This window comes from Homo sapiens, chromosome 3 (assembly GCF_000001405.40).
Source record: "Homo sapiens chromosome 3, GRCh38.p14 Primary Assembly".
NCBI lineage: Eukaryota > Metazoa > Chordata > Mammalia > Primates > Hominidae > Homo > Homo sapiens.
This window is the reverse complement of record NC_000003.12, coordinates 194,379,454-194,924,393: the sequence shown is the minus strand read 5'-3', so window position 1 is coordinate 194,924,393 and position 544,940 is coordinate 194,379,454. Positions and strand designations below refer to the sequence as shown.

Genomic DNA, 544,940 nt, shown 5'->3' with positions numbered 1-544,940 from the left:
CAATAGGAATTTGAAGCAAGGCCCTTGGCCCCCTAAAGACTTGCTGAAAACCATCATTGACATGAGGCAGATTGGTTAATGGGAGAAAAGGCATACAGATTTATTTAATGTGTATACATGGGAGCCTTCAGAATGAAGACCCAACCTCCCAGTGATGTACAAAAGCTTGTATACCATCTCGAGGTTACCGATAGAATGGGGGCTTGCATCCTGATCAAACAGGCTGTGGTAGCGGGCAGAAGAGGAATTGTCTTGAGAGGATTACTAGGAAGAGTGAATGGATTCAGAACTCTGAGACAGTCACTGTACCTGTAACATGTCTGTTCAGGTGTGCTTAGGTTGTTGGACTTACTTTCCACAGTAGATAGGCAGATAAAGGAACTTCAACTTATATGGCAAAGAAAGTAATGAGGGAGATCAGAGAGACCTGGAAGCTTCTTCAGCTCAGCATGTCAAAATGCCGTATTTTGGGGTATTGGTTTCTAAGCCCCAACATACAGAAAACATTATACATGGCCCAACTTCTAGCCAGATTAACATAAACCTCACACTGATGGGCTATTTACATCAGTTTCTATTACTCAATTACATCATGTTTGGCTTTCAAAAAATGTTATAAGCTATGCTAAAAGGCAAGAAAAAGCAAAGTCTGAAGAAATGAGCAAGCACCAGAACCAGATCTGGATATGATGCAAATGTTGGAATGATCAGACAGGGAATTTAAAATGGCTGTGATTAATACATGCAGGATTCTACTGCAAGGACATAGAGTTAATGTAAGCTCAGAGGTGGAAACTCTAAGAAAGAATCAAAAGAAAACACTAGAAATTGGCTGGGTGCAGTGGCTCACGCCTATAATCCCAGCATGCTGGGAGGCCGAGGAGGGTGGATCACGAGGTCAGGAGATCGAGACCATCCTGGCTAACATGGTGAAACCCACAAAAAATTAGCTGGTCATGGTGGCACATGCCTGTAGTCCCAGCTACTTGGGAGGCTGAGACAGGATAATTGCTTGAACCCGGGAGGCAGAAGTTGCAGTGAGCCGAGTTGGCGCTACTGCACTCCAGCCTGGGTGACAGAGCAAGGCTTTGTCTCAAAAAAAAAAAAAAAGAAAGAAAGAAAAAAGAAAACCCTAGAAATTAAATAAAAATACACTAACATAAATAAAGAATGCTGTCTGGGCACAGTGGATCACACCTGTAATCTCAGCATTTTTGGAGGCCAAGATGGATGGATTACTTGAGCCCAGGAGTCTGAGACCAGCCTGGGCAACATGGCAAGGCTTCGTCTCTACAACAAATACAGAAATTAGCTAGGCACGGGGGTATGTGCCTCTAGTCCCAGGTACTTGGAGGCTGAGGCAGGACGATTTCTTGAGCCTGGGAGGTCGAGGCTGCAGTGAGCTGTGATTGCACCACTGCACTCCAGCCTGGGCAACGGAGTGAAATTCTGTCTCAAAAAGTAAAAAAATATATAAATAATGCATTTGATGGGTTTATCAGTACACTGGACATGACTGGGAAAAAATTGTACGCTTGAAGATAGATCGATAGAAACACCTCAGACAAAAATGCAAAGAGAAAAAAATTTAAATAAAAAAGAAAACAGACTAAGTATGGGATTGTTACAGGAAAGGGGTCTCAATCCAGACCCCAACAGAGGGTTCTTGGATCTCACACAAGGAAGAATTCAGGGCAAGCCCATAGAGTAAAGTGAAAGCAAGTTTATTAGGAAAGTAAAGGAACAAAAGAACGGCTACTCCATAGACAGAGCTGCCCCAAGGGCTGCTGGTTGCCCATTTTTATGTTTATTTATTGACGATATGCGAAACAAGGGGTGGATTATTCATGCCTCCCCTTTTTAGATCATAAAGGGTAACTTCCTGACATTGCCATGGCATTTGTAAACTGTCACGGTGCTCGTGGGAATGGGAGTGTGGCAGTGAGGATGACCAGAGGTCACCCTGATGGCCATCTTGGTTTTGGTGGGATTTGGCTGGCTTCTTTTTTTTCTTTGTTTTTGAGACAGAGCCTCGCTTTGTTGCCCAGGCTGGAGTGCAGTGGCACGATCTCGGCTCACTGCAACCTCCGCCTCCCAGGTTCAAGCGATTCTCCTGCCTCAGCCTCCCAAGTAGCTGGGATTACAGGCATGTGCCACCATGTCCGGCTAATTTTTGTATTTTTAGTAGAGATGGAGTTTCACCACCTGGGCCAGGCTGGTCTTGAACTCCTGACCTCGTGGCCCACCCACCTCAGCCTCCCAGAGTGCTGGGATTACATGCGTGAGCCACTGCACCCGGCCTTGGCTGGCTTCTTTACTGCAACCTGTTTTATCAGCAAGGTCTTTATGACCTGTATCTTGTGCTGACCTTCTACCTCATTCTGTGACTTAGAATGCCTTAACCGTCTTGGAATGCAGCCCAGTAGGTCTCAGCCTCATTTTACCCAGCTCCTATTCAAGATGGAGTTGCTCTGGTTCCAATGCCTCTGACAGGATAATTACAAAAGAAGTGACTTACATGTAATTGGAATACCAGAAGGAGAAGAAAGATAGAATAGAGCTGAAGAAATATTTGAAGTAAAAGTGGCTGAGCACTTTTTCAAATTAATGACAACTAAACCACAGTTCCAGACAGCTCAGAATACCAAAGGATAATTACCAAAAAATCTACACCCAGGCATATTATATTCAAACTACAGAAAACTAAAGATAAAGAGACAATCTCTAAAAAAAACCCCTAAGAGTTGGCGTGGGGGGGAAATCTTACCTACAGAGGAACAAGGATAAGAATTTTAGTGGACTTCTCCTTAGAAACCAAAAAAGCAAAAAGAACGTTGAGTGAAATATTCGAAGTGTTGGAAGAAGAAACTTACCAGCTTGAAATTCTACATCCAGTGAAATTATCCTTCAAAAGAGAAGGAAAAACAGAGTTTCTCACACAAATAAAAACTAAGAGGATTTGTCACCCACAACATGTTCTGAAGAAATGTTAAAAGAAGTTCTTCAGGTCAGAAACTAAGCTCTCCATAAAGAAAGGACAAGTACTCGAGAAGAAATAAATGAAAGTAAAAGAAAATTTTTTATTTTTCTTATTTTTAATTGATGTAATGATGCATTCGGTAATTATACAATGTGAATACAGGAAATTAATGACAGCAACATCATAAGGGATGGGAGAGTTGGGAATACTTTATTATAAGGTATTGGCACTACATGTGAAGTGCTATAGTGTTATTTGAAGATATACTTAGATTATTTTAAAATGTATGTTGCGAACTCTAGAACAACCACTAAAAATTTAATAAAGAAGCATACTTGACATTCTGAGAGAAAGGAAAATAAAAATCATATAAACTGCTCATTACAACCAGAATAGGCAGAAAAAAAAGAGAGGGAAAATATAACAAAGAACAAAGGCAAAAAATAGAAAACAATATAGACGAATATAGTAGATATTAATCCAACTATGTAAATCATCACTTTAAATGTGAATTATCTAAATATATCAATTAAAAGAATGTCAGATTGGATTAAAAAAGCAAGATTTAACTCCATGTGTTCTATAAGAAAACTTCCCCTTTAAATATAAAGACTCAGATATGTTAAGAACAAAGGGATGAGGAAAGATACACCTTGCTAACACTAATCAATAGGAAGTTAAAATAGCTTTATTATTTTTGAACAAAAGAACAGCAAAATATGTGAGGCAAAAACTGATGTAATTCAAGGAGAAATGGACAAAATCCACTCTTGTAGTTGAAGACTTCAACACACCTCTTTCAGGACTTGATAGATGAAGCAGACAGAAAATCAGTCAGGATACAGTTGCCCTGAATGGCATGCTCAATCAATCAACTTGATCTCATTGACAAATTTCTAAAATACTCCATCCAAAAACGGCAGACTGCACATTCTTCTCCAGCTTAAATGTGATGTTCACAAAGATACTCCATGTCCTGGACCATAAGACACACCTTAATAAATGTAAGAAAATAGAAATTATGCCAAGTATGTTCTTAGGCCACAGTGAAATCAAACTAAAAATAAATAAGAAAAAGATGCTGGAAAATGTCCACATATGTAAAGATTAAACAGTACACTTCTAAATAACACATGGGTCAAAAATTCTCAAGAGAAACCTTAAAATATTTTGAATTAAAAAACAAAACACAATTTATCAAAAGTTGGGGAATGCAGTGAAAGCAAGAACATTTATAGCACTGAATTCGTTTATTAGAAAAGAAAAAAGATCTAAAATAATCTAAGTTTCTACCTTAGGGAACCAGAGAAAGAAGAGCAGTTTTAGCCTAAAGCAGAAGAAAAGAAAGAATAGAACTTAGAGCAGAAATCAAAGAAATTGAAAACATGAAAACAATAGAGAAAATCAATGAAATTGTTTCTTAAAAAGATTAATAAAACTAATAAAGATTTAGGCAGATTAATCAGAAAAAAGAGAAAAGATAAATTACCAATATCAGAATAGAAGCAGGCTCATGTACTGATTCCATGGACATTAAAGGATAATAAAATAATACTATGAACAATTCTATGCTTAAATAAAATCTAACTTTTATGTAAGTTAAATTTGATAACTTAGATGCAATGGATTGATTCTTTGAAAAACACTAATTACTAAAGCTCACAAGGAGAGACAGATAATCTGAATAGGTCTGTATCTGTTAAGGAAATTGAATAAAAAAGTAACAACTTTCCAAGAAAGAAAGCACCAAGGTGATATGATTTTACTATTGAATTCTACCAAACTTTTAAGGAAGAAATTCCTTAAAAGAAATCCCAATTCTGTATACTCTCTTCCAGAAAATAATGGTCCGTTAATTTTAACAAGTGTATAATACTAATAAAAGCTGTAATAATAAGGCAAACTGGGTGTAGGGTGTATGGGAACTCTTTTATTATTATTATTATTCTGAGACAGAGTCTCACTCTATCACCCAGGCTTAAGTGCAGTGGTACAATCACAGCTCACTATGGCCTCAACCTTCTGGGCTCAAGTGATCCTCCCACCTCAGCCTGCCAAGTAGCTGGGACTATAGGCACATGCCACTATGCCTGGCTAATTTTAAAAATATTTTGTAGATACAAGGTCTTACTATGTTGCCTAGGCTGGTCTTGAACTCCTGGGCTCAAGTGATCCTCCTGTCTTGGCCTCCCAAAGTGCTGGGATTGCAGGTGTGAGCCATCATACCCAGCCTCCATATAATAATAATAATTATTATATAGTATCTGCCAACCCAGAATTTTATATCCAGCAAAAAATAGCCTTCAAAAATAAAGAAAAAAAGTGAAGCCAATTTCAGATAAAGGAAAACTAAGAGAATTTATCACCAGCAGACCTGCTTTCCGATAAATTCTAAAGATAGTTCTTTGAGCAAAAGGGAAACAGTACCAGTGAAGATCAAATCCTCAGAAAGATAAAAAGAGTATCAGAACTGGTAACTATGTAGATATATATTCTTAAAACTATCAATCCATTCTTAATTTCTTTAAAATGCATCTTAAAGTTTACAGCAAAAGTTATAGCATTGTATTGTGAGCTTTATAGAGTATGTAAATGTAACACTTGCCAGCATAAAAGATACAAGGTTAAAATTAGTGTGGACTTAGAAGGTACTCACATTTCAAGTGAATAATATTAACTCTAAGTAGGAAAAATCTAAGGCTACACATTGAAATAGCTAGAGTAACCATTTAAAAATAATGCAAAGAGATATAACTTAAAAGCCAATAGAAAAATTAAAGTAGAATTCTACACGATATTCAATTAACCCTCAAAAAGGTAGAAAAGAAAATATAGAAGAACAAAGACCAGATGTAAAACAAGGAACAAAGAGCAAAATGCTAGGCTGAAATCCGAACATATCAATAATTTCATTCAACAGAAATGAACTAAATACCCCAGTTAAGTGGCAGAGGTTGTCAGAATGGATTTTTTTTTAAAAAAAGGAAGACTCCATCATAAACGTTTAGAGAAGGCAGGATTTAAATATAGTGACACAGATAGACACAAAATAGTAAGAAAATAGCATACTAGCCAAATAGAATGCATTAAAAGTTGGAGTGGCTATATGAATATCAGATAAAATAAAGATAAACAGTATTGTCATAGATAAACATTTCATAATGATGAAAGGGGCCATTCTGCAGGAAGATTTAACAATTATAGATGTGCATGCACTCAATAACAGAGCTTCAAAATAGATGAAGCAAAAGTTGGCAGAATGGAAGAGAAAAATAGACAATTCCACAAGTATAGTAGGAGATTTTGACACCCCTCTCAGCAAATACAATAATTAAGGCAAAATGTCAATAGGAGATCTAAGCAACTTTTTTTTGTTTTTGAGATGGAGTCTAGCTCTGTTGCCCAGGCTGGAGTGCAGTGGCGTGATCTCGGCTCACTGCAACCTCCGCCTCCCTAGTTCAAGTGATTCTCCTGCCTCAACCTCCCGAGTAGCTGGGACTACAGGCGCCCACCACCACGCCCAGCTAATTTCTGTATTTTTAGTAAAGACGCGGTTTTACCATGTTGGCCAGGATGGTCTTGATCTCTTGACCTTGTGATCCGCCCCTCCTTGGCCTCCCAAAGTGCTGGGATTACAGGCCTGAGCCATGCGCCCGGCCGAGATCTAAACAACGTTATCAACTACATTGATCTAATTGACTTTACAAAATAACTTCCAACAACAGCAGAGTGTGCACATTCTTTTCAAGTGCACATAATGTGTTCACTGAGACAGACTGTGGCCTGGGCCATAAAACAAACTTCATAAATTTAACAGGATCAGCATCATACAAAGTGTTCTCTTTGACCAAAATGGAGTAAAATTAAATGTCAAGAACAATAAGATTTTGAAGAAAACCCAAAATATCTGGAAAGTAAGCAACACACTTTAAATAATTCATGAGTCAGAAACAAAACACAAGTGAGAGTAGAAAATATTTTGAACTGGATGACAACAAAAATGTAATATACCAAAATTTGTGAGATACAAAATGATGCTTAGTAGGAAACTCATAGCTTTATGAACTTTCCTAGTAGAAAAGAGGAAATAAATAAAATCAATCACCTAAGTCTCCACTCTAAGAAGGCAGAAAAAGAAGAGGAATGTAAACTCAAGTAAAGGGGAAGAAGAAAATGCATATTTAGAAAATCAATGAAATAAAAACTAGATAGACAATGGAGAAAATTAAGAAAGCAAAGAGCTGATGCTTTGAAAGATCAACAAATTTGACAAATTTCTAGCTAGACTGACCAAGGGGAAAAAAAAATATATATATATATATATATATTCCACCAAATTAGAAATAAAAAGGGGGTTATTGTCACAGACTCTACAGACATTAAAAAGCTAATAGAGTACTATAAATGAATTTATGTCGACAAATTTGAAAGTTAGACAAAATGGATGAATTTCATTTGTTTTCTTTTCTTTCTTTCTTTCTTTCTTTTTTTTTTTGAGAGAAGATCTTGCTCTGTTCTGTTGCCCAGGCTGAAATGCAATGGCACAGTCATAAATCACTACAGCCTCAACCTCCCTAGGGCTCAAGTGATCCTCCCACCACAGCCTCCCAACTAGCTGGGACTACAAGCACGTGCCACCATGCCTGGCTAATTAAAAAAAAAATCTTTTTTGTAAAGATGTGGTCTTGCTATGTTGCCCAGGCTGGTCTCAAACTTCTGGACTCAAGCAATTCTCCTGCCTCAGCCACCCAAAGTGCTGGGATTACAGGCATGGGCCACCATACCTGGCTAAAATGGACAAATTTCTTGAAAAAAAAAAAAAAAAGTACCCAAATTAACTCAAGAAGAAGTAGAAAATCTAGTAATTCTATTTCCATTAGCAATGAAATGTATTAATGAAAATCTTTCCCAAAGAAAACTTTGGCCTAGATGGTTCCCTGTGGAGTTCTACCCAATATTCAAGGTAGAAATAGCAACAGTCTTACACAAACTTTTCAGAATATAGACAAGGAGGGATCACGGTCCAGCCCATTTGTATAAATCTAGCATATATCTAATACCAAAATCTGACACTGACATTACAAAAAATAAGAAACCCATCCCATCAAGAATATGATCCAAAAATCCTTAATACAGTAATAGCAAATGGAATCCAACAGTAAATGATGTACATAATGACCAAGTAATTTTATCCCAGAAATGCAAGTTTAGTTTAACATTTGAAAACAAATCAGTGTAATTAAACATATTAACAGAGTAAAGGAGAAAAATCATGGGATCATTTTAATAGACACAGAAAAGACATTTGACAAAAATCAATACCCATTCATGATTAAAAAACAAAAAGGTCTCAGAAACTAGAAATAGTACAGATCTTCCTCAAACTGATAAAGGGCATTTGTGAAAAATTAAAGCCGACATCATACTTATAATGAAGACTGAATTGTTTTCCCCTGAAATAGAGAACAAGACAAGGATTCCCATTTTCATTGCCTTTTTTCAACATTGTTCTGGAGGTTTTAATTACTATACTAAGGCAAGAAAAACAAATAAAAGGCATAAAAATTAGAGAGGAAGACACAAAACTGTCCCTATTTCGGACGATACAGTTGTTCACGTAGAAAACTTTAGAGGATCTACAGAACAACTCTAAGAACTAACAAGTGGATTTAGCAAAGTTGCAAGATACAAAGTTAATATACAAAAAATATTATATTCTTATATATGGTATCAGCATACAATTGGGAAATGAAAGTTTAAAACAATTCCATTTACCAGAGTGTATCCTAAAATCATAAATCTCTAAGGTATTTATCTGACAAAATATGTTCAAGCTTTATAAACCGAAAATTAAAAATTGATGAGAGAAATTAAAGAAGACCTAAATAAATTTAGAGATATACCATGTTCAGGAACTGGCAGACCCAGTATTATTAAGATGGCTATTCTCCTCAAAGTGACTTATAGATTTATCATGGTCTCAACATTCTAATGATCTTTTAAAAAATATAAATTGGCAAGCTGATTTAAGAATTTATTTGGAAATGTAAAGGACCTTTTAAAAAAGCCATTTTTCTAAGAAAAATTTGGAGGACTTAACACTATCTGATTTTAAGATTAATTGGTGAAAAGACAGACATAGAAATCAATGGTAAGAACTGAAAATTCTTCTTCTGAAAATGGGAGGTGGAAAAATAAGGAAATCAGAAATAAAACAACACATATATGATTGTTTGATACTCTACAAATGAGCTGAGGCAATTCAAGGGCAGAAATAAATCTTTTCAACAAATATTGCTCCATAACATGGATTCTCTATGGGAAAAAAAGCAGACATTAGTGTTTGTATCACACTATATAAAATAATTAACAAGTGGATCATAGACTTAAATATACAAATTTAAAATGTAAGATGTCTAGAAGAAAGCATAGGGGAAAATATTCACAAGCTTGGGAGTAGGCAAAGATTCCTTAGAACAAAGAAAGCACATTTTATGAGAAACGATATGAGTAGACTTCTTCAAAATTACAAACTTTTGCTCTTTGAAAGACACATTTAAAAAACAACAAGGTAAGCCACAGACCGGGAGAACTTTCTTTGTGCAAGTTGACTCCCTGTATCCTTAGAAAGATCTGGAAGAATCTGGAGGCTGGAGAAGATCTAAGAAGGCAGGGTAGATTAACAACCCAGGAAAGTGACAAAAAGGTGAACTCTGAAGTATACAGAGACAAAATGTGTGTGAAAGGCACAGAAGCTGAGGTTTTGACCAAATCTCACCACAGCCGACTGAGAAATGTCTGTGAAAGGAGACACTGTGGAAAAATACAATGAATGCCTTCTTTACCTACGGAGGAGGAAAGTTTTTTTTTTTTTTTTTTTTTTTTTTTTTTTTTTTTTTTTTTTTTTTTTTTGATACTTTAAGTTCTGGGATACATGTGCAGAATGTGCAGGTTTGTTACATAGGTATATATGTGCCATGGTGGTTTGCTGCACCCATCAACCCATCATCTACATTGGGTATTTCTCTTAATGCTATCCCTCCCCTAGGCCCCCACTCCCCGACAGTCCCGGTGTGTGATGTTCCCCTCCCTGTGCCCATGTGTTCTCATTGTTCAACTCCCACTTATGAGTGAGAACATGTGGTGTTTGGTTTTCTGTTTTTGTGTTAGTTTGCTGAGAATGATGGTTTCCAGCTTCATCCATGTCCCTGCAAAGGACATAAACTAATCCTTTTTTATGGCTACATAGTATTCCAAGGTGTATATGTGCCACATTTTCTTTATCCAGTCTATCATTGATGGGCATTTGGGTTGGTTCTAAGTCTTTGCTATTGCGAACGGTGCTGCAATAAATATACGTGAGCGTGTGTCTTTATAGTAGAATGATTTATAATCCTTTAGGTATATACCCAATAATGGGATTGCTGGGTCAAATGGTGTTTCTGGTTCTAGATCCCTGAGGAATCACCACACTGTCTTCCACAATGGTTAACTAATTTACACTCCCACCAACAGTGTAAAAGCGTTCCTATTTCTCCACATCCTCTGGAGGAGGAAAGTTTTTGAGTTTGTTCCCCTAAGAGATGGCACATAGACAGGTTCAAGAAGAAGTTAATTCTACAGCATGTTAAAGGAATCTGTGAATGTTTGGGAATTCCATTCCCTCCCCATTCTAAGTTTGATAACAATCCTTCCTGGTCCTCTCTGTGCCCACCCCTCCTCCCCTCTGTCTTTCTGTACCTCTGCTTTCCCTTCCCACGCCTTCTTCCTTTCATGTGACTTGGGGAGGATGCACGATCTCTAGTCCCAGACCACATCTTCTTGCCAGTGATTGGCCAATGGGTGGGCATAAGACCCAGTCCTGACCATTCAGTCCTCAGCGTAAGGAGCCTGGATATAATCACATGTCTTCCTGTGCAATATAGACTTGCTATCACTTCATTCAAGTTTAGACTTTGAACTAATTCTAATTACTGTGGCTTGAAAAGTCCAGCTAAGAGCCACGGCCCATCCCAGAAGCAGCATGGGATTTTTCTAAGGTTTTAATAGGACAGCCCAGCAATCTGGGTGCTCTGTCCTCTGAACACATCCAGCGAGCACAAATCCAATTCTGAATCCTTCAGTGGATCCTGTCTTAAGGGACACATATCTCCCCTGACCACCTTGCATGCCTCTTATTAAATAAGCTGAGTTCTGTGGCTATCTTGCTTCAGACACAATTGCAGTAGGTTCCACTAACCTAGATTCCCAATCATAATTATAGAACCCCCCACTGCCTTCAATCACTTTGCTGTTTTGGTTTGTTGTTGTTGTTGTTTTTGAGACGGAGTCTCGCTCCGTCGCCAGGCTGGAGTGCAGGGACATGATCTTGGCTCACTGCAACCTCTGCCTCCTAGGTTCAAGTGATTCTCCTGCCTTAGCCTCCTCAAGTAGCTGGGACTACAGGCACCCGCCACCACACCTGGCTAATTTTTTCGTATTTTTAGTAGAGACGGGGGTTTCACCATGTTGGCCAGGCTGGTCTTGATCTCCTGACCTCGTGATCCACCCACCTCGGCCCCCCAAAGTGCTGGGATTACAGGCATGAGCCACTGCACCCGGGTGGTATTTTTTCTTTACTTTTTCATATCTGACCCTGTAACAATCCTGTAATAATGGGGACAACTAAATGGGGAGCAGTGGGAAGAGCTGTTCAGGGACACTGTGTGTGGACTTTTGTCTTGATTAGCAGTGATCACTGTGACCCACTGAGTGGTGCCGAGAAAGAGAACTGGGCAGCCTGAGGTGAGCACAGCCACAGACTGTCCAGACTCTGTGTCATATGGGAAAAACATGGACTCTCTCTGATTCCCTCTGCTCCCCTGACCCAGGAGATGGGGAGGGCGATAGTGAGGGTCTTTAGGGCTAAGGGATTGGTTAGGAATAAGACCAAAGACCAGGGAGAACTTTCTCTGAAATAATGAGAATTCAAGTCAAAGTAGAGGTCCCTTGGCACAGCTGACAACGCTCTCAAATTCGAAAAGAGATAGCAGAGCCTCCTTTTGTTTATAGTCAAAATGATGTGTCTGAGACTTGTCAACCTTTTAAAGTGATGCTAAATAACCAATTAATATGGAAATATATGCTTCTACCCTCCCGTGCAATCTGTACCAGGTTTACTGGCAGCTCCTGGGAGGGTCTGGTGGGCCAACATGAGGAGCCCTGCAGTCTTGATCGGACCCTAGGGGAGCAGGTGGGCTTCCCGGGGACTAAGGAGAAGGCACCTTTCCAGCTTCCAGCAGCGGAGGAGGACTGCTCCTTGGAATTTCAAATTCAGGCACAGATGGAGAAGAGAAGCACAAGTATAAAGTTCTCACTCAGAAATTACATCCAAGCGAAAACAAGGCAGCTGGGCAGCTGTTCTGGGAGCCACAGTCCTAGTGGTTGCCATTCAGAGAGAGAAAAAAGGAAGGAATCTACAGAAATAATCACCAGGTGTCATGTGTTCAGCAGCTCTTAGGTCTCAAACTCTTGTTGCCTCTAGGACCTCATCTGACCCTCACATCTGGGACCTCATCTGACCCTTATATCTGGACACAGCATTGGTTTGGAAGATGGCAGATGTTGTTCTACCAAAAGCAGACTGTGGCCTGGGTCGGGCTCATATCTATAGGGTCTAGATCACAATGCCTGCTTCACAAGCTTGTTACAGATGAGCAAACACTTGTCCAGCCATGACATAGGAGGAAGACCAAGACACAATTCCTGTCCTCCAGGAATTCCAGGCTCTGGGCTAAGGTGCTTCCCTATTCTAAGCCATTGGCACCTTTCCTCTGCCAGAGACTCTCTCCACATTCTCCTTTAGGTATCAGCTTAAGTGTCACTACCACCGGGAAGCCTTCCCTACCACTACTCCTCGCCAATCCCCCCACCAACCAGCTGGATTAGATCCCCTGCTCAATGCTCCTGCTGCATCTCCTGTTTCTCCATCATCATAACCAGTACACCTATAATTCAATGTTGGCTTGTATTCCCCCCTTGACTGTCAGCATCAGGAAGTCGAGGACAGTCTCAAGTACTGCTGGAGACACTGAACACAGTGCCTGGCACAGAAGAGGTACTTAAGGAAGATCCACAGAACCAAATGAATTAGTTTGGGGGGAGATGATACTATGGTTTGAATGTGTCCCCTTAAAAATTCAGATGTTGAAACTTAATGGCCAGTGTGATGGTATTAAGAAGTGAGGTCTGTAAGAGCAATTAGGTATGAGGGCTCCTGCCCTCATGAATTGGATTAAGGCCCTTATAAAGAGGCTTCACAGCATTTGGCTCTCTTGTCCTTCTGCCTCCTGCCATGTGAGGACACAGCATTCCCCGCTCCATAGGATGCAGCAACAAGACGCCATCCTGGAAGCAGAGAGCAACTGTCACAGACAACTGAACCTGCCAGTACCTTGCTCTTGGACGTCTCAGCCTCCAGACTGTGAGAAATAAATTCCTGTTCTTTATAAATCACTCAGTCTCGGATATTTTGCTATAGCAACACACAATGGACAGATGGGTGAAATAGTTGGAACACAGAGGATTTTTAGGGAAGTGAAAGCACCGTATGGTGTTTACATATCATCATACACTTGTCCAAGCCCATAGAATGTACAACACCAAAAGGGAGCCCTAATGTAAACTATGAGCTTTGGGTGATGACGTGGCAATGTAGGTTCACCGACTGTAACAACTATACCATTCGGTGGAGGATGTTGACAATGGGGGAGCGATATAAGTGTGGGGGCAGCAGATATATGGGAAATCTCTGTGCCTCCTGCTGTTTTGCTGTTGATATGGTTTATCTGTGTCCCCACCCAAATCTCAGGTTGAATTGTAATCCCCAGTGTTGGAGATGGGGCCTGGTGAGAGGTGATTGGATCATTGGGGTGGTTTCTCATGAATGGTTTAGCACCCTGTCCCTGGTACTATTCTCATGATACAGTTCTCATGAGACCTGGTTGTTTAAAAGTGTGCAGCACCTCCCAGCCTCTCTCTCTTGCTCCGGCTCCAGCCGTATAAAACGTTCAAGACAGTTCTGCTTCCCCTTCGCCTTTCTCCACAATCTAAAATTTCCCAGAGCCTCCCCGGAAGCCAGGCAAAAGCCTCTATGCTTCCGGTACAGCCTGTCGAACCATGAGCCAGTTAGACCTCTTTTCTTTATAAAGCACCCAGTCTCAGGGATTTCTTTATAGCAATGCGAGCACAGACTGATACAGCTATGAACCTAAATTTTCTTCAAATAAAGTCTTTAATTAAAAAAAAAAGCAGCTAGGCATGGAGATGTGGGCCTGTAACCCCACTACTCAAGAGGCTGAGGTGGGAGGATTCCCTGAGTCCAAGGGTTCGAGGCTGCAGTGAGCTGGGTCATACCACCTCACTCCAGCCTGGGTGACAGAGCAAGACTCCATCTCATATTTTTTTTTAAAAAAAAGAAAATAAATAAATGAAGTAAAGTGGCATTATCTGTATCTTTACAGATGAGAAACCAGATGTCCAAAGAAGCGATGAGGGTTAGCAAGGCCACAGCAGGTTGACTGGCAAGGCTGGGACTAGTGCACCGCATTCCGAACCCAGCCAACGCTCTCTTAAAAGAGGGAACTACTGCTGTGTGTCTATGACCGTAGAACAGGAGGAGAAACAGGAGAAATGGAAGGAGGGTGCTTAATGGATCCAAATCCCCTAATGTTCTCCATTCTCCTCCCCGCCACCATCTTGTCAGAGTGTCCTCCCTAACACCGTGAAGACTGTTTCTTAGCAAAACTCAGAAGTGCTGCAAGGTTGACACCAGGCCATGGCACAACCCCCAGGCCCTACCCAAAGAGCTGTCCTGGCATCTGTGAGGCCCGGGTGTTTGTCAATGAGCTGCAGGATCCACAGACAGTTCAAGGTCTTTGGAGAAGGTATGAAACTCAATGCATATTCACGGCACACTTGGTGACGACTCCTGGTTTTATGTACAGTGAAAACATATTACAGAATTATCCTACGGTAGATTTATTGGAGGTGGGAAGTAACTGAGTTTTATGAAAAATAATTATTGCCATCAAGTTGATATAATTACTTGCACTGGTTTGTCAGGGCTGCTATCCAATTTTATTTCTAGGCAATTTTTCTGATATGGTTTAAGCTACACCCAGAGAGGATAATCAGTCTGTTTTAATTTATTTCCGGGATGTCTCTCTGCCGCCTCTGCTGGGCCTGGAGGGGGCCGTGCTGTGTAGCCAGCTCTGGATGTTGTCAGCGGCCTGGAAGGCAGGGCTGGCCTGCGAACCCTTGCACTTCTGCTTGGAGAAGGGAGTAGATATGGATGATTATTGTCAGATTCCTGCCATGGTTGTTCTTCTCTTGAATACATTACTGTTCTTTGAGATGCAGGGTCTAAGGGAGAAATTGATTATAAAGATTTTGCAAGGAAACATAAGGGTAACAATAGAAAGAAAATAAGTCCTAGCATTACATAGACCTATGTTCTACTCCTGGTTCCACCCCTTATTATCTGAGTGACTTTAACTTACTGGGCCTTAGTTTCTGTTTCTGTAAAGACGGGCCCATCTAACTTGGAGAGCCACTGAGAGAAGTATAGAGTGTAACATACGCCCGCCAGCTCAGAGTCCGGCACCAGCTGGCATACAATCAAATGTTATTAGGAGGTGGAGCATGGGGTTGGGATAGGTTAACCTCCATAAGTGCCAGAGCTGGAGGGAGCTCTGGGGAGCAGGATGCCTGGTGTCTTACAGCCCCCAAAAGGGAGCAGCTGGGGGAGTCCTGAGCTCACAGTTGCCACATTCTGTCACATGGCCAATCCCTTCTGGACACAGCTGAGAGAGTTGTGGTGGGCACCTGACCCGAAGGCAGCTGAGCTGTAGGCTGGGCAACTGTTCTATGAGATGGCTTAGCCGAAAAGGTTAAGCCCAAACCAGAAAGATGGATGTTTCCAAGCCAATCAGATTATCTCTCTCTCTCTGAATGGTCCATGAGAGACAGAAGCAAGCAGGCATCCAAGGAGAAGTGCACGCACATGCACACACACACACACACACACACACACACACACAGAAGGAACCTAGCTCCATCTATAGTAACATGAGTACTAGAGCTAAGGACAGCAAGCCCCTGCAGCTGCCACAGGTGTACACTGAACCCACAAAGGGCACCTTGGACTCTGAATGTCCTTCCAGGTGCAGAACTATATGTAAGTCTCTGTTTCTTGAGGCAGAAAGCTAACAGAGCACAAACATGCCTAGAGAAATGCCCCACTAACCAGAAGATCACGCTGGACCTCAGAGAAGCCCAGGGTCACTCACTAAACTAGTGATATAGCTGAGGCTGGAAACCAGGCCACCTGACTCTTAGTTTTTGAGAAGAGCCAAATTTGGGTTCCTCCTAGAGCTGGTAGTCATGGTTTTGTAGGGAAGGGGTGAAATGCAGGGTGAGTCAAGGAGTTTCAAACACAATCATTCTTGACACGAGATCCAGTTGCTCCAAGATACCACTTTTTTTTTTTTTTGAGACAGAGTCTCGTTCTGTTACCCAGGCTGGAGTGCAATGGCGCGATCTCAGCTCACTGCAACCTCCACTTCCCAGGTTCAAGCGACTCTCCTGCCTCAGCCTCCCAAGTAGCTGGAACTACAGGCATGAACCACCATGCCCAGATAATTTTTGTATTTTTAGTAGAGACGGGGTTTCACCATGTTGGCCAGGCTGGCCTCGAACTCCTGACCCTCATGATCCACCTGCCTCAGCCTCCCAAAGTGCTGGGATTATAGGCGTGAGCCACTGCACCCGGCCCAATATGCCACTTTTGCTAGAGTGTGTCTTCCTCTCCTCACCTACTGTTTGCAGTGGATTTTTTCCTGGCAGACCATCCTGGGTCACACTGACTTCACCCTTTCATGATAGCTCACACCATGGGCTGTGTGGACATTGGATAGCAGTTTGTTAGTGACACCCACACACTGTTCCAGATGCGGTTTATGAGAGCGTGTGTGTGGCTGTGCTTGTGTGTGGATGTGGGTACCCCGGGCCTACTCAGAAAATCCATAAGGTTCTGTGGCACTGGGAGCCTGTCGCGTGCTTCCTTTCTCTACTGTAGTGAGTGCTTAGACTTCAGCTAAGAACTCTGGTACCCACAAGACCTCCCAGGCATTCCACGGCAACTCTCATCCTCCCTCGGGGTAATTTCAAACCTTTGTAAGTCTCTTAGGAGCCCTGTCTGCCAGCCACTTCCTGCCTTCCTCTCAATGAATGACCCTAATTTTGTATCATTAGAAGACAGAGGCCTTTCATGGAAACAACTACACTTTCTACCCACAGCCATAGGTTTAGTCACCTTATTAGTATCTAGACAAAGAGTATCTAGCTCTTTCCTTCTCTTCTATTTCCATGCGAGAAATACCGCAGTGCTGTGGATCCTGTCCCTTCCTTTATTCTTTCCTTCAATGAACAGTCTTAAAGGCCTAAGATGCCAGGAGCTATTTCCAAATTCTTGACAGACATTGATCTTTGGGATTTTGGCATAAAAAAATAGGAATTTCTGGGAATTCTCCAGAATTACCAAAATTATAAGTTATTTAAAAAAGATTCTCCAACATTCTTCATGCTCTTTCTTCATTACTATGGATATCTAAAAATTTTTATTTAACAAATAAGAAGAAATATTAAGTTTGGTAGCCTTTGTAAAATATTTGTATTTGGTAATATTTATAAAGCATTTACACTTTGGTAGTAGGTGTAAAAAACTAAAGCTTCCTGGAAATATTCAAATGCTGGAAATCACCAGTGAACCTCACTGGGTAGTATTGACTAATGTAACATCTGATTTCCTCGCAAGGTTAACAGGGCCTCTCAGAATCATCTGTGGGAATTGCCAATTCAAAGACTTTCTTTGTTTCCAAAACTTGTTCTTTCTCTGAATACCATTCATAGAATTTGCATAATGTTTACTATAATATAAACACAGTAATAGTTATTGTATTTGGAGGAGTGACTCACTGTTTGCAGCAGAAAATCCAGGAACACACGTTGATGACAAGACGGTAGCTACAGGCAAGACTGGCCAGTGAGATTGTGGCCACTTCTCTTCTGTGTGCTCCTGTCCCTGTTCCAGGAAATTTTGACCTTAGCCTTGAACTTCGTGTGTCAATGTTTCTTGCTCTTGCTTTTGACATGACATCAGCAGATGCCTTTGACCAGGAATATTTCTATGTTAATTGTTGATCTTTGATTCTCAAAAAAGAATTATAATACTTTTTTTCTATTTTCTCAATTCCTTGATTGATTTTTCTTACTATTTGGGAAACATACATTTCCTGAGAAATGCAGAGAAGGAATTCCTGCATGGAAGCACCAATAGTGGGCGAGTAATGGATGCCACAGTTCTGACTAAAGGCATAGATTTGGGGATTCTGAGTTGGAAGTCTGGTTGTACTTACTGGATGTGTGACCCTGGGCAAATTACCTAACATCTTTGAGCCTCAATTTTCCTATCAGTAAACTTACCTCATTGTTGTTTTGTGGTTAAATGTGTGTGGTTTTGAGGTTGAGTTGTTTTGAGGTTAAATATGTTTGTGAAGCTCTTAGCACAATCTCTGGCATGGTACAAGTGGTAATATATATTGTAGCTATTCAGACACAAGCCCCAGTGAAGGATGCATACTCTAGTGCTATCCAATAGAACGGGAATATGAGATGCAGATGTGAGTTTAAGTTTTCTGATGGCCACATTAAGAAAACAAAAATAAACAGAAGAAATTAATTTTAACAACACACTTAATTCAATAGATCCAAAATATTATTATTCCAGTATGTACTCAATATAAAAAATTAATGATGAGATATTTTGCTTTTTTTGAAACAAAGTCATGAATATCCACTGTGTATTTTATGTTTAGAGCACATCTTAATTTAGGCACTAAATTTTCCCTGGAAATATTTGATCTGTATTTAGATTTCATAAAGTTTACAGAGACTCACATATTCAAGTTGTTTCAAATATACTTACAAGATCCCAAAATCCCATTACTGGGTATATACCTAAGAGAGTGTAAATTGTTCTATTATAAAGACATATGCACACATATATTCATTGCAGCACTATTCACAATAGCAGACATGGAATCAACCTAAATGCTCATCAATTGTAGACTGGATAAAGAAAATGTGGTACATATACACCATGGAGTACTATGCAGCCATGAAGAAGAACAAGATCATGTTCTTTGCAGGAACATGGATGGAGTAGGAGGCCATTATCCTTAGAAAAATAATGCAGGAACAGAAAACCAAATACCACGTGTTCTTTCTTATAAGCGAGAGCTAAATGATGAGAACACATAGACACATAGAGGGGAACAACACACACTGGGGTCTATTGGAGGGTGGACGGTGGGAGGAGGGAAAGGATCAGGAAAAATAACAGTGAGTATTAGGCTTAATACATGGGTGAAAAAATAATCTGTACAACAAACCCCCAGACGCAAATTTACCTGTATAACAAACCTGCACATGTAACTCTCAACTTAAAATAAGAGTTAATAAAGAAAAAAGAAAACAAATTTATCAGTAATGGAATCAAATATCAAAAATTCACTTTTCTTTAATATTCATATTTACATCAAAAAACTGGTTCATCTTTTTTTGAAGAATTAATGTAACTTTGAAGCAAAAACATATTAGTTTCAAAATTACTTCTGTCTGAGTTAAATGACTCTAACTCCTGGAACAACTTAGTATTATTAGCACAGAATTCAAAGAAATATTGCATATATTGAAAAGTAACTAATTTACCTACAAAGCATGCCAACAGCCCATACTTCAAATTTTCGTGTAGTTTTTGCAGTCAACTTAAATTATGCTATTGCTTTCAATTAAAATCTTCATGTTAGAAATATACACAATCATTATTATTGATATTTATTGTAAAAATTATCATCAATTTTAGCATAAATTTTTATACCTGACTAACTAGGTAACAAATAAGCTTTTCTTTTCCTTTCAAATTTAACTCATTCATATGCAGTGTGATAATGCTATATTTTGTCTTTGATGATTTAGTGTTTAGCAAGCATTGCTTTTTGTTAAAGAAAATTTTTGAATTGGAATTAGCACAGCAAATCCTTCTAAAATTCTTCCACCATTCAACCTATAGACATTGGTAAAGAACACAAGATCATTCAATTTACTGTCTTTTAATTTTTAGTCCTTTCCATAAACTGGCAATAATTCACACATTTGCACATGTGTACTGAATGGTTAGAACACCTCTATGTATGACTCTCCCCATAGACGCTTCTTTAGAAGGCTACAGAAAAATATTTTCATAAATGAAAACATTGGCCTCTTGTTTTAGAATTCCAGTGAATCTGGATTTTTAATCTAACATAGCTGGAGCACTGTCTATCATGCTAGAAACTAAATTTTCATGCTTAGCTGAAATTCTTATTTGACAGATACAAAAGATACCTACACCATGAATTTGGTTTTGTAGGGCGTAAATTGACATTTCTTTGTAAATTTGAGAGTCTTTTCAGACAACTTGTACACAAAAAATTAATTGAGCAGTGTATTAGTCTGTTTTCATGCTGTTGATAAAAATGTGCCCAAGACTGGGTAATTTATACAGGAAAAAGGGTTTAATGGACTTGCAGTTCCATGTGACTGAGGAGGCCTCACAATCATGGTGGAAGGCAAGGAGGAGCAAGTCACGTCTTACATGGATGGCAGCAGGCAAAGAAAGAGAGCTTGTGCAGGGACACTCCTGTTTTTAAAACCATCAGATCTCATGAGACCCATTCACTATCATCAGAACATCATGGGAAAGACCCACCCCCGTGATTTAATCATCCACCCAGTCCCTCCCATAACATGTGGGAATTGTGGGAGCTACAAGATGAGATTTGAGTGGGGACACAGAGCCAAACCATATCAGGCAGTATCTTCTATAGTGTACGATTTTACAAAGCTAAAGAAAAGTACTTGGAATTTAACAAATGTTGAATCAGTTGGTTTTTGATATTATTAAAACATCTTGTATTCTATAAGCAATTGTTTGGTGGCTTAATTGAAAATGTCTCATAATTAGTAGAATATCTTTTATGTATTCATAATTTTCTAATAAAATTTCCATAACTTAAGAGTTTCTATTTGTTTTAATGATCACTTTGTCTAAAATTGTTGTATGTATGTTTGCAAGAATCTAAACCATTTTATAATTGACCAAAGTTGCTAGCTCAGATAGTGTTAAAAATAGTTTAGATTTTTTTCTGGGATATTTAACTCTGATTTCAGGTGATTAACTTCATTGATTTTTTTGATTGCTGAGAGAAAACTTATCAAATTCATTATTTATTTGCTGAGAATGTCTTTAAACATGTCTACTATATTATCTTTAAAAATGTTTTACACAAAAACAGCCGTCTTGTTTTGTGCTGCAACAGCACATTGCAATAGCAATTCTCTGTCTCTATATCCATCTCTTATTTCTGCTTCTTTTTTATGTTGATTTTCTGATTTTAGACTAAATTACTCCACTTATTAGGAAGCATGGCTGCTGGCAACTCAATTTTAGGGGGAGATTTAAAAAAAGAATTCTTCTCTACCAACTTCAGTTAGAAAAATTATAAGGAAGAACCCTGATTGGCTTGCTTGGACCACACACCCATCTTTGTACTAATCACAGGGTGAGGGAGACTGGATGCTTTGATTCTTCTAATTTGTATCATATGCCTATTCTTGAGGCCAGGTGGGTGGAGTCTTCCACTAGAAGAAGGAATGGAAGCCCTGAGGAGTGGTCCCTAATCTACCCTGGAAGGTGGAAGGAGAGTCAGGAGTGGATTCCTGGAGAATGTGATCCCTTAGTTGAGTCTTAAACAATGATTTCAAGAAAACAGTCCAAATATGAAAAATGGGAAAGGATTAGGAGAAAAGCACTCCAGGGAGAGGGGAAACAAGAGGAAAAGCTCAGGGGCAAGAGATAGCATGGGGCAACACCTTGAAGTCTAGAGTATAAGCACCTGCTCTATAAGACACAGTCCCTGCGCCCAAAAATGCTTACAGTCTAACACCTTGAAGTCTAGTGTATAAGCACCTACACTAGACTTCAAGGTGTTAGACTGTAAGCATTTTTGAGGACAGGGACTGTGTCTTATCCATCCTTGTCTTCGTCCATCTGCTTGGCCTATACAAGGTGCTCCCCATTTTCTGTTGAATGAATGAGTGGATGATAAATAGCAACATTCCATAAGTTCACCAGCCCCAGGCAGGGATCTGAAGTGATTCTTCCATGTCCTCTAAGAGCACAAAATGGGGCTCAGTTGAATACCAGAAAATAACTTGTTTTAATTTTTCTGGAGAAATAAAAATAATTACAAAATCTCCAGAAGGGGGCTTGGCTACCAAAGCTCTTGTCTGCTGTCATAAAGCCTTGCTATTCAACTGCACTGTAGGGGATTAGGTCAGGCAATCACTATAAGAATAAATCATATGAGCTCCAACTTGGATGGACAGAACAGCATGGGAGACTCACATTGTGAAAATTTTCTCCAAGAACCACCACAGGAACATACCAGGAAAACTGAAAGAATTCACAGACCCTTTGAAAGAAGTGGCTTGCTGCTGTAAACTAGACAAGACAGGTGAAAACCTGTGAGCTCCCAAAGTGTGCCTGGGGAAAGGTCTGCCTCTGGACACACATCCCCACTGGAGAACCTGAAAATCCAGATCACAGGAGAAGGATTTAACCTTACCTAGAGCTGAAACAGATCTAGGGAGTCAAACAAAATATAAAAGTAGAAGAAGCAGCAGGAAGAGCCCTGTAGGCACTGCCAGTCAGTCCCCAGCTGCAGCCCAAGGAAGCCATTACTGGCTTTATCACACTGGGGTCCTCGGAGAAGGTAGCCAGTGGAATTGGAGATAGGCCATGGGGTAAAGAATGCTTCTAACTGAACTTTGAAATAATTTCGAGTGAGCACAAATTTTCCTGAGCAGAATCTGGGGTGGAGTGTGAATGGGAAGTGCAGATGACAGCACAGAAGCCACAGCTGACAGTGTGGGCAGGCAGGGTGGGACAAGTTCTGACAGTCCTGCTTCCTTACTCAGCAAGGAGGCTTATAGCCTGGGACAAGATCTCAGCCCTGCTCTCCAGCTGCTTGGATATAAACCTGGTGTTGTTGGTGGGGCATGGCAGGAGTGAGGCTGGACTTGCTGGCTGCATGGGAACTGGGTAAGGCCTGTCACTGCCAGCTTTCCCTTGCTTCACTGGTGACCTGTATGATGCAGCAGAGGCAGCCATAATCCCCCTGGGAACATAACTCCATTGGCCTGAGAACCACTCCCAATCCCCCGGCTGCAGCAAGCCCTGCTCAAGGAGAGTCTGAGCTCAGACTTATCTAACCCTGCCCCCATCTGATGATTTTTCTCTACTTGCCCTGGTAACTGAAGACAAAAGACGTAAACTCTTGGGAGCTCTATGGCCCCTCCCACTGCCTAAGAGATCCAAGTACTTATCCTGGCCAATGTGGGGCTAGCCTAAATCCCCCTTCTACTACAGCACCCGATGATCTCTTGAAAGTGCCATCTCCTGGCTGGAGGCCAGCCAACTCAAGACATTACAGCAACTCATAACAGAACCACCCTCCTCCAAAAATGGAGATAACAATAGCTAATTCCACTGCCTGCAACACCCTAGCCAACCAGAGGTCCTGAGTCTGTCAATGTGACAACTTCACTGCAAGCATAACCACATTCAAGAAAACCAGTGCACTAAAAAAACTACAACCAAGTACTCCCAGAGTCCACCTCACTCCTCTGCCACCTCCACCAGAGTAGATGCTGGTATGCACAGCTGGGAGACCTGAAGATGGATCACATCACAGGACTCTTTGCAGACATTCACCAGCACCAGCCTGGAGCCCAGTAGCCCTGTTGGGTGGCTTGACCCAGAAGGGCAATAACGATCACTGCAATCTGGCTTTTAGGAAGCCCCGTTTCTAGGGAAAGGGGGAGAGCACCACATCAAGGAATCACCCTGTGGGACAAAAGAATCTGAACAGCAGAACTTGAGTTTCAGATCTTTTGACTGAAACAGTCTACCCAAATGAATAAGAAGAGACCAAAAAAGTAATTCTGGTAATATGACAAAACAGGGTTCTATAACACCTCCAGAAGATCATCCTAGCTCTCCAGCAATGGATCCAAACCAAGAAGAAATCTCTGAATTGCCAGATAAAGAATTCAGAAGGTTGATTATTAAGCTATTCAAGGAGGAACCAGAGAAAGGCGAAAACCAACATAAATAAATTTTTTAAAAATACAGAATATTGACGAAAAAGTCTCCAAAGAAATAGATATCATAAAGAAAAGACAATTACAACCTCTGGAAATGAAAGACACACTTAGAGAAATGCAAAATACACGAGAAAGTTTCAACAATAGACTCGAATGAGTAGAAGAAGGAACTTAAGAGCTCAAAGACAAGGCTTTGTAATTAACCCAATCTGACAAAGACAAGGAAAAGAAGTGAAATAATGAACAAAGCCTCCAAGAAACTTAGGATTATGTTAAATGACCAAACATAAGAGTAATTGGTATTCTGAGAAAGAAGAGAAATCTAAAAGTTTGGAAAACTTATTTGAGGGAGTAATCAAATGAAAGTTCCCTGGTCTTGCTAGAGATATAGACATCCAAATACAAGAAGCTCAAAAAACACCCTGAAATTCATCATGAAATGTCATCATCTAGGCACGTAGTCATCAGATTATCTAAAGTCAAGGCAAAGGAAAGAATCTTAAGTGCCATGAGGCAAAAGCATCAGGTAACCTATAAATGAAAACCTATCAGATTAACAGCAGATTTCTCAGCAGGAACCCTACAAGCCAGAAGGGATGGGGGTCCTATCTGTAGCCTCCTTAAACAAAATAATTGTCAGCCAAGAATTCTGTATCTAGGGAAACTATGCTTCATAAATGAAGGAGAGATAAAGTCTTTTTCAGGCAAATAAATGTTGAGAGAATTTGCCACTACCAAGCTAGCACCATAAGAAATGCTAAATGAAGTTCTAAATTTTGAAACAAAATCTTGAAATACACCAAAATGGAACCTCCTTAAAGCATAAATCTCACAGGGCCTATAAAACAATAACACAATAGAAAAAAAAAAACTAAGGTATTTAGGCAACAATTAGCATGATGAATAGAACAGTACCTCACATCTCAATAAAAACATTGAATGTAAATGGCCTGAATGCTCCATTTAAAAGATACAGAATGGCAAGTAAGACTCCACCAACCAAGTATCTGCTGTCTTCAAGGGACTCACTGAACACATAAGGACTCACAGAAACTTAATCAAGGGGTGGAAAAAGACATTCCATGCAAATGGAAACCAAAAGAGAGCAGGAGTCACTATTCTAATATCAGACAAAGCAGACTTTAAAGCAAAAAGACAAAAAGGGACATTGTATAATGATAAAAGTATTGGTCCAACAGGAAAATATCACAATCCTAAATTTATAAAACTGGAGATTCCAAATTTATAAAACGATTACTACTAGACCTAAGAAATGAGATAGATGGCAACACAATAATAGTAGGGGACTTCAATACTCCACTGACAGCACTAGATAGATTATCAAGACAGAAAGTCAACAAAGAAACAATGGACTATACCCTAGATAAAATGAACCTAACAGATATTTACAGAACATTCCACCCAAGAACTGCAGAATATACATTCTTTTCATCAGCAGATGGAACATGCTCCAAGATAGACCATATGATAGGCCACAAAACGTCTCAATAAATTTGAAAAAATAGAAATTATATTCAATACTCCCTCAGACCACAGTGGAATAAAATTGGAAATTAACTCCAAAAGGAACCCTCAAAACTATACAAATACATAGAAATTAAATAGTCTGCTCCTGAATGATCTTTGGGTCACAATAAAATCAAAATGGAAAATAAAAAATTATTTGAACTGAACAATAATAGTGGCACAACCTATCAAAACCTCTGGGATACAGCAAAAGCACTACTAAGAGGAAACTTCACAGCATTAAATGTCCACATCAAAAAAGTCTGAAAGAGCACAAATAGACAATCTAAGCTCACATTTTAAGGAACTAGAGAAACAAGAACAAACCAAACCCAAACCCAGCAGAAGAAAAGAAATAACAAAGATCAGAGCAGAACTGAATGAAATTGAAACAAACAAACAAAAACAATACAAAAGATAAATGAAACAAAAAGCTGGTTTTTGGAAAGATAAAGCTGGTTTTTTGAAAAGATAAACAAAACCAATACACCATTAGTGAGATTAACCAATAAAAGAAGAGAGATCACCCAAATAAGCTCAGTTAGAAATGAAATGGGAGATATTACAAACAATACTACAAAAATATAAAAGATCATTCAAGGCTACTATGAACATCTTTATGCACATAAGCTAGAAAATCTAGAGGAGATGGATAATTCCCGGAAATATACGACCCTTCTAGATTAAATCAGGAAGAAATAGAAACTCTGAACAGACCAATAACGAGTAGTGAGATTAAAACAGTAATAAAAAAAAATTGCCAACAAAAAAAGTCCAGGACAGATGGATTCACAGCTAAATTCTGTCAGACACTCAAAGAAGAATTGGTACCAATCATATTGACACTATTCCAACAGATAGAGAAAGAGGGAGTCCTCCCTAAGTCCTTCTATGAAGCCAGTATTACCCTAATACCAAAACCAGGAAAGGACATAACACAAAAAAAGAAAACTACAGACCAATACCCCTGATGAATATAGATGCAAAAATCCTCAACAAAATACTAGAATTCAGTTATTCAAAATAACTGGATCCAACAGCATATACAAAAGATAATCCACCATGATCAAGTGGGTTTCACATGAAGGATATAGAGTTGGTTTAACATACGCAAGTCAATAAATGTGATACACCACATAAACAGAATTAAAAACAAAAATTATATAATCATCTCAATAGATGTAGAAAAAGCATTTGACAAAATCCAGCATCCCTTTATGATTAAAATTCTCAACAAATTCAGCATAGAAGGGACATACCTTAAGGTAATAAAACCCATCTTTGACAAACCCACAGCTAACATTATACTGAACGGGGAAAAGTTTAAAGCATTCCCCATGAGAACTGGAACAAGACAAGGATGCCCACTTTCATCACTTCTATTCAATATAGTACTGGAAGTCCTAGCCAGAGCTATCAGACAAGAGAGAGAAATAAAGGGCATCCAAATTGGTAAAGAGGAAGTAAAACTGTCACTGTTTGCTGATGATATGATCATATACCTAGAACACCCTAAAGACTCATTCAAAAAGCTCCTAGATCTGATATATGAATTCAGTAAAGCTTCAGGATACAAAATCGGTGTACACAAATCAGTAGCACTGCTATAAAGTGACTAAGCTGAGAATCAAATCAAGAACTCAACCCCTTTTACAACAGCTGCAAAAATAAAATAAAATACTTAGGAATATACATAACCAAGGAGGTGAAAGACCTCTACATGGAAAACTACAAAACACTGCTGAAAGAAATCATAGATGACACAAACAAATGGAAACACATCCCATGCTTATGAGTGGGTAGAATCAATATTGTGAAAATGACCATGCTGCCAAAAGTAATCTATAAATTCAATGCAATTCCCATCAAAATACCACCATCATGCTTTGCAGAACTAGAAAAAACAATTCTAAAACTCATATGAAACAAAAAAAGAGTCTGCATGGCCAAAGCAAGACTAAGCAAAAAGAAGAAATCCAGATGCATCATGTTACCCAACTTCAAACTATACTACAAGGTTATAGTTACCAAAACAGGATGGTGCTGGTATAAAAACAGGCATGTAAACCAATGGAACAGAATAGACAACCCAGAAATAAAGCCAAATACTTACAGCCAACTGATCTTTGACAAAACAAACAAAAACATAAAGTGGGGAAAGGACACCCTATTCAACAAATGGTGCTGGGATAATTGGCAAGCCACATGCAGAAGAATGAAACTGGATCCTCATCTCCTAGATTATACAAAAATCAACTCAAGATGGATCAAAGACTTAAATCTAAGACCTGAAACCATACAAATTCTAGACGATAACATCGTAAACACCCTTCTAGTCATTAGCTTAGGCAAAGAGTTCATGACTAAGAACCCAAAAGCAAATGCAACAAAAACAAAGATAAATAGATGGGACTTAATTAAACTAAAAATCTCCTGCACAGCAAAAGAAAGAATCAGCAGAGTTAACAGACAACCACAGAGTGGGAGAAAATCTTCGCAAACTCTGCATCCAACAAAGGACTAATACATAGAATCTACAAGGAACTGAAACAAATCAGCAAGAAAAAAACAAATAATCCCACCAAAAAGTGGGCTAAGAGCATGAATAGACAATTCTCTAAAGAAGATATACAAATGACCAGCAAACCTATGAAAAATACTCAACATCACTAATTATCAGGGAAATGCAAATCAAAACCACAATGCAATGCCACCTTACTCTTGCAAGAATGGCCATAATTAAAAAATCAAAAAATAATAGATGTTGGCATGGATGTGGTGAAAAGGGAGCAATTACATTGCTGGTGGGAATTTAAACTAGTACGGTCATTATGGAAAACAGTATAGAGATTCCTTAAAGAACTAAAAGCAGAACTACCATTTGATCCCACAGTCCCACTACTGGGTATCTATCCAGAGGAAAATAAGTCATTTTATAAAAAGGAAACTTGCACATGCATATTTATAGCAACACAATTTGCAATTGCAAAAATATGAAACCAGCCTAAATGCCTGTCAACCAAAGAGTGGATTAAGAAACTGTGAGGGATATATATACATATATATGCACACACATATATACACACACACATATGTACGTATATATACACACACACACATATATATACATATATACACACACACATACCATTGGATATGAAATACTACTCAGCCATAAAAATGAATGAAATAATGGGATTCATAGCAATCTGGATGGAGTTGGAGATTATTGTTCTAAGTGAAGTAACTTGGGAATGGAAAACCAAACACTGTATATTCTCACTTACAAATGGGAGCTAAGCTATGAGGACACAAAGGCATAAGAACGATATAATGAACTCTGGGGACTTGGGGGGAAGGGTAGGAAGTCAGTGAGAGATAAAAGACTACACATTGTGTGCAGTGTACACTGCTGGGGTGATGGGTACACCAAAATCTCAGAAATCACCACTGAAGGACTTGTCCATGTAACCAAACACCACCTGCTCCCCAAAAACTATTGAAATCATAAAGCATAATTTTAAATATTTAAAAAGTTAGATGCATTTTTTAAAAAAAGAGTCAAATAGCTCTGCTTGCCATTGAGAAAAGCAGTTCCCACCCCTACCCTATTTCTCACTAGCCTAAGGCAACTATTTTCAAATCTTTCAACTGATTCCTTTGGTAATTCCTTTCACAGATGCTTATATTGTTATTTATTGATTTTGCAGCTCAGGCATCATCTACTGACTCCCCACTGTGGAAGGTGAGGCTCTAGCACATTTCTCTGTTCCTTTAACACCATCATATAGGCACACATCCATGAAGATACATTTCCTGGTTTCCTGCCCTCCTGATATAGTATATAGTAGTTTGGATTAGATCCATATTCATTATTTACTTTATATTGACTTTGTAAATGCTATTTATAGGTGAGCCATGATGAGTACTACAATTCCTTTTCTTTCTCCTCACAACTTTTTGTTTACCCTGGAGTTAATAATTGCCTTCTTTTTTCCCATTTGCTAAGGTTTCTATGTACTAAACACCAATTTAAACTCTCTTGAATGTGTACATTTTCTCTTAATATGTTCAAGCACACTAAGAATTCTGTCAATTTAATTTTCTTAAAGAAGCCGCTCATAGATCTGATCCAATCTGGGAGTTCTTTCACCTCTTTCTAGATTCAGATTTCCTCTGTTTTGAATCCCATATTCTTTTCTTTCTCAGCTTTCTCAATCATTTTGGTGAAACAAGTTCTTTCTCTCCTTTTCTAAGAAAGAGCGCATAGGCCGGGCGCGGTGGCTCACGCCTGTAATCCCAGCACTTTGGGAGGCTGAGGCGGGCGGATCACGAGGTCAGGAGATCGAGACCATCCCGGCTAAAACGGTGAAACCCCGTCTCTACTAAAAATACAAAAAATTAGCCGGGCGTAGTGGCGGGCGCCTGTAGTCCCAGCTACTTGGGAGGCTGAGGCAGGAGAATGGCGTGAACCTGGGAGGCAGAGCTTGCAGTGAGCCGAGATCCCGCCACTGCACTCCAGCCTGGGCGACAGAGCGAGACTCCGTCTCAAAAAAAAAAAAAAAAAAAAAAGAAAGAGCGCATAGTAAGTAAATTTTTGTTCCTGTCCTGACACAACTGAAGAAGTTTTTAGTTTATTCTCATACTTAATTGATGTGGAATTTTAGGTGGAAAAATATCATCTCTCAATTTTGAAAGCACTGTGCCATTGTCATGTTGTTTCCAACTTAGTCATTGTGAAACTCAACGCATTCTGATTCTGATTCCTGTTTCTTTGAATGAAATCAGTTTTTCTCTGTATTAGTCAGGGTTCTCCAGAAAGATAGAAGCAATAAGATAGATAGATGATAGATAGATAGATAGATAGATAGATAGATAGATAGATAGATAGGGATTTTTTAGCAGAATTGGCTCATATGACTACAGAGGCTGAGAAGTCTCATGACAGGCTGCTGTCTTTAAGTTGGAGAACCAGGGAGGCCAGTAACATGGCTCAGTTCAAGTCCAAAGATGTCAGAGACAGGGAAACTGATGGTGTAACTCTCAGTCCTAGGCCAGAGGCCTGAGAACCTGGGGGCTGCTGGTACAAGTCCTGGAGTCCAAAGGCTGGAGAACCTGGAGTTCTGATGTCCAACAGAGGAAGGGAGTCCCAGCTCCAAGAGAAAGCAAAATTCACCTTTTCTCTGCCTTCTTGTTGTATCTGGGCTCCCGCTGACTCGGTGGCACCTGCCTACACTGAGGATGCAACTTTCCCTTAGCCCTTCTCGTTTCCATCATTCTGAAATTTCACAATGATGTGCCTGGCATGAATCCAGTTTTGTTCATTGTACTGGGCATTTAGTAGACACTTTTGGTCTAGAAATGTATATCTTTGAATTCAAAGAAAATTTCTTAAACTATTCCTTCTATGATTTCTTCTCCTCCATTTTCTTTCTGGAACTCCTATTGTTTGGATATTAGATTTCCACAACTTGTCCTCTATTTTTTGAAAAATATTTTCTTCCCTATTTTCTATCCCTTTGCTTTTTTGTTCTACTTTCTGGAAGATTTCTCCATCTTAGTTTTCTAATCCTTCTATTGAGTTTTTCATTTATGCTTTCATGTTTTTAATTTATGAAGGCTTTCACTCTTTTTATAGTATCCTATCTCTATTTCATAGATGTAATATTTTGTCTCTGTGAGGCTATTAATGATTATTTCAGGTTTTTTAGAAAAAGGCTTTATTCTCCATGTACGGTCTCTTGCATCCAAGTTACTTTTTCCTTTCTGTTTGTTTGTTATGGACTGTTTGACATTAGAGACTTTCCACCAATACCTGGTGATCTTTTGCTGTCTGTATATGTTTAAAAGAGCAGCCTTGACCAGGCACGATGGCTCACGCCTGTAACCCCAAGACTTTGGAAGGCCAAAGTGAGAGGATGACTTGAGACCAAGAGTTTAAGCCCAGCCTGGGCAACCTAACAAGAACTTGTCTCTACAAAAATTAAAACAAAAAAAATTAGCTGGACATGGTGGCATGTGCCTGTAGTCACAGCTACACAGGAGGCTGAGGTAGGAGGATTGCTTGAGCCTGGGAGGTCAAGGCTGTAGTGAGCCACGATTGTGCCACTGCACTCCAGACTGGGTGACAAAGTGAGAGACCCTGTCTCTTAGAGAGAGAGAGGCCTTAACAACTGACTTGAAGTTCAGGAAGCAGGAGGCCTTTTCAACTGGTTTTCACTGCAGGATGATCTGGCTGGGGACCTCTAATATCAATATCCTTTTATCTTCTCTCTCGGGCTGTTCAGCTGACCCAGAGACTAGTCTTTCATCTCATACCTGAAGGATATAACCTGGTTTCAAGTATTCAGGATGCTGGATGGGCAAAAAAAATTGGTGATTTCAACCTATCATTTGTGAGCTTTCACTTAGTTGCCCTATGTGCTGGATGATACACCTGCCCTGGATTTCCCGTGTTCCTTTAATGCTGACCCTCTTTTTATTCTGGTGAGAACCCGCCTCTAGTCTTTTTCAGAGGGCAGCACCCACTATGTAGAGTAGGGGAAGGAATCAGAGGTCCAATTATTTCCTATACAGACATTTAACCAACAGTTTAGCCCTCCACCTACGCTTCCAGAGGTACCTAGTGCTACCAATTCTTGAGACTTTATAGAGATCTTCAATATAAAATCAGGATATTTCTTGGCTTTCCTGATGACTTAGAATTCAGCTTCCTCAGGCCTTCTAAGTCAGATACTCTTCCCTCTGGTTTCCGGCTTCTGAAATTTTGTTGTTGACTGCTTTCTCACTCTCTGTCATTATGGCATTATGCATTTTGTTTAATTTCTACTTTTTTTTTTTTTTTGAGACAAGGTCTCTGTCGCCCAGGTCTGGAGTGTGGTAGTGTGATTACAGTCCATTGCAGCTTCAATCTCCCCAGCTCAAGCGATCCTCCCACTTCTGCCTCCTGAGTAGCTGGGACTACAAGCGCCACAGGGCCCAGCTAAATTTTTGTATTTTTTGTAGAGACAGGGTTTCTTCCTGTTGCCCAGGCTGGTCTCAAACTCCTGGAATCAAGCAATTCACCCACCTTGGCCTCCCAAAGTTATGGGGTTACAGGCATGAGCCACTGCGCCTGGCCAATTTCTCATTACTTCTTAAGTGACATTTAGAGATAGAGAGATTAAGGCGTACATTCAAAACATCATTTTAACATGAAGCTCTCATCATTTTTTAATGAAAAAATGTTCCACCAAACAGCTCTTCTAAATAGCAAGCTGCTCTGTCTCATTAAAAATAATATTTGGGCCGGGCGCGGTGGCTCATGCCTGTAATCCCAGAACTTTGGGAGATTGAGGAGGGCGGATCATGAGGTCAGGAGAGTGAGACCAACCTGGCTAGCACAGTAAAACGCCATCTCTACTGAAAACACAAAAAATTAGCTGGGCGTGGTGGCACGCGCCTGTAATCCCAACTATTCAGGAGGCTGAGGCCAGAGAATCGCTTAAACCCAGGAGGTGGAGGTTGCAATGAGATGAAATCACGCCATTGCACTCCAGCCTGAGAGACAGAGCAAGACTCGGTCTCAAAAAAAAAAAAAAATTTGGCCATAGGGACAATTCATTGTTAGGAGAAACTGCCTACCTACTCTTAGTATGAAATTTCAGGTTCTTATCTTATTAAAGATTTTTATTTCCGTGGATTATTAAATGTTTGATATCTGGACAAAGAAATGGCATTGGTTTCAAAAATACAACTTGGAAATGGCTAGTGTCTCTCCGGTGGTCAGAGTGGCTGGCTCTTCAACAGTGGTGGCCTAAGCCAGTGATTGCTTTAGGAACAAGCAAATGACCCAGGTTCAACAAAGGTATTGACCAGAAGTCTGTTGGGAGTCTTTTTTTTTTTTTTTTTTTGAGACAGAGTCACACTCTATCGCCCAGGCTGGAGTGCAATGGCACAGTCTCGGCTCACTGCAACCTCTGCCTCCCAGGTTCAAGTAATTCTCTGCCTCAGCCCCCTGAGTAGCTGGGATTACAGGTGCCCGCCACCACGCCTGGCTAATTTTTCTATTTTTAGTAGAGACGGGGTTTCACCATCTTGCCCAGGCTGGTCTTGAACTCCTGACCTCGTGATCCACCCTCCTCTGCCTCCCGAAGTGCTAGGATTACAGGCATGAGCCACCACCCCCGGCCTGCTGGGAGTCTTCTGGAAGAGGTTTTCTTGCTTCTAAAAAAAAGACACAGAAAATAGACAGCGTCTGTCATTCCTCTGGGTGTTGTTTCTGGATGCTACACCTGGGGCTGCCACAGACATCTGGCAGACAGCCTGAGGACTCAGAGAAAACGGAGGACAGCAGAGTGGGAAAAAAACAGCCCTTGATGACTTTATTGAGTTGCTGATTGATTCAAGCTTGGGCTTTCACCTCCTCTGGACTTCCAGCTATGGGAAATGATACGTGTTCTTATCCTGAAACCAATTTGAGTCACGGGTCTTCTATTATTTGCAGCTGAAAGCATCCTAACTCCATACACTGCCAATATACAAGCCACATTCTTAGGCAGGAAAGCACTTATTTTTCAAAAATTATGCAGAGCTGTTGATTTATAGTCTGTTCAAATCACGGAAATGGGTTCAAGAAGAATGAGTTCAATATCTGTGTAGATATGAATAAACCTGTTGCATGCACTCAGGTGGGCCTGAAGGTTACTTTTTAAATCAGCTTTTTTTTTCATTGTTCTGAGCCTCCCTTTCATTCAAACAAAAGTCTGTTTTCCCCTCAATTTGTTTGAGTTCTAGTAGATACAAAATACAGTAAAAATTGAATTGCACTGAAGTAAACCTTCACAGGTAATTGGAATATTATTTTAATTGCTTCTTTGAAGAGGGCTTTTTCTGCAGATTACTACAAAAATTATTACTTGAGCTTCAAGGCTATTAATTATTCCCTAAAAGAGAAATTTTTTCATCTCTTAGAATATATCTGGAGCAGGAGTGAAATAAGTTGGGGCGAAATTAGGTGAGCACATGCTTTAGTATTAAACCCTTGCCCTATTGCACAGTGGTTAAGTGCCAGCTTTATGATTCACTAGCTGCGTGGCTGCAGATAAGTTAATTAATATTTCTGTGCCTCCAATTCATGATCTGTAAAATGAGGTTGATAATACTAAATACCTCGCAGGTTGATGAGAAGATTTAATGAAGAGATACATTTAAAAAAAAAAAAGAGGAAGAACTAGAACAGCGTCTGGTACATTACAAGTACTCGAAAAAAAATTGCCTGTTGTTCTTATCAGGGTTATTCTATCAACATTTATTGAGCACTCCAGGGAGCATCCTGTGGAAGTCCACTTCTCGATTAGTATCAGGGCACAGGCACACCACTGGTTAAGTCAAGGAGAGCCACACAGGGAAGCTGGCTCTCAAGTCCCACTCTACGCATCCCCCTCTCTTCCCCTGCACCTGGAGGCTTCTTCCTCCCTACTTTTCTCATCCTCCAAAGCATCCACCATGGTCATCTCCTCCTGGCCCCTAGGCCTTGTCCTGAGCCCTGAGATGGGTTTTCATTTACTTCAGCTTGGATCTGTTTGTTCTTCCTCTGCTGGAAGACATGATTTCCAGCCCAGGACCCTTTCCCTTTCTGAGGCCACCTCCGCTTGTCCAAGAAACATATCTCTATTTCATTTCTATTCAAAGGTCTGTTGTTACCAAAGTCACTCAAACAATCCTAGACAAAGGAGGTCAGGGGAAAACAGGTCTTTTCTTAATATTAGGAGTTGTGGAAAGGGTTTGGGAGTCCTTGGAGAGTAAGACATCCTTAGCACGCTCTGCAAGGGGTTCTTTAGGCCCTGAGCACTGGGAGGGCACAGGGAGGTGAGACACACGTCAATAACCATCATTCAGCCTAGAAATAAGGGCCTTGTGTGAGTGGAGGTAAGGCCCTTGGGAGGACAGAGGAAAAAGAATTTCTGAGTTGGTGAATCAGAAAAGGCTTCCTAGTAGAGGGCATGGCTTTTCTTTCTTTCTTTCTTTCTTTCTTTCTTTCTTTCTTTCTTTCTTTCTTTCTTTCTTTCTTTTTTTTGTGACTGGTTCTCACTCCTTCACCCAGGCTGGAGTGCAGTGATGTAATCGTGGCTCGCCGCAGCCTCGACTTCCTGGGCTCAGGTGATCCTCCTGTCTCAGCCTCCCAAGTAGCTAGGTGATATGATTTTGTTGTGTCCCCACCCAAATCTCATCTTGAATTACAGCTCCCACAATCCCCACATATTGTTGGACCTGGTGGGAGATAACTGAATCATGGGGGCTGGTTTTGCTTGTGCTGCTCTTGTGAGAGTGAATAAGTCTCACAAGATCTGATGGTTTTATAAAGGGTAGTTCCCCTGCACACACTCTCTTGCCTGCTGCAATGTAGGACGTGGCTTTGTTCCTCCTTCGCCCTCTGCCATGATTGTGAGGCCTCCCCAGCCATGTGTAACTGTGAGTCCATTAAACCTCTTTTTCTTTGTAAGTTGCCAAGTCTTAGGTATGTCTTTATTAGCAGCATGAGAACAGACTAATACAGTAAATTGGTACCAGGTAGTGGGGTGCTGCTGTAAAGATACCCAAAAATGTGGAAGTGACTTTGGAACCGGGTAACAGGCAGAAGTTGTAACAGTTTGGAGGGCTTGGAAGACAGGAAGATGTGGGAAAGTTTGGAACTTCCTAGAGACTCGTTGAATGGCTTTGATCAAACTGCTGATATTGGTATGGACAATGTAGTCCAGGCTGAGGTGGTCTCAGATGGAGATGAGGAATTTATTGGGAACCGAAGCAAAGGTGATTCTTGCTACACTTTAGCAAAGAGACTGGTGGCATTTTGCCCCTGCCCTAGAGATCTGTGGAACTTTGAACTGGAGAGAGATGATTTAGGGTATCTGGTGGAAGAAATTGCTTAGCAGCAAAGCATTCAAGAAGTGACTTGGGTGCTTTTAAAAACATTCAGTTTTATTCATTCACAAATACATGGTTTGGAATTGGAACTTATGTTTAAAGGGGAAGCAGTGCATAAAAGTTTGGAAAGTTTGCAGCCTGATGATGCCATAGAAAAGAAAAACCCATTTTCTGAGAAATTCAAGCTGACTGCAGAAATTTGCATAAGTAACAAGGAGCCAAATGTTAATTGCAAAGACAATGGGGAAAATGTCTCCAGGGCATGTCAGAGGTCTCCATGTCAGGCCCTCCCATCACAAGCCAGAGGCCTAGGAGGAAAAAAATGGTATTGTGGGCTGGGTCCAGGGCCCTGCTGCTTTGTGCAGTCTTGGAACTTGTGCCCTGCATCCCAGCCATGGCTGAAAGGGGCCAAGGTATAGCTCAGGCCTTTGCTTCAGAGGGTGCAAGCCCCAAGCCTTGGCAGCTTACCTATGTTTTGTCCGAAGGTGCATAGAAGTCAAGAATTGAGTTTTAGGAACCTCCAGCTAGATTTCAGAGGATGTATGGAAACACATGGATGTCCAGAGAGATGTGTGCTGGAGGGGTGGAGGCCTCATGGAGAACCTCTGGTAGGGCAGTGAGGAAGGGAAATATGGGGTGGGAGACCCCACACAGACCCACTGGGGCACTGTCTACTGGACCCGTGAGAAGAGGGCCACTGTCCTCCAGACCCCAGAAGCATAGATCCACTGACAGCTTGCACTGTGCACCTGGAAAAGCCACAGACTCTCAATTCTGGCCTATGAAAGCAGCCAGGAGGGAGGCTGCTCAACACAATAGGAACCCACCTCTTTCATCAGCATGACCTGAATATGAGACATGGAGTCAAAGGAGATCATTTTGGAGCTTTAAGATTTGACTGCTCTGCTGGATTCTGGACCTGCATGGGGCCTCTAACCTCTTCATTTTGGCCAATTTCTTCCATTTGGAACAGGTGTATTTATCCAATGCCCATACCCCCACTGTATCTAGGAGGTAATTAAGTTGCTTTTATTTTATAGGCTCATAGGTGGCAAGAGCTTCCCTTGTCTCAGAAGAAACTTTGGACTGTGGACTTTTGAGTTAATGCTGAAATGGGTTAAGATTTTGGTGATTGTTGGGAAGGCATGATTGGTTTTGAAATGTGAGGAAGTGAGATTTGGGAGGGGCCGGGGTGGAAAGACATGGTTTGGCTCTGTGTCCCCACCCAAATCTCACCTTGAATTGTAATAATCTCCAAATGTCAAGGGCAGGGCCAGGTGGAGACAATTGAATCATAGCGACGGTTTCCCCCATACAGTTCTTACGGTAGGGTGTAAGTCCCATTAGATCTGATGGTTTTATAAAGGGCAGTTCCCATGCACATACTCTCTCACCTGCCTCCATGTGGGATGTGTTTTTGCCTCTCCTTCACCTTCTGCTATGATTGTGAGACCTCTCCTGCCATGTGTAACTGCAAGTCCATTAAACCTCTTTTTCTTTGTAAGTTGCCTGGTCTTGGGTATGTCTTTATTAGCAGCCTGAGAATGGACTAACACACTGGGACTGCAGGCATGTGCCACCATGCATGGTTAATTTTTGTGTTTTTTGTAGAGACAGGATTTCACCATGTTGCCCAGTCTGGTCTTGAACTCCTGGGCTCAAGCAATCCACCCACCTCCACCTCGGCCTCCCAAAGTGCTGGGACTACAGGTGTGAGCCACTGTGTCTGGCCAGGCAAGACATTTGTGCCACATGGAAGGATGGGGTCTTGGACGTGTAGAGAGGTGGAGGAAGGGAAGGGGAGACCATGGGCACAGTCTCAGTGCTTTTTCATCCCAGAGTATAACACAGCCAATAGGTACTGTGGACATAGCAGTATTCATTCATTTCTTCATTTCTTCATTTACTCACCCAGGACTCTCTTTCCATGTCATAGAGCCATTCACCTCCTTCATGTAACCTGGGATTGCTGTGTTCCTGCTTCCTTTCACTTTTGGTGAATGTCCCTCTTGTGCAGCTATCCACAGCATGTAGGTTAATCACTAAAAATGCAGGATTGGACTCTCCTGGAGTCCCAGTACCTATCAACATCCCTTCCCCCAGACAGTTCCCTGTTTCTGCCTATGGGAGAAAGAAAGGAGACGTAGTCAGCTTCAAGGTCCTGCCTGAGGCCCACCTCCTATAAGAAGAAAAAGAGGAGGCATGTCTTTATTTATTTTATTTTTATTAATTTATTTTCTTTAGAGGTGGAGTCTCTCTCTGCTGCCCCGGCTGTGGTGCAGTGACATGATCATTGCTTACTGCAGCCTAAAACTCCTGGGCTCAAGTGATCCTCCTACTTCAGCCTCCAAGTAGCTAGGACTACAGGCATCCTCCACCACCATGCCCAGCTAACATTTCCATTTTCTGTACAGATAAGGTCTTGCTATGTTGACTGGCAGAGGCGAGCCTTTCTTGACTAGCTTCTCTGTGCAGGGCACTGGCTGGCCTTTCCTCCACTCTTCCTCCATCACAGCGGGTCTTCCCATAGGCGATTGTCCTGTATGAACTGCATGATCAGTGATGCCAACACCAGAGGTGGGTTTCTGGTCTCTCCTCTATGTCAAGTCCCGCCACTCCTGATGGTGGCAGCCACCAGAGCCTCCAGTTCACAGCCCATTTGCAGTGCTGTGACACTGCTGGGTCCTCAGTTCACTGCAGGATCTGGCCATTTCAGGAGTTCAGCCAGCTCCTTCCTGAGGATGTACTGTGGTGACTCATGGCCAGCCCCCCGGGAGAATAATTCAGAATCTACTTGCCAAAATTTAACAATAGCAGCAACATTTTAATCATCTCCTAGGAGTGACAGACGTCACTGCCTCCAGGGGAAGAGGAGGTGATCCACCCAGCTGCATCCTATTCACTGCCTCCCTTCCTCTCAGCTGGGTGGCAGTGTTGGCAGGATGGGGCTGAGGTGTGGGTGAAAGGTGGTGTCATTTTTTCATGATCAGAGAATGTGAAAGGATGCTGCAGTTTTAATGATCTTCTTAGCCTTGGGGCCCTTGTGTATCAACTGAGGGGATTGGACTGTGTGATCCCTATGTCTCATTGCAGCTCAGAGGTTCTGTGGTTCTGAACATTGCAAAGCCCCTGCACTACCCTGGAGGTATTTCTGCCCCTGCAGCATGAGTAGAACCTGAAACCCTAAGAAAAGGGGTGATTCTTCCAAGGATTTTCCCCCATAAATAAGCTGTACTGAAAACAGCCCTTAAGTCCTTACGCTAGCCAGCTAAACTTCTCGTATTTGCTAGTCATTTTTAATTATTGGAAACTAAGACCAGGAATTGGGATTTCTGAGAAAGGAGAAGCCAGCCAAACCTTTATCCCCTGCAGGGCCCTTGCCTTCATACCCTGAACTTCTCATAAGACATCAGAGTTTGAAGATGATGGAATGCAAGGATGGCTGGAGAAGCCATAGTAACCTAGGGAAGGGTGTTATACAAATGGCTTGTCACCTCTTTGAAGAGGTGACACCTCTAGATCGACATTTCCAATGTCAATATCTCTCCACAGCTCCACCAAGATACTTCATTGTCATACCCCATGCAAATTTGCTCTTCTTCCTGTACACCCAACTTTAATGCCACCATAGAGATCACTTGCTGTCTTTTTTTTCTTCCTATTATGCGAACCCTTTTCCCATTTGGAAGAATGTGTGTGAATCTGAAGGAGATCAGACATTCCTACTCCTGACCCCTAGCAAATGGGGCATGTGCACATGACGTAGGCATGGGCATTCAGACCATATGAATGGGATTTTCGTTCTTGAGAGTGACATGAAGTCTGGAGGTCATTCACAGCAGCAGTGGAGGTGGGCAGGTGAAGAAAGTGTCCAATGGTGGGGATGTTTTGTCTGTGACCTGACCAGGCTGTTCTTGTGGCATGACCCTGGTCCCAACCCCTCTTGGTTCCTACCTATTTTCTGAGTTTGGGTCTCTAGCCTTGCCACTGATTCAGTGAGCTCTAATGAAAATACTTCTAATACATTCTTTTCCTCCTTAGAGATCCAGAGTCAGTTTCTATTGTTTGCAACTGAGTCCTGGCTGGTACCCTCACCCTTCCTCTAGCCACTGGGTCAGGAAGCTGGGGTCCTTCTTGACTGTTCCTTTCCGGTTCACACACCACTGTCACTGAGATCCACTAATCCTGCCCCATGATGTCACCTCTGTTGCTCTCTGCCACCCCTAGCCAGGCCTTCATTATATTTACCTGTTGCTGCTGCCCCCTGTCAATGGCTCCTCTGGCTGCTGGGCTCTTCTGGATGACGGCCATCTACTTCTGGTCAAACTTCAAAATCCAGGATCAGACTACATCCTGCACAGGAGGTTTTGGCAAGGAGAAAAAAGATAAAACTGGAGAAAAGAAAGATGTCCAGTGACTCTGGGTGGAGAAGGATGAGAAAAGTCAGGTGTACAAAACCCAGGTAGAACTCAGGTGCTACCGTGTCTGCCTGAGGTCTTGAGGCTGCACAAGCTTCTCTCCCTTCATGCTACTTTTCCTTATTTTCTAAATTCATATCAATGAAAACATATTAATTACCCTTTAAATTGAAATAAATTAACTCAAGAAGATGCAGTTTTATCTTGCTTTTATAGTAGCCAAGCTCCCTGAGGATGCATTAATTGATTTTAAATCCAAATCAGCCTAACGCACTTGTGCACTTTGCTGGCTAATGGAAATCAGTGATGACTCCTGGAAAGGAAGGGCTGCGTGCCAATTCCCGTTTTTGCACATTTTTATCGCTGTGGGTGAGGTAAGTCCAGCCATGGGTGGAGAAGGCCAGGTAGTGCTCAGCTCTTTATTTATTTAGTAAATATTTTTGGAGCACCTGCTTTATGCCAAAGACTATGCAAGCCACTGAGGAGCAAATGATGAGTGAGACAACCTTGGTCCTTACCTAATGAAGTTTACAGCTGACCACACTAAAATACCTTTTGGGAGGCTTCCTAGTTTTATTTCTGGACTTCACTGGAGTTGGCTTTCACAGATAGCCAGGCCCATCAGAGAGCCTCGTCTGAAAGTTCAGGCGACTTGAAAGTATGGACAGCTATGAAATGGAGCCAGCTTGGCTGGTCTTGCACCCCTCCTACTCCCCAGGCTGTTTCTCCATGAAGACACAGCTTAGTGTACAGAATTGGTTCTAGAAAGTCTGTGGAGATGATCTTGTGTTCTCTCCCTGGCACTCCCACCTAGAGTTACCAGATTTAACAAATAAAAATACAGGACGTCCAGTTAAATGTGAATTTCAGAAAAACAATGAATAAATTTTTTTAGCGTAAGTATGTTCCACGCAATACTTGGAAGACAATGACATTCAACTTGACTGGGTGTCCGTATTTTATCTGGCAACCACTATCACCCACATTCCTAACCCATCCAGTTGCCCTGTGCCCATCGTACTGCTCAGTCCTGCCCTGAGGCAGCGCCTTCCCCAGAGCAGGAATGCAGAATCAACCTGCTCCCTTCCAAAATACCCCTCTCATGAGGACTGTACTAAATTTGAAGTCTACTCTAAGCTAGCTGTCCCCAGGTAAGAAATTCAATTCAGCCGCCTTAAGTGAGCTCTGACTCCAAGCAAGGAAAGATACATGTTGAGGAGGACACAGAGATGAGTGAGACACAGTTGCTACCCTAAGAACCTGGAGGCTAGCATGGCAAGGGGGGTAAGCGATTCAAATAGTTGTAATAGAAGACAGAAAATGACAAATGACTTAGGTTCCAAGGGAATGCAGGGAGGACAAGAACACAGTTATTAAGTACTTTGGCGGTGGGAGTCTTGAGAGTTTCCTGGAGGAGATGGCCTTCACAAGCGACTAGACTCATGACAAACCTGTGAAACATATACCTCAACATCCCCACAACCCTAGCACACATCCCTGAGAAGTCATGTCACAGCTTGGATGTGGTCATCACAAAGCTCCCGGCAGTGCCCACAAATCAATCCCAGTCGGCACCCCAGATGAAGCCCGCACCATCCTTGACCTAGAAGGGTGCCTCATGCTGCAAAAGGGGCATTTCAGAAAGGGCGTGCCAGTTGGGGCAATCAAAACCACCCCAAATCAGGAGAAAGGCCTGTGTGTTTGGAGAGCCCCAAGGAGTCTTGGGTAGCCAGAGGCAGGGGCTCCACACTGGTTGTGTAGCTGGAAGAGTGCCCTGAGGTACATCTAGGATGGAGCAATGGAGAGTCCAGGAACCCAGGGAGCTTGCAGTTCCATTGGAAAGCCAGGCTGGGGACACCTGCTCTCCCTGGAGGTGGGCCTCCCTGCCCACGGGCCTGCCTGGGTGCCGCTTCTGTTTCTGACACTCCATGGACACTGGCTGTGCTGCTTGAGGGAATGCCAATCACATTCTCAGTAAATATTTAGCCATATGAGGTTTGTGAACAGATAACATTTCAGAGTCTGCTTTGTGCTTGTACGGCCTTTAATAAAGGAGAAGAAAGGCTTCTCATTCATTGCTTCCTCGTTAACATGAGTGAGCATTTTCCAGCCGGGCAAACATTTACTGCAGCAGTAGTGGGGCCCAGCCCTGATAATGCCCTCAAGGTGGCCAGAGAAGAAAGCCAAAGGCTCTGACTGACTGTATGCCAAGGAGGAAGTAGCAAAGCAAATGCTCCTCAGGGGTCTCAGGCACTCAGTATTGGAGGGATTCTTTGGTCTGTGGTGGGACCCTGGGGATGATCCTGCACACTACGCACATTGTCCCCAGACCATCCCAGCACTGAGGTCTCTGGAGACAGAAGAGCCGCCAGCTGGTTAATTAATGCTCCCCCGGCAAGCTGGGCAGACAGGCTCCAGCTGCCTCCAAGCTGGTCTATTAGCAGGTCTAGGCTCCCTGTGCCGGGCGCAGCATGGAGCTGTCAGGGAATGTCTTTGAGAAATTAAAGTGGCATTGCTAAGTGGGTACACATAACAGGAGTGAGCCAGCCTGCCTCTCTCTCCTCCTTCTGCCTGACAGTGTCCCCACTCTGATGCCCAATGCATGAGAGTGTGTTTGTCCAGAAACGTAATTAAAGCTGGCTGCCAGATGGGACCAGTGTGTGCCAAGTTTCAGGCCAGGCAGGGGCAGGCCCCTGAGCCCCTCCTGGGTCCATTGCCCTGGTGGAATCTTGCTCTTGGATGCCCCTGGACCCCAGAAGAAAAGTAGAAAAGACAGCACTGGTGAGGCCAGGCCAGAGCTTTAGGAGTCCATCCTGTTCCAACTGGCAGGAACTCTGCCCAGTGGGCTTAGCCCTCTCCTGGCCTGAGTGCCGTCCCCTTTCCTGAGTCCTCCTTGCCTTGATTCTGATCACCCTGTATGTTTTCACCTGCCTTGAGCCTCCATTACTAGGTTTTAGAGGTCTGGACTGTGATTGACATGACCCTGTTTTCACGAAACACTGGGGCCCCATGGGAAGGGCCCAACACGGGCATCCTCTCTTCTCCTCCTCCCTCCCACCAGAAGGGCTGAGCTGGAAACCACAGGAAGGGGCCGGGCTGGTTTGGCTGCTGAGGCTGAGCGTTGGAGCTGGGGAAATCAGGAAACCCAGGCCCGATTCCAGCATGAGTTGGAAAGATCCCCAGCAGCCAGGGCATTTGATAAATAAGACTCTGAAAACCTGTGATGGCAAAGGATTTTTAGACGTTCATTAAACTTTAAAACCTTTGTTTTGAAACACAGTCCTCCCCATGAGGGGCAATGTGTTTTAAAATTAATCTTTATAAATATAATGCATGCTCATGGGCAGAAATCAAAATAATGCAGAAGACTGTGAAATGAAAATAAAGGTGTCTGTGACCCTCCCACTCATTGGAGGTCAACCGTCAACAGCATCAGGGCAATTGGGCTTCAAAGAAACAAAGTCAGAATTGAAACTACAAAATTCAACTAGACTCTGAGTGGTACGTTTGGGATGGAAAAGGGAAGTGTGTGTGCGCGCGTGTGCGTGTGTGTGTGTGTGTGTGTGTGTGTGCACGCGCATGGATGTGTGTAAGCACAAGCCATGTTTACTAACGCAGGCCCTGCCCCCAACTGCCAGGTTTCAGATTCTAGCTCCTCTATTCATAACTGTGTTGCAAGTTAGGCAGTTTGCTCAACTTTTTGATTCCTCTCTTTTTGTCATCTGTAAATTGTGAATAATAATAGTACCTACCTACACAATTGTGCAGATCACAGTATTTTTTAGCTCATGAAACATTGGTGAACCTGCGAAAGGCTTATCAGTCTGTCCGTGCATGCCTATCAACCCCACCTCTTTCTAAAACCAACAGGAATTACAGTAACCCCTCACATGTATGTACCACTATATAGTTTAAAATGACCTCACTTCCCTGGCAGGCAGCTGTGTTATCTCCTTAAGAGGTGAAGATATGGAGACATAGTGACTTGTCCCAGGTCCCATGGCTACAGAAGGCAAATCTGGGTCTAAAACACAAGTGGTGTCCTTTTCTGTGCTCCCAGGGAACCTCAGAGCTCTGTCTGGGCAGTGCACGCTGGGGCAGGTGGCAGCTGGGCAGAGAAAGAGCTCCTGCAGTTTCCTTGTCTTCTTCCCCTTATGATTTTGGTGTGGCCATTGGGACACAGCAATCAGGTCTCTTGACCCCAGCTTAGGGGCAAAAACACACAAATTAATTAATGTATTTATTGTTAGAGACAGGGTCTTGCTCTGTAACCCATGCTGGAATGCAGTGGCGTGATCACAGCTCACTGCAGCCTCAAAATCCTGGGCTCAAGTGATCCTCTTGCCTCAGTCTCCCAAGTGGCTGGGACTGCAGGTGTGAGCCACCTGGCTAATTTTTAAAATTGTATTTTTAAAGACAAGGTCTCACTACATTGCCCAGGCTGGTCTCAAACTCCTGACCACTAGCGATCCTTCTGCCTTGGCCTCCTAAAGCGCTGGGATTACAGGTGTGAGCCACCGTGCTCAGTCAAAAACACCTTTATTAAAGATTCTGTCTTCTTTCCTTCTCTCTTCCTTATTGAGCTTGTATGGTCTTAATCAGTTTCATTGGTCGACCTTTTTTACTTTTAAAAAGTGATTGTTTTTGCTGATTAAAAAAGTAATACCTGAATACTGTTGAAAATACAGATAAGCAAACAGAAAATAAAAATAAATGTCAGAGTAGAAGTGTTTTCTGCCTTCCTGGAGTTGTTTCTGAGGTTCCCACCATGACCAGCGGCACTCAACAATAGTGCAGAATCTTCAGCTGGGGGTCCCCATCAGCCCCTTCCAGCTTCTGCCTACAACCTGATACCATAAGAAACTTTCCAAGATTCACAGGATTCATGATTACAATGACTTCGATCTGCAAATGGCGAATACAATTGGACAACAGCATGACTTAATAGTTTTTTAAGCTGCTTTTTAATTTAAAAATCCAGGTGAGAACTCTACCCTTCACGTGAAATTTGATGAAGTTTTTGGAAAAATTCATTTGGTCAGTGCACTTGAAAATGCCTCACTGCATCCGTTCTAATTCTCTTGGATATTATTATCAGTGGGCTGTTTTTATCGAGACAGCAAACTTACTTGTTGAAATTAGTTTCAACAGACTGTTCTGTGCGTCACAGACTCAAAGACCAGGAGGGAGAGAGCGGTATGTAAGCCCCAGTTACAATGCTGGACATTGAGCGTCGTGATAAATATGTGTACTGAGCGTGGTGGGAGTGCCCAGAACAGGACACCGATTTCACCCAGGTGCGGGGGGAAGGAAGTTCTGACGAAGCTTTACTGAGGAACTGGACACTGAGCTGGACCTTGAATGAACATTAGGAGTTTGTCAGGCAGAGACCGGATGGAAGGCGGGGAAAGAGGCTTGGCAAGTAGCTTGATGTGGCCAGGGCAGAGGGGGATGCCTGGGGTTAAGAGGTGGGGAGGGGTCCGCAGAATCAAGAGATGCAGCTGAAGGAGCAGGTAGAAGCCGGACTAAGAAGGACCTTGTGTGTGCGCTGGGGGATTTGGTCTTCATAGGCTCTGCAGTAGCACTGCTCAACGCTTTCTGGCCTCTGTGCCCTACCCTAGTTCTGTTTAGGAATGACTGGGTCTGCAGCAGGCAGGTTCGAGATAGAAAAGTGCAGGCTCACAAACCCCTGGGAGGAAGTGTGCTGGGCTTCGGGTAGCGTGTAGAGGAGAAAATGGAGTAGGGTTGGCTCTGGAAGGAGAAGGAGGCTGTGTCCCTCTGGCTGGCATGTTTCCCAGTCTCCTTCAGGGTTCCTCTGGAAAGTTCTCGTGATTCTTACCAAGTATCTGCCTTCAGCGAAGTCGCTTATGAATATTAAAATACACACGCAGACACACGCTCATACTCATGCACACACACAAGTGCGTACACACACGCACAAAGCAAAGGGAAGCAATTAGTTTACTGGTTTCTTCCAAGAGTTTTCATGTGGAACTGTAGGAAAATACTACTGAGGAGGCTAGAAGGGAAAATTAACCAGTAAATAGACAAAAGCAAGGAAGTCAGATCTCGTCTCCTCAGAGGCGTGTTTCAAATTCTGGCTTTTTAGAAGATTTTCTTCTCCCCTCTGATGGAGACAACAGAAACGGAAGGGCAAATGCCGGCTGTCACTAGCCACTTGGGTTTTTCTGGGATTTGGGCCACCTGGGTTCTGTCAAGGTGAGGCACGTCTTCAGCAGCTGTGAAAGCCCTTGAATTTCCTGAGTTAGTAAGTGGGTCAGAGGGAGGCAGCTGAGCTCCACCACTTCCCACACACCCCAGCTTCCCTGCATCCCCCAAGCCCCCAGCCAGGTGGGAAGGGAGCCGGAAAGGCATGGAAACAGCTGGTTCTACTCTGCACAGTGCTCCCAGGTTGACCGGCCCTCACTCTCCCAGCTGCTGAAGCTGCCCGACCACCGTGGGGCCATCAGGCTAAAGAGTGGAGGGGAGAGCTGGGGTCCTGGCAATACCAGCCCCTTTGTCTTGGCCTCCAGCATCTGTGGCTGGAAACAGAGCTCAAGAGGTGATTCAGTCCATCCTGGCTGCCAGAGGATGTGGTCATGGGGTGCGGGAGGGGACCATGGCAAAGCACTGGGATTCCGCCCTTTAGGGGGGCTGGCCAGCAGGGGCAGGAGGCCAAGGTCCTTGGCCCAGGGCAGGCCCACTTGTCTCGGGTTATTTCTGAGTTCTCATCTAAAGCCAACGTTATTCCTAGAATGTCTAAAATGAGATGCAGATAGAAAGAAGAAAAGAAGAAAACGGGTCTGGCCTGGTGTGACCAGATGCCTCGCACGTGTCAGTCCCTGAGGATTCAAAGACGAGTAAGATGCATCTGTGTAAGAGCTCCAAACATTTGTGGACACCGGCTAGTCCTCTCACCATGGCCCGGGGAGGGAGGGGAGGCAGCTCTCTAACCCACGCGTGAATAGTTGAGGCTGCTCCAGTCCCCGCAGCCTGGTGTTCCTCATATCTCATCTGTACCCCTCCCTGAATAACCAAAGAACTGAAGATTTCCCATGTCACCGGAGTCCAAGGATAGGATCGAAGAGTTCACCATAATGCTTAGGTTTCCCCGGCACGCTCCGCTCTTCTCTCAAAAACCAGAAAGGCGCCAGATGTGAGTGTTGCACCGACACATGGCCCGCACATGCCTTCGCAAGCCTTTGTTGAAGTCGCCTGCATAGTGAGTAGATTTGTCATTGTTATGCTAGGGAGCTTTCCATTTTCTCTGCACAAGAGCTGTGTCAAGTTCCACTCTGGGTCATGGTGCCCCAGACCCAGCCAATAAATGAACAAATCCTGTGCCGTGGCAGCTCAGCCAATGAAGGAAAAAATTCTGAGCTTAAAGATCGTTGGATCTAGCATGTTTGTTGCCTTAATAAGGGTCTGAGACCCAGGAGACTGGTGCTGTACCCTGCTACATGTGTGCAGTGTGGCTCAGGGTGGCACTGAGGATATGCCTGGCACCTCCCGACAGGTTCACATGTCTCAGCTTGGGGAGTGACAGTGTTTGGGCTGGAGGCTGGGTTAGTCGCCAACTGAAAACACCATTTAATAAGGTTGGCTTTCCACTTCTTTGAGGAGTTGAGTTTGTTGGTAACTTTCATCCCTATGCATACAAAGACAAGATTGGCCAAGTTATAGGTCTTAGGGAGTAAGTATCATGTAGGCCTTGTCAGTGGCCAATGGTAACCAAAAAGGTAATGTGGTTAATGGTTGTATTAATGGACATATATGGTCCACAGTGAGGGAGGCACAATCCACTGTTCTGGACATAACCTTTTAGAGACACGGACTGAGGGGAGAGCCACAAGAGAGAAACCAGGGTCAAACAGGTCTGAATGAGGAGCTTGTCAAACGAGCAAGAACTGAGGGATCTGGGGAGGTGGGGATTGGAAAGGACTTGGGAAGCAGGAGTAGCAGACGTGCCCTCTTCACATTTCTGATCCTTGGAAAAGTAGTTAGGTGTGTTCTACATGGTCCCAGGGATTAAAACTCAGATCTAGGAGGAAGGGACAGAGAAGTGGCATTTAGCTCCTGGAGTTTAAATAGATGACTGTGAGGTTCTCTCTGCCCCAGAGAGCCATTCCCAGGTTTCCTGGTCAGTTTCCTGGTGCTGAGTGTCCTTTGGCATTTTCCCGCCCAGAGTGGGAGTCACCAGGCAGTCTCCATCCAGTGTGGCACCTTCACCTCGCAGGTCCCCAGAGCACTGCCATCTTCACACAATGCTCCACAGTTGGTATCAGTGCTCAGCGATTGAGTTCAGCTGGAGGAGTTTCCGGATGTCCAAAAGCATGTTCCGGCCCTGTGTCCTGGGTGCCCTGCCTCAGCCTCATGTGTGGGCGGAGTCATGGGGAAAGTGCGCTGGAGGAGAGGGCGGGAGGAGTTGTGGGTTCCGGGCCTGATTCCCCACTGCTCATCTTGGGATCTCCAATGAGGCTCATGTTCCTCATGCACACTATGGTCCCGAGAGGGGAGCAATTCTTGGTTTCTTGGGGCTTCCATCTCCCCCCACCATGGCAACTGGTCTTAATCAATCAAAAAATATCAGATCCTAGGACACTTATCACCAGCAATAGTAGACAAGGGTTTTGCAATGATTTTAATTGATTCGATTCAACCTGTTGGGTCTGTGAGAAGTTACAGAACCAGCCTCATGAAATTTGCAGTAGCAACGGCAGGTCAGGGGTTGAGAGTTCCCCATCAAAATACTCTGGGGCTTTCCTCTGAAAATGACAACATGATCCCCTCGAGGCCGGATGAATCTGTGCTTAGTGACACCTTCTCCTGGGGAGACTCAGTTGCAAAGCAGGGTCTAGTTCTTTGAAACCAAATGATCTTGTCAAGCCCAGCTCAGCCCACCTGAGACCAGGAGGAGAAGAGTTTCTTCTTCCCCAGAGACTAGCCCGAACGGCTGCTCTACTAAACACACAGCTTCCTGCAGCAAAACCAAGCCCCAGACTCTGTGAGTCTAAGGAGCTCACTTTCCATGAAAACACAGCCTCACATACCATATAATTAGAAGCCCTCATCCCCAGGATAGTCTCTGAGATGTGTCCTCATGTGCACGCATGCCTGAAGAACCAATAAACACATTCAAGTTCTGTACATACAGGTGTTTTACAACCTGGGATGTGGTTCTTAAGAAACAATAAAATAGATGCAGGGCTTTCAAAGCCCAGATTTTCTTTTTCTTTTTCTTACTCATATATTTTCTGAGATGAAGTCTCACTCTGTCGCCCATGCTGGAGTGCAGTGGCGCAATCTCATCTCACTGCAACCTCCGCCTTCCAAGTTCAAGCAATTCACCTGCCTCAGGCTCCAGAGTAGCTGGGATTACAGATGCCCACCACCACACCTGGCTAATTTTTATATTTTTAGTAGAGATGGGGTTTCTCCATGTTGGCCAGGCTGGTCTCGACCTCCTGACCTCAAGTGATCCCCTGCCTCAGCCTCCCAAAGAGCTCGGATTACAGGCGTGAGCCACCACGCCCAGCCCCAGATGTGATTTTTTTTTTTTCTTGAGATAGGGTCTCACTCTGTTGCCCGGGCTACAGTGAAATGATGCAATCACAGCTCATGGCAGCCTCGACCTCCTGGGCTCAAGCAATCCTTTCACCTCAGCCTCCCGAGTAGCTGGGATCGAAAGCGCCACCACCACGCCCAGATAATTTTTTGTATTTTTAGTAGAGACAGGGTTTCACCATGTTGGCCAGGCTGGTCTTGAACTCCTGACCTCAAGTGACCCACCTGCCTTGGCCTCCCGATGTGTAGGGATTTCAGGCACGAGCTACCGCACCAGGCCAAATTTTCTTTTTAAATATCTGATTTTCATTTACCTTGCCCACTGTCCAAAAAATGACCTTCTTGATTCTCTTCTACTCTTCTTGCTTCTCCCTCCCCCACTCCCCACCAGCTGATTACACCACCCCAGTGTGTCCTTCTGCTGCCCCCTCCCTCAAAGATCCAATATTTGGCGGAGGCTAGTCTCTTGCATAGGCACGGAAATATAATTAAAAGTATGCTGAGGCCACCAGTGATTATCGAGATGACCTTAGACAGGCAGTGAACTTCTCAGTACTGGAGTTTCATCGTCTGGAAACTGCATGATAATAGTACCCATCTCTCGGGGGTGTAAGGAGTAAATGGGACAATAGAGTAAGAAGATAGTTCTGGCACCTAGTAAATGTTCGATAGAATGCTAACTGAGCTGTGGTTGCTGAGATTTTTTGGACTCCAAATATCTCCTGACCAGTTCATCAGCAAAGCCCATTAGAGATTCTGTCCTTGGATTTACTGAGGAATTACTCCTTGTTAAATTAAATACACTAACAGCCCTTTTTAGTTTGGTTTATTCATGTTTACCAGAAAACTAATCATACAGGAATGTGGCAAGAGCCCAGAGGGATTCTCTTTTTGTGTCTGTGGAATGGGAACCTCACCGGGCTGTTTCAGGGATCAAATTACACGTGGCCTGTGATTGTCAGAGGTAAAAGACAGAGCAGATTTAAGGGTTGCTGCTGCTTCCCTACTGGAAGGTGAGTGCCTGCCCTCTCTTCTCTCTCAGCTTCCCCTTCCCTCTTCCCACAGGACTCCAGCAGAAGAGGCAGGGAGCCTGGTATCAGAGTCCATGGCACGGGTGCGCGGGGCCAGGATTATTGGGGAGAACATTCTGGGGTACCTCTTCTTTCTCTGCCCGAGTCATCACCAAGGACAGTCAGGCATGGCTTGAGAAAGTAGAGCCCACTCTGGGCCCCACACCCTCTCCATCTTGCTCCATCCTTCCTTTCCCTTGTTCACAGCTTGCTCCCGCTGTCTCCCGTTTCTGTCTGTCAAGCTCAGAGTGGTGATGCAGAGCACAGGGCCTGGACAATGAGAGCCCTGTGTCCTCGCTCTCTGCCGCTCCCTCCTTCCCTGCCTGCCTTCCTCCCTCCTACACACAGTCATCCCACGTAATGGACACCCACTCCCTGCCAGGTGCCAGATGGGTGCCAGTGACATGCTGATGTCCTGGACAGATGTGATTCCACCCCCACACAGTTCAATCACCCGATATGAGCTGTGTGACCTTGGGTGAGTCCGTGGCTCTCTGTGTCTGCTTCCTTCTTTCCAGGCCTTTCTCTGACACTGAGGCCTTCTCTGGTCTGTGATTTGTGGTTAAGCCAACGCCTAAATGCCACAGAGGCGAGGCTGCAATTCTAGCTGCAGCCCAAGGACAATCAGATTCAATGCCTGTTCCTCCCACGTGACTGTAAAACACCACTTCCCCAAGCCTAATTTATTCATTTTCTATTTTAAAAACCATAACCAAAATCAAGCCCCAAATATTTGCCTAATGGCCATGTCATTGACTGGCCAAAGCATTGAGCTGCCCACCAGTCAGCAGCGGAACCGGCTCCTCCCTCACTGTGGAAACCAGCCCCACAGCAAAGTCTGACCTGCCCAGGCCCTGCCGGCCCCGCCCGGGACTAGAACAGTGAGTGGGGTGGCCCAGGGTTTCTCCCCGGGGCAGTGTCCTCAGCAGGAGCCCGGCGCTAAGCTGTCTGTCTTAGCAGAGTGAGACTGCCTTCTGCAGACGGCGTGCTCACACAGGCAGCCTCCCTGGCAGCATCCTGGCTGGCCTCCTGTGAGTCAGAACAACTGTGATCACTCCAGGAGGCCCATCTGGAACGGCTTAGGTGCTGGGAGGGGTCTTCTGGGCTGGTCTTGAACCTGTGTTTGCATAGCAAACACACTGCTTTCATTTATATTGTATGTTATAAATCAATACAAATAGCAATCTTCCATAAAATGCAGGTATTCATACTTTACACAAGAATGTGAGAACAGAGTGTCCCCATGGAAGATGATTACGCTGACACTGTGTTGGGTGCCTTGGGGTGGAGATTTGGGCAGTAATTCTAAAGGTCTCCCTCCTGAATGAGCCATCAGAAGCAGCCCCTGGGAGGGACCCTGTGTGGCACCACTCTGAGCTTTAGTTTCTTTATCTGGAAAACTGCAATCAAAGTCCCTGTTTGCACACAACTTTTTAGAATCAAATCAAACAAGCGAACAGGTATAAAGCTTTTCATGAGGTGTGAAGTTCTCATACACGAGGAGAGTGTCTTTGTTGTTTTTATTGCAATCTGGTTACCCAAAGGGAACCAACACGGTAAAGCAGGTTTGCCACAAATTCCTCTTGGAAGCTTCTTCCAGTTTCTCCCATTCCCCACCCTCTCCTGCGGAGTCTGAGGATGGTACCTGGCAGCCTGTGTGAGTTGACTCAGCAGCACACGCCCGCTCAGTTCATGACCTCAGATGTCCCTCAGAATCTGCTGCGCTAAATCCAGTTTGTTCCAACTCCTCTTTGGACAAGAATGTGAGTTTGCACTTGTGCCATGAATTAGGTGATAAAAGGGGGCTGGGCAGGACTGAGTCTTAGTATAGCTCTGGGCTATGATTCTGGCCACAGAGTTCAAGCTTCATTGTTCCCAGGAACCTAGGGGCTCAGGACTTCAGAAATCCTCAGCAATGGCTGCAGTGTCTGCAGTGACAGCCAGTGCACGTCCCTCGCCTGCAGCAACATGAAACACACACAGGCCTCGGCCTCCTCAGTCCTGTTCCTGATGCCCGGCTTACCTACCTGAGACCCGGTCCAGGAGTGTCTAAGGACACCCAGTGCTTCTGGGCTGGGCTGGGGCCTAGAGCGACTCCAGTCACCCCTTTCATTTTATAGGTGGAAACCAGATGCCCAGAATGAGAAGGGACTCACCTGGGTCACGGATGAGTTTGTGGTTGTGAGAATATTAACTGCCAGGCTCAGCTGGGTTAAATGGTGTCCTCGGAATTACCCGGTACCTGTGAATGTAGCCTTATTTGGACATAGGGTCTTTGCAGATGTCATTAACAAGTCAAGGTCGTACTGGATTACTGTAGGCTCTGAATTTAATGACTGGTGTCCTTGTAAGAAGGCCACGTGAAGACAGACACACTGAAGGTAGAAGGCTGTGTGACAACAGAGGCAAAGACTGCAGTGATGCAGCCGCAAGCCAAGGAATGCAGGGAACCAACGATCACCAGCAGCAGTGAGAGGCAAGGGAGGGTTCCTCCTTAGAGCCTTCCCAGGGAGCAGGGCCCGGCCACAACTCCAGACTTCTGGCCTCTAGAAGTGTGAGAGAAGGAATTTCTCTTGTTTTAAGCCACGCAGTTTGTGTACTTTGTTACGAGAACCCTGGGAACCGAATACACAGGCCAAGGCCCTCTCTGCTGTTTCCTGGAGCAGCAGTGACAGGGATGCGACTCACCTCATGGAGTGCCACGCTGAGCCTGAGCTAAGCAGCTGACATACATCATCTCAAGTAATCCTCCTGAGAAGCGCAGGAAACGATTATTATTATCCCACAGCAGCTCCCAAGGCAGGGTGCTTTTTTCAAACTGTAATTTTGAATAGTAATATAGTCATATATTTATATTTTATAAAAATATGAAAGCTCCCAAAGGGTGAGACACACAGTGAAAGGTCTCTCTCACTCCACCCCATCCCCTGCTAGCCGGTTCCCTCCTCTGGGGGAGCCATTGTCACCAGAGTCTTGCAGAGTCTTCCAGAGCTGTTCCATAAGCAAACCTGCAAATAAGCTAAAATATCCTCCCGCTTCCAAACACACAACTTTTGAAAACACAAATGTGATATATACTATACAGACGGTTCCTCGACTCATTTTCACTGTTGGTGTGTCTTGGAGCTTCTGTCCTCGTCTCAGCAACACTGGACTTAGATGGGCATCCTGACTTCTTGAAATGCTCCTTTCTGGAGCCACCCCCTCCTTGCTTTCCTTTCACCCTATCAGTTGCTCCTCTGTAGGACCCTGGGCTGATACCCCCTCCCCTCCCCTCCCCTCCTCTCCCTTCCCCTCCCCTCCTCTCCCTTCCCCTCCCCTCCCCTTTCCTTCCCCTCCCTCAGTGTTGGCAAGCCCTGGGCTTACCTTGCTTTCTCCTCACCTCTCCCTGTACTCTTTCTCGCATATCAGGAGGTCACAGCCATCTCCACTCACTGACTCAAACCAGACCTACACACTCCCCCATCTTCATTCTGTCCTGAGTCCTGGGGCTTCTCGCCCCACGGGGGCCATTTGACTCAACTGCCTTCTTCTCCCCATCTCCAGCGCCAGCACCACGACCCACTGGGGTCCTGCAATAGGCTTCTGGCTGGTCTCACATCCATTCTTAACCTGCACACCACCTCGCAAGTCCATCTTTGCCAGCAGCCACGTGATCATCTCAACCCCTCGGTGGCCGCCCCCTGCCTGTAGGATAAATCCAGACTCCCTTCCCGGCTTCCCAGCCCTGCAGGACGCACCTCCTACCTCTCCCTCCAGCCTCACCTGAAGCCATTCTCCCCTTGTGTCACTGGCCTCTCAGTGTCCCGAGTTCACCGAGCTCTGCTCCCTGCACCTGGCAAGACTTCCCCTGGTTAGCTGCTCTTCCTTTGAGGCTCAGCTTAAGTGTGTCACCTTTTGGTGAGACCACCTTCCTGACTCTCCTGTTATTTTCCATCTCAGTCTATGGTTTGTTTTCCTCATGACACTATGGCTGAGATTGTGGTTATGTGACAGAGTGTTTGCGGTTTGACTCTACCCTTCATATAAACTCCATGACGGCGAGGACCATGTCCATCTCAGTTGCCATTGTATCCCTAGAGCCCAGCACCCTGCCGGACACATAGTAGGTCTTTCAATAAAGGTCCATTGAATGAATAAGCAAATCTCCATTTTACAGATGGAGGACCTGAGGGTGACAGTGGTCGAATCACTTACCCAAGGTCACACGGCAAGTAGAGCCAAGACTTGACACCAGGCAGCCTGATTCTAGAGATGGAGTTTATATGAGATAAGTTGCAAGAGAGGGATGAATTGTTATTGTGTACATTTGAACTTTCCCTACCTACAGAGAAGGAACAGAATCCCATGCTCTTATTACAGTAGGAACCAGACCTCTCTGAAGACTTATCGTCCCTCTTAGTGCGTCTGATCTAAAGACCAAGGAACTGGGATGTTACCCTTGGAGTAATTTGGTGCCTGCTTAAACCTTCTGCATCTGCGATGAATAAGAGAGACTTTTTCAGGATTGTTGGTTAGGAGGCAAAAAGTTCAATTTGTCTTGCAGAAATGTTGAGCCTTTTAAATGTTCAGCTCCTTCCTTCTCACTGGATAAAGTTCACCCTTTATTAAACAGTGTGACTACAATAGGGAGCCCTTGAAGGTAAGGGAGCAGGGGCTGGGAAAACTGGGGCTGCACTTTACAGCAGTCCCTTCAGCTACAACTACAGGAAGGGGTGACTTGTTGCCGCCATGTCTCTGGCGGGGGTGGGGGGTGGCAGACCAGGGAGGCATTTCTCTCCAGCCCAGCTGACGGGAAGCGCATTGTGTGCTAGGAAGCACGTGTTCTTCCTTCCTTTCTTCCTTGTGCTTGTGTAGAGAATTTTCATAACTTATCCTCTTTCCATTAAGATCCCAGAAGTGGGAGGGGACCCAGTAGTGTGGAGGAGGTAGGGGAAGATAGCGGTTCCTACACCCTTTTTGGTTTCCTTTGAAAACTTTGAAATACGAAATACACACAGTAAGCCACACCTCTAATAAATGTCCTGGATTAGATTATTGCTGAGCAAATGTTTACATGGGGAGGAGCTTGAGAGGCGCGTATTTCCCCACTCCACTGATGTCGGGCTTGGTCCTGCGACTTGCCTTGGCCACTGGAATGTGGCAGCAGTCAGAGGACACTAGCTCCAAGCTGAGACCCGAAGAAGCCTGTGTGTTTCCATTTCCCTATCTTGGGCTCCTGCCTTTCACCCTTTGAGACCATGCCTTGGATGGCTGCCAGTTAAAGGAGATTGAGACATGTGGAGAAGCCTGCCCTCAACACAGCCAAGCCCAACTTTGAACAACTGAACACAAACCAGTCGGCAAGAAATAAATGCTTATTGTCTGCCACTGGGTTTGGGGATGGTTTGGTATGGCAACAGCTAATTGATACAGTAAGTGTACAGCTCAGTAAATTGTCATAAACAAATGCACCTTTGCAGCCAGCACATAGCTCACACAGAGCATCAGCAGCACCTGAGGAGACCAACCTCCCTGTACCCTGTTCCAGTTGCTACACCCTCCCTAGGTAAGCACTGACCTGACTTCTGATAGAAGAGTTCTGTCCCTTTTCCTGCTTCAAATAAAGGAAACATACAGAATATCCTCATTTGTGTTTCTTCCACTCAACATCACAGTTGTAAGATTTGTCCTGATACTATTGCTCATAGTTGTAGTTCATATATTCTCATCGCTATCGTGTTAATACACCGCAATTCATTTTCCCATCAATGGTATAGTAACACAATAGCAATGAGAATATATGAGCTACAACTGGGAATGGGAAATAGAATGGGAAAATTTCCCGTTCTATTCTATGTCAGTGGGCATTTGAGTTGTTTTTTTTTCAGACATCATAAATAGCATTGCTATAATGTTCTAGTATGTCTTTTGGTGAATATATATATATATATATATATATATATATATATATATATATACACACACACACATACATACATATTTCTGTTGAGTTTACACTAGGAGTGACATTTTACAAAGGTATATATACGTGTGTGTGTGTATACCTGTATATATACAGAGTCTTGGTTGCTTCACATCATCCTCACCAATACTCACGATTTCCTATCTTTTTTGATGTAGTCATTCTGACGGGTGTGTAGTGTGATTGCGTTGTGGTCTGTGATTTGCATTTCCCTGATGACTGATAAACTTAAGCAATTCTCCATATGTTTATTGGCACTTTGGATACTTCCTTTGTGAAGTATCTGATCAAGTCTTTTGTCCACTTTTTGAACCTGGTTTTCTGTCTTTTTCTTATTGATTTGCAGAAGTTATTTATATATTCTTGGTATGAGTCCTGTATGTATTATAAATATCTTCTTCCACTCTGTGGGTTGCCTTTCTCTGTTCTCAGTAGTATCTTTTGATGAACAGAAGTTCTTCAGGGCAATATAATCCAATTTATCAATATTATGGTTAGGGACTTTCTTGTCTTGAGTAAAGAATCATTATCTACTCCAAGATATTCACCTATTTTTCTATGTTTTGCTCTAAAAATGTTTTTGATCTGTGACTCAATTGGGATTAATTTATTTGTGAGCTGTGAGACAGGGGTTAAAATACATTATTTTTCTATGATTAGCAAGTTGACCCAGAGACCATTTAATGGAAAAGGCCACTCTTTTCCCCACAGCACTGCAGTGTCCCTGTTTTGTATTTGGAATTGACAAAAATGGTTTTGAGAACATGCTTTCAGGCTAGAGTGACGAGATTCACACACCAGCTTTCACAGCACAGCTATGGATTTGGAGTAAGTTCCTTCCTACTTCTGAGTCTCAGTTCCTTCATCTGTACTTGAGAGTAATAAAACTTGCCTTTTCAGAGTTTTTAAAACATCAAATGAGAAATTGTATGCAAAGTACTTAGTACAGTGCCTGTGAATGAATGCTGTAAATGTCTGCTATTATTATTACCATGACCACTGCGATGTTCCTGATGTTAGCAGACCTGAAGTCAAATGGGATTTTCCTGATCTGGGGAACAATGTGTGGTCTGTGCTTAATTCTGCTTCCACGTCAGACAGATGGACCACTTCAAGCTGGTTGTGATCTTCCCCTCTGTCCCCTAGCTATCCTCAGGTACTTTCACTGTAGGACCCTTACAATTTCCAGCCTTTGTTTTCCTGGCCTTTATACGATGTCAACAACCTCCTCAAATATTTACCACTTTTTCCCCAACTCACTACAGCTCTACTTTTGAAGCCATAGTCCCAGCTTCCCTCATGAGCTGGCATTACTGAACATACTTTCCTGGTTTGTTTGTAATACCCAGCCAAGCTGTCGGCCTGTCCAGCAGGGAACCAGAGGATGCTTTTTTAGGACAACATCCTGTCTTTGTGAAATTGTTCTGTAGAGCAACAGCTGAGAAAGAAGCCTGCTTGGCCAACGTCTTTGGCAGTGAAGTTTCAGCTCAATGTGAAACATAGATAAAATAAACACCAGACATTTCACACATCAACCTGGTTAGACATATGTGATCTTGATGATTTAGAATGTCATTTGCCAGTCCCATCAGCAAGGTGAGTTCATGTTCCCGCTGAAGCTGGAGCAACTGGATTAGAAATAAGTTCCCCGAGGTTTGGCTTCTGTCTATGGAAATGCCAATGGCTTATTTGTGTTTTCAGAGGGCTGCAGATGTTACTATTTGTGATCTTCAAGAGCAAGTGAAATGTCTTTCAGGAAGATGGAGCTAGAATGGTCTGATCCCCTACGCCCTGCACGTGAGACCTTGTTAAAGCCGGGGCCGGCCTCCCTGGCACAGCGCTCATTTATTCAGTCTCCACTCATACATGAGGCGTGTGCTGTACAGGGGACACAAAGACAGGTGTTCTCCCCTTCACCATCCTTTCATTTAGACTGTAACACTTAACTCCCAGTATTTTATAAGGTAGCCAGACATTTCTAGAACAAAATCTGGTCTTGTTTTCAGGCCTTTCATATCATGCCTGTTTTTGTACTCTGATTTGTCAAGACTTCTACTGCTGGGTGCAGTGGCTCACGCCTGTAATCCCAGCACTTTGGGAGGCCGAGGCGAGTGGATCACAAGGTCAGGAGTTTAAGACCAGCCTGACCAACATGGTGAAACCCCATCTCTACTAAAAATACAAAAATTAGCTGAACGTGGTGGTGCGAGCCTGTAATCCCAGCTACTCAGGAGGCTGAGGCAGGAGAATCTCTTGAACCCAGGAGGCGGAGGTTGCAGTGAGCTGAGATCGTGCCGTTGCACTGTAGCCTGGGCAACAGAGCGAGGCTCCATCTCAAAAAACACAAAAAGAAACAAACAAAAAGCTTCTATTTGGGCCTTTAGGGCTGTTCTGTCTGGGTGAAGATGGTGTAGCAAGCCCCTGCAGAGTAGAGATTCTCAACTTGGCTTCATCACCGAGGTGTTCTACTTTGATTTCCACCAGGAAGCATCTCTTTAGTCTCTACAGGTATTTTACAGCTAAATCAAGTTGGTGTCCAAAGTCTTCTTGATCTTGTTATGCTGAAATCTGTAGCAAGATGTGAACACCTTTTCAACTGACCTTGGAGATATTTGGAAATCATATCTCTTTCAATGGAATGACAATTTATTGGGAACTTTTCAACAGATGTTGGAGCCAGTCCCTTCTGCTCCCTTCATTTAAAAAAAATTATGTATATTTCCCAATTATAAAGATTCTCATGCCATGTATTGTCTGTGGCATTAAATCATTGGTAGACTCATAAAAGAAGGTTTTGTGTTTTCAAAAACATTTTTTATTATAGCTGGTTTTCATGTTACAACATGTATTTCTGCAACTGCTCCCTAGACCAATAGTTTCCAAGCTTTTTTGAATGGAAAATATTTTCTTCAGTAAAAATTTCTGAGCATCTCTTTCCCAGCATGTTCTATTTATTTACCAAATTTTGTTGTGCAACAGACAGAAAGCAGAATAAGTGCCCCCACGTTTTTTCTAAAAAAGCTGCTAACATGTTCAGGCGGGACTTATTATGACAGCAAGACTCATCCAGAGTTTGCCAAATCCCCTAGCCTAGATAAGTCAAACCCAGAAATGTCTAAGTTCATTGAAATTGGGGAATTCATAAAAGTAGGGAAGTCTTTTGCTTTCTCCTCTGCAAACCGTGGGAAAGGAAATGGGAGGTACTTACCTACTCCAAGCCCAGTGAGGGGACTCAAAAAGGTGGGGAGTTTGTGCAAGAAAGGGAGTGACAGACCTGCCCCCAGCCTGAGGCTTGCTGAGCTGCCTGAGATCACCTTGTCTCAGTGGAGTGTGGGGAGAGAAGTGTCTGGAGTGAGACTGACAAGCATCCCAAAGTATCGGAAAGTAGATTACATGACAGCTGGAGTCTTCCACGTATCCAGAGACTGTGAAGGTGGGAGGCTTGCTGGGGCTGCCTGAGACTCAGGTCAAGCACGAGAGAAGAGGTGGGAGCAGCCTGCATTGGCATGGACTGGCCGAGCAAGGATGCCTGAGTCCCCATGGGCCAAGTGGATGGTCCAGAGGACTGTCAGGTGTGAGCCCTCTGGAGGGACATCTCCCAAGAGGTAGCCTGTAGAGCTGATGAGAATCCAATGACAAAAACAAACGAACAAACAAACAACAACAAAAAAAAAAAACAGAGACGTACAGGAGCTAAGGAGGGAGTTTTACAAGACAATGCACTGCTAGTGACAGGGACAGTGAGTGCCGGGTGTGGGTTTCCCCCTGGGAGAGGAGGAGGCAGAGGGACATCACCAAAGAACACACAGACATGTCCTGTGGAACAGACAGGACTTGGGGGATGCCCACTTCAGCAGAAGGCACCAGTAGCCAGATTAAAACAGCACAACCAATCATGCGAGTCTTTGCCCCTTTCCCCTCTGCCCCCAACTTGGAGGAGCTGGGGACGGGAGGGGAGAAAGACATGAAGAGCGAGCGAAGGAAGAGTGAAGACCAGCCCTCTCTCCCATTCCCTGTCACCGGTCCTCAAGCCACAGGCGGGCCTGAGGTCAGGCAGAGAAAGAGTGCTCAACTGCATGGGAGTTAGAAGTTTCGATTCAGACTGGCCTAAGCTGTTTAATACCTGAACCGGAGACCGTTTTGTATAGCTGGAAGTAACCAGAAAGCTGAGGTATCTTCTAAGATATCATCAAGGAGGGGAAAAAGATATCCAGAAAAGCATGTCTGAAGGCAGCACTGGAAGAAAAATGAAGCTGTTTCTGGTTTGTTCCCTACCAAGGTAAGTCTACTCGATAAACAAACAACACTAGAAAATCTGGAACTAACTTACTTTCTTTTCTTTTTCTTTTTCTCTTTCTTTCTTTCTTTCTTTCTTTCTTTCTTTCTTTCTTTCTTTCTTTCTTTCTTTCTTTCTTTCTTTCTCTTTCCTTCTTCTCAGGTAAAAATAAACAAAATGTAAGTCCTAATATTATCTGCAGTAGCTCATCACATGCAGTCCCTGGGGTGAGCTGGGTGAGCTCTCAGTTTGGAGGCCAGAACTCCAGCGTGGTCCGTTCAACTGGAACCCAACCCAGAACTCGCGTGCAGACTGAGGCCTCAGAGTCTGAGGCGCTTGACCCAGCTCTGAGCAAATGCCAGCCCAGACTGCTCACCCATTCTTCAGTCAACACCCATTTCTTGCCTGTTCTTAAGACTTTGTGCTTGGAAGATCCCTAATAAATAAAGCAGACAGGATCTTCGCCCTCGAGAAGCTTACAATCTAAGACTAGAAAACACACTATAAACACACACACACACAAACATATTTTAAAAATTGTAGTTAATGTTGTAACAGTGGCAGTTTAAAAAATGGGTACAGTACAGTAATAAAATATAGTGTGTGTATAGTCGGTGGAGGCAACCCACTGGCAAGACCCCTATCTAACCACTGCGGCAGCTGAAAGGTGCACACACAAAACGCCCAGCAGAGATTGTGCATGAAATTGGACATTTTTATTTTAGAGAAGTGTATTCCTGAAAGGGAAATGAGAATGACGTGTGTGTGTGTGTGTCTGTGTGTGTGTGTGTGTTCTAGTCTGAGTAAGGAAACATGCTGGGCAGTGCTGTGGAGAAAGATTTAGTAGGTAAGTCTAAGCCAGGAGCCTCTTGGCCCAGTCTATGTGTATTTAGGAATACCTGAGCATCTCTGAAACATTGAGAGTAGCAGGGCAGTGAGTATGCCTATGGGACTCAGCCCTAATGCATCTGGGCTAGGGGCAGACCAGTGGGGCAGGAAGAAAGGGCCTCAGAGGATGTCACAAGGAATGATACAGATTTCTCCTTGAGACAAGCCATCACTTGGGACAAAGCTTCTGCTCTAGACTGCTGTCTTAGCTCTTTTGCTCTCCAAGTTTTGGTCCAAGGTACGAATGATAATATCACATCTCTACTACGTGCTGTACAACTTTCGAGGTGGCTTATGCATGTAATGTCATTTAAACCCCACAGCAACCTCATGATGCAGGCATGAGTATCTTCACTTTGTGAAGAGGGAGCTGGGCTCACACTCGTCAAGCCCTTTGGCACTTTCCGTGCAGAGCCAGGCTCCTGCTGCAGACTTGACTCTCTGCAGTGCCGGAGCTTCCTCCTCCAGCCCACAGTGCCTCCGAACGCATCCTAGACATTGAGCATCTTGAGGGCTGAGGCCGTGTCTCACTCACCTCTGTAGCTCCCAGAGCCCAGAATTGTGAGGAATGCATCGCTCATTTATTTATTCATCCAAAATAAATATGTACTGAGCACTAATTAAGTTCCAGGACCTGTGCTGTAGGGTCATTAAATATTTGACAGATGAAAGAGGGGAGGGAGGGAGAAAAGGGGAAAACAGCCTAGGAGGCAGCTGGATGTACAGTGGGGCCCCAGGGCTGTATGGGAGGTGGGCAGTGCGGTGGGGCGGGAGGAGTCCTTGGCTGGGACTCACTCCCTGGCACACTGGCTTGCTGAATGTCTTTGCCTCTCCGGGCCTCATTTTTTACAGAACTTTCCAGTGCTCCTCAGGCGATTTTTTGACAAGTGATTTTGAAAGCTCCATTGACTGAGCAAATCATGTGGTCTGTCCATGCCTTTCACTTGTGTCGCCTTGCCATGGTTCGGATGAGTCCTGCTGAGAAGGAATTTCTTCCTGAGGAATGAATATCTTTTGAAGATTAATTCACACATGAAGTTTGCTTTTTATTATCTTTTTATTTATTTATTTATTTTTTTGAGGCAGGGTCTCACTCCTGTCACGCAGGCTGGAGTACAGTGGTGCAATCTCGGCCCACTGCAGCCTCAACTTCCCAGGGTCAGGTGATCCTCCCACCTCAGCCTCCTGAGTAGCTGGGACTACAGGTGCACACCACCATGCCCACCTAATTTTTGTGTTTTTTGTAGAGATGGGTTTTGCCATGTTTCCCAGGCTGGTCTTAAGCTCTTGGGTTCAAGTAATCTACCTGCCTTGGCCTCCCAAAGTGCTGGGATTACAGGCTTGAGCCACCATGCCTGGCTGAAGCTTGCTTTTTACATGGAGCACTTGCTGTATGCAAGACACGAATCCATCAAAAGTTGATTGACTGATTGGTGGGAGTAGTAGAAAAGAATTGGAACTCAAAATGTAAAATTCTGGGTGCTAGTCCTCACTCAGCAATAAGTTGCTGTGTGACTCTGAGCAAGTTACTTCTTTCTCTGGGCCTTAGAAATGGTGATAATTAAATCAGCTCGGTCAACGTCTGGAAGGGGGCAAGGGCTGTTGGCGTTTTTAAAAAGTTTCTTGGGCGATTCAGATGTGCAACCAGGATTGAGAACCACTCGTTTACATGTCTTTCTTCCTGTGTAACTGTTGAGGCTAGAAACCGGGAGTCCAAGGCTTCAAGACTCCCAGCACAAATGTCTGAACTATAGGAAATATGAGAAATGGGTTTGTTATTGTTATTACTAATAAAATAATCATGGAGGAAGATAAACAGCAAATGGAAGATGATATAGTTTGCATATTTTTGTCTCCAAATTTCATGTTGAAATTTGATCCCCGTTGTTGAAGATGGGGCCTACTGGGAGGTGTGATGGGGGCGGATCCCTCATGAAAGGCTTGGTGCCATCCTTCTGGTAATGTGTGGGTTCTTGCTCTATTCGTTTCCAAAAGAAGTGATTGTTAGGAAATGCCTGGCACCTGCCTCCTCTGTCTTTTTCCTCCTCTCTTGCCATGTGGAGCCTGCACCCCTTTGCCTTCCCCCATAAGTGGAAGCAGCCTGAGGCCTCACCAGATGCAGATGCTGGCGCCATGCTTCTTGTACAGCCTGCAGAACCATGGTCCAAATAAACCTCTTTCTGTTGTAAATTACCTAGCCTCAGGTATTCCTTTATAGCAACACAAATGGACTCATACAGTAGGTTTAGGAGAAGAAAGAGGAGGAAGAGAAGAATCAGCAACCCACACAGAATATTCCAACATTGGAGGAATCATTACTATCTTCATCTAATCTCTCGACTTCAGTTTCCCAACTGTTAAAAAAAAAAAGGAGACTATCTAATTCCTAGTAAATGGGCTCCATAAATAAATAGCCTCGATTTGTAGCATCTGCACATTACCCTGGTGTAAATACTCCCACCATGGTTGACTTTCACTTATGAATGGTTTGACAATGGCTCAAAAGAACCCTGGATCCTTAGGAACGGCTTTCCTAAACCTGCGCTGGCCAGCTCCAGCAGAGCAGAATAGGGGAATCAGTGAGTTAAACATATACCAAGTGCTTGGGACAGTGCCGGCCTCATAGGAAGCACTCAATAAATACGAGTTGTTACCATTATCATTATGGGTATTAATAATGTTTTCATTATGGTTATCGATAATGTTATTAATGGTTATTAGTCATGTTATTTTCTTTCATCTTATTTTGCTAATAGAACTCTTTGTGTCTAACAGGACCAGAGAAGCCGAAAGATAGGATTTTTTTTCAGTGAAAGGATTTTTTTTCAGTGTTTCAAGTAGAAACTGGGTAGCTCCTGACACCTAGGCAGACTTCTTATGCAATCTGCTTTATAACCAGGGTCATTTAACAGAAAGAGATTACATTTATGATAGTTCAGAGTTTATGAAGCACTGCCATGGCTTTTTGCTTTTTCTCCTCGTTTGATACCTGCAACAATTCAATGAGATAGGCAGGAATCCTCATGTTGCAGAAAAAAAAATAAGGTTCAGAGAGATTGTAACTTATCAGGATCACAGGGCTTCTGCCAGTGGCAGAGCTGGTTCTCAAAAAAGTCCAGTGGGGCTGGGTGCAGTGGCTCACACCTGTAATCCCAGCACTTTGGGAGGCCAAGGAGGGTGGATCACAAGGTCAGGAGATTGAGACCATCCTGGCTAACACAGTGAAACCCCGTCTCTACTAAAAATACAAAAAATTAGCCGGGCGTGGTGGCATGCACCTGTAGTCCCAGCTACTTGGTAGGCTGAGGCAGGAGAATTGCTTGAACCAGGGAGGCGGAGGTTGCAGTGAGCCAAGATCGTGCCACTGCACTCCAGCCTGGCGACAGAGCGAGACTCCATCTCACAAAAAAAAAAAAAAAAAAAAAAAAGCCCAGTGTTCTCCCCATCTATTTTAGCTCCAACTTAATTTCCAAGAGGCATTTATGTGGGACACACAATTTCCCTGACCAGGGACCCCACCAGACATGGAGAGAGAGGGAGAGAAGAAATGAGGCAGGCGATGACCTCATTTACTCTAAACAAAAGCCCTGAACACTCACTGCATGCAGGATCTTAAAATAAATATAGTTAATTCGGCCTAAATACCTTCAGTGAACATTTTCAGGGAAGGGATCTCCAGAGGGAAAACTTACTAATTCATGATAAGGTTAAAGTGGACCCATCTCTCGCTTTTAGTGTGAGCTTGAGTTACTACGATAATTAGGTTTGGCAGTGAGGGTATTAAGCTGTGTAGTGCAAGAAGTCCTGTTATTTGTAAAACACCAAGTGCGGTTTAATGGAATGCGTATGTGTGAGTGCATATTCAGGACAGGCTGGGGAAGACTCCAGCGACACTATGGAGCTGAGAGTCTGTGAAGTTGGGTAGCTACCAGGCCTCCCCAAATGTAGTTCTTGGGCTGAAAGTCTCTCCTTACTGAAGAGGCAATGGTTCCATCTCTAAGGAATGCAACACACTCCGTCTTGTGTTCTGCGGATTAGCAAGAAGGGGTGTCTGGAGAAGATGCACACGCGTTATCTTTATGATGTTTTCAATATGCCATTGATCCTGCAATGCATCACATGCCTAGAGTGGGCTCCCTCAGATGGGAGGGGGGTTGATTCTCCTACCTTTCCTTCCCAGTCCTCTGGTAACTTAGGTTGGGTGCTTGGGAGAGGACTCAGAAGGCACATGAGGCTTTTGGTGGCTGTGAACAGCCATGCGGTGCAAAGGGCCCACAAGGAGAACGGGGGGCAGGGCCTCTCAGTCCTGCTAGGCTAATCACTTGAGGGGTTACCCCAGATTTTTGTTTTGAGGGAAAACCCCAACAATGTATCAACATTTATGAATGCATGTTAAGCAATACTGGGAGAGAGCTGTCTACATTAGAGGTCAATTTTGGGGTTTGGGTTTTTTTTTTCACTTTTAGAGTTAAAAAAATTATTAAATCAGTAATCACAAATGACTCACTTCTAGACCTTTGCTATTTTATCTAACTGGCTTAGAAAAAGCCATGTCAGTGCCCAGGGGAAAATGTGAGCTCCAGGAAGCCTTTGGGTACCAGGCAGCTTTGGAAGGAGTTTGGAGGACACTGTTTCAGAGCTCCAGGGCTTTGGGTTCCAAATGCTTTCCAGGCTGAACATCTCCAGGTGATGCTTTTCGAGGAAGAGGGATTTGAGCCGCTGCCCTGAGGCCCTTGTGTGAACACGGTCCACTTTGGCAAGCCCCTCTGGTGTTTAGAGCTGGAGACAAGGAGACCAGCATTTGTCAAGCACTTTCTAAGCCCCAGACTCTGTGCTCCTTGCTTTCTCTGCATTACCACACGTAATCGTCACAACCTCCACTATGAGGCAGCTGCCATTATCCTACAAGAGAAGCAAGATAGCCAGGCGGCCAGCCCAGGACCTAACTTGGCTCACCCGACTCCTCTAGGTCTCGTGGCCCAGGCATGGATGGCTCAGCTTAGACCAGGACAGAACTGGCTACTTTCTTGCACCACGTGGAATAATTCAGTCCATGGCCTATCACATTATGACATAGAATGAGGAGGACTAAAATTAAATACTCACTGTTTGCCAAGCCCTATGTCAGGCCCCTGAGAGAGGCAGCACCGGGTAACAGAAGGAGCTCCAGCTTTGGAAAGAGAAGGCCCTGGATTCATGTCTTACTTGTTATTCATAGTTGTGCAGTTTGGGGCAACTTAACCTTTCTGAATCAGTTCTCTCAGCCATAAAATGAATATAATAATAGCACAAACTTTTCTTCAGAAAGCTGTTGTGAGGGTTAAATGAAATATTGTGAGAGCCACATAAGTCTTCAGTGCATTAGCATCACCATGCATTCCGCACGAACCTGTGTTAAACGCTCCTAACACATTCTTTCTTTTGTGTGTGTGACAGTCTCGTTCTGTCGCCCAGGCTGGAGTGCAATAGTGTGATCTCAGCTCACTGCAACCTCCGCCTCCAGGGTTCAGGCGATTCTCCTGCCTCAGCCTCCCGAGTAGCTGGGATTACAGGTGCCCACCACCACACTCAGCTAAATTTTGTATTTTTAGTAGAGATGGAGTTTCCCCATGTTGGTCAGGCTGGTCTCGAACTCCTGACCTCAGGTGATCCACCCGCCTTGGCCTCTCAAAGTGCTGGGATTACATAATGCATCCTTTTAATAATACAGTCTAAAATTTTGTCCAAAATGGACTTCAGCCTTTTATATCATTGTTTTCAGAGTGTATCTTCTCTCTCTTTTTGAAAATAGAATTGCATTTGCAATTCTGTACATCAACTCCTTTCCCTAACTCTCTAAAAATCTACAGTGCTTTGGTGAGCTTATTAAGTCATTCAGGAACCTGGGAATACATTTCATCCTAATTCATGAGAAGTAATAAAAGGTTCTGAGAGTGGTAGGGAGGGGAAATGTTTTATTTATTTACTTGTCCTATATCATTTCGCACATACTGCATATTATATTATGTATTATTTAGCACCTACAACGCAAGGTGCTACAGAAGATACACATGTGAAAGGCAGCTTCTGTCCCCAAGGAGGGCACAATCTAGGAAGCAGCCAGACAACAAAGGCAAAGAGTGTTACATGCCTGAAAAGCGGTGCCTCCATGGAAATGTGTCTTCCGGGGGAAGGAGAGACGTCTTCTGGCCTGGGCACCATGGAGGAAGAGAAATTTGGGCAACCGACTTAATCTTTCAGGAACTGGGAGAACTTTGCTAACCTTTGGACTAGGCTTTGAAGAGTGGGTGTGGTTTGGTGGTAATCCAGGAAGAGGAAGGGCAATTAGGGGTTCAGAGGGAAATATACAGGACCTGACAGTGTCTGTCTGTCTGGTTGGAGCTAACAAATTATGTAAGAGAAAAATGAGATCATTTAGCTGGGTGCCAGAGTGTGAAAAACCTTAAACATCAGGCTGGGTTTGACTTCAGTGGGGAATCACTGAGCCAGGATTTTTAATAGAGAAGTGACATAAACCTCACCCTGAGGGGTTCTGTCAACCAGACAGGAGATGGAGACCAGAGAGAGGCATGCTAAAGCCAAGGTCGCTGGCCAGGTGACAGCGAAAAGGGCAAGAACTAGAGAGGCATGCAGGACAAACAGCTCAGGGGACGATCCCTTTGAGTTCCTATCCAAGTTCCACCACAGGGGACCTTGTTTATCCTCTCTGGGCCTCAGGTGCCATAGCTGGGAAGTAAAAAGCTTGGGCCAGAAGGTGATTTCTCCAAGTCCTCCCAGCCTGGCCTCCTCTGGCTTTCTGCCTGACATTTTTGTCACCGCTCTTCAAGCTGGCCGAGCAGGGGAGGACTAGTAGTTGTCACCCACCGTGCCAGGCCACCCTCTACCCCCAACAACCCCTGTCGCATTCTCAACAGCTGATGGTTTTTATTGTACAGCCTTGCAAAGAAGCCCAACTAGTTAAAGCAGTTGTGTTTTGCTTTGACTTCGCAAATGTCCCTGAAACAAATGATGCCAAAACAAAGAAACACATCAATACACGCAGCCAGACAATAAAGTCCAAGAACACATAAGAATGTTCTTTTATTACAAGTTGACATAGCAAATCAGTGAAGAAAGGAGAAATCAACCAGCAGGCCTGGGGCAAACGGCTGTTTAGGAAAAAATAATGTTCCATCTCCATCTCACTCTGTGGACCAATATTAATTCCAGCTGGTTTCAGAAGAGAAACATAAGAAAACATAGAGACAGTTAATGTAATCTTGAGACAAGGGAAGCCTTTCTTGGCATGAAAAAGCAGTTACAATAAAGGCAAGGATTAATAGATTTGACCATATTTTTTGTGTGTGTGAGACGGAGTTTCACTCTGTCGCAAAGGCAAGAGTGCAGTGACACAATCTCAGCTCACTGCAACCTCCGTCTCCCATGTTCAAGAGATCCCCCTGCCTCAAACCTCCAAGTAGCTGGGATTATAAGTGTGCACCACCAAGCCTGGTTAACTTTTGTATTTTTAGTGGAGACGGGGTTCCACCATGTTTGCCAGGCTGGTCTCAAACTCCTGAGCTCAAGTGATCCATCGGCCTTGACCTCCCAAAGTGCTGGGATTACAGACACGAGCCACCGCTCCCAACCAGATTTGCCCTTATAAATATTCACAAGTCGGCATACCAAAGACAATACAACGATTTCCCAAGGCTGCATCAAACATCTTTTTAGATGTATCTGGGATGGGTGGGAAAGCCATTTCTAATTATCTCGACGTGAAAAGGGAGAACCCGTTAATGAGAGAAACGAAGAGAACTAGCTTTAGGGGGAACTTCAGGAGGGAAGAAAGGCCTCACCACAGGCTAGAATGGGGCCCTCACCACAGCCACTGAGCAGGGCCAGGAGGATGCGGAGCTCCAGCTCCACCGCCAGGACTTCCATTCCCCCTCTGCCCTGGGGAGGAATTGGAAGGCTCCGCTGGCCTCCCCAGTCCCACTCCTCCACCCCGAGCAGAAGCAAGTGAAAGAAGTAAACGCAGACCCTGCCAGGGTTGCCTTGGCTTTTCTGCAGCTCAGAGCTGATGGGCTGTCTGTCGGACGGGCAGGGGTGGAGGCACCTCCCTCCAGGCTTATGGCCCGGGGGATGTCCTTGAGCCCCTCCCCAGGGCTCCCGGAGCTTGTCTTTCCTGTTCTGTCTCTGTGGCCTGGGTATCACAAGGGAAGGATTTGGTGTCATACTGCCTTCCACAGCCTGTGGCTGCATGCCAGGTCCCAGTGCCCACAAGAAATACGACTCCACCTGCTCCAGGGGACAGGCAGGCCACACGACTCTCGGAGCTCACTGAGAAGTGGGTGCAAGTCTCCAGGCATAGAGTGCCACTCATCTGAACCTTGCTGGGCTTCCCTTTGGGGCTGAGAAGGAGCCCCGGCGTTCCCAGCAGATTGGAAGCTCCCTCTATGGTCTCCTCGGCAACCACAGGCTGCTGGCCTCTCTGAGCAGCGGTCTGGGGCTGAGCTGCCAGGTGACTGCACTGTCCCCATCCCTGCTCGGCTGCAGCAGCAAATTCACATGCCGTAATGAATGGTCCCAGCCTAAGACGGGGGATCTTAGGAATGAAGGTGTTGTGGGGGTTAACATGGCTTCTGGGAAGGAAATTCAAGTTGTATCCACAGGAAGAACTCATACATACCTGGGTTCATCTGGCAAACTAGAAAGCAATGGCCCAAGGAGGGCATCAGGGCAGGGGAGCAGAGAAGCCTCTCAGAGAGCACTCGCCCTAAGGGAAGAAGGAGCTGGAGGACACGAATGCACCGAGAGCCTCGTGGAGGAGGCGAGCGCTCCTGAGCAGTAGCTGAGACTCTGACTGGACCCCGCACGGACCCCGTTCACTTTACGTCTGAGCTCTATAGAGGGTGAACGCCCGAAGCAAGAATGAGCTCCGGAGAAGCCCAAGGCCATGCACAGAGCGCGTCAGTGACGGTTCTTCACTGAAGGCCACAAAACCTGATTCCGGCTGATAGGAGCTAAGAAGGAATGCTGTGAAAGGGTATCACGTAGCTCACAAGGCGGCTGGCCCGCAGGACTGGAAAACTAAAAGAAACAAAAGGTTCCCGTGCAGCTGGAACCACAGCCACAGAACCAGCCCAGAGACAGGGCTGCCGCCTTCTCCCTGACAAAGCCCAGAGAGCTCAGCAGGCACCTCCGATATTGCCCATGGTGGATGCTGGATGTCGCTGCCACCACCATCATTGCTGCCACCACCACCACCACCATCATCACCACCACCACCATCACCACCGTCACCACTACCACCACAGTGGCTGGAAAGAATTTGCCCCTGTCCCAGCTTCACTGCCGTCACTGGCTCCTGATTCAAAGTTGGAGGTGAGTAAGGCTCACTGGCCCACACTTAGGCCTCAAGGAACATGGGGTAAGTGAGTTGTCTGTCCTGTTCAGCTTCTAGATTTGTACATTAGGAAATTCTCCCAACATAGGAGGCTGTGGAGGGAAGGATCAGTCAGACACTGACGGCCAAGAAGGAGGAGGAAGAGGAGGAGAAGTGAGAAGAAACAAACACTCCAGCTTCAAACATATCTTGAATAAGTCACTCCTGCTCTCCAGGCTTCAACCTCCTCTTCCATCGTGACCGTCCACATTGCGTGGGGGTCATGGGAGGAAATGGGTGAGAGTCCTGTCACTGGCAGCGTGGGTAAGTGGAATCACCATCCTGCGTGGTCATCACCATCATCATCTTAAGGATTGTCCCTAACCCGGGGTTCCTCAACCTCTACAACTAACATTTGGGGCCTGTGCATTGTAGGATGTTTAGCAGCATCCTTGGCCTCTACCCACTTGATGCCACCAGCGCCTCCTCTCCAACTGTGACAATTGGCAGCCGCCTCTAGACATTGCCAAATATCCCTGGGGCAGAGCTGCCTCTAGTTGAGACCACTGCTGTAAACACAGCTGCCTCAGTCCTCCTGTGGCCACTCTGCAATAAAGGCCTAGACTTTCCCTCTGGAGAGGCTGGGCTCCTGCCAAGACAGGAGCACGCAGAGTCCTAGGGCGCCCTTTTGACTCCTGCTCATGGAGGCAGAGAGGAGGAAAAGGGCAGTCTTATGTCACCAAATATTTGCTATTCTTTGAGCCCTGCGCAACCTGCCTTTGCTCACTTAGCATGCTCTCCCTCACCCCAACCTCTCTCCACTTGTCCAAATCTGACCCCTTCCCTCTATCTCTGAACTGGCCAGCATTTCTCCCTTTCAAGATGCTCAGTGCCCTGGCCAGACATGGTGGCTCACACCTGTAATCCCAGCACTTTGGGAGGCCAAGGCAGGTGGATCCCTTGAGGTCAGGAGTTCGAGACCAGCCTGGCCAACATAGTGAAACCCCATCTCTACTAAAAATACAAAAATTAGCCGGGTGTGGTGGCACGTGCCTGCAGAATCCCAGCTACTCGGGAGGCTGCGGCGGGAGAATCGCTTGAACACAGGAGGCGAAGGCTGCAGTGAGCCGAGACTGCACCATTGCACTCCAGCCTGGGTGACAGAGTGAGACTCTGTCTCAAAAAAAAAAAAAAAAAAAAAAAAAAAAAAAAAAAAAAGCCGGGCATGGTGGCACACACCTGACATTCCAGCTACTCAGGGGGCTGAGGCAGGAGAACCACTTGAACCTGAACCCAGGAGGCAGAAGTTGCAGTGAGCTAAGATTGTGCCGCTGCACTCCAGCCTGGGCAACAGAGCAAAACTCTGTCTCAAAAATAAATAAATAAATAAATAAATAATGCTCAGTGTCCTAATCCGATACCACATGTTACTCTGTGCTGTACCCCTGCAGTGGGGTGGGGAGGAGGAAAGCCATACACCTACACTGAGAGGCATCATAAGACATCGCCCTGTGAGGACCTTTGTGGAGAGGTGTTAGGGGGACATGGCTCATTTCATCACGCAGCGCTCTCTCAATTAGGACCCTCGGGAGAGATGCCCAAACCACTCCTGAGCAACTGGTCAGTTTTTGTTTTATGGACACCAGGAACTGGGCCTTTTCCCAGGCTTTCCTGTCCTGGAAGCTGTTAGAAAGCTTGGAGTCAAATTTGGGGTTCACCCTCATTATATGTATATTTATGGTTCTCGTAGTTTAGTCTCATTCCTGGCCCCTTTTTTATGCCCTTACCCTTATTTTTTCCTTTTATTCCTTCTTTTAAATTATGTTCCCTTGTTATGTTTTATGTATTAACACTTTCTGGCACAAAGCACAGTCTAAATAAGAAGATAGATGTAGATAAAGTAGCTCTGTCTCTCTCATATGAGAGCTATGTATTTTTATATCTTGTCTGGCTCTAAATTAATGTGAATTTACTGAAAGCAGTAGTTGGATCAGATTCATTTCTTGCCCACCATCCCCACTCCTTCACTCCCTCCCCGGGAATTCAGCCCATTGCCCATTACATATGGACACTCAGTCAGTATTTGTTGCTCTGTTGATGACTGGTTCTCTTAGACGCAACAAATTCCTTCCCTCCCTCCTTTCTCCCTTCCTACCTTCTTTTCTTTCCTCCTTTTCTTCTCTATCTCTTCCTTTTTTTTCCCCCGAAAAATGAAGACAAAAAAGAGGAAACAGATACGCTTTGGAAAGAACTCCCAATGAGGTCCTTCACTATATTCACACCTTAGAAGAGCTGACACTTCAATTCTCTTCTAAAACCTAAAACCTACAACAAGAGTCTATCAAGTTCATGCTGAAGAGTGGCTTCAGCCAGAAGAAGGAAAGCAGGGACTCCTGTGCAGAGCCCCAAGGCCTTCTTGATGACACTGGTCTTGTCTGGGGAAGTAACATTCCAGCCTTGTCAGCTCATTATCGTTTCTCTGAAATCACTCTGCCTTTTCATCTGGATCCAGCATTCTTCAGACTTTGCCTTCTCCTGGTGAGGCATGTGTTACATGAAAAAAGTAAAATGCTACCCTCAGAGAATATTTGTTGAATGAGTGAATCCTATTGAGGCAGGAAAATAGGGTCTGGAGGCAGGAAACATAAGATACCCTCTCCATAGGGCATACACCGACTAAATGACTTTGTAACTTTACTTCACCCTCTTTGTTTACATAGAGCGTACTCCAAGTAGAGGGTATTTAAACTCATAAAAACTCTGTAAACAGGGCCTTTGAGCCCCTACACTCAGGCCCACTCCCACACTGTGGAGCGTGCTTTCATTTTCAATAAAACCCTTCATTCTTTCCTTTGTTTGTGAGTTTTGTCCAATTCTTTGTTCAAGATGCCAAGAACCTGGACACCCTCCACGGTTAACATTATTTGAACCTCCCAACACTGTGAGTTAGACAGAGCAGCGATGATGATCACTATCACCTGTATAGATGAGGAAGATGAGATGAGACTTAGACATGTGATTCACAGTGTCATCAGGACCACAGCGGTTGCATAAAGCTCAAGAAATCTGCTGGGGGTGCAGAGTGGGTCTCCATTAAATGTGCATCACCCTAAAACAGAGCCTAGGCCTCAGGCCCTGCAGATGTGCCAAAGACCCCATCGTTGCTGTAGAGTATCATTTGTTAGTTTGTTCTTGCATTTATGGGCAACACCCATTTATTGAACATGGATGACATGGTGCTAAGCACAGTGAAGGACATAAAGACGAACGTGTCCACTCTTGAGCACCTCAAAGTCTAGCCAGGAAAACAGACCTGTGGAAAAAAGACCACAAAGCAAATCATCAGCACTCTCACGGCGCCACTCCTCACCGGCACTGCCAAAACCGTGCATGCAACTCCATGGTGGCAGTTTTCATATGGATTGCAATTGTTTCATGCCTCTTTCACCACCAGAGTATGACCTCCTTGAGGGAAAGGGCAGTTTTTGTTTTTTTATTTACTTTACTTTTTAATTTATTTTTATGTTTGTTTTGAGACGGAGTCTTGCTCCGTCAGGCTGGAGTGCAACGGTGCAATCTCCACTCACCGCAACCTCCGCCTCCTGGGTTCAAGCGATTCTCCTGCCTCAGCCTCCGGAGTAGCTGGGATCACAGGTGCATGCAACCATGCCCGGCTAATTTTTTGTATTTTTAGTAAAGACAGAGTTTCACTATGTTGGCCAGGCTGGTCTGGAACTCCTGACCACGTGATCCGCCCGCCTTGGCCTCCCAAAGTGCTGGGATTCCAGGTGTGAGCCGCCGCGCCCGGCCTGACAATTTTTATTTTAACCTTATTCTTCCCCACAGCATTTAACCCGGTCACTGATATCCAGCTTCTACTCAGTCAACGCTTGCTGAAGGGATGACAACAGAGGCCTCTGGGGGCTACAAGAGGAGGACATTTCTGCAGGAGCCATGGAGTGCATCACAAAAGGGAGATTTTGCTTGGAGTCTGAAAGCTGAGGAAGAGTTTGCTGGGAGACAGGGGCAAGGGTTCCAGGCCAGGGGAACCCCATAAACAGGACTAGCCTTGGGTAAACACTTCCTGCAGGCCAGGCTGTGTGTGGCCTGTGGAGTGAAGGGCTTTAAAAGGACTATTTCTGAACCCCACCCATCCCATGAGTTTGCTGATATGATCAATACTATCTTATACCTGAGAAACAAAAGGCATAGAAAGATCGAGTACCTTGTCCAAGACCACACAGCCACCATGCCGTAGAAGTGGGACTGGAATCCATTCTGTCATACAACTATAGCCCAGGCAGGAGGGGGAGAGGTCATTACCTCTTCCTTCCCCCTTCTCCATGGAACTCTTGAAAGATTTTAGCTCCATCTGTCACCAAGACCCCAGGGCATCTGTGATCAATAGGATCTCAGCCATGTGCAACACCCCTGGGGGCATGCAGCCGTGTGGGGCACCCGGTCCTAAATGTTCTGTATGCATGTGGCCACCCTCCTTTGCCATGCCTTGAAGAGCCACTCCACAGTCTCCCCAGGTTCTCCTAGGTTGTAGCCACGGAGCTGGGGTGAATGGCTGCTGTTCAGAGTTATGTTCCTCCCCTCCTTAATCCAGAGAGACCCTGCCTTTGCTCGCCAGGCATCTGCACTCTGTAGAGAAGACACCTTGAGATAGGAAAAATCCCAGGCAGCATGAGAGCAGTCAAAAATGCCAGCCACTCTCTCCTGGTACAGGATTCTGTTTTCCAGAGTGCTCCCGGTGCTTAGCAGTGAAAGAGGATGGAGCCTAGGAGCTGCAGAGGCGCCACTGGGTTCCCAGGGCTTGTGACCCAAGCGCCCATGGTATGTCGGGGTGCTCAGTTACCTGCTGTCTTCATACTAGGCCTCACCCTCAGTGTGGCACTCTCACAGTGCCACAGGAAAACAAGACATTGTGTATCTTCCTATTAGTGACCATCATTCAACGCATTTGGTTGAGCCACTCTATGCGCCAGCCATGTTAGAGGTGATTTTACAGTGCGCTCATCTAAGAGAGCTGCTCTGGATGGACCTGGCCCTCAGCGGGGCTGTGCTCTGGGGACGTAGAGCCCAAGGGAGGATTCCAGTTGAGAGGGTCACTCACGTGAAGCAGAGAACATCATCTGCCTGGTCTCCATCTTATGGCAAAAGATGCTTTAGCAGATATTAGGGAATTCTATAATGGTAGTCTCTAGTATTTATTGTCCATCAGATGCCAGGTATGTGGAATATATCTAATCCTTGTAACAAACTTGAATTGGAGGTCATTGTCCAATTTTACAAATAAACAGTCTCCAAGATATTAAGCAGATTTTCCAAGGCCAATTTGTAAATGCCACAGCTAGTGTTCAAAGCCAAGACTTTCTGGCTCCAACTCCCATGCACTTTCCACTACACAGGTGCATCTCAGCCCAGGCTATGTTCACAATACTCACCATCACCATCACCATCATCATTAACTCCAGCCCAGGCTATGGTCACAATACTCACCATCACCGTCATCAACATCATTAACTCCAGCCCAGGCTATGGTCACAATACTCACCATCACCGTCATCTTCATCATTAACTCCAGCCCAGGCTATGTTCACAATACTCACCATCACCGTCATCATCATTAACTCCAGCCCAGGCTATGTTCACAGTACTCACCATCACCATCACTGTCACCATCATCATTAACTCCAGCCCAGGCTATGGTCACAATACTCACCATCACCGTCATCTTCATCATTAACTCCAGCCCAGGCTATGTTCACAATACTCACCATCACCGTCATCATCATTAACTCCAGCCCAGGCTATGTTCACAGTACTCACCATCACCGTCATCATCATCATTAACTCCAGCCCAGGCTATGTTCACAGTACTCACCATCACCGTCATCTTCATCATGAACTCCAGCCCAGGCTATGTTCACAGTACTCACCATCACCGTCATCATCATCATTAACTCCAGCCCAGGCTATGTTCACAGAACTCACCATCACCATCACTGTCATCATCATCATTAACTCCAGCCCAGGCTATGTTCACAGTACTCACCATCACCGTCATCTTCATCATTAACTCCAGCCCAGGCTATGGTCACAATACTCAACATCACCGTCATCAACATCATTAACTCCAGCCCAGGCTATGGTCACAATACTCACCATCACCGTCATCTTCATCATTAACTCCAGCCCAGGCTATGTTCACAATACTCACCATCACCGTCATCATTAACTCCAGCCCAGGCTATGTTCACAGTACTCACCATCACCATCACTGTCACCATCATCATTAACTCCAGCCCAGGCTATGGTCACAATACTCACCATCACCGTCACCTTCATCATTAACTCCAGCCCAGGCTATGTTCACAATACTCACCATCACCGTCATCATCATGAACTCCAGCCCAGGCTATGTTCACAGAACTCACCATCACCGTCATCATCATCATTAACTCCAGCCCAGGCTATGTTCACAGAACTCACCATCACCATCACTGTCATCATCATCATTAACTCCAGCCCAGGCTATGTTCACAGTACTCACCATCACCGTCATCTTCATCATTAACTCCAGCCCAGGCTATGTTCACAGAACTCACCATCACCGTCATCATCATCATTAACTCCAGCCCAGGCTATGTTCACAGTACTCACCATCACCATCACCGTCACCATCATCATTAACTCCAGCCCAGGCTATGTTCACAGTACTCACCATCACCATCACTGTCATCATCATCATCTCCAGTGTGTACACCAGGGCATCAGTGGGTGCTAGAAGCCACAGAAATAAATATGGGCCATCTTCTTGAGGTCCAATTTGGTGATTCGTAGGCATTAGTTTTACATTAAAATCAACATTGATATATTAAGGAAGAGAGAACAAGTTAAGCATAATTGTTTAGGGGGAGAACGGAACTCGATTCTATGGGCTGTTTCAGGCTCTGCCCCAGGTTTGGGGTCTTTCTTCGTGCCGTTGAAACACTTGAATGGAAAATGTAGAGAGTTTCCAAGCTCACCCCGGAATCGGTGAGCAGGCCCTGGTGGTGAGGGCTGCAGGTTGACCTGGACTCCTCCTTCCTGTCTAGGGATTGCCTCCAGATTAGCAGAGGCTGGGGCCTATCTGAGGCAGACAGCTTCAGTGCACACAGGCAAGCTAGAGTCAAGAAATGGACCGTGGATCTTTCAAATCTCTTCTTATCTTGCTTTCAGGTGATTCTGTTATTTAAAGTTTTTATCTTCTTGAAAATTTTAGGAAGATTAAATTTCTTAGGAAATTTTAAATCAAATCATGCTTTTATGGAGTAAGAGAACCGAGCCTTCCCTTTCATGACCCCAGTATACCTCTCCCAAGAGGTGTAGTAAGTTCGTTTTACGTGGTTGATATGGGGCGGGGGTTAGCAGCTCTTCTCTCCTTCAGTAGTTCTCAAGCTTGGCTGCACCAGGAATCACCTGGGAGGGTTTTTTGTTGTTGTTTGTTTTTTTTTTTTTTTTTTTTTTTGAGATGGAGTATCACTCTGTTGCCCAGGCTGGAGTGAAGTGGCTGGATCTCAGCTCACTGCAACCTCCGCCTCCTGGGTTCAAGTGATTCTCCTGCCTCAGCCTCCCAAGTAACTGGAATTACCGGCTTGTGCCACCACGCCTGGCTAATTTTTGTATTTTTAGTAGAGACAGGGTTTTGCCATGTTGGCCAGGCTGGTCTCAAACTCCTGACCTCAGATGATCTGCCCACCTTGGCCTCCCGAAGTGCTAGGATTACAGATGTGAGCCACCATGCCCAACCCACCTGGAAGTTTTAACAAACACTGATGCCTGGGCTCAGTCCCCAGAGGCGCTCTCTGAAGTGCTTGACCAGGGGTGTGGCCTGCCCACTGAGGGTATTAAAAGCCCTTCAGGTGACCCAGGTACAGTAGGCTTGAGAACCACTGTCGTGTAGTTTTAGGCCAGTGACCAGGATCCTTGGCTCTTTGAAGGAGCAATTTCAAGTAGATCTGAGCTGCAAAATTGCCATCACCTTACCCCTGCTCATTAAGAAAACACAGAGAAAAATCTTCCTGCTAAAAGCCTGGGGTGAAAAGGTTCCGCTTTTGATGGATGTACTTAAAAGAAAAAGCTTTGATTTGTTTGAAGTCATCCTTAGGGGTGGGTTTTTTTCTTGCATCTATGAGAGTGTTCTCAAACCCCGTGAAAAAAATTAGATTCTAGCAGCAAAGGTTGATGAAATGCAGATACTGGCAAAGAGTCGTTTCAATGAAAAACCAAAAGGCCCATGGCTGGCTTCCTTCTTGAGTAGTTTCTACGGTTTTCACAGATATTTCTGCAATCAGATTGCATCATTCATCCTCCCCATTCCCACTGTCATAATCCAGGTCTGACATCTTCCCGCTGCAGTGTCACAGTCTCCTAACTCATCTCCCTGCCACCAGCGTTTCCCTTTTTCAGCCACTCTCTGCATCATACCCAGAGAGATCTCTCTAGAACGCGTATTTGATCGTGTCACTCTCCTGTCTAAAAATCCTGTAGTGTCTGCTTCCTTGTTATATTTGAAATAAAACCTGAACTTCTTTGTACAACGCATAAAGTCACTCATTATCTAGTACATGCCTAACCTCTCCGGCTTTTCATCTCAATCTCTCCATAATCCTGCACACTCCACGTCAAAGCCAGACAGAATGACTCATGGTTTTCCAAACATGCTGAGCCCTCTCATGGCCCTGAGGTCTGGGTTCTAGAGGGTTCTCTATATCTGGAACATCCTTCCCACCGCCTTCCGCTTTCTTCTCTCAGCTAAGTCCCACTGTTTTTTTGTTGTTGTTTGTTTGTTGAGACAGAGTCTTGCTCTGTCGCCAGGCTGGAATGAAATGGTGTGATCTGAGCTCACTGTAGCCTCTGCCTCCCGGGTTCAAGCAATTCTCCTGCCTCAGCTTCCTGAGTAGTTGGGGCGACAGGCGCGCACCACCATGCCCAGCTAATTTTTGTATTTTTGGTAGAGACTGGGTTTCACCATGTTGGCCAGGATGGTCTCGATCTCTTGACCTCGTGATCCGCCCACCTCGGCCTCCCAAAGTGCTGGGATTACAGGCATGAGCCACTATGCCCAGCCAGCCCCACGGGTTTTTAAAGAAGCTTCCTTGAAGCCCCACTCCAGGTTAAGCATACTCTTCTTTCCCCCCACAGCACCTCAGGCATTGACCTCAGTCACTACTCTTACCACACTGTGTTATGATCATCTCTTTTGTCTACCCTAGACTGAGATCTTTTTAACACCAGTCTAGCACCTAGACCATAGCCTGACATGTCATTGGTGCTTACTGTGGTTTACAACAAAAAATAATCAAAATAATGCCCGAAATATGTTCATTTCTGCCCAATTGACTTCTAGCAAAATGGGCAACTGAAGTAGGTAGTTTGCATAGACACCAAGAAAATAAATCTTTGTCTTAGTGGCACCTAATTTCCCGTGTCAATAAAATCTCATGGAAAAATATCAAGTGCTTGCTGAATGACCAGCACAATGGGGATAAGCAAAAATAAGACAAGGTCAGATGAAATGTTCGTTCTTCCTCTTTGCTTCTACTGCAATAGGTGTTCCTTGGCTGAATCCCTTCATTCCCCCATGAACTGCTGTCCCCCCGGTATGTGGCTTTTCCTCCGCTACACTCAAAGCAGCTGGAGGGCATGGTCATGCATTATGGTCCCTCCATGGCCCACCTTGCCTGGGACACGTGCTCAGGAATGTTGTCCAATTCCAAATTATGATGAGCTAAGATTTGGCAACACATTCTGAAATGTTTTCTTTGGAACCCAAAATTAAAACTTTCACTTCTGATGAAGTTGCCTCAAATCCTTTCTGGAATAAAGCAAGCTATCAAAAAAATGAATAGAGGAGAGTGAAAATACATAAAAATGAATAAATAAGGACATGAAAAATATTTGGTGAAACCCACTATATCTCACCTATTCGTTTATTTGATCATTTGTTCACCAATCCATCCTGTCATCCAACTAACCATCCTTCATTTAACAAATATGGATGTGCCTGGGGCTGGGCTCAGAGTGATAAATGAGACAAATAGTCCTTGCACTCATGGGCTAATGTTCTAATGGGAAACAGACATTCGACAAAGAATTTCAAGTGTAACTGGGAATGAAAAGGGTGGTGTGGAGGTGCCCCCAAGACAGACGATGGTACTTGCTCATTCATTCACTCACCACTCACTCACCCACTCATTCATTCCCGGGTCCTCACACAAAGCCTGGATTCGCAGCACCACTCAATGTTTATTGAAGGAATGGATGAGGCCTGCTGTCTGCACAGTGTGTCATTAACAAAGGAGAATTTACCTGGAAGGTTGACTTGGGGAGCCCCAAATTTAAACTTACTTGATTTTTTAAAGCTTCTGGTTTTCTCACATCTCTGCAGGAAGGAGCATGGGCATGTATAATGTCAGAATTAAGACCTAATGATGAGACACCAGAGGTGTGAGTGCCCTACCGCACAGTAGCAGGGTTACCACAGGGCTTAGCCAAAGGCAGTTTAACTTACAATAACAAAGAACCGACATTTCCATCACCCACTTCCCTGAGGAAGAAAAAAGATCAAAGATATCGCAGTGCCATCGTTTAAACAGTAAAACAGAATTCACCTTGTGCAGCAAATGCCCCATGGCTCCTACATTACCAGTGTTCTGTGTTTCCTCGGTGATAGGCCTCTGTAACAAGCCTCTGTAGGGTCTCTTCTAACCCGTGAGTCCCAGCAACTTTAGCCAGAGCCAAGAGAGCCCTGAGGGATACTTGCCTGTTTGATTTCACGAAAGGACTGGCTTTTGCCTTTTCTGGCTAAACATGAGATGGAGAGAGACAGTGAGGGCGGGCTTTAGGATGTCACTGTGCCTTTGGCCGGAGCTCATTCTGCTGCCAGGATGAGTCACCTCGAAGATAAGAGTCGCAGTCATTCGTGAGCTGGGTGTTACCACACTTGGCAGAACTTGGATTCTATTGTGTCTGGAATTGGTGGGTTCTTGTTCTTTCTGACTTCAAGAATGAAGCCACAGACCCTCGAGGTGAGTGTTACAGTTCTTAAAGATGGTGTGTCCGGAGTTTCTTCCTTCTGGTGGGTTCGTGGTCTTGCTGACTTGAGGAGTGAAGCCGCAGACCTTCACAGTCAATGTTACAGCTCTTAAAGGTAGTGTGGACCCAAAGCGTGAACAGCAGCAAGATTTACTGCCAAGAGCAAAAGAACACAGCTTACTGAGCCTGGAAAGGGACCCGACTGGATTCCCGATGCCGGCTCGGGTGGCCTGCGTTTATTCCCTTATTTGGCCCCACCCACATCCTGCTAATTGGTCCATTTTACAGAGAGCTGATTGGTCCATTTTACAGAGAGCTGATTGGTCCATTTTACAGAGCGCTGATTGGTGTGTTTTTACAGAGTGCTGATTGGTGTATTTACAATCTTTAGCTAGACAGAAAAGTTCTCTAGGTCCCCACCTGATTAGCTAGACACAGAGTGCCGATTGGTGCGTTTTTACAGAGTGCTGATTGGTGTGTTTACAAACCTTTAGCTAGACACAGAGCGCTGATTGGTGCATTTACAATCCCTTAGCTAGACAGAAAAGTTCTCCAAGTCCTCACCTGACCCAGAAGCCCAGCCGGCTTCACCTCTCACTATGGCGGGAGCGATAAGCTGTCACTCCCCATTCCTGCTTAGGTCTGGATCTGTAAAAGCATCAGCAGGTCCAGACAGCTGAGGTTCTGTGAAAGGGTCCTATGTGCTTCTCCTGCTTTCCAGCTTAAGAACTAACGGGTGTCCAAGTGCTGAAGAAAGGACCCAGGGAAGCGAATGGGAGACCTGCTTCTAGTCCCAGACCTGCTACTGATGCTCTGTGTGGCTTTGGACAAGCTGCTTTTCCCTCTGGGCTCCACTTTCCTTGTCTGTAAAATGCTCATAGTCAGTCTAGTCCAGAAGCTCTAACTTTTGGGCCCTAGTCTACCAGAAATCCTCAAAGATAGCAATGGTTTCTGTGATTCCAAATAGCCTGATGAAAATGTACATTTCACAACGAAGGGGCTGAGTTGACTAAAGAGCCCAACTCCATTGCTTTTGACTAGCATTGTGTAGATGTCATAAATTGGGACTCTCGTGTTCATTAGAAACCCCTATCAACAGCCGTATATTTCTTTTTTCCTTTTTCTTTTTTCTTTTTTTGAGACTGAGTCTCGCTGTGTCACCCAGGCTGGAGTGCAGTGGCGCGATCTCTGCTCACTGCAAGCTCCGCCTCCCAGGTTCACACCATTCTCCTGCCTCAGCCTCCCGAGTAGCTGGGACTACAGGCGCCCACCACCACGCCTGGCTAATTTTTTGTATTTTTAGTAGAGACGGGGTTTCACCGTGTTAGCCAGGATGGTCTCGATCTCCTGACCTCGTGATCTGCGACTTGGTCTCCCAAAGTGCTGGGATTACAGGTGTGAGCCACCGTGCCTGGCCCATATATTTCTTTAATAAATCACAGGAAAAGAAATTTTTAACATATTTAGTTTTCTTCATACAAAATTGTTCTAAATGTAGGCCAGCATGAAGTATGGCTTTTGAAATGTTTCTGGTGGTAAGCACATTGCAGGTCCCTTGAAACCCAGTGATCCATCCAGCTCTAAGATTCTAAGATTCTAAGACTGGCGAGGGAGCCCGCCTCGCTCCCTTCCTCCTGCTCCATTGCTCCACAGCAAACAGCAGCCGTCTGCACCTAGGACCAGGCTGCAAGCTCACTTCAGACAAGGGCACTGGCTCCTCTGTGTGTTCAGAAAAGGTCTGAGAAGTTGGTGATTAGGGATTATGATCCCTGAAGCCCAGAGTATCTCTCAGTAACCATTATCAACTTACTTTATCATTGCCTCAGCTTCCTTTTCTGCGAAATAGTGTTCTATCTAAGATAGGCATAAATGGACATTATTTTGAATAGTAACAGTTAGAATAACCTTTGGACTATTGGATATTCTATGGAGAGAGGCAAGTGGTAGGCAGAATATAGACTCTCAGAACCAGAATTGCAATTCATGAAAGTTTACCCACCATATGTGTAAACACACACACACACACACACAAACACACACAAAGTCATACTCTCCTACAAGATAGAGGTGTGACCTACCTAGCCCTCTCTTTGAGTCCTTTCTTTCTGGCTTGAATAAGAGTAGATAGGTAGCTGGGGTGTTAAAAGAATGTTCTAGGTTTTAGCACCTGATACCTTGCAAAGACTTAAGGTCACCAGCTGCTCCCTTCTTCCAGGTGAAACCAGAGAGAGCTTGACCTCAATGTGGGTACCGACGGTCTAATTTCCTGATGCTTGGAGGAGGACATGTAAGAGGGACCGCTGGACTCTGCAGAGGGAGAAGGATGCGCTGAGACATTCCATTCCAACTCTCTCACAAAGCTACACATGAATCCCTCAGAGCTAGGGTGAGAACCCAGGGATGAATGAAGTGGATACAGTTAGGCCGCTAAAACCAGGAATTCATCTCTTCGTGTGATATTTATAGGAGTTGCACATAAAAAGTAACTCAGCCACCATTACCATCATTGCCATCATCACCATTACCCCGAGAGAGGAGCATCTGCTCAATGTCCTGTAATGTCCAAAAACAGCTTTTACAGCCATTATCTTATCTGAGCTTCATAATCACCCTGTAAAGTAGGTGCAGCAGGGCTTATTCCCTGCTCCCCTTCCCTTTTGAGGATGAGAAAACTGCAGCGCCAGGAGAAGTGACTTGCCCACGGCCATCCAGCAGGTAGTAGAGCAGACACAGGACTAGAACCCAGGCCTTCTCACTTCGGCCCAGTGTCTTTCAACGACGGCTCGGAAAGCTGTTGCCTTACCAAGAGCACCGAGGGGAATGGGTGCACTGGGAAGGTGCTCTCCTAGGTGGAGACTACCTTAGTTCAGGCTGAGGACAGAGGAGCAGAGACCCTGTTCCCCAGTGAAGGCCTGCCAATGTTCTGATGCCTTTGGGGTTGCTGATGCTCCTCATTGCACCAAGAGGAGCAACTGATTTTCTGATTTTCTGGTTGGCTTACCCCGTTGATTGCAATTGAGCTGAATCTTTAAATTGAGCTTGCCAGAAAAACTGGTACCAATTAAAGATGAGCCTTCTGCTCTCCATGGCTGGCTGTGGTTTAGAGGCCTCAGGGCAGCCCAAAAGAGGCTCTGTCCCTGTGAGGTCAGCCCTTATCCTCCCATCCCCAAGGCTCCTTGTCTGTAATCCGAGCAGACAGCCCTCACTATGGACATCTCTTTTTTTCCTCAGCAAGACCTGGTTGTGCATTTCTTCCTCCTACCCATCTCCTTGAAATCAGCCCAGTCTAGATTCAGAGACGTGTGCTGAAACACCCAGAAGTGCAGCTGCAAACCCGGAAGCGCCAGCACCAGAGGAGCCCAGGCCTTCAGCTGACTTCTCAGGCATGCCCCTCCTGCATGCCCTCCCTGCCACCCCAGCCCTCCCCCAACCACCTACACGCGGGACCAGCTCCCACTCCACGGATTCCCAGGCCCCCTGCCCTGGCGGGGCATGCTCCCATCTTTCTGGTTTGTACCCTTCTCAGTGCTCTACATCCCACTGGAGGAAACCACCTAGTCTCTGGCTTTTAACCACCTTCTGTCTCGTACTTCCATGTATCCTTGACTGCAAGCGATCTCTTTTTTCACGGTTTTGAATAAGTGTCCCAGCTAACTTATGTTGGCTTTTAAGCACAGACTCTACAGGCCTCTGTGTTATCCTTCCCTTTCACAGTATCGTGAAGTGTAAGAGGTGGAAGGGGCCTTGCGTAGTTCCATTTTACAATGAGACACACCGAGGTCCTGAGAGGAAATGCAATCTGTCCTAGGTGGAGACGACTTTAGTTTGTACTGAAGACAGAGGACCAGTGGCCTGTGCCCTAACAGAGGCTGGCAAAGCTTGGCCTTTGTGTGGATCCTGAAGCTCCAATTCCCTGATGCTTAAGGGAGTGCGTGCAGGAGGTACTGCTGCACCTAGCAGGGAGAATAATGTGCTGCACAGCTACTGGCCTGGACTCCAGCCTCCACCTTCTGGCTTCAGTGCTTAGCATTTCTTCATGATTCTCTTCTCTTGGTCTCTCCACTATTTGAGTCAATCCCAGAATCCCTTAGTCCAAGTCTGGTGCTGATGCTACTGGTACCCAATACATTGGTGAAAGAAAACAGAGGCCTATCACCAAACAGACTGAGGATTTCTTGTTTGCTACATAATCATGGCTTTGTTTTGTGCCAGCTGGGATTCACAACTTCAAAAATATGCTTGTGCAGATTTCAGCTCTGTCCTATATCCCTCCAACCGCTCTGTTTTTTCCTATCAGTTCAGGCCCTCAATATGTCCTCTTTAGCTATCTGCTCTAGCTTCATATGCTAGCCTGGTCACTCTTCCAAAGACCCAGCTCTGAGCATGTCCCCTTCTCTAAAACCTTTAGTGGCTCCCCATTATCTACTGATCTCCTTCAGCGGGTATTATCCCTCTCTGTACCAGCTGCAAATGTCTTTCTAGCTATGCCTTATCTGGCAACTCCCTCCACTGGGCTTCTTATACCCACCATGCAGCCAGCCTGTCTCTGCTCCCTCCACACGCCTTAAGCTTCCCTGATGCATTGTGTTTGCCTAGACTGTCTCCTTGGCTTGGAATGGCCTCCTCTCTCTCCCAAGCCTGCAGAAATGCTACCGACTTCTCAGGAGCTATCACAAATGCTACCTTTCCATGAAGCCTTCTTACTCAACCCACGTGGTGCCTCAGACGTCTTTGTTTTCTCTCTCTCATCTCACTCACCTAACTCTGCTTTGCTTTACAACTATTGAGAACCACGTCTCCACTGGGCTGTGAGTTGGAGGGCAGGGACTTGGCCTTTTCCAACTTGGTATTTGCTGCTACCTGTAGGAGAGGCTGCATGGTGAGCATTTGTTAAACGAATGAATTCTTTACAGTGCTGTCATTGCAAGGGTGTCTCTGGGTTGTCAAGGTTCATATGAATAATTAAGGCTATAATAATCCATCTCTGGATTATTAAAATGAACCCAGTCTCTGATAGCCTGCCTTCCACAGAGCCTTCCTCTAACAACTCTTTACCCCAGGCAGAATTTCCTTCTGGGAGCTTGAGGCTTTGATTACAGAAAAGCACCCTGGGAGGCCAGACCTAGAAACATGTTTATCAGTCTCTCACATTTGCAGTTTGCCTGAAGACAGCTCTGAAAGTGGGTTGCGTGGGGGTTAAGAGTTGGAGGTAGGGGCCGGGAGACAGCCCCCCTCCAAACTAGCCTGAGTGCTTGCAGATGTTAAAAGCAGCCAGCATTTCATAAGTGGGCATGGCGTCCGTTCCCATCAAGCCTTTCTTTCTCCTGGGCCCTGTGAGTCTGGAATAACCAACCAGGCTGCCACAGATTCCTGTGATGCTTCCTGGAAGTGAATGCTGCTGATTCTCACATTTTAGACATTATTCTATTTTTATTGTTATTTTTATTTTTTGAGACAGAGTCTCATTCTGTCGTCCAGGCTGTAGTGTAGCTGGGATTACCGGCATCCACCACCACGCCCAGCTAATTTTTGTAGTTTTAGTAGGGACGGGGTTTCTCCATGTTGGCCAGGCTGGCCTCAAACTCCTGACCTCAGGTGATCCACCCGCCTCGGCCTCCTGAAGTGCTGGGATTACAGGTGTGAGCCACTGCACCTGGCCACATTTTAGACTTTAAAAAATGATATCCACCAGTCCTTTCACTACCCTGCAGAACTTTTTATCCTTTCCACCACCAGTGGTGCACAGGGCCAGATCATGCTGGATTTTTCCACCTGAGTCAATAAAGGCTCTTTGAGCTTCCACTGGTGTGGACCTTGTGGAGGATGCCAACACATGATTCACATCTGCCCAGAGCACGCAGACTCAGAAGGCCAGACCGTAGGAGCAAAAAGGACCGTGAAGGGCACCAGGCCCTACCGCTTCATTCGCAGACCTGGAAACTGGCTGGCGTGAGACGTGGAACCATCAGGCCCCTCTGCAGGACTGCTTGTGAGCCGGGGGTGGATGGGCAATCACTGTTGGTTTTCGATGAGGAATTGCAGGGGTAGGCCCCTGGAGCCAGATCCTTTTCCCTTCTGGCCCGGGAGGCACACAGGTGTGCAGCGTGTGCCATTTGGCTGAATGGAGCAAGTAGGAGCTGAAATCCAGTTCATGCTCCTTTTTTTTTGTTTGTTTTCCTTTGAGACAAAGTCTTGCTCTGTCTCCAGGCTGGAGTGCAGTGGCATGGTCTCTGCTCACTGCAACCTCCACCTTCCAGGTTCAAGCAATTCTCCTGCCTCATCCTCCTGAGTAGCTGGGATTACAGGTGCACACCACCACACCCAGCTAATTTTTTGTATTTTTAGTAGAGACAGGGTTTCCCCATGTTGGCCAGGATGGTCTAGATCTCTTGACCTCGTGATCTGCCTGCCTTGGCCCCCCAGAGTGCTGGGATTACAGGCAACAGCCACCATACCCGGCCCCATGCTCCTTTTACCAAGCCCTATTCCATGGCCCGGCATGAGACCTCTCCCTCCACAGGAAGAGGTGACTTTCTCTATTTTGCAGAAAGGCACCTTCTACTTGACAACTCTAGTGCCAGTCTGGCTGCAGCTACACAAAGGCATGACTTTCTCTAATCGGTCCACTCAGAGGAGCCCCCATTTTCTAAGTCATGCAAAGATATGCTATAGGCCAGTGGGGGTCCAGGTGACCTTTCCCTACCTCTTCAACTGCCTCCCACCTGTCCCTTGTAAAGATCCTCCATTCAACCCAGGCTTATCATACAGGAATGTGTAGATCACTTCCTTTTCCACAGTCTCAAAGCCTCGAGCACATTCTTGCCCGTGCGTGACATGTGTATTATGCCGTTTGTGTACTTCTCTACACACCAGTGAGCTTCCTAAGGACAGAAATTCTGCTTATTGATCTTTGTTTCTATACCCTCTGGGAACATATAACTGAAGGAAGGACTCAATTAGACGCTGCCGTATAAATTCTACCTCCAGCATCTCTCTGCCACGCCACTTCTCCCACTCCCACCTGCCCCTCTTGCTGACTCTCTAAGCCTTGCTCTTCTTTACTACTCCCCTTGGATTCTGCTTTTTGTGAGATTTTCCCCAAAAAATGGTTCACAAATGTTCCCCTCCTGGTGGCTTGTGCCACACAAAGTGTGATGGTGATTCTAACAGCCAAACTTACTGAGGCCCTGGTATGTGCCTCCCGTGCCAGGGGCTTCATGAGAAGAATCTCACTTAATTCTCCCAACACCTATGAAGCTATATGAGTTATCTATTGCTGTGTTACAAATCACCGCAAACACGACAACACACACTCATTAGCTCACAGTTCCTGTGAGTCAGGAGTCCAGGCGCGGCTCAGCCGCATCCTCAGCTCGGAGTTTCACAGGGCTGTAGTCAAGGCGTTGGCCAGGCGGCATGTTCTTCTGGAGGCCCTACTGGGGAAGAATCCACTTCCAAGCTCACTCAGGTGGGCAGAATTGATTCCCTTGTGTTTTGTAGGAGTGAGCTTCCTGACTTCTTGCTGGCTAGCCACAGCCTCTGCCCTTAGCCTAAGCCGCCTTATCCTATTAGACACTTCTGAGGGTCAGTCCATCTTCACTCCCTGATTCATGGATGCCAATCAGTTGCTGGGTGAGCCTTTTTATATAGTCGCTCTGGAGGGCTGTGTGTAGCTGCTGTCACACTGGTGCTCATGCGGCCGTGCATTCCCTACATCTGACAGAGTCCCAGCTCATCAGTGTTGATGATGATGATGATGTCAGAGGAGGGAGGCCTTCTAGCCAAGGAGGAGAGAGAAGCCCAGCCTGTGAGGAGAGTTCCCTGGCTGGGTGATCCAATGTAGGGTAGGAGGGGAGAAAAGGGTGAGAGGGTGAGGGTGGGGAGAGGGGTGCAGAAAGCAGGGGAGCCCCTCAGCTCCTTTTCGGACTCCAGTGACCAAAGGAGTCTCAGTCCTGCCCACCCTGGTGCAGATCAAGGCAGTAGGGCCAGCTGTGGACTGGCAGTGACCTTGGTGCCTTTGACTCATATACCCATTGTCCTTCCACCCCCTACCTTTCACCCTGAGACAACAGCCTGTCATCTGGTCAGATTTCCCCTTTCCCTTTTGCCACCTGAACTCCTGGTTGAGCCACTGAACCCTTTTGGAGCCCAGGCTCTGCGGACTGATTCCAGGCCCTTCCTCTTAACTCATTCAAATACCCCAGATGCTTTTGTCTCTGAGATTATCTTTCCATTTTCCTCCCTGTTGTGACTTTTTTCTGGTTCGTTTGCCCACTGTGGAAATTTATGTTCTTTGCCTAGCTAATCGTATCTTCTTCCATTACTTGGGCTCCCAAATTTGATCATGCAATGATCTTTTCCCCACGATTTCTGGTAGGCAGGAAATCCTAGTTTAAAATAACAACCCATCTCATTTCTTATTCAATCATTATTCACTCAGGACATGATTTCTTTTCCTGAGGCAGAAGCAATTGCTCAATTTTATTTTCTTTATCAGTCCAGTAAACAGAAAGGCAGCGCAATAACCCCAGCAAACTCCAGTGAGCAGGAAAACATCAGGTCTTGTTTAACCTTTCCTCATCTGTGGCAGAGGGTGATAGGGTGAGCATTACTCACTGAATTATTGGTGAAATTATCTTATTCCTCCTTTTCTCCAAAGTTTAGGTCATGACAATTTTCTCCATGATGTAAACAAATAAATAGTTTTCCAAATTTGAAATGTAGGAGTCACTTTTGATCTTTCTCTCCTCCTAATCCCCACATCTAGCAGCCCCGAGTCCTATCCATTCTGTATTAGAACACCTCTCCAGGGCCCTTCCCTGCAACCCCACTTCCCCCACCCTCCCCACTCTGGGCCGCCGCAACTGTCGCTCTGTTCTCACTCCCTCCACTCTTGCCTCTTCCAATCCTTACCTCACAGAGCATCCAGACTGCTTAAAAACCTAAGCCCCCGTCCTGGCTAACATGGTGAAACCCCATCTCTATTAAAAATACAAAAAAATTAGCCGGGCGTGGTGGTGAGCACCTGTGGTCCCAGCTACTCAGGAGGCTGAGGCAAGAGAATGGCGTGAACCCGGGAGGCGGAGCTTGCAGTGAGCAGAGATCGCGCCACTGCACTCCAGCCTGGGTGACAGAGCCAGACTCCTTCTCAAACAAACAAACAAACAAACCAAAAAACCCTAAGCCCCGATTCAAACCCACCAGCAACTTCCCATTGCCCTCAAAATGCAACTCAAGCGCCTCTCTGTGTCCTGAGGCCTACAAGGCCTTACAGAATCTGGCCCCTCCTATGTCTCCTGTTTCATTTCCTGTGTCTCTGCCTTCCACCCTCTAGACACACTGTCCTCTCCTTTCCATTTCTCCCAGAGCCAAGTTCCTCACTGCCTTAGGCCCTTGCAGATGCAGCTCCCTCTACCCGGCATGCCCTTCCCCGAGCTCTTCACAGGATGGAATCCTGCTCGTTTTTCAGCCTTCTGCTTAAATGTCACCTTCCCTAGTCCTAAGCGGGCCTCCCCTATTATGCTTGCTTCTGCTTGTTCTTTTTCTTCACAGCACTTGCGGTCTTAATCAGTGGCGGCCTCTCCTCTCCACTAGACTATAAGCTCCATGAGGGCAAGGGCCATACATGTGTTGTCTCTGGCTGTATGACCAGCTCCCAGCTCAGTACCTGCCACATGGCAGGCACCAAAGTCTATTAAATGGAGTTTTGTAAAGGATTAATAAATAATGAATGAATGAGGCTTCCTTGAATTCTTTCCACCCACATGTGCCCTTCCAACAAAGATTAGATGTCTTTCAAATATGATATGGACTCCCTCCCTCCTTCCTTGACTCCATTCCCTCCATCTGTGCTCATTTCTTGAGCAATTTCTATGTGTTCACATTATTTCCCCACCACAGTGACATCTTGTTTATCTGAAGGACATTGTCTCACACCCTCTTCTACTCAGAATGCAGCCGAGAAGCCAGAAAGAAGCAAAAAGTCCTCTGCAATGAGCTCCAAACTGGGAGATTCTGGCCTTTGGGCTTCCACTCAGAGCAATATTTTCTATTTTCCCACACTCCTAATAGGGATGAAGATCTGCTCCCCAAGCCTACAGATGATTAATTTGTTTTGTTGCTGGGAAAATGTGCTGCCAAACTCCATTAAATGATGACCACCTTTTTCAACGAAGGACCTCAAGGAAGGAAATTTAAATAAAACTTCTAATAGACATAGAATCCTTATTTTTGGTATATTCATTCATCACAGTCTAAACCCTGCAGATGCATGTGCGTGCACACACACATATACACACACACACACCCTGCTGCCTCTTGCTCCCTCACCCACAGCCACATTCAGACACAATGGAGCTCCTTCCAGGGAGGTATGTAGTACACGTTGCCAGGTGTCCTGCTGGAACGCTGATGGATGCCCAGAGGGGCCCTTTTCAGCGCATCTTCCTTACAGGATCCAGGAATGCAGGAGCCTTGGGATTTCTCTCAGGTCGTCTTGGACTGGTTGGCCCGAACTGCAGCCCTCCAGAAGCTTGGAAGTGTTCCCAGGAGATCACAGATGCATTCCTTCAGCACCAAGGGCTCTGTCCAGCATACCTGGCCCATCAGAACACATACCTGTACCCACTCCCCCCAAGAACTGTTCCACAACTTCCATACGGTCAAAGCCAAGAAATGGAGTATTTACAATCAATTGATTCGTTATTCATTCATCTGCATTTCATTCATCTGCATTTCACATCCCCTGTGTGCCTGGCAGGCAACATGCAGGATGGTCTCTGCCCTCGGGGGACTGCCTTACTCAAGTGCTGGCTGCACCAGCGATTTCCCGTTTCTAAGACAATGCTTACTTTCTTAAATAGCCTATCAGGTGGGTTCCCTTAGGGGTCTGGGTTACCTTAGGGGTCCTTAACCTTGGCTCTGACTTCTTGTTGTCTGTTTACAATTTGTTCACCTATCTCAGAAGAACTTCTGCCCTGATTTGTAGAGAGCTTGCTACATTGCTGGTTTCTGCTGGCTCAGCTGGAACTGCCTACCAGGTTCCTTCCTCTCTGTCTCTGCGTCCCGCATCTGATGCAGTATCGAAGTGCGGATTTAGTTTCAGATTTGTCCTAGAAGCTGCCGCAGCAGTTTTTTGTTTGTTTGTTTGTTTTGAGAAGGAGTCTCGCTCTCGCCCAGGCTGGAGTGCAGTGGCGTGATCTCGTCTCACTGCAAGCTCTGCCTCCCGGGTTCACGCCATTCTCCTGCCTCAGCCTCCCGAGTAGCTGGGACTACAGGCGCCCACCACCACGCCCGGCTAATTTTTTGTATTTTTAGTAGAGATGGGGTTTCACCGTGTTAGCCAGGATGGTCTCGATCTCCTGACCTCGTGATCCACCCGCCTTGGCCTCCCAAAGTGCTGGGCTTATAGGCGTGAGCCACCGCGCCCGGCCCCGCAGCAGTTTTTTAGGATTGGAGGCGGATCGCTGTTAGTCACTGATTCTCTAGGGATTGTCCTATGAAAGGAGACATATGTATTTCCCTGGAGGAGCTCCCCCAATCCACTGTAATCTCATTTCAAGTTATTTCCATAAAGAATTCCTGATAGGTGCCCAGGGAGCTGAACTGGTTACATCGATGTTCGGGCATTCAAGGCCCTAAGGGCCCAAGGCCTGACGGGAATGGGACAAAGCCCGCAGGTGGGAACAGAGCCACAGCAGCGAGACGGCTTATCCGTTTTTCTGTGTTAGGTTTCCAGGTGAACCAATATCTCACTCATTGAAGAACATTAAACTTCATGGACAAGGAATTATGAGACTTCTCTCATAAGCATGGACTTCCAGTAACTCACAAAGGCCTCTGACTCAATTTCCTCCAAAGGTTCTCTTAACTGCCACCACTTCTCTCCAGCCCTCTGCCACCTCTGCCCTTGCCTGGACACCGCACAATGTTGTAACCGCAACTCCTGACTCACCTCTCAGTCCCCTCTAATTTGGTCTCCACACAGCATCCAGAGCCATCTTTTAAGCCACAAATCCAACAAGGTTTCTGTCGCCCCTCAATGGCCTCCTTAGGCCTCAGAATAATATCCAAGCCCCTTTGCTCTGGTTCACAGAATCCTTCCAGCTTGGTCCCCGTTGACCTCTGCTACGTCCTTATTCCTCAGCACTCGTTCTCTCGCACGAATGCTCTGATCACACATACCCCGTGTTTGCTCTTGCTTCCAGGTCTTCAAACATGACACACGTCATCCTGGATTTCCCTGCCTTCCCTCCCCTAACTCCTAGTCAACCCTGAAGACGGTTTAGACACCATCAAAGGGTACCAGGGGAGGACACTGGCCCAGAGCACTCAGCGCCCTCCATCACCACCTCCTTTCCCAGCAGCTGGATTAGGAGGCCCTGTACCGCTGTTGAGACATTACCTTAATATGCGCTAATTACCTGTTTAGTTGTCTGTTTCCCTTACTGGGACGTAAGACCTTGAGACCTAGATTCTCTCCTGTTCATTATTGTATCTCCAGTGGCTAGCACAGTTCCCAGGATATAACAGGGAAAACTCAATAAATGGCCGTTGAATTCATTCATTCATGAATAGAATTGCTGCAATAGGATAAATCCCTGGTGTCAGAGACAATCTTGAAAAAGCGGGTTAGCACAATAAGAAAAGCCCCAGGCAGGAAGGTCATGAGATCTGAGTTCCTCATAAACTCGGACAAGTCAAATCTCCTCTCGCACAGAACTTCAGTTTTCCCACATATAAATTCCAAAATCTAAATCTCAGAGGTCCTTTTCAGCCTCTGTGGTTTTTGGTGGTGAATCACACATGTTTTCTCGAAGAATTATCCCTATTCTTTTGAGTTGCCTGTGAGGGACATCAGAAGACCATCATGTTCAGAGGAGCACTCTTAAATTCCGTAAATACCACCAAGGACATAATTAGAAAAAAGAGATGCTTTGGTCCCAACAGGACTTAGTCCTCAAAACCTAATTGTCAATACCTCCTACTGCCTTCTTCCTGGGATGGAGGAGTCCCTGTCTTTATTTTCTCCTAATTGGCATCTTGGGACTTCTCTATGATGGCTTCGCCGTATTTTCCCTACAGAGCTGGTAAGTTAGCTGAATTCCAAAGATTGGGGGTAAAAGTATCCATCAGAATCAGGACCTGAGAGAACTGGAAAATGTGTCAAATTATATGAATGACCATAAAGTGTCTAGAAATTTATTATAGCCCTCCAGAGTCTAAGGCCTGAGGCCCCAAAATCGTGAGCTGGAATGTAAGGCAGCAGGTAGAAGGGCTCAAAATTATTGCTAAGGAGTCCACAGATTCCTTATGAATCCAGCATTGTTTCTAGACTAAATGAATATGAAGTCTTGCAACTATACCTTGTTTCTCAAATGTACAACAGAGCTGCCATTGTAACTAACAACATAGAAATTCATTTAAAAATAGCACTGAATTCATACCAACCATGATGCACTTTCCTTGCTCTATGGATATAATTATGGATACAACAAAAGGTACTACAACAGATACTACCACAAATACTACCATGCATACTACAATGGGTAGTGCAAGGACTCTCAGTTACTAGAATGCCAGCTCTGGAAAAGATGAAACCACAGCTATCTTATTGGTGCTATACTCCTAGCACCTTGTTCAAGGCTGGCCATGTGCTGGAGGCTGATCAGATATTTGTCAGGCATCAGGGAAAACTTTTTACTTTAAAAAGACAGATGCAGCCGGGCATGGTGGCTCATGCCTGTAACCCTAGCACTTTGGGAGGCCGAGGCGGGCAGATCCCCTGAGGTCAGGAGTTCGAGACCAGCCTGGCCAACATGGCTAAACCCTGTCTCTACTAAAAATACAAAAAAAATAGCCAGACATGGTGACAGATGTCTATAATCCCAGTTACTCAGGAGGCTGAGGCAGGAGAATCAGTTGAATCCAGGAGGTGGAGGTTGCAGTGAGCCAAGATCACACCATTGCACTCCAGCCCGCTCAACAAAAGCAAAAACTCCATCTCAAAAAATAAACAAACAAACAAATACATAAATAGTAAAATAGAATAAAAAATAAAAACACAGCCATATTTGAAAATTTTAAGAACCACTAGGTGGTCAAAATAATTAACAAAATGACAGCTTCATGTTTTATTGCCTGTTGCAATTAAAAAACATTTGCTTTCACATATATGACTGCATTTGGCTCTCAAAAGATGATCCTGCAAGGAAAGTAGAGCTCAAAGTCCAACAGGCTGCCTGGGGCGGCACCGTAAGCACCAGTAGTGGAACCTCGGCTTACCATGTGATGACATTTGCTTGCAGGAGAACGTAGCTCTCCTCTCCCCTCTGCTAGCTGGGATGGCTCAGAGAAGTGACATCCGGGTAAGACAAGGCCCTAAAATAAGACTGGAGCTTCGTCAAGCCAGGTGACTTATTGCTAAGAATTGCAAAATTAATACAGAGATTCTTGCATTTAACAAAGTAAAGCAGTTGGTGAGGTTGCCTGAGCGGTGGCAGGCGAGGCTCTCCTTTTGTGTCTCCATCATCTCCCTTTTTTCTGTCATTAAATAGAAATAAAACGGTAGGGGCAATGTGAAGGTGAGTCTCTGTTAAGTAATTTAAAGTGCATATTTTTGTGTATCTTGATTGAGGCCCAAGCTTTAAGGATCACGAAAGATGGCTGAAATGCAAAACCCAATGCAAATTGCAATCAGAAGCCTACTGATTAAATAAAGTAAGGTACATTCATACAATGGAATCAGATGCAGTTAAAATGATATAGATTTATGTTTGTTGATATACCATTGACTAAAGTAAGTAAAGGATAGCATATACTGTACAGTGTTTTCCTATTTACCTACATGTTATCCCTCTTGCAAGTGCAAAGACAGATGCCTGGAGTGACAGTCACCCAACATTAACTAGCTCTGCACAGGAGGATTTCATATGACTTTTACTTTCATACTTTTACATTGTTATGAGTGTGCAAATGGTATGTTCTCTGAGCCCACCTGCACGGCTCATTCCAGAGAGTATAACGCATTCCCATAGGGCAGTGGTCTTTATTAACGAGTCCTCAACCATCATCCAAAGCTACTGGACACTTTCAGTCCTTTGATTACTAAGAAGACTGAGCCTTGACTGGCCATGTGACCAGCTACCACTGCAGGGCTGAAGTCACAGTGCTCACCGCTGCCAGCAAGGATCTCCCAAGAGTCACAGAGACACCCAGGCAGCATATGAGTCCATCGTCCACCTTGACTGGCCACATGGCAAGCCACCACCGCAGGGCTCAAGTCACAGTGCTCACCGCTGCTTGCAAGGATCTTCCAGGAGCCACAGAGACACCAAGGCAGGGTATGAGTCCATCGCCCACCCTGCCCACTCACTCTGGGCATCTTCCTTGTCCCCCAGGAGGCAGTGTTGAGGGAGGACAGATGGACATCCTTGTTCCCTCCCAACAAGCCAGGGACCAGTGTCTGTGCCCATAGCCTTCTCCCCAGAGGCCATTGGTCAACCATCTCAGCCACCGTGGGGACTGACCCTGGCCAGGTGCTCAAGGAATTTGGAGTCACTTTGTTTTTCTGAGCCTCAGTTTCTTCACTGGTAAAATTGGGATTAAACACTGCCTCCTGTGAGGATCAAATCAGATACAGTTTATTACAGTGCGTTGTAGACTTTAAAATGGTTTTGTGGTTGAAAAATCGGCAAGACAGCAGAGGCTTTGGAGTTCAACATGGATCTGAATGTGGTCCTGTCACAAATTGACTATGTGACTTGGGGAAGTTAAACATCCTCTCACGGCCTCAGTTTCTGGCCTTTAGTACGGGGTTCTCCTTTGTCCTACCACCAGCCCAAAACCCTTCAGGAGGAACTGTGATTTGTTAAGCTCCAGAGGACCAAGGCTCAAAGGAAACCTTCTGAGGAGTAATGATGCAGATGCTGTGGGGGTGGGGATGCCTCAAATGATGCAGATGCTGTGGGGGTGGGGGATGCCTCATGGCTAGAATCCAACTTTCCCCACTTTGGTTTTATTTTTACACCCCTGAAGTCCAAAACCAGCTGTCTGAATCACTGGCAAACGGAGCCAAAACTATTGTCATGCGTCATAGGAGGCCGCAGGCTCCAGCCACACCTCAGGATGGTGCACTAAAAATATCCTCCCAGCGCTATTTTTAAGGCCCTGCAGCCTGCTGACCCCAGGTCACGGGAGCGGAGCCCTCACCACACGCACGCAGAGGCACCAAGTTAGGACCTGATGCCTAGCGGGTCCTTGGGTCAGTGAGTGAGGTGCCGCGCGTAAACCCCGCACTCTCCTCCCTGCCCACAGGGATCGCCCGTTGTGCAAAGGCCTCTGCCGCAGGTGCAGGCTCATCCCTCTCTGGATGCCTGCCAGGCACCACAAAGCCCACTGCGATGGGACCACTGTGCCCAGCTGTGCACTCCGCTTCCACACTGGACATTCTCAGAATCAACAGCACACGGCATCTGCCTGGCTGGGACACTGGGTACTCACCCTTCACCTGTGAACGGTCATTTATCATTTCCAAAGCATGTTCACAGCCGTGACCTTCTCTGACCCCCACTGCACTTCTGCCAAATTGATATTATTATCCCCAAGTTATAGATTAGGAAATGAAAGTGATATATGTGCATTTCTAACAGCACTGTTATACAATACAATGTAGATGAACGTCTCTGGTGTGACTGAAGGTAGGATGACCTCGGATTAGCCAACATTGGCTCAGAATTTCTTCCTGGTGTCCTGCACATCTGGCCACACCCACCTTCCCTTGTAGTCAAACCAGTCACCATTCATTCATTCATTTGACAAGCATTTCCCCAGCATGCCCTCTGGGCCAGGCCTTCTCAGAGATAAATCACATCTTCCCTGTCCTGGGGAGGTCATGGTGCCAGGACAGAACTCTGGGGCATGGTGGGCACAGGGTAGCGGGAGAAGGTAAAAAGGCTCCAGGAAGGAAGTCATCCCTTTGGGGATCTGAGGGCTGAGCAGGAAACAGAAATGCTGTCCAGACAGGAGCAGCTTAGGCAGGAGAGCAGGGAGCAAGTAGGAGCTGAAAGCGGGTCAGAGTGGGAGTGGGTAGGAGGCAGGGACCCGGGGCTGGACCAGAGCAGGGCAGAGCGGGAGGTACGGGGCTGCCTGAAGGGCATGGGGAGCCACTGGGGGGTTCCAGCAGTGGAGAATGTGATCATTGGTCGGTGTTGGAGCTGTCCCTGTGGTAGCTGTGGGGAGAATGGAGAGAAACAAGGCTGCAGAGAAGAAGGCCAGATGCAGGTCTTACAATAGCTCAGGTGAGACAGGATGGGGCTGAGGCAGGTGGAGTGAGAGAGGATGAAAAAGAAGGAGCCAGTTCTAGAAGTCTTTAGAAGTAACTAAAAGGTAGGATGAAAACAAGCGACAGGGCTTAGACCAGTTGGATACGTAGGGCAGGAGAAAAGAAGAGTCCAGGGTACCAGGGTTGGGCCTGAGTGACTGTGAACAGATGAACGCCATCCACAGAGTGAGGGCACACGGGGCAGAAGCAGGTGCAGGCAAGGGCAAGCTTGCTTTGCGTCTGTCATAGTGGGGGCAGGGCACGTGGCTATCTAAGCAGCACTGATAAGCAGGAAGTCAGGTATACAGTTGTGGGGCTCAGGAAGAAATCAGGCTTGCATCAAACCTTTTGGAAGGTGGTAAGGAGTTGAAGAAGCCTCTAGAACAATGGGTCTCAACCTTCTCTCATCAAAATCAACTGGACAGCTTAAAAAAAAAATACTGATATCTGGGTCCCATTCCCAGACATTCTGATGTGATTACTGTATTTCTGTATAATGGGCCCTGGCATTGGTATATTTTTAGTGATCCCAGGTGCTCCTTCTGATGTGTAGCCAGGGATGGAAACACTGCCACGGAGACACAATGATGGAGCAGAGATGAGGCAGGCCTGTGGTGCACACCAACATGGAAGGGCCAGGGAGGGAAGAGAGCCCCAAATCAGTCTGGCCTTCAGGGCGGAGGGCACCAAGAGAGAGCATTATCCTGGAGCAGCAGGAGTGGGACGTCAGGAAAGCGGTCCTGAGAGCAGCATTGGATGCTGCAGGAAGAACCAGGCCGTGGGAAGACTGAGGAGTGCCTCTGGCGTTTAGCATCTAGGAGTCTGTCAAGGTGACCCGGGCCAGGACAGGTTCCAGGTTGGGGGAAGGCAGCTGATGAGGGTTGCAGACTAGACCAGACTTCAAGGAGAGTGGAAGGGGAGTAAGTGAAGACGCCAAACGAGAAGCACTCTTTTAGGAAACTTGGCCATGAATAGAAGCGGAGAAAAGAAGAGGAAAAGGAGGTATGATTGGACAGATTTGAGGACGCTTCTCTTCCAAGCATGAAGAAGCAAGAGGGGTAAGTGGACAAGGCCTTGAATGACGGGCAAAGTGAAGTTCGTAGAGGGTGGTCCTGAGGAAGCTGAGGGACCTGGGTTTCAGGGCTCAGTGCAGAGATCACCCCAGGAGGTGGGCTGCTTTCCCCCCAGGGGGCTAGGACCTGAGATCGTGTCACCTGCCCTCCGTACAGCCCTGCACCTGCATCTGTGCCGTGGAGTGTGTTGATGGGTGGGCAGGCGCTGCTCTTTCCCCTGACCTGCAGCCCCACAGCTAGCCCTCTTTCTCATGCCAGCCTTCCGTGTCCTGGCCCTGCTGCTGGAGCTGCACATGCCAGGCTCTGCCTAAATGCAGATGACTCCACCAACTTTTGCTCCACTCCTCACCCCCAGAACTGTTGTTGTTGTTGTTTACCAACTATGAAGGACCCACCACAGGTAGAGAACCGAGTACTTTGCACACTTGGAGCCCCTGCTTTCAAGACCTCCACAGCCTACTTATCTAATAGTCATTGCATGAATTCCTACATATGTACATGTATAAACATGAAAGCAATGGCGAAAATGCATTTCCAATCATACATATGCCTAATTGTGCACGCTCACCGCAGGATAGACACAAACGCCTCCAATGGGCACACGTATGTCACCAAGACCTCCCCGCAGGACCCTGCTTGGCTACTCTGAGAGCGGCTCTCATGGCCTGGAAAGAAGCCCACATTGACACAGGCCCAAGACCACCCGCCTTTCCCAACACATTCACTCGAGTTTAGGAAAGGCCATGACTCACCTCCAGTTACTGAACCCCGAGCCTTTCCGACATGTGGTCAAAGGGAAAGAAATTGGCCTCTGCATTTTGGAATTTATGCATCATGGAGCTCAGTTTTTGTTTTCCCAGTAAATGGCTTCTCGAAGATAACAGGAGGAGGTGTCTTTCCAATGCTCACCCTCTTTCCCAGTTTTGCTCCAGAAACATCTGGCGCCATCAGTGACTCAGTTTCAACTTGCAGTTTTAATTTCTTCATTTACAAGAGCTATAAAAGAATAGCCAGCAAAGCAGTCACTCCAGTATTTTTAAACTTACACCACTGATGCTTTTGTCTACTAACGAGTGTTATTGAGTATTTGCAAAAAAAAAAAAAATCCAAACTCAGTACCTATTTCAATACATTCTTAACTCAGTACAATTCAATACATTCTTAACTCAGTACGTTCCAATACATTCTTAACTCAATACATTTCAATACCTTCTTAAGGAAAAATTTCTGACATGTGAATTGCTCTCTTTAAGTAAAAAATGTTCTTAATTCTGAATTCTAGGTAAAAATAAGTATGAGGATGACAGTAATAGGCTATTCTGAGATAAAACTTTTTTTTCCCACCCCACGTTAGGCCTTGGTTGAGAAAGTGATACTGTCCCTCCTGTCTTCGAGGGACAGTGAGAAGGAGCCATGTTCATGCTATCAATAGCAAAGCACCCACTCACACGCAGAGACACTGTACAATGGTGTATTAAAATGGTAAACTTGAGCCATCTTAGCTCGAGACCAGATTTCTTAGAGAGTGTGGGCCCCTGGACCCTGTATGCATCAGCCCTACAAAGGCCATTTGAGTCCCCCACCCCACCCCACCCTCTGCTTCCCTCAACCACAGATACCATCCCTGACCCTGGCAAGCCCCCTGCAGTATAGACTGTTCCAGGCCTCCAGGCTGCCATTTTTTCTTCTTCCGTGACTCTTCTGACCCTGATTGTTTGGACAATGTGGGGAGGATTCTCTCCCTTAGGATAAAGAATGGGAGCCCAGTGGGGTTACCACTTCCTATCTTAGAAGGGCATCTGGAAACAGATATTTCTAGAACTGTGGAATCTTCTTGGGGGGCAGGTTGACCTCTTGGGAACCCAGAGGGAGAGAAGATAGCAGGTTTCAACTCATCACTAGCAAGAATAGTACTTACAGGTGCCTTGGAAGGTGGTGAGTTCCCCATGCTGGGGAGACTCAAGCAGAAGCTGTAGGGTTGTTTGTCAGGGATGTCCCGCAGGGGCTGCTCTTCATCAGGACTTTGTGGCCATTCCTGCACCGTGTGAGGTGAAGCCCGGTCCAGCCTCCCCTCCTCTCCATGGTTCTCCTTTGCATTGCACAGACAGGACTCACTCAAGACTCTCCAAAACTCTCAACACTGAGCAAACTTAGCTGTCCTCCTCCTCCCTGTCTAGCCTGTGACCACAGCTCAAAAAGTGACTGGAGCCCTCTCCGGTGCTGAGTTACAAACTGATGTCCTGGCTTTGAGCATATGAAAGGGGTATGAATAGCTTTATTTTACTAACAAGGAAGCAGAGTTTACAGAGGTGATGTAGCTAGCTGGTCCGTGGAAGTTTGGCCCAGGCTCCTGACCATTGGCCACAGTGATTTTTTAAATGCATTCTTAGGTAAGGCAAAGAGCAATGTACATAATCATTCCACCTAATGTAACCTGTTTGTAAACCAAGTTTTTCTTTTTTTTTTCTTTTCTTTTTTTCTTTTTTTGAGACATTGTCTCATTGTCACCCATGCTAGAGCACAGTGGTGCAATCAGAGGTCACTGCATGAGTCTTCACCCACCAGGCTCAAGCAATTCTCCCACCTCAGCCTTCTGAGTAGCTGGGACTACAGCGCGTGCCACCATGCCCATATCCCACTAATTTTTATGGTTTTTGTAGAGGTGGGGTTTTGTTGTTGCCCAGGCTGGCCTCGAACTCATGGGCTTCAGCAATCTGCCTGCCTCAGCCTCCCAAAGTGCTGGGATTACAGGCATGAGCCACCGCACCCGGCCTTTACGGGCGTGAGCCACCACACAGCCTAAACCACATTTTTGAGCACATTTCCCTAAAATGCTATTTAATGACATGGTTTCATCCCCATTTCCCATCCACAGGATTTTTGGTTTCTCGCATTCTTTACTTCCATTATAGGACATGTCGACGAGGGATTACCAGACTTCTGGGAGCTGTACTACCTGATAGTTGCCTGTTGGATTTTGTAATCCATCCTCCCACCCCTTCCTGGGGGCATTCTGTGGAGGACAGTGAGGCCCACATGTACACCTGCATGCTGAGCAGATTAAAACTCGTCCTGTTTCCACACATCGCATGAGATCTGGGGGGAACAAGAAACATTCTGGGTGGTTTTGGATCTTACATCTCGGGTCAGGGATCTAGAAGTAATCCAGGTTGGACAGGCAGGAGCTGTCAGATCCAGATTGGACAGGTGGGAGCTGTCAGGAGAGGCTGTGTCTCATTAGCTCTCAGGCATCAGCGCTCTCAGAACCAGTCCAGAACAGAACAGCAAAACCCAAAAGATCTGGCATGGGAGAGGCAGAACCACCTGCAGGGAAATCTTATTTGTTTTATTTTTATTTTGTTATTTTTTTTTTGAGACAGAGTCTCGCTCTGTCACCCAGGCTGGAGTGCAGTGGTACGATCTCGGCTCACTGCAGCCTCCACTTCCCGGGTTCAAGCGATTCTCCTGCCTCAGCCTCCTGAGTAGCTGGGATTACAGACGCCTGCCACCACGCCAGGCTAATTTTTGTATTTTTAGAAGAGACAGGGTTTCACCATGTTGACCAGGCTGGTCTCGAACTCCTGACCTCAGATGATCCACCCACCTCGGCCTCCCAAAGTGCTGGGATTACAGGCGTGAGCCACGGCGCCTGGCCGGGAAATCCTCTTAACTCAAGGGACATGGAATGCCCCAAAAATACCCCTTGGTGATGATGAGCTTACTGTTTAAAAAAACCAGACAACTAGGCAAGGAAATGAACCTCAGTCTTAGAGCGTCGGCAGCCACAACACAGAAAGGATAACCTGGAAGAGGCTTTACATAAGTAAGCTTAGGAGAGTGAACTTTACATAAGTAAGATTAGGAGAGTGAACGGGGGTGAGAAAAGGGGCCTGGCGAGTGCAGCCAATGTGGTCGGAAAGTTTTACTGTGAAGAGGACAGAGCCAGCAGAAGCTGGTCAGAGATGGGAGAGGATGGGGAACTGTGTGTTACAGGAATGACCAAGACCGGAGACAGGGAGAGAGTGGAGCTGAAACCTAGAGTGGGTGAGGAGAGGGGAGAGGGCTTCGAGTGGGAGGTGAGGGGGTCTCTGTGGGCAGGGGGAAGGCTGCTTGTCCATCAGAGCCCGAGGGAAGAAGCTGGTGCAGATGGAGGGACGGTTCCAGCACTGGGAGAAGGACGACGAGGCTGGTTCTCCCTGATGGCTGCTATTAAAGACATGAGACAAGGTTCCCTGGTGAAAGTGACAGGGTTTAAGGAGAAAGGGTAAAGTATGCAATTATTCCCTTGCAGAGGGGGACAGCAAGCTTTCCAGAAGAACTCTGAAGGGTCTTTGGGCAGCACGGAGGTGTGTGATTTTGAGTGCAACAGAGGAGGCTTGGCAAGAGAATTGAGGGCATTTTCAGGCAGAGAGTGATGACATCAGCTTATTGCATGTGAATGCCCAGAGAACAAGCCACACACTTCGTCAGAGGACCCCCAGATGCCAGTCTCTCAAGGTCGGTTCTTGTCATCTGTTCAGTTTCTCTAGAGAGGCAGAGCCCAGTCTCCCGGGGGGCACGTGCTTGGCTGCAGGTGCTCCTTGGCAGGGTAGGGAGAGGGGCAGAGTCTTACTATCCATTATGTAGATTTCACTGAATCCTCTTGTTTGCAGCCTGTGCGGCACCCCACTACCCTCCATTGATCCTAGTGGCCCTCAAGTCAAAGTCCCTTCTGTTAAACTTATTTAGAAAGTGAATCTCCATTCTCCTGCTGGCTCTGGTGGGAAAGGGCTGGGGAGAGAAGGAGTGTGAGTCTCTGTGTGAGGCGGGGTAAGGAGCACGCACGATCGACCCACAGTCAGACTTGGAAACAGTGCCCCTCTTCTCCTGTCTGAGGTACATCCTGACCTCTGCAGGTTGGGCAAGAGGCTAGTTCAGGCCACAGAGGTGGCTCCCAGCCATTTGATCCAGAAATTCTGTCATCCCATGTGTCTGTGTCATGGTCTGGAAGAGGCTGCAGGGGCTGCTGCTGGCATGGCCCCTGACCCTGTGGATTTCCCCACCTGGAGCTGGAGTAAGGCCTACACTGGGGCCATCTGAAGTGCAGGGTTGAGGCAGAGACTTGGACTGCCCAGCTGTATGGGAGATTCTGCACCTAACGTTCAGTTGACTGGAAGACTAGGAACAACTCACTTTCCGTGTTTATTCTGCGCTTATAAAATGGGAACTGCTCATTCAGACAGGGAACAGGGATGCAGCTTTGTTCCCTAATCCAGATCACAAAACAGATTAAGACAGTCCTGGAGAGTTCCACCTTCACCAGTATCTGCTAGACTCATAACCCATTAGGAGTAGTGTGCTAAGAGGTTCTTTGCCTTTCCTGGCTGAGTTTTATGTCCCAGTAGGCGGAAGAGGCAAGTGCCTTTAGCTCACTGCTGGTTATAAAAGTCAAGCCGATAATGTAAAGAATTCTTATGCTGGATTCTTTGCTCAGCTTCTGACCCCAGTCCCAGGTTCCCACTGGCAATTATATCTAAGTTGCCTTCTCCTACACGTAAAATAACACCTGTCTAGGTTAATACCTATCCCTACAAACTATAACCAAATATACTCGTACACCCAAACTTAGACAAACTTTTACACATACTAAATCTTCACAATCTGTGTATAAACTATAAACTAAAGTACTAACTTAACACAGTCTAATAAAACCCTCTAAAAGTCTACCCCCCGGCGATAATCCTCAATAAAACGTTGAAATAAAACTAACTTTAATTCTTTAAAAGCTTACTTCTTTCTTTAGTCAACAAAACTTAATGGAGCCAAGTGATGGTGTATCCGGACAGATGGAGCAGCAGGAAGAGGCAGAGACACCCACTCAGACCTTTACCCCAGGGGGAAGCAGCGGGCCAGGAGTCAGAATGCTCAGGGTTTGTAGTCAGTTTCCCTCTTACCAGCTAGTGACCGCAGGCAGATCAAAATCCATAAAGCGGGGCAGCTTTGGAGTAGTCTAAACCTGGGTTTGAATCCTGGTTCTGCCACTCACTCTATGTGTGACCCTGGACCTTGGAGAGTTAAGCTGTCTAACCCTCGCTTTAGCTATTATTAAAATGAGGAATGATAGCACCCTTCAGTTACTGGGTGGCTGTGAGGATTAGAGGGGCTCATGCTTGTAAGGGACTTAGCACCCTGTATGGCACTTAGGAAATACTCCAGTAAGGGTTCTGTTGACGATGAACGTGATCCTAACGAATAGAACAGACACTGCGAGCTCAAAAGAACATCATCTTGCCTCGACGGTTTGCTTACCTATAAAATGGCAATACTGCTTTAATCCCTACCCAGTTTTCCTCACATTGTTGTTTTGGGGATCAAATGAACTGAAGCAATGGGTCTCAAGTACAGATCTTCGGAGAGTTGTCAGCATATGACACAGTTCTCACCAAACTGAATAATGGGGAAATGAAAAAAATCACAATGTAGTTTTTTTTTGGAGATGGAGTCTCAGTCTGTCACTCAAGCTGGAGTGCAATGGCGCAATCTAGGCTCACTGCAACCTCCGTCTCCCGGGTTCAAGTAATTCTCCTGCCTCAGTCTCCTGAGCAGCTGGGATCACAGGCACCTGCCACCAGACCCAGCTAATTTCTTTGTATTTTTAGTAGATAGGGGGTTTCACCATGTTGGCCAGACTGGTCTTGAACTCATGACCTCAGGTAATCCACCTGCCTTGGCCTCCCAAAGTGCTGGGATTACAGACGTGAGCCACTGCGCCTGGCCTGTAGTACGTGTTTTACAAATTGAATTGTTCCCAACTTTAAAAGGCTGCATTATCCTGATATTATGTCATTTCTAATCTGAGTGTGTGCGTGTGCGTGTGTGTGATTGTGTGTGAAGTTATCCCTTTTTAATGAAAGTATGGTACTAATGAATGATAGTTTGTTTCAATGGACTTGCTCAGAAAAATAAAAGTTGTCAACCCTGTACTGATCCCTTGTTTTCTGGAAATCTTACTAGTCTGTGAAAAAAAAAAAAAAAAACCTCTATAAGGAAACCTGCAAGATAATAAGTTTGAGCTTTCCCGTCATAAGATTCTGTATGGAGATAACAAAAAGAACAGCACCTCATATTGAGTGAGTCCCTACCACATGCCAAGGGTGGCTGGAGATGGCTACACACTTCCCGTAATCCTCACAACAGCCTGGCAGGCTTGGTGTGGCTTAGCCCGTTTGACAGACGGAGAAACTGAGACGTAGAGAGGATAAGCAGCTGAACTCTTCCTCCGGTGGGAGTTCAATACCGAGTCCTCCTGACTCCTCGCCTCACAGTTTTTCCTGGATTGTGCTAAAGGATTACTGTGGAGGAGGCCCTGACAGGGCCATGGAGACTTCACCACTATAAAAAGTAACCACACCACAGGCTTACAGGCAAATCACTTAACCTCTCTCGGCTTCTAGCATCCAACTGGGAAATTAGGCAGAAATCGGGGTCATGCTGAAAACAGATGGAAAGGCAAGCTGGGCTAGGAAATAAAATTAGCACAAAGAAGCCATTCTTTATGATTCTCGATGATTCAGTGCCCTTTGACTATTTATGAAATTGGGAAGCATCCCAGCCCGGGTAATTGACAGAATGCTGCCTGGATACAGGGACATCATCAGATGGCCTCTTTCTCTCTTTGGCCATCCAGATTCAATCCCTCTGCCTTCTCACAGTTGACCAGGCCCTCCCTTCCTGCTACCCTAGGTGGTTTTCTGGGTCCCAGAGGCCTCCCAGAGCTGGGTTGGTAGAAGACCCCTTCTGCCTGTTCACTCTCCCTCCCACCCTTCACACTGCAGGTGGGCATGGCGCTATGAGTTGTTCATTTTGTTCTTATATGCCCTCTCAGCAACTCTGGGAGGAGGTTTTATTAACACTATTTTACACATGGGGAAACTGAGGCTCATTGAAGCTGAGAAATTGGCTTGGGGTGACACAACCTACAAAGGGCAAAAGAAGAATCCCCACCCAGCCAGGGCTGCCTGACATGAGTCTGTGCCCCCCATTTGATCACTAAAGCCCCATGAAGACTGAGGGAAGAAGATTCTAAAACTCTAACAGCTCCCAGTCTCCCTTTACATAAACTGTGCCTTCTCTGGATGTCAAGGTAGTCACTATGTACCCACCATGTATTGGGCCATTCACTCAGAGCCAGGGTCAGCCCAACAACTCCTTTCCTGACTTACACCCTAGGAATGGACTTACAGCAACATTTATCTGAGATGTGGTAATTCTGGTGACAGTAACATTTCAATTCTAAACCTACCCTTTCTTTTTTAATTTAAAGTAAGTGCTTCATAGTTCTCTCTTCAGCCCTTTTTAATTTATTTGTTCTTATTGAAGACAGCTAGTAACAAACTCCCATGATCATTCAATTTTTGTTGAATTTTTGTTGAAAGAGGTTACAACATCTTTAAGCAAAGGAGGGGAATAGCCTTTAATAGGGAGGAGTGAGCCCCTTCTCCAGGCCCAGAGGGCTCATGATCCTCAAGTGTATTGGCCCAGATGTCCCTATCCCATTTCAAGGTCTTATTTCTTCCCAGCCGTGACAATGGTGGCATTGCAGACTTGCTGTGGTCGAGAACTGAACCTTCTCTGGAGCTCAGCCACCCTCATGATTCAGTCTTGTGCCTGATCCTGAGCTTTTTCTGCCCTCCAGGTGCAGGAGATGAAAATTCTTTCTATGCTGTCAAGGGGACCCTCAAACTTTCACACTTTATCTTAAATGTGATTAGTCACTCTCAGCCTTTTATTATCTTGCTCCAATGAGTATGTGGCCATTCAGGACAGTCATCTGATTGCATAGTCCTTATAATCACAACTTAACCCGACTCCTTAAACACCTGAGATATTGCACCTGCCTCTGAATCCAGGGAGCCCCCCTTCATCTGTGAGGATCCTGCTGCAATTCTCATGCACACCCCATAGGCAGTCAATGCTGTTGAGAAACCATTTCTGTGAGCCATTTTCACCCTCATCCCCAAGTGTGGGCCCAGCTTTCTGGCTGAGTCTTGCAGCCTTTTTGTGCCTCGAAGCTGGGCTCTGAGGACTGATGTTCGCTTTTCCACACTGATGAATCATGGAGGACACTCAGAGAGCCTGTGGCCCACCCTCTGCCCTTACTGAGCTGCCTCTGTGGACCTTCCTTTCCTTTCCAGATGATGGAAAGAGGTTGGCAGACTGTCTAGAGATTTTTCTCAGGGGTCTTACTGTGGCCTACATTTTTTTCCAAGGACAAGCAGAGACTCCATTTCTTTGTCACTTCTTGGGCACTATGTATTTTTAATGGCCCCTTGGAAAACCAGAGGGATACTGGCCCCAGCAGAATGGAGGGGCAGCCAGCCCCTTTCTGCCCTACTTGCCAATGTCCTGAGACTGACTTAAAGGTTTAGTTGATCTATTTGGTTCTTACATTTCAAACCTTTGGATAAGTAAAAAGGGTCATCATTAGTTTCATTTTTAAATAAAAATGGAAAGTTAGCACTCACATCTTGATGACATCTTGGTAATTCTCTTAATACTCGAGGACAGAGAGAAGGTGCTGAGTGCTTTCATGCATCATCCTATCTGCAACTCTATGGAAGATGCTGGGCATATCCCACAGTTCTCAATTTTCAGATAAAGTGAGATACAGGGAGGGATTATGGCACTTTGGGGGCAGAGGCTGTTCACACATCTTGGCATCTTCCATGGCATCTAATGGGATCCCTTGCACAGAATGAGGGCCCTCAATGTTTGTTGAAAGGGTGAAATTGCCAAGATCACAGAGCTCGCTAGGTCTCTGAGATCCTAATCAAATGTTCTCTCCACTAATCTGAGCTCCCTTTGTCCGAGTGAGCCAAAGGCTTTGAAAATAATAAATAAACATTGTTTAGCAAGTTCAAAACTGCAAAGAAAAACAAGCCAGAAGCATGAAAAAGAGCAAATTTTAAACCAAAATGAGCAGGTTCCAGGCATCCATGATGCTGCTCATTCTCTGATTACCTTCCCCACTGCATCTTAAACAGAACAGAAGGGCTATGGCAGATCCAGTGAAGGAATGGTCCATTTTTACAGAAAAGCCCTCTTGCCACGTGGTGCTCCAGCCCCAGGTGAACTGCATAATCATGGGTGGCAGCAGGACAGTCCATGTCCCCAGCCCTTCCTGTCACCCTGCATCTTTCCTCATGATCTCCTCCCTGGCCTCAAATGTGTTCGGGGAGAGGCATCCTCATGTCAATGCAGGCCCATCCGCCATGTGAAGTGAATTGAGTCCATGCATCACGCTTCATGCGTGGGAGCTAATGCAATAAAGGCCCAACCCAGAGCCACCGTGGCATATTACGCACATCAATCACCCACTCCCACGGACTGAACAGCCTCCTTCCAAGCCCCTGGGTGAACGCTGGAGGTGCTTCGGGGACTGATAAATGTTTGCTGAGTTTTAACAACTCTGTGTCTCTCCTGCTACAAGATTTGGGCTATTTAAATAGGCTGGTGTCTGTTGCCTTTTCAGCCCTTCGAAGTAATGAAACTGCTTGGAGTCTACCACTAAAGTAAAATGGTGGAGGCTTTCAGCTCTTGAGTGTGGGCCTTCCTTTTCTCCTCTCCTCTGTTCTCCTGCAGGGCTGAGCTCAGGCCACCCTTCCACCTACCACTGTCCAGCATTTCCTAATGGGTGGGGCCCTGAGGAGTGGGCGACAGGCTACAGAGGAGGAGTAACTCATCACTCCCTCACTGAGCAAATGGCAACGACCCCCAATGAATCGCATGCTTGCCCCAAGGCTCAGTGTCCCTACCGCAAAATCACCTGTAATCATCCCACAGCAGCATCCAGCGCATTACATTAACAAAGCCCTGTGGCCTTTGCCATATATTCATATACTCAATATCTACGCCAGTCTTTTGAGAGTGTATGCTTACGTTCATGCGCTTTAATCTCTTTTTTACGGTGTGCTTACCGTGTTCTAGGTACTGTTTTAGGCACTGCCATTCAACGTATCATTTTACCGTCATATCACCCCCAAGAAGGGGATTTTATTAGCCTCATTTTACAAATAAGGAAACTAAACCTCCCAGATGCCGAGTAACTTGGTCAAGGTAAACGGCTTTGAGTCCACAGCCTGTGCGACCTTTCTGCTACATCTTAGAGCGATTGCACAGGCTCGGAGGAAAGCCAGAGCTGAAACCGTAGGGGTCATTATCTGTTATCCTGATTTGCCTTTTAAGGATGCAAATTGTGCGGAAGATTTTTTCATGATATCAAAAGATCAGACGGGCCCTTCAGACAGCAGAAGCCCTCGCCCTCCATAGACTCTCCAGCAAACGCTCTCAGGTGCATTTCCTGCCCGTGGGGCCCGTCCTGGGCTCAGTGACACACCCCAGCAGCACAGGCTCCTGCACAGAAGCCAGCCTGGCTTCTGGAAAGGAGAAGGTCTGGAGGCAGGGACACAAGCTTTGAAGGCTGGCAGGTCTGATTTTGAATCCTGGCTTCAGTCCTGAGCTGAAGTCACTTATCCTTTTGGGGTCTCAGTTCCCCCATCTTAAAGTAAAGGAAATAATAATTATTTGGCAAGACCCTTGTATGGCTTAGAGATAGTGGCAAAGGCTGTGTGCTGGTTAACTGGAGCTGATGGGGGTGGCAGCAACTATTAATAATCCTCCTCCTGAGGGCCCCAGTTCACTTCCCCCTACATTGTTCTAACTAAAGAAAAAATCAGATGGAGATTATTTGAAGAACTAAAAAATTATAAAGGCAACAGATTGCTCTTTGCAGTAAAATAATTCTAATTGCTCCCCTAGGTTTGGAGGCCAAGCCCCACTATTACAAATAGCATGATCATTAACATTTCGTATAACAAAAATACTTCAAATGTAAATGATGACCCTTCCCTCAGTTTAAGCCAAACAGGAAACCCACATGTGTGGGGTACACTATGGGTTGAAGAGGCAGGTCCCTTCCCTTGTCCCGGTGTCAGTACATGTGGTTTAGATACCCCAGAGACCGGGTGGCAGCAGCAGGTGGAACCCATCTCAAATTTTCAAAATCAAGAAATTCAAATCACACAATCTGATTTGTCTCCTGTGCTCAGTGCAACTAAATCTGGAAACCCCCTCCCCGCCACCCACAATTGTATTATAACAAAACTGAACATATCCCCTCTCTTTCCCCACTCAGAACAAATAATTCAGGAGTCTCACAAAACCTTTATCCTATTTCTTATTGCTTTAGCTTGTTTGTCCTTTTGACCTCTCAGTTCCATGTGTGTTCAACTAAAATCTAAATTGACCCACTTTGCACCCGGCACTGGGCAGACCAGAGAGGCAGCTGACCTCCTTTAGCGCCCATCACCTTCTGACTCTGTGCTACGTACCTGGCACAGCTTCTCCCTCATGACCTCATTCCCTGCCCTCAAGGGACTTAACAAGCAAATGGGAGAGACACAACTGTGTACAGCCACAACACGGTGCACAGTTTCCATGTCACAAGAAGGGAATGTGCAGGCAGAGGGGTGCTCAATTCCAACTGGAGAAACAAGGAGGTTCCAAAGAGGAGGCAGTATATGATGTGCCTTTTATTGATGGAAATTTCAGAGAAAGTTTTTTCATGATTATCAGAAGATCATTAACAGTCTTTCAACTAGGAGAAGCCCCAGCCCTCCCATAAACTCCATAAAAGAAAAAGGAGCAGAATTTCAAGATGGGAAGTTGGGAAGAGGAATCTGGTCATTGTAAACAGACTATGTTGCAAAACTTCAAAGACTCCTTAGAGATCAAGTAAACCCATGTAGCTGGGTCTTATTTACTGAAAGGGAGAAGCATCAGAGTGGAGCGAATAGTTCCCTACATTTGCAGTCCCCGCAATGACCAAGGATCAGGTAAATGACTAGTAATGGACTTCTATCTTCTTGAGTGGATAATCTTCCTATTACTGACAAATCGAGACGTGCTGCTATAAGAAGCTTCGAGCGCTCAGGCCTGGGAGCGGAAACCTGGTGCAAACATCCTAGACTGTTTGGAGCTGTCCAGGTTGTGTTGGTGTAGCCCTAACTGTGCAGCCAGACCAAGCCTAGGAGAGGAGCACAGAGCTGGCTCTCTTGCCTATAATCTGATGCATGAGAGAGCGCCTGGAAAATTATGTGTCCATTAGCTAAATGACCCTGGGGCTTTATGACTTGCTCTTTTTGTAAATCAAAAATAATAACAATAACAGCTCACCATCTTCTCATGCTGTTGGAGAGAGTGAGTATTTCATCTACCATTAAACAGTGACAGCTGCTCCCCAAGACAACTCCATTCTAAACCCCAGGATACAGAAGCTGACGGAAAGCCTGTGCTCCCATCCTGACCCACCTAGCCAGGACCCCATCATAATGAGCAATTTAGCCCCTTTCTTATCAAAGGGGTTGGCAACCAAGCCAGTTCCGAAGCGAAGGTGATTGTTTTAGTGCAGGAACATTTCGGGGAGGGACCAAACATCCCTGTCTTGAAGCCAAGGTAGCCCCACCTAGAAGAGGTCCCTGTTAATTCCACCTGATGACAGGTATCCCCGTTCCAATCTGCTATGCCCTTTTATCCATCATATCCTTCCTGGGCCTGGGGGTGTTGCCAGCTGGCTGGAACAGCAGAGAGGTGATGTGGAGGTGAGTGTGTCTTTTGCAGGGCAAGAACAGGGCTTCTCTCTGGGCAGTTTGCCCAGTTCTAGGTAGCCTCATGCTGAACCCCAGACACTAGTGTGTGGCTGTTTGGTGCTGATTCACCCCAACCAATGGGTGCCTCACTCCAAGGCAACGTAAAAATTTCCAGACAGTGTTTTTCCCCAAAGGATGAAACACATAAAATGGGAAGAAACCAATCATTCCCAGGCCTTCTGGATGACAGACTCTGACATCATCTATACCCAAGAGAACTGCTGTGGCAAAAGGTCCATGTTGTTTGTTCTGACAAAGCCACCCAGGCTTCTTACAGGGGACGCTGCGCTGAATGTGTCAACATCCTCTGTAAGTCCCCTGATCCAAACTTGGGAGGTTGAGAATCCTGACTTCCCTTTAGTAAGAAACCTGGTTCCTAGGGCTGAAATCTCATCTCATATTCCTTGGCCTTTGTTTCTGTTTTCTTCTTCTTGTATAGGCCTTATGTCCTGACACACTCTCATGAATGACCCTCTTTTCATTGGTTGATTGATTCATTAATTAATTGATTTTTTTCTAATTATGATATACTTAACATCAATGAACTACTCCAAAGAACCAGGGCATTGGCAATGACATGTCTCTGCCTGTGTGTTTCCTCCTCATCAGACTTCTCTGCCTCTCCCACCGGAGCCAACCACTTATTTATCATTACCTCGGTTGTTTTAAAGTTTCATTTTACATATGGTTTTATTTAGATGTAGTTGTTTACTAAATAGTAAACAATAGTAAACAATATTCTTCTTCTGGATCTTAATTTTCACTCAGTATTTTATGCATGTGTATATAGGATTGTGTTATATATGTTACATGGTCTATGTATATACTATATTGAATGTCGTGTAGCTATAGCTCATTCATTTGTACTGTACAAATGAATATTTGCTCTCTTAACTCAGAAACAAAGTGGAGAAGACTTGCTCTACCCGCAGAAAGGCAGGGGGAGCTCCTTCTGCTCCCGGGTCTCCTGCCCCAGCCCTCCGGATACAGGGTAAGCAACTGTGATTGTGATGAAGAGCGAGGGGCAATAGGAGGGTCCAGTCACTAATCCAGTGACCTAGGAACCGGGGGGAAGATGTCCTCAGGACTCTGAGAGGCCTGCTGAGGGCAGAGCCCATGCTGGGAGCCGGGGTCCTTTTGCTCCTGCTCCACCCTCTGAATGGCTCTAAGAGTCCTCTCCCTTTTCTGGGCCTCAGTTTCCGAGTCTTGAGGATGACTTAATGAGAAAAGGTGACCCTTACCTGTCATGAGTATTGCCTCTCTCTACCCCTCCCCCCATCTCAAGGGTCCCTCTGGTAAAAATTAAGAGGTGCCACCTCTCGGCCATCTCTCTCAAAGGGCTAGCTGGCTCTGGCGTCACTGTGCTGGCTCTAGTCACGATCCAACAGCCCTGAGAAAATGATTCTCCCCCAAAATGTTCCCGTGATAAGTCATTTCCACGCTTGTGTGAAGCACATTTGTTCTGCTGCAGGAAGGAACCATTTAGTGAATTACTTCTTTCTCTAAGCACTTGGTGCCCTGGGAGAGTTCATTCATTTCACAGAGGCAAGCAATTTACTCCTATAAGTTCACCATGAGCCCTGCCAGGCCTCTAAAGCTTTGGAAAATTACCCAAACCTTCTCCCCGACAACCCCCTCCAACAGCTGAAGTTGCTCAGCACATGAACAGAGTCCTTCAAGGTTCTTTGGATGTTAGGTCTCTGCTGAGCACTTATGAAACACCTTCTGGGTATGAAACTCTGCATGAGGCAGCTGGGAGATACGGAAGACAGATGTGCCAATCTCCAGTGACTCACAGTAAAACTGGGAGACAAAACGAGTCCCAGATTCGGGGTCAGGAGATCTTCCCTGAGGCCCTGGGCCAGCCCAGTTATTCTCTGTTTCCTCGGCTGAAAGATGAGGGGACTTGGTTCTTCATCTCTAAAAATCCTGCTCTTCAGTTTTCTAAAAGGCTACACAAAACGCAATGAGCAATTCCAACCCACGAAGGAGAAGAAGAAAGAGAGTCTGCCTGGCTCCCCCAAAGCCAGTGCCTCATCACCCCTCAATACCAACCATGAGTGTTTTTCCTGCTGCGCCTCTGCTCCCTGCACCTGTAATGGCCGGACTTCCCCTCTGCTGCTCCCAAGCCCTCCTCCCCGATGTTTTCCTTGACTCTTCTGTGGCTATTCAGTTTGGCAAGATCTCAAGTCTTTGAGCCTTTCAGTTCTGATTAGAGCTTTGTGTCTTCAGAGTCTCTCTATTTGCAGACTGCAAGTAGGGTGGGATTAGTTCATAGATGACAGAGCATCAAAGTAGGATGATCCTTAGCAACTGGTTCCACCTCCTTTGTTTTACAGATGAGGATGCTGAAGACAGGACGTGTGATCTACCCAGGGAGATTCAGGGAGCACGGGGATAGGGGATGAGACTGGACGCCAGTCTGCTGTCCACCAGGTGGTGGCTCTTTCTAATTCTTGTGTGTAATTATTTTATTAATATATGCATTCAACAAATACTTACTAAGTTCCTCTGTGCCAGACCCTGAACTAGGCACCAGACATAGAAAGATGAGAAGGGGTCTTCAAAGAGTCTACACTTGGACAGGAGAGACAGACCTGCATATGCATTGTCCCAGGCGGGGTACTCAGTGGTACAGGTTAGAAGCTACCCAGAGCATCATGGGAGCTCAGAGGAGGGGCGACTGCTCCTGGCTTGGGGAAAGATCCAGAGAGGAGGTGACATGTGACACTGGCCTTAAAAAATGTGTCCTCATCCATTGGGAAGAAGCTGTGAGGAAGCTCATCCCAGAGAGAAAGGCTGCAAGTTGGGCATGATCAGGAGACCACCTGAGGTCAGCTCAAGGTCTGTGCTGGCAGTGGGAGAGCAGAGTACACTGTGGCTCAGGCATCGATGGGAGCCAAGTTCTGGGCCACAGCCCACACACTGCAACCTAAGTGAATGCTACTTTCCTCAAGATTATGTCAGCACTCCTGGTTTCCCCTGACAATTGCATATATTTCTGTAGCCTTTCTAGGTGGCTCTCATGAGAGCTGTGAGTCTGTCCACACAGGCAGCTTTGAGAAGTTAGAAGCCTCATTAGATGGTGAGCTCTTGTCCGCTCCCAGCTAGAGGACTGAGATGGTCAGGCCTGTCCCTGTCAGAACTCCAGCTCCCAAGGGGCAGGTGGGATGGATTGCAAGAACAGGGTCCCACAGGCAGAGCCAGTCCACGGGGCATGGTGGGTCATCTGGGGTGGTCCCAGTAGAAGACGGCACAAGAAACTGTGAACAATATCCGGCCTCAGGGGGCCAGGGGCAGTCCATATGCAGACACCCAAGCCATCAATTTCAGGGGTGATTCAGACAGAGGCCAGCTCTGATCAAGGATTCCAAAACCCAGATCTCTCACCCAGACATTGCCTTTGAGCCTTAGACACACAGTCTGCCCAAGCGTCTTGCGTTTCTCACAGACTCCTCAAACTGTCATGTCCAAACAGAATTTATTATCTTTCCCCCAAATCTGGTGGTTCTTCCCCTGGATCTGCCTGAGAGAAGAGCTTCTAGAGGTCACTCTGACCTTGTACACAGCCTATCAAGACTGCCTCTAAAATGTCTGTCTCCTCCACCACGTCCCTACCACACTCTCCTCTGCATGTCTGCCTCTTCTCTCATGTGGACCACCACAGCGGATCCTAACTGGGTTCACAACATACAATGTCTTTCCCTTCCATCGATTCTGATTTGGAGTCAGATTTCCAAAATGCAAACCAAGTCACTTAAGCTACTCACTCCTCAGTGCCCCTAGAGTAAACTCCAAATGTCTGAACTTGACCAGTAGGGTCCTCTATGATCTGGCCTCTGCAGAGCTCAGAATAGCAGAAGCCCAGGTGTCAGACATCCTCCCTGTTCCCCTTTTGGCCTGCTAAGCTTCAAGGACCACATCGATGTAGCGATGCCCTAAGTCTGGACTCTGGCTCCTGGACCTCCAGCTCAGGCCACTTGCCCCAGGGATGCTGAGTGGTCTGCACCCCAGGCAACCTTTAGGCACTGCAGGGAGCAGAGTGCTCACTCTCAGGTCAGATTAGTCATGCTCAGGAGGAGAAAGGTTCACCCAGACCTGGCACAGACCCTGCTCCTCCTCAGCTGAAGGGTAAATGTTGGGCTGGCCTTTGTTTGACCAGCAGAGCAGCATGCTAGGAGGAAGTCATACATCCACAGTCCCTGGAATTAGCTTAGCATCCCTAGATGGGAATACCTCACCTAGACTGGGGAGGGAGATAGACTAAATGAAAATCCGTAAGCTTTCTTTCTTTCTCAGGCTTCAAAGTGTCTGGGAAATATCAGCCATTCTCTTGGCTTCAACCAAGCCATCATTATACTATCACTGCTTGAAATAGCCATTTTATTCCACCTTCCATCTCTACATTCCGGTTTTTTCTCATCACTTCTGAGAATATCTAGAAAATAGGACAAGCATACATACCAGAGTTATATGAAGAAACTCAGTCCATAGGGAGAAAACTCTCTGTAATGTATACATTGGATATTATGAGTGTATACTTCTCCAGTCATCAGAGTTCTGGGTTTCGAGCAACAGAAATGGATTCCAGAAACAGACAAAAAGTTCCTTCAAAGAGTACTGGAATTGCCAGAAGGCTGGAGTAGCAAGCAGAAAAGGAGTAGGGGAGAAGAAAAGAAGAAAAAGAAGAAGAGGGAGAGGGGGATGGAGGAGGATGAGGAAGAGGAGGAGAAGGAGGAGGAGGAAGAGGAGGAGAAGCAGCAGCAGCCAGACCAAACTGAAGCCATGCTACAGAACTAGCCTGGGGGAAGGTACTGCTGTCCTGCCACTGAACACCAGGCATAACAGCTGCTCCACCAGGTCTCACCGCAACAGGGCATTGTACACGGCACACTTGATGCAACCACCTCCAGAGCCACCAGAGAGAATTCTCCCCAGGCCCCGCTCTTTATATCACTTTAGAAGGGAACATCCACCGTGCTACCCGAGGTATCCAATGGCCATGACCTGAAGGTCATCCTCGAATTCTTCCTCTCCCTCTCCCCGTCCCCGTCTCTCATGCCTCACATCCACTTTGACACCAATTCCAGCTAACTTCGCTTTCTTCAATTGCTCAAATTTCTGAAATCTGTCTACTCTCTCCCTCCCTGGAGAGTTTAAGCTCTCATTGTTTCTTGCCTAAACTATCCTATTGTCTCCTGAGCTATACGCCTAAGACAGAGATATGACTTCTGCTTCCAGCTATGGCAGACTAGCTTGTATTAGACCAACCCGTCTACCAATAATAACTACAAAATTGAATACTGTATTTTAAAAATCCATTTGAAGTCATTGGGAAGTGACCAATATCAAAGATGTGAAGGGCCAAGATCATGGAAAGAAGGTAAATACAAAGAGGTAAGTCCAACATTTAGCTGCTCTTGAGGCATTTGCCCGTTCATACGCAGCAGTCTAGAGTTTGAGAAACTGAACAGACCATTTGACAGCCTTATGGGGCTAGAGAGACAAAAGTGGGACTGCAGGGTCTATCAATATAAAAGAGTTAAAATCTAATTGTTGGTCAAAAATGAGAGTTTCCTCTCTGGAGAAAGATAACATCATCCTCAGCCTCAAATAATCTCTACAGCAGAAATATCAATTTTCGGCAATGATGGGAATGGTCTGTAACCTGCACTGGCCAAGACAGTAAGCACTAGCCTTATGTGGCTGTTGAACATTTCAAATGTGGCTAGTGCAACTAAGGAACTGAATTTTATATTTTATTTTATTTTAATTCAAAGAGCTACACGTGACTTGTAACGACTATGTTTGATGATGCAGATGTATACAATGCCTGGCTTTGAATTAAAAATTACCAGGAAAAGGCTGGAAGCGGGGGTTAGAGAAAGAAGAAAAAGATATAGGCAGAAGTAGTAAGAAAAGACTCCGAAGACTTTTGGAGGCAGTAGAACCTTTTAGCTGGTCTTTAAAAACAAGTCAGGATTTGGGCAGAACTGTGATTATCAAAGCATGAAATATGGGCCACAGGAGGGAGGAGAAATGATTTGAGGTAGATACAGACACAACGTTGAATAGCATTAAATCACAGAGTAAGAAGATTTTTGCCCTTTTCAATTCTCTTTGGTTTCTTTAGTGTACTTTAAAAAGAAAGTCTCATTGGTACATCTTGAACAGATGGTGATATTCCATTCAGTAAACACAGGGCAGGTCTCAAGCCTGGATCTTTGGAAGACAACGATATTGAGCTAAAATGATAGTATTTTGTTTTTATTGTATTCCGTTACTCAGGCATCGTCTATTTATAGCAAGTGATTCTGGTTTTCATCATTTCGTTTCACTTGTAAAATCAATTAATATAAAGAGAGTCACTCTAAAGAAAACTAACAAGCAAATAACAGTACATGTGGTATGCAGATATGAAAAAAAAATGGTACATGGTACTTAAAGGTCTGGTGCTTGGCAAACATGGCAGCGAGTGTGCAGAAGAGAGACTTTCCCAGCCCAGGTGAAAGCTGTGCAAGCCGAGGGCTCCCGGGGAGCAGCGGAGGATCTGGGTGAGGATGGAGGGTCAGGGAGGGCAGGCTAGGGACCCCCAGGAGTTGGATGTGAGGCCTGTGCCCGCCAGGCTGTTTCGTCCTGTGGGCAGAGGTGAGCTTGTGTCTCTCAACATGACCCATGCTGTTTCCTGATCCCCTGGCTCTGAAGACAGGGCTGTGCTCGTGGACAGCAGACACCAAGGAGAGGCCTGGGGGAAGGAAAGAGAGAAGAGAGACCCAGAGGCCAGGCTGGTGATCAGCACTTTTCCATACTTACACCCAGGACCAGAGCTGCCATCGTGAGTTGGAGCTGCAGCCCCTCATGCTTAGAATCCTGTCCCCGAACATCCTGCGAAGGGACGTGCCACAGAGGAGCAGGGGCTGCCTGGGTCTGCCCTGGCGCCTCCACAGAGCCCCGCATGCACGGAGAGGGAGCCATCGGTGCCTGGTGGCTCCTGTGTCTCCACTCGGAGACACGGCCCTCCACCCTCCTCTTGCCTCCCGCCCCCATCCGTGCCTCTAATTACATGTATCCTCCTTTTTCCATCCCTTTTGCTCTGAGGACAGAAAATCTAAAGCTGCCCCCGTGACTAGAGAGGCAGACTAGAAAAGCAATAAAAGTGAGGAGAGAAGGGAGGGGAATGTGTCCTGCATAGGCAATCAGCGGGACATCGCCCAGCCCTGCTGTATTTCTGGCTGATCCGACCCAAAGTACCAATTGAAGCGACGTGAGGCAGAGGCTCCACTTCTCAGCATCTGATGCCATCAATCTAGACCCTGCTGCCAGCACTGACTTCCCTTGAAAAACATTTTAAAAGAAAAGGTCAGAACCATTTGTTTCTCCATGTGAATGAGTTCACAAAGCCCTGGCTGCTGGTGCCCAGAAGCCTCAGCATGAGCCCAGACAGCTGCTTCAAACCTCCCAGAGCAAGCTCTCTGGGCAAAATAAAACTTGCTGAGGCAAATCCCCCAGATCTGAGTCTGTCCATCAGGGGTTTAGTCCTCTGGGTCACCTGCCTCCAGTCACAGTACAGAGCACTGCATAATGGCATAAGGTCTAAGGTTAGGTTGTTGGGGTTTAAATCCTGGCCTTTCCACTCACTTGCTGTATAACCTTGGCTTCATTACTTAACGTCTCTGAGCTTTTCCTATACGTAAAGCAGGTGTAATTAGCAATGACAGGTGCTGTCTCATAGAATTCTTGGGAAAAATCAAATAGAGTAATAAATGTAGAATGCTTAGTATGGTGTCTGATATATCATAAATGGACAAGAATATAGGTCATAAAGACTATTATAGACAAAATGGTCCTGAAATCCAATTGCTTCACTTGGTTTTCTCTGTATCACTGTGAAACAAACCACCTCAAAACCTAGTCACTTAAAACACAAATTTATTATTACTTCTCATTGTTCTAAGGATTGACTGGGCTCAGCTGGGCAGGTCTTTCTGGGTGCCTCTTCTGGTTGCAGTCAGATGGCAGCTGAGGCTGGTGTCATCTGAGGACCGGAGGGGGTGGGAACATCCAACCTGGCTTCCTCACTCATGTGTTTATGCCTTGGCTCGGGGATGGCTGAGCATCTCTCTCTCTGTCCCTCTCCTCTCTCTCTCTCTCTCCATGTAGCCTCTGCATGTGGCAGTCGTGGCCTCTCACAGCATGGTGGTCTCAGAGACATCTGATTTCTTACACGGCAGCTGGCTTCTTCCAGAGCAAGCATTCTGAGAATCAAGAAGCTGCAAGGCTTCTTATGACCTGGCTTCGGAAGTCACACAGCATCACTTCAGCCACATTTATCTGGCTACACGGGGTCAGCTCAGATTCAATGTGAGAGGCAACGGTACAAGGGTGGGAATGCTAAAACCAGTTCATTGGTGCCATCTTGGAGACTAGTTACCACCCCAACCAGCAGCCTCTTCTAATGCATTATTGAAAAGAGCTCTGGATTCTGAATTGGACACTTGGGTTCAAGCCTTTAGGTAAGTCACTACCACCCTCAGGGTCCCTGAGAGTGACACATGCCTTGTGGGTTGTGGTGGAGAACAAATGTTATTGAGTATAGAAAGCCGGCACACAGGGGCGCACACAGAAGTTCCCCTCCCCATTCAGAGCAGGGCGAGATCCTCACCTTAACACTCTTAGTCCTCCTCCTTGAAGGAGCCACTTTGAGATGAGGCTGCCATCACTCTGCTGTTCCTGAGTTCTGCGTGTGTGTGCCAGCAAGTTTAGTTTAGCTCATCACCTGCCGGGCTCGTGGCTGGCACTGAATAAATAATGTACTATTCAGAAGCAGAGTTGTCAACTCACGCTGTTTCGCCAGAATCCTTCCGAACGGAATCTCTGCTAAATCTGGAGTGAGTTATTGAAAAATCTTTTTCAAAAGGTTAAGCCACCTGATCTAAGAAATCCCAGAAAGGCTTTTATTTTCTTTTGACCTCTATTCTTTGAATCCTGCCAGGAACCAGCACACATACTCACTTGGGACTTAACATGAATTACCAAACAGCTGGAGAGAAATCAAGGTGACAAATTACTGACAATGGTTCTTAATGCCTGGTTCTTAATACTGTATTCAGGACACCAGAGAAAGCCACTTAGCCCTTCAGTGGATAGCTCTATCCCCTCTTTGTGGACCTGGGCCTGCCTGGGTGGGAAGGGGGTCAGAGAAATCTGGAGACGCTTTGCCCGGCCTGGAGTCCCTGGAATGGTGGGAGATTGAGGTGCCAGCCATGTCTGTACCCACTTCGTCCAAGCCCTCTCATCAACTCCAAGGAATCATTTTACCAAGACCAGAAAACATCAGACTCACTGCTCCAAAGAACCCATGCTCATCAGTGTCAGCAGGGAGGGACAGTGTCATATCTACCAATATACGCAATGCTAGTCAAAGAAGGAAATGACTGTGAAAACTGGGGACATAAACCTTCTCTGGGAATTGGCCTGTGATCCTTGTTATCTTCCCTTGGGCATACGGTTTAGTGGAAAGAGCATGGCCCGGGAATCAACTCGGACTCCGCTTTACCTGGCCGTGAACTCGCCCCTGCAAATCCTCCTTCCCACAGGTTCAGCGTCCAGAACATGTTGGAGAAATGCTACATCTCCTGCTCAGTCCTGTGCTCTGAGCTTCAGGCCTACATCTCACTACCTAGCAGCCTCCTCTGGACGTCCCATAACACATCCAAAGCTCATTGCTCACCCCTCTGAAATGCCACCACTTCCTTGCTCACCACCTCTTATACTTTCCTGGTCCTGGGCAGCAATAGCCATTCAGCCAGCAACCAAAACAGAAGCCCCGAACTCCATCCCTCCTCCAACTCACACATGTAACCAGTCACTATACCCCATCGATTCTGTCTCACAATTATCTTTGTTTAACCTTCATCCTCCCCATCCATCCAACAACTGCCTGAGCCCAGACCCCATCACATCTCACCTGGGCTATGGGAGTGGCTCCCACAGAGCCTTCCTCTCCACTCATCCTGTGCCTCAGCCAGCCCCAGGTGCCTCCTACCCGGGGGGCCAAGGTCCAGATAAAAGAGGAAAACATGAAAAGAGCAAGTGTTCAGCTCTGTTTCCTGAGGCACACTCTTTCCATACTGTGGGCTCCGTGTGCCTTCATCCGCCGTGAAGAAATTGGATAAAATTAAGTCTTCTGGAAGCTTCTTCCTGCTCCAAGATTCTGCGATTCTTCTGAGAAAACTTCTGCAGAGATTTTTTAAAGCTGGCATCTTTTTCTGACCAAAAGCCTCAGGCAGCCTTGTCACAGCTGAAGGAGGAAAATCACCAACTTCTTCTCAGTGCAAATTAATGTCATCGATCTCCTCAATCTGGTCTGCTCAACAGAAGGCAATCAATGTGGAGGAAAAGACTGTGCTGGAAATAGAAGGCTGGAAGGGTTCCTTTCAGGAACAGCTGACCTTTCAGAGACAGGGACAGTGAGCACCCAGAGGCCTCGGCCTACATCAGGGTTCATCTCCTCAGCATTTGGGCGGTGTGAGTGTGGAGCTAGCAATCACCCTGAGACGAGAGAGCAGGGACCTGGTCAAAAGCCCTAGGCTACAGGGTTGGCTCTGCTGTGTGACCTGGGGTAAGTGAGGCCCCATCTCTGGGCCTGCTTCCTCATCTCTAGTTGTACTCACTGATAGCTAAGCTGGCACTAAGTTATCTAAAAGGAGGTAGGTGAGCCTTACAGGGTCCTAGGGTCTGTTCTGAGCCCGTGGGAAGCTAAAGCTGTTTCTGTTTCTCGCAAAACCTCAGTTTGAATCCATAAGATTTAACAAAGAAGGAGGGGCCTCAAGATGGCTGACTGAGGACATCTGATACCCGCCTACTCCACAGAGAGGAACCAACACAGCAAGTAGATAATCATGCTTCCAATAAATCATCTAAGACAGAACACGGGAATTCAACAAGAAGTGACAGAAAACACCTGAGGCGAGGAAGGAGAGGGAAGCAGGATAGGCTGGAAGCTGGGAGAGGATCCGCAATATGGGGAAAGGGTAAGTGAGGGATCCCCAGTAGTCTGCATTCCCACCTTCGACTCTTGCAACCTTAGCCACAGGAGAGACTCTCAACTCCTGCCGGCCCCGAGACTAACTGAAATGGGCTGCCTGGAGACTGCACAATGATATTGCTCCAGAAAGGGAGCTCACACTGGGTCCCACACCCCCTTAGCTGTCCTAAACAGCTATAGCATGGCACCATTTGGAGCACCCAGCTCCCACCAGACTGCATGTGCCCAGAAGCCCAACAGCCCCTGCATCTCCACATCCCTGGAGTCTCACTGATATCCCCCACCTGCAGCCTCCACTGCTGCTGGCTGCTGCTGCCAGGGCTAAAACATGAGCCACTGGCAGCAACCCCACTACCTTCAGCAGTGGGGCTGCCTATGGCTGCTGCTACTGAAAGCAACCCCACTCTCACCAGTAACAGGACCTCAGTGCAGCCACTGTCATTCCCACCTAAGCATTCTTCCAGGGGCCCAAAGATCATCCCACCTCTGCCTACCACAGCCAGTGCCTGCACATACCCTTTGAGGGCCTGAGGACCTGCCCAGACAGTCTGGTTCCACCCGCCACCCAGGGCCTGAGCATGCCGTCCAGGAGCCTGGGAATTTCCAAGCTTCATCCACCACTGTTGTCACCTGAGCACTCCTACCAGGGGCCCAAAGTTGGGCCCACCCAACCTGCCACTACCACCACAGCTGGCATCCACCCACACAAGCCACCTACAGGCCTAAGGACTGGCTTGACCACCCAATTTTAGCCACTGCTAACACCAGCATGAAATGCTTAGGATCCAGGGGGCTGTCTCCACTGTTACTGCCACTGCCCATGCACAGCTGCTACCCAGGGGCCCAAGGGCCCACCTACCTGCTCAGCCCACCACTGCCACTGCCAGCACCTAAGCAAGGCACCTAGAGGCCCAAGAATTGGCTAGATCCCCTAACACTGGTGTCAGCATACACCACCCTGGGGTCCAAGAACAGGCACGCTTGGCCCACCACTGCCACAACTGGGACCCAAGGACTAGCCCACTTGGTGTCCCTGTGTGCACAAAACTTCAACACAGTCTCCACTAATAAACTCACCATAAGCCACTGAGGAAATCACAGACAACACTAATGCTGTTTACAGCTGAAGAAATTACTTGGAAACTACTCTACTGCATACAAACAGAATAAAAGCCAAAGTGGCCTATCCAATCAACACCATAGATACGTTTTTAGGAAAAAGTCTTCCACTACAAAAGCAAACCCAGAAAACTGGAAGAAGTAATTGTTACATCAAATGTGCAGATATCAATGTAAGAGCACAAGACACATGAAAAAGAAAGAAGATATGACATCTCCATAGTAACATAGTAACATAATAATTCTCCAGCAACAGATTCCAGTGAAAAAAAAATCTTTGAAATAACGGGAAAAGAATTCAAAATAATGATGCTAAAGAAGCTCAGCGAGATACCAGAGAACACATAAATAATACAAATAAATCAGAAAAAAATAATTCAGGAGATAAATGAGAAATTTACTAAAGAGATAGATATACATATTTTTTAAAAAAAGAACCAGACAGAAACCCTAGAACTGAAGAATTCATTGAATGAATAAGTATATTCAAAAGCTTCAACAATAGACTAGGTCAAGCAGAAGAAAGAATTTTAGAACTTGAAGGCAAGTCTTTTGAAATAACCCAGTCAAACAAAAATAAAGAAAAAAGAATTTAAAAGAATTAACAAAGCCTATGTGACATATGGGACACCATAAAATGATCAACTACTTGTCTTCTTTGACCAACTCTTTGTTTGCTGAGACACTGAAAATTCAGTGTCTCAGAAGAAACTCTATTTAGAAAAATAATAGCTGAAATATTTTCAAGTGTAGCAAGAGATTTTAAGCATCCTGTTACAGGAAGCTCAGAGATCCCCACATAGATAAAATTCAAAAAGGTCTTCTCCATGGCACATTATAGTCAAACTGTCAAAAGTCAAAGACAAAGAGAGAATTCTAAAAACAGCCAGAGAAAAGCATCTAGTCCCTTAAAAGGGAACCCCCATCAGACTAACAATAATGTCTCAGCAGAAACCTTATAGGCCAGGAGATACTGTAATGATATATTCAGAGTGCTGGGGGAAAAAAATCCTGTCAGGCAGAGATACTGTACCCAGCTAAGTTATCCTTCATAAATGAAGGAGAAATAAAGTATTTCCCAGACAGGCAAAATCTCAGAGAATTCATCACCACTGGACAGACCCTATAAGAAATGCTTAAGGAAGTCCTACACCTGGAAGTAAAAGAATGATACCTACCATATGAAAGCACACAAAAGAGGCTGGGAACAGTGGCTTACACCTGTAATCCCAGCACTTTCAGAGGCCAAGTCAGGCGGATCACAAGGTCAGGAGATCAAGACCATCCTGACTAACACAGTGAAACCCCATTTCTACTAAAAATCAAAAAATTAGCCAGGCGTGGTGGTGGGCGCCTGTAGTCCCAGCTACTCAGGAGGTTGAGGGAGGAGAATGGCATGAACCCGGTAGGCGGAGCTTGCAGTGAGCCGAGATCGCGCTCCAGCCTGGACAACAGAACAAGACTCCATCTCAAAAAAAAAAAAAAAGGAAAACACACAAAAGTATAAAACCATTGGTAGAGCAAACACACATATAAGGAGAAGACTAAAATGTTACCACAAAAAAAGTACAATGACAAGCAATAAGAGATAAAGGGAAGAACAAAGGATATATGTAACAAGCAGAAATCAATTAATAAAATGACAGGTATAAGCCCTCACACATCACTATAACTTTGAATGTAAACAAGTTAAACTTTCCACTTAAAAGATACAGACTGGTCCAGACACGGTGGCTCACACCTGTAATCCCAGCATTTTGGGAGGCTGAGGCGGGTGGATCATGAGGTCAGGAGATTGAGACCATCCTGGCTAACACAGTGAAACCCCGTCTCTACTAGAAAAATACAAAAAATTAGCCAGGTGTGGTGGTGGGGGCCTTTAGTCCCAGCTACTCGGGAGGCTGAGGCAGGAGAATGGCATGAACCTGGGAGGTGGAGCTTGCTGTGGGCCAAGATCACGCCACTGCACTCCAGCCTGGGTGACAGAGTGAGACTCCATCTCAAAAAAAAAAAAGATACAGACTGACTAAATGGGTAAAAAAAATATGACCCAACCATATGCTTCCTACAAGGAACTCATCTGCCCTGTAAAGACACATATAGAGTGAAAGTAAAGGTATACAAGAAGACACCTATTCAAACAGAAACCAAAACCAAGCAGGATTAGCTATACTTATATCAGATAAAACAGTCTTAAAGTCGAAAACAATAAAAAGAGACAAAGAAAGTCAGTATATAATGCTAAAGGAATCATTTCAATAAGAGGATATAATAATTCTAAATGGATGTGTACCAAACACCAGAGCACCCAGTTACATAAAGCAAATATTATTAGATCTAAAGAAAGACATATGCTCCAATACAATAATAACTGGAGATTTTAATACTCAATTCTCCGTGTTAGACAGATTATCTAGACAGAATATTTAAAAAAAAAAAAACATTGGATTTAAACTGCACTTTAAACCAAATGAAACCAAAGACATTTACAGAATATTTAATACAGAAGCTACAGAATACACATTCTTCTCACCAGCTCATGGAACATTCTCCAAGGCAGACCATATGTCAGGACACAAAACAAGTCTCAACAATTTTTTTTTTTTTTTTAAGACAGAGTCTCACTCTGTCGCCCAGGCTGGAGTGCAGTGGCACAATCTCGGCTCACTGCAAGCTCCGCCTCCCGGGCTCACGCCATTTTCGTGCCTCAGCTTCCCGAGTAGCTGGGACTACAGGTGCCCGCCACCACGCCTGACTAATTTTTTGTACTTTTTGTAGAGACGGGGTTTCACTGTGTTAGCCAGGATGGTCTCGATCTCCTGACCTTGTGATCCTGCCACCTCCGCCTCCCAAAGTGCTGGGATTACAGGCGTGAGCCACTGCGCCTGGCCCAAAAAAATTTTAAAAATCAAAATCATATCAAGCATTTTCTCAGATCACAATGGAATAAAACTAGAAACCAACAATGACGGGAACTTTAGAAACTGTACAAACACATGAAAATTAAACAGCATACTCCTGAATGATCATTGGATCAAGGAAGAACTTAAGGAGGAAATTCAAATTTTCTTGAAACAAATGAATGTTAAAACACAACATACCAAAACTTATGGAATATAGCAAAGGCAGTGTTAAGAGAGAAGTTTATAGCAAAAAACTCCTACATCAAAAAAGTAGAAAGATTTCAAATAAATAATCTAACAATGTACCTCAAAGAACTAGAAAAGCAAGAACAACCCAAACCCAAAATTAGTAGAAGAAAAAAAATAAAGATCAGAGAAAAAACTAAATTAAATAGAGACTAATAAAATAATACAAAGGATCAATAAAACAAGAAATTGCTTCTTTAAAAAGATAAACAAAACTGATAAACTGCTAGCTAGATTAACCAAGAAAAAAGAAAGAAGGCCTAAATAAATAAAATCACAAATGAAAATGGAGCCATTGCAACAGATACCATTAAAATACAAAAGATCATCAGAAACTATCATGAACAACTATACATTGATAAACTAGAAAACCTAGGAGAAATTTATAAATTTCTGGACACATACAACCCAACAAGGTTGAATCAGAAAGGAATAGAAAATCTGAACAGACCAATAACAAGGAATGAGATTGAATCAGTAATGAAAAGTCTCCAAAAAATAAAAGCCCAGGACCAGATGGCTTCACTGCTGAATTCTGCCAAACTTACAAAGAAGAACTAATACCAATTTTTCTCAAATTATTCCCAAAAAATTGAAAAGGAGAGATTCCTCCTTAACTCATACTACAAGGCCAGCATTACCCTGATACCAAAACCAGGAAAGGATGCAACACAAAAAGAGAATTACAAGCCAATATCCCTGATGAACATAATGCAAAAATCCTCAGGAAAATATTAGCAAACTGAATCTAACAGCACATCAAAAGATAATACACTATGATCAAGTGGGATTTCTCCCAGGGTGGAAGTATGGTTCAACATTCACAAATCAATAAATGTGATACATCACATCAACAGAATGAGGAGCAAAAACCATAGATCATCTCAACAGATGCAGAGAAAACATTTGATAAAATCCAACGTCACTTCATGAAAAAAACTCTCAACAAAGTAGGCATAGAAGGAGCATACCTCAATATAATAAAGGCCATATATGACAAACCCACAGCTAACATCATGCTGAATGGGGAGAACATAAAAGCCTTTCCTCTAAGAACTGGAACAAGACAAGGATGCCCACTTTCACCATGCCTATTCAACATAGTACTGAAAGTCCTAGCCAAAGAAATCAGTCAAGAGAAAGAAATAAAATGCATCTAAACCGAAAATGAGAAAGTCAAATTGTCCCTTTTTGAGGATGACATTATCTTATACCTAGAAAAACCTAAAAACTCCACAAAAAAACCCTTAGATCCGATGAATAAATTCAGTAAAGTTGCAAGATACAAAATCAACATACAAAACTCAATAGCATTTCTATATACCAATAATAAACTGCTGACATGAAATCAAGATGGCAATCCCATTTACAATAGCTACCAAAAAACTAGCTACAAAAAAATAGACCAGCGTGGGCCGGGCACGGTGGCTTGTGCCTGTAATCCTGGCACTTTGGGAGGCCAAGGCAGGTGGATCACTTGAACCTAGGAGCTCAAGACCAGCCTGGGCAACATAACAAGACCTAATCTCTACAAAAAATTTAAAATATTAGCTGGATGTGGTGGCAAGCACCTGTAGTCCCAGCTACTTGGGAGGCTGAGGTGGGATGATCCCTTAAGCCCAGGAGGCAGAGGTTGCAGTGAACTGAGATCATGCCACTGCACTCCAGCCTAGGTGACAGAGCAACACTCTACCTCAATAAACAAACAAACAAACAAACAAATATAAAATAGCTAGGAATAAATTTACCAAGGAAGTGAAAGACTTCTACAAGAAAACCTACAAAACACCGAAGAAAGAAATTGAAGAGGACACAAACACATGGAAAGACATCCCATGCTCATGGACCAGAAAAATTACTATCGTTAAAATGACCATACTACCCAGCCACGCACGGTGGCTCATGCCTGTAGTCCCAGCACTTTGGGAGACCGAGGAGGGCAGCTCATGAGGTCAGGAGATAGAGACCATCCTGGCCAACACGGGTGAAACCCCGTCTCTACTAAAAATACAAAAAATTAGCCAGGCGTGGTGGGGGGCGCCTGTAGTCCCAGCTACTCAGGAGGCTGAGGCAGGAGAATGGTGTGAACCTGGGAGGCAGAGGTTGCAGTAAGCCGAGATCATGCCATTGCACTCCAGCCCGGAGGACAGAGTGAGACTCCCTCTCAAAAAATAAATAAATAAATAATTTTTTAAAAATGACCATAGGCCGGGCGCGGTGGCTCACGCCTGTAATCCCAGCACTTTGGGAGGCCGAGGCGGGCGGATCACGAGGTCAGGAGATCGAGACCATCCTGGCTAACACAGTGAAACCCCGTCTCTACTAAAAAACACAAAAAAATTAGCCAGGCGTGGTGGCGGGCGCCTGTAGTCCCAGCTACGCGGGAGGCTGAGGCAGGAGAATGGCGTGAACCCGGGAGGCGGAGCTTGCAGTGAGCCGAGATGGCGCCACTGCACTCCAGCCTGGGCGACAGGGCGAGACTCCGTCTCAAAAAAAAAAAAAAAAAAAAAAAAAAAAAAAAAAAAAAAAAAAGACCATAATACCCAAAGCGATCTACAGATTCAATGCAATCCCTACCAAAATACAATGTCATTTTTCACAGAAATAGACAAAACAATCTTAAAATTCATATGGAATTAAATTAAAAAGCCTGAATAGCAAAAATAATCCTGAGCAAAAAGAACAAAGCTGGGGCCGGGCATGATGGCTCATGCCTGTAATCCCAGCATTTTGAGAGGCCAACGTGGGCAGATCACTCGAGGTCAGGAATTTGAGACCAGCCTGGCCAACCTGGTGAAACTCTCTCTCTATTAAAAATACAAAAAGTAGCTGGGCATGGTGGTGTGTGCCAGCTACTCAGGAGGTTGAGGCACAAGAATTGCTTGATCCTAGGCAGCAGAGGTTGCAGTGAGCCAAGATCGTGCCACTGAACTCTAGTTTGGGTGACAGAGTGAGACTCTGTCTCAAAAAAAAGAACAAAGCTGGAGGCATCACACTATCTGACTTCAAAATATATTACAAGGCTATAGTAACTAAATCAGCATAGTGTTGATATAAAAACAGACATATGGGCCAACGGAACAGAATAGAGAACCCAGAAATAGATTCACATATTTACAGCCAACTGATTTTTGACAAAGGCACCAAAAACGCACACTTGGGAAAGGGTACCCTCTATAATAAGTGGTGCTGGGAAAATTGGATATTCATATGCAGAAGATTAAAACTGGGCCTCTATTTCTTACCGTATACAGAAATCAACTCAAGATGGATTAAAGACTTAAATGTAAGACCTGAAATCATAAAAGTCATGAAGAAAACATAGGGGAAACACTTCAGGACATTGATCTAGGCAAAGATTTTATGGCTAAGACCTCAAAAGTACAGGTGACAAAAACCAAAATAGACAAATGGGACTACGTTAAACTAAAAAGCTGCCACACAGCAATGGCAACAGAATGAAGAGATAATCTGTTGAACGGGAGAAAATATTTGCAAACTATTCATCTGACAAGGGACTAAAATTCAGAATATACAAGGAACTGAAGCAACTCTACAGTAAAACAAACAAACAAATAATCCCATTAGAAAATGGGCATGTGATCTGAACAGACATTTCTCAAAAGAAGACATACAAATGGCTAACAGGTATATGAAAAAATGCTCAGCACCACTAATCATTAGAGAAATGCAAATCAAAACCACAATGAGATATCATCTCATCCCAGTTAGAATGGCTATTACTATAAATATAAAAAGTAACAGATACTGGCAAGGATGTGGAGAAAAGGGAACTCATACACTGCGGGCGGGAATGTAAATTAGTACAGCCACTATGGAAAACAATATGGAGATTTCTCAAAAGCTAAAAATAGAACTACCATACAATCCGGAAATCACGCTACTAGGTGTTTATCCAAAGGAAAAGAAATCAGTATATGAAAGGGATACCTGCACCTCATGTTTATTGCATCACTACTCACAATGGCAAATACATGAAATCAACCAAAGTGTCCATCAAATGGATGACAGGATAGAGAAAATGTGGTATACATAAATATACACTGTGGAATCCTATTAGGCCATAAAAAAAGGATGAAATTCTGTCATTTGCAGCAACATGGATGGAACTGATGGTCATTATGTTAAGTGAAATGAGCCAGGCACAAAAAGACAAATATCATATGTTCTTACTCACATGTAGGAGCTAAAAAGATTGATCTCATGAAGATAAGAGAGTAGAATGATAGATCCCAGAGGCTGGGAAAGCTATGTGCATTGGGGAGGGTGGGAATGAAGAAAGGTTGGCTAATGGATATAAGCATAGGGTTAGATAGAAGGGATAAGTTCCACTCTTCAGTAGCAGAGTAGGGTGACTATAGTTAGCAACAATGTATTGTATATTTCAAAATAACTAGAAGAGAGGATTTGAAATTTTCCAACACATAGAAATGATAAATACTTGAGGTGATGGAGATATCCTAAATACCCTGACTTGCCCATTACACATAGTACGCATGTAACAAAATTGCCTGTATACCCCACAAATAGATACAAATACCATGCATCAACTTCAATTTTTTTAATTAAAGAAAAAAAAAGAAGTGTGAGGAAGATGCAATAGCTAATTTTATGTGTCAATTTGGCTGGGCCATAGTGCCCGGATATTTGGTCAAATATTATTCTGGGTGTTTCTGTGAAGGTGTTTTTGTGATGAGATTAACATTTAAATCAGCGGACCTTGAGTAAATTACCCTCCATAACATGGGTGGGCCTCATCTAATGAGCTGGAGGTTTGAATAGAACAAAAACTAACCTCCCTTGAGCAAGAAGGAATTCTCCCAGCAGGCTGCCTTTGGACTCAGACTCTTTCCTGGATCTCCAGCCTGCCAGCCTACGCCACTTTCTCTCTCTCTTTCTCTCTCTCTCTCAGATGTATATATACACACCCTGTTGGTTCTGTTTCTCTAGAGAACCCGGGCTAATATCCCTTCCACCTACAGGAGGGAAAGGCCTAAGATTCATAAAAGCACCACTGGCTTTGTCAAGGCTACCAGAAGATTCTGAGTTCAGCCTTACCTCTCTAACAATTTTCATACTGCTCCCTACAGGGACCATGAGATGGGACAAAAACCCTCTCTGGATTCCAGGAAACTCCTGTACTAAAGGAGCCTCCTTCCCATGGGTAAATGTCGCAGGTGGGAGTCAGAAGAGGCCTGCGATGAGGGAAGAGCCATCTGGAGCACCTACTTTGATAACTAACAATGACTGTTGGGCATTGTTCTATGTGCTTTCCTTACATGATGTGTTTAATCAACAAACTCTAGGAAGTAGCTACTATTAACATCCACATTTCACAGCTGAGGACCCTGAGGCCCCATGAACTTAAGTCACTCCTTAACCTGGACCCTACACGATGCTATTCTGCCTGCTGTGCACTGGAAGTTCTACATACTAGGTCTCTTGCTGGTGACAGCCTGTGAGCTAGATGGCATTATCTATGTTGTTCAGATGAAGAAATAAGACACAGAGACATTAAGTAGTTTCATAAGGTCACGCAGCTCATGGTGGCAGAGTCAAGATTCAATTCCAAGTCCTTCTGACCACCGCCCAAGCTCTCTCTAGACAGTTGCACTGTTTCCCACCCGTATTTGTTGCATAGGGAAGACAGTTGCTATGGGGATCTCAGCTGTCCCTGCTACTTACAAGCCTACTGGCCCTTCGGGTGACATTTCACGAAAATTGTTGTCATTAATCGCCATCATCTCAATGATAAGTATACCTGTGTGTGCAGGTTGCCAAGGACTTCCGCATACTTCTCTCTCTTGGTCCCCAAGGTGAGCCAGGGCAATTCATAATATCCTTTATTCCACAGGGGCTGGTGGAGGCCAAGCATGAAGGATGGGTGCTAACATTTACTAAGTCCATGCTGTACTTCAAGGGCTTGGGGTTATGATTTAATTCTCACCACAGTCCTGTGAGATGACATTGCTGCCTCCATTTTACAGGTGAGGAAACAGCACAGAGAATATCCAGTGCCAGGTGAGATCATAGAAAAAATAGATTTTCCTAGAGGTTGTTCAAATTCTTTGCACTGTCCCACTCCCTGTCACTCCTGGTATCTTCCATCCACTTCACCTTCCCTTCCTTTTAAGGAAGTGCCCTGAAGTCTCCCCTTTCAAATTCCAATTCCTAATTTTGGTTATCTCAATTCATTCTTGAGAAGAAAACATTCAGAATGAATTAATCCTCAGGAAGAGCAGAGAGACTGCTAGCCTCTTGTCTCCCTGGGGCTTTGCAGAGAGGAGGTGCTTTCAACCTGAAGCGCCTCCAATTTTGGAATCGGGGCCATGGGACTGTGCAACCTGGAGCTGTGACTAGGGCAGCATCTCTGTGCCACTCCTCCCCACCCTCACCCCATCCCCACCTCCCATCTTAACATCCTGTGAGACCCCCAAGCCATAACCCAGAGGTCAATCATCATCACCCCTCCCTCTCCATTCCCACAGGTCCAATCCAGGACCAGTTCTGGCAGGGTACACCTGTCAGACTCTTCCAGAAGCTGCAGCCCTGCCCTAGGACCACCATGCCTCCCTAGGATTGCCCCACAACCTTCCCAAGGCCACCTCATACTGTTTACACCTCACAAGCACCTACTCCCTCTGCCCTCTTGCTTGCAGTACTGGTCACTCTCTGACCCTGCCCAGGCCCCCAGGCCCCCACCCTCTCTACTGCCGCCCCTCTGCCTGGCCTTTCACCTTGGAATTAATTCAACCGCAATCTCCTCCACTAGACTGCAGCCTTCATAAGAGCAGGAGACACAGCTGTCTTATTACCATTATATCCCCAGGGCCTAGCACAGCATCTGGCATATAGAAAGGGCTTAATAAACATTTGTTGGGTAGACAAATGAATGACTGAGTAACTGAATGAATGAGTTAGTAGTATTATGGCACAGTCTTTTAACATCTTGTACTTTTTGCCCCCTGCTTCTTTTTTTTTTTTTTTTTTTTGAGATGGAGTTTTGCTCTGTTGCCAGGCTGGAGTGCAATGGTGCCATCTCGGTTCACTGCAACCTCCGTCTCCCGGGTTCAAGCGATTCTCCTGCCTCAGCCTCCTGAGTAGCTGGGACTACAGTCATGCGCTACCATGTCTAGCTAATTTTTGTATTTTTAGTAGAGATGGGGTTTCACCATGTTGGCCAGGCTGGTCTCGATCTCTTGACCTTGTGATCCGCCCACGTCGGCCTCCCAAAGTGTTAGGATTACAGGCGTGAGCCATGGCGCCTGGCCTTGCCCCCTGCTTCTTTAACCCCAGTGAGCTTCTCCAGGGCCTTCAAGGATCGAGGCAGGGGCTGGCTGTGTGGCTTGGCCTGCTCTCCACCATGGGCCAGGTTCAGCCAACTGTCACTCCATCAGTTTCCCTATCTAACCCTTAGAATGCCCCATCAGCCTTCTACTCTCTTCCTTCCCTCTGCTCTCTGGTGAGGAGAAACAGTTTAATACATCCCCCTTCCTTGAATACAACTCTCCCCGCCCGACCCCTTCCTCAACACTGAGCCTCACCTCACACCCACATCTGCATGGCCCTGCCCAAATTTCCTGGGGCCACACTGGATTCTATTTATCTTCCTTCCTCGGGTCTGACCCTCATTGAGGCAGCTATGAGCTGTAATCTAAGGGATTAAGCATGTGGCTGAGAACTTTGGTAGCCAATGCCCTTGATCTATGTCTCCCTAATGGGCTGCTTCCCCAGAATGGCAGGTAATAAAAGTGCTTTTCATTGTTGTTCTCCAACACTTGGTATTTTCTCAGTTCTCTGCTACAGAGTCCAACTGCAATTGATTAAAACTTTAGACACACATAACAAGGTAATGTTCATGTTTATAGGAAGACTAAAGTGCTGAGATCAATATTGTTGTGCTAGGACCTAATCTCTGGACCTGCGTGTCCAGCCCATGGCTCTGTGGGACAGTCAGCACCCTGGTCACAGGCCCTCCTGAAGACACGCACCTCACAAATCTGAGTCTTGGGCTAAGGCCAGGATTATGTGTCCTATTTTCTGACAAAGACATAGGCGTGGTCACAGGCAGCAGAGCTTTGCAACCCTTAAACAACACAAAAAAACTTCTGCAATTTTCCTCCAAAGGAAAGGGAAACGATAAGAACACAAACAGTTGCTTCTCAAAACAGCCCTTAGTTATCTCAGTGAATTGGAAGTCATTGGTGTCAACATCATCAAAAAGCAGGCACTGAGTGCTCTTGGCAAATACTGCCCCCAAAAGACTCTCTCTAGGGGAATTTATGGAGCAAAGAAGGAACACCAATGTGTTAGGTTTTGCATACTTTTGACTTGTTCTAATTTTTACAATAAGAAGCGTGTTTTGTTTCTATAATTAAAAACAAATCATTTCCCTCTAAATGCTTTCCCCTTGAGGCATAGAATCAATGAACTGCAGGATCTCAAGGAGCCATAGAGCCCTCGGAGATCATCTAGCCCAACTCTCTCTTTGACAGAGGAGGAACCTGGGCTCACAAAAAAAAAAAAAAAAAAAAGGGACTCGTCCAAGATCACACAGCTCAAGGTCACACACCAGACAGAGGACTTTGGAATCCATTTTCCAGACACATTCATTTATGAAACTAATTGTTCCACAGCTAGTCCAATTGGAGCATGGGCTGCTACAGAAAGTGTGGCCTAAAATTTCCCCAAGAAAAAAGAAAGAAGCAATTACTGGTGTGCTAAAAAACTGAGTCTGACCATCCTGAACAGCGGCTTGTAAAAGCTCAATAACTGAGTGGGAAAATGCTGAGCCTCCTGGGATGAAAAAGCAATCTCTGCCTATGTGTCTACCGGTATTCCTATATTCCATCATCTGTGTATTGGGAGAGAGAAAAAAAGCATTTGAGTAAAAGAAACGGTATCACATGAACGAGGGTGGGGAAGGGTGGGAAGGGTGGGGGGTGGGCAGGTCAGGCAATTCTATGGCTTCTCCTTTCTCCAGCTCCAGGGAGAAAAGTCCAAGTTGCAAGAAGACAAGAGAGTGTGAAAGGAGACAGGCCCCCGGAGGCCCCTTGGAAACTGTGGAAGGAAGACACATGGCAACTCAAAGGGCTGGAGCATGATCTTCCCCTACAAGCCAGAGTAAATGAGGGAGACGAGGGAGTCCCTCTGGGGAGGTAAAGCACACACGTAATCACTCATGAGAAAGGCTGCATGAGCTCCATGAAGCCTGGACAACATCCCACTAATTTTTCCTATTGTTTGCTGGTGTCTAATGCTGGCTCCCCAAAAATCACCAAAGCAACCTGTTGATAAGAAACAACTGTATTTATTCTTACCTCAGCAAGGGAGAGTGCTACTTCCACTGAGTCTTAGGGGTGTCCAGGAAGGAGTCAGACAAAGTCAAGGAATGTATTGTATCGGGATTTTGAAGTCTGCTTGAAGGTGAGTCTTTAAATTGGGTGAGTTCCGGGTTAGCTTATCTGGGATTTTCTTGGGTTCCCCTTCCTGGTCCAAGATGGCACCCACGGCTGCAGGTGACATTCCCTCATACAAACGCACTCAGATATAGGAAAAAGCAAGTATTTGGTATTTTTTTTTATGAATGAAGGAAACATTCCCAGATGTCCTCCCAGGCTCCCCTTTCCATCTCATTGGCTAGGGTGAAGTCATATTCCCACGCCTCAGCCAATCACTCCAAAAAGAAAGGAATTCGCATAATTGGCCTAAACTCCTGAGGTAGATTCCAACTCTGATTCCATTTCTAAATTTCCAAGGTTCTTTCCAGTTCGAGAATCCTAAGTTTTGTAAGTAGCCACTCCTTTTTCAAAAAGCTGCTTTTCTGACTTATTTATAGCCCAGTTTTCCTATCCCACTCCCTGCCTTTGAGGCTGCAGTTTGCCCCTGGTGACACGTTTACCATGTGAACACTGCGAACACAGTCCCGATGAGCTGGGTACAGGCCCAGACAGTAAGGGCAGGCAGCTAATTGCAGTTTTACCCTCTCCCTCAGCTTCCCTACAAAAAAGAAATAAAAGGATGTTGGGAAGCAAAGTCTGAGCTGAGAAAATGTTGACTGCAGAGAGTATACTGTTTTGGATTCTCTATGAACCCCAGATCAGCATATACTTGATGGGCTGATCTCTCCAATCTGTCTAGGACTTCTGCAATAACCCGAAATAACCAGAGTTATCCTAAACTAACCCAAGCCAGCAGCCTAAAACCAAATCTGCCTTAGTGCCCAGGCCCTGGATGCCAGCACTTAGAGAAAGGGCAGTCTGGGCCTCTGGCTTTCACTGTGTATGACAGAGCCCTGCCTCCCAGTAAGACGCACACAGTGAGGATTCTCACAACGTAGGAGAGCACAGGTCAGATTCCGGGCAAGCAAACAATCAAAGGCAAATGTCCACCATGTGGTTTCAGAGGCTCTAGCTCTCCCCTCCCAGGCACCACCCTTCACCCTCTGCCCACTCACTCTCAGCACCACTCCCTGTGTTCTCAGACTGAGAAATGTATCCACATGACACACTAGCAACCCACTTTCATCAAGCAGCAAGCACGGAAGGAGGAAGGCAGAACTCTTGGTTGGCCATAATTTCTCATCCACAGAATGAAGAGGAAGAACGGAGCATCTGAGCACACTACATGACAAATGTGGAAGCTGGAAAACCAGCGTGGCTGGCTGCACGGAGGGGGCGTGAGGACTGGCATCAAGTAGATTTGCCCTGTTGCCGATGGCATACTGCCAAGGGGTGTTGGGTTGGAGGGCATCCATCCTGCGCCCAGTCACTGAAGCCCTGAGTGTTCCAGACCCAAGCTAGGGGCAAGGCAGGTGACAGAGAAGACAAACAGTGTGATCTGCTCTCAGACACGTCCCTGGAGCCCTGCTGGGGAGGTACGGCACACACGCAATCACTCATGAGAAAGGCTGCATGGGCTCCATGAAGGCTGGACAACAGCCCACTGAATCATTACTGGTTCTCCAGCCCCTAAAATAAAATTTAATCTTCATTGATTTCTTACTAGGAGCCCAGCTCCATGCTGTTTTCTACATGTGTGATTTCATTTAGCCTAACTGTATGAGTCAAGTTCTCCAGAAAAACAGAACCAATAGGGGATATATAAAAAGAGATTTAGTATAAGGAATTGACTTATACAGTTATGGAGACTGGCAAGTCCAAAATCTGCAGAGCTGATGTTCCGGTTCAAGTCAGAAGGATGACAGCTGCCATAGAACCAGGAAGTTCTGATAAAGGCCACCAAATAGGAAGAATTCTCTCTTACTAGGGGGAGGGTCAGACTTTTGTTCCACACAGGACTTCAACTTACTGGATAAAGCCCACTCACCTTATTATTAATTTTGGATGAGATTAACATTAAATGTTACAAAAATACCCACAATAATGTATGACCCCATACCTGGGCACCCCATGACCCAGGAAAGTTGACACATAAAATTAACCTTCAAACTTACAAATCTCCTAGTGTTATTTAGAGATGAGTTTATTGAGACCCAGCATGAAGTGGAGACCCAGGATTTGGAACAAGAGACTCTGATTCCAGAACTTGAAGCCTTAACCATTATACTATACTACCTCTAGCTCCAGGCATACGGCAGATGCTCAATATGTATTTTGTTGAATAAATGAATGAAGTACTAAAGAACGATGTAAGCAAAGCCCTGTGGTTGAGGTGACTAAGGGAAGCTTTCATGAATTTTACTAGGTTGCTGTTTCTAGAGTGGACAGGGAGGTTGGGAGAAGGAGATGGGTGGAGACAGAGGCTAAAGTGGCCCCATGATCCCCACCTCTTGGTGCCCACGCCCTGATGTAATCCCTACCTTTTGAGTATCAGCAGGAATTGTGACTTGATGCTAAGCAATAAAGTATAACAAAGGTGACAGCTGTTGCTTCTGTGATTACATAATGTGAGCTTGTACAGTCCATCTTATTAGAAGAGCCTCTCTCTCACCAGCTTTGAAGAAGCAAGCATTCATGTTGAGGAGGCTCATGTGGCAAGGAACTCAAGGCAACTGCCCACAACCAGCTAGAAACTGAGGGCAGCCTCCAGCCAACAGCCAACAACAAACTGGGGGCCTTGGTCCGATCACTTGCAAGAGCCTGAATCTTACCAACATATGCGAAGTTGGGAAGCAGATCCTTCTCTAGCTGAAGCTTGGATTGAGACCACAGTCCTGGCTGACATCTTCATTGCAGCCTTTCAGAGGACCCAGCTAAGCCACACCTGAATTCTTGACCCACAGAAATTATGAGATAATAAGTGTGTATTGTTTAAAGGTGCTAAGTATATGGTAATATTGTTACTCAGTAATAGACAGCACAGCCTCATTGGCAGAGAAAAGAGCAGAAGCCAAGAGCTGGAGTTGGAAAGGTATAGAGAACATCAGTCCATGCTTGTTCCATGTGGCTGAAGTCGCAGGAGGTGGAGTTTGGAAAAGTGGGTTGGTGCCAGACAGTGGTGGCTTTTGAAGACAGAATGAGTTGTCTGGGCTCTGTCCTGCGGGAAAGGAGTTTCCGGTGATGGCTAATCCCGAGAGTGCTCCATGTGGGAAGTGGGGAGGTCCCTTTGAGCAGCCCTCAAATCACGCATTGGTGAATGTCTACCTGCAAGTCTGGTCCAGGTCTCTGGGGCTTCCAAATGAAGCTCTGGCCAAGATCCTGGGATAGGAAACCCCAAGTCACACTTTGTGACTTTTTGACTCAAGTCAGCTTGTGGCTGGGTGCAGGTCAGAACCTAGAGCCCCTGGAGAACAAGGACACCTCGGAGTTGTGTTGACTCCCTCAACCTCCCCCGTCCTCTGTGCACTCAGCTCAGGACTGGACCCACAGTCAGTGCCCAAAAGGACTCCTGGAACTGTCGGTGAAGCAAAGTGGCTCAACCTCAACCTGCAGTAACATCAGCTCACTCCACAGCCAGTGGAGAAACAGCCATGGCACTTTAAAAATCACTGTAGGGGATACAAGCGTATGGTAAATAACTCATGGGGTTTAAAACTCAAGAGTTTGTAGCTGGATTAAAAAAAAATGATCTTATCAACTGGAAAGGATATTTAGTGGAGCCCCTTAGTGGGGTGTCTTTCCCACTGTAATACATTAGTTGAATGATTTAAAATCCCTTAGCTTGGTGAGGGCCCCAAGAGGCAGAAGGTCAAGCGCATCTGCCTGGCATTGAGACATCGTGGGGGAGCTTCAGCTCCTGGGAGAAGGAAGCTGCTCAGAGGTGAAGTGGGGTCCAGAAAAGAAAGAGCTGCCACGTACCTCGTATTTGGCCAAATGACTATTTGGAGAATGGTCAGGAGTGTGGTTCACTGGTTCTGATGGTCCTGGACCATTGATCTAGAGGAAAGTTCTGGTGTGGAAGAGAGACCAGGCCAGGATAGAGAGAAAGGTTATGGGAGACAGTGCAGCAGCTCGGGAACCACAACCCCACAGACATTTAAAACAGGAAGTCCTTCAAGACCAGAAATCACCAGAGAGTCCAGCCAATGCTCGGAGGAACAAAACACCCAATGGCAAACCAAGGCCACATTCCAACCATTCCAGTCACTGCCCCAGGTTCCAGAAAGAAAACAACTTTAAAGGGCATCCCAGAGGGAAGAATTTCATTCAGCCTACAGATACCTCCAGACCACGTTGGCACCAGGCTGGGCATAGGCCATGTCATGGGGTAAGATAAGGCTCCTGTCCTCCTGGAGCTCCAAGGTCAGTGGGCAGACAGCAGGAAGACAGTGACAGCTCTAACAGGAATCTGTCCAGTGTGCTCAGAGCACAGAGGAGGGAGGAGAGAAGCTGCCCGAGCAGAAGCAATTAGAACAGGGCCAAGTGCCACCAAGCAGACAAGGGTGGGGAGGACAACCCAGGCCAGGCAGCTACACAAGCCAAGTGGACCAAGACAGAACGCCATGGAAAGTGCACAGTGGAGATGAGGCTGGAAGCATGGCTTCGGGCCAGACTGAATCCCAAATCATATTTCTGAACAAGTCAACTGAGGAAGATCTCTGGCTCCTTCCTGAGTTGTCATCTACTCTGAGAGAAGAGTTTGGAATAGAGGCACAAATGTCCAAGAAATAGCTCTTGACTTCCCCAGGTACACGTTCCTCTTGGGCTGCCTCCATTAAGTTCTGGCACTATCTTCTTCATTGGGTCTCCCCTTGAATGTTGATTTCCTGCTGAAAGAGAAGCATCGGAGGCCTTTGATGGGGAGTGGACCCTGTTGTCTTACCCTTGTCACTCAAGGATCTTCTACTTCCTAAGACAATGAGAGTTCCTAAAACCCTTATTCTGGCGTTCCCTGCCCTCCACATGCTGGCCCCAGCTTCCTGTCCAGGGCGGTCTCCACCCCACCACTTCCCTCCCTATGGTGATCTTCTGCTCCAGAGCCTCCAGATCACTACAGCTCCGTCCACGCCTCTCCAGCTCCTGCTCACAGTTCTTTTCCCTGCCCCAATTCCACACACCTAAACACCTAAATGTCCATCTGTGTTAGTCAGGGTTCTCCACAGCAACAGAACCAGTAGGATGTGTGTATGCATATATATCTATACAGAGAAAGAGAGAGAGAGAGAGATTTATTTTGAAGAACTGACTCATGTGATTTTGGGGACTGGCTAGTCCAAAACCTACAGGGAAGGACAGTAGGCTGAAGACCTAGGAAAGAGTTGGTGTTGCAGTTTGAGTCCAAAGGTACTCTAGAGGCAAAGTTCCTTTTTTGTCAGGGAATATCAGACATTTCCCTTAAGGCCCTCAACTGATTGAATGAGGCTCATCCACATTATGGAGGATTATCTTTACTCAAAGTCTGCTGATTTAATTTTGACCAAATAACTAGACACCATAACCTAGCCAACTGACACAGGAAATTAGCCATCATACTATCCTCCAGGGCTCAGCTCAAATTTAACCTCCTCCTCCAATTCATTCCCACTTTCAACTGAAAATACTTGTCCCCTCCTAAATTGCCATAGTCCTGCATCCAGCTCTTCTCTTGGGACATTTAGAATTTGCTTCCCTATAGTACAATGATTTATATCTTTGTATTTGTTTTCCTACAAGACTGTGGGCACTTGAGTCAATCAAATCCTATTGCACCACTTAATGAATAGCTATATGACCTTGGGGGGGTTACTTAAACTCACTAAGTCTTGGTTTCTGCAAAACATGGAGATGATATAATACTTACCTTAAAGAATCCTTGAGACTTTCATGAGACAATGGACGCAAATTACTTAGCACAGCACCTGGCACATACTGAGTAATCCATTCACTTATTCATTCGTTGAGCACATATTACATGCCAGAAGTGAATGTGACAGACCAAGCCACTGCCCTGATGGGCAGAATTATATAAAAGGTAAATAAATGAATTTTTAAAATCTAACATAAGATACTAACAAGTACTTTGAAAAAAATAAACTAGAGGCTGGGCGTGGTGGCTCATGCCTGTAACCCCAACAATTTGGGAGGCTGATCACTGGAAAGCGTGACTTTCCAAGTGCCCAAGCCAAGGCAGCATTTGTGGGCACCCACAGAAGGACCCCTTAGAGCAGGAGCTCTGTTTCACTCTTCCTAAACCGGATGTTTCTGTTTACTAAACAGTCTTCAGCTGCTCATTGTGCACAGAACAAAGTAGTCGGTGAAGGTCTTTTCAGGACACAGGTGGCCATGCAAATGGGGTAATGGAGCAGAGACAAAGGTGTGGGAGGGTTGAGGAATGTTGAAGAACCCCAGAGCTGGCAGCACTGGGGACCTAAATGGGCAGTGAAACTTCCTCTCTACTAAAAACACAAAAATTAGCCAGGCGTGGTGGATGCCTATGGTCCCAGTTACTCAGGAGGCTGAAGTGGGAGAATCGCTTTAACCCGGGAGGCAGAGGTTGCAGTGAGCCCAGATCATGCCACTGCACTCCAGCCTGGGCAACAGAGCAAAACTCCATCTCAAAAGAAAAGAAAAGAAAAGAAAAGAAAAGAAAAGAAAAGAAAAGAAACTAGGATAAAGGATAGAGGTTTGAGGAGTAAGGAGGAGAGATCTAGTTTAGCAAAGACCTGAATTAAGAGAAGGAGCCAGCCATGCAAGACCTGGCGGAAGAACATTTCTGGCAGGACCAGCAGGAATCAGTCTGAGTTAATTTAACTTGTAACCCAGGGGCCAGGTCCTTCCTTTCCTCTGCCCCTCAGACTGTGTCTTCTGAGCTAGGGGAAACTGAGGAGATGAACCTTATCTTCAATCTACTCAGGACTTTGCCTTCAGATAGATGATCCTCGGCACCCAGGAACCCATGGTAATGGAGGCCACTGGCCATCACTGATCAGGGAGACTTCCCTTATCTGTTCCAAATGCTGCCTCGCCTGCTTCACTGCCTCATCTTCTCTAGTCTCCACTGAAGGTTTAAGTATTTCTGTACTCAGGGGTCATTGTCACTGTCATGTGCCACACAGAGTCAAAGAAGGGAGTGAGAGTTCTCAGGAGAGGGTACCCCAGGCCTTTGGAAACTAGCGATCCAACTTTCCCACACGTATCTCCCTTCTTCCCTAGCTCTCTGCTTTCTTTCTCCCTTCCCGCAGCCCTCTCCCTCCAGTGTTTCTCAACCAGGCACGGTATTGTCCTTCCAGCCCATCCTAGGAGTGCTTGGAAGAGGAATAAGCCATTTCTAATGGTCACAATGACTGGGAGACTCTACTGGCCTTTAGTGGACTGAGATCAGGAACACAATCCACCCTAGAATGTACAAGGTGGTACCACATAATAAAGAATTGTCCTGCCCAAAAGGTGAATGCAGACATGAACCTCTCAACATCCCTTCAAATGTTACCAAATCCCCTTCTTCCCTACCTGGATTCTGTCCTTTATCTCTTCAGGAAAAAATCAAGTCTCAGTCTCCCAAGTCCCACAGTGTGTCTTGTCCATTGGACAGCCTCACATGTGCAGTGTCAGTGCCTTCCATCCCCAAGTGGCTCTAACTGCTCCACCAAGAGAGGAAGAGCAACTCTGAGTACCTGCGGCTCCCTCAAAGGGAGGGGTCAGCTAATCCTGTGTCTGGGCCAGTGGAGAAAAATGGTGGAAAGGGCTTCCAAGCTGGGCTGTGTGTGGTTGATTCTGCCCTGAAGTAGCTAGAATCAAACACTTCTCACCACTGAGGAGATACATGTCCTTCCAAGTGCTACCCTTCTAGATGAGAAACATATATCACCCCTACTAACGCTTCCTCATTCCAGCTCTGACTTCCATTACAAACTTCCCGTATGAACTTGACACAGAGGTCCAAATTCATCTCCGTCAAAGGTAATAGCCATGGTGGTGGAAGAGGCAGATTCTCAGTTTGCCTTGCCATTTATCATCATCATCATCATCACCACCACCACCATTAATTATTACTATTATTAACCATATGAGGCCTTGCACAGAGGCAGACACTGGTGGGAGTTCTGTCACTGGAGGGTCCTAACTGCATGGGTGATTGTGTGGAAAAGATGGGTCAAGGCTGTGGTCCTTTGAACAAATGTCCTGGAGCCAAACTGACTTCCTGATTTGCTTAATGCGCTGCCTAATGCTTGACTAAAAGTGCTCAAGAAAAATCCTGTCAAGGAGAGGAAGGGTGCCAGGGGCACTGGAAGGGCTCATTTTTTATTCTTTAACTTAGGGGAATTGGCAGGAAAGGGGGTGATGACTACTCCCTGCAGAAAGCAAAGATCCAGATGGCTCCTGAGAGCCAGCTGGGAAAAGTTGCTCCTTGGCAGCCTCATTCTCCAGCATGACTTTCCAAATGCCCAAGCCAAGGCAGCATTTGTGGGGTGCCCACAGCAGGACCCGTTAGAGCAGGAGCTCTGTTTCACTCTTCCTAAACCGGATGTTTCTATTTACTGGACAATCTTCAGCTGCTCATTGTGCACAGAACAAAGTAGTCAGTGAGGGTCTTTTCGGGACACAGGTGGCCATGCAAATGGGGTAACGGAGCAGAGACAAAGGTGTGGGAGTGTTGAGGAATGTTGAAGAACCCCAGAGCTGGCAGCACCAGGGACCTGAATAGACGTGGAAAGGAGTGATTGCTAGCACCCTGAAAGTGAGCTGTGGACAGAGCCATTGACAGAGGCTGTGGCCAAACCACAGTCCAGCAGGATAAGAATCAGGGAAACAAATGCCTCGGTCTCAATATCTTCTTGCTGGCCAAAGGCAAAGAGCATGGGAACCCACTGATGCAACCTGTACAGGACAGCCTCCTGGCTACAGAGCAGGAAGCATGGGTTCTTTTACAAACCACTCCAAAATGTAGTGCCTTAAGACAATAACCATTGATTTAGCCCTTGGTTTTTCAGTCTAGCAATTCAGCAATTAAAGCTGGGCTCAACTGGACAGTTCTTCTCGTCTGCTGTAGGCTGATCTTGGCTATCCCAGCTGGGCTCACTCATGTGTCTGCAGTTGATTGGCGAGTTATCTAGGACCAGTCACTTTAGAATGGCTTTATTGGAGATGGTTAGAAAGATAGGGGCCTCTCTTGACATGGATCTCTCACTCTCCAGAGTGCTAGTCTGGACTTGTTTACAAAGCAGCCAAACAGTTTCAAGAATAGCAAGCAGGCAAGCCCCAAAGTACAACCACTTTTCATACTTCTGCCTACATCACACTTGCTTCTGTCCACTTGGATGAAATAAGTCACATGGTCATCACCAAATCAAGGGTTAGAAACACAGATTCTGGCTGGACATGGTGGCTCATGCTTGTAATCCCAGCACTTTGGGAGGCTGAGATGGGGCAATCACCTGAGGTCAGGAGTTCAAGACCAGCCTGGCCAACATGGTGAAACCCCATCTCTACTACAAATACAAAAAGTAGCTGGGCATGGTGGCAGATGCCTGTGATCCCAGCTATTCAGGAGGCTAAGGCAGGAGAATCACTTGAACCCAGGAGGCAGAGGTTGTAGTGAGCTGAGATCACACCACTGCACTCCAGCCTGGGCAATAGAGCATGACTCCATCTCAAATAAAAAAAAAAAAAGGAAAGAAAAAAAAAAGAAAAAGAAAAATAGATTCTATCACTTGAGAGGAGGGGAATAATATGCGGCTAGTGGCTAGTTTTCAACCTATAGTCTGTGCTGCAGCCACAGTTGCTCACATTCCTCCCACATGCAAAATATGTTCCACCATATCCCAGGACCTCTAAACCTGGATCCTTTGAATCTGGGATTATACCTATGGCAGTTGGTTTTTGCTGCATAATAAACGACCCCAACATTTAGAATGTTAAAACAACAACCATTTTTTAGCTCACAATTCTGCAGCTTGGCAATTTGGGCTGAGCTCAGCTGGGCAGTTCCTCTGCTCTGGGCCAGGCCCCACTGACCTCTGCTAGCACTCACTCAGGCATCTATGGTCGGCTGAGTGCCAGACGGGGAGCTTCAGTGCTTCTCCATCCACATAGCCTCTTAGCCTTCAGCATGCTCATTCATGTGGCAGCAGGATTCCAGGAGCAGCAAGAGAGGACAAACACCAGTGCGCAATCATTTTTCAAGTCTCTGCTTATGCAGAGACAACTGCTGACATCCCATTGACCAAGCAAGTTACATGTCAGAGCTCAGAATCAGAGTGGGAGAGCAGTCAAAGTTACAGCACAAGGGGGCATGGGTCCAGGAGGGGAATAACTAAGGATGGGTTTGCAAACAGTCTACCACTGTGGAGTGGAGACTAGATCTAGTGAGACAGACAATAGGCATCTCCCAAATCTAAAGTCCATAAAATGACACTCAAGTCTGTTCATAATGGGAACCACCTGTCTCCCCAGCGTCAACTCTCTCTAACCCCAACCACACCCTGTGTACTTTGCATCTGCCAAACTGACCTCTTCACAGTCTCATGTATCTGCCTGCCTTTTTCATCTTCCCGCTCACTGTTCTCTAGATTATTCCACATCTTTGCCTGACCAAATCCTGTATATCCTACTTGATCCAATTCAAAGCCACCTTCTCCCAGACATCTTTTCTAACATCCCATTCCCATCCCCTTCCCTCTCTCCCAACACCACTGAGCTGGACAGGACTCTGAATTCCCACCTGCAATTTCTAGAGCCCCCTCTGTGCCTCTTTTCAGGCACCTAGCATTGTGCACTTATCTGCAGGTGGATGTTCTCTCCTTCCTTGGACTGTGAGCCCCCATAGGGCTTGTGTGACTCATCCTTTATCCCTCCTCTGCCCTACTGCCCAGCACACACTAAATGTCCTATTGACCTAAGGAGGTCAGTACTGGCAAGCCAAAGACTGCAGAGCAGACGATGCGACAGAGCCAAGGAACGCCCTTCAGAGACGACCCAGCCAGGAACTCCAAGAAGTGACTAACAGGAAGTGTCAGAGAAGAGCATGAAAGAGCAGGATTTGGGAGACGAGAAAGAGCAGGGCTTTGGGCTTGCCACAAGGTAACCTGGCCCCTGAAGTCAGAGTCACGGGAAGACTGACCTCCACTCCATCTGAGGAAGAACTTCCCAGGAGAAATGCCCAGATTCAGAATGGGCTGGCAAGAAAAAGGGTGAGCCACCCCTCTACTGGCAGTGCATAAGCATTCCGGTTAACTTCTGAGAGTGTTTTTGTGGGGGCCTTATTCTATTTGCATTTGAGGTGTGCACATTAATAATTCTTTCATTAGACTCACGTTGCACCTTGGCACGCAGAGTGTGCACTCATGGGCTCACAGATGAAGGCATTTAATGAGCCGGCAGCTCTCCCCGCAAGGCAAGCCTGCACGGAGCTTGGCAGCAGGCTCATTCCCTCGGAGTCGGCTGGGCACAGCACATCATGTATCGCGGGCAAACTGGCTTTGTGTTTTCATTGGGGGTGGTAAGTGTGGGAGGGGGAAGTAGATGTATGGGGTAAGTGTTACTCTGAAAGAATTCTAAAATGTGAGAGAATGCCATTCCAGTGAATTTCCTACCACACACACCTGAACACCCTTGAGGGATGGGACATCCCTGCTCCTGTCAGAAACCAGGCTAAGCCCAGCGGTGCCTCTCACCGAGGGTAGGTGGAGGATGTAACTAGACAGCCCTTCCCTAACACAGATACTCTTTGACCAGCCCAACTTCCTTGTGTTCTAAGTGGTGGAACAGTGCCCCAGAGAGGGGATGTGGCCTCCCTAAATGCTAAGATGAGCCAGGACTCCTGCTCCTGGACCCAAGTGCCAGGACTAAAAGACTAGAGGGGGAACTTACACAGGGGAAAGGTGGCCTTAGGGCAGGCAGTGAGCCAAGAACCCCTTCCCAGGAGCTGGACCCAGAGTGATTCTTCAGTCCCTCCCAATAATGTCCCTGGGAATAAAACTCCCCATCTCCCGACGCCCTTCTCCATATATCCAAACCCTGCACATCCCACAAGGCTCACCTCAGATGCCAGCTCCTCCTTTCATCTTCCCATCAAACACCCCGACTCTAACCAGACGTGAGCTCTCTGGCCTCTTGGGGACTCTGCACTTCTTCATGGCTCAGGTCAGACTGCATCTGGAATTACAGTTAGATGTGCGTATACCTTCTTGATGACCCCTGACCATGAATTCCTTGGGCTTATCTTGCTCCTTCTCCTGACTCCCTCGCTCAATGCCCAGCCTAGGACCTGACTCAAATGCATTCAACAAACACAGGCTGGATTGCTGACATCCCTTTGCTTTTTGCCCACTAGCATTACAAGACCACATTGCTTACTGTTAGCCAGCACCAGGGCCTTCCCCACAAAGCAGACATACTTCCCTGTCTCCTTTCCACTTCTTTTGGATGAACAAGAACAGCCTCTTGCGCCTCCTTATTGCAAACTTCCTGGACACCCCCCACTGTCTCAGATAATCACCAGGGCTGAGGGGCATTCTCCAAAGCCCAGGAGGCCCTCAGTAGATAGGGTGTTGTTTGATGGACAGCTTTCCCTCCTGCGAAGCCCTGGTGAACAGCTCTAATGTCACCAGCAACTGCCATCTGACTCCCTAACACTGGCTGGAAGTCTTTTCCTATTTGCCCCCAGGAATGCCAAACTCAGTGAGCTGAGCTCTTCTTACAGCTGTCTGACTCCTTTGCATCAAACATTCCTCCTGAGATTGTAAGAACTAGAATGACTAGTTCCAGCCACTCACCTTCTTCTGCCTATGAGGAAGAATCCAATTAATGCCAAAATAGCCTATACTGTTCCAAAAGTCTGGCCTTTTCCAAAAACCCTAGCTCTTTCCACAAAGAAGCTCAAGAAGCTCCAGAAGAAATTCAGTGTTCTCCTCAAAAGCAGACACCAACTTGGTGGACCATAGGTGCATCCTGCAGAATCCCTAACAAGTAAGTGATTCAGAATGGAGGGGCTGAAAGAGAAGCAAATAGCCCCATGAGCCTGAGCCAGAGAAGCGGATGCTTGCAGACCTTGGAGAAAGTTTTCACCACCCTCATCAGCCCCATGGTTTCCCATTGTCTACAAAAAAGTTAGATTATTTTGTTCAGGATTCAGATACTTCACATCATGACTCCTATCATTCTAGTCTCATCTCCTTCTAAACTTCCAAGCCACTAGCCCCCTTGGAGCATTCATGCCTTTCAAATACACCCAACCCATTCCATTTACATGTTTTGTTCCAGCTACTGAAACATCTTTTATCTTAGGTTGGATTCTCAGACCCTTAGACAAGGATTCAAGTGCAAGTATATTTGGGACAGAAAAAACCAGCAGGATAGTGGGGAACAAAAAGAAGTCAATAAAGGGTACTTTTTTCAGCAGGTTCCCATTGTAGCAACTAACAGTTGATCCTACCTGGGAGACAGTGTAGGGCTCACTTCAGAATTGTCCTCAGCCAAGAGTAGAGAGAGGAAGTTGTGGGTATTTGTCCACCACTCCCATCAGTCACAGGTGTGGGTTTCTGCTGGGCGGGAGGGACATGGACTCTTCGGCATGCAAGTTCAGCTTGCACCAGTGAAAAGCCAAGGGGACACGGGCAGTGGGCCAAGGGGTCTGCTCCCCCTTTACGTCCCTCCTCCTTTCCCCACCACCACTTTTTAGTTTACCCAAATGACCCACTCATCAGGGTTCAATGCCATCTCCTCCCAAAAGCTTTTCTAACCTTTCATCAGAACCAATGACTCTTTCCTTTGGTTTCCACAAACAATCAGAGTACAACTGTGAGAAAAATCCTTTAGGTTTTACCCTTCACTCTGCTTAAGAGTGAAAGTCTTAATTGACAACTGGGCAGAATGGTGTTGGCGCGGCCAGGCGCGGTGGCTCATGCCTGTAATCCCAGCACTTTGGGAGGCCGAGGCAGGCAGATCACGAGGTCAGGAGGTCACAAGGTCAGGAGATCGAGACCATCCTGGCCAACATGATGAAACCCTGTCTCTACTAATAATACAAAAAATTAGCTGGGCATGGTAGCACGCGCCTGTAGTCCCAGCTACTCGGGAGGCTGAGGCAGGAGAATGGTGTGAACCCGGGAGGCAGAGGTTGCAGTGAGCCAAGATTGCACCACTTCACTCCAGCCTGGGCAACAGAGTAAGACTCTGTCTCAAAAAAAAAAAAAAAGAAAGAAAGAATGGTGTTGGCTCTCGTTCTCATTCCTTGATTTATTTCCTTTCTGCTTTGCATGAGGTGGTGTCTGTGACCCATGTACTCATAGCAAGTCTTTGAACCCATCAACATTAGAAATTAGAAAATACCTCTCAAAAAGCAGCATTGATTCTGTTGCCTAAATATATTCTTATTGCAAAAATAAAAATGTAAATGATGTCATTTGAAGCAGTGCATGGTTATTGCTCTTATAATACAATAGTAAGTCTTATTTGCATAAAGAGATATCTACAGTCCTATAAAAGTAAGAATGAATACCTAAATCCAAACTGCTCCTTCAAGTTACCTGGAACTGTGATATTTGCATACACCGAACCATCTACTCTTGTTCTGAAGAGGAGAGAATGAAAACTAAAGGAAACAAAGAATCAAAGAAGCCTTGAACCCACGGTGAGTGGAACCCTGAAGTGATCGGAGGACAGACTGGCATGTGGCAACCTTATTCTGTTCCTTCAAAGCAGCTACTGAATGTTGCGGTGAGCCCGGGAAGAGGACTGTCCTGCCTGCAGTCCTACAGAGGGAAGAGCTGTGCTTAATAAGTTAAAAAGCTGGGGCTTCTACCAAGCCACAGAAGAAGCCGGAGACAGTGTGTGCACATCTGCAAGCAAACAGACGCGTGTCTAACCCGGGGCGGCCGCGCTTCCCCTGCTTAGAAATCCATCATCTACAAGGGGTGGGGCCTGAGGAGCGCAACTCTCACTTGTTACTTTAGAAATCAATCATCTACAAGGGGTGGGGCCTGAGGAGAGCGGGCTTCCCCTGCTTAGAAATCAATCATCCAGAAGGGGTGGGGCCTGAGGAGCTTGGCTCTCACTTGTTACTTTAGAAATCAATCATCTACAAGGGGTGGGACCTGAGGAGGGCGGGCTTCCCCTACTTAGAAATCAATCACCCACAGGGGGTGGGGCCTGAGGAGCGCGGCTCTCACATGTTACTTGAGTTTTACCCAGCAGGTGGGAAGTCCAGAAGGCTGACTCGGTCTCTAAAATGCAGCAGAACCTGTGGCGACCACAGCCACCCAACAGCAAAAGAGGCAGCAGAGGCTGGGTGAGCACAGGACTGAGAATTCATGGAGAAAGTTCTTGAATTTAAGGGAGAGGTGAGACCATTTAATTGGCCAAAAAGGCCCAACTCTAAGAGCCGACCTGCAAGAAGCCAGCCCGGCAGCTTCTCCCATCACCACTCCCAGCTGCAGGTGGGCTGCCTGCTGTCCTTACCTCCCAGACAAGGGGGATCATGTCCTCCTTGGGGTCACCGTGGACCAGTGCGCACTTCTGTGGCCTGTTTTGCTCGCTGCACTTACCTACTGTGACACCACTGTTGCCGACACAGCCACCTCCGTGCGGGGGGTCCCTGGGGCAGACGCCCTGCTATCCTCATCTTAGGATACCCAGTTCCCAACACAGTGCCTGCTGCAAATTATCAGTAATAACAGTAAGTCTTTGTCACGTAATGAGTTACCTTTCAGTCTCTCTGCAGTCTCTTTCCTCCCAATGCCCCTTGGCTGCTCCCGAAGCCCTGACTCCTGACCTCCTGCCCCTTCTGTCTCCAGGGCCATTAACTCCCCTGCTGGTCCCTATCCATGGAGCCCATTGACAGATGAGTTTGATTCTGGACCTAAGAAGGACAGTTAACAGACACAGATATCTTTTAAGGTGAGGAGTGGGTATCGGATACCTGAAAGAGAAAAAGCCTACCAAAACCAACCTTATCTTCCTACCAATCTACCCACTAAGAGAGAGAAACCAGAATATTTTTGCCGGAGAATTATAATAGAGACTCACATCTACCCTCCTTCCTTCACTCAAAAGCCCTGCCCATCCCTCAGCACACATCTCAAAGAGGAACTGCCCCATGAAGCATTCCTGATCCCCAGCCAGGTGTGATGGTCTGTCCTGCGAGCCCCCCACAAGGTACCTTTTCTATGGCACTCACAATTTACTGCCTTCTACTGGATTATCAGTGACCAGACTACAGGTCCTGGTGGGCAGGGGCTGGGTCTGATTCACTGTGGTCCCACCTCACCCCAGCTCTACTCCCACCCCAGGCCCTGCCCAAGACGGGAGGTAAGCTGACTACATTGGTTTGAATAGGGTAAAAGGAAGGACAGCCAAGAGCATAATGCGGCTCAGATGAATTTCAGTTTAACTTTCCCAGAAGTTAAACTTCCCACTCATCAAGGTTCAATGCCTTCTCCTCCCAAAAGCTTTTCTAACCTTTCGTCAGAACCCATGACTCTTTCCTTTGGTTTCCGCAATCAGAGTACAACTGTTGGAAAAATCCTTTAGGTTTTGCCCTTCACCCTCTTAAGAGTGAAAGTCTTCATTGACAACTGGGCAGAATGGTGTTGGCTCTGAGCCAGCCTCTGAGTTCTGAGGCTGAGGGAGGTGCTATCCACCTGGCCCAGGACCTCCCGTCCTGGGCTCTTGGCAAGGCAGCTGACTCTCCCTGTCCTCTCCTAGCCCTACCACAACATTCCTGGGCATATCATCCCACTCACAAGGAGGATTCTTCTAGTGTTTATGAAGGCAGGGTTGGGCAAGACCCGAGAAGTGAGGAGCTAACAGACGGCTCTCCCCCAAGGCTGGTGTCCCCTCCTGCAGCATGGCTGCCAACTAGCCCCCCAGCCTCGGCTGCAACAACCCCACCCATGGGGAGCTAACAGCACTGCTCTTAGACAGCGGCGTCCGTGGGGCACTTTGCTTAGACCCACATCCTCCCTCCCAGCCCAGTTCCACCTCTTTGGGCTGCACAGAATGAATCTGCTTCCTTCCCCAGGTAGCCCCCTTCGGATATCTGGGACAGCTCTCGTGTCCTGTTGTGTCTTTCTCCAGTGTACACATTCTAGGCTCTCACAGTGTTTTTCACTTTGTCCCAGCAAGGCTATTGTTTTTAAGTGCTCTTGAAAGAACCTTCTCTGCAAGGTCAAATAGAAATGAGTAGTCAAGTTAGCACTGACCCGACCCCTCGTTGCATCTCAGCAAGAGCAAATACTTTCACATCTCTCCAGTGGTGCAAAACTAACTGGCAAGAGTCACATTCACACACACACTTGCTCAAATTATGCCAATAAAAGGAAGTTGCGAAAGTGTGAAGACAGCGTAAGGTTTCTGGTTTCGTAGAAAAACAGAGGGGTTAGCCCCCAATTCAAATTTTTTTTCTTTGATCTATGTTTAAAGAAAGCCCTGAGAGGACGGAGAGAGGTTGATTAACCGGTCAAATATACAATTAGATCGAAGAAATAAGACCTAGTGTTGGATAGATCAGCAGGATGACTATAGTTTACAATAATCTATTGTACATTCCAAAACAGTTAGATAGGAATAATTTGAATGATTATAGCATAAAGAAAAGGCAAATATTTAAGGTGGTGGATATCTGAATCACCCGGATTTGATGTTTACACACTATGTCAACATACCAAATTATCAAAGGTATCCCAAAAATATGTATACCTATTATGCATCAATTTTATTTTTTTTATTTCAATAGCTTTAGGGGTACAAGTGGTTTTTGGTTCCATGGATGAATTGTATAATGGTGAAGGCTGAGATTTTAGTGCACCCATCACCTGAGTAGTGTACACTGTACCCAATATGTAGGGTTTTTTTGTTTTGTTTTGTGGTTTGTCTTTGTTGTTGTTGTTGTTTTGTTTGTTTGTTTGTTTGAGATGGAGTTTCGCTCTTGTTGCCCAAGCTGGAGTGCAATGGCACAATCTCGGCTCACTGCAACCTCCACCTTCCAGGTTCAAGCGATTCTCCTGCCTCAGCCTCCTGAGTAGCTGGGATTACAGGCGCCTGCCACCATGCCCAACTAATTTTTTGTATTTTTAGTAGAGATGGGATTTCACTATGTTGGCCAGGCTGGTCTCGAACTCCTGACCTCAGGTGATCCAACCACCTCAGCCTCCCAAAATGCTGGGATTACAGGCTTGAGCCACTGCGCCTGGCCCCAATATGTAGTTTTTTATCCCTCACCTCCCTCCCTCCCTGCATCTGAGTCTCCAAAATTCATTATACCACTCTGTGTGTCTGTGTGTACCCATAGCTTAGCTTAGCTCTCACTTATAAGTGAGAACACATGCTATTTGGTTTTCCATTCCTGAGTTACTTCACTTAGGATAGTGACCTCCAGGTCCATCCCAGTTGCTGCAAAAGATGTTATTTCATTGTTTTTATGACTGAGTAGTATTCCATGGTGTATATGTGATATATTATGCATCAATTTAAAAAAAAAAATAAAGAAACCTAAGCGTGTAGTGTAAGAACTCTGAGAGCCAATCGCTCAATTGAAACTTTTCTTTGAGACCTTGGAGCAGGATTTGCAGGACCAAAGTGTGGGCCAATGAGGTGACAGACTGTCTCAAGAGAAAGAAGGGGAAATTGATGGTAGGAAAATTCATGATGAATTCCTGAAGAGGCTTTGTTTCAGTGAAGCATTTCTTAATTTTATTTTCCAGAATCTTCCCTTCAGAGAATACTAGAAAGTGTTCAGTATGTTAAGCCCTTAGAAATAAATTCTGGCCGGGCGCGGTGGCTCACGCCTGTAATCCCAGCACTTGGGGAGGCTGAGGTGGGTGGATCACAAGGTCAGGAGATCAAGACCATCCTGGCCAACACGGTGAAACCCCATCTCTACTGGGCGCCTGTAGTCCCAGCTACTCGGGAGGCTGAGGCAGGAGAATGGCGTGAACCCGGGAGGGAACCCGGGAGGCGGAGCTTGCAACGAGCCGAGATCGAGCTTGCAATGAGCCAAGATCGCGCCACTGCACTCCAGCCTGGGATACAGAGCGAGACTCCGTCTCCAAAAAAAATAAAAATAAAATTTAAAAGAAAAAAAAAATTCTACAGAAATTCACTAGAATCTCTCCTTCCTTCCTTTCTTCCAACTTTTCCTCCTTTCTTCTTTCCTCCGTTCCTCTTTCCTTCCTTTTCCCTCGCCTTATTCCTAAATGGATTTGAAATAACAAACGCCTCCGTGTTCTTGCGGTCCTGCACTTTAATAACACGGAATTGCACACTGCTTCATATGAGTGGGCCAGTGTCTGGAGTCCAAAATCTTTTCTGTTCTAAGAAATCTAGGCCAAAGCTGAACCTTCAGTAATGAGATCTAACCTATAATCAAATTAAATAGCACAGCATTAGATCAATTTCAGCCCCATACATCCACTGCTATTGGCTTCTACTAAATGTTTTAAATTGGTACAAAAGCCTTACTGAAAGGGAATCTTATATAGACCTATCATATAGAGGATGTTTCCTTAATCATCTTTTTAATGAAAAAAAAACTAAGCAAAAAGAAAACAAAATTAAGATCTAAGAGGCTTCATGATATCATCCCAAACCCAGCCAGTGATATTTTTGAAAGGGCAACAAAGAACTGGCGATAACATCTTTATTTTGGTTTGCTTCTAAGCCTAGAGGCACGGAGAAGATGAGAACATACACTTAGATCATGCCAACTTAGAAGACTTTCTAGTTTTGAAAATAGCATTTCTTCCTCTCCTTCCCAAACAGAGTAGCACTGGAACGCTCCCCGTCTTCATCCTACACTCTTTGACATCACCTCAAAGAGGAAGTCAATTTTACTACATGATTAAGACTCAAGCGAAGCATAATTCATTCAAGCAACTCACTACATATGTCAAAAATATAAATCCAGGGCTGGGCATGGTGGCTCATGCCTGTAATCCCAGCACTTTGGGAGGCCGAGGCTGGTGGCTCACTAGAGGTCAGGAGTTCGAGACCAGCCTAGCCAACATGGTGAAACCCCGACTCTACTAAAAATACAAAAATTAGCCAGGCGTGGTGGCACACACCTGTAATCCCAGCTACTCAGAAGGCTGAGGCAGGAGAATCGCCTGAACCCAGGAGGTGGAGATTGCAGTGAGCCAAGATGGCACCATTGCACTCCAGCCTGGGCAACAGGGCGAGACTCTGTCTCAAAAAATAAAATAATAAAATAAAATAAATAAAATAAAATAAAATAAATCCACGCCTTTCAGGAAAAGATGAAAAATCAGAGGGTCAAGGAAGACTGCATGGGCAACACATTAACTCTCTCCCATGTTCTTTCCTGAGAAGCCAAGATGCCCTGGCTTATGGTCCAACTCCTACCCCCACAGCCCAGAGGAGTCTCCCCTCCTCTAAAGTGGGTCTTAGAAACAGGTCCTTCCTGGCCGGGCTTGGTGGGTCACGCCTGTAATCCCAGCACTTTGGGAGGCTGAAGCAGTCAGATCACCTGAGGTCAAGAGTTCTAGACTAGCCTGCCTAACCCCATCTCTACTAAAAAATACAAAAAAAATTCACCGGGTGTGGTGGCACCTACCTGTAATCCCAGCTACTTGGGAGACTGAGGCAGCAGAATCACATGAACCCAGGAAGCAGAGGTTGCAGTGAGCCGAGATCGCACCACTGCACTCCAGCCTGGGCGGCAGAGTGAGATGCCATCTCAAATAAATAAATAAATAAAATATTTATCATGAATGATATCCCAAGGGGCCTGTGAAGACGCTGATGGTGTGTGGTCTGGCTTCCTTCTTTTTTTTTTTTTTTTGAGATGGAGTCTCGCTTTGTCACCCTAGCTGCAGTGCAGTGGCTCGATCTCGGCTCCCCGCAACCTCCACCTCCCAGGTTCAAGTGATGTTCGTGCCTCAGCCTCCCGAGTAGCTGGGATTACAGGTGCACACCACCACTCCAGGCTAATTTTTGTATTTTTAGTAGAGACAAGGGTTCACTATGTTGGCCCGGCTGGTCTCGAACTCCTGACCTCAGGTGATCCACCCGCCTTGGCCTCCCAAAGTGCTGGGATTACAGGCGTGAGCCACTGCACCTGGCCGGTCCTGTTTTCATATGCATTCAAATTCATTGATTTGCCACAAGAATGCTATCAGGTAGGTGCTGTGTTCAACCCCACTTTAAGGGTAAGAAATAGGGGGCACAGACAGAAGTAGAAGGAAGGATTCCAGCTCAAGCCATCTGGCTTTGGAGCTCAGGCTCCTAACTGCTGTACCTAGATGGCCTCTCCATAAGAGGCTACCTTGGAGAAAAGAGAGTGAAGCAGCCATTAGAATGCTCTTTGCAAGTATCTGAGAACCACATTCAAATACCAGCACCTCAGTTTCCTTCCTTAGAGGGAGGGCCCCTGAAAACATGCGTCTGACCACTTTGCCAGGCAGGATAGTGCACAACAGTGCTGCTTGAACAGCAGTCAGAGTGTCACAGCTCGGAGTGGTGCAAAAGCCGGGGGACAAAGAACTGTGGAGCCTTGCACCAAAGCCACACTGGGAACATCACAACCAGAGCCGTCCCCATCCCCCCAGATCTCCTGAAAAGTGAAGGGAGCTGGTATAAATAACAGTGTCCATTCCCATCCATTACCAGGCCCTGCTTGCAGCCTCTGGGATCTCTTGATTCACATTTTCCAAACGCTGGGATTCTTAGGGCCTTAGTTAAGGAAGGCAATGCCAGTCCAGGGGTCTATATCATCCTTGTGGGCAAAAGAATGGCCCCACTTGATAGGGCTGGCATGGTTAATTATCTGGGCATGGGAGCCCTCTCAAACTTGTTAAAGAGATTCACAGTATATAAGGCATATTTATAAAAACCATGTAATTTGACGCTCTAAAACAACCCTGTGAATGAGCTTAGGATAGACGATGTATATTATGCTCATTTTGTAAATGAGGACACCGAGATTCAGAGAAATAAAATGGCTTGACCAAAAGTCACCCAGCTATTAAATATCAAAGGCACTAAAAATCCTGCTTTTCTGTCTTCAGACCCTGAACTCTCCTCTCTACACCATCGCATGTCAGTGGAACTATAAGCCTCAAGACCTGAGTTCAAGTTCGTCCTCTGCCACTTACTAATGTGATCTTGGCAAGTCACGTATTCTCTCTGGGGCTCATTCTCTGCATCTGTAAAATGGGGATTAAAAACTCTGTGTCCCGCCTGATTAATTCTCTATGACTTGGGAGTCTTCTGGCCAACCTCACTCTGAAAACGTCACCAGACCAAAGATACATGGAGCAGTTGGCCTCCTTTATAGGACGCTGTCCCGCTGGGAGATGGGAGAAAGAGGGGTACAGTGCCACCTTGGTGAGGTGGGACAGGAACCGGCTGGGCTGTCTGGCTGACTTACGTGCCGAAGCAGCTCTGCTGGAGTCCTGAGCAATCTTCCCACTCCTTCCAACTCAATTTGTCCGGCTGACGTCTAAGTTCTCTTTTAGCCCTAAAAGTCTCTGAATCTAGATCTTAGAAGCCAGTTCCCTCCACGACTGTCGCCTATTCACTTTACCTCTGTAAATGCCATTTCCCCTTCTGCAAAAGCCAAATCACACTCCTTTCCCACCTGCTGCAGATGCTGCTCTGCGTTTTAATTGACAGTCATTCTAACCTGCTGATCTCCTTGAAAGGTCCCTGCCTTATTCAATCACTCAGTTGTAATGAGGTCATTGCTGGAACTGGCAACTCCCACAGCCTCAGGATTCCAGCAAAGCACACACCAGACTTTCCACAAAACTGCTGAAGCCTTGAGTGCCCCGGGGCTGAGTGCCACCTGGCTGATGTCAACCCCCGCCCCCCAGCAGCCTCCCTGAGATGTTTCAATTACAGCTGGGCTTGCTGGCAACACCTGAAGTTCTCTCCCCCACAGACAGGACTCAGGCTCCCAGCTATTCCTCCTTACATATCACATTTTTATGGACAGTGCCGGCAGAAGAATAGGAAGAAGATTGGGGTTCATGAAATGCCACCACCGGTCTAGCCTTTTTTTAGCCTATTGGAAGTGGGGAAACATGGAAAGTTCTCAAAATGTGCACTCTGGATCCCTGGGATTCCCAAGAGGACCCTGTGGTGGAGGTTCCATGAGGTCAAATTTTCATAATGAGATGAAGTCATTATTTGCCTTTTCTCCCTATGCTGACGTTTGTAATAATGGTGCATAAGCAACAGGGGGTAAAACTGCTGTCCCCTCAGCACAGATCAAGATAGTGACACTACACTGTACTGACAGCTGTCGTATTCTCCACTACCACACACTCATGGCAAAAAGTAAATTATTTAAAAAGCCACACGTAAGCTTCTCTATGATCAAAGAGTAGAAGTTATTACGTTATGAAATGTCAACCCTTGCGTAACACCTTGTTTTAACATTCTGTGTGGACTGGTAAGTACCACTAGAAGTACCACTTCTGCCACACATCGATGTACAATGATTGTCTCAAGGAAAAATGACTTGTGTGAGTGCTTCGGTTAAGTGAACTAATCACTTTTTTTCAGAAGATACATTTTTACTTAAGAGAAACGACTGGCAGACAAATTAAGGATATTCAGATTGGGGTTTTGGCAGCTGTTTTCTCAAAAATGGATCTCCTGAGACTGTTTCTTCCAGGAAAACAACTGATGGTATTTGTTGCCAATAATAAAATCCGAGCTTTCCAGTGAGAATCAGAATTTTGGAAAACTTGTGTTTACCACTGTGAGCTTGACAGCTTCCCAATAATACTTAAGGAGTTTTCCAATGATATTCCAATGGTAATACTAACGAATTGTGCTATCTAAATATTGGATAGTAAAAACGTCAACATTTAGAAAATGTATATCACACAGGGAACCAATATTTTTCAAATTATCCACATCTAATATTAGGCAACCACGCGCAAGCAAAAGACACGTTCAAAGTACAGGAGAAATGGATGGATTTTAATGTGAGATAGTACAAGAAGTTTATTGATATAGTTTCAGATTCCATATTGTAATAAACCTTTAAGAAACTATCACTTCTTGAGTTTGGGTATAGAATCCAAAAAAAAAAAAAGAACCACTCAGCCCGACGAGGTGGCTCACACCTATAATCACAGCACTTTGGGAGACTGAGGCAAGTGGATCACTTGAGGTCAGGAGTTTGAGACCAGCCTGGCCAACAGGGTGAAACACCATCTCTACTAAAAATACAAAAATTAGCTGGAAATCACTTGACCGGGAGGCAGAGGTTGCAGTGAGCCAAGATCGTGCCACTGCACTCCAGCCTGGGCAACACAGTGAGACTCCATCTCAAAACAAAACAAAACACAAAAAACCCATAATTGTCAAGAAGACTATTAAAATACTCCTCTCCTTTTCAACTACACGTCTATATAAGGCCAGATTTTTCTCACACTCTTTGGCCAAAACAACGTGGCACAACTGATTGGATGCAGGAACAGTGATGAGTCACTGGCTTAATCTATTGATTCAAGCATTAAAAAGTTTTGCAAAGACATAAAACGATGTCACTCTTGTAAGCAATTTTGTTTCTTGTTTTAGGAAATACGATTACTTTTTAGTTAAAACGTGTTATTTATGTTGACATGTAATGAGTTTATTATTGCTATTTTTAAATGAATTAGTAAGTTAATATTTGTTAAATTTCTGTGTTTTAATTTATATAGTAAATACGGACAGATATAAGTCACATAAACAAAATATCTTTGGGGTTTTCTGTATTTTTTTTTTTTTTGACGGAGTGTTGCTCTGTCGCCCAGGCTGGAATGCAGTGGCGTGATCTCAGCTTACTGCAACCTCCGCCTCCCAGGTTCAAGCGATTCTCCTGCCTCAGCCTCCTGAGCACCTGGGACTACAGGCACATGCCACCACACCTGGCTAATTTTTTGTATTTTAGTAGAGACGGGGTTTCACTGTGTTAGCCAGGATGGTCTCGATCTCCTGACCTCATGATCCGCCTGCCTCGTCAGTAATTTTTTATAGCGTAAAAGAATCCTAAGACCAAATAGTTTGAGAACTGCTAAATGGTGATATTCTGTAGTTTTAGGATTGTGGGTCCAGCTACTGTGGGAAGACTGGATGTGGTCAAAGATGGGAGGGGAGCCTTCTGCTACTGGTTGGCAAGAGCTACTGAAGCCTGGAACTAAGGCAGCGGCAATGGCATGGCCAGGGGGTGTAATGTGAGTTCATCATTAAAATCGGGGTCACTATGTCATATTTTGGTTTGGTTGCAGTGCTGAACCTTATGCAACCCTGGCCCTGGAATAGGCATGGTCTCCTCTGAAGGGAGTGGTTATATCCAACACCAGCCATTTGAGAACCAGATGGATGCTCTGACAAGAAGCAGAAATGAAGCGGGGAAGCAGGGAGAGGACCTTGCTCCAGCTGTTCTGGGTAAAGACCTGTTCTGGGCACACACTCAACTTGGCAAGTGCCAAGATAGTACTTGCCATAGGGATGCTAGGGGGAGTTCAGGTGAGGCAGGCCCTTCAGGCTTCAAAGGGAAAGGTGCTGAATGCCAGGTATCCTGGGTCACAGTACACCCTGTGTTGATCTCCCTTCACCTGTCACTGAGTCTCCAGTGGGACAAATCCAGTCAGGTTTTCCAGCCTTGTCTCAGCTGTACTAGAGGAAACTAAGGGAAGAAGCATGCATGCATGCGGGGGAAATCACAGGCCCCTACCGAAGTTATTATAAGTTATTTACGAGATGGGAGCAATGGTTAGGGAGAAATTCTCAAGTAAAAGGGAAATCAGGTGAATCAGAGAAACAGCTTCTCCATCCAGTGACAACTAGACCTTGTTTACAAAAGGCAGAATTTTCCTTAGGAGGTGAGAGAATGAAGAGATATTTTGGAAGAAAGAATAAATAAATAGAATGAACTGAATACAGAGCAGGTGAGGGACTCCAAAACTTATAGGACATCTACTTGGAGCTTGAGGCGCCTCGTAGACATTCCAGGTGGAGCTGCCCAAAAGACAGAAGGTTGCGTATGTCTGAAGCTCGGGAGGTCTGGAGTGGAGGTGTTGGCTTGAGGATCATTAACCTACAGAGGTCAGCATGTCTCAGGCCTCAGAGCAATTCAGAGTCACCTGTGGAGGATTATTAAAAGGAAGATAGCTGTCCCAGACCAACTGACTCAAAATCTCCAGGAGTGATTCTGATACACACCACCACAGGTTCTCTGAAGGCAGAGGAGATGCTGAGAGCTTCCAGAAAAAAAGGAGAAAGAATGAGTTCCAAATGCAGCCACAAAGCCAAAAGCATCTTGCTCCTGAGCACCATAAGGCTGTCAGGAAAGAATGTGCCTAATTAAATTCTAATGGGCTGGCAGACTACAGCACACGGAATACATCAACTGCTCGTCTTCAGACAGTGCAAGAGTCCCCTGCTAATATCTAAGCCTTAAATGTAGCCACTTAAGCTCCCCATATATCAGGCATCATTAGGGATCCCAGCAGCTGCACATGGGCCTGACCATAAAACAGTCAGGGGGAGAACCAGAGGGCCATGGGGAGCAACCCTCAGCCTTCCCTAGATACAGCTGTGTAAAGTAGGCCCTTTCTTCCAGCAACAATCCTTTTCCCTGCAGCTGGACTGAATAGAATGAACATTTCTGAAATATAGCCAGGGCACAGACTGTTCTCTTGGAAACTCCAAGTTGTCTTTTCTAGCAAAGCAGTGAAAAGGTGAGTAAAACATTTTTCATTTATTAAAAATCTTCTATTGACCACACACAATAAGCTAGATATCCAGACCAGGGTTTCAAACCTTTCTTTTTTGTTTTGTTTTGCCTGGAGAAAGGCAAAGGTCTTTATTTCTTCCTGCCTCCCCATGGGAAGACTCCACCCTGGGGTCTGCTGGCCCACCACCCCTGGGTGCTCAGTTTCTGCAAACATCGGCCAGCAAGTCCTTGTGGTACCCCTGGGGCAGCGTGTAGTAGATTCGGGTTCTGTCTACAGCCCTGGCTCCCAGCAGCGCTGTCCTCTCACAGGCATAGTTGCCCCCAGCTGGGCTGTGCTCCACTGTGACAGTAGCCCCAGGGGAGGATGCCAGCAGCCTGGCAACAGCTCCAGGCGTGCTGTGGCCCCGTGGCCTGGCCTGCATCTGGAAGCTGAGCCCCTGGCACAGCTCTAGCATATCTGTGAGCAGCTGTTCCCTGTAGCCACTGCCCAGCACCTCCTGAGTCCAGCCTGGTGCCACAGTCACATGGGGGAAGACCTCAGCCACAGCTGTAAGCAGCTCTCTGCCAGCCATGTGGCCGAGGACTGAAAAGCTCCCGTGGGAGATGTTGGCCCCATCCACACAGGCCGATGCAAGAAGCCAAGGCTGGACAGGGATGCCAGCAAGGCCAGGGACGGCCAGAGGGCTGCGGGCTCCACTATTTGCAAATGGACGCTCCAGTGTCTGGGATGTGCGGCCAGCTGCTGCAGGCAGGACTCCAACCTCAGGATGCTGCCACTTGGAGCACAAACAGTGGGCACGGGGTTCTCAGCCACAGTTCCCTTGAGGCCAGTGTCCAGCAGGATCATGCCTTCTGTGTCTGGGAGGGTTACCATTGCTGTACCCCTGGGGCAGCATTGAGAAGACCATCACCCTCGAACAGCTGGAGAAGAGGGATCAGGCTGCCTCCCGTGTAGTACATTTGTTTCCATGTGGCATTCACTGTGGGGCCCCAAATCGCCAAGGTGAGGTGGCTGCTATTCATGAAACACCTTCTGTAGGCCACAGCTCTACAGCCATCCTCTCTAAGCCTCATGGCACCCTGCCAAGTAGAGGCCACCTGCTTGAACTGCAACAGGAAAGGCTCAAAGATATCACAGTAGACGTGGTGGACAGCAGTGTTATCCTGGACGTAGGGCAGATCCTCTGCCAACATGGGGTCCGAGGCAGCCTGCCATAGCGTCAGGCTGTACCTCTCAGATTGGCTCAGCAGCCAGCTGGAGTGGGCCTGGGCGGCCCGCACTGTGGAAGACCGCACAGGGAAGGTGACCCTCTGGAGCACCACTCCCACCAGCTCGTGCATCTTCTCCACCATGGCTCGGGTGTACGTCCTGTTTGGGAACATGGGCACGTACAGGGTGGTCCAGCCTGGAGACAGGGTGGCCTTGGGATACTTCTCCTGGACCAGGGCCAGGAACTGTGTGGCACTGACCTCAGCTGAGATGGGCATGTCGGGGCCCTTTAAGATGTCAGCGTTGATCCACATGGGCCGCCGGACTTTGCCCCACTCTGTCAGCTACCACAGGAGGTCCAGGGAGGGGCCCACGGCCTTGATGTTCTTGAAGTCCAGTTTGATGCCCTTCTGGGAAGAGCCCAGCACACCATCCAGCCACTGCTCCAGTGTGTCATCACTGTAGATAGCCGGAGGGTGTGCCACGATGGGAGCTCCTGTCTCGTCAGCTGTGCCGAGCCCTTCTACATTGACGTCAGCCTCCAGGACTGTGATGTTGCTGTTCAGGGCAGCTGTCACGGCTTTCTTGCTGTTGGCTGCGTGGTACCAGGTGACCTCCAGGGCATCTCGGCAGCTGATCTGGCCCAGGCTCAGCAGGTAATCCAGCATGTCGGCCTCGGAGCTGCAGGCCTCCAGCTCACAGCCTGGCCACCGCAAGGCGATGGCAAGGACTATCGCGGCAATGACCACTACAGAAACACAGGTAATGCCAGCAAACCCCCACTTGACCTGATTCTTCGATAACTGCTCCCTGCAGGCCATGACAACGCTCTCTGGGGAACGCCCCCAACTCCGCACGACCCAGAGTCCCCAAGGTTCCCTGCAAGCTGGGATCCCGTGGGAGGCAGGAGGCCCCAGCAGCACCTCATTCTCCACCAGTCAAACCTTTTAAGTGTCATTATTTTGTTCCCTGTGTGGAATCTTTCTTTCGGACAACATTGCCTGCTTGAGTGCATTAATTAATAACTAGTTTACCCATGTGCTAATGAATCAGTGACACGAAAACATGTAAACTCCAGGCCAGCCCTGCCGAACCCACAGTGAGGACTTAATACATGTTCGCTGCAGTGGATTCAGCCCAATGTCTGCATGCTAAATGGATGTGTTTTGCACCAAAAGCAATATTAGCCGTACAGTTTTATTATAGTTAAGAGTTTTTGGGGGGGTCAGGTGTGGTAGCTCACACCTGTAATACCAACACTTTGGGAGGCCAAGGCAGGTGGATCACTTGAGATCAGGAGTTCAAGACCAGTGGCTAACATGATGAAACCCCGCCTGTACTAAAAATACAAAAATTAGCTGGGTGTGGCGGCGCACGCCTGTAGTCCCAGCTACTCAGGAGGCTGAGGCAGGAGAACCGCTTGAACCTGGGAGGTGGAGGTTGCAGTGAGCCCAGATCATACCACTGCACTTCAGCCTGGGCGATAGAGTGAGACTTCATCTCAAAAATAAAAAAATAAAGAGTTTTTGGAATAGTTCAAGGACTTGCTTATGGCACCGTGGAGTACTAGAGTTCCAGGTAACCCAGGGTGAGAAGCACTTATGTGTACTTTGTCCCCCAAAACTAAACATTGAGAATATATAAAATCCTCCTTCCCATGGGAAAATGCAGAAATTCCCAGAAAGACATCTCAGCAGCATCTGGGAGAATGAGGAGATGCCTCTTTGGGGTGGATTATATGGGCGCCTTAATTGGGCTTCCGGACCAGAGACGAGATGGTGTCAGTACAAGGACATATTCTGGAGCCTGTGTAGTTCTATCTGGCTGTGGGCAAGTCAGGCTAACCTTTTAGTCAAGGGATCCCCAAGTGTGGTCCAGAGACCACATGCATCAGCATCGTCCGGAGAACATGTTTAAACACTGATGCTTAGGCCCCGCCCCAGACTACTCAACCAGAATCTCAGAGGACAGCCCATAATCTGCATTTTTAAATAAGCTCCCCACGATGCAGGGGATCCTGGTGCATCTCACCCTCAAGAGCTCTGTCCGTTACCCTGCACTGCCAGGCATCCGGGGGAGGTTTCTTCCCTGCAACACTCACTCTTCATCCACACTGCAGCCAGACGGACCCTGTGAGACACCCAAACGCAGGAAAGGCCTGTGCCTTCTCCGCCTCTTGCTAGGGCTGTCTTCCCACGCTCACCACAAGGTGACATTTTATCCTTCAGGGCACTGATGACATAGCCACTGCCCATACGTTGGAGGTGCTCTGACAAGGGGCTCAGGCAATGCGGACCTTACCCAGAGATACCGGAGGTGATGCTGCAAAACGGTGCTACCTGGGCAGGGGGAGATGCTGAGGCACCACTCAAGCGCGTGTTCAAGCCGCATGCTCCCTCCCCTTTGCAGACACCTGGACCCTCAACCTTGTGAGCCCAAGTGGCCTGTCTTTTCTCTCCTGCCAGCCTCTGTGTGAGTTTCGGAGACAGCTTGGACCTTCTGTCTCAGCCTTCTTAACCCAGAGCCACCAGGCCTGCATTCCTCTCTTGGGGAGCTCTGAGCTTCCAAAAAGGAGTAGAATGAGTGAGAAGGGGGAGTAAAGGCGGCCTGAAACACCAAGGACTTTTGATAGGCTCTCTGACCCTCGGGGCACCACAACCCCAGGGAAAGAGGCCACCAGATGAGGGCCGGCTGCTATTATTTTCTAGACCGGAAAATGGTTGTTCGGTGGTACGTGATTTGGAAATGGTATCCTACCTGCTCCTGGCACTGCTGACCCTCTTCCCGCCACCCGCCACCCCCCCGATGATGCAACTCAGTGACCACTTTATGAATTCAAGGACCAAGCCCTGCTTTTAAAAGCTGCAGGCTAGCCGGGCGCTGTGGTTCATGGCTCTCAGGACTTTGGGAGGCTGAGGCAGGCAGATCACCTGAGGTAGGGAGTTCAAGACTAGCCAGCCAACACGATGAAACCCCATCTCTACTGAAAATACAAAAATTAGCCGAGCGTGGTGGCAGGTGCCTGTAATCCCAGCTACTTGGGAGGCTGAGGCAGGAGAGTTGCTTCAACCCGGGAGGCGGAGGTTGCAGTGAGCCAAGATCGCACCATTGCACTCCAGCCTGGGCGACAAGAGCAAAACTCCGTCTCAAAAAAAAAAAAAATAAGTCACAGGCTCAAGTTCAGGCACCATGTAGTCTCTCTGTGGATATTGCCTGTGTCTAGCCCTTTCTCTGCTTTAGCCAGAGGAAGGGGGTCAGGAACCCCAGGCACCCCCTCTGCTGTCTGTCCCCCTCACATACAGGTCTCAGGCTGCCTAACAATTCGCCCTGCCCCATCCTTGGTTAGTCTTGGCATTGTGCTTTAAGGGGCAGGCATGTTGATGGCAGGAGCCCTGTCACCACAGCCAGAAGCCTGGTCCCTTGCTGGCCCCTCCACTCCCAGGTAGAAACAGTCTCTTCACTTCCCTGGCCTCAGCCTCCTCATTTGTAAATGAGGTATGGAGTTCAAGTCCATACCTAACTCCGGGGCTGCGGTGAGAATTAATCTGATAGTCAATGTTGAAAAAACTGGCTTAGAACACTGTAAAACAGGCTAGAATTTTAAATGTTTCCTTCTTTATATGCAGTCATGTGCCACATGGTAACATCTTGGTCATTGACAGACTCCATCAACAACAGTGGTCCCATAAAATTATAATGGAGCCAAAAACTTCCTATCGTCTAGTATTTTTACGCTACACCTTTTATCATTATTTTAGAGTATACTTTTTGTATTTTTTTTAAGTTAACTGTGAAACAGCCTCAGGTAGTCCTTCAGCAGGTATTCCAGAGGAAGACACTATTATCATAGGAGACACGAGCTCCATTCACACTACTGCCCCTGAAGAGCTTCCGGTAGGATGAGGCGTGGAGGTAGAAGGTAGCCATATTCATAATTCTGACCTAGTGCAGGCCTAGGCTAATGTGTGTGTCTGCGTCTTTATAACAAAAAATTTATAAAATAAAAATAAATAGAAAAAGTTTATAGAGTAAGGATATAAAGAAAGGAAATATGGGCCGGGTGAGTGGCTCATGCCTGTAGTCCCAGAACTTTGGGAGGCCAAGGTGAGTGGATCATGAGGTCAGGAGTTCAAGACCAGCCTGGACAACATGGTGAAACCCGGTCTCTACTAAAAAAAAAAATACAAAAAAAATTAGCTGGGCGTGGTGGCATGCACCTGTAGTCTCAGCTACTGGGGAGGCTGAGGCAGGAGAATCACCTGAACCCAGGAGTGGGAGGTTGCAGTGAGCCAAGACTGTGCCACTGCACTCCAGCCTGGGTGACAGAGTGAGACTCTGTCTAAAAAAAAAAAAAGAAAGAAAATATTTGTATACAGTTGTGCAATACATTTGTGTTTTAAGCTCAGTGTTATTATAATACAAAAGAGTCAAAAAGTTTAAAAAGTTAAAAATGTATGAAGTAAAAAAGTTACAGTAAGCTAAGGTTAATTTATTTTGAAGAAATAAAATTTCTGAGTAAATGTAGTGTACCCAAAGTGTCTTGTGTTTATAAAGTCTACAGTCATGTACAGCAACTCCCAGGCCTTCTCATCCACTCCGCACTCACTCACTCACTGACTTGCCCAGAGCAACTTCCCATCCTGCAAGCTCCATTCATGGTAAATGCGCTGTACAGGTATATAGGTTCAGGGCACTTACTATGTACACATTTTAAAATCTATACCTTGCCAAGGTATACATTTTATTTTCTTTTACACTGTATTTTTACTGTACCTTTTCTATATTTAGAGACACAAATGCTTACCATTGTGCTACAGTTGCCTACCACATTCAGTACAGTAACATGCTGTACAGGTTTGTACACTAAGAGCCATAAGCTACACCATAGAGCCTAGGCGTGTAATAGGCTACGCCATCTAAGTTTGCGTACACTCTACAATGTTCACACAACAATAAAACTGCCTAACCATGCATTTCTCAGAACATATTCCCATTGTTAAGTGAGGCATGATGGTAGATACACGGTAAAACATTTTGAAACAGTAAAAGAATAAAGAAACTATTATTTATAAACCCATCACCTGAGCAACCCTGGGTATTGTTTATTTACTTCCTTCTTTTTTCTTTTTTTTCTTTTTAATTTGAGACAGAGTCTTGCTCTTATAGCCCAGGCTGGAGTGCAATGGCGCAATCTCAGCTCACTGCAACCTCCGCCTCCCCGTTCAAGCAATTCTCCTGCCTCAGCCTCCTGAGTAGCTGCGATCACAGGCATCCGCCCCTACGCCCGGCTAATTTTTGTATTTTTAGTAGAGACGAGGTTTCACCGTGTTGGCCAGGCTGGTCTCAAACTCCTGACCTCACCCACCTCAGCCTCCCTAAGTACTGGGATGACAGGCGTGAGCCACCGCGCCTGGCCTCCTTCCCTTTTTTTTTTTTTTTTTTAACTCAGCTGGGATCATGCTCTGTTTGTGAGTTTGAAACTGTTTTGGAGATTCATTTTTCTTATGTGCACAATGAACATTGTGAGCATAAAGCTTTTTCATTCACTTTTACAGGATAATTTCCCAGAAGTCCAATCGCTGGGTTAAAGGCTATGACTGTTTTAAAGCTCCTGATGCATATATCATAACTCTTGTTAGCCCTTCTCCCCAGAGTTGGAAACTGAAGCTCAAAAGATTGAAATACACAGCAAAGCTGGACAGAAACCCTGGGCAAGGTATTCCACGTTTTGCGGTCTACGCTCAACAGCACAGCATGAAAGAGAAGGCGGCCCCCTCCTGCAGAGCCTCAGATTACTGTGCACTGATGAGGACAAGCAGCCCTGTGGGGGATGAAACCTGGAACAAAGGCTGGGGAATTGAAAGGACAGCCTGGGGTTCAGGACCGCTGAGTTTGACTGGGGGCTTTTCTGCAACTCTGTGACCCTGAGCAAGTCCCTTTGGCCTCAGTTTCAGCCTTGCAAAATGAGGGGCATGGACTGAGTCTAACACCTCACCCCTCTGCCCAGATGCATCACTCCCAAACCAAAAACAGAAACATTTTGGTTTTAGTTTTGCACAGAAGGACTAAAGATAATCCATTTTCTCCAGCTCGAGATAGTAACTGGTTGCTCTCTTGGCCATAAAACTGACCTGGCTGGATCTCCCAGCCAGCAGGCTGGGGTTCATGTGACAGCTAGCTCCAGAAAACAGGCCCCAAGCTGGAATCTGCCAGACAGTGGCAGGAGAATGCAGTCCTTTCAAGATCAGGTCAGTTGGTCTCAACACCAGGCTCCGCTGTCTGCACTGTAAAGAGATTTCCCTGTCCACCCAGCCCTGGGGACAGACGGACAGATGGAGGGCGTCGGTACCAGCCGTCCAGGGCGCTGGTCTGCTGCCTGCTCTCTGTGTGCACAGGGGTGCTGATGGACAGCTGCCCAGCGCGGCCTGCGCAGGGTCCTGCAGGGAGTCGAGGCTGCTGCTCTTGGTTGTTTATTCAAGTGGTCAGGAACTCAGGAAGCCACATCAACAGTTGTGAAAATGGGACCAACAAAACAAGGTCGGTGGGGACAGCTGTTTGTCAGATGCCCCTGAACTTAAGTGTTTATCTGGCTGACACACAGACTGCCGTTTCCCAGAATGCAGAGGTGAGTGCCTCTGTTTGCGGTGGAGGGTCAAGGTCCTAGAATCCCACACGTGTGCGTCTCTCTCAGACTTGCTTTGAGCCTAGAACAATGGTTGCTCCCCTGAAGGAAGAACTGCCTCAGCTCTCTCAGAAAGAGGAATGGTGAGCTCAGGGCGCGGTCTTTATGGAAGATGTACCTATGGAGCATCAGGAAGCCAAGTCACTGGCAGGGACCACAGGGCATGTCATTGCCATACGTAAAAGTACGTATACACAGAAGAACACACTTTGCAAGAACATGTTCAAACAAAAAGGTAAACATATCAAAATGATGGTCTATGGGTTAAAAAAAAAAAAAAAAGAATAGGATTTGGCCCTGGGGATAATCACCTTTAGCACAAGAAAAGAGGGGACATGCAGGGACCGCTCATGCAAATGCGCTGTGAGCTGATTGGGGAATGCCACCAATTCCCGGGGCTTGACGGCCAAAGGCTTTTTAAATAAAGGAAAGAAAAAAGACAAAAGCCAACCGAACACGGAAGACGTCATTAAGAATGGATTTGGCCCCAATGCAGTGGCTCACGCCTGTAATCCCAGCACTTTGGGAGGCCGAGGCAGGTGGATCACTTGAGATCAGAAGTTCAAGACCAGCCTGGCCAACATGGTGAAACCATGCCTCTACTAAAAATACAAAAAACTAGTTGGGCGTAGTGGCGCATGCCTGTAATCCCAGCTACTCAGGAGGCTGAGGCAGGAGAATCAACTGAGCCCGGGCGGTTGCAGTGAGCCAAGATGGAGCCACTGCACTCCAGCCTGGGCGACAGACTGAGACTCTGTCTAAAAAAAAGAAAAAGGCTTTTGAAGGGCCTTGAATTTGTTTTTATAAAGGGAGGAGGTTAATCCACATGGGACAGAGGTGTGGACCACCTTAGTTCTCAGCCCTGGGAGCGCATTCGAATCCTTCAGGAGGCTTTGAAAAGACACTGGATTCCATTGGCTTGGGGCGAATCGAGCTTTCAGGTTTAAACAGAGCCCACGGTGTCTTATAAGTAGTCAGAGCTGAGAGGGCTGCACTGTAGTAACCTGTGTGGCATCTGATTGCTCAGGAGAACAGGAGGGAGTGCTTGCCCAGAGCTGGAGGAAGAAGGGTTTTTGACAAGGAAGGGCCAGTTGCAGTCAGAGATGGAGAAGGAGTGACTTGCAGTGGGCACCATTTGAGATGAGGGAGGAGAGGAGAAACCAGAACGGAAGCAGGGGTGAGTGTGTGCAGTAAGAGCTGAAGGGTAGGGAGAGGGGGAGCTGCAGATGCAAAGGAACAGCGAGGCAGGATGGGAGCAGGGTCCGTGCGGCCACGGGCCGACCTCTCACGTTACAGACACAATGAGAAAGCCGAGCCTCAGAGAAAGCAGCTTATCCAGAGACGGGCCTCGAACACAGCCACCCGACTCCGCTGGCCTGTCCGGTGCTGTCTCCGCCGCCCCACGGAGCCTGTGTGCTCTGCCTGAGCGGCACGTCCCCATCATCCCCATCTGACTAACGCTCACCACAGGGGCAGGGGAGAAGCCACCTCAGAGGGAGCTGGCAAGTGCTTTGAACCTCCTGAGAAAAAAATCACCTGAAGAGGACTTTGGGAAGGAAACCGACTAGTTAAGATTGCTTATTCCCTTCCCTCTCTCAGCTCAATATTCTTATCTATTGCAAACTTTCCATCACCCTCTGAAGTCAGGGCTGCTTTTCTCCTTAATTCCTTAATTCTGGAGGCTCACTTGTTTGTTCTTTCAATGCTGCCAGCCAGGCTGGGTGACTGTCGTAGCGATTCTCCAATTTCCTGCCACTCTGATGGTCTGTTAGTCACCCTGCTGAGAAAGGGAGGTCTGTGGAGTTAGGGTCTGAGGGAGATGGCTGAGAACACTTGCTCTCAGCCAGAATGCACGGCGTGGCCACGTGTCCACCACGCTAAATGTCTCACAGGTGCCCAGTTCTTACAGACAAGAAAAGTAAGCCCAAGAGAGGCAATGTAAGTTTCCAAGTGATGGGCAAGCTGGCGTGGAGGAGCTGGGTCTTACTTGTGCACCGCTGGGCCCACACCTGTGACATCACGTGGTAGAGGCTTGCTGGGCGCAGTGGCTCACGCTTGTAATCCCAGCGCTTTTGGAGGCCAAGGCGGGCGGATCACAAGATCAGGAGTTCGAGATCAGCCTGAACAACACGGTGAAACCCCATCTCTACTAAAAATACAAAAATTAGCCAGGCGCAGTGGCACACACCTGTAGCCCCAGCTATTCAGGAGGCTGAGGCAGGAGAATCAATAGAACCCGGGAGGTGGAGCTTGCGGTGAGCCGAGATCGCGCCACTGCACTCCAGCCGGGGTGACAGAGTGATACTCCATCTAAAATAAAAAAAATTAAAAAAAAATAGCTCACTGAACTGGAAGAAGTGGCCGGCCTGAGATCTGCTCCAGCCTTCTGGTTCCCAGCCCATCACTGGCTGGGACACAGGCCGGCCCAGCCTCTGTCGATCATCCTAAATACGCCACAGCCACAAGGGTTCTGGCCAGGCCTGCAGACATCCCTGACTTAGCATGGTGCAGACCACACTGCCGGGCTCCGTTTGCCTGCCCTGGGCAGCCCTTCCAGCTCTGTTTCTGGTTACCGTGGCCCTAATTGTGAGCTTTCTGTCAGGATGTACTGGCAGAGAGCCTGCTACCAGAGTGGGTCACGCAAAACATTCCAGAAGAAAACCCAGACTCTCGGGGTTGCCGAGGGAAATGAAAAGTCATTTCGTTTTAACTCAAACTCTCTTCCCTCCCTCCCTGCCCCCAGATACCCACATGAGCACTGCTTCTCTCCCCTTATACACACTCAGATTCTCCAGTTGGTTGTTGGACCTGCAGGTGCATTTCTAGTTCATTAACACTTATCAGTTGTCTCTAATGTGGAGAGACTACATGGAGAGGTCATTGTAGGTGTCTTGGCAACAGCCCAGCTAAAGGCCCAGTTGACAGCCAGCATTAATCACTGGATATATAAGTAGAGATACTTCCATATAATATGCTATGGTAGAGTTGTGAGCAAAGTGTTATTGGAGCTCACGGAGAAGGTGATTAATTATTAGTGGTGGAGACATCAGGGAAGGCTTTATTGAGGAGGGGACAGGTGGATGGACCTTAAAAATGGGTAGGCTCTGGCTTGCCCATGGGTATAATGAGGAGTTAGTCTAGACAAGCTATGACATCACAATAGTCATGATGGACACCAGGGTCACCTGTAGTCAACCAGAGAAACCCACGTCCCTGCAAGCGGCATGGTGCCCAGCAGTCGCTGGATGTTGTTTGCTTGTTTTAGGGACCTTGAACAAGGCATGGAGGTTCTCTGGCCAGAGTTTCTTCATCTATCAGGGAAAGGGCAGGAGACAGGGAGGGTACCGAGGCCAGTGTAATAGGAAGAATTAGATGGTGCTTTGCTGGGTGTGGGAGATGCTGGCTTGGTCCACTCACCCACTGTAGGGACTTTAGCTAGCCACTTACTCTCACTGAGTCTCAGTTTCTTCATTTGTGGAGAGAGATGGCAAGCAGTCTCTGCACCACCTGCCCCATGTTTATCCATGAAAACCTTCTGAGAATTACCACGACTGGAGGAGCAAAGATGACTGCCATGACTGTCAGTGAGGCCGGCAGCTCAGGATGCCCTGTGCTGGATGCTATGGGTTCCTGGCATGGCTCAGAGTGTGCCTCTATCCTTAATGCCTCCCACTGAAGTGTGTGTTCCTTCCAGTTTCTCTTTCTGTTTAACAAATCACCCCATGAGACAACCATCTGGGAGCGGCATAAACCAGCCCTTATCTTGCCGATGCTGAGGGCTAGGCGTTTAAACAAGACTCAGCAGGGTGGTTTATTGCTGTTCCACCATACCTGGGGCCTCATGTGGGAAGACATAAAGACTGGGGGTGTGCTCAACTGCTGGGGGCTGGCAGTAGCTGGAGTTATCTTCACTTACATGTCTCGTGTTTAATTCTGGTCTTCAGCTTACTACTGCCAGATCACCTATACCTGGCCTCTGCATGTAATCTCTCAACGTGGGCCAATTTGGGCCTCTTCAGAGCGTGGTGACTGGGTTCCAAGAGAAAATGTCCCAAGAGAGAAAAAAAGGAAGTGCATAGAATTTGTATGACCTAACCTTGTAATTCACACAATGTCGCTTCCCCCATATTCTGTTGGTCAAGGCAGTAGCAAAGTTCCTCCTGTGTTCCAGAGAGAGGCAGAGAGACCACAGCCTGCAGTGGGAGGGGTAGCAGGATCACATTTTAAGAAGAGAATGTAGGATGAACATATTGTTGCAGCAATCTTTGAAAAACACAATCTACCACAATGTTCCTTGCCCTGGTATTCAAAGCCCTTCTCCACATGCTCCCAGCAGCATCTCTCGCTGCCTCTCGGCACAAACCCCACTCCAGGCAGGCCAGCCTCCTCACTGCACCCAAAGTGTGCCATCTTCACCCCAGCCTGAGAGGCTTGGTCCTGTCATGCTCATACCTCACTCTCTTCTTTCTTATTTCCAAGTCCTATCTCCCAAATAATTCAGGTTCCTGCTGTGTTAGTTAGCAGTTAAGACCAAAAGGGAAGTCTCTTAGCAAACATAGTTCCTAGGACCTTCTTTATTAGTGCAGTGTGAGACCTATTTCTTTCTTAGAAGTAGTAAAAGTTCTACTATTCTGAGATTCACTGGTTCTGAAAAATATCCACCAAGCATAGATTCCCTTCAACTGTAATCATTGCACGCATACTTACGAAATTCAGGTTCCTTCCTGAATTTCTCTTCCAGACAGAAATAATGACTATAATAAATTAAAGGCGGCTTGTTTTAAACCAACAATGGTGTGGCTGACAACGAAAGTGTAAATATGGCTATAGTTAATGGATTTTTTTGGCCTTACTTCATTTCAGCTTATTAGACCATGACTAATAAAGGGCTGGCATTGCTCACTAATTACTCCCCAATTAAATCAAGGGCCAGGTCCCTGCCTCTTATGCAGATCCCAGTCCCTAGGAGCTCTGGGGATCTAATAGTGCTCAGGAAACACTCAGTTGTTGCTTGGAAAAAAAAAAAACAAAAACAAACCTGAAATCCACAAGACAGCTGAATTGGGCTGTTCCTCTACATTCTACCTGTAGATGCGTGTTTCCACTGAGCACAACGGAAGCCACTAACAATGGCATCCATTCCTCACTCACAACCTGGGGAGGCACAAAGGGAAGGTGTTGTTATCCCCATTTTTCTGATGAGGAAGTTGAGGCTTAAAGAGATTAAGGGGTTTTCGCAAAAATCAATGGCCCCTGTGTTGATGGAGCAAGGAGGTGAGAACTTTTATGGCGTCTTTTCATTCCTCAGTCCAGATCCCTTTTTACTGTACTACCTCCAGTTTAGCTGGCTCATTCACTCATCCAAGTATTCAGTCATTGATGTAATTGACAAATGCTTGCTAAGCACATCCTTTGTACACAGCACAGCATAGGTGCTGGCGAAACAATGGTGAACAAGAAGAAGTGCCTGCTTTCACTGAGTGGTCCAAAGGGAAAGGTGGTAAGGGACACCTAAGCAATTATATGTATAAGATCATTTGACATATGACAAATGTTATCAAGACAATAGAACGGAGTCATATTCTGTTATGGGATACAGAGTGGCCAGGATAGCTAGAGCAGGGAGGCAGAAAGGCACCTCTTCAGCGAGGATCGTCAGGCAAGGCTTCCTGAGAATGGGATGCCAGAACTGGAACCTTAATGAAGACAGGGAGCCAGCCACATAAAGATCTGGGGAAGAGGAGTCCCAAGAAGAGGCAACAGCAAGTGCAAAGGCTCTGAGCCAGGAATAGGAATAGCCTGGTCATGTCAGGGGAAAAAAGGCCACTTAGGTGAGAAATCTTGAGCAATGGAGAGAACAGAGGGAAGTGGAAGGTAGAGGGCCTCAGAGGCCATCCTAGGGAGGGCGAAGGAAAGCCTGCGTCAGCCAAGGAGGACCTGCAAGAGTGGGCGGCCCTTCCCATCACCTGAAGGTGTCTCCAAGAATACGGTGGGCTTGGCTTGTCTGTTTCTGAGTTTGATTTCTTTCCAAGGCAATCCTAAAGGCAAAAGAATACCCTTGAGCCCTTAATAGCTTAAATATAGCAACTATATGCATCACTTCACAGTCTTTCACTTGCAGCCTCTGTCAATGGGTTTTACTTTAAGGTGCATTGTTTGTGTTAACATGAATTCTGTGTCATTATTCAAATAGTAAGCTCATTACAAAATCTTCAAGCCAGCTTTCTGTTTAAAATTCCATTTTATTTTTATAACACATTAATTTATATTCTAACTATAAAAAAATTAAAAATAGTTGGGACTTTCAGAAAAGCACTAAGAATAAAATGTAAATCTCCTGTAAAGAGTGGAATTGATCTAAAAGTGAAGGGCTGAAAGTTTGAGGGCATCTCTCATTCTCCTCTAAATGCAGTATGTCCTCTCAGCAGCTTCCCCAGCTGAAAGCGGGGCCATTTACTTTGCTTAAAGCATTTGCCCTTCTAAACTTTAGATTCCTTTTCTGCTAACTGGGGATTTATTTCAAAGGACTACAATGAGAATTAAATAAGGTAATGCAAGTAGGGCACCTAAAACAATGCCCAGCTCGGAGAAGATGCTCCAAAATATTAGCTCTGGGTCAGGCAGGGTGGCTCACACCTGTGATCCCAGCACTTTGGGAGGTCGAGGTGCGAGCATCAGTTGAGCTCAGGAGCTCAAGACCAGCCTGGGCAACATAGCAAGACCCCATCTCTAAAAGAAAAAAGTTGCTGGGCATAGTGGTGTGCACCTATAGTCCCAGCTGCTCAGGAGCCTGAGGTGGGAGGATTACTTGAGACCAGGAGTTCAAGGCTGCAGCAAGCTAGGATCATGCCACTGCACTCCAGCCTGAATGACAGAGCAAGAACTTGCCTCTAAATATATATATATATAAATATATATATATAAAATACATTATATATAAATATATATTTATATATTAAATATATTATATATAAATATATATTATACTCTATATATAGTAGCCCTGAGGCTTCATCCAGAGCAGAACATCCAGCGGGTATTCCATCAAGGAGTGTTTGCTTGCTTCTAAAGAAGAACATTCTAGCAATCAAAGCTGCCCATAACTTAAGGGTGTCCTGTCAAAGTGTCATATCAAATAATTTACCAGAAACTTTCAATAATAAAATTGAGAAACGCCTCCTTCAACTCTCTTAATCTCGTTTTCCCTGTAAAATCGGATTCTTTCTCTGGTCCCTGCCACTTAATTTCAGATATTGCTCAATTCATATTGAATTTATATTTTATGCTATATGCCAGGCATTGTGTTAGATGCTGTGGTCCAGCAGTGAACAGGATGGGCATGGGCCCCACCCTCGGGGAACTGCCAGCCCCAGAGCTGCAGGCATCTCCAATGCTGATGTCACTGTGGAAGTAGCTGCATTCCACATGGAGGAAACTGAGGAACCACGCTCATTCTTTTACTGACAGGGTTTTCCAAGGGATGGGACATGCATGGAAATAATTAATAGAGGTGACGTAGAGATTCCCAGGACCTCTGTTGGATCCAATCTGCAACCTGCCTTGGAGACGTCATCTGTGGGTCTTGGAGGTGGAGAGGAAATGCCTGGGATCCTAGGACTGCGTCACATTGATGCCCTTTCCCCTGCCTGCCCCCTCCAAGCCTTGGCCAGCCTGAAAGGAGCACATTGAGAAGTAAAACCGCATCCTCGGCTGCTTGAGTGCCTTTGCAAGACCTTCTTTTTTTATTATTATTATTTTTTTCTTCTGAGACAGAGTCTCCCTCTACCGCCCAGGCTGGAGTGCAGTGGCATGATCTTGGCTCACTGCAACCTCTGCCTCCCGGGTTCAAGCAATTCTCCTGCCTCAGCCTCCTGAGTAGCTGAGATTACAGGCACCCACCACCACACCCAGCTAATTTTTTGTATTTTTAGTTGAGACAGGGTTTCGCCATGTTGTCCAGGCTGGTCTCGAACTCCTGACCTCATGATCCACCCACCTCGGCCTCCCAAAGTGCTGGGATTACAGGCTTGAGCCACCACACCCGGCCTCTTTATGCACTCAGATGGACAGACGTGCTGTGCAGACAGTGGCGCTGCTGGGCTCTTTTAGAGAGGGACTGTCTCCCTAAATTGAAAACAAATTCTCCAGAAGTACAGGAAGCATACACAGGAACCAACCCAGTTAAATGAAGAATAACAGTTTACTGTGGCTCCTCAGTGAGAAGCTTCGGAGGGGATCCAGCAGCAGGCTAAGTCGTGGCAAGGTTGGATGAGTAAAAGAGAGAACGAAGACAGTCTCATAACCACAGCCTGTCCCTATGCCACCTCCATGTCTTGCCCTTCCGGACTAGTCACATTCTCACACACTCTGGCACACACACACTCATGCTCATGCTCACACTCACACTTACATGCACACACACACTTTTCCAGTTCAATGCCATTCCCCCGGATTGCTGCGGGTATGTGCCACCCCTCCCCCGCCCTTTCCCTGCATCAAACCAAAGACCACGTTTACTCACAGCCCAACCTTCGGGAAAACAGACCTCCTGGGCTGCTTCCTAAACTTCCTCTTATGCATCAAAAACACATTGTCCTTTCAAAGCTAGGACCGAGATAGGACCGAGACCTAATATTTCTCCCATGAGTCACTACATTACGCGTTACCAAGAATGCAGACCGCCTGTAAGAAGCCGTGCAGGTCCCTTAAGTACCTGAAGTCACAGCCACTTAACTCCAGCTGGACACATCCAAGCTGGGCTCACCAGTGTCTCATTGACTGGTGATCATGCGTCAGCCCTGTCAGGCCACCAGCCTGCCTAAAAGTCAACTCTCAACATGGCGTTCCTTTGCCAAGGAACCACTTGTGGGCAACATGGATGTCCACCCCTGGGCGTGGACAGGATGTAGTGGGTGTACTTCAGTGGTACTACACAGCCCTTAGAAGTCATTGCCTGTACGCACACTTGGTAGTATGAATGAATCTTAAAATCCTAGTGCCAAATAAAAAAGCCAGCAGCAGAATAACATATACGAAATCCCAAATCATTTACATACATTAAAGCAAAATGCATCCTAAGAACTAGGCAGCAATATCACTTATATAAGAACATGCACAAACACAAAGAAGGATGGCAAATGTATTAGAAGCAAGCCATCCCGCTATGGATGGGGAAATGAGAATACATAAGCAAATCAAGAGAGGGAATGTGTAGGGACCAATGATGGTAATATGTCATGAACTGCAGGATCTGATTAACTTAATCCTCTAATTTTCTTCACCAGAAGTCAAAAAAAGCAGAGGGACGTGGGGAGGACACATACATCTCTGACCTTGTTTACTGGTTTGTTTGTTTTTTTGGAGACCGAGTCTCACTCTGTCGCCAGGCTGGAGTGCAGCGGCATGATCTGGGCTCACTGCAACCTCCGACTCCCTGGTTCAAGCTATTCTCCTGCCTCAGCCTCCCAAGTAGCTGGCATTACAGGCACGTGCCACCACGCCCAGCTAATTTTTTTTTTTGTATTTTTAGTGGAGACAGGGTTTCATCATGTTGGCCAGGATGGTCTCTATCTCCTGACCTCGTGATCCACCCACCTCTGCCTCCCAAAGTGCTGGGATTATAGACATGAGCCACCGTGCCTGGCTGGTTTATTTGTTTATAGAGACAGGGCTTGTCCTGTCATCCAGGATGGAGTGCTGTGGTGTAATCATAGTTCACTGTAACCTTGAATGCCTGGGCTCATGGGCTCAAGCCATCCTTCTGCCTCAGCCTCCCGAGTAACTGAGACTATAGGTGTATGCCACGGCACCAGGCTAATTTTTAAAAAAATTTTTTTAGAGATGGGGTCTTGCTTTGTTGCACAGGCTGGTCTCAAACTCCATCTTTAAGTGATTCTCTTGCCTCAGCCTCCCAAAGTGCTGGGATTGCAGGTGTGAGCCACGGTGCTCTGCCTGGCCTAGGTTTACATTTCCAACCTCAGCTCCCACTTCCTTGAGCCTCAAGCCAAACAGGATGACCTGTGACTCACACAACACTCCCGATTCTTCGCCTTTGATTATGCTGCCCTTCTATGGCCAAGTCTGCCCCACACTTCCAGGGCCAGCTCCGGTGCTGCCCCCTCCACAGGCTTCCTCCTGTCTTCCTGAACCACCTGCTACTTTCTCTGCCCCACACTGCAGGCACTGGTCAGCATGTTTCGCAGCATGTCCTTATTTGTAGGCAGAAGTGACCCCAGTGGAGCCTCTAGGGTGGGGCTGCTCTGTTCAGGGAGGCTGTACACAGGGGCTTTTTGTGTCTTTGGCCATCTGCGCTCCAGATCGCAAGGTATGTCTTCTAAGCACACCCTTCAAAGCACTTCCTCTGAAAGGAGCACTTTCTCTACACAGAGATGCAGTACTTTCCCAGGAGAGCCCATCCCGAAGAAGAGGCCCACAGACAGATGCTTGGTGAATGGACAACTAGCAAGAGGACATCCACAAGCCCTTCTATAGTTAAGCCCTAGGCTCTCTTCCCATGCCCAAGACATCTCTCTGGCATCCCCTTTCCTCCCTTCCTGCAAGACCCAAGACTCAGCCGGGCTGCCTCTTCCCTTGCAAACTACTTCCACCCTGAGCCTCCTCTAAAATGGAACCTGACTGTGGAAGCCATTCTCTTGTTATTTGGACAACCACTCCCCACAGTCCCCCTCAACAATAGGTACTTAATCGGAAGCCACCTAGAGTCCTACAAACATAAAGATCTGGGAATTGGAAACCTTAGGAAGTGGTGAAAGCTCCGTTCCCTGTCTTCAGTGTGTAGATAGTCAGTAACAAACATTTCTGAGCACCTGTTATATGCTAGGCACTGATTTTGACCCTGGAGACATGATGGCGAGTAAAGGAACGTGAGCCCTCCCCTCATGGGGCTGGCTGATAATCTACTTCCCAGGGTGCAACTCTCACCCACTCTCCAAAGACAAGAATGTGAATTTTGCCAAATTCAATTTTCATTCCCCTGGGGCCTGTGCAGTGCTGGCAACAGAGGGGAGCCACTGGCTGGAGACCAGCTGCCTCCCAGGGCCCTGCCAGGGCTGGCACAGAGGGCTGGTGTTTCTATTCCCAGGGCCTGGCTCCCAACCAGGATGGCATCTGCTCAGCATTTGGAGCCCAGCATACTCTAATTGTCCTGTGGCCTCGTGGCACTTTCAGCCTATCAACTGAGTTTTTCTTAAAAAGCAACTCCTGTGTTTATTGGTTTTCTGGCCCAGATTTAGGTCACTAGAATTTTCCTTAAGGATGGAAAAACTCAGAGAACCAGATCTGGATGACTCTCTCATGCCGGGATGTGAGTGGGAGGGACTGGTGACATACTAAGAGAAGCTGGCTTAATGCCCACACCTACCACTCACTGCCTCACTACTTTTCTGAATGGCACTGGTCCTTCCTGAGCCCTTGGACAAGAAGCTAGGGGCCCTCACCCCAGTGAGGTGGCATTGCTTTGCTGTGTGGGCATAACTGAATCCCTTCCCTCTCTGAGCTGACATCCTCTCAAGTGATTCCTAAACAGATGAAATCATGGATACAAAGGGACTTGTTAAGCTCTGTAAAAACATAAGGTCCTGTTGGGACTTTGTGTACTTCCCTCTCAATTTTGCTGTCAACCTATAGCTGCTTCTAAAAAGATAAAGTCTATTAAAATAACAAATTTTTAAAAAGTAAGGCCCTACGGCAAACCCTGGGAAAAGGGGCTCTAGGTTCTTATAAAAGCTTCACTTATTTCTATGCAGCCTTGCAAAGTATGGGAATTTCTCTGAGCCTCAGTTTCCCTGTTCTACTAATAAAATAATGGGTTTGTAAATACTGGGTTAATTGTAGAGTACTGCTCCTTTGTGAAGTCTTGTTATTATCTGCTACCTACTAAAAGAGACTGTTCTGAAGGTCAGCCAGCAAGTTCCAAGTTGGTGGAAATTTTGAAGCTCTTAAAGAACACTGGAAAGCCCTAGAGAAGGTATAAGTAAATGTTTCACAGGCACCTTAAATTCAGCATGTTCAAAACTGAGCAGCAGGAGGAGGAAGACAAGAAGGAGGAGAAAACAGAGGAGGAAGAGAAGAAGAAGACAGGAGGAGGAGAAGACAGAGCAGGAGGAGAAGGAAAGTGAGCAGAAAAAGCAGAACCAGAAGCAAAGGCCACAGAAGAGAGGAAGATGAAGGAAGAGGAAGAGGAGGAAGAAAAAAAGAAGGAAGGCGTAGCAACAGCAGCAGCCGCTGAGGCAGAGGCAGAAAAGAAGAAGTGGGCATGGAAGCAGCAGAAGCAGCAGGAAAGGCAGAAGGAGAAGTGGCAGAAACATGCAAAGCAGAAGTAGATGCTCAGAAAGCAGAAGCTGCACACACAGACACACACAGATGCAGAGGAAGAGCGAGAAACTGAGAAAGGAAGAGGAAGAGAAGTAGATGTTGTAACCCTGGAAGGAGAAACAAGAACAGCAAGAGAAGAAGCAGAAGGAGCAAAAATAGAAGCAGGAGCTGAAGAAGAAGAGCGGGGGGAGAAAAGGAAGGGGAGAAAGAAGAGGAGGGAAGAGAAAGGCAGGGTGGGGAGGGAAGAGGGAGACATAGTCACAGTGGAGGAAGGAGAAGCTGCGGCAGAAGGAGAAGCAGCAAAAGCAAAAGTCAGAGCAGAGAAATGGAAACAAGCCAAAGTAGCAGCAGCAGAACGAAGAGAAGCAGCAGAAAAGGCAGGAGGAGGAGGAGGAAAAGCGCAAGAGGAGGAGGAAAAGGAAGAAAAAGCAGAAGGAGAAGTAGATGAATATGTTGCAGAAGAAGCACCAGCAGGAAAAGCAGAGGCAGAAGCAGCAAGCACAGGAGGAAAGAGAAGCAGAAGAGAGAAGCAACAGCTAAGAAGAAGCACCAGCAGAGACAGCAGTAGAAGAAGCATGGGAAGCAGAAGAAGGGGGAAGAGAGGGCGGAAGAGTGGGGAAGAGAGGGCGGAAGAGCAAGACTGGGTTGGGGAAGTCGTAGTAGAGGGAGGATGAGAAGCAGAAACAGAAAAAGCAGCTGAGAAAAAAGCAGAAGCAGAAAAGGCAGAAGCCAAAGCACAAGGCAGAAGAAAGCAGAAGCTGAAGCCAACGCAAAGCAGCAGACACAAGAGGAGAGAGAGCAGAACAGCAGACCTGACCACTGCAGCAGAACAGCAGACCCGACCACTGCAGCAGAACACAGAACAGCAGACCTGACCACTGCAGCAGGACACAGAACAGCAGATCCGACCACTGCAGCAGAACAGCAGACCCAACCACTGCAGCAGGACAGCAGACCCAACCACTGCAGCAGGACAGCAGACCAAACCACTGCAGCAGAACACAGAACAGCAGACCTGACCACTGCAGCAGGACAGCAGACCTGACCACTGCAGCAGGACAGCAGACCAAACCACTGCAGCAGAACAACAGACCTGACCACTGCAGCAGAAGCTGGAGAAAAAGGACAGAATCAGCAGAAGCCAAAGCAAAGGAAGCCAAAGCAGAAGGAGCATCCCGAGGCAGAGGCTGTGTGCCCACTGAGGGGTAAGGAAGAGAAGGCAGTGTGCCCACTGAAGGTTAAGGAAGAGAGGGCAGTGTGCCCACTGAGGGGTAAGGAAGAGAGGACACAGGCCTGGCCACTTGATTGGACCATTGGCTCTCCGAACCCTAGTGTCCTTCAGGAGACAAAGAGGCAGGTGAACCAGTGAGACGTTCTTGCAATTCTAATCATTTGTGCCAAAAATGAGGATAGGCTGAAGCGGAAATGTTCCCAAGACAAAAACAAGGATAAAGGAATAAACTTTGATCAAGCACCTTCCATGGGCCAAGCACAAAAGAGACTCAGCCCCTGCTTTCCATGAGCTCATAGTCTAGACAGGGTGATGCCAATGGTCAGAAGAGGGGTAGGAATTGCAAAGGCCCATAATTTGGGAAATGAGGAGACATTAGAGAGGCTTTAGAAAGAGGTAGGAAAAGACAAAAACATTAATAATAACTATAGCTACAATAATTTGTTAATGGATACACAATATGAAAATATGTAAATTGTGACATCAAAAACATAAAGTGGGAGGAGGATTAAAAGTAGTGTTTTAGTACGTCATAAAAGTTAAGTTGTTACCAGCTGAAAATAGACTGTTATAACCATAAGATGTTTTAGGTAAGCCTCATGGTAACTGCAAAGCAAAAACCTACACTAAATACACAAAACAGAAAGAGAAAGAAATCAATGCCACTACAGAAAACATCAAATCCCAAAGGAAGACAGCAACAGAAGAAGAAAGGAACAAAGGATCTACAAATTAGAAAACAATTACCAAAATAGCAATAATAATTCTTAAAAATCAATAATCACTTTAAATGTAAATGGATTAAATTTTCCAATCAAAAGACAGAGGGGCCCATTGGATTAAAAACAAGGCCCAGCTATATGTATATAGCTGGATTTGATGATTTCTATAGTGTTATGGTTGTAACACTATAGAAAAGAAAAGCAGCTTTTGTAAGGCCATAGCTCTCATAGACAATGACACATCTGGTGGATCTGGGCAAAGTAAATTGAAAACCCTCTGGAAAGGGTTCACCATTCTAGATGCCATTAAGAACATTAGTGATTCACGGGAGGAGGCTGAAATACTAACATTAACAACCAATTTTGAAGAAGTTGGTTCCAACCTTCATGGATGACTTTGAAGGCATCAAGACTTGGGTGGAGGAAGTCCTGCAGATGAGGTACAAATAAATAACAAGATAACTAGACTTATTATAGAAGTGACGCTCGGAGTTGCTTCTTTTTTTTTTGAGACAGAGTCTCTCTCTGTCGCCCAGGCTGTAGTGCAGTGGCGCGATCTTGGCTCACTGCAACCTCCGCCTCCCAGGTTCACGCCCCATTCTCCTGCCTCAGCCTCCTGAGTAGCTGGGACTACAGGTGCCTGTCACCACGCCTGGCTAATTTTTTGTATTTTTAGTAGGAGAGAGGGTTTCACCGTATTAGTCAGAATGGTCTCGATCTCCTGACCTCGTGATCTGCCTGCCTCGGCCTCCCAAAGTGCTGGGATTACAGATGTGAGCCACTGCACCCAGCCCAGGGAGTTGCTTCTTATGGATGAGCAAATAAATGGTGTCTTTTTTCTTTTTTTCCTTTTTTTTGGGTTTTTTTTTTTTTTCCTCTCTTTTTGAGACAGAGTCTTGCTCTGTCTCCAGGCTGGAGTGCAGTGGCGTGATCTCGGCTCACTGCAATCTCCGCTTCCTGGGTTCAAGCAATTCCCCTGCCTCAGCCACCTGAGTAGCTGGGACACTACAGGCATGCACCACCACACCTGGTTAATTTTTTGTATTTTAGTAGAGACAGGGTTTCACCATGTTGGCCAGGATGGTCCCAGTCTCCTGACTTCATGATCTGCCCACCGCGGCCTCCCAAAGTGTTGGGATTACAGGCGTGAGCCACTGTACCCAGCCAAGAAATAGTTTCTTGAGATACAACCTACTCCTGCTAAGGATGCTTTGTTGAAATGACAACAAACAATTTAGAATATTATACAAACTTAGCTGATAAAGCAGTGATAGTGTCTGAAAGGATTGACTCAATTTTGAAAGAAGTCATAATGTGGATAAAATGCTACCAATAGCATCACATGCTATAGAGAAATCTTTCATAAAAGGAAGAGTCAATATCGATGTTGCAAACTTCAACGTTATCTTATTTTAAGAAATTGCCACAGCCATCTCAACTTCAGCAACCATCACCTTGATCAGTCAGCAGCCATCAACATCAAGGCAAGAACCCCCACCAGCAAAAAGATTATAACTTGCTGATGGCTCAGATGATCACTATCATTTTTTTAGCAATAAAGGATTTTAAAATAAATAATGTACATTTTTAAAAGATGTATTGCTATTGCACACATAATAAACTACAGGATAGTGTAAACATAACTTTTTATATGCACTGGAAAACCAAAAAATTCATGACTTGCTTTATTGTGATATTTGTTTTATTACAGTGGTCAGAACCGAACCCAAATATCCCCAAGGTATGCCAGGATGTCAGTTAGGTCCGTCTGGTCTATAGTGCTGTTCAAGTCCAATGTTTCCTTATTGATTTCATGTCTGGAAGATCTATCCATTGTTGAAAGTGTGATATTGAAGTACCCTACAATTATTGTATTGCTGTCTATTTCTCCCTTCAGATCTGTTAATATCTACTTTTTATATTGGAGTGCTCTGATGTTGGGTGTATATATATTTGCAATTGTTACAGCTTCTTGATGAATTGAAGCCTTTATCATTCTATAATAACCTTTGTTTCTTGTGACAGTTTTTGACATAAAGTCTATCTTATCTGGTAATGATACAGCTACTGCTGCTCTCTTTTGGTTTCTATTTGCATGGAATATCTTTTTTATCCCGTCTCTTTCAGCGGTGGCTCATGCCTGTAATCCCAGCACTTTGGGAGGCTGAGGCAGGCAAATCACGAGGTCAGGAGTTTGAGACCAGCCTGGCCAACATGGTACAACGCCGTCTCTATGAAAAATACAAAAATTAGCCAGGCGTGGTGGCACACACCTGTAATCCTAGCTACTCAGGAGGCTGAGGCAGGAGAACTGCTTGAACCCGGGTGGGGGAGGTTGCAGTGAGCCGAGATCACGCCACTGCACTCCAGCCTGGGTGACAGTGTGAGACTCTGTCTCAAATAAATACATAAATAAATAGCAGATGTCCTCCTGTGGTCCAGCTGGGGCTTCCTCTCCAGCTTCCTCTTCTGCCCAGCCCCTGTGCTCCAGCCACACATGGCTTTCTTCTGGGTTCTTAAACATACCAAACACCTCCCAGGTTTGGAGACTTTGCACAAGTATTCCCTCTGTCTGGAACATTCTCCCTGAGTCTTTCCCCATTCCCCATTCATACCAGTTCTATGACTTTAAGCAAGTCCCTTTTCCTCTGGGGACTCGGAATCCTTAGCCAGACACTGACGAGGCTGGGCTCTTTGGTCTCCCAGTTCGAACAGTCTGTGGTTTTTCTGTTGTTGAGTGTATTCATTTAAGGCTCCTCCTCTCCCAAACAGACCTTGGAAATAGCAGTGAAATGGCAGAACGGGAGATGAGAATAAATACCCCTAAAGAAACAAATTGTCTTGCTCCCTTTGTTGTTGCAACATTTGTACTGGAAAGTGACTTTCAAAGCTACAGGCCAAGGGAATACTTTGTCATTTGCAATTTAATTCTTGGTTCCATTACTTAAACCGGCGACTGAAATTTTCCATTCCCTCTCGAAATCACCAGAAAATGGGCATAACCCACCTCAGGTGTTCCAAGGACATGATGGATAGTCTATAGGTTAACAAGTTACTATCAGCAGTCTCTTAAAATAAATTATTTGCAACTGTTAATTGTGTTAAAGAATAAATAAGGACATGTTGGACACATTAACTTTGGGGATCTTTTTATCCTAGGATATATTCTTCCCCATTTAACTTTCATTCCTTCTAATTTCCAAACTTAGGTCTCTAGAATTAAACTGTCTAGCCTTCTTTTGCGCAGAATACCAAGTAATAATTATCCCACTTTGTTTCCACAGTAGCAGCCCATGTCTCATATTTGCATACTTTTATTTTTAAACACTTAAATGCAAAAGAGAGAAAACAGAGTAATGCAAGACAATCAGATGGGAATCGGATTGCAGTCGCTCTCTGAACAAGACATTTTCTCTCAACAATTCAGAGGCTCTTGACATTTGCACTTCCCCATACAACATGTTCCATGTGCCACAGGAACAGTCTCCTTGTTGGGAATTGATTGTATGTATGTTCACTCTTGCAGAAATTAACCTCCAAGAAGCCTGGCAGACTGCCAGGGACCCCAGGCTCTGGAGATGAGGGTCAGGGTCAGGGGCTTCTTTAGGGACTCAATCCAAGAGCCTGACATTCACAGCAAGGTGAATTCACAGCAAGATCTTTCCTGCTTGAAAGATCTCTTTGCTGCGAGCACCCCATGAGAGGTCATGGGAGTGCAGAGCAAGGTGCAGAGATGACAAACTCTTCTAATGAAGTCACCCCGCCAGCACTGCAAGGGCATTCATGCACATCAAATAGGCTTGAGAATAAAAGTATAGCTCTCCTGGAGCTATAGATTGGGAGTCCTTTGGGGGCAAAACTTAAACCTAGCACCTGCCATGTAATAATCTGTGCTTCAGAGGATCACCTCCCAATCTAGATGATCCTCGGGCATTTTAAGATAAGTTCCATCTAATTGAGCTCATAAAAACTCTTTTAGCTGAATTAATCTGATCCAGGTAACTTGTACATAAAGCCTGAAGACACACAAAAAATTAAAACATGCCTAAAGTGGTATTGTCTTTAATCCCTGTTGGGCAGGTTAAAGAAATTTGGACTTTGGGTGTTTGCCTCTTGGAAGTCCCCTCTCACTAGAGAGAGAGCTGTTTTCCTTTCTCCTTTCTCTTTCCTTTGCCTATTAAACCTCTGCTCCTAAACTCCTCATGTGTGTCCGTGTCCTAAATGTTCCTGGTGCAAGACAACAAACCCCAGGTGTTTACCCCAGACAACAGCTGCTTCATATCGGGGACCTCGTCCGGGATACCAAGGTACAACATTCATCGAAACGCAACATCTAATGGAGGCAAACCAGTGTTAGAACCCATCAGAATGGCTGACAGCAATCAAACTCCAAACGCTGCTTCAGACAGAACCATGCATGGACACACCTTTCTTCCGAGGATCCTTAAATCAACCCCAGGAGGAGCCCTAGCTGCTGTTCCCCACACAATGCCCCTTTTCAGCAAGAAGTAGCCAGAAAGAGTGTTTATCCAACACCCCCTAACAACAGTTAGGGTTACCACTCCAGAGGGCGGAATGATACAGGAGTTAAGAAGAAATTACTTAGGCAGATAGTGAGGGTATGGAAGTCCTTGGCAAGATTTTCCTTTTGATGAAAAGCAGCCCCAAATTATTTTTCTTTCTAACACAGAGCAGCCTATAAAATCGAGCTGCAGACACAGATGCTGTCAGTTGTGCCAATCATGTTCAAGATGGCGGCTCCCTCTTCCCTTCTCTGCCAGTCACGTGTACAGTAAGGAGCAGACAAGTTGGCACCGGCCAAGGGGAAAGTTCATTTGCATAATGGGATTAGGGCGGGGTGGCCAGGCTTGCCCGCACAGTTTGTAAACATCATACCTGATTGAACCAATCTGTGGGCCCTATGTAAATCAGACAACACCTCCTCAAGCCTGACTATAAAATCCGGCACATCCACCAGCAGCCGGTCTTTCCTCTCGGAAGTCCCCTCTCGCTCACTAGAGAGCTGTTTTCCTTTCTCATTCTTTTTCTTTTGCCTCTTAAACCTCCACTCAAAAAAAAAAAAAAAAAAAGACAGAAATGTGAACTTTATCATGAAAGTGGCAGCCATTTAGATTTTAATCAGAGGAATGACTGAATTCCTACCACATACTAGGGGAAACTGAAAATAGTTTCTCCTCCAAAAAGGTTGCAAATCTCTGTTGCAAAATTTCTACAGGATCGCTGTGGGTAGGGGTGACAATAAATCTACAATATTGCAATGCCTCCACCTACTCTCCTCTCCACACACACCAAACACTCACCCGTCTTCATCCCTCACGTCTGACAGTAGCCACATAGCTTTTACATGGATGGGCACTCAGATGCCGATAAGTTAAGTCACTACCCCAAGTCATGTAGTTAATTACTGCCCAAACCAGGACTGTACTATCAGGGTGCCCCAGCTGGGGTAACCTCATTACCAAGCTGATTGATGTGTATGTCCCTTGTGATAAAGTGATATGTTCCAAGTGAAAAGCAGCACAAAACAATTTTAAAAAACAAAAACAAAAACACCAAACCCTCAAGTGTTTGTTCCCAGGCTTACTCTCGTTAAACATGACTTTGGAAAATGGTTTGTTTGCTTTTTTTTTTATTTTCATACCTCTACCATTTCATTTCAGATGTTGGCAAGAATTAGAGGGAATTTTTAAAGCCGAGAAGTTCTTGGCTGTGTGCAATGGACCACCTTGAAACAAAAAACCCACTATAGTCTCAATCCCTCTCCCTCTACTTCCCCTTACTCCTCTCCCCTTTTCCCTCACCCCACCCCCACCCCATACAGGAGACCAGAGACCATTCACATAGCAGAGAGAGTTTGGAAGGGAAAAGAGGTAAGTCAGCCGACTTTTAGGTGCCTTTCACATTTCCCTCTCAATAAATCTAAGTAAAGCAGCTGTCCTTGTAGGCTCATAGCCCACAGAGTCACCTGCTAATGCGCCAGTCTCCCAGTCTCGCAGACGCTCTTTAGTTAATGCAAAGTGCAGAGGCTGGAATTAACAGATACTTTTTATTCCCACAGAGATGGATCACTTGGTGATACACTGACTTTCCATCTGTAAAGTAGAGGAGAGCAACACTTAACACCTTAGTGGAAGGAAGGTATCAATTAGTAAACAAGCATTTTTGGTGCACCTACCAAGTGCTTAGCCCTGTGCACCACGACAACCAATGAGAATAAAGAGAGCAAGGCTGCTGTGCAGGCGCTTGGTCAAGCCACAGCCCATTCACTTACTGTGTGCCCTTGGGCAAGCTGTTCCACCACTGTAGGTATTGTTTTCTCATCTGTAAAAGGAAGAGGATAATACTACCTACCTTAAAGCATTGTTGGGGGAATGGATTGAGAGAATTCATTTAAGAGTGATTTGGGAACTGAGAGAATTCATTTAAGAGCAATTTGGGGCTGGGTGCGGTTGCCCACATCCGTAATCCCAGCGCTTTGGGAGGCCGAAGTGGGCGTCTCACCTGAGTTCAGGACCAGCTCAGCAAGTATGGCAAAGCCCCGTCTCTACTAGAAATACAAAAATTAGCCGGGCATGATGGCACGCATCTACAATCCCAGCTACTCAGGAGGCTGAGCAGGATGAGCAGGAGAATCACTTGAACTCAGGAGGCAGAGGTTGCAGTGAGCCGGGATGGCAGCTACTGTTGGGAAGCCAAGGCAGGCAGACTGCTTGAGCCCAGGAGTTCAAGACCAGCCTGGGCAACGTGGTGAAAAACCCCATCTCTATACACACACACACACACACACACACACACACACACACACACTATCCGGGCCTGGTGGCACATGCCTGTAGTCCCAATTACTTGGGAGGGTAAGGTGGGAGGATCACTTGGGCCTGGAAGGCTGAGCTTGCAGTAAGCTGAGATTGCAAGATCCTGCCATTGCACTTCAACCAGGGTGATAGAGCAAGACCCTGTCTCATAAAAAGAAAAAAAAAAAGAGTGATTCATCAGTATATGACACAACATAAGTATTATCGAATTAAGTATATAATATAGAATTAAGTATATATTGTCAGGAATTATAAGTAATACCTGACACATGTCAATGGTTGTCATTTATCTTTTTCTCAGTTTTTATTTTAACTCTCATCAAGGATATGGGACAGGGACAGGGAGGTAAGGTAGCTCTCTATAAAGATTCTGTGAATAATGAAGTTCATGTGGTAGCTCCTCAGATATGGGTGCAATTAGTTTCTGAACACAGCCTCACTGTCCTAAAGGTTTCTGGGAGAGTTTTTGGGGGCAAGTGTTCACAATTTCCATAGGTTTTAGAATAGAAACTGCTATCAGTGCAGTGGCTGTGAGTCCGCTTTCTAAATCAGTCCTTACAGAGAAACGTGCAGGTATATTAAGGGCTTGCCGTGTTGAATTGCCTGCTTTTTGTCTCATGGAAAGCCGGGAGTCTCTATTCTTTAGAGGAACCCCCCAGGGCCTGAGGGGGAAGAAGCATTCTTCTGGTGCCGAAGCAGCCAGGATCTGATAAAAAGGAGTTCACTCCTCCATCCCCCAAGTAGTCACAAGCAGAGTTCAGATCCAGCTCTGCCACTTCCTAAGGAAACTGGAAAACCTGAACAAGCTAATCATCCCCTCTGAGCTCTTTTTCCCGTCTGAAAAATGGGCTTGATATGACCTGTCTTGAAGGGTTGTTGTAAGAACCAGCGATCATATGTAATGTAAATATATGACACATGTAAACATATGACACAATATGCCTGGCACACTGCACACATTTAATAAACAATGACATTTGGTATCCAGATTGGAATGGTGTGTGATCATTCCTACAGCAGAAAGGAGAGCTTCTTCATGTGAGTACTAGGAGGTGTTTGACCAACGTCCGTCTTGATCTATACGGGCCTGGAAATGAGGAAACTCCAGCTCTGCCTCTGACTTGTGTGACTTTTCCCCGGTCACTTTTCCAGCCTGAGTCTCAGGATCTCATCTGCAAATGATGTGGCTGGACAAATGGCTCAGAGGCCATAAAGCTCAGAGGCTGTAACATGTATGGTTCTGGTGCCTAGAATTCTGTTCCTGGGCTTCCTGAGTCACAGTAATGTGGTCAAAAATATGTGTAGCACTTGAATCCATGACCCAGCAATTTCACGTTCGGGTCCTCACCCAGCAGGAAAGTGTCCACGAGCTCAACAGCGTGTGCAGCAGCATTCATTGCAGTGCTATTTGTAAAAAATGAAAGCCAGAAACCACTGAAATGTGAGGCAACATGAGAGTGCATACACAGATTGTGCTGTATTTACACAACAGAATTCCACACGGCACTGGGATGAACAAGCAATGCTGTACACTACCTAGTGGATGAATCACAGAAACGTAAGTGTGAAGGAAACAACATAGACATAAAAGAGCACAGCCTGGGCTGGGCACGGTGGCTCACGCCTGTAATCCCAGCACTTTGGGAGGCCGAGGAGGGCGGATCACAAGGTCAGGAGATCGAGACCATCCTGGCTAACACAGTGAAACCCCGTCTCTACTAAAAATACAAAAATTAGCCGGGCATGGTGGTGCTCACCTGTAGTCCCCGCTACTTGGGAGGCTGAGGCAGGAGAATCACTTGAACCCAGGAGGCAGAGGTTGCAGTGAGCCGAGATCGCCCCACTGCACTCCAGCCTGGACAACAGAGCGAGACTCCATCTAAAAAAGAAAAAAAAAAGTACAGCCTGTTTGATTCCATTTATGTAAAGTTCAAAACCAGACAAAACTAATCCATGACATTAGAGGTCAAGACAGGAGGTCTCATCGGGGTAGTTTCTGAAGGAGACAAGGGTGCTGGTAAGGTGCTGTTTATTGTTATGGGAATAGGCCACACACGTTTCCTTTGAAAACATAGAGATATACACTTAAAATTATGTGGTTATACATATATAAATATGTTATAATTTGATTTAAAGGTTTACGTAAAAAGTATACGTAGAACCACTTGTGGTTTCCTGGGTACCTGATTTTTATTTCCTTCCCTGTGCCAGACACTGTCCTGGGGGAGGGGTTGGCTGTGAATACAGACAAATAAGAAGGCAAAACATCTGCCCTCAAGGAGATCACCTGGACGGAAGGCTAATGAGTAAATAAAAATGACAAGTGATAAGGTGCTATGATAAAGTGCAGATCTGAGCAGATTATGGTGGGAACCCAGAGGAACAGAGGAGGTGACATTAGGTCTTAAAGATTGGGCAGGACAAAGAGAGCAAGAGTGCTCCACACAACCACGTGTGTAAATGCAGACTTGGGACGGGGCAGCAGGGGTTAAGAAAGGGCAAGAGTTGAGGGCAGGGAGATAGAACCTGGAGCTGAGGTCCGTAAACTCTGTCACGCAGGGCACCATGGGGAGCCGCTGAGGGGTCTTTGGGCAGCTGTGACCTTCCAAAAGAACCCCCATCACATCAACCTACTTACTTTTATCTCCCAGTCTTTTATAGAGAATCTGCCCTCTCCCAGCAAAGGCCAGCTCCTCCACCCCTCTGCTCAATCCCATCTCTCTAGCCATGCTCCCTTCTCTCCTGGACCTCTCCACTGCGTATAAACACGGGCAATTATTTCTCCTGTCCCCCACTCACCAAAAAAGCTTTCAACCTCATTTCCCCCTCCAGCTACCACTTCACTTCTCTCTCTTTATGGCAAAACTCCTAAAAACGTTATGAATTCTGGCACCTTCCAATTTCCATTCTCCCATTCTCTACTACACTCACTTCAACTGCGTTTTCACCCCGGAACACCATCAAAACAATGGCCTCTGCTTTGCAAAGGTCATTCTTTGCCTCTGGCTAACTGCATTTTGTCAGTTCTCCAGTGTCCACCTTGCTAGACCTATCAGCAGCCCTTGACCTGGTTAATGACATCGTCCTCCTCTAAGCGCTTATTTTTTTGGCTTTAGGTTACCAGGGCTCTCTGCTAGCTTTCCCCCAACCTTTCCTCCTGTTCTTTCCCAGTCTTTGCTGGTCCCTCCTCCTCTCTGGATCTCTTTATCTTGAAGTTACCCAAAGCTCAGTCTTTGGACATCTTCTCTATCTACCCCTGTTATCTCAGGGATCTCATTCTGTTTCATGCTTTTAAATTCCATCTATAAGCTGTTGACTCCCAAATGTATATATCTGACACATACACCCCCCCTGATTTTCAGATACGTACGTCCAACTGCTCGCCTGACATTTCCACTTGGATCTCTAAAGGCATCTCAGACTTCACGTGTTCAAAACGGAACTCATCGGCCGGGCATGGTGGCGCACGCCTGTAATCCCAGCGCTTTGGAAGGCCGAGGCGGGTAGATCACCTGAGGTCAGGAGTTTGAGACTAGCCTGGCCAACATGGTGAAACCCCATCTCTACTAAAAGTACAAAAAACCAGCCAGGTGTGGTGGTGCATGCCTGTAATCCCGGCTACTCGGGAGGCTGAGGCAGGAGAATCGCTTGAACCTGGGAGGTAGAGGTCTCAGTGAACCGAGATCACGCCACTGCACTCCAGCCTAGGTGACAGAGCAAGACTGCGTCTCAAAAAATAAACAAGCAAACAAAAAACTGAACTCATGAGCTGTCCCTAAAACTCATTCCTCCCAGTCTTTGTCATCTCAGGAACTGTAACTTCATCCTTCCAGTTCCTCAGGCCAAAGTGGTCACCCTTGACTCCTCTCATCTATTTCATTCAAACCGTCAACAAATCCTGTGACCTTTACCTTCAAGTTGTCAAAAATCTGACCACCTCTCCACCTCCAGGACCACCACCTCATCCAAATCACTATCAACTCTCACCTGGATTCCTGCAGTAGCCCTTCTAGTGGTCTGTTTGCTTCCACTTTTACCCCCTACTCCCAACGCAGCAGCCAGAGTGACCTCATTATGAGATGAGCCAGAGCAGGCTACTCTGTTCTCAGAACCTTCCAATCTATTTCCCATCTCACTCAGGTGTGACACTGGCTTCCAAGGCCCTCTGTGACCTGGCTCTCCTCACGTCTCTCACCTTGGCTTCCCATCTCCCCTTCTCCAAACATACCAACCTCCTGGCTCATCCTTAAGTGGAGACCATACGTGCTGTGACCTCGGGGCCTTTGCACTCTTCCTCCTTAAATCAGCAAGGCTCACTCTCTGAACTCCTTAAAGACTTTAATCAAATGTCCCTTCTCAGCGAGGCCCTCCTTCACCACCCTATTTAAAATCACAGCCACTCCCCCGACAGAACTCCCTAACCCGCTTTCTTGCTTTATGTTTCTCCAAAGCACCTCTCACCCTTCTGACATGCTTTCTGTTTTACTGCCTTATCTTGTTTACTGTCTGTCCTCCCTCCCTCCACAACAAGTTAAGTTCCATGTGGGCAGGAATCCTGACTGTCTGGGCCACTGCTACACCCTCAGGATCTAGAACAGAGTCTGGTGCATACAAAGGAATGGGAGAGGCACAATCAAACCCATCATTTGGAAAGGTCATCTTGTGACTAAGGAGTGGATACATCACTGGGAAAGATTGGTAGCAGCTAGAAGGCTGTTTCAATGCTATAGATGATATGCAATGAGATTTGAACTAGAAAGTGGGAGTGGGGATTAAGAGAAGAGAGTCAAGAAATATTCAGGAAGCCTTTTTTTTTTTTTTTTTTTTTTGAGAGGAAGTCTTGCTCTGTTGCCCAGGCTGGAGTGTGGTGGGGCAATCTCGGCTCACTGCAACCTCCACCTCCCGGGTTCAAGAGATTCTCCTGCCTCAGCCTCCTGAGTAGCTGGGATTACAGGCACCCACCACCAGCTAATTTTTGTATTTTTAGTAGAGACGGGGTTTCACCATGTCGGCCTGGCTAGTCTCGAACTCCTGACCTCAGGTAATCCACCCACCTCGGCCTCCCAAAGTGCCGGAATTACAGGCATGAGCCACCATGCCCGGCCGCAAATTTAAGTTATGAGTAACAGATTAAAGTGAGGGAGAGGGAAGCATCTAGCATTACTTCTGAATCTCTGGCTTAGAGGACAAAGGGAATGATAGAGCCACCATTAACTGGAATTAGGAAGAGAGAAGAGAAGAAGGATTAGCCCATGAGTGGGGATAAATGTGGGCTAATTCAATGCCTCTATCACCCAAATCACATGCACATGTGCACGCACATGCACACACACACACACACACACCCACATGCAAACACACACCCACACACGTCCATATAACGCACATTAAAATAAATGACCGGTCCCAAAATCTATGTCCCACCTGCCTAAGGCTCCAAACCAGCAGAGCCATTCCACAGACATCTGAATCCAAAATTCCCTCATTCAGTACTTGCTTATGCAAATTAGAGCTTCTTTTCAAAGTAACTGCCACACCCTCCAGATGGCCAGATTCCCTATTACTTCTTCATTAAAGTAACAGCCTATTCAAACTTGGCTCACTCAGCGTCCTTTTGCCAGGCCTTTGCATTCTGCATGAACAAAGGTTTATGATATTTCCTTCCAACCGTCTTTGAATTACTCACTAGCCTATTCAGCTTAGCAAACATTTGCTTCTGTTTGATATGGACTTTGGGCCACTAGACTGTACAGGGTTCAGCTTTGTTCATGACACACAATGAAATTTTCAATCACTCAGTCTCGTGATGCCTTGGGACTCCCAAATATCTAAGTCAGGGATTTGTGACCTTTGGTACTTATGGTTTTTAATGGGTGATGATAATGAATGCATATAATTGTGTTTATTCCTACAGGCTTTTCACAAAGTTATTGTAATTTATTTGGGGGCGATGGCTATTGGTCATGAATTAAATTAGATTTCTTAGTATGAAGGCAAGGTGGCCATATGTGGTCTTGATGGTGGTGGCATGCAAAAGGACCCATGTCACGGGGTGAGTGGGAAATGAAAACCAACCCAGGTCTGCTTGCCAAGCTGTGTTCCATGGGGCTATAACCTAGAGGAGATCTGTTTTTCAAATTCCCACAAAGGTGTGGTATGGGCTGCTGCTGACCGTGCCTCATGCTGCTGAGTGCTGGGATATAAGAGGGGGTGGAACAGGAGTGTCATGCGCAGCTTTCTAAAGGGCCAGTGATCACAAGCCTGGACATGGATAATGGACATTGACCATTATTCTTTGAAACAGCTTGGCTTCTTGTGCCATGTTCTTAAATACCTCACAAACAGAAAAATTCTGCATGATGAATGAATAAAAATAGAATAAGTGGCCATAGAGAGTGATTGTACTAAATTCTTCACCTTCTTTGGGAACCTTTCAACTGGGGCTTTTAGCCAAGGGTCACCTGGCTTTGCACCACACACTGAATTTCGTGGTGCACATAGTTGCTTAGAAAATAAATGGCACTTCCTTTGACTAGGACAAGGCCAACTGGCCAACCAAGAGCTCTTGTCTTCCAAAAAAAGGATCTAAGAAGATCATCATAACTGCCTGGCATTCTTGCTTCCATTCTCTCCTCCATGTGCTCTGAGACATTGCTGATCAATCTTAGTACTCTCTCCCTCTACACGTGGATTTGGCCTCAGGACTATTTTCAACCCAGTAGCCCAAGCGGTCGCTACCATCAGCTTTGGCAAACACATTTAACTCTAATTGACCTCCCTTGTCTGGTCCTTACCAAGTTTTTGGAGTCAAACATACCTACTCAGAAACAAAAAAGATATGCTAGCAGTGATACTATATCACAAAGATTAAGCTCGAAACACAGCCACCTACTTCAGTGTGGTAGACGTTTCCACTCCACACTCATCCCTTCCTTAAACTGTGTCCACATAGCACCTAATAGTTCATACAAGAATAGGCAATTCCCACTTTCTTACCAACTGATATTCCTGAAAACCACATAATAAGTGGCTTGCTTTTTCTTTTTTTTTTCTTTTTTTTTTTTTTTTTGAGACGTCTCCCTCTATTGCCCAGGCTGGAGTTCAGTGGCACAATCTCAGCTCACTGCAACCTCTGCCTCCTGGGTTCAAGGGATTCTCCTGCCTCAGCCTCCCAAGTAGCTGGGACTACAGGCGCGCACCACCACGCCTCACTAGTTTTTTTTTGTTTGTTTTTGTTTTTTGTTTTGCTTTGTTTTCTTTTTTTGTATTTTTAGTAGAGACGAGGTTTCACCATATTGGCCAGGGTAGTCTCAAACTCCTGACCTCGTGATCTGCCCACCTCATCCTCCCAAAGTGCTGGGATTACGTGTTGTATTTTCTTATAATAACAATAGGATAATTGGATGTTTTGTTTCTGATTAAGAAGTTGGGAGCAAATAAATCACAAAGGTGATCAGCAGTATGTCACACCAGCAAACTTACACACTGACAGCCCCTTAGGATTAATTAAAGCATGAAACATTAAAGTCCCTTCAATTGGCCTAATCCATATATACAGTGGCCTAAACTATATATGTGGATTAGTCAGGGTAGTGCTCACATGCCATATAAGAGTGCCCAACTCTTCTGAACCACCAGTTTAGCCCATCTAAAATGAATCCAGGAACTTCAGCAAATGGTCATTAACTATTTAATTTAAAAGAATTCGATGCGCCTTCTTAAGAATGAAGAAAGCTTTGGGGGATAATTTAGATGATCCAGGCTTCTTTGGAGAAGAAAAGAGGTTGCCAAGAAATATCTGAACTATGGCTTTCTCTTTGACTTAAAGAGACAAACATTGGCCAATGTTCCTTGAAGACTGCTCTGTGCCAGGCATTGTGCCGAGGGCTCCAACAAAGAAAACCATCCAAACTCGCTCCACGGACCTCAGAGCTGCATTTGGTGGGACCATGCTTTCCAAAACAGCTGCTGCATTGTTTAAATATTGGAGAAGCTCACTACAGAGTTTAACTGCATCTTGAATGTCACATTTGTTTATGTTTTTCTCTCTCTTTGATATATATTTTAATGTCTTTGCTAATTTTCCTTAATTTACTTTAGTCATTGGAAATATTCCTTCCAAGGGCCTGGAATCTAGAGGTGCTTCTGTCAGTGCTTCTCAGCCCCGATTGTACATTAGAATCACCTGGGGGTGCTTTAAAGCTCCTGATGCCAGGTGGCACTCCACACTAGTTAAATCGGTGCCTTGCGGGTGGGACCCAGACACTGGTAATTTTTAAAGCTCCCCAGGTACTTCCAATGTGCCAGGTTGAACACCATTGCCAGACTCTCTTCCTTAAGTAGAGGCAGGCAGGCGCCCCTCCTGGCTGCTCAGTAAACACTTGTCATGCCAGAAGCAAACCTCTCAGTGCTATTCTATTGAGTCAGCTCAGATCTCTAGGAAGAGCAGCCGTTTTTCCCAACTAAAAGTGATTCTAGTTCCCAGATCAGCTAATATGGAAATCAGGTAACAAAAGAAAAGCCTTCGTGGATGTTGCCTATTCTTGACTTCAAAAACCGCCACACTCCGTTTGGGCTCCATTTTCTCAGCACTTGATGAAATGAGAGACTGCCTGGAAAACAAGCACTTCACCCACATCGAGGTATCACTTTCAAGGTCTCAGAAAGAAAGTCTGGAATGAGTGTTAGTCCAAATTCCATTCCAGATTCCCTTATGTGTTCATTTCTAGGGCTGCCATAACAAAGTACCACAAACTTGGTGCCTGAAAATAATCGAAATCTATTCTGTTCTGAAATCTATTCACTTCTGGAGGCTGGAAGTCCAAAATCAAGGTGTCAGCAGGGCCATGCTGCCTCTGAAGTCTCTAGGGGAGAATCCTTTCCCTGGCTCTTCCCAGCTTCTGGTGGTGGCCATGGATCCTTGTCTCCCCTGGGCTTGTAGCTGCATCACTCCAATCCCTGCCTGTGTGTTATCACATGGCCTTTTCCCCTGTGTCTCTCTCTCCTTATAGGGACACCAAGCTTTTCATTTAGGGTCTATCTACCCTAATCCTATATCACCTCATCTTCACTTGATTGCATATGTAAAGGCCCTATTTCCAAGGAAGGTCACATTCACAGCTTCCAGGAGGATATTGATCTTGTGGGGTTATATTCAAACCGGTACACCTCATAAACCACCTGTAGGGATTCTTGATCTCCATCCCTAGGAGGCAGACAATGGAGACATTTGTACCAGTCTATCTGCAAATCTATTTAGATCCTTAATCCTTCTCTAGAATACCAGAAAGAAAGCCACCTGCCCACAGTCAAAAGAAAATGACGTAGCTAATTAGGTTGTCGTTTTTAATGTTTTTAAGACCAACAGAGATGAAAAAGACACTATCCTTGTGGGTTTTTTTCAGATTTGATTCCACATTTTTAACAGTAAGCCCATTTTATGCCTGTTTAGAAACAGCAAACATAGTATTTAAAGTGTAATCAGCCAGGCGGGGTGGCTCACACACTTTGAGAGGCCAAGGCAGGCAGATCCACTTGAGGCCAGGAGTTCGAGACTAGCCTGAACAACATGGTGAAACCTCATCTTTACTACAACTACAAAAATTAGCTGGATATGTTAGTGCGCACCTGTGGTCCCAGCTACTCCGAGGCTGAGGCAGGAGAATCACTTGAACCCGGGAGGCAGAGGTTGCAGTGAGCCGAGATTACACCACTGCACTCCAGCCTGGGAGACAGAGCAAGACTCCATCTCTAAATAAATAAATAAATAAATGTAATCAACTAATGTTTTTCTCCTAAAGAAGCTTGATAGATTATCACACACACACACACACACACACACACACACACAACTGAAAACTCCTTTTATTTTTCCAATTTAGCATTGTAACTTAACGTTGTAACTACTAATTTAGATGGTCCCAGGAAGCACAAAAAGGAGCCCAGGCTGATGGTCAAATTCTGTAGTAATTCCTATGAGATGATCATTTAACACCAGTCACTCTTACTTCTTCACAACTTTCTTGTACAAAATCCAAGATAGGTTTTAGGCAGAGCTATTGCTTGTGTTACTCTTCAGACCCAGGCCCTAGGTGTATTTGCAAAATTAAACCATGTTAGGCTTTGAGGAACAAGAAGAGGCATTTTTTAAAACTTCCCCAGTCCCTGGGGTCCCTGGGCTGACCTAGAGGTCTGGGTTGGGAAATTAACTATTCCCATTTCCATTTCTTCCCGTCATTTAAGCTGTTTCCTTGGAATGTCACAGCCCATCTGTGCTTCCTTCTGTGAAATGAGGCCTGTGACCATTGGCTGTGTACCATTAGGGGAGCTAGAGGAGCAGCCAGGAGATGTGAACTCATTCTCGCCCTCAAGTCACATTGACTCTGCACCTAGAAAGGCAGCAGGCAGTAGTAGCAGATCAGGGGTGGAAGGCAACAAAGAGCTGAAAACAAAGCTGTCCCTCTGGAGTTGTACTGCCTAGGTTCAAATCTTAGATTCATTCTGGAGAGACAAGATAGAAACTTCTCTAAGCCTGTTTGCTCATCTGTAAAATGAGGTTAACAGTGCCTGCTGCTTGGAGTTACGCAGAAGTACTGCGATAGTGAAGGTAGCAAGTGCCTGGCACATAGCAGGCATTCAGTAAGGCTAGGCCTCATTAACAGGAGTTCCCGCTCTGCTGAACGTTCATGGCTGCCTGGATCAGAGTCTTAAGAAGCCATGTTCAGGCTTAATGGGAAGGAATGTCCTGATAGATTACTGATGTCTGCCCTGGGTGGTTTTACTGGAGTCACGTATTTGCCAATTCTGCAGGCACCATATTGAACTCATATTTTTCTTCCCAAGACCCCTTCCAAGCCCCTTGTATGGTAGACACACCTTTGTATGGTAGACATGCCTGATAGCAATAACTTCTTAAGCATACACAGAGAATGGCTCTGTATGGCAGATACACTTGAATATGTGTTCAGAGTTCTGAGTGTGGCCAACCCAGAGAGTCATTCCTTACCTATGAGGAACATCTGAGCCCCCAGCCATCCAATCGAAGGTGGACCATACAGGGGACTGAAGCTCTTTGTTTTGGGTTAAATGGAGGTTGCCAGGTGGAGGTCATTAAGGGGAGCATATGAGGTAAAAATGTTGTGTTAACTGCACGCTTTCTGGAGGCTGTGGCAGTTCTGTTCAGCCTGCCGCCACTGCACCATCCTTGTGTGTAATTCCCCCTAATAAAACCATGTGTCTCATTCGCTGGTTCTGGGTCTCTTTTTTGGCTTGTCAAGCCTGGTGCTGTCCCTGTTGACATTAACAGGGGTCCAGTATAACAGTATCCCCTTTTGTAAATCCTTGCTCTGAAACTCACCACACCGATGTGTCACGCTGAAGTGAAAACCTAGTTGGTCCAAAGCTGAACAACTAGAGGCAGGATGCTAGAGAGGAGAGAGCCACAGCTAGTCCCAGCTTCTCCGACAACTCAGCCACGACCCCGAGCAGAAGCCAGCCCCTCTCTGACCCTCAGATCCCTTATCCATAAAACAGCAATGATCACCTCAACTATGGGTGTTGTGAAGCTCAAATGGTGTAAGACATCAGAACATGCTATATAAAAAGTTGTTTTGCAGGAGTAGGGAAGCAAAGAATGAAATTGTACCAACCCATCAAAAGTTTAACCAAATATCAAAATATATATAGTCAGTTATACTCAATTTGTCAGTATCTTCCCCAAATTTCAGCCAAACTTCCTTGGTACTTCTGTTTCCCCTTTCTGTCTAAGATGCCTCTATTCCCATCCTGGGATGAGTATTCAACTGGAAATGAGCCTCTGCTTTACCTTTTATAACCAGTTCTTAGCCAGAGGCTTGTGGAAACTTCCAGGGTGTCACCACCTTATTTAACTAGAAGTAAGACTTTAGCCATGCTGCTCATTGAAAGCTAAATGCTGTTGAGATAAGTATGTGGCTCCAGACCCAACCTCCTAGCCTAGGCCTCTAGACAAGTGTGAACCAAAGCCAAGAGTTCCAAGCACTGCCCCTCCCGCCACACCATTTTCAATTGCTGTGACCACAGCTGTGTGATTTGGGGTAAGTCTCTTCCGCTCTTTAGGCTCCAGATCCTCCATTAGCCTGGAGTCTGTACCTGGAATAGGGAGAAGCAGCCCAAGAGAGTCCGAGCCTCAGAGGCTTGCTGTGTCATGCACAACGGGGGAGCCCACTGAGCCAGGAGGAGCCGCAGAGAGGAGGACGTGGCTAAGGTGGAAGATTCCAGAGGGACCCTCGAGCCTGCAGTGCCTTCAAGGACCACACGCCAGGGCCTGCTCAAAATCTTTAGCCACACTCAGCATCAATGTCTTAGGAGACACAAGCCCAAAATAAATAGGAAATATCCCTTAAATACAAATTCTTCACAGTCTAAGATGATGGCTTTATGTAGCTGGGTTTAATTTGGGCTGTTTATTTCAGATCTGTGGTAAGAGTGAGCTCCACAGGCAGGAGGGCAACTAGGTCCCAGGACAAGCAGATCAGAAGCACATATGGGCCCTGGGAGGAAAAGCCATTTCACCCTTTGAGACAGCCTGGAGGTTATTTCTGTTCTGCCTACCACACAAGTTATCCAAGGTAAAATTAGGGAAGAACTTTGTGAAAAACATGCAAATTATTAAATGTTTTCTTTTTAAACGTTTTCTCTTACTTTTTTAATAGAGACAGAGTCTCATTACGTTAGCCAGGCTGGTCTTGAACTCCTGGCCTTAAGCAATCCTCCTGCCTGAGTTCCCAAAGTGCTGGGATTACAGGCGTGAGCCACTGCACCGGGCGGTGGCTTGGGAAAGAATTTGAGAAACCGAAAAAATGAAGGTGTGATAGCTCCTTCCCATTGTTAGGATGGTGGGGGAGCTCCTCAGGAGCCCAAGAGGAAAGTCTGGTGTTTACAGATCAGAATCTTAGTACAGACAGTAGGCTCACCTAATGCGATAGAAGGTAAAGAAAGTACTATGCCTAGACCACCCCAGGCAGATTGAATGAATCACATTTCCTGAGTCTGCGGCTTGGAGAAGAGGTGTTGTTGTTGTTGGTGGTGTTGTTTTGAGCTCCTAGGAGATTCTGAGTTTCTGCAAGATTGAGAACCACTCTTGGAGAATCTTATCCAGAGCTGGAGGCTGGCACTCAGGCTTTTCTGCAGGAATCTGAGAGAGGTAACTTGGGAAAGAACGGCTGGGAGTGAAGGAAGGAGGAGGAAGGGTAGCTTGGTGAGAAGAAAGAGACAACCAGAATCTGAAAGGCCTGCAATGCTGAGTGCCAAATCTGACCCTAGGGAAAGGTAAATCAATGCTTTGTGTCTGTGCTAGGCAAACTCAGTCTGCCAGTTCTCATGCAGACAGCGCGCTTGGAACTGTGACAAATGATACATTATGCAACCATGACATCATACCAACCTGGTGAGGCAGGTATGGATGCCCCATGTACCAGAGGAAGAGAGGGAGATCTAGCGAGGTGACATGATTTGCCTAAAGTCATCCGGGTACTTGCTGCATGAGCTGAGATTCCAGAGCAGGTCCCCTGCCTCCAGGACTAGACAGGAGCACTGGTGAGGAGGAGGCTCAGTCTGGATTTTCTTGGAATGTTGACATAGAACTGAACTGGACACGTTGTTATTAAGAATAAAAAGGACGAGACCAGGCAGATTAATAAGCGCATATGACCAGGACAGTGGAGACTTCCATGAATTATCTGAGCACTTAGTAAAGCCTGAGGAAGTAAAATAAAATCAGGATCTCCAGGCCCCAAAGCTTCCTCCATCCCTTCGTGGGAGGTGAGCATGAACTTGTGCTGTTCTTACATCAGCCCTGGAGTACAAAGGCTGGAGCCACCCAGGGAGGTACTTAGGGCAGGCAGCACACCTCAGAACAAGATGGTCCAGCACCAAAGCCTTGCTGCTGAGACTTTCAATTCCCAGCAGACCGCAGGTCTAAGAAGTACAGCCAGAAAAAGAAGGGAAAGAGGCATCGCATGTTGTGGTTAGCAGGGCTGGGCACACGCACCCCACAAGTCAGCTCTGGTGCCCAGGTGCCCTCCACGCCCCATGTCACCATGTCCAGATTCACACCAGAAGGGCCCACCAGCCCACTCCTCCCCTGTGTCTTCTCCGCCCGTCTCATGCACTTTCTGAGTTGGTGTCCTACTTTCCATTTTTTAACTTTATTTATTTTTTATTATGGAATATTCCAAGAATGCAGAGTCTAGGGAATTACATGTACCCACCACCAGACTTTGTCAAGTCTTAACATTCTTTTCCATATTCGCTTCACATATTTTTTTTAAGACACAAACCTCACAGATACCATTGAACTCTCCATGGACCACTCCCTCGTTTCATTTCCCTCCCTCTATGCCCAGAGGCAACCGCTCTCGGGAATTCCACGTTGATTATTCTCATACATGACTTTTTACTTTTACCACATATGTGGATATCCATAAATAATCAATGGTATTCGAGCACATGTTTAACTTAATAGAATCATTGTAAATAATATTAACATAGTATAAGCTAATATAATATTAATAAATTATAAACTAATATAATATTAATAAATTATAATATCTTGTATAATAATAAATAGATAACATGAAATATAATAGCAAATAAATATAATATTAATATTAATGGAATCAAACTGTTATTTGCTGTTTTTTTGCTCAATACTTTTGACGTGGGATTCCTCCATGCTAATGGGAGTTCATTTATTTTGGTGTTGTTTCCAATTTTTCACTGTTACAAAGAAATGCCATAATGAATATTCATGCACATGTATGGGTCTGCCCAGGTTACATATCTGGGAGTGGAATTTCTGGGTTGTGGGGAATGCATAGCCTCAGCCTTATGACCCATTTTCTTTTCAGCCACTTTGCCTATTCTTTGCTATCACAGGGATTTCCCCAGATCTAGGATGGAATCAGAAAATGCTACCCACTTCAGAGGTTTTACCCTGGGCATGTTAAAAACCAATTTTTTTAAGAGGAAAGAAAAACAATGTAACCTGTTGAAATGGGAGTTGATAATCGCAGGCACTCAACGCATGCACGAGAGCCCACACTGAGTTGGGCTCTGTGTCTGCTTGTGAGCACGAGCCAGGGATCCTGGCCCAGATCTGCTCAAGGAGCCAAGGAAATCAAACTGCTGAGCCTGAAGCCTAGACCTAACCCCCGAGTGACCCGCCAGCTTCGTTTTGGGGCCCAACCTAAAATAGGCAACTGCCCTATCTTTTTTTCCCCTTTTTAAAATATTTAATGTCATTTTCCCTGATTATCAAAGTAATATGTTCTCCTTATACAAATTTTAGGGCTAGGCACAGTGGCTCACACCTGTAATCCCAGCGCTTTGGGAGGCTGAGGCAAGCTGATTGCTTGAGGTCAGGAGTTCGAGACCAGCCTGACCAACATGGTGAAACCCCATCTCTACTAAAAATACAAAAATTAGCCAGGCATGGTGGCGAGCGCCTGTAATCCCAGCTACTCTGGAGGCTGAGGCAGGATAATTGCTTGAACCCAGGAGGCAGAGGTTGCAGTGAGCCAAGATCGCACCACTGCACTCCAGCCTGGGCAACAGAGTGAGACTCTGTCTCAAAAAAAAAAACAAAAACAAAATTTAGAAAGTTCATACAAATATTTTTTAAATTATGTTAATCACCTTAAGTAGCACTACTCAGAGACATCCACTATGAACATTTTAGCCTATTTCTTGCCAGTCTTTTTTCTTAGTGTTTTTTCCTTAAATATGTAATCTACTGTATCCTGATATTTTACCCTAATATATATATTTTTTTCCATACTACTAAAAACACTATAAACATAATTTTAATAAATTGGGATCACTTTCACTTCATTTTCTATTATCTACTTATTCCTATATATTGGACATTCAGGTCATTCCTAATTTTTATTTTATTTATTTATTTATTTTTGAGACAGGGTCTCTCTCTGTCACCCAGGCTGGAGTGCAGTGGCACGATCTCCTCTCACTGCAGCCTCGACCTCCCTGGGCTCAGATGATCCTCCCACCTCAGCCTCCCAAGTAGCTGGGACTACAGGTGCACACCACCACACCTGGCTGATTTTTGTATTTCTTGTAAACATGGAGTTTCGCCATGTTGCCCAGGCTGGCCTAATTTTTATTTTTACAGTTAAACTGTAGCAGATATATTTGGGCATAAATCTCTGATGGCCTTTCAGTTCCCTAAGAGAGGATCCTCAAAGTGTAATTATTAGAAGGGCAAAAGACATTTTTAAAGCTTTTGATACTATTACTAAACATGGTTTCTAGAAAGAGGACCATGTTACAGGCCCACCAACAAAGTGTACAGAATATGCCTAGCCTGTCTCCCTCTACCTGTCAGCCAAACATGATGTCTCTACACTGGGGCTCAGATGTGGGAAGGGAACCTTTAAATAGCCAGCGTGCCCAGCCACAGAATGTCACGTTTGGTGGAGAAGAATGTCTGGCATCCTCCCAAGCTGTGTGTATTAAGTTGCTTCCTTCCATGAGAACTAAGAAGACAGCAAAATGGATGAATCATACCGTGGGAAAGTCAGACTCTAAATCCAGGTCCCTTATAGTAAAGACAGTTGAAATAGGCCACTGGGCTGGGCGCCGTGGCTCATGCCTATAATCCTAGCACTTTGGGAGGCTGAGGCGGGTGGATTGTCTGAGCCCAGGAGTTTGAGACCAGCCTGGGCAACAAGGTGAAACCCCGTCTCTATTAAAATACAAAGAAAATTGGCCGAGCATGGCAGCATGCATCTGTAGTCCCAGCTACTTGGGAGGCTGAGGCAGGAGAATTGCTAGAACCCATCTCAAAAACAAAAAAGACACAAAACCTAAAGAGCTGTTGGTCGTGTTTTCTACAGCCCAGAGAAAGCCATTCTGCCATGAGGTTTAAGAGTACAAGAGGCAGACAGAAAAACATATGGAAAATGGAGAATCCAGATGTATTTCATGGCCTCGTTCTAGTTGTTCTGGGCACCTAATTCCCTCCGCACCTTTGTGGAGTTTGGACAATCTGTGAGTGCTTCTCCAAATGTGGTCTGTGGACCAGTTCCCTTTCCCAAATGATGAGTTACTAGTTCATAGTGAGGTCAGTTCAGAAACTGAGTGCTTAGTCACTTTTAGAACAATTGCTGGGATATCAAGTGAAATTTTGTCTTTCAAGTAATTCGTATTTGATTTACCAAAGTCTTGATCTACAATGGATTTGAATAATAACATTAACACTAAAAACTTGGTCCTTCAGCACAGAGAGTTTGAGAAACACTTCTGTGAGACACTCCTGCAGGACTACTGCATATGGTGTTATAGGCAGTGTACGGTGCAACTTTAGGAGGTGCAATTCTACATAGATGAAAAAGTGAGCACTTCTCCCACCACCTGAATTGTGCAGTGCACAACCTGCCCAACAGGAGACAGCCCTTTGGCCCCAGTATCCTTCCGGCAAATTTCTTTTTGTTTTGCTTAAATCAGCCAGAGTGTTATTTTTCTGTCGTTGTTGCTTTCAAACTAAGGCAATTTAGATAATACATCTTCTACTGTCCCAGTGGCCTAAGGAGTCTTGCTCTGTCACCCAGGCTGGAGTGCGGTGGTGCAATCTCGGCTCACTGCAACCTCCGCCTCCCATGTTCAAATGATTCTTCTGCCTCAGCCTCCTGAGTAGCTGGAATTACAGGCGCACACCACCACACGTGGCTAAATTTTGTATTTTTAGCACAGACGGGGTTTCACCATGTTGGCCAGGCTGGTCTTGAACTCCTGACCTCATGTGATCTGCCTGCCTTGGCCTCCCAAAGTGCTGGGATTACAGGCGTGAGCACTGCGTTCGGCCTAGGTTTTGTGTCTCGCAGCCTCAACCACCAGAAAAAGAATTATTGGTCCCAAATTCAAAATTTCCAGGGAAGGGACTTAGTGGCTGGGAGGTGGGTCACTTTGGCCAAGGGATGGCACACAGAAGAAAACACCAGTTCCCTTGGAGACCACAGGAATGAGCTGGGAGCAGTTCTTGGAAGAAGAGACGGTGCTATCGGAAAAAGTGGATGTGCCAGGCGGACTGGGCGGACTAAACAATAGGTTTCCAATTATTGGGTCTACACTTTCCTATATCTAGATTCCACTGAATACTTATTCTGAAATATATTCTTCCAAAAACAGGGTTTGTGGTTAAATAAATGTAGGGGAAACTATAGATTTTATCACTCATAGAGAATCATGAGACATATTAGCATATGAAAGGCTCTGACAATTTCTTTTAAAAAGAAACATCTTCAAGAATATTTGACCCAGTGTTTCCCAAGTTCATTTGATCACTGAAACCTTTTTTAATGCCATGCCCGTAACATTCCATGGGATTAGTGTTCTAAAAACATATTTTGGGAAAGCCATTCTAAGTGATAGATGTTCTTCAGAAAGACGTGAGTCAAATTCTTGAAAATAAGATAGCAGCCTGGGCACGGTGGCTTGCACCTGTGATCCCACCACTTTGGGAGGCCGAAGCGGATGGATCACCTGAGGTCAGGAGTTCGAGACCAGGCTGGCCAACATGGCGAAACCCCGTCCCTACTAAAAATACAAAAAAAAAACCACACAAAAAATTAGTTGGGCGTGGTGGCAGGCGCCTGTAATCTCAGTTGCTTGGGAGGCTGAGATAGGAGAATCACTTGAACCCAGGAGGCAGAGGTTGCAGTGAGCCGAGATCATGCCATTGCACTCCAGCCTGGGTGACAGAGCAAGACTCTGTCTCAAAAAAAAAAAAAAAAAGAAAGAAAGAAAAGAAAAAAAAAAGGCCTTTACACAAACCAGAGAGCTGGGTATTTATAGAAACTGTTAAATTATTTTCAAAGAGTTGTTTCATAACGTAATTTAAACGCCATCAGTGCTACCAGTTTCTAGGCTCAAGAGTTTTACGTGCTCAGAGTTACGTGTCTTATTAACATGGGCTACATCTCTGCAGCCCCAGACCTTCCCTATCTGGAGCATTCCTCTCCCGGGCACCCTCACATGTTGTTCAGAAGCCTTTTCAACTGTTTTCTAATACCCTGTCCCCTTTGGGGTAAAGCACATCTTTATGCCATTATGGGGCTGGCCACTGCAGTTTGCAAAATCAACTTAGCACAGGGACATCTGTTCTACTCTGTGTGCTGGTGTCATAAAAGGTCCCACTGGGCTGAGCAATGCACCTGAGAGCAGTGTTAACAGCACCTCACATCTGGGGTGGCCTGGAGGCTGGGCCAGCATGAATTAGTGTAATGAAGGTCTTCTCCTCTCTCACACGAGGTTGGAATCTCACACCAGATCAACTACCTGGATTAGAGATACAACCAAAGAGCACAGTAAACTGCATGGACATTTAGGACCAGAGCACTAATATAGGTTGGCTATTAAATCTGGAAACAGGTGAATATATAATAAATGGTTTGTTGGTATTACCTTATGATGCATGATAATATAATATCTACATGTCCAGACTTCATGGCCACTCTGTAGCAGAAGCTATTATTTATATCAAGCAGTTATTAAGTGTCAGGAGGTCCTCTTCTAAATGCTTCACCTGAATTAGCTAATTTAATTCTCACGATGCCATGAGGAGGGTACTGTCATCATTTCCACAGTAATAGGTCAGGAAACCAAGGCACAAAGGGCTTCAGCATCTGGCCCAAGGTCCGCTGTTGGTAAGTGGTGGGGCTGAGCTCGGGGAGCCCCACTCTGGAACCGGTACTCTTACACATACACTACGGCCGCCTCTCCAGGTGTCATGAAAGTCTCCTAGGCTTTGCTGAATAGCAGTCAAAAAAAACTGGGATTTAGCCTTCTCTATCTTGCTATTTTTGTTTCCATGGGTGGCATAGGAAAAATCATTGTAATTAACATCTGTACCACTCTTTGTAGTTTGGTCCTCATCACGACCCATTACAGCAAACCAGGCAAGGCCTATATTTCCATTTCCAGATGAGGAAGCTGAGCCTTTAACAGGATCCCTACCTAACAAATGGCAGAGCCATGTCCTCTGACGTCAGGAGCTTCATGATTTTAACTTACTGCTTGTGTTGGGTTCTGTGGTAGCCAATATACAAGGTGGTCCCGAGTGATCTTTGCCTCTTGTGTTATTTCCTCCCACGCTGAACAGGACTCACTTGTATAACCACTGTGACATTGTGGAAATGATGATGTGTGACTTCTGAGGTGAGGTCATAAAAGGCATTGCAGTTTCTACCTTGATCTCTCCTGGATCATTCACTCAGGAGGAAGTTGGCTGCCATGTTGTGAGGATGCACAAGCAGCCCCATACAGAGTCCCTCCTGGTGAGGATCCAAAGCCACCTGCCAACAGCCCGTGAAGAACTAAAGCCTTCTGCCCACAACCAATGCAACCAGTGCTAATTTGTCAGCCTTGTGAGTGGGGCCCCTTGGAAACAGATCCTCCAGCCCCATGCAGATGACTGCAGCCCAAGCTGACATCTTGACTGCAAATTCATGAGAGACCCCAAGTCAAATTCACCCAGTTAAATCACTCCTGCATCCCTGACTCACAGGAATTGTGAGATAATAAATGTGTATTATTGTTGTAAGCCACTTAAAATGATTTTTAAAAGCCGAGCTTGGTGGCACGTGCTTGTCCTCACAGCCACTCAGGAGGCTTGAGTCCAGGAGTTCAAGGCCAACCTGGGCAACATAGTTAAAAACAAAACAAGGCTGGGCACGGTGGCTCACACCTGTAATCTCAGCACTTTGGGAGGCCGAGACGGGCGGATCACCTGAGGTCAGGAGTTCGAGACCAGCCTGGCCAACATAGTGAAACCCCATCTGTACAAAAATACAAAAATTAGCCAGGCATGAGGGCAGGTGCCTGTAATCCCAGCTACTCAGGAGGCTGAGGTGGGAGAATTGCTTGAACCCGGGAGGTGGAGGTTTCAGTGAGCTGAGATTGCACCATTGCACTCCAGCCTGGGCAACTGAGTGAGACTTGGTCTCAAAAAAAAAAAAAAAAGAAAAAGAAAAAAAAAGCAGTTTTTTAACTATTTTTTTTTTAATGTGGGAGAAGTGTTTTATGTAGCTGTGGATAACTAATACAAGTTCTCACTCCAAAGTCCTAATCCTGATGAAGGTTTAACTGGCTGTGGTCTTAAGAAAGTCTCGGAAGCACTCTCTGCGATTCAGTTTCCTCTCCCGCTAAATAATAATCTAAGCTGATTTCTGAGTCACCCTTAAAGTGAATAATGAACCATGGCAGCTGGGTTCAGGGAACACTCTCTGTAAAGCTGAACTCCTGGCACACATAGGCTGGTTCTTGGCAAACCGGCACCATGTACCTGTCAGGATTTAAGGAACATTTCATTTGTGCATCCAATCTACCAACACGTAAAGACCTAATTTAGGTAACAATAGACCACGATCGTCACTGAGTATCACTTAAGTTCCCTGCTCTGTGCCAAGATACCCCCAAAGTAGGGGGGCCTCTGCTCACACCGTTAGGTTCACCAGAAATGCCTTCCCTTACCCCACAGCTACCACAACTATCCCTTGCCCAAAGCCCATCTCACCTGCCTCTGAAGCTTCCTCAGGCAGCTCCAGCTAACACTGCCCTCAGGACCACCCACAGCAGGAGAAGCCGCAGGTGTGTCAGCAGACGTGTGCTGGTCAATGTTTAACAATCAGCTCTCTGCAGAGAAAAGGCCTCTCTTGACTTCTGTGGTGTTAATACTTCTACCGTAGCTGGTTTAAAGCTACCAGCATTGCATCCCTGAAAGCAGAATTGGAAAAAGATATGCACGATCAGTCTCCCAAGCCAATACCAGCTGCTCCGGCACAGCCCTGTGTTTCTGACTCCTTCTTTCTCACTGTCCTCGTGATTACTTTGAAATATCCCTGGAACCTGCCCTTTCTGCATTCCCAGCATCTCTCCCTCAGCCCAGGCCTTCATCCCACCTGGACTATTGCAAGAGCCTCTTTCACCTTCTGTCTGCCTTCAGATCCTCCTCACCCCCATCCTTCCTCCACACCACACAGCAGGAAGTTCCTATACCATCGCCTCAGGGCACCAGGCCCTCTGTCCTCAAAATCCTTCAAACCCACGGTTTTCAACGGGAAGGTCAAAGTTGTTGGATATACAAGCTCTTAATGACAGACCCTTGCCTATATCTCATCTTCACACACACACACACACACACACACACACACACACACCACACACACACAAACACACACACAGACACACACACAAACACACACACACAAACACACACACAGACACACACACAAACACACACCACACACAAACACACACACACACACACACACAAACACACACCACACACAAACACACACACGTGCGCGCACACACACACACACACAAACACACACACCACACACACACACAAACACACACACACAAACACACACACACACACACACACACGTGCGCGCGCACTTGACCCCAGGGGACTCATGTGATTCCTGTAGCCTAAATGCCTTCCGCAGTCACAAATCCCACTCCTCCCTCTGGGCTCATGGGCATTATCCTCTTCCCTGCTAAGCATTCCTCCCCACTCCCACCACTGCCCATCTCCACATTCCACTGGCGTTTTGCTGAGAGCTCACTCACCATGGGGAAGCACCGCCAGCTCTGCGCAGCTCTGACCTTCTCTCCTCTCCCTGAGCCACAGGCTCCTTGAGGACAGGACTGTATGGCGGGTCTCCCATTCTTCAGTGTCCTGGCAATGGGAGAGCCTTTTCGGATTTGGAGAGGGGAAAGGTAGTGAGGAGGTCAGTGGGGTGAGGCCGTGGGAATGGGGCAGGACCGGAGACTTCTCCCACCCTGAAGCCTAGGACAAGGCTCCTGGCAGAGAGGAGTACAGGTTGTGGAGGTGGGGGTGTGGAAAGAGGAGAGTGGGCAATGGAGCCTTCCAGAACCCTCTGGAGTGGCTGAAGCTCCAGGGACCACCGTGAATGCCCCACCTGTTTTCTCTGTCCCTCTCCCAGGACTGAATGTGCCACCCTCAGTAGTTTGGTTCTACGTCTTTTACATTGCTTTAAATTGGATAATTGTGGGCTCAACACAACCCCGTGGTCACATGTTAAAGGCTCCGGGCCAGGATCTGACCCCGAGGAACATTCGAACTGAAGCCACTGATCACATGGACAGTGTCTTAGATTTCAGGTGGCTTCCTTAAAATAACCGCAAGAAAACGCCCTTGGCGTGTCAGCTCTGCTCCAATCATTAGGAGAACTGGGCAAGCCTCTTTCTTCTAGCTGGGTTTTCCATCTGAAAAAGACAGTTTGTAACCAGATGATCACCTGTATCTTTGACACTTTGACTCTAAGCCAATCCCCCCTCTCTGTGCCTTCATTTCCTCATCTATGAAATGGAGGTTATAACATCTACCCACCTCAAAGGGCTGTTTAAGGTCAAATGAGATCATGGACATAAAAATGTCATTGTAAGCTGTTACTATGAAATATGGGTTATTATTTGTGAAGTTCAATTATTGTGTTATAAGTATTTTATAAACATTCCTGGGTGATTTAAGTAGATTTTAACGTGATTGTAGGCATCATGGTGAATGCTCATTTAGGAGAAAAGCAAGAATACATTAAAGGCAGGTCCTCCTAAACAGGGACCCTTCCCATGGCTGAGCAAACTCAGAAACCAGACATCTGCGGGGGAAGCTGTGGACAAGCATGGCAGGCCCGGCCTGAATCAATAGTTTACATGATTATGTTTAATTCCCCAAGATCGACACAAAGGATTGGACATTTAAATCCAGGCAAGCCTGTTTATTCTAAGGCTTGTCCTGAATGTTCAGTCAGCCTTTCAGCAGATATGCTGCAGAGAATTAAAGTTACTCACAGCTGTTTGCATTTCCCAGGTAGAGCATAACTAGGCCACTATAATACTTCAAAGCCTCTTCTTTCCACCTTTGCTATTATTATTATTATTCAGTTCTACAAAAATAAGGTCAAGATCCAGAAGTAAGCCGCCAGATCTGACTTTGATCTTTAAGATCATGGCCACACTCTGCCCAGCAGCCTTCATCCTCATGTCTCCAAGCACAATAAAAGTCTAATTAGGAAATCTTTATAGCGTCCTGGAGAATTGGTATGCCTGGAGTGACTGAAGCCACAGGCAGCATGAGGAGTCCAACTCATGCCATGGGCTTTGCCTGAAAATGATTGCCGACCTTCTCCAAGCTGCCAGCCAAGGAATGGCATCCCCTGTAACTTCGCGTCAAAGGTAAGCAGTGACATAGAGATAGACCAATCGGCAGAGGCACTTTTGCAGGTGATATAAGAAGTGCAGTTTCTATTTGTCATTCTATTTGATGTTTAGAATCACAAGTTACATCCTGAGCAACTCGCTTTTTCATCAGTGTACAATGACTTGATCTATACAGGTGAACAGAAACAGATGGCCTATCCACAGGTTACCATCTGTGTTACAATAACATCAAAACCCTGATGACTGAGATAATGAGCAAGAAAGAACAACTTACTTCTTTTCACCTTCCCAAATGCAAGAGTTAGCCTAGGCTTCCTGTCCACTGACCACAGGTCAGGAATATCCTCTTTATATCTAAAAGGGAGACTGCTGGAAAATAGGCATGAAAACAAAGCCCCCGGTGCTTCTGTGAAGGGATTAAATAGTATTATTAACAATAATACAGGCCTGGCGTGGTGGCTCACACCTGTAATCCCAGCACTTTGGGAGGCTGAGGTGGGTGGATCATGAGGTCAGGAGTTCAAGACCAGCCTGGCCAAGATGGTGAAAGCCCCGTCTCTACCAAAAATACAAAAATTAGCCGAGCGCAGTGGCAGGAGCCTGTAATCCCAGCTACTTGGGAGGCTGAGGCAAGAGAATTGCTTGAACTCAGGGGGCAGAGGTTGCAGTGAGCCGAGATGGCACCACTGAACTCCAGCCTGGGTGACAGAGTGAGACTCCGTCTCAAAAAAATATATAAAAATGAAAATAATAATATGTTATTATTATTATTACTGTAAAGTCCTTGATATTTGTAAATTAATTTGTACATTAAAAAAGTCCTTTTCTAATGATTGATAGAAAATCTGCTACTATAGACACACTAATTGGTAAAACATTGAATTACTTCTATATCTATTAAACAACCACCCACCCAAGCCTCACCACAGTACTCCTTCTTGTGTCCCCAGCTACCAAGGGTCTCCTCTGGCAGCGCCCCCTACACACACCTGTCCAAGATCCACAGTCAAAGAGTTAACAGCTGGCTAAGCAGAGGCCCCAGGACCTACTGGCCAGTGTTGTCCCCAGTGTCCACTCAGATTGGTGGGTGTCCATGCCACTCCATGCCACACTGGTCATTCAAGGTTTTACTGCCTCCTCTCCCTGTCTGCACTGAGAGGCTGAGGTCAGAACACCCCGCAAAGTTCCTCTGCACCCCGCACTCTGCTCTCCAGCTCTGCAGTGGCCTCAGTGTGCAAACACAAGTCAGACGGCCCCAGAACAGCCACGGGGCAAACGCCGAGTGCCCTTCTTTAGTTGTGAGGGAGGAGTGGGGAACCTCCTCAGTGACTAGCACTTAGGTGTGACCTCCTTCCCCTTGGCTGAGCCCCAAAGCCCCATGTTGGGTGCCTCTTAAAAACCAGAAATAATAACACCTAACAGCCATATGGGCAAGCCTTTAACCTGCCGTCTGCATCAAGTTTCCCTCTGTTCAATCCAATGGAGAGGGATAATGACCTATCTTAGGCTTAATTAACATCTGGGCCCTGCTGCTGGGAGATTCCCAAACCCAAGTCTCCCTGTAATTGCAAACCTTTATTTCTTTGGGCACTTTGATGACAGCCACATAATGGGAGCTGTGGCCCCAACCCCACCCACTGCCTCATACTTGCCGACTGCCAACCTCCCTCTCCACCTCCGCTGCCTCTCGCTGTTCGTCTCCGGTCTACCCGCCCTCCCCGGGACCGCTTACCCATAATCCCCTCTGCCTTGTGCCATTCTACAACACTTGGAATCAGGAGACCAGGACTCCAGCCCCAGTTCTGCCTGTTACTTACTCTACCGCCACGGGAAACTCGCAGCTTTGGCCCAGCACTTTGTTTGCATACGGCAGGTTCTAAACACTTAGTGGTCGCTTTCTTTTCCACTCCATTTCACCCCTTAATCCCCAGATCGCTCGAATCTGGAAATTGAGTTACTAATACTGCTCTCTGCCTGCCTCATTGGGTGATTATGAACATCAGGAAAGAAAGCATCTGAGCGCATGCATCCTTTATAAGTTAAAAGGTGCCACATCCATAGAAGAGCGACCTCCTCAGAACAAAGGCTTGGAGGCCAGACGCAGTGGCTCATGCCTGTAATCCCAGTACTTTTGGAGGCCAAGGCAGGCGGATCACCTGAGGTTAGGAGTTCAAGACCAGCCTGGCCAACATGGCAAAACCCCGTCTCTACTAAAAATACAAAAAATTAGCTGGGTGGTGGTGCGTGCCTGTAGCCCCAGCTACTTGGGAGGCTGAGGCAGGAAAATTGCTTGAACCCTGGAGTCGAAGGTTGCAGTGAACCGAGATTGCACCACTGCACTCCAGCCTGGGCAGCAAAGCAAGACTCCATCTCAAAAAAAAAAAAAAAAAAAAAGAAGAAGAAGAAAAAGAAGAAAGGCTTGGAAGGCTGGTGGGATCACTGGCTAGACACAGCCTCCCAAGGTGACAGTCCTTTGGTGAGGCTACCAAGTCGAGAGTCTGGCCTTTACTAATGCAGTTCCTAAGGAAATACTTGGTCTCCATCTTCAACATGTTTTGGGGGAAGCAGGAATCCCAGAAAGCAATTAGAAAAGGAAACAGCAGGCTCAGCTGCAGTGTGGTCAGAATCTATCCCTGGCACACTCCCTAATTCTGCTGAGACCTAACCCAAGCCTGACCTCCAGGCTCCTCCAGGAGGACAGCAATGAAAATTCCTCACATTTGTACGCTTTTCCATAAAAGGTGGCTTATATGTGTGATTTCCTTTGAATTGCACTATGTCGTAAGGTAGTATAATCATCCCTATTTACAGATGAGAGCATAGGACCTCAGAGAATTACACCACTATGTACAGTGTCACAGGAGAGCCTTGTGGGACGGGGGCGAGCCCAGCCTCTGAGTCTGAATCCTGCGCTTCTCCTTCAGCTGCTGGTTAGCCTCCAGGAAAGATGCAGCTTGCTTCCTTTGCTTTCTTTTGTCTTTCCTCCCTTCATTTTGTTTCTTGATAATGATATCTCTATTTCAACTATTAACAGTTGTATTCCTAATGTTATCAGAAGATAATACTTATAATAAAGTAATGCTGTATTCCATTAAAACCCATACCAGTAAATTTCCCAGATAATCCTGTTAGGTACCATAAGCCTTTCTAAAAATACCATTTTGAATCAAAATATCTCTAAAAATGCATTATGCAATTCTTTACTTTTTAATCAGGTTAGTTTATTGCAAATGTAACATGCTAATAAACAAAATAAAAATCCAAGCCAGGTGTGGTGGCTCATGCCTGTAATCCCAGCACTTTGGGAGGCTGAGGCAGGCGGATCACATGAGGTCAGGAGTTCAAGACCAGCCTGCCCAACATGGCAAAACCCCCTCTCTACTAAACATGCAAAAAATTAGCCAGGCATGGTGGCAGGTGCCTGTAATCCCAGCTACTCAGGAGGTTGAGGCAGGAGAATCGCTTAAACCTGGGAAGCAGAGCTTGCAGTGAGCCGAGATTGCACCACTGCACTCCAGCCTGGGCGACAAGAGCGAAACTCCATCTCAAAAAAAAAAAAATCCAAATATTACCATATATTATAAAGCAGGTAAACTTCTTAAGGATGGAAACCCAGTATTACCTCAGGACCCTCATAACTGAAGGCCAGACTTTGGACTGGAGTGGCCCCACCAAGCGACTGTAAAGGTCCACCTACCCTGCCCACCCTCCAGGCCAGCGTGAAGCATTAGCTAGTTCATAGAAGTGTTTCTAACAGCGGACGGTGGCTTCTCTGTCAGGCATCTCAGGGGGGCCGTGGCAGGGGGTGGACTCACTTAGAGGCTTCCTAGAGCGTGCAGTGAGCACTCACACCTCTATCTAGGTCCCCCTCTCATCTGGAAAGCAGGTGTCTGGGCTCCCTGGCGAAAGGCAGCTGAGGCCTCCAGGAAAGAAGAGCACAGGCAGCTTCCCTAGGGTGGCTGTGTCTGACAAGGAAGTAGAGTGGAAGGCCTGTCGTGGCCAGGTTTCTGATCTGCCCGGCACACTGGGAAAAAATGAGGCGACCCACTCTCTGCAGCTCACAGTGCAGAGGGAGGACCCGTGCAACAGGTCACAGGAAGACAAATCTCAGAAGACCTTTCCAAGAATCAGAGCTGTCCTTCCAGGGGCTGGGCTGTCCCAGGAGAAAGAGAGACCTGCTCCTAAGGGTCGTAAGAATCCAGGGACTGCCCCTCCTCCCAAGGAAAGACAGTCCAGCTCAAATGTTCCTTCTAGTCCCGAGCTAATGTGATTTTCAGCGTCTGTTTCTGAGAAGTTACTTGGGCTCTGGGTTCTGACCTATATTTAAAGCAGCCCCTAGGACCATGTGCAAACTGAATGATGAACACCTACACAAAACACAGATAAATGATTTCCCCATGACCCTTCCAAAGTCTTAGTTTGTATAAACCTGAGCCAGTGGTCATAAAATGAAGAGAGGACAAGAGAGTAGGTACTTTTTCTGTTTGGGACAAGATTTGAATCTCCAGGCCTGGCATGGTGGCTCACACCTGTAATCTCAGCACTTTGGGAGGCTGAGGCTGGAGGATTGTTGGAGCCAAGGAGTTTGAGACCAGCCTGGGCAACATTGCGAGACTTCCATTTCTACAAAAAGTAAAAATTAAAAAATTAGCCAGCCGTGATCGCACACACCAGTAGTCCCAGCTACTCAGGAGGCTGAGGCAGGAGGATCACTGGAGCTTAGGAGATCAAGGCTGCAGTGAGCTATGATCACACCACTGTACTGCAGCCTGAGTGACAGAACAAGATCCTTTCTAAAAAACAAAAAATTGAATCTCCAGTGTACATGCAGACTTGGATGAGTAGGCCTGCCCCTCCACCTGTTGCAGAGTCTGCACACCTCTTCTCCAAGCCCATTTCTCCATTTCTCTTTTCTTCTGGGCACACAGCTAGACTACATTTCCCAGCTTCCCTTGTAGTGACATATAGCCACGAACTGAGTTCTGGCCAATGGAACATGGGCAGAAGTTGTGTGTATCCCTTCTGGACCTGGCCCATTAAAATGTTCTAAATGATCATACACATTCTCTATCCACTGGAGGACATTCTTGGGCCAGATGCAGAAATTCCAAGACCTTAGAATAGAGATAAACAAGTTTTTGGGCCAGATGTAAATATTTTAGGCTTGTGAGCTACACAGTATTTGTTGCAACTGCTGTCAGAGTTCAAAAGCAGCCATAAATACGTAAGTAAATGAGTGTGATTGTGTTCTAGTAAAACTTCATTTACAAACAGCTGGCAGACTCAATTTGGCCCATGGCTCTTGCCCTAGGAGATGGTGGAGCCACAATGTAGAAGGAGCCTGGGTCTCTGAATGAATGCCTGGCAACCAAGAGTATTCATACTGACTATTGCATAAGTGAGGACTAATCTTTTATTATGTCAAGCCAGTAAGAGTATGAGATTTATTAAAGCAGCTGGTAATCTCTACCCTATTTAATTATACTCACCATACTCTATTTTTTTCTGGTGGCCAAGTGTGCAGGTCAAGAAATGGACCAATGAGGAAAAAACTTGAGTGGTTTTCTGAAGTGGCCTTTAAAACTACAGGGCTGGAGAGAGGCTGCAGGTAGGAGATTTCCAAAAACACCTCCCCACCACCAAAAAAAAAGTTCTGGAGAATGATGCTTCCTCTAGAACCTAAGTCAGGCAGGTTTGTGACTCCAGGCGGAGCCTTTGAGGAGACCCACTTTGATGGTTAAAGAGGAAGAGCATCTCCTCTGTGAAACCCTTTGTGATCACCCCTCCCTCCCGTGGGTGGGTTGGCTGCCCCTGCACTATATTCCCTCAATACTTTACACATAAACTGACCATGCCTCTCTTTATGTTGGATTGGTCTTACCCGCTTTGTCCTTTTCTGCTGGACATAAGAGCAAGGACTGCATCTCATCTCCCTGGGTTCATCCTCCAGCCCCCCACTTTATCCCCCAATCTCACCCCTTCCCCACACTCTCCCACCTCCCTCCACAACCAGCACAGTGCTTGGCACACAGGAGATACCTTGTGAATGTCCCTTCAGTGAAGGAGAGAACAGAAATGAATGAATGAAGACATGCATAGGTTGACAAATTTGCCTAGGTTACAGGGGGTTGGCTATATCACTTATCATTTTTCATCAAACTGGGATACCCTGAGGGTGAAAGGCAGCTCTACTGTAATTATCCACAGTCATCATAGCAGTAGGCGTCTTTGGACCATGGTCTCCAGCAATACAGAGCATTCTCAAAGGGAATCAGTGGTTTCAATTAGTTTAAGAACATTTAATATTAAAAGCAAACAAAGAAGAAAACTCAGAGCACAATGGAAAGGAAAGGATGCTGTGATCTGAAGGGTTTTTTGGCGGAAACCTGGGAGGATCGCACCGCTCTCTCATTGCGCTATGAGTTTTCACTGATCATTTCACACCAATGCCAAGCACAACAGGTTGAGTTGACAATACAGCTCATATCCACCCTAGAGCACAGTCCCAGGATTACCCACAGGAACACACACATGTATACACACACACACCACCGTTCTAGCAGGATAAGAGGATCCCACGTGTTCTTGTGTATACTCTCCCTGCATATGTTTCCAAGAAAAATCTCAGAACCTCCGCTTTTCTAGAAAATAATCAGTCTAAAGAATTACTTTAAGAGGATGTGTGTCCACTTCAGGGACATCTATTTGAGAGGTAAATGAAATCACAATTGCAAATATTTGTGGAAAGTTTTGGGCGGTTGTGCGTGTGTGTGTGCTTGAGTATAGAACACTAATCACATCAGTAATACTGATCTGGGCTGATAATCAAATGCTGACTAAATGAATCCCATTATATGGAACAAATAAAAATGCAGCCAGAGAGCATAGGGCAGCCGCCGTGCTCTCCTGCCACAGCTGAGGGAAGAGATTGGGCTGGAGATGGCCATGTAGCCCATGTGGATATCGAGCATTTTGGATGGAAACTTAGCCCGTAATGTTTCCACATGAAGTATGCCATTCAAATACCCACCTACTGCTTCCTACTCTTAATAAATTCCTTCATTTTTTCGGGTTTTCCCACCTTGGGCCGTGAGATATGTTTCTGAAAACCTTCCTACCCATTGGCACACTGGCTCCGTGGGCGAGCCTCACCGAAGCTCACCCAGCCAGACTGTATTCTTTCCGTGTGAGTACTCCAGCAGCAACCACTCCTTTCCCGTACTGCACTTTACAAGGCCCTTACTGGTCCAACATTTAGATTTTGAGCCTAAACACAACCTGAAAGAGAGAGTTTGATTAGGTATTACCAGCTCTATTTCACATCAAGAATTGGTGCCAAAAGGAAGCCTGCCCAAGGTCAAAGGGCTAATATATGGGAAAACCAGCGCTAGAACTGGGTCTTAGGTGCCTTTCTCCTTAGCTATACCTTACAGCCTCACCACCCTACCCCATCCAGCCCCCAATTCCACTTTTGTCAGGTAACGTTGGACACGTGCCAAGACCTGGGGCAGAGGAATGGAGTGGCAGATTTGTCGCTTATGACTGGAACCTGTTTTGATCTCATCAGTGTGGACACCTCCAGAAAGATCCGACCAGCCATGGACTCTGTAAGTTTCTTTCATCTGCAACCACTGCTGCAGACGCAAGAGAGGGAAGGCCTCATACACCTGGGTGTGTCTGTGGATCTCTTTCAGATAAGCAGCGTGGTTTGGTGCAGACACAAACAGTAGCACTGAATCACATGCTGCTCTTTTGAAGAGATGAGCTCCTCCACTGGAAATCAGGTGGTGAGCACCAGCAAAGGTTTCCCCTGGGAATCACAGCCACCGGGGGCAGGTCGACGTACAAAGATGAAGGTAGGTTTCCCTACAGGGGAAGCCTTGCGGGAAGACAGAGAGAAGCTGTGGGTAAGGAACTGCTGATGGTTTTGTAGATCTGTAAATGGTACCTGGGAATCATTGGCGAGCCCTGAACTGGAACACAGAACTGAGAGAGTGCTGATGCAGGACCCAGCGTCCCGACCCACCCTCCCTCCTTGAACTCATGTGACCTTGGCAACTTCGTTTTCTCTTTCTCTGGGCAGGAGTTCAGCTGCAAGATTGGAACCTTTAGGAACATGGCTTATGGTGTTAGGAGAACATCCATAAAGTGATTAAAAGTACTCCCTGCACTGAAATATTTGTTACTGCCCACGCTGGCCTCCTCCCATCATGGTGCCTAAAAATAGCCTTAATATTTGGCCTTTTAGATCTCAAAGACTTTTAATATTTGGGAGTCCCCTATTAAACTGTCAGGTCCATGGAAAAGTCATTTAGGCGAGTGTTTGGGATATTCACTGTAGACTGAGGAACAATAGCTTGAGGTGGCAAAAGTGGAGACTTTAGCAGCGTGAGAAGGGGGAGAGCCCTAAGCTTCACACACTTACAACTGGCTGGTGTCCCCAGGGCAGTGGGGCTCCCTACATTGTTGCTGAGAGTGTCTGAAAGAGGGCAGTGTGGCATCTTAGAAAGAGACTGGGGAAAACAAAACCTGGGTTCTAATCCTGGCTCTGCTGTAAGCTTCCTGTGGCACACGCACAAGTCCTTTCCCCTCTCTGGGCCTCAGTTTCCCTATCTGTAAAATGAAAGGATTGGAACCAAGGGGTGATGAGGTTGTGTCTGGCTCTCAAGATTTTGAAATGAACTGGTGAGCCATGATTGGCTAATCCTGGAGCAGAGGGTAGGGAGACTCCCCAGTCATCAGCCAAGACCCAACCCTTTTAGAGAAAGAATCCAGGATGGGGGTGAGTCCTGGAGCAGGAGGAGCCTGCTGCAAGACAGACAGGGAAGCATTCCCCAGGCCATCAACTCACTCTTCTTCCCAGACTTCCTCAAGTGGGTCTTGGTCTCCCTTGCCAGGAGCCCCAAACTCCCTGCTGCCAGATGCCCTCACGGCCTTTGACCAGATGTTTAGGCTCTGCCAAGTTTCCTTGGACAGTACCCTGGGTTGCCTCCATACTAACTTATCCCCACCTTAAAGGATTCATGGGAAAGAGTGTAGGACTTGGAGTCAGGGGCCTTGAGTTCTGGTCCCAGCTTGCTGAGTAATCTTAGGCAAGCGATTGCACTTCTCTGAACCCTAACTTGGCCCTTGGATTCAGTGCCAGTTGCCGTTTCAGGACCCACCATGGCCTCTAAGTTTTGAGGTAATGAAAGGGATATCTACTAGCTGGTTCCTGGCTTCGCCAAGGGAATGTCACTTCCAAACCAGACGTTGGTGAAGGTCCAGGAACGTAGGTCCTGAAGACGAGCCCTGTCCTCAGAGCCCGAGATAGTTTCTAGCCCATAGTCAGAGGCTTCTTCTGTTTTGTCCTACTAGGGAAAGGGGGAAGGGAGAAACACTCTTGACCTTAACCTTGGCTTCTTTACGTCACAATAGTGAAAGTCTTGTTATTGTCTAATCAAGGGCACCCACTTTACCTGGGATGATCCTGGGGCTGGAGAGGGGAAGTGACTTGATTGACTCACACACTGAGGAAGTCCAGGGCTCTCCAGGCCTGGACCCGTGTCTCCCTGGCTTTCTGCCACACCATCACATTGTTTGAGTCTTCATTTGGCACAATTTAGGGAGGTTTGGGCAGTTAATTTGGGGCTGGGATGAGCAGGGATAAGACTCCAATTCCGTTCAAAGCCGATTCCAAATAAACCATCCTTCTCCAAACCAGAACCACCCCTCCCTAGAAGGTCAGGGACATTCCAAGGAAATTCTTGGGAATTAAATATACCTCATGGAGAGGTGAGGAATTGAATGATTTCCAATTTTCCCTCCTCACCAAACATATATCCTTGAAACCTTGGTTCCTACTTCTGGACAATGACCTTGAACTTGATTAGACCTGTTCTCTCCTGGAGTGGAATCACTCCTTTACTCCTTCCTTTGCATTTCCTGAGTACCTACTAGGTGCCAGACCCCATGTTAAGTGAGGTAAATCAGAGCTGCCTAAGACATATGCCTGTCCTTGAAGAATTCAGCCAACCAGGAAGGACACAAATGATTCATATCCATGATACAATGGCAAGAGCTTCTCCACCCACAAACTAGATCCACTCTTCTAGGATGGGGTCTCACCACACCAGATACCAAGGGTGGGAGCAAAAGAAGACGAAGTTCCCCTGGGGGCTGCACCCCACCCACCGGCAGCATTCTCCCCAGGAAGACAGACCCCCGGCCTCTTTACCTCCAGCGTCATGCATCTAGTACATATTCATTCACACTTGGTCTGGGGAGTAGGGGGTGGGGGGGGGGTTGCTGAACAATGTCAGAAATAGTTCTCATCAAGCAGCTACCATGTATGAAATGTGGGAGTACAAATAAGGGGGAAAGTAAGGGGAAATCCAAATGCCAGTTTCTGCCATCCCAAAGGGAACAATTTATTTATATGCCAGAAAAACTGGAGGCCTAGGCTGGGTGCAGTGGCTCACGCCTGTAATCCTAGTACTTTAGGAGGCCAAGGCCGGCGGGTCGCTTGGGGTCAGGAGTTCGAGACCAGCCTGGCCAACATAGCGAAACCTCGCCTCTACTAAAAATTTAAAAACATAGCTGGGCGTGGTGGTGTACGCCTCTAATCCCAGCTACTTGGAGGCTGACGCAGGAGAATCACTTGAACCCCAGAGGCAGAGGCTGCAGTGAGTGAAGATCATACCACTGCACTCTAGCCTGGGTGACAGAGAAAGACTCTGTCTCAAAAAAATAAAATAAAATAACTGGAGGCCTATTAAAAGCGCATCAGTCTAGGAGTTTGGACCCGTGGGTCTTGGTCCCTTAGCATGCCCTGGAGTTGCAGGATTGGTGCTGGCTGATGCCTCTGTGCTTGGTTTGCTTTTCCTTTAAAGCCTGGGCTATCTTTTCTTTCAGGCAATATAAGATATCAGCTAGGTTTGTGGAAAGGAGAAATTCAGATGGGGAGCTGTGCCATAGGGGAATGAGGTGTGAACTGGAGAAGGAGGAAGGGGTAGAGATGAAGAGGAGGGGAGAAGAGGAGGCCTTCAGAAATGTCACTCCCCATGGAGGGTTAGAAACAAGGTCCTTTTCTGGTACCACTGAGCAGCTCAAGAAAGAGGAAGGAAGGAGTGCCAAGTTCCAGGGCCATCTTCTCACCATTCAAACCACCAAGACGATGGTTAGTCAAGGCGCTCAAACTGGGTCACAAGAGCTTTAGAGCAAGCAGTGGGGGTTTGGTCTAGGGGACACTGGGCCTACGAACAGGGGTGAGCCAGAAGGAACAGAAACGGCCCCGGCTACTGGTCAAGCCAGATCCAGGTGTGGCCGCTGTAGTTTGGATATTTGTTCCCCCAAATCTCTTCTTGAAATTTGATCCCAGTGTTGGAGGTGGGGCCTAATGGGAGGTATTTGGGTCATGGAGGTGGATCCCTTATGAATAGGTTAATGCTCTCCCTGTGGGGAGACGGAGGCAATGAGTGATTTCTCTCTCACTCGAGAGCAGGTTGTCCAAAAGAGCCTGGCACTGCCCTTCTCCCTATCTCTTGCTTCCTTCCTCTTGCCATTTGATTCCTGCTCCAGTTCACCTCCCGCCATGAGTGCAAGCAGCCTGAGGCCTCACCAGAGCAGAAGCTGGCACCACACTTCTTGTACAGCCTGCAGAACCTTGAGCCAAATAAACCTCTTTCCTTTATAAATTACCCAGCCTTGCCAGGCATGGTGGCTCATGCCTGTAATCCCAGCACTTCGGGAGGCCAAGGCGGGTGGATCACTTGAGGTCAGGAGCTCAAGACCAGCCTGACCAACATGGTGAAACCCTGTTTCTACTAAAAAAAAAAAAAAGCACAAAATTAGCCGGGTGAGGTGGAGGGCACCTATATTCCCAGCTACTCGGGAGGCTGAGGCAGGAGAATCGCTTGAACCCGGGAGATGGAGGTTGTGGTGAGCCAAGGTCATGCTATTGCACTCTAGCCTGGGCAACAAGAGTGAAACTCTGTCTCAAAATAAATAAATCAATAAATATAAATAAATTACCCAGCCTCAGGTATTCTTTATAGCAACACGAAACGGACTAAGACAGTGGACATGTGCAACAAGCCTGGAGCAGAGAGTGCAGAGCGCCCTGGGCCTAGCACCCTCCTGGCTGCCTGGAGCCCTGAGTAGTTCCCCATGTGTCAGTCATGGCTCCTACCCCAGCAGTCCGTGCACATTTCTAGCTCTGTCATGCATCACTTAGCAGCAGATGCTGGGACTACTGATGCATACCACACAGAGGAAAGAGTTCTGCTTATTAAATTACTAAATCCTGTTTAAAAAGACGGCAACTTGCTCCTAATAGAATTTCTATGTTTCTCGTGATCCTTGGCAACTACAATGAGATTTTTAAATCTCCAGTATGGTGCCAGGGGTAGATTCTTCCAACCAGTTCTCTCTCTACTCACAAGCAGAACCCTCAAAAACAGCTCTGTCCCCTGGGAGGGAATTGTGCTTTCTTAGTATAACAGAGCCTTTCTAATTTGGTTAAAATCTGTTCTGCTGACTGTGGGGCAGTGAGAGGTGTTTCTTTAGGGAAACCATGTGTGTCCACACACGTGTGTGTGGAGGGGGTTCTCTGAAGCTGTCATAGTTGGGAGGGTATGAAATACTATTGTTTATTTTATGCCATTTTATTCCTCCCACCTTCCTGCTTACATATGCGACAAATGGTAGAAGTGAACATGGGATGTTTGTGCTGTGAGGAGTCGATGAATGCCTCCTCCCAGACTCACGCTGCCACCCCTGGAGGACCGCGTGCCGCCGGGAGTCACCCTGTTTTTCATGCAGTCGATGCTGCATTGTTGAACACGGAGGATTACCTAGGCTGGGAAAGAACGTGGAAAGTGTCTCAGTGCATTTAAAGTACCATCAGGTTAAGTCATGGAGAAACATGAGCCTCACTTTGCAGGAAAGAAAAGCTAAATTTGATGAGTAAACCAGACTTCAGGTGTTTTCTGGAAGGTGTATTTTATCTAATGACTTAGCTTTGCTTTTGTCGCTCCATTCTTTTCCCTCTGAGCTCCAGGAGCAAAGTAGTTTTAGGGTCTTTCTTTTATTTTCATTCAAAACATCTCTTCTTACTCTAGTGATATCATCCCTGGAAGACTGAGAAGTCAGAAGAGGTGAATCACGTGTCACCTTCACATCTCTTCTAGAATTACATCAGTCAGAGCTCTGAGGTGCAGTGGGGATCGATGCCAAAAAGCAGAGGGGAGGAAGGAGAGATGGGGAGGGCACAGACGGAGGAGGAAGGGAGCTGGCTCTTTCCAGCCTGCTTATTTTCTTCTTCCTCCTCCTCAACCTTCAAGCCCCCCTTCCTATTTATAAATCACATGAGAGGAAATATCAGACTTTAAAGAGATGGCTGCTTTATATTTATTGATGGTGTTGGTTTCAACACTATTTGCCTGAACTTTTGGACCAACCACCACATGCCTGTCAGTCACAGATGAAAGCCAACATTGGCATTCTCACAGGACACTTAAACTAGATAAGAATGAAGACACACAGACCCTGCCCTGTCTCCCAAGTATTAGCCATATTATCTTCACTCTGTCTCATCTCTTCATCAGTTTCAAACAGCAGAGGAACTTGGCTATGCATGGGAATAATTTCAAATGTGAAATCTAGTCACGCAGGCTAGTGATGGCCCACACAGCCGTCTGCTTATCAGGTGAGCACACTGGTGTGGAAGGGCTGGGATGGGTGGCTGGGCTGAGACTGGACTTTCCTGACCTCTCTCTAGCTGGGGTTTTTAATGTCATTCAATGATGTGTATCTGAGGTATTCAGGGAGAGGGATCGGGACGCACAACCAAGCCAAAATATAATAGATTCAAAGGCCTGGACGTCCTAAGGCCCTTAAGACTGAATTTTTTTTAAATGTTTTCCACTCAGCTGGGTACAGTGGCTCACGCCTGTAATGCCAGCACTTTGGTAGGCTAAGGTGGGCAGATCACCTGAGGTCGGGAGTTTGAAACCAGCCTGACCAACATGGAGAAACCCCATCTCTACTAAAAATACAAAATTAGCCCGGCGTGGTGGCGCATGCCTGTAATCCCAGCTACTTGGGAGGCTGAGGCAGGAGAATCGCTTGAACCCGGGAGGTGGAGGTTGCGGTGAGCTGAGATTGCACCATTGCACTCCAGCCTGGGTGACAAGAGTGAAACTCCGTCTCAAAAAAAAAAAAAAAATATATATATATATACACACACACACACACACACACACACACACACATATTTTCCACTCGCCCCCTTTGCTTTTCTTTTTTAAAGATAGTTCTATGCCTGAACCATTCCTGTTAATTAGGAAGAAAATCTTTCACCCCTCTTTCCTCTATGGTTCCAGTGAATTCCAGACTCCTTAGGATTTCTGGGTCTAGCTGCTCAGAACATATTTATGATGAAAACAAAGCAAAGTGGCCTCAGGACACCAGGGAAGGCCAGGAGTGAGATCCATTTCTGCAACACAGGAAGAGAGGCCTCAAGGGGCAAAAGGAAAATATAATTTGCAGAAGGCACAGTTTTGGCAGCATCTTATTACAACTTCCAGCTGATCGGGTGTAGCCAAACTAGAGACATCTGTTTGGAGTTTACAACAGAAACAAACACACAGAAAGCATGAAAGCGCTGAAACATGCACACCCATACCGCGCTCTAACAGCTCCTCTCCCCCTCGACCTTCGCGCCATCCCCCAACTGGGTCACACTGGGTTGTAGAAGGGAAGGAAATGGGCTCTGCAGCCTGCCCAGCCACCCACCCACCTGCACCGTGACTCACTCACACCAGGATCGGAACTTGTCAACTTTTCTCTCCTTGGTTTTCCTCCCAGGAAAAACAGAGATGGCCCCACTCCTCAGAGAACTCCTCTTTGGGTTTCTAGTTCATCTTTAAAGCTCCCTGAGCTGTTTGTAAAGGAAAAGATAAGGTAGTCTCCTTACGCTTGATTATTAGCATGGCCCACAGAAGGAGGTAGTAAAATCTCAGCAGATCTGGAAGTCACTCCTCCATAAATAACCTCACAGGTCTGGGAGTGCGATATGGAACTCACCGTGGCCTCTCCAAAAGACCAGAAAAAGATCACACAACTTAATTACTGAAAAATACAGGATAATACAAGAAAAGGCTGGTCCCAGACACAGCACCCAGAGTTGTGGAGGTCCAGGAAGGCCCCAGATGGCGCATAAAGTGGACCTTCCTTCCCTAATTCTCTCCAAGCACAGGAAAGGCCAAAGACTGTCTTATGACACCATCCCAGGGTCAGACACAGCCTCTCCCACCCCAACGCAGCAGTTCCAGACGCTCACCTGTTCTGTTAAATTTTCCTCTTTATTCTCTCCCCACTGGCGTGCAAACAGAACCAGAACAGTGCTACTTTTAAAAAATAACAAAATGTTTTATACACATTTCTGTATATACAACTGAACAACATTTTACATGTTTCTTTTGCACAGCAAAAGATATAAACATTCAGCTCTGAGAACACAGTTATGTACAGAAAAAAGTCAAAAATACTTCACAACAGTGCAAAAATATTTTACACAGTATCATGGAGTGAGATCTTTTGAGCAAGAGGAAGGGTGTGTGTGTTTCTAAAGGAAAACTCCTTTTTAAGATATTGGATGTCTTTAACTGTAAACAAAACGCGACTCTCTTTCATCTCCCCCCACCCCCCAAACAGTTATTTGAAGAATTTGGCAACATTTCAGGGGTCTGAGTCTGAGGTAAACAGCCAGAATTCTTGCACCAAAAAGAACCAAGGGCTAAAGGGTTGCATTAAAGCCTCAAACACCTTGAGAGCAAATTTTTTTTTTTTTTTAATGAGATGTCAGTGACAGCGCAGGGCCGCTCCCAGGGGGTGGGAGGAGGAAGTGAACCCCTCCTCCTCAGGCCCCAGCTGCCCCACAAACAGGAAACTGGCCAGGCACCTACGGCCTGAGACTAGGAACTTCAGCCAACCTTCCCTCACCCGCATCCCAGAGGGGTGCCTCTCTCTCCCTCCTGGCGGGGTTTTCCCCTCTCAAATCTCCCCGCATCCCCACGCGCAACAGAGCCAAAAGTGCTGGGGCGGGAGCGGGGGCCGGGAGGTAGGGGAAAGCGGTCGGGGGAACGCTGGACCTGGGCTCCAAGTGTAGGTCTGGGCCCCAAATGCCCCATTTCCCCCTTCCTGGGGGCGGGCAAGGGACAGGGAGGTTGTCGGGACCACGGATGGGTAGCCACGGTGGAGCGCCGGCGACGCGCGGAGGAGCTCAGCCCGAGTGGGGCTCGTCTGCACTGGCGCCGTCGGCCTGGCGGGACGAGTCCCCGGCGGTGGCGGAGGTGGCGTCAGGGCCCCCGCCCTCGATGGAGCTCTCGCTGCCCGTGCTGTCGCCTGACAGCAGGCGCGTCACCCGCAAGTCGGCCTGCAGGGTGCGCACGTCGTTGCCGAAGCTGAGCTCGCCCAGGTCGCTAATAAGTTGCGACAGCTCAGCCTTCATGTCGGAGGCGCTGCCCAGCAGCAGAGGCGGCGGCCCGGCCCCCGGGCCCAGGGAGCCCCCGCCGCCTCCTAGCGCCTCCCCACGGCCATTCTCCAGAGTATCCAACAAGTCCCCGCACTCAAAGTGCATGGCGACCACTAGCGCACGCTGCGCCTCGGCCTCCTCCTCTGCTGGATCTCCCTCTGCCGCACGGTTCTCCTCCTCCTCCGGGCAGCCCTCGGGTTGCTCCTCTTCCTCTTCCTCCTGCAGCTCCTGCTCCAGCTGTTCGCCGAGCAGGTCCTCGGTGATGGAGCCAAGCTTGGGCGCGCTGCGGCTGCGCTCCACCGGCGGTTTATAGCAGCAGGGTCCGTGTAGGAGCAGCTTGCGCAGCGGCACTAGCGGGATGGTGTGTGCGCCCACCAGCTCCTGCTGCTGGTGACGCGCGTCGTCCCGCCGCTTGAGGCGTTTAAATTCCGCCAGCGCGTTGGCCGACGTCTGGTAGAGCAGCAGGGCCATGGCCTGCGCCTTTTCGGGCTTGGACACCAGCACGGCGTGGCAGCGCAGCATCACGGCCTTGTGCTTCAGCTCGTGCCGGTACACCCAGGCGAAGACCTTGGGCAGCCGCGCGTCGGCCACGCAGTAGGTGACGCGGTGCAGCAGGTAGAGGTGGCCCGGGCGGCGCAGCGCGCGCTCCTCGGCGTGCACCATGCGGATACCCTGCGCACTCACCGTCAGCTTCATCTTGGTGCCCTGACGGCCCGCCTCGCTCTTGCTCCAGATCTTGCCCACAGCAAGGTCGGTGCAGCCGTCGCCGCGCGCCTGGATGGTGGTGGCATTGCCCAGGTAGAGCACGGTGTAAGTTGGGTCCTCGCTAGTGATGTGCAGCTTCTTGCGCTTGGAGCGGAACATGCTGCCCACCCGGCTAAGCGCGCCTTCGGGGCACGCCCGCGCCAGCGAGCTGAGCGCCGAGTAGTGCAGGCTCACAGCGTAGCCCTTGGGCTTGGACGCCTGCCGCGGCGGCGCCTCGGCCAGCAGCTCGAACTTGTGCTTCTTCCACGGCAGCATCTCCGGAGGGCGCCCCGGCGCAGCTGGGCGGCGGCGGCGGCGGAGCGCCGGGTGCGAGGCCCGCTGAGCCACCGGCCCCTGCCAGGCTCGGCCCGGGCAAGATCGAAGAATAAAACTACTGGGAGCGGCCCTGTGGTAGGGAGTTGGGGGGAGGGGAGCAGAGAGAGTGCTTAGGAACCCCGCAGGAGGTGCGGGTAAATTCTCTAAAAAAGAAAATATTCAGCTTCGAGTGTGCAAAAAAGGTTGGTGCGGGGGAGACACGCGCGCACACAGAATTACCCCAGCCTGGGCAAGGGCGAGAGCAAAGAGTCTCAGGCAAGCAACAAAATGCAAGGGAGAAAGAACGAGCGTAGAGTGGAAAATGTCAGGAAAAAAGCTAGAAGCGCGCGTGCAAATAAAGAGAGCCCCAGCAACAGCACCCGGGATGGTGCAAGAATATGCAGGAACTCCTCGGCGAACGTGAGGTGGGTCCCCTAACACACACAACCCTCAGGACTGGGGCCAAAACCCGCGGAAACTCTACAGCGAGTGTGCCTAGGGGCCGGTGCTCCCCACCTCCGAGGGGTGCTGGAGATGGAAAGCCCCCCGTTTGGGCTGGTCTCAAGTCAGCAGCTCGCCCAAAGTGCGGTCGGATGCTGGGTCCGGCTGGCCGCGGCGGGCCCCGCGCAGCAGTCCCGCGGGGACTCACTGCATCTTCGCTCCGCCGGACGCCGGGGACTCGCGCTCGGCCCGCTCAGTGTCCGGGCTGGCCTGGCCGAGACGGCGCTGGGCTCCGAGAACAGGGGACGGGCATGGCCGGGTCCGGGAACCGCCGCTACCTCATTTCTTCCCTCCGAGGCGGTGTCCAGCTCCGCTCCCGGGCTCTCCACGGTCTGCTGCCCGCCTTTGCAGTGCGCCCTCTCCGGTGCTGCGAGCGGCGTCCGGCTCGCCTGCCTCACATCCTTGCCGTCCGGGAGGAAGATCTCGGGTAAATATAGGCCGGCGCGAACCATTCGCCGCGCGGGGACAGGGGAGGAGCAGAGAAGAGGATCTGTTTTGGGCTCCGACTCCGGGCGGATTCCTGGTTTCTTAAAGGGACCGCGTGACAGCCATTGGTCGAGGGAGCGGGGAGACCGGTCCAATCCTCCAATTACATCCCAAATTTACCAGCATCTCTTTTGTCTATGGAAATCACTGGGACCTGGGGTTACCCCGCAGCAAAAAGATTTGAATCCTGACACTCCACCCCCCAGGCTGAATTGCCACTCACTGAATACATGTATGTCTAGATCGAAACTTCTGAGGGAGGTGGCAGAAGATGAGATTACAGATTATAATTTCCTGTACAAAAAGTTTGGGAAAATAGTGGTTTCTTCCTTGTGTGACGGCTTTCTGAGAATGACTGGGTGCTGTTTAATATTATTTTCAGAATTGTATTCCATTAAAGAAAAGAGAGAGGCACAGAAAACACCAAGGCTTATCTCTCACTATCTTGAGCTCGTATTCACAGGTAAGCAGCAGACAGTGTAAAGTGAGGTGAGTGGTAACATGATTGGGGTGACTACTGTAGAATACCGTCAATGAATAAGGCTTTTCCCCGTCCGAACCCCGGCAAGACCCCCTCCTGCTGTCAGGCCTCAGGGTAGAGCAGTTTTCTGAGATACACACAATTTCTAATGCTCGTGTGTCGTTAGGACTTAGTTTACTTTGGCAAGCCGGTCATGCGGTTTCATTCTATCATTGACATATTTTGGATGAGAATTCCTAGTAAAAATTCAAATGACGTTTTTTATTTAAGTGACAAATAATGCCAGGCCACCCTCCAATGGGAGTGATAATTGCATCAGTATTGCTTTTATCATGTGCCAACTGGACAGTGTAGTTGTCTTCTGACCGGCTTGACCCTTAGCCAGTAACTCATTTCTGGGCCCTTGAAACAGCCTGCTTGCCTCTATGGTATGGTCAGTCAAAGCAAAAAGACGTATGGCTGGAGTGGGATCAATGTCCGAATGATCCTGCATCAAACTCCCAGCCTGGTCCTGGAGGAGGACAGTGATCCCTTCCCACCATCCCAGTCCCCTGGGGATCTTTGATGTCTCTGGCTTCCACGCCAGGTCTTCATGCCAGAGTCACTGCAACCATACCTGGAAATTCCCTTGGGATATTCCAACAAAATAAAACTGACCCCTGCCCACCCTCTACCTTTGCCAACTTTTAACCTTCCTTTGAAATCTAACTCAATTTTCTCAGAGTCGTTGATGCTGAGTTTCCATTTAAGTTACTTTGCTGAGTTTCCATTTAAGTTACTTTTCTGACTACCTTTTGGTGCCCGGCCCTGAGCTAGGAGCAGACGGGATTCCTGCCTCCTAGTCCAATGAAGGTTGTAAACTCTACCCAACTCTGGGTTTCCACTGGACTGTGGGTTCTCTGCAAGTACCCTGTATCCCCAATATGGTACAAATAGGCACTCAGTAACTAGAATTAATGAGCAAGATATGCATGTGGACAAGAAGACAGAGTGGGCTAAATGCTATGAGAAAGACTCAAAGCACTATGAGAAGCTGGAGGAAGAAAGCATTCATTGTGACTAGGAAAATCAGAAAAGGCTTCATGGAGGTGGTGACCTTTGAAAGATAAACAGAATTTATCCAAATAGGAAAAGACTGAAGGGCTTTATGGGTATAGAGGGTAGCAAAATTACAGAAGCATGAAAATGCATGCATAAGGCCAGGCGCGGTGGCTCACGCCTGTAATCCCAGCATTTTGGGAGGCTGAGGCGGGTGGATCACTTGAGGTCAGGAGTTCAAGACCAGCCTGGCCAACATGGCAAAACTCTATCTCTACTAAAAATACAAAAATTAGCTGGGCATGGTGGTGCACGCCTGTAATTCCAGCTACTTGGGAAGTTGAGGCAGGAGAATCCCTTGAACCCGGGAGGCGGAGGTTGCAGTAAGCCGAGATCGCGCCACTGCACTCCAGCCTGGATGACACAGTGAGACCGTCTCAAAAAAAAAGAAAGAAAGAAAGAAAGAAAATGCATACACATGTAGTAATTAAGATGGAGCTTGTAACAATCAAAGAATAAACCTTCCTGATTGTGTTTTTTGGCTCTCTTACACTCCAAGGGAAGGAATGGCCTCTTCATGGCTAACTGGCCCCACAGGGTCCTTCAACCAGAGCTATAATGCCTTACTCCTCAGCTGCACTGATGGGTTAATGGAGGGATACCAGACATGCTGTTGGAATGAGGTAGTTAGTACTATAATAAGCCATTTAAGGCAACATTAATTCCTTAAATTTCTAGGCTATCTTGTAGTGGCAATGAAGGAGATAGCACACGCTCTAAAGAACAAAAACTCTGGTAAAAACATATCAAATGAGGCTGTGTTCAGTGACCTTTAGTAGGTCCATAATCTTGAACTCCACAAAAGCAGACATCATGTTTAAGCAGTGATCATTTCCAAATCGCTCAAAGTTCCAAGGCTCAAGAGGGTTTGGGGAAGAGGAAGAGGGAGTAGTAGCAGGAGCTAAGGCTGGTCTCAGCCTCAGCGAGAGGCACCACTTTGCACTTCATGCAGTGGCATGGACCCCAGTGGCCCACAGAGGCAGGGAGGAGTCTACTGGTGGGCCGGGCTGTTCAGCAGCAGCCGGAGTGCCAGTCCCAGCGGCACAGGCCCACAGAGCTGCTCCTGTTGACGAGGCTATGTCACGCCTTGACCGCCTTCCTAATAAGCTTGTTTCCAACCTTGGGAGAACAGAAAGGTTCTAGGCCAGTGTGAACACCCTGGTGTGAGTCATGCCCTGGAGGAGAACCCGCGGTCCCCTTGTGGCCTGGACCTGTGCCAGCCTCTAGGGCCCGCCTCACCTTATGGAGAAGCTGACCACCCCACCTGAAGCACACATCACAATTAAGGCTGCGTTTCTTCAGCTGGGAGAGCTGGCAGCACCATGTGGGAGTCCACATCACAGATCTGAGACAGGGCAACTCCAGAACAGACTGTCAGCAAAGTGGAGCTGGGAAACAGGTTAGAAACTGCAGTGTACTTTTTTAATGACACTGCCCCCATCTACTGGTAGCAGGCAGAAATGCTGCTCGGTGGATGGTTTCTCGTCAAACCAGATAAGCTAGTGGTTGAAACTACACACAACCGGGTCGCAGTTGGAAGGAAATGCTGCCATCAGGAGTCCCAGCCCTAAACTTGACATCCAGGAGTAAGCCTTTCATCTCACAGAGGATTTGGACCAGCTTCCTCCCACCTTACGTCTTACATAATGCTCCTTCCTCTCGCCCCTCCTCCAACATCCTACTCAGTGGACATTGACTTCAGAGATGACACATGACGAATCTGGAATCTTCAATGTCATCTAGTAAATACTTGTGGAGAGTCTCCCATGAATGTCACATAGTTGCTGGGGATATAGCACTAAAGAGGACAGATAGAGAGGTCTTTGCCTGCATGGGATTTATAGCCTCTGGTGGAGGCAGGAGGGCAGACAGTAAACAAAAAACTAATGAAATAGCAGATAGTGAAAAGTCTCTGGAGAAAAGGAGGCAGTGCTAGGAGTGAGAGGTGGCTGGTTTAGACAGCATGGCCAGGGAAGGTGGCTCTGGGCAGAGACAGGAATGAGATGAACCTGCAAAGAGATGGGGGAGAGCATTGCAGCCTGTGCGGCCCAGTACGCAGTCACCAGCCACAGGCTGCTGCTGCCACTTGAACCATAGCTGGCCCAAATTTAGACGCACTACGAGTATGAACTACACACTGGATTTTCAGGACTTAGTAAAACAAAAAGAATGCAAAAAATCTTCATAATGTTATATTCATTATATATTGAATGATAGTATTTTGGCTATGTTGATTTAAATAAATTATTCAGATTAATTTTACCTATTTCTCTAGCCTGGTCAACATGGTGAAACCCCGTCTCTACTAAAAATACAAACATTAGCTAGGCATAGTGGTGCATGCCTATAATACCAGCTATTCGGGAGGCTGAGGCAGGAGAATCACTTGAACCTGGGAGGCAGAAGTTGCAGTGAGCCGAGATTGTGCCACTGCGCTCCTGCCTGGGCGACAGAGCGAGAGTCTGTCTCAAAAAACAACAACAACAACAAAAACTTACCTATTTCTTTTTGCTTCTTTAAGGTGGCTATCAGACACCTTGGTTTTAGCCCAGTGAGGCCCGTGTTGGGTTCTAACCTGCAGCGCTGTGAATTTGTGTTGATTTAGGCCACTACGTTCGTGGCAGTTTGTTCCAGCAGCAGTACACCTCCCATCCAGCCATCTTTTCCCTTATCCTGACTCTCTTCCCTCTCCCACTCTCCTCAACACATACGCTAAGTCCTCACTAGTTTCCCAAAGCCACTGGCTCCCCCAGAGCTCAGCAGAACTGACCGGGTGCTTCCCCCACAAAAACGAGGCAGTTAGAGCAACCTCCAGCCCCTGCCAACCTACAAAAAGCACGTCCACACCCAAGCCCACCTCCCTCCTCCAGGCTCCGAAGTCTCTCCTCCCTTCAACCTGCCCCTCTGAAAGCCACCTTCAATACTTACCAAACCACACCTCTGACCTTTTCTCTCTTCCCCTTTTAACCTTCAAAATGGCTTCCCATCAGCCACACGGTACACTCCCACTCCTCAGTATAACACATGAGAATGTTCAGGTCTGGCACCTGCCTATGTCTCCAACCTCATTCTTTTCTCCTGGACTCCTAATTTATGAACCAGCCACAGAGAATAGCCTATGCTTCTCCCCATGCTCATGAGAGTGGTTTTTCCCTTCCTGCCATGCCTTATGTGGCTCTATCTAACTGATATGACCTCCTCCTGCCATTTGTCCCGGCCAAGGCTTACTCATTCTTACAGAGCCATCTTGGATACCATTTTCTCCAGGTAAACCGCCTAGGCCTACTCATCGCCTCTCCACATGCCCTTGTGTGCATCCTTACCTCTGCACTTGCCCTGTTATAATATTGTCTTTTTTTGAGTCTTGCTGTGTTGCCCAGGCTGGAGTGCGTGATCTTGGCTCACTGCAACCTCTGCCTGCCAGGTTCAAGTGATTCTCCTGCCTCAGCCCCTTGAGTAGCTGGGATTACAGGCACCCACCACCATGCCCGGCTAATTTTTTTTTTTTTTTGAGATGGAGTCTCTGTTGCCCAGGCTGGAGTGCAACGGCACAATCTCGGCCGGCTGCAACCTCTGCCTCCTAGGTTCAAGTGATTCTCCTGCCTCAGCCTCCTGAGTAGCTGGGATTACAGGTGCGCAAAAGCGCGTCTGGCTAATTTTTGTATTTTTTAAGTAGAGACGAGGTTTCACCAAGGCCAGGCTGGTCTCGAACTCCTGACCTTGTGATCTGCCCACCTCGGCCTCCCAACATGCTGGGATTACAGGCGCGAGCCACCGTGCCTGGCCTATAGTATCGTCTTTAACTCTCTGTCTCCCCCAGTAGACTATGGGCTCCTTATGGCTGGTGACTGTATTTTATTCACTCTTTGTATCCCCAACTTCCAGCACAATGCCAGCCACCAAATTAATGTATGGCAAGTGTTTCTAGAACGAACATTAACCATGTGTTTATTTTCAAAGTCATGGGACTGTCATGAGCACAGACTGTCAGAACTGGAAGAGCGTTGTCTGGAAGGCCCTTCGAGATAATCTAGTCAACCTCCCCTGGCTTTACAAATGAGGACACTGAGGCCCTGACAGCGCAGGTGCATGGCCATACAGTAACTTAGTGGCCACACCAATATGAGGATCCATGTGGTCTGAATCTCAATCCAGGGCCCTTTCCTGTGGCTAAACGTAAAGCCAAAAGCTTCTAAACACATATATGTATGTAGAACCCACGTCCTTCGTTTGCTCCCCCTCTAGGAAGAGCTGCTTGGGGGCTCACAGGTTCATTTGATGATCTGAACAGGAGCAGAAAGCCAAACATACTTCTGTGACTTGACTGAGTGGCCACTCGCTGGGCCCCTTAATGAAAAGTGCACTTTGCTAATGGCTCTCACTGCCCCCAAAGACGTTAGAGTCAAGCATGACTGTCACAGGACTCCACCAGTGAGACGGGTCTCTGTTGTGGTCGACATCGCACTTGGGTCTCTGAGAGTCTGGTAGCCCATTTCCCATTGCAGGAGAAATAACTTGTAGTCAAACAGTGCCCAGACCAGGGCCCTCTTTAGGAAGGAAGTGGACTTCATGCTAAGCATGGAAGGAGGGGCAGATTGCTGTCAACAGAGGCAGGAGAGAGCGGTCCAGAGGAAGAAAATGGCCCATGCAGAAGGTAGTTAGTGTTGAACATCCAACAACTGGGCAAAAGGAGGGAATGCAAAAGCACTGAGCCCCTACCGCATGTCAGACACTGTGCTGAGTCAGATCCGTCCAAACATTTCATGCTCCTAAGAGTGTTGTCAGGTCTGTGCTAGTCTCTTCATTTTTCCGGGGGAAAGGACCACAGCTTGGAGGAGTTAAGAAATTTGCCCAAGATCTCCAAAGCCTGTGTTCTTTGTGTTTGGGTCAGGCCAGGGCCTGACTCCTGATGGCCCTGAATGGCAGGAGGAGGCGTCTCATAAGCTGTGGTGAGTCACTGGAGGTGCTAGAGCAGGGACATGCCACGATCAGAGCCAAGGCTCAGGTACACAAGATTGGCCAAGAAGGAATCCAGACCCCCGCCCTCCAGCCCTGACTCACCGAGGGTCCCGGAGCACGCTGCTGCCCTTCTCTGCCTATTGGGGAGCTGAGCAAATCCTCATTCATTTCTAAGATCACAAGAAAGCTGCAGGTATTTCCTGCAGCTGCCATAACAGATTACCATAAATGAGGTGGCTGAAAACAACAACAATGTATCCTCACAATTTTGGAGGTTGGGAGAAGGCAGCATCCTTCCTTGCATCTTACTGCCTTCTGATGGCTGCCTGTCATCCTTGGCGTTCCTTGTTTTTTAGACATATTGCTCCAGTCTCTGCCTCTGGCCTCTCCTTCTTTGTCTTCTGCATATGCAGCCAAATGTTTCTCTTTCTAAAACAGTAGTTACTGGATTAGGGCCCGTCTAATCCAGTATGAGTTCATCTTCACTTGATTACATCTGCAAACACCCTTTTCCAAACCTGGTACAGTGAGTGGCTCATGCCTGTAATCCCAATATTCAGGAGGCCCAGGCAGAAGGGTCATTTGAGCCCAGGAGGTTGAGACCAAGCCTGCACAACATAGTGAAACCTCATCTCAAAAAAAAAGACCTTTTTCCAAATAAAAGCACATCCACAAGTACTAGGGGTTAGGTCTCGCTCTGTTGCCCAGGCTGGAGTGCAGTGGCACTATCATAGCTCACCACAACCTCGACCTCCTGGGCTCAAGTAATCCTCCCACCTCAGCCTCCCAAAATGCTGGGATTACATACAGGCATGAGCCACCAGGCCTGATCATGTCTTTGTAAGGGACACCATTAACTCAAAACAGAAGCCATGTTTCCAACAAAGCGCGCTGAAAATAAATAAATAAATAAATATAAAAGACAAAAGATCAAAACAGAGCCCATGACAGGAAATTGCAGGAGTGAGAGAGAACCAACAGACAAGTCAGAGGTCTACGAACTCTGGAGGTCACCCTGTGACCAAAGCTCCCAGAAGTGTTCTCACCATGCCCCTTGCCTTGGAGCCTCTCCTTTCATGGGCTGCTTGCTTGGAACCTTGGACGAGGTTCGCACTTGGGTCTCTGAGAGTCTGGTAGCCCATTTCCCATTGCAGGAGAAATAACGTGTAGTCAAACAGTGCCCAGGCCAGGGCCCTCTTTAGGAAGGAAGCGGACTTCATGCTAAGCATGGAAGGATGGGCAGATTGCCGTAGACAGAGGCAGGAGAGAGCGGTCCAGAGGAAGAAAATGGTCCATGCAGAAGGTAGTTGTTCTGATGGACAACCTGCCATCAGGAGTCAGGCCCTCGCCTGACCCAAACACAAAGAACATAGGCTTTGGAGATCCAGGCAGAAATGCAAGGGCACTAGAAGGAAGCCAAGAGTGATGAAATCATGAGCCTTACAAACGAGCCTTCTCCTCAGTGCCACCAAAGGCAGGGACCAGTCAAGATGGGTTTGTCCCCTCTGAAGATGGAAGGAGGGGACATGTTACCCCTACATGATTAACTTTAAAGCAGAAACCATGGATCTTTCATTCAAACTGATTCTTTTTAACATTTCCATTTGTGTTAGTAGTATCTGTGACTAATGATGGCTGAATTTGCTAAATGTTGGTTCTCGGTACCCTCAACTATCTCATGACAATGAGGGCAAGATGTACTCTTTTTCTCATGTGACATGCTGAAGGCACCACCCTGCTTTTGCCAACCTAGGCACCATTTCTGAGACCATCACTGTTCCCTTGCGATTTCAAATACTGGGATGAGGCAAGGGATAGCATAAAAAGGAAGAGAACCTACCAGGGTCAGGAATCTGTTAAGTACCTTAGCAGTTCTTTATTCCAACACCCACTTTGAGGCTTGAACCTGACTTAGAACATCTGACACCTGATTATCTGGTTTTTGCTTGAATGCCTCTGGTGGCAGGGAGCTCACTACCTTACTAAGCTGTCCAATATGTCTTTGAGCCCCTCTGATTGTAAGAAGTTTCCAACAAATTGAACCTCAAATTATAACCCTGTGATTTCTACCCATTTGTTCTGGTTGTTCTTGCCTTGTGTCTTCTCAGAACAGTCTTCTCTCCTTTCCCTATGACAGTCCTCCACATCAATGGAAATGGTTCCCACATACCCCTGGAGCCTCCCTCCTTAGGCTAGTCTCATTTCCATCACCTTTTCCTCATACGACATAGTTGTGCGTTCCAGCACCATCCAGGTTTACATGCATATATATATTAGGATATTTACTATGGTTTACATGCATATATGTATTAGGATATTTACTATGGGGAATTAAGGAGATGGATCACTTTCAGAGACAAAACATAAAATCCTGGTGGTCAGAAGCCCTCTTAATGGAGTAAGGTCTACCTGGTGGTGTAGTTCATGGCTCCCTGACTTGAGCTCTTTAACCCTGGCTGAGTCTCTCTATTAGGCTGATCACCACTAAAGTGTAAGCTCTTCAGGGCAGGGAGTTCGTCCAGTGCTGAATCCTCAGAGTCCTGTGATGAATGAACCAATGAATGAATGAATGAATGAATGAATGAATGAATGAGTGAATGAATGAATGGATGAGTGAGTGAATGAATGAATGAGTGAATGAATGAATGGGAGAAACCTAGGACTTTCCATGTACAGATTTTAGAGTTGGTGATTATTAATTCTACTTCTAGCCTCCTTTATTTTACTTTATTTGCTTAACTTAACCCTATTGAGACTCAACTTCTACAGCTAAAAGTGCAGTAAAATAACAATACCCTTTTTCACTTGACTGTCAAGAGGGAAAAAGTAATTGCAAAGGCATCTCTGAATAAAAGACACTAGATATTCCATACATAACACGAGTTGAGAAAAAGTTCGTGGGTTCAAATACATAGGATCTTGTGGCCTGTGTCACCAAAGCAAGAGGTCTTTTACACATTTCCTTGCACAGGCAAGAAATCAATGTTTGATTGCAGGGACTCAAATTAATCATTATAATAGCCACCAATAAATGTCTGCTGACAGTAGGGTGACTATGGTTGACAATATTGTGTTGTATATTTCAAAATAACTAGAAGAGAGGATTTTGAATGTTCTTACCAGAAAGAAATGATAACTGAGGTGATGGATATGCTGAATACTCGGATTTGATTATTACACAATGTATACATGTATCAAAACCACCTCATACATACATACAATTATTATATGTCAATTTAAAAGATTTTTTAAAATCTGCTGAATTATGAAACTCGTGAGAATCCACCCATTTTCAATAGGGATAAACTGAGAATGGCAGTTAATCATAGGGAGTTTCCCTACTGATTCAATTACGCTCTACAGAGGCTGCCAGTGTCTATTTTCACAACTCTCAGTCTTATGCAAACTGTTTTAATGTCCTTGTAGAAGGAGGTGGTGTATCGTATGGGAAAGAAGGAGAGACCAGACTGCAAGCTCGCCTTGGAACAACTTTTCTGCCACCAACTCATTTTTGGCCAAAGTATGACAGGAAAAACAACAGAAACCAACCCACTCTTTCCTCTCCTTCCTCAGACAGATGTGGAGCCCAGAGGCACAACAGTGTGGACTTGGAAAGCTGAAAGCAACTCCAAAGTTTGTTGCTGGGTGTGGGTTTCAGAGCTTGTAACTACATTTGTTGAGACGCGGTAGAAATCAAGCATTATGCAACCCCATGAATAGGGAACACTCCCTGTGTCACTATTTAGAAGCTGGGTGCCAGGCTTCCAATCCCCAAATCAATGCAGCCTCCTCCAGGAGCCAGCTTTTCAGAGAATCCTGGCTTTAACGGAAGCGTTCAGCTACGTGGGGAATCGGGAGGATCTGGCCCATCTTCCAGTCACAAGCCTGGTGGGCGACAGTTTCCGCTGGCGTGAGAAAGCAGTGACAGGGGTTCGGCTAGGTATTGCTGTTCCTGAAGTGTGTGGGTGAAATGGTTTCTGCAGTTGGAGGGCAGGGACCTGGACTGATTCATCTTTGCAACCCCCTCACTTGGGCAGCAGCCAGCACCTTGCTCCACCCTCCGTCACCACCATCATCACTCCCCCACGATCTTACCTCCTTCCTTTTAATCTGGGTCCCATGATCTTGTCTCATCAACACCTTCAATTCCTTTCCTCCTTGTCCTTCTCACTGAACAGTTATCCAGCTGGGCTTTCACCGTCATTGCTTAGTTTTTGGGGAAAGAAAACGTGTTCAGCTGTGCCAGATGATACCCCCACAAATTACTAGGCAATCACCTTGCAGCATTATCTCATTTGTTACCTCTTCAGGGCAGGAATTGTTATTAGCCTCATTAACCAGATGAGAAGACTGAGACTCAGTTGTCTGTCATCGGTAGATTTTCGTAACGTCTTGGGAGAAATATTAGGATTATCTATCCTTTTCTTGTCAGCTAGGAGTAGTTGCTGCTAATTAAATCTTTATGACCTTTTGACTCCTCACCACTCCTGATTATCACTTTGGTTTATTTGGTTAAGTTTTTTTTTTTTTTTTTGGAGACGAAGTTTCGCTCTTGTTGCCCAGGCTGGAGTGCAGTGGTGCGATGTGGGTTCACTGCAACCTCTGTCTCCCGGGTTCAAACAATTCTCCTGCCTCACCCTCCCGAGTAGCTGGGATTACAGGTGCATGCCACCACACCGGGCTAATTTTTCTATTTTTAGCAGAGACGGGGTTTCATCATGTTGGCCAGGCTTGTCTCCAAACTCCTGACCTCAGGTGACCCACCCGCCTCAGCCTCTCAAAGTGCTGGGATTTCAGGCGTGAGCCACCACGCCTGGTCTTATTTGGTCAAGATTTTTTAAGCCCTTAGAAAAGTAACAGTGGAAAACCAAAGTGTTTATTTTCTCCAGAGGTGACAAAATCTGGAAAAAGAAACTAGATGAAGTCCCAAGTTCCTGGTTGAGCTCTAGGAATGAGATGGTGAGTTTCTTTATCTCACCTCCTAGTATTATTATTAAAATGTGAAATCTTACTTCATGAGTTAGTTTGACCTTTAACCACTTAGCTCTGGAGAGAATGCCGGGAGCTGTCTGCTAATTCTATTTCGTGGGTCTTCTTCATATCTTACTTCTGGAGATTATGTGTAGGATTTTAAAGATACACTGTTTCTAAATTGAGAAATGGGAGAAATGATGTTCTGATGCATTCCTTTGCTCATCTGTGAGCACTGCCTTCTCAAAGCGTTGCCAACTGCTTCACAGCTTGCCAGCAGTCCCTTGGGCATTTCCCAAAACTCACTTCAATTCAGTAAGAGGGGTAAGGTGCAGCACACAGAAACCCTGGCAGGGAATTCAGAATGGGTGGGAGTCTGGACCCAGTTTCGCCTGATGCTAACTTGCTATGACTGACCTTTAGCCAGTCCACTTCTGTGTCTTCATTTGCACCAGGAAAGAGTGGACTACGCTTGCTACTCAAAGTGTGACCCAAGGACCAGTACTATGGGTATCACCTGGAAGCTTGTTAGAGCCACAGGCCTCACCCCAGAGCTTATGAATCAGAATCTGCATGTTAACAAGATTCCCAGGGGATTTATATGCACATTAAAGTGTGAAAAGCCCTAGGTTAAACAGATTCTTGATCCTATTTATTTCTTTTTGGCTGTTGTTTTAATTGACAACTAAAAATTGTTTATTACTTACGTTGTACCGCATAATGTTTTGATATATGTGTACATTGTGGAATGGCTAAATCAAGCTATGCTAGGTAATATATGCATTACCTCGATCCTATGATTTAAAAATACATGTTTGGCCAGGCGCAGTGGCTCATACCTGTAATCCTAGCACTTTGGGAGGCCGAGGCGGGCGATCACCTGAGGTCAGGAGTTCGAGACCAGCCTGGCCAAAATAGTCAAACCCTGTCTCTACTAAAAATACAAAAATTAGCTGGGTGCGGTGGCACGTGTCTGTAATTCCCGCTACTCGGGAGGCTAAGGCAGGAGAATCACTTGAACCCGGGAAGCAGAGGTTGCAGTGAGCCGAGATCATGCCTTTGCACTCCACCTGGGGGACAGCGAGACTCTGTCTCAAAAGATAAAAATAAATAAATAATACATGTTAACAACCCTCATTCCCCACTCTCCCCAGGGGTGTACAGGCTAGTGACAAGACTTGGGTTTATTCCTGACACTGCACGCACTCAATCTACGACTTGCTCAAGCTGCTTCCTCTCTCCAAGCATCAAAACAAAGAGATGGTTCTCTGGATCAATGAGAATGTAGTTCACCAGCCACTCTAAGCTGACTTTCTATTATTCCCATTATAGGGAAATCAAACATTCAAGTGAGGAACAAAAGCCCAGGCCTCTAGGAGTGGAGCTGGCTCACTGTTTTCACTTTCATTTTAATTATTTTTAAAAAGGGTAATGAAAATATAATTAGAACTGTTTAAACATTTTTTTTTTCTTTGAAATAAAGCGTAAGTCACTTCCTGTTGGCTTTTCCTACAACCTTGCCAAGCTCTGGAAATACTATTCAGCCTCTCATTCCAAATTCACATCCAGGCGAAGACTTTTCTCCCCAGTTCGCAGCTGGGGTCGGCTAGATAAACAAAAAGTTAGTTGCTGTGCTGGACCTCGGAGAGACCACACCTCGGGACGCCAGCAGAAAACCAGCGCTGGGAAACGCCCCCGTCCCAGCGCCACCGAAACACTCTTCCTCCGAGTCTCCGCGTCCTCCTGACGGAAGCAGCGGAAGGCGGAGCTAGTGCCGCGAATAGGAACCGCCATGTTTCCGACGTGCTCTAGTTTCTCGCCGGACGCTAAAGACCGACGCACAAATTAAGAATGGACCATTCTTTTAACTCAGTCATTTATCCAAACTCGAGACATTCGCCAGGAAATCTATCGAAAATTTCCCAGAACCATTTTTTCACTTATATTCTATAATACTGGTAAAATCGAGACGTAAAAGGAGAACTTGAGAACAAGTCATTCTGCTTTCCCCTCTCAAGTTTGAGCCTGAACTACTTGGGCTCGCTTATCGTCACTTCCGGGGATCGAACTGTGAATCCCGGAAACTGCACGCGCCGAGCCGGGAAGCTTCGTCCAGCGGTCGTGTTGCCATGGGCCGGAGGAGAGCCCCGGCCGGTGGGTCGCTGGGACGGGCCCTTATGCGCCATCAGACTCAGCGGAGCCGAAGCCATCGTCACACTGACTCCTGGGTAAGACAGACCATGTCATCTTTCTTATCTTTTCTGTCTAGCCTGAGTGCTGCAAAATTCGGGGTCAAAAGTCAGATAAGTTTTGCAGGAGGGACGCCTCAGCCGGGTTTTGAAGGATGAGTTGGAGTTTCTGCCAAGCTGAGTAGCAGGCCCTCCTCCTGGCAAGGCCCAGAACACAAAGGTAGGAGAAGCTTGAAAGAAGAGTTAGTGTGGTGATGAGGCGTGGAGTGAGAATCTGAAGAGTCTTCAATGCCAGGTCTTGAGTACGTTTGGGTTTTGCCCTAGAAGCCACTGAAGTGCTTGGAACTTCCAGAGCAGGAAAAAGACAAAACGTATTTTTGTATTGATTTGTTCAAAGAATGGATCCTCCAGAAGCGGTTGGTTACTGCCAGAAATATAAAATAATTCAGATCCTTGCCTCATCCTTGCGAAGCACCCCCTAGTGGTTTAGCTCAAAGATAAATCATTGATTTTTCAGGTGTGACAAGACCTAATATTTTACTAGGTTATAGAAGGATCTTTAAAAAAATGAATGAAGTGATTTGGCTTGTGTTCATCATTCTAGTCGTTATTTTCACCATTCATTCCCCCGGGAATGAATGAGAACATGTTGAGTGCTAAGATCGTGTGCTAAATTTAGTTAAATATGTCCCTGGAGCTAAGTAAGCGTGTGCCACTGTCACACCAGCTGACTTTCATCCATATAGTCTGCAGAGTAAACAGCATGGAGTGCTTATCAGTATTCATCAGGTCAGAGTTACTCTGGACATTAGATTACTGGTAATTTTTATTAGCTTTGAAGCAACTTGTTACTAATGAAGCCTTTTAGGAAACTGTGGGAAGATTGAACATGAATGGTAAAGAATTGGATCCTAATTCCTTATTTTTGCTGATTCTATGCCCACTTAAACTTTTGGCCCTTAATATTTATTTAGGAAATTCATTCATCATTCAGTTATTCATTTTTAGAGACAGGGTCACACTCTGTCACCCAGGCTAGAGTGCCAGTGGTGTGATCATAACTCACCAATTCACTACAGTCTCAAACTTCTGGGCACAAATAATCCCCCTGCCTCAGTCTCTTGAGTAGCTGGCATTACAGGTGCACACCATCAGGCCTGGTTGTTTGGTTTTGTTTGTTTGTTTTGGAGAGACAGGGTCTTGCTGTGTTGCCCAAGCTGATCACAAACTCCTGGCCTCAAGCAATCCTCCTGCCTTAGCCTCTTGAGGAGCTGGGGTTACAGGCACAAACCACCACGCCTGGCAATTTTTTTTTATTTGTATCTATACTAAGTATATAGCTTAGGGTGATGGTTATCAAACTCTGGGTTGTGTCTGGAAGTCAATTTAGTGGTCTGCAGCTAGCTGTTTTGTTTTGTTTTTATTTTTTCCCCAGCAAGATAGAGAAATATCAGAATGTTGCATGTAATAGGGTGTGGTTTCAGTATTCTTCTATTGCCATTTTACTGTACTGAACGGTACTTGAATGCTTGTATCATTATATGTACATACACCTTTGGGTCACTATGTAAAATGTATTTCTTATTGTGGGATTATATCAAATAAAGTTTTGACTAATTTTGACTAGCACAGTCAGACAATCTGGGTTCAAGTTCTACCTGTGCCATTTAGATTTTGACTATAGGCAAGTTATTTTATCTGCTGAAGCCTTAGTTTCATCATCAGTAAAATGGAAATACAGTAAAATTCACCTCAAAAGATTTTGAAAATTAATGAAATGGTGAAAGGGAACTGCCTATTGTGAGGTAAGAACGTGTTCCTTTAAACATTAACTATAAGTAGTATTGATTCTAAAGGGACTACAACCACCCTCAAGACCATAGACTAGTTGCAAGGAATTTTAGAGCTTATTGGATGCCAAGAGCAGAAGAGAGCAGCTGTATTTATCACCCTGTGTTTTTTCATAGTTGCACACAAGTGAACTCAATGATGGCTATGATTGGGGTCGTCTTAATCTTCAGTCAGTGACTGAACAGAGCTCCCTTGATGACTTCCTTGCTACTGCAGAACTTGCAGGAACAGAGTTTGTAGCTGGTAAGTTGTTTATTGCTGAGTGCAGGTGAGACTGTCACATTTCCATCTGGGGCTGAGGTTTTTTTTGTTTTTTGTTTTGAGATGGAGTCTCGCTCTGTCACCCAGGCTGAAGTGCAGTGGCGTGATATCAGCTCACTGCAGCTCCGCCTCCTGGGTTCAAGCAATTCACCTGCCTCAGCCTCCCAAGTAGCTAGGACTACAGGCACGCACTGCCACGCCTGGCTAATTTTTGTATTTCTAGTAGAGATGGGGTTTCACCATGTTGGCCAGGATGTTCTTGATCTCCTGACCTCGTGATTCGCCTTCCTTGGCCTCCCAAAGTGCTGGGATTACAGGTGTGAGCCACCGTGCCCGCCCTGAGTCTTGAACAATGAGTAGATGTTCAAAGGACAGATGAGATAAGACCTTTTACACAGACAGGCAGAGGACTCGAGCCCAGATGTGAAGCAGCAGCCAACTTTGTTCAGAAAATGGCTAGAAGTTTGGCTTTGCTGGTGCAGGGGGCGGGATGTGATGAGCACAGGTGCTGAGGAGGTGGGCAAGGGCCAGATTCTGGAGAGAACAAAGGTTTAAGGCTTTACAGGGCTTTAAGCACGTGTACAACATGATTTCAGATTTCATTGTTTAGTGTTTTTTGGGGGGATGTGTGGGTTCCAGCTTTAATGAGCTACACAATTGGCAACTAAAAATTGTATATAGTTATAGTATATAGTGTGACGTTTGGTTATATGTATATATTGTGAAATGATTACTAAAATCAAGTAATTAACGTATCCATCACCTCACATTGTTTTTTTGTGTGTGCGGTGAGAACAAGATATATACTGTCTTAGCAAATTTCATATTATTAACTAATAAATGTGTTATTATTAACTATGGACACCAGGCTGTACATTAGACCTCCAGAACTTATTCATCCTGCCTCAGTAAAACTTTACCGTTTGACCAGTATCCTCCTATTTGCCCCACTCCCTAATCTCTGGTAACCACCATTTTCTCTCTGCTTCTATGAGCTCGGCTTTATTCCACGTATAAGTGAGATCATGTGGTATTTGTCTTTCTGTGCCTGGGTTATTTCTCATAGCAGAGTGGTTCATTCATATTGTCACAAGTGTCAACATTTCCCTCTTTTGTAATGCTGAATAGTATTCCATTGTATACTACATATACCACGTTTTCTTTATCCATTCATACGTTGATGGGCATTGAGGTTGGTTCCATATCTTGGCTCTTGTGAATAGCGCTGCAGGGAACATGGGAGTGCAGGTATGTCTCATGGGTACATGAGATTTCATTTTTTAAAAGATCACTGATGAATTTTAAGGAAGCAAGATGAGTTAGGAGACTGTATCACTTTAGTCTAGCAAAATAGGCCAGAACTGAAATACAGGTAGTAGAAGAAGGGAGAAAATAAGAGGAACAAGAACACTTAAGGAGCTAGAGTAAACCAGACTTGATGGAGAGGGTAGTGTAAGTGAAAAAGAGTGAAGGGACAAAAATAAACTCCTGGGTTTCACAGTGAAATAACCACTTCACCCACTAGGATAGCTAAAATAAAAGAGACTATAACAAATGTTGGTGAGGATGTAGAGAAATTATAACACCATACATCGCTGTGGGAGTATAAAATGGTGTAGCTGTTTTATAAAAAAATTTTGGCAGTTCCTCAAAAGGTAAAACATGGAATTACCATCTGATCCAGCAGTCCCACTCCTGGGTATATGCCCGAAAGAAATGAAAACATGTCTACACAAAAATATGTGCATGTGTATTCATAGCAGCATTATTCGTAATCACCAAAAAGTGGAAACACCAAAAAGTCCTAAAGAGGCAAATCTACAGAAAGTAGATGATTTCCACCAGGTACCTGGGGGTGTACAGTGACTGCTAATGGGTAAAGCTTTCTTTTTGGAGTGATGAAAATATTCTAAAATGGATTGTGGCAATGGCTGCACAACTCTGTGAATATACTGAAAATTATTGAATTGTATGCTTTAGTGGGTGGATTGTATAGTATGTGAATCATATTGTAGTAAAGCTATATATATATATATATATATATATATTTTTTTTTTTTTTTTTTTTGAGACGGAGTCTCTCTCTTGTCGCCCAGGCTGGAGTGCAGTGGTGCGATCTCAGCTCACTGCAACCTCTGCCTCCCAGGTTCAAGCGGTTCTCCTGCCTCAGCCTCCTGAGTAGCTGGGATTACAGGCATGCACCACCACCCCTGGCTAATTTTTGTATTTTTACTAGAGACGGGGGTTTCACCTTGTAGGCCAGGCTGGTCTCGAACTCGTGACCTTGTGATCCGCCCACCTTGCCCTCCCAAAGTGCTGGGATTACAGACGTGAGCCACCGCACCTGGCTGCTATTTTCTTCTTAAAGTCATTAGTAATATCTGCCAGAACAGTTTTAGTGGAGTGAGAGAGCCACAGCTGGAATCTAGAGAAACAGGAAGTGGGAGGTGAGGAAATCAAGGAATGAGCAAGTTGTATTCTCCTGAGATAGCTGACTATGGCAGGGAAAGAGAAGTGTAAGGGTGTGTATGAGAAGGATCAGGGTTAATGGTAGTATGTTCTTAGGTTATGGGGTGAGACAGTAGAGAGGGAAGTTGGAAAGATTTGTTTTGGCAGTATCTGTTCGAAGTTTACAGTTGCAGGCTGGGTGCGGTGGCTCATGCCTGTAACCCCAGCACTTTGGGAGGCCGAGGCGGGCGGATCACCTGAGGTCAGTAGTTCGAGACCAGCCTGGCCAACATGGCAAAACCCCGTCTCTACTAAAAATACAAAAATTAGCCGGGCGTGGTGGTGCGGGCCTGTAGTCCCAGCTACTCAGGAGGCTGAGTTGGGAGAATTGTTTGAGGTTGCAGTGAACCGAGACTGTGCCACTTCACTCCAGCCTGGGTGACAGAGTGAGACTCTGTCTCAAAAAAAAAACAGAAGACAAAGAAAGCAAGTTTACAGTTTCATATCCTATGAGCCAGCACCTCTACTTCTCAGCATCTACCCCAGAGCAGCAGAATTGCCCGGAGAACTCTTTCATACAGATTCCTGGCCCTATCCTCTAGACTCCAGAGCATCTATTCAGTGAGTGGGGGTTAGAGCTGCAGCATTTACATTTTTAACAAGCTACCAGATGATGCTGTATTTTAATAATGAAAACTTGGAAACTGAATGTTCAATAGCAGGGAAAATGTGATATAGACACAGTATGAAATACTGTGTGGCAGTCAAAAAGAATGTAGTAACTCTGGATAGTTATTTGGTATAAAACTTCATTTGGGAATAATAATTTACCCAAGGCTAGAAGAATCTAAATCAAGAAATCTTAAGTTCTCTTAGGCTCTCATTTTTAGTTTTCTCAGTTTATCAGTATGACCAAACACTCTGTATCTATACTGCCTCTTAAGTAATAGTACTTTTCTTTATTTGAACAGAGAAACTTAATATTAAGTTTGTGCCTGCTGAGGCTAGAACTGGACTACTGTCTTTCGAGGAGAGCCAGAGAATTAAGAAGCTCCATGAAGAAAACAAACAGTTCTTGTGTATACCGAGGAGGTGAGCTGAAGAAGAATTTAGAATGCCACAAAACATCCGAGGCTGCTGAGTATTCATTTTTTAAATTGCTTCTTTTTCTCAGCTGCCATTATTAGATCCAAATTACCTATTTTATTTTGGTTACTTATATGAGGAATTTTTTTCCTTCTATGATTGTTTCAGACCAAACTGGAACCAAAATACTACCCCAGAAGAACTCAAACAAGCAGAGAAAGATAACTTTCTAGAATGGAGACGTCAGCTTGTCCGGTGAGTATTATAGACTCTATGAAGACTTACTTTGAAATCCTGAGTTCAGATATTTGGCATGCTTACACAGCCATTTGTGTTTTGAAGTTTTGATTCTTTTAAGAAGGAAATGGTAGCATTCTGCTAACAAGTGCAAATAGATGTATGCACAAACAAGATTGCTAGGTGCAAATGCATCCTTGCACAGAGATCGTGAGTTGGTTACTCTGCTCAGTTCCGGGCCTTTTCCTTTCATTCCCTTCTTTGGCCATTGGGCATCCTGGAGTTGATCGCTGCTCTCCTGCACATTTTTCCAGTAAGAGTGTGGGAAAGAAATGACTTTGTGTGATAGGTAAACTTCCAGGGCATAAATAGCTTCAGGATAAAATTTGAATTTGGTGGAGTATTGTCTAAATAAATAGTATTTTTATGGTGTCTCAGCAGGAAATATATAAAATAATTTGACTCTGGATATTTGTGCCCAGTACTTATTTTTAATGTAATAAATTTGAGCATTTACACTGCTAAAAATTGTCTATTATAATCTGGCAAATATATAAACTTCTCATTCAAAAACTAGGCTAGAAGAGGAACAGAAGCTGATATTGACTCCATTTGAACGAAATTTGGACTTTTGGCGCCAGCTCTGGAGAGTCATTGAGAGAAGGTGAATTATCATTTTCTTTTGTGTAATAAAGACATTGTAGTGAAGTTATATTCGATTTGGCTGTTGATATAGGCTTATAGGCTCAGGGTATGGGAATTAAGCTATGCAGAGGGTTACTGAGAATTATAAAAACACAGCATGATACTACCGTATATTTTGTATAGTTTTTTTGTTGTTAGATGAATATGTTGATAAGTGTGTGAGAATAATGAACATTTTCTGCAAGGTGAATTCTGAAGCACCTATATAGATATTTTAGCAAATGTATATTTGGTTTCTACTGGTAATGTGGAAAATATGGATACGAAAAAGAGTTAAGTTCCTGCCTGCAAAGAGCATCTATGTTATGGGGAGAGGCGAATGTCAGAGCTCCTGTCAGCCGAGTTACACCATGTTCAGCTAAATGCTAAGCAAAGCACCAGGCACCAGGGACACACAGATGAATGACATGCAATTCTTGCACTCAGAAAACTTAATACGTAGTGAAATACAGAGGGCAGTATGATTCCTGCTTTGCTGCAGATAGAAAGGCAGTGGGCTGAGTCATAGCAGAGGAAGGAGTGGTTGATAAGTATTGAGGAAATCACGGGGTGGTTTTTATGTTTTTTATTTATTTATTTATTTATTTATTTATTTGAGACGGAGTTTTGCTCTTATTGCCCAGGCTGGAGTGCAATGGCACGATCTCAGCTCACCACAACCTCCGCCTCCTGGGTTCAAGCAGTGCTCCCGCCTCAGCCTCCCAAGTGGCTGAGATTACAGGCGCACACCACCACGCCCAGCTAATTTTTTTTTTTGTATTTTTAGTAGAGACAGGGTTTCACCATGTTGGTCAGGCTGGTCTCGAACTCCTGACCTCGTGATCCACCCGCCTCAGCCTCCCAAAGTGCTAGGATTACAGGCATGAGCCACCATGCCCGGCCTGGTTTTTATTTTTTTTAACTGGGCTCTGAAAAGAAGAGAATGATTTTGACAAATTGAGAATGGGAGATCTTTATTCTTTTTCATGTAATGCTAAGGAGAATTCCTGATTGTTAGAAGTTGATGAACACCTGTCTCTAATCTCACCTCTTTGGTATAGTTAAAAGGTTTCTGTTTTCCTCAAAGAGTTTCTGAATTACTTTCAAGGATGCCATAAATGAACCTTATATTTGAAATGTTTTCAACAAGGACCCTTCAGGCTGGTTTTTTTTCCTTTGAAATCTATAAAGTGAACCTAGTAAGAACACTAGGAAACAGAATGCTTTAATTGGGATTCTCAGAAAAGAATCTTATCACATTTAGCATTGTTATTAAGAAAACAGGGCCCAGCGCGGTGGCTCACACCTGTGATCCCAGCACTTTAGGAGGTCCAGGCAGGTGGATCACTTGAAGTCAGCAGTTCGATACCAGCCTGAGGAACGTGGTGAAACCCTGTCCCTACTAAAAATACAAAAATAGCCAGGCTTGGCTACTACTTGGGAAGCTGAGGCAGGAGAATCACTTGAATCCAGGAGGTGGAGGTTGCAGTGAGCCGAGATCGCACCACTGCACTCCAGCCTGGGTGACAGAGCAAGACTCTGTCTCCAAAAAAAAGAAAACAGTACTTGGACTAAACTTGTAAAAGTCACTTACATTTCCTATTAGGGTGATGACAAAGTCACTTGAATGCCCCCATCCTCAGCTCTCTACGGGTACAGAAAGGGCTCTTGGGCTGGGATGCGGGGAGGTCAGAGAAGCAAGGCAAATCTCTAAGGCAGAAGAAGGGAAAGGCTTTCTCTGAGGCAGAAGAAGGGAAAGGCTTTCTCTGAGGCGGAAGAAGGGAAAGGCTTTCTCTGAGGCGGAAGAAGGGAAAGGCTTTCTCTGAGGCGGAAGAAGGGAAAGGCTTTCTCTGAGGCGGAAGAAGGGAAAGGCTTTCTCTGAGGCGGAAGAAGGGAAAGGCTTTCTCTGAGGCGGAAGAAGGGAAAGGCTTTCTCTGAGGCGGAAGAAGGGAAAGGCTTTCTCTGAGGCGGAAGAAGGGAAAGGCTTTCTCTGAGGCGGAAGAAGGGAAAGGCTTTCTCTGAGGCGGAAGAAGGGAAAGGCTTTCTCTGAGGCGGAAGAAGGGAAAGGCTTTCTCTGAGGCGGAAGAAGGGAAAGGCTTTCTCTGAGGCGGAAGAAGGGAAAGGCTTTCTCTGAGGCGGAAGAAGGGAAAGGCTTTCTCTGAGGCGGAAGAAGGGAAAGGGTTTCTGCTGATTTGGGGTCCATGCAGGCTCCTTTTACTCAAGCTTGAGGAGGGCTTCGGAAGGCCCACAGTCATTCTCCTGGGGAACTGGGGAACTGCTGTGGAGCAGAGTAGCCTCTTCGTTGGTGCCTCCTTGGTAGTTGATGCTGTGTACTCCTGAGAATGCCCGTTTTCTAATTTCCGAAGAGAAATGGTAACAAGTGCAGAAGTACTGCAGCCCGGACCTTGAGGACAGCACCCTCCATCTTCACACTTAATTACAGTTTTTGTTTTGTTTTCAGATTTTGTCCTACTTCCTATATTATCTGTCTTTCCTCTTTGTTCCTTTTCTTTTTCTCCTGGTTTCTGACTTTTACGGAAGAGGCCTTCCTCAGGTGTCTAGTGGTGTTTATCTGTCTTTAAGAACAAAGCATTACAAAGCCGGTTGACAAGCCTGCCTGTTTAGGTGGAATTTGCCAACTGGTGAGCTTCACTGTAGGGTGCCTGGGCAGGGGTCAGTTTTATTTTGTTGGAATACCCCAAGATGTTAAGATCTGTAGGTCTTTTCCCCAGAGCCAGTCAGTTTTGTGTGTGTGTGGTTTTGTTTTGTTTTTTGAGACGGACTTTCGCTCTTGTTACCCAGGCTGGAGTGCAGTGGCGTGATCTCGGCTCACTGCAATCTCCACCTCCTGGGTTCAAGCGATTTTCCTGCCTCAGCCTCCCGAGTAGCTGGGATTACAGGCACGCGCCACCACGCCCGGCTAATTTTGTATTTTTAGTAGAGACGGGGTTTCTCCATGTTGGCCAGGCTGGTCTCGAACTCCTGACCTCAGGTGATCCACCCACTTCAGCCTCCCAAAGTGCTGGGGTTACAGGCATGAGCCACTGTGCCCAGTGCCAGTCAGTTTTTAAAAAGAAGAATGATCTCCTGCCAGGAAAGGGGCAGGAGGTGGTATAATACAAGGGTGCTGGGCACCTTCACAGTTCAGTATCTTCATAGGCTTATGCTGAATTCCCCTTTTTGCCCTATGGCAACTCTTTCCCATTTTCCCTGTGCCTGAGGTCCCAGTCCTGGAACTTGTCAAGTTCATTTTCTCCATAATAAACCCTAGCCTTCTGCTATTGGGGTGGGGAATGGGGGCTGTGTGGTGGGTTGCAGTTGCCTCACTGAATGGAACAGGGTAGCCGACCTATGAGCTCACTGTTCAGATGGATTACGGGCGCGGGCCTCGTTCTTGCCCTGGAGAGATAGAGCTGATGTTTCTAATACTGGGCTTTCTTGGGCGTCAGGGGCATGAACAGGTTTGCTTCTTGTTGGTTTGACATTTGGTTGCTGCTGTTCTTTCTCTTTATCCTAATGGGTTTCAGCCTTTGTTTTTGTAGGTTTTGAGAGGGAGCAGAGGTAACCATCTGTGTTCAGTTTAACAGGAAGCCCCTCTTACACTGTTTATGTCCCTAATAATTTCCCAAGTGAGCCTGTACATGTTGAAACTTCTAGCTTCAGCTTGGATTACAGTATTATTTGCTCTCTTATTTTTGTTATGTGATATTTCTCCTTTTTTTAAATAAGAGAACATGTTTTCTAGCTCAAGGAATATAGTTATATGAAAGTGGATCTGAATTACACAGAAATATTTATTTAAAAATGACTGCCGCCACATCTTTGAATGGGAAATATTTATTGATGTCTTCTCCACAGCAGATGTCTCCTGTTTGGTAACAGGCTGGCTAAACCATCTGCCTCTTTAATTCTAATAGTAGTTATCAGAAAAGATTAGATGTATAACATGTCCTTGAAATGCAGGAAACCGCAGAGGCACTGAGGGCGGAACACTGTCTTCCAGTCAGATAAGGCACTTCCATTGTGCTGTGTAGACCCCTCCTGCTACATGGCTGGTGCTTTGCTCTGCATCCTCACTCAGCACATGAAGCAGCTGTCTTGAAATGTCTTTTCTTACTGCTATTTCTAAACTGATGGTTCTTCCTACATGTTCTGTATGTAAACATAATGTTTGTAGACATTGTAGTTTTAGTTGATTAGGCTTTGTCCATTTTTTTGTAATCATTTTTTCATTCACTATTAAATATCCAGTTTGAAAGTGCATTATTACCTTAAAGAAGGAAATACTAGAAGCAGCTGAACTAGAGAACTTAAAAAACAATTTGTCCAAAATTAGCAACTCTGTGAGTTTGTGTCAGAGGATTATGCTGACATTTTAACTATCCTAAAAGAAAATGCACTTTTAATTGTCAAAAGAATGTCCTAAATGGTAACCTTAATTCCTTGGAATTTAGCATATTTGCAAAGTTGCCTCAGAAAAGGCTGGTTAACAGAATAAGGATTTTGGGGAGACTCTGCCGTGAGGTAGTCATGCATCTGTAGCTTATGTCCTCCCAGCGGCAGTCACGGTGGGCCTTTATAACATCTAGCACAGAGGCTGAAGGAAGGGAGGAGCCTCCCATAGAAGGGAATTTTTTTTTCTCCTTGCAGTGCTGGACACCTGTAGTCCCCACTATATTTGTGAGGGATTTGAGGGGCTTGCCACCAGCTGCAGAAAGTTATCTTATTGCTGTACTTTCTTATACGTGATGGAAGAAGTTGGACTTGCCATTCCTGCTTCAGCCGGGCAACCTAAGTTAATACTTTCCTGTTTTCTCTTTTTGCCATTTAAACACATTGTTGGAATTGGTGGATGATTGTTTGCCAAAAATATGCTTTCTTCCTTCTTATTCCTGGGTTTAAATAAGATACTAGCTTCAATAGTGGCAGCTGTCAGCAAGTGATTTACTAGTTTTCTTTTGAGGCCTTAACATGAGGGCAGATTAGGGATTGAATATTTAGTAGACTTTGCCGTGGAGTGAAGTGTTTGGAATACTCTTTTATCTCACCAGGACAGTTTAATAGAAGTACGGTGGATGTCTTAGCAATGAAACATCATCCGAACCCCTCTAGGCTGTATGAGAGCAATAGCATGTTATGATTAAGAGCATCACCTCTGGTCCAGGCTGCCTGGGCTCCCATTCTGGCTGTGTTACTTACTAGCTGGTGGCCTTGGGCAAGTTACTTAACTGCTCTGAGCCTTAAGTCACTCATATATAAACCGGGAATAATTATACCTTAAAAAGTTAATATATGTCCAGTGCTTAATATATTGCCAGGGTTTGCTACTCTGGCCATTATTATGTGGTTAGTAAAATCCCTTTCACTTCACGGTGATTGGTCTATCTCGTGTTTGTTTTTCAGTGATATTGTGGTCCAGATAGTAGATGCTCGAAACCCACTCCTGTTTAGATGTGAGGATTTGGTAAGTCAAGTTTGACAAAATTCAAACATCAGTCCTTTGAGTAGCAGTGCCAGCACCGCATCCCTCAGCAATGACTGTAGGCATACATTCTGCCCTCTCTGGCTTCGTTTAGTGAGGCCTTCCCTCCTTCCAAGGCCAGGAGCTTGCAGAACGCCACTGTTGAGACAGATGTTTTCTCAAACAATGGTGTCCATCTGCAGGAAGGCACAGACACTTAAATGAGCTTTCTAGCTTTTAGTTTAGAAGCCACTTAAGGCATTTGCCGGTTTCCCATTTGTCAGGGAACACCAGTTGAAATAGCATTTTATTTATTTTAGCATATTGCCGGTCACTTCACTTTTTAATTCATCCCATAAGGTTCTGTCTTCTCACACTTTAGTTATGACTCCCTGTGGTATTTTACAAGTGAACTAAGTTTATGAAACACCACAGGGGCTGATAACTAACATGTGAGAGTCCCATGAAATAATGTAATACAGCTTTGGGTTAGTTAACAAAACATTGTATAATATGTGAGGTATTCATATTTCTTTTTGAGAACTGTAATACATATTATTTATTTATTTATTACTATCTTATAGATCTAATTTTTTGTAGAGACAGGATCTTGTCATGTTGCCCAGGCTGGTCTCGAACTCCTGGGCTCAAGCAATCCTCCCTCCTCCGCCTCCCAAAGTGCTGGAATTACAGGCGTGAGCCCCCATGCCTGGCCCAGATTATTTTTAAACCCACTGGTGCATAACAAAAATATTAATGGTGGAACTTCTTTTCAAAGCTTACTGAAAGGATTAGTATAATGTGTCATGATTAAAAATGTTTAAATTAGGAAATGATTTAAAACTAGGGGCAGTAAAAACTTGTATTGGGATCTTTAATATAATTAGCCTCATTTTTTTACTTGTTTGAAGAGGTCTTTCTAAATCTCTTTGTCTTGCTTAGGAATGTTATGTGAAAGAAATGGATGCCAATAAGGAGAACGTCATTCTGATCAACAAGGCAGACTTGCTGACTGCTGAGCAGCGGAGTGCCTGGGCCATGTACTTCGAAAAAGAAGATGTGAAGGTTATTTTCTGGTCAGCTTTGGCCGGAGCCATTCCCCTGAATGGTGACTCTGAGGTAACCTGAGGGACATTTTAGGTTGGCTTTCAAAGAGGGAATTTTGATTTCTTGTTAATGTGCTTCGTTTGTGTTTTGTTTATTCTTATGGAAAATCTGTGGGAATTAGAGTTTTTCCTCTGTGTGCTGGATTAGGATGACCTATAGAAAGTGAATCACAAAGTTACTTTCTCTGTGGTTGTTGGACAGTCTGACCTCTCCAGTGTTGTTACACACTGATATTAGCTGTATTTTTAAATTTTTTTAAAAGGTTGTAGACAGGAAATTGTATAGGAAGTTCCACAATGACCCTGTAACTGCTTTTAAGAGAAGTCAGAACACAAGAGTACAACTGAAGGATGTAGTCAGTTCTCAGGACTTGATTAGAATCTCTTTTGACTTTGTTTTGAAAACAGAGAAACTAAGTAACCCTAAATTAGGATATACCACATATTTTATCTTTTAGCCCAAATTTTGCAAAAGTAGTTTGGGCTTTATTTTTACTTTTGAATAAAATAATATCTATAAGAGGGCCAGGTGCCGTGGCTCACTCCTGTAATCCCAGCACTTTGGGAAGCCGAGAGGGGCAGATCACCTGAGGTCGGGAGTTCGAGACCAGCCCTACCAACATGGAGAAACCCCATCTCTACTGAAAATACAACATTAGCCGGGCATGGTGGCGGGTGCCTGTAATCCCAGCTACTCGGGAGGCTGAGGCAGGAGAATCGGCTGAACCTGGGAGGCGGAGGTTGTAGTGAACCGAGATCATGCCAGTGCACTCCAGCCTGGGCAACAAGAGCGAAACTCTGTCTCAAAATAATAATAATAACAACAGCTATGAAAAGAAATTAGTAATTAGAATCGTAGAGATGGAGAGACTTAGGAAGTACTGTCTTTTTCCCTGTCCTTTTCTCCCGTCTCTGTTTATCAGGCATCTGTTGACCGTGGAGTGTGTGTTGAGCTGGGTTATGAATACAACACCCTCCCCTCCATGAGCTCAGTATATAAGCTCTCACCTCTAACTATGTGAAGGAGTTTCTTCCTCCACTTCCCTGTCAAAGTTGCATATTTCTCTTTGACTATTTTAAGCGACAGGATGCTTGAGACCAGGTAACTCGTTTCTTTTTACCTCTAAATGTAGAAAGTTCTTCCATTCAGTGAAACGAAGTCAGCCACCCTACCCTTTGATCTGAGGACTCTTTGTCCCTTCGGTTCTCTCCTGCAGCTGTGCATTTTCAGCTTTCATATTCCTCATAGACACCAGCTCCGGGACACCCATCCTGGGTGCCTGTCTTCTTGCGTCAGGACCACAGGCAAAACTAGCCACACCTAATTGAATACGTTATTCCAGGTGGTATTTGCCTAGGGCGTATACACAGCATTCATATTTCTTGTGATCAGGATAGTCACATTAATTCAGTTTCTGTTAGTTCATCCCCTTTCAGAAGCTGTTTGCTCTTGGCTCATTAAACCTGTGAGCAACCGAATCCCTCAAATATCAAAAAAAAAAAAAAAAAAACTTACTAAGCAAACCTCATCCCATCTTTATATGGAAAGATATTTGTTCTGTTTTACCTCAACTTAGGAGAGTACTGTTCCTTTTAAATATGTTAATGGTTTAGTACCAAGGTAGAGTTCATTTTAGAGTGTGCAGTTAGCATTTCCTTGCCTTCTAACTGTGAATTTTTGTGTCATTGATAACATCGTTGAACAGGCTAGGTCCAAGGATACAGCTCTGTGATCTTTTGTGGACTTACTAGCAGCACTCTATGCCAAGCGTTTTTTTTTTTTTTTAAGGTTGCCTTTTTTTTCTTTTTAATTTTACTATTATTATACTTTAAGTTTTAGGGTACATGTGCACAATGTGCAGGTTTGTTACGTATATATACATGTGCCATGTTGGTGTGCTGCACCCATTAACTTGTCATTTAGCATTAGGTATATCTCCTAATGTTATCCCTCCCCTCTCCCCCGACCCCACAACAGTCCCCGGCGTGTGATGTTCCTGTTCCTGTATCCATGTGTTCTCATCGTTCAATTCCCACCTATGAGTGAGAATATGCGGTGTTTGGTTTTTTGTCCTTGCAATAGTTTGCTGAGAATGATGGTTTCCAGCTTCATCCACGTCCCTACAAAGGACATGAACTCATCATTTTTTATGGCTGCATAGTATTCCATGGTGTATATGTGCCACATTTTCTTAATCCAGTCTATCATTGTTGGACATTTGGGTTGTTTCCAAGTCTTTGCTATTGTGAATAGTGCTGCAATAAACATACGTGTGCATGTGTCTTTATAGCAGCATGATTTATAATCCTTTGGGTATATACCCAGTAATGGGATGGCTGGGTCAAATGGTATTTCTAGTTCTAGATCCCTGAGGAATTGCCACACTGACTTCCACAAGGGTTGAACTAGTTTACAGTCCCACCAACAGTGTAAAAGTTTTCCTATTTCTCCACATCCTCTCCAGCACCTGTTGTTTCCTGACTTTTTAATGATCGCCATTCTAACTGGTGTGAGATGGTATCTCATTGTGGTTTTGATTTGCATGTCTCTGATGGCCAGTGATGATGAGCATTTTTTCACATGTTTTTTGGCTGCATAAATGTCTTCTTTTGAGAAGTGTCTGTTCATATCCTTCACCCGCTTTTTGATGGGGTTGTTTTTTTCTTGTAAATTTGTTGGAGTTCTTTGTAGATTCTGGATATTAGCCCTTTGTCAGATGAGTAGGTTGCAAAAATTTTCTCCCATTCTGTAGGTTGCCTGTTCACTCTGATGGTGGTTTCTTTTGCTGTGCAGAAGCTCTTTAGTTTAATTAGATCCCATTTGTCAATTTTGGCTTTTGTTGCCATTGCTTTTGGTGTTTTAGACATGAAGTCCTTGCCCATGCCTGTGTCCTGAATGGTATTGCCTAGGTTTTCTTCTAGGGTTTTTATGGTTTTAGGTCTAACATGTAAGTCTTTAATCCATCGTGAATTAATTTTTGTGTAAGGTGTAAGGGAGGGATCCAGTTTCAGCTTTCTACATATGGCTAGCCAGTTTTCCCAGCACCATATATTAAATAGGGAATCCTTTCCCCATTGCTTGTTTTTGTCAGGTTTGTCAAAGATCAGATAATTGTAGATGTGTGGCATTATTTCTGAGGGCTCTGTTCTGTTCCATTGGTCTATATCTCTGTTTTGGTACCAGTACCATGCTGTTTTGGTTACTGTAGCCTTGTAGTATAGTTTGAAGTCAGGTAGCGTGATGCCTCCAGCTTTGTTCTTTTGGCTTAGGATTGACTTATGCCAAGCGTTTTTATGTGAATATAGATATATTCACAAGAATATACCAATAATAATTATTACTATAATTAAAACTAACCCATAAAATTAATCAGTTAATAAAAACATATTCTTTACCAGACACCACTATTCTAAACACTTTACATATTTTACTCATTTAGTCTTCTCGGCAGTAAGTATAGATACTTACCATTCTTAGGCAGAAGAATAGTTTGCCCTGTTAAACCATTATTTCTATTGTTTCCAGTCTTTCCTGGAAGTCAATGTCTTGGTGAAGTTTTAAAATAGATACTTATCATTATATTGCTCTGCCCTGATGCAATAACCCTATCAAAAATGGAAGAGATTAGTTTCTGCATCTGTGGCCTTCTTGATTTACTAACCAAGATAACAAAGGGAAATGAAATTTTTTGCATGATCAGTTTTCAGGGAACTCACTGCCTCCTGTTGATGACTGTCTTATTTTTAGGGCTCACCAGGTCACCTGTAGAATTGTTTTAATGTCAGTGTCTGGATTAACAGTGTATAGTTTATGGAAGATATTCTTTCCTCCTTTTTAAGAGTGAGGCGCCATTTGCTTCTCCCAAGTTTTCTGGACTCTGCTGTTTTCCATGATTTCTCAGGTTGTGAAGTCTTACTTGTAACTTGATACTAATATCTGTAATTTGGGTATCAAACATGAATGTATTAGAAGTAGCCTGATATTCACTGTTTTCTTGCCTGGAAGTTTGGGTCATCTTCTATAGTTGTTCAACTTCAGTTGTTTGAAAAACGTGAATGTTCTGAAAAAATGTGACATTTTTCAAAAGACACAGGCCAATTCTGAGTTGAGTATCTCTGGTTTCCTTTGGTCACCTTGAAAGTGCACTGTGTTCCCCGAAAGCTTGACTTTTTCCTTCTTTCTTTTAATTTTTAACATAATTACGGCAAAGTCCTTTGATTGTCTTTAGTACTTTTCCTGAAGCTGAACTGCTCCCCGCTGTAGTTTTTCTACTACACATTCATGTTCAGTTCACATTCTTGTTTTTATGCTACTTTCATATTTGAAAATGACTCAAAAGAGCCCACAGTGACGACACTGACTTCTTTACCTTCGCTGCTCATTTACCATAGAAATTGCTTCCAGTTCTATATTTCTCTCATAAGCCAGGGTTCTTTTTGAGTTGCCAGGCTTGATTGTTAAATCATACCTATTTTTCCTGACATTTTGTTTTTATTTCTGCTTTCTTAAGATTTAGGATACATGTTTGAGTTCATCGTGTCCCCTTCTGTGACTGTTAATCATTCTAACAAAGCTACTTGGAAATGATACCAGGTTTCCATCACTTTCAAGTCCCGACAAATTCACCCTTATTTCTGCTTTGTTGTCAAGAGGGATTCAGAAGAATTAACACACCCTTGAGTAGAAAATGATTTGTACCTTTCACTTTCCAAAGGGAATCTTTCATCAGTAAATAATTTCCACATGTGGAGTTGAGTTTTGCTGCCACATTTCACACACAGGGATCTGTGTGTGCTCCATGGTGCTTTGACTTCTAAAAGCAATTATGAGAGAAGAGCAGATTTCTTTAAACATGCCAACCACCGTCTTTAAAAATACAAATGTAAAATGAACTGCAAATGGCAAAGTCTGCCCTTGCTTTGTGCAGAGAGGAGTATGTTAAATGTGTTGTTGTTCCTGAGAAATGCTTTGTTTTATCATGCAGCCCATTGCAAAATAACGTACTGTCAAGAGTTCAGTTTAACATAAGCTTTTCCCCTTGCTGTCTTTGAAGAGTTTTGTTGTTGTTGTTGTGGTGGTGGTTTTCTGTTTGTTTTTGTAGACACCCAGTCTTGCTGTGTTGCCCAGACTGGTTTTGAATTCCTGGCCTTGAGCGATCCTCCCACCTCCGCCACCCAAGCGCTGGGATTACAGGCGTGAGCCGTAGCACCCGGCCTAGAGTTATTTTAAATTACAAAAGTAATACATGTTCTTTGTACAGAGTTCAAATAGTACAGAAACATATAAAGTAAAAAGTGAAGGGAAGGTCCAATTCTCCCCTCCAGGAGGGCGCCACCCTCGATGGTTGTCTGTCACGGCACTGAACTGAAAGGCTTTCGTTGTCTCCTCCCTGTGTTCACCTTTCCATCTCCGTCGAACTTTGCTTGTCCCCTGTTCATCTTTTTTTTTTTTTTGTGAGACAGAGCCTTGTCTGTTGCCCAGACTGGAGTGCAGTGGCACCATCTCGGCTCACTGCACCCTCCGCCTCTCAGGTTCAAGCAGTTCTCCTGCTTCAGCCTCCCAAGTAGCTGGGATTACAGGTGTGCACCACCACGCCTGGCTAATTTTTGTATTTTTAGTAGAGGCGGGGTTTCACCATGTTGGTCAGCGTGGTCTCAAACTCCTGACCTCAAATGATCTGCGCACCTTGGCCTCCCAAAGTGCTGGGATTACAGGCTTGAGCCACCACGCCCAGCCATCCTCTGTCCATCTTACAACTCATTAAGTATTTTTACTAGAGTGGAAACTGCAGTTATATACTTCTGAGCGTTTCTATTATTTTGTCAGGAAGAGGCAAACAGAGATGATAGACAAAGCAACACAACCAAGTTTGGACATTCCAGTTTCGACCAGGCTGAAATTTCCCACAGTGAATCCGAACATCTCCCAGCTAGGGATTCTCCTTCACTTAGTGAAAATCCCACAACGGATGAAGATGACAGTGAGTATGAGGACTGTCCAGAGGAGGAGGAAGACGACTGGCAGACGTGCTCAGAAGAAGACGGTCCCAAGGAAGAGGACTGCAGCCAGGACTGGAAGGAAAGCTCTACTGCAGATTCTGAGGCTCGGAGCAGGAAAACCCCACAGAAGAGGCAGATACACAATTTTAGCCATCTGGTATCCAAGCAGGAGTTACTGGAGCTCTTTAAGGAGCTACACACTGGGAGAAAGGTGAAAGATGGGCAACTTACGGTCGGACTGGTAAGATGACATATGTCATAACATTGTTACCACGTGATTGTCTTTAATCCCCATTTTTCAGTAGCTGCACGACCCCAAAGACCAACCAGGCTTCCGGCATCGTAGGGAACATTGCCCTCTTGTTGCCCACTGGCATCACGGGATTAGGCAGTGGGATAGACAGAGCCCAACTCAAAGGAATCAACTTCCTCAAGGCCTGTGTTGGTAACATACCTATTCACATTGAATGTATTCTCCAGTCTCCTTTCAGTTCAGCTTTTCCTGCCGTGTGAAGTACCAAGACAGCAGAATGAGAGAGATGTTAATGTTGTCTTCAGACTTCAGCCCAGTGTTCTTTGGGCACCCTGTGATCCTTGCCAGCTTATGCTGTAAATGTTCCAGATGCTTAATAGGGAGAATCCCAGCATCTTGGGGCTGGACGAAATATGACAAATGCATTAGTTGCATAAACACTGCATAGTAGATAGGGGAAAGCAGATCCCATCCCCAGCCTTACATACCCTAATTCCAGAAGTGGCTGCGGAAGTGCGCAAACCCCGAGGGGCTACGACATGGCTCTAGATGGCCCCATCCTTAGCTAAGGAGATGTGAGATGTTAGAGAAGGTATTGATTATAAAGACCTATCCAGAATATAACAGTGAGGGAAAGGAGGTCATGGCATGTTTAAAGTCTCCCAGCTTTTCAGTTACATGCTAAGTGTAGCTAATCCTAGTTAGTTTTGAGCCCCCTTCTCTCTGCCCCAACCCCCTGCCCCAAAATGCCTGTTTAAAATGACTACAGTAGATTAGCATCTTATTTTAGTGCAGTAGTTAAAAGAGCTGTCTGTGGAATCAGACAGACCTAGGTGTAATTCCCAATTCAGCAGTAGAACTAACTTGTTAGGAACACGGGGAAAGTTGCTTAATGTCTCTGAGCTTTAAAGCTTCATTCTCTATATTGTTGCTAAAAATTTGTATCAGAAAGTTCAGCTTCTCTACAAGTTTTCTCACATTTATGGAAAAACTGAGCATCCTCCCTCATTTTCTGAATTTCTTACTCTAGAAATTCTGCAGACACTTATTGATCACCTGCCACATGCCAGACATTCCACTTGGCTTTAACTAAAACGTGACTGAAAATTAAAAATAATTGTGTGTTGTGATTATTCAAATGTCCATCCGATCAGCCTCACCCAGTGTGGAAGATGCGATGGAAACCACTGTCTGTAGATGGGGCAGTGAGGGAAGGCTGGGAACAAGGGGATGAAATTTTCTGTAGCATCTGCTGTTAACAGCAAAACATATAATATTAAAATGTGCATAACTTGGCCATTTGTCACTGGAGATGTGTCTGAATAAATATACCCACACCACAGGAGAAAAAAGATGTCTCAACAAACACAGCATGGATTTCAAATAATTTTCTAAAGTAACCAGATGCTTATGCTAGTCTTGCCACCATCTATGTCATATCTTTGAGTCTTTTGATAGATGTACTGTTTTACTGTTTGGTAACTTCTGAGTCTCTTCTAGGTGGGCTACCCTAATGTTGGTAAGAGTTCAACAATCAACACCATCATGGGCAACAAGAAAGTATCTGTGTCTGCCACACCTGGTCACACAAAGCACTTTCAGGTATTTCTGTGGTGCTTTGCCACTTGCATGCAGCTCTTTCTTCCTTTTATCTGTTGTATACCCAGCTCAAACCTCTTGCTTGTCTTCCAGACTCTCTATGTGGAGCCTGGCCTCTGCCTGTGTGACTGTCCTGGCTTGGTGATGCCATCTTTTGTGTCTACCAAGGCAGAAATGACTTGCAGCGGAATCCTCCCAATTGATCAGATGAGAGATCATGTTCCTCCTGTATCACTAATATCCTTTCTGCTTTGGAAACACTCTAGTTATTACGTGCATATTAGGGCTTCAGGTTTATTTTGGGCATTTGAGGGATTCAGATTTGATGAAGAATTGAAAATACTAGTGATCTGCACAAGTTTATACTGTGAGATAGCATGAGAACTTCAGAATAGAACCTCATTTCCTGATTTCAGCAGTGTAGCCTTGAAGAAATGGGAGAATCCAGGTTTCAGATACTCAGTTCCAAGTTGCAAACCTATTTAACAATGCCATGTAACCGTTTGAATGACCTTGGAAAACTTGCTTAACCTTCCCAAATACTTTCCTTTTCTCTAAGTGGGGGAAAATCTATCTCACGGTTGATTATATTTAATCAGTATAGCTAACATATATTGAATACTTGCTATGTGCTTTTCTAAACCCTTACCAAATACCTTTTAGTCCTCAAAAAGCAACGCTTAAGGCAGATACTGCTGTTATTCCCATTTCCTCAAACTTGAGGAAACTGAGGCACAGAGAAGTTAAATAATTTATCTAAGCTCTTATAGCTAGTAAGCAGTAAATTAGGAACTCTGCTACCTCTCAGCAGCATAATGAATTAACTTACATAAAGCATCTAGGACAGTGCCCAGCATGGAAAAAAGACTCAAAGATGGATTTGTTAAGAACTATGCAGGGGCCAGGTGTGGTGGTTCATGCCTGTAACCCCAACACTTTGGGAGGCTGTGGCAGGCGGATCACTTAAGGCCAGGTTTTGAGACCAGCCTGGCCAACATGGCGAAACCCTGTCTCTACTAAAAATACAAAAATTAGCTGGGCGTGGTGGTGCACACCTGTAGTCCCAGCTACTCGGGAGGCTGAGGCACGATAATCTCTTGAACCTGGGAGGCGGAGGTTGCAGTGAGCTGAGATGGTGCCACTGCCCTCCAGCCTGGGCCACAAAGCGAGACTCTTGCCTTTAAGAAAAAAGAAAATGAAAGAAAAAAAAAACTGCAAGGTCTGAGATTTTACTCTACTTATAAGCTAATAAGTTAGTCTATTATTGTTTTGTAGATACTAGCAGAAAATAGGAGACTTCATGAAATTGGCACACTAATCCGCTGGCTTGTAAGTAGAGTAAAATTCCCTTCATAACTACACTTAAGGCCACAGCTTATTCATAGATACATATATATGAAAAAGTGTATAGCTTTTTTTTTTGTTTTTGAGATGGAGTCTCGCTCTGTCACCCAGGCTGGAGTACAGTGGTGCAATCTCTGCTCACTGCAACCTCCACCTCCTGGGTTCAAGCAATTCTCCTGCCTCAGCCTCCCGAGTAGCTGGGATTAACAGGCATGTACCACCATGCCCAGTTAATTTTTTTTTTTTTTTTTTGGTAGAGATGGGGTTTCACCATGTTGGCCAGGCTGGTCTCAAACTCTTGACCTCAGATAATCTGCCTGCCTCGACCTCCCAAAATGCTGGGATTACAGGCGTGAGCCACCACGCCTGGCCTTTTAAGTTTCTCTGTAAATTAATAGTGAGACATGAATCATTTATTGCAGGTAGCCTTAGGTTAGGTGCTGTGGAGGATAGGGCATAAATAGAGATGGCTCCTGCCCTTTACGAAGCATCAGTCTGTTGGGGCACATGAGGCATGTACTTGAATAACTCTAGTACAAGGTAGAATATTGTTAGTGGCTTAAGGAAAATTTGGACAAACTATGGGAGATGAGACAAAGGAGGAAAAGTAATCCTGCCTAACTGTAGGCATTAGAAACAGAGACTCCCCTTGCTTTATCTCTAAATTAGAATCACAAATGCGTAATCTTTTCAGGGTAAAAATGTGTCATCTTTAAAGTCTGTTTCAGATATATTTTAAATTACTATTTTAAATGAATTCATATGGAAAAGTCGTGGGAGCTTAAGGCCTTGTTTAAAAGGGAAAAAACAACTGAGTCTTTTTAGATTAATCAAAAACTATCCTCTTCCTTTGGAGAGGAGAGAGTGTTTGTCACACGCGGAATGAAGTGCCATGTTCTTTGAGGCACGATTTGTATGCCATGGGGAGGAGGGAGTCCGTTCAAGAGAATGGATTCCCTGACAAGCTACGTTTGCCAGAATATTCCAAGACATGTTTTAGAAGCTACCTATGGCATTAACATCATAACGCCTAGAGAGGATGAAGATCCCCACCGACCTCCAACATCGGAAGAACTGTTGACAGCTTATGGATGTAAGTTGTGATTCATCAGAAAATGTGAACAAAAGTAACAGTATACCTAATGAATAGAAATAAGAATAGTAATAGTACTAGAATTGCTGTTCTGCAAAGATACACATTTATAATATTTCTTCAGCATTTTTCAAGCCATCTTTCGTCTCTGTGGGCCTTGCCTACAAAGTAACCTAAAGTGCAAAAAGCTTTTAGGACGTTTGCTGCTTTGATGGTACCCACGTGCAGCACAGGGGTTCTCATCGTAGGCTGTGTTGGCTCTTTCTGGAGTCGTCTCCCAAACAAGAAGAAAGCGGATGTGTGGAAGAAAATGAATCCGCACGCCACAGCGAGGCAGGAGAGTTAGGAGGGGAGCACCAGAAGGGAGACCCCTCAGAGACGGGGACAGAGTGGAGCTTGGTTAGGATAGGGGCACAAAGCATCCTCCTTCCTCTCCCATCAGCCCCTGTAAACTTATTTGACATTAAGATGAGTCCACAGCTCTCCCACCTCTGTGTTTTATCCCAATTCCACGTGGGAACCTATGATTTCTTGCCTTAAATGTAAACTTTAAAGGTGGCCTGGAGAACCTTGTGTCTACCTAAAAAAAAAAAAAAAAAAAAAAATAGCAGTGTGGGAAACATTTCCGTGCGTGGGTGACTTGCCTTTACAGGGATTGCTGCTGGTTGGGAAGGAGTTCAGCTTATTTGAGTATTTACTGGCAGAGAAAGGTGAAAGGTGATTTGATATGAATCACACTTAAACCTTGAACTTAGAGACTCTAAAGAGGATAAATACTAAACACTTGTGGTAAGACTATTCTAATTACAGATTCATAGAACAAGAAAAGACCTTAAAGATCACCTCACCTCCTAGCCCCTGCTTTTAAGAGTAATCATCCGAACTCAGAGCCTGAGCTGACCCAAGGTGAGGTGGCTGGTCAGTGGAATAGCCTGGGTGAGATCTCCCTGCAGGATGTTAGCCTGCAAAATGCAGAAAGGTGGACTTCCACCAAACTTCCAGTTTGATTGTACTTCCGATACAACTGAAAATAATGTGAGTCTTTTAAGATGTTTCATCTAATGCTGCCTGATAAAATCAGAGTAAGGAAAAAGCCAGTTTGTAAAAGCAAATGACCACACGTACAATTTCTAAGTTCACTATCTGCAAGTCCATATAGAAGAAAATCTCTGACAGTAAATTTTCAAAGATATTGCCAGATTACTCTCATTTTACTTTGTATTTCTTTAAATACTAGTGAAGTTGAGCATCTTTCCAAATGTTTTGTGACCATTTATTTTTCTTCTGGGAATCACATTTTCCTATACATGGTTCTGTCTTAATGATTTGTAAAAGTTCTTTGTTATATGTGCTACACATTTTTTCCAATGTTAATTTATGGTTTCTTTGGCCCCAAAGAAGTTGACAATTTTAATAGACTATATTTTTCCTTTTTGGTTTGACTGGGTTTGGTGTTTTACTTGGGAAGGTCTTCTCCCTCCCAAAAAGATAAAACTATCTTCCTGTAATATTTACTTACTTTTTTAACATTTAGATTTTTAATCTGACGAAATTTATTGTTGTATATTGTGTAAATTAGGATTCTAACTATTTTCTTCGAAACTGGAAAAGCCAGTCGACAGCTAGTATGTGAGGGAACTGAGTTTTGAACGCAGCCTGTCTGCTGAAGCCGTGTTCTTAACCACCATGCTTCGCTGCTTTTCTAATTGAGTTAGTATTAAAGGGATCTTACTGGGGAAAAAAATGTAGGTACATCATTCAGTAAGAAAACTTCTCTGTTGCTTTCTGTTTTGCAAGTAGTATTGATAGCGTAGCATTCTCCTACAGGTAGCCTCCATGAATAAATGTTTAAAATAAGGAGGCTGGGTGTAGTGCCTCACGCTTGTAATCCCAGCACTTTGGGAGGCCGAAGTGGGTGGATCACCTGAGGTCAGGAGTTCAAGACCAGCCTGAACAACGTGGTGAAACCCCATCTCTACTAAAAATACAAAAAGTAGCCAGGCGTGGTGGCATGCGCCTGTAATCCCAGGTACTTGGGAGGCTGAGGCATCAGAATTGCTTGAACCTGGGAGGTGGAGGTTGCAGTGAGCCAAGATTGTGCCTCTGCACTCCAGCCTGGGCAACAGAACGAGACTCCATCTCAACAAAAAATAAAATAAAAATAAAATAAAGAGAAGAAATAACTGGAGTAGAGAGAAATCGAATTTGTCTTTCATAGCGTGGTGCTAGGTGGCATTTTTAGGATATCAGATATAAGTAAATATTCTCCTGGATTATCTAGTGTTTTTAATGCTAAACAATATATATTCTACAATGATACCTAATTTTTTAAAATCCAAGAGTAAGAATGCTTAGTAATAGAAGCTACATCACCTCAGTTGTCTTTGTTGTGATATTCTGTCATCTAAGATTTTGCAAAATTCTTTTCTCTCCACAGACATGCGAGGATTCATGACAGCGCATGGACAGCCAGACCAGCCTCGATCTGCGCGCTACATCCTGAAGGACTATGTCAGTGTAAGTGAACCCTGCCTCTCATGCTCTCCAATACACAAGTCTTTTCCACATTCTGCGTTCTTAGATAATGGTAACCTGTTCGATTATAAAGGAAATATTTTTTCATTGAAACTGGAGTTGTGTTCTTGATGTAGGGTAGTTAACATTATATGGATTATAGACATTACAAAAGATGGAGATCTCTGAACACCTATTATGAGTGAAAATCACCAATATATGCATCTGGCTTTTTTTGTCTCCTACAGCCCTTTGCTTGTTATGATTGCAACTATTGTCACAGTCTTCTTTGTAGTATAGCTGTTTATATGCCTATCTCTATATTTGCCTAGTAACGATAACAGCTAACATTTCTTGAAAGCTAACCCTGCTAGAAATAGTTCTGTTTTACGTGCGTCTTCTCAGTACAAATATGTAACAAGTCTGTGAGATTACTATTTCTCCTTTTCAAATGAGAACATGCTATTTGGGGGTTTCCCCATAGTAAAATGGAGATGAACAGGGCCTATCTCATGAGATTATTATGGGAAATAAATGAAAACTCTGTGTGTGTGTGTGTGTGTGTGTGTGTGTGTGTGTGTGTGTGTGTGTCTGTCTGTGTGTGTGTGTGTGTGTGTGTGTGTGTGTGTGTCTGTCTGTGTGTGTGTGTGTGTGTGTGTGTGTGTGTGTGTAGCACTAAGCTCAATGCCTGGCACATAATGAGCCCCCAGTAATTGTTATCTATTAAGTTTCTTTCCACAAATAAGCATTACAGGGCCCTGTTAATAACCAGTTGTGAGGATTTGGCTTTATTTCCTCCTCTTCTCAAGACCACATCGGTGGAGCTCTTGGAGCTCAGTGGCAACCATATGGGCTTGCCTTCAGTTCAGGAAGAAAGCAGTTCATGCTATTGGTATGGATAAGTCATGTATTCGTTTACCACTTACTGTGGAGGATGTAAAGATGAGGTAAAAATAGTCACAGCCTTCAGATCATTTATGATGGAAAGAGGCAGACTTGCACCCAGTGAGCAACTGCAACCCCACATACAGGAGTCGAGGAACTCTCCTGACTTTAACAGTCTAACCCGGCATTACCGTAACTGTCCAGTTATGTCTTGAGTTTTGTTTTGGAAAATATTCACCATAAGTATGATCATGTCCGTATACTGAAGAATACTTGAGTGGGAATGCAAACGAGAAAAGAAGAAAGAGATTTCATCCTAGTCTGGGGCGCCATGGGAAGAGCTAGGTCTCTAGAACACTTTGACCATTGATGTATTAGAAAAAGGACTCTTCAGCTGCAGTAGACCAAAACTCAACTCAGCTAACTTAACCAGAAGGCAGAAAGCTCCATCAGAGTGTGACTGGGTGGAGCTGTCTCCTCTGAGGCCACAGATGGCACTTAGGCTGCACTGTTGTCATTCATGTTGTCTTTGTAGGGTAAGCTGCTGTACTGCCATCCTCCTCCTGGAAGAGATCCTGTAACTTTTCAGCATCAACACCAGCGACTCCTAGAGAACAAAATGAACAGTGATGAAATAAAAATGCAGCTAGGCAGAAATAAAAAAGCAAAGCAGATTGAAAATATCGTTGACAAAACTTTTTTCCATCAAGTAAGTTTTAAAGCTTTTCTTAAACTTCTGATCCAACACTCTTTTTATAACAGCTTTATTGAGTATCACATGCCATAAACACATTTTATTAACCCCAAAAAGGGTTTAATAATTCCAAAAAGGGTTTAATAATTCCCAAAAGAAACCTTATTTATTTATTTATTTATTTATTTATTTATTTATTTATTTTTATTTTTTTTTTTTGAGACGGAGTCTCGCTCTGTCGCCCAGGCCGGACTGCGGACTGCAGTGGCGCAATCTTGGCTCACTGCAAGCTCCGCTTCCCGGGTTCACGCCATTCTCCTGCCTCAGCCTCCCGAGTAGCTGGGACTACAGGCGCCCGCCACCACGCCCGGCTAATTTTCTGTATTTTTAGTAGAGACGGGGTTTCACCTTGTTAGCCAGGATGGTCTCGATCTCCTGACCTCATGATCCACCCTCCTCGGCCTCCCAAAGTGCTGGGATTACAGGCGTGAGCCACCGCGCCCGGCCGAAACCTTATTTATTAGCAGTTACTGCCTGTCCCCTTTTTTCCCCCAGCCCCTGCCAACCAATAATCAATCTTTATGAACAGATTTGCCTGTTCTGGAGACTTCACGTGACTGGAATCATACTGTGTGCTCTTCGTGACAGGCTTCTTTCATTTAGCGTGGTATCTTAAACATTCATCCATGTTGTAGCCTGTGTCAGTATTTCAGTCCTTTTTATTACCGAATAATGTTTCATTGTATAGATATGCCACATTTTGTTTATCTATTTATCATTTGAGGGACGTTTGGGTTGTTTCCACTTTTTGGCTACTATGAATAATGGTGTAATGAACACTTGTGTACAGGTTTTTGTGGAGACATGGATTTCGTCTCTCTTGAGTATATACCTCGGCGTGGGGTTGCTGGGTTGTATTGCAACTCCATGTTTAACATTTGAGGTATTGCCAAACTTTCCAAACGTGGCTGTGCTGTTTTACATTACTCCCAGTGATGTAGGAGGTTTCTAATTGTCTCCTCATCCTTGTCAATGTTTATTATTTCCCATTTTTTTTTTATTTTAGCCATCCTAATACATGTGACGTATTGCATTATAGTTTTGATGAGTATTTCCCTAATTACTAGTGATGCTGAGCGTCATTTTATGTGCTCGTTGGCACATGTATATTTTCTTTAGAGAAATGTCTATTATTAAGTTGTAAGAGTTCTTTATATATTCTGGATACAAGTCCCATATCAGATTTATGATTTACAAATATTTGCACCCATTTAGTCAGTTGTCTTTTCTCTGAGCCAACACATTTGGTGATAGAAAGTGCTAAAGAAACAGACTTCATAAATGTCTTCTGCACTTTAAAATATTGATAACTTCAGTTGCTTATATCACAGCTACAATTTGTAGGCAGTATTTTAAAGGTCAAATGTACATGCAAAAGAGCTAAATCACATAATTGTACCCAGTGTAGGTTAAAAATGTTTTTAAGTGACTACTATAGCGAAAATAGGACAGGGGTTAGGATGGGGTGATCAGCTATATCCAGAGAATGTTTTTGTATTTATCCCGTGCTTTATCTGCATGCCTTACACAATGAGCCTGTGAAGCAGGCCAAGCAAGTATTATTCCTTGAGGACACTGAGGCTCAAAGAGACTGAGTTACCCAAGGGCATGCTTTAAATTGCAAAGCTGGGATAAAACTTAGATGTTTGTAGCTCCTAGTTTGAATTATTTTCAAGTTGGTACATACCAGTATTTGGAAGAAAATTTACCAACATGCAAAAAGATTGCAAGTTTATTCTTGGGCCTACAGCTGTCATACAGAACATTTCATGTGAAATTTTAAATGTTTACAGGTTTCTAAAAGCTATGTACAAGAAAGCTGAAAACTTGTCATAATTTTAATATAATTCATATGTCTAAACTGTAACCTCTAGAGTAATATTTTACTATTATAAGTAACTTGCAAATCGTAGGGTACTAATTTTTTTTTTTACTAAGTAAACTTAAAATTTGTTTAGAGTCCATTTCTAATGTGGTTGAAACAGGTTAAGTTTTGATATTAAGACAAATTTCCAGAACACAGCTGGTATTAAGTCTAGTTGTAGATGGCATTTGAAAGTATGGGACTAAACAAAGTTGACGAGGGAATGAGGAGGGGGAAGAGATGAACTGAAGACAGAATGCTGGGGGGAGAAAGAGGACCAGTGAAGGGGAGGGGGGCGGAAGTTCACCCAGTGACTGACTCCTTTTTATCTTGAAGTGATCCACTAATAGTACTGTGCATATCCCTTAAAGGATAGCCTGCTGACAGCTCAGATAATGTTTTCTCTTATTTCCTAGGAGAATGTGAGGGCTTTGACCAAAGGAGTCCAGGCTGTGATGGGTTACAAGCCCGGGAGTGGTGTAGTGACTGCATCCACTGCGAGCTCTGAGAACGGGGCGGGGAAGCCCTGGAAAAAACATGGCAACAGAAATAAAAAAGAAAAAAGTCGTAGACTCTACAAGCACCTGGATATGTGAGGTTGGGCTGCAACAGAAATGTCATCTGCATTGTGCAGATGGAAAAGAGCAGAAGCTGCCTGTTGCCTGTGGAACCGTCCCAAGACACTAGCACTGTAGAACGGGCCCTGCTCTTGCAGAGCACGGCTGCACCCAACAGTCTCCATGTCAAGACCAAGGGCCTCCTGGAAACACCAACTCTGACAAAAAGGAGTCATCTGGGAGCCCGAGAATCCTACTCCTGGCCGGGCACAGTGGCTCACGCACCAACATGGAGAAACCCCGTCTCTACTAAAAATACAAAAAAATTAGCCAGGCGTGGTGGCGCGCACCTGTAATCCCAGCTACTCGGGAGGCTGAGGCAGGAGAATCACTTGAACCAGGGAGGCAGAGTTTGCAGTGAATGGAGATTGCGCCGCTGCACTCCAGCCTGGGCGACAGAGTGAGACTGCATCACAAGAAAAAAAATTTGCAAGGGATGGTTCACGAGACACATTTGGGACGAAGGTGAAAGAGAAATTCCCCATTCTGAGTGTCCTAGTTGGGTTCCTCCGACTCTAAACAAGGGACTTGGGTTCAGTTAGTGTACAGCGGGGGCTCACGTCCACTAAGGAACATGTAGAATGTAACCACCGGGTGACAGGGAAGCTGCGGTATTTACTACCTAGCCCCCATCTTCACTGGTTATTCCACTTATTTAAAATGTCCAGAATAAGCAAATCTCCATATAGAGGAAGTAGATTAGTGGTTGCTTCGGGATGGGAGGAATGGGAAGATTGAGGTCTTTCTTTTGCAGTGATAAAAATGTCCTAAAATTGACTGTAGCGATGGTCACACAACTCTGAATATGCTTAAGACCATTGAATTACACACTTTACGTTGGTGAATTGTATGGTATGTAAATTATAGTTCAATAACATAGTTACAAAAGATAATCAAAAGCATGAAAGCACTGTTGATGTGGTTTGGATCTGTGTCCTCACCGAGTCTCATGTTGAAATGTAAGCCCCCTGGTGGGAGGCGATGGGATTATGGGGCAGAGTCCTCACGAACGGTTTAGCACCACCCGCTCAGTGCTGTTCTCCTGATATTGAGTCCTCATCACATCTGGTTGCTTCAAAGTGTGTGGTGCCTCCCCTCTGTCTCCCTCCTGCTCTGGCCATATAAGATGTGCCTGCTTCTCCTTCGCCTTCTAACATGATTGTAAGTTTCCTGAGGCCTCCCTAGAAGCAAAAGCTGCTGTGCTTCCTGTACCATCTACAGGACCGTGAGCCAATTAAACCTCTTTTCTTTATAAATTACTGTCTCTGGTATTTCTGGTTTTCTTTTTTTTTTTTTTTTTGAGACGGAGTCTCACTCTGTCGCCCCGGCTGGAGTGCAGTGGCATGATCTCGGCTCACTGGAACCTCCCTCTCCCGGATTCAAGCAACGTGCCCTCCCAGAAGAGAAAGCTGTTGAGCTGCTGGCCTGTCTCCGCCAGGCGGCTGGGATTTATGGTCACCATTGGCTGCCCACTCCCGTAGGGCCGCCCAGGCCGCTGCAGCCTTTCCTTCAGAAGGACGGTGCCTGAGGTCCTGCCACCTCTGCCAACAGGAAATGCCTTTGAGCAGTCACATCACTGCCCACTGTCCAGGAGGACAAGTGCTGCGGTCCTCTTGTTAGTTTTTCTTTTTGGCTAACTCTGAACCATGGCCAAAAACATTATCTTTAGCTCCTGGGCAGCTGCTGGACCTCTGAGGAGCCTGGTTAAGGAACTGATTCATTTCCTGAGGGCCGACCACGTGCAGAGCCCTGTGGAAAGTACAGGGAGAACCTGGGCAGGGTTCTAATGACCCAGAGGGAGCTAGTTAGAAGATACCGTCCAAAGTGTTCACGGCAGGATGAAGTCCCGACTCCCTCGCTACCGAACGCTGACCGTCTCGCCTCCCCTCCTGCAGGTGCTGCCCTCCCTCTGCTATTTGCCTTTCTCCCTATACCATCTCTTGCCGCCTCCAAGGGCCTCTGCAGAGCTGCTGCCATGGCCTTGTTGCCAAAAGCAAACATTCTCCAAGGCCCAGCTTATGCATTATTTCTTGGAAACCTTCCCCCACACACCCCCGCCCACAATGCGGGGTGTCGTCAATGTACTTTAAAGATGCCCCTGCTGTAGTACATGTTGTATTTTTATGGCTTGTTTAAAAATCAGCATATCCGGCCAGGCATGGTGGCTCACGCCTGTAATCCCAGCACTTTGGGAGGCTGAGGCGGGTGGATCACTTGAGGTCAGGAGTTTAAGACTAGCCTGGCCAACATGGTGAAACCCCGTCTCTACTAAAAATACCAAAATTAGCCGGGCATGGTGTTACGCACCTGTAATCCCAGGAGGCAGAGGTTGCAGTGAGCCAAGATCACACCCCTGCACTCCAGCCTGGGCAACAGACAGAACAAGACAGTCTCAAAAAAAAAAAAAATCAAAAAATCAGTGCATTCATTCAGTAAATATTTTCCTTATTATGTGCCAGGCACTGAGCTAGAAGCTGAGGATGCAAGTGTAAACTAAACAACCCTGGCTGCAAGAAGCTCACAGCCTGGTAGAAAGACGGCACTCTTCACCCTTTAGAGGTGTCTTTGTAATAGAGTGGCGCAGGCACTGGGGCTTGGGCCCCCAGGACCAGGACGGCAAGTCAGCTGAAGCAAGGATGATTGCGGTGGAAGAGCCCTGTGAGGGAGAGCCAGGAGTTTGGCTTTAGACGTGTGCATTAGGCATGCAGGGGAGACGTCAAGTTATCAAGTAGGCAGCTGCGTATGTGAGTCTAAAGTTTGAGAAGGAGGGACCTGGAGCTGCGCATTCGGGAGGTGCAGGTACAGGGACAGTAGTTAAAGCCAGAGACCCAATGAGATCCCCAACAGAGGATAGGTAGGGATGAGAACCAAGAACTGAGCTGCATGTCTCCCCCCCATTAGCTGACCTTCCTCCTTTTACAGAAAGGAACACACAAGTGCAGAGAGGACCAGTGTTTTGCCCCAAGTCACAGCACAGCTGCTGCAATGCGGAGGGAAAATTCCAGTGTAAGATCAGCAGGCTCCAGAGCCCACACTCTTCCCATTGCTTCTGTTTTGTTTGTTTGTTTGCTTGTTTTTTGAGACAAGAGTCCTGTTTTGTCGCCCAAGCTGGAGTGCAGTGGCGTGATCTCTGCTCACTGTAACCTCCGCCTCCTGGGCTCAAGTGATCTGCCTCAGCCTCCCAAGTAGCTGGATTACAGGCACCCACCACTATGCCTGGCTATTTTTTGTATTTTTAGTAGAGACAGGGTTTCACCATGTTGGCCAGGCTGGTCTCGAACTCCTGATCTCAAATGATCCACCCGCCTCGGCCTCCCAAAATGCTAGGATTACAGGTGTGAGCCATCGCACCCAGCCTCCCATTGCTTCTTTACGTGAGCCAGCTTGTCCAGTGACTGGGAGCAGCTCCCCGACTGAGGGCCATCTCCAAAACCCATAGTTTCTTGTAAGAATTGTCATGAAGCTTGTGGAGATGCAGTGTAGGAGGCTGAACAATGGTTCCTGAATATATCAGGCCCTAATCCCTGGAAACTGCAAATGTTACCTTATATGGAAAAAGGGTCTTGGTGGTTGTGATTAAATTTTTTTTTTTTTTTTTGGTCTTGAGATGGAGTCTCTGTCACCAGGCTGGAGTGCAGTGGCACGAGCTTGGCTCATTGCAACCTCTGCCTCCCAGGTTCAAGCAATTCTCCTGCCTCAGTAGCTGTAATCCCTCCCGAGTAGCTGGGATTACAGGCACGCACCACCACGCCCAGCTAATTTTTGCATTTTTAGTAGAGACGGGGTTTCACCTTGTTGGCCAGGATGGTCTCGATCTCTTAACCTTGTGATCCGCCCACCCTGGCCTCCCAAAGTGCTGGGATTACAGGGGTGAGCCGCCATGCCCAGCCAGTTGTGATTAAATTAAGGATGGGGAGATTATCGCAGATTATCTGAGTAGACCACGAATGTAATCACAAGTGTCTAAGAGAGAGGCAGAGGGAGACATGACACACACGGAGGAAAAGGCAATGTGATCACGAAAGGCAGAGATGGATCGACCTGGGTGACGCCATTAAGGGAAGGAATGCTGGCAGCCACCAGAAGCTGGAAGAGGCAAGGGAATGATAGATTCTCCCCCTATAGCCCCCAGAATGGGTACAGCCCTGCTGACACCCTGGCTTTGGCCTAGTGAAACTGATTTCTAACTTCTGGCCTCCGGAACTGTGAGGGAATCCACTGAAGTTGTGCTGATTTGTTACAGCGGCCACCGGAAATGAATCCATGCCGAGTCCAAGGACACGTGCCCAGGAGCTGGATTTAGTATGTCTATGTTCTTGATAGGCAGAGTGGCTGTGATACCAGCGATCTATGGACCACGCTGCCCCAACTGCTCAGGCAGGGGACTCGAAGCAAAGGACTCAAACCCTTGAACGGGGGTTTGTAGTCTGGGCTCCATGGAATCCATAGTTGAATTTCAGTGGGTAGGGGCTGGTTCATAATTTTTTTTAAATTGTATGAGGAACTATGTGTGGTGTGCACATATATTCATATTTTTCAAGGATGAGGTGTTTTTGTTTTTGTTTTTTCAGATTCTCAAACGGGTCACAAAAAAAGGTTAAGAACTAACCACTAATCTAAGAACAAACTGCTGAGGTGTGTAAGCCCAGCCCAGAGTAGGTGGGGAGGAGTGAAGCACCTTCTAAATCAGGCCCAGCTCTGAGGGTTCATGCTGAGCCGTTCTCCAAGTCTCTACAAAACTCACAGCACAGGGAGCTCTGCCCCAGGGCCTGGTGGGAGGATGACACAAGACTGGGTGGGGCACTTCCCTGCTTTAGCAGGAGAGTGAGCAGCAGGTGGGCAATGTCCCCAGGAGAGCTAGGATCCAGGCAATCACAGGTTAGTATCTGAGGAAGGTAAAGGCAGAGATGACCCCTGATAAGCACACAGGACACACCAGAAGTTCCAGGAACACACGGCAGGAATTTCAGACGGGGTCCTTCAACAGTGTGGGCAGTGGCTCAGCTAGAAAGACCCTGTGGGTACTTAGTATTTATAGACTATGAGAAACTTGGTTATGTATTTTTTTTCTTTTAACACTTCACTCATTCCTCCATTCATTTTATAACACTTCATCTTAATTGTTTTATTATTTTAATTTTGGCCCTTTTTGGTAAAAACCATTTTAATTGTATCTTTTTGTTCAGTTGCTTGCTTAATTTCTTTTTTTTGAGACACGGTCTTGCTCTGTTGCCCAGGCTGGAGTGCAGTGGTGCAGTCTCAACTCACTGCAACCTTCGCCTCCAGGGCTCAAGTGATCCTCCCATCTCAGCCTCCCAAGTAGCTGGGACTACAGATGCATGCAACCACGCCAGGCTAATTTTTTGTAGTTTTTGTTGACATGGGGTTTCACCATGTTACTTAGGCTGACCTCGAACTCCAGAGCTCAAGTGATCCACTTGCCTCACCCCCCGAATTGCTGGGATTACAGGCGTGAGCCACAGTGCCCCGCCAGTTGCTTGCTTAATTTCTGTCTCTCCTACTGGACTGTAAGCTCCAAGTAAGTAGGACCCATGTCTGTTTTACTCAATAGTGTGTTCCCAGCTCCTAACGCAATGCCTGTCTTAGTCTATTTGAGCTACTATAACAAAATGCTTTGGACTGAGTGGCGTGTAAATAACACAGATTTGTTTTTCACAGTTGTGGAAGCTAGGAAGTCCGAGATCAAGGTGCCTGCAGATTTAGTTGAAGGGCCTGCTTTCTGGTTCCTAAAGGCGCCACCTAATATAGTTTGGTGCAAAAGTAATTGCGGTTTTGGCCATTAAATGTAAGCCACTTTTAATGGCCAAAAAAAGTGGCTTACTCTTAATGGCCAAAACCGCAATTACTTTTGCACCAAAGCTTACTTTTAATGGCCAAAACTGCAATTACTTTTGTACCAAAGTACTTTTATCTGGCTTTTTTTGTTTTGTTTTGTTTTGTTTGTTTGTTTGAGACAGAGTCTTGCTCTGTTGCCCAGGCTGGAGTGCAGTGGCGTGATCTCGGCTCACTGCAACCTCTGCCTCCCAGGTTCAAGAGATTCTCCTGCCTCCGCCTCCCAAGTAGCTGGGATTACAGGTGCCTGCCACCACACCCAGCTAATTTTTGTATTTTTAGTAGAGACAGGGTTTCACCATGTTGGCCAGGCTGGTCCGGAACTCCTGACCTCAAGTGATCCACCCGCCTCAGCCTCCCAAAGTGCTGTGATTACAGGCGTGAGCTACCGCTTCCAGTACTTTTAATAGCCAAAACCACAATTACTTTTGCACCAATCTAATACCATCAAATTAGTGATTAGATTTCATTTCTCCTGAGAGGTTATAACTTTGTTTTGTTTTGAGAGACCGGGGTCTCCCTATGTTGTCTAGGCTGGTCTCCAACTCCTGGGCTCCACTGATCCTCCCACCTTGGCCTCCCAGAGTGCTGGGATTACAGGCATGAGCCACCTTACCAAGCCAAATCATAACTTTGAAAACACAGTGAACCACTAAAATAGTGTAGCCACTTTGGAAAATAGTCTGGCAATTCCTCAAAACATTAAACACAGTTACCACAGATCCCAGCAAGGACACTCCTAGGTATATACCCAAGAGAGCATGAAACCTGTGTCCACACAAAAACTTGTGCACAAATGTTCAGAGCAGCATTATTCATAATAGCCCAAAGGTGAAAGCAATCCAAACATCCCACTAATGAGTGGATAAACGAAATGTGGTATAAAAATACCCATACCATGTATTATGATGAGCCATAAACAGGAATGAAGTACTGATAACACGCAGCAACATGAATGAACCTTGAAAACATGCTAAGTGAAAGTCACAGAAAGGTCATATAGTGGATGATTCCATTGATGTGGAATGTCCAAAATGGGCAAATCCATAGAGACAGAAGGTAGATTTGCGATTCCTGGGCTGCGAGTGTTGAGGGGAGTGGACAGTAACTGCCAGTGGGCCGGGTTCTTTTCAGATGGGGGTGATGAAAATGTTCTAAAAGTAGACAGTGATGTTGGTTGCACAACGCTATGGATACACTAAAAACTGCTGAATTGTACATTTTATTTTTTGTTTTGTTTTGAGATGGAGTCTTGCTCTGTCGCCCAGGCTGGAGTGCAGTGGCGCCATCTCAGCTCACAGCAATCTCCGCCTCCCAGGTTCAAGCAGTTCTCCTGCCTCAGTCTCCCGAGTAGCTGGGATTACAGGCGCCTGCCATCATGCCTGGCTAATTTTTGTGTTTTTAGTAGAGATGGGGTTTCACCATGTTGGCCAGGGTGGTCTCAAACTCCTGACCTCAAGTGATCCACCTGCCTCGGCCTCCCAAAGTGCTGGGATTACAGGCGCGCACCACCATGCCCGGCTAATTTTTGTATTTTTAGTAGAGACAGTGTTTCACCATGTTGGCCAGGCCGGTCTTGAGCTCCTGACCTCAAGTGATCCGCCTGCCTCAGCCTCCCAAAGTGCAGGGACTACAGTTGTGAGCCACCGTGCCTGGCCAGAATTGTACATTTTAAAAGTACTATGTAGGCTGGATGTGGTGGCTCACACCTGTAATCCCAGCACTTTAAGAGGCTGAGGAGGGCAGATCACGAGGTCAGGAGTTTAAGACCAGCCTGGCCAACATGGTGAAACACCGTCTCTACTAAAAATACAAAAATTACTCGGGTGTGGTGGCGGGCACCTGTAGTCCCAGCTACTTGGGAGGCGGAGGCAGGAGAATTGCTTGAACCTGGGAGGCGGAGGCTGCAGGGAGCTGAGATCGCACCATTGCATTCCAGCCTGGGCAACAGAGTGAGACTCTGTCTCAAAAAAAAAAAAAAAAAAAAAGACTATGCTTATGGCATATAAATAATATCTAAATAAAGCTGTAGTTTTTGAAAATTAAAAAAGATTTTTTTTCTTTTTTTCAATCCTGCTCCTTCTATAGAAATATTGTTTTCAAGTCATGTCTTGCTTTAAACAAACCTACTAAAATCAATAAGGAGATTTAAAAATTACAATAATAGTTTACTCTCAAGAAAAACAGCCCTGTGTACTTGAACTGTGCGGTGTGTGGCTGGACAGGAGGCGGCCGGTTGCAGAGATAACCAGCTCTTGGCTGCGGGGCCGTGGGCTAGGATGACATCCAGGAGCAGGGCTTGGGCGACTGCCTGGGGGCGGAGGGTGCCGTTGGCAGCTTCAGAAAGGAGAGTGAGAGGCAGATGTGGGGGTATTTGTTCTCCGGCACGTTTGTTTCCTCCTTCCTGGTCTTGCACCCCACCCTTTTTACTGCGCCCTGTCGGCGATCAGGACCACGCCCCCTTCACCTCGGGATCCCAGCACCCATGCGCTTCAGCAGCGCAACTAATTGCTGTTGGCTCAGGAAATGTGGACAATACGCAGGAAGGGACGCCGTGCCTTACAGCGACCGGCAGGGACTCGGCCGTCCGCGAGCCCAGCCGCCCGCCCCGCTCCGGCCAGGATGTTGGAGGTGGGTGACCGCGAAGAGGTCGGCGGGGGGCGGGGGCCGCAGTCTTTGTGCGCGCGCAGCTCCCGGCTCCCGCCGCTGGGGGGCGGCCTCCGCCCTGCCGACCCCCGACAATAGCGCGAGGGGTGGGGAGCGCGCGGTCCCGGAAACTTTTCCCCGGCGCCTTCGCCGCCGCCGCCCGCGCCCGGGAGCGCGCCCTTCTCTGCCCGCGGTCGGTGCGCTCGGCCGGAGGCGCCGCGGCGGAACGGAACCCAGAGAAGGGCACGCGGGGCGGCGGCGCTCGGGGCTTGCCCGCGGCGAGGGAGGCTGCGCCCAGGTCCCCGGCCCCGCGCCGCGCGCCCAGCCGCGCCATGGGGGAGGCGCCCAGCCCCGCGCCCGCGCTCTGGGACTGGGACTACCTGGACCGCTGCTTCGCCCGCCACCGCGTCTGCATCTCCTTCGGCCTGTGGATCTGCGCCTCCTCCTGCTGGATCGCCGCCCACGCGCTGTAATGGGGCCACGGGTCGGGGGGCTGTCGGGCGGGGAAACGGGCGCCAATCCCCTGCTGCTCCCTCTCGGAAACCTAGAGGAGGGGGCGGAAAGGGGGATGAAGGAGATGGCTCAGTAATAGGATCCAATGGAACATTGCTCTGTAGACTGAAGTGGGATCTTCTTTCCGGATCCCACGCACAGGGAAGCTGGGCTGTGAGCCAAAGGGAGGAGGCTGGGTGGTGCAGCGGATGGGGCCCCGAGGACACCGCGAGCCCTGGGTGCTATTGTCAGCCCTTCGCCATTGACTCGCAGTGTGACCTGGGCAAGCTCCAGAACCTCTCTGGGCCTCCTATGACCGGAGATAATACCTCATAGGATGATGGGAGGATTCGATGAATCAGTACCGTTAAAGCACTTAGTAAATGCTCATTAAACATCATTTGTATTGCTCCAGCTAGGCCACCAACTCTTAGGACCTTGGCAAGTCCCTTGATGTTTCTGGCCTCAGTTTACCCAAAGTCCTCTTAGGTGGGAAGGGAGGTAGTGATATGATCCAGCTGGCCTGTCTTTGCCCTGGTCTGTCCAGCACCTGGACTGGTTTGTCCAGATGCCCACGGTAGCCTAAGTTCTAAGAGTGAATCTCCAGGTCCTCAGCCGCTCTGTCCTAGGCATGGAAATCCACTAGCAGTGCTCAGGATGGTGCCGCCCAAGCATTCCCTGGCAGGGGAGAAAGGACCAGCACCCCTGGGAGAGGTTAGAACTGTCTCCCTGTAGGCACTCAGTGGATATTCTCCTAAGGCGTTTGGTCGTATTGCAGAGATTCTGCAGCCCCACTACCCAGTACTGCAATACAAATAAAAAGACGCCTAGAACATTTACTGTAGGCCCAGTGTTGCATTCATTAACTCATTCAATGCCTGCCACTCACAATATCAGCACCAGGAGGTAGGTGCTGTTACCCCCACTTTCTGTAGGGAACCCTGAGGTTCTGAGAGGTTAAATAACTTGTCTGAGTGAAAGGAAAGAACCAAAACCCCAGATCCTATTGGAAAGGGGCAGGCTGGTAAGAGAGATTAAACTGTTCAGATCAGAGGCTGGAAACTAACAAGGCGCTGGACACGCATTATCCTTTTGTTCCTCACAGTTGTCCTCAGACCAGCACTGTTAGGCACTTTGCCAACCTTGGAGGGGTTAAGAGTGAGCCTCTGCTTCTCACCCTGCCTGGGATCTGGACATACCCATTTGTTTTCAGGGCCTTGCCATCCCTGAACCTCCCCTGCTCCCCTTTCTCTTAGAAGAATGTGTCTTCGGAGTGGTGTGTGGGCTGGGTTAAGGTCAGCTGGCACCCTGGCCCCAAGAGCTGGGGAAGTGGCTGAGAACAACAGGGTACGGAGCAAAGCCCCCGCGTGTGAAGCCAGAAGACCACCATTAACTCACCTTCTCACCAGAGGCCTCAGTTTTGTCCTCTCAAATGGGAGGGTTGATATAAATTATTTCTAATTGGGGTCCGCCTCTGGGAGTCTCCAATTTAAGAATCTCCACTCCTTGGTCTTCAATTGGTTTTAGGAGCCCAGGGCCCAGACTGAAGTTGATGTTGCCACTGTGAGCTTCAGGCTTGGGCCAGCAGGTCAGGAAATGTTTAGAAAGCCAAGAGCCCTCTGTACTCATCCACCATTCCCAAGGACAGGCGCTCAGAATCAGCTAAATCGTCCTAAGGATGTGGAATGAGCACCACCCTCTGCTGAGTGGAAATGAAGCCAGCGCTGCCACCCTGTCTCGGTGTCTCCAGAGAAATGTAGCAAGGAGGCAGGTACGACAATGTATTTCAGAGGCCCTATCAGTGACGCCGATAGAAACAGCCAGCCCCTTCGGAAGGCAGGTACGACAACATATTTCAGAGGCCCTATCAGTGACGCTGAGGGAAACAGCCAGCCCCTTCGGGAGGCAGGTATGACAACGTATTTCAGAGGCCCTATCGGTGACGCCAATAGAAACAGCCAGCCCCTTCGGGAGGCACGTGCGACAACGTATTATTTCAGAGGCCCTATCAGTGATGCCGACGGAAACAGCCAGCCCCTTCGGGAGGCAGGTACAACAGCGTATTATTTCAGAGGCCCTATCAGTGATGCCGACGGAAACAGCCAGCCCCTCCAGGAGGCATGTGCGACAACGTATTTCAGAGGCCCCATCAGTGACGCTGACGGAAACAGCCAGCCCCTTCGGGAGGCAGGTACGACAGCGTATTATTTCAGAGGCCCTATCAGTGATGCCGACGGAAACAGCCAGCCCCTCCAGGAGGCACGTGCGACAACGTATTTCAGAGGCCCCATCAGTGACGCCGACGGAAACAGCCAGCCCCTTCGGGAGGCAGGTACGACAGCGTATCATTTCAGGGGCCCTATCAGTGACGCCGATGGAAACAGCCAGCCCCTTCTGGAGGCAGGTACGACAGCATACTATTTCAGGGGCCCTATCAGTGACGCCGATGGAAACAGCCAGCCCCTTCGGGAGGCAGGTACGACAGCGTATCATTTCAGGGGCCCTATCAGTGACGCCGATGGAAACAGCCAGCCCCTTCTGGAGGCAGGTACGACAGCATACTATTTCAGGGGCCCTATCAGTGACGCCGATGGAAACAGCCAGCCCCTTCGGGAGGCAGTACGACAGCGTATTATTTCAGGGGCCCTATCAGTGATGCCGACGGAAACAGCCAGCCCCTTCGGGAGGCAGGTACGACAGCGTATCATTTCAGGGGCCCTATCAGTGACGCCGATGGAAACAGCCAGCCCCTTCTGGAGGCAGGTACGACAGCATACTATTTCAGGGGCCCTATCAGTGACGCCGATGGAAACAGCCAGCCCCTTCGGGAGGCAGTACGACAGCGTATTATTTCAGGGGCCCTATCAGTGACGCCGATGGAAACAGCCAGCCCCTTCGGGAAGCAGGTACGACAGCGTATTATTTCAGGGGCCCTATCAGTGACGCCGATGGAAACAGCCAGCCCCTTCGGGAGGCAGGTACGACAGCGTATTATTTCAGGGACCCTATCAGTGACGCCGATGGAAACAGCCAGCCCCTTCTGGAGGCAGGTACGACAGCATACTATTTCAGGGGCCCTATCAGTGACGCCGATGGAAACAGCCAGCCCCTTCGGGAGGCAGTACGACAGCGTATTATTTCAGGGGCCCTATCAGTGACGCCGATGGAAACAGCCAGCCCCTTCGGGAGGCAGGTACGACAGCGTATTATTTCAGGGGCCCTATCAGTGACGCCGATGGAAACAGCCAGCCCCTCCGGGAGGCAGGTACGACAGCGTATTATTTCAGGGGCCCTATCAGTGACGCCGATGGAAACAGCCAGCCCCTCCGGGAGGCAGGTACGACAGCGTATTATTTCAGGGGCCCTGTCAGTGACGCCGATGGAAACAGCCAGCCCCTTCGGGAGGCAGGTACGACAACGTGTTTCAGAGGCCCTATCAGGGACGCCGATAGAAACAGCCAGCCCCTTCAGGAGGCATGTACGACAATGTATTTCAGAGGCCCTATCAGTGACGCCGATAGATACAGCCAGCCCCTTCGGGAGGCATGTACAACAACGTATTTCAGAGGCCCTATCAGTGACGCTGATAGAAACAGCCAGCCCCTTCCTGCCCTTCCGTGCATCTTCTCCAGTGGATATGGACTGGGGAGGGGCTGTAAGGGGAGAAGTGGCTGTGGGGGCGCTGAGGGAGGGACAGCTCCAAGTGCCAAAAGGGCTCTGTGTTTAAAGAACATGGACACAGGCCAGCAGAAGCCAGGCTGCCCCACTTCACAGATGGTTTAGAAGAATTTCGTTTGAATTTATTTCAGAGAAACAAGTTGTCTTTTTAATTCAGGCAATTAACTGTGCTCTGCAGTTATCTGCAGTGGTTGGGTTGCTTTTTTTTTTTTTTGAGACGGAGTCTCGCTTTGTCACCCAGGCTGGAGTGCAATGGTGTGATCTTGGCTCACTGCAACCTCTGCCTCCTGGGTTCAAGCAATTCTCTTGCCTCAGCCTCCGGAGTAGCTGGGATTACAGGCGCACGCCACCACACCCGGCTAATTTTTGTATTTTTAGTAGGGGCGGGGTTTCACCATGTTGGCCAGGATGGTCTCGAACTCCTGACCTCAGAGGATCCTCCTGCCTCGGCCTCCCAAACTGCTGGGATTACAGGTGTGAGCCACCATACCCAGCCTGAGTTACTTTTATAACCCTCCTGTTTCCTTTTCAAAAAATAAAACCCGATGGCTGCTTTTTCAGTGCTAGGTGGGGGGTCATCAAATGGAGCCGTCCTGATTTGGAGTCGGAAAGTAAAATTCCTCTTCCTCCAAAGAGGCGGTGTCTTCACATCTCACGAGGTCTAGCTCCTGCCATGGGCATCTGGACAGGCGGCTCTGGAGTCTTCTGATTGGTTCCCATCTGTAAACTCAGTTCAAAAACACGTCCTAAATACCTCGGGCAGAAAGAGCTCCCTGACGATGCGGGGTCACAGTTGCCCTTTTTAGATACATGCGTTTGGGTCCAAACTCACAGTTGCTGTGTTCTGTCCACACCCCTGTCACCCCAGGCTTCTCTATCTGAGATGTGCACAGAAACCCAGACAGGACCAGTCGGCACTGTGTGCTGCGTGCTGCCTCCTGACCAGTCTGTGTGACACCGTCGGGGCTCTTCTGGCCAGACAGCTCACAATCCAGGTATGTTGGGCCTCCAGCTGACAGTGGCTTAGGCCAGCACTAAGGGAGGCCTGGCCTTTCTCTCTGCTGCAGCCGTGGTGGCTTTTGTCTTGTTGCTGCAACATGCATAGCACAGTGTCACCTCAGAACCTGTGCCTGGCTGTTCCTTCTGCCCCCCTCAGAGGCTCTTGTTCCCAATATCCACTTGGCTGCCTGCTTAGTCCTTCACGTCTTTGCTCAAAAGTCACTTCTCACGGCCAGGAGCAGTGGCTCACACTGTAATCAACACTTTGGGAGGCCGAGGCAGGCCTCTAAATAGATTAGAATAAGGGAATCCAGAACACTGGTGGAAGAGGTGGGTCACCATTATAAGCAGGGGAGGTCTTATTGAGAAGGTGACTTTTTTTTTTGCTTGTTTGTTTTTTGAGACAGAGTCTTACTCTGTCGCCCAGGCTGGAATGCAATGACTTGGTCTTGGCTCACTGCAGCCTCCGTCTCCTGGGTTCAAGCAATTCTCCTGCCTCAGCCTCCCGAGTAACTGGGATTACAGGCGCACGCCACCACACTGGCTAATTTTTTGTATTTTTAATAGAGATGGGGTTTCACCATGTTGCCCAGGCTGGTCTCGAACTCCTGACCTCAGGACAATCTGCCTGCCTCAGCCTCCCAATGTGCTAGGATTACAGGCCTGAGCCACCACGCCTGACCTGTTTATTACTTCTTGTATGTGAACTCCCATTAGAGTGTCAGCTCTACAAGGGCAAGGATTTGTTCACTGCTGTATCCCCATCACTTAAAACAGCACCTGGCTCCTAGTAGGTGCCCAATACATAGTCATTTAGAGCTTTGACCCAGCCCCAGCTTATGTAGGGTGGCTGAGTCCTTTCCCAGGTAGTGGTGTAGGCTTTGGGGCAAGTGAGAAGTAGTTTCAAGTTTCTCAAAAGCGTAGGCCCTCAAACCTGTGTGGAAGGCTCCTATCCCAAAACACATATCCCCAGGAAAACCTGTTGTGCCCTCCTGCGGAGGCACCTCATGGGACTGGTCTTGGTCTTATGCCCATCCAGGTAGAAATGAAGGAAGGCAGCTCAGTTGGCAGAGCACAGATTTGGAGCATTCTAGACCCTGCTTCAAGCAGTGTTGTCTCAAAAGCAAATCACCTTTCATTTTGGGTGCCCATTCTCATTAGCTAATAGAATACAATAGGGCCAGCTGGGCACAGTGGTTCATGCCTGCAATCCCAGCACTTTGGGAGGCTAAGGCGGGCAGATTGCCTGAGGTCAGGAGATCAAGACCAGCCTGGCCAACATGGAGAAAACTAGCTGGGCGTGGTGGCGCGTGCCTGTAGTCCCAGCTACTCAGCGGGCTGAGGCAGGAGAATCACTTGAACCTGGGAGGCGGAGGTTGCAGTAAGCCGAGATCGTGCCACTGCACTCCAGCCTGGGCAACAGCAAGACTTCGTCTCAAAAAAAAAAAAATACAGTAGGTCCCAGCTCAAGTCCAATAATAATATTTATTAAAAACTACCCTGTCTCTACTAAAAATACAAAAAAAAATTAGCCGGGCGTGGTGGCAGGCGCCTGAAGTCCCAGCTGCTCGGGAGGCTGAGGCAGGAGAATGGCGTGAACCCAGGAGGTGGAGCTTGCAGTGAGCCGAGATCACGCCACTGCACTCCAGCCTGGGTGACAGAGCGAGACTCCGTCTCAAAAAAAAAAAAAAAAAAAACTTAACTACATACTTGGCACTACAGACCGTTTTGTGTTGACTCCTGGAATCCCAGCATCCTATGACATGAGTGTCCTCATTATTCCTGTTCTACAGATGTAGAGACTGAAGCATAGAGAGGTTAAGGGTCACCCATCTAGTAAGTAGCAGTGCCAAGATTCCGCGATTCAAACTCCACAATGCAAGTTCTTCACCGCTAACTCTACTATCAGAGGAGCTGGTGCCTTTAGAGGTAGTTTGCTTTCCCATAGACACTGGTGTAAACACTGCCCATGTACTGTCTCAAGTAACCTTCCTGACAGTCTTTGAGGGAAGCACTGTTAGTTTGCTCGTTTTACAGATGGGGAAACTGAGCGCCAGAGAAGCTCAGTGGGCCAAGGGTACACAGCAGAGACTGCCTCACGCAGTGGGAAGTGTGTGGAATAGAGCTGGAGGGCTGGGCTCTTATCCCAACCCTGCTGGTGGGCATCTGCATACCGTGGGTTCAGTCATGTAAACACCTCATCTCCTCATCAGCCAAGTGGACATGATAATGGACTTTTCCGGGGTTGGCAGGAGGTGTCCCTGGAGGAGTACGTAAGAAAGCACCGCATCAGTGTAACCCATGTGATACAGGGTCCCGGATGACAAACTCTGTAGGGGCTGAGGAAAGATGCTTGAATGCCAAGACTCTCTTCCCGTTTGCTCCCAGGTTTTCACTGGTGCCTACCTAGCAGCTATTGACTTAGTGAACTTTATGTTCATTCTCTTCCCAGTCTGTGGATCCAAATTCAAGTCTAATTCAGGTGAGTGTGTGGCTGTCTTTTCCTGTCTTTATTCACCCATTCATTCATCAGCACGCCGAATGCCTACTCCTTATCACTCCCAGAGCGGGCCCCAGCCAGGCACAAACAAAGGAGAAAGGCTGGGCGCGGTGGCTCACGCCTGGAATCCCAGCACTTTGGGAGGCTGAGGTGGGCAGATCATGAGGTCAGGAGATCCAGACCATCCTGGCCAACATGGTGAAACCCCTGTCTCTACTGAAAATACAAAAACTAGCCGGGTGTGGTGGCGTGCGCCTGTAATTCCAGCTACTCGGGAAGCTGAGGCAGGAGAATCGCTTGAACCCAGGAGGCGGAGGTTGCAGTGAGCTGAGATCGCACCACTGCATTCCAGCCTGGCGACAGAGCAAGAGTCCGTCTCAACAAACCTGGTGACAGAGCGAGACTCCGTCTCAAAAAAAACAAAAAACAAAAACAACCCCCCCCCCCCAAAAAAGAAGGAGAGTGTCTCATTAGGGCTGCCAGCTTGGAGGTGTGTGCACACTGTGGGCAGCCAGAGGGAGGGAAGGGCTGCTGGTGTCAAGGAAGCATGGGGCACTAGAGCTGGGGCCACAGGCAGGGCACTCCAGGCACACAGAGCAGCATGGGCAAAGGCTAGGAGGAGGTGTGGAGCAGGGCATGGGCATGAGCAGTGATAGCTTAGTGTGCAAGTTCGGGGTGGTCAAGCGAAGCTTCACAGCTACTGGAAGTGGATGCCAGGAATGGGCACAGGGCACCACCACAGGCACAGCAGGGGTCGGAAATGACTGGGCCAGGATGAGTGGCCCCGAGTGTCTGTGGTTGCGGCTTCTTGAGAAGGGTCAGCCATGTGCTTGGGCCCTTGTTCAAAAAGAGGGGATGAGGGGGCCGGGCATGGTGGCCCACACCTGTAATCCCAGCACTTTGGGAGGCTGAGGCAAGCAGATCATTTTGAGGTCAGGAGTTCGAGACCAGCCTGGCCAACATGGTGAAACCCTGTCTCTACTAAAAAAATACAAAAATTAGCTGGATGTGGTGGCATGCACCTATAATCCCAGCTATTTGGGAGGCTGAAGCAGGAGAATTGCTTAAACCCGGGAACTGGAGGTTGCAGATCGCACAACTGCACTCCAACGTGGGCAACAAGAGCAAAACTCTGTCTCAAAAAAAAAAAGGGGATGAACCAAGTGGTGTGGTGGCTCATGCCTGTAATCCCAGCACTTCGGGAGGCTGAGTTGGGAAGATTGCTTGAGGCCAAAAGTTTGAGGCCAGCCTGGGCAACATAGCAAGACCCTATCTCTACAAACATTTTAAAAAGTAGCTGGGCATGATGGTGCATGCCTGTGGTCCCAGCTGTTTGGGAGACTGAGGTGGGAGGATCACTTGAGCCCAGGAGGTGGAGGCTGCAGTGAGCTGTGATTGTGCCACTGCACTCCAGCCTGGGTGACAGCGAGACCCTGTCTCAAAAATAATAAATGAATCAGAGGGGGTGCTGCAGCAGTGTGTAGTGAAGCATGCCCTCAGCGGCTCAATGCTGCCCAGAAGAGAAATGCTCTTCTTAGAGTTTCTCAGGAGAGAGCTGGGCAGTGGCTTACACCCGGAATCCCAGCCACTCATGAGGCCAAGGTGGGAGATCGCTTGAGCCCAGGAGTTCAAGTCCAGCCTGGGCAACCTAATGAGACCTCATCTCAAAAAGAAAAAATAAACAGAATTGCTCAGAGGAGTGCCTATCTTACAGTTCAGGGACAAAGACACTGCTCATTGCTGTTTGTCCCGCGCACAGTTCCCGCTGGTGCCATCGCTGATTCACGGGTCGATGCTTGTACCACACTTGTACCGGTTCTGCTCTGTGGAGATTGTAGAAACCACCAGAGGATGGTGCCTTATCCTTAGGCGCTCTAGTCCAGAAGAGGCACTGCTGTCTGCACGCAGATGCATAGAGAGAAGATAATGTCATCTCTGCCTGAGGAAGGAGGGCAGCACGTTATGGGGGTGGGGTGTGCAGTCAGTGGTGGAGAGGAAAGACTCCTTGAAGAGGTGGCACAACTACAGGGCCCTGAAGGGTGGGGAGGAGCTGGCCTGCAGAATAATGTGGGAACCCGCTTCAGCATCATGTGGGGAGCTGACACCAGTTCTTCCCACGCAGCTATCTGATCTGACAAGGTCTGGCTTCCAGGAGCCATGTGGGATTTTGGTGTCTGTTGCAGATCGGGAAGCCCGAGAGAGGAAGAGGAGGCGGCAGCTCAGGGCCAGTGTGTTTGCCCTGGCCCTGCCGCTGAGCCTGGGCCCGTGCTGGGCTCTGTGGGTTGCTGTCCCGAAGGCTTCAGCCACCATCCGGGGGCCACAGCGGAGGCTGCTAGCGAGCCTGCTGCAGGTGAGGCTGGGCCACCGTGGGGAGGACTCGGGGTACTGCATGTCCTGCCAAATGCCCAGGGTGGGATGAGGCCGGGGCTAGGGGAGTGGGGTTAAGCCTTCCTTTGTTGGAAGAACCCTCTAAAAGCAGAAAAGGACTCCTGAGCTTTGGCTGTTTCTTGGGGCACATGGGCAGTCTCTGCAGAGTACTGATGGTGGATCACCTGTTCGTTCTTGCAGGAAAATACTGAGATCCTCGGCTACCTGCTGGGTAGCGTTGCTGCCTTTGGCTCCTGGGCTTCTCGGATCCCCCCTCTCTCCAGAATTGTGAGGCCGGGGGTGGGGATGGGACTGTGGGTCACATGACAGTCTCAGGGCATCTGGGAGCATCCTGAGAGGGTCATGGGGCGGAGGTGTGGCGTCACCGTGGGTGCATGGACATGGGCTCAGCTTTTCCTGAAGAGCGTTAGTGTGTATGACAGCAAGGAGGGGGTGTGTGTGGAGAGTGGGCAGCCAACCCAGGGCGTCCTGAGGACGGCGGGAGCCTCTCGGGGAAAGCCCGTGTGTTCTTCCCCATTTCCTATAGCAAATGAAAAGCAGGCTCTGAGGAAGAAGCCCCTGAGGCTGAACCCATAAGAGAAGGAGATTTGACACCGGACAGGCAGCCAGGTGTGAGGTTCTGTGTAGATCAAGAGTGTCTTAGGCCGGGCGCGGGGGCTCACGCCTGGAATCCCAGCACTTTGCGAGGCCGAGGCGGGGCGGGTCGCTTGAGGTCAGGAGTTGGAGACTAGCCTGACCAACACGGTGAAACCCTGTCTCTACTAAAATACAAAAATTAGCCAGGCATGGTGGTGCATGCTTGTAATCCCAGCTACTCTGGAGGCTGAGGTGGAGAATCGCTTGAACCCAGGAGGCAGAGGTTGCAGTGAGCCGAGATTGTGCCACTGCACTCCAGCCTGGGCGACAAGAGGGAAACTCCGTCTAAAAAAAAAAAAAAAAAAAAGAGTGTCTTATGGGCAGGCATTCTCCAGGCATCCACGTTGAGGGAGGCCCTGTGTCGGCCAGTGCTGGGGGGGGTAAGATGTGAGCAGGGGCGAGCGCTTGCCCTCCGGGAGCTCAGTCTCATGGAAGACACGGGAATGTGAAGCAGCATCTCCTCACGCTTCAAGAAAGATAGAAACAAATGTTTGGGGTTTCAGAAGAGAGAGAAGGCTCCTACGCTCTTCAAATGAGCAAGGGTGAAAACTGTTTACACTGCCAGACCGTGGGGTGGTGGGGAGGCGTCACGTTACCTCAGAAGGGAGCGTGAATTTGAGGACACAGGCTAGGGAAAGGCCATCGGCAGAGGAGAGCACACAGGAAAAGCCCCCACGTGCGAAAGCGCCTGAGAAACAGCAAGACACTGTGGACGTGTGACCGCTGCTCTGCCAAGTTTCCTCTGCAGACGACTCTGAGACAACTGTTCCTGTCTCACTGACAGAACAGTGGGCAAACCCAACTCCATGGCAAGTCATAGGCCCATTTAGTCTGAAAAGAATCAGCTGGGTGCGGTGGCTCATGCCTGTAATGCCAGCACTTTGGGAGGCCGAGGCAGGTGGATCACCTGAGGTCAGGAGTTCAAGGCCATCCTGGCCAACATGCTGAAACCCCGTCTCTACTAAAAATACAAAAACTAGCCAGGCGTGGTGGCGGGTGCCTGTAATCCCAGCTACTGTGGAGGCAGGATGGATCACTTGAATCCAGGAGGTGGGGGTTGCAGTGAGCCGAGATCGTGCTGCTGCACTCCATCCTAGGTGACTGAGCACTACTCCATCTAAAAAAAAAAAAAAAAATTACTTGCCCAGGAGCATCTTGGTTGAATAGCAGCTCCAGGGGAACAGGATTCAGGGCTGGAGGGTTGTTCGCGGTTGTTGGTGAAGTCAGTGAAGCTGCATTCTGTGCTGTGACTGCCAGAAGCCTCGCAGGGCCTGGGCCTCATCAGCAGGTGTCCTGTCTTTAGATTAATGGAGGGGAGAGTGGTGAGCACTGGGCTCAGCTCAGCAGCCCACCGGGGTGGCTCTCCAGGGTGGTGTCAGAGCTGGGAGACCACATTGCATGAAGGCCTTTGAAGAAGCTGGCACCGTGCCCTGACCGCCGGTAGTAGCTCCCTAGGGCTGTCGTAACAAAGTGCCACTAACTTTCAACAACAGAAGTTTATTGTCTCGGTGCCAGAGGTCAGAAGTCTGAGAGCAAGGTGCCGGCAGGGCCATGCTCCCTCTGCAGGCGCCAGGGAAGGATCTGTTCCAGGCCTCGCTCCTCTCCCAGGTTCGGGTAGCCCCTTGGCTTGTGGTAACCCTGGGTTTCTCGTGGCCTTCCCTCCGTACCTTTCTGTGTCCGACTTGCTCCTTTTTATAAGGACATTGGAATGGGACTCATCCTAATGACCTCATCTTGACGTGATCATCCACAAAGACCCTATTTCCAAATAAGGCCGCATTCACAGACACTGGGGGTTGGGACTTCAACATCTTTTTTTTTTTTTTTTTTGAGACAGAGTCTCGCTCTGTTGCCCAGACTGGAGTGCATGATGCAATCTCGGCTGACTGCAACCTCTGCCTCCCGGGTTCCAGTGATTCTGTGCCTCAGCCTCCCAAGTAGCTGGGATTACAGGCACACGCCACCACGCCCGGCTAATTTTTGTATTTTTAGTAGAGACGAGAGTGCACCATGTTGGCCAGGCTGGTCTCGAACTACTGACCTCAAGTGATCTGCCCGCCTTGGCCTCCCAGAGTGTTTGGCCTCACAGGTTTGAGCCACCACGCCCGGCCTAGGGACTTCAACATCTTTTGGGGGCACACATTGCAACTCATAACACCACCCCACCTAAAACAGCCCCCAGGCCAGCCCCACCACTGTGTCCCCTCACTCTGCTTTATTTTCTTCAGATCATTTGTAACAACCTGAAATGTGCCCCTTTATTTTCCCGGTTGCTGCCCGGTCCTGAGGTGGAATGTTAACACCTTGTGGGCAGTGGCCTTGTCTGTGTCATTTCCCACTGCATTGCAGGCACCTGGGACCTGATCATGGTAGGAGTCAGCAAACACTTAGAGAGCAATCTAATCTGGCCTGGAAAAAAGGAAGCTGATGAGTGCAGGAATCAGAAGGGCTGTGTGGGGGCAGAAAGAGCAGCCTTGTTCTCTTAAGTCTCAGAGAACAGAACCAAGACAGGGAAGAGGTTGGGGGTGGGCCCTTCCTGGTATTTTTTTTTTTTTTTTTTTTTTTGAGTCGGAGTTTCACTTGTCAGCCAGGCTGGAGTGCAATGGCACGATCTCGGCTCACTGCAAACTCCGCCTCCTGGGTTCAAGCGATTCTTCTGCCTCAGCCTCCCGAGTAGCTGGGACTACAGGCATGCACCACCACGCCCAGCTAATTTTTGTATTTTTAGTAGAGACAGGGTTTCTCCATGTTGGCCAGGCTGGTCTCGAACTCCTGACATTCGGTGATCCACCCGCCTCGGCCTTCCAAAGTGCTGGGATTACAGGTGTGAGCCACTGTGCCCAGCCCCTTCCTGTTGAGTAAAAGGAAGAACTTCAGGGTAAGACACTGTACAGTGCCCAGCATCTGGAGAGCCGCCAGCATTACCCCTGCCTTAGGAGGTAGTCGTCTCCTCATCACTACAAGGTATTGAAGCCTGAGGGCCCCTGGGCAGGACGATAGAGTGAGATTGCCCTGGGGACTCAGGAAAGGAAACATGCCGTATTTCTAGGGAAGGAGCTGCTGCTGCCTCTCAGTGACTCTGGTTCCAGGAGGAAGAGCCGAGAGCTAGGGTTCCCTTCATAGGGAGAAACCCAGCAGGGTTTGGGGTGTTCTGGGAAGCCAGGCCAGCATGGCTTCAGACCCTGGCTCTCCCAGAAGCTGCTCCTAATTTGGCCATGGTGAGGTTGCTGAGGAGAAGATGGCTGGGTGGCTTTGGTGGGAAAGTTCCCATTGCTCCAGGAGTGAGTCCTCGAATGGGACAGGGGTACGAAACACCCACTGATGAGTGAAGCGTTGTGCTGACACCAGGAGTCCTGGCAGCTGCAGAGACCATCCGAGGCCTGTCCTGCCTCCAGCCCCTTACATGGATGTGCCAGGCAGCCCAGGCTGGGGCGTGCTGCCGACCTCCATCCTGTCTGTAGGCAAGGCCTGCCTAGGTTGGAGAGGGACTGCCATGTCTCATCCAGTCACAATCCAGTTCCGTTCTTCAAGCCGTGATTAAGCATCTACTGTTTGTCTGGCACTGCAGATAAATAGAGCTCTCTATTTTTTTCAGGGTCGGCCCCAGGACTGACCCTGAGAAGGGACTGATTTGGAGGACAGTGGGCGCTGTCACTGGGTTAGCATGTGAGCGAGGACAGAGGGCTTCCCCGTGCAGTTCATCCTGAGCAGCAGCAAGAGCAAGGCCAAGAGGCAGGAGGCCCAGGCCCAGCCCCACTCTGGCCGTCAGTGTCCTCTGTAACATGGTGGTGGGTGGTTAGGTCGGGGGGCCCCAAGCACCTCTAGCCATAGCAGTGCTGCTTCCTGTGTGAGATAGGAAGGGCCGATGGGAAAGGGCGTCGTCTCCACCCTCAGCCTCTGGGCCCAGCGGGCCAGGGCTCACCCTCCCAGCCGGCTGCTCCACGGAGAAGCGTGGGACTGTGCTGTCTCTCGGTTAAGCAGTCTTCAGGGCGCAGGCCAGACACAGGGAGGCCTGGAGACAAAACTGGAGGGGACGCAGAGGGAAATGTGACACTCTTAAGGATTCTTTTTGAGAATTAAACTTAAAATGGGGCAAAATTGGCCAAAACATGCTTTTTCTCCTGAATTTTTCCCATTCCCTAGCCAAGGCCTATATATCTGTAAATATGGTCATGAAATGAACATATTTAATGAGTCATCTAATGAGTTTATATGTGTATTATGTATATAAACTAAATTTTATATGTATTATATATAAACTGAATTATATATATAAACTAAATTATATATAAACTTAACTATATATAATTTAATTTATATAAAACTAAATTATATAAATATAATTTGTATATATATGAACTCATCTAATGAATTATAATTTAGTTTATATATAACTCATCTAATGAGTTTAATATAAACTATTTACAATTTTTATTCATATATATTTAAATATATAAGTATGTAATCAGAAATATATGGTGTTTGTGTATATACATATTCATATATATAGTGACTTTCTGTATATAAAGGCTGCTTACATAGAAATATAAATAGTGCATATTTCCTTTTATTGAACCAATAGTTTTATTACATATTCTCCAGAAATGTCCTCTTGGCTTTAAAATTTCCAGAATATCATCTCTCATTTTTCGGATCTTCCCCATGTGACCTGGGTCAGAATCGGGGTCCCAGGGAGAGAAGGGCCGGGCCTCAGCTCTTCTGATCCGGTCTCTGTGTTAGGCTGTTCTTGCATTGCTCTAAAGGAATGCCTCAGGCCGGGTCACTCATAAGGAAACCAGGTGTAATTGGCTCACGGTTTGGCAGGCTCCCAAGCATGACGCCAGCATCTGCTGGGCTTCTGGGGAGGCCTCAGGGACCTTTTACTCATGGCGGAAGGCAAAGTGTGAGCAGGCAGAGAGAGAGAGAGTGCAAGAGGGTGGAAGGGAAGGTGCCACACACACATTTTTGAACAGCCAGATCTCAGGAGAACTCACTCACTGTCGTGAGGACAGCACCCAGGGTATGGTGCCAGACCATTCATGAGATATCCACCCCATGACCCAACCACCTCCCACCAGGCCCCACCTCCGACACTGGGGATTACGACTCAACATGAGATCTGGCGGGGACAAATGTCCAAACCATCCCAGTCTCCCTCACGTTCTCCCAGCGGACATTGGCGAGCCGCTGCCCAGCGTCAGGTGCTGGGCACTGAGATGGTGAGGACCCCTGCCCAGCCCTCAGGAGCTCTCTGACTGTGTAAAGAGCTGAGTCATGATCAATCAAAGGTACTCCGCTGGAGGGATGCGTTAGGGCCCAGAAAAGGGAGTTGCTTGCTCGCCTTAGGGTGGAGTTGGTAAGGGGAGGTTTCCCAGAGTTAAGTTGAAGCCAGGTTCTGAGGGATGAGTAGGAGTTTGACAGGCAGAAGAAGCAACTCGAGCAAAAGCTGTAAGTCTAACAGAAGCATTGCCCTGGAGGACTGGCTGCAGGCAGAGGGCTTGCCCCGCAACCTGCTGTGCCACTGAGGGCCCTGGGTCTTGTGATCTGCTGCTTCTCCCGCCCAGCCCCTCCCTCTCTCTGCCCAGTGCCGGGGGAAGACATTTCCCTCCATCCACCTGTGGACCCGGCTCCTGTCGGCCCTGGCTGGCCTCCTCTATGCCTCGGCCATTGTGGCCCACGACCAGCACCCTGAGTACCTGCTGCGGGCCACACCCTGGTTCCTGACCTCCCTCGGCCGTGCGGCACTGGACCTCGCTGTATCCACCCCAGGCCTGGGGAGCTCCCTGCTTGCAGCCAGAGGAGGCCTGTGTCTCGTCCTCTCACTGCCCCTGCCCCACCCTTCTTTTCTCTTGCTAGATGGAACTCTCCCAGCAGTAAGGGAGTGGTTTGAAGCTTGGGGCAGGCAAACACAAATGCAATTATTTGTAGTTTTATGTTTCCTTTTTTTGTTTGTTTGTTTTGAGATGGAGTCTCGCTGTGTTGCCCAGGCTGGAGTGCAGTGGCGTGATCTTGGCTCACTGCAACCTTCACCTCCCAATTTCAAGCAATTCTCCTGCCTCAGCCTCCCGAGTAGCTGGGACTACAGGTGCATGCCAACACGTCTGGCTAATTTTTGTTATTTTTAGTGGAGACTAAAAATGTTTGTATTTTTAGATGCTGACTGTGGTTAATGGCTGTGGCGTGTTGGTGGTGGGGTGTGTGTGAAGGCAAGGCAGGGCCACGCCGTCTGCAGGCGCTAAGAGGGGAATCTTCGCTTGCCTCTTCCAGCTGCCAGTGGAGCTGCAGGAGCTGCTAGTGGCTCCTGGTGTCCCTTGATGCATGGCAGTGTCGTTTACATTTCTGCCTTGCCCTTCATGTGGCCTTCTTCCCTTTGTGTATCTTCGTGTGTCTCCTTTTCTTATAGGGACCCCAGCTGTTGGAGTTAGGGCCCAGTCCAATCCACTATGACTTCATTGTCTAATTGTATCAGCAAGGACCCTACTTCCGAATAAGGTCACAGTCTGGGCCGGGCACGGTGGCTCACGACTGTAATCCCAGCACTTTGGGAGGCCAAGATGGGAGGATCATCTGAGATCAGGAGTTTGAGACCAGCCTGGCCAACATGGTGAAACCCGGTCTCTACTAAAAATACGAAAATTACCCGAGCATGATGGCAGGTGCCCGTAATCCCAGCTACTTGGGAGGCTGAGGCGAGAGAATCGCTTGAACCAGGGAGGCAGGGGTTGCAGTGAGCTAAGATCATACCACCGCACTCCAGCCTGGGTGACAGAGCGAGACTCTGTCTCAAAAAAAAAAAGGGGGTCACATTCAGAGGTGGATCTGAATTTTGAGGGACACTATTCAACCCACTGCATGTATTGTCACTGTAAGCCAGGCCTGTCAAGAAAGACGTTTTCCAAAATGCTTTAGTTTTGCAAATATTTACCATGTCCTTGTTAGGGACAGGGTCACATTGGATGCTGGGCCCTCGTGAGGACAGGAACATCCACCCTAGCCCTGTCTTCAGATGAGCTCCTCTCTGTCCCAGGCAGGATAATACAGGGGAGGGAGGAGAGTAGGTGAGTGGGGAGGGGGGTGGCAGCATGGTGTGGAGGGGTGAAGGGCCACGCTAGGCAGCTGGAATATTCTGCTTCCTACCTTAACTTACACCATCTCAGATTATTTTCCTTTCGTGTGTGATGAAGAGCAAGATGAGACAGGCCTTAGGATTTGCCAAGGAAGCCAGAGAGAGCCCTGACACCCAAGCCCTTTTGACCTGTGCAGAGAAAGAGGAAGAAAACCAGGAGGTGAGGAACGAGGACAAGGTCTCTCTGGCTGGAAAACTCTGGTCCCAGCAACAGTATCTTGAGAAACAGCAGGATACTGCGGACGGACGTGTGAAAGCTGCCTGCCGAGTGTTCTCTGCAGGCGACTCAGACAGCTGTCCTGTCTCGCTGAGGGAATAGTGGCCAAACCTAACACATGACATGTAACGGGCCCTTCCTGTTTACTGGCATGGAGTGGACGGGGCATTGAGCCTCCATGAGGGCCGGGGCTTGGGAATTCCAGAAGTCCCTCCCTGCTTGCCCAGTTGGTCGCTTTATTTTTATTTTTTTTTAATCTATTGATTGATTGAGATGGAGTCTTGCTCTGTTGCCCAGGCTGGAGTGCAGTAGCACAATCTCAGCTCACTGCAACCTCCGCCTCCCAGATTCAAGTAATTCTCCTGCCTCAGCCACCCAAGTAGCTGGGATTACAGGCACATGTCACCACGCCCGGCTAATATTTTGTATTTTTAGTAGAGACAGATGGGGTTTCACCATGTTGGCCAGGCTGGTCTCGAACTCCTGACCTCAGGTGATCTGCCCACCTTGGCCTCCCAAAGTGCTGGGATTACAGGCATAAGCCGTGGTGCGTAGCCCAGTTGGTCACTTTAAAAAGCTACTGTCTATGTTCAAAGCTAAGGGAAGCCTGAATGCCATAGGATCCTCCGGTTTCGCAATTATACAAATGTTTTGAAGTTTTTTGGTCACTTAATGGCTTATATTTTTAGCAATGTAGATGGAATAGTCGCATGCCCACTTGAAGCTTTTGAATAATTTACTTACTGGTAGTTAAGTTCACATGCTACATACCTTAATATATTCATTTTTAAATAATGTGATTTTTGGCCGGGTGCAGTGGCTCATGCCTGTAATCCCAGCACTTTGGGTGGCCAAGGCAGGCAGATTGCTTGAGCTCAGGAGCTCAAGACTAGCCTGGGCAACAGGGTGAAACCCCGTCTCTACCAAAAATACAAAAAAAATTGGCCGGGTATGGTGGTGTGTGCCTGTAGTCCCAGCTACTTAGGAGGCTGAGGCAGGAGGATCTCTTGATCCTGGAGGCAGAGGTTGCAGTGAGCCAAGATGGCGCCACCGCACTACAACCTGAGCTGCAGAGTGAGACCCCATCTCAAAAACATAAGTAAATTATGTGATTTTCACTCATATTTCTTCAAAAACTGTATTCCCACTTTCACATGCATCTTTAATATCCACATCATTACCACCACCTAACACGGTGCTCCAGAGCCTGTCGTCATGCCCAGCTACATGATCCAGCCTTTGGAAATCGGCTTGTGATGCTGCCTCTAGAAAGTCCTCTCAAGCCACGAGGACCCATTTGCTGTTTGTGGTCACTGCAATGTAACTACTTACTCTATTCCTTGTGGTTTTTTTGGTTTTTTGTTTTGTTTTGTTTTATTTTGTTTTTTGGAGACGGAGTTTTGCTCTTGTTGCCGAGGCTGGAGTGCCGTGGCACGATCTCGGCTCACCACAACCTCCGCCTCCCGGGTTCAAGCGATTCTCCTGCCTCAGCCTCCCAAGTAGCTGGGATTACAGGCATGCACCACCATGCCCGGCTAATTTTGTATTTTTAGTAGAGACTGGGTTTCTCCATGTTGGTCAGGCTGGTCTCAAACTCCCAACCTCAGATGATCCGCCCACCTCGGCTTCCCAAAGTGCTGGGATTACAGGTGTGAGCCACCGGGCCCGGCCTATTCTGTTTTTTTATGCTAGAAATCTGATCTTTAAGTGTTGTTTAGGAGGTCATGTGCAGTGGCTCACGCCTGTAATCCCAACACTTTGGGAGGCCGAGGTGGGTGCATCATGAGGTCAGGAGTTCGAGACCAGCCTGACCAACGTGGTGAAACTCCTGTCTCTACTAAAAATACAAAAATTAGCTGGGTGTGGTGGCACGCGCCTGTAATTCCAGCTACTCAGGAGGCTGAGGCAGGAGAATCGCTTGAACCTGGGAGGCGGAGGTTGCAGTAAGCCAAAATCGCACCATTGCACTCCAGCCTAGGCAACAAGAGCAAAACTCCGTCTCGAAAAAAAACTTTTTTTTTAAAGTGTTCATTAAGCCAGGCATGGTGCCTCATGCCTGTAATGCCAGCACTTTGGGAGGCCGAGATGGGCAGATTGCCTGAGCTCAAGAGTTCGAGACCAGCCTGGGCAACGTGGTGAAACTCCGTCTCTACTAAAAATACAAAAATCAGCTGGGCGTGGTGGCGGGCACCTGTAATCCCAGCTACTCAGGAGGCTGAGACATGAGAATCACTTGAACCCAGGAGGCGGAGGTTGCAGTGAGCCGGGATCGTGCCACTGTACTCCAGCCTGGGCAATAAAGTGAAAATCTGTCTCAAGAAAATAAATAAATAAATAAATAAAAATAAAAAATAAGTGTTGTTTACAGCAATATCAAACCTTTACAATTATGTCATGCCACCGGCTAAAGTTAATGCGTCTCCTTTTATTGATTTAAACAGATGACCTCTACAAGTAGTCAGAACTTACTCTAATTGAGGCCATTTGTCTTCATCAAAAGTTTTTGGTTCCAAATAATTGAGAAAGTAACTCAAAGAAAGCTTGTAAGGACTTGAATATAGGCTGGGTGCAGTGGTTCAGGCCTGTAGTCCCAGCACTTTGGGAGGCAGAGGCGGGCGGATCACGAGGTCAGGAGATCGAGACCACAGTGAAACCCCGTCTCTACTAAAAATACAAAAAATTAGCTGGGCGCGGTGGCGGGTGCCTGTAGTCCCAGCTACTCGGGAGGCTGAGGCAGGAGAATGGCGTGAACCCAGAAGGCGGAGCTTGCAGTGAGTCGAGATCCCGCCACTGCACTCCAGCCTGGGCGACAGAGCGAGACTCCGTCTCAAAAAAAAGGACTTGAATATAAAATGGCTCCCTCTTTTCTAAGATTTCAATTTTTTTTTTTTTTTGGAAAAAACTCTCATCTATTACCTGGGCTCTTCACTACCTTAGACTCCTCTCACAGAGAGTGGGTGTGAGGCTGTGAGTAACTTCCTCCGTGGCCAGGATGGAGGAAGTGATGGGGAGTGCATTTGGACCGACAAAAACAAAAACTGCCCCTCCGAATGTTCTCCAAATGGCTTAACCATGTGATCCGACTGAGTCCGTGAAATAGAAGATCGTGGTGTATGTGACGCAGAGGAAAGCATTTTTTATATAGGTGCCCAGACCAAAGAGCCACGTTCCCATGAGGCCCTAGTGGGAAGTTATTTTCATTTCTTTCTAGCAACTGTTAGGAAATTATATTCCAAAAGGGGGCCAAAATATTAACAGAGCCCTGTGTGTCTTGGAATTCTGAAGAGAGAAGTAGAAGCCTCTGGAGTCTCTAGCAGTTCTTCAGAGCAGTGGTTCTCAAAGTGTGGGCCCTAGACCAGGATTACCTGGGAAACTGTGAGAAATGCAGATTTGGGGGCTCCACCCAGATCTCCCGAATCTGAAACTGAGGGTGTGGTCCAGCAATCTGTATTTTATTTATTTATTTATTTATTTATTTATTTATTTATTTTTGAGACGGAGTCTCACTGTTGTCCAGGCTGGATTGCAGTGGCACGATCTCAGCTTGCTGCAACCTCCGCCTCCTGGGTTCAAGCGATTCTCCTGCCTCCGCCTCCCACGTAGCTAGGATTACAGACACACGCCACCTTGCCCAGCCAATTTTTGTATTTTTAGTAGAGACAGGGTTTCACTATGTTGACCAGGCTGGTCTCGCACTCCTAACCTCAGGTGATCGGCCTGCCTCGGCCTCCCAAAGTGCTGGGATTACAGGCGTGAGCCACCGCGCCCGGCTGCAATCTGTATTTTAGCAAAACCCACAGGGTGCTTCTGATGTGCATCAAGGTTAGAGAACCACAGCTTTGCAAAAGCACTTATTGGGCACCTATTGCAGTGGTTCGCAAACTTGGCCGCACGTTAGAATCATCTGGGGCGCGTTTAAACGATCCACTTCCCGGTTACATCTCATACCCATGAAATCAGAATGTCTGGAAGTGGGAAGTAGGCATTCCTTGTTTTGTTTTGTTTGTACGACAGGGTCTCACTCTGTCCCCTAGGCTGGAATGCAGTGCCTGGATCACAGCTTCACTCCAGATCGCTGCTCAGCTGGGGATCTTAAAAAGCAGAATAGGCCGGGTGTGGTGGCTCACGCCTGTCATCCCAGCACTTTGGGAGGCCGAGGTGGGAGGATCACTCGTGGATCACTTGAGCCCAGGACTTTGAGACCAACCTGGTCAGTACAGTGAAACTGGTCTCTACAAAAAATAAAATAAAATAAAAAAGATTCCTAGCTGATTCTACTGTGTTGCAAAATTTGGGAAACACTAAATGACTGTGGCCTCGAAGAGAAAGATAAGACACATCTTATAGGAAGCAGAAAGTGAGACGTGCCGTTAAAAAAGAGAGAGAGAAAATACCACGGGGGTCCTTTTGAATAAAATGTGACCTTGTTTTTAGAAAATGCCTCCTGACTTTGAGAATTCCCCTTTCTGTCTCCCTGCCTCTACTTGCAAGAATTTGGATTGGGTGCCTCTCACCACACTGTCACACTGCAAGTCACTGAGGACAATGACAGCAATCAGTCGCTACATGGAGCTGACCATCGAGCCTGTGCAGCAGGTGAGTGGCCATCGGTCATGGCCAGGTGTCTGAGAGGATGGGAAGCAGTCATGGAAGGCTTCCTGGAGGAGGTGATGCTTTAGCTGAGGGATGAGCAGGAGAAAACAAGAGAAGCAGGTAAAAAAGAAGGAGCTGTCCAAGGCTGCAGTGGAGGGGCAGATATGGGGGAGTGTTGGAGAGAAAAATATTTTCCCTGTCCCCTCTGATGAAACACAGAGTAACAAGAAAAAACAGCTTTAAATGTACAAAGAAAAATGTGGCTCAAGGAGGTGGCCAGTTGATGGAGGCGTATATACCATATTAGGCTAAATCAAGAAAAAGAGGTTTGGGGTTCTGGGGTGGGAGGCAAGGTGAGGGAGGACCTGTGTGGGAAATAAGGGTTTTCTTGCTATGCAGGTGAGAGTCTCTCGGGTGGAAGTAGCTCTCTTCCTGGTGCAGAAATATCTTTACAAATGGAAATTTCCTTTATGAAAGGGAAAATGTGTACTCTCTTTTCAGGCAGTTAGGGGAGGTTAATAGCTTCTGCTTCTGCTGGTTTTCAAAGACCTTTAGATCTAAGGAATCCATATGCTAAAGAGGCATATTTCGGGGTGGTATATGCTGGTACCATTTAGGAGTGAGGGGAGATGAAAGGGCTGGAGGAGGCAGGGGTCGGGTCGTTTAGACACGGAGTCTATCATCTTTTTCTCTCTTTTTTTTTTTTGAGACACTCTGTCGCCCAGGCTGGAGTACAGTGGCATGATCTCAGCTCACTGCAGCCCCCCGGGTTCAAGTGATTCTCCTACCTCAGCCTCCAGAGAAACTGAGACTACAGGAGCCTGCCACCACGCCCAGCTAATTTTTGTATTTTTACTAGAGACGGGGTTTCACCATGTTAGCCAGGCTGGTCTCGATCTCTTGACCTCGTGATCTGCTGGCCTCGGCCTCCCAAAGTGCTGGGACTACAGGTGTGAGCCACTGCGTCCGGCCGTGTCTATCATCTTGAGAGTGATGGGAGTCAGGAGGCTTGAGTACTGGAGACTCAGGGTCAGATGTGCATTTTAGAGCCATCTGGGGAAGTTGTTGCGGGTGGCCTGGGGGAGAGGAGAGTAGCAGCCGAGCAGTCAGTCAGGGCCAGTTGGAAGCCCGAGGAAAAGGAAGTGTGGCCTAAACTGAGGTTGGAGCAGACGGAGAAGCAGAGACAGAGTTGAGCGAGTTGGGAAGTGGAGCGCTGGAGGGGTGAGGAGGTGCGGGTGAGGGAGGCAGGGCTCCGGGTGACTCCCTGAGTTCTGGCCTACACGAGGGGTCCTCAGGAGGAAGAGAATTGGGAAAGAGGTGACGAGAAGTTCACCCCATGTCCCACTATTCCACCAAGACTGTCTTGTCGAGGTCACCGATGACCTCCAAGCTGCTAAGTCCACCATCATTCCATTCTGAGAGTCCACGCACTCGGCCACCAGCTGCTCCTGGCGTCTGTGGCCCCCACTCTTCTGTGTTTCCTGCCACCCTCACAGGCTCTTCTTTCCCCTCGGCCTCTGCTGGCTCCTCTGGGTAAGCTTGACTGTAGAGAGGGAGTCCAACGCCCTGTCCCAGGCAGGCTCCCTGCTCCTGGTGGGCCCTGCAGTCCCACAGTCCCCTCGCTCTGCACACCAGTTCTTGCTGACTTCCCCCATTCGTGTCTCCGTCCTTTCCCCTCCCCTCAGTTCCCATCTCGGCTGCCCAGCTGCCCATTCAGCTGTCACCATATGGCATCTCACGCTTACCTCGTCCAACACAGAATTCTGGATTTCCATGCCCAGACCGGCTCCTCTCCCCATCTTCCTCATCTTAGTAAATGACGCACTGTCTTTGCAGTGGTTCAAGCCCAAAATTCCTCTTTCCCTGGCCACACCCCCATGCCCATCCATTCCTTTTGAGAGTCCTGTAAATGCTTCCTTATTTAAACTAGGTCTTGAGTCCAGCAGCCTCCTGGCTGTCATCCTCTCCACTTCTTCTGTGGTCCTGCCCTGCCCATCTCTAACGAGCAGCCAGAGGGATCATTCACAAATGTAAATGACATCTTGTTCCTCCTTTGTTTAAAACACTCCTCTGGGCCAGAGCTCTTGGTGGCCCACACCTGTAATCCTAATACTTTGGGAACCTGAGGTAGGAGTATCGCTTGAGGCCAGGAGTTCGAGACCAGCCTGGACCACATAGCGAGACCCCATCTCTCGTCTCCTGTTCACTCCTGTCTAGCTGCACAGAGTTTCTCTCCATTCCTCTGCCCAGAATGCTCTCCCTCCTGATTTTTCACAGCTGCCTCTTTCTTGTCTTTCCAGCTTCAACGTAAATGTCTGCTTCTCCAGAGCTCTTCCCTAACCACCCAGTCCGAAGCAGGACCCGTCTGTCCTTCTCCTCTATTTTATTACCTATTGAAATTCTCTGCAAAGCACTTATCACGATCTTTTACTTTGGTTTGTCTGTGTCCTGCTGAGATGTAAACTTTATCTCCTGTCTCGTTGACTCCTGGTGCCTATAACCTTGCAGTCCTGGGCTCTCAGTAAAGGTGTGTTTTGAATATATGGTCCAGTGGTGAGGGCCCCTGCCAGGCTGCCCAGACACACCGGTGCCCGGAGAGACTCGGCTGAGAGAGAGGTTTTGCTGTTTGCTGTTGTTGCTCCTTGTATACTGGGTGCACAGAACCTTGTGTATGACCTAAGTGAAGTTCAGAGAGATTCAGAGCATGCCTTTGTAGCTAAGAGCCCACTTCAGCCATTAAACCATCCTTCCGAAGGGAGGGAGGAGGCAGGGTGTGTGGGGAACCCTTGGGAAGGCACGGGAGTTCCTGCAGCATCTGGCCAAAGCTTTGCACTGGGAAGTTCTACATCATGGGACTTCTGAAGGAGAATGTGTAAAAGTTGTATTCACTTTAACCCTTCCAGTAGCTCAGTGTCGAAGGGATTCTTGTTGGGGAACAGACTCCATGAAAGAAGAGTGTGTTCCACCTTCATTCCCTCCCACTGAAGCCCACAAGTGCGTCTTTGAGCTTCCACCCAGCTTTTTCCTTCTGTGTCCATCAGAGGGCTAGAGGGAGCCCCGAGCCCCACTGTCCAGCTGGGCTGGCAGGTGCCTCCCTCAGCACTAGGGGCACCCCTCCCATCATAGCCTGTCTACTGAGGGTTAGGGACTTGCCAGGCTCTGAGTAAACAACAGCAGCCAACACTTACGTGGTACTTATGGGCCAGAGTACTGGTCTAAGTGCTTTACACACATTAACTTGCCCCACAGCCGACTCCTGAGTATTATACTCATTTTACAGATAAGGAAACTGGGGGCTGGAGCAGTTAAGTGACCTGCTCAAGGTCACACAGTTTGTCAGTGATAGAACCGGATTCAGACCTGTCTCTACCCGAGTTTGTGCCATTGACCTCTATGCTGTACAGCCTTGTACTTGGCATAATGACACCAAGTAAACACTTGATAAATGGCGATTTATTATTAATAAAATAATACTGTTTACCATGTAAGTGTTAATAAAAATGAGCCCAACAACTGTATGAGGAAGGATCCTAGTGTGTTTTGCATTGCCATAAAGGAACACCTGAGGCTGGGTAATTTAGAAAGAATAGAGGTTTATGTGGCTCGTGGTTCTGCATGTTTACGTGGTGCCAGCATCTGCACTGGTGAGGCCTCAGGCTGCCTCCACTCATGGGGGAAGGCAAAGGCAAGCAGGCTTCACATGGCAGGAGAGAGAGGAAGGGGTGCCAGGCTCTTTCTAACAAGCAGTTCTTGCAGAACAAAGTGAGAGCTCACTTACCAGAAGGGCCCTTCCACCAGGATCCAGACACCTCCCACCAGGCCCCACTTCCAACACTGGGATCACATTTCAACATGAGACACGCTGGGGCCAAACAAACCACATCCAAACCATAGCAGAGAGATACTATTATTATTTCTATTTTGTTTTATTTTTATTTTTTCTTTTATTCTTTCCTTTTTTTTTTTGAGGCAGAGTCTCGCTCTGTCGCCCAGGCTGGAGTGCAGTGGCACAATCACGGCTCACTGTGACCCACACCTCCTGTGTTCAAGAGATTCTCGATTCTCATGCCTCAGCCTCCCAAATAACTGAGACTATGGGCATATGCCACCATGCTTGGCTATTTTGTGTGTGTGTATTTTTAGTAGAGAAGGGGTTTCGCCATGTTGTCCAGGCTGTTCTCAAACTCCTGACCTCAAGTGATCCGCCTGCCTCGGCCTCCCAAAGTGCTGGGATTACAGGTGTGAGCCACCGTGCCTGGCCTGTATCTATTATTATTATTTTATTAACAATTAATAATGTTATTTTAAATTGAGGCACAGAGAGGTTAAGTAACTTGCCCAAGATCCTACAGTTAGAAAAATCACAGAAAGAGGATTCAAACTAAGCCTGCCCGATTCAGGGACCTGGGCTTTTATGAAGAGAATATGCTCTCTGTGCTGCCGCTTTGTACCTGCTCGGTTAGCAGTTTTAAACACTGTTGTAATGTGAATATCCCAATGGGCAAGACTGTGGGGAAACAGGCACCCTGTTGGCCGTGTCCACTGATACATATCCCATTAGAAGGGCCATCTGGAAATGGGTAAGGAGAGCTGCAGAGGTGCTCCCTTGTTTTCCCAGCAAGCCCCCTGAGCACTGGTCCTAAGGAGCGATTTTCCAGGAGACGCAGCGGGAGCAGCACTGTGGTTCAGGCTGAGCCTCCAGAGGGGCAGAGGGGTCCCATGGGGCCATATGGATCAAATCCTGCATCCTCGGCTTGGAGTGTTTGAAAATTCTGTTTTATCTTTTGACGCAGGTGTGGTCAGGCCTTGGGCATTTATAGAATTTGTCATTGTTGTTCCTGGGAGGCATCTGCTTCCCCACTCCCATCCAGAGCCTTCTGTTTCAGCATCCTTCCCAGCTGGGAAGCAGGGTGGCCCCTCACCTGTGTTCCTGCTTCCAGAATGCTGCCTTTGTTTCTCTTGTGGATTTTCTCTGCCAGTCCACCTGACTCTGACAGGAGCTTGTGCACCTAACCCATCAAGGGCTGAAGCCCCGCTGGATTTGGGTCGAGTACTCATAGCCATTCTCCTCATGTGTCCCAGGCATTTACATCTGAGCCCCATGACACCCCCTCACTGGAGGCAAAGCAGGGATTATCATCCCCTTTTATAGATGAGGAAACTGAGACTCAGAGAGGACAACTTTCTTTCTTAGGTGATGTGGTTTGGATGTGTCCCCACGCAAATCTCATCTTGAATTCCCACGTGTTGTGGGAGGGACCCAGTGGGAGGTAATTGAATTATGGGGTCAAGTCTTTCCCGTGCTGTTCTCGTGACAGTGAATTAGTCTCACGAGATCTGATGGTTTTATAAAGAGGAGCTCCCCTACACAAGCTCTCTCTTTGCCTGCTGCCATCCATGTAAGACGTGACTTGCTCCTCCTTTGCCTTCTGCCGTGATTGTGAGGCCTCCCCAGCCATGTGGAACTGTAAGTCCATTAAACCTCTTCTTCTTCCCAGTCTTGGGTATGTCTTTGTCAGCAGCATGAAAACAAACTAATACATTAGATCACATGGTTAATTAGTGGAAGATGCTGGTCTGGAAAGCAGGTTGTCTGCTCTGTCACGTGTCAGTGGAATGATGTGAATCCTGCAGGACTTCAAAAGTTCAGCTGGTGGAGCTTTGTAGATCTCTGAGGAGTCCCCATGAGCCCATGGGGGGAAGCTTTGGTCTGAGACAGATAGATAGATTGGTAGATAGACAGATACATAAATAGATACATAGATAGATACATACATAGATAGATACATAGATAGATACATAGATACATAGAAAATCTCACAAGTTTCTTTCTACCTTAAACCTTCCTATTTCATCCCAACTCACTTTCATCCCCTGCTGGTGGGCATGAGGAAGGCCTCTATGGGGTGCGTTTTTAGCAGTAGCTATACAGATTTCAAATGTACATACTCTCTTTAATCCAGCAATTCCGCCTCTGGGAATTTATCCTTTACTCTGAAATCTTGGATGTACAGTGTAATTTACTGCAGTCAGTATTGATTGCAAAAGCAAGAGACTGGAAACACATTAAGCACCCATTAGTAGGGGATGGGTTAATAGACTGGGAACACCTGAAATGCTACCAAAAACCTCCCAAATCTTCTGATACAGAACTATCTCTAAGGCATAGTGTTAGGTGAAAAAAAGCAAGGTGCTTAAGAGAATGGAGTGTGTGCTATCATTTTGGAAATCGGGGGAAATATGTGTACGTGGATTTGGTTGTATGTGTATAGAGTATCTGGAGGGATACACAAGACACAGGGCACTGGCTGCCCTGGGGAGAGCTGGATGGCCAGGGCAGGAGAGCACAGGTAGATGCTGCCCTGCACACCCTTTTGTACATTTTGAACACTGAAGTATGTGAATGCTTTGACAATTCAACCATCAAAACTAAACTACGTGTCCTTGCCTGCCCTTTCTCACACACCTTGCAGGCAGGCTGCAGTGCCACCAGGCTGCCAGGTGACGGGCAGACGAGCGCCGGAGATGCGTCCCTGCAGGACCCCCCGTCGTACCCTCCCGTTCAGGTCATCCGGGCCCGGGTGTCTTCCGGCAGCTCCTCTGAGGTCTCCTCCATCAACTCCGACCTGGAGGTACACGGCTGTTGCCTGCTGGGCGGGTGCGTGGGTGCCATCGTTCGCCGACACTTGCTGGGTGCTCCTTGGGGCTTGTGCAGCTGTTCTCATCTTATCCACGTTAACCTCATACCTGCTAAATAATGAATGAGGCCAGGCGCGGTGGCTCACACCTGTAATTGCAGCACTTGGGGAGCCTGAGGCAGGTGGATCACCTGAGGTCAGGAGTTTGAGACCAGCCTGGCCAACATGGCAAAACCTTATCTCTACTAAAAATACAAAAATTAGCCGGGTGTAGTGGCGGCCACCTGTTATCCCAGCTACCCAGGAGGCGAAGGCAGGAGAATCTCTTGAACCTGGGAGGCAGAGGTTGCAGTGAGCCGAGATTGCGCCATTGCACTTTAGTCTGGGCAACAGAACGAGACTCCGTCTCAAAAAAAACAAAAAAAAAATGAACTTCCGTGGGGCCCCTACCCTGTGTGTCAGTACCAACAAGAGGTTTCCACGGTCACATTAGTCGCAGGGACACTGCATATTGGGGCCCGGTCTTCACCGATCACTTGAGTGATGAATGAATGAACAATACATTTTTTAAAGTCTTGGTGTTGGCTGGGTGTGGTGGCTCACGCCTGTAATCCCAGCACTTTGAGAGGCCAAGGCAGGCAGATCACCTGAGATCAGGAGTTCAAGACCAGCCTGGCCAACATGGAGAAACCCTGTCTCTACTAAAAACACAAAAATTAGCCAGGCGTGGTGGTTCGCACCTGTAATCCCAGCTACTTGGGAGGCTGAGGCATGAGAATCACTTGAACCCGGGAGGTGGAAATTACAGTGAGCCAAGATCATGCCACTGCACTCCAGCTTAGCCAACAGAGCGAGACTCCATCTAAAAAAAAAAAAGTCTCAGTGCTTCTCAAACTGATTTGCCCATGGGAGCTTTTCTCCCCCCGAGGAGCACCAGCTACATCCTGCTGTGTTAGTGGGGCCATACACAAGTGGGCCCTGTCGTGGGCACCACGGCTGACACCTGTATAAACTTTACCTCATTTTGAGCTTTTATGTCTGTGAATAAAACACACGTCACAGCTTGGATCACACACAGGCGTAACTCTCAGGTCTGAGCTGTTCTCTCTCTTGGTCCCACCGCTGTGGTTCCCAGCCCCATTCAGCGAGGAGGTTTCCATCTGTCTGTGGAAAAATGAGAACCACAAGGACAATGTAGCGGCCGCTTGTATGTCAGTAGACAATTGCCAGCTGTCTTTTGGTGCGGGGAGAGGACTGTCTTCCGTTATGAGTTTGTGTCCTCCCAACTGTTTTGGTGTTAAATGCCCTTTTAGGAAAGAATGGTAATAGTAAGCAGTAGTTGGTGTTGAGTTTTTGGTTTGGGTTTTAATTGGCCTTATTTGGCAAAATAATCAATTAGCCATTGTAAGTCCCCTAGATTGGTTGAACTTAAACTGACCCTTGAAATCTGAAACTCAGAACCACTGACTGGGATGAAGTCTGGATTCCTCAGGGTGGCAGTCCAGGCCTTTCACAGCCTGCCCGGCCTCACACACCCCCTCCCCTCACCGGGAGCACTACCTGGCCACGGACTCTTCTCTGGCCCTTTCGCCACAGGTCAGAATCTGACCCAGAGGCTAGCGGCTCCTTCCTCTGAGTGCCCAGAGCACGTACCTTTCTTTCCTTCTTTTTTTTTTTTGAGAAGGAGTTCTCGCTCTGTCACCCAGGCTGGAGTGCAGTGACGCGATCTCAGCTCACTGCAACCTCCGCCTCCCGGGTTCAAGAGATTCTGGTGCCTCAGCCTCCCCAGCAGCTAGGATTACAGGTGCCCACCACCACGCCCGGCTAATTTTTGTATTTTTAGTAAAGATGAGGTTTCACCATGTTGGCCAGGCTGGTCTTGAACTCCTGACCTCAGGTGATCCACCCACCTCGGCCTCCCAAAGTGCTGGGATTACAGGCGTGAGCCACCTCACCCAGCCTAGAGCACATACCTTTCTGACACCACTTCCACTGCTGGCCGTGTGCCCCAGGAGCCACAGCGGCCTGGGTTGCCTTTGCGTCTCTCTGTCCCTGCACCCTGGAGCACAGCTGGCCCCTGAGGGCTGGGTTTGAGTTAGGGACTCTGCATCCTTTGGGTTCATATTCCTGTATCATTCTGTGTTGTGTGGTTCTTGGATCCGGTCTCAGAATTTGTAGGGTACCCAAGGCACGTGGCTGGCAGCCTGGAGCCAGCAGTCTTGGCGGAGATCTAAGGCTAAAGGGGACCGGAGTGAGCATGATGGCAGAGTGCATTCAGTGAGCAGGGACAGTGAAGTTGGTGACTCAGGGATGGCGACGGGGAGGGAGAAGCAACATTTGTTCTGTGGAAACAAGGTTGACTCTTGCCGCCCACCCTCAGTTGAGGTAAGGACTGCACGGTGAACTTGAAAAATTCAGAAATCTGTCCTTATGGCTGATTTGGGCTGTTTTCTTGTTTTTCAGTCTTTGTTCTTTCTCTACTCTTATCTCTCTCTTTTCTAGAAATCGATTGTTAAAAATATGTAAATTCCGGCCAGGCACAGTGGCTCATGCCTGTAATCCTAGCACTTTTTGGGAGGCAGAGGCGGGTGGATCACCTGAGGTCAGAAGTTTGAGACCAGCCTGGCGAACGTGGCGAAACCCCGTCTCTACTAAAAATACAAAAATTAGCCTGGCATGGCCAGGCGGGGTGGCTCACGCCTGTAATCCCAGTACTTTGGGAGGCCAAGGTGGGCGGATCATCTGAGATCGGAGTTCGAGACCAGCCTGACCAACATGGAGAAACCCAGTCTCTACTAAAAATATAAAATTAGCCAGGCGTGGTGGCGCATGCCTGTAATCCCAGCTACTTGGGAGGCTGAGGCGGGAGAATTGCTTGAACCCAGGAGGCGGAGGTTTCGGTAAGCAGAGATCATGCCATTGCACTCCAGCCTGGGCAGCGAGAGCGAAACTCCATCTCAAAAAAAAAAAAGAAAATTAGCCAGGCGTGGTGGCGGGTGCCTGTAATCCCAGCTACTACTGGGCAGGAGAATCGTTTGAACCCGGAGGGGCGGAGATTGCAGTGAGCCGAGATCACGCCACTTCACTCCAGGCTGGGTGAAAGAGTGAAACTCCACCTCAAAAAAAAAAAACAAACAAGTAAATTCCAAGAAGACAGGGTCACATACTTAAATTAAGCAAGTGGAAATGAACGCTTTTGCCCATGCAAAAGGAATATATTTTTAGAAGTTCAGCAGCTGCAGCCTCCCTCCGCATAACCCTCACCCACCTCCCACCACAGTCTTCCTCCTTCATGCCCTAAAACATACAGATAATACAAATGACAAAGCCGCTGAGGTCCTGTAAAGAGATAGCTTAATACCAAACTCAACATAGATAATAGCAGGTCAAACAGGATTGTAAAGTTTCAAATATAGACTGAATATAGACTTACAACAAATGAGCAAGAAATCTTTTTTCAGGTGTGTGATCCCCTGGTCCTTCTGGTAATCTATATTTTCTGTTCTTCTTCTTCTTCTTTTTTTTCTTTTTGAGACGGAGTCTTGCTCTGTCACCAGGCTGGAGTGCCGTGGCGCAGTCTCGGCTCACTGCAATCTCCGCCTCCCAGGTTCAAGCGATTCCCCTGCCTCAGCCTCCTGAGTATCTGGGACTATAGGCATGCACCACCATGCCTGGCTAATTTTTTTTTAATATTTTAGTAGAGATGAGGTTTCACCATGTTGGCCAAGATGGTCACGATCTCCTGACCTCGTGACCTGCCCACCTCAGCCTCCCAAAGTGCTGGGATTACAGGCGTGAGCCACCTTGCCCAGCCTATTTTCTGTTCTTAAAAGTAATAAATGTTTCTGGGCTGGGCATGGTGGCTCACGCCTGTAATCCCAGCACTTTAGGAGGCAGAGACAGGCCGAGACAGGTGGATTGCCTGAGCTCAGGAGTTCAAGACCAGCCTGGACAACATGGTGAAACCCTGTCTCTACTAAAAATACAAACCCCGTCTCTACTGAAAATAAAAATTTTAAAAATTAGCTTGGCGTAGTGGTACAAGCCCATAGTCCCAGCTACTTGGGAGACTGAGGTGGGAAGATTGCTTGAGCCCGGAAGGCGGAGGTTGCAGTGAGCTGAGATTGTGCCACTGCACTCCAGCCTGGGCATCAGAGTGAGACCCTGTCTGAAAACAAAACAAAACAAAAATAAATGTTTTGGTAGAAAATTTGGAAAAGGGGCTGGGCTTGGTGGCTCACACCTGTAATCCCAGCACTTTGGGAGGCTGAGGCGGGTGGATTACCTGAGGTCAGGAGTTCAAGACCAGCCTGAACAACATGGTCAAACCCCATCTCAACTAAAAATACAAAAATTAGCCGGGTATGGTGGCGCATGCCTGTAATCCCAGCTACTCGGGAGGCTGAGATAGGAGAATCACTTGAACTCGGGAGGCGGAGGTTGCAGTGAGCCGAGATCGAGCCATTGCACTCTAGCCTGGGCAACAAGAGCAAAACTGCATCTCAAAAAAATAACCCAAGAAACAAAAATTAGCCAGGCGCAGTGGCACGTGCCTGTAATCCCAGCTACTCAGGAGGCTGAGGCAGGAGAATCACTTGAACCCGGGAGGCGGAGGTTGCAGTGAGTCAAGATCAAGCCACCGCATTCCAGCCTGGACAATAGAACGAGACTCTGTCTCAAAAAAAAAAAAAAAAGAAAAGAAAAAGAAAATGAAAAGAAAATTTGCGAAGTGTAAAAAATGTGAAGAAGAAAATTGAAATTAACCCTCAAGCCTACCAACCAATGGCCGCCTCCAGGTGGTGAGGTTGGGCCGGCCTGACATGCCCCCCTATTTGCTTGAAGCAATATTCCTTGAAGATCCTGGTTCGTCTGCGGCCGAAGGTGGGCGAGGCGGTGTCTTTGAGCAGGTGAAGTGTCACCACACTTCGCCTGGCTGTTGGATCACTCATGCAGCGCACATTTTCTGCCAGTGGGATTTTGAAGGAAACATCCGTGAGGGACCAATAGACTGGCCCCAGCCCACCGCATAGGGTGGCAGGCACTTGGTAAACCAGTCACAGTTGAGAGTCTGGTCCCCCGCCTTACTCTTCCGGACCATACCCTGGAGAGACAGAGCATAAGATTGATGTCAGGGCCTTACGTCCTCACTTCCTCTGGTTCGTGACTTCTTTTGCTCCCAAGAGAATTGCATAATTCAAATATTTCATGGCGTTGGGCTCAGACCACCCAGGGTGTCTGTCTCTGCTCTTGGACTGCCCCTGGCCTGGCTGCCAAGGCTGGCTGCGGTTCCCTCAGCCACCTCCCGTTGTCTGTCTGTTACTCACCAACTCGGCTTCCGTTTGATCCCTTGGGTTGATGAGTGAACGCTCTCTGACTCCCACTGTCGGGGCCTGTGGGCCTGGGAGCCACTCTGTGTCTTTAAGGTGACGTGTTTACCTTATCTATGGTCCTTTCTGATTTGGCACCTTAACTCTGGGATGCGGTGGTGGTTTTATGTCCAAGTTCTTGGGGCATGGACCGACTGTTTTGAATACTTCTTGCGGTACGCTAGGGGAAGTGGAGAATTGAGTGGTGCCTCAACACGCCGTGGTAACCCCAGCACTCCAGTTCATAAAGTGTTTGAAATCCATTAACAAGAAAAGCGGTGCTCACTGCGAACAGTGACTATGCTAGGCATGGTGTGGGCTATCGCTTCCCAGCACCGTTTGCCTTAACAGCCTGAGTCAGGAGACTGGGACTAGGTAAGTTTAAGTCACTTACCTAAGAAAACATAATAATGGTGATAAGAAGAAGTGGCAGGGCTGGGGTTTGAACCCAGTTCTGTCTGCTCTGAAGCCTCTCTTTATTAACCACTGCACTCCACTGCCTCGGCAGAGACTGGTACCCGGGAAGGTGTGCAGGAGCATGTTTATTATCCATTATTCCCATTTTACAGACGAGAAAACGGACCCTCTGCCCAGGTGTCTTTTCACTCCAGCTGTGCTCTGACTCTGTTCTCAAGGAGTGTCAGAACAGGAGACGGCTGAGACAGACAGGACCGTGGGCATGTGGGGCTCGCGTGGAGGGAGAACTTGACTGCACTGGTCAGGGTACCAGACGAATCATGTCATGTGGGAGCCTCAGTGTGACCAGTAACTGTGTAGAGAGGGCTTTTTCCTGGGCTGTGCAGATTTCTGTACAACTCCATAGCAGACGGCATACTCCACGGAGACTGTGGATCCATCCATTCATTCATTTACTAGCCCACCCATTCAATACAACGTCAGCCTCACTCCTGGCAAAGCCATCCGAAGGGCACAATGAACAGATGTTGAATAAAGATTCCTGAGCTCAGAGTCCCGTGCCTGGGGTCTACATGTAGGTGACAGAGGCCCAGAGAGAGCAGGACTTATGGGAGTGACCCCTCACTTTCTGGGACAGCCAGAACCTATATTATAAATGCAGGCTTGACTTCCCCCAGCATTGAAACTGCTGAGGATATCCCATTTCACTGTTGTTTTTACCTAAATGGGTCAGGGGTATGTGTGACAGCAGGGACGGGACCAAACACGTATGCTGTGGAAGGCCTGAAGTTCACTGCTCCTGTAGGTTGAATTTATTTTTTTTTCTTTTTTCTTTTTTTTTTTTTTTTGAGACAGAGTCACCCAGGTTTAAGTGCAATGGCGCAATCTCGGCTCAGGGCAACCTCCACCTCCCAGGTCCAAGCGATTCTCCTGCTTTAGCCTCCCAAGTAGCTGGGACTACAGGCACCTGCCACCACACCCAGCTAATTTTTTGTATTTTTAGTAGAGATGGGGTTTCACCATGTTGGCCAGGATGGTCATGAACTCCTGACCTCAGGTCATCCACCTGCCTCAGCCTCCCAAGGTGCTGGGATTACAGGCGGGAGCCACCGTGCCCAGCCTCCTATACCTTTTAAAGGCTTCCTTTTCTTTCTTTCTTTTTCTTTAGCCCCTGGGATTCAAGAAAAGGTTCAGTCCACCTTTGTGACAAAAGTACATTTATAGACAGCATCCAGTCAATTTTTCCCTTCTGTGCTTCCCAGCATTGCAAGAGACGGGGTATAAGCTTTATAGGAATTCTGCAAGGAGGCTGTTTCTGTCATTGGAACAAAGTCTGCATAGTGAAGAACGCCTGTGCCTGGAGCCAGTGCAGTCCTGTGTGGGTGTGCGTGTGCATGTGGGTGTGTGCACGCATGCCCATGTGTGGGTGTACCTGTGTGGGCCATGAGAACAGTGCTAAATGCCAGATTGCTCTGTCTGAAGAGGGCCAAGTCCCAGGCCCGTGTGTTCCTATTAATTCTGTGCCTAAGGCTCTTGATAACCCAACTGCTTGTTCTCTCTCCAAACTTTCTGGCACCAGCAGATAAGGGCATATTCCCCTGGATGTCTGCCCTTTTTAAAGCCAAATCATTCGTTCTGGGAAAAAAGTATGCATGAGAAAGATGCTTCACTGGGCCCCAAAGGGAAACGGGCTGTGCAGGGGAAAGAACCTTGACCCAGGAGTCAGATGCACATAGGGGCTTTTGAGACGGAGTCTTGCAACCTCCGCAACCTCCACCTCCCGGGTTCAAGTGATTTTCCTGCCTCAGCCTCCCGAGTAGCTGAGATTACAGGCATGCGCCACCACGCCTGGCTAATTTTGTATTTTTAGTAGAGATGGGGTTTCTCCCTGTTGGTCAGGCTGGTCTTGAACTCCCGATCTCAGGTGATCTGCCCGCCTCAGCCTCCCAAAGGGCTGGGATTACAGGTGTGAGCCGCCGCACCCAGCACTGAGTCACTTCTTACACACAGAAAAGCTTCCATCAGGAAAACAGAAAAGTAAACCACCAGCAAAATGTGTGAATGAATCTTGGTAGCATAGCAGGGCAGGCTGCTGTCTGCGCAGAAACCACTCTGGAAAACTTCTGTACTCTTAGTCTCTAGAGGCATTTCCAATCCGCCTCCCCAAATCCAGGTAAGAGCCTCGTTACTTCCTCCTGGACTGGGGCAGGAGCTCCTGATTGCGATGCAGGCGCGCTCTGCCTCCTTTCATTTCCGTCCTGCAGGGAATACAGCAGGATTTTCCAACACTCGACCCCAGCCCGATGCTTCCCTGCTTGAGGCCTTCTGGGCGCCTTGCTGCTTACACTTTTAAGCCCAGGCTCCTAAGCCTGAGCTCCAGAACGCCTCCCCATCTGTGCCGTCTTTGCAGGTCCTTCCCCATGCACCCAGCCAGCTTTCTCTTCTCTGCGTTTCTCTGCCTATCTGTCTTCTCCTACCTTTCGCTGTCCTGTCTAAATCCCCCTTCCTCCAGGAAGCCTTTCATGATCCTGAGGAGGGCTGTCAGATATAGCAGGTAAGAAATACAGACCATCAGCCGGGTGCGGTGGCTCACGCTTGTAATCCCAGCACTTTGGGAGGCTGAGGCGGGCAGATCACAAGGTCAGGAGTTTGAGACCAGCCTGACCAACATGGTGAAATCCCATCTCTACTAAAAATACAAAAAATGAGCCTGGCATGGTGGCGCACGCCTGTAATCCCAGCTACTCAGGAGGCTGAGGCAGGAGAATCACCTGGACCCGGGAGGCGGAGGTTGCAGTGAGCTGAGATCACGCCATTGTACTCGAGCCTGGGCAACAGAGTGAGACTCCATCTCAAAAAAAAAAAAAAAAATAGAGAATGAGAACTGAAGCTGGTGTATGTCTGGCCAGTCTTAAAACTTTACAATCCATCCGAAGTCGAGCACCATCTCACCTCCCCAAGACTGTGGAGATGTCACTTCTCCCCAAAGGTAAGAGTAAAGAGTTGGACAAATGGTTTCTGAGGCCCCATCCAGCTTCCACAGTCTAAAATTTAAACCTAGAAAGTGACCCTATTTCCTCAGTAACTTAGACACATCCTAAACTCTTCCAGAATTAAAGAAACATTACTACATGCTATATAGACAAAGGCTATAGGATGCTTCTAGATTTCAGAAGCAAGGAAAAATGTGCTTTTAGACATGAGGCAAATTAAAATGCCGTATGCAGTGGTTTGAGGAGGTGATAGAATCATGTTTCTGAAGATGATTTTAAGGGCAAGTGGAAATGCTCATTGTATGTTAAAGGAGAAAAGCCATTTGCTTTTATTATATTATACATAATACATACATGTTTCAGAGGCATATTTAATCTTTGTAGAGGCCTTCTTCTAAGGATAGAATTTTGGTAGATCTTTGTTTTTTGAAAAATGTTCTATAATGAACACATTTGCTCTTGAAACAGGGAAAAGACTATATAATTTTATTTATTTTTAGGCTGGGGGGTTGAGGAGAGACCTCAGTTACAAAGATTTGGGTTAATTGTACTCCTTAGGCACACTATCATTAGCGGTTTATAAAGTAACTTTAAAAATACTGACTATTCCCACTAGAGGGCGCTCTTCCTAAATTTTAGATTGCCCATAACGCTGAAGATTTAAGCTTTGTAAAGGAAGTTTCAAGGTTTCATTTCAGCACAGCTGGGAGACTCGAGCCTATTTATTTGCTTGTTTGTTTGCTTGGCTTTAAATAAACTTTTTCGCTAAGTTAACTTTTTCAACCCTCCTTTATATCATCGGCATTTCTGTCTTTTCCAGAGTGTGTGGAACCATCAGTTTAGTAATTTGTATCCCTTCCAATTAATCTTTTTTTTTTTTTCAGTTTATGTTCCCTCAGCAGGATAGTGTTAGATGAAGAATGCTAAGGAATTATCACTAATTTTGTTAGGTATAATAATGGCATTGTGCTTAGGTTTTTTTTTTAAGTCCTTATCTATGAGATACATTTTGAAATATTTGTGGATGAAATGATTTACGCCTGGCTGGGAGCAGTGGCTCATGCCTGTAATCCTAGCACTTTGGGAGGCTGAGGCAAGCTGATCACTTGAGGCCAGGAGTTCGAGACCAGCCTGGCCAACATGGTGAAACCCCATCTCTACTAAAAATACAAAATTAGCTGGGCATGGTCCTGGGCGCCTGTAATCCCAGCTACTCAGGAGACTGAGGCAGGAGAATTGCTTGAACCTGGGAGGCAGAGATTGCAGTGAGCCGAGATCGTACCATTACACTCCAGCCTGTGACAAGAGTGAAACTCCATCATACACAGATAGATAGATATAGATAGATAGATAGATAGATAGATAGATAGATAGATAGATAGATAGAAAATTAGGCCAGGTGCTGTGGCTCATGCCTGTAATCCCAGCATTTTGGGTGGCCAGGGTGGGAGGATTGCTTGAGCTCAGGAGTTCAAGACCAGCCTGGGCACCATAGACCTCATCTCCACTAAAAAAATAAAATAAATGTCAGCCAGGCATGGTGGTACACACCTGTAGTCCCAGCTACTCAGGAGTCTGAGGCAGGAAGATCAGTTGAGCCCAGGAGATGGAGGCAGCAGTGGGCTATGACCATGCCACTGCACTACAGCCTGGGCGACAGAGCAAGCCCCTCTCTCAAAAAAATTAATTAATTGATTTTTTTTAATGAAAAATGTTAAGGAGTTGAACATGCTTTTGTTTTAATGTGATAATAACCCTAAATCCTGTGGACTGCTCGGACTGCCTGCTATTTAATTTAATAGACATTCCCAGATCAATGTAACAGATATTCATAGATTCTTAGCTCATGTCAGAAACATATGTTTCCCAGGCGCTGCAGGAGGTGCTGGAGTAACAAGGGCAGACGTGATGCCTGCCCTGCAAGAACTTGAGTCAGACATATTTGAGGTTTGGAGTGGAACCAACCATGCAGTAAACACTGACTACAAATGAATCTTGGCTGGTAGCAAATACCCCATATTTGCAAGGCAGGAATTTTATTGGCATCTCAGTTTTATGGGTTTGAGTTGAATCATCTCAGCCATGTGGTTAATAAATGGGAGATTTATTATTATTACTGCTACTCCTCCTAATAATAATAATAATTTCTACTAATAGTAATTTTTAAATCTTGATAGATTGTAATTTTTCCCAGGACGTGCAGCCCTTCATAATTATCATAACTATCTCATTGATCATTTAACTAAATTGTAACTGCTAGTAGCTGCTGCCTTCCTGCTTGCTGAAGTCACCTGTTCCTTTGCCCCCAACCATCTAAGGGCCTGTCTCCTGGCTCACTGAGCAGACAGGAGCTGGTCCTGAGCTCTGCTCTGCTGTGGGATGGTGGCAAAATCTGTCCAACACTTTTTCTGTCTCTCTTTTTATTCTGCAGCAGAAGTATTGGGAGGCCCTAAACTCGGAGCAGGTATGGACGATCATGCTCTTTCTCTTCCAGGAGGGACTTCCTATGGCTTGATTTCAGTTCCTGTTTTTGTTAGACCTTGTTAGATGGCTAGACCCATGACAAATTCCTTCAGTAAAAAAAGAATGTCAGGCCAGGCGCGGTGGCTCACACCTGTAATCCTAGCACTTTGGGAGGCCGAGGTGGGCGATCACCTGAGGTCAGGAGTTCAAGACCAGCCTGGCCAACATGGTGAAACCCTGTCTCTACTAAAGATACAAAATTAGCCGGGCATGGTGTCACATGCCTGTAATCCCAGCTACTCAGGGGCTGAGGCAAGTGAATCGCTTGAACCTGGGAGATGAAGGTTGCAGTGAGCCGAGATTGCACCATTGCACTCCAGCCTGGGCAACAAGAGTGAAACTCCATCTCAAAAAAAAAAAAGTCAAAATGAGAGGCAAGACTGAGGATGAATGGGATTTTCAGGGCTCTCTCAGGTCAGAGTTCTTTCTGCTTTGGGGGTATTCAGGTAAGCCCAAGTAATAGGGACTCCAAGAAGACGTGTAACCCAGTGAAGAAACATGGTTTGGAACAACAGTAGTAGTGGCCGGCATGGCTGCAGTAGCTGTTGCAATAAACAGTTCCAGACATTGTCATTCTGGGACCCTGGGCAGCTGGCTGCTGTCTCCATGCCACCCTTGCCTCCAAGTGACAGGCATGTTTTGTGACAACTACCTGTGCCTGTCATCTCCCAGGATTGTTTCTGATATGAAAATGGATCTTTTGCTCAGATTCTCTTCATGCCTGGTTTCCAGCAATGATTTTTTTTTTTTTTTTTTTGAGACGGAGTCTCGCTCTGTCGCCCAGGCCGGACTGCGGACTGCAGTGGTGCGATCTCGGCTCACTGCAAGCTCCGCCTCCTGGGTTCATGCCATTCTCCTGCCTCAGCCTCCCGAGTAGCTGGGACTACAGGCGCCCGCCACCGCGCCCGGCTAATTTTTTGTATTTTTAGTAGAGACGGGGTTTCACCTTGTTAGCCAGGATGGTCTCGATCTCCTGACCTCATGATCCACCCGCCTCGGCCTCCCAAAGTGCTGGGATTACAGGCGTGAGCCACCACGCCTGGCCCAATGATTTTATTATAAAATGAAGTTTTTAGGCCGGGCACGTTGGCTCACACCTGTAATCCCAACACTTTGGAAGGCTGAGGGGGGCGGATCACCTGAGGTCAGGAGTTGGAGACCAGTCTGGCCAACGTGGCGAGATCCCCATCTCTACTAAAAATACAAAAATTAGCCAGGTGTGGTGGTGTGTACCTGTGGTCCCAGCTACTCAGGATACTAAGGCAGGAGAATCACTTGAACCCAGGAGGCAGAGGTTGCAGTGAGCCCAGATCATGCCTCCAGCCTGGGTGATGGAGTGAGACTCTGTCTCAAAATAAATAAATAAATAAATAATGAAGTTTTAAAACACATTATTCTGGAGAGTCAGAAAAAATAGATTCTAAATGTTTTCTAAGATTTGTACCACTTTATTTTTACTTACTTATTTATGTATTTATTTATTTTTTGAGACAGAATTTCACTCTTGTCGCCCACGCTGGAGTACAGTGGCGTGATCTCGGCTCACTGCAACCTCCGCCTCCGGGGTTCAAACGATTCTCCTGCTTCAGCCTCCCAAGTGGCTGGGATTATAGGCGCCTGTCACCATGCCTGGCTAATTTTTTGTATTTTTAATAGAGATGGGGTTTCACCATGTTGGCCAGGCTGGTCTCGAACTCCTGACCTCAGGTGATCCACCCGCCTCAGCCTCCCAGAGTGTTGGGATTACAGGCGTGAGCCACCACACCCAGCCTATTTATTTATTTCTTGAGATGGAGTTTCGCTCTTGTTGCCTAGGCTGGAGTACAATCACACAGTCTCAGCTCACTGCAACCTCTGCCTCCCAGGTTCAAGCGATTCTCTTGTGTCAGCCTCCCAAGTAGCTGGGATTACGGGCGCCCACCACTATACTTGGCTAATTTTTGTATTTTTGGTAGAGACGGGGTTTCACCATGTTGGCCAGGCTGGTCTTGAACTCCTGACCTTAGGTGATCTGCCCGCCTCAGTCTCCCAAAGTGCTGAGATTACAGGCGTGAGTCCCCGTGCCCGGCCTGTACTAGTTTAAAGAGCTCACCTGATCAAAGTGACAGGTTTCTGTCTGCAGGCTGCTGAACTGGTCACGGTTGGCAAGAATCATTCTTCAGCAGCCATTTAAGAAGCTCGAGCAGTGGTTCTCAATCATCAGGGCATCTAAGAATCACCCTAGGAGCTTGTAAAAATGCCAAACCTTAGGTCTCTACCCCCTACCCAGGGGCTAGGGTGGGCCCCAGCATCAGTGTTTTTAGCCAGCAGCCTGGGTGCTTCTGGTGTGGCTGGTCAAGCACACGCTGTGAGAACAATGATCTAGGTCTCAGGCCTCAGCTTAGAAACCGTTTTCATCAAAGAGCACACTGACCATCCTCAGAGAACAGAACAGGGCCCTACTTTTTTCACTGGGCAGGTGGGTCACGTAGGCTGAGGGGCCTGGTGAGCTCTTTTATTTGGGGTCTGATAAGGTCAGAAAGGAATTTGGTTCAAGGGGTCCAGCCAGGTCTGCGACCGCAAGTTAATGCGATGTTCTCACTGGAAGTGGCTGGCACAGCCCCAAACAGGTGCAGGGGACGAGCTGCCCAAACCCAGTCACTGCAGGGTCACTGGGAATCAGGTGGTCTTTTTAACATGATGGCTTTTAAAATCGCCAAGTATTAGTACTCGATTCAGTTATTATCAGTAAATCACTAACAAACTGGGCTCTTTATTTCTGTCCAAAACAAGGCCACAATTTGTGTTTTATCACTGGGATGGCATGGCCATTGTGTCAATGGCTCAGGGAGACTTCAAGATCTTCGCTGGAACCTCTAAGGATTGGAATGTTCGATTCAGCTTCAGTGTGAGCAGCTGTCAGGGCATCTTTCTTGGAGAGCATGTCCATGCCTGGGTCTATTATCTTGTCCAAATAGATCGTCTGCCCAGGCAGACACAGCCTTTGTCATCTTTGCTTCTTGTTTCCTGGGTTTCCTAGTACTGTCAAATGTGACCTTGTGCCTCAGAATCATCATAGACGCTTGGAAATGGGAGAGATCTTCTTATCTCGTTGCTGATCCAATACCACAGCATACACATGGGGAAACTGAGGCCCCAAAAACGAAGGCAAATTAGTGACAGGAGGAGAACTGGAGCCCAATCCCTACTTGCCTCCATGGCTGGAACCTCAAAGGTAACACCAAGGATCCCCTTGGGCTCTAATCCATCATCTTAGAACAGCAGGAGGGCTTCACAGACAGCTTTGTCAATGCTTCTGTGCCCACTTGTATTAACCCGTCACTCACCCCTGCAAATTTCAACTTCCCAAACCCACCTGAGTCGGTGATGAACTATTCACTGGCAGTGCCCCCCCGCTCTGAATTGGGTTTTAAGTGATGACAAGTCGGCTGAGCCTCAGGTTTAGAGGAAACACCGTGTAGGAGCAGGAGCGAACGTTTGCTCTGTTCCCGTGGAGCCCATCATCTACCTGAGACAACAAGGCAGATGTCCGCATAAACGCCAGGGCTGTCCGTGCTCAGGGGCAAATCAGTGGAATAGGTAATACAAAGAGAAAGGCAGGTGAGAGCTCAATGGGCTAACACGGTCAAGGTAGGCTTCCTGGGGGAAGAGGTATTTACCTGGCCCATAAAGAATAGGTTGAAGCTGGGCATGGTGGCTCAAGCCTGTAAGCTGAGCACTTTGGGAGGCTGAGGCGGGAGGACTGCTTAGGTCCAGGAGTTCGAGATCAGCCTGGGCAACATTGCAAGACTTTATCTCTACTAAAAATTAAAAACTTAGCCAGGCATTGTGGTACACACCTGTAGTCCCAGCTACTCGGGAGGCTGAAGCAGGAGGATTGCTTGAGTCTAGGAGTTTGAGGCAGCAGTGAGCTATGATTGCACCACTGTACTCTAGCCTGGGTGACACCGCAAGACCCTGTCTTAAAAAAATAAAAAAGGATTAAGTTTGCCTGGTTTTTTCCAGGAATGAGTTAGGCATGGAGTCAGGATAAGGAGAACATGACTCAGTGTCACTAGATAAGGACTTGGTAGAGGCAGAGAAGAGTGGAGAATGAGGGCGGGAAGGAAAGTGAAGCTGTTATGTTTAGGGTGGTTGTTCATTAGTTGCTTGATGTAAAGTTATGCTTGCCTCCTTAGGTCCCAGAAACACAGGCCTGGGTAACTTGTCCTTACCCTTTTGTCCTTGTCTGTGCCTGGATCATGAGAACCAAGATTGGAGCTTTTGTTTGGGTCAGGGGTTATGACAGATGAGAAGCATCTATCCGTTCCACCCAGCTACCCTTTGCATCTTTTCTCCATAGTGGGACCCTGAAGATGTGAACCTCGAAGGCAGCAAAGAAAATGTGGAGCTACTGGGATCCCAGGTGCACCAGGACTCTGTGAGGACAGCACACCTGAGTGATGATGATTAACACCTTCTGGAGCCAGCTCATCAGCTCAGAGCCCAGGGTCAGGAGTTCGTTCAGTAACGCAGCGGGAATCAATCTGCACTGACACCGCGGCAGGAACTGAAGCTGCCCTGGCAAGTGAGGAACCAGGAGCCGTCACTGAGTGTGGCTGGGCTACATCATAGCTCATCACGGAGCTACGACTTTGGGTACTGCGGACAGACCTGGATAGGCCCAGCATTCGTTCTGAAGATCACAGTTCACAGAAGCTTTTGCTTCGTAAAGATAATCCAAAGGATCTCAGACCCGCTCTTCCTTTTCCCTTCATTCCCTTGAGAGTCAGCCATGAACGGAATACCTGCTAGGTTCCAGGAATGAGCTCACCTAACAGATAGCAAATGTGTCTGGTTAGATCTCAGCAGAGCCCATTCTGCAAGACCTGGCTGAGCCAGATGAGAGGGTGGGCCCTGTGCTGGGGGGCCTTGGGTCACACACAGGAACCGAGACCTGGCTTCCACCCCCCAGTCACCCACTTGGGTTATCTGCTGGAAGTTATCGATAGGACTGTGTGGCCAACCAAGTGCTTGTGAGATCACTGACACTGCAAAAACAAAGCAAACTGCTCCGGGTACCAGGACTTCCTCCAACCTGGCAAGGGTGTGCGCTGAGGCGGGGCTTGCAGGTGAGGGGGCTGTATGCTTCAGGAACTAACTAAATGCATGCAGAAGGTAAGAGGCATGATGGGAGGTGTTCAAGCACAGCAATCCCATTTGGGAGTTATTTTGATACTGCGATGAGTAAGGGTAAGGGCGCATGGAATGGGGCTAAGGTGGGAGTGAACACTGGGGTGAATAAATTTTAAATCAATTCAAGTATCTCACTGTGGAGTGCAATGGCGAGCATGAATCCCTGCACAGTCACAGAATGACGTCGGCCACGAGAGGAAGTGGAGAAATGCCAAGCAACACAGTTTTGCTCCGGGCTGGCCCACAGCCGCCTGCGTGACGCAGCTACAGCAGCCCAGTTTCTCCTGAGGGGTAGGGCAAGTTCCAGCAGCATGAAGGGGGTCCCTTGGGGAAGCAGCGTGGCTCTGCAGGTCTCTGCATAGATCCTAATCCCCTGGGTGACCTCTGAACTACAAGTGATCTTAAAGCCACTTTATTTATCCCCTTTAATCTGAACTGTGTTGGTCCCTGGTTGTCTTGGAAAGTTTGCTGAAGTCAGCTTTGCTTTGTGATGTTAACCACTGAAGCTGTACTTCCAGGGAAGAGGAAGATTTGAATGGAGACCCAGGATGCAGGGAGAAAAGAGTGTTCAAATAGATGAAATAGTACAGAGGACTGGATGCAGGGAAAGGTGGGAGCTAGCAAGGAAGAATCTGAGATGGCCAGAATGGATGATGTAGTATGGGCTGTAGGGGTGGCAAAAAGGCTGAAAAGGAACCAGACTGGAGGCTGGTGAGTCAGTGCTTGGTTCTGTGGCCAGCTGGTAGCCATGGAAGATACCAGAGTAGGAAGGTGACTGACTTGCCTCAGGAAGACCACAACTGATTGGTGAGTTTTTCATTCCTATGGCTACAACTTTCCAGGAAGCAGAAATATAGTCATGGGTACAGAATGAACGTGGGGAACAGGTTTAATCTAGAGTACTGAGTGGTAACAGCAGGGCAGAAGAGCTTCTCTTTAGAAAGGCGGAAGGCATGGGGATAGGATGACCTCTGGAGTTTGCCTTTAGCACATCCTCTGTCTTGAGGGAACTCTGGATCATGCTCCCTAGGGCACCAAAAATTGGTGGGATCCAGGTGAAAGTGGCCATTCACCCAAGAACATCAAATGATCTTGGCCAGGTGCAGTGGCTCACACCTGTAATCCCAGCACTTGTGGTAAGCTGCGGCAGGCAGATCACTTGAGGACAGGACTTCAAGACCAGCCTGGCCAACATGGTGAAACTCCATCTCTACTAAAAGTACAAAAAATTAGCCAAGTGTGGCGGCCCGCACCTGTAGTCCCAGCTACTCAGGAGGCTGAGGCACAAGAATTGCTTGAACCCACGGGGTGGAGGTTGCAGCGAGCTGAGATCGCACTGCTGCACTCCAGGCTGGGCAACATAACAAGACTGTCTCAAAAAACAACAAAAACCTTGCTGACTTTGAGTAACACGAACTACCTAAGGTCCAGATATCATCTATCTCCCTAGATCCTGTTAGCCCAGCCTCCTCCCTTCACAAACTGGTTCCTATCATCACGGTCCCAGCTTGTCTAAGGGTGTCTCCGGCCTCTTCATCCACAGTGAACTACCAAACTGGGAATTTTGGAAGCGAGGTTTGGCTTCATTGTTCAACGAGAATCTTCCTGTATGCAAAGCTCTAGAACACTGGAGCCTTTGTAAGGAGGTGCCAATTAAAATGCCTGTCTCCTAGTAGGAGTGGGCCTCTGTTGCAGCTTTGTTTCTAGCCGTTAGACCAAGAGGGCAGTGGGAGCAACTTGCTCTGATGACCCAGTGAGCAGTGCAGGCACTTTACCTACACTGGGGAGGGGCTGGGGAACAAACTATGTAATCATTGGCTCACTCATCTGGAGACCTGTAGTATCATCTGGTTGTGCCGCCTATCATCTGTGTGGCTTGGAGCATGTCACCTAACCTTTGTGAACTTCTTAGGTAGACTAAGAATAATACCAACCTAGAAAGCCTATGGTGAAGACTAAGTGAACTAACATGTATGAAAATGCAAACATAATACCTATTCAAAGAAGACTTTGGAGAGGGATTAGTTTTCTTTCCCCCCATGCTTCCTGCACACATGTACTGAAAGAGTAACCAAATAATTAGACCTGCAGATGGAAGAGATTTCAGAGGTTTGAATGCCCTTAAACACAACCCCAATTAGTGATTATCCAGTCTCTACTTAAGTTCTCTGAAAAAAAGGATATCAGTTGCCAAGTCTTTATCATTTAGCGAGAGCTCTGCTAAGATGATGATGATGATGATTTTTTTTTTTTTTTTGAGATGGAGTTTCACTCGTTGCCCTGGAGTGCAATGGCACGATCTCACTTCACTGCAACCTCCGCCTCCCAGGTTCAAGCGATTCTCCTGCCTCAGCCTCCCGAGTAGCTGGGATTACAGGCTCCCGCCACCATGCCTGGCTAATTTTTGTATTTTTAGTAGAGACGCTGTTGGCCAGCCTGATCTGGAACTCCTGACCTCAGGTGATCCACCTGCCTCAGCCTCCCAAAGCGCTGGGATTACACGAATGAGCCACCGCACCCAGCTAAAGATTTTCTTGAAAGCCTGTCTAGATCCTGAAGAACTAATCCCCTTATCTCCCTCCCTCAGTATGATGAAGAGATTTATGAGCATCATTTGAAGACACATTCATATTATGTTTCTTTCAAAGGGGTATGAGCTCCTAGAATAAGAAGAGGCACTGGGCCAAGGAGCATGGCTGGGCTCCAGTTCCCAGGTCTGATTCAGTGTGATCTTTGTCATTTCCTTTTCTATGTCACAGTTTCCTCATCTGTAAACTGAAAGTTGGGCCTGATTTTTTTCATTTTTTCTCTTTTATGCATGTGCCAATTTGTTTCCCACAGAATACTGACATCTTTATAAGCTCTCAAGAAAGACATTATAAAAACAAATTTCAGATATACTTTGAACATAGGCTTCATTATACGACATATACCTCTTTCTGTTTGGATTTTACTGTCCACTTAATATAAAAACCTGTATTAATCACTAAGGAAAAGGATAGAGGAGACTTAGAAATATCTCCAGAATAATTTTGCAACAATTCCAAGATTCTCTGCACTTCTTTTTCTGTCCCTTAATTGGCCTCCTCCACATTTTCCAACTATGGAGGTATTGCTCTACTCTCTTCGACTTTACATTGTTTTAGAATGCTTTTGCAAGGAGACTCTGCCTTGAATGAACCCAAGATATGGTGCAATGTTGAGGAAGATCTCCAAGTTTACACATGCCTGTACGATGGCCCAAAGGTCATCATCAGGTGAAAGGGACGACCTTAGAGATGAAAGAAGTTCAAGGAATGGTGCTACATTAAATGACTTAGCATTAGAAAGCATCTACTTTGCTTTTTCTTTCACCAACCCTGAAAGCCAAATAAGGCACTGGGCATTCAGGCCTTCTTTTGAGCAGAACACGTGATTACGCAGTTATTCTTCAAGAGCCTCTGTTAATCTGTCGCTTGGAGAACTCTGCATACTGTCCCAAATCCGTCTGAATTTTCCATCGGCTGCCAGTGTTCGTAGCAGAGGCCTCGGGTCTTCTCGTCCTCTCCTCAGGGTCTGGCAGCTGTCACTACCGTGGACTTCGGTCCAGTCCCCAGAGTCGGGGGCGCTGCCTTTCCCATTTCAGTTGCCAGGGGGTTCATCCACGATCGTGCCAGAGGGGCAGCGCGTGGTCTCCTCGAACTACGGGGGAGAGAGGAACCACTGTTGGCACGGGCCGGACTGAACGCCGGCTCCCACTGCCTACCTCCTCGGAGCTGCATCCGCCGACATCTTGCGCCCTACTCCCAGCACCAGCAGGGCACTTCCGGGAAGAACGGAATTGCGGTTCCGCGCGTGCGCACTCCGCAGCCACCGCCTCCCGCGAGGAGCGAGAGTCCCGCGGCCCCGCCCCGCCGCCGCAGCCGCCGCCGCAGCCGAAGGCCGGCGTTTCTGACCTCAGCCAGCGGCGACGCAGCCGGGAAAGAACTGTCGAGGGCGTCTCCGTAGTTCAGTTTTGGTTTGTTTATTTGAGACGGAGTCTCTGTCGCCCAGGCTGGAATGCAGTGGCGCGGTCTCTGCTGACTGCAGCCTCCGCCTGCCGAATTCAAGCGATTCTTCTGCGACTGAATAGCTGGGACTACAGGGGCGCGCCACGACGCCCGGCTAATTTTTGTATTTTTAGTGGAGACGGAGTTTCACCATGTTGGTCAGGCTGGTCTCGAACTCCTGACCTCGTGATCCGCCCGCCTCGGCCTCCCAAAGTGCTGGGATTACAGGCGTGAGCCACCACGCCTGGCCCACCCCACTCGGTTTTTAAGGAGATAATTACAAGGTTATTTTACGGTTCATAGTGTGTTTCAGACCTCCCAGAAGCCTAACGGTGTATTATAAACCATTCTTTTCTTTGTTTTTAAATGCATTAAAAACCTTTTTTGAGATAAAAATAGTGCAAGTACATGGTTTAAAAAAAGAAAATCAGATTGCACCAAAAGGTTTATGATGAAAAACAATAATGTTCTGTCCCTTTGCCTCCAAGAGACTCCTTTTTAAAATCTTTTGGGCTGGGCGCGGTGGCTCACGCCTGTAATCCCAACACTTTGGGAGGGTGAGGCGGGCGGATCATCTGAGGTCAGGAGTTTGAGATCAGTCTGGCCAACATGGTGAAACCCCGTCCCTACCAAAAATACAAAAAGTAGCCGGGCGTGGTGGTGGGCGCCTGTAGTCTCAGCTACTTGGGAGGCTGAGGCAGGAGAATCGTTTGAACCGGCGAGGCAGAGGCTGCAGTGAGCTGAGACCGCGCCACTGCACTCCAGCCTAGGCAACAGGAGCAAAATTCTGTCTCAAAAAAAAAAAAAACTTTTATACCTTCTAGTAGTTGTCTCCATTAGGTTTGATTTGGAACATGCTTTCCAGCTACAGGGTTCTTAAGATCATACTTGCTTTTCCTGAGCTGCATCATCTTCAGCTTCCATTATACAGGCTGACGAGGCTCAGTAGCACGGCAGGGCCACTGGCGTATTGAGAAATGGATGGTCACCGTCTTCGCATCCGAGGGTTGTGTGGCGTGCCTCGCGCCAGGAACTCCTTGGCCACTCCGCAGTTTCCTAGCTAGAACCCGGCTTCTGAGCCCAGCACGCTCCAACAGCAGCCTGCCGCGGTCCACGCCTCTGCTCCGGACTTGACCTTTCCCTTCCGGCCTTCCTCCTACAGGTGTCTTGGCACCTGGAATCTCCAGAGGAAATCTGAGGGATTCTCTAAACCCACAGCTGGAACAAGGGACGTCATACACGGCGGCCACCACCATCTTTCCCAAGGACAGCATGGCCATGGATGAAAAGGGCCATTTCATGGGCCTTACCTTCTGCTAGCCAGTATAGCCTAAAGCCCTGATACTCAAATGTAGACTCTTAGGCTCCACCCGGAGGATTCCCTAGGTCTGGGCAGGGCTTGGGAAGCTTAGCAGGCTCCTCAGGTGATTCTGCTACAGATGGTCCAGGACCAGTCTCTGAAAAACACTGTCCTCGGGAAATTGCTTTTATGTATTTACTTTTTCCATCTCTTCTTGGTATTTTGTTATCATTTTCAAATACAGAGACGGAGTCTCACTATGATGCCCAGGCTGGTTCCGAACTCCTGGGCTCCAGAGATCCTCCTGCCTTGGTCCCCCAAAGTACTGGGATTACAGGCACAAGCCACCACTCCAGCCGGGAAATTACTTTTAAAACAGATCTATTTGTATGAGATGTTCTCACAAAACTACTTAGAATAGCAAACAAACAAAAAAAAAGTGATAAAGCTCCCAAACCCCACTGTTGTGCAGAATTAAACATACTTTTTTTTTTTTTTTTTTGAGATGGAGTCTGTCTCTGTTGCCCAAGCTGGAATGCAGTGGTGCCATCTCAGCTCATTGCAACCTCTGCCTCCTGGGTTCAGGCGATTCTCCTGCCTCAGCTTCCCGAGTAGCTGGGACTACAGGCGCGTGCCACCATGACTGGCTACATTTTGTATTTTTAGTGGAGACGGGGTTCGCCATGTTGGCCAGGCTGGTCTTGAACTTCTGACCCCAAGTGATCCACCTTCCTCGGCCTCCCAAAGCGCTGGGACTACAGGCATGATCCACCACACCTGGCCCAAACATTATGCTTTAATGAAGAAATGACATTTTGCCATTAAACCTAAAATATCACAGAACCATGGATTGAAGAACAGACATGAATTACCTTGAAATCATCTACTGCAGTGCCTGAGTGGCTTTGCCTGTTCTCACAGCATGAATTCTCAGTTCACACACAGTAAAAAAAAAAAAAAAAAAATTATGAAAGATAATGTCAGCTAATAGGCCGGGTGCAGTGGCTCACCCCTGTAATCCCAGTACTTTGGGAGGCCAAGTGGGGGCAGATTACCTGAGGTCAGGAGTTCAAGACCAGCCTGGCCAACATGGTGAATACCCCGTCTCTACTAAAAATACAAAAATTAGACACACGCCTGTAATCCCAGCTACTCGGGAGGCTAAGGCAGGAGAATTGCTTGAATCCAGAAGGCGGAGGTTGCAGTGATCACTGCACTCCAGCCTGGGCAACAGAGCAAAACTCTGTCTCAAAAAAAAAACAAAACCATAATGTAAACTAGTAAAGGTAGAACACAAGAGAGCTTGAGCCACCATTCACAATTATAAGAAAAATTTTGATAGATCAGAAAAGTCTTAGAAGTCATTAGATTCTGTTGTAAAAAGATTATGTGGATTTTTGTAGTAGATGTTTCTTGACTGTGGAAATACTTAAATACATCTTAAGAGAACTGTTCTAGTTTAAAGGAGTCTGCAGTGGGGATGGGGTGGGAGAGCTATATGGGATTACTGGGACAATTGAGCAAATTTGAATATGTACAGTGTATTAGCTAACTTTATTGTTTCCTTTCTTAATAATATTATGGTTGCACAGGAGAACGCCCCTTTGGATATACATGCTGAACTACTTAGGAGTGAAGCACCGTGATTTGGCAACTGACTTTTATTTTTTATTTTTTATTTTTATTTTTTGAGACAGAGTCTCGCTCTCTCGCCCAGGCTGGAGTGCAGTGGCATGATCTCGGCTTACTGCAAGCTCCGCCTCCCGGGTTCACACCATTCTCCTGCCTCAGCCTCCTGAGTAGCTGGGACTACAGGCGCCTGCCACCATGCCTGGCTAATTTTTTTTTGTATTTTTAGTAGAGACGGGGTTTCACCATGGTCTCGATCTCCTGACCTCGTGATCCTCCCGCCTTGGCCTCCCAAAGTGCTGGGATTACAGGTGTGAGCCACCGCACCTGGCCCCAAGCAACTGACTTTTAAATATTTCAGCAGAAAAAAATTATAAATTTTTCAGGTAGTTGGAGAGAGACAAAGCAAACGGAAAAACGGGAACAATGGATTAATCTAGGCGAATAGCATAAACATGTTCGTTATTCTTTCATCTTTTCTGTAGGTTGGAAGTTTTTCAAAGCCAGCTGGGTGAGAAAGAACAGGAGTAAAGAAAGATTCTCGCCAGGCGTGGCTCACGCCTGTAATCCCAGCACTTTGGGAGGCCGAGGCAGGTGGATCACCTGAGGTCAGGAGTTCGAGACCAGCCTCACCAACATGGAGAAACCCTGTTTCTACTAAAAATACAAAATTAGCCGGGTGTGGTGGCACCTGCCTGTAATCCCAGCTACTCAGGAGGCTGAGGCAGGAGAATTGCTTGGAGCCAGGAGGCGGAGGTTGCGGTGAGCTGAGATGGCGCCATTGCACTCCAGCCTGGGCAACAAGAGCGAAACTCCATCTCAAAAACAAAAAAAGGCCGGGCACAGTGGCTCACGCCTATAATCCCTGCACTTTGGGAGGCTGAGGCGGGTGGATCACCTGAGGTCAGCAGTTCGAGACCAACCTGGCCAACGTGGTGAAACCCTGTCTACTAAAAATACAAAAATTAGCCAGGCGTGGTGGTGGGCACCTGTAATCCCAGCTACTCGGGAGGCTGAGGTAGGAGAATTTCTTGAACCCAGGAGTCAGAAGCTGCAGTGAGCTGAGATTGCACCACTGCACCCCAGCCTGGGCAACAGAGCGAGACTCCATCTCAAAAAAAAAAAAAAAAAAAAAAAGAAAGAGTCTCACAGTTGGCCCATCATGAGATGGGGTCTCCACGCATCTCCACCACTGTTGCCAGCAGAGGACCCTGAAATTCTAGGGCTTTGCAAGGAAAGAGCTGGTTATTAGAGACTGCTTTTCAAGCAGCTTCCCAAATGTGGCTGGATTCTGGGCCGACTAATTGTCGTGTGATGTCAGGCCACAAAGGGTGGATAAATTCCAGTTTGTCTGGTACTGAGAAAAAAATAGGCCCCATATCTTAGACAGCCCTGATAAGGTGCCTCCATGGATATGAGTAATGGTCAGACCCAGGGGATGACCCAGGACTAAGAAAGCTGGACAATGGAAAGTCTGGAGCACTGTGACAGGGAAATTCTTCCCCTGAATTGCCTTTTCCTATTGAGATAAGATAGTACACAATAAAGCGCCAGGCTCAGAAGTGCTGCTGCCAATCCCAGCCAGGGCAGCCAGCACTCGGCCCGAGCTGACGCACATCAGTGCCCGGGGCTGTCAGCACCTGTGTGGTCTCCAGAACGCCAGCTCTGATGGGGACCAGTCCTAACTCCCACCATTCACCAACTGTGGGACTCCTATTCTTGTTCATTAAAAAAAAAAGAAAAGAAAGAAAGAAAAAAAGTGTACTCCTCTTCTACCTGCTTTACTCTATGGTGCCTCCAAAAACTAGAAACCATGCCGGGCGTGGAGGCTCACGCCTGTGATCCCAGCACTTTGAGAGGGGCGGATCACCTGAGGTGATCAAGACCAGCATGGCCAACATGGTGAAACCCCGTTTCTACTAAAAATACAGAAATTAGCTGGGCATGGTGGTGGGTGCCTGTAATCCCAGCTACTCAGGAGGCTGAGGCAGGAGAATCACTTGAACCAGGGAGGTGGAGCTTGCAGTGAGCTGAGATCGTGCTATTACACTCCAGCCTGGGCAACAAGAGCAAAACTCCATCCAAAAAAAAAAAAACACACACACACACAGAAAAAAACTAAAAGCAAACCATGAAAGGGCCTTTCCACTCCCAAATGCTATAAAGGTATCAGTTATTATTATTACTTCCTTAGCATGAAGCAGTTAGTTTTGTAGATTCTCTCTCTTTTTTTTTCTTTAAGACACAGGGTCTGGCTATGTTGCCCAGCTGTTCTCAAACTCCTGGCTCAACGATCCTCCCACCTTAGCCAGCCTAGTAGGTGGGACTACAGGCACGTGCCACCCAGCCCAGCTAGCATCCCCTGTTTTAGGTCTAGTTCCATATTTCTTTAAAAGTCATCAGGATGTCTTTTAGGTCCTGAGTATATTTTTATTATGAGATTGTATAAGTAAAGACCTTTGAACTTCTGAGGAGGCAAGATTGAGACACCTTAGATGCTCCACTGTCTCCTGAGTGAGCAGAGTGGCAGAGGCTGTTACCCTTTTAATAGCACCTTAACCGGGAAGTAGACCCCTTGTAGGCAAGCAGTGACTCACCCACACTGTCACGAATGAGTCAGTGTCCCAGCCGAGCAGGGGCTGGCAGCCTCCTACTTCACGGGGTGGGAAGCAAGGCCTAGGCTCAGTCCTGGATATTGGTCTTGTCACGTTAGGGGTGGTAGCACAGAGCCCGCAGAGTGGAAAGGAGCTGATGCCTTTGGATTGGTCTTCAGGAGGAGAGGATTGAGCTAATGGGCATGTGATACAGAGAAAGACTGTAAGTTAGGGTAAAGGAGAGCTTTCATGTGGTCCTGTCTGAGCTGCAATGGTTGCACGGGCTCCGTGTTACTGGAGTAATTCCAACACAGCCTCAACCCACCTATAGAGATGTTTTGGGCCAGGCACGGTGCCTCACACCTGTAATCCCAGCACTTTGGGAGGCCAAGGTGGGTGGATCATTTCAGGCCAGGAGTTTGAGACCAGCCTGGCCAACATGGTGAAATCCCATCTCTACTAAAAATACAAAAATTAGTCGGGCATCATGACGCACACCTGTAATCCCAGCTAGTTGGGAGGCTGAGGCAGGAGAATCCATTGAACCCAGGAGGCGGAGGCTGCAGTGAGCCAAGTTGGCACCACTGCACTCTACCTGGGAGACAGAGCGAGACTCCATCTCAAAAATTAAAAGATGGTTTGGGGAAGATGTTACCATTGACCAGAGAGTTGGATCAGATGGCTTTCAAGACTTTTTCAATGTTAAAAGTCTGAGCTATGGGGCCAGCGTGGTGGCTTACGCCTGTAATCCCAGCACTTTGGGAGGCTGAGGCAGGCGGATGATGAGGTCAGGAGATCGAGAACATCCTGGCTAACACGGTGAAACCCTGTCTCTACTAAAAATACAAAAAAATTAGCTGGGTGTGGTGGTGGGCACCTGTAATCCCAGCTATTCGGGAGGCTGAGGCAGGAGAATGGCATGAACCTGGGAGGCGGAGCTTCAGTGAGCTGAGATCGCGCCACTGCACTCCAGCCTGGGTGACAGAGCAAGACTCCGTCTCAAAAAAAAAAAAAATCTGAGCTATTTTTGCCTCACGATGAACTTGCATTAACCCACCTTCTGCTTAGTAGCTACATTCTGAGCTTTTTTTTTTCTTTTAATTTTTTGGAGAGACAGGGTCTTGCTCGGTTGCCCAGGCTGGATTACAGTGGTGCAATCATAGCTCACTATAACCTCAAATTGCTGGGCTCAATTGATGCTCCTGCCTCAGTCTCCCAAGTAGCTAGGACTACAGGTGCACACCACAACACCTGGCTAACTTTTAATATTTTTTTTTAAATGGAGGCTCACTCTGTCACCCAGTCTGTGATGCAGTGGCACGATCTCAGCTCGCTGCAACCTCCGCCTCCTGGGTTCAATCAATTCTCCTGCCTCAGCCTCCTAAGTAGCTGGGACTACAGGTGCTCGCCACCACGCCCAGCTAATTTTTGTATTTTTAGTAGAGATGGGGTTTCACCACGTTGGCCAGGCTGGTCTCGAACTCCTGACCTCAGGTGATCCACCCATCTCAGCCTCCCAAAGTGCTGGGATTACAGGCGTGAGCCACCGTGCCCGGCAACTTTTAATTTTTTGCACAGATGGGGGTTTCACTATGTTGCTAAGGCTGGTCTTGAATTCCTGGCCTCAAGGGTTCCTCCTGCCTTCGCTTCCCAAAGTGTTGGGATTACAGGCGTGACCCATTGCACCTGGCCCTTTTGGAGCTTTAGCTTCCTCAGCTGCAAAATGGGATTATTAATATCTACCCTGCTTATCTCAGAGGGTCATAATAAGGATCAACAATGATAATAAATGATTCCTGGTACAATCATGCATGTTGTTCTCATGTTTCTCTCAGTATTTGTGATCCACAGGTAGAGGGTGACCAGGTGAGTACCTGGACCGGCTGTCCCATGGGTCAGAGTAAAGATCCCATTTACTCATGGGGTTGGCATTAAATCACCTTTCACTGGCCATCCCCCAAATATGGTTACCGCTTTACCCTTTGACTTCTCTGTCCCTCTGTCTTCACTCCTCCCATCTTCCTTTCCCTTATGTTCATTGGACTGACACTTCCTGAGGGGTTACTATGTCCAAGGCACCCTGCTGGGGCAGGGGGAGCACAGGAATAACTCCCAGCCCTTGTCTGCAAGGGCACCTCAGCCCTGTAGGGGAAGCGCAGTGCCCAGGAGGAGAGGCCAGGAGGAGGCGGAGGCCAGACAGGGGGAGTGTTCACCAAGAAGACATGGCTTCATGGGCCTGGCTTTTAAGACCAGTTGATGATTCTCCAAGTAGAGAAGGCAGGGGGAAGGGTAAGAATAGAGTGCCTGGATGTTTGCTTGTCTGCCCCAGGCCTGACCCAACTCCTTCCTTGGCACGTTCTCTTGCCTGTTGAGCAACATCCCCTCTGTGACAGGAGAGGAGTTTTGCTCAGGTCTCGCATGCAGCTTCTTTCTAAGCAAGAGAATTTGAAAACTAGAAGTTGTTGTTGGAAATGAAACCGCCATTGCAAAACTGTAAGCGAGACAGTGAAAGAGACTTGACCTAACCAACTCCATCTTGCTTCTAACCTCCAAGCTGTCCTTGTTCATTCCTGGGCGAAGGTGAACTAACTTTGGGAGAAACTTAGTTTCTACTTTAAAGCAAAGACGACAGCTGCTCTTTCCCAAAACAAACCTCCTTCTTGCCTGGGGTCTAGACTGTCTTTGTAGGACAAACGAATTAGCCAAGAGATTAGAAATGATGGTTTAGGAGCCATGCAGCTGGAGGCTACAAGATTCTGACCCTCCCTACACTGCTCCTAAGATCAGCGCTTGGGATATTTTGCAGACTCCACACTTGATGGATCAGCTGGCACCACCCAGATGGATAAACTGGCTCATCTGATCTTGTGGCCCCGACCCAGGAACTGACTCAGCGCAAGAAGACAGCTGACTCCCTGTGATATCATCCCTGATCAATCAGCACTCCCGGCTCACTGGCTCTCCACACCCACCAAGCTGTCCTTAAAAACTCTGCTCCCCGAATGCTCGGGGAGACTGATTTGAGTAATAATACAGCTTCGGTCTCCCACACGGCCGGCTCTGCATGGATTACTCTTTCTCTACTGCAGTTCCCCTGTCTTGATAAATAGGCTGTGTCTAGGCAGCGGGCAAGGTGAAACAGTGCTGACTGCTCACTGGGGCCATGCATATGACCGTGAGATAACGCAGTGATTTTCAACCCCAGTTGTGCACCAGAATCACCTGTGGTTTGTTTTTGGTTTTGATTTAATTCAGATTTCCTGGCCCCACTCTTCATGTATTCTGATTAAATGGATCTGGGATGAGGCCCCTATAATTGGTATGATTTGCTTTCACAAATTTAGAGGGAGAAAGAATGTCCTATAATCTTTGTTTTTCCAGTTCTGCACTCAAGAGGGCAAACGTTGTATTGCAGGATGCCCAGAATCCCCTGTTGAAGCTTCCACCTACCCTGAGTTTTCTGAGAACCCTAAAGGCTTATTGAGTTCTAAAAAGTGAAGGAGCTGGTTGGGCACAGTGACTCACACCTGTAATCCCGGCACTTTGGGAGGCTGAGCAGGGTGGATCACCTGAGGTCAGGAGTTCATGACCAGCCTGGACAACACGGTGACCCCCATCTCTACTAAAAATACAAAATTTAGCTGGGCGTGGTGGCAGGCACCTGTAATCCCAGCTACTCGAGAGGCTGAGGCAGGAGAATCCCTTGAACCTGGGAGGTGGAGGTTGTAGTGAGCCGAGATCGTGCCACTGCACTCCAGCCTAGGCGACAGAGCGAGACTCTGTCTCCAAAAAAAAAAAAAAACAAAGGAGCTGCCGTGGAATTAGTCTGGCTTCCACTCCCAGAGGGGAGAGAATGGATGGTAAGCAGTTGCCTATTTTTCTTTCCTGCGCCTCACTTTCCTTATCTGTGAAATGAGAAGAAAAGTATGCCCCACCTCAGAAGATTGCGGTGAAGGCTGAAAGAGCACAGAGGCTGTGACAGCACATAGTAAGTGCTCAATAAATGAAGGCTATTGCCATGAAGGCAGCAAGGCCTCCTGGGTAGGGGTGTGGGCTCCAGAGCCAGACTGCCTGGGTTCACAGACTGGCAGCCACTCTAATTGTGTAGCCTTCATGCCTCCATTTCCTTCTCTCTACAGTGGGGGTGATAATGACTTCCTCACAGAACTGTTATCGGGTGAATTAATAAGTGTAAGGCACATTGATCAATGCTGGGCAAACAACACCAAATCATTATTAGCAGTTACGGTTACCTCTGCTGTGACCGCTCACTGCCTCATGGTGTCACTGTCAGTCACTGGTCCTGCCCCATCCTTAGCTTGTACCCTCCAGCTGCTCCTAGCAGCCTCGCAGGGCAGCTGTGCCTCTTCAAGAAGAGACCACCTTCCCCTCCCTCTTGCTAATCCTGGCCAAGGAATCCCTACTTGGACTCCTAAGTTCACCTATACAGCCTCCTCGTGGGACACCAGCTGGCTGTGGGATGCTGTGTCAGACCCCGTTCCAGCCTCACCAGCACAGGGAGCCAGGACCTCCACGCTCTTGCCCGCTCTTCCCCAGAGATCCACCCCAGGGTCTGCAGCATTTGTTTGGCCGCCTTGGAGCCTAAGCGTCTGAGAGCACCCCTTTCTCCAACACTGAAGCGATTCTTCTAAAGGAAATTACCACAGTAAGTCCTGGGATCCCCAGTCCCCACTCTGTTCAGATGGCTGCCCTCTGTGCCTCCAGGTGACTTAGTTGGGAGATTTCCTTACCAGGTGTCAACATTACACTTCCGGTGGTACCACTGCCTGGGATTCCAAGGCCATTTTTTGCTTCTTAGAGAAGCGGGGTGGGGAAAGCCCGTATGTCTCATCTCTGCTGGGAACCATATTATGTGTAACTTTAAAAAACCCCAGGCATGATTCCAACATGCAGCCAAGGAAGAGAATCACTGAGGTAGGAAGACTGAGACCTAATGGTTATTAAAACCCCTGCACAAGTGGGAGGCTGTCCGTTGATTCCCTTGAGGCTGCCTTCCCTGGGAACATTTCGATTCTAGAACGCAGGCTCTGAGTCGGTGGTTAGAGATCAGCCGACTCAATGATTCTCCAGTTCAGTGGGCAGCAGAATCGCGGGAGTGGTCTGCTTCTTATACAGCTTCTCAGGTCTCAGCTCCTGATCGGCGACGCTGATTCAGTGGGATGGAGGTGGAGGAGTGGGAGGGATCCCAGATCGCAGTGAGATGCATGGTGAGGAACCCTGGGCGGGGAGGGTGTGGGCAAGGTGGGCGAAGGGCTGCCTGCACATCATGCCTAGGCAGGGAGTTATAAGAAGCAAGGGCAGCATCTCAGAGGGGCTCAGATGTGAGGGAATTGTCATCAGAAGCTGGAAAAAAACAAAATTGTCAAAGTTAATTGCCAAATCTCTCTCCAAATAATATATCCCCTGTCCGACTATCAGGGCCTATTTTCAGATGGAAGAAAATGTGTGTCCAAAGCAGGAATCCCAAGATCAGAACCCTCTGTGGGAGCGGAGGTGAACCCTTGGGAGTGGAAGCTGGGAAGACAATTGCTGCCGATGGTCAGTGAGGAAAGCCTTGGGCTCCAATGACCTCATGGCTCTTTTCTGTCGCCGGTGACAGGACACTCCCTTCCCCTCTGCCCACCTCCACCCACAGGCATATCAGACAGATGACCACATGAGAGCACGGGAAAAGTGTTCCCCGTCGATAACACACATTCTCACGTGCTGCCGCTGCCGCCACCGTCCGACCTAATCCCCCAAATGTCCCGTGATGTCAGGCTGAGTGAGGCAGGGTGAGGTCACCCCAGAGCTCATGCTCTTTTTCCCTGGAGACCCAGGAATTTTTGAAAAGTTGCATAAGAGCAAATGCCTGGTCATGCCTTGGATTCTTTGTGTGAAGCCTTTAGCTCCGGCAGCCCGAGTCTCATTTGTCCCCTAATTCACAGTGTGTGACTTTGTTTTTCTCAGCGGTGTTCACCAGGAGAGGTAAAACAATACTCCCTTATCTCCTCAGAGGGGTCAGCAAGGCAGCCTGGTCGGCCATGAAGCAGGGAAGAGCTGGATCAAACTAGGCTCAAAAGCTACCAGCTCCAGAGCCCACGCCTCAGAAGGACTCTTCCCCCACGGCAGTGCATTCCGGCAGGGGGTGTCCCTGAGGGGTCTCCTTACACCTAAAGTGGTTGTCAGTCCTTCAAAGTTAGTGATAAAGAGTCCAGAGCGTCCTTAGTATTACCATTCACAACAATATGCAGAGATCACCAAAAACAGCACTTTTCCCCTCCATGAGCGTGCTCTCCAGCCTCTGACCCTCCCCAGTTTTCTCAGGCCTCCTACTTGACTAAATATTTGGGAAGTGAAACAATAGCTCACTACAGCAGTGGTGGGCAATTACTGGAAAATCACGTGATTGTCCGAATTGAACCAATTTGTCAAAGACCATTTTCCTTTCACTCATCGCCTCCCCCACACCCCACGATAAGATAGGGTCCCTAGAGCACAATAATCCTTTCCTGAGATACAATTTAGAGGCTCCTGAGAAAAGAAACAAAAGTGAGGCTAATTTTGGCTTTTCTGAGACTAAAGAAAAGCACACAGGCAGGCCCTGTCCTGCTCGAGGAAGCCAGGGTGGGCCTCGTTTCGTCCCTCCAGGGTATCTGCTCGGTCACCAGGGGATTTGGAGAACAATGCAAGGGCAGCGAGGGGGAGATAGGAACCGAGTCCTGGCCCTGGCCGCAGTGACCGAAGTCTTGCCTGGGCCCTGAAGAGATCTCTACCATAACAGCCATGGCTTCAGACTTAAACATTCTGTTAACTGCAAATTTATCACTACCCTTCCCCAGCCGAATTAGTTTTTATTTTATTTATTTATTCGTTTTTTTGAGACAGAGTCTCGCTCTTGTCACTCAGGCTGGAGTGCAATGGTGCGATCTCGGCTCACTGCAACCTCCACCTCCCAGATTCAAGTGATTCTCCTGTCTCAGCCTCCCGAGTAGCTGGGACTACAGGCACCCACCATCACGCCTGGCTAAAAGTTTCCCCATAAACCTTTCACCTACTGGTGTCTTGGAGTTTGATGAATATTTACTCATTCTCTCTGTACTTAATAACTCTGCGTCATGACGCCCAAAGAGGCAGGTATTATTATCTACAGATGAAACTACAGATTGAAAGGTTGACACTTGTCCAGGTCACACAGTGTGATAATAGCAGAGGCTGCGTCATGGAAACAGAGGTCCTGTTTTCCTGGAAGAAAACATTTTCACTCTGCTTTCCACCATGACTTAGCTGTTGGGAAGCAGCAGGCCTCACTTCTAGCGAACTCCACTGGGCACGGGGGCACACCTGTCCGAGGTGGCTCCTGCCCTCTCATCATCCCAGGAAGGAGAAGAGACAGTACATCCTAGGCAACACTTCCTCTCTCGTGGGCCAGCTCTGTCTGTGCTTCGGGCCCTTCAATCTCACTCCCATGTCTCCCAAGCCCTTTCATATCTTGTCCGCTGCTTTCCCCTGCCCTTGTGTTCCAGCTTGAGCTGCCTCGGGTGTCCCCAGCTGCGCTCTCCCATCCAGAAAGGCAAAGAGGCAGGAAAGCTTTCACCAGGGGTGGAGGAGGTGATGAGAAGGAAAAATGTTAGACTTCCAGTTGTCCTGGGGGTCAGTGGGACAGCTGCAGAGATGCTCCAGCGTTTCCCTATAGTGTGACAAAATGGAAACTCCTGCTGCTTCATGCCAGCATTTCACATCACAGCACACGCGTGCTTGTGGCTTTCTGTTGACAAAGGGGAGGCAGACTCTTTTCATCCAAATCCACGGTGTCTTGTAGACTTCTTTTTAGCTTTGCTCAGCGGAGAAGCATTTCCGAAGCCCCGCGGTGGTTTCACTACCCCTTCGCAGTCTGCTCGCAATCCGTTTGCGGCCACAGACAATCTCCTTCTGGAAACCATGCGTCTAGTAGATCAGTGGCAAGCAAAGTGTCCAGTTTAGCCACAGGTCTTTGTGTGGCTGTGCTTTGAGGGTGCAGCGGATGCTTCTCTCTTGGGAAATGATAAATTCCACCCTGTAGAAGGTTATTTGGGCTGATGGAAAATCTAACAGACCGCTTGTCTGGAATAAGCAGGATAGTGAACCCCCTCAGTCAGGCCTGAGCCGTTACCAGTTGCCTGCCCTTCAACTTTCTGTCAATATTGTTCAAATTTCTCTTCCTTCGAAGCTGAATTTGTTGGTGTGACAAAAAATAATCTTTTTTTTTTTTTTTGAGACAAGATCTTGCTCTGTCACCCAGGCTGGAGTGCAGTGGTGCTATCTCGGCTCACTGCAACCTTCACTTCCCAGGCTCAGGTGATTCTCCTGCCTCAGCCTCCCGAGTAGCAGGCATTTGCCACCATGTCCAGCTAATTTTTGTCTTTTTAGTAGAGACAGGTTTTCGCCATGTTGGTCAGGCTGGTCTCGAATTCCTGACTTCAGGTGACCCACACGCCTGGCCTCCCAAAGTGCTGGGATTACAGGCATGAAGCACCGCGCCTGACCAAGAAAAATAAAATTTTATTAAAAATTGCAACCTCTGCCTCCTGGGTTCAAGCGATTCTTGTGCCTCAGCCTCCTGAGTAGCTGGAATTTACAGGTGTGCACCACGACTAAATTTTTGTATTTTTTAGTAGAGATGGATTTTCGCCACGTTGGTCAGGCTGGTCTCGAATTCCTGGCCTCAAGCCTGACCAATCCACCAGTCTCTGCCTCCGAAAGTGCTGGGATTACAGGCATGAGCCACTGTGCCCGGCCCCATTTTTTTTTTTTTTTAAAGACAAGCTCTGGTTCTGTCGCCCAGGCTGGAATGCAGTGACACCATCTCGGTTCAGTGCAAACTCCGCCCCCCAGGCTCAAGCCATCCTCCCACCTCAGCCTCCTGCACCACCACACCCAGCTAATTTTTGTATTTTTCGTAGAGCCGGGGTTTCTCATGTTGCTCAGACTGGTCTCGAATTTATGAGCTCAAGCCATCCACCTGCCTTGGCCTCTCAAAGTGCTGTGATTATAGGCGTGAGCCACCACACCTGGCCTTAACAGCCTCGTGTTAACCTAAGCACCTCCAAACTGTATCTCCAAATACAGTTGCTGGAGGTACAAGGTGTTAAGCTTGAACAACTGAGTTTTGGAGTACCCGCTTCAGCTCACAGCAAGGCCTGGATCGTCTTTCACCTAGTCTGTCTGCCTTCGGCCTTTCCTTCCTTGAAACCAGCCTCCACAGAGCAATCGATGGGCCTACAGCACATTGGTGATCATGTGAATGCATCCGCTGCTGAAAGGCTCTCCACCTTCTACAGGGGGCATTGTGATGGTCAATTTTTTTTTTTTTTGAGACGGAGTTTCACTCTTGTTGCCCAGGCTGGAGTGCAATGGCACGATCTCGGCTCACCACAACCTCTGCCTCCCAGGTTCAAGCAATTCTCCTAACTCAGCCTCCCGAGTAGCTGGGATTACAGGCACCTGCCACCATGCATGGCTAATTTTTTATTTTTAGTAGAGATGGGGTTTCTCCACATTGGTCAGGCTGGTCTCAAACTCCCGACCTCAGGTGATCTGCCTGCCTCAGCCTCCCGAAGTGCTAGGATTACAAGCGTGAGCCTCCGCGCCCGGTGTGATGGTCAATTTTATGTGTCAACTTGGCTAGGCTACAGTCCCATTATTCAATCAAACTCAAATCTAGGCATTGCTGTGCAGGTATTTTATAGATGTGATTCAAGTCCATAATCAGTTGACTTTGAGGGAGATTATCCTAGATAATCTGAATGGGCTTGGTTCAGTCAGACCTTGAAAGGCCTTCAGAGCAGAGCTGAGGGTTCTCTGAAGAAATTTCATCTGTGGGCAGCAGCATTTGGTAATGCCTGAGAAAGTTATACCTTGCTTTTTCTGGTCTGCCCTTCAGACATCAGATTTGCCTACCCAGTCCCCACAGTCACACAGGCCAATTCCTTGCAATAAATCTCTTAATATTTATCTCCTAGTCGTCTTTGTCTTGGTTATAGTCTGGCTAATACAGGCTTTGGTTCTGAAAGTGGTTCTAAAAGAGTAGAACCTTAAAAATGAGTTCTTCTTTATATATTTATTTATTTATATTTTAAGATAGGGCAAAACCCCATCTCTACTAAAAATACAAAGATTAGCTGGGTGTGGTGGCACACACCTGTAATCTCAGCTACTCGGGAGACTGAGGCAGGAGAATCACTTGAACCTGGGAGGCAGAGGCTGCAGTGAGCTGAGATCACACCACTGCACTGCAGTCTGGATGAAAGAGTAAGACTCTGTCTCATTAAAAAAAAAAAAAGTGGGGAAAGAAAAGGATGAGTTCAGGGCTTCAAATTCCTAGCTCATGTTTTGCATAAATGATCTGAAAGCTTCTCTATCTGCCCTGAGAAAAACTCTTATCTCCTGTGGTTACAGGACTGAGATTTCTGAAAATAAAATCCAGGGTCTTATCCTCCAAGTAGCTAAATTCCAATGTAAATTCAATTCTCAATCTTGCAGGATCTTTTATTAAAGCAAGGGCATTGACTGGGAAGGAATGGGATACTGATAATTGGAATTGGGACATATGGGCAGATCCTGATGAAGCTGGGATCATCAAACCCCTAAATTCTGCCAAGTCTTCTTTGCCAAAAGTAGCCTTTCCTGTCTGAGCAGATTGGCCACACTCTGCAGGTATAAACCTCATAGGCCTCATCTAAGTTGCCTCGCAAGGTTCTGCGATTCTCCTCAGGACACACCCCTGCCTCTCCTCTTGTGCTGGGATTACAGTCATGAGCCACTGCACACAGGTGAACAACAATTTATTTCTCACAGCTCTGGAGGCTGGAAAGTCCAAGATCCAGGTGCTGGCGGTTCTGGCACCTGCTGAATGCAGTCTCCTGGTTTGCACATGGCCGTCTTTTTGTGGCTCCTCACATGGTGGGAGAGAGCAGAGAGGAAGCAGGGTCTCTGTGTCTCTTTTCCTAAGGAGTACTGATCCCTTTCACGAGGGCTCCGCCCTCACTACTTCCTAATACCATCACATTGGTGGTTAGAATTTCAACAGATAAATGTTAGGGAGATACAAACATTTAACCCATAGCATGGGCTATCACCAATGGACTGGCTGGATGGTCAGAGACTTAAAGGGAACATAATTGGAAAGTTGGTGACAAGGAGGTCTGAAGAAGGAGTAAGCAGATAGACCTCTCTGAATAGGGAAAAATGTGAAGATATTTATGTTCCACATGAGTGCTCACCAAATGGTAACCTCGGCAGAGAGAGAATTTAACAATAGGTGGATGGGATGACCCATTTTATGGATACCAGTCAGCCTCTTTCCCCAGCCAGTTCTGTCATTGCCCACTGGGCTCATGAATCAAGTGGACATGGTGGCAGGGATGGAGGCTGTGTGTGGGCTCAGCCCCAAGGCTGACCTGGCTGCAGCCAGTGCTGAGTGCCCAGTCTGCTGGCAGCGGAGAGACCCTGATAGGACCCCAGGGTTATCAGACAGCTACCTGGTGGCAAATTGATTACACTGAATCATTTCCATCATAGAAGGGCCAGCACTTTGTTCTTACCAGAATAGCTACTTACTCTGGATACAGATTTGCCTTTCCTGTAGACAATGTTTCTGCTAAAACGACCGTCCATGGATTTATAGCACGCCTTATCCACCATCATGACATTTCACACAATACTACTTCTCATCGGAGAACTCAATTCATGTGGCAATGAGCCCCAGCTTACGGAACTCAGAATCTTACCATGTTCCCCATATCCTCAAGCAACTGGCTTGATAGAGTGGTAAGATGGCCTTGAAATTGTTTTTGTTTATTTTTAAATTAGAGACAGGGTCTCACTATGTTGTCCAGGCTGGTCTCAAACTCCTGGGCTCAAACGAGGAATTACAAGTGTGAGCCACTGTACCTGGCCAGAATGGGCTTTTGAAGACTCAATTACAGTGCCAACCAGGTGGCAATACCTCGTGGGGCAAAGTCCTCTAGGAGGCTGGATAGTCTCTAAATTAGTGTCTAATACATGCTACTGTTTCTTCCATAGCCAGAATTCACGAATCCAGGATTCGAGGGGTGGAAATGGGAATGACCCCACTCGCCGTTGCCTGTAATGATCCACTAGCAAAACGTCTGCCTCCTTTTCTTGTGACCTTAGGTTCTGCTGGTCTAGAGTCTTAGGCTTAAAGGGAGGAATGCTTCCACCAGGAAACACAGCAATGATTCCACTGAATTGGAATTAAGACTGACCCTCAACCACTTGAGGCTCCTCATGCCTCTGTATGAACAGGCAAAAAGGGGTTTTACTATCCTAAGCAAACAATACAGACATTTCTAAAAAGCTTGTTTAGAAGGGCACATTTTCTAGCAGTCCTTCTTATAAGAAACAGAAAGAAGAAATAAGTGCATATGTGGGATGAGTCCCTCCCAAAGTTCCAAGATAAGTATTTGAGGAATGTGATGGTCTTTTTTATGTGTTAACTTGGTTAGGCTACATTCCCCAATTATTTACTCAAACACGAATCCAGATGTTGCTGTGAAGGTACCGTATTTTATAGAAGTGACTAAAGCCCGTAATCACTGACTTTGGGTAAGAACGGTTATCCTAAATCATCAGATAATTCAAATAGGTGAAGGGTTTTTTGTTTTTGTTTTTCTTTTCAGATAGAGTTTCACTCTGTCACCCAGGCTGGAGTGCAGTGGCACAATCACAGCTCACTGCAGCCTCCACCTCTCGGGCCCAGGTGATCCCCTGCCTCGGGCTTCCTGGTGGCTGGGACTACTGGTGCGCGCCACCATGCCAGGCTAATTTTTTTTTTTTTTTTTCCAGATGGAGTTTCGCTCTGTTGCCCAGGCTGGAGTGCAGTGGTGTGATCTTGGCTCACTGCAAGCTCAGCCTCCTGGGTTCATGCCATTCTCCTGCCTCAGTCTCCCAAGTAGCTGGGACTACAGGCGTCCGCCACCACGACCGGCTAATTTTTTCATTTTTTTAGTAGAGACGGGGTTTCACCTTGTTAGCCAGGTTGGTCTCGATCTCCTGACCTCATGATCCACCTGCCTTGGCCTCCCAAAGTGCTGGGATTACAGGCGTGAGCCACTGTGCCCGGCCTTTTTTTGCATTTTTTATAGAGATAGTGTTTCACCATGTTGCCCAGGCTGGTCTTGAACTCCTGGGCTCAAGTGATCTGCTCGCCTCCAAAGTGCTGGGATTACAGGCGTGAGCCGCCGGGTGAAAGATCTTAAGAGCAGGGCTGAGGTTTCCCTGAGGAAAAAGAAATTCCACCTGAGAACTTGCATGTCCTTCCTGATGGACTGCCCTGGGGCTTTCAGACTTACCTAGCCATCCCCCACCATTGCATAAACCAATTCCTTGCATGGAACCTCTTCATATATCAGCATACATATCCTACTTGCTCTGTTTCTGTAGTTGAACCCTGGCTGCTGCAAACATAAAAACCTTTCTCTTCAAAGCCTCTCCCATTTCCTACCTTCCCATCCACTGTAGGAACCCAAGAATTAGGCAGGAACATGTGAGCATAATTTCCCCGAGTTAATGGAAAAGCACATTGTGATAAAGACCTAGGGTTGAGAAGGCAGCGGGACCTCTGTTCTACAAAGTGAAAGATTAAAGCTGTGTTGACAAAAGGAATGCGAAGTACTTATGTAGCCCCTTTGAAAGTTAACTAATCCTTGAGGTGCAAGATGGGTCTAATTTTTTTGCTAACATATTTGGGGGAGAGCAAACTGCACTTTGAAATGGGAGTCCCTTTTATCCTGAATGTCCTTTATGTCCACTCTTGGGTCTCAGAGCTACCTCTTCTCTGTACCCAGTGACAGAAAGTGAGGACAGCAGAGAGAGATGCTGGAGGCTGCACAATTTATAGGGACAAGAGAGAACTAGGGCCAGGATATTTCTGATAAGAGTGTTGGTGACTCAGAAAAATGGAGTTGGGAGATGCAGGGACCCCACTAGGGCTACAGAAGAAAGGGGGAATATGAGAAGGGAGAAAGGCCAGCATTAGAAAAGGAAGGGACAGTCACATGGTTGTAGGGCAGCTCAGTGAGGTCCAGACTTTTGCTGAGGGCAAAAGGACAAAGTCTCAGACAAGGGACACAATGCCTCGCTTTCCACACTTCCAACTCTGTAGGGTTCACGGTCATCATTGGAGCTTGGAGTACATATCTGCCCACTCTTGTTCAGGTGCTGAAGTCTAAAATAGGAAAGAACTTTTCACAAGATGGCACTCAAGGCGAAGAAGGAAGCTCCTGCCCCTCCTCAAGCCAAAGCCAAAGTGAAGACTTTAAGGGCCAAGAAGGCAGTGCTGAAAGGTGTCCACAGGACAAAGCCTCCATCGCACCTGCCCATTCCCCAGAGACCAGTCATCCACATCTGGTGGCCCAAGACACTGCGACACCACAGGTAGCCCAAATATCCTTGGAAGAGTGCCCTCAGAAGAAACAAGTTTGACCACTATGCCAGCCTCAAGTTCCCACTGACCATGAGGAGATTGCAGGACTAAGGTCTCTGGAGAATGAGCAGGTGCGTGGGAGGCTTTGTGGTTCTCATCCAAGAACAAAAAGTATAAAAGGGCCATTGGTGGCTGGGTACGGTGGCTCATGCCTGTAATCCCAGCACTTTGGGAGGCCGAGGCGGGGGCATCACCTGAGGTCAGGAGTTCAAGACCAGCCTGGCCAACATGGTGAAACCCCGTCTTTATTAAAAATACAAAATTAGCCGGGCATGGTGGTGCATACCTGTAGTCCCAGCTACTCAGGAGGCTGAGGCAGGAGAATTGCTTGAACCTGGGAGGCAGAGGTTGCAGTGAGCCAAGATCATGCCATAGCACTCCAGCCTGGCAACAGAGTGAGACTCCATCTCCAAAAAAAAAAGGGAGGGGGGCCATTGGCACTGCTGGAGAAGCAGCCATGAAGACAGAAGGCAACACACTTGTGTTCACTGTGGATGTTAAAGCCAACAAGCACCAGATGGAACAGGCTATGAAGGAGTTCCATGACATCTGTGTGGCCAAGGTCAACACTGAGTCAACCTGATGGAGAGAAGAAGGGAGGGAGCTCCATGACATCAATGTGGCCAAGGCCAACACTGAGTCGACCTGATGGAGAGAAGAAGGGAGCAAGCTCCATGACATTGGTGTGGCCAAGGCCAACACTGAGTCGACCTGATGGAGAGAAGAAGGCATGTGTCCACTGGCTCCTGATGACCATGCTTTGGATGTTGCCAACAAAATTGGGATCATCTAATCTGAGTCCAGCTTGCTAATTCTAAAGGTATATATGTATCTTTTCACCAGAAAAAATACAAATAAAACAAAATAGAAAAGGGAAAACCTCCTTCTCCAACATCAGGGAATTAGAAACACCTTCTCTGAGGCTGCAAAGGGTGCAGGGAAGGGGACAAAAGAAAAGCGTCCTCTGCAAAGTGATCGGGAGAGCAGACAGTAAATGGAAGTTAGAAGGTTGCAGATTTCAGCTCTCCCAAGAAACACCTTTTTTTTTGAGATGGAGTCTCGTTCTGTCACCCAGGCTGGGGTGCAGTGGTGCAATCTCAGCTCACTGCAAGCTCCACCTCCCAGGTTCAAGCGATTCTCCTGCCTCAGCCTCCCGAGTAGCTGGGACTACAGGCGCCCACCACCATGCCCGGCTAATTTTTTGTGTTTTTAGTAGAGACGGGGTTTGGTTTCGATCTCCTGATCTCGTGATCCACCCACCTCGGCCTCCCAAAGTGCTGGGATTATAGGCATGAGCCACTGTGCCCGGCCAAGAAACACCTTTTAAATGCTCTTTACCAATAAAGAGAAATGGGCTACCTCGGGAGGGAGGGGGTTTCTTGTCCCCGTAGGTGTTAGTTGACACAAGGTGACCACCTAGCAAGGGTGGCATGGGAAGGATTCAAGCAGTGACCTCTAAGGCCGTAGTCAACAATATACTTTTCTATTTATTGAAAGACTTAGATATGAAGATAACTTTAAGAATATTTGGCACTAGGACTATAAAATATGCTATTATAAGCTCAGAACTAAAACTCATCATAGGGAGACAGAGCTGGACAAGTTTTGTTTTTGTTTTTGTTTTTTTTTTTAAGAAGGAGGTCTCACTATATTGCACAGGCAGGTCTTGAACTCCTGGGCTCAAGCTATCCTCCCACCTCTGCCTCCCTAAGAGCTGTGATTACAGGCATGAGCCACCGCACCCGGCCAGGACAGGATCTTTAAAATAATCTTGTCTAATGTCCCTCTTACCCTCCCCTCCAATTTTATGTGAGAAAATACCCAGAAAGATCTTTAAAATAATCTTGTCTAATGTCCCTCTTACCCTCCCCTCCAATTTTAAGTGAGAAAATACCCAGAAAGAAATGACTAACTCCAGATGACACAGCTAAAAAGTAGATGTGGGCTAGAACCTGGAACTTGCAGCCATGCTCCATCCATTTCTTAACATCTTCTTTTCAGGTCTCTTTATCAAAGCTGCCCAGCAATATCTGGAAACTTACCAGGAAAAAAATAATGGAAACAATTAAACCTTGACAAATGACAGCTTCTTCAGATATGGTTTAAACACAAAGAACTATAAGGAACTCAACTGCTCAAACTCCTTGATAACATCAAGGAGAAGGAGTCATTTCACATAAATCTCAGAGATGATGTCATCGAAACATACAAGTAGCAAGTGGAAGTTACAACTCATCCTGAAGGAAATGATTCTTATAAATAGTTTTGATCTGGAGATACCATTTGGCGTCTTAGAATCGTAGACTCTTGAAATAGGAAGGCCTACCGCAGAGGCTATCGGATCCAGGGCGTGCTGGCCGCACAGTGTCAGCAAGGTCAATGCCACTCTCCACTTGGCTTCTATAGGACTTTGTCCTGGCCACTACTCCAGTATTTTGCACATTAGAGCACACCAAATTGAATGGAAGTTTTTTCTTCCAAAATTAAAAAAAAAAAGTTTTTTTCTGATGATAAGATAAACATGCTTATTGTGAAACTTCAAATAGTACAGAGAAGTATAAAGAAGACTTACCAGAAATCTCACTGCCCAGAGATAACCACTGCGAGCATTTTGATGACTGCCATTCCGTTTTCTCCAGGCACACGTTTGCACTCACGCATCCATATTTTGGCAAAGTTTGGACCAGAGTACAAAGGCAGTTTGTCATATTCTTCTTTACACTAAACTATTTATTTATTTATTTATTTATTTATTTTTGAGACAGAGTTTCGCTCTTATTGTGCAGGCTGGAGTGCAGTGGCATGATCTCGGCTCACTGCAACCTCCACCTCCCGGGTTCAAGCGATTCTCCTGCCTCAGCCTCTGGAGTAGCTGGGATTACAGGCGTGTGCCACCACACCCGGCTAATTTTTGTATTTTTAGTAGAGATGGGGTTTCACCATGTTGGCCAGGCTAGTCTCAAGCTCCTGACCTCAAATGATCCACCTGCCTTGGCCTCCCAAAGTGCTGGGATTACAAGCATAAGCCACTGTGCCTGGCCCTACACTAAATCATTTGTATAGACCCACAATTTCATTTTAATGGCTGCATAGTAGACATTGTATGAAGAGATCTTCATATAGTCAACCACACTCTGATTGATTGATCGATTAGGTGTTCTCAGTTTTTTACTAACTTGGGGGGTTAGTTCTTGCTTTAGGGAAAGAGGTCATCTTGGCCACCCTTGGGAATGTGAATTAACTTTGGAAACTAAAAGCACTTTGCTTCCTCCAAAGTAGTTAAGTGTTTGCGGGTGATTGCGGGGCTAAGGTCTCTGGAGAATGGGCAGGTGGGTGGGAGGCTTTGTGGTTCTCCTCCAGGATAAAAGAATATAAAGGGGCCATTGGTGCTGCTGGAGAAGCTGCCATGCTCCAGGGGAAGACCTCAAGGATATGTCAGTGCCTGGAGCCCGGCCTGACCCTGGCTGACTTCCGGGTCAGCTTGCGACCCTGCCCCGGCTAACCTACCTGTGGAAAGAGCCAGAATTGAAGACTGGACCAGCCCCTGGTCCAAGGTCCAGCTTGCCCAGGCCAGTTGCTGCTCTGCAACCAGAACTCCACCTGTGGCTCCAGGAAGAGACACAGCTGCCTGATACTCACTAGTGAAAGCCAAAGCTTTACCCACTTCGGGGCTTCGGCAGTTCACCAAGGCAACTGCTACTCCGTCACCAATGCTTCCCCTTACACGTACAGTGAGAGACCACACCATCAATTAATCCCCACTGGTGCTATGGAAGGTGGAGACTGAGGGGCTCTGGCACCCAAACTCTGAGGACATCCTGGGATATAAAAGTGCCACCACCAATACCTGCAGCTGAGGGGAGGTGACAATACCACAGTGAATACCTTTTTGACATACGTCTTTACATATGTATCCAATTATCTCCTCCATATAAACTCCTTTAAGTGGCATTACTACATCTGTGGGAAAATGTGGAACAAATCTTGCAGCAATGCTGGCAGGTGCCTGGGAAGGACCAGCTGGCCCACTGCTGAGAACCTTCACGGGGCAGCAACTTGTGACAGACGTAGCCACTGTTCAGAGTCTGGCCTTGTAGGTTCAGCACCCCATAGTCAATGGGACTCCCAAAGCAGACTCACTCAGAGGAGACTGGAGGGGACAGAGCAGAATGTCCAGCGATGAGTTTATAATGAAATGTATAAATGCTGGGAGAAGCAGGCGTTTGAGTCAGCCTGACCAGCCTGCTCTCTCTTGCTGTGGAAATCAGCATGGGAAGCCAAAATCACAATCAGAAGGTTAATGGTAAGCCTAGAATCCAGGAAGGGGAGTTAGTTTGGTGATCTGAATGATGGCTGGATGCATCGTCCATCCCACCACTAGGGTAATATACACCCTTCAGGTGACAGTGGGGGCAAAGGAAAGTCAGGTGAGTCGTAAGTCAGAAACTGCTCTGTGGCTAAAGTGAACCCCTAGCCATTCTCCTGCAGAGTCCTTCTTCTATCTGGCAATACTCTGTGCACCTGGGGACTCATAGCTTTTCCTGCAGATAGAGAGGGTAAAAAATCACACCATAGACCGGGCGCGGTGGCTCACGCCTGTAATCCCAGCACTTTGGGAGGCCGAGGTGGGTGGATCACGAGGTCAAGAGATCGAGACCATCCTGGCCAACATGGTGAAACCCCATCTCTACTAAAAATACAAAAAAAAAAAAAAAAAAAAGGCCAGGTGTGGTGGCAGGCACCTGTAGTCCCAGCTACTTGGGAGGCTGAGGTAGGAGAATCACTTTAACCCTGGAGGCGGAGGTTGCAGTGAGCCAAGATTGCGCCACTGCACTCCAGCCTGGGCAACAGAGCAAGACTCCATCTCAAAAAGAAAAAAAAATCACACCTTAGGGCCCTATTTTTAAAAAGAGCCCATCCATATCTTTTTTTTTTTTTTTTTTTGAGACAGAGTCTCACTCTGTTGCCCAGGCTGGAATGCAGTGGCACAATCTCGGCTCACACTGCAACCTCCACCTCCCAGGTTCAAACGATTCTCCTGCCTCAGCCTCCTGAGTAGCTGGGATTACAGGCACCCGCCACCATGCCTGGCAAAATTTTTGTATTTTTAGTAGATATAGGGTTTCACCATGTTAGCCAGGATGGTCTCAATCTCCTGACCTGGTGATCCACCTACCTCGGCCTCCCAAAGTGCTGGGATTACAGGCGTGAGCCACTGCGCCTGGCCCATATCTACTTTTCTTATTCACTTGTTCATTTATTCACTCGACAAATGATGGTTGAGTTCTGTATAGGTCCTGGGGAGACAGCAGGGAGTAAAGTAGATGCAATTCCTGCTGTCATGGAGTTCATATTCTGGTGGGAGAGAAAGACGATTAATGAATATGCAATGATTGTATATTTATTTGAGCACACCATTAATTAAACAGGACAATTTCTAACTATAAAAATCTATATGTGGCCGGGCATGGTGGCTCACCCCTGTAATTCCAGCACTTTGAGAGGCTGAGGCGGGTGGATCATGAGGTCAGGAGTTTGAGACCAGCCTGGCCAACATGGTGAAACCCCGTCACTATTAAAAATACAAAAATTAGCTGGGCATGGTGGTGGTGTGCTCCTGTAATCCCAGCTACTTGGGAGGCTGAGGCAGGAGAATCACTTAAACCCGGGGGGGCAGAGGTTGCAGTGAGTCAAGATCACGCCACTGCACTCTGGCCTGGGCAAGAATGAGACTCTGTCAAAAAAAAAAGAAAAAAAAAAAAGTCAGGAGCAAGTCAAGAGAAACATGGATAAAATCCTGGGCTAATGTCACCGAAAACCTCCTGGAGTACCATAGGTCTCAGCTGCGTGATTTCCCTCCTGCATCTCACCATGTACTGAGATTTGCTGGAAGCGCCCGGGATGTTTAGGTGTGGTGCCCCCTGAAATGTTTCTTCCTTCAGGAGGGTGGGAAAGAACATAAATTTCATTGTCTTCTCAGTCGAAAAAGAAAAAAAAAAAATCCCCTATGGCCTGATGCAATTAAAAAAAAAAATCCATGTGATGTACCACCCCAGCATCTCAGAGATTAGACGCAGAAACCCAGGTCATGTCCCAGAAGGGAAGAGTGAGGGAGGAAGAACTCTTTTCAGGGATTGATAGGGTGAATGACTGGAAGTTTCTACAATGGGAAAAAAAAAAAAAAAAAAGGCTGGGTTATCATTCCTGTCATTGCTATTATTGTTGTTATTATCAAAAACATGTAAATAGTCCTCTTAAATTATTGTCCCTCTTAAACAATAAAGGTGATAACAGAGACTTCTTTGGGCATTTGCAAACCCAAAGAGAATATTGTTATATATTGTTATTCACCAGCAGCTTTGCTTTAAGGGACCCAGCAATGACTGTGAGATCCAGACAATTCCAGGGGAAGGTCTAGGTGTGTTGTTTGGGTGACTGAAGAGGGTCAGAGGGCCCTTTAAAGAAACGGGTGGGGGGAGGGGTGAGAGATAGCATTAGGAGATATACCTAATGTAAATGACGAGTTAATGGGGGCAGCACACCAACACAGCACATGTATACACATGTAACACACCTGCACATGATGCACATGGACCCTAGAACTTAAAGTATAATAATAAAAAAAAAATATATATATATATATAAACAGTCAAAACAAACAATAATAAAGTTCATACTTACATAGGCAAGAAAAAAAAAAGAAACGGTTCTGGCAGAATGGAAAAGGCACTTTCAAGGGGAGAAGGGGCCATTTGAGTAGTTCGGGTGGTACACAATGAGGAAAGATGTTGAGGGAAGAGAGGAGAGGGCAGAGGAGAGGCACGGTGGCATTAGACACCTATGACAGGGCAGGATGGGAGGAGGGGTGAGAAAGATGGAGCTGCAAGATGTGTCTGAAAAGAAGAGCTGAGTCATGGGTGGGAAATGGGGGTCACCTGGACAGTGACACAATATCTGTGTTAACCAGGGTTGTTGGCACCGGCTGTAGCCTGCCCTTCCCACTCCCGATCGCGGTTCTGGACACAACAAAAACTTATTTATTTCTCTTTCATTTCAAGGTCGGATGTGGGTGGAGCTGGTGGGGGCGGCACTCTGACACAGCTGTCTTCCAAACTGGGCATCCTGGCTGTGCTCATGTGTGTCTTCACCATCTTGGAATCCTTTGCTTCCAGCCAGGTGGACAGAAGAGAAAGCAAAGCTTTTCCTTCACCACCACAAACCGGAAGTGAGCCGTAACTTCTGTTTGCTTCTGTTGGTAAAAATTCATCACACGGCCATTGCTAGGGAGCACAGGAGGGGCCCTGCAGCCCAGGCCTTGTGTGGCCATTCAGGAAGCTGACCCGTCAGGAGGGAGCTGGTCACTGTAGGAGTCAGGAGGTGTTAGTCTCTGTGAGTAGAAAGGAGTTCCCTAGGGTGCCTCCTCACTCCAAATCACACCATGCTGTTTTGTCTGGAGAGTCCCTGGCTAGGCTTAGGGTTTGGGGGACACCAGGGACAACTGAGGCTCTGGCAGTCCCCCCTTGTAGATGGCAAAACCCTGTACTGCAGGTGGCTTGTTGTTTATTGGGGTCAGTGTGCCCTTTAATACTCCTTCCAGCATGAAGATTTGAGGATGAATGTTCAGGGGCTCTGGATTCTTATCCTCTCTCTCCCACTACCTTACCCTCTGACCCCACGGGAGTCTCTTCTTCCTGGGCCTCGGCTTCCTGAGCTACAAACGGAATGGGCTGGCCTGCGTGACCTTTAATGCTTTTCCAGGCACGAGAGTCTATGTCCCCTTAGGGACAAGCTTGAACCACCTCATTTCTGCATCTCCTGAGCTCTTGGAAAGGAGTGAGGCCTGGAAGACTTTCTGGGGTTACTGCTGTGAGCTTCAGCCCCACCTGATCCTACCTAGAATTGCATCATCAAAATAAGAGACTTCTTAAGCTCATCAGCTGCTTGCAGCCACTCAAAAAGTGCATGATCTGAATGGGTAGAGGGAGAGACCCAGTGGCCTGTGCCAGGGCTCCGATTTCAAGGCAGCACGGTGTCCTGCCTCTGTGAGATCCAGCTGTGAGCGAGGCCTGAACATCCATAGATGTGAGACCAAGTTACATCCGTCAGGGTACCAGCAGGCAACAGATGCACACCCGGAAGTGTTTGCACAGGGGGAAAAAAGCTTGAAGCAGAGACTGTTCACAAACGTGTAGCCAGAGGCAAGGAACCAACAAAGAATGGTGAGGTGCCCAGGGCCGGGGACCAGGCCTGAAGGGGCAAAGGAGGAAATGTTGTGAGCAGAGTTATGGGAGACGGACCTTCCCACAGAAGCCAGAGCCATAGAAGAATGTAACAGCAGGAAAGCAGGGTTGAGCCAGCGCGGATGGGGGTGGGATGGAGCAGGGAATAAATGTGTCAACCTCCAATCTCTTGCCAGCGCCTCCCATTAGACAAACCCAACAGGAAGCCAAGGGAACAGGGACTCTGGTGATGCAGTTATAGAAAACACAGAGGGCAGGAGAGGCAGTGGACAGGGGAGGCACATGGAGAATAACCAGCTCGGGAGTCTGGTTATCCCATGACAGGGGGAGTCTGAATGGCCTGGACCCTGTGGTATACTGGCAGTGAAATTCCCAGCCAGGTTGATGATGACAGCAGTGATAACGAAGAAGGTGACCCTATCTTAGATTTATATAACTGTTTTGTCCTCCAACAATATCGGGTTACCCAGAGCATCTTTCAGGACATCTGAAGGAGCCTGGTGGAATTCTCTGAATCTTGCATCTGAGATTTCTTTTAGATACAAATTTAGACCCTGCTCTGACTTTTTCCCGAGTGGTAACACTAGCTGCTCTGTCAGTCCTGAGAGAGTTGGAAGAGTGGGATAAATTTAGACTAGAGTTATTGTGCCTCAGCCAATATGTTAAATACTTGATTTTTAACATGACCCTGACCTCCGTGCCCTGCATAACCACATATTCCCCGTCCTCTATTTGACCAGCCTCTAGGTCTCTCACCCCCACACTGATGTGTACCTCCCCGCCTTCGCCAGCTATGAATAGTTGGTGTGGACAAAGAGACTGGGCGTTGGGCTGCCATCAGCTCCCACTCCATCAGATACCATCACTGTCAAAACAAAGTCAGCTATGTGGAAACCCTTGCCATGCCTCCTGCCTCCTTTTGGAATGCAGCGTTCTGACTGCAAGTACAGAGCGGCAATTTATAAGCATGAGTTGGTGCAGAAAACAAGTCACAAAACCAAGAAAATGAATATGATATGGAATGGCATGAAATTCAGGACTGTCGACAGAGATAGAATGGAGCCAGGAGAAGATGATGCTTCAAGATTAACATACATGAGAGACGAGGGCCAAGAAACCAGGCCTTGGATATTTTTTTATTTCTCTGCATACTTGAGTTCACTGTAGTTATTACTGTTAATAGATCATTTTACTCTAGCACTTTTCAAATGTTTTCGTGCATTAGCCATGCATCTTAGTACTTAAAAAAGGTACAGAATTTTTTTCTTTCTTTTTTTTTTTCTTTTTGAGATGGAGTCTCACTCTGTCGCCCAGGCTGGAATGCAATGGTGCGATATCGGCTCACTGCAACCTCCACCTCCTGGGTTCAAGCAATTCTCCCGCCTCAGCCTCCCCAGTAGCTGGGATTACAGGCACCCACCATCATGCCCAGCTAATTTTTGTATTTTTGTAGAGACGGAGTTTCACCATATTGGTCAGGCTGGTCTCGAACTCCTGACCTCAGGTGATCCGCCCACCTTCGCCTCCCAAAGTTCTGTGATCATAGGTGTGAGCCACTGCACCCAGCCAATATTTTTTTTTCACTCTGTTATATACTGTGCTCTTTTCTTTTTTTTTTTCTTTCTTTTCCTTTTTTTTGTTTTTTGAGATGGAGTTTTGCTCTTGTCACCCAGGCTGCAGTGCAGTGGCGCAATCTCTGCTCACCGCAACCTCCACCTCCCAGGTTCAAGACATTCTCCTGCTTCAGCCTCCCAAGTAGCTGGGATTATAGGCGTCTGCTACCACGCCAGGATAATTCTTTTTTTTTTTTTTTTTTTTTTGTATTTTTAGTAGAGATGGGGTTTCACCATGTTGGTCAGGCTGGTATCAAACTCCGGACCTCCGGTGATCCGCCCGCCTCGGCCTCCCAAAGTGCTGGGATTACAGGCATGAGCCACTGCGCCTGGCCTTAGTGTTCTGTTTCCCAACTTTGGGTCACAACCCATTAATAGGACATGAAATTAATTTAATTGAGTGTGGTCAGCATTTTTCAAAAAATGAAATAGATGGAATATAAGCATCAGAGTATATTATAGAGAGAAAGCTAAGTGTTGTATGATACACCTGAACACGCATGCTGGGCATCTACTTAAATGCATTCTTCACCCAGGCCTCGGTGTAGCAGAGCTGGCCAGGTGTCAAGGCACTCAGGCACTTGTTCCAGCACCATTATTAATCTAAGTGGCCTCATCTGGACAGCTGTCCTCTCTGGTCTTGGTATCTTTATCTATAAAGTGACACATTTGCACTGAATGAACCCTAAGGGCTTTTCTTCTTTTCTTTTCTTTTTTGAGACAGAGTCTCGCTCTGTTGCCCAGGCTGGAGTGCAGTGGTGTGATCTTGGCTCACTGCAACCTCTGCCTCCCAGGTTCAAGTGATTCTCTTGCCTCAGCCTCCAGAGTAGCTGGGACCACAGGCACGCGCCACCATGCCCACCTAATTTTTGTGTTTTTAGTAGAGATGGGGTTTCACCGTATTTGTCAGGCAGGTCTTGAACTCCTGACCTCAGGTGATCCACCCACCTCGGCCTCTCAAAGTGCTGGGATTACAGGTGTGAGCCACCGTGCCTGGGCCCTTAAGGGCTTTTTAATCCCCCACTTAACACATATTTATTGAGCATCTGCTAGATACCAAGCACTGGGGGTTTAGCAGCAGGCAAAATGAAGATCTTGCCCTCCCTGACTTTATATTCTAGTAGAGGGATGACAGGCAATAAACAAACTAATGAGTAGATAATATGCTGAGTCATGCTAAGTGCAATGGAGAAAAATATGGCGGAATAAGGGGGCAAGAGTGCAATGGAGGAGGGCATTGCCATTTTAGGTAGTTTGAGGTGGCATTTCCACAGAGGTGTGAAGAAAGCGAAGGGATCAAGCTACACAGATATCTGTGGGAAGAGTGAGCTCGCTGAAGGCTGGAGAGCGCTTACCTTGTTCAAGGATCAGGAAAGGGCCAGAGTGGCCGCAGCAGAGTGGGCAAGGGACAGTGGGTGGGAGAGCAACTCAGAGGGAGGGGGCTGGGGCCAGGGCCAGGGAAAAAGAACCTGTGCAGGTTTTGAGTGGCAGAGAGAATCCACCGGACTGTACGGAGGCCAGCTAGGAGGCTGCTAGAATACTCCAGAAGTGAGATTATGATGTCTTGCTCTAGGATGGTAAAGAGAAAGGAGATGAGAGGGATTCTGAATATATTTTGGTGGTAGGGCAAGTGGGGTTTGCTGATGACATCTACGAAGTGAAGGACCAAGAGGAATATAGGATGACTTCAAGGTTCGAAGCCTAAGCAGCTGGAAGGAGTTTCAGTTTATGGAGATAACGAAGACTATGGGAGAAGAGGCATTGGGGTGTGTGTGCGTAAAGTATGAGGTCAGAGATGCTGATTTTTTTACTTTTATTTTTTTGAGATGGAGTCTTGCTCTGTCGCCCTGGATGGAGTGCTGTGGCACAATCTCGGCTCACTCCAACCTCCGCCTGCTGGGTTCAAGCGATTCTCCTGCCTCAGCCTCCTGAGTTGCTGGGATTACAGGCACCTGCCACCACGCCCAGCTAATTTTGTACTTTTAGAAGAGATGGGGTTTCACCATGTTGGCCAGGCTCATCTGGAACTGCTAGCCTCAAGTGATCCTCCCGCCCCAGCCTCCAAAAGTGCTGGGATTACAGGCATGAGCCACTGTGCCGTTGTGGATGCTTATTGAACATCCACATGGCCATGTTGATGGTCCTTGGAAATCTGAATCTGAAGGGGCATTTATGAGTATAAGGATACAGAAGGCCACTGCACTGGACCAGATAACAGAGGGAGTGGTAGAGATGAGAAGAGGCTCCAGGACTGAGGTCTAGGCCCCTCCAACATACAGAAGCCTGGAAAATGAGAAGGAAACAGCAAACATTATTTGACTCTGCGACTCTTTTCAGAATAAGTTGCTAAACAGAGGAAAATCAGAAAAATATGGTTTTAAACAAAAAAAGAAAATAAATAAAAGAAAAAAATGGGGCCGGACGCAGTGGCTCACACCTGTAATCCCAGCACTTTGGGAGGCCGAGGCGGGCGGATCAGGAGGTCAGGAGATTGGGACCATCCTGGCCAACATGGTGAAACCCCGTCTCTACTAAAAATACAAAAATTAGTTGGATGTGGTGGCACGTGCCTGTAGTCCCAGCTACTCAGGAGGCTGAGGCAGGAGAATCACTTGGATCCAGGAGGCAGAGACTGCAGTGAGCTGAGATCGCGCCACTGTACTCCAGCCTGGTGACAAAGCGAGACTCCATCTCAAAAATAAATAAGTAAATAAAATAAAAATACTTTAAAAAAAGAAAAAAAGAGAAAAATATGGTTTTTAGTTTGAAATAATTAGCATAGCTTACCTACCAATCATTGTTAAATGTATCATTCTTGATAACAACTGCAATAGCATCTTGTACAAAGCTTGGTAGAAAATTGCTGGTGAATTAAATGGAAATGTGTATTGATTGTCTTAGGGTTTCTTTCAGTTCTTGGTGGTGTTAAAAAAAATGGGGGAAATTAGAGCTTTATTTGCCTTCAGCAACTTATTCAGACTGGAGGAAACTGATCCCCAGGGCTTCCCCAGCAGCCCCCATAGTCTGAAGGGAGGCTTCAGACTGGATTTCCCAACTCTGCTCCAGCCACGGCAACCTTCATTTCAGGGTATAATTGCAGTGCCCAGTCCTGGGCTCCCTGAGGAATTTCTCCTTCCTTGCTGTGAAGGCAAGGAAGATTAGCCTGATTTTATGGCTATCTAGTGCTTCTCAGCCTTTAAGACTAACTCTCCAACAAGGAGCAGACAGATTTTCAGGTTTAAGAGAATTGAATGCAAGCTTTGGCTTATTAAAACTTGTCCTTTTGAAAAAGGATAGCAAACTACAATGTTCGGCAAAATGTGTAGTGTTTCAGGGTGTGTCTTTCTGTTAGTGCTGGATTTCAGGGGCAGTTTATGCCAAGCATTTGGATGCAGCAACAGTCTTCTTGGGAGGTGGTGGTGGCCACGGTGAGATTAGAGGAGAGAGCAGCAGGCTGCTATATTAGGAGCAGCCACAAAAGGAACTAGCAATTTTTTTTTTTTTTGAGATGGAGTCTCTCGCTCTGTCGCCCAGGCTGGAGTGCAGTGGCGTGATCTTGGCTCACTGCAACCTTTGCCTCCTGGGTTCAAGCGATTCTCCTGCCTCAGCCTCCCGAGTAGCTGGGACTACAGGCATTCACCACCACGCCCAGCTAATTTTTATATTTTTAGTAGAGACGGGGTTTCACCTTGTTGGCCAGGATAGTCTCGATCTCTTGACCTCACAATCCGCTCACCTTGGCCTCCCAAAGTGCTGGGATTACAGTCATGAGCCACCATGTCTGACCAGAACTAGCAATTTTTACACCCCAGAAAAGCTTCCTAAACTGCCCCACCCCCAATTCTCTGTCTATCATCGGGCCTGCTTCAGCTCCCTAGCAACAGATTCGCTGATTCGATTGTAACTTCTCTGGGCATGAAAGCCAGGACCCTGTGCATTTCAGTAACTGTACGTCGGGCCTTCAACCTCCCTGTCTTCACTACCCTTGCCTTTTAAAGCACCAAACTCCTGAAATGATTAGAACTAGACTGTGAGACCGGTTGAATAGATTTGGAAACACCACTCAGTGTGGGTTTAGATATTGCCTGAATCAAAAGTAAAGACTTGGCCGGACACAGTGGCTCACGCCTGTAATCCCAGCACTTTGGGAGGCTGAGGCCAGAGATCACCTGAGGTCAGGAGTTTGAGACCAGCCTGGCCAACATAGTGAAACCCTGTCTCTACTAAAAATACAAAAATTACCCAGGTGTGGTGGTGGGTGCCTGTAATCCCAGTTACTCGGGAGGCTGAGGCAGGAGAATCGCTTGAACCCGGGAGGCGGAGGTTGCAGTGAGGTGAGATCACACCACTGCACTCCAGCCTGGGCAACAGAGCAAGACTCTGTCTAAAAAAAAAAAAAAAAAAAAAGTGAAGACCTGTTGAACGTTCTTTTTTTTTTAATTTAATTTTTTTTTAAATAATGGAGATGGGGTCTTACTATGTTGCCCAGGCTGGCCTAGAACTCCTGGGCTCAGGCAATCCTCGTGTCTCACCCTCCCAAAGTGCTAGGATTACAGGCATGAGCAACCGTCCCTGGCCTGCATATTCTTCAGGCCTCTGAGAGTATGCTCATCTTCCCCCAGCTCTACTCTCCTAATCACCAGTGGAAAAGAGGGGTGGCGAAGAGAACAACACTGGCACCAAGCTACAGCCTAATAGACAGTCTGTTTTTGTTCCTGGCTGGACTGCCGTGCTTGGACTATGTATTATTTTTAAAAGGCCTTCTCTAGTTTCCTGTTGCTTATAGTACAGGGACTAGCCTTGTTGGCCTCTCATTCAAAGCTTCACGCCATTTACTCTTTCCACAGTTGTAAACCATATCCTCTTAAACATCCCCTGCACATAAACACAGCAGTATACACACGCACACATACACATACGCACACACATACACATTCTTTTCACTGTGACCACAAGGTCTTTGCCCCCAAAGTCTTCCCACATCTCTAGGCCTTTCTCCAAGTCTTTCGCTTGTCCGTTAGCTCTCAAATCCACCTTCTGAAACCCTAATTTACGCTGTTCTCTGGGCTGTCAAAACCCTTTATAATATGGCTTGGCACAGTCTGCGTGGCACTCAAGAGAGCTGTGTAAGCTCCTGCCTCCCTCCTCCCTCCCCAGTGCCGATGCACACAGGAGACTGAGTTCTCTGAGTGCAAAATAACTCTGTGACAGTCACATGGCAGGGGCTCAGGGACCTCCGGAGAATCAAATTAAACAAGACTTTGCTGTTTCAAAATGATACCAGGCTAGCAGTTCCCATTGTAGTTTCTCTACATTTCCTGTATGAGGACTCTGAAAGAGATGAAAATTCACACCTTCAAAAACAAAGAACTGGCATGCGGCCCAGGACTTAGACAAATCAAATGCGTTTCAGCTGTGGTTCCGAGAAGGTAGGTGACCTGTTACTTGACCAAGGTGCCCACCTGAGCAAAGGTTCAGAAAGCTGCTCCCAGCAATTAATTCTCTTGCTAGAAATTTATTCTAAGAAATAACCAAGTATGCTGATAAAGATTTAACCATGGCCGGGCTCGGTGGCTCATGCCTGTAACCCCAGCATTTTGAGAGGCCGAGGCAGGGGGATCACTTGAGGTCAGGAGTTCGAGACTACCCTGATCAACATGGTGAAACCCCGTCTCTACTAAAAATACAAAAATTAGCTGGGCATGGTGGCAGGCGCTTGTAATCCCAGCTGCTCAGGGGGCTGAGGTATGAGAATCGCTTGAACCTGGGAGGCGGAGGTTATAGTGAGCCAAGATTGCACCACTGCACTCCAGCCTGGGTGACAGACTGAGACTCTGTCTTGAAAAAAAAAAAAGTATATATATATATATATATATATATATATATATATATATATGCAAAAAACAGAGAGGCAACAGAGATGTAGATAAGAGCCTAAGTTAATCAGAGAATTTACATTGGATTTCATCTACCAGGTACTTGCTGAGTGTTCCTGGAGAAAGTTCCTTAATTTTTCCCTGCTGTAAAATGTGCTTTAAAACAGTGGCTAAGGGCCAGGCATGGTGGCTCATGCCTGTGATCCCAGCACTTTGGGAGGCCAAGGCTGGAGGATAGCTTGAGCCCAGGAGTTTGAGACCAGCCTGGGCAACATAGCAAGACCCTGTCTATATTAAAACACATACATACACACACACACACACACAACAAAACAAAACAAAACAAAAAACAGTGACTAAGGCAATACAATGGAGAAAAAAATAGTCTTTTCAACAAATAGTGCTACAACAACTGGAAATTTACATGCCCCCCCAAAACGAATCTAGACACAGACCTTCACAAAATTAACTTAAAATGGATCACAGACCTAAATGTAAAACACTAAACTATAACACTCCCGGAAGATAACTTAGGAGAAAATCTAGGTGACCCTGGGCATGGCAATGACTTTTTAGATATACTCAGGGTATGGTCCTGGAAAGAAAAAAATTGATAAGCTGGACTTCATTGAAATTTAAAGCTTCTACTCGTGAAAGACAAGGTCAAGAGAATAAAAAGATAATCAACAGAAAATATTTGCAAGAGTCACATCCGATAAAGGACTGCTATCCACAATAAATAAAGAACTCCTAAAACTCAACAGTGAGAAAAGAAACTACCCAATTTAAAAATGGGCAAAAAGTCATGAACAGACACCTCACCAAAGATGATATAAAGATGGCAAATAAGCATACAAAAAGATGTTCAATATGATATGCACTAGAGATTATAAATAAAAATAACACCTATTAGAAGGGCCAAAATTCAAAACACTGGCAACACCAAATGCTGGCAAGGATGAGGAACAACAGGAACTCACGTTCATTGCTGGTGGGAATGCAAAATGGAACAGCCACTTTGGAAGACAGTTTGGCAGTTTCTTTTTTTCTTTTTTTTTGAGATGGAGTTTCGCTCCTGTTGCCCAGGCTGGAGTGCAATGGTATGATCTAGACTCCCTGCAACCTCTGCCTCCTGGGTTCAAGCAATTCTCCTGTCTCAGCCTCCCGAGTAGCTGGGATTACAGGCACCCACCACTATACCTGGCTAATTTTTTGTATTTTTAGTAGAGACAGGGTTTCATCATGTTGGCCAGACTGGTCTCGAACTCCTGACCTCAAGTGATCTGCCCGCCTCTGCCTCCCAAAGTGCTGGCATTACAGGCGTGAACAACCATGTCAGCCATGGCAGTTTCTTACAAAACTAAATGTACTCTTACCATATGTATTAGTCAGCTCACGCCCCCATAACAAAATACTGTTTCTGGCTTAAACAACAAAAATTCATTAATTTGTTTTTGTATCTTTTTTTGCTTGCTTGTTTATTTGACAGAAATGTCAAGAAATTATTTTTTTCACAGTTATAAAGGCTAGAGGTTTAAGATCAAGAATCTGGGCAATATGGTTTCTGCGGGGTCTCCTCCTGGCTCCGGATGGCCACCTTCTAGCTGTGCCCTCACATGGTCTCTCCTGGGGCCTGGGTATGGGGAGGGAGACGATTGGGAGGGAGAGAGAGAAAGCACTCTCCAGTGTGTCATAAGAACACTAATCCTACCAGGTCAGGGCCCCACCATCAGAACTTCCTTTAACCTTGATTCATTCCTGTGATACAATAAGAAATATGTTATTTAGCCTCTGCCGTTGGTTCCTGACACAGAGCTCCTAAATCCCTTGGGATTTCCTGGGTGGTAGGAGCATCTTTTGTTCTAATGAGGTGAATCCTGGTGGTCTCCGGGACAGCCTCAGGATGGGGGCTCATCTCCAGAAAGTCCAGGCCATGATTGGAAGCTTGAACTTTCAGTCCCATCCCCCATCCTCTGAGGAGTGGGGAGGGGCTGGCGACTGAGTTCATAAATAATTATGCATAGGTGATGAAGTCTCCACAAAAAAATCTCTAAACTACAGGGTTCAGAGAGCTTCAGAGTTGTTGAGTCAGTCCACGTGGTGGGAGGGTGGCATACTCCAGCTCCATGGGGACAGAAGCTCCTGCACTCAGGACCCTCAGCACCTCGCTCTACGTACCTCTTCATTGGGCTGTTCCTCTGAATCTGCTGTGGCCTGACTGCGTTTCCCCAAAATTCATATGTTGAAATTCTAACACCCAAGATGATGGTATTAGGAGGTAGGGCCTTTGGGAGGTGATGAGGTCATCAAGGTGGAGCCCTCAGGAAAGGGATTAGTGTCTTTATTAAAGAGAGCCTGGCCAGGCACAGTGGCTCACGCCTGGAATCCCAGCACTTTGAGAGGCCGAGGCGGGTGGATCACTTGAGGTCAGGAGTTCAAGACCAGCATGGCCAACATGGCGAAACCCCATCTCTACAAAAAATACACAAATTAGCTGGGTGTGGTGGCAGGCGCCTGTAATCCCAGATACTCCGGAGGCTGAGGCAGGAGAATCACTTGAACCTGGGAGGCAGAGGTTGCAGTGAGCTGAGATCGTGGCCCACTGCATTCCAGCCTGGGCAACAGAGCAAGACTGTGTCTCAAAAAAAAAAAAAAAAAATAAAAAGAGAGAGAGAGACCCTGGAGAGCTCTTTTGTCCCTGTGTCACCATGTAAGGACACAGTAAAAGAAGGACCATCTATAAGGAAGCGGATCCTCACTAGACACTGACTCCGCTGGCACCCTTATCTTGGACTTCCCAGCCTCCTGGACTGTAAGAAATCAATTTTTTTTTGTTTATTAGCCACCCATTTTATGCAGAGCAGCCCAAACAGACTGTCAGTATCTTTTTTTTATACAGAGAGAGACAGGGTCTCACTATGTTGCCCAGGCTGGTCTCGAACTCCTGGGCTCAAGCAATCCTCCCACCTTGGCCTCCCAAAGTGCTGGGATTATAGGCATGAACCACCACTCCCAGTCTGTCAGTATCCTCTTTTATGTCCTTTATAGTAAACTGGCCAATGTGAAGCAAAGTGTTTCCCTGAGTTCTATCAGCCATTCTAGCAAACTATCGAACCTGCGGGATAGCGTGTGGGAACCTTCAACTTTGTAGCCACGTTAGGCAGAAGTATGGGACCCTGGTGTCTTTGTCCATTTGTGTTGCTATAAACGAATACCTGAGGCTGGTGATTTATAAAGAAAAGAGACTCATTTTTCCCTTGGTTCTGCAGGCTGTACAAGAAGCCCGGTTCTAGAAACCGCTCAGCTTCTGGTGAGGGCCTCATGGTGTTTCCACTCATGGTGGAAGGTGATGGGGAGCCTGAGTGTGCAGATCAGATGGTAAGAGAGAAAGCAAGCCGGGGGTGGCATGAGGGGGTTGGGGGGCAGATATGCCAGACTCTTTAACAATCAGGTCTTGCAGGAACTAGGGCAAGAGCTCACTCATGACCTCAAGGATGGTACCAAGCCATTCATGAGGGATCCTCCCCAATCACCCAAACACCTCCCACTAGGCCCCATTTTCAATGTTGGAGATCAAATTTCAACATGAGATTTGGAGGGGACAAATATCCAAACTCTATCACCTGCGGACCCATTATTTGCGACTAGCATCTGAAGTAGGGGTGGTCTTGCGGGACTGAGCCCTTTCACCTGTGGGTCTGATCCTGACTGGGTAGTTAGTGTGAGAACTGAATTGAGTCATCTGACATTCAGTTGGAATCTGGAGAATTGGTTCTTGGTGTGGAAGGAACCCACACACTTGGTGTCAGAAGTGCTGCAAGTAGAGAAACCATTTTCTTCTACTTCTTAGACGCCCATCTCCAGAAACAGCCATACTGAGGTTATGGCTTCAACATATGAGTTTTGGGGGGACACAAGCATTCAGTCCAAATATCATACGATCCAGCAATTGTGCTTCTTGGTATTTACCCAAAAGAATTAAAAACATATGTCCATACGAAAATCTACATATGGACGTTTTATTCGTAAATGGCAAAACTTCAAAGCAACCAAGATGTCCTTCAAGTAGATGAATGGATAAATAAACTGTGGTATATCCAGACAATGGAATCTTGTTGCACTAAAATAAAATGAGCTATCAAGCCATGAAAGGATGTAAAGAAATCTTAAATGCAATTACTAAGTGAGGGAAGCCAGTCTGAAAAGGCTACATACTGTACGAGTCAACCATATGATATTCTGCAGAAGGTAAAACCGTGGAGATAGTGAAAGCTGAGTGGCTGCCGGTGCTCAGTGGGGGAGGAGGGATGAAGAGGGGGAGCACAGTGGATTTTTTGGGCAGTGAAACGATTCTGTACAATCCTATAATGGTGGCTGTGTGTCATTATATATTTGTCAAAACTCACAGAATGTACAACACCAGGCCGGGTGCAGCAGCTCACGTCTGTAATCCCAGCACTTTGGGAGGCCAGGGCGGGCGGATCACAAGGTCAGGAGTTCTAGATCAGCCTGGCCAATATGGTGAAACCCCATCTCTACTAAAAATACTTAAATTAGCCAGGCATGGTGGCGGGTGCCTGTAGTCCCAACTACTCAGGAGGCTGAAGCAGGAGAATTGCTTGAACCCTGGAGGTGGAGGTTGCAGTGAGCCAAGATCATGCCACTGCACTCCAGCCTGGGCAACAGAGTGAGACTCTGTCTCAAAAAAAAAAAAAAAAAAAAGTACAACGCCAAGAGTGAATGTTAATGTAAACTATGAACTTTGGGTGATAATGATCAGTGGAGGCTCATTGAGCAAATGTACCATTGTGGTGGAGGATGTTGACAGCAGGTAAGGTTGTGCCTGTGGTGGGGGGCAGGTGGCACGTGGGAACTCTGTACTCTCCACTCAATTTTACTGTGAACCTAAAACTGCTCTAAAAAGTAAAGTGTATTTTTAAAGTGTCTATCTCCTTGGGTTTCCATGAGAGTTAAGTGATTTTATTCGCCCAGGCTGGAGTGCGGTGGCACGGTCTTGGCTCACTGCAACCTCCGCCTCCCGGGTTCAAGCGATTCTCCTGCCTCAGCCTCCCGAGTAGCTGGGATTATAGGTGCCCGCCACCCTGCCCAGCTAATTTTTTGTATCTTTAGTAGAGACGGGGTTTCACCATGTTAGCCAGGCTGGTCTTGAACTCCTGACCTCAGGTGATCTGCCTGCCGCGGCCTCCCAAAGTGCTGGGATTACAGGTGTGAGCCACTGCACCTGGCCTAAGTGATTTTATTTCTGTAGAATTGTTGGAAGAACACTCGGCACAGAGTGAGCATTCGATACATTTTAGCTAAAATTCAGTAAAATCAACACATATGCATAAACCAGAAGAGATTTTTTAAAATGCAAATGACAGCAGATTCTCCATCTGGCTGGAAGAGGCCAGGTATTTCCTATCCCAAACACAGAGAACCTGGCTCTGAGTGGAAAAAACACAAATTGTGATTTCCTTTGCTCTCACACCACAACAATCAACACGGAAGACTTCTGTGACCAAATGTGTGGGGGTTTCAAGCAACCAATTCTGCAGCTGATACCAGCTGGGTGTCCTCCAGTTCAGTTCTGACACTGTCTTTGGAGATCTCATCAGATTTCAGATTGGGGGTTAGTCTCCAAGGCTGCCCCCACTTCAGACAGTAGTCACAAGTCCAGGCCTCTGGAATTTCTGAGCAACTGGCTTCAAGTTGGGCAGAACCCTCTCTTTGGGTTTGATTAATATGCTGGAGTGGCTCACAGAACTCAGGGAAACCCTTATGTACATTTACCAGTTTACTGTATAGAACATTACAAAGGATACAGATGAAAAGATGCATGAGGCCGGGCGTGGTAGCTCACGCCTGTAATCCCAGCATTTTGAGAGGCCAAGGCGGGTGGATTACCTGAGGTCGGGAGTTCAAGACCAGCCTGGCCAACATGGTGAAACCCCGTCTCTACTAAAAACACAAAAATTAGCTGGGTGTGGTAGCGGGCACCTGTAATCCCAGCTACTCAGGAGGCTGAGGCAGGAGAATCGCTTGAACCCGGAAGGTGGAGGTTGCAGTGAGCTGAGATCACACCATTGCACCCCAGCCCGGGCAACGAGAGTAAAACTCTGTCTCAAAAAAAAAAAAAAAATGCCTGGGGTGAGGCCGGGTGGGGGCATGGAGATTCCATGCTGTCTCTGAGGGCCACCGTCCAACAGCCTCCATGTGTTCAGCTATCCGGAAACTCTCTGAGCCCTGTTTTCTTGGCCCTTAATGGAGGCTTCACTGGATGGGCATGACTGACAACTCTGTAGAAATGTGACTGGGTGAAAAGGGTATGACCTGATAGTCATAAGCTGAGTGGGGAAACCCCGCAAGGCCTGTGTGTTCAGATCCCTCGTGGCCTCCGTGCAGCACTCCTTCCCGCAAGGTACGGGGCAGGACCTCTTCTGAAACCAGGGTCTTGTGACCTACAGTCAAACAAGAGAGGCCAGAGAATTTCTTTATGACCAGCTCCGAGACAGAAATGTGGGGAAAGATTTCCACCTTGGGAAGAGAAAGGAAGGCAGGAGAAAGTCAGAGAGTGAGACCAGGCCTGGTGGCTCACACCTGCAATCCCAGCACTTTGGGAGGCCGAGACAATAGGACCACTTGAGACGAGGGGTTCGAGACCAGCCTGGGCAACTCAACAAAACTGCCTCTCTGCAGAAAATACAAAAAAATATTAGCCAGGCGTGGTGGCACACACCTGTAGTCCCAGCTACTCAGGAGGCTACCGCTGAGCCTGGGGAGGGCAAGGGGGCAGTGAGCCATGATTATGCCACTGCACTCCAGCCTGGAGAACAGAGTGAGACCCTGTCTCAAAAAAAAAAAAAAAAAAAAAGTCAGAGAGATTTTGTTTTCTGAGGCCTGCTTCTGAGGCCTAAAATGCCCCTATGTTACAGCAAAATACTGCAACAAGGGTTATGGGAGTTACGAACCAAGAACCATAGATGAAAACCTCTCTTTCTCTTTCTCCCTCTCAAATAATATCACAAATACTTAGGAACCGGTAAGCAAGGGATTCGATTCCAGATTTAAACCTGGAAATGAGTGACATTGCTTAAGGATAACGTGCAGAGTGAGAAGAGAATTAGGCCCAGGACTGGGTCTTATGATCCCCCAAATTTAATAGTCAGCTAAAGAAATAGGCAAAAGAAACTGAAAAGTGGTCAGAGAGGAATCAGAGAGTTTGGCATCTCAAAGCCAATAAGAGAGTGTTTCAGGAAGGAGGAAGTGGCTGGCTGCGCTTTGTGTTTTGCTGAGAAGTCAGAGCGAGCAGTGTTCCTCACGCAGCAGAGGTCCCTGGCCAACTTAACAAATCCAGCTCTGGCAGAGTGGGAGTGGAGGAGCCAGTGGAGGGAGCTGGCTGGAGGTGGCTGAGAAATGACTGAAAGTCAGGAATGAAGACAAGCAGTGTGAACAACTCATTCAAGACATTTGGAAAGGGAGCAAAAGATACACGAGCAACCAGAGGGGAACTTGGGAGCAACAAAGACATCAGTTTGTTTTGTGTTACGATGGGGATGGCTGGAATGTGTGTAGTTTAAACATCGATGAGAAAGGATGCTCCCTCCGTCAACACGAGGTGCAGATGTGGCACAGGAGGGTGAGGCAATTCTCACAGGAGATTTCTATTTTTTACTTTTGTAGGGATAGGGTCTTGCTATGTTGACCTGGCTGGTCTCAAACTCCTGGCCTCAAGTGATCCTCCTATCTTGGCCTCCCAAAGTGCTGGGATTGCAGGCATGAGCCACCCTGGCCAGACACCAACAGACTTCTATTTTCTTTCTTTCTTTTTTTTTTGAGACGGAGTCTCACTCTGTTGCCCAAGCTGGAGTGCACCGCTGCGATCTCGGCTCATTGCAACCTCTGCCTCCCAAGTTCAAGCAATTCTCTAGCCTCAGCCTTCCGAGTAGCTGGGATTGCAGGTGCCTGCCACCATGCCCAGCTAATTTTTTATTTTTAGGAGAGACGGGGTTTCACCATGTTGGCCAGGCTGGTCTTGAACTCCTGACGTCAGGTGATCCACCTGCCTTGGCTTCCCAAAGTGCTGGGATTACAGGCATGAGTTACCGCACCCAGTCTGAAACTTCTATTTTCTTTATGAAGTTGGGAATCAGATCATTTGCTAAGAGAGAGGAGAATCGGGTGCAGATTTGGAGATCTGAGCAGAATGGAGAAGGTTTGAAACTGTCCTTATGGAGAGGACAGCCATAGACTAAAACATAGAGAGGGATTTCTGGGTCTTTCTACATGCCACATTCCTTCTGCGAGTTCTTCCTTGCCTCTAATTTCACAGCTAGGATACTGAGGATCAGAGAGGGGAAGTGATTTGTTCAAAGTCACACAGCAAGTGAGTGTTGAAGCTTTGACTAGAAGTCAGCAGTTGAGGCCTTTGGGTGAGGACACCTCCACCCCAGGGTCAGCGGGTACTTTTGCAGGTGTCTTTTCTTCACTACATGCAAGATATCAGGTGTTTTTCAAAGCATGATCTCCTGGGTCCTATTAAATGATCTATCACCCCCTCACACAAAGCCTTACACATAGATTGACTCAAGCAATGTTGTTCCAGTGAATGAATGATTAGAAATCAGGTTGTCCTTCTGCCTCAGTCACTACCCTTCTTCCCATCTCACCTCGATTTCAGAATAAGCCAGGGGGAGGACAGAAATGCCGAATCCCCTTGGCATTTAAGGTAACAGACTTCAATTTCTGCAATATCTCCTTTCCTAAATCGGGACATGGATAACATAGTCATTTATATACACCACACCTTGTTCTGAAAAGGCTTTAGTACCTCTAGGGTATATCAATTGCTAAAAATAATAATAATAATGCATTTCTCTTTATTGTGGGTGTCCTAATACTCCACAGAACTGGAATTGGCTATTACAGACTCCACTAATTAATTCATGGTATATCCTCAGGGGCTTGGGAGCTCATTATGTAAATAAATGCAAAATAGATGGCAAATTAGAATTTCTACCCCACAAACTTGTCACATTACAAAGATAAAATCAGAAAAGAGTAATCACTATTTATCCACTCAACAGGCCAGTTGAGCTAATAAGTTTTTTTTGCAGTTACATAGACATAAACCTCATGTGAATGCCAATTAGAAGACTCAAACCTTGCTATGGCAGGACGAAGGCCCTTGACCATGGGATCTGCAATGACCAGAGATGCAGAGCGTAACAGACACAATAATACACATGTGGCAGTTGGGAGTCCTTCATCCTCGGCTTGGTTCCATCACTGTCTTTCATTCTTTTTTTTTTTTTTTTGAGACAGTCTCACTCTGTCACCCAGGCTGGAGTGCAGTGGCACAATCTTGACTGACTGCAACCTCCACCTCCCAGGTTCAAGGATTCTCCTGCCTCAGCCTCCCAATTAGCTGGGACTACAGGTGTGTGCCACCACACCAGGCTAATTTTTGTATCTCTCTTTTTTGCTGTTGTTGTTGTTGAGACGGAGTTTCAGTCTTGTCACCCAGGCTGGAGTGCAATGGCATGATCTCGACTCACCGCAGCCTCCGCCTCCCAGGTTCAAGCGATTCTCCTGCTTCAGCCTCCCGAGTAGCTGGGATTACAGGCATGCACCAGCACGCCTGGCTAATTTTGTATTTTTAGTAGAGACAAGGTTTCTCTACGTTGGTCAGGCTAGTCTCGAACTCCTGACCTCAGGTGATCCGCCCGCCTCGGCCTCCCAAAGTGCGGGGATTACAGGTGTGAGCTACCGCGCCCGGCCAATTTTTGTATCTCTAGTAGAGACAGGGTTTCACCATACTAGCCAGGCTGGTCTCGGAATCCTGACCTTAAGTGATCTGCCTGCCACAGCCTCCCAGAGTGCTGGGATTACAGGCGTGAGCCACCACACCCGACCCCGTCACTGTCTTTCTAAGCCACTTCTCTTCTTGATCTGCTTCTTGATGGACTAAACAAGTGCTCTCGCAGCCTTGACTCTGAGCTTTTGGAATCTAAACTATTTCTGGCTGTGGCCCAGGCCTTACACAGCTTTGGTGGCTCCCCAGGCAAAGCAACCACCTGCTTGTCCCGAAGGCAGTCAGCATATATTTGTGAGCAGGAAGAGCATGGTCATAACTGGTCAAATTACTCCCCTGTGACTGGCAAGGGCTTTGGATTTTGTCCTCACCGCTTCCTCCAGTGTTTGAAATTCTGACTGCTGCACTCTTTGCTGGGTAAACTAATGAGTGTATTTGGCTGGGTGGCATTCACTTTCTCCATCACTTTCTACAAGCAGAGCAGAACCTTACTCGGAAAAGCATTTCTAAGAAGCTTCATATCTAAGCCTGTCTATCGGCTGGGCTGGGGGATCGATCATATATGTGAAGATAAGGCAAAGACCACGAAGTAGCCCATGTGGGGGAAAAGAAAGTCTGCCTTCTGACTTGGGCTTCTATATTTCTTCTTCCATTTCCTGAGCCCTTTTTATGAGCATGGCACTGTGCCAGGGCTGGCAGCCAGTCCTGGCCTGGGTAAATGACAGCATGAGGAGGCTGGTAGGAAGGTAGGTGTGCTGTATCCTTGGTGGAAGGGCGATTAACCTCTGGGCTAAGCCTCAGGGTCAGGCCACCAGGCCCCAGGAAGGGAGCTGTGCCTCCAGAGCAGGCATGCATGTTCTGTCTGGAACACACGAGTATGCAAGTTGCCAGAAAGGTCCCTGGACTCTGTTGTTGTAGGTAGGTTCTTTGCTAGGCAATGGGAATTTAGAGATGGATAAAGCATGATCTCAGCCCTCAAGGAGCTCACAGTGGCTGCTCATTCATAGGCATTCCCTCTAAGCATGAGAAGTCCCAGTGGAGTGGCTAAAATCAAGTTTCTGGACATGTGGAAGTAAGGACCAAATTCTGAATGCTCTCTGGGCCAGAAAAATGCTGTTCTACCAGGAGGGCCTGAAAAAGGCAGCTGGACTTTACCCCTTCCCAGTGCAAACAGTGGACTCTATTGCAGTAACCACTATCCTCTCTAACTAGCACAGGTTTATTAGAATGTTAGAAAATCATTATTTCCTTTTATACTTAACTTGCTGTTGACAGTGACTCTGCACATATTCTCTGGCTGCAGCCCTGAACCAAGAGAGGAAACAGTAGCCTTCAGGCACCTCTCCAGGCTTTAAAATTATAAAATGTATCATATTTAGAGAAAAGTATGTGTACAATCTAAAGATTAAATAACGAGGCCGGGTGCAGTGGCTCACACCTGTCATCTCAGCACTTTGGGAGGCTGAGGTGGAAAGATGGCTTAAAATCAGGAGTTTGAGACCAGCCTGGGCACCTTAATGAGACCACCAGCTCTACACACACACACACACACACACACACACACACACAACAACAACAACAATAACAACAACAACAAAACCAAACTAACAAACAAAACCATAAAATAAAACTAGCAGAGTGCAGTGGCACACACCTGTAGTCCCAGCTACTCAGGAGGCTAAGGCGGGAAGAGCTCAAGAGGCAGCAGTGAGTTGTGATCACGCCACTGCACTCCAGCCTGGGCAACAGAACAAGACCCTCTTTCAAAATAATAAAATAATAGGCCAGGCACAGTGGCTCACGCCTGTAATCCCAGGATTTTGGGAGGCCAAGGCAGGCAGATTACCTGAGGTCAGGAGTTTGAGACCAGCCTGGCCAACATGGTGAAACCCCATCTCTACTAAAAATACAAAAATCAGCCGGGTGTGGTGGCTCACTCCTGTAATCCCAGCTACTCGGGAGGCTGAGGTAGGAGAATTGCTTGAGCCTGGGAGATGGAGGTTGCAGTGAGCCGAGATCGTGCCACTGCACTCCAGCCTGGCCAACAGAGCGAGACTCTGTCTCAAAATAATAATAATAATAATGACAAACACCTATCACCCACTAGTACCTTGAGGCTCAGCTGTGTGCCTCCCTGCAATCTCTGCTTCCCTGGGCACCACATCCTCCCCAGGTACTACCTTTAATGTCAGTCGTTACTGTTTGCTTTATAGTTTTGCCCTCTATATGACATATCCCTAAACAATCTACTGGTTGGATTTGAATAACTGAGTGGCTAGCACAAAGCTAGCTGTGTAAGGAAAGAGCACTGTTGCCAGTATTACATGAGATTTCCTGGGAAAATAAGCTGAATAGAGTTGCTGGGTCATGGAAAACAAGCTGAATAGAGTTGCTGGGTTATAATGTAATTTCAACCTTCCTGAGTCTTTAAAAGCCTCTTCTGGAGAAGTCAGAGGACAAAATCATGATCAAAGAGCAAGGCATGGCGGCATGTGCCTGTAGTCCTAGCTACTCAGGAGGCTGAAATGGGAGGATCACTTGAACCCAGGAGTTCTGGTCCAGTCTGGGCAACATAGTGAGACCCCATTTCAAAACAAAAACAAGGCTGGGCACAGTGGCTCACGCCTGTAAGCCTTTGAGAGGCCGAGGCAGATGGATCACCTGAGGTCAGGAGTTTGAGACCAGCCTGGCTAACATGGTGAAACCCCGTTTCTACTAAAAATACAAAAAATTAGCCAGCTGTGGTGGCGTGTGTCTGTAATCCCAGCTACTCGGGAGGCTGAGGCAAGAGAATTGCTTGAACCCAGGAGGCGGAGGTTGGGGTGAGCAGAGATTGGCCATTGCACTCCAGCTTGAGCAACAAGAGCGGAACTCCGTCTCAAAAACGAAACAAAACAAGAAAACAAACCAGAACAAAACATGCATCTATCTTCCTAATTGGAGGGGAGAAAGCCAAAAAAAAAGAAAAAAACAATCGTACACAGGCGCAGATCTAGGATTTGTGGGGTCTGAAGATTATATAATTTGGAGGACCCTTTTGTAAGATTATAAGTTCAAAATTACAAATACTAAATTAGGTACAGGGCCTTGGGGAGGGCATATATGAATAAAGGGCTTCCGTTTCATTAGTTTCAGGTGGATAAGTCTCTAACCATGAGGGTTCACCTGTGTCTGGGCATCTGGCAGATCTGCAGGATGGGCCAGGCACTGAAGACCCTGTAGAAATAGGGTCAGAGGGGGAAGGATGCTTTGTATTTTCTGCTTTTAAGCTCATTAGCCTACATTCAGCTCTCAAGAGTAGGCCTAAAGCACAACACTTCAGAAACGGGCTGTTTTATGAAATGAATACGCTCAGCCGATTCTACCAGCAGAGTGTAGAGAGGTGAGTGGGAATTTCCATAATATGTAATGAAACTGTGACAAATATGGATAAATCGTCCTCAAGTTTGAACAAGGTATGATATCAGTGAGGATTTTTGGGTGATGACAGTTCTCAACCTGTTTCTTGAGTCACAGTTTTCCACATGGAAATGGTTGTTCTCCACATGTTGTACACAGCGATTATCATGGCATTTCCCCTTACTATCCTCCCAGGGAATCTCCTTGCTTCTCTCCTATTTTAGATTCTCCTCCTGGATTTACTTGGTCTTTGCGTGGAGTATCTTCTCCGGTAGCTTATAGAGAAGGAGTGCATGATAGATAAAAGTTTTTGAAATCTTACATACTTGAACATATTTTTTTCTGCTCTCATACTCAATTGATAGTATGGCTGGGTATAGAATTCCAGATTGCAAGTTACATTTCTCAGAATTTTAAAGGCACTGCTTCATTGTGCTTTGGCTTCTAGTGTTGCTGATGCGAAGTCCAAATCCATTTTGCTTCCTAAACTTTGTATATAGCCAATTTTTTCATCTCTAGAGGCAATGAAATCTTCTCTTCCTCCCTAAAATGATGCTGGCTACTTATTGGCTCTTAAATATCACAGTTCATTCTATTGTTGAATTATGACATTGATTGCTTTGTCCCTTCTTTTCTCTTTTTTCTTTCTGGAAACACCGGTATTCAGATATAAGATCCCCTGAACTAGTACTCTTAACTTCCTAACCTTTTGTCTACTATTTTATATCCCTTTATCTTTTTGCTATATTTCCTGGGAAATTTCCCTAATGTTGTATTTCAGCTATTATGTATAATTATTTTTTTCTGCTTAAGCAGATCATTTTTCCTTATATCCTTATCATTTTTTCCTTTCTATGGAAGTATTGTATGCACATTGTTTAAAAATTATACAGCACTCATTTCAATAGCACATTTGATAAAACTGGAATGAGACAGGCCAGGAGTGGTGGCTCATGCCTGTAATCCCAGCACTCTGGGAGGCCGAGGAGGGCAGATCACAAAGTCAGGAGATTGAGACCATCCTGGCTAACATGGTGAAACCCTGTCTCTACTAAAAATAAAAAAAAATTAAAAAAAAAATTATCCCGGCGTGGTGGCGGGCACCTGTAGTCCCAGCTAATTGGGAGGCTGAGGCAGGAGAATGGTGTGAACCCAGGAGGTGGAGCTTGCAGTGAGCCAAGATCATGCCACTGCACTCCAGCCTGGGCAACTAAGCGAGACTCCGTCTCAAAAAAAAAAAAAAAAAAAAAAACTGGAATGAGACAGAAAATTAGCATGGTCCCTGCGCAAGGATGACATGCAAATTTGCAAGGGTTCCATATTTTTAAAAAATCATTACAGAATTCTTTACATAGAAAATTCCATCTAGTAGATCATTGAACAAAAGAGAGACCAGAAATAGATCTACACATACACATGTATGACCTAAACCTGTGGATATGAACCACATTTTATATTTGCTTTTGACAAAGATTTTATATAGCAAGAAATGTGGCTCCTATAGAGAAGCCTGGCCTTTTCCCCATCTCCTGGGAGGTAATCTCTAAACTCTTGGAATTTCCTGAGTGTTAAGGGTGTCTTTGTTATTTGATGGGCCCTTGGAACTACACCTGATATTTTATGCTATAACATGTTGGGGGTGGCCATGGCAGGAAGACCAACTATCTGATAAGACGGTTGGAGCTGGGGGACACATGGTATCAGCTCAACCTCTAGGGAACAGGGGGCGGGAGATTGAGTACAACCACATGGGCTCAACCAATCGTGTTTGTAAGAAAACCTCAATAAAATCTCTGGGCACCAGAGCTCAGGTAAGTTTCCCTGGTTGGGAATACTCTGAACAGACTATCACACATCAGTGCTGGTAGGAAAACACTTTCCTGAAGATAGTGGCAGTTTCATGTTTGCAACCCTCCCAGACTTCACCCTACGTGTCTCTTCCTTTGTCTGGTTCTAATTTATATCCCATTGCTATAATAAAGCTGCAGTGGTACACACAGCACTTTCCTGAGTTCTGTGAGTCATTCTAGCAAAGTACCAAATCTGAGAGTGGTTTTAGGAAGCCGCAAACTCGCAGTTGGTGTCTGAAGTCAGGGCAATCTTATAGGGATTGTTCCGTCTGACTGTGTGGTTTGGGTAACTCCTTACAGATACCAAGGCAATTCACTGAGAAAATGGACTCTTTTGCACATGTCATACTGTAATTATTGATATCCATATGTAAAGAAATGAGCCTCAACCCTTACCTCATAGTATCTGCAAAAACTAACTTGAAATGAAAAGTAGACCGGAATGTAAGAACTAGAACTAGAACTTTTCTAGAATAAAATACAGAAGAACGTCTTTGTGACCCTGGGTTGGGCATATATTAATATATTAAATAGACCACAAAAAGGAAAATATGATGACTAGGTCTTCATAAAAATTTTAAAAATTTGCTCTTCAAATAATACTGTTAAGAAAATGAAAAGGCAAGTCTGGGGTAAAATATCGGCAAAATATGTATCTGTCAAAGTATTTGTATCAAGAATATAAAAAGAATTATTTGGCGGGTGTGGTACCTCATGCTTGTAATCCTAGCACTTTGGGAGGCTGAGGCAGGAGGATCACTTGGATAGTCATTCTAGCAAAGTACCAAACCTGAGGGTGGTTTCAGGAAACCCCCAAATTTGCACACTTACAAACTTGTAAAAAAATCCAATTAGAAAACGGGTAAAAGACATGAACAGACATTTCCTGAAGAAGCTATACAGATGGCAAATAAGCACATGAAAAGAGTTCAACATCATTAGCCATTAGGGAAATACAAAATAAAGCCACAGTGAAATATTATTTTGCATTTTGCATGTAGCATAATAATATTTTTTATTTTAGGCTGGGCACGGTGGCTCATGCCTGTAATCCCAGCACTTTCGGAGGCTGAGGTAGGCAGATCACCTGAGGTCAGGAGTTCGAGACCAGCCTGGCCAACATGGTGAAACCCCGTCTGTACTAGAAATACCAAAAAAAAAAAAAAAAGTTAAAAAGATATTTTTTATTTTTGCCTAGCAGAATGGCTAAAATGAAAAATAATGACAACACCAAATGCTGGCAAAGATGTAGAGAAACTGGGCCACAAAAATTGCTGGTAGGAATGTGAAATGATACAACCACTCTGGGAAAAGGTTTAGCAGTTTTTAAAAATAAAACCGTGCGGGCTGGGCGTGATGGCTCACACCTGTAATCCCAGCACTTTGGGAGGCTGAAGCGGGTGGATCACGAGGTCAGGAGATCGAGACCATCCCGGCTAACACAATGAAACCCTGTCTCTACTAAAAGTACAAAAAAATTAGCCAGGCGTGGTGGCGCGCGCCTGTAGTCCCATCTACTCGGGAGGCTGAGGTAGGAGAATTGCCTGAACCCAGGAGGCGGAGGTTGCAGTGAGCCGAGATCTCGCCACTGCACTCCAGCTTGGGTGACAGAGGGAGAATCCGTCTCAATAAATAAATAAATAAATAAATAAATAAATAAATAAAACTGCATGAAACTACCATACAACCCACAGTTGCTCTCCTGGGCATTTATCTCAGAGAAAAGAAAACTTACATTCACACCAATTGTTCATAGCGACTTTATTCATAATAGCCAAAAACCAAGTCATGGTATATGCACAGGACGGAACACTACTCAGCAATAAACAGGAGCAAGCTATTGGTGTGTGTGTGTGTGTGTGTGTGTGTGTGTATATGTAATGAATCTCATATGTAATGAATCCCTAGGGAATTAGGCTGAGTGAAAATAGCCAATCTTTACAAATTGTATATTGTATATTGTATGCTTACATTTATCTATATTACACTCTTGAAATGACAAAATTATGGAGAAGAGACTAATAGTTGCCAGGAGCTGGGGGCGGGGAAAGAGGTGAGTGTGGCTATAAAAGGGCAACACAAGGGGTCCCAGTGATGATGGAACTGCTCTGTGTCTTGACTTCATCAATGTCAACAGCCTGGTTGTGATATGTTACTATACTTTACAAGATGTTACCACTGGGGGAAGCTGGATCAAGGGATCTCTCTTTTTTTCTTTTCTTCCATAAGTAAGGAAACAATCTCTGTATTATTTCTTATAATGTGAATCTATAATTATTTCAAAATAAAAAGTTAAATTAAATAAATCTGTACACAAATGTTTATAGTGGTTTTATTCATACTCATTAAAAACTGGAATCAATCCAAATGCCCAAGAACTGGTAAATGAATATATAAAATGTAGTAAAACCTTACAGTGAAATGCTACTCAGCAATAATAAAGAATGAACCACTGATATGTAAAACACGAATGAATCTCAAAAGCTTCATGCTATGTGAAAGGAGTCAGACTCAAGACTATCTACTATATAATTCCATTTATGTGAAGTGCTAAAAAAAAGTCCAAAATCTTAGTTATAAAAAGCAGATTAGTGGTTGCCAGGAGGCAGAGGGTAGGGGTGTAGAATGACTGAAAAATGTTTCAAGGTAATTTTTTGGGGGTAATGAAAATATCCTATCAATTTCATGATTGTGGTAGTGACTATATGATGGTATATTTGTTAAAACTCATTTATTGTGCACTTAACATTGGTGAATTTTATTGCATTTAAATTGTACCTCAATAAAGTTGACCCCAAAATTGGGCTAATAAATTTAGACTATTTTGCGACTTGCTTTTTCATTTAACTATATGTTGTGGACTTCTGGCTTCCAGACAGAGAGCTTTACCTCCTTTTTAATAGTTCCATAGTCTTTCATTGTATGGATGCAGCACAATCCCACAATTAATTTAATTAATCTTTCCTTGATGAGCATTTCTGCTGTTTCCAATTTTTTATTCTTTTTTAAATTTATTTATTTTTTTTGAGACGGAGTCTCGCTCTGTCACCCAACCTAGAGTGCAGTGACATGATCTTGGCTCACCGCAACCTCTGCCTCACAGGTTCAAGTGATTCTTCTGTCTTAGCCTCCCGAGTGGCTGAGATTACAGGTGTGCGCCACCATGCCCACCTAATTTTTGTATTTTTAGTAGAGACGCGGTTTCACCATGTTGGCCAGGTTGGTTTCAAACTCCTGACCTCAGGTGATCCACCCACCTCAGCCTCTCAAAATTTTTTATTCTTACAAGTAATGTGATGGTTAACCTTTTCATGTATCTTTGTATACCAGAGAAATTGTTTTTATTGAATAGACTTCTAAAAGTGATATTTCTCGGTTTAAGGATATATGTAATTAAAATTTTTGGCCGGGTGTGGTGGCTCACGCCTGTATTCCCAGCACTCTGGGAGGCTGAGGCGGGCAGATCACCTGAGGTCAGATGTTGGAGACCAGCCTGGCCAAGATGGTGAAACCCCATCGCTACTAAAAAAATACAAAAATTAGCTGGGCATGGTGGCATGTGCCTGTAATCCCAGCTATGCAGGAGGCTGAGACAGGAGAATCGCTTGAACCTGGGAGGCAGAGGCTGCAGTGACCAAGATTGCGCCACTGCACTCCAGCCTGGGTGACAAAGCAAGACTCTGTCTCCAATAAATAAATAAATAAATAAATAAATAAATAACATTTTCGTGTGAAGCACCAAAATGCCTGACAAAATAAGGTTGTGTCAACTTGCACTGTGATCAATAGTGAATGAGTCCTGTGGCTATTTCTAAGGCATTCTTTCTAACCTTATTTACTTGTTCCTTTTCCCACAGCCTTTTCATCCAGTTGACGTTTTTCTTTTCACAGCTCTCTGTAGGATTTCTGTAGCTCCAAACCTTGACTGTTGATGCTTTGTTAGGGCCTGTAGAATGACCTCGTTATTTGAGGATCATTCGATCAAAAAGGAGCACATATGATGGTGGAGAGACAGACATGAAAAGCAATTACTATATAGCATGAAAAATGACAAGAGACTTGTATATTACATATACTGATAATAATGATGAAAGAGAAGATGATGTTGTTGCTGATAATAGCTAAAAATTATTTAGCACTTACTATATGCCAGGAAGAAGTCAAAGAACTGTATAGACATTAATTCATTTCATTCCCACAACAACCCTCGGAGGTAGAAATTATTACAATTTTCCCCATTTGGCCGAGCGCAGTGGCTCATGCCTGTAATCCCAGTACTTTGGGAGGCCAAGGCAGGCAGATCACTTGAGGTCAGGAGTTCGAGATCAGCCTGGCCAACATGGTGGAATCCTATCTCTACTAAAAATACAAAAAAATTAGCAGCGTGTGGTGGTGTGCACTTGTAATTCCAGCTGCTCGGGAGGGAGGCAGGAGAATTGCTTGAGCCCGGGGAGGCAGAGGTTGCAGTGAGCCAAAATCGTACCACTGCACTCCAGCCTGGGTGACAGAGCAAGACCGTCTCATAAAACAAACAAACAAACAAAAATTGCACCATTATACAAACCCCTTGGCTGGGCATTGAAAAATGAGTAGGAGTTAATTAGGTGAAGAAAGGGCATGGATTAGGCCACGCGGTGGCTCATGCCTTTAATCCCAGCACTTTGGGAGACCGAGGTGGGTGGATCACTTGAGGCCAGGAGTTGAAGACCAGCCTGGCCAACACGGTGAAACCCCATATCTACTAAAAATACAAAAATTAGCCAGACCTGATTGCAGATACTTGTAATCCCACAGCTACTCAGGTGGCTGAGGCACGAAGATCACTTGAACCCGGGAGGCAGAGGTTGCAGTGAGCTGTGATGGCACCATTGCACTCCATCCTGGGCAATAGAGTAAGACTCTCAAAAGAAAGAGAAGGGCGGGGGTAGGGGTGTGGAGAGAGAGGGAAGGAAGGCGGGGGGAGAGGGAAAGAATGGAAGCAAGGAAGGAAAGAAGGAAGGAAGAAAAGAACAAAAGAAGGAAAGAACAGAAGAAAGAAAGAAAAAGAAAGAAAGAAAGAGAAAGAAAGAGAAAAGAAAGAAGGAAGAAAGGAAGAGAAGGGGAGGGGAGGGGAGGGGAAGGGAGGGAAGGGAAGGAGGAAGGAAGGAAGGGCATGGATTAAATGGAATCCTAGGAAGAATGAAAAAATGAAAAATGTTTAGTGTGTACAGGCTGGGCATAATGGCTCACACCTGTAATCCCAGAACTTTGAGAGGCCGAGGTGGGTGGATCACTTGAGGTCAGGGTTCGAGACCAGCCTGGCCAACATGGTGAAACCCCATCTCTACTAAAAATACAAAAATTAGTCAGGCATGGTGGTACACACCTGTAGTCCCAGCTACTTGGGAGGCTGAGGCAGGAGAATAGCTTGAACCCAGGAGGCAGGGGTTGCAATGAGCCGAAATGGCGTCAGTGCACTTGGCCTCCAAAAAAAAAAAAAAAAGGAAGAAAAAAAACGGAAGAAAAGTGTGTACAAAGGCACACTTTGTATGATAAAACAAAGTGCATTCAGATGTCCTGTGAGTAATTTCAGATGGCTGACATCCAGAGGGAACTAGGGGACAGGAGAAGAAGAAGCTGGAGCAAGCTCATGAGTAAGTGGACGTGAATGTTTCTCATTTCCTCTTGCTAAGTGCTTTCTCACACACTACGCATTTTGCTGGCGCAATCTTACTAATTTGTACTTTCTGATGAAGTCCAGGGGAAGACTTCTCGTTAGGAAGTAATTCCCAGATTGAGATGCAAATGTTGAGAAGAGTCAACCAGACAGAAGAGGAGATGAGTGTTCCGGCAGAGGAAGCTGTGTGAGGTGTCATGGCTGCAATTTTTCTTTCTTTCTTTCTTTCTTTCTTTCTTTCTTTCTTTCTTTCTTTCTTTCTTTCTTTCTTTCTTTCTTTCTTCTTTTCTTTCTTTCTCTTTCTTTCTTTCTCTTTCTTTCTTTTTTTCTTTCTTTCTTCCTTCCTTCCTTCCTTCCTTCTTTCTTTCCTTTCTTTCTTTCTTTTTTTTTTTTTTTGAGACAGGGTCACTGCCCTGTCACCCAAGCTAGAGTGCAGTAGGGCGATCTGGGCTCACTGCAACCCCCACCTCCTGGGTTCAAGCGATTCTCCTGCCTCAGCCTCCCGAGAAGCTGGGATTACAGGCGTGCACCACCACAACTGGCTAATTTTTGTATTTTAGTAGAGATGGGGTTTCACCGTGTTGGTCAGGCTGGTCTGGAACTACTGACCTCAGGTGATCCGCCCGCTTCGGCCTCCCAAAGTGCTGGGATTACAGGTGTGATGAGCCACTGTGCTTGGCCCATGGAATTTCTAAGGAACTGGCTGGTATTGAGGATGGCTAGGTATAAAATGTAAAGGGGGAGGAGACACAAATGAGGCCAAATAGGGTGGCAAAGACCAATCCATGTAGGCCACATTAAGGAGTTCAAACATTATGGTGGTTATAAAACCAATCAATGAAAAAGAAATGACCAAATATCCCCTCTAGGCAGGCCATGCTCCGGGGGCAAAGAAGATACAATGATGCGCAATATGATCCTAGCCTTCCAGAGGGCAAAGAAGATACAATGATGCGCAATATGATCCTAGCCTTCCAGAGGGCAAAGAAGATACAATGATGTGCAATATGAGCCTAGCCTTCGAGAAGCATACAGACTAGCTGGGAAGGTAAAACATGAGCAAACATAAGGAAGGTGATCAATGGTTACTAGCCACATATAACAAGAGATAAATGTGAAATGTTGGAGTTTACAAGAGAGAAAGACAACTGGTTGGGTAAGAGGCAGGGACAGTGGTAGGGAGAAGGGACAGGAGTGGGGCCTTAAAGAATGGGTACACTAGGCCAGGCACAGTGGTTCACGCCTATAATCCCAGCACTTTGGGAGGCCGAGGCAGGTGGATCACCTGAGGTCAGGAGTTTCAGACTGGCCTGACCAACATGGAGAAACTCCATCTCTACTAAAAAAACAAAAGTTAGCCAGGCGTGGTGGTGCATGCCTGTAATCCCAGCTACTCGGGAGGCTGAGGCAGGAGAATTGTTTGAACCTGGGAGGCGGAGGTTGTGGTGAGCTGAGATCGCGCCACTGCACTCCAGCCTGGGTGACAGAGTGAGATTCCGTCTCAAAAAAAAAAAAAAAAAAAGAAAAAGAAAAAGAAAAGAAAGAGTTCTCAGTGAACACTTAGTGTTTCTCATTATTTTGCACCTCTTCTATTGAATGTAGTCATTCTCCTTTGTTAGGTCAGGAACCCATGAGAGCATCTGACTGAAAAATCACAGACCATCACCCTATCCAAAAATGCATATATGGGCCAGGGGTGGTGGCTCATGCCTGTAATCCCAACACTTTGGGAGGCCAAGGCAGGCAGATCACTTGAGGTCAGGAGTTTGAGACCAGCCTGCCAACGTGGTGAAACCCCATCTCTGCCAAAAATATAAAAAATTAGCCGGGTGTGGTGGCACACACCTGTAATCCCATCTACTCAGGAGGCTGACATAGGAGAATCGCTTGAACCTGGGAGGTGGAGGTTGCAGTGAGCTGAGATCATGCCACTGCACTCCAGCCTGGGTAGCAGAGCAAGACTCTGTCTCAAAAAAAAATGTATATAGGTACACATGTATATGTACCATTTTGCAACATCAGGATGCTGAAACTTCATAGGTGGCTGAAACTTGCAGTCTTCAGGTTGAGAATTCCTGTCCCTCTGTGTCCAGCAGACAAGTGCTACCTGAAGGCCATGACGAATTGAGACAAAATTCTAACACTGCTACGTTATTGAGAGAAAGGATGAGAAGGTATGAAACAAATTTTAATGATGAATTTTTGTGGATTTTTGAAATGCATAAATGGGATGATTAATAATAACAAAAAAGCTCTGTTTATATCATCATAAAACACACTATAAATCTACGGGATTCAGTCTCCACTTGTATATCATCTGACACAGAGCTGAAGGTGGAGGAGAAAGGTTAACCCTTCTCATTCCCTTCCCCACCCCACATACAGTTGGCCTTTTCTGGTCAGGTTTCCGAGGCAGTAAGCATTTTTTTGAGCGCCTACAATGTGCCAGACACTGTTCTGGGCACCTGGGTAGAAAGAAAGATCTTGAAGACTCTTGCCCTGTAGGGAAGTTTATAGCTTGGGGAACAGTGGAGGAAGAACAGAAAAAAAATCACACTAATATTTAATTACTTAAAAAAATTGTTTTTTCAAGGCTGGGTGCGGTGGCTCATGCCTGTAATCCCAGCGCTTTGGGAGGCCAAGGCTGGCAGATCACCTGAGGTCAGGAGTTTGAGACCAGCCTGGCCAACGTGGTGAAACCCCGTCTCTACTAAAAATACAAAAATCAGCCGGGCATGGTCGCATGCACCTGTAATTCCAGATACTCGGGAGGCTGAGATAGGAGAATCGCTTGAACCCAGGAGGTGGAGCTTGCAGTGAGCCGAGTTTGCGCCACGTCACTCCAGCCTGGGTGACAGAGCAAGACTCTGTCTCAAAAAAAAAAAAAGTTTTTAAAACAGAGGCAGGGTCTTGCTATGTCGCCCAGACTGGTCGCCAACTCCTGGACTCGAGTGATCCTCCCGCCTTGGCCTCCCAAAGTGCTGGGATTACAGGCCTGAGCCACTGTGCCTGGTTCAAATCACACCAATAAAAGGGGTCAAAGGATGTGTTCAAATAGACTTGTGGAAAAGCTGAGGCAAAAAGAGGAGGTACTAATTTTGCCTGGAGGCAGAACTAGAAAAGAGCCCTGAAAAATGGGGAGGAGGGGCAAGATTCAGGAAGTATTCCAGGCGGGGAAGCTTCTTTTTCCCCTTTTAGCCATAGGAAGATAGAATTCCTGGGTCCCTCTTCCTGCCTCCACTAGTCTTGTCACCTGAGTTCCATACCAGCTATTTCAAAAAGAGAAAAGGCCCAAGGGTGTACAACCTTCCCTCCAGCAATAAGTAAAGGTGGTTACTATGTGCGAGGAGCTCTGCCAAGCATTGCCCAACTGTTACCTTTAATTCATACAACGGAACGGTGGTGTGTACTGTCACCATTTTCCTGAGAAAATTGGGTTTCAGAGCTAGAACTTGTCTCTTGTCACACAGTTATGGAGTGGCTAAGCCAGAACTGAAGCCGAGTCGACCTGACTTCAAAATTCACCTTCTGGCCAGGCATGGCGGCTCACACCTGTAATCCATCCCAGCACTTTGGGTGGCCTAGGCAGGGGAATCACTTGAGTCCAGGAGTTTGAGACTAGACCGGGCAACATGGCGAGACCCTGTCTCTACAAAAAAATGGAAAACTTAGCTGGGCATGGTAGCGCGAACCTGTAGTCCCAGCTATTCAGGAGTTGGGAAGATCTCTTGAGCCTGGGAGGTTGAGGCTGCAGTAAGCTGAGATGGCACCGTTGCACTGCAGCCCAGGTAGTCTGGGCACCACAGCAAGACCCTGTGTCCAAAAAAAAAGAGAGAGAAAGTCTTTATTTTGTTTGTTTAGCTTTTCTGTGGCTTCAGTCTTTAGTTTCCTTTTTGTTTATTTATTTATTTATTTATTTCACTATGGAAAATTTCTAACATAAAAGGAGACAGAATGGTATCATAAACTTCCACGATTCTATCACCTAGGTTCAATAATTAAGAATTCGGCCAGGCGCAGTGGCTCACACCTGTAATCCCTGCACTTTGGGAGGCCAAGGTGGGCAGATCACCTGAGGTCAGGAGTTCGAGACCAGCTTGGCCAACATGGTGAAACCCCGTCTCTACTAAAAACAAAAAATTAGCCAGGTGTGGTAGCACACGCCTGTAGTCCCAGCTACTTGGGAGGGTGAGGCAGGAGAATTGCTTGAGCCCGGGAGGCAGAGGTTGCAGTGAGCCGAGATCGCACCACTGCACCCCAGCCTGGGTGACAGAGCGAGATTCCATCTCAAAAAAAAAAAAAAAAAAAAAAAAGAATTCATGGCTAATCTTATTTTATGACTAATCCCTTCCTGGATTATTCTGAAGCAAATCATATCATGGCATCATTTTCACCCATAGACTTCAGTATGCCTCTTGGATCCCTTTTACTTGATAAGTTCCTCCTGCTTGTAATGTATTTGTTGAAGAAGCTGGGTCATTTATCTCATGGAATTTCTCACCATCTGAGTTTTGGCGACTGCATTCAGCAGTATCATTTAACACGTTCCCTGTCCTTGGCATTTCCTGTAAACTAGTAGTTGGATTTAGAGTAGTGACCAGACAGGTTAGTGATTTTTGGCAAGACTACTTCATGACTGTTTCTCATCGGGAGGCACTCATGTATTTGTCTTTTGACCGTCATTGATGATCAAAGTCCAGGCCTGTTAATTTACTAAAGATGGCAAAATGGTGATATTGTAATCCTTCTAGTCTTTCTCTGTTTAATAGCTGTAATACATCCAAAAAAGGTTTCCCTGATCGTCTATGCAGTTAACATAAGCTATATTTGTCACTGGAAAGGTAATATAAATGCTTCTCTCTCTTTATTTGCCAATTTTCAAAATAACAAATGGATCCCTAGCACCCACCAAAAGTGACCAATAGATTTAATTTTTAAAAAGCATGAATTCATGGTTTTAAACATTTGATGAGCTTCAATTCATCACAGTTATAATTCTTATTGATGCTCAGATTATCTTATTCTTTGGTTAGTGGGGGCCTCTTCAAGTTGACTGAGTCTGTTTTTTTGTTTTTGTTTTTGTTTTTTTTTTAAGGGAGGGGGTTACTATGTTGCCCAGTCTGGACTGGAACTCCTGGGCTCAAGCCATCCTCCAGCCTCATGCTCCTGCCTCATCCTCCTGAGTAGCTAGGACTATAGGCAACTAAGTCTTTGTGATATTTTCTTTTTTTTAAACAGGGTATCGTTCTGTCACACAGGCTGGAATGCAGTGGTGCAATCATGGCTCAAGGGACCCTCAAACTCCTGGTATCAAGCGATCCTCCTGCCTCAGGCTGCAGAGTAGCTGAGACCATAGGTGCATGTTACCATGCCTGGTTAATTTTTCAATTTTTTGTAGAAATGGGGGTCTCACTATATTTCAGACTGGTTTCAGACTCCTGGGCTCAAGCAATCTGCCCTCCTTAGCCTCCCAAAGTGCTGGGATTATAGGCATGAGCCACTGCAATAATTTTGGTGATTGCAACCAGCAGTATGATTTAACATGTTCTCTGTCCTTGACATTTCCTGTAAACTAGAAGTTGGATTTAGAGTAGTTGATCAGATTTAGGTTAGGGATTTTGGCAAGACTACTTCATGACTAATGTTTTTCATCAGGAGGCACATAATATCTGGTATTTGCCTTGTGAAATCACCCTATTGTTCTTGATAAATGCTTGATTATCAGGTGTATAATATGATGTTCCAGGCTCATCTTGTACATTTCTTTCCCAGGAGCCCAGATCTGGAATCAGCCATTTTTCTAAGGAGCCCTGCTTTCTTTTAGTAAATGGCATTTAGAGATCATATTCTGTGTGCAAGAAATGCTTGCTTTTGAATTGATGATGGTTTCTAGAAAGAATTTTTTACAAGCAAATACTTTATGGATTCTTACTAATAGTTCTATTTCAAATTTAGGTAAGACTAAAGTGTTTCTACTTAACTTTATTGATCTTATATCCATACCTGGGATGTAAAACATCCCACTTTTCAAAACAACATAATTACTCATTGCTTTATCCTATAATACATGCAAAACAGTCTTACCAACTGTATTAGTCCATTTTCATGCTGCTGATAAAGACATATGCAAGACTGGAAAGAAAAAAAGGTTTAATGAACTTACAGTCCCACATGGCTGGGACGGCCTCACAATCATTGTGGAAGGCAAGGAGGAGTAAGTCACATCTTACATGAATGGCAGCAGGCAAGAGAGACAGCTTGTACAGGGAAACTCCCACTTTTAAAACGATCAGCTCTTGTGAGACTCATTTACCATCATGAGAACCGCACAGGAAAGACCTGCCCCCATAATTCGATCACCTCCCACTGGGTTCCTCCAATGACACACAGGAGTTGTGGGAGTTACAATTCAAAATGAGATTTCGGTGGGGACACAGCCAAACCATATCATCCCGCCTCTGGCCCCTCCCAAATCTCATGTTCTCACGTTTCAAAACCAGTCATGCCTTCCCAACAGTCTCCCAAAGTCTTAACTCATTTCAGCATTAACTCAAAAGTCCACAGTCCAAAGTCTCATCTGAGACAAGGCACATTCCTTTCGCCTAGGAGCTTGTAAGATCAAAAGCAAGTTAGTTACTTCCCAGATACAATGGGGGTACAGGTATCGGGTAAATACAGCCATTCCAAATGGGAGAAATTGGCCAAAACAAAGGCGCTCTGGTCCCCATACAAATCAGAAATCCAGCAGGGCAGTTAAGTCTTAAATCTCCAAAATGATCTCCTTTGACTCCATGTCTCGCATCCGGGTCACGCTGATGCAAGAAGTGGGTTCCCATGGTCTTGGGCAGCTCAGCCCCTGTGGCTTTGCAGGGTACACCCTCCCTTCTGGCTGCTTTCATGGGCTGGTGTTGAGTGTCTGCCGATTTTCCAGGCACATGTGCAAGCTGTCGGTGGATCTACCATTCTGGGGTCTGGAGGACAGTGGCCCTCTTCTCACAGCTCCACTAGGTGGTGCCCCAGTTGGGACTCTGTGTGGGGACTCCAACTCCACATTTCCTTTCCACACTGTCCCAGCAGAGGTTCTCCATGAGGGCCCTGTCCCTGCAGCAAACTTCCTGGATATCCAGGCGTTTCCATACATCCTCTGAAATCTAGGCAGAGGTTCCCAAGCCTCAGTTCTTGACTTCTGTGCACCCACAGGTTGAATTCCACATAGAAGCTTCCAAGGCTTGAGGCTTGCACCCTCTGCAGCCACGGCCCGAGCTGTACCTTGGGCCCTTTTAATCATGGCTGGAGTAGCTGGGATGCAGGGCACCAAGTCCCTAGGCTGCACACAGCACGGAGACCCTGGGCCTGGCCCAAGAAACCATTTTTTTCCTCCTAGGCCTCTGGTCCCGTGATGGGAGGGGCTGCCATGAAGACCTCTGAAATGCCCTGGAGACATTTTCCCCATTGTCTTGGAGATTAATATTTGGGTCCCCATTTCTTATGCAAATTTCTGCAGCCAGCTTGAATTTCTCCTCAGAAAATAGAATTTTCTTTTCTATTACATTGTCAGGCTGCAAGTTTCTGAACTTTTATGCTCTGCTTCCCTTATAAAACTGAATGTGTTTAAGAACGCCCAAGTCACCTCTTGAATACTTTGTTGCTTAGACATTTCTTCCACCAGATACTCTAAATCATCTCTCTCAAGTTCAAAGTTCTGCAAATCTCTAAGGCAGGAGCAAAATGCCACCAGTCTCTTTGCTAAAACATAACAAGGGTCACCTTTGTTCCAGTTCCCAACAAGTTCCTCATCTCCATCTGAGACCACCTCAGCCTGGACCTTATTGTTCATATCACTATCAGCATTTTTGTCAAAGCCATTCAACAAGTCTCTAGGAAGTTCCAAACTTTCCCACATTTTCCTGTCTTCTTCTGAGCCCTCCAAACTGTTCCAGCCTCTGCCTGATAACCCAGTTCCAAAGTCGCTTCCACATTTTTGGGTATCTTTTCAGCAGCACCCCACTTTATTGGTACCAATTTACTGTATGAGTTTATTTTCATGCTGCTGATGAAGACATACCCGAGACTGGGAAGAAAAAGAGGTTTAATGGACTTACAGTTCCACATGGCTGGGGAGGCCTCACGATCACAGCGGAAGGCAAGGAGGAACAAGTCACATCTTACATAGATGGTGGCAGGCAAGAGAGGGAGGTTGTGCGGGGAAACCGTTTTTAAAATCATCAGATCTTGTCATTCACTATCATGGGAACAGCGCAGGAAAGACCCACACCCATAATTCAATCACCTCCCACTGGGTTCCTCTCATGACATGTGGGAATTGTGGGAGTTACAATTCAAGATGATGTCGGGGTGGGGACACAGCCAAACCATATCACCAACACGACCACATTTCTCATTTCATTACTAAAAATGGTTTCAGATATTTTACAAGGTTTTTTGGTTTGGTTGGACTGGGTTTAAGTTTGGTCATTAGGGGATCTCCCATTAGGAATATACAGTGGAATTCCTGAGTGTTAAGGTCATTTGCAATAGTTTCTCACTGTGTAGTTACACCATCAACTCAACAGATTGACTTGTTTCATTTTGTCAAGTCTAATTTGGTTTTATACTTTTCTAAAGTACTATATCCACAAACTTCCAACATAAATCTATAAAACAAGATATATTTAGAAAAGTCTAGCTTCTATCCCAATCCTCTCACTTTATTTCCTCTCTCCTCCTATGTGATGTATGGTATATTCATATTCCCCTCTCCAATGATAGCATATTATCAGAATTTTCTTCACCTGGCTTTTTACTCATTAGGTTATATTCTGGTGATCACAACATATAACATAGAAATATGCCTCATTTCCTTTCAAAGCTGCATGGCACTCCATTATGTGTAGGTATCTTAGTTTATTTACTCCGTTCCCTATTGATGGGCATTGAGTTATTTCCAGTCTTTTGCTACTACCAATGTTTCTGTAATAAATAGCCTTATGTATATTAATTTTTGAATTTTTGACTGTGTGCCGTTTTTATTTTTATTTTTTTTAGAGATAGGGTCTTCCTATGTTGCCCAGGCTGGTCTTGAGCTCCTGAGCCCAAGAGATTCTTCCACTTTAGCCTCCCAGAGTGTTAGGATCGCAGGCATGAGCGACCACATCCAGCTGAAAGTGTGTCTTTAGGATGGATTCGTAGAAGTGAGATTTCTAGGTCAAAAGGTAAATGTCTATCTAAAATTGCTGGATATTGCTGCATTGCTCAAGAAACTTATTCTGTTGTGGAAGGAATTATAATGAAGGGATTAGGAAGTGGAGGAAGAAAACTGAGACCTCCCTGAAGGGCTGACATCAACCTCCCTATAGGAAGGACCCACCTTGACAGGTGGTTTGTTCACATGCGGCTGAGAAGATTAGGGTGCTTTTCACCCTTCCCAAATCCTCACTGAAAGGAGGTGGTGCCACTCCTCACCCTGAACCTGTTGCCATGCGCTGCCTCACCAGCTCCTTAAAAGGAAGGCAGTGGTTAATGTTAAAGCAAAATGAATAAGCCTCATAAACTAAAAAGTGGAAAATAACCTAGCAACTTATTACCATCCAATTTCAGTCAGTTCACTCCCTCAGGAAAGCAAATTGCAATCAGGAGATGGTGCCATGCAACCTGCAGCAGCGCGTTTGCAGAGGACAACCCAGGGTCGAATGGGCCATCTCCCTTAGCTGGAAAGACGGCAGGCCACGTTTCTCAGCACTGTTTTTTTCAGCTTCTGATGACACTGAGGATCTCCTGGAGAGTTCCCTGGCAGCAGAGCAAGGAGTTTTGATTTCTGAGTGTTTCCCTGGAGCAAGGGCCTGCCCTGTTGGCTACAGGCACCGTCTGGTGAAGTGTAGATCTGCCAGGCTCCTTGATATGCTTGTTCCAGCAAACTGATGGCACTATCTCTGATGCCTCCACCAGATTTTGCCACTGTCTACCTTGGATGGTCACCCTGCATGGACAGGCCTGGCTTTGCATACAAGGCTATATATTGTGGGGGACTGGTCAGAGCGGTGGAAAAACTATAGGGAAAGGATGCAAACCTTCTGAAAGGTCAGAAGGTTCTGCAGAGCCTGGGGGGAGAATAGCAGAAAGCAGCTGTTCTATAACCCTGGGGCAGAGGGCAAGGAGTAGGTACAAGGGAGTGTGGGGGAATTTATCTTAAACAGGCTTGTTTACTTATGTTGACCAGGAACTGACTGTTGATCATCCGCGTGCATGATGTTGCCTGAAAAGGGAATGATAAATGTTAATTACCTGCAGGTTGTGTTGGCTCCAGGTTTTCGTCATTGTGCCTGCACTGAATAAAAGCAAGCAGCTCCAGCTCTCGGGCTGCTCTCTGGACACTAGAGCCAGGCAGTCGCCTAGCTGCTCTTACACTGCATACCTCTGTCTGAGTACTCATTTCATCTGTCAGCCAGGGTCTGCGGGACAGACCCAGCAATACATGCCCTGAAGACGGGGGTCCTGTCAGCATCACCTCTGGATCCCCAGGAATGCTGGTGCTGACACCAGGGTTTACCACCAGCTGGTAAAACTAGGGCAGCCTAAAAATGGGAACCCCTTCCAAGCCTTTTGTGAGGATTTACAGATGCAGAGCTGTGGTATGGAGCCCTTCGTAAAGTATCAAGTCAAATACAGATGCTCCTCGACTTAAGTTGGGGTTACGTCCACCGGCCATGGTGGCTCATGCCTGTAATCCCAACTATTAGGGAGGAGGAGGTGGGAGGATAGCTTGAGCCCAGAAGTTCGAGACCTGCCTGGGCAATACAGCAAGACGCCGTTCTCCACAGAAAGGAAAAAAAAAAGACAAAAAAAAAAAAAATAACCAAGCAAGTGTAAGATGGGGTTATATCCCTGTAAACCCATCATCAACTGAAAATATCATTAAGTCAGTCACCATTAACTCAGGGACTGTCTGTACAGGCATTGTTATTATTAGAGTAAGCACTTGATAAATGCTTAACAAACGAGTAAATAAATAGTGGTGTGGAAAAAAAAGAATGATGAGAATAAACGTCCCCGAGGCCAGGCGTGGTGGATCACGCCTATAATCTCAGCACTTTGGGAGACCGAGGTGGACAGATCACTTGAGGTCAGGAGTTCGAAACCAGCCTGGCCAACATGATGAAACCTCATTTCTACTAAAAATACAAAAATTAGCTGGGCATGGTGGTGTGAGCCTCTAGTCCCAGCTACTCGGGAGGTTGAGGCAGGAGAATCACTTGAACCTGGGAGGTGGAGGTTGCAGTGAGCCGAGAACGCACCATTGCACTCCAGCTTAGGTGAAAGAGTGAGACTCTGCCTCAAAAAAAAAAAAAAAAAGAGTAAGTGTCTCAGGAGTTTCAATTAGTGGGGGGGTGGGGGCAGTGAAGTAGAGTGATTGGAGGATGGTTGGGTTTGGACGGATTTGGAGATGTTGGCATATGGGAGTGGGGAACATTTCTAGGAAGGGAAAATTTACATTCGCATTCAGTTTAGCAACAAGCACTGTTTATTTGCAGCAACATTCTGGTCAGAGGAGTCCTCTAAGTAAGTTGGGAGAAACAGTACAAAGGTAACTAAATGATCACTAACACCAATTGTGTCACTTTGTGCTGAGTGACCTCCTTTAATCCTCGTGGCAGCCTCATGAGAGGGTATTATCACACTCAAGTAATAGAGGAGGGACGTGAGACACAGCAAAGCGCATAAACTTACCTGCAGGAGAGCGAGAGACAAACCACTGAAGAGCCTTTAATGCCCAAGTAGGAATTTGAACGACCACAGTCAGAAGGGAGGCACTGAAGAGACTTGAGCACAGGAGTGACATGGTCGTATGGGTGCTTCAGAGAAACGCAGTATTGTATAGCAGCTGGGAGTTTGGAGTTTGGCACCAGACCACTTGGTTCTTCTAAAATCCCAGTTCCGGCCAGGCGCGGTGGCTCACCCCTATAATCCCAGCACTTTGGGAGGCTGAGGCGGGCAGATCACCTGAGGTCAGGAGTTTGAGACCAGCCTGGCCAACATGGCGAAACCCTGTCTCTACTAAAAATACAAAAATTAGCCAGGTGTGGTGGTGTGTGCCTGTAATCCCAGCTACTTGGGAGGCTGAGGCAGGAGAATTGCTTGAACCCAGGAGGTGGAGGCTGCAGTGAGCCGAGATCACATTACTGCACTCCAGCCTGGGCGACAGAGCAAGACTCTGTCTCAATAATAATAATAATAATAATAATAATAAATAAGTTAAATAAATAAAATCCCAGTTCTGCTCCTTGCTTGCTGTGAGATCTTACAAATATTATTTAACTGCACTGAGCCTCAGTTTCTTCATCTATAAAATGCGGGTAATAAAGGCACCCAGCTTATGGGGTCTTTTAGAGGAATAAAGTAACACATGTAGAACACAGCACAGTGATGCCGTGTATGTGTATGACAATTGTAAGTTATCATGAATATGTTAGCTATCTACCGGGTGGCCTGGAGAGAGGTCAGAGGTAGGGGGCAGCAGCAGGCACAGACTGAAGGCAAGGGTGGAATAGAGAGTAAGATATTTTAAAGCAAGCCTCAATAGGAATCATTACTTGCACACGTGGGATAACAAAAATACCTAAGAATGACTCTCAGATTCCCAGTCTTTTCTTTTTTCTTTAAGTATTTGCCCTTTTCTTTTAGTTTCTCAAGATTCCCAATCTTTTTATTTATTATTATTATTTTTTGAGACGGAGCTTCACTCTTATTGCCCAGGCTTGAGTGCAGTGGCACAATCTCGGCTCACTGCAGCCTCTGCCTCCCAGGTTCAAGCGATTCTCCTGCCTCAGCCTACTGAGTAGCTGGGATTACAGGCATGCGCCATCATGCCCTGCTGGTTTGGTATTTTTAGTAGAGATGAGGTTTCATCATGTTGGCCAGGCTGGTCTCGAACTCCTGACCTCAGGGGATCTGCCCACCTCGGCCTCCCAAAGTGCTGGGATTACAGGTGTGAACCACTGCGCGCGGCCAAGATTCCCAATCTTATTCACTGAGAAGAAAAGGGCTTCTGTCCTTCCTGTAGAAGATAGATAGCCATAAAGGGGGGAGAAAAAGAAAAGGATGAGGGGGCTTCTGATAGAAACGCGAAAACTCGGAGAGAAGCTAGCTTTTTGGAGCAAGATCACACTTTGGGAGGATGTGTGTATGTGGGGTGGGGGTTGTCAAAAGGATCCTGGGTTCTATTGCCAGCTCTGCCACCAGTTGGCTGTGTCCCCTTGCCAAAAACCTCTTTCCTTTTCTGGACTTCAGTTTTTAGTCAGTGAAATTAAGCTTTTACACTTGAGATCTTAGAATTCTCTCCCAACTCAGATGTTCTCCAGTTTCACCTGATCACTGTATAGCACTTGAAAGGGAGGATAGTGCTAATAGCCTGGCTCTTAGGAGACTTCTTTGAAAAAAAGAAAAAGAAAGAAAGAAAGAAAAAAAGATTTTTAAAATTTATTTAATTTTAATTTCTTTTCTTTTTTCCTTTTTTGAGACAGAGTCTCACTGTCACTCAGGCTGGAGTGCAGTGATGTGATCTTGGCTCACTGCAACCTCTGCCTCCCAGGCTCAAGTGATCCTTCCACCTCAGCCTCCAGGTATCTGGGACTACAGGTGCACACCACCATGCCTGGCTAATTTTTGTATTTTTTGTAGAGATGGGGTTTTGCCATGTTGCCCAGGCTGGTCTCGAACATCTGAGCTCAAGTGAGCTGCCCACCTTGGCCTCTCAAAATTCTGGGATTATAGGCGAGAGTCACCGCACTCCGCCTGTAAAAGAAAAATTTAAAGTAGAAATGGAGGGGTTTCACTATGTTGCCCAGGCTAGTCTCAAACTCCTGGCCTCAAGTGATCCTCCTGCCTCAGCCTCCCAACACACTGGGATTACAGACACGAGCCATTGTGCCCAGCCCTTTTCTTGAGGTTCAAGGAGAGGTGATGGGAAGAGGCAGCAATATGAGAAGAGGAAACCTCCTTCTTCTTTTTTCCTGCTCCCTTAAATGTTGGACTTCAGGCCCTGCAAGAGACCCCTTGGCCAGGCTCTCCAAAACAACCCCTGCATGGATCCTCCCATCACTCAAGAGATTCTGGGAACTGGTGTCAGAGAAAGCCAAGTGCAATGTTGATTTTATTCAGCTGCACTCTCTTCCACTTGGTTGGTTCCTGACTGGGCTTTTGTTTTTCTACCAGATTAGAGAAGAAAGGAAGGTTGTTTTAAAAAGTTCACTATCCTTAGCAACAGTGAAACCAGAACACTTGGTGGTGGCTGGGGCCCAGCAGAGCCTGTGTTTACCCAGAGGGTGCACTTGGGGGTAGGAGGTGGAGCATCACCTGCCCAGGTGTGTGGCCTGGACGTGGCCTCAGGCAGGTGTTTAGCACCTTCCATTTAGCACAGCCTGAAGGAGAATGGGCACCCAGTCTTCTGGGAAGACCTGTATTTTGAAATAGAGTTTTACATAAAATAAAACAGAATAACCAGGGCTGAAGAATGCACGCGTCGAATGCATACCAACACCTGGAATGACATTTGATCTGAGGAAATGAACCCCTTGGAGGACATTTTTTTTTTCCAAATAAAATGCCAGTTATGTAACACAGCCAAATAGTACCACAGAGACGGTGCCCTCTCTCTCTTGTTTTATTTTTATATTTATTTTATTTTTTAATTTTTGAGGCAAGGTCTCACTCTATTGCTCAGGCTGGAGTGCAATGGTGCATTCATAGCTCACTGCGGCCTCGAACTTCTAGGCTCATGTGATCCTCCTGCCTCAGCCTCTCAAACAGCGGGGACTGCAGGTGCATACCACCATGTCTGGCTAATTACTTTTTTGTAGAGATCTCCCTACATTGCACAGGCTGGTCTCAAACTCCTGGCCTCAAATGATCTGCTGGCCTCAGCCTCCCAAAATGATGGGATGGCAGGTGTGAGCCACCGTACCTGGCCTTCCCGTTTCTTATGAGCTGGCACCTGTGGCTAGACCATTTCCCTCAGGCATTGACAACATGTAGGAATTAAACTAAGGGATTCAAAATTAATTCTAACATTTAGTGACTCATACTTGTTTTAACTTTAATTGGTCCTCAGACTTAATGATAGACGACACATTCACCTTCAACAGGCTTCTTTCAGCTCACACAGAATCAGCATTATCATTTCTGTTAGCAAACATTTATTGGGCATTTTTTTGTTAAATAAGATCTTGTTTGTCTAAAATGTTTTATATACTTTAAAGCACCATGCAAAGATGATACTGTGCTTGGTGGATTCATGGACTCCAAAAATACCATGCTCTGTATTTTACAGGTAGGAAAACTAAGGCCCTGGAAAGGAAGAGACTTACTAATCATCTTTCCCTATTTTATTTGTTTTTGTTTCTTTCTTTTTTCTTTCTAAAAAAATATTTTTTGAGGCCGGGTGTGGTGGCTCACGCCTGTAATCCCAGCACTTTGGGAGGCTGAGGCGGGCAGATCACTTGAGGTCATAAGTTCGAGACCAGCCTGGCCAACATGGTGAAACCCTGTCTCTACTAAAAGCACAAAAACTAGCCAGGCATGGTGGTGAACACCTGTAATCCCAGCTACTTGGGAGGCTGAGGCAGGAGAATTGCTTGAACTCGGGAGGTGGAGGTTGCAGTGAACCAAGATTGCACCACTGTACTTTAGCCTGGGCAACAAAGTGACATTCTATCTCAAAAAAAAAAAAAAAATTTAACCCAGTTCATAACTTTCCCTATTTTAAATGATAGCACCAGGCGCTGATGATTCAAGGAGATGAGAAATGCAAGTAATAGTCTAGCTCTTGAGAGAGGACACTGAGAAATGAAGCCCAGAGTGTCTAATCCCTCATTTGGACTTTACTTGAAGAGCATGTCCTGATGCCTCTGAGGGTGACCTGGTGACACAGGAGCTCAAATCTTCAAAGCAAGTTTGAAGACAGTAGCAAAACCTAAAAGGGAAGAGGGTACAGGAGTGACTGGATACAAAAGAGAATCCATGGCTGCTTGGATCAGATAGTGGGCTGCTGAAGGCAGTGACTGAGATCCTGAAACAAGGTATAGCTCCCAGAGCAGCTGGTATCTGAAGAAACCTAAGTAGCAGGTGCTGGAGAACCACAGTGCAAGGGCGCTGGAGGGATGGCATTATTCATACTCTCAGTCATTTATTCACATTTATTTATTTTTATTGATACACAATGATGTACATATTTGGGGGTTACATGTGATAGTTTATTATTATTATTGAAATGGCATCTCACTCTGTTGCCCAGGCTACAAAGCAGTGGTGCGGTCTCGGCTCACTGCAAGCACTCTGCCTCCCAGGTTCAAGCAATTCTCCCGCCTCGGCCTCCTGAGTTGCTGGGATTACAGGTGCCTGCCACCACACTTGGCTAATTTTTTGTATTTTTAGTACATGTTTGCCGTGTTTGCCAGGCTGGTCTGGAACTCCTGACCGCAGATGATCCACCCACCTCAGCCTCCAAAAGTGCTGGGATTACAAGTGTGAGCCACTGCACCCAGCCATGATAATTTAATACATTCATATAATTTGTAAAGATCAAATCTGTGTAACTGGGCTATCCATTATCTTAAATATTTGTCTTTTCTTTGTGCTAGAAATATTCAAATTATTCTCTTCTAGCTTTTTTTTTTTTTTTTTTGGTGACAAGAGCTCACTATGTTGCCCAGGTTGGAGGGCACTGGCTATTCATAGGTGCTATCCAAGTGCATTAGAGCCTCCAACTCCTAGGCTCAGGCAATCCTCCTGCCTCAGCCTCCCGCGTAGCTAGGACTCCAGATGCATGCCACCACGCCTAGTGTCACTCCCGTTTATGAAGCACTTATTCTGTTTCATGTCACGGGATCCTGGCACAGAGAGCAGGCAGGAGTCCACACAGGCAAGCTGTCGGCATGGGGGATAATCAGGACTAGTGTTAAGCAGGGTAAGGATAGGCTTGGGAGACACATTTACACTTTGTGAGTGGAGCAAGAGTCATTCATTCAATGATAAACATCTTTAAAGTATATTCTATATGCCAGTAAAGTTCTAGACATGGAGAACAGTGGATAAAATGCCCTTGTAGACATTACATTCTAGTGGGGAGGGGGAGATAGACAATCAATAAACTACCATCTATAATATGGCAGATGGTGATTCATGCTATGGAAAAAAAAACAACAGATCAGGACAGGGGGATAAAGCGTGCCAAGGGGAAGGGATTTCAACTGTAGGCCTCAGTGAGGAGGGGATGTTTAAACAAAGACCTGAAAAAGGTAAGGAAGCAAAAGCCATAGGGCTACTGGTAGAGGCAGAGGGCACAGCAAGTGCAAAGGCCCTGAGGTGGGAGTGTGCCTGGTGCACGCACACTTGCAATGAAAAGTCACTAGTGAGGCTGGGTGCGTGGCTTGCGCTTGTAATCCCAGCACTTTGGGAGGCTGAGGCAGGCAGATTGCTTGAGCCCAGGAGTTTGAGACCAGCCTGGGCAATATGGTGAAACCCCATCTCTACAAAAAAAAAAAAAAAAAAAAAAAAAAAGTATATATATATATATATAAAATTAGCCAGGTGTGGTGTCATGCACTTGTAGTCCCAGCTACTCGGGAGGCTCAGGTGGGAGGATCGCTGGAGCCCAGGAAGTCAAGGCTGCAGTGACCCACGATTGCACTACTGCACTCCAGCCTGGGCAACAGAGCATGACTCTGTCTCAAGGCAAAAAAAAAAAGGCCGGGTGAAGTGGCAGCTCATACCTGTAATCTTAGCACTTTGGGTGGCTGAGGTGGGCAGATCTTTGAGTCTAAGAGTTCGACACCAGCCTGAGCAACACGGCAAAACCCTGTCTCTACAAAAAATACAAAAATTAGCTGTGCATGGTGGCACACGTCTGTAGGCCCAGCTACCAGAAAGGTTGAGGTGGGAGGATTGCTTCAGCCTCGGAGGTGGAGGCTGCAGGGAGCCAAGATCATGCCACTGCAGTCCAGCCTGGGTGACAGAGCAAGACCCTGTCTCAGGAAAAAAAACAAAAAAAAAAAGAAGAGAGGAAGTCATTACTAGTGAAACACACGGAGTGTTTAGTTGCCACAGGCTGACATTTTCTTCCTGGCAGTTTACAGTGAAATTTAGTAATGAATACCCACACCCACACTCGTAGATCAGAATAGACCACCGCCATACATACTAGGTCAGGGTCTCCTTCCCAAGCTTAAAACTTCAGGGTGACTGTTTGTGGGACCCCCACAGGGTCCCCCACCGCGGGCTTAACGCTGTGGGTTCACCGTAGCTTCACTCCCACACTCAGAACAAGGTGACACCCACTGGGCCTGCAGCAAAGGTGGGAATCTTAGGAAAACACAGCTGCAGAGGCTTCAGCTGGTGTGTCAATGTTCCTCTGCATCACGTGCTTGTTGTTTTCTGACTTGCTTGGCTCGGAAAGCTTACCTTTGGGGGTTATAAACTTAATCCCAACAGACCTGAATTGATACCTCTTAATTATGTCAGTGATGTAGTAAATCAACACCCTATTAGAAAGTCATTCAACTTCAACTATTAAATATTCAGAAACTTTTTACAAGAGAATTGCAACATGTAAGCCCTCTGGCAGGAAGAGATGTTACTAATCTGTTTTGTGTAGAGAGAAGTGCTGGCTGACACTTTGCAAAACGGAGCTGAGCTGTCAGTTATATGCTCCTTCATATATTTTATCAAACCAAGAGTTTAAGTCCTGCCCTATAAATAACTGTAAAGCATCTAGTGTAACCACTACCCCAACCTTTCCTGCCTAATTCTTTTGCCTCTTCGTGGCTCCTTTTATCGGGACTTAAATTGGAATTATGTCCTAATTTTCAGAGAGAGAATATTCATTCATTCATTCAGCAAGTTTTCAGTATTGTGGCTGGGCGTGGTGTAATCCCAGCACTTTGGGAGGCCAAAGCAGGCTGATCACTTAAGGCCAGGAGTTCAAGGCCAGCCCTGCCAACATGGTGAAACCCCATCTCTAGTAAAAATACAAAAAAATTAGCTGGGTGCGGTGGCGCACGCCTGTGGTCTCAGCTACTCAGGAGGCTGAGGCAGGAGAATCGCTTGAACCTGGGAGGCAGAGGTTGCTTTGAGCCCAGATCGTGCCACTGCACCCCAGCCTAGGTGACAGAGTGAGACTCTGCCTCAAAAAAAAAAAAAAAAAAGAAAAGAGTTTTCGGTATTGAGTACCTTCTCTGTGCCAGGCATTGCTCTAGGCTCTTGGGATATATCAGCAAATAAAACAAAGATCTCTGCCCTGGTGGAGCTTATACTCAAATGGAAAAAACTGACAAATTGTATAGGGTATTAGAAGGTGACACGTGCTATGGGAAAAATAAGCAGCGGAACTGAGTATTGCTGGTGGGGTGGGGGGCGGGGGTGGAGGGAGTTACAGTGTTGAACAGGGCGGTCAGGGTAAATCACATGGAGTAGGTGAGACGTGGGCAGCTTGACGAAGATGGGGCAGTAACCAACCGAGTACTGGGAGGAAGAGCAGCGAGGAGAGGGAGCAGCCAGGACGCAGGCCCTAAGGGGGCACATGCTTGCTGTGTGGGAGCCCTAAGCAGACCACGTGGTGGGCGAGGAGTGAACCTGGGCAGGACAGGAGGAGGGGATGTCAGGAGAAGGAGGTAGGGAGGGAAGCAGATCGTAGTGCTTTGTAGCCTGCAGAAGGATGTTCACTGGTTTTTTTGGGTTCATGTAGGAACTCAAGCGACTGGACCAACAGAACCGGTTCTTTGCAGAAGCAGAGGGGAGACCTGGACTTTGCTTTTCCTGCGGCCATTAAGTTAACTGCCTGACCTTTGACAAAGTCTTGAGAGCTTCGCTTCGGTGCTGAAAACTAGGTTATTCCTAAGGCTCCTTTCAATTTTGAGATCCTATGACTTTAGGGAGTCGCCTCCAACACGTGATTTGAACAGTAGAGAAATATCTTGCAGTCCACATCTCATATGCATCTGCAGCCACCAGACCTAAAATCTCCAGGCAAGCCTCAAGGCTTCGATGCTTCTGGAATCACGAGTCCCCTTTGAAAAGGATTTGCGAAGAACTACAGGACTTCTCTCGAGAGAAATGGAGAGCTACAGGTGCACACAGCAGTTGCTGACATTGTAGGGAGTCCACAGCATCCTTAAAGCACAACCATGGGGCCCCATCTCCCTGCAAGGTGAACCATGAACTACTCATTCAGAATCCCTGCATTAAGGAGGCTTGATCATTTCCCCCAACTTTCCTTTTTTTTTTTTTTTTTTTTTGAGACGGAGTCTTGCTGTCTCAAAAGGAGACAGAGCTGGAGTACAATGCCACAATCTCGGCTCACTGCAACTTCCATTTCCCAGGTTCAAGCAATTCTCTTGCCTCAGCCTCCTGAGTAGGTGGGAGTACAGGTACCTGCCACCACGCCCGGCTAATTTTTGTATTTTTAGTAGAGACAGGGGTTTCACTATGTTGGTCAGGCTGGTCTCAAACTCCTGACCTCAGGTGATCCGCTTGCCTTGGCCTCCCAAAGTGCCGGGATTACAGGTGTGAACCAGCATGCCTGGCTCCCCACAACTTTCTATTATGGAAATGTTTCATACATTCAGAGAAACGGAAGACCAGTACAGCACACTCCTGTACATCTTTCATTTAAATTTTTAAAAATGTTAATATTTTCTCTATATATAATACTTTACCAATATCATCGTTTTGTTGTTGTTGACCCTTTGAAAGTTACAGCAATCATGACACTTTATCCCAAAATATTTTCAGCATGTATCTTTTAAGAATAAGAACAGTTTCCTGTTATACCAGAAAATTAACACTAGTTGACCTAAATATCAAATAGAGAGGCACTCTAAAAAAATAATATTCATCTGGGTATGTATCATTGCAATGGGAATATGCATGCCATAGTGAACTATGTAAAGGTTAAAGAAGACGAAGGTTTTTAAAGGAAAACTGAGGATTATATAATTGTTTTGAGATAATTATCCTTGCCAACAAAGATCAGTAACAAGGGTGACGCCAGTTTGAGGTTGAACAGCCAGTTGTTTTGGCAGATGTCCTCGCAGAAGTATTTTTTTGTGTAAGGCTCCGATGACCTGTGTGCAAGGTTGCAATTTTTGCAGACTTTTGTGATAGTTTTTGTTTTCAGGCACTTATGCACGAGAACTCTCCCTTCATAGCCTTCTCTGGCTCCATTTGTCAGTTTTTTGTTTTGTTTTTAAACACAAGTGACTCCATTTTGATTCTTACAACTCTAACAAACTGACCTCTACACTCATATCCAGCCACATTCAAATTCCCTTCATTCTAAGAATTCCTTCAACATAATTCCTTTTACACATTACCAGGATCCAATCAAGGTTCACATATTACATTTGATTCTGAGGTTTTGCTAGTCTATTTTTTTCTGAAACCATCTCTCCATGGTTTTGTTTTTGATTGTTTATTTTCTTGATAATGATTCTTCAGAAAAGTTCAGACCATTTGTCTTTTTTTTCAATCCTGCTCCTTCAGTAAAGACCATGTCTTATAGAATGTCCTGCTTCTGGATGTGACTGCTAGTGTCCTCTAACTTCTTCCTCTATCGCCTGTATTCCTTGCAAAGGAGAAACTAGATCTAAAAGTAATTTGCGAGCTTTAATTAAAGTACAACATAATCTGGGAAGTAGTAATCCATTTTCTAGATGTTGACTGGATTAAATGCCAATTTAGGCTGTTGGCTCTTTAGAAGACTGTCTTTGGCTTTCTAGGACTCCATCCCCAGGGAGGATCACCTAGGGAGGGATTTGTGGTTATATAGAGACAGGGAGAGAAACAGACCCATTTTCCCTCGCTGTGAAAGGATCAACACTGAATTTGGAATTTAGTCTGGAAGTTGACTATTTTTATTCTCTGGACTTCAATTTCCTCATCTAAAAAATGAAATAACAACAGTTTTATTTTTGATGGATTATTGGGCTCAAATGAGATAACAGATTAGAATTTTTTTTTTAAGCTCTCCATTTCTCTCGAGAGTTCTGTAGTTCTTGGCAAATCTTTTTGTTTGTTTGTTTTTGTTTGTTTTTTTGAGACAGGGTCTGTCACTCTGTCGCCCAGGCTGGAGTGCAGCGTCACAGTCACATCTCACTGCAGCTTCAACCTCCTGGGCTCAGGTGATCCTCCTGCCCCAGCCCCCCGAGTAGCTGGGACTACAGGTGTGCGCCACCATGCCTGGCTAATTTTTGTGTTTTTTTGTAGAGACAAGGGTTTGCCATGTTACACATGCAGCTCTTGAACTCCTGGGCTCAAGCAATCTGCCTGCCTCAGCTTCATCAACGTGCTGGGATTACACGCATGAGCCACCAGGCCCAGCCCTAGAAAATTCTTTCTATGTAAACTCAGATAGAAGCGGCTCTGCTTTAGGAATTGATAGTAAGTGCAGACACACCTTCAATTCATCTCATGTAAGTGAACAGAGTGTGAGTATCTATCTGTGTATCTATCTACCTAGCTACCTATTATCTAACATGATGAACTTCTTTTTTTTTTTTGAGATGGAATTTTGCTCTGTTGCTCAGGCTGGAGTGCAGTGGCATGATCTCAGCTCACTGCAATCTTTTCCTGCCTTTGCCTCCCTAGTAGCTGGGATTACAGGCGCCCACCACCATGTCTGGCTAATTTTTCTATTTTTAGTATAGACAGGGTTTCACTGTGTTGTTCAGGTTGGTCTCGAACTCCCGACCTCAGATGATCCACCTGCCTTGGCCTCCCAAAGTGTTGGGATTACAGGTGTGAGCCACCGAGCCTGGCCTCATGATGAACTTCCCAAGAGTTACTGAAATAGTGGTGGGGGTCAGTTTTTCAAGGGTGATTTAATGCAGTAGTTCTTAGCTGGGGGTAATTTTGCCCTGCAGGGACATCGGGCACTGTCTGATTACATTTTTGGTTGTTATAACTAAGGAGCTGCTACTGCTATCTAGTGGGTAGAAGCCAAGGATGCTGCTCAACACCCTGCAGTGCACAGGACAGCCCCAGCCCCCACAGCAAAGAATCATCTAGCTCAAAATGTCAATGGTGCCTAGTTAGAGAAACTTTGATTTAATGTGAGGCTCAATTAAATACTGAACCTTAGACAAGACTCCTTGACAAATCCTTTGAATATCAGGGTTTGAGGTGACTTACACCAAAATTCTATGCAATAAAATTGCAAATTATATCCATCCTGGGACACATAGTGAGATCTTGTCTCAACAAAACGTCAAAAAATTAGCCAGGCATGGTGGCGTGTGCCCATCGTCCCAGCTACTTGAGAGGCTGAGGTGCGAGGATGGCTTGAGCCCCAGAGGTCAAGGCCACTACACTCCAGCCTGGGCAACAAAGTGAGACCCTGTCTCAAAAAAATTTGCAAATTAGGAATTGAAAAACAGAAAAACAGAAAGAAAAAAATGAATAAACAAATATGTTAATTACTTCAATCAACATAATTGCTATGGTTCAAATGAGTTTCCTCTAAGGCTAAAAAGAAATCATAATCGATTGTAGTTTTGATTATCAGAAAAGATAATTCCTAAGGAGAATCGCTTTTCCCGAAATAAATTGTAGCTAAATTTTCATAATAAAGTTTTTTTAATAATATGGGGAACTATGAGTGATATGTTGACGGGAAGGACAATGTTTTTAATATTTGTGCAAAAATGTAGAAGTAAGTTCCATATGGATATTTACTAAAGTAACTTTGATTAAAGCTATGAGGGAAATATTCAGATGAAATTTTGTTAAGGTGATTCAGTGAGGGACTATATTAACAGGATTCCATATGGAGCCTTCTCACGGTCTAATTTGATAATTCTGAATTATGGTACCCTGGGGAATATAAGGTTTCAGTAAAGGCACAACTGAATCATGGCCTAGAGCCTTTATTATGTTATTTTGAGCCCTTTGTAAATATACTGTTTTTAAAATAATGATATTTTTGAGATATTAGTCATGCATCCTAAAAAATAAGCCTTTTAAAGTCAGTTTATGGTATAGTCACTGAGTTGTGCAACCATCACCACTATCTAATTTCAGAATATTTTCATTGCTCCCAAAAGAAACTCTGTATCCATTAGTAGTCACTGCCTATTTACCCCTTTCCCATGTTTCTGGGATCATGTCCATTTTAAGTTTTGTGTATGGTATGAGGAATGAGTCCAATTCACTCTTTTGCATATGGATATTCAGTTGTTTCGACATCATTTGTTAAAAAGCTTATTCTTTTTCCCATTGAATTGTCTTGGCACCCTTGTTGAAAATCAGTTGACTAGAAATGTAAGGGTTTATTTCTGGATCTTCAATTCTATTCCATTGATCTACATGTCTAGCTTTGTGCCAGTACCACACTGTCTTGATTACTGCAGCTCTGTAGTTAAGTTTTAAATTTGGAAGTGAGTCCTTCAAATTTTTTCTTCGTTTAAACAATTGTTTTAGGCTGGGCGCGGTGGCTCATGCCTATAATGCCAGCACTTTGGGAGGCCAGGGGAGGGGGTGGATCACCTAAGGTCAGGAGTTTGAGACCAGCCAGGTCAACATGGTGAAACCCCATTTCCACTAATACAAAAGTTAGCTGGGTGTGGTGGCATGTGCCTGTAGTCTCAGCAGCTAGGGAGGCTGAGACAGGAAAATCACTTGAACCTGGGAGGCAGAGGTTGCAGTGAGCCGAGATTGCGCCACTGCACTCTGCCTGGGTGGACAGAGTGAGGCTCTGTCTCAAAAACAAAACAAAACAAAACAAAAACAATTGTTTTGGCTATTTCTGTCCCTTGTATCTGCAGATAAATTTTAGTTTTCTTTTTTTGCGATATCTTTTTAAGGGGTTTGGTATCAGGTTAGTACTGGCCTTATAGAATAAGTTGGGAAGTACTTCGTCCTTTTTTTTTGTAACGGTTTGTGAAGAATTGGTACCAATTTTCCTTAAAATTGTGTACATTTATCAGTGGTCATCTGGTCCTGGGCTTTTCTTTGCAGGAAGTTTTTTGATTACTAATTTCATCACCTTACTTGTTTAGATCAATTTAGATTTTCTATTTCTTCTTGAGTCAGTTTTGATAGTTTGTACCTTTCTAGAAATGTATCCATTTTAGTTATCTAATTTGTTTGCATACCACTACTTATAATATTTATCATTCATTTCTATAAAGTCAATAATAATTCCTCTCTTTATTTTTTTTTTTTTTTAATTAGAGAGAGAATCTCACTATGTTGCTTGGCCTGGTTTTGAACTCTTGGGTTCAAGTAATCCTCCTGCCTTGGCCTTCCAAGTGGCTGGGACTGCAGGCCCATATGACCATGCCCACCCTCCCAAGTGGCTGGGACTACAGGCCTGTACCACCAATACCTGTTTTGTTTTGTTTTTTTGAGACGAAGTCTCGCTCTGTCACCCAGGCTGGGTGCAGTGGCGTGATCTCAGCTCACTGCAATGTACGCCTCCTGAGTTCAAGGGATTCTCCTGCCTCTGCCTCCTGAGTAGCTGGGATTACAGGCAGGCACCACCATGCCTGGCTAATTTTTGTATTTTTGGTAGAGATGGGGTTTCACCATGTTGGTCAGGCTAGTCTCGAACTCCTGACCTCGTGATCTGCCTGCCTTAGCCTCCCAAAGTGCTGGAATTACAGGTGTGAGCCACCGCGCCCAGCCACCAATACCTTTTTATTTTTTCCCTCCTTCCCCTCCTTCCTTTCTTTGTCACTCAAAAACATCTGAGGTCTCTTTAATTTTTTTTTTTTTTTTTTGAGGCGGAGTCTCACTCTGTCGCCCAGGCTGGAGTGCAGTGGCGCGATCTCGGCTCACTGCAAGCTCTGCCTCCCGGGTTCACGCCATTCTCCTGTGTCAGCCTCCTGAGTAGCTGGGACTACAGGCGCCCGCCACCATGCCCGGCTAATTTTTTTTGTATTTTTAGTAGAGACGGGGTTTCACCATGTTAGCCAGGATAGTTTCAATTTCCGGACCTCGTGATCCGCCCGCCTCGGCCTCCCAAAGTGCTGGGATTATAGGCGTGAGCCACCGCGCCCAGCCCCTTTCATTTTTGATGTAAGTAATTTGAGTCTTCTCTCTAATTTTTGGTCAGTTTAGTTAAACGTTTGTCAATTTTGTTGATATTTTCCAAGAATCAAGTTTTGGTTACATTGATTTCCTCTGGTGCTTTTTTTATTCTCTAATTTATTTCTACTCTAATCTTTATTTCCTTCCTTTGTAAATACGTTATTAAATGTTTGCATAGTACCCCCATCATTTGGATGTGTTATAAATAATATCCCAGTTTTGCTGAATATTTTAGATATTTCTGAATATTTGCTGATATTTTAGAGCTTTAGATATCCTCCCCTCCATTTTTTTCCCATTATTAATGATATCGGCCAGGCTAATGCCTGTAATCCCAGCACTTTGGGAGGCCAAGGCAGATGGATCACTTGAGCCAGGAGTTTGAGACCAGCCTGGGCAACATGGAGAAACCTCATCTCTAAAAAGAAAAGAAATATATATGTGTGAACATCTCCATGTAAGCAGAATTTTCTGTTTTAGATTTTTGTATAGGGTCGTAGTTAGTAGAAATGGCTTTGGAGCAACACCATGTTCTTCAGTTTACCCAGCTATGTGACTTTGGACAAGTTGTTTGTGTTTGGACTTCTTCATCTGTAATGTGGGAATGGGAATTTGTTCTTGGGTATCTAGGTTATGTTATAATTAGGATTGCTTTCCATAATTGAACTATCTAGGGCAGAGGATGTGAACAGTTCTAAATAAACTCAATACATAAAGAAATATTTTCTATTAGTTCCTTTCTGTGAAAAACAGGGAAAGAAAATAAATACACATATGTAAGAAGCCACCTCCAAAGTTCCAAAGTAGGTATTTCAGGAATGTGATGGTCTTTTTTTTTTTTTTTTCCTTTTTCAAATTGGCAACAATTTGAAAAATCTTGCAGGTGAACCACATAGACTAGAAATATGGCAAAAATTAAGAAATGTTAGGTATGTCTTGAATGCATAAAATATATGTAGATACTAGTCTATGTGTTATTTGACTATGTTATTGGTAAGGCTTCTGGTCAACAGTAGACTATTAGCAGTCATGTTTTTAGGGAGTCAACATTTTTTTTTTTTTTGAGACAGGGCGTCACTCTGTTGCCAAGGCCAGAGTGTAATGGTTCGATCTCGACTCGATGCAACCTTGATCTCCTGGGCTCAAGCACTCCTCTCACCTTAGCCTACCAAGTAGTTGGTACCACAGGTGTGTGCCACCACACCCAGCTAATTTTTTGTACTTTTTATTTATTATTAATTAATGTATTTATTTTGAGACAGAGTCTCACTCTGTTGTCCAGTGCGGAGTGCAGTGGCATCATCTCGGCTCACTGCAACTTCCGCCTCCTGGGTTCAAACGATTCTCTTGCCTCAGCCTCCAGAGTAGCTGGGATTACAGGTGCCTGGCTAGTTTTTGTATTTTTAGTAGAGATGGGGTTTCATCACGTTGGCCAGGCTAGTCTCAAACTCCTGACCTCAGGTGATCTGTCTGCCTTGGCCTTCCAAAGTGCTGGGATTCCAGGCGTGAGCCACCTCGCCAGGCCTGAGTGTTGAAACTTATACTCAGAGTTTTTAATGCATGGCGGCTGGCTCCCTCAACACCCACACTGTTTAAGGGTCAACTGTATTTTTTATTGTTTTATTGTTATTTTTTTCATAAATATTTTTGATCCCTGGTTGGTTGATCTGAGGATGCAGAACTAGGGAGGGAACATGGCTACATGTTGTTGGGGATAAAAAGGTAAACGTGACTCTACTTTTTCTCTTGGAGCTTGAAATCAGCCTGTGAATATCTGAGTTGGTAGAGCTGGACGAGGTTACAGCTGAGCATAATTTTTGTTTCTAAAGGAGAGATAAAACCAAGTATCTCAGGAATCAAAAACAGCTATTAGGTACCCGTCGAAGGGATATTTGAGATCCTTAGGGTCCTCAGTCTTCTTTAAATGTATGTATATTTTTAAAATGAAACCAAGGTCATAAGTGTAATTAAAGGTACCCTAAAGAAATCACATTAGTTTTGAAATGATCATGAGGAATCTACAGCATTAACTTTAGGAAACTTCTTATAAAGCCCCAAGAGGTTTTACATTGGTTGTGTCTGTTGTTAATATGAGCTATTTAAGTGTATTTAAGGAGTGTAGTGACAAAGAGACACGTGGAAATAGCAAGATGTTTCTAGTGTGCTCCACCTTAAAGCCTTGTTCACTTTCTTTTTTTTTTTTCAGATGGAGTTTTGTTCTTGTTGCCCAGGCTGGAATGCAATGGCGCGATCTCAGCTCACTGCAACCTCTGCCTCCTGGGTTCAAGCGATTCTCCTGGTTCAGCCTCCTGAGTAGCTGGGATTACAGGAATGCGCCACCACACCTGGCTACTTTTGTATTTTTAGTAGAGATGGGGTTTCTCCACGTGCATCAGGCTAGTCTCACACTCCCGACTTCAGATGATCCACCCGCCTCGGCCTCCCAAAGTGCTGGGATTACAGGCGTGAGCCACCGTGCCTGGCCAAAGCCTTCTTCACTTTCATTTTGTGGCTGCTGTTGTGAAATCTGCAGAACCTCAAGCTGTTTGGACTCCATCTTCTAGGTTGAATTAGATTACAGGTAATCTCATGGTGGAGGTGTATTCTGGATCGACTCACTTTTGAAATGTTTATGAAAGAAATTCCTTCACCTCGGGACTTCCACACTGGAGCTGGCAATCAGTATCACCTTAATTTACCTATCACAGTGAGGCATCTCTGCTCTGAGGAAAACAAAACAAAACAAAACAAAACAAAAAAGAAGAGCTAATGGTTCTGTTTTGTTTTGTTGTTTTAGAGACAGGGTCTTGCTCTGTCGCCCGGGCTGGAATGCAGTGACATCATCACAGCTCACTGTAGCCTTGATCTCCTGGGCTCAAGCGATCCTTCTGCCTCAGCCTGAGTAGCTGGGATGGGACTACAGATGCACGCCACCACACATGGCTAATTTTTTTATTTTTTAGAGACGAGGTCCCATGTGAGCCACGGTGCCCCACCTTTTAAAGCAATTACCGTAAGGAAGCAACTGTCTTTAGCAAATAGAAGATCATAAACATCCTTCTGGAGATCTTGAGATGTTGACTGTGGTTTATAGGGCAATGAAAATCTACATACCTGAGTGGGGCAGTGAGACATGAGTGCCACCTATGATCCTTCCAGTGAGCAATTCTTTCTGGTGCCAGGAGCCCAAAGGAAACTCAGTCAACCAGCTGTAGATGGGCTTGTTCCGAGTTTGTTCTAGAAGTCAGAACTGCCAGCTCTGAAAGTAGGTCACAAGTGACTGGCCATCCCTGGGCTGCTCACAGGAAGTAGCTGCAAAGGTCAGGGAAAGTTTTTAATGACTATACAGGCCAGTGAATGACAGGCTTTGAGGAGCTTCTCTTCTTGGCATCTGAAACAGGCACATGGAGGAGCTGCCTTGGAGACAGAATGACAGCTGTGGCAATGTGAGCCTGATTCCTCAGCCCCATAAAATAGATGCCTTTGCAAAAAACCCATTTATTTTTTTTTTTTTCTGTTTTTGAGAGGGAGTCTCGCTCTGTCCCCCCAGGCGGAGTGCAGTGGCGTGATCTCGGCTCACTGCAACTTCTGCCTCCCGGGTTCAAGCGATTCTCCTGCCTCAGCTCCCAAGTAGCTGAGATTACAGGCATCCGCCACCACGCCTGGCCAATTTTGTATTTTAGTAGAGACGGGGTTTTGCCACATTGGCCAGGCTGGGAAAAAGCCCATTTCTATACAGAGGAATCATCTTGCAGGACTCAAGGAATGATTAAGAGGAATCTACAGCATTAACTTTAGAAACTCGATGCAATATTCCCAAGAGGAGTTAAGATTGGGATAAGTAATCTCTGAATTAATTTCAACCTTGAGATGTTGTGATCCTATGAAGTCAAAGACATATTTCTTTTTTCTTTGTTTGAGATGGAGTCTTGCTCTGTCACCCAAATTGGAGGGCGGTGATGTGATCTCGGCTTACTACGACCTCTGCCTCCTGGGTTCAAGCGATTCTCAGCTTCAGCCTCCTGAGTAGCTGAGATTACAGGTGCCCGCCACCATGCCCGGCTAATTTTTGTATTTTTAGTAGAGATGAGGTTTCACTGTGTTGGCCAGGCTGGTCTTGAATTCTTGGCCCCAGGTGATCTGCCCGCCTGGGCCTCCCAAAGTGCTGGGATTACAGGAGTGAGCACCATGTCCGGTCTAGATACATATTTCTATTAATACACATTTGCAGGGATTGTTTGTTACTGAAGTTGACGCCTTGTGCTTGAGAATGCTATTTCACTGACACAATTGTTATGGTATAAATGTGAGAGTATAGTTACAATCTGGACACTATTTTTTGCTTGTCTTATTGGCCCAGCAACCAGCTTGACACTGGGGACTATCAGGCTCCAAATAATAACCAATGTCTCACTCCAAACAGACAGGATACTACGGAGCCAGGGTCAGCAAACATTTTCTGTAAAGGGCCAGATAGTAAATATTTTGGGCTTTGTGGGCCCTATGGTCTCTGTCACAACGATTCAACTCTGCTGTTGTAACAAAAAAGCAGTCAGACAATATGTAAATGAATGGGCATGGCTGTGTTCCAGTAAAACCACAAAAACAGGCAGCTAGCTTTGGTGTGGGGCCCTAAGAGCTTGGACTTTGAAGCCAGGTTCAAATCCTGGCTTTCTCACCTTCTAGCTCCGTTACCTTAAAGAACTTCATTATCTTCCTTGTATTTTAGTCTTTTCATCTCTAAATTAGTGATAGTACTTAACAGTGTTGTTATAAAGATTAAACGAGTTAAGTTTGTAAAGTACTTAAACAGTGCCTACCAGGTAGTAAGTGCTATAGCAGAGTGTGTTAGATAATGAAACATCCTGTGCTGTGGATATATTATTCCCATTACGATTTGGATTCAAATAAAGAAATACATGACTTAGAAGAAGGCTACGACTTGAACTCAGTTTCCTCATCTCTAATATTAATACAATTGCACTTTTCTTATCAGAGGAAAAATCATCACATCGAAACACAGGGAAATTCCCCATGACAGCCTAGGAGTCAGGCCTTGGCCCCTAAAGCCAAAATCTTTTTTTTTTTTTTTTTGAGATGGAGTCTCACTTTCTTGCCCAGGATGGAGTGCAGTGGTGTGATCTTGGTTCACTGCAATATCCGCCTCTGGGGTTCAAGTGATTCTCCTGCCTCAGCCTCCCGAGTAGCTGGGATTACAGGCGCCCACCCCCACGCCCAGCTAATTTTTTGTATTTTTAGTAGAGATGGGGTTTCACCACATTGGCCAGGCTGGTCTCGAACCCCTGACCTCAGGTAATCTGCCCGACTCAGCCTCCCAAAGTGCTGGGATTACAGGCATGAGCCATTGTACCTGGCCAAGCCAAAATCTTAAAGGACTACTTGTATTTCTTCTCTCCCCACCCATACATGGAATTATTATACACAGCAGTGTGCTGGGGCTGGTGTGTATTGGCTCACTAATGCTGGCTATTAAATTTTCAGGAATTTGAGCCAGGCGTGGTGGCTCACGCCTGTAATCCCAGCACTTTGGGAGCCACGGTGGGTGGATCTTGTGAGGTCAGGAGTTCGAGACTAGCCTGGCCAACATGGTAAAGCCCCAATCTCTACTAAAAATACAAAAATTAGCTGGGTGTGGTGGTGGGCACCTGTAATCCCAGTTACTCAGGAGGCTGAGGCAGGAGAATCACTTGAACCTGGGAGGCGGAGGTTGCAGTGAGCCAAGATGGTGCCATTTTACTCCAGCCTAGGCGACAAGAGCAAAACTCCATTTCAAAAACAATAAAATAAATAAGTAACCATAAAAATTTTCAGGAATTTCGTGAAGCAGTAGGGAAACTCTTGGTAGCTTGAAATTGGCTGTGGTGGGAGCATTTACACCATGAAATTGGCAGGGGCCACACAGTCAGAGTTTTCAATCTCTTAGAGAACTAGGTTATCAGCACACTGGCCCGACGCCAGCAGTAAGCACTCCTCCAGGAGGGACCCCGTGTCCTGAATAGCTAGTTGGTAAACAATATTCAGTGGCACGTGAACTGCCACATCCTAGGGCATCATGACCTCAGAAAAATGCCAAGCGCATGCTTTTGCCTCATGGCAGAGGCAAACAGTTTTTACATGCTTTGTTTAGAGACAGAAACAAGTCAGTGATGGCCATGGACTGTGATTTGTAGACATCTGACTTAACAGTCCTGCTCTCTGTTCCCATTCCAGTACACACACACACACACACTGGCCTGCATAGGTCAAGCTAAATAGGAACTGAATGGCTTAGGAGGCACTAAAAGAAAGAGAGATAGAGCTTGTTGGGCAAACATCATAATCATAATCAAAGTACTTTCTTTTCTTTTTTTGAGATGGAGTCTCCCTCTGTCGCCCAGGCTGGAGTGCAGTGGCATGATTTCGGCTCACTGCAGCCTCCACCTCCCAGGTTCAAGCAGTTCTCCTGCCTCGGTCTCCCAAGTAGCTGGGATTACAGGCGCCTGCCATCATGCCTGGCTAATTTTTGTATGTTTAGTAGAGACAGGGTTTCGCCATGTTGGCCAGGCTGGTCTCAAACTCCCAACCTCAGGTGATCCACCTGCCTCAGCCTCCCAAAGTGCTGGAATTACAGGCATGAGCCACTGCGCACAGCCTCAAAGTACTTTTAATGGACAGTTTTTCTAGGAAAGGCAATGAGTGCTGTGTTTGTTTTGTTTGCTTGTTTTGCCATTTTTTAATGGCAAAAGGTCTTCATAATCTAAACATGTGACCTCTAACCTTTTGTGGAGGCAGCAGAGGGAATACAAACAAGGGCTGAACTCAGTCAGAGATTCTTAGATAAGACACTCCCTCTTGTGAAGTTGTGAATCTCATTTTTCTTCTCTATAAAAGGAGAATCAAAACAATTCCATTGCTAGTCTGACATCGTGGTTGTGAAAATCAATGTTAACTTGTTCTCCACTTACTCAGCATACTTTCTGACTACCGCTGTGTGCTGTGAGGGGCTGAGGATCCAGATGTGGCTGAGGAAGGTCCTGGCTCATGAGGAGGTGGAAGTCTGGGTGCTTAAACAGATAATCCAGAGTTTTGATGCGAGATGAACTCATTCTGGTGAATCACTCTGGCTTCATTTGGTTATAGTGGTCAAGAGTTTGGCCCTGGAGCAAAGTGTCTGGGTTTGAATCCTGGCTGTGCTTTCGGGTGAGTTATTGAACACCTCTTTTTCCATTCTGTAAAATGGGATTTTTAAGCTTTCCTCAATTTGTAAGCAGAAATAATCTTCCTCAATTTGTAAGCAGAAATAAGCTTTCCTCAATCTGTAAACAGAAATAATAGTACCTCCTTCCTAGAATTGTTATAAAGGTTAATGAGATCATATATGTAAAGTTTCTTCGTCTATGAAAATGAACAGAATAGTCACTACTACTTTTAGTGTTGGCATCGTTGTGATGATTAAATGAGATAACATATGAAAGTATTCAGAACCTTAGGAAAAAAACATGAATAAGGTAGACTCATGGAAAACAAAAACACTAAATAGGTGCTTATTCAAGGTTGTAAATGCAGTGAGACAAATATGCACTAAAGAGGGATTCTTTTTGTTTTGTTTTTTGAGATGGAGTCTTGCCAGGCTGGAGTGCAGTGGCGTGATCTCAGCTCACTGCAAACCTCCACCTCCGGGTTCATGCGATTCTCCCACCTCAGCCTCCTGAGTAGCTGGGATTATAGGTGCCTGACATCACACCTGGCTAATTTTTGTATTTTTGGTAGAGACGGGGTTTCATTATGTTGGCCAGGCTGGTCTCGAACTCCTGACCTCAAGTGATCCACCTGCCTCGGCCTCCCAAAGTGTTGGGATTACAGGGGTGAGCCGTGCGCTCAGCTAAAGAGGGATTCTTAGCCTGGGAGTCAGGGAAGGCATTTAGAGATGATATCTGAGATCGTAAATTCATTCATTCAGTCATCCATCAGGTGCAAACATTTGAGTGTCTATCACATGCCAGGCTTCATCTAGTGCTGGGTCTACAGTGATAAGCCAAACTGACTTATTCTTTACCAGTAGCAGCACAAAGAGATGGTTTGGGTGGGGATGGGGGATTTTTTTTTTTTTTTTTAAGAGCTGAGATCTCACTATGTTGCCCAGGCTGGAGTGCAGTGGCACAATCATAGCTCACCATAAACTCAAACTCCTGCGCTTAGGCAATCCTAGAAATCCTCCCACCTCAGCCTCCCAAGTAGCTGGGACTACAGGCACCTGCCACTGTGCCCGGGTGAGAAGGATATTTTATGTGCCTGTTTCCCATAATCCCAAAAGTCCTTCTCACATTTACAAAAATAAACAACCATTATTTTTTCAATCTTACATAAGTGTCATACAACCACAGCCTTGAGATAAATACAATAACAACACAATAAAAATACTATACATAAAAATATGTTTGCATAGAATTTACATCGTATTATAAGTAATCTAGAGATGATTTAAAGTATAGATCACGGGTTGTGGTGGCTCATGCCTGTAATCCCAGCACTTTTGGAGGCTGAAGCAGGTGGATCACCTGAGGTCAGGAGTTCAAGACCAGCCTGGCCAACATGGTGAAACCCTGTCTCTACTAAAAATACAAAAAATTAGCTGGGCCTGGTGGCGGATGCCTGTAATCCCAGCTACTTGGGAGGCTGAGGCAGGAGAATTGCTTGAACCCAGGAGGCGGAGGTTGCACTAAGCCAAGATCATGCCATTGTACTCCTGGGTGACCCAACGAGACTCTGTCTCAAAAAAAAAAAAAAAAGTACACAGGAGGATGTATATAGGTTATATGCAAATACTATACCCTTTTATCCAAGAAACTTGAGTATTTTTGGATTTTGGTATCCACAGAGGTTCTGAAACCAATTCCCTGTAGATATCGAGGGACAACTGTATATGCATTTAAGCCCAAAGTTGAACTTATAAGTTAGTCAGGCAAGAAAAAAAGGGAAGGGAAAGAATAGATTGTACAAAGACCGTGAGTCAGGAAAGAGGTTGGTGCGTTTGAGGAATTGAAAGAAGGCCTAGTGTAGCTGGAGTAACTTGGGGAAGGGGTCTGCGGTGAGAAGACGGGGAGAGCAGAGGAGTGCCAGTGGAGGGGGAAGTGGTGGGCAGGTTACATCCTGCACTGGACTTTGTGGACCCAAGAAGTTCATCTAGTATTCCAAGTGAGGTGGGAAGCAAGTGAAAGCTTTTATCAGCAGCTCTGCTTGAAGTCACATAAACTAATACTCTGGCTGCTGTGTGATAATGCACTGGAGGTGGGCAAGGGCAAAAGCAGAGGAACCCACTGGGAGCGAATGCACTAGTGCCAGGTGAGAGATGAGGGGGCATGCCAGGTGAGAGATGGAGGAGGCATGCCAGGTGAGAGATGAGGGGACATGCCAGGTGAGAGATGAGGGGGCATGCCAGGTGAGAGATGAGGGGGCATGCCAGGTGAGAGATGGAGGGGACATGCCAGGTCAGAGATGGAGGGGGCATGCCAGGTGAGAGATGGAGGGGACATGCCAGGTGAGAGATGAGGAGGCATGCCAGGTGAGAGATGAGGGGGCATGCCAGGTGAGAGATGGAGGGGACATGCCAGGTCAGAGATGGAGGGGGCATGCCAGGTGAGAGATGGAGGGGACATGCCAGGTGAGAGATGAGGAGGCATGCCAGGTGAGAGATGAGGGGGCATGCCAGGTGAGAGTGGAGGGGACATGCCAGGTGAGAGATGGAGGGGGCGTGCGAGGTGAGAGATGAGGGGGCATGCATTATTCTAGTGGCAGTGAAATGGAGCAATGGGGAAGGATTTGAAATGGACTTGGTGTTGGATTGGATGGGGTGGTGAAGGAGAGGGAGGTGTAAAGAATGACTCCCAGGTTTTGGGCTTCAGCAGTTGTTTGGGTGACAGCGTCTTTGCTAAGGTCAGGAGGCCCAGGAGAGAGGAGCTGATTTGGGGAAGAAAGGCAAGAGTTAAGTTTGGGATAAGTGAACTTATCTGGCACCAGTGAAACCCCATGTGAAAATGATAGGGAGGAATGGCCAAGGGACTCTGAGGAGTGGCCTGGGCTGCAGGCATATGGTTGACATTCTTTTTGAGATAGAGTCTTGCTCTGTCATCCAGGCTGGAGTACAATGGTGCCATCTCAGCTCACTGCAGCCTCTGCCTCCTGGGTTCAAGTGATTCTCCTGCCTCAGCCTCCCAAGTAGCTGGGATTACAGGCGCACGCCACCACGTCTGGCTAATTTATGTATGTTTAGTGGATGGGGTTTCACCATGTTGGCCAGGCTGATCTCAAACTCCCAACCTCAGGTGATCCGCCCGCCTCGGCCTCCCAAATTGCTGGGATTAAAGGCGTGAGCCACCATGCCCAGCCTCAGTTTACAGTTATTAATGTACATGCAGATGACAGCTATAGCCATAGTAGATGAGGCCACCAGGGGAGAGCATGTGGATCAGTCCTCTTATCTTTTTTGGGGGACCCAGACACCTTTGAGAAGCTGCTAAAAGCTCCACTTCTTCCTTTAAAAGTATTTGCATCCAAGTTTAAGGAGCTTATAGATCCTTCTGAAGCCCATCCACAACTCTTGTAAGGTCAAGAGATGTCAAATTAAAAACAAACAAACAAACAAAAACACAACAAACCTTGTGTAGACACAGGAATGGATCCTGGGTTGAGCCTTGGGGAACAGCAACATTTAGAGAAGGACAGAGGAAGCACCTGCGGAGGCTGAGATGGAGTAGACAAAGAGAAACAGGGAGGAGGAATTCCAAAATAGAGTATGTTATCAAAACTAACAGCAAAGTGTCTCAAGGATAGGAGATGCATGCTGCTGAGAGAACTAGAAAGATAAGGCCTGCAAAGTGTCCTCCGGATTTGGCAACAGTAATATTTTGGGGAGGCCTAGCCCCTGGAGTTGGCCTAACAGTGGTCATTTTGTGGAGAGCTAGCTCTGTTAGGAGGAGGCTTTGCCTCTCTGGAGTGGGAAAATAGATCCTGGGGCCGATGTAGGATGATGCGCAGATTTGCGGGTGGGAAGATGAGGATTTTTCCTCTTGATGGTGTATGTTTTCTTAGTGAAATAGGAAGTAAGGGGACAGTGAGAGGGAAGGGCATGCAAAGATGGGGGTTTTGAGGATGAAGAAGATGCAAAATAGCCTTTCTGAGAAGTGACGTCAGACCTTACTGGTATGACTGTTACCTCCATGCAGCTGCAATCAGGGTTGGTGCTTACAGTGAGTAGGATCAGAGGGGGGAAGCAGTGGGCTTGGACCCAGAATCATCATGACTTGAGAACCAGTAAGTCTTCCAGGACTTCTCCAGACTGTTCCACTCCCTTTCTCTCGCCTATCTTGGGTTTCTCCTTTTTTCTTGCACCTTCTTTTCCCTCAACCCATAAACATGCTCAAGCCTTTCCTGGTGACTCAGCACTTCCTCTAAAGCCAGTGTCCAAATTCCTTTTTTCACCATTCTCAAAACATCTGTAACAGAAAAGTTTTTGGAATATCCAACTGCTTTTCTCTTTTTCCTATAGCTTTCCCTTGACTGGCTGTATGTTGCCTTACTTTGGCTGCACCTCGAATTCTGGGGCTCTTTGTGATCTTTTAAAAGCCCGAACGCGTTGACAGGTTCATGCTGGGTAGCTTGGAGGTATACACTGCAGCCAGAAGCCTAGGGAAACTCTTAGGATTTTAAATGGAGTGCATTGTAGTTCACTCTGAAGGCTGAATTTGTCTAACAATTCAGGCTGGAAAGGATGGATGCCAGTGGGAACCACCGTAGGAATTTTTTTTTTTAGATGGAGTTTTGCTCTTCTTGGCCAGAGTGGAGTGCAATGGCGCAATCTCAGCCCACTGCAACCTCCATCTCCCAGGTTCAAGCGATTCTCCTGCCTCAGCCTCCCAAGTAGCTGGGATTACAGGCATGTGCCACCACGTCCAGCTAATTTTGTATTTTTAGTAGAGATGAGGTTTCACCATGTTGTCAGGCTGGTCTTGAACTCCTGACCTCGTGTGATCCACCAGCCTCGGCCTCCCAAAGTGCTGGGATTACAGGCATGAGCCACTGCGCCCAGCCCACCATAGGAATTTGAGGCTTATTAAGGAGGTGAAATAGATAGGACTTGGTGATTGGGTAAGGCAGAGGGCTGAATTAAGAATGACTCACTCATTCCCAACTTTCTAATTCTGATGACTGTGGAGATGGTGGTGCCAACAGCTGAGGGAGGGGCAGCTATGAAAGCAGAGAATGAGTTCAGTTTTGGAAATGTCCAGTTTGGGGTGTCTGTGATATCTAGCTAGAGCTGCCTGGCAGGCAATTGGATATTTGGTTCTAAATTTTGTGGAAGGGGTCTGGGTTGGAAATTGCTAATTTGGGAGCTGCATCCATGAGGATGCAGGCAATCCCAGAAGAATGAGTGAAGTGAGCAAAGTTGTTGGCTTAGAGTGGAATCCTGAATTTAAGGTGCAGATTCACAAGTAGATGTTACCAAGGAGGCAGAGGCTTTACTTACCTTCATGTGATAATCCAGAGGGTTCACTCTTCTGAAACCAAGGTAGTAGAGAGATTCCAGAAGGTGAGAGTCATCCCAAGGTGTCAAATGTAGCAGAAAGAACCAGAGAGATAAGGCCTGAGGAATGCCTGCAAGGTTTGGCAAAATGAAAGTCATGAGTTGCTCTTGCCTGAGCAAGGTGAAGGGTTAGAGTTGGGGAGGAGAAGCCAGAATGCCAAGTGTTGAGAAATGAGGAAGCAGAGGCAGCCAGGGAAGACCATTGTTTGAGGTCCGCATGAAACACTTGGAAGCTAGTTGGAGGGAGCACTTCAGGAGGAGGTTGGCTTGATAATTTTGTTTTTAGGACTTGGAGAGGCCAACCTGTTTAAAGGCTGAGAGGAAGCAGCAAGGCAAGGAAGCCTGGGAGGTGGGGGAGGAAGATTTTAGGGCCAGACCCCACCCAGACCGTTTTCTTGTGGTTTGCCCAACACTACCACACACCCCTTAATCTCATTTAATCATTTCAACACCACGAGGTTTGAAACAAACGGTGAGGTATGAAACAAAACGGTGAGGCCAGGGATTGGGAAGAGAAAGCTGTGGTTCCATCTCGGTCCAGCGTGCTGTCCACGCCAAGAGGCGGGCAGAAATGCTAGCCTCACACAATCTAGGGGACCAGGGGTGGCTGTGGCGCCCTCCTGCCCGCAGGAGGTGTTATCAGTGTCGCGGACTCGGGCGGTGTGCTGCCCCTGGTGAGATGTCATCACGTGCGTGGACCAGGGGTGGCGGCCCTGGTAAGTGTCCAGGGACTAAGGGCTCCCTGCTCTCCAGGTGTGGTGGACGGGGTCCGCATGCATGCCGTCCTCTTCTCTAAGACGCTAAGGCGGCTGAGTTCTGTAAGTAGCGGCAAGAAGAACAGTCACGGAGCGGGCCGGGCACAAAGGGCGCAGGCCAGGTGGCCCCAGGCGGAAAGATGGCCGCAGCCAGAGGCTGCAGGTGGCCGGGCGCGCTCCCTGCGCGCGTCGCGGAGAGGACGCAGCGAAAATCAAACCCGCGATTTGGAAATCCGGCTGCGGCCCTACCCCGAGATAAGTCTTCTGCGGAGGGAAGTATTTAATTTGCATCCAGGACGGTCGGAAGAGGCGCCTTCCCGTCGGAGGCGAGGCGCGGGCGCGTGGGAGCTTTCTCGTGTGCGCTCCTCCCTGTCCTCCGCCTGCGGCCGGGGCGCAGAGTCCGTGGTCATATGAGAATGACAGTTTTTTGTCTGTTTGTTTTGGCGGGGGCGAGGGTGGCTAAAGGAATGAAAGAGCCTTGCATTAGGAGCTGGGCTCTGGTTTCCTCTCCACCATTCTAGCACAAGCTTCCTCCATGACCATGACTCTGGGCAACGTCTGTCTAGTCACTGAGCCTCAGTTTCCCTGTTCATAAAATGGGAGATTGGACTATGATGTTGTCATAGCCCAAAGGGGATGAAGTGGGATTTGCCGTTCCATTTCATCCCACCAGAAAAGCCGCCCTCCATTAGCCACCCCGGGCTGACACCCAGCGTTTTTGGACGGCCTCGCCTCCCCTTACCTGCCTCTTTCTTTCTTTTGCCCGTTCGAGGGTGGCAAAGGCGATGGGTGGGCGGGGCCTATAAATCGCCCCGCCCCTCCCCGCCCCTTCCCCGCCTCCTGACGTCGCCCGCGCCCCTCCGCCCTCCGCGCGGGGATGAAGCCACCACGTGACCTCACATCCGGCGCGGGAGTCCTGAGCCCGCGCGCGCTCCCCCGCCTGCCTGCCGGCTCTCCCCGCAGCGTGATCGGGCGCCGCCGCGGAGGGGAGGGGGGTTCTCTACGTCGCTGGCGGCGGGGGGGCCGTTTCGGAGTGCAGACCGCCCCCCTCCCCTGCCCACCTCCCGCCGCCCTCCCTTGTTCTCGCCCTGCCGGCTGCACGCCGCCGCCGCGGGCGCGGAGGAGGAGGAGAGCGCGGACGTCCCAGGGCCGGCCCGGCCCCGCCGCGGCGCCTCCTTCCCTCACCCTGAGCCGCAGCGCGCGGCGCCGGCCGAGGGCGATGGGGCTGGGCTGAGGCGAGGCGGCGGCGGCGACAGCGGCGGCCGGGTCCCCCGCGGTCCCTGGGGCTGGTCCGGCCGCGAGGGAGGCCGCGGAGGAGGCGGCGCGGCGGCGGCCAGTGAGCGGCCCCGGTGAGCGGGGCGAGGGGCGGGTGGGCAGCGGCGCCGGGGGAGGTCGAGGAGGCGAATGGTGGTGTCGGGGCGGCGGGTACCGGGCGAGGTCGCGGCCAGCCTTCTCGGGCCGGAGTTGGGCATCGCGGGGACGGGGAGTGTCGGGGGCAGGTGAGGCCAGGGCAGGAGCCCACGCGGTGGGTGCGAAGGCCTGGGGGGGACGCGCCGCCTGCCGGGGGCGAGCGTGGGGGCCGGGCGCTTGGTGGTTGGTAGTCAGAGCTTTCGGAAAGTCCTGTGGGAGGTGGAGGTCCTGTGGGCAGAGGCGTAGGGGTGCTGGCAGGGCCCTCGATGAGTCTGTGCGGGACCCTAGCTCGTCCTCAGCCGTGGAGTATGGAGCTGCTTGCCATCTCCGCATTTCACAGATAAAAGGAGTGAGTCCCGTGGAGGAAAAGTGACTTCTGACTTGCCTGAGGCCTCCCACTCGGACTCTGTGGCAGTGAGGACTAGAAAAACCCAGGGCCCTTTGCCCTAGCAGTGCTCTCGTGGCCACTCTCGCTATGGCCTTTCTGTCTCTCCATTCCCTTCACAGAGTCAGGTTCTGGTGGAAGTATGACCTCTGGCTTTTTTGGGGAGGTGAGGGGTAGGGATGAAGGGGGAGGGAATCGGGTTGGGATTGGCAGGAACTCAGCTGGGGGCTTCCCGGTGTGGAAGAAGCTTTGTGACAGGTGTTTATTGTTTCCTCTTCCCATAGATCTGACAGACATCCCTGAATCTTGGTGTTTGGACATAGGAGGTATGAATCACTCACATAATTAGCCGCTTTTAATCATCAGTGTCTTAGAGCTATATTTAGTGGTTATATTAGTGCAAAATGAATGGGTGTGGAGTCGTACACCTAGAAACAGACTTGTGTTCCTCTATACGATTCTAACTAAATGAGTAGAACATACCTGGGTATGTCATGGCTACTTTAGATCTATGAGGCAGGAAGTTAGAATTTAAGGAATCTAAGAAATGCAGGGACTTGAAAGATTATTGCAAAATAAAGCCTTTAAAAAGTATCGTTGTTAAAATGAAAGTGTTTCGATTTGATTCCTTTGAAGGGTGAGTACGTAATGAACAGTGCTCTATCTTTGGTTAGAGCTCAGCCTCTTTACCAAGGTACATGTATTAATTTTGTTTCACTGGAATATATGTGACATTATTTTCTCTAGAGGTTTGTTGCTTTGCTTAATAGACTACAGTTGCCAAAAATCAATGTGTGTGGGCATCTCATCCTGGTTTGCAACCCCTTTAAGGCAAATCAGTGCTTGGAAGTTGTTCGAAGTAGTAAACCTATTATTAATGATTGTTGTAGAACATAACTTTTGCTGGTATCTTTGATTTGCATTATCCTACCATTAGATCAGGCAGAGAGTGAAATAATTGAGATTTTGAGCCTTGTTAGAACAACAATGCCTGGCTTTGGTCAGGGGATTGGGTAGGAAAAGTGACACTATTTGGTTGCTTTAAATTTTTTTTTTTTTTTTTGAGATGGCATCTTGCTCTGTTGCCCAGGCTGGAGTGCAGTGGTGTGAACTCGGCTCACTGTAACTTCTGCCTCCTGGGTTTCAGCGATTCTCCTGTCGCAGCCTCCTAAGTAGCTGGGATTTCAGGTGTGTGCCACCACGCCCAGCTAATTTTTTGTATTTTTAGTAGAGACAGGGTTTCACCACGTTGGCCAGGCTGGTCGTGAACTACTGACTTCAGGTGATCTTCCTGCCTAGGCCTCCCAAAGTGCTGGTATTACAGGCGCTAGCCACCGAGCTTGGCGGTTGATACTTACATAGTTAGTTTAGGTCACCAAATATACAACACACAGAATCCGCTTTGGATAAACCACATTATCGAGCTCATTTTGAAATCCTATTTCTGTCTTCAAGATTTTCGAGATTATAAACCACTTTGTTGTCATTCACAAGTATAAAGTTCTTATTTCCAACATCACTGAGACTGAGAAAAAAGACAGAATAAAGATAAAGTTCCATAGGGCGTCCCCATCACTGCTTATTCTCACTGAGTTTGACCATTGAGTAGGTTGTATATCCATAGTAATATGATATAGTGCCTATGTCCTAAGATTACTATTTATCTTAGGAATAAAGCATATTCATATTCTAAAACCTCATATTCACAGTAGTTACAAAACCACCACGTTATACAAGCATAGTTTGATTCAATATATGGAATGGAAGAAGGAAAGAAACCATTATGTGCCAGGAAAAGTGCTCCTTTCTTTACATATGGTCTCAACTAATCCTCAACACTTTCAGGTAACAATATTCTTCTTTGTTAAAAAAAAAATTAAAGAAGTTAAGGAGCTTACAGTATAAGCGACTTTGAAGACAGACAGAAACCTAGCTCTGTGTTAATGTGCTTAACACAGAGGTTTCTGTCTCTGGGTTTATAAGGTTAGTTGTATGTGACTAGGCAACATAACATCTCTGAACCTCAGATTCTGGTGATAAATCAGATATGTCATCTTAATAGGTGTCACACACTAGATCACCTTCTTTTAGCACACAACTGTGAACTGTTTTGACTGTTTTCTTTGATAGGTGATAAGCTGCCAACTCCTATTCCATTTATCATCCATTCAAATATAGCTCAGTTTAACTCTTAGATATGTTGTACTCATCCTTTTCTCCCTTCTCTCTCCCTCCTTAGAATCACATTTCTTATTTTTTAAAGTTTTAAAAACATTTTTTAATACTGCTTCTTGCAGAACAGGGCTGCTCGATAGGCAGTGTGCCTGGAGTAGCCAGAAGAAATTAGAAATTAAATTTCTTCTTGGTGTTACCTCTGAATGTATTCTGAATATGCCATATCTCATCTGGATCCAAGAGGTAGCTGATGGGATTTAGCCTTGGTTTTGGAACATAGTTTTTGTGAAAATGAAGCTAATTGGCCTATGGAGAGAGTAAATCTGTAGTCGTCAAAACCATGTTGAGTTTTTTTGAGATAGGGTCTTGCTCTGTCTCCCAGGCTGGAGTGCAGTGGCTCTGTCATGGCTCACTGCAGCCTTGACCTTCTGGGCTCAAGCAGTCCTCCCACCTCAGCTTCCAGAGTAGCTGGGACCACAGGTGTGCACCATCACACCCAGCTAGTTTTTTTTTTTTTTGTAGAGGTGGGTTTTCACCGTGTTGCCCAGGCTGGTCTCAAACTCCTGAACTGAAGCAGTCTGCCTGCCTTGGCCTCCCAAAGTGTTAGGGTTACAGGCATTTATCACTGCACCCCGTCCTTTTTTCTTTTTTTTTCCCCCCAGAGAAAGAGTCTCGCTCTCTCACTCAGGCTAGAGTGTAGTGGCACGATCATGGCTCACTGCAGCCTTGAGTTCCTGGGCTCAGGCGACCTTCCTGCCTCAGCAACAAGGGTAGTTGGGACAACGGGTGTGTGCCATCATGTCTGGCTAATTTAAAAAAAAATTTTTTTTTTTTTTTTGAGACGGAGTCTTGTACTGTCATCCTGGCTGGAGTGCAGAGGCGCGATCTCCGCTCACTGCAACTTCCGCCTCCTGGGTTCAAGCGATTCTCCTGCCTCAGCTTTCCGAGTAGCTGGGATTACAGGTGCCCACCACCATGCCTGGCTAATTTTTTGTATCTTTAGTAGAGACTGGGTTTCACCATGTTGACCAGTCTGATCTTGAACTCCTGACCTTGTGATCCGCCTGCCTCGGCCTTCCAGACTGCTGGGATTACAGGCGTGAGCCACCACGCCCGGCCTTTAAAATTTTTTTGTAGAGATGAGTATCTCGGTTTGTTGCCCAGGCTTGTCTCAGAACTCCTGGCCTCAAGTGATCCTCCTGCCTCAGCCTCCCAAAGTGTAGGAATTACAGACATGAGCCACCTTGCCCAGCCAAAACCATGTTCTAATTAACCACTTAAGTTCAAATAGCATGCAAGAAGCAAGGAAATTGTTAGGTTCTCGTTTGAGTTTTGTTGAACATCATATTTTGAGAGTAGAGAAGTAAGAGAGGCTCAGATTTCTGGCACATAATTTTAATTAAGATTTAGGTTTAAAAAAATGAAAAAGTTCTGGGCTCAAATTAATCTGGAGAAAAGTAGATATTTGTAAGGTAGAAGAAGGTCCACAGTTAATCAGTTATCACTAGATAACTAGTGATTATAAAAGGAGTTAAAACGATTTGTGTTAGTAGGTTATGCACAGTGACTCATGCTTGAAATCCCAGTGCTTTGGGAGGCCAAGGCAGGAGGATGGCTTGAGGCCAGGAGTTTGAGACCAGCCTGAGTGACAAAGCAAGACTTTGTCTTAAAACAACCAAAAATAATTTGTATTAATCAGGTTAAAAATAGAGGTAAAATGAGATGACATGAGTAAATGGTAATTGGAAAAAATGATCACTGTTATGATAGTTTAAAAAATGACTTTATGGTAATCAGTAAGAAGGGAGAAAAACGGAATAAAGGAGAGAACTGTCCAAATAAGTGTCTGACACTGAGGAAGGTTGTTTGAGGATGGTGATTGCTGAAAAGTTTCCATAAAATGATTCTCTAGAGGGAACTATGCCAATACCATATCTGTTAACATCTTAGACCCACAGGGTCATATTGGAACCTTTGCTAGAGTCTGAGATGGTAAAACATTAACTCGAATAGTAAACGTCAAGACCGCAAAATTAATCTGTTAATCAGAATTTTGTCTTTTTTGTTGATTCTTACACTTACTCCCTGTGGATCTTGGTTTTAAATGATCAATTGACACTCAGAGACTAGTTAGATAAGAAATTAAATTTCCAGAAAAAGTCACTTAAGTATGTAAAGTAGAATTTCCTAATTATGTGGTCTGGAAATTGCTGATGTCTACAGAATCTTTCTCAAGTTTGAAGTAAAAATACTTGTAACTGATGTTGGGTGGTAAGGTGAAAGATGGTTCTAGCTCAGTGAGTTTTTCTTATTTTTTTTTCACAAAGGAGTTGAACATTGAAATAAAGAGGTGTGAGACTGGAAAATAATGCGGAGAGATCATGGATTATTTAGATTAGTGCCTTTTTAGAGAAGAGGAAAGTGAAGTAAGTGACAGCATAAAGGATCCTTTATGGTCTAACCCCAGATCCTTTCTCTAGCTTGGGTGTTCCTTTCACCCTTGCTTTAATTTTGTACTCTGTAGTAATGGCACATCTCAAAACTTTTGCATTTTTTTTTTCCAGTGAGAGCCAACTTTTAAGGGTTGCCTTTGCTTGCTTGACAGACTTCTTGAAACAAACTATTTTTAGTTTGTTTAAAATGAGTCATGGAATTGCTCCCACATATGTGTCTAAGGGTGGTTTCTTCATAGCATCCCTGTTGCTCTGTTTTTTTTTTTTTCCATTTGTGAAATAGGATGAAATATATTTTAGTTATTTATTTTGATATAAAAGACAAGTGTTTTGGGTCCTGATTTTTTTCTGATTGATCTAAAGAGCTGAATAAAGTGCAATCACTGCTCATGGGGCCTTTGGGCCTAAATTCTCAGATAAAAATCCTGTGTAGTCAAAATTACCCTTGGAAAAAGTCTTTTAAAAAGGCACCAGTTTGAAAACTGGTTGGAAACTGACATTCTGTCTTTCAATTCTAGTGTCCAGTTTTTCCTGTAGTTTTAGAGAGGTCCCTTTTTTGGTGAGCTGGAATCCTCACCAGCTGTGTGAGACCGTTTTGACAGGTGAATGGGTCTTAGATTGACTGAGCATAGCGGATTTATAGTCTTCATTTCATGCTCACTCTGGGACAGGGATGTAAAGGAAGGCATACTATCATCATTATTCAAATTATTTTTCTCTGTTGCTTCCCCCCAGAGTGTAAGTAGTTGAATTGGTTTTAATTAAGTGCATATATGATGTGACTCCACAGTGTGAATAATGGAGAAATAACTTAGGTATTTATGAACATCTGCTATCTCCGTAAGGTTATGCCACAAAAAGATCTAGTATAATTAAAAGGCTAGGTAATAAAGTTGAGAATATTAGGAGATTATTGGTACTGTCTGTCATTCTGAGGGGATACTCAACTACTTTGAGTGTTTTTGTTTTGTTTTTTTAAAGAATAAATTTATTCCTTACTGCTAGCAAGATCTGCATTGTTTTAAAAGAGCGATGTAAATTATTAATGGATTCCATGAAATTTAAAGTATCTAAACTTAAGTATTACTCTGGGGATAGCACAGTAAGAAAACATGAGTATGTAAAAACATGATGGTGGCTAAAAACTTAACAGTCTTATGTCCTGGGAGAGGGCATGGTGTATTGGATAAAAATGTGGGCTTCAGAGCCATAGTGATTTTGAATTACAGCTCTGTCACATACCAGTCTTGTAGTCTGGGTTAAGTAAGTCACTGAACCTCTGAGAGCTTTTTTATTTGCCAGATAGAGGTGATAAAGGGTACCTTAGAGAATTGTAAGGATAAGAGTCTGAGTGAAGGGTAACTTATTATTTGTTAACTTAGTAACATTGAAGATATTCAAAACAAGTCAGATGTGTGTGTGGGGTGTGATTGATGATTGCTCTTTGTTTTTTTGTTAACTGGAACAGCAGGCAATAATGTTATATTCAGGCTTTTTATGTCCAAAACAATCTATGATTTTGTATCTTTAGTAGCAACATCCTCAAAAGCTCAAGATGTTAACCTCATGTATCTCCGATATACATTTTATGTATATTTTAGTTTTTCTCTTTGTGTCTCTGGTGTGTTTGCAGTCTGTTTTCTCTCCCATCTTGTTACTGTTACCCAATGTCTCTGTCTCTGACCACCTTATAAAATTTAAAACTATCTGTAATTGTATTTATTTTATAGGACTTTATATGCATTATTTTCATTTAAAAATTCTGATTAGTCAAATATTTCTACTTTTTTTTTAAAGAAGACTTTGAATTATATTTCAATTTTGTGACCTTTAGATTTCTTTAAACATGGAATCCTAGTCACTGGTTCCTTATAGACCGAAGATTTTTCTTTTTTTTAAATTTTATTTTATTTTACTTTATTTTTTTAGACCAAAGATTTTTCATTCATCTCTAGATCATGCCTTAGCTTCTTAAGTCACCAGTTTTCTAAGCTCATTTACAATTTTCATCTGTAGTTTCCTTGTTTCTCCTTTTTTTAATGTTTATGTTTCTAATTTTCCTAAGCACAAAAGATAGAAACCTATTTAATGCTAATTATAATAAGTAGATTAGTATACTAAGTAAAATGTAAAGTACAATAGGCAAATGACATAATTTTGTCTGTAGCACTTACTTGAAAGACTAGACTAACCTAGCACACGCTTAATTGAAATATTTAATGGGTCTTTTTGATATGAAAATGTACTTTTCATAATTGTCAGCACTGCCTTAGAGTTAGTTGAAGAATAATTTTAAGCTAACCCATGGTTTTCTGTTCAGTGTTTGATGAAGAGAATAGAATAAGCTCATTAATTTAGTCAGATTCAGAAGCATCTTAAAGAGTACCCCCCGCCCCAATCCTTTCTAATCTCTGGTGCGGCCCATAGTGACTCACTATTCTTCATGTTCCCTTAATAGTTGTGGCAATGATAAGTTATTGTAGTGTATAAGAGTTGTGATTTTATAGGTAGCAAGGAAGGGGGCTTGGTTAGGGCCTCTTGGTTATGCCTTTAGGACTGTGTTGGTACTTCTAACTATTTAATAGTGTTTTAGTTCCTGTACATGCCAAACACAGGGCTGGATGCTGGGGAGACATCGATGAATGAGTTCTTCTCTCTTACACATACACAGTCCAGCAGGTAAACACTGTGCTGTTGCATTGCACAAGTCCAGAGGATACCATTCACGTTGTATTCTTCAGGAATATGGCTCCTTGGCCTGGCCTAGGATCTCTTTCAGGTGACAAAAGTTCAGAATCTCCATCACCTACAAGATAATCTGTATTGTTTATCATGTCTAACAAGACCCTTCCTTATAATCTGATCCTGTCCTATCCTTCTAAACCTCCATTTGTAATTATTCCTCAAAGGCTATCACCCCGTGCACCAGTCAGTTTAAATAACTTGTTTTCCTGGCATTTTTTAGGATCTCTCACTATAGTACCTCTGCATGTGGCAGTTCCCCTGCTTGGGTTTCATCTCTCTATTTTCTCCCTAACATTTTTCCTCTTACTGCTTGTTTGCTTGATCAAGTTTACATCCTTCTGGTCTTAGATCAAGAGATAGTTCTTTTTTGAAGTCTTTTCTGTTCTTGGTTCTCTCTTTCTCCCTGGTGCCATTGGTCACCATTTTGTTTGATATTTGTTTGCTTACTTATTTGTCTAGCCTACTAGATGTGGTTCCTTAAGGTTAGAAATTTAATCTTGTAACCTCCAGCATTTAGACCACTAGTTGGCACATGGTAGGCAATACCATTCTAACAAATGAGTTTTTATGAAATCAAATTGGCAATAAACCAGAATGATTATTGCTAGAATGCTAATTTAATATTTACAGATTTATCTGAAAAATTAGGATACTTGACAACATCTTGGTTTTCTGATTTAATTTACCTTTTTCTAGTCAAGCAGTAGTTTGGGGTTAGATTTCAGGGAACTGCTTGGCTAGAGTGAAGACACTGTTTTAAGTTCATTGGTGAACATGTTGGTGAGAACTTTCTGTCTGCTGAAGAATTAACCATAAGTGGTCTCAAACTAAAACAAAGACACAGAGGTATTCAACCCAAGAAGAATGGATGATCTGTAGGATGGTAGTGTCTGCCCCAGCTCTGTCTCTACCTGTAGCACTCACTGCAGCTAATCTGTAGGAGTGGATGAAGTGAGGTGGAAACACTTCTGGGGGGCCCAGTCAGGAAGAGACTCCTAGATGCTTCTGGGCCAGTCTTTCTGTGCGATAGAGTGTCCACTCCCCATATCCTCTCCATACTTCTTTTAAAATTTTGTTTCTTAGTGATTCATCTTAGGTTAACAGCTATGAGAAGCTGTCACTAATTTATGTGTTAACTTCTGAACAGAAGGATCCTGATTAAGAGGAAGAGGAAGGGTTGATCTGAAGAACATAGTGCTGTGGTGGAGGTTGTGTAGAGTTCCATGAGGTCACTAAGGGACCTGGGAACACAGGATATTGGGAGAGCTGGGAAAGGGGAATAGGGATGAGATGCGGGAGCATGCCAAAGACAAAATTACTTTGTTGTCAAATTTTGCCCACAAAAAGAAGAGGGATTCCACCCCTCCTTCACCCAGTCTTGCCCTGTCTCCTTTATTCAGCTGCACTGCTGGATGCTTGCCTGGTTCCCAGCCTTTAAGGTTTTTAGTCTATAAGTTCAACGTTGTTGGAAAAGTGCTCTGATACCTGCAGAGGTGGGAGAAAGGTGGGGGCAGTCCTCTGCTAGGAGATGGAAGGGACAATCAAAGCTTAGTAGCTTGAGCTGGTCCTGGAAGAGCAAGTAGGAGCTCTTTAGCCAGACTAAGAGAAGGGCATTCTTGGCAGAAGGAATATTCTATATAAAGAAGTGGAGTCAGGGAACAGTAGGGCTCTTTGAAGAACTACAGATTGTGTTCTAAATGAATGACATGTAAGGTTTGTAAGGGGCGAGTGATAACCACTGATGAATGGCAGATGGTGTTGACAACTAGGCGGGGCCAGAGTCTGTAGGATCTTACATGTCTTGCAATCAGTTTTGACTTTGACCTTGGAACCCAGTTGAGGCTCCCTTCCGCCCCAGTTCCTCATGGCAGGGAAATACATCATGTTGTGCGTTGTAAGACTTCAAAACTTTGCTAGTGAGAGGCCTGCTTAATATTATTTAATCTAGTTCAATTTAATTGTTTTGAAAAAAAAAAAAAACAACAACTTACTTTGAAGGTACTCTTTTACCAGTTTGGGAATTGCTACTACAGACAACGGGAAGCTACTGAAGTTTTATGTAGAGAGGGAAATGGTCATATCTGGCTGCATACAGACTTGAATGAGGGAGACGAGGGCTCAGGACCTGAATCAAGGCAAAGCTGATGGAGATAGGCATGGTGAGGTGGATTTGAGAAGGGTAGTCAAAAGATGAGTGGCCGGTTGGATGTAGGTGTGAGATAGGAAGAGTTCGAAGGTGACTTCTAAATTCCTGGCTTGGCTTTTTAGGCAACTCATACTCATTAAAGGAGTAGGGGGAATTGGTGGTGGCTGGGTGGTGGGGCAGATTTTTTGGAAGAAAGAGAAAATGAACCTATTGAGTGTTAGCTGTCTGCAAACATGTAGTTGAATCTGTGGGTCTGAAGCACATGAGAGATTAGTGCTGAAAATGTGAATTGGTAGTTGCCATCGCGATGGTCCAGTAGTGCCACCCCTGATGAGATTGTTACAAAGAGAAGAGCCTGAGGAATATTAATAGGAAAATTAAGAAGCGGGCAGAGGAAATGGAGGCTTGGTAACCTGGCTACCTGCCCAGCAACCCAGGCTAGTGTAATGTGAACTGCAGCTCAGCAGAGTTGTAAGAGGTAAAATGGGCATTTGTGGGCTATCTTAGGAATCTAGACACTATTTTCCTTATGGAGAAATGCATTTCAAGTACATGTGGAGTAAGAATTGGTTTTTAAATGAATTTTGTTCCTTGAAAGATGGTGCTGCCTACGTGTCATTCCTTAAATTTGTTGGTAAGGCTTTTTGATGTAAAGTCACCCCATGCTTGACTTTCTGGTGAAAATGAAAAATACTAATCTTGGTTAAGTGAAGATGATTTTTTCCTGGTTTTGAAAGGCAGTATTCTGGTAAGTAAGAGTAGATAATGCCCATCAAAGTGTTGTGTAAACTAAATATTCCCATACAGGCGTCACTATTGTGGTTGTTATAGTGCCTAAATACATTGATTGTGGGGTGTGTCTGTGTGCGTGTGTGTGTGTATGTGGTTTTTTTTAAATCCTGGATAGTGGCATACAGGACAGTCATAGGAGGTTAGAAAGTTAACATTTTTATGATGGTTGTGCTGTGAATAAGGTGATTAACTTCTTCAATAGCAACTTATATTACTGTATTTTTGAAGTATTTGTTGAATGTAAATGTTACGGCCTTTGCATTGTCTATGCTGGGTTAGCGTGGGTAGGTTTCAGATTAGACAAAGGACTCAAGTAGAAAAACCCAAATTCATGTAACTTAAAGTTGACCCAAGTACCTATGAGTTACATTTATACATTTGCAGGATTTTACTTTTTGTACAGAATAGCTTCCTAGTGATTTTGTGCTTCTTTGTGGTTGGATTTTTCAAATCAGAATCTGGAAGAGTGAAATATGAATCATTCTGTAGTGTATGTAGATCATGAGGAAAACTAATTTTGCTTTGTTTCAAATTGCACAGTAATTCTGAAGTGAACCATACAGAAGTAATGAAAAAAATTATTTTTAGGTTTGCTATCAGTAAGAAAAAACAAACATTTCTGAGGTTTATATGTTTTTAACACACTGAAGACTTGGAGGTATAACCTCTGGAAAATTTTCTTCCACTCTTCTTTTTTTCTTCTCTACTCTTCCCTATTCCTATATTATTCCCTAGCATCCCCTTTTTCTCATCCTAGCTTTTCCTCTCCACCGTGCTGCGCTATTTCAGTATCTTTCTATGCAGAACGTTACTTTTTGTTGTATTATGCAACTACAGTGTAATCTTTTTGAATACTTTAATTAGTAATTTAAACTCAACATAGTCTTAGCAACAGTGCACGTTACTTAGCTGGCATGACCATAGTCTGAGCGGTGTGGCCAGTGTGAAGCATGAGTGTGCAGTGAGCACCGCATCACAGCAGCCACTTGCCGGCAGCAGCTGTAAGGTTGTATCTAAGCAGTGTCTTGATTTTAGCTATGGTAAAATGAGAATTCATGAATGTTTAAATTTCAGAGACCATCTTTAATTTGATGACTGAAATGTCAGCAGTTATTTGAGATTTTTATTAATAGCATTACAGTTTCAAATGAATAGTTGTTAATTTGCATTATAATGGAAGACATTAATTTACATATTACTCAACAAAAACTTTACCTTAACTCTGAACTAAAAAGTATAATTTTTAGTTTGGGGGAATTAGGCTTATTTATCATTTGGTTTGTTTACACAAGCTGTTATTGAAACTCTTGATTTGTCAATTTCTATTATATTAAGTGCCCATGCCACACGATTTCTTTTCTGCTTATTTTAACATACTCCTATTTCCAGCTGCTTGGAAGGCCAAGGTGGGAGGATCCCTTGAGCCCAGGTGTTTGAGACCAGCCTGGCAAGATGAAGAGACCTCATCTTTATGGGGGAATTGGGGGAATTAGTTAGGTGTGGTGGCTCAGGCCTGCAGCCCCTTCCTGCTCAAGGGAGCATCCCTTGAGCTGAGGAGTTGAGGTTGTGGTCAGCTGTGACGGTGCCACTGTCTTCCAGCCTGGGTGACAGAGTGAGACCCCATCTCTTAAAAAAACCCGAAAAACTCTTTTATTTGTTCTAACTAGGTGTTTTTGCTTTTAAATACCCACTGTCACCCCCCAAAGGAAAGAAAGCACAAAACTTTTATACTCTACTTCATAAATCTAAAGATGCAGAGGAATTTGAAGAAACCGTTAATGGTAGCCTCTGCCTTGCAATACAAGATGATGTTAACAGTTTGGTGTGTATCTTACACCTTTCTGTTTGGTCTTTTAAAAACACATATCCACAGAGTTATTTGGTTGCTATAAAAATAGTGTATTAGACATATTCCTTTTTTCCTGTTTTTATATATTACATAGCTCTATCTTGGTTTCTACACATAGATTTAACTCATTCTCCTTAATTCCATAAATTATTCATCTATTCTTCTATTGATGGACGTTCAGGTGGGTTCTAGGTTTTTTCCCCCTGCTGCAAACAGTGCTGCAATATACATGTTTTGTTCCTATGTACCTATATATGTATTTGTCATAGATTTTAAAAACTGGGATTGTTGGATCAAAGTGTATAGGTTTTAAATTTAAATATCTTCTGAGATCAGATGAGATTGGCACGTTCAAGGTGGTATGGCCATAGACAAAATTTAAGTATCTTGTCAATTGGTTTTTTAAAAAGGTAGGACAGATTCACTCCTAAGACCAATATATAAGGTTGCTCCTTGTCAGGTTTTTTTTTTTTCACCAATTTAATGGGCAAATAATGTCTTACCATATAATTTTATACTTTAAATACATCGTCTTGTTCTGTAATAGGTTCATTTGCTCTTTGTTATTGTTCTCTTCCTTGCTTTACAACTTTGCAAGATTCCTAAATTCTACTTTCAGACTAGAATGTACAGGGAGTATTAATATAGCTGTCTCTCTCCGCCCCATTATCATTTGTTTTGTGTTTTATTGCGTACATTAATTTTTTGTTGAGACACATGAATGCAGGGCATCTTTTAGAAAGGCAATTCTGCTTTCCATGTCACGATCTCCACTGGTACTAAAATATATAATTTCTCATTGAAATTTCAACTTTTATTTTAGATTCAGGGAATACCTGTGCAGGTTTGTTACATGGATCATATTGTGTGATGCTAAGATTTGGGGTATGATTAATCCCATCAACCAGGTAGTAAGCAGAGTACCCAATAGGTACCCTTGCCCCACCCCTTCCTTCATCTAGTCATTGCCAGTGTCCATTGTTCCCCATCTTTATGTCTATGTATATCCAATGTTTAGATCCCACTTACAAGTGAGAACATATAGTATTTGGTTTTCTGTTTCTGCATTAATTCGAATGCTTAGATAATGGCCTCCAGCTGCATCCGTGTTACTGCAAAAGACATAATTTTATTATTTTTTATGGCTGCATAGTATTCCATAGTGTATGTGTGCCACATTTTCTTTATGCAATCCACTGTTGGTGGATGCCTAGGTTGATTCCATGTCTTTGCTATTGTGAATAGTGCTGTGATGAACATATGAGTGCATGTGTCTTTTTTGTAGAACGATTTATTTTCCTTTGGATATATACCTAGTAATGGGATTGCTGGGTTGAATAGTAGTTCTGTTTTTAGTTCTTTGAGATAATTTCTCATCTTTAATCATTCTTGATCACTTCAGATAACTGCAGCAGTTCTATTTCTTAAGTCTTGTTGTAACTCAGCCTTTTCTCCTTACTAATGTTGGAACATCCCCTAGTGGTGAAAGAGTGTACCAGCAGGCCATATACAAAGGCTATGCTTGTGTAGCTCAAAACCTTTTTGGTTGATACTTATTGTAGAAATTATTCTATCTGCCTTATTTTAGTGGAGAAGAAGTTGAGACCAGCGTGAAGGAACTTGCATCATAGTTCATGTTGAATTAATTGTTATTTAAGGAAAAGTTAAGGTTGACTGTGTTTTTTTTTTGGCTACTGTGCAACAAAACTTTTATTAACATTTTGAACAGGTTCAGCTACTACTGAAACTGGTCATTTCTAAATTTAAATTGGGGCAAATGGCTACGGTGCAGAGTTAATGTCGTCATTGGGCACTGCGAAAAGGAGACTGAAGAACTGACAGCCATTCCTCAGATGGCGTCGAGGTGCAGGGTTGACTCTGGATGTTGTAATCAGAAAGAGTGTTGGTTGCCTGCAGCAATCAGCTGGTTGCCTGCAGAAGTGAGCCTCTTCTGGTCAGGGGGCATACTTTTTTACTCTGAATCTTGGCCTTTACATTCTCAGTGGTGTCACTGGGCTCCTCCTCCAGGCTGAAGGTCAGGGTCTTCACAGAGATTTGCATTTTGTTCTGTTAAGTGAAGTCAAAGATACTGCAAATTGCTAGTCACCTCCAGCCACCTGAAGGCCACTACACTGTTGCTCGACAAAGCCAGCCACTGAATCTAAAGTGACTCTTGTGCTGTTTTCATTTATGTTTGTTTGTTTTGGGGATGAAGTTGTAAATCCTACTGTTGTAATGTAGTAAAGAACCTGGCATAAGATGCACACTTAATACTTAGATGAATTAGTTTGATAAAAATAATTTAGGGCTGGGCGTGGTAGCTCACGCCTGTAATCCCAGCACTTTGGGAGGCTGAGGTGGGCAGATTGCTTGAGTCCAGGAGTTTGAGACCATCCTGGGCAATATAGTGAAACCCCATCTCTATAAAAGCACAACAAATTTGCTGGGCGTGATGGTACACACCTGTGGTCCCAGCTACTCAGGAGGCCGAGGCAAGAGAATTGCTTGAACCCGGAAGGCAGAGGTTGCAGTGAGCTAAGATTGTGCCACTGCATTCCAGCCTGGGAGACAGAGCAAGATGCTGTCTCAAATTTTCTTTTTCTTTTCTTTTCTTTTTTTTTTTTTTTTTTTTTTTAGAATTTGCTGCTACTTAACGCTGTATTATAGGCACATGCTTTTTCAGCTGGGCCAAAATGTAGAGGAGATAGAAATAAATCTAATTAATAGAAGTATACTTGTTAAAGGAGCTTTCAGAATGACAACTTTCTCTTGCCTGGGGTAAGATGCAGGCAAAGAGAATGGTCTGATAGAGCACCATGATGTGCTTCAAAGGTTCCTACAAGTTTAGAACTCAGGGTTGGCCATGCATTGTAGAATTAGAAGTTTAGGCATATATTCAATCAACTATTCAGTCTTCCTTCGGGAAGGCATTCAAAAGGCACTAGTGTCTCTTCCTCACTCCCACCCAGCCCAGAGGTAGCCATTGTCACCAATTTATTGATGTATTCGCCTTTTTGATTATCTCAGGAGTAGGTGCCAGTTTTCTCTCTAAGCCATTTTACTTCTGCCAGTTCTGAATATTCAGTCTGGGACTTATCACTGTTTCCTGTTGCCTGCCGCAGCATTTTTCATCGTAGATAGTAGTAATGTTTTGAAATCTATCTAGCAATCATAAGAGTCTTAAAATTCTTAACCTTGAATGTGGAATTTTAAAAAGTTACATACTTTTTAACAATTTAGGGGAAAGTATGAAAGTTTTAAGAACATAGTAGCTTGAATAATTGAAATAGAAAATCTCTCAGTGACGTAAGTGGACATTTTGAGAATGCAAACTGTTTTATTACATTGCATATAAATGATATTTTGCACATTTTTTTTTATAAAGAGAGAGTAAAATGCACGTATCATTTGTCAGTCCAAAGGTAATGTCCCCCTTTTTGCCAAATACTATACAATTAGACAAAACTCTGTAGGATTTCTCTGAATAAAAGGGTTGATTTTGTTTTTTAAATAGAGTATATGATAAAAGCGATAAAGTACCTATGCAAGAATTAATGGTATAGTGTAGGCTAAACTCTTCTTCATATTGATCCTAATACAGGTAATTATGTTATCTTTCCTAATTATAGCTTATTTTGTTATAGCTATCACATTGTTTTGTAACATACAAAAAAGTATAATTATACAAAGACTCCACTTTACAAATGTAAATACAGTCTTGGTTTGGTGTATATTGGATACAATGGTCTTCCTTAAGCCTAAACACAGAAACAAAAGCATATTATAAGAGAAAGTCCAAGATGGGAAGTGATAAAGTGGGTATTGAGTAGAGCTTTGTTAAAATTTAGCTGGTATCCTTGTAAAATTTCCATGTATTCATTAAATTATATTATGTCATTCTTATTTTTAGGAGCTGACTTGAAGTTTTAAGTTTTGCCCTCATAAAGAATTGTCACAATTTGGTTATTACAGTTGGATGATTCTGATTTTTTAAAAATTCTTTTTGTATATATTTGTATAGGTATTAAAATTGAAATTGTTCAATGACTAAAGTTAAGGCTTTAAACGTATTGGGGCATATTTTATTTCAACAGCAAAAAGTAGAACTGATTTTGAACTGGACAAGGTTATCTTCTCAGTTACTGTAAATTTTACAAGTTTGAGAATAAAATAATATTTAGAATGCTAGCTGTGCTGTTTATATTTCAAGATCATTAAAGCACTCTTGGCTTGTGTGGTCTTTAAAGATGGGTTTATCAAATATTTATTTAACATTGGTAGGTATGTGTAATTCTCAGAAAAAAAATCTAGGACTGCAAAACAAAGCGGGATAATTCCTTCTCTCATTCAACAATACAAGGTGTCACAGAAATCTCAGTGAAGTTTTAATTTTTAAAACTCCAGAATTATATATGTTATAAACTTAAACACCATTGAGAAATTCAGTTACTGGAATTTCTTTTATACTTATTTATTTTTGTGAGTTTTTTTTTCTTTTTTGAGACAGAGTCTCACTCTGTTCCCAGGCCGGAGTGCAGTGGTGTGATCTCTGCTCATTGCAACCCTCCGCCTCCTGGGTTCAAGCAATTCTCCTGCCTCAGCCTCTCCCTAGTAACTAGGATTACAGATATGCACCACCACACCTGCCTAATTTTTGTATTTTTAGTAGAGATGGGGTTTCACTATGTTGGCTGGACTGGTCTCAAACTCCTGGCCTCATGTGATCCTCCTGCCTTGGCCTCTCAAAGTGCTGGGATTATAGGCGTGAGCCACTGCACCCAGCTGTGAATTTTGAATGATGCGCTTTTTTTTTTTTGGTGTGTGTGTGTGATGGAGTCTTGCTCTGTCATGCTGGCTGGAGTGCAGTGGCGCAGTCTTGGCTTACTGCAACCTCCACCTCCAGGTTCAAACGATTCTCCTGCCTCAGCCTCCTAAGTAGCCAGGATTACAGGCGCATGCTACCTTGCCTGGCTCATTTTTGTATTTTTAGTAGAGATGGGGTTTCACCATGCTGACCACGCTGGTCTCAAACTCCTGACCTCAGGCATTCCACCCGCCTCGGTGAATAATGCATTTTTAATTTTAGTTTTTTACTTCAGTACTGCTGAAGATGGCAAATACTGACTGAAGGAAAAAATTAAATTAAAAATGTATTATTCAAAATTGCTTTGCCTGAACTTTTACTTGATTACAGGTCGTTATTTAAATCACTTCGTGAAATTACCTACTTTGGAATTGTAGGCACGTACATAGACTATCCTTAAAAAAATTCAACACTCTCCACACTCACTATTATAATATTGTTACAACTCTTGAGAAACTCAGGTTTGAAGCAAAGATGTCTTTGAGGTTTGGAGATTTCTGTGTCTGAAAACAACTGATCTTGTTTTAAGGAATGAAATCTGACTAACTTTTAGCATGGTATAGGATAAATAGTATACTTTAATTGTTTGTAGTAATTACATAATGTGAAAAAATAAGTAAACTTTCAAAAATTGGCATATTTAATGTAGTGAGATTTTTTTTCCCAGTAGCTTCACTTTGTCCCATACTGTTTTTTTTTTTTTTTTTTTAAACTCACACAGCAAATCAAGTTTATTATAAATTCAAGGAAGGGTTTGGTTAAGCACAATAGCCTATAAGCTCCTTGCTATTTAGATAACATCAAGACTCAGGCATGCACTGTGGAATTGGAACTTCGGTGAGCTAACTAGCTAGGATTTATTCAAATAATAGGAGCTCTACGAGTGACAGATGGCAGAAGGGCACATCTTCTGAAAACTTACTAAAAATTGGTGAATTACAAAATTCTAAATTTTAATACCTTAATCATTTTGAAAGCAGTTCAGACAGAACCGAAACAGAAATATTTGGCATAAAATTCCAAATTTTTATGCTTAGTTTTATTTTTATTATTAAAAGCCAGCTTTTGAAAGCTGTGCAAATATCAGGAATTGGGAAGAATGATGATATAGTGCTACTGGTAAGAAAAATTTCTTCAATTTGTTTTCTCTGATATCGAATTTGACTTGGTTAAAAAACGTGTGCTCCAGCAGTCCAGAAAAGTTATATTTCTGTAAGTAATGGGTTTATCAATTTGGTATTAATGCTTCAAATGTCTGATTAGATATATAGTAGAATTGTATTTAATATGTATTTTTATCTTGATAAGCAGTGTATTTTAAATATGTTTATGTGGTTTTTTATCCTCTCAGTCATTGAAATAATCAGGGCTTTTACTTATGTACATTTAAAATTTAAATATGTTTTTAACATACATATGTTCTAAATGTAAGAGCTGTTGGAGTTGTCGCATTGGAGTTGACTAAAAGTTTATGTGAAAAGTGAATTCTTGGGTAATTTCCTTTGAGGTGTATAATATATTCAAAGTGAATAATTAATTGGAGGTTTTTAGAGCAACTTTTTATTTGAATTGTTTATTTTTAGCACTTTGGTAAAATTTGCTAAGACTTAATTTGCTTTAAAAAACAACTACGTTTTAGAGAAATTACACTCATAAAAAGAGTAATGGTGTAATATGGTTAAAAAATTGTATTTTGAAAAGTATGAAAATAGATTGCTATAGGCAGTGAACTGCCTATAATAAGCTCATTTAAAAATAATTAATTGGAAGAGTTCTTTATGTGGTCTAACTGTAGAAGATGAAGTGAAAAATATTATTATGCTGAACTAAGGTGAATGAACTCCTTCTATAGATGGAGAAAAAGTTTTAAATAGTTAAAAGTACATGGGCTTAATGAAAACATTGGATTTTAACGGCAGTTCCTTTCTAAAGTTATAAAACATGCTTATTCATCTATTTATACATACATTCTACATTGAAAAATTTGGATTTACAGGAGTGGGAAGTCTGTAGGTTTGTGGGAAATTGATGAAAGACAAGGGTGAAGAAGAGTAAGATTCAAAAACCAACAGAAGTTTGGTGAATTGAGTTTATGGATAATACCTGGCACATAGTAGATTGAGTCAGTGGACTTTTGAGTCAGTGCCCCAGAGGCAGAGTCCTTAATATTCGTGGCCCTCTGTGCCAGAAATAAATGTCTTCTGAAAGTTTTCTTCTGTCTAAAAGCTTCAGATGGGTGGGAATTAATTTTTAAATTTTTTATTTTTATTTTTTTAGTGATGGAGTCTCACTGTTCTGCCCAGGCTGGACTCAAACTTTTGGGCTCAAGTGGTTCTCTCATTTCAGCCTCCTGAGTAGCTGAGACTATAGGCATGCACCACTGCACCCAGCTGTTTAATTTTTAATTTTCTGAAAACCTTTTCTATTATCAACAATTTCTACACATTAAAAAGTAGAAAGACTAGTATAATGGACTCTCATGTATCCATTCACTCAGCTTTTAACTTTGCTTTAGCAGTTATCAAACTCATGGCCATCCCCTGGTCAATAAAGATGGGTTTTTTAATTTAAAAAATTTTAATTTTGAAGTAACTTTAAACCTACAAAAAAGTTGGTGTATCAGTGTCAAGTTGCTTATTAAGTTCCTTGATTAGTCTTCTGATACTTGCAGAATCTTTTGTGGTATATCTGCTTATTACTGATACTGGTAATTTGCATCTCTCCTCCCCGTTTTCTTTCATTTTGATGAGTCGAGGTAGCAGTTAACAATTTTATGGATTTCAAAGAACCAGCCTTTTTGGTTTCAGTGACGTTTCCTCTTTCTGTTTTTTTATTTCATTGATTTTTTTCTCTGAATTTTATTTCCCTATAGCGGTTACTCTGGGAGTAATTTGCTATTCTTTCTCTGCTTTTCTTAAGGTGGAAGCTGAGGTCATGACCTTTCTTCTCTCAGATACTGGAATTTAGTGCTATAAATTTTTTTCTAAGTACTGTTTTAGTGGCATGTTACACATTTCAATATATCATTTTTATTCAGTTCAGAATACTTTGTATTTTCCACTTTGATGACTTTGACCCATTGGTGTTTTAAAAGTTTATAATTTTTTTTTTTTTGAGGTGGAGCCTCACTGTGTTGCCTAGGCTGGAGTGCAGTGGCGTGATCTTGGCTCACTGTAGCTTCCGCCTCTGGGATTCAAGCGATTCTCCTGCCTCACCCTCCTGAGTAGCTGGGACTACAGGCATGCACCACCACCCCTGGCTAATTTTTGTGTGTGTGTGTGTGTGTGTGTTTTTAGTAGAGATGGGGTTTCACCATGTTGGCCAGGCTGGTCTTGAACTTTTGGCCTCAGGTGATCTGCCCGCACCAGCCTCCCAAAGAGCTGGGATTACAAACGTGAGCCTGCGCCTAGATTTATTTACTTGAAAACAGTTGTATTATTTCAGGTCTTATGTTTAAGCTTTGTTAGGCAGTACCAGAGCAGTTTTTGTTTGAGGCAAATTTTATCCCGCTAACTAAAGCAAAAACCCGAATACCCTTCCTGATTCCTTGTGGCTAATGGGGTTTTCCATTGTGGTTGGTAAAAATGGGTACGATTCCCAGCCTTTTGTGAGCCCTGGTGGTTTAATTCCCTTAATCATTTTGGGTGGTTCTTTCCCTGGCCTTCGGTAGTTTCTTCACACACAAGTGCTGAGCGGTACGCAGCTGAAGGCTTGAGGGAGTCCATCTTGCAGGTCAGTCGTGTTCTTAGTGGGTCAGACTCTCTTCTGGTGATCTGACCAGCAAACCTCATTGCTTTGGTGCTTCCCCAGACTTCCAGTTTCATCTCCCAAACTCAGGGAAACTGCTGGGCTCCCTCTGAGTTCCCTGTCCTCCCTTTTTTTGTGACCTGTAAAGTGTTTTCCATCAGTAAACTGGGACAGTTGTAGGGCTTACCTAGTTTGTTTTTTTAATCTCTCAATTATCAGTTTTCTTCATTGCCTGATGTCCAGTTCCTTGAAAACCATTATGTATTTTGTTGTTGCTTTAGGGCAGAAGGGCAAATATGATCCCTTTTGTCTCAACTTGGTTGGAAGCAGAAGTCTCCATATGAGAATGTGAAGTAATCCTTCCCTGAGGAAGCATATTTTAGGTGGTGGTGATTGGAACTGGAGATCAGAATTGGTTATCAAAAATGACCCCATGGGATGTGGTGGCTCATTCCTGCAGTCTCAGCATTTTGGGAGGCTGAGGTGGGAGGATTGCCTGAGCCCAGGAGTTCTAAACCAGCCTGGGCAACATAGTGAGACCCTGTCTCTATTTAAAGAAAACTAACAAACCCAAACCAAAACAGACCCCGGTGACTACTGAGTGATGACTACAAGGTTCATTTTTGAGCCCTTAAGGAAGAATCACAGGCTAAAGGTTAAGAACCTCAGACTAGTATTCTTTAGCAGGGACAGTGTCAGAGCAAAAGGTCTTTGGTTTATCCTTTGATAGTAGGCCTGTACGGTGTTATTACTTTACACATTCAGGTGATGATAGCCGATCTTCTCTACAGGGAAAGAGGTTGGGCTTATTCTCACCATAGTCTATAGTAGCAGGCACAGCCCTTGAAAATAACTGCCACCCAAAAGTGCTTTGATTTTATGGAACATTATTATGGTGGAATAACTCTGGTAATATGCTCTAGGACCATTACACTGCCCTAGGTGGAGAAGATCTTGTTACCATGCCCAAAAGGTTTTGTGTGGTCATACGGCTTGTTTAGAGGAAGTCGGACCCGATAGTGTGTAAGGTTTCTCCTTTTCCACAATGGCACTGAGTTCAGTATCTTACTGGTTATTTATTTTTGCACCAATGTTTATGTATTCACATATTTGATAAGAATGTCGTAGTTAGGAGTGAAATTATTAAAACGACGTAAGTAACTGTACAGACAGACCCTTCTCTTTTTTGAGATGGAGTCTTTCTCTGTCGCCCAGGCTGGAGTGCAGTGAGGTGATCTCAGCTTACTACAACCTCCGCCTCCTGGGTTCAAGCAATTCTCTCACCTCAGCCTCCTGAGTAGCTGGGATTACAGGCACCCGCCATCATGCCCGGCTAATTTTTGTATTTTTGTAAAGATGGGGTTTTTCACCATGTTGGCCAGGCTGGTCTTGAACTCCTGACCTCAGGTGATCTGCCTGCCTTGGCCTCCCAGAGCGCTGGGATTACAGGCGTGAGCCACCACGCTGGGCAGATAGACCCCTCTTATTGGTTGCTTTATGATAGAACACCAAGAAGTTTCAACAATCTTTATGTATGGGGTTACTTTAAAATTCTGCATTTGGTTTTTACTTGGCTGTTAATTTATATCATCTTAAAATAAATAGGTATTGTTACTTAGTGCACATTTTTTAAATCAGGTCATTTATTCAGTAAGCATTTTTGAGTGCCTAGCGTGTGTCAAGCCTGCTGTGCACTGGGTAGATGAGTAGAGGTATGGGATCTGAAACGAAGGCAGTAATAGTCCTACTGTGAGATCAGCCTCATGTAAAGCAGTGGTTATCACACTCGGGGGGCTGAAACCCATTTACCTTCTTGAAAATTTTTGTGGATGCTAAAGAGCTTTTATTTATGTGGACTATAGCTATTGATACCATATATGAATTAAAACTGATATTTCAAATATTTATTACAAAAATAAAATTATATTTTAAGTAACATTTTTGGAAGATATTTTCTAAAAAAACAAAAAGTTAGAAAACTGGCATCGTTTTACATCTTGCAAATTTCTTTAATGTGTAGCTGAATGTTTAATATTTGAAATACAAAAAAAAAAAAAAAGGAAAAATATGTCAGTGGGCTCAATGAATTTTTTCCCTGGACAAGTTTTGTAGGTAGTCAGGAATAATCAGAAGGTTGCCCAGTGGACTTGGAATCGAATGATGGAGTCAGCTGAGTGCTCTCCAGTAGGAGTAAACCTGCCATAGCGATTGACTTTTGGCCAGGGATTGCCATTTATGTAATTGGTGCTTAGTAAATATTTATTGGATGATTAATAATCTCTGAGAAGTTTTTGGCTTGGTTTCATTGCTAGTGCCATAGCTCTTTACTATGCTACAGTGAATAATTTTGAGTTGTGTGAAGTACTTTTAGCTCAAGATGGTTAAACTACACTACTTCTGAATCTGTGGAATGAAAAAGGAAGACTCTGTTAGTAGTTCCTCTCAATATAAATTGTCCTGTATCACAGTAGTTGCTAGTCTAAATGAATTAATGAAATATGCCATGTTTTGTGGTAGTTAAGTAATACAGATTCAAGCACTGGTATCCCATTGAAAATGTCATTAGAACCAGCTAGCACTTTAGAAACTACTTAAGGGTCATCTAAAGTTTGATACATCCCATGAGCAAGTGATGAATACATCACTACTTTGGAAGAATTCAAATTTAAACAAAATCTTATTAAATATTAAAAGAACACTTCGATGGTATAAAACAGTGGTCCCCAACCTTTTTGGCACCAGGGACTGGTTTCATGGAAGACAGTTACGGGTGGGGAGGGATGGTTTCGGGATGAAACTGTTCAGTCTCAGATCATCAGGCATTAGATTCTCATAAGGAGCACGCACCCTAGATCCCTTGCACGCGCAGTTCACAGTAGGGTTTGTGCTCCTATGAGAATCTAATGCCTCTGTTGATCTGATGGGAGGTAGAGCTGGGGCAGTAATGCTTGCTTGCCTGTCACTCACCTCCTACTGTGTGGCCCTGTTCCTAACAGGTCCGTGACCCAGGGGTTGGGGACCCCTTGTATAATAGACAGTTGATAGAATGCAGTTGTATCGTCTACTAAGATAGAAGATAGTTCCCTAACGTCTGTTCCCTTTCTTCCCTCAGTGATCTTCCATTGTTTGAAGCACTGGACCTTTAATCCACTGTAGGTATGGACAGGGAAGAAAGGAAGACCATCAATCAGGGTCAAGAAGATGAAATGGTAACCAGCTGTTCTAATTTACTGGTGATGTGTGAAGACTTTATCTCTGCAATTTATTATTTTAGGGACTAGAAAAATGCAATTAACAACAGTGGCGGCAGCAGCTAACTCAATGGGCTTCTTTCTTCATCCTGTGCTTTTGAATTGGGATTGTGTAATATGTCTATTAGTTGCTTTTAGTATAATTCTTTTTTTACCTGTGGTCTGTTAAAACTGAGAAGAAGTATGTTTTTGCATTTGGTGATTTAAGAGGTAACATTGGCTAATATAATCCTAAATAAAAGATTTAAATACAATCCCAAATAAAGATTTCTAATTTTGACTTACAAAAATTTTCTAAAATCAGCTTAATAAAAAAAGCCAACTTCAACTTCTCTACTTTTTGTTGGGGGGAGCCAGAAAGATGTCAGGTGAAGTATAAGATGCCCTGTTAAATGTAAAAGTCACATAATGAAGGGAGAAATTTTTAGTATAAATATGTCCAAATGTTGCATGGGACAGACAAAAAGATTATTTGAAATTTAAATTTAAGTGGGCCACCTGCATTTTCATTTATTAAATCTGGCAACGCTTGTTGGGGGGCTCACCTGAAACTATGAGACAGTTTGTCAGTGGATCAAATTGATTAGTCGCAGTGGTATTGGGACAATTAGTAAATCATTTGGGAAATAGTAGATTAAAATCTATTCGTCCAAATGTACTGTGATACTCTCGATTATATTGTGCAACAGAAATAACATGTTAGTGGAAAACTAGTGAAATCCTAAAACTGAGTTTAGTTAATAGTAATACAGCAGTGTTAATCTATTAATTCTTAACAAATGTACCAGGAAATGTTAAAACATTAGGGGAAACTGCACAAAGGATGTACAGGAACTTCATAATATTTTTGCAACTTTTCTATAAATCTAAAATTTATTTCAAAATAAAATGTTTATTTAAAAAAAAAGCCCACCTCATAACAAGATAAATTCAAGAAGAATTAAAAAGATATGTAACAATGAAATTGCAAACATTCTAGGGAAGTGTACTAAATATGAATTTACTATATCAGTGGGAAAGAACGTATTAGGCATAAATTAAATATAAAATCAAAGTGTAAATACCAACAAATTTACTTAAAATATAACTGACAGTAAACTGGTCAGAAACAAAATTTAAAGGTAAATTATGGATTGGAAAATATTTACAGTTTATGTGACAAGACAATAAATACCTATCTGGAAAACAAAGAACTTTGGAATGTGTTTCTCTGCCATATCATTTTATCATTTGATAATTAATCATGTGATCGCTGTGTCCATGCAGGAGATTTATGGTTACAATTTGAGTCGCTGGAAGCTTGCCATAGTTTCTTTAGGAGTGATTTGCTCTGGTGGGTTTCTCCTCCTCCTCCTCTATTGGATGCCTGAGTGGCGGGTGAAAGCGACCTGTGTCAGAGCTGCAATTAAAGACTGTGAAGTAGTGCTGCTGAGGACTACTGTAAGTTTATGTGTTTACTTGTAGCTGATTATTTAAGGAGTAAAACAATGTCTTTGTGTATACTTTATTCGAAATAATAGATGAAGGGAACATCGCTGCCTGGATAAAATGAGGAATGCTAATTCTAGTATTTCTAGAGGATTTGTGTTTGAATTGACTATTATTATAATGATTAGAGTTTAAAGGAATCTTAAAGATGATCAGATTCACCCCCTTCCTTTCATCTCTCTTGTTGCCCTGAGAGATTAGCTACTTGTCTGTTACGGTGCTGGTCCATTAGGACTGTAGTCCAGATCTCGGTCACTAGGCCAGCTGCCTGTCTGCTGTGTGATGCTGATGCATTTCAGCCTTTTTTCTTTTTTAAAAACCCTAATTGGAAGCATTTTATAAGAGGTTTTAATATTTAGTCCAAATATAGAGACTAATTAAGGAATTACTCATGATATTTTATGAAGTATTGATGTGCTTATCGGTAAAATATGTCATAAAAACCATGAGCAATGGAAAGCACCTTATGTTTGAATTTAAGCATCCTCATGAAATGGTTTAATATTTAGTGAGTAGGCGTGATGTTTCCTCAATTAGAGATGAGGAAATAATGTCTTGTAAAGAATGGAAAATAAATGAAAATATAGGCAGTTTTCTATAAAATTGACTCCTTACCGTTATCCCTTTCTCTCTTTAAGGATGAATTCAAAATGTGGTTTTGTGCAAAAATTCGCGTTCTTTCTTTGGAAACTTACCCAGTTTCAAGTCCAAAATCTATGTCTAATAAGCTTTCAAATGGCCATGCAGTTTGTTTAATTGAGAATCCCACTGAAGAAAATAGGCACAGGATCAGTAAATATTCACAGACTGAATCACAACAGGTATTGTGATCTTAATGTCAAAGTTTCTTTAAAAATCAGAATTGTTACATTTTATGCTATCATGTATATTCTATAATTTTGTGTTTGCAGTTAATGCTTGAGATAAATTTACCTGCATATAAAATATTACATATTACTATATATAATGCTATATATAATCCTATATATAGCTGTTAATAGAAGTAACAGATTACATATCACAAGTGATTATATGCTTTTTGGTGTAACGTTTATTTGTGTTCCACAGATTCGTTATTTCACCCACCATAGTGTAAAATATTTCTGGAATGATACCATTCACAATTTTGATTTCTTAAAGTAAGTATCTTCCTTTTGTTTGGATTGTATTTTGAATATCCTGAAAACGTTCTAGATAGAAAAGAGTCCATTCTAGTATTCATAAAATTGCTGAGGTTTTATTTTATAATTTCTATTCACGTATTAATTAACAACTCCCTGTTGCTGTTTGAAGGCTCATTAGCCATTTTAAAATAAGTCCCACCGCAGCTTGCACCATGGCAGAGTTTACATGAAACTTAGAGTCAGTATGATGCCAAAGTCTACTGAGTCTGAGTTCTTACCTGTTTCACCTCAAAGTGATTTTGAGTATACCTCATAGCCTGTGTCTCAACTTAGAGTATCTGAATCATTACCTGTTGGTTTACTGACACTTAAAGCCTGTGGTACTTGAGGAGTAGAGTAATAGGCAAAGAGAAATTTAATTTTACTATGTAGATAAAGAATGGGGCAAGCTGTAGTAATTCCTTTATTTTTAATCGAGGATTTAAGTTATATAAGTACACATTAAGATTCTGTTTTTATTGCTCTTAAAATGATTATTATAAATACTCATTAATATCGTTGCTTTAGAGTGCCAAAGGAATTCTTAATTTTAGCGGTAAAAAGAAAATCATGTTATGAACATTTAAAATATTCATACCTGTAGGTTTCTATTGGAAGTAAAAAATAAAATATTCATACCTGGATTTTTTACTCAGATACACTAATGAATTGGAACATTCTGGAATGGGCATGGGCATTTTTACATGCCTAGTTTTAAAAACCATTCCTGATTAAGAACTATTGCCTTAAAGAAAATCAGGCCGGGCATGGTGTCTCATGCCTGTAATTCTAGCATTTTAAGAGGCCAAGGCGGGCGGATCACCTGAGGTGAGGAGTTCAAGACCAGCCTGGCCAACACGGTGAAACCCCGTCCCTACTAAAAATACAAAAAAAATTAGCCTGGTGATGGATGGCTATAATCCCAAATACTCAGGAGGTTGAGGCAGGAGAATCGCTCAAACCCAGGGGGCCGGAGGTTGCAGTGAGCTGATACTGTGCCACTCCGTTCCAGCCTGGGCCAAAGAGCGAAACTGCGTCTCATAAAAACAAAGAAAATTGCCAATGGGCTGTCATTTTGTTTAAAAAAAAAATTTTTTTTTTTTTTTGACTTGGCACTGGCCCCTGCTGCCTTCTGGAGAAGTCATCAAATTCAGTGGGAAGAAATGTCAAACATATTTACTGTGTGTCTTTTGCCAGCCATAGAAACTTAAAAATTTAAACTTACTCCATTGATTGAAGTGAATTATGAAGCTTAGCTTTCCTATGTGGAAAGTGTGGAAAAGGATTGGAATTAAGTATATGTAAGACTTTCTTTGCTTTAGAGTTATAGCTGGTATCTCAGTTAAAATAAGCATAATTAAGGCGGGGGGTGGTGGCTCATGCCTGTAATCCCAGCACTTTGGGAGGCCAAGGTGGGCGGATCACCTGAGGTCAAGAGCTTGAGACCATTCTGGCCAACGTGGTGAAACCCCTTCTCTACTAAAATTACAAAAATTAGCTAGGCATGGTGGTGTGTGCCTGTACTCCTAACTACTCAGGAGGCTGAGGCAGGAGAATGGCTTGAACCCAGGAGGCGGAGGTTGCAGTGAGCCGAGATTGTGCCACTGCACTCCAGCCTGGCGACAGAGCAAAACTCCATCTCAAAAAAAAAAAAAAAAAAAGCATAATTAAGATATTTTGGGAAAAAGTAGATGTGTTAGTTGAAGCCCACTTAGAATTATTACAGATTTTAGGCATTGTCTGTGACTCATAAATTCTGCACTTCAAACCAGGTATGCATTTAGGGAAGGGTTTGGCTTGATGCTTTTATGGAGATGGAAGAAAATGAATAGAAATTCTTAATTTGACTCTAAAATTGAAAAGGAGAAACTATGTAGCTAAAAAGTAAAATGTTTTCATCTTTGGTTTAGAATTCTCAAGTTATACTTTATCTTAAAATTTTAAAGTTTAATTTTAGCTATTACAGCTTTGGCACAGTCTTAAGGATAATGATATTATTATATAAATTTGAGTATTTAGAGCCATCTCATCTATCCTGCAATAAACATATTGAATAGCTTCGAAGTTGGGTTTGAGACTTAGATTTGTCATTGTTTATCTTAAGAATTTGAGATTTAAAAATTCTCATTTGTTATCTCAATTTTTGTTAAGGGTTTCTAAGGATTTGTAAGGAAGTCACACCTTTATAAAATCAGGCATATAGAAAAATGAGGCGTTAAGAAATTTGGATATTTTAAACTTTGTTTAAAGTAAAAACTTTGGATTTATTTAGGGGACTGGATGAAGGTGTTTCTTGTACGTCAATTTATGAAAAGCATAGTGCAGGACTGACAAAGGGGATGCATGCCTACAGGTAATTTTTATCCAACTAAAGTTAGATCTTCTCAAAATTCCTAAAAGCAGTAGTATACATAATCAACCCTTTACCATATAGTTGTACATATTAACAGATACTTAAATATTACAGACATAGTAGTTGAGAATTTATTGATGTTTTATTTGGGTAAGACTGTCTTAGTTTAAGAATTATAAAAATGTGCAAGCTGATATTTTGAAGTTGGTATCCCTGAAATTATACCATATTTCATCAGTTCCCAGGTGCACGTTTTTCCACCTTTTAACATCTCTGAGATTGGGATGTGTCATAGAGTTGGTGAAGTGTCGTTCTTGATAGCATTTTTATCTTTCTTGATCATATAATAATGGTATGCCTTACAATTGATAGCACCTTAGATTTTCTGAAATACAAGCATGAGTTCAAATTCACCGTAATGAAAGATTGTAAATTGGGAGACATAATCTCCTTCATTGTGTTATTCCTTGTTAAATCATAAAAATACACCAGTGTATTGCGTATGTTAAAGATAAATGCCACTTTGAAATTCAATAAGAAATTTTCTTATAGTTCTGTAACATGTTCTTTCAAAGGGGTAGAACATAAAATTCACTCATTTAGACTTACATTTCATAAAAGTCTAGAATTACTCTATCATATAGAAAATACTATTGTAACATAAGGAATTAAGTGGAAACATTTAAACTTTAAAAGCATTTTCTTTTAAAGTCGAATGTACAATGTTTTGAACTAAACACTGTTAGTGCAATATTAAAAAAAAAATAAGATCCCTCAAATTTATTTGGCTTCTTGCAAAAAATAATTGTAATTCAAAATTGTTAAGATCTAGTGTGTTCAAGGATGCAAAAGAGAACCTTTTGCTCACATGGTATTATAGACTAGTGGGAAAGATACTTGTCACACATAAAGATGTGAGACAAAATGAAGTTAAGTGCTACCAGTATAGGTATCTACTATTGACTTCTTTGTTTTAAATTCTGTAGGTAGAGAGTTTGAATTATAGAAGACAGGTGTTTGGAGACATGAATAAGAACAGTCTGTGGTTTAAGCCTTACCTAATACAATGCCTTTCGTAAATTATACTATTATGATATAATGTAATACTATGAATGTATTTTCCTGTTATAGAAAACTGCTTTATGGAGTAAATGAAATTGCTGTAAAAGTGCCTTCTGTTTTTAAGCTTCTAATTAAAGAGGTAAGACTATTGATTGTATATAACTTAACAGTCATGATCAATGGATGTGTCAATTTGGAATGAGTTGTGATTAAAATATTCTTGGTTTTCTTTTTCCTAACCTCTTTTTCATATTTTTACTTGGAAGGTAAAGACGGAAGACATTTACTCTGGTAGAGAAAGAATCTGGGGCATGTATTCTTAAAATTTTGTCTAGTTTTGCTTTTATTACCTGTTGAATGTCTAGCAGAGTTAGGCTCACCAATCTTCATTCTGGTTTTTGGCTAAAGCTCAAGAATTAGTTGTATTAGGTGAACACTTTTAGGAGTAGAAGTAAGATTGTTTTTCATCAGTTCCTGGGAGTGGCCATGTAATGTTGCTTATGAGCATAGCATAGTGTAGTGATTAGGAATTGGAAGACCTGATTTTAATGTAGTTCCATCAGTAACTAGCTCTGATCTTTAGTACATTCTCTCTGTTGCTCCTTTACCTATAAACTTGGAATAAGTTTTTTCCAATTATCTCATTTGGTTTTGAGGTAAAATGAGACTATATATGAAAGTGCTTTGAAAAGTACAGAAGCATCAATTTGAAGACATTGGGTGGGGGGTGTTTAATGAAATTGATAAAATACCATGACATTTGGGTGGGTGAAGTTCATTGCCAAGGTCTCCCTTTATCTCTTTTTCATTCAGGATTTAATACTTAGTTATTATCTTAGAGAAAGCAAAGTAACATAACCCATTAACTCATATTTGTCTTTCCTTTGACCTCCAGTTAACTTTTGATATATAAGTAAATTTGTGTTTTGAGTTTATAGTAAGCAAACATTTTTCAATTTCGTTAAAAGTTTTGTATTCTATTAGCCCAGAGCACAGTAATTGGAAATAAATGTACTTTATTGCCAAAGCAGATTGCAGAACGGCTAAAATCATACACTTACTAGCCTTTTCTAGCTGAATCTATATTTGGATGGTATGAATCTAAATGGATGCCAGTAATTTAAATTAACCTTATTTAGCCAAATTCTAGTATTTTAATGATAATAAGAGTATGATGGCATATTGCCCTACCTTTTTTTTTTTTTTTTGAGACGGAGTCTCGCTCTGTCTCCCAGGCTGCAGTGGCGCGATCTCGGCTCACTGCAAGCTCTGCCTCCCGGGTTCAAGCCATTCTCCTGCTTCGGCCTCCTGAGTAGCTGGGACTACAGGCGCCTGCCACCATGCCCAGCTAACTTTTTTGTATTTTTTAGTAGAGACAGGGTTTCACCGTGTTAGCCAGGATGTTTTGATCTCCTGACCTCATGATCCGCCCGCCTTGGCCTCCCAAAGTGCTGGGATTACAGGCGTGAGCCACCGCGCCCAGCCTGCCCTACTTTTTAGGGAAGTACATTTTGCCGTAGAATACTATGGAGCTTATCTTGTACATATTTGTATCTTTTTGTTTGTCAAATGAAAAGATGGACAATCTGTATGGTCATTAATACCTCATTCAGTTTGACTTTAAAATCTTGTTTTTTAGGTTCTCAACCCATTTTACATTTTCCAGCTGTTCAGTGTTATACTGTGGAGCACTGATGAATACTATTACTATGCTCTAGCTATTGTGGTTATGTCCATAGTATCAATCGTAAGCTCACTATATTCCATTAGAAAGGTAAGTTCAAATTTATTATGGGTTTCACAACTGTATTTGTATTTTGTAGTAACATCTAATGTGTGTAGAATAGTACTCAGCACAAAGTAAATTCTCAATGCAGTCATTATTTTAGTTGCATGAATATATGCTCCTTCTCCCCTCCCTTTTTGTTTGTTTTGCTGGTTGGGAGGTTGGGGATAGCAGGTGCTTTGTAGAGTCAAGACTCTACCACTTGACTGTCTAGAGACCATAGGGATCTGTAGTTGCTGATCACAGACTGGAATACTGGAAGGTACTGTTTTCAGGGCTATCCTGTTAAAGTGCTTCTTGTTTTGTCTTGAACTAAAACAATGAATACTCTGAATTTCTGACTCGACATTTTATAAAGATGGAGTGATATGCATTTATTGAATTAACTTATTTTTTTAGCACTCTGGCTTTTTTCCTGAGGAGTGGGTTCATATTGGCTAGTTTCTAACTTCTTTTTCCTCTTTCAGCAATATGTTATGTTGCATGACATGGTGGCAACTCATAGTACCGTAAGAGTTTCAGTTTGTAGAGTAAATGAAGGTAAGTAATTGAATGTTGGAAGAATAAATCAAAAAAGATACCTGTTAGGCATAATGTGTGAAGTAAGCCCAAAGTATAATACATATACATTCTTTGATTGATTGATTGATTGAGTCAGTGTCTCTGTCACTTAGGCTGGAGTGCAAAGGCACAATCTCAGCTTACTGCAGCCTTGACCTCCCAGACTCAAGTAATCCTCCCACTTTAGGCTCCCGAGTAGCTGGGACTACAGGTGCATGCCACCATGCCCAGCTAATTTTTCTATTTTTTTTTTTTTTAGAGACAGGGTTTTGCCATGTTGCCCAGTCTGGTCTCAGACTTCTGGGCTGAAGTGATCTGCCCACCTGGGCCTCCCAAAGTGTTGGGATTACAGGTTTGAGCCACTGCACTGTGCACCCGGCCTTTTTTTTTTTTTTTTTTTTTTTAAAGTCGATGTGGTCTCACTGTTGCACAGGCCTGAGTGCAGTGGCTCAACTTACCCTCCTGTCTCAGCCTCCCAAGTAGGTGGGACTACAGGCTTGTGCCACCATTCCTGGCTAATTTTTTCTCTTTTTTTGAAGAGGCGAGGTCTCACTGTGTTGCCCATGCTGGTCTTGAATTCCTGGGCTCAAGAGATCCTCCTGCCTCAGTCTCCCACAGTCTTGAGATTACAGGCTTGAGCCACTCTGCCTCGCACATACATTCATTTTTTTAAGAACTAAAAGTATACATTTCAGTTCCTGAGTTTGTATCAAATTCATTTATTTATATAAAATTGTATTTTTCTTCTATGTAGCAGGCACTATGCTAGGCTCTGGGGATTCGGTGTAGAGATAACAGTAGTAACAGTAACAATACAGTGTGACAAATGCTATGATAAGGAGAAGTCAGCCAACTTATGTATTAGGGGAGCTCATTTACTGTAGGTATCAGGGATGACTTCTTTGATTAAGTGCTTGTAAGTGATGACTATTTGAATTAGCCAAATAAGAGGTAGGTGAGAAGTTGATAAGGGGAGGCTGAGAGAAGGAGAGAAGAGGGTTCTAAATACCCAAAGGCCTAGAAATTAGAGATTGTGTGGACATTATAAGAACTGAAAGAAGAAATTTAGTATGACAAATACAGCAACTATAAATGATGGATAGCTCTCTGAAGCATGTTAGGGATTTGGGCTCAGTCCAAAAGACAGTGGAAAGCCATTGAAGGCTATTATTATTAATTTATTTTATTTTATTTTATTTTTTCGATAGAGTCTCCTTCCCAGGCTGGAGTGCAGTGGCAATCTTGGCTCACTGCAACCTCCGCCTCCCAGGTTCAAGGAATTCTTGTGCCTCAGCCTCCTGAGTAGCCGGGATTAGAGGCATGTGCCACCACGCCCAGCCAGTTTTTTGTATTTTTAGTAGAAACAGGGTGTTACCATGTTGGCCAGGCTGGTCTCTAACTCTGGGTCTGAAGTGATCCACCCGCCTTGGCCTTCCAGAGTGCTGGGATTACAGGCGTACACACCATCACACCCAGCTAATTTTTGTGTTTTTAGTAGAAACAGTGTCAACCTTGTTGGCCAGGCTGGTTTGGTACTCCTGGCCTCAAGTGATCTGCCCGCCTTGGCCTCCCAGAGTGCTGGGATTACTGGCATGAGCCACCATGCATAGCCACCATTGAAGGGTTTTAAGCAGAGGAGTGATAAAATACTTGCCCTTTGGAAAAAAATCATTCTGGCGTCCACATTCAGACTGGTTTAGAGGAGAGTAATACTGAAGACATGCCCCCCCGAATCAAGGTAGCAATTGCGGAGATGAAAAGAAATGAGTTCAAAAGATACTTAAATGTGACCATTGAACAGGATTTGACTCATTGGATATGAGGCCATGGAGCAGTGTCTGGCTAGGTGGATGGATGTTGGTGCTGTTTAGTTAAATAGGAAACTGGAAGAGAAGCAGGCTTGCAAGAATGGTAATATTTTGGACGTGTAACTTGTCTGGCAAGATGTTGAAGAGGTAAAGGAGGCAGCACAGCATCATGGGCCTTGGAGGCAGAAGCCGCTTTGATTTACTCAGAACACCAAATCAGTCTCCATTTTCTTGACTCAGACTACACCCAAGAGATTGCTTCCTTCCCTGTGCTTCCTGGCCACTTGCTACTCTAGCTAGGAAGATCTGCCTCCCTTAGCTGAAGTCTAAGATGTGTAGCTTATTGATGCCTCTCCTCTTCTTGTTCTGCTGTTGCTGAATATAATGGGGATGCCAGGGCAGACATACCATTCAACTTGAATCTTCCTTACCCACTTTGTATAGTCTTACATGTCATTGATACCTTGTTTTCTGGTACGCCTAAAAGGAGTAGAACTTCAAGTGGTATTTAAAAGCTTTAAGAAAAGTCAAATTTTTACTTTTTTCTTCCCATCTGAGGAATGGATTTATTTTCTTTTTAAAGAAATCCAAATTTTTAAAAGAAGGGATCTTATTTTTAAAACGAAGATCGATAATATCTACTATGTACTAAATGTCATTCTTTAAAAGTTGTTCCCTCATAATTTAGTAAATTACTTCCTTTTTTAAAAAAAGGAAAGAAAGAGTGTTTGTCTTACAGGCTAACATCACAAACAATAAGTTTCTTCTCATCCATCTCCATTTATAAACTAGTGTGACTGTCTTCTGAGCACAGTATTAAACCTGGACAGGGAGAGGGAGGGTGTTAGAGAATGAGAGGAAAAGAGAGAGAATACCTACATATAAGGTGACCCTAAAGAAAAGCCTTTCACCCTTCGGAAGATCTTTTCATTTTCATTTTTCTTTTTTTCAAACACCAACTTGTACCAGAGGGAAGATCTTTTTTTAAAAGTGTTTCACTAAAATTTGTAAGGAAATAATGAGCTAGATAAAATATTACAGTGTTTATTTAATGAATTTACTCATATTTAAAATAATATCTAAAAAGAGTAATTTAGGAATATTGAGGCAATGAGACTTGAAGGTTATAAATAGTGGCAGTGAGAAAAGGAATATTATAGATAAGCTGTTGAAAAGAAAAGATGCTAAGTTTTCTAGTGCTTCCTTCTGTTTCCAAGGGATTATAGAAATCGGAGTTTGTTTGACCTGTTTCACAGGCATCTCCTTTGTGGACTCATTGTGTCTCTTCCTTAGGCTAATAGTCACCATTTATCATGGACGGTTGTCATGAGTGTTGAAGCACACTTAACCTGCTTCGTCAGAGGGTACTTGGCATCACCGGTGCACAGCTGGTGTCCTAGCAGGAGACTAACTAGCTGACACACCGTGCTTTGTTAGCCTAATAATCTTATTTGTTAAAACTTGCCATTTGTTGGATTTTTCTATTTTACCCCATTATAAACTTCTTATTGAGATCAGATGACTTCTGAATAGCATTTGCTGTATTTTTCCAAGGTAAAGAATATCTTTTTCAGATTTTTCTTTCTTTCTTTAATTTCAGAAATAGAAGAAATCTTTTCTACCGACCTTGTGCCAGGAGATGTCATGGTCATTCCATTAAATGGGACAATAATGCCTTGTGATGCTGTGCTTATTAATGGTACCTGCATTGTAAACGAAAGCATGTTAACAGGTAAGCTAAATGAGTAAATATCAACATGAGTTGTTCATGATATATCATGACTAAGTTAGTGAGTAAGCCTTTTCAAAATTAGCTATGTCATTTGTACCTTTACTCATGAATATGTTGGATATTGGAGATTTAAAATTCTGAGTAGACCGAATTCTGCATTATACTCAGCTGTAATACTAGATACTGTGCTATAGTGTTGGTCACATCTCTTGACCTCACTCTGGCTACTCTTTGGACCTTAGGAAATGGTTTAAGGTTAGGGAAGTGGAAAGGCGGCCTTTTCCCACAGAAAATGTGGCATACAGTATTTGGTTCCCCATTTGATGTGTAAAAAGTGGGAATAAAGAAAGATTTTATATTTTTCTTGAACTGAGGAGATACAGGCTTTAAAATGACTTCCCTTTGGAAATTCACAATCTTGAGGTAGAGCTTGATTTTTTTTTTGTTTTTTTTTTGTTTGTTTGTTTTGAGACAGAGCCTTGTTCTGTCACCCAGGATGGAGAGCAGTGGTGCGATCTTGGCTCACTGCAGCCTCCGCTCCCAGGTTCAAGCAGCTCTTATGCCTCAGCCTCCCGAGTAGCTGGGACTACAGGTGTGTGCCACCATGCATGGCTAATTTTTGCATTCTTAGTAGAGACGGCTTCACCACGTTGGCCAGGCTGGTCGTGAACTCCTGTCCTCAGGTGATCCATCCACCTTGGCCTCCCAAAGTGTTGGAATTACAGGCGTGAGCCACTGTGCCTGTCCAATATCTTATTTTAATCGTGTGAATTTTTTTTTTAATTGTCCTAGTTGATCTGGCTAGAAAATGATTTATATGTAATACATTTTGAAACTGTTAAGAGTCGTGTCTTAAAACACACAAACACATATCTCGTATCTTAAAACACACAAACAAATACATATCTGACACACATGCCTTCTTTGAAGCAAGAAATGTGAATGCTGCAGAGAATTAATTTTAAAAAGAATTTGGCTGTTTGTGGTTGTTTGAGAGAACCACCACATTACTCATTTTCACATCTCTTTTTTGCCCAGCTGTCTTTTCTGTTCTGTGTGTGTGTGTGTGTGTGTGTGTGTGTGTGTGTGTGTGTGTGTGTAGGGGTGGATCGGGGTAGGCCCTCACATCTCTTCTGTACAGTGCTTTCCACTGTTACCATTAGTTCTTAGAGGTGCAGGGACTATAGCAACTACTTAATCTTTTTTGAAATTATTTGAAACTGAACAATGCAACTGTTTCTAAATATAAACAAATATTACCTTTGAGCCACAAATCACTTTCTGGAATTATTGTGGGAGATAATATTTGATACTTCTATGTGAGGAAATTGGTAGACAAAAAATTAAGCCATGTTGTCCACATATACAACTCTCAGTGATTATTGTAAACAGTATGGTAGCATTTAAAATATTTAACAATTTAATATTTTTTGGTGTTCGATACTGATTCCTGTGCTTTCGTTTAATAATTTGTAAACTGTTTTTGTTGTTGTTGTTGTTTTTTAAAGGAGAAAGTGTTCCAGTGACAAAGACTAATTTGCCAAATCCTTCAGTGGATGTGAAAGGAATAGGAGATGAATTATATAATCCAGAAACACATAAACGACATACTTTGTTTTGTGGGACAACTGTTATTCAGACTCGTTTCTACACTGGAGAACTCGTCAAAGCCATAGTTGTTAGAACAGGTAGGAAACATCTTAATTAATCTCTTTTTGCATGTTTCAGCATATTTGATACCTACTAAATGTTTAAAAAGAGATTCTGGGCTGGGTGCTGTGGCTAACGCCTGTAATCCCAGCACTTTGGGAAGCCGAGGTGGGCGGATCATGAGGTCAGGAGATTGAGACCATCCTGGCTAACATGGTGAAACCCCGTCTCTACCAAAATTACAAAAAAATTAGCCGGGCCTGGTGGCGGGCGCCTGCAGTCCCAGCTACTCGGGAGGCTGAGGCAGGAGAATGGCGTGAACCCAGGAGGCGGAGCTTGCAGTGAGTCGAGATCACACCACTGTACTCCAGCCTGGGTGACAGAGCGAGACTCTGTCTCAAAAAAAAAAAAAGAGAGATTCTGTTTTGGGAGATAATTCTCATTTTCTTATAAAAATATCAATAATTGTCTTCTTTTTTTGAAAGGATTTAGTACTTCCAAAGGACAGCTTGTTCGTTCCATATTGTATCCCAAACCAACTGATTTTAAACTCTACAGAGATGCCTACTTGTTTCTACTATGTCTTGTGGCAGTTGCTGGCATTGGGTTTATCTACACTATTATTAATAGCATTTTAAATGAGGTATGTATGTGGGACTCTTAATAGGGTTTGAACCTCAATTATTTATCATATGCAGCTATTGAGGATTTGAAATGTGGCTACTGAGAATGAGGAACTAAAATTTTAAGCTAATTTAATTTTAATTAATTTAATGCTAACAAAGTCATGAGACTAGTAGCTATGATATTAGAAAGCCCAGCTATAGAACATTTCCATTGTAAAGGATACTTCTTTTGGGTGCCTCTGGTTTAGATGGTCTTTTACTTGGTCTTGTGACTTTAAAAAAAAAAAACAGGAAAAAAAACCCCCCCACATAATCACCAAAAGCTTTATTTTCTCTTTTTTACCTCTGAGATGTAATATACAGTGTTAAAATGATTTGTGGTTAGTTAATTGAAGGCGCCGCTTGTCAGAAGTGGAGAGTGGTACAGTAAGGTGTGTGCACGCTGAGTCAATATCTGATAATGATTGTTGACCGGCTTTGAAGTGTGTCATGTGTGAAGTATGTAGCGCCTTGAAAATGAGATAAGTTTCTTTTGAAAGTAGCTGTCATTCTATAATCCATTGAGCTTTTTTATTTTGCAGAAATATCTGAAGAAAAAAATTATATATGGTTAATAGATATGTATATACACACACATACATAAAATTGAAATATACAATTGAAAATGGCTTACAGATTTTCACTAAAGAAATACCCATATTAAATCCGTAAATAATACTGGGGATTTGACATTTATTTTTGTGTTAATTGTAGGTACAAGTTGGGGTCATAATTATCGAGTCTCTTGATATTATCACAATTACTGTGCCCCCTGCACTTCCTGCTGCAATGACTGCTGGTATTGTGTATGCTCAGAGAAGACTGAAAAAAATCGGTATTTTCTGTATCAGTCCTCAAAGAATAAATATTTGTGGACAGCTCAATCTTGTTTGCTTTGACAAGGTGGGTTCAGTTTCATAGTTACTTTCAAAGGTTACTTCGTAGCGTTTAAATATTTAGATCAATGTTTTTTATTTTCTTTGTCAACAAATTTGGACACATTCTGTCATGTTCCTCTAATTTTCCTTTTCCTCCACTTATTTGGTATATGCATCATTTTTCTATACCATAAGTTCTCACTTAACATTACTGATAGGTTCTTGAAAACTGCAACTTTAAATGAAATGAAACCAGTTTTACCATAGGCTAATTGATACAAATGAGATTTAAGTTCCTATGCCATATTTTGGTCACAAAAAATCACCAAACTTCTAAATAAAGATCTAAAACACTTCTGATATTAATCATTGAAATAAATATGAGCTATACATTCATTTAAGAAAGAAATAAAAACAAGTAAGGTAATTATTTACCCAGTTGTTTTATTTCAGGCTCCTGGGTAGTGGGAGCGTATCTCAGCAACTGGCGGAACGAGGCAGGAACCAGCCCTAGACAGGATGCCATCGTATCGCAGGGTGTACTCACACTCGCGCAGACTGGGACCATTTAAATGTGCTGGTTCACTTAACTTGCGTAGCTTTGATGTGGGAGGAAACTGAAGTACCTGGAGTGAAACCCATGCAGACAGGGAGAGAACATGCAAACTCCATGTAGATAGTGGTCGCGGCTGGGCCTCAGCTCTCCCCACCACTGGCACCCATCGTGTTATAAAAAAAGACGGACAAAACAATCGTATTTGAGGACATGCTATATTTCTTATTTTCTCAATTTTTAATACTTTGGATATTGCTTATTTGCTCAAAGCTTCAGTTAACTCCAGAATTAGGCCTAGTAGTATTAATAGTAGTAGCAGTAAAGATTACGTGACCTTTAATTTTTTAGACAGTAATTCTTATTTAACACAATAGGCTCCATACATATATATTTATTATGATTTTATTGCTTGTAAGTGTGTATGTTTAGTGTTTGCTGTATGATTTTATTGAATATGTTTAAGAATTATGAAGGTCACTGATTTTATGTGAAAATGACAAATTATGTACCTGTGTGAAGTATATCTTGCCTCTTAGAAAGGTTTCTCCTTTCCTGAGCTGGAATTTTCTTTAAAGTTTTCTGAGAATTAAACTTTGACCAGAAAACCTTCTATCAAACTTTTCTGGGTAACTGATGTGATACAAATTTGATTTTTGTGCATTTCATTATTACAGAAAAAAATGGGAAACATGTTCTGTTAGAAAAAAATATGTCACATACTGCTACAATTATTTCATATTTATCAGTTCAAAAAATTTCACTTATGCTTGTCTTTTTTGGAAACTTTCCTAAAAGTTTTAAGACAAAAGTGGAGAAAAGATGTGTGTATAATAAACACTCATTTACTCATTACCCAGCTTTATCAGTTATCAACACATTGTCAGTCTTATTTTATCTATCTGCTCATTTTGAAGGGGACAGCATCAGACATTATTTCACTCATAACTACCTTAGTATGTGTCTAGAGGATATTTAAAATATCACTATCACATTTAACAGAATTAGCAATTCTTTAGTTTTTCTAATATCCAGTTGAGATTTCCTCATATCTCTAATTTTTACTAGTTGATTTTTCAGTCAGAATCCAAATAGGGATTACATTGCTTACAATTAACATGTAACAATTGCCTTTACTTACCCCTTATCTCCAGTTATTTTGTTGAAGAAACCAGGTCATTTACCTTGTGGATTTGGCCAGTTGCTTCCTCCTGATGTACTTTAACCTGTTCCTCTTGGCCCTCCTTATACAGTAATCCTTCCTTTTTTGCTTTATAGGCATCCTTTATTGATTGATAAGATAGGTTAACTGGTGCATCCTTCCATTGATTTTTTTTTTGATAGTATAAGCACGTAAATATATACCCCTCTCTGCCCTTACGCAGAAGATTTGTGATCATTGTTTGCACCCCCTCTCCCACTTTAACCATATGTCCTGGAAGCCATTCTCTGTCAGGGATCTTGCCTGTTTCTTTTTTTAACTCTGTAGAACTCCATTATGTTATATGTAGCATAGTTTCTAATGCTGTGTGGTTGCTTTTTATTTTTATTTTTGGGTTTTTTTTTGAGGCATCATCCATACTTTGTGCATGTGTGCTTTTTTGTTTTTTAGACTGGAACTCTAACTGAAGATGGTTTAGATCTTTGGGGGATTCAACGAGTGGAAAATGCACGGTAAATATTAGTTAGACTTGATAGTTTATTAGTTTATTTTTAATATTTTAACATGTGCAACATTCAAACATAAAGGAAGTAATAGACAACTGTGTACCTATACCAGGATTAAACCGTGGACATGTTGCCATATTTGCTTCAGATCGCTTCCTTTAGAATATTAAAATATTATAGAAGTTGCCAAAGTCCCACTGTATCCCTTCCCCAATTCCTACTGCCATTCTGAAATTATTTTTGCATATTTTATATTTTTTCTAAGTATAAATCTATAAATAAGTATCCATGAATGATATACTGTACATATGTTTTGCTGCTTTTTTCCCCTCTCCAAACTTTGTTTTCAAGATTTATCCATGTTGATATGTGCAGATCTAGTTTATTAATTTTAACTGCTCTGTCTTATTCCATTGAATGATTAAACCTTGTCTGTTCTTCTACTAAGGGACAATTCTGTTTTTTCTTCTTTTTTCTCTGCACTGTTGCAAATAGTGCTGGAATTAAAGTTCTTACACATAAGTCCTTGTAGGCATGTGGCTGAGTTTCAGTAAGCTAGATCCCTGTAAATGGAAAGGCTGGGCCGTAGCATGGGCACGGCTTCAGCTTTATGCTTTCTCTCTCAGTGGGTAAAGATCTTTTTACTCCACATTCTTGCCAAACTTAATATTGTCAGACTTGTAATTTTTGCCAGATGGATGGATATGAGTATTACATTGTGGTTTTTACATTCTTCTCATTTCTTATAAAATTGAGCATCTTTTCACATTTTGGAGGGAGGGTCATTTAGCATTCTTCTGTGTATTGTGTGTTTATATCCTCATTTTTCTGTTGGGAAGTCTATCTTATTTGTTAGAGGTCTTTTTTATTTTCTGGATAGGAATCTTTTTCAATATTGTGTATTGAAAATTATCCTATTAGTCTCTGGCTCATCTCTTTACTTTTGTTTCTGTTGCTTTTTGAAGCTCAGAAGTTTTACTCCTGTAGTTTTGTTTGTGTCTTCCCCCCTCCCCCTGTCAAAAGTCTGCTAAATTTTGGTGTATATAGCTTGAGAGACAGTATTGTTTGGCCAATGTAATTTCAAGAGTTGTTGTGTCTTGGAAAATAGTATGTCACGTTGTGACCTTTCTTATCTCTAGTAATGCATGTTGCCTTAAATTCTGTTTTGTCTTATAATTATATAGCTCTATACCAGCTTTCTTTTGCCTGATGTTTGCCTAGTGTGTGTTTTGCCACTTGTTTACTTTTCAGTCTTTCTGTGCCATGATGTGCACATTTATTCAGATATATTAGAAATTATTTCTACCATTGCTCCCCCAATTTACATACACATTTTCACATTCTCATTTTTTCTCTCATTTTCTCACTTTATGCATCCCAATCTTATACTGCTTGTTCTTACATTATCAATATTTATACTTAAAGTTCATGGATGTTAATACTGCCTTTTAACCACTCCCCTGCCCCCCAAAACAAACCTATGGACTGTAAGATACTTTTGGTTATTCTCCTCCCTTCCTATATGTATTTGTTGCATAATATTTTCTGATTATTATTTTGGTCTTATACAGTCTGCATGCTTAGATTTACCTAGGTGTACTAATGCCTTAACCATTGCATCTTGTGTAAATTGCCATCTTCTGTAACTACATTCATTTGCTTTGTTTCACTGTCACTCTTTTTTTTTTTTTTAAGTGAAAGCAAATTTAAGAAAGTAAAGGAATAAAGAATGGTTCCTTCATAGGCAGAGCAGCCCACTGTCACTTGGGTGGTAGTGTAACTATACAGATTTCTAGGTTTGACATTTGTGTTCTCTCAATACTATGAAGCTGTTATTTCATTTCTCTTAATACCTTTTGTTAATTGGTACTGATAAATCTTAGTCTTTTTAGTAATCTTTTTTTTCTCTGGTTGCTTGAAGAATATTTCTTCACCCTTAATTTCTGCAGATTCACTGTGATCTTTTTATTTGTGTGTACAGGATTCATGATGCTTCTTGATTTCATGCTTTCATGTTTTTCATAAATTCTGGAAAATTTTCAGGCCTTTTTTACTTCCATTATGGCCTTTTCCTTGTGTTTTGTTTTCTCTCCTTCTGGGAATCCTAACCATGTGTTGGACAACACATGGTTTACTTGGTTCTTTCCAAGTCTGCTCCCACCCCTACTCTCGCATCTACAGTGTCTTACTCTTTGTATGTCTAATTTTAAAATGCCCTTTTTGCATTCTTTCAGATTTGCCATTCTGTTATCTTAAATTTACGGGATTCTTTATTTTTTTATTTTAAACATAGGAATTGGTATGGGTGTCTCGCTATATTTCCCAGGCTGGTTTTGAACTCCTGGCCTCAAATGATCCTCCTGCCTCAGCCTCCCAAAATGCCGGGATGACAGGCATCAGCCACTGCCCCTGGCCAAATTTATAGGATTCTAATTCTGTCTTTGTTATGTCTGTTGACACTCTTGGTGAATTGTTTGCTAGCGCATCTTTAAATTATGGACTCATTCTTAACAGAATTTTCTTTGAGCTCCCCTCTGGAGAAGTTCTGACTTTGCTTGGCTAAGAGCCCCAGTGGTAATCAACGGTGTCATACAGGCTTTAACTGACCTCCTGTGTTTCAATCCTTGCTCTGCTACTTATGGACGGTGTAACCTGGGACAAGTCACTTAACCACCCTGCTTCAGTTTTCTCATCTATAATGGGGGTAATAAAACACCTTTTCTATGGTGTGAGGATAATGGGCCAATAAATTTAAAGTTCTTAGAATAATGCCTGGTGCATAGTAAATATTATGCAGATATTAGCTATTTTCTTGGACTTTGGGTGAGGAAAAAGACAAGCTTATTCATAATTAATGCCTTTAGGTCTGTGGGTGAATTTTTTCTCATCTGCCCTTTTCCCAAGGGCGTGTAGCTCTTCAAGAGTACTGGCTTTCCTGAGTCAGAGGGATCCTTTCAGTACCAGCTACCCACTTTGCATGGGGCCAGACTTTGTTTCCTGTCCTTTTGTGGGTATTAAATCCCAAGTTCTTAGTTTACTGAGATGGCCCCCTCCCTTCATCCCCCCAGCAGCCATAGCATCAGCTCAAGTTCACACCCCTCTGGTTTTCTTTTCCCTGTATTTCTGACACTTGACAGTTTCTCTTTCTTAGGAGCTCAGATTGGGATTTAAAAGATTTTTTTTTTAATTACAAAACCAGAAAAGCCCTGTTAGAATATTATCTTGAATCTTAGAATTTATGAAACTAATTCAGTGTGTCTTCTGCTTAGATTTCTTTCACCAGAAGAAAATGTGTGCAATGAGATGTTGGTAAAATCCCAGTTTGTTGCTTGTATGGCTACTTGTCATTCACTTACAAAAATTGAAGGAGTGCTCTCTGGTGATCCACTTGATCTGAAAATGTTTGAGGCTATTGGATGGGTAAGTCAAATATTTTAAAATACAAATAACTTTAGGAAAATAATAGTTAAAAATTAAATTACCTCATACAAGGATTATTTCTGCTTTTTGTTTTAATGACAGTCTATCTTGTACCCTAAAAGGAGCTATGTAATTTCTAAAGCTACATCAACTGGAGAAATATTTTAAAAATCATGCAAAAGTAACTTTTAGTTAACCCATTTAGTACACCTTTAATAGAGGCTGACCAGCTCAGGCCCCTGCTTTGTGTTTAAGGTAAACCAGGGGTCAGCAACTTGGGGAGGGTAGAGCAGAGCCAGTAAGATGATCTCAACTGACACAATTTCTTGGCCACAGGCAAAGGTGTATAAAGTCGTTTGTCTTCATTGCTCTTTTTTACCTGTCTTTTGTTTACTGTGTCCACATACATGCACATGTTTTTGTTTGTTTATAACTTCCTTCTATTTTTGCCATTGGGACTTTTAATTTCTAAGTGCCTGCTTACGTTCTCTGGTTGTTATCATTTTACAGCATTCAGTTCTTCTTTTATAAATACAAAGTCAGTTCATTTTAGAGTTCCCTTCTGGCTTCTGAATTATTTATTTTCTTTGAGGTTATGGTCTCCTCTGGCCCCCACCCCATGGCTGGTGTCTCTCCTTCATGCTCTTGGTTTTCATTGTACATCTGGATGGCACTTTTTTACTCTAAAAATGAAGATCTGATTTGGTAATTCTGCATAGCTGCAGTGAGCTACTTCAAATTTTACCCTTGCCCATATGTATGTTAGTGTTTCTGATCGTGAAGGCTTGTTGGGGGATGGGGGATGGTGCTTGCTCTGTGTCTGGTGGGGTCTTATCGACAGGGGTTCTTAAAGTTTCAAAGGAATAGTTTCAGAGTTAGCCTCTCCGTTGCTTTCCTCACCCATTCTCACCATGCTTGCACATGTGGAGCTCTGTACTCTGGAATCCTCACCCTCATGTCAGCAGCCTTTGCTCTGTCAGACATTCAGTTTATGTCTCTGGAGGAGGACTCCCTGGTTTTTTGTTTGGCTTTCTTTAGCTCAGCTACTCTGGCTGATAAGTGTTCCTGCCTCACCTGGTATCTTGTGTTTGTTCTGGGCTACTGTTTCGTTCCCGTTTGTATCCATCCATAGGTTTCAGTTTGCCCTTTGTTTCCATATTTGAAATCCCTTCCTTCAGGTTTGTTTTCTGTTTACATTTACAGGATCCTCCCTTCCCTCTTCCCTGCCTCCCCACCTCCCTCCCTCCCTACCCACATTTTGAAAGGGAGAGAGGGAGGAGGTGACTGGATAAGTGCTCCATCTGCCAACTACTGAAAGTCCATGGTAAACACTCTTGAAGTTTAATTCTGAAAAGGAGGCCTCACTTCATTTATAGAGAGAATAACAAAAATGGGCTGATTTATCGTTCTTCTCTAAGCTTTTCTCCAACTGAATAGATTTTCAGTAGATTTAGTGTTCAGTGTTGGTGTATCTTCAAAGAAATTAAGAAAATGTGTATAATGGCATATTTCATTGGCCCTGAGTTGCTTTGATGCTTGATCCCACCAGAGCTTACTTATCCGTGAAATGGTTTCACATAGCCAGTCACAACTGTGACTTGATGTGATTGGTGTCATATGATACAAGATGCAGATGTCATATGATACAAGATGCATCCCAGTTTTAGAGATGTTAAGATACGAAAAAAGGTGTCTTAGAATTGTACAAAATTGGCTAATTTTTCACAGTTCCCTATTGTTTTCTCATTTATTGATCCCACTAATTATAGTGTGTGTTTAATATACGTTTTTCTTCGAATGTTTTTCACCAAAAAAGGTTCTTTAAAGTATTAGCTTAACTGGAAGTATTCAAGCTGAGAAACTCTAAACTCATATCTTTGTGCTTTAGCCTGTTCTTGACCCAGCGGTTCTGCTAACCATATCTGAGCTCTATGTACTTTTGAATCCTTTCTTGGTAGCAGAAAGGAATCACTGGATGAGCCTGAAAATTCTGGGGACTACAAGAACCTTTTATCTTTTGCAGAGCTAGTCTCTAAACCCAACAAGTTGTAAGAGTGAAGTGAGATCAGTTTCTATTTCTTTATTCTGCTTCTAACCCTGAATGAAGCAACCCTTCTCCCATGGGTTGCTAGGTATCTAACTCACCATCTTTGTTCATATTTTCTTTTACTTATGTTAGTGATCCAGTAGTGCTCATTTGTTCCTTGGACATACATTTTTTTTAATTATTGAAAATGGCCATAATGTTCTATTTAAAAATGGAACCATGAATTCAGTTTTATGAAGCAGTGCTTGAATGTTGTGTTTTTGTTTTTTTTTGTCTCTTTTTTTTTTCCAGATTCTGGAAGAAGCAACTGAAGAAGAAACAGCACTTCATAATCGAATTATGCCCACAGTGGTTCGTCCTCCCAAACAACTGCTTCCTGAATCTACCCCTGCAGGAAACCAAGAAATGGTGAGAAATCACTTAAAGCTAGATAAAACTGTTGGTGGTTACTTATATTTATTTTTAATTTTTTTCAATTTTTATTTTTTATAGAGACAAGGTCTTGCTATGTTGCCCAGGCTGGTCTCAAACTCCTGGGCTCAAATGATCCCCCTCAACCTTGGCCTCCCCAAGTGCTGGGATTACAGGTGTGAGCCACCACCCCCAGCCTGCTTACTTACATTTAATTCTCATTTTGAAATGTTGCTAGAAGAGGAAGTCACAAGTCCTTTATTTAACTCTTATGCAGAGATAGGAATATTTTAACTGCGTTTATCAGAAACTACACCTCTGTGTTGAGATATAATTCTCAGTACTATCACTTTTCTTTCCTGTTTACTGAGCAGCTTAGTGCCTTGTGATTTATACAGCTGGTGGTTAATCCTCTTAAATTGCATCTGTATTCCTAGAATTTAATAAAAAGTATGTATGAAAGGCTTTACTTTTAGGTGAATTTTTAAATATATTCCCCTTAGTTTATTATTACTATTTTTTAAGTTACCTGAAATTTTTTTTACATGTATAAGTATTACATATCCAAGAAATTTACCAAGATTCTAATAAACACCACTTTATCTTATTTGTATAACTGGTTGGCAAGATTCTGGGTAATTCATTTTCCTTCCTGTTTATATTTGTTCTTTCCAGAGTTTATTATTATTTTTTGAGCTGGAGTCTCGCTCTGTCACCCCGGCTGGAGTGCAGTAGTGAGATCTCAGCTCACTGCAACCTCTGCCTCCTGCGTTCAAGTGATTCTCCTGCCTCAGCCTCCTGAGGAGCTGGTATTACAGGCGCACGCCACCACACCCGGCTAATTTTTGTATTTTTAGTAGAGATGGGGTTTCACCATGTTGATAAGTCTGGTCTCGATCTCCTGCCCTCAAGTGATCCACCTGCCTTGGCCTCCCAAAGTGCTGGGATTACAGGGGTGAGCCACTGCGCCCAGCCAGCCTATTATTTTTTAATTTTTATTTTGTGTTTTTTGGTATGTACACTTGCTTGCACCCCTTAGTTTATTTTAGTACTTAAAATGTTAATATTTTCAGGATAGCAGAACATTTGAAAATATTTAAGAACATACTTTTTAAAAATGGGAAGTAGTATAGAAGGAATCTTGAATCCTGACTTTGAAAAACAGTTGCTTGTTTCTTTTCCAAATAATGTTTTGTGGATGCTTAGTAAACTTTTTCTAACTTTAGTGTGTTAATAGAGTTAATCTGTACTATTTTTTCTTGTTTTGTTTCGTTTTTAGGAGCTGTTTGAACTTCCAGTAAGTGAAGAATGTTTACTTCTTACTAAGTATATTTGTTTTGATTCTTTAAGAATATTAAGTGCTTTGTGCCTCTTTTGAAATGATATAGGCTACTTATGAGATAGGAATTGTTCGCCAGTTCCCATTTTCTTCTGCTTTGCAACGTATGAGTGTGGTTGCCAGGGTGCTGGGGGATAGGAAAATGGACGCCTACATGAAAGGAGCGCCCGAGGCCATTGCCGGTCTCTGTAAACCTGAAACAGGTAAGGAAATATCTATGCTTTGGGTACAATTCTGGTATTTGAGTAAACTTGTATTAGCAACTCTAACAATGAAATTTACTCTTTCTTTTAAAAAGTTCCTGTCGATTTTCAAAACGTTTTGGAAGACTTCACTAAACAGGGCTTCCGTGTGATTGCTCTTGCACACAGAAAATTGGAGTCAAAACTGACATGGCATAAAGTACAGAATATTAGCAGGTGAGGTTGAACGGCTTTCCTAGTTTCCCAGTCATCATCATTTATGGTTATATTAGTCATGCACAGTAATTTGCATGTAATTGAGTATTTATTGAATGTATGAAAAGATATCTAATATAATATTGTTTTAGGTGATTGAAGTAAAAGTACATTTTCCCCACTGCCTGATTTCCTTTCATTCTGGGTTTTTTTTTGAGAGACAGTCTCACCCCGTACCTAGGCTAGAGTGCAGTGGCACTGCCGTCTCGGGTCACTGCAACCTCCGCCTCCCCGGTTCAAGCGCAGTGGCGCAAGTCTCGGGTCACTGCAACCTCCACCTCCCCGGTTCAAGCAATTCTTGTGCCTCATCCTCCCAAGTAGCTGGGATTATAGGCGGGTGCCGCCATACCTGACTAATTTTTATATTTTTAGTAGGGGTTTTTGCCATGTTGGCCAGGCTGGCCTCGAGCTCCTGGCCTTAAGTGATCATTCTGTGTTGACTGTTTACCTATGTTTCCTTATGTTATTGTAACATCATGTTTTTTCCTTAGAGCTCTTTGAAACTGTTTTCAATTTGTTAATTATTATGTGCCCACTATGTGTCAGGCACATTCCAAGAACAGTAAATGTAATTTTTTAGAAGTTTATTTTCACCAATTGATCTTCTCACTTTTGCCCAGTGGTTGGATATAACTACTAATTTGATCAGAATATAATGAGTCATAGTAACCAAGCTCCTCCCACTCCACTTCTTTCCTAATCCCCAGTACTCTCCATGTCCCCCCGTCAAATGACAGTGTCATATTCAAGGATTGTCACTTTGACTGTAACTGATACAGACCTACCTTGGAGGATAGCATTTTTGTTTAGGAATATTTCATGATGTACCTAGCATTTTGTAAGCAGAAAGGAGTGTCACTTGGCTGTCCTGCTAATTCTGCCTATTTGGGGGAGGTGGTGAGGTCTAAGCATGAGTTTAAAAAAAAAAAATGAAAAACCTCTACCCAAATTATGTGATACATATGCATGTCGGGAACCACAAATGGGTATAATATTATATCCTAATTCCTACTAAGGACACATTAGTCTCTTCTTAATTTATAGCTTCACACTAGCAAGGGTGCTAGGGGATAAGACAGTGGATGCCTTTGCCATTTTCCCCCATAAACACTAATTACTGAATTGCCTACAGTTCTTTTTTTTTCTTTTGAGACGGAGTCTCGCTCTGTTGCCCAGGCTGGAGTGCAGTGGCACGATGTCAGTTCACCATAGCCCCCGCCTCCCGGGTTCAAGCGATTCTCCTTCCTCAGCCTCCTGAGTAGCTGGAACTACAGGTGCACACCACCATGCCTGGCTAATTTTTGTATTTTAGGTAGAGACAGGGTTTCACTATGTTGGCCAGGCTGGTCTCGAACTCCTGACCTTGTGATCTGCCCGCCTTGGCCTCCCAAAGTACTGGGATTACAGGCGTGAGCCACTGCACCCGGCTGCCTATAGTTGTTAGGTGTGTCATCTTGAGACATCCTTCCATGACATTGGATAGACTGTTCCTTGTGCTGAGGATACCCTGTCCCTCCTTGTTAACTTTCCTCTCTTTCTCTACTCCCTTTCTTCTTTACTCTTCCACCGAGACCTCTGTGTTTCCATTTGACCTTGTAGAAACAGGTTTTAGCATTTCCCTTATAGCTTAAGCCTTTATATCTTGAATATTGGACTATTCACTAACTAGAGGGTAAGATTTCCTTGACCTGTATCGTTCATACGGTGTGAGAGAGTTAGGAGACGAGCTGAAGCCAGAAACTGGGGCCTGAAGGAAAGCGGCTTAGTGCTTTTGACACATTGTCTTCACATTGATACAGCTTTGGGCTTTGAAATACAATTTCAGGTTTCAAGGCTTTTTCCTGCTGTTAAAACCAGCAGTTTCATTTATATTAATTTTCTCAACTATTCTCTAATATCCTTACCACCCATTGTTAGAAATTAGGTGTTTCAAAGATTTTAGATTTCATAGATACATACTTCAAGCAACTTTTATTGGAATTTTGTCAGAAAAATCATTTGGTTATTCCAAGTCTGAAATTCTAGTCTCTGACCTCAGACCCTCCTCCTTCCCCATTGAGAAAAAAATTTCTATGATATAATTCAGGTAGGTTGAGGTGTTTTTTGTTTGTTTTCTTTTTTTGTTTGTTTCTTTTGAGATAGGATCTCTCTTTGTTGCTTAGGCTAGAGTGCAGTGGAACAAACACTTCTCACTGCAGACTTGACCACCTGGGCCTTAAATGATCCTCACTCCTCAAGCCTTCCAAGTAGTGGGACTGCAGGCACATGTCATCATGCCCAGCTAATTGTTTTTTCATTTTTTGTAGAGACGGGGTCTCACTATGCTGCCCAGGCTGGCCTCAAACTCCTAGGTTCAAGCAATCCTCCTATTTCAGCCTCCCAAAGTGGTGGGATTACAGGCATGAGCTACAATGCCTGACCTGAGATTTCTTAAGAACGTAACTATCACTGAACAGACTTCATCTCTTTTATAGTGCTAAAGCACGTACTATTTTTGTGTGCATCTCTTTGGTTGCATGTCTGTTTCCCCACCCAAGTGTCTTGAGAGCAGAGATCATCCCTTTTTGTCTTTAACCTCCCAGTGACTAGCATAGTGCCTGCTGCATTCTTGATACTCAGTTATTTAAAGAATAGCATCTTGATAACTATATTAGTAATATTTTCAAAGACCCATCTCTGGGTCCCAAGTAGATCTCATTGTTGGATTGCTAATGGTTCTTGTGTCACATTTTCAGGATCAGTAATTGTTTTATAGAATTGATCTGAGACTTGATAATGAATCCACGAAAACTGTATTGAATGTGCTTGTGGCACAGTTTTTTCTTTTTCACTTAACATTTAAATTAGGATATGTTGTAGAGGGCAGTAAAGAATAGATTTATGCTTATTTTTGGATACTACACAAAATGAATATTCCTTAGTATTAGAATTGTTTAGTGTACAGTGACATACATTTCCAAATGATTATTATATTGAGATACTGAACTCTTGAACACACACGTGGTTTATTCAGCATATAAAATGTTTTCATTTATAGATATTTTAAACTGCATTATAACTTATAGACATTTTTAATTGTTTAGATATTTCAAGTTTGTGTACATAAGTTGCTTACTCAATTGACTAAACCATTATGTGTTAAAACTTCTTTTTCTGCAGAGATGCAATTGAGAACAACATGGATTTTATGGGATTAATTATAATGCAGAACAAATTAAAGCAAGAAACCCCTGCAGTACTTGAAGATTTGCATAAAGCCAACATTCGCACCGTCATGGTCACAGGTTAGACTTTATAAAAGAACACAGAAGCAAATGGAGTGTGACAGAGCTGAAGTTATATTATATTGAGGGATAATCAGTTATAAAATCATATTATATAGTCTATAGTGGTTTCAACCTAAGTTCTCTTTTAGCTCTGAATATTTTCCCAAGCGCAAGATAACTTTGTCATATTCTTTTTGAGGTCTAGCGAATCCTATTTATAGAAAGTGTAGTAGAATAGTAAAAGTACGGCCGGGCGCGGTGGCTCACGCCTGTAATCCCAGCACTTTGGGAGGCCGAGGCGGGTGGATCATGAGGTCAGGAGATTGAGACCATCCTGGCTAACAAGGTGAAACCCCGTCTCTACTAAAAATACAAAAAATTAGCCGGGAGCGGTGGCGGGTGCCTGTAGTCCCAGCTACTCGGGAGGCTGAGGCAGGAGAATGGCGTGAACCCGGGAAGCGGAGCTTGCAGTGAGCCGAGATTGCGCCACTGCAGTCCGCAGTCCGGCCTGGGCGACAGAGCGAGACTCCGTCTCAAAAAAAAAAAAAAAAAAAAAAGAATAGTAAAAGTACACTGTAAAAATTTAAACTTGACTCCTTTTTGTTTTCTCTCTTTATTCGTATATTTCTTATAGCACTTATTGTACCTTGTGTTATTTGTAGATTTGTTTTCTGTACTAGAATATAAGATTCTTGAGGGTTAGGAGTATATTTTACTCATGTTGGGGTCCTTTGCAACTTTTAGAACTGTCAGCTACATAGAAAATGATTAATAGATATTCGATAGCATGAAATGTTTATATGTAAGATATTGTTTATTACCCTAGCTTGAATTCTAGTGAAATAGCCTACTTTTTTTTTTCTAGTACATCTAAGGGATTCTCCTGATGTTACTATACTGTTGATAATATTAGATAACTCTTACTCATTAGCTGTGTGAAATTGTGGTAGCTCTGTTTTTTGTTTTTTTTTCTTAGCAGATAATCAGATTTAAGATACTTAATGGCACTTACGTGTTCAGTAAGACTAATATGGAGAAAGTCTGTATACATTTTTGTGTTTTAGACTCTTGAGATCTATCTAATAACATAATTTTACCGTATAACTCAAGGTAACTAAGTCTGTTAGCATTCCAGCCATTCTTAGTTCTTGCGTCTTCTTTGTCAAGACACTTTTCACCTGTTCCTCGTCCTCCTCTTTTATTTATTTATTTATTTTCCCCTTGCCAGAATATGGCTTTGTGTACCAAAGGTCATAGGAAGATATTCTTGGAAATAGTGTGTGGAAATTGAGGAAAGAAATATCTCGCTCTTCTGTTTTGGTAGCAGTGGGATCCACAAACCTTTGTCTGCTTCTCCTTAATAAGATCCTGTTCTTGCTGCTCTTCTTTCTTCTCATGACTGAGAAGTTGTCTCTCTTGTTTCTCGTTTACACCTGTTCTTATTACCTGTCTTACCTTTTTGTTTTGTATGATCTTGCTTTTGTAATTCATCATTTTCTATGATATGGTGCTGGTGTTCTTGCACAGACCACTAGTCACTTTGTAAAGTTATTTCGGTAAGTATTTATTGAGCCACCTGATCTGTGTGTAGCACCGTGCCAGGTATTGTGTAGATACAAATAGTGCATGACTGGAAAAGATTGAGAATTATATTTGGCTTTAAAAATTGTGGGTGAGATGTTTTCTTTAGCATATAACGTGCTTGCGTTATTTGAGGCTTCTTTTGATAAGTATGCTCCAATTTTGTTATTTTTAAACTGTAAGTGGAAGAACCATACATTATCGTTACTCTGCCAGCCCAGTCATGGAGACTGTAGTAGATTCTCAGCAAGTACATGTTTGATACGTTCACGTTTCCATTTTAATTTCAATACATTTAAAATATTTTGAAAATTAGGTGACAGTATGTTGACTGCTGTCTCTGTGGCCAGAGATTGTGGAATGATTCTACCTCAGGATAAAGTGATTATTGCTGAAGCATTACCTCCAAAGGATGGGAAAGTTGCCAAAATAAATTGGCATTATGCAGACTCCCTCACGCAGTGCAGTCATCCATCAGCAATTGACCCAGAGGTAAGGTCAAGATCGACTGTCCGTTTTAAAGTTTGTTGATTTAAATTTAGTCTGAAAAAATAAAAAAAGTGGTGCATTAAAACACAGTAAAGCAAAAACTAAATGAAAACAGAAGTCAGGGCTATTTTTTCAGAGATTATGTTTCATTAGGACTGGGACAGACCCAGGAATCTCAATGTTCAAATTTTGATATTTAGCTAAGATGAGAAGCATAGTTTTAAAGTACAAGAATTCCAGATGTTTATCGTATTCTTCAGGTAACTAGTGGTAAATGATGCAGGTGGTCCATCATACTCAGTTCATGCATCATTTCAAATTGAAGCTGATATTTAATTGAGTTTCTTTTTACTTTGAATAAATGTCCGGCTTTCATCATGTTGTGGAACATATCAAATGAAAGAATTCAGTTTTAGAACAAATATGTTTAAAATAGAATTGTTTTACTTGGTTTGGTTGCCTAAATATTGTTCCCAATGTCTCATATACACAGGCTATTCCGGTTAAATTGGTCCATGATAGCTTAGAGGATCTTCAAATGACTCGTTATCATTTTGCAATGAATGGAAAATCATTCTCAGTGATACTGGAGCATTTTCAAGACCTTGTTCCTAAGGTAAGTAATTTGGGTGTATGTGTGTGCTCACATGAATGCATCGCAACAGTATTTTAAAAAAATTTGTATTATTGTTTCCAGTTGATGTTGCATGGCACCGTGTTTGCCCGTATGGCACCTGATCAGAAGACACAGTTGATAGAAGCATTGCAAAATGTTGAGTAAGTATTGGTGTCTTTTTTGGTTTTGGTTTTTGATGAATGATGGTTTCATTTCAGCATCAGAAAAATAATTTTTATATGTTTCTTATACTAATATTTCATATTTATATATATAATTGTGATCTATAAGATAGTTCAGAACTTTAAGTGCCGCTTTAAAAGAGTCTCATGTGCTTTTTATTTAGCTAAAGTACAATATCCACAGTTTTTTCTCTATGACTTCATTCTTTCAGGTGCTCTATCTTGATAGAAGTGGCTAATCATTTTAGTAAACAGTTATGTTTCAGGTTATTAAGGGATAAATTTTTACTGATAACGTTAAAAGTAGCCATACTAAAGACTGTAGGCACAAGCGCTTTGCTCTAAAGATGAGGAAATTGAGACACCAAAATGATTTGCCGATAATGTGACAGAAATAGGACAATAACCTAGCTCATTTCACTTGTGGTCTGGTGCTGTTTGCAAAGCAGCACACCTGTGTTCATTATAGTGAAAAGATTCATAGTTCCACTGGGGGAATCTTGGTGTGTTAGCTCTTTATAATACTGTAATAGAAAAGTCTTAATAAGTTAAATGTTTTGTAGTTTAAGAAATTAATTAAAATCTTAACATTGTTTTGTTTCTTAGTTATTTTGTTGGGATGTGTGGTGATGGCGCAAATGATTGTGGTGTAAGTATAGTTTTTGTGATTTAGTTTTATAGTTCTTACTCTAGCCTAAATCATATTCACAAAACTTAACCAGTTTTCTTAAAATTATTAGGCTTTGAAGAGGGCACACGGAGGCATTTCCTTATCGGAGCTCGAAGCTTCAGTGGCATCTCCCTTTACCTCTAAGACTCCTAGTATTTCCTGTGTGCCAAACCTTATCAGGTAGTACAAATTAAAATTTTTCTCATCCCTTTTTCTCTGTCTCTGATAATACAGAAGAGAAAATTATCATAAAAAGTAACATGAATTTGTTTAATATTAGCAGATTAGCACATTTGAGCTGTAACTTATTAGTAACAGATTGATTGCTACTCCTCATTTGGTTTAGTTCTTTTGGTGGATAAGCACTTTGTTGTAGCCGTTGAATGTTGATGTTCATCTGTCAAGATAAAATTGTGGTTTGGAAAAGGAGTTTAAAATGCTTCTATTCATATGCCGACATTTGATTTCTTTTCACAGGGAAGGCCGTGCTGCTTTAATAACTTCCTTCTGTGTGTTTAAATTCATGGCATTGTACAGCATTATCCAGTACTTCAGTGTTACTCTGCTGTATTCTGTGAGTATTAACATTGTGTGCAGAGATAACACTTAATGTGCACCGTAAATTAAGATGTTGAGCGTATGTGTTTGATTTTGAATGCATCCATTAGTAATTGTTTCTGTGAGTAGTACCTATAAATTTACCTTCAATTTACTGTAGTTTGAATAGCAAATTGAAAAAGTTAAAATGAGAAAAGATGTTTCAACAGTGGTTTGTTGAATTTGGAGAATGGTTTGCATTTGGAGAAAAAGTATAAACAGCGATGGCCACAGGTACCCTATCAGATTTTATAATCAAAGTGTTCTGACATCCTAAAGACTCATGGTGACACTATCCCATTTGACCGTTTGTAGAAAGTATCAGAAGGGATGGTATTAGATGAAGATACTAATTTACAACGTTGAATATTTTGAGTAAATGTTTGTGTTTTCTTTTTGCCAAAAAAACCATGTTGGCCAGGGTGGTCTCGATCTCTTGACCTAGTGATCTGCCCGCCTCGGCCTCCCAAAGTGCTGGGATTACAGGTGTGAGTCACCGCGCCCAGCCTATTGAACGAATTTTAAGGAGATGCCTTTTATACTAATATACTAAATCAAATATTTATAAATATATGTTATATTTAGTTTCAGAGACACTTATATTTCAATTTTTAAGCAGGTCCGAGTGTCATTTTTAAGTTGTCATTATAGGGAAAATCCAAACTATTAATAAAACCTGGGGACGCTATAAAAATAATTCCCAAAAACTAATAATGTTTTTAAAATTACTTCTGTAGATCTTAAGTAACCTAGGAGACTTCCAGTTTCTCTTCATTGATCTGGCAATCATTTTGGTAGTGGTATTTACAAGTGAGTATTTTGCTTTGTTATTGATTTTTAAAGTGTATGAAATTCTGATGTGACTTATTAAATTTTTGTAAATTTACATCAACAATTGTAACATAGCTCACACCTCTCCAGATTCCTTGTAAATATGTTATTTTATTACCAGTTGTTTATATCTTGCGCCAATTTTTTAATTGTTCTGTCTCTATTTTTTTCCCTGAAATATTTGAAAATAAGTTTTGAGTCATTATGCTCTTTTGCCTCTGACAATTTTAGTATATATTTTCTAAAAGCAAAACCATTCTTTTATGTAACTAAATACAGTTGTAAAGATCAGGAAATTTAACATTGATATAATATCTGGTGCAAAACCTATATTCAGGTTTTGTCATTTGTGTCAACAATGTCCTTTATGCCTATTTTCCCGTAGTCCCCTAGATTAGAACAAAAAATATCTCCAGACATTGCCAGATGCTCCTTTGGGGTGCAAAATCCTCCAGTTGAGAACCACTTATCTTTAGTAGATGATAAAACTAGTGAAAGTTTGATGAGGAGCAGGATTTTCACAGTCTCAAAGTATCTTTTCACAAGGTGCTAGTTACAAAGGGAAAAATAGAAATTTCTTTTTTTCTTTTTTTTTTTTTTTTTGAGACAGAGTCTGTCTCTGTCACCCAGGCTGGAGTGCAGTGGCACGATCTCAGCTCACTGCAACCTCCGCCTCCCGAGTTCAAGCGATTCTCCTGCCTCAGCCTCCTGAGTAGCTGGGATTACAGGTGTGCACCATCATGCCCTGCTAATTTTTATATTTTTAGTAGAATCGGGGTTTCACCATGTTGGCCAGGCCAGTCTCTAACTCCTGACCTCAAGTGGTCCGCCCGCCTCGGCCTCCCAAATTGCTGGGATTACAGGCGTGAGCCAGTGTGCCCAGCTGAAAAATAGGAACTTTATAGTGGAAAACTTGTGTATACCACCTTAATAAGTAATGAAAGCCTTTTTGAAAAATGTTTCTGCTATGTTTATATTGCTTCAAACATTGTGAATATCGTAAGAGGAAGAAGTGTGTATTATTTTAACTGTAGTTTTGCAATTAAAGATTCAGAATATAATGGCCTCTTAAATATATGAGATGATTAACTTTATAGTTATTGTGTTTATATTTAGTTTTACTATTTTTTAATTTAAAATTATTTATTTATTTATTTATTTATTTATTTATTTATTTATTTATTTATTGTAGAGATGGGGTTTCACTATGTTGCCCATGCTGGTCTCAAACTTCTGGGCTCAAGTGATTCTCCCACTGTGGCCTCCCAAATTGCTGGGATTCCAAGTGTGAGCCACCGTGCCTGGCCTAGTTTTATTTGTTAATATTACTGCTGAATTTCAATAGAAATGTAAAAATTATTCCTGAGGCGTTTTTCAAAAAGCCTACACTGTTTACTTTTACAGATTATTTAAATATGTACGATATGTGGCTTGGTTTTTGAAGATTTTTTGTATTAAAGAATTGTTAGGCAAAAACAAATTTTTAAAGTTCCTAAATGAATCTAGTTATGCCTTATATAGTGATAGATTAATGTAAATACAAACCTTTCCTCTTTTTCTTTTCAATATAGTGAGTTTAAATCCTGCCTGGAAAGAACTTGTGGCACAAAGACCACCTTCGGGTCTTATATCTGGGGCCCTTCTCTTCTCCGTTTTGTCTCAGATTATCATCTGCATTGGATTTCAATCTTTGGGTTTTTTTTGGGTCAAACAGCAACCTTGGTATGAAGTGTGGCATCCAAAATCAGAGTAAGTTGGTCAATCTATGTAAAAATCTATATAAAATATGTGCAACATATATGATATAAAAATGAGTTTAGAAGTTAATATAAAAGTTTGTGCCAGGTGCGGTGGCTCACACCTGTAGTCCTAGTACTTTGGGGAGGCCGAGGCAGGTAGATCACTTGAGACCAGGAGTTTGATGACTTGAGACCAGGAGTTCGAGACCAGCCTGGTTAACATGGTGAATCCCCGTCTCTACTAAAAATACAAAAATTAGCCGGGCATGGTGGTGCCTTTCTGTAATCCCAGCAACTTGGGAGGCTTGAGGCAGGAGAATCACTTGAACCTGGGAGGCAGAGGTTGCAGTGAGCCAAGAGATTGTTTTTTGAGACAAAGTTTGCATGCAGGCTGCTTTAAACACTTACATAATTTGGCTTGTATTTGCCTGTATATCACGGTCACGCCTGTCTTTGGGAAGATGTTCAGGCAAAATCCTAATAATCCTACCAAAATGGGGATCTTAGATCAGTTTCTTAATTTGTTACTGAGCCTTACTTATCTGTAAAATAAGAAAGTTGGAATTAATCTCTGGGGCCTCTTCTAAACCCAGAGTGTTTTGTATTTCTAATCTTTCATCCCCCAGTTTAGGAAATGGCATTTTAAAACTTAAGGGGAAAAATAAATTAGGTGCATTTGCTTTTCGTAGAGTGTAGAGTGCTTTACGGATCACAAATTATAACATTTTAATTAATTAAACGTGTTAATTTTGTAGAATTAAATTTTCAGATGTAAACATTTATTTCTAGTTTGCTTGACTGAGGGATATTATCTTTAAAATTTTTAGAAGATTGTAGGAGATTTAACATTACTTTTTTTATATGTGCGTAGAAACACTGCACATGCAAAAAAAAAAGAGGTGGAATTTTCTTGAGAATCTTCCCATAGTTCACTTGCAGCATAGTCTGTTAATCACGTTTCGTGAGCACTTACCTGTGTTTATAATTCATGCTTTAGTAATGATTGTTGGGGACTTCTCATCGTTAGCTGTTTCTGTGCCTGATGGTCCTGCCTACCTGAAAGTAGAAATGAGGGACAGCCATAGCTGGAGAATATTGAGGGACATCTCAGCACCGGGGACTCGCTAGGCATTTGCATGAGTCAACTTGTGATGTAGGTACCAACATTTAACCAGCGAGGAGGTAGGCTCAGGGAGAGTGAATAATATTTCCTCAGTTAGCACTGAAAAGTGATAGTGCTTGGGTCAAGCCCATTGTCTCTGTTTTCACTCTGCTAAAATTACTCCCAAAATTAAAAAAACTGAGGGGGGCTTATTAAATATTTCCTACTTGATTCTAATTTTTTAAGTGGTTGAGATGTCGGACTGAAGAGAAAACCCTTCATACTCTTGTACCTGTTTTATATATCTTATATTGATATTGTTGGACCTTTTGCTGTAAATATCATATTTCTATTTGTTATGATAGTGATTCAGGGCAATTAAGGTAAGATTGGTTTCTTTTGGGAAATGAGTATTATGTTTACTAATGCAGACATTTTTTGCATGTGTTCTAGTGCTTGTAATACAACAGGAAGCGGGTTTTGGAATTCTTCACACGTAGACAATGAAACCGAACTTGATGAACATAATATACAAAATTATGAAAATACCACAGTGTTTTTTATTTCCAGTTTTCAGTACCTCATAGTGGCAATTGCCTTTTCAAAAGGAAAACCCTTCAGGCAACCTTGCTACAAAAATTGTAAGTTTGGCATTTATTGTGATTTCCACCCTGCTTGCCCCTTTAAAACTAATGTAGAAGAGAATAATTATAACTGTCTTTGCCACAGTAAACCAGATCTTCACAGATAGAATCAACTTAGTGATTTAGATGTTTACCGTTTTGTTTTACTTTCATTGGTAGTTGCCACCCTAAGTTTAAAGTTCAAGCTACCAGTGTTAAGCACTGTTGTTTTTCACATCATAGTGCCTCTGGCTCCAGCTTTTATTTCTGCAACCCATTGTGGAGGGAGTTAGGATGGGAAGTGGAGACGGAGGTTCCTCAGCCCACTGTTGGGTGAGTTAGGATCGGGGGCGGAGACGGAGGTTCCTCAGCCCACTGCGGAGGGAGTTAGGAATGGAAGCGGAGACAGAGGTTCCTCAGTTGGAACAGTAGGTATTATACTTTCCTCCCGGGCGGTCTGCGCAGCATCTGCCATCTTCTTCATTTCCGACGCTGGTGTGGCCTGTGTTCACCTCTGGGATTCTTCATTTCTAGTATCTTTGCATGCTATTGCAGAAAGGGCCAGTATACTGAATGGAGGCCTGTGCCCTTGTGGACTTGTCTATGGCAATAGAATATACCATTTTGATTGATCAAAATTAGAGTTTATGGAAAAAAATCAGTTACTACATATAAATTGCCAATTAAAAAAAATTGAGAATACACTAATATATGGAACAACTTTTAGACTTCTGCAGTATCTTGGAGCAAATAGCAATTATTCTTTTGCTGTAGTTATGACTAGGTGGCAGTGTTCTAGTTGGCAGGTCACAGGTATCGGTATGTCATAGGAATCACAACTATTAGTGTCTCTGTCTCATATTAGCATTTATAAGGCATTTTCTCATACATTATCTTATTTGTCACTTCTACCCTGTTGGTTTGTAGGGCAAGTTTTATTACTTTATATTTTGTGCAGGTAAGATTACAATCTGATCTCACTGGTAATTTTTCCTTTTTTTTGCCCCCTTTTTGGAACTGATGTTTCTTATTTTAAAAATAACTATATTATTACTTATTTATTGTTATATATTGCTATATAACTATACTAATAACTGTGTTACTAAGAACTTTAAAAAATAACTATTATTTTAAAAATAACTATATTATTTATTAGTTGTGTATTGCTGTATAACCATACTAATAACTATGTTACTAAGAACTGTATTAGAACCATGCTACAGGATGAAAAACCTTCCATGGAAGGTTTGCCACGGTATTTCTAAAAGGATTTTTTACTACAGATAACTTATTATAAGGTGCATTTAATCATTAGCATTGGTATACATTTTATTCAACATTTTTAAATTTCAAGGAAATGTTGAACACATGTAAGGGTAGCTGAAAACATCTAGGAAAAAACATTGCTTTTTTTTTTTTAATTTGAAGAAAACTGGTATTCAGACTGGTTTGCAAGCAAGACAGCTCTATCAAGAAAGTTAATTTTAGAGATCTACCCTATCCACACTGTTAGAATTAAAAAAGAGAAAGGGAGAATATTAGTTGCCTGTTTCTAAAGATGCATCTTCTATATGTTTGGAAAACTTATTAAAAAAGGTTTAAGAAATTTTGTTTTCTCGTTTAATTTCCAATTTACTAGAATAAATAATAAACACTATTTTTGGCCACTGGATGATTTAAAAATGTACTAAGATTATATTTAGCAGAAATATAACCATAAAACTCGATTGCCGTTACTGTCAGCAGCTTGTGTACTTCTCTCAGTGGGTAAACAGAAGCACTTGCTGTTGTAAAGCATGCCTTCTGAAAAGTACGAAAGGAGCAGTGCAGTTGATGCAGGCATTCTGCCAGTTTTCACCTCTTGTCTGTGTGTCACTGGATCCATGCAGAGTCCTTTCTAGGACCTGTCTGTTAGTTTTCACCTCTTGTCTGTTTGTCACTGGAGTCCATGCAGGGTCCTTTGCTAGGACCTGCCAGTTGTTGCTCTCTATAAATGGTGTGTAATATATTAAAAGTATTTTGAAGTTATGATTTTTAAGAATTAATCTCAGCCTTAGGCGTTTAAGGAATTCTCTTTAGAGTTTTTTGCTTTCTTGTACTGGTTCACTTTTAATCTAAATTAAACTTAACTTCAGTCTGTGTGGTTACCTGTTTTCAACTTGAGCTTCACAGTTACATTTTCTCATTCAGCTGCCTTCATTTCAAGGGTCATGATATGCACTTAATTCTTAACACTCTCCTTTAACTAGACATGATTTCTTGGGATTTGGCTTCAATTTTTAATGCAGTTTCTTGTTGGATCATCCCTACAGTTTATTGCTTGTGCTATCTAATCCCTTTGTCTATGAAGGCATTACTACTGAATTGCCAGGGTCTTTCCTATTCAGGGCCTATGTATCTTTTTCCTATTCATCTAGCATGCCTAAATTGGTTGAAGCCATTCAGATACCTAGAGGCCCTACAGAATAAGGTGACCTTTTAAAGACATAACTGGATAAGGGGAGAGGGATAGGAATAAAAAGGCTTAGGATTTGTGGCTGTAGGTTAGTTAGTACTAGTTATTGTTTGGGGAAGGAACAAAGAGATATATATTGGGGTAAATATTGTATGTGTGTCTACCTTATTTCGGAGTCACTAAGGAAAATATGAAGGAAATCCTTTCTGGTACCTTATTTTGATACCATAGTCCATCGGTGGCATCTGGTATCATGAACAGCACATCATATGTTGCCACAAGCTGAAAAATATTTCATAATAACTTCAATTTACATGTTGCTATATACTTTGAATACTTAAAAATCTCTTATTTCCTACAGAATCCTTATCATATCCCCATTTTATAGATAAAATAATTTGACTGTAAATGACTTGTTTAGATTCACATAGCTTTGTGGAAGAATCAATCTAAAACAATCTAAATCTTAAGGAACACCCTTGACCCTGGCCTGCAGTCACCAGTGACACACAGTTTGTTTTGATAGCTGTCTTCTGGTGAAGAATGTTTACACTTTAGTACAATTACTAAGCCATTGCTTATAATGCTAGGAGAATCTAGGAGCTGAGAGCATAGTCTACAAGAAATTCATACCTCTCTAAAGTGAATACCTAATTCTTCTATTCTTGGTTGAAATCCTTACTGATTTTAAAATTTGGTATGGTTGTATGTCTGCCAGCCATCCTTCTCTCCCCTGTCACTTAGTGTCTTTTTTGGATAGTGCCTTTTTTTTTTCCTCCAGGCTAAACAAAGATAGATTCAGTTACTTATCTTCTCTCTCACATGGAAATCTTGGCAGATTTTTAGAGGTGGGATCCAAGAGGTGGCTCTGGGAGAGACATGAAAATTTGAGAAACAAACATTGTTTAGGTAGATGTAAAGAAGCTTCTGTGCTTGAGTAAATTTTTTTTTTTTTTTTTTGCCAACGACACACATGTCAAGAACCAGGTCGCAAATCTGTTTTTGCTGTGGTTTGAAAAATGCAATCAGATTTGAAAAACATGCAATATGGCTTATTACTTCATTGAATTTCTTTTTTAGTCTCCGTGTTTCTCTCTGCCATTTATGTTCTGACCATTGCTTTTTGTCCTTTTTCTGATTTTGTCTTTTTTCTTTTCTGTTTTTATATACTTCCAACCACCACTTTCCAAACACTTTTTCCTTATCTGACCATAACTACTTAAATGACCATAGAACTTACATGATACTTTAGTTGCTGCATTTGTGAAACAGGATGTCACATTTCCTATTTACAATTTAGTAGAATTACTTTTTACCCAATATGAGTCCCACTTTTTTTTTTTTTTTTTTTTGAGATGGAGTCTCGCTCTGTCACCCAGGCTAGAGTGGAGTGGCGTGATCTCTGTTCACTGCCAGCTCCGCCTCCCGTGTTCACACTATTTTCCTGCCTCAGCCTCCCGAGAAGCTGGGACTACAGGCACCCGCCACCACGCCTGGCTAATTTTTTGTGTTTTTAGTAGAGACAGGGTTTCACCGTGTTAGCCAGGATGGTCTCGTTATCCTGACCTCGTGATCCGCCCGCCTCGGCCTCCCAAAGTGCTAGGATTACAGGCGTGAGCCACCGTGCCCAGCCCCACATTTTTTTTAATCCTTTTGGTCAGTGGCTCATGGTAAAAAATATGTCTCCACCTTTGGTATAAGTGTTAGTGTAAGTTTCAGCCTAAGCTACTAAAACTATATATATATATATATATATATATATATATACTATATATATATATATATATATACACCCTACACACTGGTATATATAAACATAAAAATAATATAGTATAGTTTCTGTAGAATGATAAATATTTACCTGTAGTTTTGAATTGATATTAACAAAGTTTATATTTACAAATAACATCCACGTTTAAAAATGGCACTGAGACCCTTCATTTACAGTCAGTAAAAAGTAAGTTCTTTACCCAGTCTGGAGGCTTCATGATAAAGTTTTTGTATGTGGTCTTAGTAAAGTTTGAGTTTGAAGTGGAGTTCAAATAGGAAGTTGTAAATAAATGTCCAGATCAAAGGAAAAGGGGAAAAAAGTTTGGGCTATCAATATATTAGAAAATTTTGGAGCCACTTTTATGGCTTATTATTATACAAGTATATGCTTATATACATGTGTGTATATGTGTAGATGTACACACTTAAGAAAATGGCCATGAGCAAGCAGTTTGGTTTTTGAGTTAGGAAAGTGAGACAAAGTACTGCTGGGTGGATTTGCCATTCCCAGCTCCCATAGCAAGCCATAAGGTCAGCCCACTTTGAAAAATAGTAGATCAACTCAGTCTCTTGGCTTTTGGCTAAGATTTTCTGTGAAAACATTTTCACAGTGTAAATCAGTGAAAAAATGGGATTCACTTACTAGAAATACATTTACATTTAGGTTAGAATGCCTCTATTTAGGATTAAGACATACCCAATACTGAAAATAAGTGTTATTCAGCATTTTTACAGTCAATAGTAATTGTCATTGAATACATGTTTTAAATGATAATCTCATTTTGCCACACATAGTTTAGTCTCTTATTTGTGCATTATGTATTGGCTTTATTATCTTACAAAGTAGCTATCCATTTGGGCGACATACAAATGTCTGTGAAGGTCTGAGTCTTATTTTTTTAAGTGCTGATTATTTTCTGAAGGACTTTCACGGTTAAAGTTAATGGAGTTTAAACATAACATCACGTTGTGTATGTGAATCTTTTGGGTGCCCCGAACAATGTCTCATACTCCAGGAGATAACAGAGCACATACTTTATTCCATCAACTGAAGTGAAAGTATTCAAAACCAAATTTACAAATGACAGTATACCAGCTGTTATTGGATGCCTTTTTATATAAAGGAATTTCCTAATTTACTTGTTTTACTTTTGCTGTCTTTTCCAGATTTTTTTGTTTTTTCTGTGATTTTTTTATATATTTTTATATTATTCATCATGTTGTATCCAGTTGCCTCTGTTGACCAGGTTCTTCAGGTAAGACTTAAGCACATCATTTGTTTGGGGAAAAAGACTAACCTGTATACATTTCTTTTTTTCCAGGATCTCTTCTTTTTGTGTATTCTAAGATGCTGTTATATTAACCCAAAGATACTCTACAGAGAATAAAGAACCTAATGAAAATAGCAGCTTTTCTTAGCTATACCTGTTTAATCTCTGCTTCTGGTGCCGTTTTCATTTGTCTGCAAACAAATTAAATAGCCCTTGGTCTTTAAAAACATAAAAAAACGTTGATCCTGGTACCTGTTACTCCTCTCTTCTCTACCAGTCTACTTCTTGAGTAGTCTACACATGCTCCCTTTTGTGTTTTGGCCATTTAGTTCTTCAATTCTTTTCATTAAAAACTTTCTGAGTAATGAAATACTTGTTTTTCATACAAAAGAATATGCACACATATTTAAGTTGTTAGCCATAATTAAAAAATAGTAAAGAGATAACACCCTGAGTGTATCATCCAACCTGAAAAAATGAACATTACCTGAGCACAAGTCAGTGACAAAAGAAAACAAAAAAAAGGTAACGTTACCAATCAATAAGGCACTCTCATGTACCTGTTTTGATGATTTTCCCTGTCATTCCCTGTTTCATTATATACTTACCATATATGTTTGCAGTCATAAAAGATAGTTTTGTGTGCTCTTGAACTTCATGAAAATGTTATCTTGTTCCCTTTTTTCTGTGACTTGCATTCTCCCATCAACATTGTTTGTTGATACATTATTTTATTTTCATTGCTGTATAGTATACAATTGTAGGAATATATTAAATTCATTTCTCCATCCTCTGTTGGTAAATAATTACTGAACATATTGCTGCTATGAACATATTTTTACATGTCTTTCAGTGTATGGGGGTAAGTAATAGTGTATGAAAGAGTGGAGTAGGAGTGGTTTATCCCAGGTACAAGCAGTGAGAGAGTGGTGCGATGCTGTAGAGAATTTGCAAACAGTGATTAAGCCCAGTAGAAGTCCATCTGCTTTTTAAATATTGCCATGTGCTGGTAATTCCAGACACTTCCAGTGGTAATATACTCCTTCCACTACTACCCTTGGCAAACCATTAGGGACAAAAGTTTCCTCTGCTGTATTCTGGTATCATGATGAGCATGTACTCTTCAGCTACCACGTGCCAAGTTGTTTTCCAAAGTGATTGTATCAATCATCCATCAGTGTTTGACATCCTGTTGTTTCACATCATTGCCAACACTTGGTCTTGTCCAGTGGGTGTAAAATGTTATATCATGATGGTTTTACTTTGCTCATTAACTTTACTAATGGAGTTGAGCATTTTTTCATGTGTTTAATGGCCATTTTTATTTTCTCTGTGAACTGCCTATTCATGCCTTTGGCCAATTTTTTCTAGGATGTTGTCTTTTTTAAAAATTTTTAGGATGTTGTCTTTTTTTTAAAACTTAGTTTTCAGAGTTCTTAATGTATTATATTTGACTGTATAGTGATAAATATCTTCTCCCAGTTTGTGGCTTGTCTTTTTACTTTGTTTATAATATCTCTTTTTAAAAAACAAACTTATAGTCTGACATGGCAAATTTATTAATTTCTTTCTTTATTTGTTCCTCGTGTCTCAGTTTGGCGGACTTGTCCATCTCAAAGTTATAAAGATACTCTCACATTTAGTCTTTAATCCATCTGGAATTAATTTTATGTATAGCTTTTGAATAGGGATCAAATTTCTTTTTCTTTTTTTCTCTTACGCATACCCATTTGTTTCAGCAATTGCTTATTGAAGTTTGTCTTTGCCACTGATATTCAGTGATACCTTTGTCTTATATCAGTTTCCTTCCTTCCTTCCTTCATTCCTTCTTTCCTTCCTCCCCCGCCTCCCCTCTCCTCCCTCCCTCCCTCCCTCCCTTCCTTCCTTCCTTCCTTCCTTCCTTCCGTCCGTCCGTCTGTCTGTCACCCACGCTGCAGTGCAGTGGTATGATCTCAGCTCACTGTGGCCTCGACCTCCTGGGCTCAAGTGGTCCTCCCACCACAGCCTCCTGAGTAGCTGGGACCACAGTTGTGCACCACCACACCCAGCAAATTTTAAAATTTTTTGTAATAAAAATTATAAATGGGGTTTGTAATGGGGTTTCACTGTGTTGCCCAGTCTGACCCCCAACTCCTGGGCTCAAGTGATCCTCCTGCCTCAGCCTCCGAAAGTATTAAGATTACAGGCATGAGCCATGGCGCCTGGCCACAGTTTTCCATATATATGACTAATAGTGTTTTAGGGACTCCATATTTTGTTGTTTAGTTCTCTTTATTTGTGCCAGTACTATATTGTCCATGCTACCATGACTTTATAAGAAACCTTGATACATGCTTGGGTAGGACTCCTACCCCCCTCTCACATTGTTGTTCATCATGACCTTTTTGGCTGTGCTTGAGCTTTCCTTCTTCCTCCTTTTGTGTGTGTGTGTGTGTGTGTGTGTGTGTGTGTGTGTGTGTGTGTGTGTCAGAATCTGGCTCTGGTACCCAGGCTGGAGTGCAGCCCACTGCAAGCTTTGTCTCTCGGATTCAAGCGATTCTCCTGCCTCGGCCTCACGAGTAGCTGGCACCTGCCACAACGCCTGGCTCTAATTTTTTCTATTCTTAGTAGAGATGGGTTTTCACCATGTTGGCCAGGCTTGTCTTGAACTCTTGACCTCGGGTGAGCTCCCTGCCTTGGTGAGCCACTGTGCCCAGCTAAGCTTTTCTTCTTAACTTTTAAGTTTAGTTTGTCAAATACCAGGAAAAGCCCTTTCGGAACTATTAGAATTACACAGAGTTGATCAATAAATTTTGAGGGTGAATTCATTAGTTTTCCTTCCCACAAACAGTATCTCGTTCTGTTTCTGTCTTTTTGACCTAATGTCTTTCAGTAAGTCAGATAGTTTTCTCCCTAATGGTTTTTGTACATTTTTTGTTAGATTCTTAGAGTAATAACAGTTTTTGATCCCTTGATAAATTATAATTAAAATGACATTTTCTAATTTTTTATGTTGTTGAACTCAATACAGTTGTTTTAGATATTCATCTTGTTCCCAGAAGCCTTATCAGACTTTATTCAGACACATTTTAGATTGTCTAGGATTTTCTGTTTAGACAGGCATCATATATAAGTAATTACAAGCTGTAATTACTTACTTGACTCCCCAGCAGTTTGTTTCTGACATTTCACAGTCTTTATGTGCTTTTTCTGTATTTTTCATGTCTTAATATATTAGTTATAGTGATAGTGATATCCTTGTCTTACTCTTGTCTCTAAAGGACGTGTTCCTAATAGTTCACCATTAGATAAACTGTTTGCTGTATATTTCTAGTGTATAGTCTTTATCAGGTTAAGGAAGCTTCCTTAGTTGTACAGTGTTGTTAACATAAGTGGTTTTAAATTTTTATCTAATGCTTTTTTTTTTGAGATGGAGTCTCGCTCTGTCGCCCAGGCTGGAGTGCAGTGGCATGATCTCGGCTCACTGCAACCTCCACCTCCCGGGTTCAAGCAATTCTCCTGCCTCAGCCTCCCAAGTAGCTGGGATTACAGGCGTGTGCCACCATGCCTGGCTAAGTTTTTGTGTTCTTAGTAGAGATGGGATTTCACCATCTGGCCAGACTGGTATCGAACTCCTGACCTCACGATCCACCCACCGTGGCCTCCCAAAGTGCTGGGATTGCAGGTGTGAGCCACTGTGCCCAGCCAATCTAATGCTTTTTCTGCAGCTATTGAAATGGTCACACAGTTTTTCTCCCTGAAGAATGTGATGAATTATAGCTGATCAGTATTCAAATATTGAACTAACTTTGCATTTCTAGAATAAATTCAGTTTGGTCATGATGCACACTCTTTGAAATTTGGATTTAGGTTGCTATGATTTTGTTTTGGATTTTTGCCTCTGCATGAATGAGATCAGATTTAATTTTCTTTTCTTGTATGTTACGGACAGGTTTGATCTTAAAGTTATATAACTTAAACTTACAAAGTTTGTGAAATGAGTATTCCATTGCAGGGACTTTTTAGTAATTTGTTTAGTCCTGTTTTGCTGGATATTTAGGTTGGTTCCAGTGTTTTGCTATTAGAAACAATGTGGTATTGTAAGGAGAATGGTGTGAACCCGGGAGGCGGAGCTTGCAGTGAGCCAAGATCACACCACTGCACTCCAGGCTGGGCGACAGGGCGAGACTCCGTCTCAAAAAAAAAAAAAAAAAAAAAAAAAAGAATGTGGTATTGTAAATCCTTGCACACTTCAGTTACAGACAAATATATATTTATAGGCTAAATATGCAAAAGTGGAATTGCTTGGTCTGAGGGTATCTATAAATTTAATTTTCATAAATTCTGCATTATTGAACTTTGAAGATGTTCCAGGTTGTAGTCTTACCAGCAGTATATGTCTGTTTCCCTGCATATTTCATTGAGGGGTTTAGATAAGCACTTACAGTAAAAGAAGAAAACAAAATGCATTATATTTCTCTCCTGGTGCACATGTCTTCTGTTTCACAACCAACTTTTTCTTGAAATAGTACCACATTCAGCTCACCTCCCACACGTTCGTCAACTAATCTGGCATCTTCCCCTGCCAATCTACTGAAACGGCCCTCAGCAAGGCCGTTAGCCTCTTACTTGTTAAGTCCAATGGACTTTTCTCCCTAATGTATTTTTTTCCAGTCTTACTTGACTCCCCAGCAGTATTTGACGAGTTAGCCATGTCATCATTCTTAAGATACTCTCTTCTGAAATTTTGTGATGCTTTGCTGTCTTTTGGCCTTTTCTTAGCTCTGACTCTCCAGTCTCATTTTCCACTTTGGCTCCACTCCCTCTGCCCATTCCTTAAATGTTAGGGTTCCTTACATTTCTGTTCTTATTCCTCTGGTCACTCAATACATTCTGGTGATATCCCCTAGAGTCATGGCTTCACCTGTAATCACCATCTATATGTTAAAGGCTCCCAACCTTTATACCCTGAGCCTACCTCACTACTAAGCTTTAGACCTGCAAATACACTGATATATTGACTGTTACTTGGGTGTTCCACCCAACAGATCCCTCAATTTAAACATTTTAAGAACTAAGCTCATCATGTTCTCCTTCAACCCTTTTTCTTCTCTGTTTCTTGGTACCACTATTTATTCAAGTCAGAAGTGTGCATGCTTGTGTACATGCGTGTGTGTCTATTTATCTGTGCCTTTTCTTCCTCTTTCCGTAGCCAGCCATTTGTTAGATTCTTTCAGTTTTCTTATTATAAACCTTTCTGTCTTTACAACTATCCCATTTTTTAGGCCTTAGAAATTAATCAGATTTTAAAGTGAACACTTAGATTGTTTTTTCTTAACTTCATCTTTTTTTATGAAGTTGTCTTTATAATTGAGTTTTGACCAGTACTTCGTTATTAGATTGGTACCTCTTTTTTTTTTTTTTTAAGGCAGGTTCTTCTGTCACCCACGCTGGAGTACAGTGGCAGGATCTCGGCTCACTGCAGCCTCCACTTCCCAGGCTCAAGTGATTCTCGTGGCTCAGCCTTTTGAGTAGCTGGGATTATAGGCATGCACCACCTCGCCTGGCTAATTTTTGTATTTTTAGTAGAGACGAGATTTTGCCATGTTGCCCAGGCTAGGCTCAAACTCCTAGCCTCAAGTGATCTGCCCACCTCTGCCTCCCAAGATGTTGGGATCACAGGCATGAGCCACTGTGCCTGGCTGGTACCTCATTCTTTAAAGATGGGTTTTTATTTTGAAAATAGAAACTGTTAGACATTCATGATCTAGTAGAGCATGGGCTTTTGAATCTGAGTGAACAGGATTTGACTCTAACCTCAGTCACTTAATATTTTCTTTAACCTTGAGTTACTTAAACTTTGAGTTTTATCATCTGAAAGGGAATATAATATATACCGCGGGGCATTGTTGAGGATTAAGTAGATAATGTATATGAAGGTGTTTGGTACATCATAGGAATTCAATAAATTTAGAAATTATGATACAGTGCTATAATATTGACTACATACAACAATTTTAACTTTAAAATGTTTTTGCATTACAGATAGTGTGTGTACCATATCAGTGGCGTGTAACTATGCTCATCATTGTTCTTGTCAATGCCTTTGTGTCTATCACAGTGGAGGTAAGCACTTCCATAGTCAAATGGCTACCATGTTGCTTTGGAATTCTTGGGTGATTTAATGGTAAATGGGAGAAGAGGGCAGGTAATATAATGGAAAGCCACAGAGTCTCAGTTTCATCTCAGGCAAATTCATTTAGCCTTCTCTTGTGAACTTTTCCATGAATTGATAGTGGTCATATTAAGGGAGGTGACTTAGTTGCACTCACACAGATAGGAGAAAATAAGCAATGTGATAATAAAAATTAATGACGAGTAGAAAGGAGAGAAGTTTGGGGCCTCGGTGGCCCATGAAACTGATGAACCAGTGATTGTGAAATCAGAGTTGGCATGTGCCACCTGTGTTTTGTGATGTACAGTAAAATCTCCCATTTAAGGGAGGGGGGAAGGGGGAGGGCCATTCTCCAGGAAACACAGTGAATATTAATAGCAAGAGAGTTTAATGAAAGTATAAAATAATAATCGTTATGGACTTACCTAATTTCAGCATTGATTACTGGAACATCCTCCTTGGTATTTGCTTTTGAGTGACCTCTAGAGGTCTTAAGTACCCTTTGATTCACTGTATATTGTGTAGTTACCCTCCCGTTAGGATTGCCTTTAGGTTAGCGTCTCTAAAAGGAGGTAGCAAGTTCTCATTGGTGGCTTATTAATAAGCTTTTGTCTGCTCTCTGAACTACTATCATAATTGACTCTTACAGTAACTATAAAAATGGAAGAGAGAGATACAGTTGTGATTTTTAAGTTAAGAGTTTCATAGCACAGGCTTTTGGATCAAAATAAAGGTAATTTTTTTGAGAAATATATATGCATATATTTTAGTGATAATAGCTCTGGTCTTAGAAATTACACTTAATTTCAATTACCCCCTAAAAGATGACTTGGTATTTAAATTTGGGATATGATGGGCAGCATGGATATTATGGTACTGACCTTTTGAAGTTGCCCATTGAAATGTGATTTTTTTTCTATTTTATGGGTGCTAGGAAGCACATGTAAGATACTATATTCTTAAAATGTTTCTTTTTCTACAGTATCAGTTCATCTTTTCACAGAAATGTTACTTATTCTTACTACCTAAAGAATGGTTTGTGTTGGATGCTGATGAAATTATATATCTATAGATAGGGATATAGAATTAGTACTAGATATTCAATGAAAATAACCATTGTGAAGAAAGACTTCAAATTACATAAGCATCATTTTAATATGGGAAAGACCTATTTATACAAAAGCCATATTTCATGGAAAATTTAGAAGTCTCATTTTATCAAGAATTTTATGATGATTTGTATTTGTTACAAAAGTCCTATCATTCTTGATCATTTGGCAGTATTAACTGAAATTCCATATATGAAAATCAAAATATCCTTTTCATCAATTATGCAGCATGTGTGATTTTTTAAAAAGGTGCACATTAATAAAAAATGACTTAGTCATTATTAATTCTTAACTCACTGGAATATCTCTCAGAACTTCTTCCTTGACATGGTCCTTTGGAAAGTTGTGTTCAACCGAGACAAACAAGGAGAGTATCGGTTCAGCACCACACAGCCACCGCAGGTTGGAACTCAGCACTTCCTGTCAATTCTTGCTGCCTCTCTAGGCTCTCTGCTTGTGTACTCTGTATTCTCTAGCGTGTTCTTGTTCTGTTATGTGTTATTCTCTAGCGTGTTCTTGTTCTATTACGTGTTCCTTCAGCCTTTTTCTCTGTGCTTGGCATTTCATTTCTTATAAGAAGTCCTAGAAAATTCATGGCAAACATTTGTTAGAGGCTTTTCAAGATCAGAAATTTCATAAGTCTCCTTTCCATTCCAATCCTGATCTTCTATTTGTGTAAAAGTCTTGTCCTCAAAGGTGAGAGTTAATTTTTCCATTTCAATCTACTATAAATTTTATGTTTTTGTTTTTCATGAGTCCCCTTAGAAGCTAAATGAGATTTATATAAACAAAGTTTGCAATGAAAACTGTTTCTTCTTGGATCAGAGTCCAAAGGCCCAAATTCTGAAGAATTATTTCTGATTTCTTGTCAGTTACTGTCCCTTAATTTGGAGTGGCTTTTTGGCTTTCTCCAGCGTTGTATACCTTAGTATTCAGAAGATGATGTCCTTTTTTCATACAAACCGTGGTTTAGGACATTTGACTTTTTGGGTCTGTTAAACAGCCTGTCATTTGAAAGGTATTGCAAGTTCTGTGGTAAAGAGAGAAGAGAAACAGAGGAATAAAACCCATTTCCTAGTGTTAGGATGTTAAAGTATAGCTCTTGATACAGATACAGATTGGACTTATTTTTTAAACCCATCCTATGAATCAGAGCTCTTTGAGGCAGCTTTTTAGGCATAGAGAATTTGATAAAATCTCACCCCTTCATTGCCTTACCCATTTTTCTTTAGAGATGGGTGATGTGCTTTACAGATAGGAGCTCTGAGTCTTTCACTCAGCCTTGAGCCACAGGAAGCTGGTGGAGTTGAAGAGGACTCCCTGGCATTTTTGAGTTGGGTTACCCACTTAGTTTTAGCCAACTTTTACCTAAGTGGTACCTTCCTGAGCTTTATTTTGGTCATCCAGCAGGCCTGATGTCCTGGTGTAATGCCACAGGCTTGCTTTCTAAGAGGGCCTGCAGAGTACCATTTCCGTTTTCTAATGCTTTATGGTGAATAATGATGGAATGCAGTCAGCCTCAGTTTTTTTTTTTCCTGAAAGCAGTGTAATACCAGTTGTCCCTAGTAGTGCGTATGACTAGGGTTGTACAAGGGGCTCAAGTCGTTTAGCAAAATCTCATCTGTGTATACACACACACACACACACACACACACACACACACCCCAACACCCCAACCCTCCCACCCCCATATATATAGTTACCTCACTGCATTACTTCAGAAGGTTATCTTTGGCTTATGTAATCAACTCTCATGTGAAATATTCGTATTGTATTCCTAGGCCTAGGAAAACATTCCGATTTTTCATATTCTCCCAAGAGATCTCTGACTATTGATCTGAACAAGAAATTGCATGTTTTGAAGGGGAGTAACCCCGGTTTAGCTGAAAGTAGGCATTATAAGGCCCCTTAAAAATATTTGGATTGGAAGACTCTCCTTGCTTTTCAACCAAAATTAAATGATAGAAAATTCTTTTTTTGGTCTCTGTTTTCTAAAAAATTATTAGGAAATATCTGCCCTTCTCTTTTTGTGAGACCAGGGTCTCACTCTGTCACCCAGGCTGGAGTGCAGTGGCGTGATCATGGCTCACTGTAGCCTCGAGCTCCTCAGGCTCAGATGATCCTCCCACCTCAGCCTCCCGGGTAGCTGGCATTAGAGGTGCATGCCACCATGCCCGGCAACTTTTGTTTGTTTGTTTTGTAGAGATAGGGTTTCACCATGTTGCTGGGTAGATGGAACTACAGGTGCATGCCATCCCAGGCCCAGCAGTTTTTTTTTTTTTTTTTTTTTTTTTTTTTTTTTTTGCAGAGAGGAGGTTTTGCCATGTTGCCCGGGCTGGTCTCAAACTCCTGGGTTCAAGCCATCTGCCTGCCTCGGCCTCCCAAAGTGCTGGGATTACAGGCGTGAGCCACCACGCTTGGCCTGCCCTTCTAATTTTTAGAAGTTTGTGTTTCTACCTCTGAAGTGTTCATGGGAGAGTGAAGGTAGAGAGTGGTCCAGAGCAGGTGGGCCCCAGCACACCCTGTGTGTCAACTGATTCTGAGAATCATCAAATAGACAAGAATTTAAGTCTTCCGTTTCTGTGGTCATGATTAAGGTGCATTTTTTAAAGACTTAAAAACTTACTGGCTTTAGGAAGGAGAGTTCTTATAACCTCCCAGCACAAAGTGACATACTTTCATTCTCTGCTACTTCTGTGTAGTGTTGCTTCACTGTTAATGTTTGTGGCTCTTCAAGAGCCAGTCTTTAGTTAATCATATTACCATAAGGCCGTGGTTCTCAATCGGAGGTGATTTCCCCAGGGGACATTTGGCATTGTCTGGAGGCATTTTTGGTTGTCACAGTTGGCAGCCCCGGGTGTTAATACTTACTCTCTGACCAAAAAAAAAAAAAAAAAAAAAAAAAAATTCTTTACGTCAGTGATTATCAAGCAAGATTATTCATCAGAAATGCTTTGAATTCTACCCTTGACCTACTGAATGGAAATCTTCGGTGGAGACCCCCATCATCTGTGGTTTTCTATAAAGCAACCCTGTTTCAGGAGATCTGTGTCGTATCTTCTCTTTAGAAGCATTTGTGCCTAGCTTGTGTCTGGTAAACTGAGGGCACTTAGTAGTGGAACTAGAATCATACTACCTGTAATTTGATTATGCCTGAGGATTTGTGCCCAATTTATGTTTTCTTCCTTGGTGAAAAATCCAAAAAAGTAGTTTGTATGGTGTAGTGGTAGTCTTTATGCCACTTAGAATATTATTTGAGCTTATGTAGACAGAATGTTAATTCTGATTTTCTGTGTTTGTTTTATATTCAGGATTGGTATGGAAGAAGACTTATGAAAACCACAGCGCCATTATAACATTTTTCCTTCAAGCATGGCATTCTGTTTTATATACTGCCCATGAAAACATTTCCTAAAAGACATTGCTAAGCGTAAACTTGACATTTTTGAAAGTTCTTTTTAGTTTCTCTGCTAAACTATGCATGGTAGCCTCTTTCCTTCTCTGAGGGGATGAATTTGGTCACTGAAGCATTCCTTTCAGAAACAAACTGAAAGATCCGGTTGCTATAGCTACTGTGTTCTGCTTTAGGGACTTGTGCCGTAGAGGTTTTGGAGAGACCCACATGCTCATTCTGTGCCCCCGATGCCCTGTTTCATGGCCTTTGTGTTACACAGTACTTGCCTTTCTCCCTTCATCATCATCATCTCCCCGCTGGCTGATTTCTCATTCCAGCATGCCTGTAGCACCTTTTATTTTCTCTTCCAGTGAATTATATTGTGTTTGAGAATGTGTGTGGTATGTTTGTGTTTGTAAACTAACAAACCTATGCTTGCATGTAGTGTACTTTTTGTGTATGATACTTGGGGGAGGTAGGGGTACAGGAACAAAATGTTTCCAATTATGGTACAGTAGGGGGATCCTTAGTGTTCCTCATGACTTTTTAAAAATTGTGACACGTGTACACTGTTTGTAATAGGGTTGTGAGGATATTTTTCAATGCATAAAAAGAATCCTATTCAGTTATTGTTCTATTTGCAAATAAATTAATTTTAATTTTATTGGTTGACTTACTTTCCACAAGTAGGGAACAGTGAATTGAGATATGTGTGTGTTTGGCTTTCCTTAACTCAGCTTGCTACGTACGCATTGCTGTTCAACCTGGCAGACTCTTTGGACAGACAAGTCCTATTATGTTTCTGCTTTTTTAAAAAAAGTCAGCAGTCAACATTAGTTTATTTCCTGTGGTAATCTAACAGTGCTACTTAAAAGTGACAGCTTTTGGCCAGGTGCGGCGGCTTATGCCTGTAATCCCACCAGCACTTTGGGAGGCTGAGGTGGATGGATCACGGGGTCAGGAGATCGAGACCATCTTGGCCAACGTGGTGAAACCCCGTCTCTACTAAAATACAAAAAATTAGCCGGGCGTGGTGGCGCGTGCCTGTAGTCCCAGCTACTTGGGAGGCTGAGGCAGGAGAATCGCTTGAACCCGGGAGACAGTGGTTGCAGTGAGCTTAGATCACGCCACTGCACTCCAGCCTGGCGACAGAGCAAGACTCCGTCTCAAAAAAAAAAAAAAAAAGGTGACAGCTTTCGAATTGATTTAGGAACAGTGGTTTTTTTCCCACAATTAGATTGACAAATGACACCTTGGGAGAAAAGTAAGATCCAAGTAGTAAACTGTCATCTCAGATGAAATATTACGTTTGTTGTGTGCCTATACTGGAAAGGCATTATCTGTTATTTTGGATCACTTGAAGAATCCTATACATAGTGACTTCTGTACCTTAATGCTAAATATTTTCCTGTGGACTTTTTTTTTAAGGTGATGCTGATATAACTCTCTTTAGTTATGACAGTAAAAAGGCTACTAGGCGAGTAATCTTCAGACTTTCCCCGTCCCCACCCCAGAATGCCACGTAGCTTACTTTTGTCCACCTTTTTTGCCTTTAAATTCTTGGTAGCAGTGCAGCTGATTGTGTTTTGTTGACAGGCTTAAGCTAGCAGACCTTTAACATTGAGAGCGGTGAGTCACGTTTACCGTGCTCTCAGCGGGGCCAGGGAGGAGAGGGAGAGAGTGGTAGGTTCCTGATGGTTGTTTCAACTGGATGAGAAAGAGCTACCAAGTTAATATGAAAAAGCTTTAAGAGCTTTAATTTTAAAGTATTTTTGCTCTTCTCCATTGGCCAATTTAGAAACATGTTTCAAAATACATCTATAGCTAACTTGCCTTTTTAAATCATGAGGCATTTTGGGTAACATTAGAATATGTAGCTCAGTTATGTTCTACTCTACCTTGTGAGATTACTGCATTTAGAGCTAGTTGTAGCCTGGTTTATATGTTGATTGGCAAAACAAAATGACCTGGAATTTAAATTTCATTTTGGAGAAGCAACAGCCAAAATCATTACGAAGTGGCTGTTCTTTAGAAGTAAATATAACTACTACGAGTCCTGGTGTAGTCATTTATATTTATTTCAAATTTCAATTGAGACAAATTCTGAGGGCCCTTTTCAGCCCTCTATTGAGTTTACATTTCTATGCATTAACCAGGGACTCTGCTTTCTTGTTCTCCAAGGATCATTTATCTAAGGCCAAATTCACTAAAAACATCAGGATTGATCAGAAGGATTTCAGTGACAGCAGAGCTTTTTGCAATGAAATAATACTAAGCAATAGTACTTGTTTTATACCCCTTTCCAGTCGTGGAGCACCGACGGAAACCATCATTATAAAACAGTATTGTTTTTTATATTAGTAAGGATGAGGTTTTAAAAGACGTAATTGACATTAAACATGATTGAAGCCCTAATTTTGACCAAACGATATTTACTTCATGTTTTGAGAGATGATATTAACAGTAACAAGGATACTTGTACACAGCTTTCTTCCAAAAATGATCATGCGGCTAAGTTGCCAGGAGCAATAGTACCAAAAGATAGTTTGGGACAGAATGTGAAGATTTTCAAATTAAATATTAAAAATGTTTTCTCTTTCTGAATGGCTTAAAGTTCTTAATACATTAGATATTCTGTGGTAAAGAATCCATATCTGCAAGTTATTTAAAAGGTATTAGTACACAAGAGTATAGGTATATAAAACTAAATGAAGTCAATCATATTGATTATCCCCCCAAAAAAAATATAATCTAAAGAATAATCAGTTCCTAAATAATTGAAAGCTGCCCTTACAAAATAAAACAAAAGAACACACATTTCGTTGTGTTGCCCAGGCTGGTCTCGAACTCCTGGGCTCAAGCAGTCCTCCCACCTCGACCTCCCAAGATGCTGGGATTTCGGACATGAGCCACCACGCCCGGCCAAAGCTGCCTTTTTTTAACATGGATTTTTTTTTCCCCCATTCGTTGTGCTCAGAAGTCATTTCCTCTTATTTTTCTCTGCTAATGTGTGCTTTAACAAACCTGTTTAAAACGACAAGCCTTTAATCAACTGGGGTGTTTTGTTTTGTTTTTTTCTTATTTTCTTAGGAGTCAGTGGATCGGTGGGGAAAATGCTGCTTACCCTGGGCCCTGGGCTGTAGAAAGAAGACACCAAAGGCAAAGTACATGTATCTGGCGCAGGAGCTCTTGGTTGATCCAGAATGGCCACCAAAACCTCAGACAACCACAGAAGCTAAAGCTTTAGTTAAGGAGAATGGATCATGTCAAATCATCACCATAACATAGCAGTGAATCAGTCTCAGTGGTATTGCTGATAGCAGTATTCAGGAATATGTGATTTTAGGAGTTTCTGATCCTGTGTGTCAGAATGGCACTAGTTCAGTTTATGTCCCTTCTGATATAGTAGCTTATTTGACAGCTTTGCTCTTCCTTAAAATAAAAACAGAAAAATATATCGTCCTAACAGTTAAATTAACAATCAATCCATAAAGTCCTATATCTTCATTCAGCAACCCAAATATTACATACATTTCCAGAATTTTCTTGATTGTTACTTTCAGTGATATTCTTTATATTGGGTACAGGAGAAGTTTGGTGTTTGGTAGGTTTTTCAACATTAGTTTTTGAGACTAGTTTACCTCTTCACATTTATGCTCACAACCCTCTTGTTAGAAAAGTCTGTGTTTATATACAGGCTGTAAGTTTGTGATTGATAAAAAGAAGATGAGTGTTAATTAGCCTCCAGTGAAAATATACTGAAAGCCTGTTTTCATTTGATTCCAATGTTTCTTCCAAAGAATTCTGTATAAACATATGCCAATTCCCTATGATGGTCTAGAGTTAGGAATGAGTGTTTATGGTGTTGCTTATAGAACAACTCAGGTAATCTCCATTTCTGGTTTTATATTTTCTGTACAAACTGCCTGGGTTTTATTTTTCTAATCAGCAAGGTGCTTCACTGCCTTCTTGAGACGCCTCTCAAAGCTCTTAAATGGCTCCTGTGCTATGTGTGGTGTTGGCAGTCTAATTTGCTTCTGTTAAATGTTGTAGAACCTTTTTCACTAGGAAATAAGATTCATTTCTTTCGGCAGTAGATGTAGATTCATCTTTTAACGTTTCTTCAAATTTGTTTCTGTCAGGCTTTGTGTTATTTTAAATGGTTTTTTAAAATTTTCTTCTATGTTTTCAATTACCTAAAGACATAGGATAATAGTTTTTTTTAAGTTAGAATTTTACCTCATAAAATTTTTTGAGGTTTGATGTATGTCTCTGTCTTATCAATAATGAGGCTTAAAAAATACTGGATTTGAATGGCTGCCGTTTTTTCAAAGCAATATGAATTTGATGAGTTTGTTTTATGCCATTAGGTGGCGCCAGAGGTCAGAACATGTCTATTTTGAATTGGATCGTTACAAATGAGCATATTTGATGCGGAAATTTCTGGGAGAAAAAAAATTGAGGAAATAAAGTTAAAAAATTGACATTCATTGAGCCAAAAGAGATGTGGAGAAACATTTTTCACCTTTCTGTTTGGCCTGATTAACATTTAAATTCTTGCCAAAATTAAGGTAACTTTTAAAAAACACCTTTTATAGGTGGATCCAGCAGTCTGGCAACGCCCACAGTTACCACAACACAGAAAACTGATCGTGCTATAAAATGGACGCTAAACTATGAAAACAGTGTGACATTGTTCTCTGTTCTTCCAGAGCCAGTAACATGCTTGCTCGTGCTTTCTACTTCTAGCTGATCATTCTTTTCCCAACATATATTTACAAATTTACCAAATTTTACCTAGAATTTTAGGACCAAATGGTTCTCACTCTTTATGCTGCAAAGACCTGGATGATGTTTGGTAACTATAGAAAAATAGAAATTACACTCAGGATCACTGTTACTGCTATTGCCACTGATGATTCCTGCAAAAATATAATCGAAGTTTTCCATCAAATGTATAATATGCTATTAATACACATTAGATGATAACAGTTGTTCCATGAATGATTCTATGAAGCTATGCATCTTAGACCTCTTGAGCTGTGAATTAGCACTATTTTCTATAGTTACTTATTCTCTGGATCATTTTATAATTTCCATATTAATTTCAAATATGCTCGTGTTATTCTTCAGTGATTTCCACAATTGTGCATTTTATTCTTTGGTTTAAGTACTGAAGCATATAATGAAAGTAATTGCTAAGTAGCAGCTTAAAAATTCAATTATCCGATTGTATTTAACATCTTTAAGAGCATGATCATAAAGAGCTATTTTTGACACCCCCCCCCCACTTTTTTAACATTTAGAGTTAGTAAGGGTTTTATATCTCTTCTGTCCATATTGTTTTCAAAGGAATGAGGTGTTTAGGTGGCTGGAAAAGCATTTGTAGGAAGTTAGATTTGAATATAGACAAGGTGGGTTATTCACGTTGAGAATGTTATTTGAAGAATGCCTGTGAAGCCAGGTGTGGGTTCTACTCAGTGCCATAGATAGACTGAGTCTTCTCTCGTAGGTTACCATTACATAGTAATTTTGATTCTGAATTTCACATTAAATTATTTGAGTTTATACAGACCTAAATTTTAAAATCTGTACATATATTATTTTGATGTATTAAGATGAATATTGCTGATTTAAATTTTATTTATGCACATACTTAAAGGACAGAAATGTCTGGGAAAGTAATTGTTAAATAATGATATGTAACTTTTTAACTTTTTAAATAAATAACAAGATTTTTAATGTGTGTCTCCCTCAGGGTTGTTTAAAGTTTTTTTTCTCCCTCAAGTATAAATAGTGGTAACTATATGTTTTGTATCTTCTAGCACCAACTGCTGTAAAGCAATGCTGCAAATAATGCTTGAATACAAGTGGCTAAGCCAACAACAGAATAAATACTTTTATAGTAGTTTTATAATCCTGAAATTCGAAAGCTTTCCCAATTGCACTTGCATCTAAACAAAACTGTTGCAGTTTTTACTCTATTTATTTTGTTCCCCATGTTTATGAAAGTCCTGCACAGTTTCAAAGGCATGGTAAATAATATATCAATGTTTATGTAGTCTGTTACAGAAACAGCTATAGATAACATTATCCAGTGAAGAGCAAAATTCAAGCTTTAGAAAATATTCATGCATGCAATTTTGACATATCTAAAAATAGGTTTTTGTATATTTATGGTGGGAGGTGGTTGGGAACTTTTAACAAAATGGGGTGTTAATTTTTGTACAGTCTGTGGGCATTTACACATTTTTAATGTATTAAAATTTGGTAATTATGTGTACATTAAATTAATAAAAGTTACTTCTAGTTATGATTTGTGAATTCCCTAAGACCTTGGATTTTTTTAAGTAACTTTATATCAGAAATGATACTGCATCTTTATATTTTTAAAATTGTATTGCTGCTCAAGAATGGTACCCTCTTGTCAAAAAGGCATACATTCATAATTGTACATTCAGCATTGTAAATAATCTTATGAAACCTTTTTTGATTGAAGCTATTCAAAATAAAAATTTTAATGAATGAAATAACACTTTTTTTCTGTGTCTTTATTCATTTGTTTGCTTTTTAGTGACATGAATACTGCCCTTTGTGGATTTATTTTCCTGCCTAATAATACTTCCCCATTTCCTTCTTTTTTTTTTTTAAAAAAAACTGGATTTTGAAGGAAATAAGAACAACATTCTGCATATCATGCCATGTGTGTGAGCATCCTGGGGAAACCCCACAGTCGGATGCAGTGTAGAGCCAAATGTTAAATGCGAGGAGGTCTGAGGGCAATGGTGAAATGAAATAGAAGAGTAGGGACTTATAATCTATTAATAGTTGGGAGAATCAAACCAAAAGCTAATACCATGGAGAGAGAAAATGGTTGTAAAAATCCCAGAGAAGACAGGACCTTTGTGTGTGGGTGGGAGTTGTTTCCATGGAGCTCAGCTCCGGGAGACACGGAGCCCCTGCTAGGGAATATGTGGCTGGCTGTGGTGTGATGAATTCGGGGGGTGAGGGCCTGCCTGCCTTTAGCTCAAGTTCTTAACAGTCGCTATGGTTTGTGCGGCATGTGTGATCCTGTCCCCACAGCCTGCTGGTGTGGGCACAGTTCTGCATGTCTCTCCTTCCGCTGTATCACTGCCAAGGGACAGGGAGTCCTAGGGGCTTGAGTGAGACTGTCCGTGGTCCAAGTTGGGGTGTGGTTGCTCCCTGCTGTGCCCGGCCCACTGAGTCTCCCTCAGAGGAAAAAGGCTTATCTCACCCAGGCACAGACCTGCTTTTGAATAGCCAAGCCCCTTAAGCCAGGTAACTGTTTTACAGCAGACTTCTGACCTGGTAATGGATACAGAATCTTAAGACTTGGAAGCACTGGAGCTGTCAACTTCCTTGCTCCAAATACTTCTCATTACCTCATCAACTTGCTCAGTGGATGGACTAAGAGTGTTCCCCCACTCTGCAACTGCCATACCTACTTTTCCCTTCCTGGACAATCAAAGTGTCTTCCTAAGGGACAAAATGTAGAGGCCATTCTGACTGGAGGTTTTCCTGGGGAAATAGGCTAAAGAAGGGCCACAGGAATTTGAGCCATCGGCATCTTACTCTGTTTCACAGCTCGCCTTCCCAGTCTGTCATGTTGGCTCCCTGGCAATTTCATGGGCAAGGGGGCGGGGAGGCTTTCACTCGATGTGCCTATGCATGACGGACTTACCAGGTCACCAGTGTAGCAGTTCAGGGCTCTGGAGTTGCATTCCTTGATCGGAACTGAAAGACCTCCCGCGATACCTGGCAGAGGCAGTGGCTCTTCCCTGTGGTCCAGGGCTGCGTGACTTTGAAGGTAATTTCAGTCAACCCAGCCTTTACTGGGCTCTGACTGCATTAGGCTGCATCAAAGGGGATTGGATCCCATGATTCTTTATATCTTCTGACATTAAGCCTTTGTCAGCTATAGGTGTTACAAATATCTTTAGTTTGTGGTTTATCTTTTCCCCTTTTTTATGGTGTCTTGAAGGATAGAAGTCTTTTTTTTTTTTTTTTTTTTTTTTATTGATCATTCTTGGGTGTTTCTCGCAGAGGGGGATTTGGCAGGGTCATAGGACAACAGTGGAGGGAAGGTCAGCAGATAAACAAGTGAACAAAGGTCTCTGGTTTTCCTAGGCAGAGGACCCTGCGGCCTTCCGCAGTGTTTGTGTCCCTGGGTACTTGAGATTAGGGAGTGGTGATGACTCTTAACGAGCATGCTGCCTTCAAGCATCTGTTTAACAAAGCACATCTTGCACCGCCCTTAATCCATTTAACCCTGAGTGGACACAGCACATGTTTCAGAGAGCACAGGGTTGGGGATAAGGTCACAGATCAACAGGATCCCAAGGCAGAAGAATTTTTCTTAGTACAGAACAAAATGAAAAGTCTCCCATGTCTACTTCTATCCACACAGACCCGGCAACCATCCGATTTCTCAATTTTTTCCCCACCCTTCCCGCCTTTCTATTCCACAAAACTGCCATTGTCATCATGGCCCATCCCCAATGAGCCGCTAGGCACACCTCCCAGACGGGGTCGTGGCCGGGCAGAGGGGCTCCTCACTTCCCAGTAGGGGCGGCCGGGCAGAAGCGCCCCCCACCTCCCGGATGGGGCGGCTGGCCGGGCAGAGGGGTCCTCACTTCCCAGTAGGGGCGGCCGGGCAGAGGCGCCCCTCACCTCCCGGATGGGGCGGCCGGCCGGGCGGGGGGCTGACCCCCCCACCTCCCTCCCGGACAGGGCGGCTGGCCGGAAGTCTTAATGCAGACAGCATTATCAGTGTGTTCAAAAGACACGTAGACACGTTTTGCCTATAGACAAATGGGCAAAAGGAAACCCAGCTTTCTCAAATGAAGCACAAGTGGGCCTTAATTATGTGAAAAGGTGTTCAAGTTCATCATTAAACAGGGAAAGGAAAAGTTAAAATCATGCTGAGATATCTTTCATAGAAATGGCAAAAAGCAGGAAGTGCCACGTGTGGGCAGAGAGGAAGCACAGGAACTCTCACAAATGGCAGGTGTCATCGTAGACCAACACAACCACTTTGGAGAGCAGTTTGACTTTCCCCAGTTAAACTGAACATGTGAGCGGCCGGGCGTGGTGGCTCATGCCTGTAATCCCAGCAGTTTGGGAGGCCGAGGCGGGCGGATTGCCTGAGCTCAGGAGTTCAAGACCAGCCAGGGCAACACGGTAAAACCCCGTCTCTACTAAAATACAAAAAATTAGCTGGGCGTGATGGTGTGTGCCTGTAATCCCAGCTACTTGTGAGGCCGAGGCAGGAGAATTGCTTGAACCAGGGAGCAGGAGGTTGCAGTGAGCCGAGATCGCACCACTGCACCCCAGCCTGGGCGACAGAGTCCCCCTCCCCCACCAAAAAAACAACAAGTGAGCATCCTGCAACCTAGCAATGCCATTGTTGAACAAGTTCAAAGATGTTCTTAGCCTTATTAGTCCCAAAAGGAAGAAAAAAATGGAGGATTTGAGAATGTTCTTAGCTTTATTGCTAAGCGGAGAAAGAAAAACAACACATACCAAAAAAAAAAAAAAAAAAAAAAAAAAAAAAAAAAAAAACCTGGGTGGGAAATTAGGGCCATGTGGCATGAAAAGGAAGACCCAGGGGAAGTGTGGCCCATCTAGGGGTGTGGCTACTGCAGTGATCCAGCTGTATCACTGAACTTCCCTGGCATCATAGAGTTATATTGTGCCATTTATGGAAAAACTCTCCCCACTGCTCTTGGCTTTGACAGTAGGAATCAGGTTATATATGGTCTCTCGGTTTGAAGATATTTGTCATTAAAAACCAGAACAAGGGCTCTGAGATAGGGTCCTTTCCTGACCTACTCTGGTAAAGTCTTTATCCTCAGGATGCAAGGATACCACCCTCTTCCTGTGGAAAGTGTCGAATCACATGCAGAGCTCTAAGTCTTTCAGTTACTTTGGAGTGCAGAACCATTTCAGGTAAGGCCAAATATTTTAAACATTAGTATAGGAAATTAGAGGGCTCTTTAGTCTGTGTGTGCATGAGAAGTAAAATTGCACGAGAAGCAATTTATGTAAAATTTCGCTTAGGAAACATTGTTTTGGCAGGTTAGTAGTATGGTGTGCATTTCCCAGAAAATTCAGTGCCGTGAGTATTACCTTTAGTTAAGCATCTTAGAAATAGTAGCTCTTTATGGCTAAGTCAGAAATACTACCCTCAAATTCTATGTGACCCTAGTTATACTGTTGAGCCTTTCTGTGCCTCTGTGCCTTCATCCTTGAATCGGGGATAATATACTTACCTCCTAAGGTTATTGTAAGGATTAAATGCATGTAGTATAAATAAAGAGCTGAGAACAATGCATGGCGTAAAGTGATAGGTATTATTATATGCTTTTGTTGGCTGTTGATTGAAGGTGTTCGCTGTTTTGGGGGTGTCCTTTAATAGAGTAACTTGGTACTGTGGAAATAGCATGATTGTGAGCAAAAGAATCAGATGGTGGTGGCTGCAGACTTTGCTGTTCCCTTCTTGACTGTTGGTTATAGCCAATGCAGGGTAAGTTATAAAGTCAAGAGCAGAGCCGTTTTCACAATGGACATTGCTTTGTGATGTCTGTGAGCTTGAATGTGAGAATGATTATTTTAATTCTCTATGTAAGGACTTTAAAGTATTGGCTATTCGGTAGCTTGAAAACTCTGTAATCTCAATGCTTTAAACTGAGAGTGGAAAATCAATAAAGCAAAAGCATGAGGCCACGCAGTGTAGAATGAGTGTCTTTTCACCACGTAGGGAAATCTGTAGTCCTAAGAAAAGAGGGAGTGAGAATTCTGGCGAAAGGATTGTGCCTCTGCACAAAGTGCAGGATCCCAGGGTTCAGTACAGGCGCGAACGCTCCTGTGTGTTGACCACACTCCCACGGTTGCTTTTTCAGACATGCTGAGGGGGACTCTACTGTGCGCGGTGCTCGGGCTTCTGCGCGCCCAGCCCTTCCCCTGTCCGCCAGCTTGCAAGTGTGTCTTCCGGGACGCCGCGCAGTGCTCGGGGGGCGACGTGGCGCGCATCTCCGCGCTAGGCCTGCCCACCAACCTCACGCACATCCTGCTCTTCGGAATGGGCCGCGGCGTCCTGCAGAGCCAGAGCTTCAGCGGCATGACCGTCCTGCAGCGCCTCATGATCTCCGACAGCCACATTTCCGCCGTTGCCCCCGGCACCTTCAGTGACCTGATAAAACTGAAAACCCTGAGGCTGTCGCGCAACAAAATCACGCATCTTCCAGGTGCGCTGCTGGATAAGATGGTGCTCCTGGAGCAGTTGTTTTTGGACCACAATGCGCTAAGGGGCATTGACCAAAACATGTTTCAGAAACTGGTTAACCTGCAGGAGCTCGCTCTGAACCAGAATCAGCTCGATTTCCTTCCTGCCAGTCTCTTCACGAATCTGGAGAACCTGAAGTTGTTGGATTTATCGGGAAACAACCTGACCCACCTGCCCAAGGGGTTGCTTGGAGCACAGGCTAAGCTCGAGAGACTTCTGCTCCACTCGAACCGCCTTGTGTCTCTGGATTCGGGGCTGTTGAACAGCCTGGGCGCCCTGACGGAGCTGCAGTTCCACCGAAATCACATCCGTTCCATCGCACCCGGGGCCTTCGACCGGCTCCCAAACCTCAGTTCTTTGACGCTTTCGAGAAACCACCTTGCGTTTCTCCCCTCTGCGCTCTTTCTTCATTCGCACAATCTGACTCTGTTGACTCTGTTCGAGAACCCGCTGGCAGAGCTCCCGGGGGTGCTCTTCGGGGAGATGGGGGGCCTGCAGGAGCTGTGGCTGAACCGCACCCAGCTGCGCACCCTGCCCGCCGCCGCCTTCCGCAACCTGAGCCGCCTGCGGTACTTAGGGGTGACTCTGAGCCCGCGGCTGAGCGCGCTTCCGCAGGGCGCCTTCCAGGGCCTTGGCGAGCTCCAGGTGCTCGCCCTGCACTCCAACGGCCTGACCGCCCTCCCCGACGGCTTGCTGCGCGGCCTCGGCAAGCTGCGCCAGGTGTCCCTGCGCCGCAACAGGCTGCGCGCCCTGCCCCGTGCCCTCTTCCGCAATCTCAGCAGCCTGGAGAGCGTCCAGCTCGACCACAACCAGCTGGAGACCCTGCCTGGCGACGTGTTTGGGGCTCTGCCCCGGCTGACGGAGGTCCTGTTGGGGCACAACTCCTGGCGCTGCGACTGTGGCCTGGGGCCCTTCCTGGGGTGGCTGCGGCAGCACCTAGGCCTCGTGGGCGGGGAAGAGCCCCCACGGTGCGCAGGCCCTGGGGCGCACGCCGGCCTGCCGCTCTGGGCCCTGCCGGGGGGTGACGCGGAGTGCCCGGGCCCCCGGGGCCCGCCTCCCCGCCCCGCTGCGGACAGCTCCTCGGAAGCCCCTGTCCACCCAGCCTTGGCTCCCAACAGCTCAGAACCCTGGGTGTGGGCCCAGCCGGTGACCACGGGCAAAGGTCAAGATCATAGTCCGTTCTGGGGGTTTTATTTTCTGCTTTTAGCTGTTCAGGCCATGATCACCGTGATCATCGTGTTTGCTATGATTAAAATTGGCCAACTCTTTCGAAAATTAATCAGAGAGAGAGCCCTTGGGTAAACCAATGGGAAAATCTTCTAATTACTTAGAACCTGACCAGATGTGGCTCGGAGGGGAATCCAGACCCGCTGCTGTCTTGCTCTCCCTCCCCTCCCCACTCCTCCTCTCTTCTTCCTCTTCTCTCTCACTGCCACGCCTTCCTTTCCCTCCTCCTCCCCCTCTCCGCTCTGTGCTCTTCATTCTCACAGGCCCGCAACCCCTCCTCTCTGTGTCCCCCGCCCGTTCCTGGAAACTGAGCTTGACGTTTGTAAACTGTGGTTGCCTGCCTTCCCCAGCTCCCACGCGGGTGTGCGCTGACACTGCCGGGGGCGCTGGACTGTGTTGGACCCATCCGTGCTCCGCTGTGCCTGGCTTGGCGTCTGGTGGAGAGAGGGGCCTCTTCAGTGTCTACTGAGTAAGGGGACAGCTCCAGGCCGGGGCCTGTCTCCTGCACAGAGTAAGCCGGTAAATGTTTGTGAAATCAATGCGTGGATAAAGGAACACATGCCATCCAAGTGATGATGGCTTTTCCTGGAGGGAAAGGATAGGCTGTTGCTCTATCTAATTTTTTGTTTTTGTTTTTGGACAGTCTAGCTCTGTGGCCCAGGCTGGCGTGCAGTGGGCCGTCTCAGTTCACTGCAGCCTCCGCCTCCCAGGTTCAAGTGATTCTCATGCCTCAGCGTTCTGAGTAGCTGGGATTAGAGGCGTGTGCCACTACACCCGGCTAATTTTTGTACTTTTTAAAGTAGAGACGGGGCTTTGCCATATTGGCCTGGCTGATCTCAAACTCCTGGTCTTGAACTCCTGGCCACAAGTGATCTGCCCGCCTTGGCCTCCCAAAGTGCTGGGATTACAGGCGTAAGCCACTACACCTGGCCCTCTTCATCGAATTTTATTTGAGAAGTAGAGCTCTTGCCATTTTTTCCCTTGCTCCATTTTTCTCACTTTATGTCTCTCTGACCTATGGGCTACTTGGGAGAGCACTGGACTCCATTCATGCATGAGCATTTTCAGGATAAGCGACTTCTGTGAGGCTGAGAGAGGAAGAAAACACGGAGCCTTCCCTCCAGGTGCCCAGTGTAGGTCCAGCGTGTTTCCTGAGCCTCCTGTGAGTTTCCACTTGCTTTACATCCATGCAACATGTCATTTTGAAACTGGATTGATTTGCATTTCCTGGAACTCTGCCACCTCATTTCACAAGCATTTATGGAGCAGTTAACATGTGACTGGTATTCATGAATATAATGATAAGCTTGATTCTAGTTCAGCTGCTGTCACAGTCTCATTTGTTCTTCCAACTGAAAGCCGTAAAACCTTTGTTGCTTTAATTGAATGTCTGTGCTTATGAGAGGCAGTGGTTAAAACAGGGGCTGGCGAGTTGACAACTGTGGGTTCAAATCCCAGCTCTACCACTTACTAACTGCATGGGACTTTGGGTAAGACACCTGCTTACATTCTCTAAGCCTTGGTTTCCTGAACCTTAAAACAGGATAACATAGTACCTGCTTCGTAGAGTTTTTGTGAGAATTAAAGGCAATAAAGCATATAATGACTTAGCCCAGCGGCCTGCAGGCAATACATGTTAATGAATGTTAGCTATTATTACTAAAGGATGAGCAATTATTATTGGCATCATGATTTCTAAAGAAGAGCTTTGAGTTGGTATTTTTCTCTGTGTATAAGGGTAAGTCCGAACTTTCTCAGACTGGAGGTTACATTCACATCAGTCTGTCTTCCCCTGCGGATGGCCTCAGCCCTGGGTGGCCAGACTCTGTGCTCACAATCCAGAGCAATGGATCCTCCAACACCACCAGGTGGATGTGGAGCAGGAGAGCTGGATCGTGGCATTTGTTTCTGGGTTCTGCAGCTGTGGGAGTTGGTTTCTGGGTTCTCCATTGGTCTACTTGTCTAGTCCCATACCAGACTCACGGTCTCCATTATTGGAGCTTTAATAATTTTTGGTATAGGGTCATCTCTCCACCTTGTTTTTCTTCTATTCTTGGTTCTTTGCAATTCTATGAATATTTCAGGGTCAGCATGTCAACTCCATTGAAAAACCCTGCTGGGATTTTAATAGAACTTACAGCTCACGCCTGTAATCTCAGCACTTTGGGAGGCTGAGGTGGGTGGATCACAAGGTCAGGAGTTTGAGACCAGCCTGGCCAAGATGGTAAAACCCCGTCTCTACTAAAAATACAAAAATTAGCTGGGTGCGGTGGCAGGTGCCTGTAATCCCAGCTACTTGGGACACTGAGGCAGGAGAATCACTTGAACCCGGGAGGCGGAGGTTGCAGTGAGCCGAGATCGTGCCACTGCACTCTAGCCTGGGCGACAGAGCGAGACTCCATCTCAAAAAAAAAAAAAAAAAATTGCAGTAAATTTAAAACTAATTTGGGGAAGAATCTGTATTTTTTACAATACCTAGTGTTCTTGCCAGTAAGCATGGTTCATCTTCCCATTTATTTACGTCATTTTAAATCTTTCAGTGATGTTTTAGAATTTTTTTTATAAAAACCTTCACTATAAGAACAGAAAACCAAACACCGCATGTTCTCACTCATAGGTGGGAATTGAACAATGAGAACACTTGGACACAGGGCGGGGAACGTCACACGCCTGGACTGTCGGGGGGTGGGGGGCTGGGAGAGGGATAGTGTTAGGAGAAATACCTAATGTAAATGACGAGTTAATGGGTGCAGCCAACCAACCTGGCACATGTATTCATATGTAACAAACCTGCACGTTGTGCACATGTACCCTAGAACTTAAAGTATATAAAAAAAAGAAACCTTGCACTGATTTTGTTAGATTTATTCCTAGGTATCCTTCCTCTTTTTTGATTTGTCATTGCTATTGTAGATGGCATCTTTTTAAAAAGTTATATTTTCTAAAGAAAAAAATAAAAAAAGTTGTATTTTCTAATTTTTATTACCAATATATAAGAATGTAATTTATTTTTACATAATTATCTTATGTCTAGTAATAATTCTGATAATTTGCTTCTTCCTATTAAAACCTTACACCCATTATTGATTTATTTTTCTGTTTTAAAATATCTTCCTGCACTGGCTAAAACCTCCACTATAATGTTGAGCAGAACAGTGAGCATCCTTAGAACTATCTTGGTTGCAAAGGGTAGGTCTCTAATGTTTCATCAATAAATGTGATGTTTCTAGTCTGAGTTTGCTAAGTATATTTTAAAATAATCAGTAAAGTTAGATTTTATCCATTTTTATCTTAACTATTGAGATGCTCATATCATTTTTCTTCTTCAATGTGTTAAAATGGTGAATAAATTTATAGATTTTGGAAAAGTAAATTCATTCTTGCATTCCCGAAGTAAACCAAGCCATGCTATGTGTATTTAAAATATATTGCTGAATTCAGCTTGCTGTTTTGTTTAGAACTTTTACTATCTGTTCATTAGTGAGATTTGCTTATACATTGAAAATAATATCCTTGACTGGTTTTGGTATCAGGTTATACAGCCTCATAAAGTGGGTGGGGACGTTCTCTCTGGAATGGTTCGTAAAAACTGGGATCATCTTTTCCTTGAACGTGTTGTAGAATCCCCTGGAAAACCTTCGTGGCCTGGTTTTATTGTATGTGTGTATTCGGTATTTATTGTTGCATAACCAGTACCCCAGATCTTGGTGGTTTAAAACAATAAAATACATTACGTCACAGTTTCTGAGGGTCAAGAATTTGGGAGTAGTTTAGTTGAGTGGCTGTGGCTCAGGGTCTGTCATGAGGTTGCCATCAAAATCTTGGCTGGGGCTCTAATCATCATGACTGCGGCTGGAGGATTTGCTTCCGACATATCCCGCTCACGCTGTTGGCAGTTCCCTGGTGGCTCACGGCAGGCAGCCTTGGGTCCTTGCCATATGGACCCCTTGAGTGTCCTCATGACATGGCAGCTGGCTTCCCCCTTTCGTTCTTCAAAGAATTGTGGGGTTTTTGGCTTTTTTTTTTATAAGATCTAAAAAAGAAAAAATTAACATTGATCTATATGTTGCTTGAGCTAGAAGGCATAGGAAAACAGACAACATATATCCATGAAATTTCTCCCAAATATGAGGTAAAAAGATGAAATCTTTAGATAAGTTGTAAGTCTGTACAAAGAAGCTAGATTTACTACTCTCTAAAAGGTGAAGGGACCTGCTATATAAAACACAGAAATAATTTAATGCTTTTCGTAAGAATATAACCTGAGCTTTGCTGAAGCTTCATATTCCCTGAGGATGTCTAAAATGCCAGTCCAGGCCAGGCATAGTGGCTCACGCTTGTAATCCCAGAACTTTGGGAGGCCAAGGCGGGTGGATTGCTTGAACCCAGGAGTTTGAGACCAGCCTGCGCAACATAGCCATATCCCCAGCTCTACAAAAAATACAAAGTTAGCTGGGCATGGTGGTGCGCTCCTGTAGTCCCAGCTACTTGGGAGGCTGAGGCAGGAGGATTGTTTGAGTTCGGGATGTTGAGGCTGCAGTGAGCCGTGATCATGCCACTGCACACCAACCTGGGTGACAGAGTGAGACTCCATCTCTTAATAAATTAAAAAATAAAATAAGATTTGATTTAAAAACTTTTAATAGTTTAATTTACTGATATTATACATTTCTGCTCATATGTTAGATTGAATTGTATTACATTTTTTATGTTCAACCATTTTTGACCTAAAAAACAAGTTTCTTGGGAAGCCGAGGCAGGCGGATCACTCAGAAGTTCAAGACCAGCCTGGCCAGCATAGTGAAACCCTGTCTCTACTAAAAATAAAAAAAATGAGCTGGGCATGGTGGTGCACGCCTGTAGTCCCAGCTACTCGGGAGGCTGGGGCAGGAGAATTGCTTGAACCCAGGAGGTGGAGGTTGCAGTGAGCCGACACCACGCCACTGCACTCCAGCCTGGGCGACAGAGCGAGACTGTGTCTCAAAAACAACAACAACAACAAAAAACAAGTTTCATGTGATTTAACTTAAAAGTTCTGGCACTATATGTAGTTCTTCCAGTGATTACATTTGTAACTTTAAAGTTCACCTTTTTCTTGTTCCAGCAACTGCAGACGGTCTCTATGAATGCCTTGTTCTGTGCACTGACATCTATATTCCTATTTGTCCCATGCTCATCTATCTCTTCCACCTCCCAGTTTCAGTCAAGACTGATCACTTTTGTATTCTCTTATAGCTAAAATTTTGGTGACTGTGGAAAAACTTGAAAATGAATAAAAAAGACTTCATATGTTTTCTTTGTAAATATTATTTACTATAGTGCCAAATAGTCCACTGTCATTACGTTTCCTTTCTAGCACTTCCTTCATTTTTCTAGCATTTCTAGAAACCACTCTGGCCGCCTATCCGGCTGTTTCCTAGAACTGATCTTCAGCTTTCCTTGGTTGCTTCCACAATTTCCCAAATTCCATGTCTTCTTTCTTTTCTACTCCCTCATTTTACAACTACTTAGGAAAAGGGATCCAAAGGATATCCCCTTTCCTGAGTCCTTGCCAGCAAATTTCTATATTCTTTATTCTCTCATACTTGATGGCTAGTTTAGCTGGGAAGAGAATTCTAAATTCAAATGATCATCTTGCACCAAGGGTGCTGGTGGGAATTTGTTGTCATTGTTAACAGGGGACCTCTCTTTTTCTTGGCAGCCATCCTTAGGATCTTCTCTATGTCCTCTGTTCTGATTTTGATTTGATGTTTGCCATACATTGTTCTTTATTTCATTCACACAAAGGGGCATTTGCAGGGTCCTCTGGAGACTCATGTCTTTTAACTTTTGTGAGATTCTGTTATACTTTTTTGGATAATTCCTTTGTCCTCTCCTTTCATCTGTTTTTGCTTTTTCTATTCTTCATCTTTTTAGTCTCTTTTTTCTACCTTCTTTTTCTACCTTCTGAGAGACTCCTCAACTCCATCCAACACTTAACGCAAAAATGTTAATTTCTGCAATTGTATTTTTAACTTCTGCAATCACTGTTAATTTTTAAAAATAGACTCATTCTTGTCTTATGGATGCAGTTTGTTTTTTTTTTTAAGAATACTAGAGTTTAAGATTTTTGAGTTTTCAAAGTTCCCCTTTCTAAACTACATCTTTTTTCTCTGGTATTTCATTTTGTTGTTGTTGTTGTTTGCTTGCTTGCTTCTCTTAAACCCTTGGTTGTTGGTTCATATTTTTAAAGTAAGGCAATAAAAATAACTGACTTTGGGATCTTTGTGCACACTGGCAGAGGTTATCAACTTCATTCTAGGGTATGGGGGAGCAAGCTGAGTGTTACACTGGGAACTTCTACAAGCCAGAATGTTTGCAGAGGGTTATTTCTCTAGGATCTTGCAATTTCTTTAATTAACTTTTTGTTTGTTTGTTTTCCTAAGGATGGGAACAGACACAACCGTGCCTTATACTATAATAGCTTTTAAACAACTCCCTAGCTTTTATTCCCACAGATCATGCCTTTTCTACATCATAACCGGTGTAATCCATCTTCACACCTCTCTGGGGTTCCATTGAGTAGACGGGATCTCTCTGCTCACACTGGCTGTGGCTTTCTCTTCCTCATCTATTACTCCTTAACTGCTCTGTTCTGTAAACTTGCTGAACTCTCCAGTCCATTGCTGATCCTCTCCCATTCCCTGTGACATTGTGGGCTAATACCATTTCAATTTCTTTTACTGCCATCTAAGTGAGGTCTTTGGAGGGAGAAGAGCTAACTGGGTTTCATCAGTTTGTTTGTTTTTAACTGAAAGTCCAACTATTTCTGTTCTCTGAGTTTCCAGCTCTAGAAGTTTCCTTGACTTCTCTTGGGCAGAGTTGGGTCCTCCTTGTCCTGGTTTCCTCCTCACTTTGTCTCCTCCCTCTCCCCCACTGCATGTTGTCATTGACTTCACTTTCTGAGACCATCACAAAAGTTGGGCTTTGGATCTCTGGTGACATCGGAAGTGATGGAGTCTGTTTTGGGAGAAGTCAATCTGGGCTTCCCAGCTTTTAAACAATCACCATTGCTACAGGGCGTGCCAAAGGCAGGGCGATGCCAGGACTCACTGCCCAGTAGCTGTGCACACCCTCATTAGACACCTGGAATGTTACAGGATGATTCCATCAACATCGTAAAGAGACAAACATTCATTGAGTTCAGTGGGCGGGTCCAGGGTACTGGAGGCTGAGGCCTAGAGGAAGAAGACAATGAGCAACATCTGCCCCTGACGCCCGCCCGCCTTCCACCTCCCTGTCGATGCTTCCAGGTGCTCCCTGGCTTTGATGACCCCAGCATGGATCTTTCCAAGTCCAGGCTCTGGGGGTTAGGGGAGGCTCTGTGTTTCAGCTGCTGCCACACTCAATGAAACCTTTGTTTTTATTAGATTTTATTTATTTATTTATTTTTTTCAGACACAGTCTCCCTCTGTCGCCAGGCTGGAGTGTAGTGGCGCGATCTCCACTCACTGCAACCTCCACCTCCCGGGTTCACGCCATTCTTCTGCCTCAGCCTCCGGAGTAGCTGGGACTACAGGTGCCTGCCACCACACCTGACTAATGTTTGTATTTTTAGTAGAGATGGGGTTTCACCATGATGGCCAGGATGGTCTCGATCTCTTGACCTCGTGATCTGCCCGCCTCGGCCTCCCAAAGTGCTGTGATTACAGGTGTGAGCCACCATGCCTGGCCAATTTTTACTTTTATTATTTCGTTTTATTTTATTTAATGAGACAGGGTCTTGCTCTGTGGCCCAGGCTGGAGTGGAGTGGTGCCATCTTGGCTCACTGCAACCTCCGCCTCTTGGGTTCAGGTGGTTCTCATACCTCAGCCTCCCGAGTAGCTGGGATTACAGGTATGTGCCACTACGCCTGGCTAATTTTCGTATTTTTAGTAGAGACGGGGTTTTGCTATGTTGGCCAGGCTGGTCTCAAACTCCTGATTTCAGGTGATCTGCCTGGCTCGACCAAGTGCTGGGATTATAGGCGTGAGCCACCACAGCCAGCTGTTTTTATTTTTTGAGACAAGGCTGTACCTCCCAGGCTGGAATGCAGTGGTGTGATCACATCTCATTACAGCCTCAACCTCCTGGGTTGAAGCACTCCTCCCACCTCAGCCTCCGGAGTAGCTAGGAATACAGGCATGTACCACTACATGCAGCTATTTTTTTTTATTTTTTGTAGAGATGGGGTCTCCCCATGTTGCTCAGGCTGGTCTCAAACTCCTGGGCTCAAGAAATCTGCCCGCCTTGGCCTCCCAAAATGCTGAGATTACAGGTGTGAGCCACCACACCCGGCCATGAACCTTTATTAAACACCTAATATATACCTGGCATCACGAAGTCAGTTTTCTTAACCTTCCAACCCCTGTGGGAGGTAGGTATTATTATTTCACTTTACAGATGACAACACTGAGGTCCACGACGGGGCACTGACACATCTGAGCTGGCAGACCTGTCACATGAGCTCGTCTCCTGCCATCTGGCCTAGAGCTACTCACCCCTGCCCTCACTGCCCACTGCTTCTCCTGGCATGGACTGGATCAGCTGCCAACCCAGGCCCTGCTGGCCAGGGGGATGCAAGTGCCAGGAGGACACTCACTTTCGTGGTCATAGACCATTGCGAACTTACAGGGGTTCTAGTCCTCTAAGCCTAGTGAGGGCTCCCTGAGAATTAAGCATTATTTTTGGAGGTCTTGGATGATGAGATGGAGAAAAGCAGTGGGAATAAAAAGGAATGTGGGAGAAAAATGAGTGGAGAGAGAAACAGATGGGATAGAAGGAAGTGAGAGAAAGGAGATAGAAATGCAGGTGCAAGCCATGACTGACAGTCACTGCAGGCCCAGCCTGGACACAACAGGAGCCATCCGGAGCCCACAGGAGGCATCCTTGTGTGCTGGGAACTGCAGAATTGGTCTCAGCTCTGCCACTGACTCAGTTTCCCCATTCACACCAGGGTGTTCTGAGGGCCAAAGAAGGCAATCGATGTAAAAGTGCATTGTAAACTGGAGGTGCGCCTGAGTGGAGAGGCTTTCCTGGCACTGGTACACCAGGAAGGCAGGGGTCTGCCCCATTGGCTACACCCCGGAGCAGAACCCAGAACACTCCTGCGCAGCATGAAGGACACCCAGGAATGAGGAGGCTAACAGAGATGCAGAGAGCTAGCAGGGGTGCAGGAGGCCTTCCAGGCAAGCCTTCCCTCACAGGCCCCACAGCCCAGAGCTCCCATACCCTCCATCTGACCTCCACTGCAGGGCCTACCTGAGGCTGGCCAGCACCCCAGCTTGCTCTCAGGACGAAGGCAAGAGGGTTGCGCCTCCTCCTCAGCTCTAAGCCCCTAGCAGTTTATGTTCCCAATGACATCAAAAGAGAAATGGAAAATGTCAGGGTTTCTAAGGTTTTGTCCCTTCAAGCTCAAGTTCAAATTCATTCTCAGTTCAAATTATTTTGAGTTGATTTGTAGCAAAGGAGTAGAGGAGATGGCGTCTGAAATTCCGCAGAGCACCCAGCTTTGAGAATGGTATTGCTCTGCTAAGTCATTGACCTGGCCACCTGCCCAGGTGCATTTAAGAAGAACACAATCTCTCCAAGGATGAGCCTCAGAGAACCTCCTGGATATACCAGACCCCCTGCATACCATGATCCTCCCACTGCACAGTACTTCACCGTGGTCCAGCTAAGTCACTCCTGGGCATTGTGAGGTCTACTAACATTTCCGGTGATTGTGAAAACATCAGGGCTCAATTTAAGGAAGATCGTCCGTTCAGAGCTGTCAACAGGACTGAATAGAGAAGATGGGTTTCTAGGAAAGTCGTGAGCCTCTCAGCGCTAGAGGCAATCAGGCAGATGCTGGCTCTTTGTGGAAAAGTAAACAAAGAAAAGCAAACAATCAAAAAAAGGACAAACACGAGCCATGCTTTCTTGTCTTGATGCTTTGGGCAAGTGTATTCTTCTTTATAAATCTCCTTTTCCTTTTTCTTTCTGCATAAACCTCCTGCAGAGCCTTTAGAGGGTCCTTTCAAATGTGGTCTTTCCCACAGCCCGAGTTAGTTGTTCCCTGGGTGAGCAGAATAATGGCCGCCCAAAATGTCCCCTTTCGAATCTCAGAGAACCTGTGAATATGTTACCTCAGATGGCAAAAGAGGCTTCGTTAGGAGTGATTAGGTGAGGGATCTTGAGACATAAGCTGATCCTAGATGATCCCTCAGGTCCTCGTAAGGGACAGAAGGAGGCAGGAGGGGGGAGTCAGAGAGATTTGAAGACGGGACGCTGCTGGCTGTGAGGTGAGAAAAGGGGCCTGTGAGCTAAGGGGTGTGGGCAGATTCCAGAAGCTGGAAAAGGCAAGGAAGGTGTTCACCCTGGAGCCTCCGGCAGGAATGCAGCCCTGCTGACAGCTTGACGTTAGCCCGGTGACGTCTGTTTCGGGTTTGTGATCCCTCGTTTCGGCCACGATAGGAAGTGAACCTTCGCGATGTTGGTGTCTGCATCCCAGCCTCTAGCACATTTCACTGTAATTCTCTATGCGCTGATTTCCTAACTGGGCTCCTTGGGGTAAGAGCTATGTATTAATTAGTTTTTCTCCCATGGCGCTGGCACAGAACTGGGCACGTAGGAGGTGCTCGGGGTGAACTCTCCCCTGACTGGCCCAACATGTCACGCATGAGCCGGCATCCAGACAAGGACCTGGCCCAGGGTCCCTTCAACACCTGCTGTGGTACTGGGGCACATCCCCCTTTTGACTCCACTACTCTTAAGAGAGCTCAATATTCTTCTTTCTTATTATAAAGGTGTTCGAAAATCAGGATTTGTCACACATATTTAATTCTTATGAGCCACAGGTGTTCATAATTTTTTGCCTCTGAGCAAGCGTGGCTTTCCTGTCTGGGTCCTTGAAGCTTGGGTCAGGGAGTCAAGACATGGGCTAACAGGAAGGAGAAGGGGTGTGTAGAGAAGCCACCTTCTTAAGTCCCTAGAGCAGGGAGGATTTAAAACACTGCCTTGGCGGGGCGCAGTGGCTCATGCCTCTAATCCCAGCACTTTGGGAGGCCGAGGCGGGCAGATCACCTGAGGTCAGGAGTTTGAGACCAGCCTGGCCAACATGGCGAAACCCTATCTCTACTAAAAATACAAAAATTAGCCAGGTGTGGTGGCCCATGCATGTGGTGCCAGCTACTCAGGAGGATGAGGCAGGAGAATTGCTTGAACCCAGGAGGTGGGGGTTGCAGTGAGCCAAGATCATGCCACTGCACTCCATACTGAGTGACAGAGTGAGACTCCATCTTAAAAAATAAAAAATAAAATAAAATAAAATAAAATACTGCCTTCAACCCAAATGTTCTGTTCAATCCTGGGAGCCGCCATTAAGCAAGCAGAGAGAGTTTAGTAGAAAATAACTAGGGTAGAGTGCAGAAAGAGAGGTGCTGGGGTGAAGAACTGGAACCCAGCCACATGGAAACTGGATAAAAGAGCCAGGGGTGTTCAGCCTGAAGAAGAGAGGATTCAGGGTTGCTGGTTACAGGGTTGAACCAGTTAAAGGGGTGATACAAGGAAGAGGGAGGAGACTTGTCCTATGTGGTTTCAAAGGACAAAATGAGGACAAATTGGTAGGAAATACAGGGGGTTAGATTTTGTCTGCGTCCAAGGAAGACCTTGGTCAGCACCCTCCAGGGCCGGAGTGGTCACCATGTGCGCCATGAGCTCCCACCCGGGGAGGAGCTCAGGCCGAGACCCAGCAACCACAGCCAGAAGGATTTCCAGCATTTGATGGAGACAGGCATGAGGCTGGGAAATGCTCCTTCTACCTCACACGGTCTGCGGTCGGCCACCCCTGCCCTGGATTGCGCTGGGTGGGTGTGGGTGTAACCTGCTGCCCAGGCAGTGGTCACTTGAGACATTGGCCTTGGACTTGCGGAGCTGAGCTGCACTGGGAGGAAGAGCCATCTGCAGGCGTTGAGTTGGCTTGGGTGCTTAATGCCCTGGGATCAGTCCATGTCCTCAAACAAACATGTAACACCAGCCGTCCTAACAGCAGGCTCCTTGCGGCTTGCTCTTCCAGGGAAGGGGCCTCTCCCTGGCCCACAGATGCTTCTTCGGGTTTTATTTTCCCAGTTAGTTGTCTTTGGAAAAGCTCGGTTATAGTTTCACTAATAGTCCTTACAGGAGGGCTGGTCCCTGCCCACCTGAGGGGTCCCAAGTGTGTGTCTGGTCCACCGCTTCCTTCCTCTTCCTCTGGACACCCACACCTCCCCCTGCCCAGGGCATCCCCTCCGGGCCTCTGACCTCTCCCTCCTTCCTGCCCTTCCTTTATTGCAACTTGACTCTCCCGCGTCCATTCCTTCCCTGTGAGGTGGCCCATTGGAGGGCCCTGTGAGGTGACTCTCCTCTGAGAGGTTGATAATGCTGTGTCAGGTCACCTGGTCCTCCACAGTGGAGAAGGGGGGACCTCACAGATCACACTGGCCATATTCAGGCTTCAGATACGGGATTAGGGAAGATGGAAAAGTGGGGGGCATTTCGAGATGCAAATCCTGTCATGTTTGAAAGCGGGGTTCAGATCATCCCTCTGCCAATCCTGCCATGTTTGAAAGCGGGGTTCAGATCATCCCTCTGCTACTGACCAGCTGTGTGACTTTGAGGGAGTCCTTTCCCGTCTTGGGCCTTAGTGTCCCCATCTAAAATGAGGGACTGGACCAGAGGGCCCTTCCCACTCTGATGCTCCGATGCCCAGAGTTGAGTCTCTCCCTACTCCTCACTTTCCTTCCCTGTTCAGTCTGCCTCCATCCTTTCAAAGACACACCTCATTTGTCACCTGTCCCTTTGCCCTCCCCCAGGCTGCACCTTAATGGCTAGTCCTGCTAATCTCCCTCCGAACACTCAAGCAGCTGCAGAAAGGGCCCTTTCCCAGAGCAGGTGGAAGAGGGTGCAAGTGCCCGCCCCGGCATCCCTGTCCCCGTGAGCATCCCTACTGCCCTCACCACATTTTGCAGAAATGCACCTTGGCTGTTGTCCTCACGGCTCTGTTGGAGGAGCTCTGACCTCAGGTACAATAGCACCTGTTGACCTAATGTGTAACCCTAAATGCTACAGGGAGAGACCAAGTCCTGGGATAGCCTGCCTCGCAGTGCCTTATGGGTGCCCAGCGGGCCTTCCTCACGCAGAGCTTTACAAGTCACAAAGCACTTTCTCACTGTGATTGTTCCAAGAGCGCCTAATCCAAGCCATCCACAGGGGCAAGAGTAAGGTTGCAACAACCCAGGGACCTCCCATTGTTGTGCTAGGAAAAGTGAGATTCCGTGAGGAGGTGCCAGATAATGCGCCTTCCCTGTGCGGGCAAGAATGTGGCGCTCACAAAGCTGGGGAGACAGGATGAATGAGGACCCCCCAGTTGCTCCTCACAGCTTGACCCCGGCCAAGTTTTCTCTAAAGTCAGTTCCCTCAACTGCAAAAAAAAAAAAAAAAAAAGCAAAAAGGTTCCTTTCCAGGCCATGGACATCCATGTGCCCCTACGACGGCGCCGTGAACTCAAGGACCTTCTCTGCTTCCCCGGGGCCCCTGGACCACTCGGCTCTTGGGTTTCCCTGAGGCTGTGGCAGCAGGGAGACCAGAGCCATCTGGGCAGCTCAGGGACTGGGTGTGAGAGCCAGTGAAGCAACAGATGCCCCTGCCTGGGTTGCTCCCCGGACCTCCCTTACCGAGGAGGGGCCTGCGGGAGAAGTGGGGCTCATCACAGGAAACCAGGCCACACAGCTTCCTGAGGGCATCCCCCTCCTCAACAGAGCCTAGCCCTTTGGACTCAGTTTATAGACTGCATTATAGGAAGTCACTTAAATACCCAGCTGGAAACCCATCTGCCTCTTCCTTTCTTCCTGAGGAATTCCTGATTTTGCTCAGATTAACCAAGTGTTTCCTTTGTTGGGCATTGAAAGGCTCTCTCTTCTTAGGCGGCGTGATTTCATCAGAAGAGGTCGACTCCAGTGTGGTGAGTCTGTGTTTTCTGGAGAGGGGAAGCCCTGCACCTCAACGCTTGGCCAAAAGGTCAGGGTCGGACTCACGGCCACCTGATGTTTAAAAGCTCAGGTGCGACGAAATACTATTCAGGGAGAGATCCTGGAAGGAGACACGCAGTTCATCCACTCCTCCCGATGGCCTCAAATACGTCCTCAACCAAGCTGGACATGAGGGGCTGGGGTCACGTGGTGGATAAAATCTGAGACGACCCCGTGGCACTCCCGGCTCTGTTGTTAGGAGGCCTGTTGCCGGGGACGTTTGGACCAAGTGACAAAGCGTCCACTGTGCAAGGACCCTGAGGAGAATTGCTCATCTGGCCCCGGCCCAGGGTACCCTACTCCTTTCCAGCCCCTCACCCCTGCATCTGGCCCCAGCCCAGGGTTACCCCACCCCTCTCCAGCCCCTCACCCCTGCATCTGGCCCGGGCCCAGGGTACCCCACCCCTCTCCAGCCCCTCACCCCTGCATCTGGCCCGGGCCCAGGGTACCCCACCCCTCTCCAGCCCCTCACCCCTGCATCTGGCCTGGGCCCAGGGTACCCCACCCCTCTCCAGCCCCTCACCCCTGCATCTGGCCCGGGCCCAGGGTACCCCACCCTTCTCCAGCCCCTCACCCCTGCGTCTGGCCCGGGCCCAGGGTACCCCACCCCTCTCCAGCCCCTCACCCCTGCGTCTGGCCATGCAAATGGTTGGGATCTCCTTTTCCCCACTGCACTGCCTGCTGGGAAGCTTAGAGGCCAAGGCATGGTCTACTTTGGTGAGTTCCCCTCCCCATCCCTCCGTCTCTGGCTGTCTCACCTTGGTCTCTCCTGCAGGCTCAACCTCTTCTCCCAGCCTTTAAACGCTGAGAGCCCCGAAGCCTCTGCCCCGCCCTCCTTCTGAATCTCTGCTCGCCTGGGCAGTTTCCCACTGGCCATGGCTTCAGTTGCCTTCTGGATCAGCATCCTGATTGGCTGCGAGGAACAGACTCTCTGCAGAGGCTGGCGTAGCCCAGTCGGGGATGGCTGTGCTCATGTGCCTCCCCAGGAGCGAGCGACCGCAGAGGCAGACCCTCCAGGGCGGTGCAGCACCTCCACGGCGTCGTCTACCATCTGTGGCCTGTGGCATTTGTCCCCACGGCTGCAGCTCCTCCCACCTCTGCATTCCAGGCAGGGAGAAGAGTCGGGCAAAACTGTATGCCAGCCAAGTCTATCCCTTTAAAAAAATAATAAGTGGATATTTGTATTGCCCAGCATCCATACAGACAAGTGCATAAATCACGTGTGCCGCTGGCTGCAGGATTTTAGTCTCTCACTTTTGTCTTTCTTCCTTCTTTGCTTCTTACTTTATTTATTTATTTATGTATGTATTTATTTATGTATTTTTGAGACGGAGTCTTGCTGTGTCGCCCAGGCTGGAGTGCAGTGGCATGATCTCTGGCTCACTGCAACTTCCACCTCCCGGGTTCAAGCAATTCTCCTCCCTCAGCCTCCAGAGTAGCTGGGACTACAGGTGCGTGCCACCATATCAAGCTAATTTTTGTATTTTCATTAGAGATGGGGTTTCACCACGTTGGTCAGGCCTGTTGTCTCGAACTCCTGACCTCAAGTGATCCACCTGGGTGAGCCTCCCAAAGTGTTGGGATTACAGGCGTGAGCTACTGTGCCCGGCCGCTTCCTACTTTTAATTTATGCTATCTTGTTATTATTATTATTTAAATTGCCTCAAATCCTTTCTGCGGCCAGGAGGGGTAAGAATAAATTCACTAATAGATGAACGAGTGGATAGGTGGATCCATTGTACTCTGACATGACCAGGAAGCTGATTCAGACAGTCCCCAGACCTGAGGACCACAGCTCCGTTCCAGACAGGAGGAAAGGCCTCCACGGAGGGATGGGATGGGCTGGTCAGAGCAGAGTAAGTCTGGGGGATCGTCCACATCAGCCTGGACAGCACCTCGCACCTCTTCATCACCTGTCATCAGGTCTGCATCCACACTGCCAACCACTTGTTCATTCCACCTGCTCACTTTTAAGAAGCACAGTCATGATGCTCCTGTCTTCAGAGTCCTCTGCTGTGAGGAGCAAGCTCGTCATTTTCCTTAATTTGCTAGGAAGGAAATGGCTCATGCTGGGGAGAACAAGGTCTGTCATTCCAAGGACTCAGGTGGCGGCTCTGACAGTGGAACGGAGGCTCATTAGCATTAGTTGAACGGCTGTCTGGGCTGGGCACATTAATACTATATTGCCATGCGTGTGGCGGGCAGTGCAGCAAGAGGCTCTGAAATGAGCCAAGGAGGATGCAAGCATGAACTGGGAACAAGTATTGCCTGGCTGTCTCCTTTCCTCACGTCCTCTCTTCTCTCCTTCCTTCTTTCCCTTCTGCCTCCTTCTTGTCCTTCTTTACCAGATTAAATGGGGTAAAAAGATATAATTTCTTTCATAGACTGATAGGCTGCCGTAAGTGGTTATCTCATGTGACGTCCCCACTGTCTGGATGGGACACTGATTCCCAAAGGCAGAAGTGACTTGCTAAGGTCCATGTTCTGGGTTTCTAGCCTTCCATGTCTTTCTTGAACCTGTTCATCGGCCTAATGGCATTTCTCTGTTCCTTCTTGGATTGCTCCCTGAGAGGAATTTGGGATGGGGGAGGTGATGAGGAAGGTGAGTTTCTCAATGAGGTGGAGGAATGGGGCTCCCTGGATTGAGTCCACGTGCCCCTGTGTTTCTGTGTAACCTCCAGTCACGCAGGGCATTCAAAACAGAGCTGTTCCTTCATGTACTAATCAAGGAAAACACAATTGCTCTTACAGCCGCCGACCTTTAATTACACGCGGTGACGCGCTGGCAGCTGCTCCAGCCATGAGGACTATGAGGTTGTTAGTTTTATCATTTCAAAGGCTAGTCTGCTTTATTGTGGCATAAAATTTGGAAGTCTCATATTAAAATATACAATTAAATGCGACTTGAATAAATTGCTTTAGGCCAAAGAGAACTTTTCCCTTCTGCTTCCTGCACCCAGCCCTGTCCCCCTGCCACCTCTACCTGTTAACTGCCTGCTTTCAAACTCTCTGAACCTCTCTGAAAGGGAGGAATGAGAGGGTTCTTTGAAAAACAGCCTTGGAAAGACATGTGGCAAGCTTACGGGTTGGGCTCAGGCTGTCCTGGAGGCTGGATTGAGCCCGCGTACCCCTGTGTTTCTGTGTAACCTTCAGTCAG

At 45.1% G+C, this 544,940-nt stretch overlaps 6 protein-coding genes, 8 long non-coding RNA genes and 3 pseudogenes across 44 annotated transcripts, besides 60 other annotated features; 9 read left to right on the top strand and 8 right to left on the bottom strand.

Annotated features, from left to right (window-relative positions):
* Positions 43,494 to 43,994: an enhancer, noted in NCBI's record as "H3K4me1 hESC enhancer chr3:194601129-194601629 (GRCh37/hg19 assembly coordinates)". NCBI's record gives its function as "activates a minimal SCP1, AML or CMV promoter by ChIP-STARR-seq in primed H9 embryonic stem cells {active_cell/tissue: H9 hESC(primed)}" and the evidence as "EXISTENCE:reporter gene assay evidence [ECO:0000049][PMID:30033119]".
* On the top strand, positions 70,494 to 76,193 carry LOC107986173 (uncharacterized). 2 transcript variants are annotated; one of them, XR_001741086.2, is made up of 3 exons: positions 70,494 to 72,265; positions 72,376 to 72,590; positions 76,113 to 76,193. It is a non-coding gene; the product is annotated as an uncharacterized LOC107986173 (long non-coding RNA). The 2 variants fall into 2 exon arrangements; XR_007096223.1 differs by lacking the exon at positions 76,113 to 76,193 and having other exon boundaries at positions 72,376 to 75,121.
* Positions 82,967 to 84,166: an enhancer, noted in NCBI's record as "BRD4-independent group 4 enhancer chr3:194560957-194562156 (GRCh37/hg19 assembly coordinates)". NCBI's record gives its function as "activates an origin of replication core promoter dependent on BRD2, P300/CBP, MED14 and CDK7 cofactors, and independent of BRD4, by STARR-seq in HCT116 cells {active_cell/tissue: HCT116}" and the evidence as "EXISTENCE:reporter gene assay evidence [ECO:0000049][PMID:35650434]".
* Positions 97,944 to 218,821, bottom strand: LOC105374292 (uncharacterized). Of its 3 annotated transcripts, XR_001741084.2 has the most exons (6): positions 218,418 to 218,821; positions 217,357 to 217,556; positions 152,123 to 152,238; positions 103,663 to 103,833; positions 102,497 to 102,740; positions 97,944 to 98,967 (listed from the first exon to the last, which is right to left on the bottom strand). It is a non-coding gene; the product is annotated as an uncharacterized LOC105374292 (long non-coding RNA). The 3 variants fall into 3 exon arrangements; XR_002959667.2 differs by lacking the exons at positions 97,944 to 98,967; positions 102,497 to 102,740; positions 103,663 to 103,833; positions 152,123 to 152,238 and adding exons at positions 196,728 to 197,192; positions 197,546 to 197,667; XR_002959668.2 differs by lacking the exons at positions 97,944 to 98,967; positions 102,497 to 102,740; positions 103,663 to 103,833; positions 152,123 to 152,238 and adding an exon at positions 196,728 to 197,192.
* Positions 140,562 to 141,761: an enhancer, noted in NCBI's record as "BRD4-independent group 4 enhancer chr3:194503362-194504561 (GRCh37/hg19 assembly coordinates)". NCBI's record gives its function as "activates an origin of replication core promoter dependent on BRD2, P300/CBP, MED14 and CDK7 cofactors, and independent of BRD4, by STARR-seq in HCT116 cells {active_cell/tissue: HCT116}" and the evidence as "EXISTENCE:reporter gene assay evidence [ECO:0000049][PMID:35650434]".
* Positions 142,226 to 215,973, bottom strand: LINC01968 (long intergenic non-protein coding RNA 1968). Its single transcript, NR_037891.1, has 4 exons — positions 215,247 to 215,973; positions 179,705 to 179,820; positions 178,763 to 178,859; positions 142,226 to 144,932 (listed from the first exon to the last, which is right to left on the bottom strand). It is a non-coding gene; the product is annotated as a long intergenic non-protein coding RNA 1968 (long non-coding RNA).
* Positions 154,685 to 154,784: an enhancer, noted in NCBI's record as "active region_21036". NCBI's record gives its function as "activates an Ori minimal core promoter by ATAC-STARR-seq in GM12878 lymphoblastoid cells {active_cell/tissue: GM12878}" and the evidence as "EXISTENCE:reporter gene assay evidence [ECO:0000049][PMID:35858748]".
* Positions 154,900 to 155,194: an enhancer, noted in NCBI's record as "tiled region #2136; HepG2 Activating DNase matched - State 4:PromP, and K562 Activating non-DNase unmatched - State 4:PromP". NCBI's record gives its function as "activates a minimal TATA promoter and a strong SV40 promoter by Sharpr-MPRA in HepG2 and K562 cells {active_cell/tissue: HepG2 | K562}" and the evidence as "EXISTENCE:reporter gene assay evidence [ECO:0000049][PMID:27701403]".
* Positions 154,955 to 155,054: a silencer, noted in NCBI's record as "silent region_15029". NCBI's record gives its function as "represses an Ori minimal core promoter by ATAC-STARR-seq in GM12878 lymphoblastoid cells {active_cell/tissue: GM12878}" and the evidence as "EXISTENCE:reporter gene assay evidence [ECO:0000049][PMID:35858748]".
* Positions 155,685 to 159,156, top strand: LINC01972 (long intergenic non-protein coding RNA 1972). Its single transcript, NR_146990.1, has 3 exons — positions 155,685 to 155,758; positions 155,877 to 155,979; positions 158,784 to 159,156. It is a non-coding gene; the product is annotated as a long intergenic non-protein coding RNA 1972 (long non-coding RNA).
* On the bottom strand, positions 166,885 to 168,920 carry FAM151AP1 (FAM151A pseudogene 1; annotated as a pseudogene).
* Positions 173,170 to 173,358: a silencer, noted in NCBI's record as "fragment chr3:194471765-194471953 (GRCh37/hg19 assembly coordinates)". NCBI's record gives its function as "represses an EF-1alpha promoter that drives an FKBP-Casp9 reporter gene in an ReSE screen in phorbol 12-myristate 13-acetate-treated (for megakaryocytic differentiation) K562 erythroleukemia cells {active_cell/tissue: K562(+PMA)}" and the evidence as "EXISTENCE:reporter gene assay evidence [ECO:0000049][PMID:32094911]".
* Positions 173,508 to 174,215: an enhancer, noted in NCBI's record as "OCT4-NANOG-H3K27ac-H3K4me1 hESC enhancer chr3:194470908-194471615 (GRCh37/hg19 assembly coordinates)". NCBI's record gives its function as "activates a minimal SCP1, AML or CMV promoter by ChIP-STARR-seq in naive H9 embryonic stem cells {active_cell/tissue: H9 hESC(naive)}" and the evidence as "EXISTENCE:reporter gene assay evidence [ECO:0000049][PMID:30033119]".
* Positions 174,458 to 174,658: a silencer, noted in NCBI's record as "peak4981 fragment used in MPRA reporter construct". NCBI's record gives its function as "represses an SCP1 promoter by STARR-seq MPRAs in K562 erythroleukemia cells {active_cell/tissue: K562}" and the evidence as "EXISTENCE:reporter gene assay evidence [ECO:0000049][PMID:32103011]".
* Positions 174,900 to 175,194: a silencer, noted in NCBI's record as "tiled region #1010; HepG2 Repressive non-DNase unmatched - State 7:EnhWF, and K562 Repressive non-DNase unmatched - State 21:Repr". NCBI's record gives its function as "represses a minimal TATA promoter and a strong SV40 promoter by Sharpr-MPRA in HepG2 and K562 cells {active_cell/tissue: HepG2 | K562}" and the evidence as "EXISTENCE:reporter gene assay evidence [ECO:0000049][PMID:27701403]".
* Positions 186,912 to 187,091: an enhancer, noted in NCBI's record as "active region_21035". NCBI's record gives its function as "activates an Ori minimal core promoter by ATAC-STARR-seq in GM12878 lymphoblastoid cells {active_cell/tissue: GM12878}" and the evidence as "EXISTENCE:reporter gene assay evidence [ECO:0000049][PMID:35858748]".
* Positions 201,400 to 201,694: an enhancer, noted in NCBI's record as "tiled region #10974; HepG2 Activating DNase matched - State 8:EnhW". NCBI's record gives its function as "activates a minimal TATA promoter and a strong SV40 promoter by Sharpr-MPRA in HepG2 cells {active_cell/tissue: HepG2}" and the evidence as "EXISTENCE:reporter gene assay evidence [ECO:0000049][PMID:27701403]".
* Positions 234,695 to 234,814: an enhancer, noted in NCBI's record as "active region_21034". NCBI's record gives its function as "activates an Ori minimal core promoter by ATAC-STARR-seq in GM12878 lymphoblastoid cells {active_cell/tissue: GM12878}" and the evidence as "EXISTENCE:reporter gene assay evidence [ECO:0000049][PMID:35858748]".
* Positions 235,357 to 238,511, bottom strand: FAM43A (family with sequence similarity 43 member A). The gene has a single exon (NM_153690.5). The coding sequence runs from the start codon at positions 237,565 to 237,567 to the stop codon at positions 236,296 to 236,298; it is 1,272 nt and encodes a 423-aa protein (NP_710157.2). The 5' UTR covers positions 237,568 to 238,511; the 3' UTR covers positions 235,357 to 236,295.
* Positions 236,362 to 236,661: a silencer, noted in NCBI's record as "silent region_15028". NCBI's record gives its function as "represses an Ori minimal core promoter by ATAC-STARR-seq in GM12878 lymphoblastoid cells {active_cell/tissue: GM12878}" and the evidence as "EXISTENCE:reporter gene assay evidence [ECO:0000049][PMID:35858748]".
* Positions 236,661 to 237,164: an enhancer, noted in NCBI's record as "H3K27ac-H3K4me1 hESC enhancer chr3:194407959-194408462 (GRCh37/hg19 assembly coordinates)". NCBI's record gives its function as "activates a minimal SCP1, AML or CMV promoter by ChIP-STARR-seq in naive H9 embryonic stem cells {active_cell/tissue: H9 hESC(naive)}" and the evidence as "EXISTENCE:reporter gene assay evidence [ECO:0000049][PMID:30033119]".
* Positions 237,165 to 237,670: an enhancer, noted in NCBI's record as "H3K27ac-H3K4me1 hESC enhancer chr3:194407453-194407958 (GRCh37/hg19 assembly coordinates)". NCBI's record gives its function as "activates a minimal SCP1, AML or CMV promoter by ChIP-STARR-seq in naive H9 embryonic stem cells {active_cell/tissue: H9 hESC(naive)}" and the evidence as "EXISTENCE:reporter gene assay evidence [ECO:0000049][PMID:30033119]".
* Positions 237,165 to 237,681: a biological region, named in NCBI's record as "H3K27ac-H3K4me1 hESC enhancer GRCh37_chr3:194407453-194407958".
* On the top strand, positions 237,485 to 250,730 carry LOC124909474 (uncharacterized). The gene is made up of 3 exons (XM_047449428.1): positions 237,485 to 238,534; positions 238,976 to 239,056; positions 248,558 to 250,730. Exons 1-3 carry the CDS (start codon positions 238,141 to 238,143, stop codon positions 248,749 to 248,751), a joined length of 669 nt encoding a protein of 222 aa, XP_047305384.1. The 5' UTR covers positions 237,485 to 238,140; the 3' UTR covers positions 248,752 to 250,730.
* Positions 237,492 to 237,681: a silencer, noted in NCBI's record as "silent region_15027". NCBI's record gives its function as "represses an Ori minimal core promoter by ATAC-STARR-seq in GM12878 lymphoblastoid cells {active_cell/tissue: GM12878}" and the evidence as "EXISTENCE:reporter gene assay evidence [ECO:0000049][PMID:35858748]".
* Positions 238,422 to 238,781: an enhancer, noted in NCBI's record as "active region_21033". NCBI's record gives its function as "activates an Ori minimal core promoter by ATAC-STARR-seq in GM12878 lymphoblastoid cells {active_cell/tissue: GM12878}" and the evidence as "EXISTENCE:reporter gene assay evidence [ECO:0000049][PMID:35858748]".
* Positions 241,467 to 241,516: an enhancer, noted in NCBI's record as "active region_21032". NCBI's record gives its function as "activates an Ori minimal core promoter by ATAC-STARR-seq in GM12878 lymphoblastoid cells {active_cell/tissue: GM12878}" and the evidence as "EXISTENCE:reporter gene assay evidence [ECO:0000049][PMID:35858748]".
* Positions 248,698 to 249,897: an enhancer, noted in NCBI's record as "P300/CBP strongly-dependent group 1 enhancer chr3:194395226-194396425 (GRCh37/hg19 assembly coordinates)". NCBI's record gives its function as "activates an origin of replication core promoter dependent on BRD2, BRD4, P300/CBP, MED14 and CDK7 cofactors, with strong dependence on P300/CBP, by STARR-seq in HCT116 cells {active_cell/tissue: HCT116}" and the evidence as "EXISTENCE:reporter gene assay evidence [ECO:0000049][PMID:35650434]".
* A 1,472-nt stretch (positions 250,731 to 252,202) lies between the features above and the next one.
* LSG1 (large 60S subunit nuclear export GTPase 1) lies at positions 252,203 to 283,603 on the top strand. The gene is made up of 14 exons (NM_018385.3): positions 252,203 to 252,330; positions 254,259 to 254,385; positions 257,822 to 257,942; positions 258,105 to 258,191; positions 258,751 to 258,837; positions 264,261 to 264,321; positions 265,261 to 265,437; positions 271,252 to 271,665; positions 273,178 to 273,279; positions 273,370 to 273,513; positions 275,590 to 275,713; positions 278,151 to 278,230; positions 279,648 to 279,821; positions 282,147 to 283,603. Exons 1-14 carry the CDS (start codon positions 252,232 to 252,234, stop codon positions 282,324 to 282,326), a joined length of 1,977 nt encoding a protein of 658 aa, NP_060855.2. The 5' UTR covers positions 252,203 to 252,231; the 3' UTR covers positions 282,327 to 283,603.
* Positions 262,808 to 263,008: a silencer, noted in NCBI's record as "peak4980 fragment used in MPRA reporter construct". NCBI's record gives its function as "represses an SCP1 promoter by STARR-seq MPRAs in K562 erythroleukemia cells {active_cell/tissue: K562}" and the evidence as "EXISTENCE:reporter gene assay evidence [ECO:0000049][PMID:32103011]".
* Positions 269,642 to 269,691: an enhancer, noted in NCBI's record as "active region_21031". NCBI's record gives its function as "activates an Ori minimal core promoter by ATAC-STARR-seq in GM12878 lymphoblastoid cells {active_cell/tissue: GM12878}" and the evidence as "EXISTENCE:reporter gene assay evidence [ECO:0000049][PMID:35858748]".
* TMEM44-AS2 (TMEM44 antisense RNA 2) lies at positions 276,965 to 291,466 on the bottom strand. The gene is made up of 2 exons (NR_186047.1): positions 291,227 to 291,466; positions 276,965 to 279,719 (listed from the first exon to the last, which is right to left on the bottom strand). It is a non-coding gene; the product is annotated as a TMEM44 antisense RNA 2 (long non-coding RNA).
* Positions 287,725 to 288,226: an enhancer, noted in NCBI's record as "H3K4me1 hESC enhancer chr3:194356897-194357398 (GRCh37/hg19 assembly coordinates)". NCBI's record gives its function as "activates a minimal SCP1, AML or CMV promoter by ChIP-STARR-seq in naive H9 embryonic stem cells {active_cell/tissue: H9 hESC(naive)}" and the evidence as "EXISTENCE:reporter gene assay evidence [ECO:0000049][PMID:30033119]".
* Positions 290,777 to 291,206: a silencer, noted in NCBI's record as "silent region_15026". NCBI's record gives its function as "represses an Ori minimal core promoter by ATAC-STARR-seq in GM12878 lymphoblastoid cells {active_cell/tissue: GM12878}" and the evidence as "EXISTENCE:reporter gene assay evidence [ECO:0000049][PMID:35858748]".
* On the top strand, positions 290,975 to 336,716 carry TMEM44 (transmembrane protein 44). Of its 4 annotated transcripts, none has more exons than NM_138399.5 (11): positions 290,975 to 291,315; positions 295,885 to 296,011; positions 298,404 to 298,497; positions 300,699 to 300,865; positions 301,084 to 301,170; positions 307,125 to 307,295; positions 308,697 to 308,825; positions 313,374 to 313,478; positions 319,949 to 320,107; positions 331,324 to 331,353; positions 335,755 to 336,716. In NM_138399.5, exons 1-11 carry the CDS (start codon positions 291,179 to 291,181, stop codon positions 335,863 to 335,865), a joined length of 1,317 nt encoding a protein of 438 aa, NP_612408.3. In that variant the 5' UTR covers positions 290,975 to 291,178; the 3' UTR covers positions 335,866 to 336,716. The 4 variants fall into 4 exon arrangements, with proteins under 4 accessions (NP_612408.3, NP_001159777.1, NP_001159778.1 ...); NM_001166305.2 differs by lacking the exon at positions 331,324 to 331,353 and adding an exon at positions 306,618 to 306,758; NM_001166306.2 differs by lacking the exon at positions 331,324 to 331,353 and having other exon boundaries at positions 319,953 to 320,107.
* Positions 301,202 to 301,745: an enhancer, noted in NCBI's record as "H3K27ac-H3K4me1 hESC enhancer chr3:194343378-194343921 (GRCh37/hg19 assembly coordinates)". NCBI's record gives its function as "activates a minimal SCP1, AML or CMV promoter by ChIP-STARR-seq in naive H9 embryonic stem cells {active_cell/tissue: H9 hESC(naive)}" and the evidence as "EXISTENCE:reporter gene assay evidence [ECO:0000049][PMID:30033119]".
* Positions 304,740 to 305,240: an enhancer, noted in NCBI's record as "H3K4me1 hESC enhancer chr3:194339883-194340383 (GRCh37/hg19 assembly coordinates)". NCBI's record gives its function as "activates a minimal SCP1, AML or CMV promoter by ChIP-STARR-seq in primed H9 embryonic stem cells {active_cell/tissue: H9 hESC(primed)}" and the evidence as "EXISTENCE:reporter gene assay evidence [ECO:0000049][PMID:30033119]".
* Positions 306,540 to 306,834: an enhancer, noted in NCBI's record as "tiled region #9326; HepG2 Activating non-DNase unmatched - State 23:Low". NCBI's record gives its function as "activates a minimal TATA promoter and a strong SV40 promoter by Sharpr-MPRA in HepG2 cells {active_cell/tissue: HepG2}" and the evidence as "EXISTENCE:reporter gene assay evidence [ECO:0000049][PMID:27701403]".
* Positions 317,395 to 323,758, bottom strand: LOC105374291 (uncharacterized). 2 transcript variants are annotated; one of them, XR_007096222.1, is made up of 4 exons: positions 323,547 to 323,758; positions 322,087 to 322,349; positions 321,132 to 321,277; positions 317,395 to 320,225 (listed from the first exon to the last, which is right to left on the bottom strand). It is a non-coding gene; the product is annotated as an uncharacterized LOC105374291 (long non-coding RNA). The 2 variants fall into 2 exon arrangements; XR_001741083.2 differs by lacking the exon at positions 323,547 to 323,758 and having other exon boundaries at positions 322,087 to 322,477.
* Positions 333,562 to 340,126, bottom strand: TMEM44-AS1 (TMEM44 antisense RNA 1). 3 transcript variants are annotated; one of them, NR_047573.1, is given in 4 exon segments: positions 333,562 to 334,539; positions 334,768 to 334,920; positions 335,252 to 335,373; positions 339,946 to 340,126. It is a non-coding gene; the product is annotated as a TMEM44 antisense RNA 1 (long non-coding RNA).
* Positions 334,507 to 335,706: an enhancer, noted in NCBI's record as "BRD4-independent group 4 enhancer chr3:194309417-194310616 (GRCh37/hg19 assembly coordinates)". NCBI's record gives its function as "activates an origin of replication core promoter dependent on BRD2, P300/CBP, MED14 and CDK7 cofactors, and independent of BRD4, by STARR-seq in HCT116 cells {active_cell/tissue: HCT116}" and the evidence as "EXISTENCE:reporter gene assay evidence [ECO:0000049][PMID:35650434]".
* Positions 340,110 to 340,159: an enhancer, noted in NCBI's record as "active region_21030". NCBI's record gives its function as "activates an Ori minimal core promoter by ATAC-STARR-seq in GM12878 lymphoblastoid cells {active_cell/tissue: GM12878}" and the evidence as "EXISTENCE:reporter gene assay evidence [ECO:0000049][PMID:35858748]".
* Positions 340,195 to 340,860: an enhancer, noted in NCBI's record as "H3K27ac hESC enhancer chr3:194304263-194304928 (GRCh37/hg19 assembly coordinates)". NCBI's record gives its function as "activates a minimal SCP1, AML or CMV promoter by ChIP-STARR-seq in naive and primed H9 embryonic stem cells {active_cell/tissue: H9 hESC(naive and primed)}" and the evidence as "EXISTENCE:reporter gene assay evidence [ECO:0000049][PMID:30033119]".
* Positions 340,350 to 340,609: a silencer, noted in NCBI's record as "silent region_15025". NCBI's record gives its function as "represses an Ori minimal core promoter by ATAC-STARR-seq in GM12878 lymphoblastoid cells {active_cell/tissue: GM12878}" and the evidence as "EXISTENCE:reporter gene assay evidence [ECO:0000049][PMID:35858748]".
* Positions 350,545 to 350,714: an enhancer, noted in NCBI's record as "active region_21029". NCBI's record gives its function as "activates an Ori minimal core promoter by ATAC-STARR-seq in GM12878 lymphoblastoid cells {active_cell/tissue: GM12878}" and the evidence as "EXISTENCE:reporter gene assay evidence [ECO:0000049][PMID:35858748]".
* Positions 351,031 to 352,230: an enhancer, noted in NCBI's record as "BRD4-independent group 4 enhancer chr3:194292893-194294092 (GRCh37/hg19 assembly coordinates)". NCBI's record gives its function as "activates an origin of replication core promoter dependent on BRD2, P300/CBP, MED14 and CDK7 cofactors, and independent of BRD4, by STARR-seq in HCT116 cells {active_cell/tissue: HCT116}" and the evidence as "EXISTENCE:reporter gene assay evidence [ECO:0000049][PMID:35650434]".
* Positions 351,760 to 352,054: an enhancer, noted in NCBI's record as "tiled region #15717; HepG2 Activating DNase unmatched - State 1:Tss". NCBI's record gives its function as "activates a minimal TATA promoter and a strong SV40 promoter by Sharpr-MPRA in HepG2 cells {active_cell/tissue: HepG2}" and the evidence as "EXISTENCE:reporter gene assay evidence [ECO:0000049][PMID:27701403]".
* On the top strand, positions 360,382 to 361,467 carry RPL23AP93 (ribosomal protein L23a pseudogene 93; annotated as a pseudogene).
* Positions 367,433 to 367,762: an enhancer, noted in NCBI's record as "active region_21028". NCBI's record gives its function as "activates an Ori minimal core promoter by ATAC-STARR-seq in GM12878 lymphoblastoid cells {active_cell/tissue: GM12878}" and the evidence as "EXISTENCE:reporter gene assay evidence [ECO:0000049][PMID:35858748]".
* Positions 367,433 to 368,156: a biological region, named in NCBI's record as "H3K27ac hESC enhancer GRCh37_chr3:194276967-194277466".
* Positions 367,657 to 368,156: an enhancer, noted in NCBI's record as "H3K27ac hESC enhancer chr3:194276967-194277466 (GRCh37/hg19 assembly coordinates)". NCBI's record gives its function as "activates a minimal SCP1, AML or CMV promoter by ChIP-STARR-seq in naive H9 embryonic stem cells {active_cell/tissue: H9 hESC(naive)}" and the evidence as "EXISTENCE:reporter gene assay evidence [ECO:0000049][PMID:30033119]".
* Positions 370,560 to 370,758: a silencer, noted in NCBI's record as "fragment chr3:194274365-194274563 (GRCh37/hg19 assembly coordinates)". NCBI's record gives its function as "represses an EF-1alpha promoter that drives an FKBP-Casp9 reporter gene in an ReSE screen in K562 erythroleukemia cells {active_cell/tissue: K562}" and the evidence as "EXISTENCE:reporter gene assay evidence [ECO:0000049][PMID:32094911]".
* Positions 382,676 to 382,725: an enhancer, noted in NCBI's record as "active region_21027". NCBI's record gives its function as "activates an Ori minimal core promoter by ATAC-STARR-seq in GM12878 lymphoblastoid cells {active_cell/tissue: GM12878}" and the evidence as "EXISTENCE:reporter gene assay evidence [ECO:0000049][PMID:35858748]".
* Positions 387,080 to 387,374: an enhancer, noted in NCBI's record as "tiled region #5224; HepG2 Activating DNase unmatched - State 1:Tss". NCBI's record gives its function as "activates a minimal TATA promoter and a strong SV40 promoter by Sharpr-MPRA in HepG2 cells {active_cell/tissue: HepG2}" and the evidence as "EXISTENCE:reporter gene assay evidence [ECO:0000049][PMID:27701403]".
* Positions 387,080 to 387,394: a biological region, named in NCBI's record as "Sharpr-MPRA regulatory regions 5224 and 9858".
* Positions 387,100 to 387,394: an enhancer, noted in NCBI's record as "tiled region #9858; HepG2 Activating DNase matched - State 1:Tss". NCBI's record gives its function as "activates a minimal TATA promoter and a strong SV40 promoter by Sharpr-MPRA in HepG2 cells {active_cell/tissue: HepG2}" and the evidence as "EXISTENCE:reporter gene assay evidence [ECO:0000049][PMID:27701403]".
* Positions 387,100 to 387,394: a silencer, noted in NCBI's record as "tiled region #9858; K562 Repressive DNase unmatched - State 9:DNaseU". NCBI's record gives its function as "represses a minimal TATA promoter and a strong SV40 promoter by Sharpr-MPRA in K562 cells {active_cell/tissue: K562}" and the evidence as "EXISTENCE:reporter gene assay evidence [ECO:0000049][PMID:27701403]".
* On the top strand, positions 390,811 to 390,891 carry RNU6-1101P (RNA, U6 small nuclear 1101, pseudogene; annotated as a pseudogene).
* Positions 403,320 to 403,614: an enhancer, noted in NCBI's record as "tiled region #12272; K562 Activating DNase matched - State 5:Enh". NCBI's record gives its function as "activates a minimal TATA promoter and a strong SV40 promoter by Sharpr-MPRA in K562 cells {active_cell/tissue: K562}" and the evidence as "EXISTENCE:reporter gene assay evidence [ECO:0000049][PMID:27701403]".
* Positions 425,252 to 426,451: an enhancer, noted in NCBI's record as "CDK7 strongly-dependent group 2 enhancer chr3:194218672-194219871 (GRCh37/hg19 assembly coordinates)". NCBI's record gives its function as "activates an origin of replication core promoter dependent on BRD2, BRD4, P300/CBP, MED14 and CDK7 cofactors, with strong dependence on CDK7, by STARR-seq in HCT116 cells {active_cell/tissue: HCT116}" and the evidence as "EXISTENCE:reporter gene assay evidence [ECO:0000049][PMID:35650434]".
* Positions 430,060 to 521,717, top strand: ATP13A3 (ATPase 13A3). 22 transcript variants are annotated; one of them, XM_047448909.1, is made up of 34 exons: positions 430,060 to 430,344; positions 438,559 to 438,600; positions 462,158 to 462,254; positions 463,563 to 463,736; positions 464,423 to 464,605; positions 464,853 to 464,923; positions 467,220 to 467,300; positions 468,432 to 468,501; positions 470,002 to 470,136; positions 470,616 to 470,688; positions 474,118 to 474,249; positions 475,758 to 475,937; positions 476,385 to 476,542; positions 477,279 to 477,467; positions 479,608 to 479,669; positions 482,933 to 483,083; positions 485,422 to 485,538; positions 486,821 to 486,838; positions 486,930 to 487,083; positions 487,179 to 487,299; positions 490,498 to 490,622; positions 492,502 to 492,677; positions 493,168 to 493,290; positions 493,372 to 493,451; positions 494,079 to 494,121; positions 494,213 to 494,322; positions 494,620 to 494,716; positions 495,477 to 495,549; positions 497,142 to 497,319; positions 498,865 to 499,052; positions 504,427 to 504,515; positions 510,555 to 510,635; positions 512,106 to 512,195; positions 518,278 to 521,717. In XM_047448909.1, exons 3-34 carry the CDS (start codon positions 462,204 to 462,206, stop codon positions 518,473 to 518,475), a joined length of 3,771 nt encoding a protein of 1,256 aa, XP_047304865.1. In that variant the 5' UTR covers positions 430,060 to 430,344; positions 438,559 to 438,600; positions 462,158 to 462,203; the 3' UTR covers positions 518,476 to 521,717. The 22 variants fall into 22 exon arrangements, 20 of the variants coding, with proteins under 20 accessions (XP_047304865.1, XP_047304868.1, XP_047304860.1 ...); XM_047448904.1 differs by lacking the exon at positions 430,060 to 430,344 and adding an exon at positions 434,371 to 436,440; NM_001367549.1 differs by lacking the exon at positions 430,060 to 430,344 and adding an exon at positions 437,392 to 437,828.
* Positions 432,109 to 432,158: an enhancer, noted in NCBI's record as "active region_21026". NCBI's record gives its function as "activates an Ori minimal core promoter by ATAC-STARR-seq in GM12878 lymphoblastoid cells {active_cell/tissue: GM12878}" and the evidence as "EXISTENCE:reporter gene assay evidence [ECO:0000049][PMID:35858748]".
* Positions 432,199 to 432,248: an enhancer, noted in NCBI's record as "active region_21025". NCBI's record gives its function as "activates an Ori minimal core promoter by ATAC-STARR-seq in GM12878 lymphoblastoid cells {active_cell/tissue: GM12878}" and the evidence as "EXISTENCE:reporter gene assay evidence [ECO:0000049][PMID:35858748]".
* Positions 432,259 to 432,368: an enhancer, noted in NCBI's record as "active region_21024". NCBI's record gives its function as "activates an Ori minimal core promoter by ATAC-STARR-seq in GM12878 lymphoblastoid cells {active_cell/tissue: GM12878}" and the evidence as "EXISTENCE:reporter gene assay evidence [ECO:0000049][PMID:35858748]".
* Positions 434,120 to 434,239: an enhancer, noted in NCBI's record as "active region_21023". NCBI's record gives its function as "activates an Ori minimal core promoter by ATAC-STARR-seq in GM12878 lymphoblastoid cells {active_cell/tissue: GM12878}" and the evidence as "EXISTENCE:reporter gene assay evidence [ECO:0000049][PMID:35858748]".
* On the bottom strand, positions 435,849 to 437,254 carry ATP13A3-DT (ATP13A3 divergent transcript). The gene is made up of 2 exons (NR_033929.1): positions 437,222 to 437,254; positions 435,849 to 436,938 (listed from the first exon to the last, which is right to left on the bottom strand). It is a non-coding gene; the product is annotated as an ATP13A3 divergent transcript (long non-coding RNA).
* Positions 436,373 to 436,592: an enhancer, noted in NCBI's record as "active region_21022". NCBI's record gives its function as "activates an Ori minimal core promoter by ATAC-STARR-seq in GM12878 lymphoblastoid cells {active_cell/tissue: GM12878}" and the evidence as "EXISTENCE:reporter gene assay evidence [ECO:0000049][PMID:35858748]".
* Positions 437,263 to 437,922: a silencer, noted in NCBI's record as "silent region_15024". NCBI's record gives its function as "represses an Ori minimal core promoter by ATAC-STARR-seq in GM12878 lymphoblastoid cells {active_cell/tissue: GM12878}" and the evidence as "EXISTENCE:reporter gene assay evidence [ECO:0000049][PMID:35858748]".
* Positions 437,953 to 438,002: a silencer, noted in NCBI's record as "silent region_15023". NCBI's record gives its function as "represses an Ori minimal core promoter by ATAC-STARR-seq in GM12878 lymphoblastoid cells {active_cell/tissue: GM12878}" and the evidence as "EXISTENCE:reporter gene assay evidence [ECO:0000049][PMID:35858748]".
* Positions 438,093 to 438,152: a silencer, noted in NCBI's record as "silent region_15022". NCBI's record gives its function as "represses an Ori minimal core promoter by ATAC-STARR-seq in GM12878 lymphoblastoid cells {active_cell/tissue: GM12878}" and the evidence as "EXISTENCE:reporter gene assay evidence [ECO:0000049][PMID:35858748]".
* Positions 473,697 to 474,896: an enhancer, noted in NCBI's record as "CDK7 strongly-dependent group 2 enhancer chr3:194170227-194171426 (GRCh37/hg19 assembly coordinates)". NCBI's record gives its function as "activates an origin of replication core promoter dependent on BRD2, BRD4, P300/CBP, MED14 and CDK7 cofactors, with strong dependence on CDK7, by STARR-seq in HCT116 cells {active_cell/tissue: HCT116}" and the evidence as "EXISTENCE:reporter gene assay evidence [ECO:0000049][PMID:35650434]".
* Positions 476,392 to 477,591: an enhancer, noted in NCBI's record as "CDK7 strongly-dependent group 2 enhancer chr3:194167532-194168731 (GRCh37/hg19 assembly coordinates)". NCBI's record gives its function as "activates an origin of replication core promoter dependent on BRD2, BRD4, P300/CBP, MED14 and CDK7 cofactors, with strong dependence on CDK7, by STARR-seq in HCT116 cells {active_cell/tissue: HCT116}" and the evidence as "EXISTENCE:reporter gene assay evidence [ECO:0000049][PMID:35650434]".
* Positions 484,868 to 485,068: a silencer, noted in NCBI's record as "peak4979 fragment used in MPRA reporter construct". NCBI's record gives its function as "represses an SCP1 promoter by STARR-seq MPRAs in K562 erythroleukemia cells {active_cell/tissue: K562}" and the evidence as "EXISTENCE:reporter gene assay evidence [ECO:0000049][PMID:32103011]".
* Positions 523,192 to 523,744: an enhancer, noted in NCBI's record as "NANOG-H3K27ac-H3K4me1 hESC enhancer chr3:194121379-194121931 (GRCh37/hg19 assembly coordinates)". NCBI's record gives its function as "activates a minimal SCP1, AML or CMV promoter by ChIP-STARR-seq in primed H9 embryonic stem cells {active_cell/tissue: H9 hESC(primed)}" and the evidence as "EXISTENCE:reporter gene assay evidence [ECO:0000049][PMID:30033119]".
* Positions 523,745 to 524,298: an enhancer, noted in NCBI's record as "H3K27ac-H3K4me1 hESC enhancer chr3:194120825-194121378 (GRCh37/hg19 assembly coordinates)". NCBI's record gives its function as "activates a minimal SCP1, AML or CMV promoter by ChIP-STARR-seq in primed H9 embryonic stem cells {active_cell/tissue: H9 hESC(primed)}" and the evidence as "EXISTENCE:reporter gene assay evidence [ECO:0000049][PMID:30033119]".
* On the top strand, positions 525,128 to 529,573 carry GP5 (glycoprotein V platelet). The gene is made up of 2 exons (NM_004488.2): positions 525,128 to 525,156; positions 526,110 to 529,573. The coding sequence occupies exon 2, from the start codon at positions 526,112 to 526,114 to the stop codon at positions 527,792 to 527,794; it is 1,683 nt and encodes a 560-aa protein (NP_004479.1). The 5' UTR covers positions 525,128 to 525,156; positions 526,110 to 526,111; the 3' UTR covers positions 527,795 to 529,573.
* Positions 527,178 to 527,227: a silencer, noted in NCBI's record as "silent region_15021". NCBI's record gives its function as "represses an Ori minimal core promoter by ATAC-STARR-seq in GM12878 lymphoblastoid cells {active_cell/tissue: GM12878}" and the evidence as "EXISTENCE:reporter gene assay evidence [ECO:0000049][PMID:35858748]".
* Positions 529,574 to 544,940: the final 15,367 nt, after the last annotated feature.

Excerpts from the sequence above, each read along its gene's own strand:
- FAM43A (NM_153690.5), bottom strand. The coding sequence starts at position 237,567 with ATGCTGCCGTGGAAGAAGCACAAGTTCGAGCTGCTGGCCGAGGCGCCG.
- LOC124909474 (XM_047449428.1), top strand. The coding sequence starts at position 238,141 with ATGGAAAGCCCCCCGTTTGGGCTGGTCTCAAGTCAGCAGCTCGCCCAA. Across the intron at positions 238,535-238,975 it reads GTCCGGGAGGAAGATCTCGG|AATTGTATTCCATTAAAGAA; the intron begins GTAAATATAGGC and ends TATTATTTTCAG. Across the intron at positions 239,057-248,557 it reads TCTTGAGCTCGTATTCACAG|AAGGAGGTGGTGTATCGTAT; the intron begins GTAAGCAGCAGA and ends ATGTCCTTGTAG.
- LSG1 (NM_018385.3), top strand. The coding sequence starts at position 252,232 with ATGGGCCGGAGGAGAGCCCCGGCCGGTGGGTCGCTGGGACGGGCCCTT. Across the intron at positions 254,386-257,821 it reads AGGAACAGAGTTTGTAGCTG|AGAAACTTAATATTAAGTTT; the intron begins GTAAGTTGTTTA and ends TTATTTGAACAG. Across the intron at positions 264,322-265,260 it reads TGTTTAGATGTGAGGATTTG|GAATGTTATGTGAAAGAAAT; the intron begins GTAAGTCAAGTT and ends TGTCTTGCTTAG.
- TMEM44 (NM_001166305.2), top strand. The coding sequence starts at position 291,179 with ATGGGGGAGGCGCCCAGCCCCGCGCCCGCGCTCTGGGACTGGGACTAC. Across the intron at positions 298,498-300,698 it reads CAAATTCAAGTCTAATTCAG|ATCGGGAAGCCCGAGAGAGG; the intron begins GTGAGTGTGTGG and ends TGTCTGTTGCAG. Across the intron at positions 301,171-306,617 it reads TCCCCCCTCTCTCCAGAATT|GCCCCACCTCCGACACTGGG; the intron begins GTGAGGCCGGGG and ends ACCTCCCACCAG.
- ATP13A3 (XM_047448909.1), top strand. The coding sequence starts at position 462,204 with ATGGACAGGGAAGAAAGGAAGACCATCAATCAGGGTCAAGAAGATGAA. Across the intron at positions 499,053-504,426 it reads GCAACCTTGCTACAAAAATT|ATTTTTTTGTTTTTTCTGTG; the intron begins GTAAGTTTGGCA and ends TGTCTTTTCCAG. Across the intron at positions 510,636-512,105 it reads TTGTGTCTATCACAGTGGAG|AACTTCTTCCTTGACATGGT; the intron begins GTAAGCACTTCC and ends AATATCTCTCAG.
- GP5 (NM_004488.2), top strand. The coding sequence starts at position 526,112 with ATGCTGAGGGGGACTCTACTGTGCGCGGTGCTCGGGCTTCTGCGCGCC.